The 574,018-nt window shown below is 38.1% G+C and overlaps 17 protein-coding genes and 1 long non-coding RNA gene across 52 annotated transcripts; 10 read left to right on the plus strand and 8 right to left on the minus strand.

Moving 5' to 3' along the window:
* Window positions 1-9,993: 9,993 nt before the first annotated feature.
* On the minus strand, window positions 9,994-20,462 carry tfap2a (transcription factor AP-2 alpha). Of its 2 annotated transcripts, none has more exons than XM_004080970.5 (7): window positions 20,164-20,462; window positions 17,520-17,939; window positions 16,576-16,624; window positions 14,989-15,214; window positions 14,064-14,182; window positions 12,334-12,475; window positions 9,994-11,554 (listed from the first exon to the last, which is right to left on the minus strand). In XM_004080970.5, the coding sequence occupies exons 1-7, from the start codon at window positions 20,212-20,214 to the stop codon at window positions 11,266-11,268; spliced, it is 1,296 nt and encodes a 431-aa protein (XP_004081018.1). In that variant the 5' UTR covers window positions 20,215-20,462; the 3' UTR covers window positions 9,994-11,265. The 2 variants fall into 2 exon arrangements, with proteins under 2 accessions (XP_004081018.1, XP_004081017.1); XM_004080969.4 differs by lacking the exon at window positions 20,164-20,462 and adding an exon at window positions 18,334-19,663.
* A 4,787-nt stretch (window positions 20,463-25,249) lies between these two features.
* tmem14ca (transmembrane protein 14Ca) lies at window positions 25,250-27,727 on the plus strand. 3 transcript variants are annotated; one of them, XM_004080976.4, is made up of 5 exons: window positions 25,250-25,393; window positions 25,842-25,929; window positions 26,931-27,032; window positions 27,299-27,386; window positions 27,571-27,727. In XM_004080976.4, exons 1-5 carry the CDS (start codon window positions 25,277-25,279, stop codon window positions 27,629-27,631), a joined length of 456 nt encoding a protein of 151 aa, XP_004081024.2. In that variant the 5' UTR covers window positions 25,250-25,276; the 3' UTR covers window positions 27,632-27,727. The 3 variants fall into 3 exon arrangements, with proteins under 3 accessions (XP_004081024.2, XP_011487116.1, XP_011487115.1); XM_011488814.2 differs by having other exon boundaries at window positions 25,357-25,626; XM_011488813.4 differs by lacking the exon at window positions 25,250-25,393 and adding an exon at window positions 25,635-25,773.
* Window positions 27,728-27,765: 38 nt separating this feature from the next.
* On the minus strand, window positions 27,766-40,049 carry mak (male germ cell-associated kinase). 14 transcript variants are annotated; one of them, XM_078938939.1, is made up of 17 exons: window positions 38,870-39,058; window positions 37,183-37,420; window positions 36,142-36,196; window positions 33,614-33,735; window positions 33,144-33,223; window positions 32,664-32,746; window positions 32,033-32,165; window positions 31,741-31,912; window positions 31,345-31,512; window positions 30,988-31,236; window positions 30,683-30,891; window positions 30,466-30,605; window positions 30,213-30,359; window positions 29,341-29,427; window positions 28,784-28,903; window positions 28,485-28,583; window positions 27,766-28,303 (listed from the first exon to the last, which is right to left on the minus strand). In XM_078938939.1, exons 6-17 carry the CDS (start codon window positions 32,734-32,736, stop codon window positions 28,143-28,145), a joined length of 1,758 nt encoding a protein of 585 aa, XP_078795065.1. In that variant the 5' UTR covers window positions 32,737-32,746; window positions 33,144-33,223; window positions 33,614-33,735; window positions 36,142-36,196; window positions 37,183-37,420; window positions 38,870-39,058; the 3' UTR covers window positions 27,766-28,142. The 14 variants fall into 14 exon arrangements, with proteins under 14 accessions (XP_078795065.1, XP_078795069.1, XP_020568069.1 ...); XM_078938943.1 differs by lacking the exon at window positions 28,485-28,583 and having other exon boundaries at window positions 38,870-40,049; XM_020712410.2 differs by lacking the exon at window positions 32,664-32,746 and having other exon boundaries at window positions 38,870-40,047.
* A 191-nt stretch (window positions 40,050-40,240) lies between these two features.
* plcxd2 (phosphatidylinositol-specific phospholipase C, X domain containing 2) lies at window positions 40,241-46,520 on the plus strand. The gene is made up of 8 exons (XM_004081218.4): window positions 40,241-40,373; window positions 40,570-40,706; window positions 40,794-40,913; window positions 41,245-41,298; window positions 41,376-41,531; window positions 42,594-42,704; window positions 42,898-43,028; window positions 44,461-46,520. The coding sequence occupies exons 1-8, from the start codon at window positions 40,271-40,273 to the stop codon at window positions 44,618-44,620; spliced, it is 972 nt and encodes a 323-aa protein (XP_004081266.1). The 5' UTR covers window positions 40,241-40,270; the 3' UTR covers window positions 44,621-46,520.
* A 3,313-nt stretch (window positions 46,521-49,833) lies between these two features.
* phldb2b (pleckstrin homology-like domain, family B, member 2b) lies at window positions 49,834-87,423 on the plus strand. 9 transcript variants are annotated; one of them, XM_023949932.2, is made up of 25 exons: window positions 49,834-50,249; window positions 55,457-55,513; window positions 55,952-56,075; window positions 57,977-58,075; window positions 58,510-58,593; window positions 64,966-65,085; window positions 67,042-67,226; window positions 67,392-68,603; window positions 71,422-71,799; window positions 72,417-72,578; window positions 72,726-72,863; window positions 75,648-75,776; window positions 77,462-77,617; window positions 77,818-77,928; window positions 78,043-78,117; window positions 79,281-79,433; window positions 79,600-79,800; window positions 80,155-80,298; window positions 80,393-80,489; window positions 81,552-81,708; window positions 83,458-83,548; window positions 83,704-83,850; window positions 85,027-85,246; window positions 85,413-85,498; window positions 85,611-87,423. In XM_023949932.2, exons 1-25 carry the CDS (start codon window positions 50,217-50,219, stop codon window positions 85,749-85,751), a joined length of 4,500 nt encoding a protein of 1,499 aa, XP_023805700.1. In that variant the 5' UTR covers window positions 49,834-50,216; the 3' UTR covers window positions 85,752-87,423. The 9 variants fall into 9 exon arrangements, with proteins under 9 accessions (XP_023805700.1, XP_023805702.1, XP_023805701.1 ...); XM_023949934.2 differs by lacking the exon at window positions 79,600-79,800; XM_023949933.2 differs by lacking the exon at window positions 75,648-75,776.
* A 4,761-nt stretch (window positions 87,424-92,184) lies between these two features.
* On the plus strand, window positions 92,185-112,005 carry LOC101161349 (TLC domain-containing protein 4-B). The gene is made up of 7 exons (XM_004081220.5): window positions 92,185-92,537; window positions 97,618-97,787; window positions 98,626-98,715; window positions 102,133-102,191; window positions 102,298-102,392; window positions 107,055-107,128; window positions 109,323-112,005. Exons 2-7 carry the CDS (start codon window positions 97,627-97,629, stop codon window positions 109,639-109,641), a joined length of 798 nt encoding a protein of 265 aa, XP_004081268.1. The 5' UTR covers window positions 92,185-92,537; window positions 97,618-97,626; the 3' UTR covers window positions 109,642-112,005.
* Window positions 112,006-116,697: 4,692 nt separating this feature from the next.
* On the plus strand, window positions 116,698-123,525 carry bco1 (beta-carotene oxygenase 1). The gene is made up of 11 exons (XM_004080978.5): window positions 116,698-116,894; window positions 116,981-117,109; window positions 117,189-117,318; window positions 117,525-117,672; window positions 117,745-117,895; window positions 118,849-119,069; window positions 119,180-119,437; window positions 119,540-119,645; window positions 121,395-121,489; window positions 122,909-123,020; window positions 123,106-123,525. Exons 1-11 carry the CDS (start codon window positions 116,831-116,833, stop codon window positions 123,258-123,260), a joined length of 1,569 nt encoding a protein of 522 aa, XP_004081026.1. The 5' UTR covers window positions 116,698-116,830; the 3' UTR covers window positions 123,261-123,525.
* Window positions 123,526-124,213: 688 nt separating this feature from the next.
* On the minus strand, window positions 124,214-129,333 carry LOC101163119 (cAMP-dependent protein kinase inhibitor alpha). The gene is made up of 3 exons (XM_078938957.1): window positions 129,208-129,333; window positions 127,076-127,273; window positions 124,214-126,212 (listed from the first exon to the last, which is right to left on the minus strand). Exons 2-3 carry the CDS (start codon window positions 127,221-127,223, stop codon window positions 126,136-126,138), a joined length of 225 nt encoding a protein of 74 aa, XP_078795083.1. The 5' UTR covers window positions 127,224-127,273; window positions 129,208-129,333; the 3' UTR covers window positions 124,214-126,135.
* A 902-nt stretch (window positions 129,334-130,235) lies between these two features.
* Window positions 130,236-142,602, plus strand: zc2hc1a (zinc finger, C2HC-type containing 1A). 4 transcript variants are annotated; one of them, XM_004080980.5, is made up of 10 exons: window positions 130,236-130,352; window positions 130,961-131,034; window positions 132,157-132,273; window positions 133,040-133,066; window positions 134,240-134,381; window positions 134,501-134,643; window positions 138,787-138,892; window positions 140,537-140,612; window positions 140,960-141,058; window positions 141,227-142,602. In XM_004080980.5, the coding sequence occupies exons 1-10, from the start codon at window positions 130,337-130,339 to the stop codon at window positions 141,363-141,365; spliced, it is 939 nt and encodes a 312-aa protein (XP_004081028.1). In that variant the 5' UTR covers window positions 130,236-130,336; the 3' UTR covers window positions 141,366-142,602. The 4 variants fall into 4 exon arrangements, with proteins under 4 accessions (XP_004081028.1, XP_011487127.1, XP_078795081.1 ...); XM_078938955.1 differs by having other exon boundaries at window positions 130,237-130,352; window positions 134,212-134,381; XM_078938956.1 differs by lacking the exon at window positions 130,236-130,352 and adding an exon at window positions 130,557-130,627 and having other exon boundaries at window positions 134,212-134,381.
* A 35-nt stretch (window positions 142,603-142,637) lies between these two features.
* On the minus strand, window positions 142,638-149,068 carry LOC105356670 (uncharacterized). The gene is made up of 5 exons (XM_011488822.4): window positions 148,878-149,068; window positions 147,636-147,761; window positions 146,108-146,197; window positions 144,420-144,542; window positions 142,638-143,739 (listed from the first exon to the last, which is right to left on the minus strand). Exons 1-5 carry the CDS (start codon window positions 148,878-148,880, stop codon window positions 143,587-143,589), a joined length of 495 nt encoding a protein of 164 aa, XP_011487124.1. The 5' UTR covers window positions 148,881-149,068; the 3' UTR covers window positions 142,638-143,586.
* A 17,654-nt stretch (window positions 149,069-166,722) lies between these two features.
* LOC144988505 (uncharacterized) lies at window positions 166,723-168,058 on the minus strand. Its single transcript, XR_013652431.1, has 2 exons — window positions 167,917-168,058; window positions 166,723-166,947 (listed from the first exon to the last, which is right to left on the minus strand). It is a non-coding gene; the product is annotated as an uncharacterized LOC144988505 (long non-coding RNA).
* Window positions 168,059-168,075: 17 nt separating this feature from the next.
* Window positions 168,076-469,643, plus strand: ctnnd2a (catenin (cadherin-associated protein), delta 2a). Of its 6 annotated transcripts, XM_078938950.1 has the most exons (26): window positions 185,270-185,406; window positions 186,590-186,681; window positions 203,656-203,786; window positions 249,799-249,911; window positions 272,558-272,592; window positions 273,033-273,137; window positions 279,315-279,487; window positions 285,219-285,273; window positions 286,588-286,801; window positions 287,663-287,780; window positions 288,770-288,902; window positions 291,653-291,826; window positions 309,002-309,308; window positions 339,644-339,776; window positions 399,246-399,459; window positions 411,919-412,105; window positions 421,414-421,531; window positions 424,150-424,332; window positions 427,885-428,058; window positions 432,816-432,966; window positions 449,897-450,146; window positions 454,777-454,861; window positions 461,797-461,923; window positions 465,750-465,881; window positions 466,192-466,268; window positions 467,101-469,643. In XM_078938950.1, exons 3-26 carry the CDS (start codon window positions 203,658-203,660, stop codon window positions 467,512-467,514), a joined length of 3,801 nt encoding a protein of 1,266 aa, XP_078795076.1. In that variant the 5' UTR covers window positions 185,270-185,406; window positions 186,590-186,681; window positions 203,656-203,657; the 3' UTR covers window positions 467,515-469,643. The 6 variants fall into 6 exon arrangements, with proteins under 6 accessions (XP_078795075.1, XP_078795077.1, XP_078795080.1 ...); XM_078938949.1 differs by lacking the exons at window positions 185,270-185,406; window positions 186,590-186,681 and adding an exon at window positions 168,076-168,353 and having other exon boundaries at window positions 308,930-309,308; XM_078938951.1 differs by lacking the exons at window positions 185,270-185,406; window positions 186,590-186,681 and adding an exon at window positions 168,076-168,353.
* A 9,600-nt stretch (window positions 469,644-479,243) lies between these two features.
* On the plus strand, window positions 479,244-492,830 carry dap (death-associated protein). The gene is made up of 4 exons (XM_004080981.5): window positions 479,244-479,482; window positions 481,488-481,587; window positions 486,922-486,964; window positions 491,255-492,830. Exons 1-4 carry the CDS (start codon window positions 479,428-479,430, stop codon window positions 491,372-491,374), a joined length of 318 nt encoding a protein of 105 aa, XP_004081029.1. The 5' UTR covers window positions 479,244-479,427; the 3' UTR covers window positions 491,375-492,830.
* Window positions 492,831-497,322: 4,492 nt separating this feature from the next.
* On the minus strand, window positions 497,323-510,665 carry ankrd33ba (ankyrin repeat domain 33ba). The gene is made up of 7 exons (XM_020712618.3): window positions 510,416-510,665; window positions 509,766-510,289; window positions 500,896-501,025; window positions 500,426-500,566; window positions 499,108-499,249; window positions 498,745-498,943; window positions 497,323-498,635 (listed from the first exon to the last, which is right to left on the minus strand). Exons 2-7 carry the CDS (start codon window positions 510,213-510,215, stop codon window positions 498,090-498,092), a joined length of 1,608 nt encoding a protein of 535 aa, XP_020568277.1. The 5' UTR covers window positions 510,216-510,289; window positions 510,416-510,665; the 3' UTR covers window positions 497,323-498,089.
* Window positions 510,666-515,464: 4,799 nt separating this feature from the next.
* On the minus strand, window positions 515,465-523,630 carry ropn1l (rhophilin associated tail protein 1-like). Of its 2 annotated transcripts, XM_020712682.3 has the most exons (7): window positions 523,471-523,612; window positions 523,040-523,210; window positions 519,223-519,346; window positions 518,626-518,787; window positions 518,150-518,177; window positions 518,002-518,059; window positions 515,465-515,685 (listed from the first exon to the last, which is right to left on the minus strand). In XM_020712682.3, the coding sequence occupies exons 2-7, from the start codon at window positions 523,168-523,170 to the stop codon at window positions 515,589-515,591; spliced, it is 600 nt and encodes a 199-aa protein (XP_020568341.1). In that variant the 5' UTR covers window positions 523,171-523,210; window positions 523,471-523,612; the 3' UTR covers window positions 515,465-515,588. The 2 variants fall into 2 exon arrangements, with proteins under 2 accessions (XP_020568341.1, XP_011487129.1); XM_011488827.4 differs by having other exon boundaries at window positions 518,002-518,177; window positions 523,471-523,630.
* A 2,114-nt stretch (window positions 523,631-525,744) lies between these two features.
* nup58 (nucleoporin 58) lies at window positions 525,745-536,908 on the minus strand. Of its 2 annotated transcripts, XM_023950124.2 has the most exons (14): window positions 536,434-536,908; window positions 535,461-535,621; window positions 535,304-535,336; window positions 534,951-535,223; window positions 534,686-534,854; window positions 534,457-534,522; window positions 534,195-534,369; window positions 533,788-533,867; window positions 533,528-533,646; window positions 533,240-533,322; window positions 532,846-533,047; window positions 528,600-528,683; window positions 527,886-527,984; window positions 525,745-527,093 (listed from the first exon to the last, which is right to left on the minus strand). In XM_023950124.2, exons 1-14 carry the CDS (start codon window positions 536,514-536,516, stop codon window positions 526,924-526,926), a joined length of 1,797 nt encoding a protein of 598 aa, XP_023805892.1. In that variant the 5' UTR covers window positions 536,517-536,908; the 3' UTR covers window positions 525,745-526,923. The 2 variants fall into 2 exon arrangements, with proteins under 2 accessions (XP_023805892.1, XP_023805893.1); XM_023950125.2 differs by lacking the exon at window positions 528,600-528,683 and having other exon boundaries at window positions 536,434-536,907.
* A 451-nt stretch (window positions 536,909-537,359) lies between these two features.
* On the plus strand, window positions 537,360-548,293 carry mtmr6 (myotubularin related protein 6). Its single transcript, XM_004080988.5, has 15 exons — window positions 537,360-537,613; window positions 539,266-539,397; window positions 542,543-542,705; window positions 542,934-543,091; window positions 543,571-543,699; window positions 543,936-544,070; window positions 544,988-545,120; window positions 545,215-545,324; window positions 545,418-545,543; window positions 546,059-546,108; window positions 546,252-546,345; window positions 546,449-546,555; window positions 547,094-547,228; window positions 547,309-547,435; window positions 547,648-548,293. Exons 1-15 carry the CDS (start codon window positions 537,590-537,592, stop codon window positions 547,987-547,989), a joined length of 1,965 nt encoding a protein of 654 aa, XP_004081036.1. The 5' UTR covers window positions 537,360-537,589; the 3' UTR covers window positions 547,990-548,293.
* A 6,358-nt stretch (window positions 548,294-554,651) lies between these two features.
* Window positions 554,652-559,514, plus strand: amer2 (APC membrane recruitment protein 2). Its single transcript, XM_004081222.5, has one exon. The coding sequence runs from the start codon at window positions 554,824-554,826 to the stop codon at window positions 556,879-556,881; it is 2,058 nt and encodes a 685-aa protein (XP_004081270.1). The 5' UTR covers window positions 554,652-554,823; the 3' UTR covers window positions 556,882-559,514.
* The last annotated feature ends 14,504 nt before the right edge of the window (window positions 559,515-574,018 follow it).

Genomic DNA, 574,018 nt, shown 5'->3' on the forward strand with positions numbered 1-574,018 from the left:
ATACCAGGAGCCAGCCTGGCCATTGGAACATCGCCACAGTGCCCATCCAGACTGGGACAGCAACGGGGTCCACTTCAGAGCCGTGAGCTGCTGTGTTTAACTCCAGCTGTCCCAGCAAGGGAGACAACTGCAGCAACATCCACTGACCAAGCTGACAAGCCCTGGCAGAAAAGATCCCCACAAGAAAAACACTGGCTCAGGCAGGCTGGTCAAAAAAAAATAGTTTTGCCATTGTCTTGCAGCTCGCAGATCAAGTGGTTTAGTTTTCCAGTAATGTCAGTCAAGAATGCAAGTTCAGATTCACAATGTTCATATTCACCATATTCAACAGACATCTCCTCCAATAGCACCTTAAAAATCCTGTGCTGTTTTGCTTTGCAGCTGAGGTTGTTTACGATTTTCAGAATAAGAGTCATTATATGTCCAGAGCCAATCACTTCTGCACATAAGGCCTGCTGGTGAATGACGCAGCAGTAATGCAGACATTTTGGAAAGTCTGGGTCAGCTTTACAGTGAGTGATGAAACCTGTTTGTCTATTGATCATAGCAGGAGTCCCATCTGCAGTCACTGCTACCAGCTTTTCTAATTGTACCTTTTTCTGCACAAAAACTCCTTCACCGTGTTATACATTTCAACTCCTCTTGTAGTTGTCTGTTAGGGCAGATGTGTCAGGAGTTCTTCTCTTGTGGAAACCAAAAGCTATGCTGTACTGTTGCCGTCCACAGACTCATTACACTGGACGTTAACCACCTGCACTTTGCAAGATCCCGGTCCAGCTAATTGGCCAAGTTATCAGACATAGCTGACACTCATCTAGACATTGTAGTGGAAATTGAATGAGTTCTATTGTTCTCATCCTTAGGGACAGTGATAGCAATTATCATCATTGCTTGAATTTTTTTCATGCTATATGCAAAAGTCTTTGTCCCTTAAGGCAACAGATTACAGCCCCCCCCCCCCCCCCCCCCCCCAGGCTGCTGTCGTATTAACAATAGCTTGGAGCTCCAGAATGGACAAGAAAAAACGACGAGAATGGCTCGAGCAGGGCGTTGCTCACGGGGCGGTCGCTCGTGCCATGCGGTCGCACGTGCTCGGGCCCGCTAAATGCTACTTGTAGCTTTAATTTGTATTTTCTTTTTTTACAGAAGAAGTTCAAAAAGGTTCTGTCATTTTTATTACTTTGAATGGAGGGGTTTCAGGTAAAGAGGTTTCAGTTATATTAAGTTTCTTGGGATTAAAGTCCCACTCTGGTCATCTTTTAATGTATTGTGAAAGTCTTCCCAGTGGTCTTGTAATTATGATGATGCCGTTTTTGGCCAAATCAAAAAGCCTGTGTCATTTCCTAGGACAAAGATTCTGTAGAGCAGCAGGATGTAATCAGAAATTAGCCTCTAAAGTTGTGGGTGGAACTGTCATTGCGAAGTGAGCCTGTCCTATTTTCCCATCATCCCTTCGTCTGCAATCTTTCCCAGTAGCATACAGCCGCTCACAACTCCAAGCTAAGATTAGCGGGGCACCAGAAATGGCAATATTGGAGTTATCCAGCCGTACAGTTTTCCGCCAGATGCGAGCAGATGAGGAAGATGAAGACGTACATGGATCTATTAATCTGCATGACGATGACTCAGAATGGAGAGGAGCAGGGAGCTCGTAGTCTGCTGATTATAGCACCTTTGTCAGACTTACAAGGCACATTTTTGTCTGCTACTGATTCACAATTTGAATAAAGAAATAGTCAGAAATGCAGTTTTCATCAAAATTATCTTTATTTATATCCTCCACCATGAGAAACCTTCAACCAAACATGGTAACAACACCAAAAACACGATTTTCTTTGGAGTCTTTAAAAAAAAGGAAAAATGTTTTTAGTGGGATGGAAAACAAAACCTTGTTTTCATGTGCATTCATACATTTACCTCAACTGTCTGCCTTTGGCTGCACAAAAACCAAGGCTTTGTCAACCAGCTAACCCGGTCTGTGTTGTTCCACAGCAATATACACCTCTGAATATGCCCAATCAAATTATGTGTTTGAAATAATTAACCCCACAGCCCCCATTGGTTCTAATTGGCACCTATTAGAAGGCTCTATGATTTCTTGATAAACAGCGAAGAGAGGGAGAGCTGCACTGGCAGCAGTGGTGGGCGAAGGTTTGATTGGTAAGCAAAGTGCGGGAGCGATGCGTACCGGGGGTAACCAACATTTAATTATCAATGAGGTTTTTGCAACACTTTACAGAGGCCCCGGGCATCGTTTCCTTCAGTGGTAGTAATGGGCTCTTTTTAATAGAACTTGTGTTAAACACGGTGCTGCCACTGCAAAGCTTTGGCGTTCAGCCCCAGCCTTTAGTTGTGGGTGCTTTAATTTAGGTGACAAAAGGAAAGAAAATGTGTAAACGTACAAAAAATGGACTCTACACAAGTGTGTGCCACAGCCACTAAACTTTGTAAATTTGCAATAGGTGTAGTTTGGGTCTTGTATGACAAATAATAATGATAATTTACTTTTTTAATGTTTTAATAGCCACAACATTCAAATTAGCCTGTGACTGAATGTCACTCTTATGTCTAACTCCACCAGCTGTCACCACAGCTATTACAGTGGTTTCCCAGTAAGACCAGTGTGAACTTTATAAGTTCTGTCAAGGTTTTTTTTCTATTTGTACTTTTTTACCCACTCAAACATCGTTAAGCCTATTCATTTACCTTATACTTTTTTCTCCTCTTATTGTATTTACGATCTTTGAAGACTTTGACAGAGCAGGAACTACCTGTACAGGCTCAACGTTTGACTTCATTTTGTTTGCGCGTCAACTGTGTCAAACAGTTGGACCTTCAGGCTGAAACGTCTCAAATTTTTGATGAGAAATTGCTTGCTTTTTTTTTTTTTTTTTGCTTTTTTTTACTCCTATTTTGACAGTTTTAGTGTTTTTATGCCCTTAAAATGTGCTTAAATCTGTGATCTTCTATTTGCAGAAAATACAATGAAATTTTCATTTGTCATGCTCAGTCTTACAGTATTTCTCGCTGATGATAAGGTGCAATTTCAGTGCCTGAAAAGAATTACCAGAAAATTTCACAAAAATACGTTGAAAGTAAATGTAAAAAAGTAAAAACAGACAACCCTGTGTTTTTTATCTTTACTTTTATGCTGATTTGTATTTTAGAATTGAACTACAGGTCATGATGGTGTGTGGATACATTTTTGCAGCAATGTCTTTCAAGCAAGCTTTGGCCTTCCCCTTCCAGCCTGAGGCTTCCCACTCACACTTGCATTGGAACCAGCTTTGGGGCAAAGGGGCTTGAGGCTTGAAGTTTGACCCAATTTTCAGGGGGATTCCTGGAAGCAGGCAGTCTGGAGTCCCATAGTAACACTGTCAACACCAACTCCTGTAATCTGGCCTAGCATGTGCCAATCAAGGCGACCACTATGACAAGTTCGTGATGACACAGACATCGTCTGCTCTCCTTATTTTCCTGCCTGGACATTTCAAATGCTAGAAAATGTCCCAGTGATTATGGCGTTTCAGTGTCAACTGGCATGTTGAGTTTGACCAGAACCTTGAGATTGACGATGCAGAGACAAGATGTGTGTGAGCTTTGGAAAGTTTACTGAAAGATGTTGAGGATTTTGGCACACGGCAACAGTTCAGGATCATACTTGTTCAGGAAAGCAAACTATCATACACATTCCCGATGCTTCCCAGGTCATAAAACATTAGAAAACCCATCATTTTTGTTTTATTTATAGGCTCAAAAATAGCACACAACACAAGAAGGGGCAATCCAAGATTTGAATATTATTAGAGAAATGCATATTTTTTTTATTTCTATTTTTCATAGCTGTCAGGGGGGAATCCTTTTTTTGGACAATCACAAGTGCAATGGGAGCAAGACACAGAGATACTGAGCAAAAAAAGAGAAAGGGGGGAGAGAGCAGCCCATCTGACAATCCACTGGCATGAAAGTGAGCCCCTCAAGCTAACAAATTCAGAGAGAAAATTACGGTTTTGTGCATTTGTGTCAATATGCATGTCAAAAGGTAATTGGGAAATTGTTCTGCAATGTCAAGTCCTGTTGGCAGTGTTTAGCCTGTGGTAAGATCAAAACCATTTCTTCACAGGCTCCGAGAGGCCAGACCAAGCTCCTCTAACTCCCTCAACCATGTAAGACTCTGCTTTAAGCTAATAATGTGGCTGTTTATTGTAAAGTTATTACCAGCTGCACACTGGATCTGCTGTAAGTGATAGCAAAGTTAATTGTATCTCTGTCCTGTCGTGAAAATAATGTTCTGCAGCTATTGTGTGTGCATGTGTGTTTGTAATTAATACTGGCTTCTGACATCATTCATGATGGTCGAGAAAGGGAAAAAAAACTGCAAAACCTGCAACACAAAATTAGACTAATCGCTTATATCATTAAAAATAATAATAATAATACAAAATCGTAGGGATTAACAGTAATGCCATTCAGCAGACTATTTGGGTTTGATTTAAAACTATAATTTGTTCCAAATTTGTGAAAACATTTTCGAAGAATCTCTATGAAAAAGCAAAAGTAATTTTGTTTAATGAGAAATTCAACATTTTTCAAACTTCACAGCTCTTTTAGTTTTTTTTTATTTGATTATTTATTGTCCATATTTTTCACATTGATCCAGACCTTAAAAAGAAAGCTTACTTTGATTAACTTAAAATGAACTTGAAATTTGATTCAATAAACTTTGTCATCTAACAAATGTAGAATAAATAATGGATACTTTATCTACAAACAAGTGGGCTATTTTTTATTATTATTACCTTTTTTTCTTTTAAATTTCGTTGTTTTAAACATACATAAGTATAAACACAAAAAACTCCATAAAATATTTATAAGTTGTTGGGTTTTTTTTTATTCAACACCAAGGTTTAAGAAAGGACTAACTAACTTTTCTCTGGGTTATTTTAACGCAGATAAAAACCACTCATGGGGGGGGGGGGGCATAAATTGGGTTGAAATAAAACCACTATAACCCCATAAAGTTGGCCTGCTCCATCAGTAGAAACCCAAAAATATATCCCAAAATGATTAACCCTAGAATTGGGTTAACTAAATAACCCAAGTGTTTGAAAAGTGTAAAGAAATGGGGAAAGATGTTTCATTTTAGTTTTGTATTTTATTTTTTCACAATAAAAACAGAAAATAAATATATTTAAAAAAAATGTGTATTTAAAATGTATTTTGAAATGATTTGGCCCAAAAGTGCATCATGCTGTTCAGAAATCCATAACATTATAACTGAAGTTCGTTTTAATAAAGAAGACTAAATTTGAAAAAAAAGTCCCAGTTCGTCCATGTTTTCATTCTTTTACTTCTATTTTTTTTCTTTTTCTAAATAAAAAGAAAAAGTAAAAAAATGTCATTGAAAAGTCAGGCAAACTTTTAAATGCTTCAGTTTTCAGTCTACTTTAGTGCTATAGTTATATAAATTATTTACTATAATAGTTATGTTATATTATTCATTATTATTATTATTATTATTATTATTATTATTATTATTATTATTATATCATTTGGCGCAGTATAGTTGCTTCAATATGTTTGAGGTAAATGAACAGTAACAAACGGAGAAAAAGAGAAATGAAAAATAGACAGAAAAAAAGACGGGATGAGGAGAGAAAGAGAGAAAGGAGGGGGATGTATACCAATCGTTAAAGGGCCAAGCCAGTGAGTTGATTAGGTTCTGGAGAGAGGAGCTGCGGCGGCTTTCTTTGCGCACAGACACAGTATAAGTCCTTTATCATGGGGAGGCACCGGCGTGGCCCCGAGCTATTGCTGGCCTGAAGCAAAGTACGAGAAAGGAGGGGGGGGCAGAGAGAGGGGGGAAAGAAAGGAGAGGATGATGGGGGGGGGGGGGGGGGGGGTCTATCATCAAACTTCATAATAACGCTTGGGGTTTGCCACAGCTGCGCAGTGACCCTTTTATTTTGCTGTGATGAAACAGATAGCTCACTATGAAATAGTGTGAAATTATCATGTCTATTAATTCAGTCAGACATCCACGGCTCTCCGCTGCTGCCCCACCACCTCCACCGCCACTACCACCACTCTATCTTCCGCCAGTCCTTATCCGAGGAAATAAGATGAGCATGTGCGCTGTTTGATTTTTGTTATATGTAAATTCTGTCATGACAACGAAGGTCACTGTTGTTTGATTCAGCTTCTCAACTCACATCCTCCTTGTGCTTGTGTCAAATTAGTTTGCAATATAGAACATTGCAAATATAATAAGATGAAAAGAAAAGAAAACTTTAGAAAATAAGTTACTTCGCTTTTTTTTCATCCAACCTTATTATACATTTTAGGGATTGGATTAATTGTTATTAACATAATAATATATTGTTACGTTTAAGAAAAAGTAAATGTTAAAATAAACTTGATTTATTGTCTGTAATGTAGTTTTTACTTTATTTTAAATATTATTCATATTATTGTTATGGTCTTTATTTACTTAATGCTTAACGTGGATAAAGAGAATTCTATTTCTATATTTACCAAATAGTTCTCTTTATTAAAAAAAAATAAAAAGTAGGCTACAACCCAAAAATAGTCTGACGCACCGAGGAAAGTCACCAAGAACTAATGATGATTTGCAGTCATTGCTCATTCGACCATTTTGCCAATAAAGCCTGCCAATGTGGCGCACTGTCAATAATAATGAAGAGGCTGATCCAAATATGATGAGTTGACAGCAACAGAAAAATAAATGTGTTATAGGAACACCGGTTTGATAGAAGGTCTGTGGGTTGATCCAGAGAAAGACACAGAGGGAGAGAGAGAGTTGATTGAAACGGCGTGTGCCTTGCTGACGGGAGCCAGTGAGGGACAAAGCCCCTGCGAAGCCACGGCCACTCGAGCAATTATTCCTCCACGCTGCATTTGGATTAGTGCAATGGAAAGAAGCATATGTTTGGCCCGGGGCGACACTCTCCCCCCGCGGCTGACTGCAGAGGATGCAGGGAGAGACAGACAGAGCACAGAGATGGAGATTTTTTTTTCTTCTTCTAAAAATCAGCTGCCTTAAATGAGTGAGAAAACATTTTATAATCCGCTCGGTTTTCATTTAGACCTCAGTGCTTGACTGGTGCTTTTTGAGAATAACATTAACACTGTCAGTGAAGTCACGAGCAGGTGCAAATGGTCAAAGAGAAAACAAAAAAAGTCGGCTTTAAGTCAGCATGTTTGTCTGGGCATGCGCGTTTAATTCAACTGCTCACGTGATTTCTTTTGCCATTGAACTGCAATCAGGAGAGAATTTGTTTATTCAAAGTCGGTTAATGTTTTCTAATCGATTACCTAATGTCTCAAGTAATCAAGGGCGATTTGGTGAAGTCGTTGACCTCTCCTGGCTTTAGAGCCCTGGCTCAGAGTGGGCAAGGGGCCCACAGGCAGGGAGGGAGGGGGGTCGGGGTATGGGGGGCAAATGACAAGTGATGTCAGAGTGGAGGACAATTAGTCATTTTGCGCGTCATTGCAAACTTTAAAGTCCTATAATTCGATTCCATCAATGACCCTATCAAATGTCATTTAAAGGGAACCCCGTCTGAGCCGTTTCACGTTAAAGGACCTTTAGTAAGCACATATCAAATGTATTTAACGTATTTTTAGCTGATTTTTTTAACTAAGTGTTTTTGGTGCAATAAATCTACCGAAAGCTTTTTTTTGTTCCATTAATAAAGATAAAATTTCCAAAATCCCCTTCAGTGTCCACCCTGTTCAAAAAGCCAGTTGGGTTTGCATTGAATTCCATTCATTCCAGCGAGAAGTCTCTGTCGGAGCAGCGAACAGATCTGGGCCTTGTAGACTGTTGCCCCAAATCTTTGCGTGGAGGCGAGGAGCAGCTCTGCGTTGCCTTCGAGCGCCTCAGCGAAGACTGTTGTAGTGATGCTGCTACAGGCTAATTAGGCCGCGCAGTCAGCCTGTACACCAAGCAATGATCTCAGCAGGATCAGCTGAAGACTTCCTGCCCACAAAAAAAGGAGTCTCCTGGTGCGCGGATGGAGCGAATGGGACACATTTCCAGGACTAATGAATGCGCAATGACGCGCAGCTGCTTCTGGATGAGAAGTTCAGGGCCGTGGACCCCATCCAGGTCAATAAAATTCGGAAGAAAAAAAAAAGGAAATATATATATATATATATATATATATAAATATTATTATATGTCCCTAAAAGTAGTTATTTAAACCTATCAGCTGTGGTGTTTCCGTGCAGCTCTGGTTTAACTCGTTCAGCCAGATTCACCCCAAATTGTCCTGCAAACTGTAAATATCAACACAAGCCCAGCAAATCGGACTTTACAGGCAAAGATTGGAAGGCTTCTTCCTCCATCTTTTCCTGCAACCACACTCTTCAGTTTTATCCTCGCAGCTCCTCCAGAATATTTGATAACAACATGCCTCAGTCTTATTAATTACTAAACGGGAATCAGCTGTAATTGGTTTAGTTGAGACAAGCAGCAGTTATGGATTGAATTATCCATATTCAGCTGAGTATTGCTGACCGGCTCTTCAAATTTCAGACCTCCTTCTCTTGCAAATGACTTGCTGTGAGGCATTTTGGGGAAAGTAGCTCTATACCTGTTTCAAATCTAATGAGGGTAAAATTCCAATTTGTCCTTAAGACGGTATGCAAATTGCAAGCTGGTATCAGTGTAAACAAAACAACAAAAAACAATGGAGTTTTGATATTTCTTTAACGAATTGGAAAACCTTATTATGGGGTCTTGTCGCCGTGCGCCATTAATGCGCAGAATCGTGCGCCATTGTGGCAGATACAACTATTTCTAATGCGTTTGTTTCACCCTCAAAAACCTGCTTTCTTTCAAGAAACCCCATAAATTTATTAAATAACATTAGCATTAATGACACACAAGAGGGGGGCCTCCGTTTCCCCTCTAATACCAATGAATACTGTTTTAATACGATTGTCTTCCTTTAAAGTGACTATTTATACACCACCTACCCTCCCTCCCCCACCCACCATAGCAGGAGCAGCCGGGTATAGTCTCTCCCCCTTTTATGAGTGAGCTATTGTGCCTAAGGAAAGGATCCCACACACAATCTGAGGATTGAGCCAACAAAAACAGGCCCTGACAGACAATGCTGCGCTTCACCTGCTCCGGCACTGAGCATCGCAATTATGCCAAGGACATGTACAGTTAGGCTTCACTCACTTCACCGCAAAACAACTGGCTCCAAATTAAAGCGAGGATCTTTAAAAATAATGGTGTGGATTTCAAAAAGAAAAATGGAAGATGATGATGGAAAAAAGATGGAGGTGGAGGAGGTGGAGGATGCCACATCTCCCTCAGTTACAATATTTGGAGCTGCATGGTTACCAGACAGTGAAATAAGCCAAACGCACAAACTGCAGACTGATTCATGACGAGATTAATGTAGAGGTGCCACACCATAAATACACAATAAATCGTGTTTGCATCACACAAAACAACACAAAACCAAAAAGGAAAAAAAAATGTAGATCTTAAAATCAGCAAACTGCGCGCTGGTTTGTTCGTTGATTACACTCACAGGGAACACAACATAAGAATTATTTGACGCATGTCTTTGAATAAGGCTCCAGCACAGAATAAACAGGGGAGAGCCAAATATAGCCTGCAACAACCAAACACTGCACACCAGGCCTAGATACATCTCAGAGGGTTTTAGCTGGAGGGGTGGCGCTGCACACTTCAAACGCGAATATATCCATCGTTGTGAGCCATTTGGCCTGCATACGATTCTGTGCTCTGAACTGGGGAGTTTAAAGTAAGATTTTTTTTTATTATACTTGAGGGAAACAATGAGTTCAGCTGCTTATTGCAAGGAGCAATCGTCAGGGGAGACTTAAACTCAATTACTGTAGCAGTTCAGAATGGGATAGAGGAAAAAAAACACACCCGGGTGTATCAATAAGAGTATGCAAAATTAAAAGATGGAATAAGAATCCAGATGAAGCGTATCAAATATTTATTTTTTTCTGGGCAACAAAGGACTATAATACATTGACAGGCATAGGAACTATTGCCAGCACATGTCTATACAATACAGCTAAAACCGCCTCCAATTTTTGGACATAATCGGACAAAACGAGATATCAGGTGGTCCCAAAAAATGTTTCTAAATGTTTTCGAACATTGAGAGAGAAAAAAAAGACAATATTCCATTTATTGCTTTTATGGTGCTTCAAGGAGAGGACAAGAGGTTTTCTGATTGGCACAACACATATAAGCTTGTATAAAAAATAGACACAAAACAAAATCTTCTCAGGGTGTCACTTATGCTCTGTCTCATATCAAATAATAAAAATAACAGAATAGGATGTTATATATAGAGAGAGAAACTGGAGTTTATTTCTATTCAATTTTGTTCACTTGCTTCAGTGTTGCGTCAACATGCTACAAGAGGGCTTAATTGGAAATATCCCAGAGAAATAAAAGACCCCAAAAACTCATGTTTTCTAGAACCATAAAACCACGTGAAGAACTAACCGAATATTCAAACCCACTAAAACAGGAGGCACCAGATAAATAAAAAAAAAAGTTTCAACAGACGCACCATATTTACAATTCCCATTAAATTACACATAAATAAATATATACATACATGAACACTGATTCCCTTATATAACCGCGAATCGTGTTGAAATTCAAAAAAAGTTCAAGTTGGTCGCTTGGAGAGAGTCTACAACTGAAGTCATGGCATGGATATCCGGAATTTTTCGTTGTCTTTCTTTCTTTTTTTAAGTTTATTACTCACAATACTGATAAGAATTCATCCACTTTTAGCTTCTTTTTTGCCACAATCGTAAAATTGAGAAATAGAAGGGTCGCTGGATTTCAGTCCATTCGTTGCAGCTCATAAAAAATAAGGGGGAGTTCATAAAAAGTCCTCTGGGTGAGGCAGTACACCTTTACCTAGAGCTGCTCCTCTGCAGCCGTATTTTTTCTTCTTTTTTTTTCTTTTGTATTTTTTAAAACAATGTCTTGTATGATTCAGGTGTTGGAAGAAGAGGATTCTTGCGTCCTTTCCTCTTGTCTCCGAAGTGGGATGTACAAACAAATCACGTAAACCCGGCGTAAGATCAGGAAGTGGCACGTTTGACTTTATCAATAATATTTATAGGGTATTTATAATATTTATACTGGAAGATTGGGGGTTTTGGGGAGGGCGAGGCGGCTGCAGAAAAGGGGGTTTGAGCCTCGTTGAAGGTGAAATGCAAACATCACTTTCTGTGCTTCTCGTCTTTGTCTCCACCTTTAGTGCCGTTATCTGAGTGACTATTGGGGTTGTTGTTGAGGTACATTTTGTCCATGGCTTTGATCGCCTCGGTTAGATAGTTCTGAAGGGCCGTGACGGCCGCGCACAGTGCAGGGGTCCCAAAACCGTGCGAGATTAGACTGAAGTGGGTCAAGCAGCTTTGGATTCCCGGTTCAAGAATGGGCTGTGGCCGTGAGTTTCCCAGCGGCGAGCGATCCTGGGACAGCAGGTCTGTGAACTCTTTGCACACTTGTCTAAAAGCAAAAAGAGCGCAGCATTAGTGAGCGTGCCAAAAAGCCGCCACGCATGCGTTGTGACAACCCAATCAAATAGATAAATACATCACGCTTCGTAGCGCTGCGCAAAGGGAGAAAAAAAACTGCTTCCCTAATCAATTTATTCCAGTATATTTTTCATTTTTCAACACATACACACACGAAAAAATATTTTATATGCTAAAACGAGAATTTATTCGCCTCAAATTTGATCAATAAAACGAAAGAAATAAAATAAGATAATTAAAGTGTAATCCTTTTTTTTTTTTTTAAGGAAGACCTTTAAAAGTTGCTCCAATGCCTCTTTAATCACTTTCCATTCCAATTATTTAGTCTGCCTTAAAAATACTTAAGAGCCTGTCATAAGCAGTTACGGCTTACAGCTGTTTGATTTTAGCAGCACATCATCAATATTAAACGCCGGCCTCCGCCTGTCCTCGTTGCTTTCTGAGGCTTTAGTCAATGCAGAGTAAACAGATGAAAGCCAGCCACGTGTCAGCTGGAGTGTCAGGAATTACACCAGAAACATTGACGCTCACGCGCGACAAAGTGGGTGAGAAAATCAACAACTTGTAGTTTACTTGAATAAAATGTAAACGAAAGTAAATAACAGATTAGATAATGGAATATAAAAAAAAACATCAAGTTTGTAAAGTGTGCGTAAAGTTGTGTGTTTGGTTATGTGTGTGTTGGGGGGGGGGGGGGGGTAAGTATAAAATAGACAAACACACGTGACAATATGAGATGATAACACTTACTTTGTGGCCAATAGCATGTTTTTTCTTTGGACTTGCTCGTTTGGGTCAGAATGCTGACGGTTTACATATTCGGCTACTGCCTTGGCTGGAAACTCGGTCTCGCATACATAACCGAAATCCCTGGCAAGGTGCACCGCTTCTCCTGAAAGAGAGGTGGTGGTGGGGTGGGGTGGGACAAGGGAGAGACGTGAGCGTGAATGTGTTTTCTTATTTAACAGTACCGAGAAGTTCAAACTCTCTGCTTGGAGGAAGATTAATCTGATCCGAACGGCGCGTCCGCTCTGCGTTCTGAGAGGAGTATTGTGGCACCTGCGCACTGCGAATGATGACAACACAGCTACAAGTCATAATGGAGCAGGCACGGCAGCTGTCAGTGCGCGTCTGGCTCCTTTTCCTCACACCGTGAGAACGTCCCAACATGGAGGAGATAGGAGGCACAGACGGAGCGTCATGCCCGACAGCATGTCATTGATTAGCAGAGCTGGGCTTTAGTGAAAGTCCAACACCTCTCAAAGTTAAACGAACTTCTCGGTCAAAATCTCAAAATCTTAGTTCATTTTTCCCCTTTTTTCCCTCCAAGTCGTCTTTGGTTTTAATTTCCTGAGGATCTTTTTTTTTTTTAACTGCAGGGCTTCCTGTCCGCAAGCTCCGGAAGAACGCATGCGCCAATTAACATCAAAGCATGAGTCCAGTAAACGATTTTCCATAAAAAGGAGCAGATTATAAACAACGACAGAGCCCCCTTCACTAAATAACCAGGCCGGCCTCCTTTCACCCCTCCTCTCTCTGCGCTCCCCACGTGTCAGAGCCTCTGATTACCCACAATCAAACATTTCTCCGGGCTCATTACAATACAGGACCAAATTTCTGCGAAACGCGATGAATATTTCATTTAGGCCCGGCCTGCAATAATGATTAACGGCGACCAATGAACCATCGCGGGCTTTCACCTTTGGAAACCAGCAGCACACCAAATACCACTGCACTGAATAATGAGGCTCAACTCAGCGAGTGAAATGGATTTATCCAGTCGCGTAAAATGCATCTTTTCTGCGCACAATAATTGCCTAATTTATTCTTGAATAGGCCCAAAACATATAGCTCCCAATAGGTCAGCCTGATGCCATTTGCATGTAATGCAAATCTTCAGCGAAACTCAAATCATGGGAAGCTATTAACAAAAGGAATTAAAAAATAAATAAATAAATAAAGAACTGCTTCAACCAGAGCTGCGTATTAATGTTTGAAACAATGCAGTGTTAATAAATCAATCGACTTTTCATCCACGAGGTGAAACGGCTCAGCAGTGCCCAATAAACAAGCAGCACTCAATAATTAACTGGACTTCAACACAAATTAATCCAGGGTATAAACTAGGCCAGCCTGTGGACGCAGCCTGCTCCTGAAGCAAAGGCCAAGGTTGCAAAGCCTCAAGAATTACCAACACCGCTCCTTCTATCTCTATGTGTATACATGTGTGTGGGGGTCTCTCTCTGCACATGCAAACACTTACACACACTTACACACACGCACACACACACACACACACACACATCCTTCATGCTTTATTACTTGCGAGGCAAAGTCGGTCTGCATTACACGGATGAGCGCATATGCTGATTTCTAACACAGAGGAAAAGAGATGGTGAAAGAAAAAAAATACACACACACACACACACACACACATAATATATATAATATATATATGACACGTGATTTTGACTGCTTACCCTCGACTAGTGACGTCAGTAAGGTGACGTTGGCCGCCTTGCGTCTGCCTGCAGGTAAATTCAAGCCGATTTTATCCAGCTTCTCTCTTAAGGATCTTCCTCCGTTCTTGGATTTGGCCCTTTGATGGAAAGGCAAGGAAGAATGTCACTGCTGGGGTGCTTATGTGGAGGAATTTAAAGATGGTGGTCGTTGATGGAGATGGTGTGGGGGGCTAATTTTGTGAAAGGGGAATATACTTCTGTTTAGCATTTTAAAAAGTGCTTATCTAAAAATCAGACAGTGTGGTTTTCCATGAGATTGTCACCAACTGTATTTTTATTTTTTTATTTGTTAGTTTGACAATCTGAAACACATACATTTCATCTGAAAAATTATATCTCTTATTTTTTTCTTAGTATAATAGAAATAATGTGCATTTAATAACAATCTCACTGAAGTAAACTATACGCTTGGTCACGTTTTGGACAAGAGCTTAAAGAGGCAAGGCCTTTTCAGGAAAAGCAGAATCAACTGAATAAATAAAGAGCTGCTTAATAAGCAGTGGTATTAACGAACGTATGTCTGCAGCACTTTTGCAGAGAGTTCACTAGAGACCAATGTTTTCATGTGTAATGCCTTCATTGGGCCTACAGAGCTGGGCTTGAAACAGACTAGGCTTCCATTAATTTGAGACACTGGGAGTGGGAGCTCCAATGCGCGAGGGAAGTTAATATGGAATTTAACAGACCCCTCCTGCTTTAAATGCAGGAGCTAGGTGTCATGGTTGGTCGATTTTAATTATTCCTAGTACAGAGGAAGGAGAGAGAGAGAGAGAGTGCATGGGCCTGAGATGGGCGCTCACAAATGACTGGAGTGGCGGGGGAGACGCGCACAGGTGTGGATGAAAGGGGGAGAGTGGGGAGAGGAAGAAAGATCCAAACTCACCTCCTCAGCACCCCGCCCAGCAGTGAGGCGTTGAGGCATTCCGGCGGCGAAAGGCGTCTCTGCACCTCAGCCACCGTGACCTTGTATTTTGATGTGGAGCTGAGGAGAGACAGGCGACCCGGAACCGAACAGAACACCTCGTTTGGGTTAACCACTCCTCCGAAAAGACCATCCTTATTTACGGGGATGGCGGAGACGCTGTTGTTCTTGGATAAAGACACTGGACCTAAAGCAGAGAAAAGAAGGGAGGAGTAGCAGGAGAAAAAAAGAGAGGAGGAGGTTGATTGAGGCAGAAAGAGAGGAAGAAAGAACCGTGCTCAGTAAATTTCATGCAATGCAGAGCTTTAACTAAATGAAATAGGGGGCGGGTCGTTCATTCCATTTTAAGGTATTTTTTTTACTTTAAGCAACAAAATCCTAAAGCAACCACAATATATATGTGTAATTGTGTTTATAGTATTGATAATGTATTATTACTTTTAGTGTGCATTTTTTGTTGCAAATATGTCCAAAAAAGCGCATTGCGCAGAGGAAGAACTGCGCATTTTTCACGCAAAAAACTCTGCAACCTAGGAGATTCATTCGAGATTATTTTGACATATCTACGGCTTCCTGCAAAATCCCGCCGCCGCCTGCGTGTGGATTTCACACCGGCAGAGCGATCGTGAGGGGGAGGAGGGAGGCTCAGCACAGCCGGGCCTTGCGCCGTTTCGGTGTGCAGTAACCGGAGACAAAGGGGGACTGCGCGCCTTTGGATAGATCACTTGTGACATTAATGGCTCAAGGGAGCCTAATAGAGACAATAGGAGCTAAACGAACTCTTGAGATTACTAATATAGGAAGCCAATTATCATGTTGATGTGCAGATAGACGAACTCGGGTTAAAAAAAGATGAAAAATGGATTACAAACAGAAAGAAAAAAAAATCGTCTCACATCTCAGCTGCAGAGGTCTAATTCAACCTGACACAACGCTTTTGAACAACAGGCCTCCTTATGTTGCATCACCAACAGCATAAATCTCAGGGTTAGGGACAAAAAATACATTTTAAAAAGAAATAACCAAACAAGCTTGATCAAAGCAAACTAAATATAAATAAAATTGCATTTCGGGATATGAGCCTGTCACTTTTCCATATCCAGTTTCTGATTCCCTCCCTAAATGACAGTTTATCATCTTGCACACTCGGTCTGCGCTCCATCCAGCAATCCCAGCTTCCATTTTAGATTTGGCCATGCTGCGTGATTGCAGCTATTGCCTCCTAAGTGCCATCATCGTCTATGGGCCTGTACCTTTGACCATCCAAAGCACGAGCCGACAAAGCTCCCCAGCTCCACTCATCTCCCCGCTGCGCCGAAACGCTGACAATAAATTCCATCAGCGAGGGGGAGAAAAGGTGCAGCCAGTTTGATGCACTTGGAAACCATGTAATGAAAAATAGGCTACTGCGTATTAGGATCAGTCAGGCATTACCGCATCGGGTTCTTTCAAGCAGAATAGGGAACGGAGTGTGTGTTGTTGGTGTATCTAAGACGTGTGCAGCTTGGAAAAAAAAACATGCATGATATCTCAGAGGAAATATCTTACCTTTTTTAATTACAGTCTGGTCTGGAATGTGAATTCCTTGATCCTCAGGCTGTGACACAAAAACATCAAATCAATTTTTGGTGCGCAAAGCCACGAAAAGTCAGCCATACTTGTGCGTAAAGGCATCTCAGGACGAACAAAGCCAAACACAATTAGCAGCCAATGTTTCCCGTTTTCTCTGGGCCAATTTCTCTTATTATTGTCCACCGGTGCTTTTCAGCGGGTGGACGTGCAGACTTAAATAACGAAGCAGTGTCGTCCCATAATCCTGACCCAATTTCGCCTTTAGATTGGCTCTTCTCATAAGGAAACCTCTAATCTAGATTGGATAGTAATTACGCCAGCGCAGCCTATTAAAGGCCTATGAACTAATTAGAGAATTATTGGTGTTTGTTTCTGATTAAACACTGGGAGGGGAAAAAAAGAAAGAGGCTTATTGACAATATCAGAGCAGCACAACTCAATACAGTAAACTCGATTTTCTTGTTAGAAAGCATGTAATGTATTACAACGCTGTTGTTCGCGTGGAAGCTGCACTTTGTGAAACGCTGAGCTCTAATACAAAATGACATACTTAGAAAATCCAACGAAAATCGACTTTAACATGACCAATTCCATTTGTTTAGCTATAAAATAATATCAAAATCATCCAAACTGACAAGCATTCCGTTTTAAAATTAAATAAAATTAAAAAAAATATTTTTAGTTTAATAGAAATGGCATTTTTTTGAAAAAAATAGTTAATTAAAATAATTTATTCGTGCTCTGTTAGAAAAAATTTCCATTAAAAAAACTTAAATATGATAATACATATTTTAATTCAGATGCAGGCGTGTTGCAGGATAAATTAATACCACAATGAAAGATATGGTGTTGTGTAATAGACTTTTTAAAAAAATCAACAAAAATAAATGAATAAAAAAGAAGAAGGAGCGCAGCCTCACCTGAACGTCATCTAAAGGGTGAGGTATTCCATGGATTTGGATAGAGTCCGACAGTCCTGTATCGATGCCGTGGCCGGACGGTAGAAGCACTTCCCTGCGGTACTCCCGGCACAACTGGTGTGGCAGGCTGCGGTGCTGGTGCAGCAGGCCGCTCTCCTGGCCCTGCCTCTGCCCCGGCCAGCCCGGGTGCTGCGACTGCGGCTGGGCGTGCAGGGAGTTCAGGGAGTAAGGGTCGTTGACGTGCGAGTACGGGTCCTGAGACTGCGGGTAGATGGGCTGGTAGGGCGGTGGGAAGTACGGGGGCTGGAAGTCTGAGTTCGGCGTGTGGGAGAGTGGAGGGGCGCTCGTGTACGGACTCTGGCCCACGCCGCCCAGCTGAGGTAGCCTGGCTGTCCCATTGCTGGTGCCGTCGTGACGGTCCTGGCAGGTGGGGACAGAACAAAAGGATGTTTTTAGTCGAGATGAATTTTAAATGAATTTGGTTTGATGCTGTTTGGATGCTCTGCGGGCTTTTTTATCAGAGATTATGACCTGGAAGTATGAGCATTAGTAGATTTTTTTACAGACAAATATCAAAATTTAATTTGCAAAGAAAACACATTTCCTAAGAATTAGTGGCCCTAAAAGACTCAAATACAACAATATATTTTTTAGAAATCAATTTACATCTGAGAACAAATCAATGGGTGTAGATAAATCCAAATTTCTATACATTTTTTTAGATTATTCTGAATTTTTTTACTTTAAAGATAAAATTTATAAAATAAAATGTTTTTGAAAACGCAAAAAATACAGTGAAGCTCCAGAAACTTACCATCGCGGAAAAACTGTGCACTAACATCTGTAAGGGTTTTTTTGGTGCGCCTCAACAGAAAGAGAAAAACCCAGCAGCAATCAGGTCAAAAACACGGACTTCGCGGGGCAAAATCAGCCAGCAAAAGAAAGGAGAAAAAAGCCCCCCGAGAAGACTCTTCTCTCCTGCACGATCGCGATGGCCCCGGAGATCAGATATGTGCCTCAACAGCAGGACGATAATCCATCAGAAGTAAAAGGTAAGATCCGAGGCGCCCCTCATTTGCGTCTACAAAATCAGGAGGGGTGTAAAAATAAAAAAATAATAAAAAAAATAATAAAAAGACGCGGCGCTGCTGGTGGATTTGGGCTAAAAAAGTTTCTCTTGGCAGCCCCTCTCTTCTCTGCGTTCCCCCGGCTTCTATCACAGTGCTACCGTCCCCTCGCTTGAGCTCATATTAGCCAAAAGAGCCGCTTCTCCCTCTTGGACTCCTAATGGAACGCATTCGTGACCATTAATATTACAGGAATCCTAAATAATAAGGAAAGAATGGTCGGAAATCTGGCGTGAAGCAGAGGACGCAACTCAAGGCAGGAGTCTACGCTTAAATGACGTCCATTGAAAGGAGGAATCAGTATATCTAATCAGGGATGGGGAGGGAGAGAGAAAGAGGGAGAGGGGAGTGGAGACAAAAAAGAGGGACATTCACTCGCCTGGCGAATCAGAGAGAGGGGGAGGAGGAGGAGGGAGCGCATTTGGAAATAGTTCCAGGGCCAAAGCGCAAAAGTGAAAGAAAGACAGGAATGAAAGGAGGCAGACGGAGCGAGAGGAGGAAATAATGTGCACCTCTGAAGTTGGTGAAAATCCGGCAGGAGAAGCACCGATCGACTCATTCCGACCGTCTGCCCCTTTGTTTTCTGCCTCAGACACGGAGCCGTCCTCCATGGTTCTCTCCTGCTTTCGATTCCACTGATTTTAATCCAACCAGTTCTTCTTCGGCTCTAAGTCACGGAACAGCGCGGGCAAGCTTTAACTTTAACCCGGAAAGACGAGGGAAAACAAAATTACGCTCTAAGATCGGTCCGTTGGATCAGGCGCATTAACGAACTTTTAACGCACGGCTTCCAAAGATTCACTTCCTTCCTTATCTCCAAAATCACCTAACAATGAGCCATTACCAGACTTCAAATGCTAATCTAAACATTATTTTGATCAAAGGAGGAAATAACAAAAAATAAGTAAATAAAAATATGTTCACACAAACGTCAATTTATTTTCTGTTTGATCAGCTCTGTCCGTTCCCATGTAAGACGCGAGTGCGTACAAGAACCCCACAAAAAATAAAAAAAAACTCGTTTGACTGGCTTCTCCACCCTCAAACAAGCCACCGATATGTCTGCTAAACTTTGACTATGTCCAAAACAATGATCAGGCAATGTGCGCTGCGCACAAAGATGCACGCAGACACTTCACACGCACATTTTCACAAGTCCAACTCGCATAGTGAAGGGGACATGTGGATGTCATTTAATCATTAAATAAAACTGACTGCACCAAGCTTTTACGCGCGTAACTCCTTTAAAATGGTAAGTGCATGTTAACATTTGTATGTATGCACGTGTCATTATTTAAATATGAAGTAATTTGTACTAAAAAACGAACATTGTTTTTATTAGTAATACTTTTTATTGTGTTTTTAATATTTTATAATTTATATAAATCAATGAAAAATCTATTTTGTAATTTCTGCATTTAATAAGTTTGATTTAGAAAAGTGAAACACCTTTTTTTAAATTTTACTTTAAAAAAATGCAGACAAAATTCTAAAATAATTGGAAAAGTTGTTCTTACCTCGCAATCTTCATACTTAATGTTATCAGTTAATTTCCAGAGCATTTTCATGGGACGTTGAGGTGGCTTTTGAGTATCACCTTAGTCTTGTTTTCACTCGGTGAATTGTGCTCCCCCGCTCAGAAAAAACTACTTTTATTGAAGCTGCGAGCTGCTGTCTGTCTCGCGCTCTGAGGTCTCCCTCTAATGGTGAAAGTGAAGGGCTGGAGCAGTTCTGGAACAACGCTGGCATAAGGGCCTCATTAGCATATCAACAGCAGTTCTGATTCCCCCTCATCTGCACGCACAAACACCACTGGACAGGTAAAAGTCTCCAGCTCCTTTGTTGTTTCTGCTGCGCGGTGAGGTGTGTTCGCCCGTGGAAGGGAGGGGATGTGGAAACCTGCACCTGGGACTGTCGTTTTGTATCTTAACATATAGCAAATATTTTTTTATTTATTTAAATTATTCAAGAAAAATGTGGATAAATCCTTAAGGCCACATTTAAAGAAATACATTTCAATTGCTGGATTTGCTCTGAAGTTAATCACCCAAATTTCACGTTGATCATTTATTTGTTACTCCCCCTTAAACTGATGTGTTATTTTAATCCCATTGAGTTGAGATCTTCACAGGCTTTCCTGACAATGTTATGTAAAAGAAAAAGTCAGCTTTTCCAACTACAGGTCCATTGACTACCTGTAAGGTAGCGAGGTTTTGGGTAGGAGGGGGGTGTCAATAATTAACACAACAACAAGGCCTTGTTTCATTTGAATGAGCGGCCGGGGGGGAGCCTGGCTCTGCCCTGTCGCCGGTCGAGCCTGCACCTCAGCAGGTCGTGGGTCAGCAGACAGGTCGCCAGCTCTGCAAAGGCGTTGGCTCTTTCTTGCCTGAAACCCAGATTACCATTTTTGGTGGAGTAACTCTTTTTTTTTCTTCTTCTTCCCTTCTCAGTCAGTTGTTATTAATGAGTCTGAGGCGATGAAAGCGATTGACCGAATGAAACCAGAAACGATTCTTGGGTTGTTTCAGCTTCTCACTTGACAGAAATACAAGGACAGTTGTTTGGTAAAATCTGCAGATTCAGACCGGAGAGGTCAGATATCCGTGTGCGCACCGGACCTGGGGCAGCCAGGAATTAAAGGCGAAAAGTTACATTTGCGTCTGGATACAAACTCAAACCTGCAAATTATAATTTAAAAACTAAACAATTTCAGTTCAATTCAATTTTATTTATATAGTCCAATACTAAAACAATAGTCGTCTCAATGGGCTTCATACCGGTAATTGAATAATAAACATGAAATCATAAAGAACATGAAGTAATAGAATTCAATAATGGCTAAACTAAACAGACTGGGCTAAACTGGGAAAAGAAAAAAAATTCAAAAGATAAAAAATATTTTTCAGTCCTTCCTACCAAGCATTATTAATTAATCAGCGAAATTTGTTTTTTAAATGTTTTCTTGGATCAAATTCTTGCTGATTTTCACAGATAAAGCAACTTTAACACTCTCAAATGATAGATCATTTTCTTTTTTCTGAAGAGATCTCTCACATCCAGCTCCGTGTTCAAACAAGCAAACAAGTTGACAGTTCATATAGATTTGTTCAGTTTTTTCTTCTTGTCTTGAAAGTGAAGTCACACATACCTGCCATTCCCCTATTTCCCCCATAATTGACATTCTTTGTCTTCTTCTGCGTTTTCTGTTTTGTATTGAGCTGCTCCTCTCATTAAGCCTCCGGTCCCAAAGTAAACCTTTACTTTTCACCTAGAACCAATCGTCTTACCTGTCCATGAAAGAAAAGAAAAAAATGGTGCGGGGCATACCTGGTGACGCATGCGCAATCCAAACCGGGTGTGGATACATAAAAAATAAAAAATAAATACAACTAAAGTGGCGTACCTGAGGAAAAGTGAAAAAGGCCCTGTGGGTCTGCTTTTCTGACTCACAGCCTATAATCTTTTTATTGCAGCACTTTTTAAATCAGAAAAGCAAATGAATAATGCCATACATTTGCAGATACATTAGAAATGAGTGTTGTTGTTGGTTAATTTAATTTACAATGATAATGTATTGGAAAACATTTAAAATACACTAAAAATAAGGTGAAACAAAATCATAAATATTTCAATTTAATAGGGATAAAACTGAAAATTTACGTATATATTTAATTGTCCATACATTATGAAAGTAAAGCATGAACTCTTACTGCAAATGAATGTGTCGACTTAAAAAAAGAAATAAAAACTTGAAGGTTACCTCTCAGCATCAGCTCCTACAGGAAGATGCTCTGCTTTTGTTGGGGATCATTTTTTATTTATCAACTGTTTATTTCTAATACATACTTACCTCAGGCCAAGAGCGAATGAGCTCTACCCCTCTCATCCGCGCACTTTACACGCACACGTGAAGCTGAGCAACATGTGCGCGTGCACATAGGTGACATCCGTGAAAGCTTCTTTTAGTCCAAAAAACTTTTCTTTTTTTTGTCCATTGAGGTTTTTGAAGAAAAGCACAGAGAAACAGACACAAAGATGGCTACAGCAGCGAGCACGATGATCCCGCTGCTGTCACATGAATGAAATCCTCGCAGCATTGTAGTTTTAAAATTAATACTCCGATTTCAACTTTTTGTTTGTTTTTATCTCCCCTTTTTTTTCCCTACACATGCAGAATTCCGCGAGGAGTCAATAGATTTTCTTCTTTTCGGTGTTAATATTTAAAAACAAGCCTTTAAGTTTGACTTCAAAGGCAAGCTGTGTTTTAACTGCGCGCAGTACCTGCAGCCATAAGGACCTGGACAAAGAAGAGCTTTCACAGGAGGGGAGGTGTGTGTGCGTGTATGTGTGTGCGTGTGGTGGGGGGCAGAATTATTGTTTGGGGCTCTACGCAGGGCAGTTGTAAGTTTTGAAGTAGAACTGTTTCTCAGGGAACTGCGCAGTCCTGCTTGAATATGCTGCCTTTCTATGGGGGTTCAGTTTCAGCCACTTCCACCACAACTCAGCACAGCAATAGGCCTCCGGCATATTCCAGAAACCACATGCTGACCCCTGAAAACTCCCGTATTATTATTATTATTATTATTATTATTATTATTATTATTATTATTATTATTATTATTATTATTATTATTATTATTATTATTATTATCATTATTATTATTATTATTATTATTATTATTATTACTTGTCTTCACTCCTTGCCCCTCAAGGATCTTTGTCATGTCACTTCCTCTCCAGAGTAAAAAAAAAGGAAAAATAAAAAGATAAACTTCAAAATCAGAATTCAATTACAGGAGTTTGAGTCCACGCAGCTTTATGACTGCTATAAATTGTGTTCTTGCGCCACCTTTCTCCCTTCAGAGGAACAGCATGAAGGACGACTTACTGTCTGAAGATTCAATGCGCTACAGGAAAAAATAAAATAAAAGTGCTCAAAGGAAAGCAGAAACTTTAACAAGTGAGGAAAAAAATAAATATGTTTTTACATTCTTGGTAAATTTACCTTATTTATCATTATTTTTTGCTGAGTTTAATCATAATTCAGGCAAAGTCTGTTCATTTTTTTGTTTTATGAAACACAGTGTTGTCAGTCATGTCTTTTTGCTACATTTTGTAAATACTTCTGTTTTTTAATGCAAGCAAAAACACAATATTTTAGGATCAACCTAAACATTGTTGGTAAAGTTGGAAAGACGAATGGTAATCCTGTGGTGCCATCTAGTGGTTTTTAAAAGAAAACGGAATTAATGTAAAAGCATTACTGAAGCTTTTCCATCGTCTCTTCATTTTGGATGATAATATGAACAGCGACAATGTTGTTGTTAATAATACCTATTATATATTCTAATTTTGTTTCAAACTGATAAGATAAAAAATAAACATCTAACAGAAGTATAATTATAAATGACCATATGCAAAGTTCAAAAAGGCTTTTGGATGAAGTTTGACAACTTATCGAGTCCACGTCCCTCTCTTAAATTCAGCCCAAACTTAATTTAAACTGAATTTGTAGAAGAAAATAATCAATTATGGTCAAAAGACAAATATTTTTTTTTAAATAAATAAAAATTAATTAATCTTGCTGAGTCCCTAATATCTACTCATTGCATCAGTTTTTATAATTGCTTAGCATTTTTTAATAAATTGACAGTTTTTATGTCCTCCCTGCAGCTCTTCTTTACATCTGAACCCCTGTGCTGGAGATGCAGTGAAATGTAACATTTGTGCTCACAGCTGGTATTATAAACGGAATTTTAAAGGAATTTAAAAAAAAGCTTTCAAAAATAATACTACATTTTAAAAGATAAAGTTGGGGAATAAAAAAAAAAGGGTAAATTGATAAGAGCCAAGTCCAGGTATTTGATATGAAGTCTCCATCTGGGAGGTTTGTGGCAGGAGTTACAGCAGAAGATGCAGAATATGCAAATTAATCAAAAAATAACCTGCTACTGGATCTTGAAGTTCTAAATATAAATTAGTAAAGTATTGTATCTATTTATAATCTAAAGACTCATGAGCCTCATTCAGATTTCTCAGGTTATGAACATCACCTATTCAATGAAATGTTTTTGCACAAGAGAAATGATCAAACTAATAAGTTTGATTCAGTTGTCAGTTTTGTTTTGTCTTTCTTCTTCAAAACAAAATGCCCTATAGACCACACGAGTAAAACTGCATTCTTCAAGTTTTTCCGACTAAATTGGAACATTTTAGGTTTACAATTTAAAGATAGTAAATCAAAAGGGAACTAAAAGTATCTATACTTTTAGACCAAGTGTACTTGTAGTACACTATAACAGACTACTCATTCCAAAGGTTAAACATGAGAGCATCTGACATCTGATGAAAAGATAATCACCCAATAAGGACCCCATTCAGGAACCTCATTTTGTTAAGTAGGTCTAGTATTCATCCTGAGAAAAGGTAGAGAACCACTGACCCACTCCATGTGGGATATCCAATTCTAACAATTTTACACAGTCCCCGATATTAATTGTAATGCAGTAAACTCAGTTTATTGCAGTATCTCTCCTTTTTATGGTCGCAACAGTCCAGACCAGCATTTGAAATCAATTTCGTTGATGTTACGAGGAGTTCATCCTCTGTTGGTTCGGTCAACGCCTTCATATGGAACAGCCTACATTTCCCATCAACCAACAGAAAGAGTTCACGTGCAGCATTATTTTGTGCTCGGTCAAGAACAAGTCGTGGCTGAGGAGGCAGAGGGCAAACGCAATGAGTAAGGTTGTAACCCCCCTTTCCCCATTTTTCTTCTTTATTTTATATTACTTGAGAAAAGTCTCGTTTCGTTGAAATTGGTATTTCATAACTTTACGCAATGACGCTCGTGCCTCGTGTGCCGTGTTAGCTAACATTGTGTGCTAATAAGTAAATCTGCTACTCAAGCTGGTGCTGGCTCTGGACTCCAACAGTTAGTTAGCCTTATCTCTGAGAGCAGACACACTTCTTACATCCCTGTAAGTTTACACGTCAGTGTCACCGAGACTGACAAACATCCTCGTGTTAGCATGTTTGTGCAGCTGTTTCTTGTTCAGCTTGTTTTGTGTAATAATGACTCTGTTTTGAACGAACCAGACCGCCTTTTTAAGGATATTTGTGCCTTTGTGAGTAATATGAAGTCGTTGTTGATGCTTGTTGTGTGACGTCACTGAACATATTGTGTTCCTGACAGGTGTCCAACAACATGTCTGTGGATTGGGTGGGATATGGATATGCCACTCTTGTGGCATCCGGGGGAGTCATTGGTTATGTGAAAGCAGGTGAGATGAGCCGGTCTTAACCTGGTTACACGTGATCCAGCCTTTCCTGGCTGTTTGTTTCCTTGTTGGATGATATAATCTGGATGTACCGCTAAGTGAAAGCACACATTAAGGATCTTTGAATATGTTTCTTTTGGTAAATGAATGTGCAACTTGAAATTCTTCCTAATCTGTTAAATATACACATAGAAAATATTATTTATATTTATTTGGGATTGCATCAAATTAGACTTTTTTGTGAACCTTATGATCAGCTTAGCAGTCTATGAAACAATAATTTGTTTTCCATTCTAAAAATGAAGATCAGTTTTCTGCTTTTTCTTTTGGGTTTTTTTGACTTTATTTTGTTTTTCTGATGATGGAGGAAATATATCAAGAAAATAAAGCTTAAAGTTGCATTTCTAAGTATTTCTTTATTCAAATTCTTACTAAAAAAGACCCTATTTGTGACAGAAAACTCGCTGGTCAGGCCACGAGCTCTACTTTCTCCATTCTGATGCATCCACTTGTTAACAACTAGATCCATGTACGTTTTGTTTTCGTCATACAAGCTGCCATCTGGCTCAAAACTGTACGGCCGGAAAGCTTCGCTTTTGCTCGCCATTTTTGTTGCCCCAGTAGTGTTAGACGGGGGGTTTGTGCGGGGCTGTGAGCTAGAAGGAGATTATATAAACAAAGCTTTCAGCAATTGGGAGGGAGGGATGCTCCACACTAGCAGCCCTTCCACATCTCAGAATGAAGTCTTGAAAACAATAATCATAAATAAAAGTCCACTGGGGAGACTTTTACAGTAGATCAAAACATGATTTGAGTGGGACTTTAAACAAAAAGTCTTAAACTCTAAAGATGTTTGCTTTGATTTTGCTCATCATATAAATCTTGCCATGTTGACATTTGTCCCTTTCTCTGTCCTCCATCCTGTGTCATCATGTGGAAAACTAAGCAACTAATGCTCCCTCAGCAGTTCTTCCGATTTAGATGATGAATTTGTTGTCTCCTAGGTAGTGTACCTTCACTGGCTGCTGGACTTCTCTTTGGAGGACTCGCAGGCTTTGGCGCTTACCAGATCTCCAATGATCCTAATAATGTTTGGGTGTCCTTAGGTTGGTAAACTAAAATACCAGTATAGATGTGTTTTGGTGATTTGCTTTAAAGACGGTCCCTTTAGTTCTAACATCACTGTTGGTGTAAATGTTTTGCATAGCAGCCTGAACAACATCCAAAGCTGAATAAATCTAGATGATCATAACATGTTTTGGACAGTTTTTGAGCTTTGGTTTAATAGCAGCTTTCCACATTGTTGCAGTGGATAAATATACATTTTTATCGATTTTTCCTTGACTGATGTCATTGTGTCTTACACTCACAGCTACATCAGGAGCTCTGACTGCCGTCATGGGAAAGAGGTTCTATGGATCAAGGAAGTTCATGCCAGCTGGTTTGATGGCTGGAGCCAGGTCAGGTTTTTATTTCATCCAAAAATAAAATAAAAAACTGTGTAGAAGATGTGAAAAATGCATGTTAGAAGTACTAAATGTTACAGTCAATATAGACTTTGTTTGGATTGTTATTTATTAAATTGATATTAATCTTGTAAATGTTTTCTCAGTGACAATAACTTCTTTTTTTCTCTCTTTGTAGTCTTCTGATGGTGGGGAAACTTAGTTTGGCGTTGCTTCAGAAACCTGCAGAGTCCTCATGAGCAAATACATTACAGGAAAAGGAAAAGTCTTTTATCATTTACATTTTCTGTCCAAAAATGTATGTTTTGTCATAAAATACAGTCTTTGTATATTGAGTGGTTGTGGTTTTTTTTTTTACATAATGAATACACAATTCAAGTTTACATATTTATTCATACAAAATTACAAAATACACATTCAATGTATCATACAAATAAATCTTATCATCCGCTCATAACATTTCCATTCCCACTACATCATCAGCAAGCTGAGAATTTAGCTTTTTAAAAAGTTTCTCTATGAAAATTTGCTTTTTTTTAAATCAGCAAGTGAAATCAAAGCAACTGACCTGAAAAAAGTTTGCTACATTTCATTTCCTGTTAGAATGTCCAAGCACATACAAATATATTTTTGTCTGTTATTGGCAATCATTGTTTCCAAAATGGAGCAATTTATTTAACCCATCTTTAGAAAACACACCAACCCTGTCAGAGGTTTTGAACAAGAACTTGTCTTGGTGTTTTCACCGACCTATCGGTTTCCGCCATACTTGGATGTCCAGTCCACCCTGCCGTGCACAGTTTGGACAGCTGGGGCTTTGCTCAGGAGATTTCCTGAAGTTTTTCCCAGAGCTGCATAGCTGTTCCCTTTCACCTGATTCCAGTCGGCACGCCTCCTCCAGCCTTCAAAATCTGGAGAAACATGGATTCCACGCGTTTTTAGTTTCTCCAAACTCACAATCAGAAATGTGACTGTGTTGGCAGACTTAGAAACGTGTTAGAAGAGAAAATCAAAACCGTTTTGTAACTTAAATTTGGATGAAATTAAGACAAAAAAACTGAATCACTAGTTGCCTAAAGGATGTGAAAGTACCTTCAGCAGCTTCATTGAGTGATGAGTTGGATATGGGTTTGAGTTTTGCAGATTTATTCTTTTCTTTTTTATTATCAGGTGAAGAAGAGGAGGGGCTGACTGAAAGAGTGAGGGAAAGTAGTGAAATCAAGTTGGAGTAAGTGTCAGAAAATAAAACAAAGGGAAAGAATGATTCCTAAAGAATGCAGCATATAATCAAGATTTTGAGAAACAGCGTGTTTTTTTTAATAAGATAATTAAGGAAGAGGTTAAAGCATAAATCATTTTGAAGTCTCTTTTTGCTGATAAGAAGCCCTTACTTGTATGCTGGCCGCCCAGGGGAGCAAGCTGGATCCTCTGTCCCACTGAGCCCACCTCTTTCTTCAGCAGGGATGGGATGTAACCGGTGGACAGGTTGTACTTGGTGCTCACAAAATTTCCTTTAATTAAAAGAAAAACTTGTATAAAGGTTGTTTTTTTTTCTTTTTGATTACATGCAGAACTGAGGAAATTTTGATTTAAAAAAAAAAAGCATGAATACAAAAAAAGAACAAAAGTGAGGCTGCTGTTGCAAAGGTTACAGGACCAAAAAAAGACACTTCCTTGTTTAAGCAGCACAACAAAGCAGCTTGACCCAAAGGACAACATTCATAGTGTTTTCCAATGATTTCTTTTGTGTTTCTCCACTGGAGGTCTCACTTCTCGGGTCTTATTTGCACCTTTGTCTTCTGCCGAGCTTTTTTGCATTCATTCTGATGTTAAGTTACTATCTTGAATACCGAGGCTGCCTCCCTGGATGTTTGACATACTTCAAACCATTCACTGCTCTACAGTTGAAATGTTTACACAACAAGCTGCCTTAGTCTCCATGAAATACCTTTGGACAAGTCGATTTTCTCCAGGATTCTTTCTTTGACAATCGTTTTCTCTGGTGTGCTATCCGAGGATTTAGTGGAGTTCTCTTCTAATCACACATCCAAGAGTTTATGGAGATGCAGAGAGAGGAGAGGGAAAAAAAACCCAAAGCAATGAAAGGACAGAAAAAGAGAAGATCAAATTAGGAGACTTAAAGTGATAGTCAAATAAAAGGAAAGCAAACTGTGTGAAGGAGGAACAAATGAGTGGAGGGGTGCAGCAGAGAGCACTTGATCTTCCACAGACAGCCTTAATCTCATGAATGGATAATGAAAGGTGGAAGGGGCAAGAAAGGAACACATATTGAGTGTCTGCCGACATCACAAATGATTTATAGACGCTTCAAGTAGCTGCAGACAGTTTAGCCCAATACTAATGCTTTCAGACGTGTATTTATAAATAATTATTAGCCTCGACCTCTGCTGCTCGTGGGCCATGAAATAGGAAGCATAATATTTTAAAGAACTAGAGGACCCTGACAGCTGCTGGAAAAAATGAAACATGTTGATGCCTTTTGTGAGGCTCATGGTGAGGATTTAAGCTGAAGCCTCCAAAAGAATTATTTCTAAGATCAAGAAAATGATGTAAAGGAATGTAGTAAGGAATATTTAATAAAAGGTTTTAGCACCAAAAAAGTGAACAGCTTTAAAAAGTCTAGACATGTTTGCATGTCATTAAACTGCAGCATCACTATAAGATTATTTAGTCTGATAGTCGGGCTTTTCTAAGAAATTACGCCTTCTACATGTTTGCGCTGCAAACCAGGATTCCCTGCTCTGTGCATTGCACCAAAAAACCTTTAACCCCCCTGCATAAGGTCCAGGCAGCCTTTACCTGCGTTTGCTCTGCTGAAATGTAATCCTTTTCCAATAGGAGCTAATGGTTTATTTAAAGCGTTTGAGGAGTTCTCCCACAGGTCCCGCAGTGTCATACCACCCAAGTCCTTATCTCCAGAAGAAGTCTCATTCTTGCCAATCAAGCCTTAAAGCAGCAAATAAAATAGGAATAAAGCTAGAGCTGAATGAATTACTACGATTTGATCCTCTAAAGAATGTAAAAGATGAAAAGAAAAAGAATTTGTACATACCTGGTAAGTAACGGGACTGGCTGAGATAGTGCTGCCTCGCTGCAGACCCAGGGAGGCTGGAATCCATTTGACCAACCTTAACATTGCTCGGAAGCTTAGTAACGGTGCTGAAGGAGTACAGAGGTTTCGGCTTCTTTGGCCTACAATGAGAATTCCGCTTTATGGCATTGATGGCTTGATAGCTTGTGTTTGACCATAAAGATGCTTCAGCACTCACTGAGGACACTGCTCTTTGACATTCCCATCTTCGTCTGCATTACCCAGGCTGGGCTTCTTAGAGTTGGAGACTGCAGACTCTGATTGGTCAGAATCTTCCCAGCTGTCTGTTGTCTTGGCAGCCGACTGTCCCCAGCGGCGCCGGCCGCTTTTCAGCAGCGCAGTACCACTGCCCCCAATGCTGTTCTCAACGTCAGCCGGTGCTGCTTTCTATAGAGGACAACATCATTGTCTTAACAACTACTCAAAGAAGGGGAAAAAGGTCATTCTGCCACCTGAAACATATCATTGTCTAAAGCGACTCACCGTGTGGCCGAGTCCTCCTGGTTGACTGTCCGTCTGAGGCAGGGCGATCTGCTGAAGAGGCTGATGCTGCTGGTGATTTCTGGAGGAAGTGGTGGAGGCTTTGGACTCTGATGAGGACTGCAGGGGGTCTGTTTTAGACTCAGAATTCTGTTTCTTGACCATCGACCTGTTCTGCATCTTTTTTAGCTCCTGGCTTTGAGGTCGAGGTCCCAAGACCTGACCCACCTGGAAGTACGGGTAACGCAGGGCCTAGTCGGAGAGAATACATGGACACATTTGACAAAAAGCCACTTAAATTGTAGTTTTTAATAACATAAACTTTAGGATTTTTTTTTGTTCAAACTTCTGGTCTTATACCTGTGCAGCAGTTGGCCTTTTCTTTGGATCCCATTGCAGGAAATCCTTCATCAGGGCAATAGCTTCATTGCTGGCGTTAGGGATGAGGGTCTTTAAATGGGTGGGCACACATTGGGGGAAGCGAAAGTTCATAGCAGATGCTAGTTGGTAACCCTCTGGCCATTCAGTCTGAATGAGGAAAAACATTATCTTAAATATCTATATTTAATGTGCAAAACCAGGTTTTCTTTATATGCACCATCTAACTTTAGGCTAAAACGTAAGAATCCATATGAAAATGGATTTGCAACAAATTGCAATATGAATTCAGATTTTTGATATGATAAACGATGTTTTTGATTGACATCTGGGCTTTGATTTAACTCTCCTGCCTTTCCCCAAATATTGTCTTCTCACCTTTTTCACCGTGCCCAGTACTTGACAGATCTTGAAGATCTCATCCATTTCACTGTTTCCTGGGAAAAGAGGCCTGAGTGTGTAAAGTTCAGCCATGATGCAGCCCACAGCCCACAAGTCAATGGGAGAGCCGTAAGTGGAGGATCTGAGAAGAACCTCTGGAGCACGATACCTTAATATGAAAGAAAAGAAATGAGTAATTTGATCATATTAGCTTGAAAATCTAAAGTAAAGAAGTGCTTTTATGGGTCTATCTTGTATTGAACTTGTTTAGTCGTTCTTAAATACTCACCATCTGGTTGACACATAATCTGTGTATGGGGGTTTGGAGCGGATCTCTCTAGCCAGTCCGAAATCTGCTATTTTGACAAGTTCTGGGCCCATACACAAGAGATTCTCTGGCTTCATGTCTCGATGGAAGAAACCTGTGTAAAATTATTCCCAAAAATTACTTTAAAAGACTGTACAGGTATTTTTTAGAACAGTTTTTATAATAGTTTCTAAATAGGTTATAAAAATGATAATTTGATTTGATTTATTTTTATTTCAAGCATTAATTGTAGTCAATATAATAAAAACATCACACAGATTGATCAAACTCATTACAGAAAGGGTATAATGCATAGATAATAAAGTAATTATAACATATATACATTTCTTGTTATATAAATAGCTGTATATATTTTAAGTGTTAACCTATGGATCAATTTGCTAAAGTATGAGTGCAAACAAAACCCAATCAATGTGTAAAAAAAGTCATTATGAACATAAAGAAAAACTAGTGTGAACACATTTGCAACACAAACATATTAGCAATAAGTTGTACAGTGACAAGACCGATTCACACAAAACAAAGCCACTACACAGCGGTCTACATTGTACGTTTCAAAGAAGCAACAGAAAGAAAAAGATGCCATGCTTACCATGCTTATGCACAAAAGCCAACCCAGACAGCACTTGAAACAGGATGTTCCTAATTTCATTTTCCGAGAACATCTTATTTTCTCTAACAGCACAGCAGAGACATAAAGGAGGGAAGGAAAAAAGGAGAAATTTTGAGAGAGAAAAAGTTGCAGGAAAAGGGAAGCCCAGAATACACTGTGAATGTTATTTTAATTTCACATTAAAGTTATTTATTAATTCAACGGTTACATCACACTCATTCATCATGCAGAACAACCTAAATCAGTTGCAGAAAACACACAGCAAAGCAGCCACAGAGGGTTCACATACTACAAGAATTAGATGAAAGGTTCGATTAATATTGTGTTGGGTTCATTTATATAATCTCACCCTATGGTATGAAGAAATTCATGAACTTTGAAATGATAAAAATTCAGAATCTTGCAGGATGGAACCCCTGTGACACGCTTGCAAACAGGAGGAGGGTGCGGCATACCTACCATGTTTGTGAATAAATGACAGGCCTTGTAAAATCTGAAAGCTTATATTTCTTATCACTGACTCTGGAAACTTTTTTATTCTGTAAACATAAAACCAACATGCTTTTTTAAGTAGACAGTATTATTTTCTCTCTATTACACAACCAAAGGCTGTACCACCCTGGGTGCTTGGTGTAACTCTGTTGTTATCTCTAACAGCAAATCTCAGGTGTGTTTTGAATCGTTGCACACTTGTGGGAATCTAATCTAAAGTCAAAGTATTTTTCCACAGATGCAGCTAGGCAACAGCTGTTTACAAAATTTATTGAGAGAAGGAACTGCATGATGAGGTGACACAAATACTGGAATAAATATAAATATACTGGAAATCCCTGGATTCAACTTACAACTTTAGTGTTTAGCTGCTTTTTACTTCTGGTAGACAAATAATTTCCCAACCAAAATGTTTGCCCTGTAGATACTTTTCCTACCTGTCCTTCATCAGCTGATACAGGTTCTCCTTCATGTACTCGAAGACAAAGTAGAGGTGATCGTTCTCTCTGATAACCTCTTTTAGTTTCACCACGTTTGCATGGTTCAGCTTCTTCAGTGACTGTAGTGATGTTGTGGAAGATACAAAAGATTAAAAGAAAAAAAACAGTATTTAGTGCATCTAATTGACATCAGATTTAGTGTAATGTTACGTTCACACAGGCGTTGTCAGCGTGCGTTCAAGCGACTACTACCAATGTAAAGTCTATTTAAACTCGTGGGTTTTGGACTTCCGCGTTCAAAATTCAAACATTCATGCATCGCTACACAAGTCTTTAACCCTTGTGCTATCTTAGATGACCCCACCCTTACTTTGACGTGTTATTCCTACCATGACAAAGGTGGACAAGGTGGAAAGATTTCATGTAATCCATGGACACCAGTGAGGATCACAAATCATTGAAGAAAAAAGGTTCAGCGCACTGTCTAGTGCAGGGGTGTCAAACTCATTTTGGTTCGGAGGCGACATTCAACCCGTCTGATCTCAAGTGGGCCGGACCATTAGCGTAAAGGCAAAATAACAGCTTTATTCTTGTTTTTTTACCCAATTGGAAAACATGCCTCAACCAACATGGTAGCCTAATCATTTCTTATTACACATTCATTCACAGAGGCCAATAGATCTTAAATAAAATTAATTTCACTTTAAAAAATATTGCTTTATTGAATTTTAGACAGAATGAATATTTTAAATCTGACACTGAAGCAATCCTGATAATAAATTCAAGAGGGGCTACAGAAAAAAATGAAACATCTTCCTAAAATGTAAACGTCCAAACGATGACAAAATTACACTAAATTAAACTTGCAAAAATTTGTGAACATAAGAGTTTGGAGTTAACCTCCTTTCTCTCCTGAAACTTCACAAGACCGTCAATATCAGGATTGAAATCCTGTGCAGAAACACATTTACTGTCATTCAAGTGTGCAAAACACAATGAAATGTCCATTATTATTATCATTAATTATTATAAGAATCTTTTCCTGGTTTCTGCCTGAATTTTGTGGCAACACCTGCCTTCTTCCTGACCTTTGATGGGGCGCCATCAGTGACCAAAATTACTTCATGTGACCAGTTCACTTCAACATCGTCCAGCACACTAACTAGAGAGCTGACTACGTCATCAGTTGTTGTTGTGTCCATCAATTCAGGAAACTCCACTGTGACGTCTCTTCATCACCTCTAATAAATATGCACAGCTGTATACATCTGTGATATTGGTACTTTCATCAATAGTGACTGAAAATACAATAAATGACTGGATTCCTTCATATGGCTGCCCATGTTTCCTCAGAGATGTTGGATCTAAAGTGGTAATTCTTGACAGACTCATGTTTAAGGTCGACTGCTTTTTGGGAAGACTTCTGCAGCCTTCAGCTTTTTTCAATAAGTTCACCATCAGAAAATGGATTGGATGTTTGGTCCAACTTGTAAGGTAGCTAGGTGTCACTGCTCCATCACTGACATCACGGCTGCAGTAAATCCAGATGGTTATTTATCGGTCCAGCTAATAGTTGCTAAATCTTTTTTTTTCTTAACCGCAAATGGTGAAACTTTTCTTTGTGGTGAGTCTCATAGTGGTGCTGGATGTTATATTCTTGGAAAACCTGTTGATGACATACCAAGCATGCAGGTTTGCATTCAGCTCCGTGAACAAATAAAACGCTTTCCATTTTCCTGGAAAGCTCAGGACTTCACTTCAACCTTTTTTTTCTTTTTGACAAAATTTTGGTCATTAGGGTGTCACTACTGATCATCCTTCAGTGTTGAGGCTCACAGGGAATTCACAGAGTTATGTTGTTTCACCTGTTAAGCTTTTTCTTTTCTCCCCCTAGTGGTGGATTTGCGCATTTCGGTTATTTCTTTAAAAAATCATAACTCGCCACAGGAATTGACTAGAAACTTGCTTTCTTTTTTAAACATCCTTATGAATTTTACTCTTCATGTGTGGGCCGGGCTAAACCACCTGGCGGGCCGGAAACGGCCCATGGGCCGGATGTTTGACACCCCTGGTCTAGTGGGTCTAGATGACCCAACTCCCAATGGTAAAGTGCCTAGGATAGCACAAGGGTTACGTCCAATTTCAGGCTCTACGTGTTGAAATACGTTGAAAGTTAAACCAGTTTGACCAATCAGAGACTCGGATTTGGAAGTGAGGTGTGGGTAGCATTCTTTTCAATTCATGGAAGTTCCACTGGTTTGAAAATTGATCATGGGGGAGAAATTAATAAATAGGTTTGAACAGCTTCAAAATTTTGCACCAAGCCTCTTCTATGTGTAGGTACATGCACTAGTATCAGGGGTGAACACCAAGAACCCACGTTTAGCGCATCCTTTACTGTACAACACATGCCCGGTGTGAACGTAGCATAAGAAATGTCTATGATTTGGATAAAATCACAATTTCCATTTGACATACTTTACAAAAAATGCTGCTTGTTCAAGAGTAAAGATTTCCCTTCTTACCTTCACTTCTCTTAGGTTCATGCACTCATCCCATGAATAAAATTTCTTCTTCATCCTGGAAAAAGACAAGGAAAAAGAACAACTCTGGAAAAATGCAAGAATGCAACTGAAGAAGATGGTGACACAACCATCACTGTATCCAAGACACATCATAACACGGGAACTCTCTCAACAGCACTCCTTTGTTTGACTTAATTAATAATTGAGTTTTTTGGACCTGTTCAAATTTCTATTTCAACCAATTATGTTAAAAAAAGAAGAAGAAGAAAACCAAAAAGTCAAAGAAACTGTAGCATTTAGTTAAAAAGGCATGTAGATCAGCACATGTGTTGCCATGTTTGTGAACACAATACCAGCTGGCGTTCACTTCTCTTCCCCAGTCCACATTGTGTCTCCATCCCTCTGGAATTACGTAAGCGTTTTAGAATAGCACATATCCATTTCTCCTAGTTCCCTCCTCAATGCCAGCAACCTGAAACACCCTCCCCCCTCCACTTTCTCTGGCTTTTATCAAGACCGCACGTATTTTCTTGCACAGTAACCAAATGGTCAACAAGACACATCTCCCTGCTTTCTCATTTATTATTGACGCTTGAGACTGTGTCGCAGAAGCAAGGCAACGCAAACCGGTTTGGTTGCTTACTTATGCTGACAGGGAAACTGAATTTGTCAGACTATCTTGGTCCTATAGTCTTCTGGTTTTATAGGGCAGTTTAGATTGGAGGGAAAAGTTTTTAAAATACAGGAGCTACACAAAAATAGCAAAAGTGATTTTTTTTTTGCCGTTGTTTTGTTTAAATACTGTAAATGAGAGATGGCTAGTTTTATTCAACAAATCATTCGAAAAGTTTAAAATAAAAAATAAACGTCCTTTTTGTCAAAGTTTCGTTGATCAAAAATTTTCATGGTTTAACCTCATTGTAGAGCAACATCCTCACTGTCAAGTGGAATGATTTCCATTATTCTATCAGGATTTTACGTCTCAGGATTTTAAGAAAACCTTAAAAATGATTTGTTAATAACAGAAATGATCAGACCCACCTCTTAATGGCCACATATTCTCCAGATTCGTTGTTTCTCCCCATCAGCACACTCCCATAGGTGCCATCACCCAGCTGCTTCAGGGTGGTGTAGCGATTCATCATCTCTTTCAACAGCCGCCTAATGTTTTTTCATTGATCAGATCCGTCTTTCTCGTGCTCTTTTGCTCCTGAAACTTGAGTTTAAAACTCAACTTTTTAGCAAATCCATTTGACATGCAGGTCAGGGAGCGATGGAACTAAAAAAAAATTAAAAAAAGGTTAAATGTTACAAGCAGAATTCTGTAAAGTGAAGCCCCTCCTCTATACTGCCTTCAACATCTATGCAACAACTGAAAGGTTGGGCTGTTTGTTTCCTGCTCTTCACCAACTGAGGAGGATTAGGTACGTGCCACGTTAGTGTTTGCAGGAGGCTCCGACATGAGCACCCAAGGGAGATGACATGGCAAGCCTCAGGAAGATTAAGCCCAACAGAGATGCAAATAGGATGTTACATCACCAACATGCACCTTCCCCAGGCACCCTGCTCGTCAAGAGGATTTACCTGACGCCACGGGGCCACACCAATCAGACTGCTGTAATACCTCTCAGTCCAAAACACAATCTCCATCAGCTGCTTTGTTCAGGCATCATGAAAAACAACTGTTATTTGTGGATGGTAACTGTTTGCAATCCAAAGCAGCAATAGCCTTAGCTTTTATAAATATGACTAATCAGACCTCCTCATTAATTAAGTAGCTTCCGAGCACCTTTAAACACAAAGTTAATAATTTTCCATGGATGCATCACATCCGGATAAAAAGGCTGTTTTGGATCTCATGAATAGATTTTTACGTTAAAAAAAAAAAAAAACCAACAGAATAAGCAGTGACAGGGAGATGGCCAAGTAAGTGCACTACTAGATGGTTATTATTACAAAATGATTATACATTTGAATTGTTTAAGTCTCAAACAACAATAAAAAGCAACTGCATCCAGCCAAATAAAAAAGAAATAAGATTTATTTTTATTGACTATACACTGGAATCCCTTTCTGACACAAATATTAGATATGGCTCACATAACAGAGTAAAATTTAAAAAATGTCAAAACGTGTCACCTGTTGTTTCAATTGATTAGAAGAGAAAAGAATTGAATTTAATAAGTGAATGTCACCACAGAGCTCTATTAAAACAGTAAATAACACTAAAAATACACTAGTTACGATAATAATCATACTAATTTTGCACAAACAAATAGAATTTAAAACATCAAAGAAAACCAGGCAAATCCACTGGGCTGCTTCAAGAACGGGTCTGTAATCTGCTGGGGACGGATTTAAAAGGAATTAAGATCCACAACCCACATGACCTTAGGGAACTAATCAAGGTTAAAAATACACATGAAGCACAATGGAAAAATACAAACATGGCATTTTATTTTGTCCGGAGCAAAATAGGATCACTGAATCGTAATTGTTTACATTGCAAAACTTTTATTTACTGTATTAAGGAATTTGAACGGAGTATTCATAAATGATGTTCGTAGAATTAGAATTTAGGTAAGAAAAATAATAGTGATTATAGTAATATAATGATATTAATTACTCATAGATAGATAACGTTCATGTCAGGCTTGTGGCGTTGATCTTTCTACAGTAACGAGGCGGGGGTGTCCCCCCTTTATCTTATAGTCCCTGTCAAACTCACCAGCTAGAGGTGTCGCTCCCTCCCTCAGCCGTTGTCTGCCACAGGTGATAGCTGCTGATAAAGAGAAACTCGGACACAGTAGGGGCTCAGCTCTCACGATAAGACCACGGCGTGTGCGCTCCAATTCTCCATGGAAACGCACACAGCAAAGAGACGCCTGTTTTGGCCGTCGGACTCGAGGCGTAAGTCTCTCCCACGCAGCCGCAAAGCATCATGGGTCTTAAACTTAAACTCCGCGTAAATCGAAATCCGAATCTGTTCATGTTTGTAACGCTGGTTTTAACGTTTTCCCGAAACATGATAATGTGCAGACCAATAATAAAAGAAATACATAAAAATGCATCACGTAAAATCCCAGCTATAGGATCTATTTTTATTTGTTGTTTTGAGTCTGTTTCCATGTGAAACGACATTAAACCAAGTTTATGTGCTAGTACTAGATACATACTATTCTTTTTTTTCTTAAAGCTTTTAAAATATTCTAGAAAATGCAATTATTCAATATGCTCGTTTAAGCAGTAGCAATTAGCAACTTCAACCATTAGATGGCGCCACGTGGTCATACAATCAAACACTGTAAGTCTTGCCCTTAGTTTATATTTGTTCAACACTTTGTCTTAATCTATTACATTCACGTAAAAGAAGAAAAAATATTTAGTCTACCGCATTTGTTTTACCACATTTTATTAAACAGTGGAATAAAAGTCGTTGTTTTTACAAACTGCTAAAACTAAGGCAGTAAAAAGCCATCTAAGTTTATATGCGCCACACTTAACGGGATATATTTGGTGAATCCAAGTTCAAAGCCTCCTGGCATGTTTATTTATTTACTTATCTAACTGAATAAATTCATCGCATCGTGCTTTGACAAATTAACCCGTTTGGGCCTCATCATGGGTGTTGCTGTGCATCCCCTCACTGATAAGATGATCCATTTGAGCTGATTACTGCTTTATGCGCATCCATCCTGCCAAGCTGGAACTATGGAACATGCTGACTAAACAAAAATCGACTAAATCTTCCAGGTTTCTCACCTTGAGGAGGTTAAAAAAAAGTGTCCGCTTTTCCTGGGAAAGGTTGTAGGTTTCCCGCGGAGCAGGTTAAGTCCAGGAGCAGAAGAAGGGGGCGGGAGAGAAGGGTGTAACAAGTGGGAATTGACCATAAGAGGCTTACCGCGGTCGTTAACTCCTCTTTCTCTTTGGCCTTGTCAACGCTGCGCAGTTGCGGCCCAACCTGCGCGCCGGTTGCACACCGGTGATGGCGCTCGTTGCTGCTCTGGTTTGTAGAGAATAAACAAACTGGAACCTTCCATGATGAAAATGGATCGTGATCGCTTGTTTTACGGGATTTGGTTACCGGGCGTGCATCCGGGCCAGGAAGCGGGCTCCTGATGCTGCAGAGATGAGGACCAGACCTGCAGGAATCGGCAACGTCAATGCCGACTGGATGGGTTCTCTGCCATCCAGACTTAGTGCCATGCCCCTCAAATGCCTCGCGGTGCCAGGTGAGCAGCCAAACCGGAAACACTTTAAATAAAGTCAAATTATACATCTATGCCCAACTAATATCGATCAGTGGATTATAAATAAAGGGACTAACAGATTCATTGTGTTTCCAGTTTAATCTTTTGAGTGTCGTGAGAACAACGTGTCCTTTAGGTCAGATCTCTCACTCTCTCCTCCTCCTCCTCTTCCTTTCAGGATCTCATGACTCCTTCACGTTCTGGGTAGATGTGCACGCGCCTGTGGCTCCAGATCAGAAGGCCTATGTGAAGTATCTGGCCACTATGTTCAGCGTCTTGGCAAAGAAGGTTATGGTAAAGTGGTCAATGACACAGGTAGATGCCCCAAATAATCAGACTATAGATTTGGTCACTTGTGTATGGTCTCCATGAATTTAAGGATCGTCTCATTTCTGTTCTTAGAATCTGACATTCAGGGAGCAGCTCGATGCAGGAATCCGTTACTTTGATCTCAGAGTTTCCTCTAAACCAGGAGAACTGGGCAACGAGATCTATTTTATCCACGGCCTCTTTGGACACAAGGTGAATAGAGAACCTGACATCTGTGCTTCCAGAGATGACTCACGCTACAGGGATCAGAGTGAGGTCACCCCTTCTCTGAAATGGGTCCTCTGGAATTCCAACCTGCCTGTTTCTTATTTGACTCTTTTCCAAGGACTTGGCCATGAGAACGACTGCAAGCTGGAAATGCTTTTTAGAAAAATACTGATGTGATAATGACAGGATTTTGCACTAAACTGCTTTCACCTGTAATTTCAAGGTTGTAAAAAAAAAAGACACACTTTGATCTTGACATTTCAGCTCAGTTTTTATGTCAGCTGACCTCCAGCTTTTCTCCTGTCTGCTTCCAAAGGTGAGGGATGGCCTGTTAGAAATTAACACCTTCCTAACCAGACACAGGAAAGAGGTGATTATTGTTTGTAGGCAACATAAAAAGCTTTGCTGCTCAATTGCTTTTGTGCTAACAGTCCACTCCTGACTCAGGTGGTGTTTTTGGATTTTAATCATTACTATGCAATGGAGGCAGAGCATCACGTCCATCTCATTAGCATGCTGCAACAAGTGTTTGGCAGCAAGCTGTGCAAAAACTGTGCTGTGGAAAGCATCACTCTGGACTACATGTGGGAGAAGAAATACCAGGTGAGGTCTGCACTGAACATTTACAGGTGCAAATGTTCAGCCAAGGTTTGCTTCCCCACAATTGTAAACATACGCACACACACACACACACATATGATATATATATATTACACTTAAAAATAAAGTTGTTTTGTCTTTAAGCAGCTACAAACTTTGTTGCTAGTTAAATTTTATTGTGCCTATGAGAGTAATGTAGTTTCATAACCTGCATCTAATGTCTAGATAAGTTTAGGATTTAAATAGATTTAATTCATTTTTTCTCAAATTTCTATTTAAAACCAATTTCTAATAACCAGTGAAATAAACTGAACTAAAATCAATAAAAATATGAATTTTCACAATGAAAACTAACTAAAATAGTTTTTTGGGGGTTTGCAAAAGAAACCAAAAAGATTATGAATTTGGTTGACTGAGATTAAGCTGTCGCAATCCAGCTCTCACATTTGTTCTTAGACCCAACAAAATAGTGAATTAACTAATCTCTGCCACTTAAAGTCTTTCTGGGGAAGAATTTGCAGTGAGCATCATCCAATTAACACTTGTCACCTTTCCCTTTCCGACCTTTTAACCTTTCCTTCTTTACTAAACCCTTCTTTGATGTCACATTTACATTTTTGTCCATGCATTTCTTTTATGTTTGCACCCTGATATTTGAATGTTACATAGTGTGCTAGGTCTCAATAAGAACTGACACTAATTTCCTTTTCCCTTGACCCTAATCTGTGACTGGCTTACTTGGCAAAGGGGACAGAGAAAGTGCAGCAGTCAGGACAGGAAGGACAGGATAAAGACAAAGAGGAGGAGATTATACAAAGTGCCTGCAGAGGGCAGCCTTTCCTCTCACTCTTACACCAAAAAAGTCTATGTAAAGGCACCCTAAGATTTAATGCACACTAATAAAGATCAATTGTTTTTGTTTTTAAACATTGGTAACTGTGAGCAGAATAAAACACAAGTTACTAAACATTATTCAACCCTAAAAATACCCGTTTGGCCATCTGAACAAGCTATTTACAGTAATTCCAGCTTTCAGTGTAATTTGTTTCCTTTTTTCCCTTGCAGGTGATTGTATTCTACCATCATCCGTCAGCACAGAGTATCCCTGTCATGTGGCCTGGAAATAAAATTCCCGCTCCCTGGGCAAATACCACTGAGCCAAACAAGCTTATACAGGTACGAGAACGTCTCGAAGTCTTCTGTGCTTCTTTGCATTTGACAGATCCAACTAAAAGTTAGTGTTGCTTGTTTTCCCCACCCATGTAGATGTCTGCTTTTCCATCGAAATTATCTGTTATCTAGAATGACTTCAAGAAGGCTTAAGTTTCCCGGTGTTTCCTTCAAGAGCTTTTACTTTTCTCCTCTGCAGTTCCTTGAGATGACACTAAAGGAAAGAGCCAAACAGGGGTCCTTCCATGTTACCCAGGCTATCCTCACACCAACAGTCAACACTGTGGCTAAGGGTCTTGTGTGGGGACTGCGCAGTTACCTGGTGGAGAGGTCAGTGTGAATTTTTGGAATTTAAAAAAGCTCTTCCTTTTCATAAAAAATTGCTAAAACACACCGTTGCAAGTACTGTGTAGCCATGTGTCATTTTTTAAGATATTGTTAGCAAAATAAAAAAAAATCAGACAAGTTTGAGCATTTTGTGATCTGTATATTAGTTTGTTGAGTGTTTTGGAAGTTTTAAAAGTTAGTTTCTCTCTGTAGGGGGTAGTAAATGCTGCTGTTAGCACGTATAAGACAAAAAAAATGTATACCAGTAAATATCTGGATCAACGATCTGCAATCTCTAATGCTAAAAGAGCCATTTGGTCCAGTTTCCTACCGACCGAAACCCAGCGAGACGCACAAAGTCCCACTTCACCGTATATAAAAATACAATTCGTTTATATTTTTTTGGCCATGCATTCATAAAATGTAGAATAACATTTTATATTTTATATTAACAAACAAAAGTGCTATAATATTCTTTATACAACAATTTTAACTTCTTTTACCTTTGACGGCATCACATACAAGTTCCTTTCAAAATAAAATACACCTTGTGCCAAATAAGATCCTCCTTCTGCAGGAGATTGACGTCAAATCAAACATGGCTTTTCTATCCACCGTCATTCTTTTACCATCAAATATAAACATGATAAGAGTGGTATAGAATTCCAATTAAAAAAATCAGTATAAGCTTTAAGTAAACTCAAATAACAAACCACTCTAATGGTAGATTAAACCTTGTACGTTCATTTTAATCATTTATCTGACACAATAAAACTCGAAACGTAAAGGACAAAACTTTATTAACTAAAACAATATTTAATAATTGTTTATCAAATAGCTCATTTGGAATATATTTTTACCAAAAAACTTGGACTAGATAAACATCCTAATCCACACATCTTGTGTATTTAACAAAAAAGTAACACGTCGTCGATCTTTTCATAATTCTTTGAAGTCACTTTTATGATAATCCAGTTATGGAACCTAAAATTTAAATAGAAAACCAGCGCATCTCCCAACCCAAAGATTCACTTTCCGCATTTTCGGCTCAGAGAAAAGCAGACGCCAGAGCTGAGTTTGAAAAGGCCCAAACAGACACTCCAGAGAGACAGGAGGTGACCTAGTTCTGCACCTTGGAGGAAATGGGATTGTTTACCTCTCGTGGCTAAACATTTGAACTTCCTGCTTTTGTTCTGGTCTCGGTTGACATAGTGGATTATGGATAATGTTGAAGTGACACAGTGTTGGTGTCTGGGTGTTTGTGAGTGTGCAGACAAAAACTTTACAAGGCAGCTATGGAAAAGTTGTTCTCTCAGTGACAGACACTCCCTTGAACTATTTTTCCTCTCTCGGTTCCTTCGTTTACCCTCACAGCGTAGTGGATTTATAGTTTGGTAACACTTCTAAAACTAACTTTCCTCTTTTGTGGCTCCAGAAATCTGCCAACCATCATGTCCTGGATTGAAAGTCAGAAGCCAGGGGTGGATGGAGTCAACATCATCACCTCTGACTTTGTGGAACTCACTGACTTTGCCAACGTTGTCATCAAACTCAATAACCTGCTGCTGTCTGAAAAGAAGCTCAAACCAAGATGACCCATGTACTCTTTGTTGACACACATTTCATTGTGAAATTATAGTAACTATTATTTTTTTAATTTAATTTAGGATTTTTTAAATTGAATTAATCACATACAAAGCTTCTGTTAACTGATAGATACACTTAGATTTAAGTTCTTCTGAAATTAAAAAGCCTTTAAATCTTCCTGGAACTCGTTAGTTTTGGTTGTAGCTCCAGTGAACAGAGTTCTGAAGACTTAGAAGGAGCCATAGTTGAGATCAGAGAGTGGCAGGCGTGCCCAGCAGCACAGTTATAAATCCTCCTCATAAGGCTGACCAAATCCTGTCATGCTACAGCTCTGGCTGCTTTTTTGCATTCCATCTCCAACTGGAACCAAGTTACTGAAAAACATTATTTCATCTCAAGACAATTCAATTTCCAGCTGATGAAACGTTTGAATGAACACATTCTCAGAAAAGAAAAGCACACACTCACAGTCTCTTCTTGTGTGTTGTGTGTGCATTTATATCAATCAATAGCTACACTCAGCTACACTTCGTTTCCAAAATCAGGATTTATATGAAAAAAAGTGTTCACCATTCCATGATTATGGAGAAAAATCCATTTAGCCGTTTTCCTTGTGATTTTTGATTTAACAGTTTCTCAAAGCGAATTCTGTCTTACTAGTAACACTTATAGAAACTGCAGACTGTGGCATCTTCCCATAGTGGCATGTACTTTAAAAGGGAAACCCAAATATGTGTAAAAAAAATAATTGTGCCACAGGTTCATTTAAATATGCTAACATACAAATGCAGCTACACCTTTTGCTTGGATGCAGAAATAGAAATGTGTAATATGTTGGAAATGTGCAAAATATTGGAAAAAGGTGGTTGTGGGAGGTGGAAGATTCAATTTTTAATCTTGCATTTCAAGTTTGTACTAGGATCCGTGAAAGCAGAATACTTAATACAGATGATATTTTTTGTATTCTTGTGTATTTGTATGTGTGTGTGCCTTGCAGGCTCAGTGATTATGTATGATGGTAGCGCTGTGACAGTCGTCGTGCATTGTTGTGGGCAGATTAGGGAGAGGAACAATGCACAGACCGAAGGGAGAAAAAATGCTTGAGGGAAAAGACAGAAGAAACAAGCAACTTTAGGAACGATAAGGAAAAATTCAGTCAGAATACTTTAAAGGAAACTATTTGTGGAAAATCTCAGGAAGTTTATGAGATAAAATGTTAGACTTATGTAACATTTTTACCTACTCTGGCAACACTAAGCTCTATAATTACATAATCCATTGGGTGGTTAAAGTTTGTAGAGCACTTTTATTAAATCTCTTTATACCTGTATGTATTATTTCACATCACTGTAGTGTAGAAGCAAGTAGAGCAAACGTTAATTTTTTTTTCCGCATACAGCACACCAAACCGTCTGCTTATATCAGCTTGTACATTTTATTTTTTCTAGTGTTTCAATCAAAACTTGTCACATACAGTAATACCTGGCAGCTATTCAAAAAAGGCACTATGCACTCTTAATATCCGCAGGATTCTGGTCTTTTTCTTGACCAAGTCAAAGGGAAATACAATATTTTCTTTTAATAAAGGTTTTTCACAGTGACCCACCCTTTTGTGAATCCACTTCTAGCTTCACGTCTGACCTTTTGACACGTTTGGTCATCAAACACCTCGAGGTCCACAAGAAGACAAACAAAGGCACTTTAATTGTGGAGTAATTACACATACCATGGCGGGCAAGTGGGAGAGCAGCAGGCTGGACAGTGAGCATTCCTGCGATGTTGGGATCGAGCTTCTCCTTCTTTTCTTGTCTCTCACTTCACTGTATCCCGTTTGGCTTCCCTGGTTTAAAAGGAGGAAATGACTTGAACAGGAGTTTTTTAACTCAATAAAGACATAAAGCATTCAAACTTGTTTGTGTCATTTGCTTCAGTCAAGATTGAAATTCTTTCCATCCAAAGGGATGTTACGGCACTTCTCAGCAATCCTATTTTTTTTTTTTTTTTACTTTTTACTGTTGTTGGAAACAGCAGCAAAAGGTTTCTGACTTTCTCATACTGGACAGCATACTGTTTGTCATTCTTTCCAGTCACTCATTTCTTTTTCAACAGGTTTAACACTTCAGCTTTCTCCCCATGTGCAGTTCTTGGTGAAAGCAGTTAAAGGGAATGTTTTGACACATAAATCATCAGTAAACTTTATTCTGGCCAAAAATGGAGCATTTTGTGGGCATTTTGATTAGTGGAAAACACGAAAACTTTGTTTTCATGCCTTGTTAAGGTGAAAAAGTGTTCTATTAAAAATTATGCAGGTATTTAAAGTCATCGGTTTAACAAAGAACATATGAAAACACAATTTCTGTTGATTTTTCATTAGTATTTTCTCCCAGTGATGTCAGAACCAAGGATCAAAAAAGTCCTACACATGGGAATTTAGCGCTATCGTTCAAAAGATGATGACTCTGGTGCTTAAATGGCATTAAAAACTTGTGGCATGGCGTCTAATAACTGTCTTTACTGGGAATGAGTCAGTCTATTTGCCTTAGTTTGCAATAAGACACACTCAGTGTTGTCAGCCTCACTCAATCGTGTGTCATTAGAACAGTATTGAAAGCATGTGAACTCAATAGGTATACCCATTCTTTACAGCATTACAGCAAAGATGACACTGAGATCTGGGAGGGCATCAGGTGATCAAAAGTAATTACATTCATGGAGGTTTCACCCCATATTTTATAATTGGAAAATGTTCCGACACAGACTCCTTTGCGATATAGACCAGAAAATATTTTTCATTCAAACTTTATTAAAAAATCTCTTTTTGTCCCTAATGAGAGTAATCTTTTACAACAGGTTCTTCCAATAGAGAGGCCTCCAGAGCTCCTGCACAGCCTCCTGGGTTCACTTGGGAACTGTGGAATTCTTTTGGGAATGTTGTCGGACATTCTTCAGGCCTCTTAAACCCACATGCTCTCGAATGATGTCATTAGGAAAATTTAGCAGTTCTCATTGCTTGCAAGCACCCATGGAGACATAATAGTGCAACGGCTTCTGGAAACACTTGATATGAAAGTCAAAAGGAGCAGGCGGGCTCCAGCGTCTCTCTTTTTAGTCAGACTTTATTTCATCGCATCTCTAAAGCATAATTAAGCACTTATGAGCTGTTTGAATTCAAAAGCTGTTGGTGTTAGTAGTCTTAAATGTGTACATTGATGAATTGTAATCTGAACTAAAAAAAAGCTCTTTTTTTACCAAGGAACGCACTTACTGCCCTTTTCTCGTCATGTTAGGGAGCAGCTGAAACAGTGAAGCAGGGCTTGGGGCTGTTTACCCGTCAACGGATTTGCTCACTGCCTGAGAGATAAGATAAGATGCTTGAATGAAAAAGTTCATGTCTTTGTATGTTTGTGGTGTCTATTACTGCCAAAGCTTTCCTGACCTTAGTCTGACCAATGAATCAGTTCTAGGACTTTGTTTGCATGTATTAAATTCAAGAACACACATACACAAAAAGGGTTTAGGTTACATAACTTATCGATCTTCTGCTGTACATGTTGTTTGCATTTCAGTATACTGCAAACAATTCCAATTGAAAAATGCCCTTTAGTACAGCTTCGATGGCATTAATTCTTCCCTCATGGCACCTTCAGAATGATGCATGACTGAACATGTAAGAGATTTTTGCGATAGTGCACATATCTCATGGAGAGGGCTGCTGAGAACTCCCTGAGTGGAGGTTAAGAAAGATTTAAAAAAAAAGAAGTTACATGCATAGATCACTTTAAATGATTTATAGATTTTTGTGTAATTTGTGTCATCTTGCAACCCTCAAAACATCTATAGGACGTTTTAAAAAACAAAACTCAACCAGACCTTACTTTTTGTTTCAATAAAAAAATAGACAATGCAGCAAACATTGGAAATTAGAATGACCTTTTCTGCATTTGATAAACAAAATTGAAACAAATTTGTTCAAATCTGACTTTCATCTGGAGTTCTATTTAAAAAAAAACATCTTAAAAGTGCTTTAAAAAGTTATTTCTCTTCATAAGGAGATTTATATTAATGCTTGATGGCACTTCAGGCTGCCCCCATTAAACCCATTGCCTTTTACTCTGGATGCACACTATTATTGATGGGCACCTTTTTTACATCCTGATATAAATAATAATGTTGGAGTTCAAATTTTCCTTTGGGTAAGCTAATCCTTGTATGCTCCTCTCCTTTTCAGTACTTGCTATCTCCTCCTGGTTACACAAACGAAGACATGTGAAGCATCAATGTACTGTATTTAGGATTGTCTTTTCCTGATTGATTTGTCATAAAATTGGGATTATTTTCAACTTAATTTGTTAATGCCTCCATGCAACCTAAACCCAGAAAAGCTCTAGAGTTTTACATTCTCCTTTCAATTATTATGAACAGAACTGTGAAAGCAAAGTGTGACCTCCTCTAATGATGGAGGACATATGCAGAGAAAATTAAGCTTCAAATTGCATTTCTGACTCAAATCAAATAGTTGTGAATTTGGAGCAAAAAAAAAATGCAGTTGGAAAAAGCTTGTAGGTGTGAAGTAGAACCTACAACAGCAGGCCACAAGCTCCCTGCTCTGCTCCATTCTGATGCATCCACTTGCAGACACATAGATACATTAACATCTTTGTTTTCTTTTTCAGAGCTGATATCTTGCTCAAAACTGTATGGCTGGATAGCTCCAGTATTGCTCACCATTTTAGTTGCACTGGTAATGGTAGGTTGGTGTTGTGAGGAGCTGTGAGCTGAGGACAGGCTTACTCTGGACTAATAGCCCCGCCCACAACTCAGAGGCAAATTCCTAATGAGCTCCTGCCTCTTTGCAAAGAAATCTCCTAGAAAACGACACAGGTTTTTTGATTTTGGATAAAATACGCTGATCATAATCAAAAGACCACTGGGAACACTTTTAAAACCGATCAAAAGATAATTGAAGTGGGACTATAAACTGCACATTTTAGGGAGCTTTTAACTTTTCTTTTGTTCTGTAATGTACTAATCAGTCTTCGGCATGAGGGCTGGACTGAGTGGTGGGATGTGGGAGACTGCATCCCTGAAGTAACATCACTAGCAAAACATTCTGCTTATCGTGCCTGCTTATCTTTAGCTGCCTAGTCTAAAGAATGCCATCCTTCTTCTCGGCCTGACTTTCTCACTCTCCTCATCAGACAGTGTTTTTGTGTGTCTCTGAATGGTATATGATGAGGGGTTAGGTGTGTTAGCACCTGCATATTTAGCTGTGTAGAGTGTGTGTGTGTGTCTATATGTTTAAGGGGGTGGGGTGTGTTAGAGAGAGAAAGAGGGAGAGTCTCTCTCCTTCATCTCTCTCCAGCTCTGCTTCCAGCTGTTGCTGCATTCCTGCACTCGTCGCACTTGGCTGAGGACCTCTCTTCTCTTAACCTGACCTGAAACAGGAGATATAGTCTTTTGTCAACATTTACAACTTTTCATGCCCAGCGGGGAATGTGTTTTCTGTTAGTGCACAGACTGCCAAGGGAGAAGAGGCTGAACATTTAAGGGAGTTTAGTCTGGAAACCTTTTCTGTCCTGGCCCGCCTGAGTGTTTTCCTGCAGGATGACAGAAGTGGCCGGCCCGGTTTCAGCAATAGTAAGCATGTTTGTTGATGACTATGTGTTTATTCTGGAAGTATTTGAAAGCTTAAAATCGTTTTTTTATTTCAGCACTGATTTATCCACAGATCAGGGAGTGCCGATCTTATTCCAGTTTTTTCTTCCCAGCATTTTGTTTCTGGATCTCATGCAGAGGAAAATGTGGACAAATCCGGACTAGTTAAAACATAGTATTCAGATGGAACCATCAATAGTGAAATTTAATCTCTTAAAGCTTCTAAACTGCTGTTGTTTCTTTGTTATTGACCATGCTGGGGCCTGACAGCAGCAGTTAGTGGTTCAGCAGCAAACAAATCCTTTACTGTCGTCACTCATGTCCTGGACTTTGGAGTTTTTGTATGTAAAAGGTTTAAATGTGTCTGCGTCTTTAAATATAGGGAAACAACAAAAAACATAAAGATACAAAAACTATAATGAAAAGAGTCAGACTAACTTTACCTTTTTTATTTGATGTTCAAACAAAAAATAAGAAATCATATTGAAGGAGAAACCACTTTAATGTTTTACCGAAACTGTTATCTACATAACTTTTTTTCAGTTTCAAACATTTAAATATATAAATACAGAATACTGATTAACTCAGTCTGGAGAAAGAAAATTGGGAAATCTGTCAAGTTTTGCCTGAAAGCACATGAATGTTCTTTACTTAGCGGTGGGGTTGTTTTCCCTCTTTTTTGATTTTTACTCTTGCACACATTGTCTTGTCACTGTCTTGCTTTTTAACCTTTAATGTCAGGGTTGCTGCTATAAATCTGGTTCAGTACTTTACAGTAAAAAAACAAAAAAACTGTCATCTATCCTCGACTCATATCCGACCTTTTGAAAGTCAAAAACCACTTGATCCCCTGCTTATGGGAACCGAAGTTATCTGAAGTTTTTGGCAAGTAAAAACACACCCTGGACAGAAAACCAAATACGACTCTGTCAGCTGAAATAACAATGGAGGTCCTTTCCTGTTGAGGGTCTTGCACCTTGCAAGCTGATTGAACAGAACCTCTTTAAAAGTGTGAGAAAGTGTGTTTTGTAGAGTGGATCAAGGTCAGACTCTGGTTCTCTGCTTTCAGACTTTTACAGAAGACAAACACGCACTCGTGTGAAGAAAAATGAACCAAAAGATAACCCCCAAAACATTATGGGGAAGTGCTAACAAACGAACAAAACAAAAAAATACAAACAAACATGGAGTTTTTTTGTGTTAGTTATCAAGTAGATTGTCTGGCTTAGTGTTGTAAAAAGAAAGAATTCTTGGGGACTTTATCACACAAGCAAGAATTTACTTGAAAACAAAGGGAGTAGATAACTTATTTAGTTGCTCAATTTGAGGCTCACAGAGAGACTCCATATTAAACAACATCTGTGATACAATGCTGGCTTTGTCAGGTGGGAGGAGAAAGAGGCTAACGCTGGAATGTGAGGGGAGGGGATGTTAGAGACAGAGATGGAGAAAGCGACAAAAATTATATAAACGAGACACTTTTGTAATATATGTAACATTCAAGCCATATTAGAATATACATATTTACCCAAAAGAACTGGAAAATGAATTGGTCAGTCATTCATTTTCATTGAATTTGAGCCTAAAAAGGGTTGTTATCCTCCGATGCTGCTTATCTTTAGCTTCAGACATTTGCATTGATAAAGCAAATGGAGATTAAAAGCAGATGTTGAACCTCGGTTTAAATAAAAAAGATTCTTCAGCTTCAAAGCATGAAACATTGCTTTGCAAAACACATTTCAAAAACGTAATTCTTTTGTTGAATAAAGCCAAGCATACTCAGAAAAAAACAAATTGTTTCAGTGTTTCAAGTATGAACTGTTTATGCAGGGTTATTCCAAGTGCATGTTTATAAGAATCTAGGCTACTGCAGGTATCTTAAAGAAGCAAAAAGACAAAACAGATGTTTAAAAAAATGCACGAGAAGCTTGACAGGAGATGAAATATGAGGAAATTAAACTGGTCTGAAAGTATTGTCCTCTTTCATTCTGCTTTGATGTTTTTTCCCTCTCTATCTTGACTCATACCTTGTCCTTTTCCATCCCTCTGTTTTTCCCTCTCCTAAAAATTCGATCCTGCTTTCAGGTGCTGAGCCAACAGAACATATCAGAGACATTCAGCTGTTCTAAAGATGTCATCAAAGAGCGATTGTCTTTGCAGTTTGCATTTTTGAATTTGCTTTCAAAAGTCCTTAAAGACCCACTCCATTGAAAATTGTGTTTTTGGTGTTTCTAACGTGCATATTTCTCATGATGGAAAATGTATGTAATGAAAATTAAGCTTGAAATTGAGGATTTCTTTATTCAAATTGTTGCGAATGAGGAACAGACAAAGAAATGCTTTTGGAAAGAGCGTGCAGCAATGACATAGGTGTTACAATCAGTGGGTCACAAGCTTGCCGCTCCGCTCCTTTACGTCCCATCCACTTGCTGGCGAATGGATCCATGGACATCATTGTTTTCCTCGTCTCAGCTGGAATCTGGCTTCAAACTGCACAGTGGAATAGTAACAATACTGCTTGCCAATTTTGTTGCACTTGTAATGTTAGGTTGGGGGTTTGAAGGACTGTAAACTAGTGGGACAGAGTATAGATAAAAGTATGTTGGGAAGCAGGGGAAATCTTACTCTGCGCACAGTTACTTTGCAGCAACTATGACCTAGAATACGACACATTTGTTTGCTTTTTGACTAAAAACGGCACAGTTATAATTAAAAGACCACTAGGAACGCTTTTAGAGTAGATAAAAACATGACTGGACTGGGAATTTAAATATGTTAAAACCACGTTTGGTACATTTTAAATTCAAGCTTTAACTTACTTTTTTGAAAATCTATTAGTTTGTATTTAATTTGTCTGTAATTCCAATATTGTATTTTAAACCCAAAGAAAAATCTTTGACAATATATTACCCATAACTTTTTGTCAGTGTGATTTTTTTTTCATTTGCAATGCACAATATAAATATTTTTTTAAATTAAAGTAAGTGTGTTTAGTGGCATCAAATCATAAAATCAAGGAAGTGGGAAACTCTTTCAAATATCTTTAGCACTCACTTTTAAAATATTGTTCTTTTCATAGGTGTTAGACTGAATTTACCCTCATCTCCTTATTTTGACTCATCTTTCTAGGTCAGATTTGCTGTTTTTGTCTGAGACTGTAAGAAAACAAGCAGATGAAAAAGATGATATCTGGATGTTTAGAAGGAGGCGTAACACACCTCGGTGCTCTGCTTTTAATCCGAGCAAACAGGGGCATTGACTTGTCTTGACCTGCCTAAACAGATGCTAACCTTGGAGTTAAAGAGGGCTTTGATGAAGAAAATGACAACAAAGGCCGGATTGGAACTAGGAAGATAGATGAGTGTGCTGAGAACTAGAGAAATAGTTTGGGGAATACGACCGGCAAATAGAGATGAGATTTTGTTTTTTATTCTGCCCATTTAAGCTTCAAATGAGACTTTTGACGGCCCCACGTTTGGAATTCTCCTGGTTATTCATAAAGGTGTTTGCTTTGTCTACACCTGGGATGAACAAGAAAGAAAGAATGTGGATCCTACATATTCTTTTAAAAGAACAAATAAGTGATGCATGACTTGTGGGGGTTACAGAGGTGGCCAGTTTTCAAGCATGTGCGTGCCTGCGCCTGGACGGGTGGGAGGCGGGCGACAAACCGAAAAGGGTGTCATAATAGCAAAGAAAGCGTCCTCAGAAAGGAAGCAGCAGCTGAATGAAAGGATGTTGTGTTGGGCAGAGCTAGATTTGTGTTTCCCCTTTTCTGGAGATTTGAGGAAAAGAAATGGGAGTAAGATTAAAAAAGTTGGACGAACCGGACACGAAAAGCAGGAAGGTGAAACAAAAAACACACTAAAGATGTTTAAAGGGAAAAGAAAAACAAAATAATAACTAACAGAAGTGACTAACCCAAATACCAGTCTGAAATGAGTAATTTTCATTATTGAGGGTTTGGTACAGGATGAGGAAAACTGTATAACAAGTAGAGAAGAGGAAGAGTGGGAGGAAATGGCAGGAGGTGTGAATCACAATGTGGCTGTGGTGATTTCCCAAATACTGTAATCATCTGTGTTTGGTGAGAGATACTTCACTCACACATCATGGTGTGTGTGCCCGCTCTATTTTTGTGTCTTTAATTGTGTTTGAACTCACAAATAGAGCCTGTTGTGGCTCCGCTGAATTGCAGGGTAGTGCAGAAGTTGCCCTTGGAACAGGTTTGCCTACATATTAATATGTATGTAAAATGTATATATGCATGTTCATATGTCATACATGGACACTTGCTTTTCTTTCCTTTGGTCTGTTTTAGTCTCTTTCTTTTACTACGTTTAATCCATCTTTTTAAAATTTTAATGTCTCTATTTCAAACATAACTAAGGAAAATCAGCTCTTTATAGTGCTAGATGGAACTTTCTATGAATAAAGAACTTTCTTTTCTTGGGATGTTGAGCCGAAAAAAAGACTCTTCCTTTTAATGGTTAGTGTTCATTGTGTCACTAGAACAGTCTTGACACAATCAAAATAGATGATTGTGCTACTACACTTCTATTGGGTACATCTAGAAAAAATACATAACCCTTTGGTCCTTTTTAATTCAAAAATGTATGCAGGGATCTGCTCCTTTAAAAACTCTTGCTTCAAAAAAATGCAGTATGTCACCAAAAATATATTTCAACTTGTATAAAATGCCTCACTCCACGCTACAACTAGACTCTTTTAATGTACAACACAAATCGTTACCAGAGAAAAAATTGGGGTTAGTAGTAAAAAAAAAAATCAATACTTTTCAACCAATAGAATAGAATAGAACAAAATAGAATAGAATTGAATGTTCATGGAAGAAGCATGATGAAATTAAAGACAGCCTTCATGTCAAGGTGCATCTGATCATAAGAATGAAGGATAATAATGAAATAATATATAATAAAAAATAAAATATCAATAATGACACAAAAGAAGTTTGAGTCTATACATAACTCACGCATGTCACTGTCTCAAAGTCAATTTCCTGCAGTGGATGAATGTAATTTTCTTCTTTTGCTGTTTTTTTCTCACATTCCCAAATAATGTGTGGTCGCCAGACAAGCTACCAATGGCTATAGCAGTTTGTAATGTGTGTGTTTCACTGTGTCCTTATTCAGTCATAGATTGATGTTGTTGTGTGTGTTTGCATTCAGGAATCTAAGATGAGGTTTCAAACCCAGCCGGACCAGATGTCTGCAGTTGAACCTAAGGTAAATAAAATTATGCACTCAAGCTATACTGTTTCTCAACAGCACAGTTCGTGATACAATGCTGACTAAAGTCAGAGACTTAAAGTCACTTAAAAGTCAGTACTTTAAGAACATAGAGAAATAATGAGAAAAAATGTCATATGGTTAATCTTGATTTTAAAATGGCATTGAATGTAACCCTTGTGCTATCTTAGATGACCCCACCCTTACATTGACGTGTTCTTCCTACCATGACAAAGGTGGATAAAGGTGGAAAGATTTCATGTAATCCATGGACACCAGTGAAGATCACATATCATTGAAGAAAAAAGGTTCAGAGCACTGTCTAGTGGGTCTAGATGACCCAACTCCCAATGTTAAAGTGCCTAGGATAGCACAAGGGTTAAGGAAATAAAGAGCTGTGAAGTTTGAATTTGCTTCTGTGATTGGCATTTGCAGTCTCCACCCTTGGACCTAATCGATACAGGGAAAGGCCTGAAGGTCCAGACTGCTGCTCCTCATCTGGTTAGTCTGGGCAGTGGCAGGCTGAGTGTGGCCATCACCTTGCTCCCGCTAAAAGAAGGTAGCACACACAGAAACACTCGTGACAACGACTGTTTGTTTGTCTTCTCCTGCTTCCTTGATGCACATGTGCACTGCAGACTTGATTTGAGGATGAGAAGGAAAGTGTAGAGAAGTCTCTTCTGTTTGCATGCTGGCTCTTTAATGTTAGGGAGCTTCAAAGTGAACTTTAGGAGCTGCTGAATGCTGCACGTCCAAGTTCCTTGTGCTAAGACACAAGCTGTTCAGTTTCCATTCTTTTTCCTTTTTGACCAAGTATGTATTAATTAACCTGAACGATGTCAATTGAAAAGTCTGAACATAACCTCTATGATGACACATACTTAAGCCCAAATAACACAAAAACAGAAGATACACCCTGCTTTTGTATGACAGTTTAAAATAGAAATTGTGACATTTAAATTCTGTTTGCATCCCCTTTTATCTTAAATATACAATTCAACTTCATATTACATAAGTTTTACTCACGATTCAAGTTGGGAGCCAAAAGTGTTGCAGTGAAACATCTAAAGCACAAATAAGAAGGTTATTAACATGATTTTGATGGAGGAGTGCTTGCTCTGTGAAATTTTATTCAGTAGCCTTAAGGCAGAACAAGGATTACTAATGACAGCTGACTGACACAAGCTTAAAAGCTTTAAAAGTCATGTAAAATGATCCACAGAAGAATAATAGTGGTGCCTCCCACACACATTAAGCTTTAATTTGTGTTACAGAGATCATCAATCTTTTTAGAATGAAAAAACACAAACTTTTATTATAAATGGTTTATTATGACAAATGTGACTAAGTGATACCCTAATAAAAAACAAAAAATATATCAAAAGTTATGTTTTATGTCATACAACTTGATGGATCACAATTTCCTCATAATCCGTAATATGATGAAACGTCTGTAATTCATGTGTTGCCATTTATTTTTATTTAACTACATTGTAAAATTAAGATTACTACTAATAAAACTAAAAAAAAAACTTTTTTTGTGAAAAAATATGTAATCTTTAGATGGATGTAATTTTATTACCACATCCGAATTAGAATGTCCTTTAAACTTTTATCCACTATTTTTTTCTCTTGATTATTTTATTATCATGATCAAATTCATGAAGCTTTTGTAAACCTTTAAATATAAAATTACCTGTTCATTAATTTAGGATGAGACATAATATATGCTAAAATAATCTAAAGTCAGCCATTGGAGAAAAAAAAGCACAAAACACAAACTAAATCCATTCACCACCAGAAAGAGATTCTAAGAAGTTTAAATTTCGTCATAGGAATAAAAAAATGTTTTCAAAACTTTTTCAACCCAATCTGCATATAATAGGTCAATCTAAATCTGTCATTTGAGGACATTTGCTGTTAGTTGACTGTGAGGAACAGACCATCCTAAAAATTAAATTCTTCATTGGGTTAGCTGAGAGGTGAGAGTGATGTAAGATCCCCTATCTATAAATATAAGCCAGAGGTGCACCGTGTAATATGACAATGACCAAAAACATTCCAGTGATTCCACTAAAAGTAAGTTTAAAAAAAAAAGGGAAGACTTTGAGAGGAGTGGAATGGCCAGGTTAAAGCCAAGATCTTAATCCTTTTGAGATCCCACAGGATGATTAAATCTGGCAGTGGACAAAGAAAAAAATCTGCAATTAGAGCACAACCCAAAGAACACTTCATTTAAGGGGCGGGCGGGCGGGCACAGCTTTCAGTCAGATGATCAGAACTGGAAAGAGGATTAAGATGTTCATCAGAGACATACCACTAATGTCGTTTCTGCAAAATTAAGAAACACAAGACAAATATTTCTTTGTTAAGTGCACCAAGATGTTCCCACATTAAAATATTTCATGAATGATTTCTGTTGTCAGAACCGAATTTCCAGATAATCTTTCAATATTTCAGGGGTGACACGTATAGGCAGAGATGATGCTCCGGTTCCTCAAGATATCACAGTGCAGGGGCCTGGTGTTGAAGCAGAGCACTGCCTCATCCTCAATGAAGGTGAGAGTCACCTCACATGATTATTTTCTTTTCATAAAAACAGTCAAATATTTGACACATTTTGTTACAAGGTCAATAAATGTGTGCAAATGCTTGTAGAAAACGCAAAATTGTTTTAGAAGTGTATCAGAAACTATAAACATCTAAACAGGAACTCAACTTAACAACATTTCTTGGAGAAAAAAAAAAACATTTATGTCCCTTTTGATTTTGTAGTAAATCTATGTTTGAGATAATTGTTACTACCGGTACTCAAAATTTTTAAAGTAAACAGTAAACATGCTGTTTTGGTACAATACATTTTAAACATGAGGTTTACTTATTGTAGAATGTTATTAAAAAGTTAAAGGAATTGTTTTACAAAAAAAGTTGTCTGGATATTTGCACATTACTGGGAGAATTTCTTTTAAATGAAAAACTGACTCTCAAAACAGGAGGTGTGGTGACCCTTGACCCCTGCGGTCACCTTTGCAGCCTAGATGGAGTCCAAATCACTGTACCCACACCACTCACACAGGGTAAGCTGTACACTTGAACACAAATAGTAATTCAATCTCAAATTATGTGAAGCAATTTGTGTGTTTCTTTTGAGTGCACAGTTTTAATTAAGAGGTACACACATTGCTACAGTGCCCCCTATTGGTGAAAAGTCACATTATACCAGAATAAAACATTTTTTTCTTTACTTGTATTTCATAACTCCTGTTTGGGAAAGGGGGAGAGTGTGTAATTTGTGGGTTGGTTAACTTGCTTGCTTTTTTATGTGTGAGTCACATGGATCGCATTCTGCTGAGGTTCAGCACTGAAACAGCAGGGTATACAGTGTGTTGTTGTTTTATGTTTTGGTACATGAGAGCTCACAAAAACCTTTATTTGCTTGTCCATGTGCGGTGAATGATGTAAGTCAAAAATAAGGATGTGTTTTTGTGTGTGTGTGTGTGTGTGCATGCTCACACACTTTTGGTTTGGGTTAATTCTTTGTGGTTTGGAACATTTGGTCCTTTTTTAATGAATCACAGCTTCTAACAAATGCAGAGCTGGTAAAACTCTACAACATTCTGACACTGCAGGCTATAAAAAAATTCTCACAACACTGACACAGTCTCCTAGGTTCTGTACTTTTACAATGCTCACGTAGGCCCTGTGTTTTGTTGTTGTTTTGTATATTTATCTGTTGTTTGCTGAGTTTCTCCATTCTCCCAGTTTCTCAGGATTCCCTGGATAAGACCTAACAGTTCTAGTCTTATGTAAGATTTTCCGCCCTCTTTTCCTTCCTTTCCTATTTTCCGCTAAAGTTTCCCTTTGCTTTTTTTTTTGGTTTCCTTTTGCTGTGTCATTTTCAGCCGAACGTTTAACGTGGAGTGTTGACAGACCTATTTATCTTCATGTTGTGCCTGACTGATGCAAATATTGACATGTTGGTGTGTCCACATGCAGGAGGCCGGGGCATTCACTGTTAGGTAGTGTGGGGGGCAGAGACAAAGACTAAAAAAAGAGAAAAGGTTAGAAAGTCAAGAGGGAGGGACTGAGAAAGGGAGAATTATTCAGGAACATCATCTGGCACTTTATGCTGAGGACAGAATCATTTTAACCACAGGTCCCCTCATGAACATTATAGGGGGTTCTGGAGATGATTAACTTTGTTTAGAAAATGATTTGTTGCTTATCTCAGGATTTGGAGCTTGACCTAGAATCCCACCAGCTTGGTAACTCTGTAACTAAGCACTCAACCTAGTACCAGAATTAACCTCAGCAAAAATAATGTGTGAAGAGACCTCTCCCTAAAAGCAATTTTTTTTTACAAACTTTGTCATAATTGTAATTGTTATTGTAATTGTTATTTAATGTGTTATACCTGCTTCCCATTTAGGGTGCTTATTGGGTTGGAAACAACTGTCAGCAAACAAGAGGAAGGGTATATGCTGAACAAAAAAGAAGCCAAAAAAAGACAATAAACATTTGATTTTTAAATAAAGATAAAGCCAGAAACCTCGTGCTAATATCCTCATGTAGAATCCTACCCTACAAAGTGACAGTTCAAATAAAAAAAAGCCTTTTGGTTCAACAAATGAAACACAACTTTGGTCAGTCCTCCAACATACAGATTACCACAAAGTGCATACCAATTTATGCTGCTGTGAAAAACAGATGGGGTAGCAGACATTTTCATTTCTTTTGGCTTTGCTCGTATGCAGAGGTGGATAACAGAATGACATGGCTACGTTAATTACATTTTGCATAGATTTGACTTTTTAAAAATAGTTTTGCTTCACCAAACATTTTTTTATTTAAGTAGGTTTACAACAATAACAGAACTTTTACTTTGTTGCAATGAATTGTAGTCAGCAAAGATTTTGTTTGTAACATTATTATTTTTAGGGATGTACAAAAAGACTTGTACTAAATCAGAATTCGTAGATAACTGCATGAAAAAGGTAAACTTTTACATTGCCCATTATAATTTGTATTATGCTTAGAAATCTAGATTATGTAAATGCTGAAAGAGCATGTTTAAATTTTGGAGAGACCTGGTGTAACATTGTAAATAAAGAAAAAAAAACAGCCTTTAAAAATTAGGCATTGCAAATTACATAACATCAAAAAGTGTGTCTGGCAATATTTGCAAACATGACATAAGAAATAACTTTTTACTCTGCAAATCAGTAAAAGATTTGTCATTGCCCAAAAAGGCTGCAAACCACACTCCGTAATATTTGATAGGTTCAAGTTTTATATAATTTTAGAGATTGCTCATTATTTTCAATTTTTTTTCCGTTTGCAAAAGTTTCAGACAATATTTTAGATATGTTGAAACTGTTTTTTCAGAACTTAATAGTGGAGGATTTTTGGCCACTCCACCCACCTTTGTATGCAAAGTATGTGCAAATAAAAAAAAAAAAAAACTACTATTCAATGTGAAGATGCAAAGCATTTGATCAGATAGACGTTTGGAAAAATTACTTGTAGCACCAAATCCCCCTGTATTATACTTTTCCATTCTTTGTTTGCTTTTTTCTTCTAAAAAATCTCCAAATGACTCGACTTTATGAAGTAGTAACCAGTGAGGTATCATTTGTCCAGATGATTTCAAAGAAAGAAACAAAGAGAAAGAGAGTGAAGAAAAATAGGCAGGGAGATAAAGAAAGCATAGGGGTGTTTCTCTCATACCTCTGTGTCTGACTCTGTTTGAACCTACCATCAAGACTCAGAGGTTAACTATTCTCCAGTTATATACATGATTATAATTAGTTTATTTTAATTTTCATCTTTGATGAAACGATAAATCTCCAAGTTTAGACTTTAGCCGGTTGAAAATCTTTTCACGAAGTTCATTCTTGATTCCCTCCCCCCTTTCTGTATTCCCCGTTGGTACAGTCCAGGCACGACCGTCTGGCAGATGTAAATCACTGAACTTTCTCCGACGCTGACTGAGAGTCGAAGAGGAGCATCATATTTAAGACGGAGGGGACACTCAAATATAGACATTTACAAATGTCACTTTTTGACTTCTAACTTGAAACTTCTAGAAACCCAACAATGAAAGTTTTTTAGACGTCCCGTCCCGTGGACCAAAAAAAAAAAAAAAAAAAAAAAAAGATTTTCACGCCGTGTTAGCGCTCAGTGAATGGGACTCAAGAGGTTGGTAACGACGTATAATTTCAAAAGCAAGCTAACATTTATGCCAGCATTGTTTTGTTTTGATGTTATACTTTGTTGTGGTTACTTTTTATGTAACGTTTTACTTATATAGTGTAGTGTTACGTTTTTTCCCCACATGATCAAGTTAAGTTTTCCAACATGAAAACAAAAGCATATTGTTAATCCATATTTCAAAAGAAGGATTAAATTGCGTTATTTTAGACCGTTTGTTAGCCTTTAGCTAGTTTTAGCCAGCCAGCTAGCTTTCTGTTCTTTTTTTTTTATTTGCATCTATTGACTTTGTGCTGATTCGCCCTTCATCATCAGTCTTGTGCCATCTTGTTTATGTCAGATTAGAATTTTCCTTTACTCTCACCAGTATCCAATAAATGAATGTTAGAAATAAACGTTAATAAGATAACACAAGCGTTATTTAAGCTTTGTCAATTGTCTGTATTAAAAGATCTAAGCTAAAATGTTAAGATAATTATCAAAGGTTAGTTAAGGAGGTCTACTCATGCTCCATTTGTTAGTTTGCCAGTGTTGTTGCTGTGCACCTTAGTAATGTCAACATCTCATAGCAAAGTTTCTTTTTAAAATTCTGATTAAAGATAGCTTAAATCTTACTTTATGTCCCCTGCACTTTTGAATGGGCACAACATCTGTCTGTTGCAAATAAATGATCTTGGAGGTTTACTGGTTAAGAGAACCATCCCATGAAGGCAGACTAAGCAGTCAGGATACCTGACACCTGAAAAACAAAACCTTTCCGATTGTCCCGGAGCTTATTGTTTTCCCCCAAATCTGTCTTCTGTTTGCCCCAAGCATTTTTGGACTTTTTGTGGTCTTAGTATAATTTATTTAATTTTATCCAATATGATGATCAAATGTACTTTTTTTTCTTCTTGTGTCTGCTTATTTCTGGTTATAGGTTGTGGACAGATGCATAGGCTGAAAATGAAGGGGTGGGTTTAAATGCTGTGAGTCCAATTAAAAAAAATGTTACAAAAGGGAGATATTAGCCCCTTAGTTGTTGAAGAACATCAGATGAAGCGAAGTAAGAAAAAATAATCTGTTTTAATATGAAGTAGCTGCTGAACCCCTCAATGAGGGTTAATTTGTGGTTTTAGGGGCAATTTACAATCCCACTGAGACATGGAATTGTGGGCATTGTTTTATGAGTGAATACATTTAAGGTCTGTTTACTTAAAAAAAAACAGCTTTAGTTTTTATTAGATACAATTAAAGTATTTTGTCTGACCAAACATCTCGATGTTTTATTATTAGTTTGTCTGTGACACAGGTATATTCAATTAAATCCGAACATATGTCCGTCATGGGATCTTTGTAATTGGTTTATTTTTCATGCTAGTCTAATGGTCTCAATTTGGCAATTCGTCCTCTCATGTTAACCAAATAGAGAATGCGTTATTCCTCCCATAACATTGTGGTGAGTGCAGATCTACATGGAAACAGAAATTGGGTCCAGACGGGATACAGCTCTGCATCTGTGTCCTCAAAGACTCTGAGGTCTGACTTTGTAGATAGCAAACTGGAAATTATCCCATAACTGTATATACAAGCTAATTTAGTAGGTTTTTCATGTTAGAAAGGTCTCTCCATGCCATTCTCATTTTACGCTGCTCGCACGGGAGGCAAACTTAATTTGGTGGTCAACATGTGAGCGTGTTCCGGTACTTTAGTGGGTTGGATTTGTGTGAAAGGTTTTGAGGTTAAATCTATCAAGTCATGTGGAACCAGTCAGAACTTCACGTTTGTGTATGTAAACATTATTTTCTTGGTTTTAGCTTGTTTTTTGTTTTTAAAGAGTACAATATGGTAACGAATTATTGAGTATTTTTTATTTGTTTGCTAACAAGTTGGGAGGAAATTAAAAGGAGTGAGCTGGGGATTGAGAACAAATGAGAGCTTGACATTTTACTGTCTACTTGAAAGGTCTCACATGGTGAGGTTATTGAAGCTAGGAAATTGGATTTTCACAAGAGCTGACTGCCGCCTCAGTGTGTGTTTGTTGCCTGATTGTGTCCTGTCCTGATAAATACCGAGATGTGCTGTGATTCATTAGATAGACGCCGTCATAGGACATGTTTACACATGCACGCACACAGACAACCACAAATTTGAAAGACTTTTATTACTCATGTCTAGAGATGGGAAACATATTATTAGGTCTTACTCACTGATATGAAGGCCATCCGTCTGTGCTATGTGCATGCATCCATTTTATCCTCCAGACGCATTTTTTTGATCTGCCTTTTATGATTCCACTTCCTTACAGAAGCCAAGTAGTTTCTGTTTATACAAGTATGGATTCGAACAGGTCACAGTCCAGCTGTGTAGACTAAACAGGCCCTCTGTTGGTTTTATGAGTGTGCAGCATTAGCACTATTTCAACACTGCAATCAGGTCTTCCTCTATAGCTTTGAAGATGAGAAAAGGTTCGGTTCAGGCATTCTAAAGTCAATTCTGGACAGATCCAGTACTTTACTCACTGGTGTACCAACATGAAAAGTTTTTACTCCAAACACTAGGGATGAATTGATGACTAAGATAGAGAGGAAAACATAAGAACAAATTTTGTTCCGCTCTTCTCCACCACTAATGTATGACTTGATGTCTAAAGAATCTGATAGGACTCTAACAGCTACTGGGAGAAGACTTTTTACCTCCCTCCCACACACACATGCTAACTTTGCCAATGTTTTACTCAATGGCACACCTAAAGATCCCATCATCAGCACAGTCGGCTACATGAAGCAAGAGGGGCTGAGGTACACACCCTCACATAAAACAAATCTATTATTAGCCTTTTTTGTTACTTTCTGTCTTTTGTTTTCAAATGACTTTGTTTATTTGAAAGCTTAAAAACCTTTTATACTTTATTAGGATCTGAAATGTCAGCAATGATGTTGGACTGCTGTTGCTCTCTGTTGGTTCCTGAACTATTTGGACAGCTGTGGCCCACTGTGTATTCCAGAGGTTGTGACCCTGACATTTTGTTTAATACCTGGCCCTCTAAGCCTAATTGATGGCCAGAGTAAACACTGTGGTCTGGGACGGCAAGCTGTGCACAAGCAGTGTGTGTCTGCTGGTGACGAAATATTTCAGACTCATTCTGATTTAAAGTATTACCTAATGTCTACATCCTTGTATGCTGTTGTCATGTATGGTCCTCAATTGTGCTTAGTTGGATCTCCACCTCATGTCTGTGTTTTTCTGTTCTTCTTCAGGATATTCCCTCTGTTTGGGTAAATCCTGTTTTTTCCGCTTTAACCATCCTGAGGAGGCCAGCAGAATGAAGAGCATGCTTCCACAGAAGAGCCCAGTGTCTGCTTTAGCCTACAATACAGGTACATGTAGAAAAGAAATATCTTTCATCATTATAAAACACATCTTTGATCCAGAACTGGGCTTCAAATGTTAATCCCTTCTGTATTTTTCTTATTTAATAGTTCATTTTTTTTATTTATGTTGTTGATTATGTTGTAGCCACTCTGTCTTTTGAGTCAGACGTGCATCTGTTGCATGTTTTCAGCTAACGTCCCATTGAAGCTTCTTTTTCAAGCTTCTAAACACACCTAATCCAGGTAATCAGTGGCAGATAAGGCAGGACTTCCTAAAGCCCCACCCCCATCATCTTTTGATCTATTGCCCTTTTTTTAAAATTTTGTTCTTTTCCAAAATCAAAAATCTTTGTCGTTTTCTCTGACATAGTTTCTGCAGAGCGGCAGGAGTTCATCAGAAATTATCCTCCGAGTTGTTAGCGAACTTTCTGTAAGAACATGGATAATTTAAAGGTCTGTGTAATATTAGCAGGATTACACAGTTGCTTTTAGTTAAATTTCAAATATTGTGCATATTGAAATCTTTATGTCATCTGGTACCCCTCAGTTGCCATGACGACACTGCCGGGCTTTGCTGCTTTCCTAAACTTTGAATGGACCGTGTTGTGTGTTCAGTGTGTGAGCCATATTAAAACATGTGACTACAGAAATGCCTTTCTCTCTTTGCACATTTCAAACGCACATTAGCACATCTGTTTTTTCTAGCCAACTAATATATTTTTCTTTTGGTTGTTAATACTCACAGTCTGCCATAAAGACCTAAAGGCTCCCACACTGAGTGAGAATAGCTTGGCGCTAAAAAGAATTATGATGATGGAAGAAAGCTGAGGCGCAGCAGACCGCCAGTGTAGATCTGCCCATGTTTGGACACAAACACACTGTGTGCATGTGTGTGTGCGTGTAAATGGTTTGCACATTTCTAGATCTTATGATGTCCTTTTATATTCTGCCTCATTGCCCCTTCCCTTACAGTTTAAGCTTTGACACACACGCACGCATCCTTTTGGAGCTTGTTTTTGTTACAGAATAAGTTAACTGCGCAAAGCCGTAAACATCCAAACAGCTTGATATTTAAAGACGGAACAAAGACATTTGCACCGCTCATAGGCTGAGCTACAGTTCTCAGTTGAAGGAAAGCCTGTCTGTGTGTTTTTTTTTTTTGCGAGTGTGGCAGTTAAACACTGGGTGGTCCAAGCTTGCATGTTGTAAGCGCTTCTCTTCCTCATAAAACCACAGATGGTTAAAAAAATGGATCCGTTTCTCAAATCCGTCTTAACCTGGTGTTATGGTAAGACAATGTAATGGTTTCATTTGCCTGTTCAATGTCAGGAGATGTAGAGTCAAACAGGTTTCTTCTGATCTTTTAGACATTTTTAGCTGATGTTTCTTAAAGTTTAGCCACAGGAACTTAGTTGGGATCTGGGTTAAGTTCTCCAATCAGTTACACATTTCTTTAAATAGATTTTTGGGAGGGTGGACCCTCTTAAGGGTAAATCAAATTGTTTTGAGGTTGGTTTCATTTTCCAAGATCCTAGTCTAAGAAAGCTTCCTCAGGTTAAACTGTTTGTTTTGGATCTAATGGATGGTTTGTGGAAGTGTGCACTTATGTACAGTACCTGTATTTGTGAACTGACTCTTTTTCTTGGCATGTGCTTCCAGTTGTGGATTATTATGACTCAAGTCTGGTCTGCCAAGGGCTTCATTGGTTATTAGTAGCAGCCTCAGTCACGCATTCAAACTTTCTTTATTCAAGATCCCTGCATGTTATTCTTTTTCCTTGTCCAGATCTTTTGTTCCAAAAGCAAAAAAGAAGTTTGCAAACTCTGTTCAATTGAAAATTACCTGTTCTTCCACAGCTATTACAAGTTGGCTTCTTTTTTTTTTCAATACACATTACCAGCCTTTTTTGCCCACCTGTTTTAGTGCATATAGACTTTGCATCTCATTTATCTCTCCTCTCAGACTATCTGAAGTTTAGCAGTGACTACAGTCATGCAGTGGTGAGGGGTACGAATAGTGCCAGAGGCATGAGATCAGCCTCCGAGCTGCGGGACTTGATGGATACCCTGCAGCGCAAGAAAGTTGCCCTGGAAAACAGCCTGAGAGCAAATGGGAACGCTAATCCCTCCTACTTCAGCATGACACAGGTCAGCCATCATTTAATAAGTGGTTATTACCTATCTACTTTAAACTTTGAATCATGTGTAGACTAGAGATAACCTTTCTTTTTTTTAATCAACCATACTAAACATGGCTGTGGTCATTTTAAACACACATCACCTTGACTTTAAACTTACTGGTTTTTCTTTCAGTCACCCCCCACCTCACCTGTGTCCAGTCCATCCACATCTTTTAATTCTTATCAAGAGCAGACGAGGTGTTTTTATGGCTCCGACCGTCCTCCCCTTTCTATGAAATCTGCCTCCTCTCTTCCACCTGGACGACGGTCCGACCCTTCGTTTTCTCATGCCTCCCGCTCTTCGGTTGGCCGTAGTCAGGACAGCGGTGGCGGACTCAGCGACAGTCGACGACATTACAACCAGGGTTCATCACCTCTACAATCTGCGTGGAACGGTGGAGGCTCCACCTCTTCGGTGACCAGCAGTGATAGCTTCAGTGTCACTTATCCTGCTTCTTCCTCTTCACCCTGTGTTCCATCAACTGGGGGTGCAATAAGCATGCCTTCAAGCCCTCGCCTAGGCCGTCGCACCTGTGGAAAACAAGAGCCATCGTCCAGCAACCGAACCAGGAAATACTCAGCAGGTTCACTGAGTGGAATGATGACAGGGGGGCATAGCCGCTCGTTGCCTCGCCTTTGTCCTTCCCCATCTCCCAGAGGTGACAACAATGGAGTGCTGGCTTTGTCGACACTTCCTCCACGGCGATTTGACAGTGCTGGTGGCTATAAATTTAGCAAGGACTTGTACAGCTATGGTCAAAATGCCAACAATGAACTCAATCATAACTCAAGTGGTTCCTGCCAGCAAATGTCCAGCAGGAATCAAATGCAGACCCCAACTCAGGGTGGAGGTGTTGTCTCCATCTCCCTCTCTTCTCCAAAAACCTCTTGTTCCAGCAGTCAAACCATCTGTCCCACTAATGCCCCACCAGATGTGACCATTCCATCCAAAGCAGGAGGCTCTTCTTCTCCGCGCATTGCCAAAAAACTCAGCCTGACCTCCACCAGCTCTATCAGCTCAACAAGCTCCACCCTCCCAGAAGCAGAACGTATGGCTGGAAAGGAGACATACGTGGGAGAGAGGGAAAGACACGGGTCCGAAAACACCTGTGCCCCAGGGATGGGACTTGGAGACAGAAGGTCCTCATTTGGGAAGGCGGGGGAGGAACCAGGGCTTGGTCTCGGTGAGAGGAGGCAGTCATTTGGAAAAGCTGGGGTGACTCCCCCAGGGGGATTCAGGGAAAGAAGAGGGAGTATAAGCTCACTAAGTGGAAAGGAAGAATTGACAGATTACCACCAATGGCAAAAAGAAGAAAGACTTCGTGAGCAGGAGGTAGAGAAACTGGTAAGTTTCATATTTCAACTGTATCAAACTGTTGTGGTTTAGTTTGAATTAAAGCTGATGGATTGTATAAATTGCCCAATCATAGAGACACACTTTTTTGTAACCTTAATTTTACCAGGAACTCCCTTGAGATACAATATCTTTTTCGAGAGAGACCTGGCCAAGGGGCATTGACGCACACACACACACATACACACACACACACACACACACACACACACACACACACACACACACACACACACACAAAAACAAACATGAAATTTAAAACAAATTTAAAATCTGCTTAAGATAACATGTACACTTTAAATTTTTAACAGATGGACATCTTTTACACGTGGTAATGCCAGTGTTTGACATTCTTTGACTTATTGAACTCTTCAACTGTTTACGCAATTAACATAAGTCCAAGGGATTCTGAAGGGAAGAACGCTGATATGAGAATCCACGTTTCATACGTGAATCAGAATTAGCTGATTGACATTGACCGCGTGAACAGTAAAGAGTTACCATACTTCTATAAGGGTTTGTTATTTAGGCGTCACCAGCGACATCTCTGGTGTTAAGGGTTGTGCAAAAATTGCTACTTCACATATCAAAACTACTACTACAACTTCTCAAAACTACTACTTTAAAAGTTGCTCTAAAGGTATGAGAAAACATGTGGCAGAAAAACAGTTCAAGAATGTCTCTCTTTACAATAACATTCCTTTTGGCCTCAAACATACTCTCTAAGGGAGTCTAATACATCCCCACACAGTGAGGTTCACCACTCAACACATGATTATAGTATTCTATACTAACAGGACTATTCTTAGCCTGGTGCTTGGATTGTGCCTGTGTGTGCTTGTGTGCATGGGTTCATGTGTGTGTCAGTCATCTGATGGTCCGCCCAGCGCGGTTTTTACCGCTGAAAAGCCACAAAACACATCAGTAGGTTGTGGGCCAGAGAAATGAAGATTACAGAGCTGTTCTGTAGCAGGTGGATAAACACACAGATGCACTGCGCATAAGAACATCACAGGATAGTTGACCGACAATGCACCGGTAGCCTCTGCTTGTGTCATAGCATCAGCTCGTTTCTTCATTTTTCTTATCATGCAGTTTCAACTGCTGCCGTTTCTTAATATATCTTTTATTTTTCTAGTTTCCCCTCTTCCAATGGGTGCATCCAATCTCCTGCAATAACTCGACTTCAGCAGTTCTGTCTAAAATTACAAGTGTTTGTAGAAACCGATGGGGAAAGATCAGTTGCAGATGTTATAAGATACCACAAACGACTGCCCTCTTATTACACATGACTATTAATTAGTAAAGCATTCCACAGTTTACACAGAAATTAAGTTTTAGACACTTCCAAACAAACAACTGTTTCAGTTGTCCTTAAAATAAACTGTTGTTACGTAACATAAATCAGTTTTATGGTTAAATTTTGATAAAATATTTCACATAAAGCATGTTCACAGTATATTTAACTGTGTTAATCTCATCAAATGGTACAGCTGTGCCACCTGCTGGTTTCACTTGAGAATTACATTTTCATTTTTAGACCCTGGTACTGCTGGTAGTATAAAGGAGCAGTGTTGTCTCCCATGAGCTATGCAGATTATTTTGGTACTTTGAAGACACAAACATTTCTTCTTAATGTGTAATTTTGAAGCACAATAAAAGTCTGATTAGGGAAAAAATTGGAAAAGGGTCAAAAAATGTATCCCTCGCAAAAGGCTCGCAAAAGGAATTTATCCCTCGCAAAAGACAACTGCTATTAAATGCAGCATCTCTCCTGTGATTCTTTATAGGATTTAAGTGAGAAGGGACAGTGGCTGAATGACTCGTCCCTTCTCTTTCACAGTCCATCTGTCAGTCTCTCTTTAGTTGATCCTGTTGAAACTCCACTGAGACTTTTTCTATTAATATAGAACAAGGTGACAAACTGACACAAGCTTGTATCACTTCCAGATTCACATTTCGTAACGACAATGGAAAGTATTTTATGAGCTTTAGTTTATATTTAGGAAAATTCAACTCAGCCTAATGACATTTTGTTTAATGGGATTTGTAATTTCAATATTTGGTTTCAGAAACAAGTAGGCTAATTCTAAATGATTTTCTTTATACTTTCAGAAGTTTGTTTTTGAGACTTCAGAAAGTAGCTGATAAAACGTTGAAACGTCCAAATCTCCTCTGGTTCACGTTCCCTCTAGGAGTCTAAATCCACAGAAAGTGTCCTGCTGTTTCCAAAGGGGCATTTACACATGGTGGCATTACTGTGATTAAAACAGTAGCTTGCTCTAATGCACATGTTTAATCACAGTTGACAGCTGCCCCCTTCATCATTAGCTCACTTTCCTCTCCCTTGTTTCTAATATTACACACATACACTTGCTCGTACGGCTCACATATACTTTACAGTGATGTTACCACGAGGGGTCATTTTGTCTCTCGTCAGCTTCCGTAGAACCGCCACATATAGCTTTGCTTGATGACTGTTGGAAGGATTCCTGCTGTAGATACCTTCACTAAGAGGAAACATTCCTCCTAAAGTGAGTGATTTATTAGTTCTAACTGGAGTAGGGATATTACAGTGATAGATTAAAGTACTTATTTTAGACCGAACAAGGAGATTTTATCAGGAATTATTCACACATGCAATGCTACCACAGGTAATTCTTTTTGTTTGTTTTGTTGAAGAGATTTTGTATGATCTAGTTTGGTAAGCAGCATAATGTCTTTCTAAATAGAATGATCACAAATGCCTTGACAACTTATGCAGCTACTGTCTCTCACAGTTCTGTCTCCATTTGTTTGTTGTCATCAGGAGAGGCAGCGGCTCGAAACCATCCTGTCTCTTTGTTCCGAGTTCGGCCGAGCTGAAAGGAATGGAAGTGGGCCTGCTCCGAATTCCGCTTCAGCTGTTGCAGATTTACAGAAGATCAACCAGGAGCTTGAGAAACTCAAGCTGAACGATGACGATGATGACACACCTTCTGTGTTTTCAGACTTTTCAGCCATTAATGGCTCAGAGGGGAACGATATCTTGACCTCCCCTGGATCAGAAAACGGTTACTATCATGATACTTTCAAGGTACAGCAGAGGAGCAGCGGTGCACACAGAGACTACAGAGCTGAATCCCCTCCTGTCAGTCTGAAAGCCTTTGCTCCTATACCTGCTCCACGAACACAAAAGACCAGTAAGGTATTACGTCCAAACCTGGGACCGGAAATCTCTTTGTAGAGCCTTCTACATAAAATATACTTCTTTATTTTTGACTTTCTGATGCTCTTTTTGTCCAAATTCCTGTTGTACCCTCCATCTACAACCAAATGTAAAAAAAAAAAACATCAAACATTAGTCCAAGAATGAGTAAGCTCTAGAGGACACTTTCCAACATTACTCACTTTTGAGTTGATGGGAGAAAAGTTAACAATTGTTGAAGTAACGACCTTTGATCGACTTTCTAGAAATTAAGGGTATAGGACGGGTTAATGCTGCTCGTTCTCTTTGGAAGGCATGAGCCATAAGGATCTCTTGTCTTAATACTTGGAACGTATTGGTGTCCTTTGCACACAGATGGGAGATATTTTCAGCTCATTTATTAGATTTGAACCAGTGGTACATTTAGAATTGACAGCTGGTGCTTGGATGCGCTGCCATATGAGGGCTTGTATCTATTGTGGTAGAACATAAAGCATTATTTGACTGTGATTGTGATTACTAGCTGTTCCTGTGAAAATAATTTGAAACTGAACTTTTAAACTCTGTTTTAAGAATAGGTAAAAAATGATAACCATGTTTTTCTCTGTTGTTACCAGGTTCTAGAGAATGGTACTCACAGCCAAGAAAAAGACTTTGCATCTTCAGAGGTGGAAGTAAGGCATGTGGAGGAGGAGAGAATTCAAGTGCTAAACAACATTGAGGAGCTGGAGCAAAAAATTAAAGAGCTGGACAACCAAATGGAGGAATCTGCCCGAGAGGTAAACTAGGACATCACATGTGAGGTCACTTCAATGTTCAGAACTCAAAACTATTGAATGTCAGTTTTATGGGATTTTTGTCATCTCGGTTTGGTGTAAAGCTGATCTAGGAATAAACTAGAAAAACATTTTTCTGGCTTCTAAAAGGTGGAGGTTGAACAAGCGCTGGTTGAGGCTGAGCAGGAGTCAGAAGCAGCTGCTCTGCAACAAGAAAAAGAGGCTTTGGAGGCACTTCACAACAAGATGGAAGATTTAGAGACCAGCTCCAAGCAGGAAAAAGAAAAGGTATTCACTTTCTTTATTTAACTAGACAATAAATACAGGGAAGATGCTTTTATTTCATATATGCAGAGTTCTGTGTATATCTGAAAGCACAACATCTGCAGATCATTTTAGTTTCATTTAATTTGTTTAGATGATCAAGATTGTTCTAGTAAGCAATCAAGTAATTAAAACAAAGCGTTATGGATCTTGGACATTTTAAATGTCCTTTAACAAAATATGAACTGATACTATTAGTTTTGCTATTGTGCGCATCCCCAGTTTAATTCCATGTTTTTTGTGTTTCAAAAGATAACAAAATCATTTGCAACGTGCAACTTTATGTAGTCACGTTAAAATCTAGAAAAGAAAAGAAAACATGGACTACACTTAGGATGACATGGTTGGATGGAGGGATGGATGCTGCAAACCAAAAGTTGCATTTTTTTGAGCTACAACACTTGTGGAAATGACAACATAATTTTAAGACTAAAAGACATGAGAAATGGTCCTAACTTCTTTTAAAATACATACAGGTTCATTTTATTATGTTGAGTGCTCAACACAAAACTAGATTTATTTATTTTCCATAATCAATCGGAAGACACTTCCCAGCATCTTTAGGGGTGGAAAACACAGCAGATTGCCTTCAGGTCACGCTGTGCAATGTTCACAGTAAAACAGTCTATGAGCTACATTTCAGACATCAGAGGGCCAGTGTGTTAAATATTTAAGAAGAAAACTCAATAATTTCCTTGGAAAGGTTTTTCCCCAGGTGCAAATAGTTTCTGTTCAAAATAATGAAAAGGCTTGACTGGGATTTTGAACTGTGGGGGTATCGGTGCTGCAGGTAAAGCAACAATAAACCAAAAAACCTTAAGCTAATTCAGATCCACTAACTAGATCTTAAAAAAAGCATGAACATTGGCTAATGCCAGTAACATAAATATTCTGAATAATGTCAAATTGATCCTTAAACTCTTTCTTTTTTTTAATACAGAAATGTTCCTGAATCAAATCAAAATCAAAGTTATATATATATAGTACTTTTCCTATAAAAAAGCATAACACTAAGGGCTTCAATTTAAAAAAACACAATACAAAATATTTTAAAAAAGCACGAAAATTAAAATAAAGCCTCCTCCCCACACCTACCCCCCCACCCCCACCCCCCGCCCCCACCCCATCAAACCTCACACCCCCTAACTGATGGGGATAGATAATAAAAAATAGGCATTTATTAGTTCCTAAATTAACATGTGCTTCTATTTACTGAAGGTTTATTTTTTTCCTAAGAAATAAAAACATTCAATTTTATTAAAACAGTCTAAGAAACATCAGTTTTTACAACCCGGAGTCCTTAAAGACCCACTCCAAAAAGAAATCCTGTTTTCAGTGTTTTATTGTGTTTCTTGTAGCATTTTTCTCATGAGGAAGGACATGTACAAAATAATTTAAAATGTAGGATTTCTTTATTTAACTAAGGATGAATCAGAAGCAGAGGAACAAAAATGCCGTTTGAAAAAGTTCTCTTTTGTGACACAGTACCGGTAACTGAAATGGGCGGGCCAAAGTCTCTCTCCTCTGCTCCATTCTGATTCGTCCACTTGCAGACAAATAGATCCACATATGTCTTTGTTTTCCTCGTCTGAGTTGGTATCGGGCTCAAAATTATTGCTCGCCATTTTGGTTGCTAATGTTAGCTGGGGGCAGTGAGGGGCTCTAAGCTAGCCCCTCACAGTATACACATAGGGATGATGGGATATCAGTGGAAGCTTACTTCCGCGCTAACGGTCCCGCCCAAAACTCAGGCTCATTTTCTGATGAACTCCTTCCACTCTGCTTAAACTATGTCCAAAGAATGACACAAGTTTTTAGAGTTTGCTTAAAAACAGCAAAATCATAATTAAAAGACCACTGGGAACCCTTTACAACAGATCAAATGATGATTGGAGTGGGACTTTAATGTACTTGCGTGTCACATGACTAACCAGGAGGTGTTAATCCTTCTCATACTCTGTCTGGTCCAAATATACATCTACCCAGGGGGCTTCTGTCACCAACCATCCCCCCTCTGACACACTAGTATAAGACAACCACGGATGGAGGCGAGCAGTTCTATGTGTTGATTTCTTTTACGCTGTCATTTGGTAAAACTGACAGTGAGAAGTTGAAGAGAGTAAACAGTTTGTGTGCACGGTTGGTCCTAGTTGTTGGATTCTTCGTTTGAACGTTTCCACACACAGCCTGATTCAGATACAGTGTAGATGATAAAACCTCATCATGGTTGTGAGAGGGAAAGAGAGACGAACAGAAAGGAAACTCAAGAGGCATCTGTGGTTGCCTCAGCTTTAAATATTGCTGTCCAAACGCAGAGAAAGTTGAGGACTTGTGCCGGATTTCGATGCCTGTGTGTGTTGTTGTTTTAAGATAGATCCATCGAGTCATTTCATGTTACTTCTTAATTCCCGCCCATTTCTTAAACCATTTTCATAAACCCTTGATGAGTTTGAGCCATAACTTGCTGCATTGTTTATCCTGTGTCCACCTCACCTCCTCAGTTTCAATAACCAGTTGTCTGTTCCTCCCACCAGATTTTATTTTCCTCCCCTCTCCCGCTTTCCTTCAGGGTAGCCAGACTGACTCGATCACCGTAGCAACTAACTGTGACACCTTAGTCCTCACTAACTCCGCATCCTTTCTGTCCCGTGTGTGTGCGTGCTTGTCTTTGCATTTTTATGTACACAAAACAATTGTGTACATGTGTCGTGGTGTGGACATGTGTGTACATCTATGTGCGCGTGCCAGGCGTGCGAGTTGCTGCAGGCAGAAAGGGGCAGATTAGAGAGGTTGGCTCAGATTGTGTGTGAGCAGCGCTCTCAGCTGGACAGCTGCCCTGAAGCCACCAAGGAGCCCCTGCAGGAGCAGCTAGCCAGGGTCAGTACACACACTCACACACATACACACACACACACACGCCGGAGAATACAAATACCTAAAGGGGGTTTCTCATTTCCTCCTTATGTATGGTTGGGAGCTGCTCTGATTGACGGGGATGCTTTATGCTTATGGAATCAATCCAACAAAAATATGACAGCTGTCCAATAAAAAAATACTTTTTATATTTAACATTTTTTCATTTCTGCAATAACTGGAAAAATAAAAGTCACAGATGCTGGTGAAAGTCTGGAAAATGCTCAAATCAAATTCCGCTTTTTCATGGATAAAAAAATTGTTCGCTTTCAATAAATTCAAAATTTTTTCAAATTAGTTTGATCTTAACGAACAATCATTTGGTTGACTAATGATAATAACTGAATACAAACAGTTTTAATAACTTTTCATTATATTTTACTAATGGTTATTTTACTATTTAATAAATCAAATTTTAATGTGAATAAACTTAGTGGTGACAGTCATTTATAGTGAAATGCCAAAAAAGAACCTTAGAGCTTGAAAAGGGATTTAATCTAATACAAAAATGCTTCTGTACATAATACATATTTTAACCTTTTTTTCTTTTAATATTCGGAACAAAAATTGTTCGTCCACCTTTCTAAGTAGCTTTTAGTTTGTCTCACATCCAAAATGCCACAGGCTGCATAAAGTCGTGGTTCCATCAGAGGTGCGAGCAGAACTCTGAGCCAACAGGGAGAAACCGTTTGTGTTTTGAACTTGCATGCGAAAATGCTCACCTCTGCTGTGGAAACTTTCCCACACTCTTCAGTCTCTCCTGCTGTCTGAACTGCTCTGGTTTTCATGTTTGCACATCACTTTATCAAAAAAGGTTGAGTCTGATGTAGAGAATCACGTATTTAAATGTTGGTGATGAGAACTGTACGTTCTTAATATTTGCTGATGTCTTGACCTGGTGTCTGGAGCTTCTCTCTGTGGGATTGAAACACAACTGTCTCATGACCAGTGAAAAATGCTCTGTTTTGTTTTTTCTGTAGAATGAATGAATGGTGATGGACTAAAACGTTGCATGTTTATTCATATAGTGGTGGTAATAAATTGGGGACTGCATGATGGTGAGCCATAACAAAAGTGGGTTTCCTCCTCTCTTAGTCTGTGTTGGGATGATGCACATGCTTGCATATTTCTGTTTTTGATTTCTGTGTGTGATCAAATCATAACTGGCATGATTATTGCTGTACTGTCATACCAGACAGGAACTACTCTGCAGCACACAACAAAAGAATTTACAGTGGCCCTTTCAGAAAAAAGCTTCTATTGAGCTTCACAGTGTTTGATTTTTGCACGAGTCAAAACCTTTCAGGGCTTAAAATAGGCAAAATGTGAAACTTCTTAAAAATATTTAATGTACATTAAATTCCACGGTATGGATATTGAATTAATTTATCAGGAAATGCTTTAGGAAACTCCATAAACATCTATAAACACAAGTTGCCGTCTTTATTAAATGTAGTTTAGAGCAAAGACGTACCAATAAGGTACGTTTTTGTAGGAAAGCAAATGAAAAACTTTGGAGGTTACAGATTTATTTAGCACTTTCTAAAATCGTTATGCTTTTTTTCACCATTATACAAAAATAAAGGCATTTTTATTCTTTTTTTTATTTTATTTCATTTTTTGCCTTTTTGTTTTTAATTGTTTATAAGGATTGTGAAGTGCTTGACACAGAAACCAAACGCTTCGAGGACCTGGAGTTTCAGCATCTGGAAAAAGAGAGTAGGCAGGACGAGGAGAAGGAAACGCAGATCCAACAGCTTCTCAAGGAGATTGCAGACTACCAGCGCAGTTCTGTCACTCGCAAGGTAACCGACATTTAAGCAAAAGTTCCTACTTCTCAAAGAAAAAGACCCGAGCTTAATTCATTTTTTTTTATGTTTTGTACCATTTATTTTTTCTTTTTTGTATAAAAAAAAGGTAAAAACGTTACTGGATTTCTTTAGGAGGGTCAGATTACTTAAGTGTACTAGAAGTGTGTCATGAGCAAAACTGTCTTCTCTTTTAGGAACGACTGTTAACTTTGAAGATGCAGGCTACCCAGATTACCCAGCAGGCTCAGCGAGAAAAGGACAGCTTTATAAAGGAGAGGAGCAACCTTGAATCAATGCTGCAAAGAGTATGATTATTTTCACTTTCATTACTACTCTTGAATTCAAGTACAGTTCTATTTTTGATCGATTTTAAAAAACAAACAAAAAAAAAACTATTGGCTTTTTTTTTTGTCTGTTAGGAGAAAGAAAATCTGGTGTCACTTGAAAGAAAATATGCTGATCTCACCGGGGGACGAAGCTTCTCTCTGAGAGAGGTGGGTTAGATTGACATGTTGGTGTCAAAATGGGCACTTTTTCCTTTCTTTGAATTCCTTCAGACTCCTAAAGCGGCAGTTTCTGTGAGATTGACCTTGATTTCATTGTCTACTCAGTAGGATACAGCTTATGTGGGTGAAATGTGTCAGTTCTAATTTTTTTCTGTTTTTCACAAGAACACAGAAGTATTTTTATAGTTTGGAGCCGGATTTGCCTCTGTGTTTTCTGTATAATTAAATAAAGTTACCGTATTTTCCGGACTATAAGTCGCACCGGAGTATAAGTCGCACCAGCCCAAAAATGCATTATAAAGTAGAAAAAAACACAGATAAGTCGCACTGGACTATAAGTCGCATTTTAACTTTCACAACCTTATATGACACAATCATAGCAGACTGTTTATCTAATAATTTCACAGTAATTTTTTCTCAAACTTATTTATTTATTCCTTTCATGAAGCATCATTGGCCAACTAATACTCTGTTTTCATCCTGTATTTGTAGAAACAGTTTTCACTTTTATTGCATTTCTGAATCTATGAAATCATTGGAAAATAGAATATTATGTTGTAAGCCTTCAAGATCTTACTGTAAAAAAAAGTTTGCTGATTCTCTGAGTCACTTAATATCCTCTTAACACTTAACACACCTCATACATCAAATTGACCCAGGAACATCATCTCTGTTCCTCACAAATGAACATAACAGGAGGGTTAACAATGTATTTATTTCAATTTATTTCTAATATAAGTCGCTGCGGAGTATAAGTCGCACCCCTTGCCAAACTATGAAAAAAAGTGCGACTTATAGTCCGGAAAATACGGTATTTACAATTTACATTCTTTCATCCTGGTTTTGCCTTCTGCCAGCTAATATTAATAACTTTTTTTATTCCCAATCCTTGTTATGGTAACAAAAAAACTTTGAGAGCACTTCTATCTAATAATTATTAGAAATCAAAAACAAAGCATGAACTCCTACGCTACACAATTGCCTTGACTTTAGATAATGTGTTGTGTGTTGATTATTAATATTGAGCTTAAGTAATGTTTTTCCACCACTATCTAACAACTGATGTGTGTGTTTGACATCTTAACGTGGCTAACTCACTTTATTCTAAGCCTCACCCACTCTCCCTCATTTCTCTTCCTGTTATCCTCCAGGGATATGTCACAGTCAGTGAAATCAATGAGCTTTACTCACAGCTTGGGCAGAAACCTAAACCCGCTCTTGCCCCCTCTCTGGCCAAAACCCCTCCTGAGTCAGAGGTAAACCCTTCCCCTGAAGAGGCCCCCCCTGAGCTAAAGGAGGATGAGGTGTGTTTAGTGGAATGAAGATGTTTTTCTTCTTCTTTTTTGTGTGTTTGGGTTAATATAAAAGGCAGATGATGGAAGTATCTTCTCTCCCAACGTCTTCTGCAGAGCCTTTGTGCATCATTTTAGTTTTCTTACAACCTTTCTTTCTTTCTTTCTTTCTTTAAAGCCTTCTTACTCTTCTTCACCCACCGACTGTCACTCCTGTTCCTCCTCTTCTTCTTCATCCAATCTAAATCCTCGTCCTCTCCCCAAAACCCCCTCTGTGCACTGGCCAGAGAACATGGTGACATATCGAGACCCTTCCCCCCTCCCCGACTCCCCCCCACCCCCTCTTCCTGCCAAAAACCATCATCGGCGACACAGGCAGGTAAAGGGTTTGTGTGGATGCCCCCAGCTTCCTGTTTTATTTTGAAAAACCCCTTTTAAAAAAATCAGTTTAATTTTAAATGTATTTTGTTATTTCACCTTAAGGACATTCTAATAATTAGTTACATCTCTATTTAGCTACTTTTATTAGTTGTGAAATGAGTTTATTTTAAAGAGTCAACAGAATAAATATATATAGCTTCAGTTGTCAATTACCACTAGATGGCACCATGTTAAACACTTTGAAGTCCTACCAGTAGATGAGACAAAGAAGTGAAACAAACAGAAACACTTCTGTCATTTATGTTACATTTAGAGTCCCCTTTGCATTCATTTCTTTCCTATGACCTCACAGCATTTCCGGATGCTGGAAGAAAGGAAGCGGTCCGAGAAAGACGCTGGCTCACATCTCAGTGATACTTTACCCAGAAAGAAACCCCCCCCAGCTTTGAACTCTCAGTTTACATGTGCTACACTTGGTCGGCCGTTCTCAACCAAGGTAAAATGAGTGATGTGAAACTGCAGGATTTTTTATGTTTTTTTTTCCCTTTATCTTTGTGATGTAATACAAATACATTTTTTCTACTTTCTAGTCCCATCAGCCCCTGGTACAGAGTTCAAGTTGTGGCAGCATTCTTCCCAGAATGCTCTCTTTATCCAAGGAAAGTGATTCTAGACATCTGCATAAAGGTATGTGCAGTCAAACAAACTATATGATGTGGCTGCAAGAAAGAAAGAGTTGAAGTGCTGTTTGTTAATTATGTTCACTTTTTGAAACTTTAGAAATACTTCACTTGATATGTTAAATAACAAAAAGGCCAATGCTAGGAAATGAGCCCATATACAAGTTTTTTAAGTCTAAGTCATCTATGTTGTATAAACCTAGAACCACTCTCGCACTCTATGATTGAATTTCACTATAATCCTCGTGTTTACTCTCTTGTGTTTTGGGAATTACTGTGTTGCTCATTTGTTTATCTGTGGGTTCAGATAGTGAAGGAATGCACCACAGTTGACTCTTTTAACTGAAGAGAAACCTTTTTTTTTTTGGACTTTCTTCATCGTTTTTCCTCTTGATCTGTATTTAACATTTTATTTAACACCATGACCACTCTGTTATTGGCTCACTGCAGAGCGCTTGTGTTCATATTTAGTAAAACGTGTCTAAAGCATCAGTCAGTCTGCTGAGTCATAGCTGGCCTTTTTTTAATGACATTACGATAAATACGTTTCTCCGTCTTTTTGTTCCACATGTTTTACATTAGTTTCAGTTTTTTCTGCTGTCTGGGAGGAGACATGAGGATCTTCTCCCTCAGTCCCTTTGATCTCTTGATCTGCCTCATCTGATGGGTGGGTCTTGGATGTGCTGCTGATGGTATCGCTTTTCTTCCTGTGTCCTGCGGCTAAGTAAATGTCTTTAAAATTGTCTCTACGGTCATTCTGTCGTCAGCCTTTGTCCTTTAAAGATCTCGTTATTTCCTTGCAGACTTCTATGAATTTTTTAAACAACCTTTTCTGCTTTTTTGTTGTTATAATTTTTGCTTTTATAGAGCGGTTAAAGCTATATTTTCTTGTAAACTCTGGGGAAAAAAAGTGTCACTGTGGCGGGTCATTGTGTACAGAATATGAAGCCTCCAATGGAAACTGTGTCCGAGGGGATGCCAGAGTCAGGTGCAGCACGTGGCTGCATTCTAACATCCCAGATTTCCATGGAAACGAGAGGTAATTCTTTTAGTTTCTTTCCGCTCTTAGGTTCAGGTCAGCCAAGCTCGCGGGCGGCTTCTCAAACGAACGTCTACCTTGATGCCTTTGGGTACCGTGACAACCAGGCCTTTGACACGATGAGTGTGGACAGCAGTGACTCCATAGAAACCAGCATCTCTGCTTGCTCACCGGACAACGTCTCCAGGTGGGTTTTGGGTTGTGTACATGTTTAGTGGGTACAGATAGAAATCGAAGTCTATTATTGGTGGGTGCATTTTTTTATTTCACCTTTAGGAAAAAAAAGGGAACAATGAGTGTAAAAAATGAGGACACGGAAAGCTGAGAAGCTCCCCTTTTTATATAAAAACACTGGATAGGAGTTTGAGAGATCAGAAAAAAAGAATAGGGGGGGAGTTGATGTAAAACGTTTGTGCAGAGGTCTCCTGCCTTTCATGTTTCCTTTTTGAAGAATGGGAAGCGAGAACTGTGAGTCATTTGATTTAAGGTGGGGGGGGGACTCCTGATTAGGGCTGTTGGGGTCGGGTTACAGTGGACAGAAAACATAAAAGGTGTGTGTGTTAACAGCCAGTCCCTGAAGGTTCAGTTGAACGAACTAACATGAGTCTAGAGGTACATTTGGGGGTTCCAGTCCACCCCCCAACCCCCAGATGTACTGAAACCATGTGTGCCTGCTCTCCTCGCTCCTCTGGATGGGCTGCTGTTGGTTCAGCGGGAAAACAGAATGAGCATTTTTATTTGTTGGCTGGACCGCTGTTGTTGTGATCGGAGGGCATGTTGTGGGATGTGGACCTGTGATGGACAGATATCTGCTTAAACTGGGGGTTTGTTTGTTTCTCTTTGACTTTTCAAAATTGTGTTGGAGCGATGCAAACGGAGCTTTTTCTAACTAATCCAGAAAAAAAATTAATAGTAATGAGTGCTGATGCTTTTCATCGATTCAGGTAAGAGCTGCATTTTTTAAAAAACGTGTAAAATGTTGGTTTTATGTTAAAGATTTTTTTGGTTTTATGGTGGCTTTTATTTGCAATATATATATTATCACTTGTTGATAATTAGCTTGTACATCATTTGTTGTACATTGTAGGGGCAGATAATCGATCAGAGTGGAAGGAAAGAATTTCTGCTATTGACACGAAAAGGCGGCAGTTTTTTTTCTTCATCTTTCATACTCTCCCACTTGGTCCTGTTTTTCTCTGTCCTGTTCCTACTTTTCTCCCCCGTCGTCTTGATTTGTATATTCCACTCTAATGTGTACCATTCCTCTTCTGACATCAGCAAACTCGGGTGTCCAGTTTCTCCTGACTCCATCCAGATTAGAAGGAACTGGGCACATGTGTGTGTGTGTGTGTTTCTACACTGCTATACTTTATTGGAAGAGTCAGATAGAAGTTCCTCCAGGTTAAAACTTTTAGAAGTTATGTAGTATTGAAATAAATGAATGGAAGGCGATGAATGTTCTTAGAAGCTCCAGGAACACAGTTCTTTATGTCGAGAGGGAAAGAGGAGAACTGGTAAAAGAACATTTCAAAAAAGTGAAATAACTGGTATTTAATTGCACAAAGCTATCAAAAATGAACAGACATTCCTTCATTTGGATGCCTGTGAGGAATGCATGTCATGTGCAAACCATCTGCAGTCTAAGCTGTGTGTTAAAAGGGGCACAAACAGCAAAATACACACTCTAAAAATTGCTTTGACATTCTGAATTTCCAATGGGACGCACACAATGAAGACATTTGAATGACTTTTATTCATGCCTCAAAGTGTATTTCGTCGGTTCATTTCAAACATGGGTTTATGTTTTAGGTCTCATGCTTCACTTAGCTAATGTTGTTTTATTACCTTTACAAGGTCTCCATTTGAGTCTTTTTGTCCATAGTTATTTGAAAACTGAAATGGCTAACGAGCTTTTTTGTGTTCTTTTTTTTTGTAGTGCCAGTACCTCCAATGTGGCAAAGCTAGAGGAGATGGAGCGCCTGCTGAGAGAGGCACAGGCAGAGAAAAACCGCCTCCTGGAACACAAGGTCTCTAAGCTCATGCAAACATTCACTGCTTTATCATTAAATACCCATTTAGAATCGTTTTTTCATCTAAATGTGTCTCTTGTTCCATCTCGAGATGATCAACCCAAACAATGCTTTGGAAACGCTCATGTTAATATATATATATTGTTTCTCAGGAGCAAGAAATGGAAATAAGAAAGCAAGCCCTGGAGGAGGAGAGGAGAAGAAGGGAGGATTTAGAGAAAAGGTTACAGGAGGAAACGAACCGGCGACAGAAGCTAATCGACCGTGAGGTGAAACTGCGAGAGAAACAGAGAGCACAGGTGAGAGAGGAAGAAATCTGTGCATAGAAGTTGTGAACTACCAAAAAAACATTTTTAAAAATAGTTGATTAAGTTTTTATCATTAGTATATTTAGTTATTATATGTTCTCTTTTTATTGTTTTTTTCTACTGTTTAAACACCACATTTTAAAACGGTTCAAAATCATTTTAAATATAGTATCAAATCTCACAGAAATAAACAGTTTGCAAAGACGTTTAGCCTGTATGCAATGAAAAGCTGTTGACATTACTGCCCCCTTGTGGCTGTAATCTCATATACTAACAGTAGTCATGCAATAATGGTGATGGTTTTTATCACCAAATTGTGATAAAAGATGCAATGATGGCAAAAATGGATTTTCACGAGTTGAAGTTGATCCCTTCCTAAGTAAATAAAAGTTTGAAATTCCCAGATACATTTTCTAAAAATGTGATTCATAAAAAAAGGAGTCTTAATCCACATGATGTTTTTAAATGCTGCAGCTCTTTAAATCCTGTTTAGTTTAAAAGCAACCCTTCTTAAAAAATGACTGTTAAAAAGAAAAACTTCTGTGAATAGCTCCAATGTATTAAATGAACATTTGAATATTTCGGATCTTTGTGGTTTTAATGATCCTATGTAAACCTTATCCCTTGTGAGCGGGTCATCTGGAGCCAATAGATAGATATAAACTTTATTAATCTCCCAAAGGAGAAATTCAGGTGTCCGGTAGCAAAACACACAACCACACACAACAAACGACAGTTAAAAGACAGTTCACAAAATAATATCAGTTCATATCAGGCAGGTTCATTAAACAGCCTGATAGCTGTAGGGACAAATGAGTTCTTAAAGCGCTCTGTCCTGCAGCGCAGTGAAAGGAGCCTATTACTCCGTGAGCTCCTCTGACCAGACATTGTGTTGTGCAAGGGTTGTCTGGGATTGTCCAGGATGCTCTGAGTCAAAGCCCTCATTCTCTTCTGCAGCACAGATCCCAGAGAGTCCACCCTCCTCCCGATCACAGATGCACATCTCTTAATCAGTTTAATAGGCTACCACAAAGGTTATATAAGGGTCAAGTGTTCTGTTTGCAAACAAATGTTAAATTAAGTAAATTCGATAAAGGCTTACAAACTTCCCAGCATTCTTGTCATTGGTTAAAATGATTCCCCCTTCTTTCACCGCTTTCCTCCCAGTCCCGGCCGCTCACTCGGTACCTTCCGGTGAGAAAGGACGACTTTGACCTGCGGGCTCACATTGAGTCAGCGGGCCACAGCACAGACACGTGCTTCCACCTGTCCATCTCCGAAAAGACCTGCCGAGGATACCTGATCAAGATGGGAGGCAAGATCAAAACTTGGAAGAAGCGCTGGTTTGTGTTTGACCGCAACCGACGCACACTTTCATACTTTGCTGGTAAGAAAGAAAGGAGCACACAACCATCAAACAGCCTCTCTTAAGTATAATACTTTAGAATAGAATAGAATGGCTTTATTGTCATTGTGCATAGTACAATGAGATTTAAGAAAAATGTATTCTTTTTTTTTTAATTATTACACTTCTACTGGCACTTCTTCTGCAGACAAGCATGAAGCCAAGTTGAAAGGGGTGATTTACTTCCAGGCGATTGAGGAAGTATACTATGACCATTTGAAGAACGCACACAAGGTATGAATTCAGATGCCTTTGTTAATTTAGGTTAACACACACGTTTTTTTTCGTCTTTTTCTTTTGGAGTCATTTGCATCATCCCGTCTCCTTCTGTCTTTGCGGTCTGTAGAGCCCAAACCCTACGCTGACCTTCAGTGTGAAGACCCACGATAGAATTTACTACATGGTCGCTCCTTCACCTGAGGCCATGAGGATCTGGATGGATGTGATTGTCACCGGAGCTGAGGGATATACACAGTTCATGTTGTAGTGAAGACGGTGAGGGACATTCATATTTTATCAGATAAAGGGGATTTTTTTTTTTAATCCTTGCTTTTCATCCAGAAAAGATTCCCAAAGACACAGAATGTTTACTTCGAACAAGCCTGTTTGTTCACAGGAGTGGATTTTACTGCCTTTTTGTGGTTTCCCAAACAATTCAAATGACATGCAGACAATGCCAGAAGACGTTTTCTTCTCTGGCTGACTGAACAGCAGTGATGACGCCTTCGTCCATTCGCCACAGCTCCCTTCTCAAGTGTGGAGTCTCTGTGCCACACGCATTTAAAAAAAAAAAACCTTTTTTTTTTATTGGTAAAAATATTTTGTACCTTAACTGCTGTCTTTAAGACAAACTCTTAAAAGATCATTTTGTAAGACTGAATTTAAGGGGATTGGGTTAAAAATGCGAGGAGAGTTCACCTGAAACTAAAGCAGATAAATTTAAAGATGTTTATAGCATTTTATTCCATCCTTAGCTTAGTGGCAAAGAAATAAAGTAAATTCTGCAGATGCTGGAGCTCCATTAGGTTTCATAAAAAATGTCATAAAAAAAAATCTTATGTCAGTCATTAAGGTTGTATAGTTATGCTTGAAATGTTTTTACCACCTTCCCAAGAAAAAAAAATTGTGTTTTTTTAATCATGATTACTGTCGGTAATTTTGATTTCCTCATTTTTTTTAAACAAATTGGAAAAAAACAAAGACTAAATGTACTAATTTTATGCTTTATTATATCTTAAAACTTATTAAGACAGATAAAGAATGGTAAAGTTTTATGATGGTTCTGTTTAAGGTATTATGGCATTCTCAGGTTAAAACAGGTTGTTGTTCGTTCATTCTCAGACACAGAAGTGCCTTTATTGTGTGAACGCTTGCTTCTATTTTAGCTACAAGGTGCTAATATGTATTATTCACAGAAAAAGCCTCAAAGAAGACTGAATTGGAGGTTGGTTACTATTGCTTTGTTTCTTTTTTTGTAACCTAATGTTGAAGCATTATATCATCTTAAAGTGTTAAGTTTCCGTGCTGTGAGAGGCACAACATTTTTTTTAATTATTTTTAAATACTTCTTGCTACGATGATCATTATCTAGTTTTTTTTTTACACAGCAGCTTTCTGAATACATCTATATATTTTTAGAGCAACAAAGTTTTCATTAATGAAGTTAAACTGTCAGGCACACAAATCGATGGTACATTTATTAGCCTGGTAATAAAGCTGATTATTATGCTGCCTTTAGAACACGTCTATTATCACTATATTCTAGCTTAAGTTGCTAATCCGCTATGATCACCAGAGCTCATTTTGATAGGAATCATGCTACATAATATATCACGTCAGAAAAGTTTGCTCTACTGAGAAGCACCTACAGGAATATATTGTGTTGTTTTTTGCTGATCAGAGTGTAGAAATATGAAGTAACTACATGTTTGGCCTCAGTATGCTTGTTTCTTATGACATATCGAATATGTAGTTATTGAGTTTATCCGAGGGGCTGGAACAGTGGATATTTTTCCATTTTAATTCATACTTTTAAGGTTTGTTTTATTTTTTGTACGAGTTTTTTTTATTTTGACCCCACTGTATTTATGTCATTATTAATTTCTGTATGTATGTTTTGTGTATCCAAATAAGAAATAAATTCCATATTCCATCTTTTATATTGATAATTGTCTTAATTAGTTTCTAAACTCTTGTCCTCTTCTCTGATGTTCCTCTGGGGGAAAATATTCAAAGGTTCTAAAAAATTATAGATTTTTTTTTAATCAATTCATCATTGATTGATAGGGCAGAAGTTGTGTACAAAAGTCAAATCTAGGTCATTAAATACAATTCAGCCCTGATTTTCTTCTATTTGGTGTACCTAATGAAATTCATGTTGTCAAAAGCTATGTACTTTCAAAATAAGAGTCCAAATTATCTAATGTACTGCATATAGGGGTGTGACGACAACCACACTTTTTTTTTTTAAGTTTTTTTTTTTTTAAGTTCTGCATATGGTTTGTGATTGGAACTGTAATAAACACATTCAACACATTCATCTTTGCTGATAATTTACTTTTTCTGCTAGTCTTGTGTTCAGACTTCAAGGGCTTCTGGGGGAAACCTTTTATTACTGTTCCCCTTCACTCCCTGCGTACGCGCTCACTCCTTCTAGGGCTGCACGCACTCCCTTCTTACGCACTCCCTTCTTACACACGTGCACGGTTTCAGCAGCACATACACATCCTTATTCTACAACAGAAGTTTCTGTCTTGCGAGGAAATGCGACAAATTTACTGCGTTCAAATTATTCATTTCCATTCTATTCATCTCCATTACAAGCTGCATGCGTTCTTGAGTTCGCGACACTGCCGTCCACCGGAGCATTTTGTGTGTGTGTGTGGGGGGTCGCAAGAGTCCCGACACCACGACTCTTGCTGCTTCATCACAGCGGTGATCAGAATCCCACACCGTCACCGCTCTAACTGCATATGTTGTTCCTGGTCATTATCTTTATTTATTTTTTCTTTTCCTGGTGGCCTTTAATCCAGGATACTTACTACCACTAAAGGTACAGACGCTCATAAAAATTTATCAAACCCCTGGCTAATGATACATGTGCAAATATGAGCAGAACATTCATGCTAATCATCAACTTCTGAGAAGTGCTTTTGCCAAGTAACTAGCTACAAAGATAAAAAAAAAGGTATTGATTTTTGCAATTTGTCTAGATTCATTCCAGCTTAGTTGTTATTGTCTTTTAACCGTTTTGTGTTCTCTTTTTCCTCCCTGCTTAATATATTAGGGTAATTCAACCACAAGGGGGCATAATCTAAGGCTTTACTGTGCAGGTTTGCATTAATGCAGAGGTGCCAGGAAGGGCATCCAGTAAAAATCAAATATGTGAATCCAGAACAGTGAAAGTTGTGGAAGCTACATAGAAAAAAGTCACATATAATGGGAATGAGTGGAAGTTAGACTGCGGTCCTATAGTGTCATGCCAAAGAAGAGAGCCACAGATGTAATACTTTCTTTGAGGATGTTGTTGGAGAAGAACATCAGTTGGCCCGGGATAGCCGGCTCCGGCCGGTGCGGGGAGCCGTTGGTGACGGGGTGCAGCCCAAAGGCGGTCGCCCCTCTCCCATTGCGTACTGCACGTTTGTGGAGAACCTGGTGCTAAATCACTTGCAGACGACCTGATTCTGGATCAGGATTTCGTGCATTGTGTCTTTGTGGATCTAGAGAAAGTCTATGACAGAGAGAGGAGCTGTGGTTTGTATGAGAAAAGAACTATAAGATTATTCAGAACATGTATGAGAACTTCAAAGCACTGCTGTTTGTGTGCAAAGGACAGGGACTGAAGTGGACAAGTGAGAGTACAGGGAACAGATGTAAAGAAAGTGGAGGACCTAAAGTTCTTAGGAGATGAGGTAAAGAGGTGAAAGGCTGTGTGCAAACAGGTTGGCATAGGTGGAAGAAGGTTCAAGGTGTGATATCTGACAAATTACTATCAGCAAGAATGAAGAGGGAGGTGAAAAAGACTGGTGAGAGCAACCATGCTATTGGTTTACAGACAGTAGCTCTTAGAGACAGGAGGCAGAGCTGGAGGTAGCAGAGATAAAGATGTGGAGTTCTCTTTAGGGGTGACGAGGACAGATGGGATCAGGAAAGAATCCATAAGATAGATGAGATAAACGCGGATTGAGATGGTGTAAACACGATGAGAGGATGGAAGGGGAAAGGATGCTGAGGTTGAAGGAGCAGAAAAGAGGCCTAAAGAGGAGGTTCATGGGGGTTGTGAAGGCAGACATGAGGGTGGTTGGTGTGAGCAAGGACGATGTAAATAATAGGATTAGATGGAGGAATAGGATTTGCTGTGGAGCAGCTAAAAGGCATAGATATATTTTAAAGATCAGCTTTTGCTATAGTATGTTAAATATTTGGAAAAATGTGAAACATATTTTTAAAAGTAAGCTCATATTCACAAACGCCTAATAGATCTTGAAAAAAAACTAGTTATATCATGGATCTCTAATTAAATAAAACTACCGCTTGCAAAAATCACACTTTTTTTTTAGTTAAACCTTTTCCCACACCTTCTTAAACCTGTTCTATTAACCTATTGTTAAAATTTATATGATCAATTGAATGTTTTCTCTACTTTTCTAATTAGTTGTATGAAAAAAAGCACTTAAAATTTGTATAAAATAAGTATAGTTTTTTAGAAACTTTTATATGACAAGCAGTAAAGTGTGAAACCTTACATTTCAGTAGCCCTAGGAGTTTCATCCACCATTATATAATGTACAAACAAGCTGCTCTGCCATTGTAGACGTAATCACTCAGATTCAGTCATTTTGGGGACATAAGTGTGCTGTTTTTTACAACTGTAGGTTACAGTTGTAAAACCTGACACACCAGTGTGTTACTACACCTTTGGAGGTGAACTGTTTCTGCATGTTCAGCCATGTTCAGCCAGGCAGTAGCTCGTCTATATCTATCTATCTATCTATCTATCTATCTATCTATCTATCTATCTATCTATCTATCTATCTATCTATCTATCTATCTATCTATCTATCTATCTATCTATCTATCTATCTATCTATCTATCTATCTATCTATCTATCTATCTATCTATCTATCTATCTATCTATCTATCTATCTATCTATCTATCTATCTATCTATCTATCTATCTATCTATCTATCTATCTATCTATCTATCTATCTATCTATCTATCTATCTATCTATCTATCTATCTATCTATCTATCTATCTATCTATCTATCTATCTATCTATCTATCTATCTATCTATCTATCTATCTATCTATCTATCTATCTATCTATCTATCTATCTATCTATCTATCTATCTATCTATCTATCTATCTATCTATCTATCTATCTATCTATCTATCTATCTATCTATCTATCTATCTATCTATCTATCTATCTATCTATCTATCTATCTATCTATCTATCTATCTATCTATCTATCTATCTATCTATCTATCTATCTATCTATCTATCTATCTATCTATCTATCTATATTTTCACACAGAAAACAAAGTCTTTGACAATATAAAGGTTTTTAATGGGAAATAATTATCGATTGATCAATGCTACCATTTATGACTATATAATTATGAGTGGACCCTTCAGTGTTCTGAATGTGTTTTCAATGACATTTTAAAGTCAGAATTCTACTTTCAATATGTGTCTTTACTAATAAAAACATCAAACTGGCAAAAAACAAAATTAAAATGCACATTGAAGCTATATTTTTCTCTTTAAATCAAGATATCCTTACATTTTCTTTGAATTTGGTCATGAATATTTTTGACTTGGCACTTTTTTTAAATTGCAAATGTTTTTTTGTTTTTTTTTTACTCCTCTTTGCTTGTTTTGCATTCAACAGATGGAATGTCCTTTATTTTATTTTTTATTTGCATATTTTTTTAAATTATTTTTATTTTCAAAGTAATCCATTTAGATCGTTTTTATCTTAGTTTATGGCCAAGTCTTTCTTAAATTCTTAAACCAGAGTGCCCTCTAAAAATACCCCTTTGGTAAATTGAATGTATAATTACACAATGGAAACAGATTTAAACTAAGACAATGCTATTGATGAAAAAAGAAAACAACAACAATAAATAAAACCAATGTAGCTAATTCTCTATCTATATTCATGTTTTATTCCTCAGAAAGAAAAAAGAAAGTGAAACCTTTTCCCCGTATGCAGTTACCAATTTAATTTTCAAAAAAAAAAGCCATCAAGCCATTTTTAACATTCCACACTCCTTTTTTCCATCTGGTCCAACCTGCTCCAACATAAACACAAAAAGGGGTCTTTACAAATATACACCTCGTGTGTGGGAAGACCCACAAACCCCTATCGTAACAGTAAAATCTGTCCAACACAAGAAGAGGACTTTAGATCTGATTTGTTTGCTTAGCTGCAGGACAGGAGAAGTTAAACAAAAAAACTATAACAATGAAAAAATACATAATGTTAATATTTCCCCATCTATGTTTATGTTTTATGCCGTACAATGGGACAAAATGTGTTTTAAAAAAGGGGAAAAAAGGAAAACTATTTTGTATTAATGCATTTGACAACCTAATTTTCAAAATAAAAGCTCCAAACTTCCTGTAAATATATGTTTGTGCTTTCAGCTCATTTCCCTCTAACCATCGACAATCCCTTGATAACTGCCAGTTAAACTGGGACAAAATTACACCCCTTATTTATAAGCTCTGAGAGTGTACCTTATTTCAGTTAAACTGGAACAATAAAGAATAAAATAAAACGAAATAAAAAGAATCAAACGACTTGGCTTATGGAATGGATCTGATCATCAGAAAAGGTTAGAACACGATTAAAACGTTGGCTGTGTTTTTGTGTTGTATCTTTAAGAAGCGAGTTGTAATTTGAGCCCGGGGAGAAGGAGTCACCTCACAATTACGAACTAACCACTCTCCCTCTTCGTCACTCCGCCTCCTCTTCCTCATCGTTTCTGTAATCGAGCGCCGAGCAGCCCGATCTGCGCCTCCGCCGCAGTGATGCACGCTCCTGGTCGGTCAGGACTCCCGGTAAACGCAGATCCGTCTGGTCCGAGCAGCGAGCCGCAGCCCCTTCAGCTGTTCAGGGGGGCCGTGTTGTTGTCATTGTTGTTTACCAAAAATGACGGGACATGGCGGCGCGCCTGACTCATCACGCACGGAGCGAGCCTGGACACCATAAGCAGCCGTGAGAGAGCGAGACACAAATCATCTGAATGAAAGTCAGAAGGTGAGCCGCCGGCCGCTTCCACGCTCACATCATCCACTGCGGCTCCACGGACAAAACAAGGCCGCCGGGGTTCCTCTCACGCGCAGAGGCAGCAGCTGGATGCGCGGCGCTGCGGCGCGAGCTGGCCTTGCGGGATTTGTATTACGCGTTGTCCTCTTGACTTCAAAGCAGATCCCAATCCCTATCTGGGCTGAGCTCTTTTCGGGGGGGTAATCGACACGGCTCAGCGTGTCGTACATGGCGTTCATACCATAAGTTATTTTCGTGGGCCTATCGTTTCCTCTGGTGGACAAAAAGTGGTCCACCCGTGTTACGCAAGCGCATTTGTCTGCCGTTATAAGAAGAAAAAACATTATTATCTCCTCATATTTCACAATTATTCACATTTTGGTAGAAATTAAGTGATTGCCTCCTATGCTTTGCAGTTTGCATTTATTTTAATATCATTTTTCTGACCCTTTTAACTATTTTCAAGAATCTCATGCCTCCCATTGATAAACATGTCTTCCTAGACACATATTCACACTGCATTTCTCTTTAAATGTAACATAGGCAGAATTATTGTGTTACTTAATATAAAATACCCACACTGAGTTCATTTATAGTCATTTATCCTCCAGGGTGCTGCAGCTGCCTCCTCTTTTGTCACCTTTGCCTCCATACTGCTCCAATGAGCCCCACGTGTGTGCGTAAAAACAACCCTTCCCTCCTCTCTGTAACCATACATTCACCCAGATATTTGCGGAGCAAGCTGCTCTGCTAGAGAAAGAATGCCTATTTACAGCACACCACATTAAACATTAATGGATAACCAGCAGAGGAGGGAAAGTGGGCCTTTTAGTGACTCTTTGCGGTTCCTCAGTAAAGCTGTGTTTATTTCTTTGCTAAAACAAAATCCAATTCTTTAGTCTAGATGTTCTTTTTTTCCAGGATAATTACCTGTTTTATATAATCTCATTTAAAGTTAACTGTTTGGTCTTTTTAAAAATGCTTTTTGTGAACTATTGCCCAGTTTAAACAAGCAAGTGCGAGACAAAACTGTTTTACTTGACCCTGTCCCTGACATACATTCACTGGCCATGAGCCAAAGTTCATATGGCGGTGATTATATTGGATCGCTTGTGACTGATGGAACCGATTTCACCCAGATTTAGATGTACAGGATGTACAGGCCACAGTACAAATTTTTGGAAAGTAAGAAAATAATAGCAGCAACATTGACAAGACAAAAATGGAAGCAGTTGATAGAACTAAATGGATTGATTCAAACCAAATATTTATATATGTGTATGTATGCATATACAGTACAGACCATATACAGTACAGTACAGTTGTGTCCAAATTTTTGGTCTGTACTGCGTATGTATAAAAATGGTATAAGGCTATAAAAATGGTATTGTGCTACCATTGACAAATCAGGTTTTTTACTCATGAGTGTTGCTGTTTCTAAAGTAGTTGTGTATCTTGATGTCTGTTTTCAAACCGTTCCTGATGAAACTGTGATGCCAGTCATTCATTACAGTTTTAACAGAAAAAGTTGTGCAACAACAGGATTCGAAGGAACTTTGTTTTTTGTTTTTTTTCTGTAAAAAAACAAGTCTAAGCTTCAGGAAACATCAGTTACCTAGAGCAGCACTGGATTCTTCAAACCACTGTAGAGAGCAGGAACAATGTAAGTGCACATGGCTTTATTTTTACATTTATTTGGAAAAATCAGAAGGCTGATTTCAAAAAGTTACCTATTAAAAGACGATAAATTTGTTGTCTAGCTCACATTAGATGTTCTTTGGCTTGAAAATGATAGATTTTCATGTTCGGTGACAACATAAGAGTAAGCACTGATTTTATTCTAGTGGAGGACATGAAAAGGACAGCAACTTTAAAAATTAGCAGCAAAACCTTGTATTAATATGCTCCTCACTAGGAAATCTGATGTTCTGATGAAGTCCTTTAGCTATAAAAGCAGGTCAACACAGGATGTTTGTGATATTTTACAATAAAATGTGTCATACAACCCACATTTTTTGTTGGAAAGCCTTCTTTCGGAGGCTCGGCATTAAAATTTAAATGTATCTTTTGTTTTGTGAGTCTTTTAGAATTGTTGCTGGTGTTGAGGTTAATTATGTGTCTTCTAGCATATATTTAACGTTCAAGAGATCATAGTTGGCAGCATAAAGGTTGTCTTATCTGTGTTATTCCTTAGAGAATATTGCAGATAGTAAAAATCTCTTCTAAAAAGTAAAAAAAAAAACTATTCTTGTTTTATTTTCAACATAGTACCTATCCCTCTGGAGCAACTGTTCCTGTGCTAAACATATCAGAATTATGGGATGTTTGCTTGAAAGTCCTTCAAGAACTATCACTGCTATGATATTGTCAAATTCATTTAGTGCTTTTGTTCTTAAAATCTCTCAATACTCTTATGTGAGCGATTGATCTTTGTGCAAACTGTGTGAGATTAGCCTCCAAATATTAAACTACAGTACCTGCAAGTCATTTTCAATTCTCTACCATTACCTCCTTAAATTAAGCCATCTTTCAAAACAATATAAAGCACAGTCACACTAAATTCCCGTTTCACCGCTGCAGATTTGTCTGCTTCTTTTGGATGTGGCAACTGTTCCAAAGCCTTAACTGACTTCGCTGAAATCGCTTTTGAAACCCACTTCCAGTAGAGCCACTGCCTCTAGACATGTCCTGCTTTCTCTGCCAGTTGAGTCCATGATTCACAGTGTGAGTGTGTGGTTGTGACTCAGTGGCATTCTCAGGCTGACTCCTGCAAGCTTGAAGAGACAAACAGTCACCGGCAGCTCCATCTGTGACTGCCTAGGCATTTTTTATGGAAAGGATTTATATAAGTACACTACAAGCCTTATTGCTTGTGGGGGTTTTTTGTCCACAAACAAACAAATATTTAAATAGAGTTGCTATATTTCCATATAAATGCCTAGGCAGTCACAGATGGATATATATATATATATATATACAACAATGCAAAGATTTCCCTTTGTAGGCTAAAGGGCCCCAGGTCTCCCAGTAACACTTCCTGGGTGAACTTGTCCTGATACGTTCCTTGTTTCGTTTTTTAAGAGCAGCCTTCTGTATCAAACTGTCACCATGATAAAAGTTGTTTGTACGTTCATAGTTCTATTTTTGTTTTCACTTTTTGATGCCAACCTTCACTTAAAGGACACAAAAACATTTTATCTAGTCTATTCTAAAAATGTGAGCAAGTCTGACAAGCTTTTCATGTTTAACCACTAGGTTGAAGCATATTGAAACTAAAAAAAAAAGATCAGGTTTTACATTAGTAAAATGATTAAACTGTGCAATAAAAGCCAGGTTTCAGGAAATAATTTTTGCTATGTGGACAACATTGGATTACATATATGGGGCACAAGACGTGTGAGGACCCTCCGCCGCTTTCCCCCAATGGCCACAGTGTGTTAGCACGCCTACTCTAATCAATAAATGTGGTCTCTCCAAACAACGGGGCAACTGTGGTTTACAGGACATGGATCAATTTACCGGGCTGCTGGAAATAAACACAGTGTATTTTACTGCTCTGCTACAGTTCAGTACTGTTATTCATAGGGAAATTAAACCCCGCCCACTACTTGATGCAGGTGGATCCGAGAAGTCTTTGGGGGGGAAAAAACAGATAAGGAATGTGGTATTAAAATTTCTTTTTTATGTTCTTCCTGAAGTTTAAATTTAGTCCTTTACTCGATAATATTTTGTTTAACTGATGATGTTTATTACATAAAATTAATCTGTGTTTGAGGTTTATACTCATATAATAAAATATTTTTTACAAGTATTTTAAGACACATTGAAGAAGAATGCCTTTTTACTGTCTCCATTGGCATTGGGGCCCAGAAAAGGTTCACTCATGGCCCTGTCTGTTGGTATATTTAATGTGAATAACCTCTACACTGAAAGATCATGTGATAATACTAGGGCTGCATGATATGAGGAAAACTCGCGATATGCGATATTGGTAATTAATATTGCGATAACGATATAATTCGTGGTATATAAACAAATAGCAATAAAAACAAAAACATAATTTCCATTTCACTGCAACAGTTTAAAAATGATACTCCAAATGACCCTCGTCGACGTAGGAGGCAAACATCAAACATAAAAGGGCTCATCTGATTGATCAACAACGTAAACGGGTCCTTCCGATTGGTTAAATGCATAAAGGGATTTATTTCATTTGTTCAATATTTCAAGCTGCCATGAGTTTGTTTTAGCACATGTAAGGTAACCATTTATTGCGATTTTTGCCGTCTTTTGCGATATGCATATTGCACAGCTTGATTTCGCGATAACGATAAATTTGCGGTATATTGTGCAGGCCTAGATAATACCATCATTTTGTATTATATTTGATGTAGAAATGCACAGAAAGTATTTTGACTGACAGATGACTGTCAAATTTGATGCTTTTAGACATTTGACAAGGAAACCTAAAAACAAGGTTTCAGCTTTTTAGAAAGCAATGCCTCCACTTTTAGTGTTTTTAACGTGCCCTACTGGCATCTTAGTTTTCCACATCTGAGTTGGGATCTGGCTCAAAATGTCCTCCAATGTTGCTCTCCATTTTTGTCACACTGATAATGCGAGGTTGGGGTTGTGAGGGGCTGTGAGATAGTGGGAAAGCATGTCAACAGAGGGATAATGGGAAGTGGGGGCAGACTTACTCTGCGCCAACAGTCACGGCCACAACTCAGAGATGAATTTCTCATGAATTCCTGCCTCTCTGCAGAAAAAATGTCCTAGAAAATGACAGTTTTTTTGATTTTGGCTAAAAATAAAAAATAACCCAATGAAAACCTGAATAAAAGATCACTGGAAATGCTTTTACAATAGATCAAAATTGGTGTGAGTCTTTAACAATGATGCTAAAGACCCCATGGACCATAATTAAGTTTTCCTTTTTGTTTCTCTTACAGGATGCTCTGATAGTAGGATAGTTTTTTTATGTTCACATGTTGAGTTCACTGCTTATAAGTTTGAGGCAGAAGTTGATGTAACCTTTCTGCTTGTTTTCTTTTCTTTTTCAACCCTGCAGTTGGGTTGGATGGCCATGGACCCATTCAGCCAGCTCATCCTCACCATCTCGGTGACCAGCTTCCTGACCTTCCAATGGCTCTTCCACAGAGTCAGCCCCTGGATATCCATACGCATCAGCCCAGGCTTCCTTCAGCTCAGTGACAAGCAGAGGGTGGAGTGGAACTCAAGGTGACCTCAATTTGACTCGTGTCGGGTGGCTGTCCTTTTCAAATACATTCAGAATACAGTGGGGTTCGGATTTTGTCGGATACAAGGAGATACTGATGTGCAGCCCACACACTTCCTGTGTATCTGACTAACACCTACACCAGCTGTACAATTACAGTGTTAGCTCTACAAGTCACAGTTGTAGAGCGTTGGAAGGAAACGTGCTTAAAACCCACGTGTGGTTTGTTTTTTTTCAGCAGTTCTTCTTTTGTAGATTTCACTACTTTATCTTTAGTACACTCACACTCAACTTATAACAGTTTGACAGCAAAAATGTTTCTGTTTTTTTCTGAACCTACGATTGACTCAGACTTCCTTTTTTTCCCTTGTACTCCTTTTATTACTCATGAGAGCACTTGTAAAACTGAAACAGACACATAGGTTTCAGTAAAGTGAAACTCTGAGACTGACGGCATGGACTCCAGCTCAGGGGATCTCGGTAGTGCTCTGTGACTTTGCAGATTCTATTTAAACTCTCTTAGTGTCAGCCTTACAGACTCACTGAGTGACTGCTGAGAGCTGCAGGACTGTCTCACTCTGTGAGTGCTTCTTTGGGCCACTCTGTCTGACCCTTCTGCAATATTTAATCGCTTGGTCTAATTGGTCTGAATATATGTGCAACCATGACGGGTAATTAGCTGAAAAGCTATGACTGCTTGCCACTTCCCAAACGGTGGATTAACGCTGATCTCATTTATTGAAAAATGAGAGATATTTGCTAATTTTTTTCCTTTTTTTTATTTCCCACAACTGAGAAGACATCACTATAATAGATTGTATTTTGTTTTGTTTTTTTCAGGACGGTGTCGACGTTCCACGCGCTTCTGGTGGGATTGTTCTGTCTCCACATCTTGGTCTTTGACGATGCGGTCAATGAAAACCCAGTCTGGTGAGAGTTTTGCTGTAAACTCGGTTCTTAAATGTTCAGGAGTTTTTTCATCTTAGATCCACATGTGTATGGAAGCGATTCTGCCGCATAATTTAAAAATAAAAGTCAAAACCAGAAATGCTTTTTCATTTTCAAAATGTAACTGCATTTTTTTTTGACTCAAAATTAAAATGAAAAAGCAATCCGCCAAAATGCTTTTTCAGTTCTACTTAAGAACCGCTTATTCCGAACCGAAGCTCCCGATCGCCAAAGGTGGAAGTGCTGCTACGGTCTGAGAAACCATCATATGAATTTGTGTTTCTAGTGGTGACCAGAACAAAATAAAGGATGATGTAATTCTCACATATTACATCCAAGATGCTCATTACCCGTTCTAAGTTTTAAGTACCTCCACGGCTAATGTTTTAAGCACATATTAGCCTAATGCTAACCTGTTTTTTGGGTCCTCCTTGCAGCGAAGAAAAAAGCACTGATTTAAAAAATTTGAGCGAGCAGGACCCTAACCCTTGTGCTATTTTAGATGACCCCACCCTTACATTGACGTGTTCTATCTACCATGACAAAGGTGGATAAAGGTGGAAAGATTTCATGTAATCCATGGACACCAGTGAAGATCACAAATCATTGAAGAACAAAGGTTCAGCGCACTGTCTAGTGGGTCTAGATGACCCAACTCCCAATGCTAAAGTGCCTAGGATAGCACAAGGGTTACTAATAATCACAACAATAAAAGCACATTTAGAAGATAGATGGTTGGACCAACACGCACTCAGCTTTGTGCTAAGTGCGTGTTGGTCCAACAAGCAAACGTTTAGCATTGTTATAGCTGTTGATAGGGCTCCAGCTGTCATCGAACAGCAAAATCAGCGCAAAGCTGCAGGAGACTATCTTCCAAATGTGCTTTTATTACTGTTATGATTATGCCGCTAACACAAAGCTCCACTGCTCCTGGCATGTGTCTCTTAGCAGGCGGACACACGGAGATAGCACTGACGTCATCAACCCCCTCCCCGCTGGAAATGCTTACGAAAACGAAATGTCAAATACCATTTTCATTCTTATTTTAATTAAGTGACAGAATAAGCCGTGTTGAAGAAGGAAATGAAAAAGCATTTTGAAGGAATGCTTTTTCATTTTCATTTTGAGTCAAAAAATGCAGCCTCATTTGGCAAATGAAAAAGCCTTTCTGGTTTTGACTTTAATTTTTATTATGCTACAGAATCGCTTCCATACATGCGTGTCAGTTTTGGGCACATAGCCCAAGAGTGTAGTCCTAGATAAGCAATCCCACGTCCAACAGGTCTGCTAGACTTTGAACCTAATGAGGCCAATATGAAGAGGTGTGGGGTTGAATAGTTCAAGGTAAAGAGTTTGGAGGTCTGTTTGGGGGTTTAGTTTGGAATTCTTTTATTTTTCTGCCCAAAAATATGTCAGTGTGGCAGAGTTTAAGGTTTTGGTTTATGAGGGATTTTTTTTCTCCCAATGATGCCTTTTAAACACTGTTTTAGTACCTCGAGGGAGACGTCTGAGTCTGTTCCAGACAAAAAGAAACTTGCTGGTCGAATAAATTATCTTAACATCCAAATTTGCTAGGGATATGAATAATTTCAGGCCTGTAAATGAGAAGTGTACCCTCCTTCGGTTGATCAAAGCATGCAAATGTTTTACTCTAAGGCAGCCTTTTTGTGGAGGAGGTTGTACACATACCCCCAAATTATATTAAAAATTAACCAGGGGGGCCAAAATTAGAACACCTAATCTTGAACCAATGCCTTTCTGCTACAACTTCACCCCATCATCTGGGTTATACATTTTTATTTGAGAAGTCTGTTGGGCTTTGCTTTTGTTGGCATCGGACGGATGTTGCTAACGGCCCTATTCCTCACTCTCTGTAGAGCTGATGTCCCACCATGAGGTAACAAGACCAGACCAAAGTCAACCAATAGAAAGACGCCGAACTTTGTACTGAAGGCCGCATGATCCTATGATTGGACAGGGGGAGGGGTTCATATAAAGGATGATCATAACCAAAGCATTCTCTATTTGGAAGAAAAAATGTTTATTTTTTTGTGTTAAACTGCAAAATCTGCAGTCTGACGTAGAATATGTTGGAACGTTTATTTATTTTTTACTCATTTATGCAAGGAGACATAACAAGCAATGACAGGTGATTGTGACCATAATTTGAAGAACAGATTCTCATAAAAAATGCTGGCCAATGTTTTCTAGAAGGAGCTGGGCTGTAAAAATCTGAGCATTGTGGTAATAAAAGCACTGTCGGGTGTTGCTAGGCGCCAGGATGGACTTGTTACGCCAGCAAAATGATTTACACAATTTCTATGAAATGAGGTTCTCTGTGTTCCATAGGAATTTCAGCAAATGTTCTTTTGCCGCTTTACTGAAAACTGCTAAGCCGGGCAACAGCAGCATCAGCAGTAGCAAAAGCAGCAAAAATCACAGTGTGTATTGTGCGAGAAAGGCACATTGCATCTCAATGAAATCAGCTCAGCCATTTTTTTATTATCTACCTGCATAAAAAAGTGATATACAGTTGTTACATAAGTTCCTAGAGGATTGTAAATCTAAAAAAGCCCCCATAGTCCCAGAATTTATTTTTAGATGTTGTGGACAGGAGAAAAATATGTATCCACTTCCTTGCACAGTAAATGCTTCATAGAAAGCATTTAAGGCAGTATTACCTTTCCTAAAACACAATGGTTTTATTATGTTTTTTATATATTTTATTAAACAAGTAAATATTTCAATTGCTTACTTGCAGATCATTACATTTTTTTTCCTAAATGCCCAATTGCCGACTAAAAGGGTTCTAATTGTACATTTGTTATTTCAGTAACTGTGATTACCAAGAAAGATTTGACCCTAACTTAAGATGCCTCTAAATCTTTTTTTTTATTTTTTAAATATTACCCTTTCATGCATATAAACTAGGACAAAATTAGAAATATGTTTAGTATATGTTTGAATATTGAAATCTAGATTGTGAAAAACTTTCACAATCTAGATTTCAATATTCAAACATATGAAATATATGAAAACATATGAAAAACTTTGGGAGCCGGTTTAGCTCGTGCTGGTTTGCGGTGCCTTCCATCCGTGAAACCCAGGTTCAACTCCGGGCTGCTCCCTGTTCCCTTCTCTACTTCTATGCCGGTCCCAAGCCCGGTTGCTTTGAGAGGGTTGCGTCAGGAAGGGGCGACCCCAGATGGGAAAAGTCGAAAGAGAAACAACAGATTGTGAAAAACTTTGATGAACATGCCTTTTAAATGATAAAGTCTGAAATCCATGTCCTGGATTTGTCCTTCTTGGGACCAAATTTGAAAGTTTTAGTGACTCAAGCATCTTAAAACTAAGTCAATTTTTCAATGTTTATTTAATATAAATATATATTTTCAATAGGGGAGATCCTACACTGGTGAAGATTAATGTTGCAATCACAACAGGCTACCTCATATCTGGTAAGAGTGTTTTATTTTTTAAAGACTTGTTTATGGTTGAAGGTCTTGGCCACATCGATGATGCGTTTTTCCCCCCCCCTTCTTTTCTTTTACCTCTGTCTTCCAGATCTGCTGCTTATATTTTACTATTGGAAGGCGATAGGCGACAAGTTTTTTGTAGTTCATCACCTGGCAGCATTGTATGCTTACTACTATGTACTGGTGAGTGCCCTATTGTCCAATAGCAGAACGTGCAGGCAAGATGGGAAGGAGACAACCAAGGGTGAACAGCTGTGTCCTATTTAGTTGGGTCTTGTGTTATCTACTCATTCTACAACTGCTTTCATGCAGCCACTTGTCTCAGAAAATGTAGGTTTGATTAAAAAAAACAAAAAAGGTGAGGTAAAGTTAACTTATGTTAACTCAGCTGAAATAACCTTTATAATCACATCAAACCTTATCTTATTCTATTTGCTTATCTGAGACAGTCTGTTCTGGTTTTATTTGCCTGTTAAAAAGTACAAAGATGTCCACTTGATGTTCTTGTTGTTAATTCACCTGCTAGTAGTAATTTGTAACTTTTATTACTTCAAATTGTAGGATGTTTTTTTAAAGATTGCTATCAAAATGTATCAGGTTTGGTAATGACTGCTTTCCAAACAGGAAAAAAAAAACAATATTTTTCATAGTGTCAGTATGGATCTTTAAAAAAAAAAAGACCCTGAGAATATCTTTGGCATCTATTTGATCACCTCAATGCTTTTTAGCCTTTTGCCTTGACCCCAGCGGAGTACATCCAGCCCACACTGTTCACTCTTGGTTCAATCTGGTACCCTCTAGGTCGCCAGGGTCTGTCGCATAATGACAGGAAATGAATGACTATGGTAATTTTTGCATGGAATGCTCAGTGATGGTACTGGCTGATGACCCTCCCCCTCCTCCCCTTCTCCCCTTACCCCTGGGAATTTCTGTGCTTCTGTTTGTTTTACTGCCCTCTCCCTTTGACATTGTGCCACTCTAATGTCAGCTGAACTTTTCTGAGCTTAGCACAGCCGAATGCTGAACTGTAACCACTGTGTGCATGCTGGCAGCTCTGAAGCCTTCTACTAAGACAGGATTCCTTTTCTTGTTACTGTGCATGCCAGAAAATAGTAATTAACTTTCTTAATTACCATTTCTGTTTACCTGCAGCCTCTTACACCTGTCTATTTGTTCCTCTTAAACTCTTGGAGATAGGTCGGTCTGTTTTCAGGTCTGTTCTCTCAGTTCAAATAATTTAGCTAAATTTGCACTTTTGCCAAAAAAGGCTCCCAATTCATTATTAGGAGCCATAAAAAAGGAAAAAAAACTTCAGTTTTTTTTTTTGCTTTACACTGTGTTGCATTTGACTTTTTCAAATCTAAGATTGGCAAACTACTATAAAATATTTGATAATAGCAACACAGAAACATAAATGTAGTGGTATTTCAGCAATTACCGTAGATACCTCGTTTTCTTTTAAAGACGGTATCTTCAGACTGCATTTTGTAAGGTTATGAATGCTCACTGACAATAAAAGAGGGCTGCAAAACTGGAAGGCATTAGACCAGCCTTTCATTTCTAGAACAATGTACCTGAAGCATTTAGGTAAATTCAATTCAGCTGGCCATACTGTTACTGGACACTCATGCCTGTTTCCTCAGACTAGACTGAATGTCCACACGGAACAGTGGATAGTGGCAGGACAGGCACTTGGAGCCACGTTTAAATATCGTGCAAATATTTTAGTAAATGTACATACAGTTTTAATGTTGTTTTCATTTATTTTCATTTTTTTGTCCTTGGTGACATTTGTTACATGTCTAGATCTTATTAGTAGATGTGTTTAATGTGTTGAATGTGTTTATGTCAAACGTTTTACTCCCAAGTATCTAAAAAAAAGTAAAAAGTTTAAATCAAAGTTTATATTTCAAAGTAGTTTAAAAGTAGAAGTAGTTTTATTACTAAAAAAGATTTTTGGGATTTTTATTGACTGAGGTATTGAACGACAGTCTGTCTATCTTTGTTTTATAGGTCTAACCTTATTAACTAGCTGCATGCTTTCTCATCAGTTCGTGTTGCTTCTTACTGCTTCCAGTTTACCGTGGCTTTTTTTTCCCTTCTAATATTTCTGTCTGTGTTCTTCGGTGACTATTAATGTGAACAGCCCCTGTTCAAACCTTACATGCAAAAACTACCAACATCAAGTTGAGTTGTGTCATTCAAGGTCATACAAAAACTAACAAAAACTGGTTTTTGTGCATTCACAGAGCAGGTCTTGATCTAGTTGGGGACTTCTTTTATTCCTGTCTTGTCTGCTGTTATTGCTGTTGTGTTGTACTGAGCAGATATGATGCCCAGTCACAGTATGGACTTACCAGTTCCTAGATGTACTGGCATTCTGTTGCTAGGTGGAGTTAAATGTGGGGCACAAACTGCAATGCAGATGTTCCCTGTTTGTGTTACATAGTAAGTATGTTTCACTGACCAACATCTGTTTCAGCCCTCGTGGTAAGTATTCAGTCACATGCTGTCAAAGTCAGACTGCTTGCCTTGAGTTGTGTGTTCTCTGTGGATGTTTTGGTGAAACTGACGTTCTGACTTGACTCAGCACTCGAGAGTCGAACTTTTAGAACCCAATCTTCTTAATACACCTTTCCAGTCAGAGTTTATAACTCAAATATGTTTTTATGGCCATCATTTTACTTTGAGTGCTGCGAAACGTTCCACTCATTTTTCAAGTTAGATCAGGTCCAGACTGGACGCCCTGAGAAAAAATGTCTTCATTTATTTTTAATTGAGCAGTCGCTTAAAGCGGCAGGACATGGAGGAGAAAGCGGACCTGATCTAGCAAAGACAGACAAATGACATGTTTGGCAGTTCAACATTTGTACTCTGCATGGCTTTTGACTGCTCCCCCTAAAAGTGGCTGGCTTGATGTCTACTTGTAAAATCTGTGTTAGATCTGTGATGGTTTTCTTTATCAGTGTCCTGTCTCTTTTGTTATAAAGTACAGAACAACTGCATTGTATGTTTAATGTATTTCTGGGTTTGGGATAAAACAGAACAGGTGAGCTGGCATAAATGTGTTAAATGTTCAATTTAAATAAATTAAGAAGTACAATAAGAGGTTGTGGAAGATTGCCAGATTTTACATTTTTCATTTTGGACTCAAGTTCTAATAATTTCGAATGCTATTCTGGTACTCATGCATTTTATTAATAACTTCCCCCACAGTTGAATGGCTTAATAGAACTATTAATAATAGCTGGTGATGATAGTCTCTCATTTCTTATAACTTGAACTAAACTAGATGCTGTTTTGTGCAGTTTTTACTGAATAAAATTACATCCACGTCCTACAACACGTCACCTTCTAAGGTAAATTAAATACACCTTTTTATCCTCACTAATTATTTTTACTTTAATATAACCTTTTCCAAAAGTAATAATATAAGAACTGGACTGAGTGACTCCTCCCCCTTATGTTCCAAACAGGAAGTACCTGCTGTCTCCAAGAAGCCAAAATCCCATAGACTCCTATAGAGAAATAAACCGCTTTTACTCAGTCATTCTATTTGTCAGAATAACTATTCTAATTCTGCTACCTTTTTTCAACATCTTCTTGATAACCCTCAATTTTTTTAATTATATTTTTTTCTGTAGTGCAAGTTATTCAATTTATAAACTGACCAATCAGATGCCTCGATAAAAGTATATGGTACGTTCAAAGTGACAGGTTCTCCCAAGTCTGCTTCCAAATGGTAGGGGTGTGGCCTTCCAACAAGCTCACTCCTAACTGGCTGGACTGGTTGCCATAGAAATGTTGACTTAGACCGTCTGGCTCCAACATGGTGGCGTTCTGAATTGACTTTATTTGGCTGGACTAATCCATTTCCTATGGGTGATGTCACACTCACTCGATTCTTACAGATAGTCAGAAGTCATGCACGTTAATGCAGAGAACTGAAGTTCTTTCCGGATAAGCTTTACCGTGAACAAATGACTCGTTATTTTATAGAATTCTTAATGCTAGCTTTTCTCCTCGTTCTTTTAACTGCTCACCACTATTTGGAGGTTAAAATTATGTATAATAAGCATCATTTTCACTTGGAATCATGCTTATTGATGCTGTACCAATGTAACACACATTGCCACAAATTTCCCGGGGGTTTCTTTTTATGTTTGAGGGTATTTCAAATTTCAAATTGGTGGTGTTGAGTTTAGTGACATAGCTGGGGGCTGGTGGAAATAAGTCTGGAGATTAGCAGGGCATTTCCTGTACAAATAAAGGGTTGTCAGTATGAAGTTAGATTTAAAAAAATGAAAACTTCTGACAAAGTTGTCTGACATTCTCTCCTTTCTGACTAAATTTTTAATAGAAAGCGATTGTGTGACTATTTTAAAAGGAAAAGTTGTGTGCAAATGAAAATAAAAATCTTCCAAATTCGAGCGGCATGAGAGCGAGGCCCATCTGAGGATCTGGAGAACCAAGGTAAAGGTTTTGGGACATTTTGGCCTTTTTTTTTTTCATGAAGGCTGTTCTTCAGTCTAAATTTTTTCATGATTCATAGTGTTTTTTCAAAAGGGGAAGTCTCCTGTTGCGGTTGCCATATTAAATGCCATATTAAATTGTATTTTGATTATGCTACGTGTTGTTTTAGGCCTGATCATCCTGAGCAGGACAAGTTTTGGGTTTGAAACCACTTGAAGAAATAGTGGTAAAAGGTGTCCCGATGTTTGAGTCAGATCTGTATTTGTACATGACATCGTTGCTGGTGCTGCCATGCTAATCCGAATGGCCTAAAGTCTTGTTTTTGCCCTGTTCATGTTTTGTTGTCTCTTTTTGCTTACCTTGTTCTTCCAGGGCCAAGGAATGTTGCCTTATTTTGCTAACTTCCGCCTGCTTGCAGAGTTTTCTACACCATGTGTGAACCAACGGTATGCATTTCCTGTTTTAGTTTGATCTTTTTTCTTTTTCTAAAAGAAAATCCAAAAAGTAACATTTGGTAGATAACAAAGAGCAGACCGGTAGAGATGCTGTGAGCTGATGAGACCAAAAAAAGAGTAAATGCTGCCCTCTACTGTATTGGTGAACCCGCCCAGACTCTGATATTACAATCATAAGCCAAGACCAGTTTGACCATGTTGTGCCGACAGCGCCACAAGGGGTTGATTCCACCATCTCTCTGGCTCCACCTATAAACTCCTTTTACTGTTGTGCCCAGGCACAACTAAGACCTAGGCCAATACAGTTAGGGGGAGGCACAGCTCACAATCACCGCACCACCATCCCGTCAGTCAAGGGATCAATGCCATGGCAGACCTCTGCAAGGCTGGTGCCCAGGGACTGTCCCAAAGCGATCACAGCCTCCAAAAGACCAATACTTTAGTTTCAGATAGACCAGGGGTCGGCAACCGGCGGCTCCGGAGACGCGTGTGGCTCTTTCATCCCTGTGCTGCGGCCCTCTGTGTTTTCGTAAAATAACTGTCATGTTCTAAGATTGTCGTGGTGCCTTTAATACCATCAGGTAGTGCGAGCGGACAGGAGGAAGAGAGCAGCGGGAGTATGCGGAGGGTGTGTGTCTGCAGCTGTGAACGCCGACCAGAGTTTGTAATTTGATGGAAAGTTTTTCTGGAAAGACAGTCAGTGGTGATCTCTTAGGGATACATGAACGCCCCCCAAAAAAGCCTTTTTTCACCCTCCTAGACTAAAACCACCCATTTACGCATAAAATTAATTAAACTTGGGGCGCCCCTACTATCCTGTGACCTTGCTGCTACGATGACCGTATGTTGCGTTGTCTTTGTAAAACACGCTGGAGGGGGGCTTCAGCGTGCACAAGGGGGAAAACTACAAACAGGTAGAGAGGCGGGGGCGGGGCTTAGACTCACCGCTTATGATTCCAGACCCGCAACAAACTAACAGCTCCTTCCTAATAAAAAATAGTTGTCATTCATAAAATTAATATAATGTTTTGGGTTTACTGGATTTAAAGAAAATAAATAAATAGAAAGGAGTCTGCATCAAAGTGAATTTGTTTCCATCATCTCACTCATCTTAACTCTGGGTTTTTGACAGACGGAAAAGTCTGTTGAAGGTTGTGGAAAATGGACAAAAGATCAAAGGAAACATCACACTCATAAAGAATAAGAAATAATTAAAATAAATAATTAAATAAATATCCTGACAGCATTTTGAATCAATACAAGAATTGCCCATGAACTATCGCCAAATATCGGCAAAAACATTTTTTCTAACACTCCTAGTGTTGCGGCTCCCTGTGCTTTCATCTCAGTGGGAAACTGATCCAAATGGCTCTTTGAGAGGTACAGGTTGCCGACTCCTGAGATAGACTATAGTACAGCCTGACTAGTGCGTTGAGATCAAGATCTACATTTCAGACCCTGGGGATGTTTAGTCAAACATATTTGCTGCAGTTTATCCCAACAAAAAGGCTAATAGATGCTTTCTGTGAACACATTTGCAAATGCAGTTGGCATTGGTATTTGGAGGATAGTTTATAACTTTGTTTTTAGATTTTGGTAATGACTAATGTTCTGCAAGGGTTAGATGTTAAATTATGAGGAGAAAATAAATAGTCTGTAAGTAAAATCAGCTTAATATCTCAGACTCCCTGTATTTTATCTAAGATGTTACAATTTTATAGCTTAGAAATTGCTTTGGCTTCTGCAAAACCCCTGCTTTGGTTAATAATGAAATATACAGCTGTCCGTAATATTACTAGTTTTTTAAACTCTTTAACCATTTTAGATTCAAACCTTCAATCAGTCAATGTGTTAAAGCAGACATTTCAAAATACCATCCCAAAGTCAGAATGTTTTATATTTAGAAGGTTTTACATTATATTGATTAAATCCACTGTCAGCTGCATTTTTGCTATGCATAGCTTGTTTTCTGCAAGTACAATTTTTTTTTTTTTACAAAAAATGTAGAATAAAATTGGGTCATCTTTTCAAAAGACAAATTGATATGAAGCTTATCAAGTCAGAAAATCAAATTGTCATTTTTCTGAGCAGCAGACATACAGAAAACATCATATGTTCATTGTAATTATCAAAGTTTTTTGGATAAGCCCCTAAAATGTTTTCTATTGTTCCCTTAATGTTTCAGTTGGTTCTTTGAGGTACTGGGTTATCCCAAGTCCTCCCGACCCAACATGGTGAATGGGGTCGCCATGGCAATGGTTTTTTTCATGGTCCGTGTCGCGGTCATGCCCGTCTACTATGGTCGCATGTACGCCGTCTACGGGACCGAGGCCTTCTACCTGGTACCCTGGGGAGGCCGTGTAGCCTGGATCTGCTCCAGTATCTGCTTGGACATCATGAACATTATGTGGATGCATAAAATCGCGCGTGGCTGCTACAAGGTGTTGCGGGCAGCACAACGAAGCAAATCTGGAGCACCTCAGGAGAACGGGAAGGCGGATTAAGGGAACCAGGGTGTGTAAAATGCCACAAAATAGACAAAGTGAAAATACTGTTCAGTGCAATGTGAGTAGCAGTTTGGACTTCCTCATTGTTTGGACTTATGCTACAATAGTAGCAAACCCAGGATTGCAAGTCCGAATGTATCGAGGGAAACCCGTATTTTTTTTGGTTTATTTTTGGGGAAAAACAAAGACAGTTGAAATGAACTGATGGACCAGTCGAAGTGGTCCTCCCTAAGCCATGATTCGACCTCTAAGCAATACTTTCTGTGCATGGCCAATTTAAGATCTCTTACATGGTTTGAAGATACTAAAGAGGACATTTGGGGACAAATGGACTTAGTCCAACAACAAAAGTTTACTGACCTTTACATACTTTTATTTTGTATTAATACTGGTGACTAAAGGGTAAAGATGGTAAAAAGTAACTTAATGAATTTATTTAAAAAAGGTTTTGAGGGAACTCTGAAGCATAGAGTGATTTCACAACGATGGTAAGTGCCATTAAATGTTTGTCCAATGCTAAAGACTTAACAGATATATAAATACATGACAATATTACCCTATATGGAGAAAGTCTGAATTTTATAGCTCATCCTCGGTTCTTCATTGTCTTTTAGCCAGTCATTTTGTTTCCAAGTTGTGGTTGCCTTTTGCACGATCGCTTTTAAATTAAAGATGTTTAACAGGCGTCTGTGTTTTGTATGAAATTATTTTTTTTTTCTCTTGTACAAGTTGAGGTATTTTTTGGTTTCAAACAAATAAATTGTTACCTGTTTTAATTGAGACATGGATGTATAAAGCCCCTTTTAAAATCATGAAAGGAAGTTTGAGGTTTTTGGTTGAGTTTGAACTCTGATAACAAGACATTCAAGATATAAGTTTTAAATGATAACGGATTGAAGCTGCCGTAGGCTTATTGATCCTTCAAGTCGAGCTTAGAAAACAATTCATTTTACTTATTTTTTCGAATTTCATTCACGCATGCAGATGGGTAAAATGTCGATTCTAGAAAACAAAACAAGATTTGAATCAGCTCCTTTGTCTTGTCTCATTGAGACCTCAAATTTACACATGTATTTATGATAGCTTTTAGATATGATTTGATGTGACGGGAAGGCTGTATGAGTTCCAGATCCCTTCTGATTTAACCGTTTGATTGCTGTGTGAAGGAGTATGTTTGTTTTTTTTATTAGAAAACTGCTACCTTTAAGGTTCTCATCATGTTGGTGACAAAGTATTTTGTTTTTCTTGTAACAATGAACACAAACCGTTGAGTAAACACGCTTTTGTTAAATATGATACACGTCCAATTTAAAAAAAATCAATCCAGCGATAATTTATGATTCATACTTGAACTTTCGTTGTTGTTTTTTCTTTGGGGCTGTTCATTAAAAGCTTCTGTCATATGTATCGACACACAAAATCAGGATACAAGGATTGTTTTTAACGTATGCCTTGTTATGCTCAGAGTTCGATTTTGTTGCCTTTGTAGAACAACATGATTGCACAGTAAAAACATTGAATCCATCTCCTCACATAGTTAAAAACTTTTATTTCCTTTCTGATTTTTTTCTTCTTCTCAAAATCTAATACTTGTAGATTGTGACTGTTGGGTTTTTTGCATTTTTAAAGTAAGTAATGATTTTGTTTCTTTGTTTTGCCAGTGTTTTTTTCCTATTAAGTGCATCATGAAATATGCTGGATTTTCCTATTTTTTTCTTAGTTTAAGTGTTTAATTTAAAGTTTCTTTTCTCATTTTGAAACTTTTCACAGTATGACAAGAGTCTGTTCAGTTAGGCATGTTTCAGCAATGTGAAAAATGTTTGATTATTCCTGCAAAACGCTTTTTATTTTTGTATTTGACAGCTGATTTGACCTCCCAAAAAAAATCTATTTTCTCTGTGAAGAAGAAGAAAAAAACTCATCTGCCAATATTTCGCTGGGGTTAAAGCGGAAATCATGCTACAGTTTCTGGACATCAGGCTCCATCTGATGCATTCAGGGGCAGTCTTTGTTCAAGCTCCAGCATGGTCAACACAACTGTCTTAAGCACCTTCTGTAACTGCATGTGGAACTGCATGGGGATTGCACTGTAAGCAAAATAACATATACACTTATGAGACCAAGTTTACTCTTTCTTTTGCTTTTTTCAAAGTACATGTATATAATGTTTATTTAAACGTTATTCTTGTACTGTGCTACATGACGTAACCCACAGATGATGATGTGATGATAAATCAGATGTAATCTAACATTCAGCACAGAAATTGTTATTGAGGGAATACTTGAAAAATGAATCGGCGCAGTTCATAGCAACATGGGCGGTGCAAATAAACATCAATCTTACAAGCGTCTTGCATAAAATGTGTTATGTTGTCTTTCGTTCATTCCAACAAGATGATGTAAAACAAATGATTTGTTGTTTGATGACGGAAAACTGATGCTGCATTAACTGTTAATGTTTTTAACCTTGTTTCAGAGAAGTGCATGAGAAAATGTCTTTATGAATATAATAGAAAATATATTTGAAATTTCATGATCTCTTGACAAATTAACTTTTGTTGAACAACAACTTTGGAAAACGTATCTAAAGAAAAACAAACACCAATATTTCTTGAATTACCAGTATTTTTCTTTTGCACCTTTTAGAGGATTTTTGTGATATTTTAAGCAAATCTTTGTGATACTTGAGATTTAACAGGTTAAAGTTTACTAGTAACATGTTTATGATGTGTAACAAATATTGCACTTCTGAGTAGATAGTGTAATTCAACATAAGTAATAAAAACCATTTTATATGCTGGAAAACTTTAGCTGAGATAAGCTTGGAAACCACGAAGAGACCAGAGTCACTCAAGGACTGATGTCAGGCACTAGAGGGCAGTACTGTTCTCTTTATGTTTGACCAACTGCTCAGACAGAAAAATGTTTTGTACTAATTTCCTGGTACTGATGCCTTATATGGTGAAGAACTATGTTTTATATTTATTGTGTTTTTCTTATGGGGTTTGGGTCACAGGAGCAGATGTAACAGCTGCTTCCCTCATCAAAAACTTGGAAGTTAATTTTATTAAGTATTTATTAAGTATTTTATTAAGTATACTTGGTATGCATTTTCTCAAGACCAAGTACATGTGGTGTAGAAAGTATATTAACTGAATACTTCTTCAGACTAAACTGGTACATTTTAAGTTTACAAAAGGATATAAAAAGTTAACTTCAAGTATAGACTATGTTTACTTGTAGTATACTTAAATCGACTACTTTTTGGTGAAGATTAGCAAGTTCTTTCTCCCCATCCTCTTCTTCCAGCTCTACTTTGGGGAAACCGAGCTGTTGCAGGCTGAGACATATTCCCTTCCACTATGTCTGGGGTCTGCCATCCAACCCTCATCCCAGTCGTGCTCAAAATTCCCTTACTGGATAACCGTCTGGTGACATTTGTGACTAATGTTTCCCTGGTTCTTGGTATGGAGGAATAGAGGATCTATGTTTTTCTAGATGGCTGAGCAGGTTCTGAGCTTCATGCAGGCTGTTTTACGCTCAAGTGCAATCCTTGCACCCAAAGCTAAAAGTTATGGCTATGGAAGCTAACATTTCTTCCACTGTTTGGTTGTATAGAGAACAGTTTGTGATAGTTGTAAATGGAATTTGTGATGAATGGGCTGTGAGTTGAGTCCAACACTATTCAAACAAACAAACAAAAACATAAAACTAGTCTGTTTTTTTTGTGTTGATAAATCAACTTCAGAGACTTTAGTCCCAACAATTGGTAGTCTAGTCCTTAGGTCCATATCATTGACTGTATATGAGAACTGTACCCTCCCCCCCTTGCATTCCAAACAGCAAGTACCCACCGGTTCCAAGAAGCCAAATATCCATACACTTTTATGGAGAAATAAACATCTATTTTTTTTTTAACATGATCTTGCTAATCCTTATTTTTTTCATAATATTTATTTCTATAGTGCAAGTATCTGGTCTCACATCGAACATTGGAAACGTTTGACAGATTCTCCCGAGCGCGCTTTCAAGTGGTATGGGGTGTGGACTTCCAACAAGTGCACTCCTGATTGGCCAGATTGGTTGCCATAGAAATGTTGACTCAGACCGACTGCTTACTAAAGATTTCCAGTTCCAACATAGTGGCAGACGGAAAGCAAAAAAATGGTGACTGAATTGAGTTTATTAGAACTGCAGGCAAGTCATTTTCTCTGTGTGTTTGATGCGTCACACTCACTCGCTCCAGTTCTCATATAGTGTGAATGGTCCATTTACAGGCCTTGCTTCTTCAATTGAAAGTTTCTTTGGGAAGATCTTTTAAGTGTTCCCACCGCTGACAACATCCCCAATAAAAGTCACCACTTGCACTGTATTTTCATTTTGAAAACGCTTCTACACATGAGGCTTACCCTCAGCAGAGGCTACATTACTCCTACTACTCCTACACCCCTCTTTACCTCTCCTCTACCTACAATTTTACAAAACAAAGCTTCCTTCTTAGCTGTGCTGCCTCTGTCAGCTGCAGTGTCCATGATTAAGTTTAAAGAGTTTAGCCATGACAGGCAGACAGTTCGCTGGCGATCTGGTTAATGCCAGTTGTCTAACGTCTGACTATTGTCACGTGCACATGTGGTCATCACATTGCAAAAGTGCAAAATCAAAGGATAGCTCGGGTATGTTACCCCATTGCATTCTCAAGCTACCCTTGAAATTAGCCAGCAAAATAAAGAAACCCCTAAAGAAGTTACTCTCTAGCACCCCCTGCAGTAATTCAAGTGAGGTTGGGGAAACTGAACGGATGTTGGGGGCAAAGTCAGAAGGCAATCCCTGACCTATATGCTTAGGAAAGCAACCAACAAACACTCTAATATCCTGACTCTAAGGTGGGAGAGAGAGGAGTCCAAGTTGTCCCAAATAGCTCCTCACCTTTCATCCCGGATTACTGGACTTTGTGGACTTGGAAACTTTTATCATTCTGTAAAAACCGGATAAGATACAAATTCTAGGTAACAGATAAAGGTTTTCCTGTAGACCCCTACATTGAACTTAATGAGTTAGTGGGAGATCATCAACAGATAATTCATTTACTGCCTTTAAAGTGACAAAAACACCAATTAGATTGTACATATCTTTAAAAACTTTGTGATAATGTTTCTGTTCTCCTTATCAATGTAACATGTCATACGAAGACTCTTCCTAAAGGAGCTTGTTGGCATTAGAATACACTTAAAAACAAGTTACTGCAATCCATTAAAGTTTATCTTCCCAAATGTCATAACGCAGCGATCAAAGTGCAAGAACAGTAACAAATTAGATCCCTGCAGGCAAACTTGATCACCTGATTTCTAGGTGAGACCATGAACTTCAGAGAATTAGAAAATATTGCTCTCAAAGATTTTAAATCCTTCTTTTTTGAGTCATTGCTGTGACACAATAGAATTTTACTGATACAAACAATATATTTTTATTGATTTCCAACACATTTCAGTTTGAAAAAACTGGATTTTTTTCCCCCCCAGACATGTGTTTTCTGTATGTGTGACACGAAATTTAAAAGAAAATAAATCATAGTAACATTTAGACAATCAAAAAGGATTCAGGAAGAAAAACATTGTCTTCACTTTTAAATTCCCTGTAATACTGTTTGATGACCTTAGCTATTAAGAAGTAGTGCAAACACTCACCCACCCACTAATCATTTAGTGCAGTAGAAAGCAATACATGTTATACATCTTTGGTAATAGAACAGAATCAGTTTGTAAGGATTGTATGTCCTGTACTTTTGTTGTTGTTTTGTTTGTTGTCAGTTGTGTTTTCTAGGTTTTTATCATTCGTTTGTTTTCAGGTTTTGTGTTTTTGTCACTGTTACACCAAGTTGCTGATTATCCACAGCTGTTTTGATTTAAGTGAATCAACCTCAGTGTATTTAAGTGTCTGGTTTTCAGTTTATTATTGTCAAGATTTTTTTATTTTATTTATATTTATATACATTCACTGGTTCTTTTAAGTAAATCTCACTAGGTATGGACTAAATATCTCATGTTTTAATTTTGGCTGATGTGCCGGGCAATATATATAAATATATATATATATATAAGTGCAAATTCCTGTTGGCCAAATGTAGTACCTGTGGTCAAGATGCACATTGCTGCCTTTCCTGCACATACTTTGAGTCCATCCAAGTCTAAATGTTGGTCGCACATATTAACCAAACCCTAACCCTTCCTCCGGGTCTGTGTTCCGAACTGTCTGCCTGTATGTAAAAAAATGTGAACATTCACTTTCTTTTTATATTAACATTAAGCATCTACATATCTGCCTTTTTCTCATGTTTCTTGTTCATTTAAACTTTTTTTTTCTCTCTGTAGAAGACAAATGCATGATGCCTAACCTGATAAAACCTCTTCAATATAAGCTTTTTATTTTTTTTAATTTATAAGATTTTATCTGGCAATTCCCTAAAGTTCATACTTTTCTATTTGGGACTGACACTTTGCAGAAAAAAAAACCTTACAAAAGCATCACTATATTATATGTATGGAAAATGCCTAACGAGTACCCGTTACTTTTAGCCACAAAGTAATTCACACTTCCAGCTACAGTGGAGCAAAGCGCTGTAACTTGCATGAGCTTTGTATGTGCCGTAATATAACATAAATATGATTTTTCACAGCCAAAAACAACTTGAATAACACATTTTCTATTAAACTGGTCATAAAGAAATTATGACACCCTTATGGTGATGAAAATACAGGCAATGGCCCTGAAAGATAGAATGGGCAGTTGTCATAAGGTCAATGAGTCCGTGGGTAGAGAAGGAACACATGCTACCGCAATTAAACATTTTTATGTCGTGGTCATTGATTTTACAATATGTGCTAAAGTAAACAGGAACTGACAGGGGGAAACTGTAAAGCTTACTCTTAGGTTTGTGTTTATCAGGAAAAAAGTTTAGTCACAATGAAATGGAAGGTACTTGGCATTCCCAGCTGATTTCCAGTTTATTCTTCCTTTCCCATTCTGAAAAAACATGCTCAACGTTTTCATAAGTTCTTCCAGGAGATTGGTGATTCCTGCACTTGCAGATAAGATAATGCATTCTTTGTTGAACTCCGTCACATAGAGCTTTAAAAGGAGTGGTTTACTGCCACGTCCCATTCAGTCCGTTGTCTGTCAATAAGCCAGCATGTCTGTAGACTTCTCCAAAAATGCTACGGAAAGACCAGAGCCTTGCAATGCAGAGGTTGTGGGTAAGCATCTAAATATAAGTAATTTTTGAGTGTTTTTCCTTATAAAATCAGCATTTTTTTATTATTATTTTATTTCTCTGGGACAGGAAGCATTCCTGACTGGCTGCAAGGCACGCTGGTGCGGAACGGCCCTGGGCTCTTCTCTGTGGGGGAGACCAGCTATGATCACTGGTGTGACGGGATGTCATTTCTAAACAGCTTTTCCTTCAAAAACGGTGAGCTGCACATTTTTACAAACGCTAAATCACTTCATTAAATTCTTGTCTAAGAGATTGCATTTAATTTATTTTTCAGGTAAAGTGACTCACAGAAGTAGGTTCCTCAGAAGTGACACCTACAACTCAAACATGGCTGCAAACAGAATTGTTGTTTCCGAGATGGGTACTATGGCTTATCCAGATCCGAGCAAGAACTTCATTTTTAAGTAAGCCTTAGAAAATTTATTGAACTATTTTAATTTTCTTTTTGGACATTTTTGATAATAATTACAATTATTTAGATTTTAGAGCTAGTGTGAACCAGAAAAGCATGAATTAAAAATCATGATGTTATTTAGAATTCAAGTAACATGTGGTGAAACAGGACCCTGAATAGAAGAAAACTCAATGCATTTCTTCTTATTTTCTTCAGGGCAATTACTTTTCTCAACCACACTGTGCCCGATTTCACTGATAATGCTGCGAGCAACATCATCAAGTATGGGAATGATTACTATGCCACTTCTGAAACCAACTACATTCGCAAGATTGATCCTTTCACCTTGGAAACTCAAGATAAGGTATTGATTTTGGTCTACATATATAAAAAGGACAGTACAATCTTTAAACTGATCTGAAACGGCTTCTTTTAGGTGGACTACATGAAATTCCTGCCTGTTAATCTGGTTTCATCCCATCCACACTATGACAGGGAGGGCAATGTCTATAATGTTGGTACTTCAATTGCTGAGAAGGGAAAGACGAAGTACATTTTTTTTCAAATCCCCGCTGTTACAGAAAAAGGTAAGCAGTCTTTTTTTCCCATCAATTCCTGGTTTTTTTTTTTTTTTTAGCATGGTACAGAAAAAGTCATATCTGCATTTTAATCCTTTGTTACCAATTGTATCTCTTTTGACTAAAAATGTTTTTCTCTAATTCTAGAACAACAGATATGAACAGTTCAGTGTTTAGATAGAAAAGTCCTTGTGTATTTTAAGGCATATTTTTGGAGTCATTATAACACATGTATGTGTAGTTTGTCAATCCTGTTTCTCACAATCAATTATAGAGATTTAAATGAGATATATCAGAACCTGTAGGAAAGTGAAAAAAAAAGATCTTTTTTTATCACCACCTAAACAACATCCATCGGTGCAACTAGGTTGTGATTTGAGATCTTCATTTTTTTGGATAATGGGTTTGTTTTGGTTCAATATATGGTTTGTGTATCACAAAACAACTGCAATAAACCAAAAATTCTGAAAAATCCTTTTCTCTATTTGCAAATAAGCAAGTAAAAATGAAGAAAAACCTTTCTGTTAGCTTATACTAACCCTGGTGTAATGTAATGAAACAACATTAAATGTTGTATGGCAACCATTCAACATTAATTTTTGGACAACACACTTGCTTGACACTTTCAACATAAACCAACATATGCAGAAGGGATGCAACAATTTGAATACCCAGTAGGTGGCATTTTATTTAATTTAATTTTTCTTGTATTCTTATCTGTCTTTTATTGCTTTTTGTAATTTTATACTGTTTTTTTCCGATTTTTTTTGTTCTTAATCTCCCTTATTTTTAACTTTCTGTTGTCCTTCTTTTATTGTAAAGCACTTTGGTACCCTAAAGGAGTTGCAAATGACGCTTCATTCATTCATTCATTCATTCATTCATTCATTCATTCATTCATTCATTTTAAATGAGAATTGTGCGATCCCCAGTTGTAATAGTTTTCTTTTTTTCCTTTTCAGAGAAGGACAAGAATACCCCTGCACTGAAAAAAGTGAAAGTGATCTGCACAGTTCCCTGCCACTCTCTTCTCAGTCCCAGCTACTATCACAGCTTCGGCATGACTGAAAACTACATCATCTTCATTGAACAGCCTTTCAAGCTCGACATCCTCAAGATGGCCACTGCCTATATGAGAGGGGTGAACTGGGCAAGCTGCATGAAGTTTTTCCCTGAGGAAAATGTAAGATTTCCTTGTTTTGGCTTATTCTGGAAGATGGCAGGGGCTAAAGAGTCATCTATCCCAAAATCTAGAGGATTAAAGTGTTTCCCTAATTAGATTGTTTTCTCTAGACTCTCATCCACCTGATAGAAAAAAAGACTGGCAAAAAGGTTGAGATGAAGTACCACACGGGATCATTGGTGGTCTACCATCACGTGAACGCTTTTGAGGATGATGGCCATGTGGTCCTTGATGTCATTGCCTACAACGATACCAGCCTCTATGAGATGTTCTACATGAGCCGCCTGAAGAAAGATATTAGTTTCCAAAGCAACGGCTACACCAAACCAAACTACAGAAGATTTGTACTTCCTATCAGGTCTGACAAGGTGGGGGATTATGACAAAGTTCATGAGAAATTAAAAAAAAGATGTCTACAAATGATTTAAGGTATTTTTGCTTACATACATGTGTCTTGTTGGGTATTGCAGGGCATTGCAGTGGGGGAGAACATGGTGAAACTCAGATACACAACTGCCACCGCTGTGAAGCAGAAAGAAGGCAAATTGACATGCCAGGCCGAAGTCCTGTGTGAAGGTAGACTAACAACAACTTGTTTACCCTGTTTACTCTCTGTTAACTAACAAGATTGTTGGAAAAAGATACTTAAAAAAAATTAAATATAGATGTAAAAAAACCCTTTCACCCATCCGCGGGTGGTTTCTCACCTAAGCTTGGGTCCTCTACCAGAGGCCTGGGAGCTTGAGGGTCCTGCGCAGTATCTTAGCTGTTCCTAGCACTGCGCTCTTCTGGACTGAGAGGTCTGAGGTCTTTCCAGGGATCTTTCCACTCCTCCAGCTTGGGGGTTACTGCCCCGAGTGCTCCCATTACCACAGGCACCACTGTCACCTTCACTTTCCAGGCTTTCTCCAGTCCTTCTCTGAGTCCCTGGTATTTCTCCAGTTTCTCATGTTCCTTCTTCCTGATGTTTCCGTCACTTGGTACTACCACATCCACCACAACGGCTTTCCTCTGTTCTTTATCCACCACTACAATGTCTGGTTGGTTCACATTACCATCCTATCAGTCTGGATCTGGAAGTCCCACAGGATCTTTGCCCTCTCCTTTTCTACCACTTTCGGAGGTGTTTTCCTTCTTGTCTTTGGGGTTTCTAATTCATGTTCTGCACACGTTTCTGTATATTATTCCAGCCACTTGATTGTGGCGCTCCATGTATGCTTTCTTACATTCTGCAGTTAACTGGTGGATTGTTTTGAGCTCTACTCCAGCACTATTTCCTCTGCTCTCCATTGTCTGTGATATTCACTGAGCCCACTGACAGTTGGGGACTTGAGCATGATGTATTTATACAAATTGGATGTTTCATTCTGGATCCTGGACAGCACCCTGTTATATGCAGTATATCTGTCCTATAGGTATTTACAGGTTTGTAAGTTAATGTAACCTTTTTTTTAATGAGGAAATAATCTAGCAGGTCCTTATCAAGAATGGAGAAACCAAAGCAATTTCACAAATACAAACCATTACCTTAGATTTTTGGAATCCAAGTATTCAAATATGTGCCTCACAAAATAAAATTATTGTCTTAAAAAAAACTGATGCTTGACAAAATTCCGGGAATGTTAAAGAACATTTATCAAAACTATGAAGATTTTTTTTACAAAAATAAGAAAAAAATTGGAAAAGCATAAAATACGCAATGGATGTAATCCTATTAGTAGGTTCATGCTTATAAAAATATAAAAATGGAAAAAAATTCCAAAATCTGGCAGAATATTTAGACCTGATTAGGCATATTGAATTCTTTGGCACATGACAAAGTAAAATGAAGGCTCGTGGAAAAGGCTTGCTCTCCTTCAACATGTCTAGAATGACAGATGAGGTTCATTAAACAACATTTGGACAAAGCACAAGACCGCTCATACTTTTTGTATCTAAAAAGTGTAATAAACTGTAATTCTTTGGGATGAAGCTGAGAAAATTTAGAATGTGAAGGGAACAGCGGTCACTGTATTAGCTTAAAATTCTGTGTACCATGGAATTCTTGAAAGAAAACTATTTGACAACTGCAGCTTGGTAATGTTTGTTTTTAACAAGGTGTTAGCACACAAGCAAATATGGAACAGAGGCTAAGAATGGCTGGTCAAGGATTAGCCTATTTATAATGCTTTCGCAAGATTTTCCGATAGTTGTGCACTGGAGAATGAACACAAGGTGTAAATAAAATTAATGGAAGAAGTGTCTTATAATTACCTACATTACAGGGGAAGTGAATCCTTTAATGCACAGACAAATCTATTTTTTCAAATCGAATATTTTCTTCAGGTTTTGAATTGCCTCGCATCAATTATGACTTCAATGGCAAGAAGCACCAGTTTGTCTATGGAAACATCGTGGAAGAATCAGTACTGTCAACTCAGGTAACTTTTGCTTTTCATCTACTCTGTGACTTCTTCAGTTTGAGGTGGTGAGAACATGTGTTTTAAAATACTTTGGACCAAATAAGTAACAGGAGGCTCCTAAAAGATGTTGACTCTAAAAGACCAAAGCCTTTAAGGTCTGAGAATTCAGGAAATCCTTTTTTTGACGTCAACGTTTCAAAGTCACAGGAAGCAAGCTGCTATACAGTTTGGCTAAAACAATACGCTTTACACCTTGAACTTATAACTATCTATTATTCTAACAATAGTTAAGAGTCCTTATGACTCCATTGGGTCTATTTGTACATTGTGGCACCAAGGTTTATAGCATGGGCAAAGAGGAAGCTGTGAATCTATTGAAGACAAAAACCTATAAAGATAAATGATCTGATCTAAATCCAAGATCCACTTACGACATGAGTTGTTGTTAAGTGTCAATAAGCTAAGAGTGGTTGATTTCTTTCTTTTCGTCAGTAAGGCACAATTAAGTCAATGTTGGTTAGTTGGACTCCACCACATTTGTGACTACAAGAAAATTGCAGTAAGGGTTATGAAATCCTTAGAAACAGATAACCTTTGTAACTGAACCTCTAAAAAGTGTTTGATTGCTGCAAAGTACGGCTTTGTAGAAGATTATTGCAACACTGGAATTATTTGTACATGTTGGAGTCACAAGTCCAACATGGGATTTATTTACCAAGAGGTGTAAACACAAAACCTTTCTGTTAAAAGAGGAAAAGGCAAAGAGAAAACTATTCCAAAAGTGCTGGAAGACAGATAAAACATGGAAAAAAAGAACTAAATTGGAAAAACAAAAAACAAAAAAAAAGCAGTTTCATTTGATTCTTTGGTAAAACCTGACAAATGAAAAAAAAGACAGAAAATAATCATTTGTTCCTACTGGGAAGTGAGGGATGAACAAATTAGTGCTTTTGATAAGCGTAATGTTTTTCCAAGTAAATATAATGTATATAATATAAAATATATTTCTTTGACATTTAAATTTGATTGCAGTTTTTAAATTCTTATCAAAATATTTGGATTCTTGACATTGACGTCATCTAAACGTGTACCAGTACAGAAGTTATTCGATGTTTTACCCTATAGGTAAGGATTTATAAAATAATAATTCATAAAACTGCTGCAGAGGGACAATTATTATTATGCCACTTTAAACCCTGGCTGAGCATGTTTATGACCCTGAAAACAGTTGCAAATGCTTTTATAGTTCAGGTGCAGCTATTGCTGGGGGGGCAAAGTGCTGCCCAGACTCAGATGAGCTCTTTTACTGTAGATAAGCTAAGCATGCTGTGTCTATTTATTTTTTACTGACTGTAACTTGTGATTATTACCTTATCAATGGGATTTTTTTATTTTGTGTATCTTTGGGTTGTTGACATTTTTTGTCATTTACATAAGGTTGCAAAGTTTGACACAGAAACCAAAAAAATGGTTCACTGGAGTGAAGAAAACTGCTGGCCCTCAGAGCCGGTGTTTGTCCCCAGACCAAACGGCGAGTCAGAGGATGATGGTGAGTTCCGCTTTTTTGAACGTTTCAAGGAATCATTTGAGAGACATGCTCTCTTTTAATTGTAATTCATATGTATTATTTGTAGGAGTCGTCCTGGTCTCCGTCATCAACTGTATACCGGGTCAGTCGAGTTTCATCCTGATCCTCGATGGCAGAAATTTTAAAGAAGTAGCTCGAGCAAATGTGAACACTGAGCTTCACCGAGACATGCATGGATTTTTCATTCCACACACCAATTGAGCAAGTGTTTGTAGATTTAAAAGCAAAAAGACGTGTCCATTTATGTGTCAGGACTATCTACTAACCGGTTTCCGGTAAAGAACAGCCTCTCCTGCCTGTATTTATATGGTGCCTGCATTTTCAGGATTCTGTTCATTTTTTAACTAACATACCTGACCTGCTTTTATACGTTCAACTTTAATTTTCATTAATTTTTTTTAAACAAATTACATTTTCTGCTATCATTGTATTCTTAACCAAAAATAAACACATACATGAACATGTATTTTCTTTAATTTTTATACAGTTATGCAGAGTTGTGTTTTGTAGAAATAGTAAAATGCTATTTTTCCTTTTTATTATATCTATGTAGTTGTATGGGAAGTTCCTTTAATTAGTCAAAGTTGCAAAGTATGTTGCAGCCGTGCTCCTTCATGCTGTATGTTGCTTTTACAAGATGCATTTAAGAATAAGGCATTATTTGATGTGAAAGCCTCTAAACCTCTCGACTAAAGTAATGACTCTTTAAAACCTGCAGAATGAATTACATCTCATGCTCACTGATTTGATTTCTTCCTATTTAAATGAAGGGACCCACATTATCATTGTTGTATCATTTTTTCCTGACTTTTAAGGTACCAGTACTAATGATATTCTCAGTGACTTTATTCACTTTCACATCAGAATAACTTTATAGAAATAGTTTTACAAGAAATGAAAACATGGGGTTAGTTAAGAAGGCAGACAGAAGTGCCTAGAAACAGCAGGAATATTTCTAGCTTAACTTTCAAGTTTGGCATTTTTACAGCCCTAGTTCCAACCCCAGCTGGGTCCTTTCTGTGTGGAGCCTCCATGTTCTTCTCTTGCATGAGTGGCTTTTCTCCTGGCACTATAGCTTCCACCCACAGTCCAATAACCTTTTTGTTGCTGTTGTGTTGTCAGTTGACCACCAGACAGACACTAGAAGCCAGAAGTTACAAATGTATTTTTTTTTTATTAAAAAAGGTTCAAAAGACATATGAACAACCACCCAAGTAATTATTGCAGCAGACATTGGTCATAAATTGATTAATAACCACATAAACGTCTTTTATATAGTGCTGTTTTTCTCATCATCCAAAACTACGTATTGTCTTCTGAAACTTACAAATCACAGTTTATTTGATCATACTGACACACCCATCTGGAAAGGATGTAGGGAAGAATAGACTAACTGAATATACTGTAAAAACAGTGTTCAGGAATTTAGAAAAGAATTCCTGCATCCTAAAAAGGTGGGTACTGTTTGGATAAATACATTTTATGAAAATGTACAGATAAAAAAAATAAAAAAAGAATCCAGAAAATAATTCTACAATAAAAATTTGACTTTCTTGTAACACTTTTAATCTTGGAATTATATTTGAACAGTGCAGTCTGAGGTGCAAGAGACAGTCTAGAGCAGGGGTCTGCAACCTTTAACACTTTCGGGGCCAAGTCTCACCAACCACAACCCAGAAGGAGCCACAAATCCTTACTTCATGTTTTAGAAAAATTATTTATTTATGTTATTGGTATTATGATAAATATAAATAAATGTTTGTTTTTTGTCATAAATAAAACATACATAAGAAGAAAATTACCTTTTTTCCCCCCTAAATAAATAGTTTATAATGTTAGACATAGGTTCACATGATTTCCTAGTAGTGTATATATATAAAGTACTATATAGTTTATATACATGTATTACTACTTGTTGTGCATCCAGCCAGAAATTTGTAAATCTAGCTAACAATAATTAAATCACAGCTAATTAAGTGACCTCTACCATATTTTTTTAACCATCAGGCACACCTAAAATCCTTGACTTTGTTAAAAAAATAGATAATCTGCTATAAATAGGAATTCTGGTTGTGTTTCCAGACCTAAGGTTGAATTTTTTGGTGAACACAGAGCTCAAAAATCCATCTAAATGTCTTGTTCTGACTTTTTTGAACGTCAAAGCTGAACCGGGTGATGGATTATTGGAGCATCATGGGTAATGTAGTCAGGAGCCTCGCAGAAAGATCCATAAATTATTATTTTTTTCTTTTATCTGTCACTGCTTACTACCTTACTTTTTACTTTACAGCTACTTTTTAAAATGAAAAACTTTTTATTTTTCTTTAACCAGAGAGCCAAAATGAAGGGGTAAAAGAGCCACATATGGCTCCAGGGCCTCCGGTTGCAGACCCCTGGTCCAGAGGAACTAAAACCAACCAATTTAGAAGACATATTAAAAAGACACTGTTGAAAACGGGACTATATGCATTCAACAATTGTCTTGCACACCACAACACTCTGAGATTCCCAACTGCACTTCAGTATAAAGTAAAGTAAAAGACTGCTAAAAAGAGCAGGGCTGTCATGACCAGTCAATTACTCCAACTGTTCATGTTGAACTGATAAGAAGGAGCTCTTTGGTCAGTCAAAAAAATATTTCAAATACACAGCAATGGGCAACACTGTGTTTGCACTGACCTTTAAAACTCATTCAACAGTTAGAAGAACTCGATTTTAAATGAAACAAATATATGGACAGAATCTGACAGTGTGCCCCAAAAACCACTGAATGCGGTTGTGAAATCATTTGTACCAAAAGGTAAACTTTCTGAGCTAAATAACAGGATAAGTATGCAACTAAAATACTGAGAGACTGTGAATAGACAGTAAACGTACGAAAATAAAAACACTCAAATGCTTTTCTTCATTTTTAGAATCTCTGCCAGTAATGCCTGGTTCTGCTTGTTAGAGTCAATTATGAAAGATGGTAAGAAAATTGAAGGAAACAGCAGCGTAGTTGCCATAGTTATGGTTTTGGTGCATAGAGGACTGAAATCACACTATACTGCTAAAAGATACACAGGATCGCTGCAGGTTAGCTGCCTTCAGCTTGAGCCTCCTCTTCCTTAGCTGAAGAGTCCTGGTTGCTCTCAGAGTCTCCCTGTTCTTCCCCTAACGAACAGAAAAGAGGGTCACGGAGGCCGAGTTACATTCACACAATCTGGCTCGTTGTTTTGACAACCTTTTCTTTCTGGATGCTCCTTGATAGTAATGGAATGGAATTAAATTAAGAAATTATTAAGTAAAATATTGTGAAAGAAAAAGTAAAGATGCAGCGTTGCAAATCAAATATTTGATTCCATGATTAACAGAACAGACTTTTCCCTTGACCCTTAGGTTAATTGTTATTTATTTCTATATTTTTTTTATGAGAAAATGTTTAATTAAAAAAAGTACTAAGAGTAGTTTAATGAGTTAATAACCTTTTTTGAAAACAGTACATTTAAAAATGTAAGTTTTCATTTTTCACAAGTATTAAATTTTCTAAATAAAAGCTTGCAAAATGTCACAATTCAATTCAAAGCTGTTAATGTAATCATGGCTCCACACATGCGTGAGAACTAACAAGTATGAATTAATGAGCCAGAAGAGTTTTGTTTATCTATCATTTTTATTGACTCTTAGTAAACGTTTGTGTAATGAATTATAAATACACAAATTAATAATGAAAAAAAATAGTTTTAGTTTCAATAATTGATTTAAATATTGAAAAAAGGATGCAATGATTTAGTCTTGGTAAGGTGTTTGGCACATGGTAGATGAAAAAAGCAAATAACCATTTTTTTGCTTTTCAATCATCCAAAAATGTGTAAAACTAAAAGCTATTTTTGAGGAAAGCCATGTTGTTGTGTAACATGATGCAGTGCCTTCTGTCATGCATGCTGAGGAAATCATTTACATACATCTTCACCAGTTTTAGGAACAAAAATCTTTACAGGCAACAGACAAGCAGCTGTTTATGTAAAATGTCTCACCGCTCTTGCTGATGGTGAGCTGTGCCAGTCTCTGTGACAGGTCCATGGATCCTTGCAGCTTCTCTGTGGGGATTTCATGGATGGCATTTCTGCGGCCAGACCGCCGGGAAGCGATGAAGTCCTCAAAGCTCACTTCGACATCCGTCATCGCTGACACGCCTCAGCATAGCCCTGCCTTTCAAAGACGCTTACTACAAGCTAAAGAGAACATTAACACACAGAAACAAATTGTAAAAAGTAGCTACTCTGAAGCATGCGAGCAACACAACCTGAACATTAGCGGCTACAGGAGGAAAGTGGGCTCCCCATGCTATTGTCCAATGCACCTCCACATCCTCTTATTTTACAACCTAATCCCTCATTAATCTATATTAATCTTATCCAGTGTTGGAATGACTTCAGAGGCACAGAGAGAGAGAGAGGAATTCTCCCAGCAAGTAATTGGGGAGGAAACATTTCGGAGAACCAAAGGGGAAAGAATAACAACAAAAAAAGTTAAAGGGATAATTGTGACACAAAGAGGAAGAGAGCTGCTGTCTTGCGCGGCATGAGTATGGCCATGATCAGCAGTGCAGCTCTGAGATTTAGGTTAAACCCTTCTGTTGACATTTTAGTGCTCCACATCAATCTGCCTGGATGAGGCTGCCCTTCAGCACTGGGCAAGTGCAGACTGGGTTGCCCCATTTACACTAATTAAAATACGTCAATCTGTTTTTTTTCCCACACACTTAAAACTGAAGGTTACGAAACCAAAAATACCTGTAAACAAGATTTTGTTTAATTTATGGAAACGATGAATTCCGGCAGGGAAAAACTTAAAAATGGCTTCAGCTTCCATCATTTTTAATTAGGGCCATGAAATCCATTATTGAGCATGTCTAATTTTGAATGCCTCATTTCTGTCATCTTCAGCACACGCTCCCACTCTGATGCCATTCGTACAAGTGTTTTTTTTTTTAAGATGGACACAAACTATATCATCCCTATTCTACTGACAGACTAAAAGCTGAGATGGATCATTAAAATCTGTTAACCAATGATGATAAATGTCTACAAAAAACTGCATCAATAGCCTGACCTTACCGAAACTCATTTGACAGATAAATTACTGCATGCCTAAATATACATTGTTACATATTGTTTTTTTACTTGTTTTAGTTTAATAAAATATCTACCCAAATTGTAATAAATAAATAAATACAAGAGTACAGCTCTCTGTAAAAAAAACAAAAACTATTACTGTTTTAATAACATTCTATATGCAAGATATCTGTGCACATTTCTAGGCATAAACCCCTTAAATGGAACACATTTTCATTTGAAATCCCACATATTACATGTTTTTTCCCCCCTTATATATTCAGTTTCATATAGACATAAAACCATGCATGTAGCTAACCCTGACTTCAGATAATCTTGTAAATGTGTGATGAGCTCACTATATAGCTGTTCTGAGTTGCTATTTCATTAGTTGTGCAACCAAATTGGAATTATTGATGAGAGTAGCAGATGACCAAAGACTGGATATATTCTAGAGCACCCAAAACTATTGTAGTCCAACTATTTTATGTTTATATTTTATTTTATATGTTTATGCTATGAAAAGAAAAATGCATCATGATTACGTTATGATTTGTTTATTCATGTTAATAGTAATTCAGTTTCTAATTCAATTTGGTTATGTCTAATTTTTTTCCGTTTGGTTTATTTTTTATTTTATTGTCTTTTTTCTTTTTTTCATCACATTTATTTTTGTCTGATTAAAAGAAAAAGCAAAGCAAATTTAAAATTGACATCGGTCTTTGTTCAGCTTACTAACCTTCACCTCAAGAGAAATTATTGCTTTATGAAGAAAAAACGTTAAATAAAATTAATAAAAAAATAATGAATAAAAAAAGGGGGGGGGGGTTATCATAAACATGTTCATTTTACAAACTGTTTGAATAACTGGCTCCTCGAGGCTGAGCTCACATAAATTAACAGCCATTTGTTTCTCTGATGACAAAGACCCCCACAGTGGTAGGTCAGTGCCTGTGAGCACCATCTGCACGATATTATTGTTTAAGTTACACAGATAAATATGTAAATTCTGCATTTTTTTTGTACATCATAACGTTGATCAGGAAAAGTACCTGTTTGGGCGAAATAATCTCCCTATGCTCGCACTGGTCAGTCAGTCCCATCAGATGGAATTCTGCCACTCTGGTATCCCCGTCTGGTTTAGTGGGATCGCCGTTAAGCGAGAGTTGGAAAATTCCACTTCCGGGTATCGTTTTCAAAATAAAACGCTTTTTTCTTTTCAAGTATGATTTATTTTGTTTTTATTTTTTTACTTAGAGACCCCCACAAAACACAAGTAAGGACTATTATTTTATACTATTAGCGTTGTGCTTGTGCAGAAGAGGGATCACAGAGAGGGCAGTCAGCGAGAGAATAGAACGCCTGTCATGAAACCAGCTGCGGGCTTTTAGGACCGGCCTGTCACAAAGCAGATGTCTGTGGATTCATGTGACACATGCTGTCCTTGTGGCAAACATATCTGTGGAGTGTTTGCACTTTATTTTAAGTGTCTCGACAAAAAAGGCTCTTTGTTTAAATGTGGTTGGTCACACGTTTGAAATGTTACCCCCATATGTTTTGTAAACAATGCTATGGAGTCATTTTGACTAATAGATCGCTTAATGTTTAGTTAAACAATGAATGACTTTTGGGATATAATGATGTTACTTAGGTTTTTCTACTTTTTAGCCTAAAAGGAAGACACATTTTGCGTCTCCTTACACACACAAAACGTCAATATTCCCTTAAAAAATGTGCATGTTGTGCTCCACCTGCTGTTCGCATTAGGATACATTCTGCAATAAAACAAAAAAAGATGCGGAAGTTAAAATATTTGAGAGTTGCCATTGGTTGCCAAAGATAAATCGACTCAAGACAGTTCAATACCGAACTCTGCAAACAAATTAGGTTATCGCCTGGGAGTGGAGGTACCATCAACATGACACAAACAGAGGCCTAAACAAATGTCTAAACAAAAACTTCTATTGTAGTAGTTTTTACTGCTGTATAAATTTTAACATTTCTGGAATGTATATTTATCTATCACATTTGTGTGTCTACAAACTAAATCAAACACAATTTATGGACGACTTTCTTTGTTCCGGCGAAACCGGAAGTAATTTGGAGCGATTCCTCTTGTTCCTCCCGGCTACAATTTGCTCGTGGAAATAACAGTAGCATCAAACAAGGGATAACCTAAGGATGGAAGAATTTGAAGGTAATCTCAGTCCAGTGCTTTATTTTAAATGGATTTTTTGGTGCATTCAAACTTGAATCGTCGCAGTTTTAAACCTCGAAGAGGTTGTGTTTTAATGCAAAGCCGTTTCCCATAGGGAGCTCTTTTTTGTTTGGGATTTAGCCAAAGTAATGCTAGGTAACGTTGGAGCTAAAGATGAGGCTAGCTGTCTGGCTGCATGGGTGTGATTCCTTGAGGGAGCGGCTGTCTAATGTTAGCATAAAAAGACATTAACTGGGTGTTAACTGACGAACCTGGTAGGGAAATAAGCTAAATTAAATGTTGTAGATACTCGCAGGGGTGCAATTATGTACTTGTATACGTTTAGAGACATTTTTATGCCAGTTATTTATATTTACATTATTATTATAGCATTATTTTATTTTTGTGATTTTCTGACATATTGTTGTTAGTCTAATATTGCGAAAATTGATCTTAACAACGCACCCCATGCACAGAAATGTATAGAAAATGTAGCCTTAGAAACTTATTTAACACATCATTTACTATTAGTCAGTCAAAATAAGGATTTGATCTATTTCTATCCACATTTGACTGTTTTCCTAAATAATCTTTATTTTTTTCTGCAGATGCTGAAGCTCCTCCTGTGGGTGAACTGGTCCAATGTAATACTTGCAAAAGATGCTTCTTCCCGAAAGTTCTGGTAAAGAAAAACTAATATCATGTCATCTGTGTTGTGCAGTGTACTATCTTTTGCTGTAATGCATCACATATCACTTGTTATTGTTCAAAAGTATCCCCTTGTAATCGCATTGTTTAAATTCATTCCAATACCTGCTGAAATCAAAACAATATGAGGAAGTAGAAATTATTTTTTTAACAAGTATATTGTTTTTGGTGAAAGCCCAGAAAGCTCAATTGGATTATGCTCAGTTTTTATGAGTTTATCGGATAAAATGCAAATACAGCAGCACAATGAGAAACAGACCAATTAGAGAAGTAGAGGCTTGTTTGACTTAAAAAAAAGAACACACACAAAAAAAGAGAGATAAAACCTTCAAAATAAAATCATTTTGATTTGATCTCACTTTTTTTTTTTTACAAGAACAGGACAAAGTGATACTGGCTCTTTAAAAAAAAAAACAGTACAAGAACATAAAAATGAATAGACTTTGTTTTATTTTGACCAAAACTACTGGACAAGTAAAAAGTAAAATATTACATAAAAAGATAAGTAATTACTTAAACTACTGCATTAGCACACACATCAACATTTTATTGTAATAAAAACTCCCAACACTACATCTCAAACACTCCTAAGACTTGTAGAAGTGAGAAAAATACTCATTTGGATATTAGCGAAGGTAAACCCCGTTATTCTACTTGGGGTAATTAAACACATTTAAAATATTTGTTTCTTCTTTTTATTGCAGTATCACTTAAAATTTATTATTTATGGGCATTATAACTGTTTACGGAAGTTCAGTATTGATCTTAGATCCCAAGCATGTTTGTAAGAACATAGCGCTAATATCTAGTCAACTAAAGATTAATATGCAAAAACTTATAAAAGGGGCTTCAGAGCACTTTTCACATTAATTTCAATTATTAATTTTGAGTTTTACAATTCAATTTACAGTAATAATTTGAATGAATACACATTACCGATGCTATAACAAAAATATGGTTTTATGTAAAAGAAAAGCCACAAAAAAATCCTGAGACTTTGATTGGTTGAACTGTTTTTTATGATAAAAGTCAGTCAAATATATAATGATGGTTGACATATGTTGTTGTTTTTGGACCTGCTTTTCCTTTCCAACAGGAAAAACATGCAAAAATCTGCCAAAAGACAGCAACTAAAAGGAGGAAGGTTTTTGATTCCAGTAGACAGAGGGCAGAGGGTACAGACATCCCCGTACTCAAGCCTATCAAACCAAAGGTAAGCGGTCAGCCCGATCAAGTTACGGAAATCCTACCAATGACAGGATTTAGCTTGAAATATCCAGAATTTGATCCCCTTAAATAAAACTGTATCATGTTTTTTCTTTTGCTTAAAAATATCAACTTCCGCAGTGATTTCTATAATTGTGGATGCAACTTTTGGGAGGCCGGTGACCTTCTTTCCATTTCACATCTTTTAAGGTTGATCCTCTTATTTTATTTTTTTAAATTAATTTCAAAGACTTTTTCCTAGTAGAAAATTTCACTAAATAAATGTTTTTTTTTTAAAATAAATATATATATATGTTCTTTTAAGCAGACATTTCTTTTTATTTTTCACACTTTTGACACATTGCTTCTATAAACTTCAAATAGAGCTTCTTTTTATGTTACAAAAATGTATAAAATGTCCAATTAAGACATCTGCTAATCATAATCATATTTTAATATTCTATGTCTTTTAGACAGCATTAAAACATTTTTTCTATAAAGTATTTTTTCAGATTTTTGCCTTTTATCTTTAACAAAAAAACCCAAAAAAAACTCAATGTTTGTTTTTCCAGCCAGAAGCTACAAGAAAATAAAAGTTTTAGCAAACTTGACTGAACAACAGCAATAAATCATCTGTTGGAAGATTCCGAGTAATGATCCTCCTTTTTGTCATCACCTCCTATATGAATATTTGCTGTTCCTGAGTAGCCATACAGTGTTTTATGGTAACAGCACCTTTTTGTAAAATGTACATTATTTCAATTGTATTTCAGTCACAAAGCTCAGCTGGCTGTCAGAAAGTAAGTAGATTTAGTCTATTTTTTTTTCTTCTGCCTGTCATCCACACACTGTACTTTTTTCTTTTTGCCAATATAACAGCTTTCTACTTTCTTTTCTGAAAAACCCGATTCCTCCTTTCAGTTATTATGACACCGCTGTTTGTGACTTTGACAGCTATAAGAAATAAAATCTGAAAAGCAGTATTTTTAAAGACTTCAACTGTGAAGAAGGGATTTGAAAGTCAGCTAAGCTGACCGCTAAGACGGAATATTATAATATAATATATAGGCCTGCACAATATACCGCAAATTTATCGTTATCGCAATATCCAGCTCTGCAATATGCATATCGCAAAAGACGGCGAATATCGCAATAAATCGCAAACCCAAAATGTGTTAAAACAATCTTCTAGCAGCTTGAAGCATTTAACGAATCAAATAAATCCCTTTATGCTTTGACCAATCAGATGGACGCCTTGCCATTGTTGACCAATCAGATGGAGGCCTATTATGTTAACCCTGGTCCTGAAGAGTCTCAACCCTGCCTGTTTTCCAGCTCTCCTTAACCAGCTTGCTGTTGATTGGCTGACTCAATTGATTTCACATCCTGATTGACTGAACACACCTGATTTTGGTTATCATTATCGAGCAGTCTAGGGAGAATTGGAAAACAGACAGGGTTGAGGCTCTTGAGGACCAGGGTTAGCCACCCTGACGTTTGTCCCCCATGTCGATGAGGGTCATTTGGAGTATAATTTTTAAACTGTTGCAATGAAATGGGAATGATGTTTTTGTTTATTTTTCTATTTGTTTATTTACCGAAAATTTATCGTTATCGCAATATTGATCACTAATATCGCATATCGCAAGTTTTCCTCATATCGTGCAGCCCTAATAATATAATATATCTGCTTTATGTAAAACTCAGCTGTCCCCACTGATGGTGGGAGAGTTTAGATCTGTTATAGCTTTCGCTTGGAGGCAAAACCACCTCATTAAGTGCAACAAGCGTCCCGTTTATGGAAATTCCCTCGCGGATATATGAGAGTCTAGTCTTTAGCTTGAAATGTTAGCATTCAATCTGGCACTGGGCCACTCGGGTTGTGTTTAGTCACTGTCAGGGTCGTTGGAGTTGCCGACTGTATGAAAACAGACTTTGTCAGCAGAATCTGCTGTGGCATGTTGTCCTACCAGGCAGAGCCACCGAAGAAGCCGTCCAACTGGCGCAAGAAGCACGAGGACTTCATCGCCACCATTCGGGCTGCCAAGTCACTCACTCAAGTCATGAAAGAGGGGGGGCCCTTACCCCCACCTCCCCCCCCTTCGTATGACCCAGGTAGGAGATGCTTTTGGGGATAGTTTCTAACAATTTTCAATTTCACTTCTCCATTAGAATTAGATATTTTTTCTGCTTGTGCTGCAAACCTTTTAAATGAAATATTTCTTCCTCTCTAGATTACATCCAGTGCCCATACTGTCAGCGGAGGTTCAATGAGAGTGCTGCCGACAGACACATTAAATTCTGTCAGGAACAAGCTGCCCGGATACCCACCAAAGGCAAGTTAGGCGATCCCAAGAAGACGCCGGGTCGCACACAGGTAAAGAATGTGACTGTCTGCAGAAAAACATTGACTTTGGGCTTTTAAAAAAAAAAAAAAAAAGTCTGCACCTGTACTTTACTGAGATCCATCCATTCATCCATCCATCCATCTATCCAATCCCCAATCCAGCTACGGTTGGATGAAGGTCGCCAGTCTGCTTAAGGGCCACACACTAGCCCTGCACAATAAATCGGAAATGTATCGTCGCGATATCAAGCTGTGCAATACGAATATCGGAAAAGACGGCGAAAACAATAAAATAAATACAATTTACGACAATTAATGGTAAATGTGCTAAAACAATCTTATGGCAGGTTGAAGTCTTTCACGAATCAAATATATCAGTTTATGCATTTGACCATTCGGATAGAGCTCTTTTATGTTAGATCTTCATCTCCTATGTAGACGAAGGTCATTAAGAGTATACTTTTTTAAACTCCATCCATCCATCCATCTTCCTCCGCTTATCCGGGACCGGGTCGCGGGGGCAGCAGACTGAGCAGAGATGCCCAGACTTCCCTCACCCCAGCCACTTCCTCCAGCTCCTCTGGGGGGACCCCGAGACGTTCCCAGGCCAGCCGAGAGACGTAGTCTCTCCAGCGTGTCCTGGGTCTTCCCCGGGGCCTCCGCCCAGTGGGACATGCCCGGAACACCTCTCCAGGGAGGCGTCCAGGAGGCATCCGAACTAGATGCCCGAGCCACCTCAACTGGCTCCTTTCGATGTGGAGGAGAAGCGGTTCTACTCCGAGCTCTCCGCGGGTGACCGAGCTTCTCACCCTATGTCTAAGGGAGCGCCCAGCCACCCTGCGGAGGAAGCTCATTTCAGCCGCTTGTATTCGGGACCTCGTTCTTTCGGTCATGACCCATAGCTCATGACCATAGGTGAGTACTGGAACGTAGATCGACCGGTAAATTGAGAGCTTTGCTTTTCGGCTCAGCTCTCTCTTCACCACGACGGACCGATAGAGCGACCGCATAACTACGGACGCTGCTCCGATCCGCCTGTCAATCTCACGCTCCGATCTTCCCTCACTCGTGAACAAGACCCCAAGGTATTTAAACTCCTCCACCTGGGGCAAGGACACCCCACCGACCGAGAGATGGCAAACTACCTTTCTCCGGTCAAGGACCATGGCCTCAGATTTAGCGGTGCTGACCCTCATCCCAGCCGCTTCACACTCGGCCGCAAACCGCCCCAATGCACGCTGGAGGTCCCGGTTCGATGAAGCCAACAGGACAACATCATCTGCAAAAAGCAGAGAGGAAATCCTGTGGTCCCCTAACCAGATCCCTTCCGGCCCCTGGCTGCGCCTAGAAATTCTGTCCATAAAAACTATGAACAGAACCGGTGATAGAGGGCAGCCCTGCCGGAGTCCAACGTGGACCGGGAACAGGTCTGACTTACTGCCGGCTATGCGGACCAAGCTCCTACTCCGGTCATACAGAGACCGGACAGCCCTCAGTAAGGCTCCCCGGACCCCATACTCCCAGAGCACCCCCCACAGGATGCCACGGGGGACGCGGTCGAACGCCTTCTCCAAATCCACAAAACACATATGGACTGGATGGGCGAACTCCCACAAACCCTCCAGCACCCTAGATAGGGTGTAGAGCTGGTCCACTGTTCCACTGTTCCACACAGCTTTTTTAAACTGTTGCAATGAAATGGGAAGGTTGTTTTTGCTATTTGTAGATCGTATATCGCAACTTTTCCTCATATCGTGCAGCCCTACCATACACTCTCGTGCACATTCACACCTCGGGCAGGGCGGTCGGGCCAGGGCCTTCAATGCCAAACATATTATGGTTCCTCCATGCAAAGCATAAATCCAATGATTAGGAACTCTCCAGAGACCCTGAAATTGGAAAGGTCTGCCTGGAAAGACTCATCTAAAATCACTCTTTGATTTACATTGCTGGAATGAAAGGATTCAGCCATTCATTCATCTTCTTCCATTTATTTCCTTTCGGGGTCACGGGGCTGCTGGAGCCTATCCCGGCCACTTGTGGGCGAAGGCAGGGGGCATCCTGGAATGAAATGATGTGACCTAAAAAGAGGTGACAATACCAGACATGCAGGGGGCCGTCAACAGCAAGCTCCTCCCTTTTCTGGCTGCCTTACAAAATACTTCTAATAGTAAACTGTCAATGATTGCCAATCAAAAGTAAAACAATTAAAGCTCTGACAGACTATCAAGCCACACCTTTTTTTAACCCCTGTACCAGGTGAGTTGGAATTATTCACTTGGCTTCAAAGTAAGTCAATGAAAGGCGGGAGGAACTTGCATCACTCGTGTGTTGTCACATGGTCTGCATCGTGAAAATGAAACAACACATAGGGTTTCTTGAGCTGCTAAAGAGGCTGTCCAGTGCATTTAGATGAACACTTTGGAGAGGAGTAAAAGAGAAGAATCATCTTCAGGGAGAAGCTGTAGTCAGGAAAGACATGTTGAAATGACCCTTGAGCAACAGAAAACGGGTCATGTGACAGGATAAGTTTTCTGTTCCTAGGTAAAGCCTTTATTTAGATAAGAGGAGCAGATTAAATAATGCACCCAATATGCCATGCTCCTGCAGGGCAGTCTGTACTTCCTTTTCACTATTCGTCCCTCTCTTTTCGTGATTTGATGCAGCACTTTCCTGAAGAAAGAACCAAAACTTGAAGAACTTTAAGGTAAAGTAGCTGCCAGTTTAAGAAAAAAATTGCAGTATGTAAAGTTGACCAACTGAGGGCACTATTTCTACAGTTTGCTCATCAAAGCTTTTTTATTGTTGATTTTTGTTCTTCACATTTTGACCAACACTTTATTTTGAGATGTTTTTGCATCAACTGATCATAAAAAGTCAACACATGGGATCATCTGTGGAGCAGGTTTCTACAGAAATACCTAAACATTTTCCATGATGAAAACAAAAACAGTTGCTCGTCAATCATAAGACATTTGGCTACACTATAGTCACTTGAGTCGTTGCATTAGAAACGTGACCTGTAAACTTACATGACTTTAGCAGTTAACGAATTATTGAAAGCTCCACCCAGGGCCACATATGAATAATGACACAGACATGCTGCAATGCAAGATCAAGTGTTTTTCTTTGAACAAGAAAGAAACCGGCGTCTTGTTACAACCAGAGCAGGAGTTTGTGTTGCCGGCAGCAAGTTGAACTTGTTTCCAGTGCATGTTTGTTGTTTTTTTTTTCTTCTACCCTTTGTCACCAATTCTGTTCATATTTTTTAAGGACAGAGTTTGTAAGAGCAGCCAGAGGCTGGAGTCCGGTTTGAGGACTGCAGAGTTTTATCTAGACTTTTTTTTTTTTTTTTTTTTCGGATGATGCTGTTCTGTCGGCTTCTTTGGACCAGTACTTTCAGGTTTTCAGTAAAACGTGAAGATACAGATTTCCTGTCTCAAATGGAGGAGTATACATAACTTGAAGTCTTGTTCATGAGGAAGGAAGGAGCGGTTGCAGTAATGCGACAACTGAACCGATCCAATGTACCGTAGTGAAGAAGGAACTGAGCCTATAGGAAAAGTTCTTGATCGATGCCTCTAACCCCAACTATTATCATGGTAAGGATAACACAAGCGACGGAAATGAGTTTCCTTAGAGACAGGTTGAGGAGCTCAGGCATTTTGGAGAACTTGGAATGGAGCCGCTGCCCCTCCACAATGAGAGAGGCTAGTTGAGGTGGCTTGGGAATTTCTTTTAGATCACTCCTGGAGGCTTTCCTAGGGAGGCTTTCAGGGCATGTCAACCAGACGCGCTTAAGAGACTACATGTCTCAGGTGGCCTTTGAGTGCTTTGGGGTTCCCCTTTGCAGAACTGGAGAAAGCATTTCTTCTCTGTATACATGTTAGTCATCTAGAAACAATTAGAATTTAGTTTTTTACTGTAGAGAAAAAGCAAAATTAAAGGTTAGAGAACCCACTTGAAAGGTGGCATTATCGCTTCACCAATAAAAAACGCTTTCTTTTTAGATAAAAACTTCACTTCTTAAACCCGTACCCCCAGTTTCCTCCTCCTTATGTCTGCAATGCTTGCATTTTACTTCAATATTTTTGGTTATTACATAAATCAAGTTGGTAACCACAATAAATCTGTTCTTTCACACATCTGTGTTTGTTAAATGTCGTTTGTCAGTACAAGCCTCCTGCTTCTGTAAAGAAGACCAACCCGTCTCCGGCGTCCTCCATTCCTTCAGCCACTTCTCGTTTACCCCAGAGGTCAGGCCTTGGACAGTCCACCGGTAAGACGGGACATATGTTATCATAATTTCACACTTAAAGCCCCACTCTGATCATCCTTTGATCTACAGTGTTCCCCTCGTGTTCCATTATTTGCAGGTTCACTTATTCACAGACTTTATTTTAGTCATGTGACCATGGTTCACAAAATCTCAGACACTTCAGTACGCTTGTATAAAACTTTAGCGTCAGAGGAAAGTGCTGCGGGAATTTCTGAGGGGCGGAGATTCAATACTATTACCGGTATGAAGCCCAGCGGGACAACTATTGTTGTAATTTTAGGCAATGTAAATTAAATGGAATTGATGAGGAGTGAGTGAAGAACGGATACACATTGTAAGCACTTTGAGCTTCTGGAAAAGCACAGAAAAATTCAATCTATTATTATTATTCTTATCCATTTGTCCACATTCTCCTTCTAGCTTACAGCCCCTGCAACAAAAATGGCGAGCAACATCGTAGCTATCCAGCCAGACAGTTTTGAGCCAGATACCAACTTGGACGAGGAAAACGACGACGTTTCATTTTTCCAAGTTTGTACTTAACAAGTACAAGATTTTTCCAATTAACATTTTAACAACAATTTGATGAAAGAAATTCTCAGAAGTGCAATTTTAAGATGAATTTTCTTTACATATGTCCTCCTTTGTGCCACAAGAACACATTAAAAAGACCAAAGACTTTCATCTGAGCGGGACATAAAAGATTTTTCTTTTGTTTGGAACAGATTTGCAGATTTTCAGGAAAAATATACTGAAAAATATACTGATACATTTAAAAAAAAAACAAAAAAAACAATAAATTGTCTATCCTGTCCCGTCTTTGAGGGCTGCAGCTTCTCACACGTCTCACAGTTTGCGCAGCTGCGCTGTGTCCTGCGCGTCTGTTTCTCATCCAGTAATTATCAAAAAGCACTTTTCTACGTTTTCTGCTGCAGCTATGCATATATCTGCGTTACCTTGTCACCAGTACAGAGTTCCCTTGTTTATTGCAGGAGTTACGTTCTAAAAATAACCCGTAATCGGTGAAATCCACAGAGTCTGATTACAGACGTTTTATGGCAGTAAAACTCCTCACTGCCTAAATACACTTTTCTCACACAGACATGAACATTTTCACCCTTTTCTCTCTTGTTTAAATTCTTAAACCTTCATAGAAATGAGGTCCGGGATCTTAGAATGCAAACAAAGATCTGACCGATCAAAGATTTCTGATCTGTAGAGTTTCGCGTTTCTGTACAGGAGACACGCCACGGAGGAGATTGATTGACAGGGTCTCCAGCCAATCAGGACACAGAGCAGGGTGCACTGTTCAAAAAAAGGCATCATGATCGCTTTAAAAGAATGAGCTAAACCGGGAAAGATGAACTGCGACGTAGAAAGTGAAGACTGTCTTCTGTTCTGTTTGACAGAGATTTTAAGAGGGTTTCAGATCGGGACAAAGACTGCAGAAGGGGGGAATAAGACGTCACGTCTTGATCGTGTGGCCAGATTAAAAAAACAAACAAAAAAACATGGGTCTCTGATTGATATTGTTCAGTGGGCTGGACAAAACATGCAGCCACATCCAGCCCGCGGGCTTCAGTTTGCCCACCCCGGTCCTTTACATTACTGATATTCTTCTTCTTTCCACGTGTTTCTTTTAAGGAATCCCTTCAAATAAAGCCCCTTCAGCAGGTTCAGTCCAGAGTAATACCTCCGGCATCACAAGTCCTCCATCAGGGTGAGAAAATACCAAATGTGTTTGATCTCAGCAACCTTAACCCATGCATGATATCTAATTTGACCTTTGTTTTTTTTCTGCTGTGATTCCACTGTAAATAATTGCATGTTTAAAAACAGTCAGATTATTTTTGACTCAATGAACTAAAAAAATTTAAATCCCCAGGTTTTTCTTTTATCTCCTTATTACAAAAGGAAAAGCCTTGACTAGCAAATGTCTAAAAAAAGGGTTGAAACGTCCTAAATCTGTTTCTGACCTACATTGTGAACCTACTATCCGTGATTGTGACAGTGACCTACATTTGGCCTGTCCTTGTGTCTGCTTGGTGTTGTTTTGCTCTCTATCAGTGTGGGAAACAAGACCCGTGCACCGAACTACGGATCCGCGAGGAACTTCCAGCCGGGAGCAGGAGTCAACAGGAAGAAGGCTGATTCTTTCATGTCAAGGTAAAACAACATCTCACAAAAGATCCAGTACAATTTGAACTCTATTATACCTACCACTCTTTTTTTTATATATACTTCTACAGTGTTTACATGTTAACATGTTGTAGAAAAATGTATACCAACGTTATCATTTTGGATCTTAGTTCCGCATTTTTGTCAAACTCCCAGGAATGACGTGGATGGCACAAATGAAGTTGGCAATGGCGGAATGAAGAGCAAGTTCTGTCACGCCTGTGGGACCAAATACCCCGTTGAATCTGCAAAGTTCTGCTGCGAGTGTGGGGTGAGGAGGATGTGTATCGGATGAGCGCACGGGGAAGCTGGGATGCGCCGGTTCTACAGTTACAGAGCAGATCACTCCACCAAACTGATGAGGGTTGAAGGAAAAAACAAACTCTATCCTTTCTGTTTTTATTTCTCCACTTATTAAATATATAAATATATTTGCCAGTTGAGCAGTGCTGAGTTTTGACATGAGCAGCAAAGTCTAAAGCTGTCAAAAATTTAAGATAATACTCAATCACTTCCACAAGCTATTCAAGATGAATTGAGCTCATGAAGTTTGTGCACAATGGTTACCAAGGTTTCTTTTGCTAGCAACAGGGCTGGAAATGACTGAAACTCAAAGATGTAGTGTATATATGAACTTAGGAATAAGCAAATAGTAACTAAATATTGTTTAAGTGGGATGATTAGTCCTTTCTGGAGCTTAAGAGGAGAGAGGAGCGGACAGTTAGGTTGTTGAACAGTCAAGAAATGTAAGATGGGTGTAACTTCCTCAATGATTTGACCTTAATCTGAATGCTGTCACTGATCCTGTTGACTTTCTTGAACAATGCATTCTCACTAAAGTGCAATATAATTGACTACTGAACAAGCAATGTTTTTCAAAAGGAAATGGAATGCATTTTCTTTGTTTTTGTCTCACCAACTTGTTCTGACAGTAAATAATTCCTTAGAGAGGTAACGATCGTGCTCTCAGTGCTCCCGTTGTCATCTGTTATCACAGACTAAATTCAAAGGACTCTTGTTGTCAAATGTAGCCTTTGTTTTGTTTTATACAATGAACTATTTATTTTCCTGTTCCATTTCATTTTAACTGACTGAACGACTGCCTATTTTCTTACATTTTGATTTGACATCTTACAGAACCAAATGGGTGAGTGTGATTTTGACACGCTTTTCTTGAAATAATAATCGATGAAGTCTGAGCTTAATGCATTACTGTTTGTAGGAGTCTGAAAGCAGGGCAACACTCCCAATCTGGTTTTGGTTGAAGTCTCTGCTTAATCCATGTAAGGGTTCTTAAAGAGGGTTGACTATGAAAATTCTCTCCTGAGGGAACGTCATAAATCTTGAAGTCGTCCGAACGTTGGCCGAGATTTGAATACGTTTTTTGTTTTTGTTTTTTTTAAATGACAATCTGAAAAAGAAAGTGTATTCGTTTGAACAGACTGGACTGATGTTTTCCCTTTTCAGATCACAACAGCCGTCATGCACTTAATGATATCCATATCCATCACCAATAAACTTCTGTGAAGAAACCTGTGTCGTAGAATTAACTTAACTCTGCACAGCATTAATTTCTCAGGTTTTTATAAATACATGCAGTGTTATAAACATTACTATCCTCTTAATTCTCGTATTTTAATTAGCGGGATAATAACGTGCGACAGAAGTAGAAAATAACCACAGCGCTTGAAGGGGTTTGCAGGAATGAAGTTGCATTTCTAGTGAACAAAAATCTGACCTTCAGAATAAAATACTTCCTTGATGCCTTTTTGTTTTCCCATGCTCCTACAAAGAATCCCATTAATCAGCATCAAAAAAATGTGACAGGATGAGCTCGGATGTCTTGCATATGCACAATAAGGTCTGTTCTGCAGACTCAGCCATCTGTGGCAGAATGAACTTTTAACATATCAATCACACACAAGAGTGACACGGAAGGAAGCACCGTAAGCTTGATACATGGTTTAAAATATCTGATTTTAGATAGCCATGATAACTGAAGTAAGTGAGGGTTAGTCAATCATTTGTATCTAAATTGCATTTGAGCACCTTCATAGTTTTAGGTCTAAGTGCATGCAAACAACAGCATATTCACGACATTTCTTTATAAAAAAAAGTACTGGTATATATATATTTTAGCTTTCAAAAATATGCATTCAAATAAACTACCATCTCAATGTTTTTTTATATCATCCACCCTCTGCAGATGTTGTCCTTGAGGCTTTTTCATGGTAGCACTCAAGAGTGCACGTCCGATCCATAGCAAGGAGTGCAAAAGTCATTTCTCTTCCATTTGGCTTTATTGCTTCTTATTGTCCAGCTTGGAAGCTTGTCAGTAGGGTCACATAACACCTAAAACAGCTGCAGGAAAGATATGCAGGTACTTGACGGGAAAGCTTAAACGAAACCAAAGCTTCTTTCTTGCGTAATCCAAGCAAGGCCTGCACTGTACTGAAGCACGGAGTTGTGTTTTTTTTTCCTTTCCCTTCTCCTTCATGCCATGCTTGAGCTCAGTTTCAGGTATCCATTGACAAACTGTTGAGTATCTCATAGCACTGTGTCATATTCTGTAGGATTGCCATGGCCCTGCAGCGTTTTCTATTCATTTTTCTCCCGCTCATCCGTCTTGTCCTTTTCTTCTTCCCTTGGTTTGTAATATGTTGTCTATCCTTGAAAATGAACAGATATTTGTTATTAGTATTACATTTGCACACGTCAACTCTGTATATAATATAAATTGCATCGTGAAAAAGGCCCTTTAAGGTCAATTATGTGTTGTGTGAAAGGCCTATTCGGCTCTGTTTGTTTGATGTGGCTCATAATGAGGTCTAAGGTTAGCTCTGATGAATGACTCAGCTTTTAGCTATGAGTCTGATTTATTAATTCCCTTTCTGATTTTACTCAAATATAAGAGAACTGTGTTTGCGGAGAAGCTGCAACGGTTTCCAGTGATGTCATCCAGAACATTTTGGGGGGAAAAACATTTAAAATTTGTTTACTGCATGTAAGGAAACCACATTTACTTTCATTTATGGTAACAGTGAGCTTTACCCAGCAAAAGCACATTTTTCGCTCTGTCAAAAGCTCCTGGTAACACACACACAAACCCCAAACAAACAGGTTGACAATTGAAAACACTGGCAGCACCATGGGTGTTGCTGGAGCACTGGCTGTGTCAGTGAGTCACCCACTACTCGACAGAAGGAAGTTACAGTCTGCCAACATTCCTCTCCTAAAGTTGCACATTCAGAGAACCTGAAACAACTACTTTACTCTTTCCACACTGCAAACTTTCAAACATTCCGTGGTCGCTGTGTTGAGTGTGCCTCCACAGGTGCAGAAAACTCACCGGGCTCTTAGTAGGACATGGGCAGTCGATTGACCCTTGGATGGTTTTTGCCAGCAGGTTCGTCTGAGGAAGGTCTAAATTCTGAATTTTGCAGGCAAGTATGAGCAAGGTGTTCACACTGTTCTGCAGAATAAAGGTAAATGAGTCCTTTGGCAACACTTTAGGAATACTCTGTATGCCTTTATTGGCCACGGAAACTAGTATCTATATTGAAATGCAGTGACCTGAACACGGCTCATGCTGGTAATGGAACATCTGACAGTGCAGACAGTCGGTGCACCACACCTATGCACTGAAAGATGTTCAGAAGTTAAAGTCTCACTCCAATCCTCTTTTGATCAATTTTCAACGCGTTCCTAGAGCGTTTTATCTATGATTGTCGTTTTCAGCCATAATAATAATAATAAAAAAACTGTTGCCTGTTAGGACAGTTTTTGCAGAGCGGCAGGAGCAGAAACTTGCCTTTGAGTTTTGGGGTGGTGTAAGCCTGTCCTGTCTTCCCACTATCCGTCTGTTTACACTCTCTCCCACTAGCTTACATCCCCTCACACCCCCAACCTAACATTATCTGTGCAACAAAAATGGCGAGCAATATTAGAGCTATCCAGCTGTACAGTTTTGAGGCAGATGCCAGGTCAGATGAGGAAAACAAAGACGTACAAAAATTTATTTGTCTGCAACTTGATGCATCGGAATGGATCGGAGCAGGGAGCTTGTAGTCTGCCGATTTGTATATTTTACACCACAATTTCTCCAACGGCATTTTTTCGACTGCTACTGATTCACAATGATGTGAATCGAGAAATACTTAGAAAAGCATTTTTAAGCTTAATTTTCTTTTTATATATCCTCCATCGTAAGAAAAACGCAACACGAACATGTTAAAAACACCGAAACCATGATTTTGATTGGAGTGGGTCTTTAAGGCTATGCTGCAAAATACTATAAATACTATTTTTTTATGGTCACTGTATTTAAATAAATTATACATGCAATTGTCTCCATACTCTGTACAGTAAAAAAGAAGAGTTTGGAGATACTAAATGCTATCAGGAAACATTTGTGATTGACTGTACATGAGAACTGAACTGAGTGAGCGTGATGTTACCCATGAAAAACGGCCGACTCCTCAAGTCAACTCAGTCCCAAACCCGCCATGTCGGACCAGAAATTGTCAGTAAGCAGTGATTGGTTCAAGTCGCTCTGAGTCAACATTTCTATGGCAACTCTGGCCAATCAGGAATGAACTTAAAAGTGGGCTCAGGAGATTCTGCCAATCAAATGCTTCAAACGTTCAACGCAAGACTACATACCTTTTTCCACAATTTGCACTACAAAAAAAAAAGTAAAATGTAGGGTCAGCAAGAACATGTTTTTTTTTCAAACTGTAACAAAACAGGTAGACGGCTGCTTCCAACTGCAGCAGGTTTTATTAACTCAGCTAAAAGTCCGCAAAGCTAAATAATGGACAGGCAGGCAGAGGTCAATAACGAGCATCAGAGAAACAACAAGAATAGTCAGGATCCAGAGGAGATTCGGGGCAGGCAGCAGACAAATGGTGTCAAAGATGAAACAGGGTCAGGCAATCAGAAGATCAGGTCTGGATATACAACACTCAGTCCACTTCTCATATACAGTCAGTTGTTTAAGCATTAAATAAGTGCTGAGGCAAGAAAAAACATACTCACTGCTTCATTTGGGTTTGCTGTGCAGCCTGGTAGCTTTTTTTTCAGGGATAGGCAGGAGAAGTCTGACAACGAAGCGTTGATATCTTTTTTCTTAAATGAATCGAAGAATGACAATACTTAAAAATTATGATGTGGTAATTTTGTTCGTAACAAATCATAACTTTTGAATCAATAAACAGGAAAACACATAAAAGGTTATCAATCTGGTGGCACAGTGAAGGCTTTTGGTAACATTGTAGAAAAACACATAGAAAATAAAAGACCTAGAAAAGTTGCTACTGCTTTTATTGTCACACATATCGTAATTTCCACCATTAGGGGCAGCATCAGTGTGTGAATGGGACTGTGACTTCAAAGTGCTTTAGGCCTTAAACCAAGGTTGCAAACAGACTGTATAAAAATATACGCCATAACAAATCTAATTTGTACACTGTCTTTAACAGTTTTCTTTATTCTTTCTTTTATTAAGGGAAACGATTGATTTAGGGTCTTTGGCATACATTTTTTATGGACGTCGTCGTAATAAAATGTCTGCATTATCCTTCAAGGTTAACTTGAGCTTCCTGAGTGGGTTTTTTGGTATTGAGAGTTTTAATGTTTTCCTCCAAATGTGGCTCTGTAATAGACTAATGACCTACTCAGCTGCTGCCTAAAGCCAGCTTGGATTAAACTCCAGAAAGCCCAAATGATCTTGAAATGTTTGTGTCAGATAAATGCATCTAGACATTAAAGAAAAACACAATTATAAACAACAAACCACAACAAGAATCAAGTTTCTCATGCACGAGGGAGAGGAGCAAATGTGTTGGAAAAGGTCCACCACGTTTCTCTTCTCAAAGGTCTGCCCCTCCCTGTGCTGCTTTTATTAAGAACACAAGTGGGAGGTAACAATTCAAGACAAAAACAAAAAGTTCATTAGGGGGTGTCGTCAAATGACCAATTTGGTTGGATTCTAACTTCAAACAGTATCCCTTATCAGCTCAGGACAGTGTGTCGTAAACCCCTCATCCTGGGTGGGAGATGAGAAGCAGATGAACAAACACACAACTGTTTTCAGAAGAGGTAAAAAGGTCAATCTGAGTTAACATTTAAACATACATTTAACCAAATACATTTAAGCAATGATAATAATAAAACAAATTCCTTCACAGTTTGTGAGGAAGTTCCCTGTTCAAATCTGAGCCGTCATTTTCCATGCAGAGTGTGTAAATGTAAATGCTTATTCTGTGAATTTATATATTTCAAAAAAAAAAAAAAAGATGCATGATTACTCTCAAAACTACAACCTAACTTGAATCCACAAAGGAAAACTGACAAATATTACAAAATTGTTTGGTGAAGAGACACAAAAGTACTTATATAAGGGTGCAGTAACTAAAATGAAGGCTTTTAAAGTGTAGTGAACATTCCTGCAAATCATTGCCATGAATCAGCTACACCTCAAAGACATGTTTTTTTTTGGTTCCTGGAGAGAAAAAGTGAAACATGTCAAAAGCAAACACGTAAATACAAAGGGTGTCTTACTTACTGCGTTGTCCAAAAGTGTTTTCCCAACTGCTCTGAAGTTCTCTCTAAGCACGTTTGCTTTGCTGCTGTTGCAGGACAGAGAAGGAGGTAGAAAAAGAAGAGCAAGTAGACTGATGCAAAGAAGAGGCTGGAAGTTTAGTCACAATGTGGGGAAAAGAAGAAAAACAAAAATATCAGCCAAAGGAAAGAAAAGACCATATACATGAAAATTGCAAATTGGCTGCTTAAAATTCAGTGATCATCTGGAAATGGACATTTTCTAACAGGTTCATGTATCAACAATTATTTTCAATCTGGAAATCTGATACAAGCGGAGGCCTTTACTTCCCTACATTACTTGAAGTCTAAGATTTTTCAGCTTGCTGCTTCATTTGCAACCAACGCTGCAATGCAAGAGATGGACTGTTGGATGGATGGGCTGTCATTATCTTAATTAAACCTGATGGACAGTACCAAACTACTGACATCGATAGAGTTAAAGCCACTTAACCTGCAGTCAGACTGAAAATGAATGTATTTCTATTCACAGCAAGCAATAGTTGAAACTCTGAATAAAACAAATGTTCATGCTTTTATTATTTATTATTGATTTATGACTGCTTTTTGAAACATTGGTAATAATAGTAACCATATCCTTTATTAAAAAGGAGCTGAGTGTCCCCACAAGTACCATGATAATTAAACAAACATGCCTTTTTATGTTATCTAAGCTGCACGTTTCACACAGGCCAGCCTCCAGTTAGCTATTATTATTTAATTTTTAATTTCCGTCCACATTGTTGCTTTTAAGGCACTCATCTAAATATCAATTGGTACGGGAAGCCCAACTGCAGGGGACTTTGAAACACTCCGACAAGTAGGCTAATTCCAGTAAAGCCATAGTAATTCCGATTAGCTCTAAACCTTATTTCAGTTTCCTTATAACGACAAGATGGGAAGTTTTCCACACGGAATTCCCCTGTTTGAAGAAAGCATTTAAGTCCCCAGACGTCCACAATTGCGCCAGTCGCTCGACGCAGAGCGCAAGGAGACGGATGCGCGCGTTCCCGGTGAGTTTCAAGTCTGCTTCCGCGTGCTTCTGGGTGTGCATTAGTCTCTTATTTTCTATCTCGTAGTTTAACTTTACGTCCGCGCTCATTTAAATGTGTTTTCTTGTTGGAAATGATCGCTTATGTCCGTGCGTCATGGCTAAAGGGGTTCGCAGGACAGGCATGAACCCGTGCGAGTGACACGCCATACTTACCATTGGTCATTCTTCATTCATAGTCACTGCGTGCTAAAGCTGGAACAGGACACCAGTGGACTTGTCTTCATTGCCGCTCACATTCTGTCCTTTTCCAAAAATTGAAAAGAAGCGACCCACTAATTCCAATGTGCACTTGAATTACAGCCGATTCCCACGATCTGCATCTCGCAGCTCCTCAGTGCGCATGTGACTGACTTCCGTCCTTTCCAATAGAGAACTTTACTGCCATAAGAATAAGGTTCATCCTCCAAACAGAATATTATTTGCTGACATCACGACTTGGAGTGGCTGTTGCAGGCGAAACCTCTGGCTTCTGCAGAGCAAGTTGTCATAGTTCCCGTGCAGCTGCAGCACCTCCTCTCCTGATGCACACATACAATACACACACACACACACACACACACACACACACACACACACACACACACACACCCACACACACACACACAAACACACACAGACAGACAGACAGACAGACAGACAGACAGACAGACAGACAGACAGGGGGTGCAGCTTTTTGTCAAATGTTGGTATATAAACAGGATCAACTCCCAAAATCTAAGGCTTTGCATGCCATATTTGTGAATTGCCATAGCCCCATGAGTCTTCAGCCTTCAACCCAAGAGGAGCCACAAAGTCAAACATCACCATTTAAAAAAGTAAGAAATTGATGTGTATTAATGTTACTATCATGACATGAACTGCTGTTTAAATAAAACATGAACACAGAAAGAAAAACCGTTTTAAAAAAACATGAAGTAGTTTATAGCTTTTAGACAGATGTTTAAAGGATTTCCTTTCAAACTAAAAGACACTGGATTACATGGGGTCGTCTCAGTGAAACAAAAGAGTATGTGGAGTAAAATCAGCAAAAAAAAAAAAATAAAACAAACAAAAAACAGTTTATTTTGTGGTGCATCTCAGCCAGAAATGTACAAATCTGACCAAGCAAACTTAAATCAGAGCTAATTCACTTTTTTTTCTTTTGTATTTTTCATGGGGTGTTCCTAAAATCCTTAAATTGGTTAAATATAGAAGATCCACCTCATAATGGGTGCAGCATAAGTGTGAATTGTGGTTGTGCTTAGTGACCTCATCAATCAGTGAAATTTTTTTTAGTTTAACTTGTAATAAAACTGTCCTTCAGCTGTTTGAGTTAAATAAAGTATTCAGTACTTAACTATATATATATATATATATATATATATATATATATATATATATATATATATATATATATATATATATATATATATATATATATATATATATATATATATATATATAGTTTTATACCATTTTCAATTATTGAAAATGGTTAAATTGATTGACTTTTATTGATATTACTTCACTTCAAAAATTGATAAATTGATTCATAATTTTTTCCTAATGTAACATAATTTTGCACATATTTTTAGCTTTTGATACTTGATCAAATTTTGCTATGAAAATTTCTGAAACTGTGTTTTGTCCATCTTACTGATATAGTATTATTTTTTAAATCATATCAATGACTTTTATAAGTAAAATAATCTGCATATATTTTGGATAACTGATCTGCATTTGCCATGTTGATTTGTAAAAGTTATTTTTTAAATAATAATTAAGTAATTCATCTTTGTCATGTGCTTTATTGATACTTCAGGATTCTTAATTCTGTCTGATAAAAGCTAGGAACCGGATAATGATAAATCATGTAAAAAATGGTTCCGGTAGAACAGGGGTGGGATTATATAAATTTGCTTATTTCCACTCCCTTTCAAGCAATATTTATGAATAAGTCTAATTATCCTAAGTTTGATTAGTTATTGTATGAATGTATAACTGATGATTGTATTGTTTTTGTGTATTATTCTTATTTGATTGCTTGAAATAAACCATTTCAAATCAAATTCAAATCAATGTCAGTTGATGTATGTGAAATTGCTAGACTATTGTATTTCATGTCACCAACTAAGGAGTCAATATACATCAACACATTGTATGCATATTTTGAAATTCCGCATGATAAGGTTGGGTCTTGTTATATTTTCTGGATGTTGTAAAGAGATAAATGGAAGTTTTATAATTGGTCCTATAAGAGGTGGGACTTAATATTTTTCAGTGCACATTTGTTTCGGCCTGATGCATTGAATGTATGTGGGGGTAATCCCTCAAATTTGATCTTCCGTAGGTGAAAAGTATAAGAAAAATTAGTTTTTGCCCCAGTTTAAAGAGATTTAATGGCATTTTTGTTCCTTTTCTGTCTTTAAGTGGAACAAAAGGTTTTTTCTTTGGATTCTGGAATCATCCGTTGTCTAACATCCTTTGTGTCACTCTACTTAAACATATTAATTTTCTTGAATAAGGCGTGTCTACAATACACAATATGTGTATGGATCAATATCATAATGTAGAATATTGTCTTAATATCATGGCTGCACCATTTTATGGAGTTGGCATTGTCCCCCCATGAAATTGAGGGATTTTTCTTCAAAATGCTTAGTCTTTGTTCTTCACCTGTCAACAGGGGATCTTTCTGTTTCCTATTGCTTGGAGAATGGAGATCTTTAATGGGCACCTCCTGGCTTTAGGGCCTGCTATCCAACTGTGCAGGTGCAGCTTCTGATTGACTAATAAAGAAAAAACAAATCACATGATCTGTGTTAGCAGCCATGTAGAGGAAAGAATATCTGGAAAACAAGACGATAAGTGGCCCTCCAGGGCTGGACTTGCTAATCTCCTACATAAATATAAAAGTTGTGCATCACCTTAGTCTCTGCACACCTTTATGATTAACCTGACCAAAGGGGAAAAGTAAAAATTGGCTCCCATAACCCTTGTGCTATCCTAGGCACTTTAACATTGGGAGTTGGGTCATCTAGACCCACTAGACAGTGCTCTGAACCTTTTTTCTTCAATGATTTGTGATCTTCACTGGTGTCCATGGATTACATGAAATCTTTCCACCCTTATCCACCTTTGTCATGGTAGGAATAACACGTCAATGTAAGGGTGGGGTCATAGGATTGGACAAGGGATAAAAGATGAGCTCTACCAGGCATCATTGAGATGACAAAACTGAAAATGAATGAACTGCTTCAGATGTTAATATTCTGTAAAGAAAAAGTGTATGATTCATTGAAAATGTCATGCATTTGACATAAATGTTATTTATAAACTAGCTTATCTTTGCGAGATAAGTTGACATTTATTAGCTCTTGGTTTAAGTTCGACCACACCTGTAATTTGCATTGGAAAAAAAGGCATCAAAAACCTCAGATGTATTCTGGATCATTTTCATGGACTCATTTTTATATTAACATTACAGTATTATTTCTTCTCTTCTTTGATCATAAAATGACTTGAGTTATTATCACAGCCTATAGAAGTTGACATACTACAGTATAAAATAAAAATATGGAACAACGACCTATATAAGTAAGTTTAAAAAAACACAAACTCATACAAATCTAACAAAATTTGACCGTATAAAATATGTTAAAACGTTTATGGAATAAGGTTAACAGAGCCTTACAGAAAAAAAGCTGCATATTAATTTTGGCTTCAAAATACTAATGACACAACTTGCATCATTCAACAAGCTCACGATATTCCTATAAAACAACTTTGTTTATTTCAGAAAAAGGCTGTTTTGTAAAAAGAAAATGTTTTGAAAAAAGTTTTTTGAGTAGGGAGATCTTTTAGTTGGAGAAATCCATTGAAGGTAGTTTGAGTGACAGTGTTGTCATACGCTATGGTGATATACACAAAGAAAACTGCTAAAAATCTAGTTTATTAGCACAAACAATCGAAAACAGAAAAAAGATTCCAACAGGACGCGATATATAAATCTAGATTTAGACAAATATCCCGGACGAGCCCCCAATTCCCTTTTTTATTTGGTTAAGGAAGCATTTTGAGGAAACTATAAAGAAGTCTTATACAGGCTATTAATAATAAAGAATAAAAAAAGAGGAAAAAAAACTCAAATAGAAAATACAACAAAAATGTCCACATCCATAACAACATGTAATGTCAGCTTTAAAATGCTAATAACTTGCATCAACATGGGGCTCATAAAAGTCCTTAAAACAAGTCTCTCTCTCTCTATTGTATGAGTACTTTTTGTCTTTTAAAACCATTAGTCAATTCAGGTTTCCACAGAATTAAACCTTGCAGGGACAGATATCCAGCCATGTTTTTGTACTGTACCCTCATTGCATGTAACAATACCATTAAGTAAGGAGCTTGCCCCTAACTGGTATTAGAAGCAGCCATTCAGATCAGGATCAGTGGGGGTACTGGGGCTGTTACCAAAATGGTGCTAAACTGTAAATGTGAAAAGGGTGTCATGCAACAAATTATGCTTTAGTGTGTTAATCAACATTCATTCAGTTTTGTGCTCAACAGTGAACCAGTAATAACTGCACATTTAAAAAAAATATTTAATAAATAATAATTTACAACTGACTTATTTGCAATTATTAATATTGGTTCATATGCAGGGATGCTTCTAGTGATGTATGTTCCTTAAAAAAAGAACTGAGGGAGCAGACTACTAGTAGAAGACCTAGAAAAATGGATAGAGATGTGTAGGAATTACAGAAGCATTTTTGCACTGCAAAAAATGTAGAGAAATCTTGTTAATATTGTAAATTGAATGATGTCTGCACACTGGGCTCATAAACTTAGCACAAATTATATAAACAGTTTATAAACAATAATTAGTCACATGCTTGCACGCATATATGGACTGAAGACGTGGCTAGCTCTTTGTGCTGACTCACAGCAAACCTCATTTTCTCTAATACATTTTAAGGTCAGCAAAAGTACTAGTGGACTATTTTACCTTCATGGAAAATGTTTATTTTTACTCAAGATTAGAATGAAGCAGGAGGTTACAGTTGAATCCTACGTGTTTATAGTGGATTAATTCCAAAAAATGACTGGAATTCTAAGCTGGCACGAAAACACACTTCTCTATACTTTGTTCATAAATAAACAATAAAGCCTTACGACTTTTATTTTACCTCTATCCTTGTTGCTGTCACACAAAAAAAACCTCATTGGTCATATTGATGTCAGAAAGGAATTCAGTCTGTCTTTGGTGGTGCTGCTTTTAGGAACATTTTGCAAATTTTTCTTCAGCATTGCACAAAGTCTTTGAGGGTCAACGCAACAGATCGTAGATGCCGAAATGCTGTATGTCTGTTCTTTAATAACGCACACCATTTTTTAGAGAAATGATGCTGCTTTTTTCCAGATCAGATATGATCTTTTTGAGATTTTTCATCATATTTATGATATTGCTGAGAAAGTATCAAAATGGGTGTATCGGTTTGCGTGTATAAGAATGTAGCAATCTTTTTGTTGCAGAAAGAAGAGTCGCGAGCATTTGAGGACATCCATCAGATTGTGACATCGTCGGCGAGAAAAATGCAACACTTGAAACTGACGTAACCTAGGCACCCATCAAACAAGCTTAAGATAATTTCCCGGCAACATCTGTCTTTCTTCCTGCTGTGTGATGAGTCATTTAGGAAGTATGTGTGAGCTGTTCCGACATAAAGATCATTAACGGTTTTTTAAATTACTTTATTGTTGCCTGTAGTTATAACCTGTCCCCAAATAGAAGCTCTTCCTCGCCTTTACTTGTAACTTTTTACTGCATATTGCATATTTAAAGGCACGTGTGACAAATGATCCTGCATAACCTCTGTGAGGTGTTTTTTCAGGCATGCGGTTTTTCAGGAATGCTGTCAAGTCACACATGCAGTACTCTATGTACATGTTCTTTTTATGAAAAGTACAAACCATTTAAGAAAACTTCTGAGACAGTTGCCCCCATTATTTTTTTACTGTGATTAAAACCTACTGTTTAGCCAGTTTACTGAATTAGAAATTAAACATGCGTGAAAGCTTGGATTGCTAGACAGTTCTGCATACCAGAGCAGAAGTTTGTTTCCTGTTTGCACAATTTATTCAGATTTTAAATGTGAATAAAGTGTAAAAAAATATCTTTCTTTGATGTTTTGTGTACCGTAACCTTGCATGTTAGATATCACACATAGATATTTTTGTTTAGATAATTGCCAGAATTTGAGTGAAGATAAAGCCTATTTATGGTACATCTTAAAACAAATGCACTGTAAAAAAAAGATATAATAGGTAAATAAAGAAAAAAAAACATGGGACAATAAAATAATACCAAATTAAATTACAAATAGGTCAATAATAAGTAAAATATGTAAGTCAACCTGAAAAAATCATACTTTTATAAGAAAGAAGATTACAGCTTAAAACTACACTTGGGAATAAATGTTATAAGACAAAGAATCTGAACCGTCGATACATTATTAAAAGACATACAGATCTAATAAATTGTTATAGTTTTGTTTTGACGGCACAAACAGAATTACTTTTTTAAATAAAATTGCAGGCATTCTAGTGTATACGTAAAATACATTTTTCATTATATCAATTATTGCTGTTCTTGCTTTTTGTAGATGCAGGAAATGAGACATGTTGCCCTTTTAATAGGTCAATTGATTTGCTAGCAGTTTGAAGACATTAGTGATGCAAGTTAGAAGACATACTGTAGCGTGGTTAATAATCTCCTTACGGTCACACTAGTGTCCATCTTTTTTAGAAGAACCATCATTTTTATCTGGACTTGTTTTTAAGGGAGGTTCTGTTGTCCATTAATTCAAAAGCAATATCTGTTACTTCTTAGTTACATTTTGGTAAATTTCAAATGTGTTACTTTCAAGTTATTTCAGGGATGATTGTGGGCTTTTCATGTCATTAGATAAAGGCTACCAATAAGTCTGTCTACATCTGTTTACTCATCAATGACAGCTTTGAAATAGATCTTATGATCCAGGTCTCTTGTATCAGGTAGCTGGTTTATTAAGATGTTCGAGTTTAAAATATGAACCTATAAAAATGAATTTGGGCCCGAGTGGGTCATATTGAATCATATTTGAAACCCCTGGCTAAGAAAAAATGCAAAAAATCCTGATGTGATCATTGATGTCTGTAGTAATGACAATGTTAATGTTGCTTCTGTGATTTTACAAAGGCAATGCCATGTGCATTGTTCTTGTCTAGTCACTAGCAAACTGCTGTTTGCTAGTGACTAGAATACAATCTAGGCTGTATCAGCCATTGGAAAAGCCCCGGTCTTCTCAGGTTAAATGGCATTTATTGAACAACTTAAATTTCATTAATATGGACCCTCCTTTCAATTCCCAATTGTCTTATAATCACAAAATCATAATTGACACAGAGCAAAAATAAAAGGATCAAAACAAAACAAAAAACAAAAGGGATAATAAAGGGAATAAGAAAGAAATTTCACTTGGTCAAGAAGATCTGTCTTATTAAAACCACTGTCAATCAGAAACCTGGCTGCAGTAGGGAGAATACGCTATTTCAATTTAAACAATCCCCAAAAACTGTCAGAAGAAGAAGATAGCTGTCACAAAACAGGCAGAGGGCTGGTTCCAAATGCAGCAGGTTTATTAGCTCAGTTAAAAGTTCACAAAGCTAAATCAGGGACAGGCAGGCAGGGATCAATAACGAGCATGGGAGCATCAGAAAGGAAACCAGAGTTGTCAGGATCTAGGTGAGATTTGGGGCAGGGGGCAGGCAAATGGTGTCAAAGATGAAACAGGGTCAGGAAATCAGAAGATCAGGTCTGGAAATAACGCTTGGTAATGCAGGCAGATTGACACAAAGAATACTTTGCACTGAGTGAGGCTCAGTGCAGTACTTAAGTATGCTGTGAGTGCTTGCAAATGAGTCAGGTGTGTGGCAGGGAATGCTGGGAGATGAAGTGCACTCAGATGGTGACTTCTGACATTAGCTCTAGCTTGAACAAATGTATATGTCAGACAAATCAAACAGATAGTTATGTTTTTTGTTTGGCATTGTCCTCTTAAAGTTAAAGTTCAATTAGTTGTCACACACCTGTGAAATTTGTTCACAGGTGACTCATCTGTGACTGATCCCCTGGGCGAGCGGTGAGCTGCAGACACAGTGGTGGTTTAACCTCCAAATCTAACGGTGGTGAGTGTCAAGCAGGGGGGGTCCCATTTTTTTCCGTCTTTAGTATGACTCAACCATGTTTTTGAACTCATGACCTCACACTCTCAGGGTGAACACTGTACCACAAGGCCACAGAGCCTTTTGGCCCTTATTCTGTGTTCATTCTCTGATTTCTATTGATCGGAAAATGTGTTAAAATAAGATTAAATAATTACAAATAATTATAATGGGGGACAGTGTGCTGATTAATAAGAAAGTCCTTCAACATGCTAACACTTCTTATTACTTTAAGTACTGTGGGTAGATTGACTGAAAGTCAAAGTTTTGTTGAGACATGTATTCCTTATGATCTCAGAAGTTCCGACTTCACAAAGCTCTCAACAAATTTAAAAAAATGCTATCAGATAAAACATTCAGGGCAACCTATCAACTGTTGCTGATAGTTTATCAGGCTCTATGGCTTCAATGATTGCTGATCCGAATAGCTCTTAAGTTACTTCATCTGTCTTGAGCTTTCAGAGGTGGCGTCCAAAACTACCCCCATAAATCTTAAACTTGTCTCTTGGATCCAATTCAACTCCATTGCCTACAGAAATGTTCACTGTAATTAAGATGTATTTTTTTTAAACCTGATAAGCATGTCGTCATTGACATAAATATTCCTCAGGACTTTAAGTTTGCTGAAATTAAACCTTTAATATTTTGTCTATTCTTGATAAACACATTTTAGCTAATAACATGCCTGTATTAAATTGCATCTTTCTTTTTTAAGTTACTTTAGAAAACCGTTCAAATCAACTAATTAAGCATTTCAATAGAAAATGATGTATTTGAAAAGTTTCAGTCAGGAGTTCTTCGTAGCACTGAAATACCTATGCTGAGGTCAACCAAAAATCTCCTAATGGCTGTGAATAATGAATTTTTGTCTGTAGTTGCTCTTTTAGACCTCAGCACTGCAATTGAAATGATCAGTCATAATATTTTGCTTTTGCTTTAGGCTGGTTGTTTTTATCTGATGTATTCCTGTTTGTCCATATCAACAATGAGTCTTCCTAATTCAGCAGAGTCATGGTGTATCACAGGGTTCTGTGGTTGGTCTCTCTTTTTGCTTCCATTAGGTAACATTATTAGGCAGCACAGCATATATTTTCATGTTATGCTGATGATACTCCGCCATGTTACACTGCTGATGTAATAGATGTCTACTAGTTCAAAGACTTAAGCAGGTCTTAAACGATTGAAAGACTTGGAGGACTTATAATTTTCTTTTATTAAACTTTTGGTAAACCTAGATAAAAAAACAGATTAATTTTCTTGGATTTGAGCACTTCTAAAAAAAATCTGTGTTTTTGTTCAGTTAGGCCAACGATTCTGCATTTCAGCGTCCCATAAACCCTCCAACTCCCCTCCCACCGCCCCCACTTATCTGCACACATACCCTCAGCTCCAAAAACACAAGTCTCTATTATCCCAGCTGCAAACAGTCACAATACCAACAACTAGTTTACCCTAACTATTGTCATGACAAACACCAGTGTACAAGATAGAGATGTTAAGTGAAAAAAGAGAGGACATGATGGAAAAAGTGAAATAGAATGAAGAGGCGGATAGGTTAGAAAAAAGCAAGACAGGCAAAACGTTTCCCTGATGGGTTAAGCTATTCCACAATGGCATGAACAAGATAAGAAAACATAATAAAAACAGAGTTTAAACTATTTTTTTATACAAAAAATAGCCAGAAATCCTTTTGTTCTTTAACCATTTAGTCCAGGAAAGCCACCAGTACCAGAATAACCACAAAAGACAGATTTATAAACTTACCAAATCATTACCACTATCTAGCTTAAACAGTGACAGGCCAGTTTAGTTAAATGTTTTAAAAATACAACAGCCAGTCATCACTTATTTTCCCGACGATTTCATAAAATCAAACCCAGAAAATGTGCAATGTCAAGTCACGTTTCTTAGATCTGTACTCACCCATCGTTTCTATTTAAGAACTCACTACAACCAGCCGGGGCGGCCAGTTTGTTAGTCAGCTATACCATGATCTCTCAGCAGGAAGCAAGCTGACTTTACAAAGGAAACATAAACATCTTCCACTGGGCGGGGCCTAACTCTTCATCAGTGTTCCTCTGTTGTTGCTTCCAAATGTTTGTTTTTTTCCTTCTTCCTTAATTTGCCTTTCTGCAGAGGTCTCCTGGGAAACTATGAGCTCTATGAAATACACAATATGTTCATACCCCAACACCATTTCTGGACTTTTACATTTGTCTAAGAGCCTGGGCTCCAAAGTTTGATCTCAAATGTCAGTCTCCAGTTTCATCCAACTGACCAGTGGCTTTCCCACAGTCTGTCGGTGGGCTGCACTTCTCTCCTTTAAAGATACAAAGCCCCACTTCTTGTTCCGCGTCGTTGCATTTATTTATGTGCTTGCATGCAACAGCTGCTGCTAAGCATTTCCGCACTTGATTGTGCCTCCATGTAAATCTCCCCTGTGACAAGCTTACATCACACTAGTAACCCCTTCATTGCCGTATGTCCCTAATTCACAACATACCATTAAATCTTGGACTCTGCTTAATTTTGCATCACCTTAAATGGAAAAAAAAACGTGATATTTTTTTTAATTTAATTGAATATAAAGTCAGCCATGCAGGGGTTAAAGCAGGGATGTTCAAACGTTTTACAAAGGGGGCAGGCTTGATGAGGTAAAAACGAGTGAGGGGCCAACCATTCAACCTGCATTCTTTGAACCCTTTCAATAACGTTAAATGCAAATGAACTATTTAATGAAATTCTTTTTTTTTCCAGAAATGGGATACTTTCATAGAACAGAAATAAAAGTAATAAGCTTTTAGCAAAATTACAGCAATCTTCTGAATTTTTGAAGAAGTAAATTCTGTCTGGATTAAAACCTTTTTTCAACATCTGGGTTCACATGACATGTAACCTGTTATTAACGATCAAATGCCTGATGTAAACTTCTGAATTTAAATCATGAACAGGAAAACAACACAACTAGTAACATCTGATTCAGATCTACAAAACCCTGTGGTTTCGATTACAGAAACCAAATAACCTGTTTTCCTAGTTTGGCCCTTCAGGCTCTGAAGGTCAAGTAGCCACATGTTTAAAACGGCTTATAATGTAATTTAGCCAATCACAGTGAAGAAATTGTGTGGTTCTTTGGGCAAGACCCTTTGTGCTACTGCTTATCTAAGTAGCTAAAAGGGGTTTCCCTGTGCTGGTCCCCAGCCTGGATAAAATACAGGTTAATTCAAAAAAGAGGGGAGGTCACCTGCAAAAAGCAGTGAAAGCTGAAGCGATCACTGAATGAATATGTTGAAAGGTCAACAACAGTCAAGAAATCACAGTTCTTAGAAAGTTGGGGGGTATATTGTTGATTTTATGACAGGGGGCCTGCGGGTCGATGAAAATTTGAATGTGGGCCTGATTTGGCCCACAAGCCAGACTTTGGAAAAGCCTGGCTTAACCTTTGTGCTATCTTAGATGACCCCACCCTTACTTTGAAGTGTTATTCCTACCATGACAAAGGTGGATAAAGGTGGAAAGATTTCATGTAATCCATGGACACCAGTGAGGTTCACAAATCATTTAAGAAAAAAGGTTCAGAGCACTGTCTAGTGGGTCTAGATGACCCAACTCCCAATGTTAAAGTGCCTAGGATAGCACAAGGGTTACAGCTGATTCAGTTTTACTGAATAAGATGTTGTGTCTTATCATATTTTTAAGTTTCCCTTGTTATGATTCTAGTGTTGTGATTCATTTTATCTGATTAATTTTGTCTTGCGTTTTGTTTTGTTTGCGTTTCAATTTCATTTGATTACTGTACTTGATTAGTTAAATAATCCAAGTTTCTGTCATCACTCCTGTGGTCTCTTGTTCTTTTTCCTTATACCACAGTCCTCCATAAATCACCCTTATCATGACAATCAAACTCAAAAAAGAAAAACAAACTGTACTTTAATATTTTTCTTCTCGCAGCTTTAAGTGACATGAAGACAGATATATCGGTGAATCGTTCCCAGAATTCACGGTTGCATAAGAATCTTGAAATGAACGACAACACCATGACAATTTCCCAAAAGTTTTGTCACAATTAATTTTATGAATGGAATAGATTTATCTGACTTTCGGTAAAAATGTTGCAAAATAGGGATGTCATTGTTCTGTTCCCTATGTGTTCTAAATTCAGAGACTTCAGCTTCTTTTATTTGCAGGATTTTCCTGAAATGTTAAAATGGAATAAAAAACAAAGTATATGAAAGGAAAATTAATCATCAGAAGAAATATTTTACAAATTCTGTAAGGCATTTGAACAGCGAGTCTACTGCAACGATCTATGCATTCTTCTGAATACATTTGTGGCAGAACTAGAGCGTCTTCAAAATAATACACAAATTTGACAGTACACACTACAAAAAATGAATCTGAAAAAATTGTCATATTTTCTGTCTTGCAAGAAAAATAATTGCGTGAGTAAGTTTTTCATTAGCAAAATAATCTTAACTTGAGATCCTAGTGACTAGAATTTTTTTCTTAAAAGTTCTTGGCAAAAACATTTTCTCACCCCATTGGCAGATTTTTTGGGTCGTTTAAAGAAAATATTAATGGAGTAACCCTTTTTGAATTATTTCTAAGTGTCCTGTTTTTGCCGTGCAGGAATGTACAAAACATATTTTGGGTTGGTGCTTCTTGTCATGGATGCTGTCCTCATTTGCATTTATCTGTAAATCCACCCAGACACGTCAGACTTGCACAACAATCTGTCACAACTCTGCACAGATTGTCCTTTAGGTCTTTAAAATTACTTGCTTGAAGACAGTCTGTCTTGTCAAGCTAAAACCAACAAACGCTTTTTTTTGGGTTTCAGAAAAATTTCTGGAAAAATGTAAGATTTCAAGACATTTTTTTCAGATAACAGAACATGTCAATGTCACTTTTTAAGTTGCTCAAATTCCCAAACATGCATTCATTTAAAATGATATTTTATATAAAAATGTGTTTAAATGTGAGTGCAGAATGAGGGCAACTAAAAACAAACCAGAAAATTTAATTAAACAAAATTAAAAATTAAAGTTATGAAATATAGAAAAACAATAAATTGTATTATAGATCTCTAGGGACACATCTTTGATATATATTTTTTATTTTCATTGAACCGTTTCTTTTATTGTAGTTGGTCAACTGGGAAGCAACTTTCTTTGACATCGATGACCTTGCCAATAGGCAGAACATAAAAAAGAATAAAAGAAATTTACCATCAAACCAAACAAACCCCTATTTTACTATTCAGAATATTTCGTGCAATAATATATAAAACATAAATATGTGAAAGCAAATGGAAAAAAGAATAAAGTGATTTTTAATTTTTGTTTTGCAAGTGATTGAAATGATTTACTGCTGTGACTGACATGAGTAGAATCGAGAATAAAAACGAGTGTTTAATGCTTCAGACAGGCAGTACCAGGTGACCTGATGACAGCTATTTTTTCCCAACTGTAACCATATTCAAGTACAAACTTCCTTTTTGTATAATCAATCTGTATATTGGATGTATATTTCCAATGCAATGTTTTTAAAAAGATTTTCCAAATTTTGCTTTTTCACATGAAACTCAACTAAAGCTTTTCTTTAGCCCACTGCCACCATCTAGTGGGAGTAATTTAAAGAACACACACCCTCCCGTACTTCAGAGGAAATACAATGGAAAAAGTAATCTTTTTTTTTGTTTAAAAACAGAGACAAAAGTTGGATTTCACTATGTTAATGTAAAAAAAAAACCTCCTTATTAACCTTCAGTAGTCTCTGAGCTCACCAGCGAGTTTGCCACTAACATCAGCTGTTTACAATTATATAGGACGGACACAACCACCCTATTAGTATAATCTTCATTCAAAATTTAGACACATTATTGTTATTTCCCTTGGAAAAAATCTTTGAGTGAAGCTTTTTTTAGACAGAACAGTTTTGACCTTGTGTTTGCTTAGTTTGTGGATTTTTAAAGTTGTTAACACATGTTTGATTTTGTTAAAAAAGGACAGACATAAAAATGTTTAATCTCAACTTTTGTGATTTTTGTTGTAAAAAGGACAAAATTGACTTCTCAGATTTGACTTTTTGGTTATTTCAGATTGAAAATATTGTGTAATATTTAAAAAAAGAGAAGCTGGGGTCGTACTAAAAAGATTCATATCACGCATCACCATAAAAACAGTTTTAGAGATAAAATATTAGAGAAAATTGTAAGGTAAAAAAATAATAAACCAAAAAGGCCACAGGCTACTAAGGATTAAAAGATATACAACGGGATTGCATTGCAGTTATTTTATTACATCTTCCCTTTATTGCTAGAATGAAGTTTTTGTTTGGAGACTCTGATATCATCATCATTATCAGACCAAAAAAACAAGGGTTTTCCATTTTTACTGTTCTTTTGCCAGAAGCTCAGCATCCTTCAAAGCAACCCCATTAGACCGTCATGAGACAGGTTACTTTTACTCTTCTGATGATGTGTTGTTGCAATGGTAAGAGTTAAGTTTTTGTTTGGATACTCTGATATCTGTGCAGTTAAACTAGATGAAATTAGAATCTAATCATCCTCAGTATTCACTGATTCTTATTCATGTAGGGATTTAGACTTTTGCTGTTTTCCTGAAATGAATTGTGTGAATTGTGAGTCTGAAATAAAAAATAAAAACAACCTTTACAAAATTTGTACTGAATTTATAATCACAAAGTTATTTCATGAAAATCGACCCAAGTAAAGGGTTACATGTATGCTACTGTATATGTTGTATCTGAAACCACAACATGGCTGGCCATCTATTCAGAAATTATAGAAATAACATAGGCATTCAAGTTTTTTAACTTATACTAGAAGAAATAAAAACAGAAATTTAACTGCATGAGTGCAGTTATGATTTAGAAAAGCATTGTTTAGAGTTTAGGCTTAAATCTGAGTTTTTAACCACCACAAGTGTGCCATGGGAAATTATTCAATTTCATCTAATTGGTCTAAAAACATTTACCATTTCTAGGATATCAGCTCTGTGTTCATCCAAACAGGCCCAGGATTCACATTGAGAAACCTGAAGGATCATAAACGACTCTTTTCTTTTTGTTTATTTTTTGAAACACTTGGATAAGAATGATTTCAGGCTGTTCCTTATTTGTGGTGTATGCCTTGTGATTTTTATTAAAATGCATTTTGGCTCAAAAATATGGCTAGAAAATATTGCTTAAATGTGGAAGAATTTGGCGCAAATTTAAGCATTTGACCATTGTTTAGGTTCCCACACCTCTTAATAATTCATAAACTAGAAAAAAAAGCAGTTCTCTGTTTAACTGATGGATAGTGGAGAACTGAAAACAAAATGCTGTGTTCTCTTGATTCTGGTTAAAGCTATGGCAGCAGCTTAAGAATGAGTTCAAAAATTCAACAATAAGAACACAATTTTTGGATTATTTTCATCTGGAAAAACAACAGTGAGCTGAACTTTATAAAATGTGAGTGGATTTGCCATTAATTCATATTTACTTGTTTGTTTGTACATATATTTAATTTACACTTGATGACTGGAATCATTGTTAAATTGAATCGTTACAGCACTAATACAGATAAATCCATTAAAAAAAAATCTTGACTGTAAATAAAAATGTAAATGGGGCTATGTGGAAAAAACTATTTAAATTGAAAATTGTACTAAAGAACTTGATAAATGCAGAAAATGTTCCTCCTTTTTCATTTTCTTCTTCTCCTCTTTTAATTTAAGTTTGTACGTCTTCATCCTCACTTGCAAACTTCCTCTTGGACAATCTTTCCTGCATTCTTCTATTTTCAATGACTTTTTCAAATAGAAATATTTTTTTGCTGCATGTCTCACTTCTACCATCTTGAACTGTCAATCACAAAAGGGTTCAGAAAACGGTTGCAATTATTTATTGTTTTTCTTGTCACGCTGCAAACAAACCAATCTCCGACTTTCATAAAAATATGCCTACTTGACTCTGATTGAATTGAGTGACCCCGGAAAACAAATCAAATGTGTATATGTAAATGTATTTGCTATTATAAAGATAAAACGTTCCAAATAAATAATAAAAACAAAAAAACAGCCATATTACAGCTTTTAACTACTGGTATATAAATTTTAAGCTTTTTCTTTTTAAAGCAAAAATCAATACAACACAAAACACCGCAATCACAACACAAAATTAACATTAAATTTACATTAAAATGTATTAAACAAAATAAACAACATCACATAAGACCTTTATTCACAGCAAAGGTTGACATTTAGAAAACCGTATGTCTCAGATTTGAGGACCTGATCTGGTTTCTTCTATCAATATTGATCCGCCCAGTTCTGCAGAAGATTCTCTCAGGTGTCTGTACAGGTTGCTTGTGGACCCGGTTCTAGATTATTTCATTTTGCTGCTGACTCTTCCTTTGTATCATCAATAAAAGTGAAATACTTCTAGATATTGCTGTATTTCCAGTGGCTAGTGTCATTTTCTCTTGTTTTTGTGTGGATGTAGTGTGTTGTTACCCTTGGCGCCCTCTGTCTCCCTCATACTCAGATCACGGGCTGCCACCACACCCCTAACCCTGCATGCTTAATGCAAACACTTATGTACTGACCAGCCAGGTGCAGCCGGCTCTTTTCTTTCACTCCAAACAGCGGCTCTTTTCATTCGTGACCGACACATAACTACTGTTTAGGGAAGCGACGGAATATGTAGATCACATTTTTTTAGCGATGATAAGACACTGAAAACTACAGGGCTGCTTAAATGATGAGATAAAGTGCTGCCTGGTTCACAGTTTTAGTGGCATCCGCCTGCAGCTGCTTTTGAATAAGTGTTAAAGCAGCAAAGAGCTGCCACACAACTGATCTTCCAGCCAGTGTGGCGTACTTCCACCAGATCTTCTACCGGTACTAATACCGAATCGTACCGGCTTACTATCAGCCCTGACCATAATTGTTCACTTTGAAGAAGCTGGCTGCTATCTAATTAGCAGGTTGATGAGTTCCTAGGTGATTCAGTGATTTAACACTGACTGCAGTGAATATTGATTGATTCAGATTATCATGCTGCTGTCAGCTGTGGTCTGTTTGCATAAATGATCATGGATGATTTTATTACCAATCTGTTTTTTGGACTTCAACAGATTTTTGAATTCATTTTTTGAATGAACGATTGGACGCTAATGTGCTACGTTTGGAGGGAGAAGTCAAGAGCTAACTGCTTTGAAGAGTTAGTTAACCTTTAAATAGCAAACTAAAAGAACAGAACTGTTTGATGTTGCTGGTGATTTTTTTCCAAGGAAAACAGGTTTGTCTAGCCTCGCTCAGTTCAAAGTAGAGTTATACAACTCAAGAGAATATTAGAATGAGAGAATGAGTAGATAATATTAAGGGTAAGAATTAGACAATTTCTACACTGTCGCAAAAAAAAAAAACGTTTTTAAAAATAGCACCAAAACCCACAGCTGTCAGAAAACCACCTAAAACCTGTCAAAACATGAAAAAAACTTAAGCCTTCAAAGGATTACTATAAAGTAGGTCTGTTGCTCCACGTAAATTAAAACCATAAAAAAGACAAAGATTGCAGGTCAGGAACCAGTGGTGAAGGAACAGGAATGCCTTCATTGGACATATATAAAAAAACTTTTTCTTTAAGTATCCACTTTGATAAAAATTGGGTTTGTAACATGCTCTTATGGCATTTTTGTCATGATGAAGGGCATACTGTATGTAAAGAAAATTGAGCTTAAAAAGCATTTCTGAGTAGGTCTTTATTTAAATCTTGGTGAACTAAGAGCAGATGCAAAATATTCCCTTTTAAAAAGATAATTTTTGTTACATAGAAATATGTGTGCTTGTGGACGATCATGTACATATTTGTTTTCCTTGTCCGAGCTGGCATCTGGCTCATAACTGTACGGCTGGATAGCTTCATTATTTCTCGGCATTTTTGTTGCACCGCTGGTTGGGGGTGTGAGGGGCTGTAAGATAGGATGGAGTGAACAAAGGGATAATGGGAAGTTAGGGAAGGCTGACTCTGCATCAACAGTCCACAACTCAAGAGAGTTTTGAAGGAACTCCTGACGTTTTGGAGAAACCATGTCCTAAAAAAGCACAGATCTTTAAAAATTTGCCTGTGAGAATGTCATAATCATTATTAAAAGACAGCTGGGAACAGTTTTAAAATCAAGAGATGATCGGAGAGGGTTTTTAATCTAGAAATAGAAACAGACACAGAGATGACACATTTTGGCTCTTATTTCATTAGTAAATGATATTTTTGGAATTGTTAAACAGTTAAATATGTTTCACATCAATCAACACCGTTTTTTTAAATAACTACCTTAGATAGGAAAGAGACACTAGTTCTTCTTTTTTAGTTCTTTTTTCATTTTTTACTGTAAGCAGCTCAAATTGGCAGAATGGTTGTTCAGAGGAATGCAATCAGACTGACTGGAAATCAAAGCCATTTACAAATATTTAGGAAATCAATGAAGAATAGACAGAACAGGAATTTACAAAAATCAAAAACAAAGATACACTTAAATGATGAGCGAGCTTAATCTTTGGGAACCCAGGTGTGTGTGTGTGTGTCAGACAGAGAACTAAAGTAATCCAGAGGTGGAGGAGGCTGCAGAGATGATGGAGTGCAGGTCAGGTGATATTATCACCATCACAGCCCCCGTGGGGATCCGGTTGCCATGGATTGTTTGGGAGGGGGTTGGGGGGACGTGAGTGGACAGCAGCAGAAGGTGGGGGTGGAGGCAGTGGGTGAAAACATATTGAAATAAATAAAGAATGCACCTTTTGCAATAGCCTAATCTTTATTATGATGGGATTAGGATTCAAATTATACCAGACTTCAATTAAAGAAATGAACTTTGTCTCCATCATTCTTGTCTTCACAATTGAGCACAATTACAGACGAGGTGTTTCCAACAGCTTCTCACCTGAAGATGTCGCTCCACGACTCCATATGAACTCCAAACTCAGACTGAGGTGCGTGTCTGTCTCCTTCCCGGTCGTGCTGTCTCCGTGTCGCTGCAGTGCCGCGCGCCTCTCCTCTCTCCTCTCAGCCTTTCTTTCTTTCTTCGCTTTCGTACCACGACCTTCGCCTCTTCCTCATCCTCAGGCTTCCTTCCCGCACCATTCTCCTCCTACTTCTCTTTCTCCTCCTCCTCCTCCTCCCTGCGGATGCCTCAGCCTCGCGCACTTCCGCCACAGCATCCCGGCAAATGCTCGTTCCATCCACGGGAACTCTGGACGCAGGACGCGGCGAGAAGGTGCAGCGTTCCGCTCTGATCTGATCTCAACACACTGCGGGTTGACCTGAAAGAAAGGCGGACAGTAGGGGGACGGAAAGGAGCCTGCCCAGGAGCTCATTTCGGTAAGTCATGCCGCTCTTCTTCTGTACGCAAAGAAGAAAGAGGGTGACAGATGGATAAACGCATCGTCGGCACGCGCAGGACATGTTTGGGGTCATTCAGAAGAAAGGATTTTTGATGATGGTGTTAAGGTAGTGTTCTGCTCTTAGATGAAACGCTCCTTAAACGGCCTTTTTGGAGACATGTGCTCTCAAAAGATAATTGGCTCCAAATCACTGCTGGCCTAAATCCACCATTTCTTGTGCGTAAAAGTACTTTAACATGCATAAGTCCTTTTGTAAACAAATGGGGGCAGCGATTACTGGATTTGTTGACCACCCCATTCACAACCAGAAAAAAAGTTTTTTGATTTAACAAAGAAATGTCATGATGATCATGTTTTTGCTGCTCCCTTTAAATGTGTTTGGTTGATTAGAGCAGGAGACTCCATACCTTTCCCACAACCAAGTTGATCAATAAACATTTCCAGGAGGGGAATGAAGGGCTGGCAGTTTGTCAAGGGCAAACAATATATTCAGAAGATGACCAGAGGAGAGAAGGAGGCCTTGGCCCCTGTTAGGCATGCTGCGAGTACTTGTTCAACCTGCCTCATGTCAGCACATGGGGCATGTTCATGATGGACAGCAAGGGCACAGAAGTACAAGAAGTAAAGCTGTTTTTCTGTTTTAGTGCCTGATCTTTATCACATCAGATCCTTCTGCAACTTGGAGTGCCAAGACTGCAGACGAGGTGGCTTCCTCTGTAAGCCAGGAACGGGCAGCTGGTAGACAAGCAGAACCGAACCCCATGTGATTCTCCTCAAACTGACCTCTGCTGGATGAATACTGAAACCCTTTTTTTTGCCTTTGCTCAGACAACAGCTGCTCAATTTCTTCAACCAGCGCATTATCCACTTTTTATGTACTTGAAGAGATGACAGTGCAACACTCTTCATACCCCTGAGCCACACATCTTCAAGAACTTCAGCAAGATTATTTTATTCTATTTTCACATGATAAAAAGAGTTACCAGGGACCTATCAATGTAAGAACTGCCTCAGGTTTTTGGGTAGTCTCCTTCTTTCACCCACGCACCATTTTCTCGAAATTTCCTAAAGATTAGCTTCTTTTATGTCCAGCAAACGTCTCCAGTGGGCATGAAAAGCCTCGTCCTTCATCGCAGACACAGATTAAGCTAATTCACACAGCAGCACCGGCCTAATGCCTAATCACTATGCTGTGCTGGCAGAACAGAGCAGTCTTAATGCTGTGGCGGACAAGGGAGGGAAAGAGAGCAAAGGGGGAAAGCTAGCCGCCGGAGCCTATTGATCAGACAGGGAGGATACTGGCAGGCATCCACAGGATGGAGTGCTGACAACAGTCCAACGCGCTGACATGATGAGCTTGCCAGGCAGTTGTTTTATGCGCAGAGTAATGCTGATGTGAGGGCAGGAGTTGGAGCTGGAGTTGTGGGTCAGGAATAAAAAAAAGACTTTTATGAATGGGTGCTTTTAATTGTGGTGAAATAAGGGTTATTGTTCTGGATTGACATCCCAATAGTCTGATGTTGTTGTTTTGTCTGTTAGTGGGTCTGATTTAAGAAGGAAAAAAGACAACACACTAAAAACTCCACAGTTAAAAATAACCCAAGTTGGGTTGTTTTTAACACAACTCCAACATAAAAAAGGGACTAACCTTTTTAAAATCAACAAAAAAAGTGAAAAACCTTGAAAAAAACACATTTTGGGTAACTCAAGTAACCCAAACCAAAGAAAAAAAATCCCAAGAATGAAGGAACATGTTTCAAACATTACCACATTGATTTCAATATAATCAATAAAACTGGATTTTTGTGGTTTAAGTTTATTTAACAAGTCAGAATGGAATACCATAACCATTTATTTTTGCCATTAGTCATAAAATAAAAAGAAAAAACATATTTTCCTATCTGTGAACATTTGAGTCTGACAGCAAATGTGGAACTTCACTGATTGCATATTCATGAAGAGAGGGTAGGGACTAATTAGCTGTCACAGTGTGGCCATCAATCAGAGGGCTTGATGCTCATCTTGATGATAGCATGCTTATGAGATGTGCTAATGGGCAGTTTTACAAAGTTGCCATTACAGTTGAATTGTTACAAGATCACACACACGTTCTACACCATTAAACTTGTTACAGTGTTCTTTTTCTCCTCAAGGCTGCTGCGTAGTGCACTTAACATGGTCGACATAATCATCTTTGTGTTTCAATTTGGCCCTGTGGGGTCAGAGATGAAGTTATGCAATTTTCTTCTTCTCACTCATAATACTTAGGTCAGAGATAATATTCTTTGACTTCAGTAGTTTTGTAAAAGTTTCCCAACTTAACAAATGGTATTGTTTTATTTTGTAAGCTATTAGTGGTAATCTCACTGTCATAGTTTCTAGTCCCCAAGATTTTTAGATTTGGTTCTTGGTGTTTTTTTATTTTGAGAGTAAGAGTTGCAATTCATGTTGTTCTACAATAGTAGAAACAATTGTAGAACAATCTGGGAAAACGTAGGTTGATATATCAAACTGTTTAAAGCAGAGGTCTGGAACCATCAACACTTGAAGAGCCATTTGGGTTTATTTCTCACTGGTCAAACCCCAACAGCAGCCACGATGTCTAACTTCACCCATAGAAAAATAAGAAAACTATTATGTTAGCTATAAATAAATAAAACATTTTGATTTAATAATACAACTTGCAGTAAAAAAAGTCTATTTTTCCATTTGTTGTGCCTCTCACCCAGAAATTAATCAATCTAACTTAAGTAAAATTAAATCAGAGGTAATTAAAGTAAACCCTACCTTATTTTTCCAACTTTAAATCCTTGAATTTGTTCAAAAATAGAAAAGTAGGGACAAAGAAAAGTAGTACCTCATACCTGTTCTTTATTTTATTTGCTTGATTTTCCTTGTGCGGAGTAGATAAACAACTTTTTTGGGGTCAACTTCTTCCTACTGTAAGTGAGCAGCAGGTTAACTGTATGATCTGGGCATCCAAGAAACCATGAACGGAGGCCAGCTGATGGTGGTGCATGGAGGAATATTCTGGATCTCTCCTAAATGTCCAGCTGGCCAAACCACAGTTATGACTGCCTCACAAGTCTGTTTACATTCTCCTCTCCAGCCATGCCAGCTCTTCTTGAAAAGAAAAAAAGTTTGCCAACATTGCAGTTGCTTGATAGGATGCATCTACCGTTCCAGGAGAATTTAACTTGCAAACACAACTTTACTTAGTTTGCTGCTTGGGGGCATTTTTTCAAATCAGTTTAATGCTTCAAATAATTTTTTTTCCTCTTTTATTGTTTGATTTTTTTTTAAATCCAGTTAATTTCCGAATCTTATTTTTGTGCAGAGCAAACAGCGTTGCCAAGCGTATACACTGAATTCACTGTCGGGCATCCAGCACCCTGCTGGGTGACATGCATATCAAACAATGTGCAAACTTACTTGCTTGACTGGCAATGTTGCAGCTCCATTTGTAATAAGCGAACACTGATGTGTAAATCTTTCATGGACTGTACGATCTGCATCTGAACTTTAGCCAAATTATTTTTGAACGCAAAGTCACATCGTTGACAGATTTCCCAGCTCATCTTAATCCTATCTGGAGAGTATAAGTGTATCATTAATCAAGGTTTTATACCGATGCTGATCAATGCAATAAACCCCCAAAGCGTCCCTTTGTGTCTCTGTTCCTTTGGGGTTGCATCTCTAGTCATTGGCTTTCAATACACATTGGCAAAACTGCGCCGCAGAAAGCTTCTTCAGGCTTTTTTATTGATATGACACAACCTCCCTTTTTCATTCTTGCCTGCTTCATCGATGTATGCTTGGAATTTAATAACATTTTCATTAAAACATTTTCATTTGCCTTAACGTTAAAGGTGAATGAAGACATACACCCCAGCAGCTTGAAACCAGTCAGGCATATAAAAAAAAAAATATTGGAAAAAAAGACTCACAGAGATGGGAAATTCCCATGAAACGCCTAGGAAAACCTCATATTCAATGTCATCTGTTGGCCTGAAAAAGCTCAGCCAAGCTGAGGCAGCATGCAGGCCTGCAGCTCATGCAAGGCATGATGAGCTTTCAATCATCCTGTCAGGACCGCATCATACTTTCTTACTGCAAAAAAAGGATAATGGGGATAGTTCAGTTTCGAGAAAACTTTGGATTTACGTGTCACTTTTTATTGATGCCACATGTAGTAAAAATATACGACCTCATAGCACTGGTGCTGTAGGTGGTAAAAGCTAAACCCATTGCTTTGCTGTGTGTTGTGTTTCGTAGTGATAAATGAGAGCGGGACATTGTGGAGGGCTGCAGGAATAAGACAGGGAGAGATGGAGGGGATAGCATAGTGTCAGAACGAGTCCAGCATGGAAGCAATATGTGTTTGAGAGAGACAGAGAGACGTGGAGTGGGGAATGGGCGGATGTCTGCTAAACTGAGCGGGCCCTCCTCACATCCTCTAATGGGCTTACTGATCATGGGACTGCCTTCCTTTTCTCCTCCCAACCCGTCCCTCTACTCGCTGGTATGATGAAAAAGCCAAAGATATAAAATAAAAAACATGAAGAGGGGTAAAGGAGGATAAATGGAAAGGTGATTTGACAGAAAGAGAAGCCCCCTGGGGGGGATGTCAGCTGTAAGGATGTAGGCGATAGGGGACTCATCGGATGTGGTAAACTGTTAAAGAGGGAGGTGGTGGGGTGCAAAGATAGAGGGAAGTGAAAGAGGCTTACATTCACAGTGAAGGGGAAACTAGCACAGAGCTTTGAGTGAGAGATCAGAAATCATTGATTCAACAAGTGACAAAGAAGTGTGAAGGGAAGGACACACACTGAGGGTGTGACAAGGAAAATCATGAAACTCCTATGAAGTGTCAAAAAATAAAGAAGAATGCATTTTAAAGCTCAAATATTGTATTTTCCACACTTTAGGGTGCACTGGATTATCCGGCGAATGGTCTATTTTATGTCATACATTAGCCACACCAAACTATAAAGTCATCGGCAACACGCTTTCGAGCAACCACTTTCAATGAGAAGCTTTTGTAAACCCCCATATATGCAGGTTTCGGGCTTCTCTGTTCACAATTCTCCCGTTCATACTTTTCTACGTAAGTTTTTTAAAAAAGTTTTCAGGCTCTACGAACAAAACCCGCTTCCACTGAAAGGTAAACCAGGTTTAACCAATCAAGGACTTGGATTTGGCAGTGACGTATGGATGGTGTTCCATTTAATTCACGAAAGTGCCAAACGTTTGAAAAATTGATCATGGAGGAGAAATTAATAATTGCTGTTTGTGCCAGGCTGGAATTATTTGACACCAAGTCTTTCATATCTATGAATGGAGATGTGAAAGAAAAAGCCTGGAGCAGGCCAACTGTAGGTGACGGACATGCATCAGGTTGCAGAAGTCCAGTTTGAACACCATGAGCTAAGTCCTCATTCAAGAATGCTTGGTGTGAATGCAGCATAAGGACCGTTAAGTGAGACAAAAGAGTCAGAGATAAGTCAGTGAGTCAGACTTTTGTGACACGCTACACATTAGCCACGTTAGAGTATTTGCAACTCCCATCCCTGTTTGCAACACATAAAAAAAGATACCGCCCGATACAGCGACATGTTAGTGGCGTTACCACATCCACTTTAACACCCAAACTCATAAAAAAAACTGATATTTTGATAAGGTGCTCTGAAGCACTCAAAATAGCTTTAACATCAGTAAACAAGACCAGAATTAATCCAGATGTAAGGCAAACTGTTATTTTGGCTTTTAAATGACCTTAAAGTGTGGAAAATACAGTATATGTTTTTCCTGACCTTATGGCATGGCTGGTCTTGCTATGAAACAGTGTTTGAGTGCCACTCTGTACTCGCAAATCTGAATTAATAATTGGCTCTGCCAGAGTTAATTGAGCATCAAACAGAATTTGTAGCTGAAGCACAGATCGTCCCGATTCTTTGGGCAAACATGAAGCCCAGAGCTGCCATGAATGTGCATGTTGGATTGGTGTTTATGACAATAATTAGCACATGCATGAATGTTTGTATTTACATTCAAATGTTCTCCAAGGTTGAACACAAGAATGTGGAAGCACTGCTACAGAGTTAGCTTTTTTTTTTTTTTTGGTATTGTTTGGCCTGACTTTTCTGCATCACTTCCTGGCTGTTTGTTTCCTTATGTTGCATAAATACTGATTAATATCCACTAGTTTCTCTTCTGTTTTTTAAAATCCTGCATTCTGACCTTTTTCAGGAGAGTTTCTTTGTCTGGCAATAATTAAACGCCTTTGTCAGTATTGCTGTCTGGTCTAATTTCACTAAAACTAAAAATTGGTCTGCAATAAGTGCTTTTCTCTAAGGACCCTACACACAGAAAAGAAATACAGCTGGGGTAGAAGTGTACAACAAGAGAGAAAAAAATGCATAATTACACATTACATGGTTGGAACGAGGAAGGTTTTGTGTTGCTGGATTAATCTCTAGTTACAGCAATAGCAACATAGTATTTTCTCTCTGGCTGGTCAACTGGGTAATCATATGTTTCATGAGATATAAGCACCTGCGTCTGACTGTGTGAATGTTTGCCTTTGTTTCTTCTCCGTTCCTTTCAGCTCACATTAGCTCTCCGTCTCACATCTAAATGCTCAAAAAGCATCAGCTTCTGACAAACAATTTAAAATAACAATAACTCAATTCACCTTGCTGCCACTGTGGAGATGAGCTTGTCAAAAATTGCGTCAATTAGTTTAGGGAAAGCCGAGCATATGCAAACATTTCAGTATTAGATAAGGTGAAGTGAGTTGTCAATGGCATGATAAGAAGTATGCAGACACACAACACACATTATTGTTCCTGACATTTTTGGAAATATCGGTCAAAACACAGTAAAATTACACAGCCACACCCCTTTTTTTTTTTTTTGGGTGTCATTTATGCCTGAATGACCATATTTTTAGCAAAATGGAATGGAGGCAGGTTTTCTATTTTGGAGGAATTAGGTTTGAGGTGTTTGTTTTTACCTTAGGACTGTGGCCTGCAGTCTTCTTCATGTAATTTCTGTGATGCATCAGATAATAAGTTTGTCACACTGAATGCAAAACCACTCCGATAACCTGTGCCAAAGCATTTGACACAACAAATGGGTGTTGCACCAGAGGAATTTTTAATTTAATACCCAGGATGGTTTTATTTACTGTAAAAGCAAAACGTTTACATTTTAGCTTTTAATGAATGCAGATGCAGCACTATGGAAGTTGTGGGTGGTTATACAGCTAAGGAGATGGTATAATTCGACTCCAAGTGGGTACTGCTTCATTTGAATGGCCCACTGAATGACGTATCTTCAGACCTTAGTCACTCTTAACAATGTAAAAGGGTTGCTTTATGTCTAAAAGTAGGAGTAGGCAGTGAATTCCGACATCCCAAATGTATGCAGAGCAGCACTGGGAAAGTTTTTATGTCAGAATCCACCCGCTTTAATGCACTAGGAGAATATTATGACTTATTTCACGGATTATTTTTCTTTCCGAGTCCAGAGGCAGAGGGGGGAATGAATCACGTTGCATTTAAACCAAATATATTCTCAGGAACCTCAGCATTCTGTGGCACACTGACATTTACAAGTCAGACAGATACTCAGCAGTCTCATATCAGCACAGATGAGATCAGAATCACAGACAAACTGTTTGCTTTGCAGACAGTTTGTATGTCAATTTCTGTTACTTGTCATTCGGATCTCATTTTTGCATACGTGTTAGCAATTTGCACGTATCAGTTTTTTCTCCCAGTTGCATTTTTCTGCTCTGTCCACACGCGCATCCACATCTGACAGCTGTGTAAGAACTCCTGTCAAAAGTAATATATCTTTAATAAATGTGTATTTCTTTTCCCTGATAAATATTGCACAATTTTAACCTGAATTAGCCAACATGGATTCAGGAATTTTCTGAATTCAGAAACATCTATCTATCTATCTATCTATCTATCTATCTATCTATCTATCTATCTATCTATCTATCTATCTATCTATCTATCTATCTATCTATCTATCTATCTATCTATCTATCTATCTATCTATCTATCTATCTATCTATCTATCTATCTATCTATCTATCTATCTATCTATCTATCTATCTATCTATCTATCTATCTATCTATCTATCTATCTATCTATCTATCTATCTATCTATCTATCTATCTATCTATCTATCTATCTATCTATCCTCTCTACTGGCTAAATCCCTTTTGGGGGTCACTGGGTTGCTGGAGCCTATCCTAGCCACTCTTGGGTGAAATACTGTGATTGATAAAGTCAATATTTACAGGTTTCTTCTGGGCATTTATCTCATAACGTTTTCATCATTTCTTAATTCCAATGTAATATTTATGGGTTTATATCAGAGACAGTCTCATTTGTATCTCAAAGATTTCATTTCTCTCAGGTGGAATAAATGACTTATCAGATGCCTGTGGCCAAAACAACCGGAAAGCCATCAGCAGCGCTCGCTGATCCTCATCAGCTGTTTACTGGTGTGGCCACTTCCATCAGTCAATCAAATTGTTTTCACATAGCCAGGCGTAGATTTGATGGAAATTATGGGAGTGACAGAAATGGAAAAAGATGGCCCCGTTTATGGATTAGGCCACCTCGGGTTTACTGGCCTGGTGGGATGGGTTTATCTTGGTGTGGATTTGTGTCTGCATGGATCAATGGTTAAAAAAAATAAAGATGAATAGAAAGAAAAGAAGATGTTTTCTGAACACAGAGGCACCAAGAGGAAGTGGTCACTATTAGGGAAAGACAAAATAAAAGGTGAATAATGCGTATTTGACATAAATGTATGTAATTAGTTCTTGCTGGTGTGTGCTGACAGTTCTTCATCCATAGTAAGTCCTCAGCTTTTGCTGTCCACAAAATTTGATTTTATTTTATAGTGCCTGAGCTAACAAAAGTAGGTTTACTGTGTGGTTGGACAACGTGCCTAAAATCTGTTTGGGTATTCAGCATTTTTATTTATTTCCATCTTTTCAAGGGGCATTTATGGCTATTTTCTGCTGCTCGCCTGACAACAAAGTAATGTATTTGAAGTCAGCAGTATGAGAACAGGTTTATTCTTCTGAATGCTTTCAGATTAAGGTGCAAATAAATCTCCCATGAACTGCGGATAACAATGAAAACATGAAGCTATTCAGAAAAAAACAAGTCATGCTATATAAGAGGCATGTTTTCTTAAGTCGCTGGGGTCTATGAATTATATATCATGCTGCTCTCAGAAACAAGAAGAATTTGGAAAGACTTGGATTCGTAAACAGGAGAAGACCAGAGGGAGTCGGTAATTTGGGGAAATGAATAAGGGGAAAACAATTGAACTGTTTATAGTGTCATAACTTTAAAACAGGATCGTATCTCTTATTCTCTAGTTATTTTCTTAAACTCAGATGAAATCTAATGGAATTTAAGAAAACGAAGGAAAAGGTATGTGGGTATTGAGAAAGGATCAGATTTAGTTTAAAGGATTAAAAGAAATTTACAATAATTTGAATAAAGAAATACTCAGAGTTCAGCCTTAATTTTAATTTTCTTCATAAATGTCATCCATCATCAGAAAATGCCACAAGAACATGTTAAAAACACCCATAACACAATTGTCATTGGAGTGGGTCTTTTTATAATAGTTTTTATTTCAACTCTCCTGCCTTCTAATCAGCAGTTATTTAGATTTTTTAAAATGTAATTTAAAAATTCATGCTTCAATGTCTTAATTTGTCATTTTATGTGGCAGAGGCTAATAATTCCAAATGCAGCTTAAAGTTATCGTCCACGTCGAAACCAAAGATCTGAAGATCAAATGTTTTAATTGGTTCCCAAGACTATGCTTGTGACTCCGGTAACTCTAGAATCCCCTTTTCTGTGAGGTCCGCCAGAACTGTCAGTGATTTTAAGACACTTTTAAAAACTCATCTTTTTACTTAGGTTTTTAACTCCAGCGAGCAGATCTAGCTTGTTTATTTTGTTAATTTTTTCACACTGTTTTATTGCTTTTGTTGTTCAATTGATTTTATTGTTATTGTTTCTTTATTTTATTATATTAATTAGTGATTTTATTTATATTTCATTTTATGTTCAGCACTTTGGTTGCCTTTGCTTTTACAAGTGCTCTACAAATAATGAATTCATTTATTGATTGATTAAAGTTCTATATCTTAAAGCTATTTTTGTCATCTGTTTCTCAAATAAATATGAAATAAAGATAACTGCTACCAGCATTCTGAAAGATTGTCATCCATCCAAGATAAATATTATATTGGGCTTAGATTTCTTATCTTTTTTTTGTTTTTGTCTTACCCCTGTGTGCTACAGACACATTATTGACAGCTAAGCTCCACAAATAAAAGTAAACTGTAATCTCACTCATCTGCTTTGCATTGGTTGCATCTGCTATGTATAATTCATCACACTGGTTGATATTATCTGCATATAAATTAACTTCGATTATATGCAGCTCATGAATTTCTATCGTCATGTACAGAGCAGCACAACGATGAGCAATAGTGACTTGGCCACTTGTTAGAGTTGGAGTTTTTTCAGTTGCTTAACAATTAAAAATAAATATTTAACAAGTATAAATAAATAAGCTGAGAGATTTTGGTACATGTTATTAAGAGAAAGCTTCTTTGCAATGCTGAATAAACTTCCCGCTGCTGAAAGCTTGGCAAACTTGGACTTAATTATTATAGTTCTTTTTGTTTTCGACAAATATGACTTTTTTTGAAAATACTCGTAAAGTCTAGATACTCCATGTTGTTTAGGCCTATTAGACTCAAATTTTTGGAGAGGTTTGTGGCAGCAATTTGCAGTAACAGTCTCTTTCTGTCAAAGGGAGCCATTTGAAAAGGATTGAGAGAAAAAGGCCTCGCTGATTCCCAAAAAGTACACAGACATGATAAAACTCAGAGAGGCACAAAGGCTCCATTTCTGTCACTCTTGTTCCCCTTTCCTACCATTTTTTCCCCTCTGTGTACTGCAGATTGAGAAGCTGACTCTCATTTTCAAACCTCAGACTCAGAGATGAGTGATGTTGAGTACACTTGCACACACATGCATGCTGCACTCATGCATGAAAATCGGTTTTAATTGTAGAGTGCATAAAAGTGTGGAGACTGGGGAGGTAAGTGCATGTATGCGATATAAAGTCTGGCTAATTCTACTGCTCTGAAGACATTAGTAGATGGAGGGTGTTCCCACAGGGAAACCTTTGGCTAACATTTTTTTTTCTTTTTAAAATGGGATAGTTTTCCTTCCCTATTAGTTAAAAAATATTGATTCCACAGGAGGGATTGAGCAAAATAGAGGATTATATTTTAGGAGGTCAGGTTACCTCATTTATACTATTATCCCCTGTGAGTAGATAGAATTAGAGTTTCCAGAAAAGGTCACATTTAAAAACTGCAATTTTTTTAATGGGGTGAAGGCTCATTGATGGATCTAAATGATATTACAATCGTGTTTAAAAAAGATAGGCTGGAAGGAAAGTAACGTTTTGTGACCACATAAGGATTTGATTTACTTCCTCTTACTTTTTGGTACCCAGCTTGTTTAAAAGAAGAAAATGTTTAAATAAAAATGCTCAGAAATGGAGCACAATCGGGGGATCACAAGAAAAAAACCCAAAAGCACAGTGAGGTGTCTGACTTTGATGTTTGGAGTTTCGTAGCCCAACAGCACTTAAAATCTTAAATCCTTATGACGCGGAAAAGTAATGCTTGAGCTTTTTTGGAGCTTCATTTCAAAGACTTACATCATCACTATGTCTACTTGGAGAATACTGCAGGGATCTCTGATTTAAGTCAAATCTTTTCCTCTTTCCTCAATAAACAGTGATCCTGATAGATCACGAATGTTGGAACGGAGAAACAAGAACATAAATACAGTATAGTTGCGCACGCATAGTGACCGCACAATGTCGAACGTTTTGTAAGCAGCATGAGATGTTCTGCCGTCATACTGTGCAGGGAATTGAATTTCCATTTGCTCATGGGAAGTCAGGCTGTGCTGCTTTTCTCCCATTAGGGCGCATTCATGAAGGCAGCAGGAAGCCAGAGACTGTACAGAGGTCTTCACCAGCTTCTCCAACAGAGACCTACTGCCCTCTGCCTTATACCCAGCTGTTGGAAGCTCTTTGTTAGGTGGCTGGTGTGGGCTGAGTGGAGATGGTTCCATGCTGCGTGCTGCCTCCCACGCACATAGTTAGTGTTTATTCGATACACTGGCAAAAACACACAAACATACAGAATGTGAATGTCCTCCAGTGCAAACATTTGAGAAAATACACACCCACTGTCTTTGTTACCGAAGGGTAAATAGAGGGTCAGCAGGTTATCAGCAAGAGCCTATGAAGCCGTCAGTCCCCATTTATGGACAAACTTTGGTTGTTTTTAGCTTGGTAGCTTTTGTTGCTATGACAGCTCAGGTTTCCCTGACGAGACAGATGTAATTTATTGCAATAGTCAAACGCAGAGAGTGGATTAGATGTTTTAAAGACCCACTCCAATGAAAATCATGTTTTTGACACGTTCTCGTGGGATCTTTCCTATAATGGAGGACATACAGTTTGTAAAGAATATTAAGCTTAAAACTGCCTTTCTGAGTATTTCATTTTTCAAATCATTGTGAATCAGGAGCAGACAAAAGAAAGCTCTGGAGGAAGCTTGTAGCAGTGAGGTAGGTGCTACGTACTAAGCTCCATTTGATGCATCCGCTATTTTCGTTTTCCTCGCCGAAGCTGACATAGGGCTCAAAACTGTATGGATGGATAGCTCTTTATGTTAAGGTGCGTTCACACCGAACCTGATTTGCGCAGCAGGGGTGTCTAGTTTCAATGTTAAGTCAATAAACAGATGCGATCAGAGGTCCTACGGCAGGATTTGAGCGCCAGAGCTAAAAATCCGAAGTCCAGAGAAGAAGACGTGTCACATCAAGTCAGGGACTCAATTTTGGCTCGAAACTTGTTCAACGACAAGTGGACTCCAAAACCAACGTAGAGGATGATCGTTCTCGCCCTTTTTTTTTTATTTGTATCAAGACAATAATAAAATCTTCCTCTAATTTTAGTCCTATTTTTTTGCTCCTCTGACTAATGCAGGACAGCAAGTCATTAAACTGGATCACAGAGCGACAGAAGAACTGTTAAAAGCAGCAGTCATTTATACACAGCTCCCGCAGCAGGGGATGACAGTCATGCTGGCAGAGTCTCTGGATGAACTGATGAACCCAGATATGGAGACTCTATGGAGCTCTTTAAAATAAATCAATTTGGTCTTTAAACATCATCCATGTCTTCCATGCAGTGCTCCATGTAGCGATCAGGCTAAAAACATTTGGCGGGAGCTCCTCCCACACGCGTCTGGGGTGTGAAGTTCATGAACACACTTTTAGACAAGTGTCAAAATCATAGCGTGTCCAAATAGCTGTGGCAGATGGAATTTGATTTGATTCGCGTTTCGGTCTGACCGGAGCATTAAGTTAAGGGTGTGACAGACTGTAAGCAAGCGAGAGAGAATGCAAGCATAGGGATAATGGGAAATGAAGGAAGGCTTACTCCATGCCAACAGTTCCACCCACAACTCAGTGTTGAATCTCTGATGAACTCCTGCTGCTCTGCAGAAACTATGTCCCAAAAAACGACAGGTTGTTTGATTTTTTTTTTGCTAAAAAAACAGAATCATAATTAAAAGACCACTGGGAACACTTTTACAATAGATCAAAAGGTGATCAGAGTTTGACTTTGGATCTGCATATTTGCTCTTCTACTGATCATAGGCACAATATTTGTTTTGTATTTATTTTCCCGTGTTTCCCCGACGTATCTGCTTTTTTTTCCAGATTATCTATGTTTAGTCATGTAACAAAGGAATTTCATGTGTGTGTGGGCTTCAACACATACAGAAGTGATGAATGGGCTGATTTATTGTAAAAGTGGGATTGCTATGACAACTTAAAGGGCATCTGTGAATATAAAACTAATGTTTGTGGCAGAAGCCTGTCATACAGTCATGTGGGGTAATGAAGGGAATACAGAGTTTTAACCTGTAATTGCTGCAAACCTCTGAAACAACTCTGTGGCTGAGATGAATAATGGCATGAAATGTCAGGTTACCCATGTAAAGACAATTAATCAGATAAAAAATCGTCTTTGAGGCGTATTGATAGTTGTCTGCTGCACATGTACCTAAAAAAAAGACAAAGAAAAAAATCCATCTGCTTATCAATGAGAATCTCTAAAGGGCATCCATTTAAAGGTGTCAGGTTGTATTGGATGTTAAAGCCGTTTAATGAGCATTCTGCAGCCAATCACCCCCAAGCCTGAGTTGCATGGATAATTTGTGGAAATGTTATTCCATGTACTATCGAGGAAATAAATCAACATCAGGTGTATTCAGTGCATGCTGTATTATTAAAATTAGATGAACAAATTTATAAAACTAGCAAGGAGCGAGTTTAAGCAAACAATGTAAATGCGCTAACACATGTCAAATGATGAAACTGTTTGGAAATCCTTGTGCTGTTGTTTCTTGGCAAGCTTTTAAATTATTGAGATAAAAGATTGGTTAATATACAAAAAAAGAAAAAAACTAGAATATTGTGGAATAATAAAACATAAAATACACAACTGGTTAATAGTGTGCTAGTTTCAAGACTAAGGATAGAAAGCAAGCTGAGACTTTTTTGGGTCATTTATCGAACTAATAAATTCCAATATTTACCAAGAAGAAGATGAGGAACAACGTATGTTTCTAACAAATAGAAGTGTAACAATTAATTTTAAGGAGTAGATTCATACTATAATTTATGGTTGACGGTCCGATTTACAGTTGATATTGGTTCATTTTGAATGATATGATTCAATGAACTAAAATGGATCATGGACATCTTTAGTCAAAACTTCAACCAGTGTGACTCAGAGATAAATACCTGCTACTGAACAGTACAGGTAAAGTTTCCCATATTCCTTGTGTTTCTTGCAAGATAATCATGCTTATACAGCGCTTTTCTGCCATCCTGGATGGCCCAAAGCGCTTTACAGTCACAGTCCCATTCACACACACATTCACACACTAATGGCGGCTCCCCTGCCAAACTTTGGTGCCAATTCCCACCACAGGCTAGGTGGGGTTCGGTGTCCAATTCATTTTAATGGATTGGGAGGGGTTGGTGCCCAGAGCGCATGTTTTTAGAGGAATATTTATGCTTGAATGGATCAAAAATCCAACTTTGGGGTTTTTTATTGTGATGAATTAACGTTATAATACACTTTAGAGTTTAAAATGTTAATTTTGCATGACTTAGGCCTATTTAAGTTGGATTTGATTCACTTTGATGTTAATCCATTTTTTCATGTAATCACATTGGTGTTATTTTTGATTAAAAAAACACTAACTGTTAGTTGGAAGGCACATGTTTAAGGGTAGATAAGGCAGCAACAATATAGCAAACACAATGCAGGAGCTTCATCTTTTACATGCATGATGCTTACATAGAACACACATGTTGGCAGTCACAGTGGCTAAAAACCTTGACATCTATCATATTTCATACTTGGCTGCTCTGATTTTGTTTGAATATATAGCAGCACACATTGCCAATTACTTTATAGTTTACATAGTAGAACCAGTTGTATAATCACACAAATAAACAACAAAATACTAGTCAATAACTCAAATGCATTTTATAAAAGGAGAATGTTTAAATATTGATTAAAAGTATTTTGAGGATATTTATATAACAGCTAAATCCATAATGCTGAGAATTTCAAATAAGGGAAAAACTCTCTGGAAAGGGTGTGGCAGAATTACAGAATTAATTATAACTGAGATAACATCACCTTTACATTGCAAAACAACAGAAGGCTGCAGGAATCGACTGTGTGCCGGGGATGTTTTTCCTCAAAGGACAACACAAGCAGTGGTGCGCAAAAGACAGAAACAAAGAAAGGCAAGAGGGAACAGAAAGGAGTGATGCAGGCTGGTGGAAAGAAGGAGGGAAATACTGTGGGAGTAAGCAAGAGGCAGAAAGAACAGGCAGAAGTGAGTTAGTGGAAGAATGACGCCATGCAGATTAGACTAAGGCAGCAGAGTCCCAGTGGGATCTCCCCATCTCTGACAGATGTACGGCATCTCAGTGGGATCAAACAAAAGCAGCAGGCAGACTTTCAGCTCAGAGCAGCTGGGAGATCATGAAAATAACATCCAAGCCACTGCTGTGTGACTGCTTCACACGGGTGTCACCTCTTCATATGGTACCAATATGTTTTGTTTGTCTAACAGTTATTTTATTATATTTCCAAAACAAACATTTATGTGACTTGCTCTGTTCTATATTTGAAGTTGTGTACATTTGAGAGAACTGAACAGAAGTAATCCTGTTGGTGCATGTGCACACTGGTCAAAAGAGCATACATAATCTGGACTTTTAAAAAATAGATTGATTATTTTTTAGTTTAGGGTCAGAGACCAGCATTTAATAACTAAAATGTAGTTTGTCAATACTTGACATTGATGGCCACAGTCCCCAATTATCTCAGGTTTTTCATTTCATGCCACAACACAACCCATGCATGATGGCTTCATACACCCTCCCTCTGAATGAGCTCTAAAGCACAGAGGTGTCTTGTATGGATGTGAAGAGTCAAACCTTAGGTTGTGGTAAGCTGAGGCAACATGGTGAAACAGCAAATAGTTGCCATGGATTCAAGGATTGTGTCCTTTGTTTCAATTTGTTTTCTGATTTCAAGTTATTTTTCTCTTTGTCACAGTCCCACCTAGTTTCATTTGCTGATTATCCACAGCTGTTTTCAATAAGGTTAATGATCTCTCAGTGTTTTTAGGTGTCTGTGTTTTTGTTCAGCCTGGTCATCTGCAGGTCATCTACATTGTCACTTTTCTTACCTTTTTCATCTTTGTTTTATGGTTATTTATTAAAGTTTGAGGTTCTCAGGTCCCTCACCCATGACTCCTGACAGAGGATGGATTCTTCAGGTAAGATAAGATAAGAAAAGATAACTCTTTATTTATCCCACAGTGTGTTACGGTTTCTGTTTCTTTGCCCTTGTGATTTGTTTCCTTTTGTTCTGAGTTAACTTCCTGTTTTATTTTGTAGTATTTCCTGTTTTGTTGTCGTTTTGAGTTTTACCTTGCCCCATCTGTCCTGAGTGTTTCCACCTGTGTCTTGTTGCCTTGTATGTACTTATGTCCCGTCTTTCCCTTCCTCCTGTGCTGGTCCATATTGTATTCTTCCCCGGTTTTCGAGCTTAGTGCATTTTTAGTGTTTCGAGTTTCTAGCCTGCCGTATGCAGTGGTTTTGGTTTTGTCTTTAGTTTTGTTATTAAACCCCGTTCTCCTGCAACCTCCTGCCTCCTCTCCTCTCTGCGCCTGGGTACTTCCCATTCCCCCCGTAACACAGTGAGGATGTTTTCATGTTGCAGCATTACACTTCAGAGAAAATGAGCAGGATGAAGTATTTAAATAAAATATGTATCACATATTTGCACAATCTTGCAGCGGTAATAGGTAATTGTGCCACATGTCTGAATTTTGGATAAGTTAAAAATTGCACAGTGCCATTTTTAAGGTGATTACAGTATAGAGTGTATAGTAACAGATGTAGTGATAATTATTAGTGTGGGTTCCCTGGGAACAAGATTGTAAATACGTTTAATATATATATTTTTTAATGAAATAAAATTATTAAATATTTATTTATTTATTCTAAAGGTATAAGGGAAACACTCAAGCTCAGATTTTCTTTTTGTTTTTCTCTAGATTCAAATCATTGAATAAATTATATATATTTTCATCTTTAAGTTGCTGTGTGGTATAATTAATATAACTGAAAGTATTTGGGGTGAAAAAATTAATCACGTTTTATGAATGCAAAAAACCCTTAGTTGCTTTAGTTTTCTTTTTAAAACGACTCATTTTTTTAATGTTTGCTCTTTTCCCCATTTTATCCCCTATTTGTTTCCTACAACTTTCAATGATTTCTTCCCTAATTCACTTTTAAGAGTGCTATAAAGACAGGAAGAATGAGTAAAGGCTTCAGGTTTATTAAAACCAACTTTTGTGACTATTTACAAAGATTCGCTTCATGTCTACAACAGAAAATACATCTCAACACATCCCAATATCAAATGGTCACCCTTTTTATTTTCTTTTTCTTCAGAGCTGTATCTTGTCCTGTGTCCCAGGCAGAGAGGAATTATCTGTTTCTGTAGATCACAGGCTGAGGCCTGTCGCCTCAAAGATAACACTCAGGTAAATGTTGGTACTGTTGCTCTTTCAATGCCAATCATTATCTCTGCATACACAGAAGCACATGATGACAACCGTGGTCAAGCTTATCAAATGGACCAAGTGTACCTTCTTTGCTCTTCCCATCTGTAATGCCTGTCTCTCATTCGCACACTTTCTCTCTTGTCCTCTTTGTGCCATCATGTGTTTAAGATAGAATGTGGCTGTGCTGCTTTTAGAATCACTTCTCTCAGTTTTGTCCCAGTTTTCATCCACCTTGTCAGAGTTACTTTGACTGCATTTCATCTTTGACATGAGCAGATTACTGTTTTACGAAAGTCAGTAAGTCATATCATAATGTTGCAGATGTTGGTGAGTAATGACTCAAAATGCTATGTCTGCTGACATTGTAAATTCCAAGTGCATGTGGGGAAAAAGCTCAGAAGACGAGTTTTTTCTGAATTTTAGGGAAACAACAGATTTTATTTAGTATACTCAATTTTACTGTGAACTGATAAATCTTTAAATGTACATTTTGCAAGATATTTTCTTTAATGCTAATTTAAAGGTCTAATTATAACTGCAACTTCTAAATATCTTTACTGTTGGAGACCAATAACGAACAATGAGCGAATCTATTTTCAGCACCATGGATAGCTCTACGTCCCTTACACTAAATGTAGAAGGTTAGAGCTTTCAAACCCAGTTCAGTTGCTGCATTGTGGTATGAATTACCTAACCCCCTAAAATTCTCATTTTATAAATCACAAATTTTAATAAGATTTTTAAAAGTAGGTTTTCCAGAGAATTTTAAAGAACACAGTCATTTTCATCTGGCATTGGCATTTTAGATAAACTTATTACCATGTTGAAATTTTTAACATTTGTTAAAAGTGGTGATGTGATAAAATGCTTTAAAAAGATCTTTACTATTACATATTTTCAGACTTTTTTTCCCCCAATGATTCCAGGCTTATTCTGCCGTGTGACATGCTATGTATGCTATGTAGTTATACCACATTGCTCCTTTTTCATGACTGTTTATTAATATATAATTTACAAACCAAAACATAAGAAAGCATGAGTGTTTTAAAGTGTTTGGTCTTATCAATTAATTTTAGTTTAATACAAAAATTGTACTTCATTAGGACTCAACAATATAGCCTGGCAGTTCCTGTATAAACAACAATGGTTTGATGGATTTTAACATTCACAGTGCAGACTAAAAGTTTGGACACGCCTTCCCATTCATTTGAATGAGAAGGTGTGTCCAGACTTTTGGTCTGTAGTGTAAATAAACTTATTTTTACTGGATAGTACATATGAATAAAGTTTTTTAGCATAAGTGTTTCCTCCTTTTTTTGCTAGTCTGGAATCTTCTCGTTGTTATAACTATTATTAATGTTTATTTCACATCCACTTTTTTCCGCTGCCTCGCAGACGGCATATGGGGCAGTTTGCCTGGCAGGAAGCATCATCAAGTCAACAAAATCTGTTTCCCAGAATGCTCCAAGAAAGAACAAAAAGAAAAGAAGGCCAATTAAGCCTGAGGGCCTAATTAGCTGTCACATGATTCACAAAGAAAAACACTGGCGTAGATGTAATGCTCTTCCAAAACAGAATGGAAGAACCTCTGACTTACAGCGGGGAAATTCAATTTGCTCTGAGCTTTCTCTGTTTTTTGACACTGATGTGAGCTTTCTAGAGCGGGATGTCTGATTATGATTTGAAAAGGCCTGAGCTCTCTCATTGGCATGCCTGAGACCTTTCCAGGAGATCACCATTCGCTCTCTTTCCTCCTTTAATCACCTCACTCTTATTCTAATATAATATTTAAAATAATACACTAAAAGAAGCAAACTCTAATTTTATGTATACAACAAAATAAAAATTGAGCAAAGATGTTGATTTTTATTTAAAAAAAAAAGAAACTGTCACTTTGGATGGATGTGTGTATGAAGTTGTGAATCGCTCATAAGAGAATTGCCTGGTGCACAATGTTCTAACATGAGTTAAAGGGGCACTAGGGAGGTGTGAATAAAGAATAGAGACTTGGGAGCTAATATGTCTGAATACCTCCCAAGTACTCCCGATGTTTATTTTTGTCCCAATCTCAGACCTTAACCCCGGGTGTAAATCTAGTTTAACTGCACCCCTGATCCTCTTAAACACTTGGCCTCCACTGTCCGTCCATCCATTAGCCCATTCACTTTATTCAGGTGAACAGATGATGCAGAGGGCTGGGCACTAAATGAACAGGTTGCCAACACATTTGAGTTCTTCCTCCTTTTATTATAATAATTTTATAGAGAACTGTCTTAACTTCCTGTGTGCCCCACATTGTTTTTTTTTTTTCCAGAGGTGACATTAAATTCCCCAGAGAATCCACACCTGACAGCTCTGAAAGGTGAAAACTGTTCCAGTGGTCCACAGAACCTGTGTAATAGATTTTATTTCAAGGTACAATGAACATTTGCATTTATCATGTGCATATGGATGCTTTTATTTTGTTTCAGAATTGTATTCTTTTTTTAGGCTGGTACACTGAGTCCAGTTGTTGGTAAACAGGCAAGCAACATATCCTGCCCATAAAAGTCAGCATGACCTAACAAAGTCCAACAATTGTTGATTGAAATAAATATGTGTTTGCATATATATATATATATATATAATTTGTTTTTTGTGTGTGTCTTTATATATGTCTACATTTATTTCCAGTCCTTTACCCTTCCTCTTTTTTTAACACTTAAAAATTAAGAACATTTTGAATATATAGAATATGCTGAGCAGCAGGAAAAAGTTTGAATTATTTCTACCTATTTTCTTGGTTTTTCTGGCATTGGCCTAAAGATATCAGACTTTGTATGCAGATGGTTTCTACTGCCTTCAAACTCAGCACCCAATCTAGGTCAACCATCGCACTGCTTCCCAGCTGCCTGGCTGAACTGTGTGCATGTGTGTGTGAGCATGTACCACTGGAGGCTAGAACAAAAATTCCAAAGGTTCATGAATGTTTCTCATTAAAGCTCAATCTATCACGTATTTGCTTATTAATTTGGTAAAATCCTATGGAACTTGTGTTGTTTGGTAAAGCTGCTACACATATGATAGACTGAAGTGGAACTAGCTTGGGATATTGACTGAAATAATCAATGCTGCTGCCTCTGTTGACTGCCTGCAGTGGGAATTTTTAAAGTGAGCAGAGCAGAGGAGGCCTCTGGCGTTGAATCACAGGTGTGAGCATTGCTTGTATCATGAAGGCTGCTGGAGCCACACCCAGTTCTGTCTGGAGGCAGACATGGTGTTGTGTGTGTGATCGTCTGGTCTCAGTTTTTTGTTTTCTTTAATACAACTTTGACAGTAAATCAATGCGTTTTGTAGAAATATGCTTCGAGGAGATCACACTATTGTTATTGAGCAGATTTAAAAATGTAACACTGCTTTAACGTAAAAAAAGCTAAATTCATAGAGTTGGTCAACCTTTGAGCAGATGGTAACTAAAAGAAGAACCCATGCATCAATCTAAATTAATATTACAGATTTTCTGCACTATAGGGTGCACCGGATTAATATTTCAATAAATTTTATATTTTTTTAGCTTATGGCATATACAGTATAAGGCTATCGAACTATAAGAAGCTTACTTTTACCTAAAGCAACAGTTATTAAAGTCCCACTCCAATTGTCTATTGAAACCGTTCCCAGTGTTTTTTTAATTATGATTATATTTTTAGCCCAATAAAAAAAAATCGTTGAATTTTTTAGCAGTAGCTCGTTTCCCATCATCCCTTTGTTTACACACTCTCTTGCTAACTTACAACTCCTCACACCTCAACCTAACATTATTAGTGCAACAAAATGTTGAGCAATATCCGAGCTATCTAGCCATACAGTTATGAGCCAGATGCCAAGTCAGGAAAGGAAAACAAAGACTTACATGGATTTAGTCTTCTGCAGGTGAATTCATCAAAATGGAGTGGAGCAGGGAGATTGTGGATTACCAATTGTAGCAGCTGCGTCATAAATACAAGGTTTTCTTTTGTCATCTTCAGTCTGATCCTGATTAAGATAAAGATATTTTGTTGATTCCAGCTTGGGAAATTCAGATGCAAGCTCAATAACAAACAAACAATAAGTGACAATCAGAGAAGCAGTCAGTCAGATAACAGCTTTTAGAACAGCAAACATCGAATAAGTTTTTCTATGGCAAAAGCATGATGAGTTATAAGGTCCAATGGAGTGAGGTAAGAATGATCTTCTGTAGCTGTGACGGCGAAGCTGCCTTAGCCTCTTGGAAAAGCTTCATATACTGATATCTGATTTACCACGATTTGAATAAAGAAACACTTGGAAATGCAGTTTTAATTTGAACTTTCATTATATGTGTCCTCCATCATTAGAAAAAACGTTAAAAGAACATGTTACAAACACCAAAAACACAATTTTTATTGGAGTGGGTGTTTGGACCTTATGACTTATGTAAATAATTTCTTCTCTCCACACACAAGGATATTGTTGGGTAGGGTTATGATATTGACCAATAGGATAGCAAGGACAGCATTTTAAAACAGTGGTTTAAAATGCTTTAAACTGTCAATTTTTTGTCAAGAGCTAAGCTCGTTACACACAGGCACTACACCAAATCTTGTTTTTTGGGGAATTTGCTGGACAGTTATATTTTGTTGCTCTTTTTTCCACTTTAATAAAAACAAAATTGAGTTAATGGCAGTCACTGTTCCCACTTTATATATCAAGCACATCATAGAGGAAATAACGTGATTTTATGCTCTGACTTCCCACTCTTGAGGTACATCAAATTCAACCTAATTTCCCCTGTTCCAACCTATTTCTGCCGGTGACTCGCAAGAATAACTATCTTGATTGTGTCCCCAGCTGATCTGCACTAAGTTCTTAAATGAGGCACTGATCACTTGTGAAAGCCGCAAGGCCCAGTGTTATAAAAGCACCTCAAATAGAAAGTGAACATATTCTCACAATGCACAATCCATTTGACCAAACCACAGTGGAGAAGATCCATTGGTATGATTAAGGCCCTATGCTGAATTTGATTAAGAAGTAGGAAGTGAGAACTCTAGGCATCCATCCCTGTTTGCTTTATGGCTTTTTATTTTTAGTTTCTGTGTTATGTGTATGCCTGTGCATGCACTTTTGTCATATGTGGGTAAAACACACCCTCTTCGTCTCTGAGCTGTGCTAACTGAATTATGCATTATTCAGAGTTTAATATTAGACGTTACATGGAGGTAAATTAGATCTATCAATCATCCAAGAAATTCATATGTGCAAGACTTTGGGAATAATTCTTGAACAGCAAAGCTGCCTATGGAAGTCAAAAGTGATTGGCTGGGGAAATTGAGCACGGAAATTGTAATTATCATCTCCTCATTTTCCAAGCTTTGTTACATTCTGATGACATTAGCATTATTAGCCAAATGTTAGGAATGATTGTTTTGGTGCCATTGAGGATACTGGAAAGGGGCATACAGCTAATGAGTTGCAGCGGAAAGGCTGACATTTTTGTCAAATCTAATTGACATGTTCCTTGCCTTTTCAAAATTTTGAGAAAGGGTGAGCAATAAACACGAGTTACCACTTTACATGGCATCACAAGTCTGACAGCTCTGCTGCAAAAGACATGACACTGAAATGGACAAACGGTCCAAGAAACTAGGGGTGAGCCAATTCACTGTTTAACCAATTACCGGCAAATTGTGACTTGAGCTAAATTGATAACTATTTGTAAATGGCAAATTATAATAATTAAATGTAGAAAAGTGTGGCAAAAACATCAAAAAAGCATGCTGCACGGACACAAAAAATAGCATCAGCTAATTTCTTAAGTTTAGTCAATGAATTTGAGGTATACTCATCAGGATTACAAGAAAGATTCCGGAAACAATTTGGGTTTTACAAAATGAAAATGGGAATGGCCTGTACAAGGATTACTCTATTTGCAGTTTATATAAAACTAAATACAAAGCAGCTTAATGGCCCATTTGGCTGCATATATCACTGGTGTGTGGGAAATCAGGGTTCGTTTCCCAGGGGTTGTGTGAGGAAGGACATCCAGCGTAACAAACTCTGCCACAACCAAGTGTGCAGATCTGTGAAAGCTGATTCGCTGTGACAACCCCTGGCACTATACGCTGAAAGTGGAACTACGTATACAACTATATTATATACAGCAGTTCTGTTACCAATATGTTTCTATGGCAGGTTAGATGAGCAGAAAACAGGAGTTGATCCTCCTGATCAGCTTACAATAGAAGGATTATTAAAACCATCCTGCAAGTTTGAAAAAGTGATGAATTTCCTCCATCCTTGCAATAGTTTTCATTGCAATAGATTTGTCATTATGCTGTTGTAAAAAACAGAAAGCAGAATTGTACAAAGAAGCCAAAACTTAAAGAGTGGAGTTTTTGTGATCATCATTTGATAATGGAACTGTAGGATCCTGAATATAAATTGATACATGAGATAGCTAAGATGGCACATGCCTAAGACATGCTGTAAAGGCAAAGGTTGTTCATGAAATGACAGAATTACAGGTGCACATGTGATTTATTTTTTTTGGTTTTTAATCTTCAAAATTTGAATTAAAATGGTTCCCCTGGTGGTATTTTTTTGGTTAAAATAATAACTGCAATGAAGAGGGAAATGACTCATTCTAAAGTTAACTATAACTTCTAGAAAGGGATATTGTAACATTGAAAATGTCTAATATACACAAATAGGCAGTAAAATGTCATATTATTAAAATTTGTCATGCAAATTTGCTGATTTTGTTTCTTTTAACGTTTAAAACTAATACAGAAAGGACGTACTTCTGATTTATTTTCTTTTGACTTATTTTGTATGGTTTTTTTAATGATGCTTTAGTAGAAGTCAGATTGCTTTGGTTTTCCTTTTGATGGCCGTGGTATAAATTTTGTTTTGTGTTTTTCATTTAGATGTTAAAAGGGACAATGATTCTGTGCCAGATTGTTAGGATGAGTGAGGCTGGACCCAGAAGCAGGACAGAGACTGGAGGATGAATGAGGAAAGAGGGTTTTATTGAGTCCTCAGTGGCGTTGGTGGGTTTTGGCGTGAAGGTTCTTGGCTTGGGTGGAATGAACTGCAAATGTTGACCAAGGGTGAAGGTTGAGCCGATGGAACTTCCTGAAGAGGCAGAGATAAAGACAGTTAGATTTCTGAGAGCACTAGGCACTTAGCACAAAAGCACGAGACGTATACTTGGCTTAAGGAGTCAGTACTCAACCACGTGAAGCAGACGGACTGACGTTGGCTGTAGGGTGGTGCTTCCTTATAAAGGCCGCAGGCTGATGAGATGATGGGTGGCAGGCGTGGAGATGAGCCCAGGATCCTAACACAGATGAGGTCAATAATAATAAAAAAGGTGAGGAATACTAGCAAAAACAAAGGAGAGTGTGGAACTGCCAGGATGCTTTTTTTGTTCTCCAACTGATAGTCATATAATGACTGTTTTTTTTTTTTTTTTTTTTTTTTTTTTTTTAAAATATAAGCATGATTAAAAATAACCACATGCATAAGGTTAACATTAGATTTGGTCGGAATGATCTATTCTGAAAGGATAGCAGTGTGGCAGCTCTGCTGTGATAATGGCTCCAAAACGGTAACAAACTACAAATATCAGTTTTTCGGTCTCATTCTTCAATCAAAACATTGCAGCAAAAAAGTTCTTTCCTCAACAAAAAGCAAGTTACATTAAAACTAAAAGATAACATTGAATTATCCCTCATCAAGGATTGCGTAGTTAGAAAACAACAGTTAAAACTAAAATATGATCTTGCTTCCCTCTGATGGTATGTCTAGTAAGAAAACCATGGTATAACTGTTTAGCCATCTTAGTTAAAGCAGGTGAATGGGACTCTGGCCGTAGCCTTTTTTATTTAAATCAGAAGGTTGAGCTCAGACTCTCTGTGCGCAACCCTCAAATGCAATTTACAAGCCAATCAGGTAGCATTTTTGGTATAAATATTAATGTACAATCTCGAGCCACTCATCAAAAAGGTTATTTGCTTTACAGTCACTCAGGCCCACACACATCACTTAAGCGCCTCACACCCCCAAAAATACAATTTTCCAAAGTCAGAGCAGCAGATTTAGAGATTTGCATATAAATGTGTCAAATTTCACAGAGAACATCAACTTAAACTTGTTATATGGCGGAAAATTGCTGTATGTTTTTACAGAATTTAAAAATAATTGTTTAACACAAAAGAAATAATGTCTAAAGCAAATGGTTTCAGAAATCTTATTTAATTAGAAGATATTTTAGATTAGGCAGCAATGCTGGAACACAAACCAAATCAACATTTAAAAATATCCATGATCCAATTTTTGTTCCTGTACTTTGGTGCTTGCTTAGTGCAGTGAAGTGGAAAGTGGCTCACGACTTCTTTGAATGGAATTAATTTGTGTCATAATTATTTTTTACCCCAAATATCCTACAGTGACGAAACAACGAACTATGACTAAATGTCAAATTTCTATTGTGCTTGAACACACCTTAAGAAAGGGGGTTTCTTTTTAGATAAATATGCTTTTGTGGTTTTTGTTTTGGGTGGATATTATACTACTTTTATTAAAAATACTGTTTTTCTCTAGAAAGTAGCAAACAACAAATTCATACGTCACACAGTTTGACTCAAGTGGGTGGAGGGTTAGATTACACTGGATTAATTTTTTAGTCTGTAAATGTTCATCTGTAAAACCTCAGTAAACTAGCCCATCCGTCCGTCTGTCCATTGATACATCCATTTACTTAACCCACTGTTTACCTTTTGGGGTCAATGGGCTGCCAGAGCCTATTGCAGCTACTGTTGGCCAAAGGCAAGGTGTACCCTGGACAGGTCAGTGAGCTGGTGAGTAAAATGACTGTACATGGACTTTACCCACCACAGAGGTGTAAATGGTCACTTTCTCAGCTTGTCATATTGGTTTCAGTGTGAACGGTGGATCAACACCGTTTCTACCCAAGATGTGTGCGCTGCAGCACATTTGGCTTTGTCCCATATTTCTAATCTTTGACCTCAACCCTCACAGCTTCAACTTTCATACATTTAGTTCTCCAATCAGGATTGTGGTACTCGGTATCTAAAGTTCTTGACACAAGTAGTCGATGATGCCAGGTTCCATCATATGCTTTCTTCTTATGTTTTTCCTCATTTTACTTACTTTATCGGTCTTGCTACTGTTGTATCCCACCTCTACATGTTCTATTTAGATAATTTGTTTCACTTGATTGAAAATCAATAGTATAAACTGCCTCCCATTCATTGACTTTGATCATTATTTAGGTCAATTGTTTTCAGTTTGCCTTTATCATCACTTTCTATTCTCCCTTCTCTTACTTTTTATTTTTGTTCTGCAATTTTGGAGCAATTTTGGTTTTGCCAGGTTTTAGATCCATTTAATTTGTATGTCATAATTTTATTAAAAATAAAAATAAACTATTTAGTTTTAGCCATCTTGCCACTGCTTAGCCTGCATTTAGGTTCCATTCTCTGAAATGGAAAGGGTTGGTATGTTTTGATAATAATAACAAAACAATGTCATAAAGAATTACTCTTTCTCTTTCTCTGTTTGTCAGAAAATAAAGGAACAGGACGGGTATAGGAGACAAATTTTTTCTTCAGTCGTATTTTTTAATTGAGTGTGGTTCAGGCTCCAGAGTGTCCTGGCAGTGCTGTAGATCATAGAGAACTAGCTTTCTTGGGTGGCAATATAAAAGTGTTTGAAGCTATTCAAAGTGTTTTTTCATGTACAATAAAGTTAAGCTGATTTTTTTACTACCCGGCAAAATTAATAACCATCTAAAATGTCATGTTTGTTGAACAAATATTTGCCTGAGGAGCTCTTTGGGTTTGGGCTGTTAGGGCAAATCAGAATTCTTCCCCTACCCCTATGGCTTCTCCCTACCCCTCCAATTGTAGGGGCATTTGGAGGGGTAGGGATGTCCAAAATAGTTTCTTTTAGGGATGATTAGCCCTCCGCTGCGAGGGTCTATGAAGACACAAACCCCATATATCGGATGGAATTCGATAGATTCAGAAAATGGAAGGGTGGCTAGAAATGCCTTGTTAGCAGCTATTCCTGAGAATTTTACTGATTACAACCTTGTGGTTTTTTTCTTGTTTCTTCAGAAATAGAAGTCTGAGTGGTTTATGTTGGTACATTCAGCTCTTGAACTTGAAAATTATTTTGGAGTTGGTGTTGGAAGTGCAGAAAGTATAGGTCTCACTTTAACTATGATTTTCTGTGGGATTCACTAAATGCAAATCTAACAAATAGGTCAGGAATATGCTTCGAGTTTCACAGGAGCTCCATCTCAGTATGTGAAACATCTGAACACTGAAGTGCTAAAACTGCAATAATAACAGAGTCTGCAGGAAATCAAACATTTTTTTACAGCTAATAGGTCAACTTTGACCAACCTTCTGGGCATAAAAAGAGCTTTAGTCAGTTCACTTTCTGCACATTACACAGGTGGATGCACTGACCCAAATTCTTCTTTGTCCTTGAGAGATAGACTGAACAGTAGAAGATCATACACTTTCATACCATTTGGAAGTGATCCAATTATCTTTAATTTCACTTAGATCAAGAACTTTGTGAAAGCTTTTTCAGAGGAAATTAGAAATTTAAGTACCACCCTAATGGACAGCAGTTCCTTCACACAGGTATCCCCTTAGTCAGCCCTAAAAGGCCATGAAATGCTAGACGCTCTATTGTCTCTATGCAATCTCCATGCATCCCTGATGAATCTACAAAAAATATCTTTTGGAAAACAGGTTTTCCATTGGACGTCTGTTCTGGTGATGGTTAGGCTATTTTAAAAGTCTTCTGACAGTTTGAAGATGTATTGTCGATCTGCAGGATAACAGGGATTATTTTGAAAGGACTGGAGGGCTGAGTGTATTCTACTTATTTACAGCTCGGCATCCTGGCTGCAGCCTCAGTGATGTGATGGTGTCCGTCATTCATGCGGATAAAACGTATTTAGTGCCGTGCGGGAAAAGTGACAATATTACTTTAACTTGAGATGTTTGGAAGTCTCTAGCTATTGATATTGCTTTTGATGTTATCGATCAGAAAATGCCTTAGTTTGGTTAAAATGCATACTGTATATCTGTGAAAAGTTTTCCTATTTGCACGATGTACGTGCAGAATCGCGGTTAGTGCCTGGCCGTAATTTTATAATACCAAGTCTTTTAAATATCTAAATAGAGCTGTGAAAGAAAAAGCCTGGAGCAAGATTCGCAAGATTCACAAGATTCACAAGATTTGGACCTCTTTGACATTTCACGCCAAGCGAAATGGTGGACACGCAAACATGCGCTAGTAAACAGAAGAAAAAAAGAAAGAAGCAGCTGCTTGTCCAGTGTGAAAGCCATGGGCTAAACGCCCATTCAAGAATCCACGTTTGGGGCACACATCCCGGTGTGTCTGTAGCTTCAGACAGGGATGATCCTCTGTGTAGCAAACTAAACTTTCCAATCATTGATCATTTGGTCCACAAAGTGAGGATTGATTTGACTGGCATGTCTTTTCCTGGCTTTTGAAAATGGCAAACTGATTTCCAGTAGTACAAGAATTTTAGTGTCGATCCTTGACCTTTTTCCTCATGTAGAGATGTTGTGCTGCGTCTTTATTCAGTTTTGTTTTTAAGTTCTGCAAGTCTGATGACTGCTTTAAAGGTCAGATTAGTCTTGTAATCTTGAGTCTACAGGACAATTGGAAACAAAATCAACTACCTATGAATCAATAATTAAGAACTATTATTGATGGCTGCAAAATCTTCCAACTTTGGTTTTCAAATGACGCCTTCGGATGGAACATTACCATCATTGTAGTGTAATGGTAAGTGTTTGGCTCCAGTTCATTTGTTTGAAATAAAAAGGGTTTACTTAAAGTCCACTGAAACATTGCTTGTATGAAGATGGCCCTCAACGGAGTTAAAAGACCCACTTCAATGAAAATTGGGTTTTTAACAGGTTCTTGTGGCTTACTCTGCCCCAACAGTCCTGCCCACAACTCGGTGGTAAATTTCTGATGAACTCCTGCCGCTCTGCAGAAGCTATGTCCTAAAAAAAATTACACATTTTTTGATTTTGGCTAAAAAATGACATAATTGTATTTATTAGACCACTGGGAACAGTTTTGTAATAGTTTAAAAGACGGTCGGACTAGGATTTTAAATGGAAAACATCTGTTTCAACAGTAGTTTTTGGGCTAATCTTGAAGTGTTTCTACCTTGGAACACTGCATACACTTGCATTACAGTTAAATGGATTATAACTGGAAGACGAACTTTAAACTGTCCCTTTTCTTGTTTGAGTCTTTTGTTTAAATGTTTACATTTTGTGTTTCATAGAAACTCAGCTAAAATCTGGGATTGCTTTGATTCTGCTAAAAAACTAAGGGCTTTGTCTGCATTTCCCATCTCTTATCGGGGGCTTAGCCAATCAAAATGTCAAACCATCAGTCCTCCTAAATTTAAGCTCCACATTGTTCTAATCAGTCCGAATGCACTTCAATGAAATGCACCCCCAGAGCTACAAAAGCCCCATTTAAGCCCAGGTTCTTGTAACACTGAACCCCGTAGGAAGTAACACACCTATGCAGCAGCAGCTTAGCTGTGCCTGCTGACAGAAGCCTGTGAAGAGTATTGGGCTCAGGTAATGTGACATTTGATGGTAAATCTGTTGGCACAGGGATTATCTCTGCAGTAGCCAATAAACAGGGTTCTAACTTTGCTATTCTCTGAACACCAAGACTGATGTCCCCGTCATCCTAGGGATTTGTTGTTTTTCCTGTGGGTTTTTCTGCCAATGTGTTATTTTATTTATTTCATTCTTCATCTGTCCTGAAGGATATCATTTGAATTCAGACAGATCTGCTTTTGCTCGCTAAAAGTAATTATACATGCTATCAGGTTTCTGAATAATTAAAATGCTGAATCTCGTGTGAACAGCCTTAATTTGCCAAAACAGTTGTGACTCAAAAACAGATTTCATTTATCTGTGCCAGAACCAGAGCTCCAGTATTATTCAGGCTGGTTTACCAGCACCGCTAATTTAAATGAAAGGAGCATTAATGTTATTAGTCACACCTGTGATTTTCCTGTCATGAGGTACAAAGGGCCATTGTGCTTATTTTGAACTATAATAGCTTTCAGATAGGACTAGAAAGGGTGGCTAATAACAGGTAAACTGCTACAATACATATTGCCACAAAGCCACATATAAGTGAAATGATGGAGCGACTCTTCAATTTTCTCTGGTACTTGAAGGCTCAGGTTTACTGCCAGAGGTCTGTAATGTGGAGAACAACTGCAGGAGTCTATGAGGAGAGGGATTCAACTTTTACTTATTTATTTTCTCTCCCCCCTTTTGCTCACTCAACTTGGCATTCACATTCAAAAGATTTGCGGCAGTCAGCCAGCACGTCTATTATGGTCTTTGTAGGGGTTTCCAGTTGCTCAGGAGCCAAACTCTGGTGACTCATCTTCACTTAGGAGGGGAGATACTAGACTCAGAAGTGGTGTTTGTCAGTGAGAGTGAAAATTACCATCTGCAGGCCATTTCACTAGCATCTTTTATTTACCAACACCACCCTGTCTAGCCGGCTGTCTGTCTGCTGGCTAAAAAAACTGACTGGATGTTTGTTAAAAACTTTAAAGAGCGGACTTGCTTTACATCAATAGCTCAAACACTTGCTAAGGCTTGTTAACTTTGCTTCTAAAGCAAAGAATAAATGAACGACATTAACATCAGAAAAAAAGGTTTTTCTACATAATGTCCTAAAAGTCTAAGCATGGGATTTCCCATGAAATTTAGACTGATTACCCTAATTTATTTTTTTGGAAAAATTGCCTTTCCATTAGTCAAGTTTTCTCATTTAAGAGCTGCAAACCATTTCTTTCTCTATCTTTATCTTTCTCTATGAGTTGGGGTTATAAATAATTGTATTATTATGTGCATATAAATAATGGAAGTATTTCTGATTACTGTGTAGGATGAAATTTGTTGACATTTTCACCAGCTTCTTTGAACCTAATAGCACTTTAAGGGTTCTGCAGCATCTGTTCTAATTTATTTCAGTTTTGAAATGAAACTATGGCTTGTCCGACTGTTATGTTGTAGTTCAACACCCACGCTGCCATTTTAAGCCAAGGTGACAGTTTGTGTATCTGTTTATCTAATACCAGGCTAAAGACAGTGAGCTTAGACAAATGTTAACATTACTGTAGTTGTAAAACATCATTTTATACAAAGAAACAAAACTTATCCAAACATATCCATAAATGATCATTTAGACCAGGTGTCTGCAACCTGAGACTCCAGAGCCACATACAGTTCTTTTTGCCCTCCACTGTGACTCATTAGCTTTTAAGGAAAATGTTGATAACTTGAATAAATAGTGTTTTTGTAGTTTTGATTTAGCTTTGGTTAATAACATTTTGTCATTTATGTTAAGTTGTTAAAAATATTAGATCAGTGAGCAAAATTTGTAGTGATATACTAAATGTACTGTCAGAGTGGTTTATTATTAGATTAAGCTTTAAGCTCATATTTTTATATTTTGCTGCACAACAGCGTCTTGTTGCTGTTCAGAGGCAAACTTCTTAGAGTTTAAAAAATACATTTACATGTATAAATTTGGATTCTACACCAATATTGTCAGTTTTTGTATTTGACAGCAAAAAAGAAATAGGTTGAAGGCATACTAAAATCATAATGATAGAAAATATCATGCTTGACTGTTTTGCTGATTTAATTCCAGAAAATGTGACGTATTATCAAGATTCAAGATTCTTTTATTTGTCACATACAAAGTTATATTTAGCAAATACAACCAGTAGTGAAATGTAACCCAGGTCCGCTCCATGGACAGTGCAATAATTATTTGACACTAGGTGTATTTTATTTTAAAAGGAGGTCCCATGACTTGTTTTAAAAGTAAAACGGAGTTCAATTTATGTAGAAACATTTAATACTGTTACACTTTATTTTTATGTTTTTAAGCTGCATGTTATAAAGAAATGGTTTAATGGCTACAGAAACATGAGTGCATTTTTCCTAATGGGGAGGTGGGACTTTCCTGCTCTCGTTGTTCTTTTTCTGTCAAAAACATGCCCCAAATGGGCTCTTTTAGCATTATAGGTTGAAGATACCGGATTTAGGTTAAAGTTACATATCAATATTACTGTAAACCTGATACTTTCCATGGACGTGTGTTTTTTAACAAGCACCAAAGTTTGTCATTTAACTTTTATTTTCAAAAAGTATTGCAGAAAGAAAATATGAGTTGATATGCCATAGATGGAGAAGTTATGTATGACAAACACTGGTATAGTTTAAGTCTGTAAATAGACTGTTTTGCAAAAAAATAAAAATAAAACAGACATTTATCATATTTCCAAATTTTAAATGAAATAAAAAAACAGCACTTTTTTGTAACAATTTTTATGGCTATTTTTCTGAATGAAACATGAACATATCTATCTAGATAAAGAGCAAACAAGTATTGACTGGCAACAGTTCTTTTAGTATTTGTTTGCACACCACGTTCAGTCTGCAAGCACAGTAATCGAGCCTCAAGCATAGGAGTAACTCTGACTAACTGCTTTTGAATGACGTGTAAAGGATTAGTTTCAGCAGGTAACACACCTGTCATTCCAATTTACTCCCTTCCAAGACACCTTCAAGTTTGTGTAAGATCCTAGATATTTCTGTTATGTTGAAGAGTACTATGTTCTATTACAGGTAAACATTTTGTTTATTTAACAGTATTAGTGAAATACGTGCAAAGAAAACATGCTGCTTTTTACAGTATGTTAGCAGGACTGCAGGAGTTTTTTTTATTGATTTATTTTGCAGAGAAGAGGAATGACACTAAATTACTGTAAATGCTAGCTAGTTTTGTAAAATAAACCTTCAAAAAACTGATAAATAATCTCAAATATATGAACATTTTAATCCTTAAGAGAAAAAAAAAGGTTGTTTTAATTCCCAGCAGTTTTGATGTGAAAATTGGACTTCAGAGGGGCTTTCTGTAGAACTCATTGAGCTGGTGCGTTTGGTTGAGTGGCAGGAAGCAATTACAGACTAGAAGGGTTCTAAAACACCACCATGTTTATTACAGAAAACACTCAGTAGGTAAGTAATGAAGTTAGAAAATTTCGTTTGTGTGGCACCCTTCACAGATAAGACCACACAGTGCTTCACAAGTTCAATAAAAACCAAATCCACAAAAAAAAAAAAACTAGAATCATAAAATTAAAACAGGAGAAAGTCATTGAAGTCCAGCCAGCGAAAATATTTTTTTCCATAACTTGAGAGGCAAATGAGGGAAAACAAAGATCCTAGAGTTTAAAAAAAATATATTAACAAAACCTAAGAAAATGATCATAGATTGACGTCTCTGACCGAGCTTTGAAAAATGACCTAAAAATGGTGTTCAACACAGACTTGTTGGAATCAAGGTTGCAGTTGGCTAAAGACAAATAGTTATGGAGTGAGATTTTATTTCCCAGACAATAGATAAAGATAAAGAATAACAATGCCTGCACTTGATCAGTGTAAGTTAGTGAATTAGTAAAGATTTCTTTAATTTGTCAATGATGAAAGATTTTCTGAGAGTTAGAGGACCATAGGTGATGATGATCATTAACTTCAAATGCACCATGGTGATCACTGGACACTTTTATCATTCCGTCATAGACTAGGTTTCAACCTGAATGGTGCCCACATTTCAACTTGGTGGTACTCTAAAGAGGCAATCATGAGGGTAGCCGTTCAAGTCCTTCATCTTTTTGTAGTGGTTCTTCTTTGTATCTTGAAATCAAAGTGGAGTTGATTGGACAGTTGTGCAAAGAGCGTTCTCTCTATATAATAAAGCTGAGCACTGATATTTTGTCTTTATATTTCCACCTTTGTGTTTCTCTGTTAGCAATGCCGGTTCCTGACCAGCCAGCCGAGCAGGAGAAGGGGGCCATGGTTCCTCCTGTCATGCCAGGCTCCAATGGTGATAGATCTGAAGCTGAGACAACTTCCTCCATCCTCGCCTCTGTAAAAGAACAGGTACAAGTGTTGCCTTATATTATCACTCTTGTGTGTTTTTATTAAATTATTTTGATTGGATGATCCATTTTTGCTTTGGATTTTTATTCCCATTGCTCTCCATATTGCCTCACAACTATATGGACAGCTTGCCTTAAGACCAGTCAAGAGACTGTCATTATTTTTCTATAAATTAGCAGTTGGCCTCTTTAAAATGGTCAAAAGAAACCATGACTGACACTGAGACTCTGGATACAAGTGACAGAAAATGCTGGGGTGTTTTATGTAGACGTACTTTAAAAGTCTGTTTAGGTCAGCGTGTCATTACTTTGAGTGTTAGTTGGTCAATCCAGTGTAGAGAGCATATGTGGTTTGGCTTCTGTTTTGCAGGAAAAACAGAACAAGTCTTTAAGAAATTGAAAGAGAACAGGCTGATGTAAGTGTGGAGGTTCACAGCAAAGAAGGTGTGAAAATCTTCTGATTTCTGGGACAAACGCAAAGCATTTTATGCATTTTACAGCTCTCATGTAATTCTAATTTACCAAGATTAGAAGCAGAAGTTACAGTTTCAGTGTTATGCTAATGTTACTTTGATTTGCTGGAGTATACTGCAGAGGAAAGCAGATATCCGCCGTGCGTGAACAAAAGGAAATGCACAATTGTTTTGAAACAGACATCAGGGAGCAGTTCAAACTTTATGAACTTACCTCAAAGCTCTAACTATATGAGTTACATAGAGTGAGAAATCTACCACAAATGGATTTCATTCCTATGAAAAATCGTATTAGCTATTTTCACGATGATTTCATATTTGTATCCTCAGAAAACCAGTCCTGCTGAGCAGCCAGAAATGTGTGATTTGTTTGTTATGCCCTGAAGCTCTGTGAGAAAGAGACATGCTTGATAGCATGATATAAGCTCTCACCACAAACTTTACTTTACTAAACTAAAGCTGAAGATCACTAATCTGAATAAGTCATACTTGTACATTTTATTTTTATATTAATTCACATGGAATTGTGCATTTGACGTAAGACAGCATGTCTCCTACTTCTTGGAATAAAATATATGCATAGGGTTTGCTTGCTGAAAAGCTTTCTCAGTCGCTATGAATAAACTTTGTGATTAAACTCTCACCTCCAAACTTTGCGGTACATTGATGCTGCGAAACAGCTGCTCCATAGTGGTACCTTGTCTAATCCATGGATTATTTAAAAGTGAAAGTAAAGACATTAAATCTGCCCTTGTGTAATTTGAAAACAAAAATGTATCAAATTAAAATAAAATAAGTTCCTTCATAAAATTAAGCTTTTTTCCCCACACATTCATGAGTATCATGCCAAAACCCTTCATTGTACAAAGCATGTGATGCACATGCTTATTTAACCCTGTTAAGTCCACTATATCAAATAATTGAAAGAAAATTTAATTTGGGGGGAATTAAGATATTTTTTAAACTCTATGATAAAACCCACAAAAAACTGCTCTGAAATCATTTTTAATGAGATAAAGATATTCTCAATTAAGATACGCTGTGTGATTTGGTACGTTTTAGCTTGCTACAATGTTAGTTTAAGACGCAAAAGTATTGACATGAGTGTTCAGGAGAAATGCACCTGTTACTGTCTCAAATTCAATACATTTTTTGGTGTAACTCTATTTTAAATAATAAATATTAAATAATGTAGCATCTTTTGAACACAGCAAGTATTCTTTTACAAAAATAAGTAACAATGGATTAGTTATTTTCACCATAATTAGAAAATTAGCAAAACTTTTCCCTCCAAAAGTGTTTTTTAGATTTTATGGCAGGAGCCATTTTGAAATGAGCAGCAAAAGCCCTTCTACTGCCCCTACTGGATTGATGATGTACTACAGGGCAGGGAACATGCACCAAGTTATGCACAATGGATGTTTTAAGGAAAATTTTATTATGCTAATGAGATAGGGGTCTTAAAAATGTGTGTATCAAATGTGATAGCAATGCATACAAGGTTAAGTGTCAATCTGCTAAAACTGGAACAAAATAAATATGCACACACCAAGCTAATGATGTGAAACCAACCTCAGAGTGAAGAAAAGAGGTGGCAAAAGTGTTTCAGCAGAGTTTGGTTGTTTCCTCATAAAAATGAATCAGTACATCCTTCATTTTGTTTTTAATTAATAGTTGTTTCAGGCATAAATAAAGAGGCAGAAATAATGCATGCTGGCCTTGCTTTTGCAATTTAAAAAGAATATATTTTAAAATCTAACCAATAATTCAGTCGGCGGCATTCAACTTCCTCTGTAGTGCCAGCCTGCTTCATTTGAGTTAGCTCATCAGCACACACAATAAGCCAGAGATTTATCATTTTATCTATCTACGTTGACTCTGAAGACCTTCTTAATTTAACGCCACAAAATAGTCCACTTACCCTTACAGAGTAAAGGGCAAGTGCTCACAGCAGTTTAAGTTCTTTTTCCATTACCAATGGCATCCGTTTCAGCTTTTTGCATGACCAAAAACGGCACTGAGTGCTTACACATTACTTGAATCACTGAGGCGTGCCATGTTTATCCATGCACTAGATCAGATTTGAACCCACAATTTTTGTCTCTCTTCAGGAGAGTAAATGTAGCAGAGTTTGCTTAAGTAGAAAAGCATCATAGAAATGCAGCTGTGGCTGATGTCTTATTTGCCTTTGATGTTTGAAGTATCTGAAAACTTTTTCCCATGATAGAAAAACGCTTTAGAAAATTTAAAATTAATACAGTCATCAGAAAGCAATCCGGTATGAAGGGCTATCTTACGGAGGCACATGGGATATGAAGCCTGCTGTTACTGCGAGAATATACTGATATATTTTTACCCTGTCAGTGGGTCTGCATCACTCCTGCTTTAAGAGGCAGCATGCTGCTCAGCCAGTTTATTCAACCTTTACAGTGACATTTCACCTTACATATTTATATTATTTTTAATTTGATAATTTTCTAAAGTCAATCCTGAAATAAGAATTGTATAGCTTAATGCTGCTGTCAATCTTGGTCCATGTTCTTTGGTCAAACCAGACTTTTCTTTCCCTGTTCAAATGTCTTCAGGTTATAATGTTCGCCTGGAGTAAAGGATAAATGTATCAATTTAGTTGTAGGTATATGTTTCCTATTTCCTTTTTTTTGGCACTGCTTTGGCACCTGCATTGACCTGTAAAAAACTGTAAAAATGTGTCCTGTGAAGCAGGGGTTCCTGACCATCGGGCCATAAACTGGTACTGCTCTGTTGGTCACTTGGTAACTTATTCATACATAACTTGGATTATTAATATCTGAGTCTGTATACTGCATATTCTTTTGGAAAACTACCAGATTCTCTCCCCCACATTTTTCTAAGACTTACCCTTGATGCATGTCAAGTCGCTCGCCTCAGTCTCATGTCTCAAACACAAATGTTTTCCTCATATGAAAAAAAAATTCACTTGCATATTTGCTTTTATGTAGATAAGTGGCTGGATGGCTCAGTTAGCTGCCTGTTGGACTGGCACATGGGAGACCTGGGTTTGTTTCTCAGGGGGTGCAATGACCTTCATCCAGTGTGGGTTTTTGGGCAAGACCTTTTGCGCTGCTGCCTAATATGTAGACACAAGGGGGCCAAAGTCTGTCCCCCTGTGCCTGTCCCCATCCATCCATCTTCATCCAGACTGGGTCGCGGGGGCAGCAGTCTAAGCAAAGATGCCCAGTCTTCCCTCTCCCCGGACACTTCCTCCAGCTCCACTGGGAGGACCTCGAGATGTTTCCAGGCCAGCTGAGAGACGTAGTCCCTCCAGCTGTTTCCCAGCCAAGATAAAATTTAGGGTTGTGTCAGGAAGGGCATCTGGCCTAAAATTCTTTGCCAGATTACCTGTATGCATCAGTGAAAGCTGATTCGCTTTGGCGATCCCTGAAGGGTTATGCCAAAAGGTGAACACATTTCCTTAATGTAGATGCTAAATCAGGGGTGGGCAATTCCAGGCCTCGAGGGCCGGTGTGTCTGCATGATTTCCAGATAGTCTTGCCCCACTCATGGCTGATTACCTGGTTCAGGTGTGTCCAGCCAATAATCTTGCCCTACTCATGGCTGATTACCTGGTTCAGGTGTGTCCAGCCAATTAAAACATGCCAGAGCAGGGTATGCTGGAAAACATGCAGGACTGCGGCCCTCAGTGCCCACCTCTGTGCTAAATCAAGGTAATTTTGGAGGTGAAGTAGTTTGATGCAAATTTGCATCAACAGGCATCCCGAGGGTAAAAACGGCATCCCTGGCCTGAAACATTACATCTAAATTTAAACCCACAAGCTTGCAAAGTTTTAAAAACTAAAGATATTTGAATGCTTATTTTGTGCAGAAAAGAGCCAATGCGGAAACAGAAGAGCTCTTAACATCAAAGAAAAAGAAAGCTGCATTTAACAGTTTTTATTCAAAACTTGGATTTATTGCAATAGTAGTTTCCATGCACCAAGCCCAAATATGTGGCAACTGACTAATTTTATGAGGATGCTGCTAATAAAGTTGGAAAAATGGTGGATTCATTTTTATTGTTACATTTGTTTTATGGCATATCATTTTACATAGTTGTGTTTATCCACCACACTTTGAAAGTGGGATGAGGCTGAAGCCAGAGAACTTGGACTAAGATGGATTTGTATTAAAAAAAAGAAGTAATTTACCCTTCAATTAATTTTCAGGAATTAAAAACTTTGTTTTATTGAATCTTCATCTTCTTTAAAATATCTACAGAATGTTTCAAACTATTTTTACACTAGATATCATGCAGGATCATTTTAATGTGACAAGTAGACTTCCCCAAACCTTTACATCAAGAAATGCTTAATAAATAGATGCCAACTTTAGCCTCGTAAAGGCTGGTCCATCTAGATTTTGTACAACATAATACTGATTTGTGGTGCAGAAAAGGTTGAGGACCACTGCTGTTAAATATCTTATTTATATGGCAGTCGTTAGTTTTAAAAACTTGATAACGAAAGTATTGGCATTGTCTAAACTTTATTTACATGCCTTCATATCAAACATGTGATTGTGCTTTTCTGAGGCTTCATTTGTAATTTAATCACTATACAATTAAAAATGTGAGAGCTAAACAGCATCAAAAGAAGATAACAGATGGAATTGATGCTCTTTCCCTGCTTTTGCTGACATTTTCTGTTTAGGTGTGTTTGCTTTTTTAAGAGTTTGTTCCCTGGATACATATTGCTCCAGTAACCTTGCAGTTCTGCTCCCAGTGCGCCGCATCATCACACATCACATGCACGTCCCTCGCCGTGCTGCTCCTTTAAGGATGTGCACCTGTGAGCAATGCATGCATGGCTTGGAGTTCACTCGGCACCATCTGTCTACTCCTGTGTACATGCGTAATTGTGTTACTAGCGGTTTAAGTAAAACTGATGTGCACTGGATTCATGTTGGTAAACTCATTGTATTTCAAAGTGCTGTGACCTACAGAGAGGTAATTAAAAGATGGACATTCCATATCAAAAAGGAAGCACAAGTCCGTTACTACAACATCAGTCAAAAGCTTCTTTTTAATTTGTCAATCTGTGAGGTTTGAATTTAGGTGATTTGTGATGAAGCTTTGGTGAAAAGTGTTGGTCTTTTCTCAGAATAATCTATAAAAGCCTTACTTTTTTTTCAAGATTTGTAGTATATCTGTAATTAATAGATTGCATATTCACACCTCAAAGAAGGTAAAACAGCTCCTAAAATATTTAACTAATAACTAGTAAAGTAGGTGATGATTAGTGTGAGAAAGTTTGGAGACTGTAGTGTTAGTATCTTCAGAACTATTGAACAATTTTGATCATATGTGATTTATTTCTCAGTTGAAAATGGCGTTATTACAAAATCCTTGTAGCATGAATATAATGATGAGTTTTCATGAACAGCTCGTATTAATGTAACCATTTATTCTTTCAGTTGTTTTTAAGAGATTAAGGATTTCTCTTTATAAACACTTTTCCCGGAAATGCACCTTGTAGACGGTCCCTTGGCAGCCGTCTCACTGCAGTCTCTCTGTCGGCAGCACGGAGACAGTAATTCTCATTAAAAAAAGAAAAAAAAAAACTTTTTATTTTTTATTTTGATGTCGTTTTAGGTCGTTGTTTGACTTAAGACAAAATGAAAGAAAAACTTACTGCCACTTTAAAACATTTATTAAAAGAGTTATTTAGCCTAGTTTTCTGAATCTTTCTATATTTTGTTAACTTTACTGAACTGGTGCCTTCTGCTCAAACTATTCTGCTGTGATATTCTGCAACACAATGTTGTGATCCATTCATATTATGCAGATTTCTATTAGAGTATTTACCTGTAATAGTAAACTTGAAATATATAGCGCTAATCATAAGAATGAGAGTAAAATATATATCCAATCCCTGTTTGGGATACATAATCTGATTCCGATCAAACCTGAAACTATGCGATCAACCCAATTTCCAATCATATGATTAGATTGAGATGTGAGTAAAAAAAAACCCACAAATGTATGAATCAGAATCCTCATAAAGTTGCCATAGAGTTTCATGTTTCAACATACATTTTTCAAAACCTTAATATTAGGAGGGATTACAAGAGCATATGCTGACAATTTTACAATAGTCAACTCAATAAAATAAAACTACTGTGAAGGAAAAGAAACCAACCCTAAAACAAGTTTCCTATATAGTTCTAGTGCACTAATAGGTTTGTACTTATGTCTAAGGTCTTTTAATTGTGTGCAGTACAGTTGAAGTTATCCATCTTTAGTCCATTTTGGCCCAAATAATTACCATTTAACTAAATATGTTGCCTTTGAATTGATTTAGTTGTCTCATATTAAATAAAGAAAATAAGCAGATTTTTTAAACGCAGCAAAGTGTTTTCAGTGTCTAGAAGGGAAAATAAACCAACAATACATTTCGTTATTATTTATTTTATTTTTTTTTAAATATTTTTATACTAATAAAATGAAAGATACATCTATGGTTTAATGTTCTTAATTTTTATTTAAAAGGGCAATTTTTTGAACAGAATGCCCAATAATGCAACCTCATGGGAAATCTTTAGACAAAGCCCCCACATCCCCTGATGCGGTTCAGCAGGTTATCTGCCTTGTTAATTTTTTCCTTTTTTTTTTTTTAGTTTAAACAACTTTTACGCTGCTACAAGTGGAGCTATTAGAGTTTTTGGGGAATTTTACACTATGTTGCATCACGTCTCAACCTGCCTGAGGAGAGCTCCTCAGAGACCAATTTGCTGTTAGCGCCACAATCCGTCAGTATTCTGCAAATTTTAACTTAGCTGGAGCTCATGTCCTGCTTTGCTTTTGGAACAAGCCCTTACAATTGAGCTCTGTCTTGCTGTACTGCTCTCTGTTTTTTACAATAGTGTCTTTTCCTGATTTGTACTTTATTAAGTCAGTAGTACTTATTGCCTTAAACTCCCAGCAGTTTGTTAATTATTTGAGAAGAAACACTCCTAAATTCAGTCTTTTTTTTTTGTATTCAACAGCACCTCATTTTAAAATCTTGCCATCTGTCTGTGCATAACATTTTATTATTTTTAGACTGTAGTTTTATGAAATGCACTAAAAAAAGACAATAACAGGGGCCAATGGGTGACTTACTGACTCATAAGTCATGAAAAAGGCATGCAGGGGGTTCCATAGTTTATACATCTTCTTAAAGCCCAGCGCTCCTTTCATTAATTTTCTTCCCTTGCTGTTTTCTTTAAGATATGATGTAAAAAAAAATCCATCTATCAGATTTTCATTGTAATTACCAGATTCCATACTTATATTACTGCTTTGGAGAGCTCAGATTGTTTTCATTCTAATCTCATTTTTCAATCAGCAATTAAATTCACAAATTTAATAATACTCGCAGGCACCATTTAATGTGTTATATACAGTATAAATCACTGAAATGCAATCTATTATATATGTCATAATGCATAATTTATACATTTTGGCACAGCTTTTGCATTTTATGGATTACAGTTCTTGTAAAGAATGCAGTAAAAGAAAGCTGGAGTTGTAATGGCAGTTTCATGGCTGAATAAATGCATTATGGATCCAATATATGCTTTTTTCTTTTTTTATTAAAGACATTGAACTGTTGGACTGATTCATTAGCAGATTTGCATGGGGAGACAAACATTTACCGAAAATAAAAAATAGTGTGTGATTATAGTAGATTCATCTTACATCGAATACATTAAATATGAGTTATATTATTATTATTATATTAGTATTCATGAACTTCTTGAGTTGTTAAGTGCTACGTGTCTAAGCTGTTTGTGTATTTGAATAAAACAAGGTCTTTGGCACAGGGGTAATGCATTCTGCCCTTTAAACTGCTGGTCGTCCTCCAGGGTGGCTTGATTTTTACTTTATTTTTAAAACAGTCTTTCAGTAATGCCCCTTTACTAAGTTTTACTGGTCTTTTGCTTTTTAAATGTCCATATTGTATATGCTTCCCTCCGTTTAACATTAGCAGAGATTGTACTAAAATTGCTATCTCTTTGTGTCAGTTTTCTTTGGTCTATAGTCTTAAAAAGTAAAAAAAGAAAAACTTGCAGACACCAAAATTAATAATCACCGATCTGCTAGCATCATTGCCAGCGGTTTTAGCCCAAAACTGAGTTTGGTGCTACTTCCACTTAACGTTTATCCTCAGTGTCCTTCAGCATTTGTCCTGTTCTCTTTGCCAATGTGGAAGCAGATCACTTGGCTGGCAGGCACTCAATGGCTGTATAATGTGTGTGTAATTGCACATATGTATTTTCTGTACTGTGCCTGTGCTTTCCCTGTGGTTCTGTAAAAGGCTGCCATGCTCTGAAAGTGTAAAACTGTGCCAATCATTTGGACAAATGTGCCATACTCCAAGAGAGGGTTGTTTGTTAGGTAGAAAGAAAGAGATTGTCTCCGTTCTGCCAGTAAACAGGCTCATCGGGGAAGAGACACAAATGTGTTGTACACACGCGTGCTCACACAGACACTAACATTTTTATTGCACCCCCAAGCCAAGTCTATCTATGATATGCAGTGAAACAGTTTTCCAGCAGTTTCCTTCTGAGTCATTCATTCATTTAGTCAGTTCTAGAGCAGCACTGGATGTGATATTCAGCCTTCTAATGTTTTTTTTATTTTTTATTTTTTTTTGGTGCAATCTTTAGCACACATGATTGACTCTCAAATGCCAGATGCAGTTTTAATGTTCCAAACCTAGTGTTGCTGAGACTTGTGGCTTTCAGGCGAATGTGAGTAGGAGGTATGTCCCTGTAGCCTTGTTCCCTTACCCTTTAAATGCTCACGAAGAGCATTTGTGGGTGACTTGTGCAAAAATAAAAACATGTATTTCACCTGCTTCACTTTGGTACTGTGGTTTGGGAAGCGTTATTAGTCAGCCCAAAGGCTGTTTTGCACTTTGGCACCATTATTGTACATGTTATGTGTTGCTGTACAGCTTAATTATGCCCCCTTTCAGTGTGTTCCCTTTAGTCAACATTTTCCAGCCTGCAAACTGACTCTGCTGTCTCCATCACCATCATCATAGCTGGCAGCTGCCAGTCTACATGAAACTGCATGTGCCATGCTTCAGGTCAGAGAAAGACTGTGGGGATGAAAAAAAGGAAAGGAGAAAATGAAGAAACGGGCGGGAAAGGCCAGATTCGGTCCAATTAGTCAGATTTCTCTCAAGCACCTCTTCACAAACCATAAAAGGTTAATAAATAACATCCTTATTTTCTAAATATATGCATTGACTATTAATCTCTGTTAATGCCACTGACATTTTAATTTACTCAAAAACTTCCTACAGCAGCCAGGGGTTCAGTGACGTGCGGTCAGGTGAGGCAAGTGAGGCACAGCCTCGCCTGTCATAATTTTGATCAAATAGAAAAAGGTAAATTAAGTCAACTTTATTTTCCACTGATTTGTGTTAAATATACATTTTCAGTCAACAATCAATGGTTAAAACCAGGCTACAGTAGTCTTTTAAGGAACTGCAACATTTGGTACTTCCTGGTTGATTTCAAATTGGCCTTTTTGATGCATCACAAATACAAATTATAGATGGAGACAAAGTGATGCAGGATTTAAAAATAACAAGTAAAGAGCAAAAAATCCTTGTTGCACTCATCCTTAAAAGTCTGGCTGGCTATAGCTTTTTTTTTGGGGGGAAGAAATTGTTGGGGATTTTCAAGTCTGTTCCTGATCTCACTGTGCTTATGCATATTCTTATCAAAAGTGACCTAAAGCTTTGTTAATGATGTTAAAACAGAAATTGTGTTGTTTTTTTGTGCCATCTTCAACGTACATTGGATCTTCTGTAACATTATACTTGAAACAGATAATTATAAAATTTTATTTTGCAAAAAGAACAATAACAGAAAATCCTAAGTCTGCAACTTGGTGTCTACCATCCAACACTTAGACAAAGTCTATTATAATTCACATAATAGGAAAAAAAAACGTACATTTACAATTCCTTTTTCCATTTAAGAGGATTTTATAGTTGAGAAAAAGTACACAAACGCACACAAATCATCAACACAGATGAACAATAAAACACAGTGCTGCTCCACATCTGAGTTATGATCTCAATAAAACTTCTAGTTAAATCTAGGTTATAATTTAGCCACCATCACAGGTGGATCCATCTTCTTTCAATAACCAGCCTTCTAAGCTACTTAACTGAATTACCCAAGTTGGAAAAGTATCTTCTTGCTTTTGTCTTTCTGGCAGGCTTAAACACACAGGTCTTCTACGTGTCAACATTTTTTTTTCCCTACCTGCTTCACTTTGGTACTTTGGTGAGACATTTTCGTGAACAAATAATTTTGATTCTCCCCAGGAATTTATAGCCGTTGTCATGAAGTCACTGTCATAGAGAGTTTTCTCCCCTGGTTGAAACTTTGAAAAAGTAAAAAAAAAAAATCTACAAAAATGGTTAGCAAATATTCTCTAAACAACAGCATGACATAAATTTCGTGCACCTTCTTTTCAATGGCCTGAAAATAGAGTTTTGTGATTTATAAGTTCACCTTATAATTCAGAATGCCTTTTTAGGTGGACTAATTCTGGTTGTGTTCACCAATGTGATTTTGAGAGGTGCTCTATCTAAATGTTGAATCAAGGTTGACAAGGTTGATTGTTATTGTGAATACTCTAAGTTATGTAACGTGTGGACTTCACGCCAATGGTCCTGCCCACAACTCTGAGGCAAATTTCTGATGAACTACTGCCGCTTTGCAGAAACTATGTCCTAGACAATGACTCAGGTTTTTTTTATTTTGCCTAGTAACTCCATAAATGTAAATAAAAGGGCACCAGGAAGGCTTTTTCAGTAGACCAAAAGATGATTGGAGTGGGACTTTAATGCACCCTATAGTTTGGTGCGCCTTTTACATGACATACGTTCAAAAATAAACCATTCATTGACTGTGCGCTTATAATCCTGTGTCCTGCAATGCGAAAAACATGTTCATCTTTTGTGTTATGCATATTCTCACCTTTCTTTGGTACTAATACTATGCTACTATCAGTTTTGAAGTCTAAGTTTAAACAGAGGAGAATACATTTTGTACTGACAGTGTATTATGGAATTATGCTTTTGCTTTACCAGCAGCTGTTTTTCATTTTGAACTTGTACTGAAAACTGGGTGAGAAGTTTACAAAACTTTACTTGTTGATGTTTCCTACAATAATGTGCACATTTGTTACATGTCCAGCTTCTCCTCCCAGACTTAGCCTTGACTTAACCACGCTGAAGCCTGTAGAACCAGGAAAAAAACATAAAATTGTTAGAGAGGGAGTCTAATGAGGTGTGAAATCAATATGTGCAATCCCACCTTACGCAGGGCATGCTGGGTAATAGAGTGTCAGGAATGCTTTAAAGCATTTTTAATCACAGAGACCTTGCTTGAAATCCACTTGTAAACACAGCATTTGCTGCCAAAATATCAGTACTGAGATTTGCGTGTGTGGTTTTCTGTATTTATCTGGAATAATTAAAATAAATCATTTAACCAAGCTGTGTTTATACTTGCTTGTGTTTGCAGAGGAGAAAAGTCCATCTAACATTTTGATTATAAGGCCTACGATCATGTTAGAGGGGTCTAGACTAAGTTTTTGCACTTGTTACACCAGTCTGCCTTACTTTTTTATTTTTAGATGCACCAGCACAAATGTTAGGAGCAGCCACATTTTCAGCCACATTCCATTTAACTTTGCAGTTTTACAGGGTCACTTTTTTGTTCTTAAATTGCTGTCCATTTGCTGCTGGCCGTTGAGAGGGAGAGGGGACACTTGGGTGGTGCATTTATCGCAGCAGGAAATGTGTTTTATAGATGCATTGGGCTTTTTCAGTGTTTCAACTCAAACTGTATTAGAAGCTGTCAGAAATGCACTACAGCCAGCCATCGTCTACACACAGTCTTTACAATAAACGTAGTGCATTATGTTATAAGGCCCTGCGATAGACTGGCAAATAGACTGTCTAGGGTCTACTCCACCTTTGCCTGACGATAGCTGGGTAGGCTCCAGGAACCCCAGAACCCAGAACCTTAAGCAAGTATAGAAAATTGATTATACATTGATAGAATACATTATGAGCTTTACTGTATCTGAGTCCAAGAAAACAGTCGAACCATTTTTTTTGACTTGTAAATACACAAACCTAACATAAAACAGCATTTCCTCCACGTGTGCAAGTTTATTACTTTTTTGTTAAAGTGCTCATTGCAAGCTTTCAAGTTGCTAACCCATTTGTTGACCTGAACCCCAAGCTGGACCTCCATTTTTTCACTTCCTTTTCTTCAAGAACAGGTACCCCTCAGCCCTTCCCACACTGCTATCAGTTGACACCATCTGCTGCTTCACTGCTCTGGAGGGCTTAGTTTCTGCGTGTTAGTCCCGATTCTTCTCTAGAAGAACAAATAGTAAGATCTCATAATGAAACTAAACACCACATTTAAACACACGCTTCTTCTTCCCTGTTTCGGTCCAGATGTCTACCCTGATCCAAGCAAGGATGCTGCAACCTTGGTCCTGATCACATTGTAAAGCAGGTCAAAGTAAGAACTGCTACTTATGGTAAATGGCGTTAACTGATAAAGCACTTTACTACCTTCTTAGAAAGCCCAAAACGCTTTTGGGTGCACACATACTGTACATTTACACTGATAGTGGCTCCATTGCCAAACACTGGCGTCAACCTAGAACTACTAGGAGCAATGTGGGGTTCAGTGTCTTGACCAAGGACACTTCAGCACATGGGTGGATCTGAACCTGCGATCTTCCAATCAGAGGTTGACTGCGCTACTGCAAAGTTTCCAAATAATTTACTAAACAAACCAAAAAGTTGGGTTGTGATTTAATCATGAGCATTCCAATTATTTTTGTTGCTTCTTTTGAATCTGAATCTGTGTTTTTTCTCCCTCTTTTTCTAGTGTCTTCTCTCCTTGCACTAAAATTCGCATAAAAATAAATGTATGAATTATTTATTTACAATTAAATAAAGAAAATACAGCAGTTATTATATCAAACAACTACATTTTCCAGACCCTCAAACTGCATTGACAGCCACTTCATCCTCTGTCTCGTTTTTGTTTGTGCTGTCAAAAACACAAATGTCACCAAATATAATACTATTGCACAGCAAAATATTTATTTTATATTATGAATGTTTTTCTCTCTCACCTAGATCCATTTGTTTTTTTTTATTCAAGAAGAATATTAATTTGAGGGAGGAAAACAGGGTTTCATTGAAAATATTTGAATCTAATGACTGTATGTGGAGTTCTGTTGTCTGTCATCAAGCTTACACCTCAAACTGTTTTGTGGGTAATAGATAGTCCCTCTATTCCTTTTACTAATGCTCTAATGCAATCACATTCACGTAAACTTGTGTCTTGGCTCGCGGAGTGGCATGTTTTCTCTGTAGTTTGTATATCAAAAATGGGATTGTGCTCAGTGCTGTTCGGTCCATGTTTGGGATCTTGCAGTACCTACCAGTTTTGTGGAATAACCTGTATCTTACAACAATCAGCTGGCTGAAAAATGAGAACCACAATAGATTGCTTGCTGCAGCTGGAGTGCGGCTGTCTGTCTCTGGACTGGACCGTGGGGCTTTCAGGGGATCTCCTCTGACTGATTACAATCATATTTAATCAAAGTGCCATTGTTGTGAGTACACACAGATGCACAACAAACATGTTAAGTGGGACAGAGTCTTCTTAAATTGTTGTACAGATTAGAACAATTTTTACAATAAGGTTGTCATTGTTTCTTTTATTCTGCTCTCATTTCCTGAGGCCTCATCCACTCTGTTTACTAGATATGGCTAGCTACCAGTACCCACTGCCACTCTGACTGCAACATTTGCAAATGGAGCCCATATACATACAGGAAACTCTGGAAATGACCAATCAGAGGTGGGGTTATGCCTTTTACTATATCTACTAACTCTAACCCTGACTGGTTTTGACCATGATATGGACTTAATGCATAGCTGTTGTAGTGGTGAAAAAGAACAGAGGACAGCTGCTGTACTGGATGTGGCAACATCAGAAGGAAGGAACATGAGTAAGTGGAGAAATACCAGGGAGTCAGGGAAGAACTGGAGATAGCTTGAAAGGTGAAGTGACAGTAGTGCCTATAGTAATTGGCGCACTCTGGCAGTAACTCCCAAAGTAGAGGAGTGGCTACAGCAGATCTATGTAAAGACTTTAGACATCTCAGTCCAGAAAAGTGCAGTGTTGGGAACAGCAAAGATACTGTACAGGACCCTTAAGCTCCCAGGCCTCTGCAAAACTTGGTGACACACTGCCCTCAAAGGGTAAGAAGGGGATTCATTATATATATTATACCCCTAACAGCTGGGCGCACTGGTATGACCTAAAATTTTTATTAGTCACACCATAGAGAGAAAGTACCCTCGAGCCCTGAAGAGCTTCATCAATCTGTAGCACTCTCTCTTACTCTACTTCCTCCTTTGCTTTATCCACGTCACGTCTTTTTCTTTCATTAGCCTTAATAATACTAGAGAACCCCTTGCTCTTTCTACATGTGAACTAAGCCTCTCTTTGCTAATCACTTTGTTTGCACCCTGCATCCTCACAAAAGACCCACCACCACCTGCATGCAAATGTTACCTGAACCTTAAATATAGCTCCTGCTCGCAACCCTAGTGCATCCTAATCAACCTGTGATCATCATCTTGAATGCTGATTTCACTATAGTCTAAGCAAAGTGAAAACCTTGATCCCTAATGATGATAATAATTGATTCAAATTGATCAGAGGTAGCACTGCTGCATAAATGCTAATGTCAACATTTTAAAGGTACAGCAGGAGTGATAATGATCTCAATTAGTAGCAGACAAAAAGTCTTGTTTATTCAAATAGAAATATGTGATCTCTAATCTTTCACATCTGCTTCATAAAAAAAGAACATGCATTACAATTGCATTAGCAAACAGTTTCATTGAGTCTGGATTGGCAAACTCAAAACGATAGCTTAAGTGACTCAACCGCAGTTTGCCACTTAGAGCTAGATCACAGCGAAGGATGCTCAATGAAACAAATAGGAGAACTGGATAATTTAACTCTGACAAAGTGTTTAATAGTAGGATAGCCAATTATATGATCACATGGCAGAGAACCTGCTTAAAACCTTAAACTCATGTGTCAAACTTGTACTGCACAGCTGGTTGTCACGCCATAGCAGGCTAACATGTGTGCAGAACAGAAAATCTGTGTTTTCCATGCTTAACACACAAGACAGCCGGTGAGAGGCATGCCCAATACTTTCTGATGCTTCTTTGTTCTCTTTGTTCTTTACACACAAACAGCACAAGCACAGTGGATGCTGTTTAACAGCTTTTTAAAGGGGGATGTCATAACAGAATCTCCACACTCCTTTAATTTGCAAGCCCTGTGGTTTTTACCCATCTGATCTGTGAGTCAACCATCTTTACAACTCAGCCTTTTGAGATTATTATTTTTCTTATGTGTACCCCTAAACCAGCCATTGCTACTTTTCTTTTTAGTCCAGAGAAAACCCTTTTGGGGTTTTTTGAGCTTTATAATTTGAAGATGTATTTCTTGGTTCCCCTTCATCTGTTTCTCTGGTTTGGCTGAGATGGTTTGAAAACATAAATTACCCTGTGCCTGAAGTTTCAGACAGAAAGCAGGATTTTTATTTTCACTGAGACTATTGATTTAAACATGAGGAGGTGCAAAGATTAGCCAGTGACGAAAAGACTCATTAAAAAGGGAGGTTTGTGTATTTGTCATTTAACTAGCTTTATATATCTAAGAAATGTAAAGCCTTTTAAACAATCCTCCACTTCATCATCTACTTGTGCTACTGGGTCATGCAGTTTGAAATCCTACAAAACGAACTAATAAGACCTCCTCTTTTACCGGACTGTTTTAATGGAACTTTTGTTTTCATTTTATAATCCATCCCACACTACTAAATTGTTAACCCAGAGAATGGAGGGCTTTGCCATTTAAAATGTGTTTGCATCTAAATGCTGTCAGAAGGTGGTGCATCTACTGCTTGACTTGCTCCAATTAAAGAGCTCCTGTAAAATTTATAGTTAATTGCAACAAAATGTCACTGCATAAGAGGCTTTTTTATGCAGCAAATGCACATAAATGAATGCTGCACTATCATATTTACTATCAGCCTTTAAAGACACCTGGCACCCCTATGATTGCTTTGTTATTCAGATTGTAAACAGTTGTACCATTTGAATTATATCAACGTTTTAAGTCTAATTACATTTTGTTCATGTTTAGAGGACAAGAAACTGAGCACATATTTGAATTTGGTCCATCTCATTAGTAGAGAAGTTGATCTGGCCTTTCTGGTGCTATGCAGGACCAAATTAATGAGTCATTCCTTTTAGCGAATCCATCTTTTTAATCAGTACAAAAGACACATCACAGCTGGAACAAATGGGCTCAAGAACATGACTGCAAGGGTCTCAAGTGCCACCATTAAAGGGAGTTGATAACTTGTTGTTAAGGTACTTAAATATGTATTTCGTCAGCTGTTCTGTTTTAGTTTAGAACTAACTCATTTTACTGAAGAGTAAAACTTGGTGGACTGTCCAATCCCCTGTAGTCATATTTTATTGGCTGACCGTTGTAACAGAATCCTCAAACCCTACTCCATAATTCATCCCACAGTCAAAGCTGCCGAAACTGCACAACAAGTCAATTACTGCTGCATAGCATGCTGGAAAATGTCATCTGTGTAATATTTATGACCTGAGCCCTTAGAATAAAGGCCAAAAAGTCAGATTGTTACCATAGAGGTTAGTATAGTTAACATTTGTATATTATAACAACAGAACATTAATAGAAGCAAATTTGTTTTGGCAAAACATAAATAAATAAAGTAATAATAATTAGAACTGCCATCATTGGCAATTAGTTACCATGGCAACGGTTAAACATTGAATTTAATGGAGCTTTCAAATAAAAAAGTGACTGGTTACTGAACTAGCTGTACATGTACTTAAATTGAGACAAATGCAATGCCGCTGTGTTGTTATCCCATCTAGGTGAAGGATGCCGTCTTGATCCAGGTGGTGTCATGGGAGAAAGGCTACAAGTCTGGAAAATGCATTCTTATGGAAAAAAAATCATAGATAGTAGCTTTGGCTTTAAAACCCAACTGTGAAGATGTCACACTAAAGCTTTGCAACATTTTTCATACAACATATAGCTATGACACACGCCACTGAAATGATCACAAAATATTTGCATTACTCCGCAAGAGTTTCTACAGTTTGGTCATTGAGATGCCTTTCTTAAAGTTAAAAGACAACCTTAAAAAGGCGCATTTACTTTGCAAATAGTGTTGTGTTGTGAAAGCCTATCCCAAGCTGGATGTAATGGTACACCATTTATGCCAATAAGAAATGACAAAAATTACAGTTAAACTCCAAAAATACTTCTCACCACTGTCTTTGCCTCTTTTGCCATTTTAGCCATCATGCTTAATAGAACCTATCTCACATTCCACCTCTTATTGTGCTGCTAAACTGCCGTCATTGGTGAATGGATGGGGAAGAAAGGGGGATTTGGGACATAAAGAAAGTGGAAAAACTCAATTTAAGTAACCTTTTATCATTTACGTTTTTTGGTACTCGTGCTGGAATGGGCATAATGGGGTGCGGTGCGGGACATACTGGAGGTCATGGCCTTTCAATCCTATAGGTGTTGATAGAAAAAAAAGACGTGTTTTTATGTATTTATTTATTTTTAACCTAAGTTAATAAAAGCGACTTGATTAAAAAAGGAAAAATATCCATATCTCTTTTGTAGAATTTCTCGTTGCCACTCATATTCATGCTTGTCTTATTGCTTTGTGTGTTGCTGTTGACAGCAGTTGAATCTGTCTTGCACTCGCAGTTGTTTTTACAAGGCGTTCCTTTGCTGACACTCCTGGCATATAATATAGCATTTTTACCCCAGCACTTGATGAATGGCTTTATGCAAACTGTATGCAACATTACATCTACATATGGTGTTGTGGGAATTTGTGAGTTCAGTTACCTCAACAGTCACATTGGGTATAATATGTCACCACACTACGCTGCACAGCCCAGCAGGAAAGCTCAGCTAACAGCCTTGCAGGCAGCAAAGCCTTCCTTCCCCCCACATTCTAAATAGATAAATTATGATCACACTTCTCTGTGGTTGTCTGACTGATAGGGTTGATACATACACTGTTAAGACACACTGGCTAATGAGGAATGGATCCATCACTGAATTCGTCTCAAAAGTAACACAGATCACTTTATCTTCCTCTTTCTGTCACACTTTACTAGTTCCAATTGTCATCTTCTTCATGTATAATCTTTTTTTGCTCCATTTCTCTTACGCCCATCATTCATTTCTGGGTTGCACAGAGAAAAAAAACAATCAGGTTCTGCTGTGCCAATGTATCGTGTTTTTCTCAAAATCACATGCAGATACATACCCACAGTGCTTTGCAGAAGCTAGGGATGTGCATTTAACCATCTCTAACGAGCTTGCTTGTGTTTTTAGCCGTCATTAGTTACGGTAAAGTAAGTTGTGGTGTTGCTGCAAGACTAGAGTGTATTGAGTAGATTTATCCGTAGAAATGTTATTGCTTCATACACCTATTACTGCTTTGTGCAAAGCTCCTTTTGGCTTAAAAGCAGTGCATAAAATTATACTGTAACTAATAAAATGTTTGGAAAAACTGTGTATTTCTTGTTAAAAAAGCAGCAAAAATACCAGTGCGATGCAATAATCATTTTTCCGTGTTGGGCTTTTTTTTCTCTGCTTCTCTTCTCTGTTAATGGTCAAATTGTTTAAAACAAAAAATGTATCATAGCGAAATTCCATTTAAAACCAGAACTTGGATATTTTAAAAGCAGAGTGGTTTTAAGCATAATTAGCTAGTCTTTCTTCCTCTACCAAGTTGGGGTGAAAATGTCAAATTGTCAGGGGGATGTGCCTGTGGTAGCACATCTACTCAGTTTGGCCTAAATGCAGCTGTCACCAGAGATCTTAAAAAACGACACTTTTCTGTCTCTTTTACTACACTTCACTTTTTTTCTCCTACCATTCTTCCACATGTGTTGGTTGTTTCTTAATCTTTTCTTTATTAATCTTTTTTCACCCACTCTCAAAAAATATGGAGGTTTTCTATTTTCTGGTGCTAATTTTCCTTGTTTTCCTTCTTTCATCTTCTATTGTTGTTGCTCTATTTTCTTACTTCCATCCCGTCAGCATCTTCTTTAACCCTTTTACCTTTTTGCTTATTTCACCTCCCACTCTGTTGTCCCTTCAGCTTGCTGTTTTCCGTCTGTCTGATGTCTCTATAGTACAACTGTGCTTGAGGGGGCAGCCAAAAGCTTGTCAATTGTCACTCTAGTAACTTTTTTTCTTTTCAACTTAACCTCATTTCTTTCATTGTGCTTTATTTGATTCTTTTTTCATAGCCTCCCACTTCCTTTTGCATTTGGCCCACTCAAAGTCTCTAATGCCTCGGTCTCTGTTTCATTTTGGTGCCTTTTTGTGACTTCAATTGTTACCATCCACCGAGTCTTCCTCTTTCTCTCCCATGATGTCTGCCTACCACATAGTTTTTCTGTATTTTTTTTTTTTACCCAATTTCGTTGTTCTTCACTTCCTCCCTCAGGTGGCATGAGTCAGACCAGCTTTGGCCCCTTCACCCCTGTTGCAGTATGGGGGTGTTAAGGCTAACACAACCTTCCTGTCAAGGAAGATTTATTCCCTCACCTTTTGGAGCGCTTTATCACCGTCTGTAAGCATCTGTACTCTGTCTCTCAAAGGTGAAGTTCATCACTGTTTTGGTCCTCCTGGGGGGTTTGTGGGGGTCTGTGTCTGTTAGCATACTATTAAACATTTAAAACTCAGTCTCTAAATTGCTCTACATGTGGAAATGGAGCTAGCTGTCTGGGGCAAGGAAACCACAGAGGGAAGTAGATAAAGAAAAGGGAGAACTGGAGATGAGGAGAGACATGTCAGGGGGTAAGGATAAATGGCAAGGGAGAAAAATAAAATCCTGTTACTGTCATTTTTTCTGAGACTGATGTAATTCTCTGAAGGTACTCTGCACATATGGCGGACGTAGAAGAAGTAAAACCATTTCTGTTACCCTAAGCCAAGCCATCATAATTTAAACAGTTATGATTGCATTTTGTACCTCTAGTTTCACCTCATATCAAAAAAGTCTCAGTAACAAAATTTCAGAGTCCTGGATTTTTGAATTGTTCCAGATGTTACTTGGAGGGCAGTTTAATGGTAAGTTCACAACTGGCATGTGATATGCATTCAAGAACACCCATAACCCACATTCATAAATGTGGGTTTAACCCATGGTGTTCACACTGGAGTGCTGCTATCATATTCTACCGCATGTCTGCCACCTACAGTTTGAAGAAGCTAGCGAAATGTTGAAGTGGTGCAAATTTCACAAATCTTGCTCCTGCCTTCTTTTTTTTCACAGTTCTAATCTGATATGTTAAAGACTTGGTGTCATATAATTCTGTCTGTCACAAACCGCAATTATTATTTTCTCCTTCTTGATCAATTTTCAAACGGTTGGTACTTATGTGAATTAAAAGGGATGCCCTCCATTTGTTGCTACCAAATCCAAGTCCCTGATTGGTCAAAGTTCAACATGGTTTAACGTTCGACATGTGTTCAATGCGCATTGAGGCCAAAAACAGTCTTAAAAATGTGTATAGTGATGTGGGAATGAAAGAGTTTTGATTGCGGAAGCCCTAAATGCACGTATACATGCGTTTACATAAACTTTTCATTGAAAGCGGCAATGCATGTTGCAGAGTATGAATGTAGCTTAAGAGATGAGTAGAGTACTGCTGTTTTAAGGGATTCAATAGTTGTTCCTTTGAAGAAGGCAAAATAATACAACCTACATTTCATTTTAGTCACCAGCATTCATGTGTTTTTTTTCTTTCAGTTTTTTAAAGTCCCATAGTCTAAATTATTTTTCGTGTATTTCTTGTTTTTTCCACACTCCCTTTTAGTCTCTAATCACATCAATAAATCAGTGACTGATGATTCAGATTTAAACATTCAAGGTCATCAGAGTGGACTTTAAGTTAAGCCTTTCTTTATTTTTTTATTTATGTTGCATGCCATATGGAATAATAGGATCTGTTCAAGGTGAATCATTCTTCTTGTCTGACTTGTATTGATGTTGCCAGAAAAGATTCACATCTTCGACATTAAAGTGCACAGATTTCACCTATATGACCATTTTGACATAAAACCCAATGATCCTAAACTAATCTGAAGTCTTTCATGCATTATAAGAGTGGTTCTAACACCTGAGACCATTGTCAACACCATGTGTCTCGTCCTCACCCTTTCTCATACCTTCCTTTGTCATTGCTCTTATGCCTGAGGTTATCTCCTGTCCTGATCATTTCTTTTTGCTTTTGGTTTTGTCTTTTCTGTCTTTTTTTTTAACACACGTGCAACAGGAATGTCAAAATATCTTATGGCATTGTAACAGATGGGGTCTTGTTGCATGCCTGTCTCTAAAGAACCAGATCTATTCCACAATAGAGGCTGCTATGAAACTGTAACAAAAACACAAGGGAGAGATACAAATATTGGTCAATATAGCAACAAAAAAGGATAACAAAGAAAAGGCAGTGCAGAAAAAGCCAAAATTTGTTGTGAGAAATTTTTGATGCCACAAAACGGTAAAAGAAGAAAGAGATGATAGAGAGAGAAAAAAAGTCTGGGAAAGAAGAAGAAAAAACATCCAGAAACTGACAAGAGAAGTGGAAGAGATGACTACCAAAACAAGAAAATAAAGCTAAGACTGAGGGACAGACTCGGTGTTTCACCCCGTGGGCCTGGCTAACCGAAAGTAAACCAGCAGACATCTCATTGTGTCACTCTTCATTTTGTCAACAACAACAACAAGCTATTTCTGGAGAATGAGAGCCCCAGCCAGAGTATGTTGGGCTAACTTGTTTTCTCTGTGATGTACTTGTGTGCAGTACTTGAGAGTGCAACACTGCAGTTACTCACAATTTCCTTTTGAAGTATTTCAACGCAAAATATATATATATATTTTTCTGTTAAATTCAAATGCTAAAGTTGGTATGTAAGGGTGTCTAAATACAACAATGTTCATATTTTTGTGATTCAGGGTCTTTTCATGACTGCCTTATTAGGTTTGATTAAACCTAACCAAAAATCTTAACCAAAAGAATGATTATCTCAAAAACACAAGTTTCTTTGCCTCCCTTAGCGTTTGGTGCATCAATTACCACCAACATGGCTCTTTTCACAAATGTTTGTTCGCTTGCCAGAAAATGACTTTAGAATATGAAAGGAATCAAATTGAAAAAATGATTTTACACTGGTTCTAGACCAAAGAAGTGGACCAACATACTTTCCTAATCTGAACTCGCCTTTTCTTGTTTATGGTGTCCTTTAAGTTTTGGCTTGTTCTCCATAATGGATGCTGACACACACACAAACAGATCTACTTCTTCATTTTCTCAATCTGTTTTTTGTGGCTTATCCCCCTTGCTTACATTTGGATAATCTTCTGAATAAACTTTGTTGAAGAAAATCTTCCAGCTGGACCCGAACATATTCTTTCACTGTGTAAATGTGCTCAGAAAATATTAGCAACTAAGTATTTGAAGAATTAAAAATGAAACTGTGTAAAAGGTGGTTTCCAATGTAGCAGAGGAAATATGGAAGGAGTTATGAGAGGGATTTTAAGTGGTAGGGGTTAACAAATCAGATGTAAAAAAGGAAAAAATCTTAAGTAAAAATGTACCTGATGAGACAATTTTGGATGAAAGCAGAGTTTGTTAGATTGTTAGAAATGTATTTGTTGGTACATTTTCAGAGATATTAACACCTGTGGGAACCTGCTCAGCTATGTTGATTCCATTCCTTTTAGCACCAAAAAGCTTTTACCTGAACATTTGAGGGTGGTTTGATATCTGACACCAAGATGTCAGGAATAGATATTTTAAGCCCTGTGGGTTGAGGGGTCTATGTGAATACAACTTGCCTCCATTAGATCCTCAAGGATTTATAGCTGAAGTGGTCATGGCTGGCTGGAGATCTCAGACTCCTTGGTGTGTCATTTGAACCCTTGCCAAGCATTTTTTAAGCAAAAAACACAGCGAAGGGAGGTGACCATTGTTGGGGAGCTTGCAGTGTGGACGGTGTGGCATGTCTGCATGTGTTCCAAGATTCAGGTTTTCCAAGCACATTTTTAACCCTTGTGCTATCCTAGGCACTTTAACACTGGGAGTTGGGTCATCTAGACCCACTAGACAGTGCGCTGAACCTTTTTTCTTCAATGATTTGTGAACCTCACTGGTGTCCATGGATTACATGAAATCTTTCCACCTTTATCCACCTTTGTCATGGTAGGGATAACACGTCAATGCAAGGGTGGGGTCATCCAAGATAGCACAAGGGTTAAATCTATACTAAGCAGGAGTTCCTGCCTCCCCTTCAGGGGCTTTTGGTTGCTGCTCTGTCTTGGATGCAGTGAGATACATCTCCAGCTGTTATTGCCTCCTTCCATTTTAGAGGAAATTCTAAAAGCTAAACTGCTTGGCTTCCTTTTGTAAATTAGATAAAAGAGCCCATAACGCTTCCCTTCTGCACCTGACACCACTTAACACAATGTTCATATCATAGAAAGAAAAGAAAGGGGGTGTGTTTGTGGATAACCGCATCAGTGACTCCTAAATCAGGTTTTGCTCTTCAACAAGTGTCCTATATCTGTCTGGTAAGTGTGCCATTAATCTTTCTTTCTTAAGCCATTAATTAAAAATTGTGACCAGTGGGTAAAGATAAAGTCTACATTAAACCATTACATGCCATTGTAAAACAGCCTCTACTTGTACTGTAATAATCAATAAAACATAGCATTGTTTCTTTGATTTGTAGCTCTGGACAGATGGCACCATAGTTGCATAAGAGGTGAAGAAAAAAAGACCATATAAAGTTGTCAATTTATTCATCCAGGCATCCATTTTTGGTACCTGCTTTGTTCCTGTTCTGGGTCACGGGGATGCTGGAGCCTGTCCAGCTTTTAAAGGGTAAAGGCTGGGAACATCCTGGACAGCTCGCCAGTTCATGCCAGGGCAACGCAGTGGCAAACAACCACACACTCCCACTTTCACACACATAGGGAGAACATAGAAACTCTACATGGAAAAACCCAGTTGGGACTGGAACCAGAGCCTTTTTTGTTGTGAGGCAAGGGTGTTGTGGAGCCCTCAATTTATCCAGTATTGTTTTAAGTAGTTTCTTTTTCACTGATATTGAATTTGAAGATTTAACTTTTTAAGATTTCTAAATGTATGGTAACTTATATATGTATAGCATCCAATACTTCTGCACTTTTATTCCAAAAGTAATGCTAATAAGTAATGCAAATAGTGTACAGTAAAATTAAAATCAGAAAAATTGTGCAAAGAACAGGTTCCTCTGGTCTGTTTTTCAGCAAACAACCATGACTGTAAATTTTCACCAGATTAAATTTACCACATATTTACAACTCAATGACACCCAGACCACCTACTTTAAACAATCAGAGAACAGAACAACTGGAATAGTTAGAAAAAATGCCAATGCGTAACCAATTGAAAACATTGGAGTTTATAGTGCTACACAGAGTGCTGCCAAGTTTTTTAAGACGGTGGAAATGGTTTCCTTTTTGAATGATGAAACAGTCATGGTGTGTTTAGAAAAAGAAAAATTGATTTCTTGCCAATATTTTTATGACAAATATCGCAATTAATGTACTACAACACTTTTGTTCAAACTATTGAATCAGGATGTCAGGTTTTCTGTATGGTTAATGTAAAGCTATGTTTACACCGCCCTCTGCAACATGCATTTCAATGAATAGTAGATGTAAATGCACTTATACGCGCATTTCGGGCTTTTGCATTCAAAACTCTTGCATTCACATGTAGCTGTGCAAGTTTCTACAACAATTTCTTGCTCTACGTACAAAATGCGCTGCCACTGACAGTTAAACCAGGTCGAACTTTGACCAATCAGTAAATGTCCTGGACGGGATGGGTTCCCTGTTGAGTTCTACCGAAAATTTATGCCTAAATTGGCACCTTTAATACTTAATATGTTTAAACATTCACTGGAAGTGGGTTCCCTCCCATTATCTCTCCGACAAGCAACTGTATCCCTTATCCTGAAAAAGGAAAAGGATCCTTTATCCTGTGGCTCATATCGCCCTATCTCCCTATTAAATGTGGATTATAAAATTCTTGCCAAGCTTCTAGCTATGCGTATTGAGGGAATTTTGCCATCAGTGATCAGTCCGGACCAAACAGGATTTATGAAAGGGAGATATGCCTTTTCCAATCTCAGACGGTTGTTTAATGTTCTCTATAACTCTTCAGACACCATCGAGCCTGAGTTTGTCATAAGTTTAGATGCTGAGAAGGCTTTCGACAGAGTTGAATGGGATTACCTTTTCTATGTCTTGGAGAAATTTGGATTTGGTAAAATGTTCACTTCTTGGGTCAGGCTTTTGTATACCTCCCCACTTGCCTCAATCAAAACAAACAACACTCACTCTGAATTTTTTCCTCTTTTTAGAGGTACGAGGCAGGGATGTCCTTTGTCGCCATTGCTCTTTGCTATTGCTATAGAACCTTTGGCCATCTCACTTAGATCCAACTGCCAGATTGCCGGAGTAACAAGAAATGGAATGGAACAGCGAATTTCATTATATGCTGATGATTTGCTTCTTTATATCTCGAAGCCCACTCTCTCTTTTCCTACTCTGCTCTCAACTCTTCACCAGTTTAGCCTTATTTCAGGCTATAAGCTGAACTTTGGGAAAAGTGAACTTTTTCCTGTGAATGTTGCTGCTCAAGCATATCCAACTGCCGTTCTCCCATTTCAGGTTTCACTAGATAGTTTCACATACTTGGGGGTGAAGGTTACCAGGAAATTTGAGAACCTTTTTAAGTCAAATTTTGACCCACTCTTAATCAAAATTAAGAGTGATTTGGACAGATGGTCGCTACTTCACCTGTCAGTAGCTGGCCGAATTAATACAATCAAAATGAACGTGCTCCCAAAGTTCTCTTTCCTTTTTCAATGCGTCCCTGCCTTTATCCCAATCTCTTTTTTTCTGTAAGCTTGATCAGACTCTGTCTAGATTCATTTGGAACAACAAGCCTCCTAGAATTCGTAAAACATACCTCCAACGACCCAAGTGTGCAGGAGGGATGGCCCTGCCAAACTTTATGTTTTATTACTGGGCATGCAATTTTCGCGTCATTAGGTATTGGCTACAGGCAGATGGCTTAGAGAGTGCCCCAGCATGGTTAAGCCTTGAGGCCTCTTCTTGTGTCTCGTCTTCTTTAAAATCACTAATCTATGCTCCTAAGCAATTACCGAGCCCTGAATATCACGATAACACTGTTATCAAAGCCACATTGAAAATTTGGTATCAATTTAGACGTTACTTTAAAATAAAATCTCTTTCCTTACAATTCCCCATTGCAAAGAACCCTTCATTTCGGCCCTCAACAGTGGATGGAGCATTCTCCGTTTGGGTCTCCTTGGGTATCAGATCGCTCAAGGACCTCTATATTGAGGGCACGTTTGCCTCCTTTGAACAACTTACTTCCAAATTCGGTCTTCCAAAGAACCACTTTTTCCGCTACTTACAAATCCGTAGTTTTGTCAAGGAAAACACTCACCAGTTTCCAGCCAGACCACCCGACCATGATTTTGACAATCTTCTGATTCCACCACCACTATCAAAAGGGATGATATCATGTCTGTATGAGAGGATATGTTTTATGTGCATGTCTTCAACTGCGACGGTCAAAATGGCATGGGAACAGGATTTGGGTTTTGTGATCCAGGACGACCTTTGGGACAAAATCCTGAAGCGTGTCCATAGCTCCTCATTGTGTGCTAAACATGGATTGATTCAATGTAAAGTTTTGCACCGAACACACTGGACTAAATCTCGACTCTCTCGGATATACCCAGATATTAATCCTGAATGCGATCGTTGTCACCACTCCCCCGCCTCTTCTACCCATATGTTTTGGTCATGTCCATCACTTGCACAATACTGGACTAATGTCTTCGGATTCTTATCGCAGACCCTCAAATTGCCCCTCAAACCTGAGCCGTTAACTGCCTTGTTTGGGGTCATCCCCAATATGACAAACTTGCCAACACTACAATCTGATTTTGTGGCATTTCTCACTTTTTTGGCAAGACGCAGGATTTTGTTGTGTTGGAAGTCTCCCTGTCCTCCTACGCTAGAAATCTGGATCAAGGATGTTTTGCACTATAGTAAACTTGAAAAGATTAAGTTTACTCTACGTGGTGCCACGGGCAAGTTCTTTAAAATTTGGCAACCCTTTTTTGGACATGTTAACACCTTACAATCACGTAACATACCCACCTAGCTGGCTCTCATTTTCCTAAAAAATATACTTTTAGGTATTTCGATTATTTCGTTTGCGCTCACTCATTGTTACTTTAAAATATCACTGACCTGAACTATTTGTTCTCTATTTATGAAGACCCTTTTTAGTTTTTTTTTTTTGTAAGTCTTTGGTGTATATTAGGCTTAGTGATGGGATGTGTATTGCCTTTCTGTTTGGGTTTTTTTTTTTTTTTTTTTTTGCTTTTGTTCTAGGTTTCAATGGGGGGGAGGGAAAAAAAAGTGTAATCATTGTTGTTATCATGTGTTTAATATTGCTGCTCTAAAATCCAATAAAAACAATTTTGAAAGAAAGAAAAGAAAAAAAAAAAGAACTTTGACCAATCAGGGACTCTGATTTTGTAGTGACATAAGAATGGAGTTCCTGTTAATTCCCGGAAGTACCAACCATTTGAAAATTGATAAAGGAGAAAAAATGTATAATTGCAATTTGTGCCCAGACAGAATTGTATGACACAAAAATCATTCAAGTGTCTCAATAAAGGGGTGAAAGAAAAAGCCAGGAGCAAGATTTGCCTTGTTTTGACATTTTGCACCAACTGTAGGTGGTGGACGTGCGCTAGAAAACGATAGCAGGAGAAAAAGAAGAAGAATTCCCTCCGTTTGTGTCCAGTGTAAACACAGTGGGCTAAATGCATGTTCATGAACACGCGACACATGCCCAGTGTGTCTGTACCTTAACAATTTAAAGTTGTCTGGTTATCAGCATCATCTTAAATTGTGTGTATTTGGTGAGCTAGCACACGTGTTTTTGCACAGGGTTAATGGTGTGCATGACAGTGTGTACTTGTCTTTCTCTTGTCTGATTGTTTACACAGTAGCTCTTAGCGTACTGTGCATACAGTGGACGGTGTCTTAACTCAGAGACTATTTGTACTTTCCACAGCCCACACCTGTCCCTATCCACAGCAGGATTAACTTGCTTTCATCAATATCCACTCCTTCACATTTTAATTTTGAGAGGATTTATAAAATTCTATCCCCACTCCTTGCAGACCAAACTGTTTGAAGAAACTACATTCTGAAGAGACTACTGAAGGACCACTGCATATAAAATGTCTTTGAGGTTTATCTTCTTGAGGAGGAATGGTAGTTGATGATGTGCTGAAAATATTAGCACATCCTCACATTTGCACAAATGCAAAAACTTCAAACTAATATATAGTTGAAAAATATTTGGTTTATTACATAGTTTAATTTGGGTTTATATACAAAATTGTAAAAATGTGTGTACATTGAAAAAATGGTATGCATAATTTTAATACAGCTTTGACCAATAATCTTGACTTTACCTCAGCATTGTAACAAAACAAATAAGGTGCTTGACAGTTTATGTTTCTTAGTTTTATTTTTATTTCTCCAATAAGTGGGATGTGAAATTAAAATCAGTTTTAGCTACAAAACTAATTTGCTGGATTTGATCACACGGACCAGTTTTTTCTCTCCATGCACACCTTAGCTTAGTTGGCCTTGACCATTTTGCAAGATCACCTTTTTTTTCTTATTTTGACTTTTTTTTAGAAACCCCCACATTTCTAAAATATGCTGCATGTGTTCATTTTTTTAAGCTGGTCTCACTTAGTTCTGTATCTTAATCTGGCATTTAATAAATAATAAAGTTACCTAAATTGCCCACATTTTTGTTCAAATCTAAGGTTATTTGAGAAATGTTAAGAGATGAGAAATGAATACTTTTGTATAGTCTATTCACTCTCTACTTAACATTTTAGCAGTATTAAGGTCATTGGCTTCTTGTGAAAAGACAAAAGAGAGTATTTACACAAACATAACTCTTGTGAGATGCTTTTGCTCAAATTGGAACAATCTCTAGCATGAGAGAGGGCATTTTGGCCGTGAGGTTCCATCAAATCCCTTCAAGTTGAGTAAAATATGAGTTGGTTTGAGGGTCCTGTGCATTGTGTTAGCTGTTCTTCTGGACAGAGATCTCAGATTTCTTCCTGAAATTTGCTGGAGCAGTTTTTCCAGTGTGGGGTCGCAACCACAAATGCTCCAATTACCTTGTTGCACTCAGCTTCCATGGTTTTTCCAGCTGTGCTTCAGCTATTTGTATTTCTTATTTTTCTCATGTTCTGATGTTCTCTTGTCCAGGTTACTGGTCTTTCATTGGTCTGTTCTCCATCATGATTTCTCTGTCTGTATCTGGGTTTTCTTCAGGATCTTAGCTTGATCATTCTCAGCTATCATCGGAGGTGGTTCCAAATTTGACCTTGGGTCTTCCAGCTCGTACTCCTCAAAGATTTTTTTGTACACTAAAGCAGTCTCTGACTAATGGTTGTCCATGCCCTCCCAGTATCTTACGCCCTGCTATTATGAGCTAGATTAAGATAAAATTAGAAATTGGTGATTTCTGAGAAAAGGGTCAGAAGTATTGATTGCTTTTGCTAATGAGCCACGAGAGGCTGATTTAAAGCCCTAAAGCAGGTCTGGATTTAGAAATATCAAAAATCAAAAGTACAAAATTTGCATCTAGGGAGCCAAATATCTTTTCAGTGTTTCTACACCTTCCTCATAGAAAGCTAGAAATGAAAGACTCCGACAGATTGTGCCTTCTTCTTTTGTTTGCGTGTGCATTCCTGTGTTTGCTTGGGTGTATATATGTTCTTTACACTCTGCTCGTGTAGAGGCTCTATGCTGTCCCTTTCTGCTGAAAGTGCTGAGTATAAGGGATGGTGTCACATAACAAATCTAAGGGACATCCGAAAGCAGGCATTCTTTATAGTATAACTTTCACCTTTGGGGCTCTCCCACCACTTTTCTGTCTATCTTTGTCTCATCCTCTCATGTGACTTTAAATTTTTATACGTTATGACGTGAGAAGAATTATTCTAATACATTGTTTTTCACATTTCTTTGTTTATTTATCCTTGCTTTTTCTCAGCATGACAGAAAGACAGATGTAATGTGTTGCTGCGTGTGAAAGAGATGGCAGTGACTCATCAACCCCTCCACAACCACTGACAGAGCCTCATCCTCTCGGCTATTAGCGATAGATGATGACTCTAACATCATGAAGTGTTTCTGTTGTGCATAAGGAATGGCGTTTTTTTTTTTTTTTTTCTAAATTCAGCTTCAATGACAGTTAAGGTGGTTTAGTGTTCCATATTTTCTTCAATACTTTATTGAGATTGCAAAATTGCCTGCCATGTTATATAAATGCTACCCTGCTCTTTTAAACAGAGGAGCATTTAAAATAACAGACATGTCCAAGGAATTGTTTCAAAAAACTAGTTCAATGTAAATTAGTAAACTGTTCTAAGATTTTTGGGGCTTCTTTAAAGCTTCTGTTTTGCAGATTTAAGGCAAACAAGCTAACCAAATTCTCTTTACATTTTAAACATTTGAAACATAAAATAATCAAGCAAGAAAAAGGTAAAAACACAATTTATTTTTCTTCTTTTTTTCTTTACTTGTTTTGAGGTTATTTTTGCCATTCATATCTTTTTTTTTGTTTCCTAGTCTATTTTAAACTTCTTTGCACCTTTCTTTCCTGCACCTTGTCTGCATGACTCCCTGGCTGTCATCCACTGCAGTTTTTCCTCCCCTTTATTCTCCTCTTTTTTTAATCATCCTCTTTCTGTCATCTTCTATCCCTTTTCCTGTCACTCCCTTTTGCCTTCTTTCTTTCCTCAAAGGGGGGCTGCAAGCCATGTTTCAACCTAATGATATGACAGGCACATACACACACCCACCCACCCACCCACACACACACACGGACGTAGATATTTATCCTGCAATTTTTATGGGGGGAGAACAGATTTTGTTGTTCTTTGTAATTAACCCATAAGAAGACATGATGACATCACTGTAACAGAAAATGATCAGAAATGGATTCTTTGGTCCTCTAGGTTTGATTAAAATAGACATAATTTTATTTTTAAGAACCAGTGTGTCTGGGTTTTGATAGGTTAGACAGCTAAATGTAAAAATAAAACATTTAAACCACTTATTTCAAATAAATAAATAATTGCCCGGGGTATAGCTGTCTTCGAGGCAGCTCTTACATAATAATACCAATGATTTGGAGGTTGTGTGTATTGTGTAGGAAACTATATTAAATACATCCCAACAATTGATATTAAACACATTTACGTTTTGTTTTTATCTATGCTCATATTTGACATAGGAGTGCACAAGTCTTTGTATTTCTAACTGTTTAAGAGGTCTCTTTTACATGTGGGATATGGCAGCTTTTTTGTTTGCAAAGCAGAGTCCAGCATCAGAAACAGTTTTGTGCTCTTAGTCATTGCTTTCATTCTGCCCCTACCTACTCTCCAGGCATTTTTTTTCCTCACTTACTCTTTCTAATGAGATGACATGGCTTCGGTCCTCCTCTTCCTCCCAGTGACAGTCTCTCTGTTGCCAATTAGTGGTGGAGTCAGCAGCTCAGATATTACATCTGTTTGTTTGCAAAAGCCACAAATGAGACAGTTTGCTGTAAGGGTCAACGGATGGCACACAATAGAACATACATCAATGTACCATGATATATTGCATGCACACATACTCTCATATTGTTCATCAATGACATGATGACAGTCTACCTAATACTGTGTGCGCCTTTTTGTGTTGCTATCCATTCAGACCATGGTCCATAGCATCTGAACCTTTCCTGTTTTGGCTGTTTAAGAGCACAAGCTACAGATTATCTGGATATTTTCAGTAGTTGAGGGTTTTTGCTTTGGGCTTCGTTGTGGGTAAATGATTGGCATGCAGAAAATAGTTAGGAATCCCACAGAAAAGGTCAAAAGGTCTGGTATGCACATGTGTATGTATAGATCCTTCACATGATAATAAATAGATATCTTTGGGGCTTGTTCTTTTTTAGCTTGTCTTGTCTCCTTATAGCTATGAGAAGGACTTCTTGAAATAACCCACTCATTTATTCTGCCAGTTTAACGTGCTGTGCAGGTGCTCTTCCTCCTCCTCACACCTATTTTCTTTAGGGTTAATGGTCACATTTGTGCCACCTCATGTAGCCAAGGCCAGTACAAAGCAAACTGGTAGAGATCTTTATCTTGGCATTGTTTGCCATAAGGGAATAAAAAGGGTTGCATTTATCTCTGCAATAAAAGAAAGTATAAAGTAAAAAGGTAAACATATCTAGACTGTTATGCCTGTAAAAATAACATTTTTCTGTAATACAGTGTTCTTCCGTGTATTTGCATTTCAATATTTGCGATTTCACGTATTCGCAGATCAAGACGCTTGTATGAAACTTTAGCGTCCATAGGAGGCAGTGACGTGCGGTGAGGTTAATGGCTGGTGAGGCACTGCCGTCATCAGTCAGATTTACAAACATATGAACCATACTGAGAAACTTATTCACCATTTGATTGACAACAGTTAACGTGTTTTGTTTAAAATATCATTTCAACGTGTTTTTTTTTTCTTATACAAACTGCAGCATACAAAAAAGCACAAACGTTATTATCATCCTACCTTTACTTGTAAATAAAGTCCATATGCCGCTCCTTCTGAAGAAAATGACTTGCCGCTTGCTATCACTTCTTCTATTATTTTTTAGCGTCATAATCTCAGGGCTCACCGGCGCCCCCTAACATGAGGCACGAGAATGTCTGGCCTCACCCAGCGGCTTTTTCGCCGGCGTTTAGCGCTCAGCACAAGAAACACGTCCCTCACATACAGTTAATTATAAAAACAAACACTGTACATCATATACATTTGCTAAATTATGTAAACTCAGCTCATATAGTACAAGTGATTGAACCGACATACAGAGAGACAGCAGTACCGTCTGACTGCATAGGTATTGGGCAATCCAAGGTGAGGCTCAGCTGGCTGGTGCCTCATCGCACGTCACTTCTTAGAATCTGAACGGCAAATGCGGAAATTCAGCGATTTTGAAAAAAAAAACCACCCAAAAATGGTACATTTAAATGGAAAATGACTGCAAAGCACAAATTACTGATTAAAAAATAATAATTGAATTTATTTTTTCTCTTTTCTTCCCATAATGACAGGTGAGGCACAGCCTCACCTGCCTCTCCTGACTGCACGTCACTGATAGGAGGTGTTCCAGGGAGGAGGGGAGCGTAGATTACGAGCATGTCGGCTTCCTTGCAGGCTGCTTAGGAATATTTCGCAGCTATTTCCTGAATTGTTATAACCAAAGTTTGTGCCCCTGCATGGAGAAATGGCATCAGCTGACTCATAAGCGGCCGGAAAATATCCTGATATCCTGACGAAGATAATCGCAGAAAATAATTATCATCTGGAGCAGGTGTTTAATATGGATAAAACTGGCCTCTTCTGGAAGAAGATGCCCTCTCACACTAAACTGATGAAGGAGAAGGCACGGGCTCTTGGTGGGGGTGGTTCTCGTGGATTCTGCGTATTCACGGGTGTCTCTGGTCCCTAACCTCTGCAAATACGAGGGGAATACTGTAACTTCAAAATAAACATGATTGCTCAAATTTTAAAATTTAGGAAACACACTTAATCTTAACAATGCCAGATGTCACGTGCATTTTACAGACCCCTAACTCATTGATATGATCCAAACCCACCCTAAAAACACACTTTAACCCTTGTGCTACCCTAGGCACTTTAAAATTGGGAGTTGGGTCATCTAGACCCACTAGACAGTGCGCTAAACCTTTTTTTCTACAATGATTTGTGATATTCACTGGTGTCCATGGATTACATGAAATCCTCTTCACCTTTATCCACCTTGGTCATGGTAGGGAGAACACGTCATTGTCATCTGGACCCCATAGGAAAGCACAAGGGGTATATAACTTGGTCCATGCTTTCTGCCCTGTAGTTCATCATTCTACTGGATTGCATTAAAGGATTAAAATACACCTTAACTCCAAAAATATGGAATTTTCTGTCACTTATTTGATGTAGTGGGGTTCACAGGGTTTAAAAAAACTTGTCATGTTTTAAGGGGTTTAAAAAACATTGAAAAATGTGTTTGAACTGTTGAAACAGATCTGAAAGAAAAAGAATCAAAAGCTATAATGGATGATACCAAGGACACTAAAAAAAATCAAGCAACATATTTCAAAATGTCTCCTTCTTCTCTTTCATTATAGCAAGAATAACTGGACCAATCAAAAAACAGTCTCTCAACAGTCCACCTTGATTCAAGCGACATTTAAGTTTACACGGAAATGTCTGCGTCACTGCTGCCTCTGACTGAAAACACTACACATTTTTACTATGACAACGAGGAGCACTTAGAGCCATCCCATTATCCACACATGGAGTGGGGTGTTCACGAAGAAGCAATAGGAAAAAGCCATATGAAGGGTGATTGTACCAATCACAGAGTTTATCAGAAGCCCCTTACTTCATCTTTTCCACTAGAAAATTGCAGAGAACCTTTTGATGTTGGATGTCACTTATTACATGTCTGGCATTGTGTCTGTCGATTCAGTTCACAATAAATGGGCCACACACTTGTGCTTTGTTGAATCTGTTAATGCTTGATTTTAGCTGTATGAATTATCTCCAAATGAAAGAGTTGGCAGAGAGGCTTGTTAAGCCCTTTATCCATCACAGAATGTGCCGAAGGGTCTGTCTGTGATATTATCCTTCTCATGCTCGATACTCCAGTTTATGCTTCAGCATTTACGTACTGTATCTGTCATACACATTGAATGAATCAGCCACACGAGAAGTAGCTGGTCCTCTATTAACACTGGCTGTCAGTTAGGCACTTGTTGTCACAAAACTAAGTGCGTGTGATATTGCTCGCCATTTTTGTTGCCCTGGTAATGTTAGGTTGAGTTTGTGTGGGAATGTAAACTGCTGGGAGAGTAAACAAAGGGATGATGGGAGATGAGGGAAGGCTTTTTCCGTTCCAATAACCAACTCAGAGGCGAGTTACTGATGAACTACTGCTACTGCCGTTCTGCAGAAACTATGTGCTAGAAAACGACACAGGTATTTTGATTGTTGGCTAAAAACAGCAAAAACATGATTAAAAGGCCACTGGGAACACTTTTACAATAGATCAGAGGATGATTGAAGGGGGAATTTAAAGGTTATGTTTTAAAGCTGTCAGGAGCTTAAATATGTTAATAACTCAGCTTAAAAACACAGTAAAGTCATGGCTGCCGCCTGCAGTTTAGTTCAATAAAGTTTAATTGGCGATCTCTTAAAACGGAGTTTAGAATAAAAAGGATTATGTTTTATACGGAAACTTTCAATTACAATAGTGAAAATGCAAGCGATTTCAATGCAATGTCTAATTTTATAATTCTCAGAGAAAGGGCTCAAAATCCAGAGAAACAACTCATTTTAACTTTAAAATGGAAGGAAAAGAGAAACGTTTCTTCAAGTTTTGCATAGATATTTCCCTTAATAAAAAATGCTTGACTAAAACTAGCTGTTAATATGGAAACTGACCGACAGAGTAAAAAAAAATAAAAAGATTAACAATTAACAAAAAAATGTAACTGAACTAGCAAATACTTTTTTGCAGTAATGATTGTCTTTATGTTTCCAACAGACATATATACAAGCATATTCATACATTGGACAGATGATCTTAAACACAAAAGATTATAAACCCACCTGCCAATCAAAAAACCGGGCCTTTAAAATTCAAAAATTAAAGTTCGTAATTTAGAATAAAAAGCTGAGAGGGGCAAGAGGGTAATACCACATCTACAAATGGTTTCCACGAGAAACTTGAAAAAATGAATATGTGATTTTACATAAAATATTCAAATCAGTATAATCTGCCAACATTTCCTTTTAGCATTTCCACTTCTAGTTTCCTTCCTTAAAAATGTCCTAGTTTTTAAATTAAATAACAAGAAAGTACAGTAAGAATTTAATCAAATTGGCTTCAAATCAGGGAACTTAATCAAAAATGCATTTCTGGATTTCTATTATCTAATATATTTTTAAACTTTAATACTTTTAATATAGCAAGAAGTTGTTAACCCATTATTTTAGTTGATCCAGAGAGTTCATTTCAAACATACTTCACCTGCATATTTCTGCGTAGATGGGTCTTAGTGGCCCTAGAGGGTTTGCTCACAGAGGCTAATCTATCAAAACAAGTGTTTGTGACTTGCAGTGGATGGATAACCTTCAGGGTCATTCCAGTGTCCCCTGTCACATTGGGGAGTGGAGATAGAGGATGTACATAGAGAAATAGCTGACAGAGAAGTCAGGAAGATTCTTAGAATAATTGAGTTTTTTTAATCCATTGTCCATGGAGAACCTTTGCTGAGCTGCTTTTTTTTATATCAGCCTCCTTCAAGGAAAAAGCCTTTGGCACAGTTTCACTAGAGCGTTCCCACTACAGCCAGTCAGCTGCTATTAAATGTATTGATTCCAGCTATCCCAACTAAAGCAAATGTTTTGCTCAAGGGTGCACTTGCAGTCAGTGTTCAGGTAAGTATGTGTAGATACGTTTAATTTTCTCTGACTTTTTCAGCTTATCTAAGAAAATTTGAAATTGGAGCCCTCTAGTCAAAGCCATTTTCAAATCTTTTGGCTATTGAGACCACCTTAAGTTAAATGAATTGTCTTTTGAATATAAAATTGAAGAAATCCAATTTGCATCACAGCAATGGAAATTTAACATGCATGGCGGATTTGCAACTAAAGAAGTTACACACATATATGCATGTAGTTGAACTCAATTTTTTTTTTTTAGCTTTCATCCAGTAGTCTTTGGAGGTTCATTTGAAAATCTGTAGTAACACTTTTAACACAACAACAGCATCCCTTACTTATTCTGCCAATTGATCTGCATCAAATATGCAGAATATCTCCTTTCTGGCTTTTGTGTGAGCATGCACCATTTTTTTCACTTACACAGACCTAGAAAGCTGCATTGGCATTTAGGCAGTGACATTTTCCAAATGACATTTTGTCTGTGGCTCAGCTTAAGCTCACTGAGCACGGACCTAATCAAGCTGTCTTCTACATCTTGAGCAACGATTCAAGGCAATCCTGCTTATGGCTTTACACATATTCTATGCATCCATGAAAGTATTTAATTCCTTTTTTGGTAGTCTAAAGATTTAAACTGACAACATTTAAAGCTATAATCTAATAGGCTTCCTTCTAAACTGGCTCGGTCAAAGTAATATTAAATTATACCACACGACAGGACATAAACAAAATTTTGGGATGTCTGGAATCAACATGATTTATCTTTCCAACAAAGTGGCCAGAGGGCAACAAGGACAGATGAAAATATCAAAGTGACATGCGTAAAATAAAGTATATTCAGCAGTGTTCCAAATGATGCTTTACAATCCACACAGTTTAATTCATATAATTGCAAACAAAAAAGATGCATAAATACATTCAATAAATTCATTAATGTGGGGTGGACATTTTTTGTTCATTACTCTTTAATATCTCCTCAAAACATCTGATTTAAAGATTTATTTACAAGACAAATGCACTAATCAAATGCTGATTAAATGCACCAAAAAGTATGATTATATTCTTACACTATAATATATACACTTCCTAACATAATTTGTCTTTGCAATACAACCCAATGTTTAAATGCAATACAACCATAAGGTCTTATACTAAAAATCAGAAAAGGTTTTATATTTTTCATTTTTGTTTAAAAATGAAAACAGAAAAAAACTCCACTACAATAGCAACTATTTAGTTACGGGGAAAAAAAGGATGAAAAACTTAAAAACTTTCCAAACACCTGGAAGTCTTTCATAATTATCGTTATACTTTGCTAGTTTAACAAGTTTTATGCTTATGTATGTTTTTTGTTTATATAATTGTGTTGAGAATTTTTTCAGGTGTAATACTTAAAATAACAAAAAATTAAAAAACAATAAGCAACATAACCTTAGATGTAGTCTTACATGTAGTTGTCGTTGTACATTGACTTGTTTGCGTAGCTTTGAGTAGCAGTTTTATTTAAGGTTTATATCAACAAAAGAAGGTATGGTTTTTGCATTATGAGGTTGTAAGCCAGAAAGTTCTGTCAGCAGAGAGAAGTCCGAGTCAGTCAATGAGGTTGAGTGCAGTGACCCTTTTTTTCGCCTGCAGAAGATTTCTTCAGCAGGCGATGAGCCGCTTAGACTTTTAAAAAGTCACTCAGACACTCAAACATACACAGAAGGCAGTTGGCAAATGATCCATGCCCACCTGTGCCCGTTTCATCAGGGCGGCACTCAGTGAGAAACAGGGCCAGGTCACATGGAAAGTCAGACGAGCTCAGCGCAACCTGCAAACTGCAAACCCAATGGAAACGATCTACAGTTTGTTTAAAAAAGGCCCTTTATGCTTTAGAGTAAATCTGCTTTGATTGTTTATTTTTACCATCTAGATTCTTAGATGTGACCAAAGCTTTTCTCAAGTAATTCAAGTAACAATAGGGCTCTTAAATGTTTAAGGTTGGTGGTTGAACGTGTTGGCAGAATGTTTTGCTTTGATTAACATGGCATGTCTGTAAAGAAATCAGGAGAAGAATCAAGCAACATTTGAGTTCATTGATTATAATGTATTTAAACTGTCAGAACTGGTAGTCACTTGTCTAAATTGTATTGTTTAAAATGACTGACAACTGTCATTTGGCAAACTGATTCTTTACTGATGAGGGATTTTATTGCTTAATTGCATTAATTTTTTTTTTTCATTTTTTATGAACCAGAAGTGTGTAGTTTATACCTGATCTTTCTTTCTACAACAGAGAGTGTGTTGCATCAATCACCACCATAAGTTGCAATAAAAATTTGTGTAATAAGATATATTGTTTTAATTGCAACCTTGTCTGAAACAACAGGAATGTTTTACTGGTCTGTGATCCTGCTATCTCAACAGTAAGATATGTTGCTTCTGCTGAGGAAGTCAGCTCCGATTGAAAAAAAAAAAAAAAAAAGTCTAAAAATCTAAAGGTGTTGTCATAGGTTTAATAATCACTTTTACACCCCCAAAGTGTTTATACCATGGTTCTCAGATGCTTTTCTGCTATTTTAGGAGCAAGGTTTTTCTTTTTTTTTGGTTCTTTCGGTCTTCTCAGAAATTGTTTTCTTTTTCCGATTTTTATTTTGTAAGTGTTTTTTTTTCCTTTGGAGTGAGTCAAATCAGTCCATACCTCTAACTAAGTTTAGAATTTTAATGGAAGTTCACAGGTGCTGCTTTGTATTGACCATCTTTTTGTAGTTCCTACCCTTTCAATAACTTCCTTATATTGACCATTTTATTTCATCCCTTATGTTTTATCTCTTTTTATATCCTAATACTTAGATTTTTTTTCACCTTATTTTTTTTATTTTATTTGAAACCTCCTTTGTTTTCATCTTCTTTTCTTTTTCCCTATTTACATTTGTATTTCCACTTTGTTTTTTTTTCACTATGTTTTAGTTTATTTGCAATTCGTTTTTTTCTGTTCTTGTTTTTACTGAACTTTCCCATCCTTTAAGTATACTTTAAGTATATTTTTCCAACAGTTATGTTATTTCTTTTCCTTAATCTCATTCCTTTTATAACCTTCCCCCCATATTATTTTACTCCATCTTAATTTCTTTCTACTTGATTTTTGCTCTCCTTCCTGTTTTTTTTGCTACACATGTGACCTTAATAGTCTTGTTCCTCCTTTTTTTCTTGTATTCCTTTTCCTGTCCTTTCTTTTATTAGCAGGTTGTGTATTTCTGTTTATGAGCTTTAATCGCCTCCGGGGAAGCGCTTACTGTTATCATCACTTCTGATGTGCTGTCCATTGTGCAGCTGTTGTTCCTCCTAATCAAATTAAAGAGCACCCTTTAGGTGTTGCTGTTACCGATTAGGCCATTCATCACTGCAGCAGGACTGAGTTCTCCTTCTTTAGTGCAACATAAGAGAGTCATGTATTATTCAAAACAACATATATTAATGAGGAAATATGACAGAGAAACTAAACTGTCCTGCGTGTTTTTTTTTTCATTGTGTTAATGGTTGCTTTTAGTGTAAGATGAATGATCTGTGTTGGATAGTTGTCGCAGTGTGCAATTCTCTACAGTACTCTAAAGTAACACTGAAACACCTATATTATAATATTTATCATATCTAATGATAGGAACACACATTTTCTAGGATTTGTTTCTTTGCATAAGACTAAACAGCTAGCATGAAAGAGGAATTAGTTTTCAAACTCCAGGATAATATATCAATTAAAAAATGTAATTCTTCATTTTATCTGATTTAATGGAGTTGTGTGTTTGAGAGCTTAATATATTGATAGGGTTGAATTTAACATGCTTTGAAAGTTAAAAGGGCTCAAAAGTGAGAGATTCAGGAAAACAATCTTTTTAATTTTTTACCAATAAATACACAGAAACTGTGCTTCAGATGTCAATTACAGTCACATCAACTCAATTTTAAAGATACAAATAAACAGCAGGGTTAAAAAAAAAAGCTACATGCATACATACAATAAGTATGTACAGTCAATAATCGACTGTTTATTTCAAAGTTAATCTCTTCTTACCCAGTTGCTTGCTTATGGTTGATTGGTTCTTTCAGTCTTGTTGAGGTGTACAATCTTGTCCCTGATGTCCTAAGACAGCTCTTTGGTCTTGCCCAAGATAGAGAGGTTGCAGTTTGATCCTTTAGAGTTGTGGACAGGTGTCTTTTATATAGTTCAAACAGGTGCCATTAGTACATATAACGTGTGGAGGATAGAAGTTTCTTAAAGACCCACTCTGATGAAAATCGTGTTTTTAGTAATTTTCACATTTATAACATGTACATTTTTTCTCATAATAGAGGTTAAAATAGAGATTTAAAAAAAGTAGAAAAAGAAAATTAGAACTGCACTTTTTAGAATTTCTTTATTCAAAGTGCTGTGGATCAGAAGCAGAAGAGAAAAGCCATTTGAAAAAGCTTGTAATGATGTAGAAACTACACTTGGCAGGCCACAAGCTGCCTGCTCCGCTCTATTTCTAAGCATCTACTTGTAGACTACTAGATCCATGTGCGACTTAGTCTGAGTTTGTATCTGGCTCCAAACTCTATGACTGGATAGCTTCAATATTGCTTGCAATTTGTGTTGCACAGGTAATGTTACGTTAAGGCAATGATGGTCTGTAAGATAGGAGGAGAATGTGTAAACAGATTGGGGATGGGAAGTGTGGGCGGGCTTACTCTGCACCAACAGTCCAGAGAGAATAATTTTTTATTTATTTTTTGTTTTTACTTGCAGCTTTAAGTTCCCAAACTTGCAGTGTTTATGTCTGCACGAAATATATGCAAAGAACATTGAGTTTCTTAATGGTGTTTAAAAAAAGAAATGAAGAAAGTGAAATAGAACTGCTGCTTCTAAACTAACAGCAGAGATGGCCAATCTTTGAAATAAAACTTTAGTGATAAGTTGCAGATGATTCACTTTTAGTGAAGTTGTGAGCATCACATCTCACAGTCATGGAGGCAAAGAGCAACAGTGCATAAAACCACAGTTTAAAAAAAATCCAAAGCATAAATATTAATTCTTTCCATCTTAAAGTAGGGTTTTAGGATCATTTTCCTTTTCAATTTAATCTTTGTACTTCGTCTGAGTTTAAATTAGGGAAAGACTTGCTCTTGGATAATGACTTTTTTCTCTGTTTCTCTTAGCCTTTCTCTTCTTCACTGGGAGTTTAGACTATGTCTTTGCAGTAAAACTACTTAATTGTGACAATTTTTTACTGGGTTCTGGTATCAGCATATATTAAAGCAAGAATAGATGCATCATATATAGGCAATATATGCACACCATACATTAATGTATGAGGATTGACCATGTTATAAGGATCTTTAGCAGACCCATAAGTGTTTGTTTTATTTTGACGATTACAAGCATTAACAGATATTCCTTTGAGAGCTTCTCAGGTATGTGAATGTCTAAAGGTGGATGGAGGGGGGAGGGGCTGTGTAGTTGCCATAGAAACCTCTGTGGCTGTCTCCTCCGGCTCTTCTTGTACCCATAAGACTAGTCCTGGGCATCCCTTCCAAACCATGGAATTAATTCCATCTCAATTCACAAGTTCAAATTCAATTTGTCGGCTGATTTAACAAAACTTGATTAAATAAAAGTTTATTTTTCTTTTAAAATTAATTTTTATTTTGCTTGGATTCCTATGACTAATGACTCAAACAAAAATGTTTTGCTATTAGATCTATAAGGAAAAAAAACAAACAAGAAAAGACTCAAACACAATCTTAAAATACACATTGAAATACGATTTTATTCATTCTCTGATTTCACTTTATGATGTTACTTTTAGCATTTTCAATAATCACACAACTCTGTCATCTATCCAAATCAAGTCACTTTAACCTAAAAGAAGAAGAAAAATCATTTTCTATGTCAAAGGCACATTACAGGTATATTAAAATACACCATATGGAAATAAAAGCATTTGTCATCCAGTTTAGAGATGCTTTTATGGCTCTAGCCATTGTGCAAAACTCTTATTCAACAAGCTGTTATTTCTGTTTTGATGATCACAATAAAGCACAGCTGTCAGTCAGATTTCATTGAACAGCTCTGTTTCACTTGTGGCTAATCCTTCAGGGTTTTCCTTTAAACAATATGACTGATGTTGTTAGCTCTTTTACAATACGGCCTACAGTCAGGGAGAAACACATATCATTTCCAGACTCTTGTTAGGATTATGTCAGAAGAGGTCCACCCATAGGATCCATATTTGTAAGTCATTTGCAGTATCTGCTCTCTGAAAGACACTTCATTAAAAAAAAGAAATCAATAAAACTGTTCTTCATCTTTTCCTTAACCATTTTAATAGCAATAACATATGAACAGAACACTATTATGAAACCTTTGTCAAAGTGTCATCCATAATTTGAACAAATATCTCCTTTAAAGAGTTTTCCCATTTTTAATCAATTTTTACTTTTCATTTTCTGAGGTAATTATCCAAAACTGCTTTTAAGGCACCTTGACATCGAGGCATTACTGTTAGCGTAAAGCTACTTTAGAAGAATGGATTTGCATTTTTACACCTTTAGGGTTTAACCCATAGGAACCCATGGTGAAATCAGTGTGACAGAAAAATAGCAGATTTGGATTCCGGTGTCCACTTGGTTTGTGGTAAAATACACATAGTTTTGTTTTTAAGGGGAAATGGGTCTGAGTTCTGATGGGTTAAACCATTTAAAGCTGTGGCAAACATAGGGGCAAAATAGTCTGTTTTCAAGCTTTGATGCAGGGCACATCTTTGTAAAATAGAGTGCAGGCAAGTTCATATAAAATCATATAGATGGCTATTACTTAATCACACATTTATGAGAAACTTATCTTGTTTAAATTTAGCGAAATGCAGGGACTAAAACAGTAACTGATGAAATGGAACAAAACTGGCAGAAAGGGTGTTGAGAAGTGCAGAACAGTCTTTGTTCTTAATGAGATCTGCGTAACCTTTCAGCAGATAAGATTTATAATGAGAATATCATAACATGCTATAATTCTTTAAAGATAAAGGAATTTCCCACTGTGAGTGTCTGAATTACTTCTGAAAGCACTGTGTACAATGTACAGTACATGTCTAAGGCTTACTTTTGGCAAAAACATGAGAGTCTGAGAGAGAAGACAGGGAAAGAGGGAGAGTGCATATTTACGGGTAAGCTGTTGTTGGAAGAATGCATGAGAAAAGGGGTGAAGATGAGAGAGAGAGAGGGAGATGGATAGCATTGTGCTGTGTCGTTTTGGGGAGGAGACAGGATTGAGGTTGGAGCCTTGAGATAGCGACTGGGGATGAGCTCATTCAGAGCTTCAAATGGCTTTGAGAAAACCAATCAAAGCACGCTCCCTCTCTCTGCGACTTGCACCCACACCCTTTTTTCTCATCTTTGCACACATGCTCTCAGTCATCATCCAAAATATCTTCTGTGGGGTGGAGTTCACTGCAGTATTGATCTGCTTCTGTGTGTCAGCTACTAAAGGGAATACAAGCACACAGATACACGAGCACGCAAGATACTTGGAATCAGGGATTCCTACGTTCTAATCTCGCTCGTCTCGCTCAAATCTTGAGATAAAGTTTCCTAAATATTTGCTGTTTGTTCATAGGCATTTACGTATAGGAGGAGTTTAGCTGTTTTTAATGTAAACCTAATAACTAAAATATTCTACCAATGGATTTCAGACACACATATATAGCATATTAAACCACCAAATGGTTCCTGAGCGTGACTGTATCTGGAGCTCACCGCGCCCCCAGGGGATGGGTCAAATACAGAGAGAAGATTTCACACACCTAGGTGCATGTCAACTGATAGGACTTCAACTTGAACTTTATATTTTTGGTGTTTGTTTATCAACCTTTAAATTAGGTATGAAAACTATATGTATGAAGCAGAAATACATTATATTCTCAAATATAAATCCCAAAAGCAAGTCCAAAAAATGTAAGTGAAGCCTCAGAGTCACTAAGGAGGATATACTTCAATTCCCAGTATTCTAGATTATTACTTTACTCAATCTACCATCATTATTTAGGCTTTCATTTTAATTTCAAAATTGGCCGCCTTTTCTTCTCAAACAATCACAATCATATTTGTTGTGGTTGTCTCTTTGCTTTCTAGAGTGTTTTGCCGGCCCCCCTTCACCCTGTTAATCACCAAGACTGATGCTGTGGCATGGTCCTTATCTGTGTCTAAGTTCCAGGGTTACTTATACTTGGTCCGAGCTCATCCCAAGCATGCAATATGTTATTGTCACAGAGCCAAACGCCAAAGATTATAGACTTGTTGCATGCAAATCTTTTTGTATCAAAAATAAATCTTTGCTCACGTTTCTAAGATCTCTCCTTATTGAAATATTTGTGCATTGTTAATTTGATCAAGTGCATGACTTCTACCTTTAGAAGTTTTTAGTACACTTTATCCCTCCGTCCCAGCTAATTGAAGTCCAACACAATAAGGTGCTAAATATTTTGAAAAAAAAAAACGAAAAAAGGCGGTTAAAGCAGTTTTAATATTAACATTGGCACTTTTTTTGTCTCCTATCTTTGTCACATCAGGAGCTTCAATTTGAACGCCTCACAAGAGAACTTGAAGCTGAGCGTCAGATTGTTGCCACCCAGCTGGAGAGATGCAAGCTGGGATCAGAAGCAGGAAGCATGAGCAGCATCAGGTAAGCATAACTATGGAGAGAGAGAGAGATTTCCTAATCAATGTTAAAATATACAGATTTGTACTTAAATGCGAAGTATTTGTCTTTTTTTAAAACGCCTGTGTTTATGTATAATCTGCTGAAGTGGTACAAAAGTCACAGGTAGGACTAAAGAGTTGTAGAGTGTGCATCCAAACCTGGATGCTTGAGTTCTCATATGCACGTCATGCTTGTGGGATGTGCACCTGTACACATAAACCACTGTTATGATGGATATGTGATCTTGGTTTTCATGGCAGCAGCGTTGACTGCCCCATTATGTAACTTCGCTTTACGTGCACATGCAACACCTATCAAGGTTGTTTCCCCCTTTTGCTCCGTAGAGTAATGCAACTTCGAAGTATTTTTTTTTCTGTCCTGCTGTGGGACTCATTCATCAAGTGTTTGGATTGGAAAAGGTAAGAGTGGAGTTCAATAACCACTTTTGCTCATGTAAAATACAGGTGAAAGGGAAATCTAGCCCATACACAACACATGTAGCAGATATGGAGACAGTAAACAGTGTTTCTCTTTTTGCACTACAATAATAGTAACTGAAGATACTGTGGCCTTAAAATGCTATATTTAAATATTTATGCAAATATGGGGTCAGAAGTATTGATTGCTTTTGTTAATAAGGCACAAGAGGCTGAAATAAAGCACTGTAGCAGGTCTGGATATAACTACATTTGTTGCATATCTTTTATGTGTGTGTATATCATCTTTGCTTTTTGGATCCTCCCTTTAGGGGTTGCCACAGTGAATCATTTGCCTCAGTTTAATATTATTCTGTGCATTTTCCTTGCTCACACTTACCACCTTCATGTCCTCCTCTACAAAACTGTTTTTAATCTTTCTCTAGGCCTCATTTCTGGTATTTTAAACCTCAGCATCCTTTTACAAAAATATTCGCAGTTTTTTTTTTTCTCAGAGCGTGTCCAAACCATCTCAGTCTGCTTTCTTGCATTTATCTCCAAAACATCTATCAGGAGTTGTCATCTGATCAATTCATTCCAGATCCTATTCCTCTTCATCACTCCTAACACACAAAACTCTCTCCTCTCTCTGCTCACTTTCATAAACATTTTCTATACAAAGACACAATGCAACTCTTTCGACTTTCACTGTACTTCACCAGAGGCATATATAAAGGAAATACAACATCTGTGGTACCCTTCTTTTGCATGGCATAAATGCTTACATCTGACCTCAGCCTAGTTTCCACTACTCTTTCGCCCATAACTCCACTGTGTGACTCATTACGTTTTTTCTGTGTAGTTTCTGTAACCCTGACCTTTCATGATTCACATTTTTATTTGTCTTTGGTTTATTGGATGCCCTCTGCATGTAGCTGGACATACATAGAAGACCTGAACTGTGCCCCCTTTTGGCTGCATTTATGTATGTACCCTGATACATAAATGTAACAAAAATGTTGGATTTATACTATCATGATATATGTAATATCTAATATAGCTAAGTAAATTGTAAAAACATGTATTTTTTATCCAAAGAATTGACACAATAATATTAATAAAAAAATAACACCAAGTGTTTTCAGTCTCGTGGTAACCTGCATAAGAGCACTTTTACTATCAATCCGGTTATTTAGCTTCTGTGCATTATAAGCTCTGGATATTGCTGCAGTTTAGTACATTTAAGAACAGACAATGCATGGTGACAGAGACTAACTGCAGTCAAATAGCTGTTTTAACTGGCTAATTGTTTCAAAGTAGTTAGGTCATGTGTTCACAACAGCAATTACAGTTGAGTTGGGAAGTCCCTTAGTTGGTTTGCAGATAATAAAGCAAGATGAGTTTGTATTGAAAGGAGCTCTTCATGGTTTGGTAATGCTTTGTGTTAAAGGATTCTGCTGTCTGTAGTCCTGAGAGACTGAGACAGAAAGAAATGCAGGACAGAGAAAGAGTAAAGAAATATCTCCCTAATGCATTGAACCCTGAACAGCAATCAATTTGTTTAAATCTTTATGATTTATTATGTTTGATTGTAACTCATCAGTAATTACATTTAAATACGGTTTCAATCAATGTTGCATAATTACACCCTAGGTTTTTGTAAAATTATATGTCAAACACATAAAAGATGATCAGACTTTGGTGTCTCCTGCATTTACACCGAATGTGATTCGCAGGGCTGGGCCGTCCAGTTTCAATGTTAGGTCAATGTACAGGCGCAAACAGATGTCCTGACCGGAGCATCGGGGGGTGTTGGCCTGGCAGCAGCACAATTTGGGCATTGCGGTGGGTGGAGTTAAAAATCTGGACTTTGTCAAAGAAGACGCATCACATCAAACAACCAAGGATCCAGCTTTGGCGAGTGGAGCCTAAAAAACTTAGAGGATAATCTGATCATTCTCCTCCTGAACTTTAAGATACTTTTGTTATTTGTATGGCGACAATAATTAAAACTTCTTCTAATTTTATTTTTTTCCCTCCTCGGACTATAGCGGGAAATGGCGTCCGGCACAAATTCAACACACAAATTTCACAAAGGAACCCATCATCAGTGTGTGCATTAAATGAAAATTTAACAAGTACCTTAAAGTGGTCTAGTTGTTTCTTCTCTTTGCTTGTAAAACTAGCAACTAACTTAAAAATAGCCACATGTGTCTTTTGTATTTAAGACTAAATGATAGGGTTATGGATGTAATGTTTGTAAACTCTACTGCAATTATTGGAAGTTAATGTTTAGCAGTTTAATGCACAGATAATATTAGTGTGAATTTATTGTTGAGCTTCATCTTATGTGGATAGCTTTTTGACTTAATCAGGTTGTTATCATTTTACAGCTTTTTGTGCTCTTTTCTCCTGACCACTGTGCTGTTTTTGCCACAACTAAAATACAATTCAATTACATTCCTTTATCTCACTATATCTCACTCTCCTCTCCTGCACTGGGTGATAATAGAGGGATCCATCACACCATTAGCTGCAAGCAGTTTTATAAGCTCAGCAAAATTCTGCATGGAGAGAGCTCAAATTATAGGATACTGCATTATACCTTAAAATACGCCTTGTGTTTGTGCCCCTGTGTGTGTCTGTGTGAGTGATGATGATACTACATGTCTTGCTCTCTGCTAATGACTGATGATGCATTTCCAAGAGGAGAGGAGAAAAAATGATGGCAGGTGGCAACATCTCTCACATCGTGGCCACCCTCACTGTCAATCTTTTGCTGTGACTCCCTGTGTTGTTTCAGATTTTCCCTCATCTGTCTTCCTTTTTTTAAATTATGTCTTGGTTTCCTCCATTTCACTGGGTGTGGGAAAAGTCCACCTTTGAGTTTTTTCTCTTTTCTTTTTTTTTTTTTTTAAATGATGCTCTAAATAGCAACTGCAAGCCAAGAACCTATTGGTCAAGAAAACTGTGGTACAATTTAATAAATAAACAAAAACGAACTATGATTCATTTAATTCCACTGAAAGTGAAATATAGCCCACGATTCCAACTGTTAGTGCCAATCAAGGACAGTTTAGGGATGGAGATAGCAGATTGGATGAAAGGGCAAGAAGTCAAATGAACAAGGACACCTAATGAAGGTGAAGGTCTTTGGTTTGTCCTTTGGACAGCAGGTACAATTTTAATGCACAGGATGATGATATTTGTAAGGCTGATAACAGAACCTTTGCTATAAGTACCGGTTTTTACTTTGACCTGTATTGCAATGTGATCAGCACCAAGGTCTTAGGTTCTTCGCTTGGATCAGGGGAGAATCTCTAGACCCAAACACAAAGGATGAAGCATGTCTTTAAATGTGATATTTAGTTTCTTTATAAGATTTTGCCATTTGTTCATCTGGAAAAAATTCAGGACTAAGAAGCAGAAACTAAGTCCTCCAGAGCCGCGAAGCATCAGATGGCTACAGCTGATAATAGTGTCGAAATGGCTGAGGGGCATCTTCTCTTGAATAAAATGAGATGGGGAAAAAATGGAGGTCCAGAACCAGAGGAAACACAAATGAATAGAAAGTCCAAGATCAATAGTTGGCCTAAATTGGGGTTCAGGTCCACAAATAGGATGGCAACTTGAAAGCTTGCAATAAGCCCTTTAACATAAAGAAAATGCACAGATAGGGAAAATGAGTGTTATCTCCGGCTCGTATGGCTAAATAAAATGAGCATTATTACAAGAATAGAGATCTATGGAATGCTGTGCATGCCAAAACCTTGAAACATTGATCTGATTAAGACTAGAATCCTGCCACCATTTTTTTTTAAGATCATGGGTTATATGTGAACCTTTTTACTATCCTTACCTCATATTTTTAATGTCTAATTGTAAGACCTGATTTTACCAGTTGGAGCCTGTGATAGCAATCCATTTTAATACTTGTTATAAAAAGTAAGATTCATATTTATTAGCTGTAAGTTCAGCCCTTTGTCTGGCTCAGAGAGTCCCAGCACCTTAAGTGGACCCTTGAGAAAAGTAAAGACTGCAGCTTTCCTCAGTCAGGGAGGGGCCAATACTGCCTGGACAGGTTATCACGCTGCCTTAAAACCTCACAGAAACAGAATACATCCTTCGACTTCTGTCTAAAGACAGTGTGAATTCAAAAATGAGCTTAATCAGTTAAGTGTTCCACCATTAAGCCCTGCTCCTGTTGTGTAGCAAAAAACCTGAAAACCGGTTGACTGGTTTGCGTGATAAAAATTGGCTCTTTTTTCTTACCAAAGTCAACAAACGCATTAGAGGTCAGAGTCAACAGAACAGCTAAAGTTTGAGACTTAGGATTAGATATTGATTGTTCTAAGGAGACATTGAATTACTGCCAAAGTAGACTAGAAGCTTAAATCTTTTTGTCCTGTCAATGAAAGATTGCTTAAAGAGCTACTCAAACCATTTATCTGAACAAAAAGCTGATCTCCAATGGCCTTCTCTCACACAATCTGAAGCATGTTTTCCAGTTAGAAGTATTTCTTTAATCTTTATACTGCATCTGTCAGATCCACTGTTGTAGCTGTGATTCACTGTGATGTCTAATAGGTTTTGTTCTACACTATAATAGCTTCTGCAGAGTTTGGCAGCCTTTACTGTGCACTTCTATACAGGAGAATTGGGCAGAATAAGATATTCAAAATATCATATCTTGAAATGAGACCAAAAAAGTAAGTTTGTAAGCTTCCAAGATCAGTGTGTCACTACAAGTGGTGCTAAGTTGTCTCTTTTGTCAAGATTTCACTTTCTCAAATTGTAGGAAGGAAAAAAAACACATTGTAAAATAGATCAAATTAATTCTATTTCACATTTTATTGGTATTAGAAAAAAAGAAAAATAACATAATGTGTTGTTTTGAAAGCCGAAGAGACAGTACATGTTTTATTTGGGCACATTATGATCTCCCAGCCAGTCAACATAGACCATGGCTGCCAATGTCAGGGTTGTTAGAAGCCAAGGGCCACAAGTCTAGATTTCTAATCAGCGTCCACTGCTCCCACTCCTACATGCATCATATCAAGCAATGCTAAAAAGTACCACATCAAGTCAAATGCATATCATTTTCTAACCACATTGTTCCCATTGCTCCTGAAACACCTGTATTTTTTACAAAAAGGGTGAATTGTCTTCACACTGCACACCCAACCAGATTCGCCATTTCTGTGTGCTTTTTATGACTGATTAAAAAAATATATATTACATTTAACTATAAACCATTACAAAATATTAAAACTATTATTTTAAAAGGAATAGATGTTTTTTTTGGAAGTATGTAAACATTAGTAAAATGTATAATAAATTTCTCAAAATTCAAATGTAAGTACCATTCCTCTTTTCCTCTTGGCAACACAGCAGGTTATTTTCCTTTATTTATTATTTTATTCATCTTTCCAGCATGTTTTGTTCTCTGTGTCAGTTGCAAGGAGACAGAGGCCTTCAGGGCCAAAAGCAATACATGCATGTACACCCTTGTATGTGTGCATGTGTGCATTTGCTCGTGTTGAGGGTATTTGGTTCATTAAACATGCAAATGCAAGCTTATCTTTCACTTACAGCAGATAGTGGGGAGGATAGATATGAAACGGCCAACATATCTGAGACAGTTGGTAAGGTAAAGAAAGATGGTGAGCTGTGACAAAAAAGATTTATATTTAGCACTTAATTATGATGCTAGAATCTAATAATAACACCGTGATGTTAGATTCAAAAAATTAATTTACAGGGTTTTTGTGAGCTTGAAGTCCCACTCCAATAATATATTAAACTATTTGAAAGAGTTCCCAGTCGTCTTTTAATTATGATTATGCCAATTTTAGCTAAAACAAACAAAAAAAAAAAACTGTGTTGTTTTCTAGGACAAAGTTTTTGTAGAGCACCAGGAGTTCATTACAAATTTCCTTCTGAGTTGAAGGTGGGGCTATTGGCACAAAGTAAGCCTTCCCCCATTTCCCAGTTCAACATGACATGACAAGTTTTTTCAAACTGCATTTTTTTTCTGCTCCAGATTCACAGCAATTTAAATGAAAGAAATAATCAGAAATACAATTTTAAGCTTAATTTTCTTTATATATGTCCTCAGTCATGATAAAAATGCCACAATAACATGTTAAAAACACAATTTTAGCAAAGCGGGTCCTAAATAATGATAAACCAGCGCTTTTATAGGTCAAACGTCCACTCTTGATAACATATTCATATATGAAAAAATGAATTCCTTCATCACATTTCTGACCTGATCATTGACAGGTTGGTAAACAGAAGCAGTAATAGCACAACTTAAACTGTGCATCTTAATGTGGTACCAATGAAAGTGTTAAATATGTCAGCTGTTTTACTAAAAGGCGTTTTGTGGATTTCATGGTTTCTACAGAAGCTTTGTAGGAATTCTATTTTATTTTTTTACAAAAAAGGGGTTATTTCAGTTGTTTTTTCTCTTATTTTGTTTTTTACATAGAGCCAGGAGAAACTCACCGTGATTACACCTTCATTCTGTTTTTCCTGTCAGTAATTCGTTAGACAGTTCTAATCACGCTGTGACACACTGTTAAAAAAAAGTGATGCATCTTGCTGCTGCTTGATTGTCCAGGGTTAGGCTGTAATTACAGTTCAGAACAAGGTGATGAATATTCTGTTGATTGGCCTCCAGGGGAATCTGGATGAAATTGTTCATATATTTATTGTTGTCCGGTTAGTCAGATATGATTAGTTTGTTGAAGCCTGAGGGCAAATCTCTTTACATGATATGCGAAAACTGTCATTTTTGTGTCTTTTTTTGTTTACTCAATAGCTCAAGAAGATATTTTATAAAACTAGAAATATATTTTATGGGACCCTCTGAGCCAGACAAAGTGCTGAACTTACAGCTACTAAATACGAATGATACTTTTTTATGGCAAATATTTTATTTTGTACATTTATATATTTATATTTTCTTGATAAATTGCTTACTTTTTAATATCCAACAAACAATGAACCAAACTGCACAGATAAAGGGTATTAGTCTTACAGTGAAAGTGCACTGAAGACAGGCTGTGTTTTGTCAAGTGAAAAGGGGAATTTAGCTTTGAGGCAGGTGTAACTGACATGCAGTGAGCACATTGATTTAAAATGCTAAGAGGCTGTGAAATAGGATGTAGACAGATGTGTAGGCTGATGAGCGATTGAAGACATGAGAAGAGGGAATCCACTCAACGCTCATGCACAAAAAAAGCATGAAGGAAAGAAGCCAGAGAAATGGAGAAAGAATGGTGAAACAAAAGAAAAAAAAACTAAGCAGGAGTTCTGCTTGTCAACACAGTGACAAGAAGTGTTGTTGTTTTCACACTTCGAGAATAAAGAGGATATTTGTTTGACGAATTTAAAGTTAGCAATTTTTCCTCTCATCCAGCTATTCATCCAGGTGGTTTGTGCCACCAATTAATTAATGTTAGCAAATGCAAAGATCTTAGCAAAAATTAGTGCCTGACAAAAAAACAAAAAAAACTTGTACCTTAAAAGTCAAGACATAAAGAACATTTCAAAGAAATACTGGTTTGTTTTTTTATTGTTTGGCATTTGATTTGGTTAAGGTTGCCCACACAGCCGTTTATTCGGTGACACATAAAAATCAAAGGGAACTAAAGGGAAATAACCAACAAGACACCAAAGGTTAAATTAATAATGGTAAAAATTAAATCTTAAGGTTTTATAGCAAGACACCAAATTACTCAAAATGCAAACAAAAGACCACAAGAGTATATGTAACAAAAGTTCAAAACCAGAATTGAACTAAGGGGGGAAACCAGAGGCTTTCACGAGCTAAGGCCAGGCAGACAGCAGGGGCAGGCTGAAGGTACAAATTCCCACTCAGGAATGCAGCCGCCACTGGAGCAGAGGATCCTGGGAGCTTTTAAAGCTTCCCTCCAAGCCACGGGATTGGTAGCAGCCTCAATCAGCACTACACAGTGGGCGGAGTCAGTAGCTGTCCAGGAGCAGGACTTCTGCAGGAGCTAGAACACAAATACATACACCCAAAAAAAGCAGACACTACCAGGGGTCGTAACAACGTAAAATGCATGATTTAGAAACATTATTTTCTTTATTATGACTAACCCAAAATAATATGGGGGATAGTCTGATAAGGGTCGGACGTCCAAACCTTTACCTAGGAATGGGGGTGACTTTTAGGAGAGGTGCAACAGAAACAATCTAAGAGAGGTTGCGCTTTTGTAGCAGCGTATCCTGAGGCCATTGAAATAAGCGCCTGGAGCTGTCTTTGGAGAAGGCTTTAAACTCATGGAAAGGGAACTGTCTGTGTCATTGTCTGTGAGCAAAGGAATGCTAAGAGCGCTCATCTTATACAGGTTGTTTTTTTATATGTAAAACTTTGTATACATTGGTAAAATACTGCTATAAATATGGACATGTTTATCAGCAATAAACCTGACAGGAATACCACAATGATTTGATGTTTATATGAATAATAAACCCTGAGGAGTTTAAAAATAAACATAGAACATGCATTGAGTGTCAACATATATTTATGTTTCCATAGAGCTCTCATAATAGGTTTTGATGAACAGGATATAGGTCATAAACAGACATAAATGAATACCCTAAATATATTTCTATTGAAGCTTTTAACATCTCTTCAAAATGATTCAGTAGTTGTTTTGTTTGCCAAAAAAAGTTTTGTTTGCATAAAGTTTTCTTTTTCAAAAATAAGTTTGTTTAACCATCATCTTACTCGTATCTGGAGCCAGTCTGCAGTGGCAGCAGTCTTAGCAGTTATGTCTAGACTTCCCTTTCCAAGGGAAGTCTAGATATCACTGTCCAGCTGGAGTGACCCCCAAAGTGCTCCCAGGCCAGAGGAGAGACATAGACCCTCCAGAGCATCCTGGAGGATCCCCAGGGACTTCTACTGATGAGACATATCAGGAATTTCTCCTGAAGAAGGCAACCAGGAAGCATCTGAAAGAGATATTCGAGCCCTCTCTGGTATCTCTTGATGTGGAGGAGCAGTTCTACTTCTGCTTTGAGGGGTTGAGTCCTGCTCAATCCTTCCCTGTAAGACAGCTGTAAGACTATTTTCGGGCTCTATTTATAAAACGCGTGTCCATTGAATGCACATTGAAAGTTAAACCAGGTAGAGACGTTTAGATGCCATCTCTTTTAATTCACGGAAGTGCAAACCCTTTAAAAATTGATTACGAATGAGAAATTAGTAATTACGATTTATCCCCAGCCGGAATTATATGACATCAAGTCTTTCATAAATCAGAATAGAGCTTTGAAAGAAAAAGCCTAATTTGTGCGACTTTTTACCATTTTACCATTGCATGTAGCTGGTGGACATGCGCTAGTAAAAAGTTGGAAATGTAAAAAAGCCATTCCCTGCTTGTCCAGTGTGAACACCATGGTCTAAATGCACAGTCAAGAACCCACGTTTAGCGCATTTTTGAACCTGCGCCAAATACCAAGGTTTTACATAGCTTTAGACTTAAATTAGCTTACTAACTTGTTCAAACTCATGTAGCTCTACACTTTTCTAAATATTGGTCAAAAACTCAGGTCTCCCACATGGAGGTGCTAAGTTTCATTCCAGCCGTTTTGTTGCACTTGACCGACCCAGTGTACAATGAAGATCCTGGTTCAATGATTTCAACAAAAAAGACCACCTACGAAAAGTTAAGATGAAACCCTACACTCCTAACAGCTGGAGTTCCTTTGGCCCCAAGTGCACCTACAAATTCTGTCCATAAAAAGTATGAACAGGGGACTAAGCGCACTCCTGCACTGTAAAACGCAACGTTTCAACATAAAAACATGAGTTGAAGGGCTACCTTATAATGTTAAGTCAAGGTAACACACATGATTGTAGATGGTAGTGATGTTTTTCAACTTTATGTACAACAGTAAAGTAAATGTGATGCAAAAGCATTATTTAAAGAATCATGAATGTTTTCTTATCTTTTACTATTAGATTAGTCACCAAATTTTAGTCCATTATTCTGGAAACATTCAGTCTGGCTCAATCAAATATTTAAAATTCTCTTCAGGGACCTGTGAAGGAAATTTCGATTTCTATTATTTTATTTTCTATAATTAGCAGAAAAATGTTGTATAAGGTAGAGATGGTTAGGAAAAGTGACCAATAACAAAAGCATGTTGGATGCACTTTCCTTCATATAAAACTCCACCACCAAAGTGAGATATAAGTTGATTAGACATATAATATCTACAACTAGCAAAAAAAAAAAAAAAAGAGGATAAAGATGCCGTAAAAGATGCTTTTGCTGATGTGCAGTGCTGTAAGCCTTTGAAGCATATACAGTCTGTGTCACAGCTTGGTGTTTGCATGTATAATTTTAAACCTACCTGCATGTAGGAAGGGTAAAACAGTTTGCAACGTTTTGAGGGTTAACAACTTAAACAATAAAATCACTCACAAGCTCGCTGTGCTCTGCAGTAGCCAGATGGTCTTTGTGAATGTGTCTGTGTGTGCATTGTAGATCTCCAAGCCAAAGATTAAGCAACCAGTTTAATACATCTCCAACCCCAGGGAACCCCTCTGTGTCACACTGGAACATTTTTACCAATCAGCCTCAAGCATGCATAAATACCTTTACATGTAATGAATATAAGCATGCGTGTTTGGGATATATGAAGGTACCTCTTTACCATCATGCATAATGCTTTTTGGCTAGTAGTGCATGGATCCATTCGTTTTTACTTTATTATGTATTGATCAAAGTATTTGCCAATGGAATTTTCCTAGTACAGTAATGAAAGTTATGACTCTACGATGAAAAAGACAAAGAGTAATTACTGATATGTTTTTAAATATACTATGTTGCTCATAAAAAAGACAAAAACAAAAAGTTACAATTGTGTAAAGAGCTGGAATGATGTTTAAAAACAAATGTCATTTCCTAAAATTCTATTTTGTACTGGACAAAGTACATTACTAGAGTTGGTTTTCTATTTGAGATCCTTAAACTTGCTTTGACTGTGTGTTTGTGCACGCGCATGCGTGCATTTCCTAGTGCACAGTAGTTTGCAAAATATGTCATTTTATTTTGCTTCCCGGACAGAAGCAAGCAGACTTACTCTGCATATTGTGTTCTAGAAATATTGCTTGAACGTGTGTTGAACAAGTTGTACCCTCTTTCTTTTGATTAAAGGAACACTATGTGCCGATGAGGATAAGAGGTAAAAAAAAAAATCTATAAAGAACTAGAACATTGAACAAGAGTGTGTCATGACTCTGTAAATGTGACATATCAGAAAGAAGATGCTAGATTTATGAACTTCAGTCAACCCTTACTTTAAAAAATAAAAACACTATATGTCGACCAGATTGGTTTGTAAGATGAATGTTTGGTTCAAATTGCTTCGTTCGGCTGTTTGGACTTTTTAGTTGTTTAAAAAAAGTTTAATATTGGGAAAACATTGTTCAGCTTTGTTATGAGCAAGTCCAAGTTTCACATTTGCAAACAATTTAATTCAAGAAAAAGGTCAAACTATTGACATATTATAGCAGGTTTTATTTTTTAAAGTTAATCTTTTTAGAGTTTTGTTTTTAGTCATTGTTATGTTGACATGCCTTTTGGGGAATTGTAGTGCTTTTGCATTCTTTGAATAAAAGTTACTTAAATGTATTTTATGTGAGAATTAGGTATTTCAGCTGTATTTACAGTGAAAAAGCTCTGGTTCAAGTCCCAGCTGGGGCTTTTCTGTGTGGAGTTTTCATGTTTACTAGTGCATGCCTGGGTTTTGTTCAGGTGGCTTTTTCCCATAGTCCAAAAACATTCTTCATAGGTTAATTGGTTACTCTAAAGCATGGGACTTCAACTAAAATTTAAAGTTAGAAAAAAAATCCTTGAAGTTAGGGTCCGGGAAACAAATTATGTCTAACTATTTTAGTGTCATATATTTTTAAGTAACTGAGGATTGGTGGCACATCTGCATGTAATTAATATATAATTCTCACTTCAAATTAATTCCCATACTGTAGTTACATAACATAAAACACATGGAACTGTTTGTGCCCCACACACACACAACAGAAACACGACCAGGACAACTGCCGACATTGCCAAGAAAACTAGATGAAAGGTTGATCCACTAGCCCTCATTAGCTTCTTCCACAAATCAAACACTTCCCCGGAAGAATGTACATTTGAATAAATGTTTGAGGTTTTTCAGTCTATCAGGGTCGCATTTAAAAACTGGAAAATTCCTGGCTTATTCAGCCTTTCTGTAGGAAAAAATTCTAAATGTCCCGTTTACAAGTGTCCTCAGTTCAGAAACATCCTCAGCTGGTTGACAACTTTATTTGAAAGAATCTTCATTCTCTGTAAAATATTTATGGGGAAAGTAGTTGCTAACTTAATATTTGTTTATAAAAAAACACAACATTATCAACTTTTGCAAATTCTGATCAGGGTATGGATAAGAATTTCTTAGTAAATTTAATTTTTTCCTTTCGAACAATCAACAACAAAAACAAACCTTCCATAAATTCATGGACAATGGTTTCTGCTTTAAAAATACATGCCCACACCTGTTCATGTGCTAACTAAACACTGCCCCTGGTAAAAAATCGTATTGCCGTACACGTGTTTCTTAAATTTGCATAGACATGTCTGCACCAGGTAAATAAAGGAATAATTTTAAAAATAATTTCCTAATAAACTTAGCACTCTAAATTAAAATCTAATCTGTCTAATTTAACCTTCTTTACCATTTTTTTTAAATGAAACCAGTAACATTCTTTGCTTTGTCAAAAGAATGCTGATGTGGCTTCTAAAGATGTGCCAGTCCAAAAATGAATTTCTTGTGTGAGGCTGTTAAATTCCATGTTGACAATTTCTCCATCTTGTACAGGCAACAATAACAACAATAATGTTATTAAGAATACAAAATAGTAACTTTTTAAACTTTTGTTTTACACCTTTTAAGTATAAATTTCAAAGCATTTGTCAGAGAACAGGTAAATGCAGATAAAAAGCCATTACTGCAAATGGCTATAAAATGCTGAAATAGATCACTCATTAAATGACCAATTATTACTAAGTTTTAATTAAGTTGACATTCTAATTTGAGCTAGAGATATTTTCAGTTTTTTTTAAACAAATTTCTAATAAAAGTATTAAATCTTGTTTTATCCTGTTTGGTGTATTAGGACCTCTTATTCTAAATAATTATCCATTTAGCTGTGGTGCAAAGCACAAACAACCCACCTCTTCTTTTAGCCGGCAATTTCCATTTTTCTACACATAATTAGGGATAAACTGAGTGTGCCTTTGATACAGTTTTCGGTTATGGCGCATAGACATAAATTGATCAGCTAAAAAATTGTTTTAACCAGTTGACTAAGATCCACTTTTCAATTTTGTCAAAGTATTTTTTTTTCTCTGGAAAAGTCTACATTTGCCAGAAATACTGTATAGCCTTCAAAACACTGAGTTTTCACAAAGTATTAAATTATTTATTTTTCCTTACTCTCAAATTATTATTTTTTATTTGAGTTGACAATATATTGTTGCATTGTTAGTTTTTTCTTTTCTTTTTTTTGCATAGAAATAAGGCTTTGTTAAAGCTGTCAGAACCTGAGCATCAGAAGTTATTTAAGGCCTCCTCTTTGTCTTCCACCAACTGTTGGACTGTCATTCTGCTGTCACCGCCACAAAAGTTTGTCCTCAGCTTTGTTGTCATCACAAAAGACCATTTTCTGAAAAGAATACTCTCTCACAAACACGCATATGCAGATATGCACAGAAGTTATGTTTTCAAGCATCCACTTTGCAAAGAAATGTTTTCTAATCCGCTGAAATATTCTTGTTAGTCTGACTTAGGCCTATCCTTTTTTAAAAATGTCATTTTTCCGTACTTGTAATAATATTTCTTTGTTACGCACACACAAATGCAAACATTATCATAGACACACACTCCTCACCCATCACTACCTGTACAGAACAGAAGCTTTTTCTCTCTGCCTTGACACATTCTTTTTGTAAAGTCACACAATCTGACAGTAACGGAGTGCAACTGCTTTCTTAAAGCATGACAATTACTAGTTGTCTATGCTATAAATTAAATCAATCAAAAATGTATTTGCGGGCGTTTTCTCACTAAGAGGAATCTGTTGAACACCATTGAAAAGTTCTGGTTTCAACTTCTGCCAAAGTGAGCCAAAGGTTTGCCTTCAATCTGTAGGAGATAAAGAATTTCTTCAGTAATGGTCTCAGTGGGTGGAAGGATAGCTTCCCTCTTGGGAACAGAGCGTAACTAGTGTGTCAAGGTTTACTGTGAGTTTTTCTTGTTTTTCTTACTCATGAACAGTTTGCTGAACCCCGAAGGAAAGAGTTCAGTGCTTTTGTTACACAAGTCCAAATGGGATAATGCCATAATCACAAACTGTATTGGATTTTACTGCATATGTCTTCTAGTTCAGCCAGTTAACCATTGTTTTTTAGGGATAAAACTGATTGAATACATCATACGTGCTTTTTGCTTACCATTTTAAAGAATAATTTTGTCAATTTTTGGATAAATATAAAGTTGTTTGTGTCCTTGAGTATTGACAAGGTCATGTTCTTAAAAGATTTAGTGATTTTTTTAATACTCCTGATTGATGCTTGATGGTTTCCCCCTCACTTTGCAGCCAATAATATCTGTAAGCATCCTCTAATGAAACGCTCAACTACTGGTGCCACAACTCGATTCATTCTGTTGACCTTAAATATTTTATTTGACCATAAATTGAATATGATGCTAAGATACTGATGCAAGATAGTGTTATTGATATTGACAGCTAGAGGTGGGAGAGACTCTGTCTTTACTTTATACAGAAAATTATATAATTGCACTTGTACTATTCAAATTGTATGTCTACTGCTTTGCAAACATGCACACTGATAAATTGGTATTTAAAAAGCAAGGCTAGAAAAATAATTGTTAGGGCTAGAGGGGCAGATGTGTAGATGTAAAAATAAAAACAGCAGACCGAGAATTGTCCTGAGAGGATTTGGCCCTGCTGTGGACTGGCGAACCATCCAGGGATAGGCTCCAGCAACCCTTTCACTCCTAATGGTAGATTAAGCGGGTTTACAAAATAGATAAAAGCACATGGATTATTTTCTGGGAGCCAAACAGGATATCCTCTTTAAAAAATTAAAAATAATTACCTTAGAGTTCAAGAATTTGATGATTGACAGTGTCAAATGTCTTCTTCAAGGCTGTAGAAAGACAGCACCAAGGCAAACCTTCTTTGAACTTTCCAACTCTTCTTTCAGAACTATTTAACCTTTGGCATAAACAGACAGTTTGCTGAATCAGTTGAATGGTTTGCATGGAAATCAAACTGCACAGGCTGCAAGGAGGACTGACCTTTATTTTTACTTTTGATGTTTATTTTTAAGCTTGGCCATCCTCCTCCCAGCAACGGAAGATGCTAATTGACAAATAATTGGTAATTACAAAATTGACAGCGGGTTGAAAGATTGGAGTTGCTGCAAGCTTTTTACAATTGCTCATCTAAATAGTTAAAGACTAAAATGCCTCCTCTGTAATGCCCTTTTTTTTATTGTTAATGTTTATTTCATGACACAAACAAAACACTGTTTATGGTACATTTACATGGCTGAATGCATAATTAATTTTATATAATTTTGCTACTCACAAAAAATGTTATGGTTGCAATTAGGTTTAAGTGAAGAAAAGAATATTTCCTTCCTATGAAGTTGGTTGCACTTACAGACATGAAAGCAATAATTAGAAATAAAGACTTGCGGGGAGGGCACTGAGAGGGTTGGGGAGGGGGCTCAGATATAATGGCGGGGGGGGGGGGGGGATGTAGTGTGTAGGGTCGTAGGGTTATGGGGGGTGGCTGTGGGTGCGTGGCGATCCCTGGGTTGCTCGGGTCGCGTGCCTGGGCTGGCTTGCGGAGACGGGGCACCGGTCGGGTGGTGGGCGGCTCATGGGCTCTGGGGGGCCTGGCTTCGTCTTTGGCCCTTGTCTCGGTGTCCGGTGGCCCCCATGGCTGCCGCCTGGTCGCCTGGCCAAGCGCTCCTGTCCTGTGGCCTGGGGGCCGGACACTGGGTTCGCTTATGCCTCTGGGCATTCGGGGGGCCCCTGTAGGGGGGCCTTCTCTGTGCCTGGCTGGTGGGGTGGGCGGTCCCCTCCTCCCCCCCTCCCGGGCTGCCTGGGTCCGGATGCTGGGGGGGCTCCTGGCCTGGGGGCTCTCCTCCCCTCTCCCGGTCTGGCTGGTCTGGCTGGGTAGGATCTGGTTCCCCTTGTGAAAACACGGTTCACGTCGGCAGCATGCATGTATCTCCACCCCCACGTGCACGTGCACACTACCACACTGCTCCCTGTCTGCTTCATCCCTCCTCCTTACCTACAGTGTAGAGATGGACAGATATTTTTCGTTCATCTTAGTGTCAGATTTTCACCTTTGATGTAATATTTATCTTTCCAGCAGATCTGGTATAATTGTTACAGCTTAAAATAATAACTTATTCAAATCAGTGCTTGTATCCCCCACCTTTTCACCTTTCTTCCTTTTACTCTCTTCCACCCCCCCCCCCCCCCTTTCACATTCTTCCCCTCTCCCTCCCCACACACACTAAATGTAACAAATAAATAAAATAAAAAAAATACGACAAAAAGGGGTTTATACAAATCTACACTCTGTTTCCTCGAAGCTATATAACCTCTTTTTGTGATAGTAAAACCTGTCCAACACAAAAAGCCTTCAGCTCTAATCTGTTTGCTCAGCTATTGGACAGAACAAGTTAAAAAAAAAAAAAAGAAATAAAAAAAAAGAAATAAAGACTTGCAACGTAGTATGGTATTCTAATAATACAATATTGTATGCGTCAATGCTATTCAGTCCAGATGAACAGGAGTCATTTATTTTAAGAACCGCTTAAATTTGAAGTTTTATTCCATTGAAACATATTTCATTAAGTTCCTGCAGACATATTAAATGAAAATCAAACTGGTTATATTATTTTTGAAAGTTATGACAATTTTCTCCAAATTCTTAGCAGACTTTGACAGTAAAATTCTGTCCATCATGTTCTGCAAGTCTAATAATGCAATATTTTCAGATTAGCTAATTTTGATGAATAGTGCGAAAATGTGTTCATTTACAAGTAACCAAACTGTGCATATACGTCAAAGCAGCAGCTAAACGGGCTGCCTGTGGAGTTACTGCTTTAATGTCCATTCTTATGTGAAAGCAAGGGGCGGGTGTGCATGTGCTCACTGAGTTTAAACACATGAACATGCTGACAGCTTCATCCCCACATGTAAGCACTCTTTATCGTTACTGTCTTCAGAGGAGAGGCAGCTGCAGGACTGGAGCAAAACCTTTTGTGGTCCCCCTTTAAAGTCAGGAGGTTGATAAATCATAAAAGCTGAGGCCTAATGACTCGTGCAGAATGTGGCTGGAGGAATCAATGCTTAGATGGTTTGATAGTTTAGAAAGCACCAAAAACAAGCATTTGCAGCAGCTTAAAGCAAGGTTGAGCATAGAGCTGAGCAACAGCTTTAAAAAGAAAAACATATACAGTAAATTCTTTTCTAATCATAAAATAATAAAACCTTTCAACACAAGTTATATATATTTTAAAGTGCATCATTCTTGTCATTGACATACACACATTTAATAATACATTTACAGTTGATTAGTTTGTTCATTGGGGGGATTTATGTACATGTATATTCAGTCAGCTACCAATTGTGCAAGTTCTCCCACTTAAAAAAATTGAGAGAGGCCTGTAATCTTCATCATAAATATACCTGAACTATGAGAGAAAAAATGAGAAAAAAGATCTTGAAAATCACATTGTCTGATCTTTAAAGAATTTATTTGTAAATTATGGTGGAAAATAATTATTTGGTCAATAACAAAGGTTCAACTCAATACTTTGTTATATACCCTTTGTTGGCAATGACAGTAGTCAAACGTTTTTGCAAGTCTTCACAAGGTTTTCAAAAACTGTTGCTGGTATTTTGGCCCATTCCTCTATGCAGATCTCTTCTAGAGCAGGGATGTTTTGAGGCTGTCGCTGAGCAACACAAACTTTCAACTCCCTCCCAAAATTTTCTCTGGGGTTAAAGATCTAGAGACCAGCTAGGCCACTTCGGGACCTTCTCATGAAGCCACTCCTTGGTTACCCAGACAGTGTGTTGGGGATTATTGTTATGTTGAAAGATGTACTGTATGTAGAACTTTTGTTATTGATTAAATACTTATTTTCCACCATAGATTACAAATACATTATTTAAAAATGTGATTTTCTGTTCATTTTTCTCATTTTGTCTCTCATAGGTGAGGTATATCTACGATGAAAATTGCCTCTCTAATATTTTTCAGTGGGAGAACTTGCACAACTGGTGGCTGACTAAATAATTTTTAGCCCCATTGTATGTAGATTCCTTTTAGGAACAACAGGGGACTTTACATAGAGCAGTAAACAAAATTGTAAAACCTCTCATAAATATGGTGTCTTAAAATCCAAACACAACCTTAAAGTGTGTACTGTTGCAGCCTTTAGAGCTGGGAGTGTGCAATGTTATTGAAAAATGCTCCTCTTATTAAATCTCCGCCACATGTCTGTCACCTTTATCGTATGCAAAGTTTTCTTCCACTCATGCGTCTTTTGCTCTACCACTGTAACCAGCAATATAACCAAATATTTTAGCATTTGCTGCAACTGTGTTTTTCTGCTTTACCTTCACAAATATGGCGGTTCAGCTCTTTGGCTTCTGGCTCTTGTAGAGTATCACTCTATTGAAATTGTTTTGCACTATGGTCAAGTTTCCAATTTACTTTATGAAATTTAATTTAGTATTTTTAAGTTTGAATTCATATAGTCTTTAGAAAATTACAAATAATTAATTTTGCTTCAAAAGACAAAAAAGTAAATAATAATAATAATTTTATTCATTGTTTTGAAAATACTGTTATTTTGGAAAAGACCCTAAAAGTCAGCCTTATCAGGCCTTTTAAGCCATATATAAATAGCAACCTTAATCTTTTTGATGATAAGAGTAGTTGAGTTTGAGTTGCTTACAGTCATAATTCTTGTCTGTAAAAACTTGAAATTGCATATTTAAAACTTTAGACAGTGACAACACCACAAGCTGGATGGTCTGGAGGCTGAACATCCATTCAAGAGTCAGTTATAGTCTTGCAGTTTAAATGGCACAAATGAACATTGTCTGAAAACTGACTGGCAGTGCAGATTAAGTTAAATGAATGAATTTGTCATTGATTTTCCCATGAATGAATTTGTCATTGATGGTCCTTTGTCGTTTTGCCTGTTCATTCACTAATTTATGAACAGTCATTGAAAGAATGGATGTGTGTTTCTATGCATGTAATCTAGGCAAAATTATAATGGCAAAGATCCAGAAAAAAAATCTGGCATTTACAAAGGGATCAATACCACACAGCATAATCACTTTTTCTGAATGATTGGTATTTGAATATGCCCCTCTTTTGACCTGTTTCATTTATGTAAACTATGGAAACATTTTTTTCAGACACTCTCTTTTCTCTCCAAAAGAAGATTTTCTTGTGGTAGTTAATAAAACCTAATTAGTTAAACAGTCTGACCATGGCCATGTTAATCTAAAATGACTTTTATTGATTTGAAGTAAAATTATCTAAGAAAAGTGTTTTGTTCTTTACCAAAGTCTTTGCAAAACTATGTAAGAGTTTTAAGCTGTTTTCTCATATGCCACACAAATACTGTATGAAGCAAATCACATATAATTAATTACATTAAATGAAGCCTGTGTACATCCACAAATCCAAACATGTTTCATCTGTTTAAAACGCTAATTTTAATTACTACATAATTGGAAACGTCTCCGTTTAGCATTTTAAGCTTAAATGACAGAATGTTGTTTATTTTTTGGAATCGCAAAAAAAAAAAAAAAAAAATCCAACATTTTCCAAAAAACAGTGAAATACGGATGAGTTTATTGATGTTTATATTTACATCATTATCTTTACTTTTCACTATCTTTCTGAGGTATTTAAATTATGGAGCCAGTAAAGGGAAATATAAGTTAAAAAAAAATAGTACTACTTTGTCCTGCGCACAATAGAGTATCTAATGAGCACAAAAAAGTTTCTTATGGGCGCAAGAAAGTATCTGGTGCTCACCAGAAAGCAGTGCACATTAAATAGACTGTTGTCCCTCTATCCAACTTGGTCAATATTTTGTAAAATCGCCACTTTCTAACATAATGTCATTTTTTGGTCAAATGACCACTTAGTTTCTTGTCTGCACTAGATACTTTCTTGTGCACACAAGAAACCGGAACTTTTTTTTTTTTTTTACTTCCGTGTCCCTTTAGGGGGGATTTTGCAGCTGGATGGCTCAATGTCTGGTTCATGAGAAACCAGGGTTATTTTCTCAGGGGGGCACGATGGACTTCATCCATTGTGGGTTCTTGGGCAAGACCCTACACGCCAAGTCTGGGTCCCCCTGTGCTGGTCCCCAGCCCAGATAAAAATACAGGTTTGTGTCAGGAAGGGCATCCGGCGAAAACATCTCTGCCAAAACCACCTGTGCTATTCAATGAAAGGTGATTAATTGTGGCGATCCCTGAAGGGATAAGTTGAAGGGTTACAACAACAACATCATTTCATTTCAATAAAATTAAAAGACTAATACTTTTTTCCCTCCTCCTGTCTTTTTTGCAGTAAAAACTTAAGTCAAATGGAAACTGCTGTATTTGTGAACACATGATTGAGTAGCTTTGATCCACCTTGACCCGCTCTTCTTTACATTTTTATTTTAGTTCATTACTAAAATTCATCATTGCATAGCTATATTAAAATCTGATGATAGCTAATAAATCAAGCATATTTGATCAAGCTAAACTGGATGGCTTTAATAAATGAGAAGCCAAGAAAATTTCGAAAGCTTATACTTTTTCTTAATTTTATCCTAATTTCCTACTTGTCAAAGGAAACTACTAAACTGACGATGTCAGGCACCTAGACTGTACAGATCTTTTTTCTTGTTCTAACTAATAGGTGTGAAATCAATATTTCCAGCAAAATGTAGACACAATGACTGGGACTGTTAAAGACGACACAGCTGCACCCAAAAAGACAGCTTCAGGTTAAACTCCCATGCAGCGCTACGGACTTCTCGAGCTTGACAGCCTTCAGCCGAGTTGACACAATAAAAACATAAACTGCTAACATGCTGTCACAAAGATTACAGCTGACAAGTGGAACTGATTGTTGAGGAAAAAGGTGCCAGTATTGTTTTGGGGTTTATTCTTTCATTGTCCATGTCGGTCAGGTGGCAGCATGGCAGGTGCATCTGTGTTTAAACTTACAGGGGGGTCTGTATGAATGTGTGTATTGTAATCCTTATTTTCATTTGTTATGAAGCTCAAAAGGGGGAAACATTCATTCATACCATACAACATAACCTTTGTGGGATAAATTTGAACCTATCAAAAGTATTCATGCTTAACAGAATCTCTCTGAATTTCACTGATAAGGTCTTGAAAAGATGCTCACAAGTCCTTGTTTGTAGGTCTAAATTAAGTCCAAAGTCTTTGCATTTCACTTCAATTCAAGTCAAGTCTCAAGTCTTAAAACATAAACATTGTCGCATTTTGCCAATGCACCAATTTTAAAAACAGGCAGTTTGCGTTTCTAAATTTTTATTGCAAAATTATTTTGATTTCGTATACCTCTCTATGTCTTATGTGCGAATGCTCTTCCTTCTGCATTTACCAGGCTTGGGACAGGCACAAGCAGGACACTGGTTTGTGCCTTGTTGAGGCTGCACTTTCTCTCTCTCTGTCCATCCAACCTTACATTTTATCGTTTTTTATTTATTTGTTTATGTTTTTTTTTTTTTTTGGCGCGTTGTTTTTCTTAAAAATATTTTGATTTGTAATTTTTAATCTTTTAGTTAATTGTGGATCGTTTTAGTCCATCAAATATGGAAGGGCAGTCATGATGTTTATGGGTGGCGTTGCCCATGCCTTTATCTGCCCTTGAGTGTGACACAGGTCATTTTTAAGGGGCTACATAAAGATTGTATTTTGTTTCATATATTGTTTTATGCAATACTTCCGAATTTTTTTTTAGTGTCATTGTTCCTATTTTTTCAATATTGATATTATTTTTTTGCCTTACAGTTCAACAGATGACCAATTTCGCTGGAACTCTCAAGGTAAAATTCTGCAAGAATATACAGATTACAGATATTTCAATCTACTCATGTGCTGACACTTTATCCCTTCAGCCTTTTTAGAATTTAAAAGTGCATGTAGTGTTTTATGACTCTATTGGAAAAGTGACTGAAAAGACAGTCTTATTTTTGATGGATTTTGTCAATTCTAAACACCACTTTCAGCTTGTGTGCCATTGACTTTTTGGGAATTCGTATCCATGTACTTGTATATTGAATGAATCAAAAGATGATGTGGAGACCCCAAAAACACTTACCCAGGGTGGAGTTTTGTGACTTTGTCAAATTGTTCTGCATGTGTGCACAGAGCAAACACATAGTGGGATTTAAGCATTTTAATTTTCCAGCCTATAGACTGCATATAAACATGCAAAGGCACTAAACTGACTTCTTTCCTTCTTTGTTCCAATTCGTCTTTGCAGCAGATGGACAGAAGGACATTGAAGATGAGCTGACCACAGGTTTGGAGCTGGTGGACTCCTGTATTCGTTCCCTTCAGGAATCAGGGATACTCGACAGTGGAGAACGTAAGTCCCTTTCTTAATTTTAATCTTAGCAGATGGATCATTATTGTTTTTTAGTGTTAAAGGCAAAAAAAAAAAAAACTCAGGCACAAAGCCAAATTAAATCCAACTCAACAGAAAACTCCTGAAGTTTCTTTTTTTTTTTTTTTTTTCTTCCTGGCAACTTCTCTATTCGATATGAACTTTGGCTGTTGATAAACAAATTCCAGAGATGATTGAGAGGTAGACTGTACTGTATGAGGTCTTTGGCATTTTCTGTTCAGGTCATTGGTTTTGGAACACTGCATTCCCATTTCACTTATTGTGTGCTGACCTTTTTGATGGCTGATATTGCTGTAATGGCTGGCATTTTCAAAACTTGGACTCTGTTTGATGGTCTGCAAAGATGAGATTCTACATGTTGCACAATAAGCATTTATTGTATGTATGTATATATATATATATATATATATATATATATATATATATATATATATATATATATATATATGTATGTGTGTATGTGTGTATATGTGTGTATATGTATATATGTGTGTGTGTGTGTGTGTGTGTGTTTATATATTTGCCTAATTAGCTTCTGCTGTTTGCTTTTCTAAGACAAAGATTGTGAGATTTCAAAATAAGAGAAATTTTAATTGTACTTGTAAAAGTTTTAGTTAATTTCTCTTTTCCAATGGAAATATGGTTGCTTTTATAATCCAAATTCCGCTGCTTTTCTTGTGTAGCAAATGATTCACTTTGTGAACCAAGATGAACTCGAATTGACATTTCCTCTATGTACCGTTCATGTGGGTGCATGATTTATGGGTGCACTGTAAATTGCCAAGCAATAATCAAATAAGATGTGAGAATATCAAATATCAGGAAGCATTTGCTTTAAAATGATCTGCTTGTTTGTGAGTTGTCAGTGCAGACTAATAGAACTCATGAATAAATGTTCAAAGATAATGCTATAACCCCACAGTGTTTATTTCATCTGAGCATGCTTACAATTGCAAATGAAACAAGTGCAAGCTCTGTTATCATCTTGCCTTTTGTTGTTCCTCCCTGTAAGACATGGACATGTTGTTGAGACATCTTAAACTGTGTGGTACATTTACAACAGAGGGGCTATTTTAAATATTCATGATCATTTATGACCAAATGTACATTGTCCTTCATAGTCAGGAAAAGCTGTTATTGTATTCTTGTCTTTGTTCCTAACATAAAAATCAGCATCATCAAATACATTCTTAGAAAAGAGTATTCATTTATTCTTGATCCAGTATTGCAATGTGTTTATTTGAATCAAAAGGATTTGGAGCTCAGATAAATTAAAATCAGTGATCTGTGGAATAGGAATCATATGTTGAGCAGCTTAAATTTGAACCTATTAAATTTTCTGACCTGCTAAGATCAACTCATGTGATTTCAAAGCTTTTACACAAACACATACTAAGCTAATACAGTGATCCCTTGCTATAACGCGGTTTACTTTTCACGGTTTCGCTACTTCACGGATTTGCATCGTGCATTGTGTTCTGCATTCTGATTGGCTAAAAAAGTCACTCCGCTTCTTCTCTACCTGTGCGTCAATAATGTTGCAGTTTAATATGTACACGTACGTAAATCAGCTTTCCAAATTACGTACATGCAAATCATCTGCAATTTCAAGTTTCTCTAAAACCCATAGAAAAAGACCAACACCAACTGTCAATCACTATGTTCTTCTCCCGAACAAACACACACAGCTGCACCGCGGGCTTGAGAAGGAGAAAACACTGCAGCTTCTCAGACTGAAGAGCATTGAAATACACCTGAGCCACTATTTGTCCGTTTGTACTTTGTAATTTTTTCATGATCATTTTAAATTTTCTCCCGTTTAATTCAATTACTCTCGGGTCGCAGTGGGCGGGGCTAATCTCCGCGATTTGAAGCCTTCTGTTCAAATTGATGATTAAAATTATTGTTTGACAGTACAGTACAGAAGTTATTTGTTGAAAAAAAAACGTTTTTAAAGTACTTTGATTTGTGAAACAAATGCTTGAGCCTGTAAAATGGTTTGTTCTTTCTTTTCAATGTATAATAGAGTATTTAATTGTATAATAATTTTTTTTTAAAATAGAGGTTTCTACTTCACGGATTTTGCCTATCACGGGGTCTTTCTGGAACGGAACCCCCGCGATAAACAAGGGTTTACTGTAATCGGTTTTTATTTATTTGTTTCGCGTTTTAAAAACTCCAAATAAGCAAGGCTTAAATAAAATTCCTCTCTCACTCTTCCGCGGGTGGTTACTCACACAAGCTCGGGTCCTCTACCAGAGGACTGGGAGCTTGAGGGTCCTGCGCAGTATCTTAGCTGTTCCTAGCACTGCGCTCTTCTGAACTGAGAGATCTGAGGTCTTTCCAGGTATCTGTTGTAGCCACTCTTCCTGCTGGGGGCTTACTGCCCGAGTGCTCCCATTACCACAGGCACCACTATCACCTTCACTTCCCAGGCTTTCTCCAGTTCTTCTCTGAGTCCCTGGTATTTCTCCAGTTTCTCAAGTTTTTTTCTTTCTGATGTTTCCTTCACTTGGCACTGCCACATCTACCAAAACAGCTTTCCTTTGTTCCATTACCTTCCTTTCAGTCTGGATCTGGAAGTCCCACAGGATCTTTGCTCTCTCATTCTCTACAACTTTTGGAGGTGTTTCCCATTTTATACTTTGGGGTTTCCAGTTCATATTCTACGCACATGTTTATGTATATTATTCCAGCCACTTGATTGTGGCGCTCCATGTATGCTTTCCCTGCCAGCATCTTACACCCTGCAGTTATGTGCTGGATTGTTCCGGGTGCCTCTTTGTACAGCCTACACCTTGGGTCTTGTCTGGTGTGGTAGATCTAAACCTCTATAACTCTGGTGCTCAGGGATTGTTCCTGAGCTGCCAGGATGAGTGCTTCAGTCCTGTCCTTTCTAGCCATTGGTAGAACTTCTTGATATCAGCCACTTCAGTTACGGTCCGGTGGTACATCCCATGCAGGGGTTTGTCCTCCCATGAGGATCAGTCCTCAAACACCGCATCCTCTGCTCTCCATTGCCTGAGACATTTGCTGAGTAAATTGTCATTTGGGGCCTTGAGCGTGATGTATTCATGGATCTTGGATGTTTCATCCTGGTTAGTGGCTTCCACACTCACTAGTCCTCGGCCTCCTTCCTTGCGGCTAGCATGCAGTTTCAGTATACTGGATTTGGGATGGAACTCTCCATGTATGTTGAAGAGCTTTTGTGTCTTAACATCTGTGGTCTCTTTGGCCGTCCTTTGGCCATTTTGGAGAGTTCTGAGGTGAGATGCTCATGTGAGAAAACCAACCAAGCTGTAGGTCACTCTTTTTGCAAAGGTGATGTAAAGCTAAGGAAAACAAATATGCAGGGTTAGATAATTTGATTTTAAAAGTACATACGTCACTGTAGATATTACAATTTTCAGTTACCCAAATGTTTGGAACTTTTTTCATTTATTTAAATGGGGTTTCTAATCAATTCTACCTGCAAATAAAACAAAAACAAAAATCTATTTTTTTGGCTTTTTTAACTGTTCTCTCAAGCTTTGTAGCTATAGTCAACCTAATAATTTGACTGAAAGACACATAAACTGCTTCAATCACGAAGCACACGCAAAGTAACAAACAAAGTTTGAGTGATGATGAGTGTGGGAGCTCTGTCACAAAACACAGCACAAAAATGTTGTTTAATAATTCATAAAAAGCAAGAGATGAATCCAGATGAGAAAAGGCAAGTCTTTTGTAAAGACGAGAGGCAGAGGAGTTGATCCTGGTTCACAGCACACGGACTCTTAGGGAAGGAAAGTGTCTGAGGTAAGAGAAGAAGAGCAATGTGGAGGCAATAGAAAAGATAAGAAGCAAGTACAAGATGAATTTTCCCTTATTCTTTATTTTTTTTACAGGTAAGCAAACCTTAAAATATGGTGAGCAGAATAAGGAAAGGAGAAAAGACTGATGACACATCTTTATTAAAAAAAGACAGATGGTGTAGATGGATGGTTTCAGGGGCAGAGCCATGGGGGCAATGGGACCCCCCCCCCCCCTCAGCAAAAAGTTTCCAGACTTGCTCCCCAATTTATGAATCAATATTAGCAGTATTTGTTCCAGAGGGTAAAAAATCATCAGTATAAGCTTTTTTAAGCATTGCAAAAATAAAAGTATTATTTTGAATGAAATCTTATGAGCCCCACAAATTATTCACTTCACCCCTGTTGTTTATTTGCCGTAGGAGTGTGACGATAACCGCATTTTCTTAAGTTCTGCATATGGTTTGTGATTGGAACTATAATAAGCATATTAAACACATTCATCTTTACTGATAATTTACTTTTTCTGCTAGTCCTGTGCTCAGACTTCAAGGGTTTCTGGGGTAAACCTTTTATAAGTGTTCTCCTTCACTCACTGCGCCAGCTCTCTCTCCCTCTTGCCGGCGCGCGGCTCTCACTGCCTCTACGCTGCACGCGGCGCGCGACCTCTTCTCACAAATGCGCGCGGTTTCAGAAACACATTCTCATTCTACAACAGAAGTTTCCGTCTCGCGATGAAATACAACAAATTTCCTGTGTTCTAATTATTCATTTCCATTGTATTCATTTCCATTACAAGCTGCATGCGTTCTTCAGTGCGCAACACGGCCGCCCGCCGGAGGGTTTTGTGTTGGGAGGGGTTTATTACCGTTCTCCTTCACTCTGTAACATGAACGTGCACTGTTAGAGTGCGATGAATATCACTACATGTTTTGTTTGGGAACTATTTTGTGCAGCGCAATGTTACGTGTCTGTATAAACAAAGGCAGAGCCTCCTGCCCATTGTTCTTCATGGGTGTCAGGCTTCATGGCTGCTAGAAAAGGTGACAAAGTGTCTGTAGTCTCGTTTATAATATAATATAATATTCTGAGAAGATGTCTGTACCAGAGAGCACAGGTGAAGCCAGGCGTGCAGCTGGAGACCGGCCCGCTGCAGAAGAATCAACACGCACGCCCAACACACTTGTGCGCCCTCCGTCCTCCTACACACGCAGTACGCTGACACACATACACAGTCATTCTAAAACACTTATATAGCTAGTTCATTAGTAGTTTGTTAGATAGGTAGTAGTTAGTTGTTACTGTTATTTGTTAATAAAGAATACTGCATTGTAATTGTATTCATTTACGACGCAAATTTACAATAGAAAAGCATCTCAGCTAAAAGAACTGTAGTTTTACTATTTTGGCCACCCCTACAAAGTATCCTCCCCCCTTACCACCCCCTTAGCTCTGCCACTGGATGCCTTACAATATCATGCAACCCAAACCTCTAACTAAACACTATACAAGTGTTTCCCTTCAAACTACTGCATCACCCCTTAAATATGCTTTTAAGATGTTTCATATTAAAAGGCACCTCCGAGATTCTCAGTCCAGATCATCAGTTTGAGTTGCACAGCACAGGAATCGGCAAGCTCTGGGATTATTATTTGTTGACACAGCAGCAGCTAAATCAGGTGGTAGGAGCATGCGGTTCTTAAACTCAATTACCAGAGGCGTGTGCATGTAGTTAAATGCATCCTGATCGCCGTTTAAAGCACATTTTCTTCACATCGTGAAGTTTATTAGTGCTTAACCTATTAGGGTATATGAAATAAATTCCATTAACGCGCAGTGCTCATTAAAAGACAAAAAAATGAGAGACTGCTAATTGATTAGCATCTCAATCCATTTCCTTGCCTGACATGTGAAAATAAAAAGTCAAACGTAGATCTGTTGTAAAATCAACACGTTTGAGGAGGTATTGTATAACTTGTTAAAACTTCTATCCATCACGATTTTCTTCTTCTGAGCCCTCCTTCTCCCTCTCTCTACATCTCCCTGCTCCTCCTCCTCTCATTCTCTGTGTTCCTCTGTTTCTCCCTTCCTCTGCTAATAAATTATGTATGCCATCTCAACTCACAGAGTGCTGCACTGCTGCACTATCTGCTCTAAATTGCTGCTCTTTCTCTCTTCCCTATTTCACTCTTCGTTTCTCAATACCCCCCCCCCCCCGTCCCTTCACACCCCCTCTCCTTCTCACTCTTAATCTCTCACTCTCTCTTTCTCACACACAAACTTAACATGCCCCCCCCCCCCCCCCACCTCTAAACCAACCACACACCACTCCTGTCTCAACTGGTAGGACCGGCTCTTCTTTCCCAGAGTTCCTTGCAGCTCAACTCCACCCCGGAGGCTTCGCTTCAGTACTCTGCCAGCTACCATAGCAACCAGACCCTCGCCCTTAGCGACAGCATCTCTGCAGCAACTCATCAGCGCAGCGGGCAGGTTGGAGGAGCCGTGCGCAGCTACAATCAGGTAAGAAAGAAAAAAAAAAGCAGCATGCAAAGAAAATAAGTATGCAGATTTTGCCTAAGTCAGGAAGATTAATCAGAATTACAAACAAACTGGCATTTTGCATGAACTTAAGCATGCAGTCGTACTAAGTTTGAGTCGGTAAAAAACACTGGTAACTGTCATCAGAAGCCTTCACAAAAAAATAAAGTAAAATAAAAAAAACAGAAGTGAGAGTCTAAATTTACTTGATTTTACCTTGTAAGGACTAGGTGGATGTTACATAGTGAAAGCAACTCCCAGCACTGTCACTGCATGTGGAACTGTTTATCATCATAGCTGTTGAGGCTGTTTGAACTGTCAAAGTACACATTTTTAAAGAATTCCTAATCATTAGCTTTGCTTAAGTCCAGTTGCAGCAGCTGGCTTTTTTGCATTTTGCCTCCATTTTAATGAGGTGAAAGACAGAGGAAGACTTGTTCAGAGGAAGAGAACTGCTCAGAAACTGAGGGGAAGGAAGCACAGAGAGAGATCTCACCAAAGCATCTTCCTCATAAGGACTTCACAAGTAAAGCTGGATGCAAAGCGATATATTAATCACAGCAGTGTGTTACTAGAGAGGCAACCCCTGTAATTATTATACAGCCTTCAGCCAATTATTCTTAATTTTCAGGTCCCTAACATATCAGATGCACTATGCATACTGCAAACACACATACACGTGTACACACATGGACTAGCAGACACCCACACATCTGCCTAATCAGTGAGCAGCTGCAGTGCTTCATTAAAAATATTTCCAGTGTCTGGAACAAATGTTCCATTTGTGAAAGAGGATTATGAATTAAAAGTTAGAAGAAGCGCTCTCGATTACACCTCTTGAAAATCTCCTCATCACCTGTGCAAGAAGGCGATGTTCCCCCTAAGGTTGCGTTTTCAAGAGGGGATATTTTGCTTTTCATTTAATGTTTTTTTGTTTGTCTATTTGCATGAAAACCAAGCAGAACCAGTTTTAGATAAAAGCTTGCATTGTTTCCTTCAACAACTTGAACTTAAGAGACGGAAAAACAAAAAGATATAACGATATACCGACAAGTAAAGAACAATGAACTTTCTTGTTTTTTCTGTGTTTCCAGTCCTCTTTCCTTGTCCTTTCCACTCATCATCTCTGACCACTGACTGTGTCTCTGTTTGTGTGTATTCTCCTCTGATGTTTTGGGCTTGTCAGTGTAATGGGGCTACTGCTGTCAGCAAGGCTTGTTGCTCATGAATAGCTTTGGGCATGCCAGCACTGTGAGATGTGCAGGTCTAGCCTGCATACATGTGCTGCATATGCACATATGTGTGGTGTGTTTGCTGCTTTGTAAACCTAGGTGTGCGCGAGGAGTGGTTTCCACATGCATTCTTCAAGTGACCACGTCAATGCGTTTGATTAAAGTTGGAATGAATGACTGGAGAAGAGGCAGAGAGCCATCTAATAGCTGGCTTGTTGGTGCTCTTTTGTAGGATATTTATAACCCTGAGAGGCCATGCTTTAATAATGCATGGATACATGGCACCTCAAACATCCCAGTGTTTGACTGGAGGAGAAAAGAGGCAGAACTACAGGGTGACATACAGCAGAATCAAGAAAGTGTACTCCCTCACAGAGTGTATAAGGCTTTCTCTCTGTTATTCACCTCAGCCTGCAATTCATCCTTTACTCATCACTTATTTACACATCCTTTTACTTATCTGTCTTTAAATCCATTAATCAAGACTACGAGTCTCACGATCCCATTTCGTTATCAGTCCACATTTGTTAGTTTATAAGCAGTTAAAAGAAAATTAGCTTTCAAGATCAATAGAATCATTAGACAAACACTTTAGTGATCTCAGTTCAATCAGCCTTTGGTATCCACATGTGACAGCTTTGAGGGTCAAGCTCAAAAGCACTTTGAAATTTCAAAATACCACATACACATATACATTTAAAGAAACGTTTTCATGAGCAATACAAAGGTTTAATCTGCAAAATGTTGTCTTGTTGGGTTTTTAACGTATTTTATAGTAAGTAACAGTGCAAGTGTAATACATGTCTTTCTGAATCGGGTTTAAAACGTTTTGGAAGTGTATGTGGAGTTGCATCACTACTTGAATACATTCCTTTCTACCTTTCAGTGTCCTAGTGGCGTAGCGCCCACTCTCAAACTACTTTCCTAAGCAGGTATTCAAGTGTCTACTTCCAATGAAAAGTTGATGTAAACACATGTAAACTTGTGTTTTGGGCTTCCGCGTTCAAAGCTCCCCCATTTCACGGGTCACTACACAGGTTTCTATGACTGGTTTGGGGCTCTACGTACAAACTGTGCAGCCATTGAATGCCTGTTGAAAGTTAAAACAGGTTTGAATTTTGACCAGTCTGGGACTCGGATTTAAATGGCATCCCTTTTAACTCTCAGAAATGTTCAAAACTGTTCGAAAATTGATCATGGAGGAGAAATTAATATTTGTGGTTTGTGCCCGGCAAGACCAAGTCTTTCATACATCAAAACAGAGCTGTGAAAAAAATAGCCAAGAGCAAGATTCTCAAGATTTGCTCCGCTTCAACATTTCGCACCAAGCCTCATCCAACTGTAGATGGCCAGCGTGAAGATTATCTGCTAAGGGTGTATTTGGTGTGAACTTAGCATAGGTGTTGGTGGTTTAAATCCACAACTGAGTCATAGCAAAGACTAAAAACGGGATCCAATGCATCCCAGTTTAACATTCAACATTAAGAGGTTGGATTGAGGTTAAACCACCCAAAGGTGGAGCACATCTATGACTGCTTCTCACTGCTTCTAAAGCGACATGTCAAATACAGAAAACAGACTTTACACTCCCAGGTCTGTACATATTGATGGGGATGTTAACGTTTTTTAAAAAAATGCAGTAAATAATAGCTGGCCTTAAAATTATGTTGTCTTTCACGTTTTGAGGTAACCATGTTGTTTTTAAACTTTTACTTTGGGGCTCAATTCTTTAAAGAAGTAATTTGGGTGTAGATGAAAAGTCATTTACCCAGCCACCACTCTCTGTCTATGGCTGCATGTCCTTGCGCAGTGGGAGTTGCCATGAATGTCTGCGCAGAAGCTCAAGTATCCCTGCCAAACAGTGAATCACCAGGAAGTGTGAAGCGATCAAAATCCAGACTTGGCAGTGTGCCTTGACTCTGTATAAACTCAGGGCTATCGGAGGCAAAGAAAGACATTCATAAAGGAGTGCTCCGGGCTAAACATGGGTTAAGTCCCAAAGGTAACTCGCTGTTTGAGTCGTGGTTTGTGGGTTCTGCTCACTTCTGCGAATCCACCGCAGTTAGGGTGAATAATTCTCGTTCCTGCTTCACCATGGCCTCATATAGGATATAATTTGGGTGCTTTTGGAATAAATGTCCCCTTAAATTTTGCAGTACAAATTTAAAGTAGCTGCTCTTTCTTCCACAGGATCACTTTTGGTTGCCAGCAAATACACTAAAATCCTTCTTACTGGCTTTTTGTGCATAGCTGTGCCCTTGACCTGAGGTCTGAATGTCAATGAAGTAATTTTTCCCCTAAAACAAAGACAGAGAGACGTACACATTCGAGCTTTCTGGATTTAGAAAGTCTGTCCTAGAGCTGATGGACGCCCTGCTTTTGGGAAAGGAGGAGCTGAGAGGCTTTATCCTTGCCTTGCTCCATCTTTGCCTTGGTGTCAAAACAATGACAAACATGCCATTGGGAACAATTGGTATGTTAAAAATATCTTTTGTTTGCCTGAGTGTGTTTTAGTCAGTCTAGCACTCTTCTGAAACACCTACATCATCACGGGTGTCGCTGGGACCTGGATGGTGCACTGTTGCACACGGTGGCAAATGCCTGTAATTACAGTAATTCCTGGATTCAGTTTTTAGTTCAGGTTTAGGGTATCTTTGATCTATCCTTTCTCTGGTTTTTATGACAAATATGATGCTACAACAATGCTATCAGTGGGGAAAAAATGCAAATAAAGTTTGGTGGTTTGTTAAAATTTTATATATTTATTCAGTGATGGGGTGAGGAGTGAATAGAAAGGGGTGGGGTGCATCCAATATAAATATATATATATATATAAATATATATATATATATATATATATATAATATTATAAATTAATATTTTAGTTCAGGTAGTAAATGTTTTCACGCAGCAGCATATCTGCTTTTAAGGTACAGACTTTTTTTTTTCTTTTTTTTTTAACTGAATGTCAGTATAGAATCTTTTCATAAATTGTTCGTCATCAGAACTTGCATTTCTTTAATGCACTATAGATATTTCAAAAGTTCTATGTTGTTGTTTTCAAAAGATATCCAGACTGCTGGCCTACTGGAAAGCAGGCAAAAGCTATCAAATACATAATGGGAAACAGTTTGTCTCTGCTTTCCACTACAGTTATCCCAGGTAGATCTGCTGAGCCATCATGCTTTTATCTACTCATGTTTCTGCACAGTTGAACAGCAGCAGATTCACCACCGAAAACGTTTACAAATGTATGTAACACAAACCTGAACAAATTACAGTACAACAGGATTTGATAGTTGTCCCTCCTGTGCCTCTATGTCCAAAACCCTGCTGGTTGTATTCTCACTGGAGCAAGTTTGAGTGGCAAGATTTGTAGTAATCTTTTCACCGCTCCAGTGGCGTCCTGCACATTTAGCTCATTTTTGAGTCCTTAAATTATCTCGACTTGCAGTAACTCTCTGATCTCTTTCCTTATACAAACCCGCTCAGTAATTCATATAACCAAGTCTGCTAAATGATAAACATGCTCTAATTTGTATTGTTTCTCTCATTTCTGTTTTAGTATGTTTGTTTTTCTTCTATCAATAGTTGATGTTATTGAAACCTTTTGTGTTTTGTTGTTTTTATGTATTTTAGTTAATTCAAAATGCTTTACAACAAATGTTGTTCACAAAAAGAGGAAAACTGTTATCGCTGTGCAAAAACAGTAGCCTACAAATGGCAAAACATTAAAAAAAAAACTTTAAAGAATATTTCTGTTTTTGTTTTTCATTTTTCTTTATTTTAGCAAACGGTGCTTTTGTGACTTTACCCTTGAACGACTTGTTATTTTACAACTGAAGCTTAATCTAGCAAAAAACATTTTTTTATTTCATTTGTATTGTAATGTGCTAGGCTTTGTGTTTAAATGAACTCACACTAATCATTTGATTACACCGCGCAAAGTTGCTGCATTCAAAGATGTGGGGGTACACAGCAGAGGTAGAGTCAAAATTTGAAGATCGTTTCACTCCTTCACACTAGAAAAAATAGCTCAAATGTAGACTAATGGCTCTTGTTGAGTTCCTAGTATGGATTATTACCCTATAAAAGACAATTGATAGTAAAATGCACACAGATTTATTTAAATAATTTTGTTTTAAACTCTGAGTTCATATTACAACAGATTATTGACATTTAAAGATGAATATACTGTAACCATCTTAAGTAGCATAGGTGGCAGCCTTTCTCCATAGGTGATGATTTTAGGCACAATCAGTGAAAGACTTAGCTGTTCTGCAGGTCAAGTAGAATCCTGTCGGGAACAGTTTTAGTGGTTTATAGATTCACTGCTTATTGTTTCCACTTTGAAACATTTTATAAACAGTATTGTTTTATTTAGGTACTCCATCAATTACACATTATAAAAATAGATTTCCTTCTGCCATCGTTTTATTTTTCTTACTTATTTTTTTGTATTTGTTTCTGTATTTCTTCAGGTGACGTCCAATCGTGCAGCCCAGCAGCAACCATCACAAACTGGGGCAGGGTCAGGTGAGGATATGATCTGACCATTTTCTTCCTTTACTTACTTTCTTTTCTTTTCAAAGTACATGTTCTTTATAGTAAATCATTTAAAAAATGCAGCATCTCTTCAACATCAAACAACATCCCAAATATGTAGTGCATTAAATATTGTAAATGGTAAAAATCCAAAACTCCTTAGGTTGATGACTCACATAAAAAAAGTGCTATTCGGCAACAGGTTTTTTTTTAAAGTAACCCAATTTTATTTACTAGTGGGAAGTATTTTTAGTCCTGAAGTCTAAAGAACAAGCTGTTGCTGCAAAAAAAAAAAAAAAAAAAAAAAAAAGGTTTGTTATTACCAATAACAATACACATTTCACTGGAATGTTGCTGTTGTATTCTTTAAGAAAATAATTTAAATTTTCTAAAAACATGACACCTATAATATATTTAACTTTATTTCTTGAGCTATGGTAGCAGAGCATTTTACTTGGTTTAGTGAGATAAGGGGTCCGAAGAGGCTCACAAGAACACAAAATATTCAAGTTTTATATTTGGTTAAATTCTATAAAGCATTAACACATTGTTTTCCTGTTTCTCGTTATTTATTATAGTATCTAACGCTTTTTTTTGGCACTTAACTCCTACAATTTTTCAGCTATTTTAACCATTCAACTATTAAAATGTTCAGCTCTTTCAGCTTTTTCCAGTTATGACTTTTGGTCCTTCAAATCCTTGAACTTTTCAAGATATTCCAGGATTTCCAGGATTTTTGCCTTCATTGAAATACATGGGGAATCCTTGAAAACCTTTGCTTCTTTCTGTGGGGCTGAAAGCTCGCTGGTTCGACACCAAGCGCCCGCATTTTTCACAAAAATATATTTTTTGTTACCGCTGTTTTCACTTTCTTCATGGTAAATGGCGTATACTTATATAGCGCTTTACTACCTTCCTCGAAGGCCCAAAGCGCTTTACAGTCACAGACCCATTCACCCAGTCAAACACATTCACACATTCACACACTGGTGCTGGCACCAACCTTCCATCAGAGGCAAGGAGGGGTTCAGTGTCTTGCCCAAAGACACTTCGACACATGGGCGGGCAAGGCGGGAATCAAACCTGCAACATTACCATGTTGCATATTACGCTCCGTGGTCAACTTTGATCATTTCTTTATTTTATTTTTTATTTTTTGACGATTATTACCCTTTAAGTTTCATTTTCATTCAGCAACATTCAACCCTGCATTTTCTTCTGGAAATGCAGCTCCTAGTTTCTTTTGACTTTACCTCACCAAAGAATCCTAATTTTAGGTATTTTTTTTCTAATCTCAAATTCCAGGTATCTATTACTCCAGCTCCACCTTGCCCTCCCAGCGCGTCAGTTCGCCTCTAACTGGAAGAGGAGGCTCCGGATCTAGTTCCCCCAGTAAACACCAACGTCTGGGATCGGCCTCTGACGCTGCTGGTCACTCTACAACTCAGCGTCTGCCTTCCTCCTCTTCATCCTCCCCCAGCAAACAGTCTTCTTTAAATCGACTTGCTAAGTCATACAGGTAAATACAAGTGTTTTGTTCAAACAGGAAGTTTTTTTTTACTTTTTGAGACAACATTTTATTTTTTACAGTAGTTCATAACAAAGGGACCTGACTTATCATTTTTGCACTTACTTTGTAAACATTAACATAACTTAATGGAAAGTATGAACCAGGAGGCAAAGTTGAATATTAAACAGTTAAAGCAAAAGTACTTACAGGTCTACATAAAGTGCTGACTTAGCAATAAAATTATCTCAATAACAGTTTTTTAGTGGCATTACAACTTGAAATAAGATTTAATATTTGTATCAGACAAGAATGTTTATTATTATTAAACACTGATTAATTTAGAACGTTATTGGCACTACAACTTTATAAAAAAGAGAGGCTCAATGAATCTTATTTTCTACATAATCACAAGGTTTGTGATGTAAATTATGAACGGCATGTCATTGTTTTGCAAATCTTTTTTTGTTTTTTTCAGCTTAGCAGCCCTAGTATTTAATCAATAAAATAAGGTATTCCTCTTTTTCACAGCTTGATACTGGGGTTTCTTGGATTCCAGGGGTGAATGTAGAAGTACATTCGTGAAAAAAGAAATAAATGTGGTCTTTCTAATTATTTTACATCTTGTTGAATAAATGTATTCTGTTATGTATGTTGAACATTGTGTTTTGGTAACTGTAAGTGCATTGGAGTTGTTTGTTTTTAATAATTTTATTATAATAAAAAAAATAATCTTTAAATAAATAATTGATCAGCAATATTTATAAAACAGTTAATGACTGGCACTCAGAAGTTTTTGTGTAGTAAAGTGGATTTTTATTAGGCTACTTTTCTTTAACATTTACCATCACATTGTCTGTTTTTATCTCCTAGCACTACAGTTGCTGTGACAACAGCGGGAGGGTGTGGCTCACCCTTAAGGGTAGCATCTCCACCTAACTCATCAGCATCAGGAGTGGGGGGCAGTTCATCTTCATCCCCACTCCATCAGGTATGATATGTTGTACTACACCAAGCAAAAATCCTCTTCATTCAAGAGAAGCATCACAGAAATTCCTTCACTTTAAAGCTCTACAAGCAATAATTGCTTTCAAGATAACAAACTGCACCTGTGCTCAGAGCATGTATAGCTGAACAGCATAAGAAATTATGATTTACACTTGATCAAAACTGTTTATCCCCCCCCCGATATCTAAAACTTAATCATACACATTTTAACGGATGACAAAGACACTCAGAAAAAAACATTTTTAAAGCAAATGGATGTAATAGTTGTTGATATTTTGGATGATTACTATAAAAATAATCTCCTTAACGTATAATTATTAAAATTTCAGAATAGACAGAGAATGTCCTCCACTTCTAAATAACTGCTAGCTCCTCTATAGGATTGCAGTATCAACAGGGTGGTTTGACTTTTGACTCCACTCATAACGTAAAATGAGGGTTCTTGGATTGAAAGGTATTTCTACACGGTTATTATTTCCTGGTTCTTCATCACTGCTTGAAGACGGTATTAATGATTCATTTTGTCCTTGCTTGTTTGCTCTTGGGATTACCGGCGATGAGTTTCATATAGTGACTTTTATTTTTTATTTTTTTATGCAACCATAGATTTTCATTTTCTGTGTTTTTTCTAATTAAAATCGATCTGATGTTTTCCCTGCTGTGTTTGACTTCTTGTCACTTTTGATTTTCCTGTGCAGCTGAACGCAGGTTCCTTCAGAAATCAAAAGTGCACAGATTGAATAGATTTTTTACAGCAGTTACTAGGAAACTAACATGGAAAAGAGGAACTGCTACGTGCTTACATCACCTGATTCCTTGAGCACGATGTCAACTTATATCTGAAAAAAGAAGGCACATTCATTGTTAGCCGATAAACAAAATATTATAAACAATTTAAGCTTTTTATTGCAACTGCCATCGCATTTACAGCACATTCTAAACACCCTGAAGAAAATCTGTTTTTTTTTACAGATGAGTTCGGGAATAGGGAGCTATGCCACTCTGTCTCCCAAACGTCTGGCAGCTCACCACGCCTCTGACCAGTACAAGATTTCCCACGAGCTCTACGCCACTGCTACACTGCAGAGACCCGGAAGTCTGGCAGGTGGGAGTTTACATTTTTTCACCCATCAGTCTGTCTTTGCAGAAATGTGTGAACCCAAACTATGTGTGATTCTCCTAAAATCAATGGCGCTTTGAGTTCTTTCAGAGAGAAAATTAAGCCTCCAAAAATCCTTTTTCTTCCTTTCTTGTGTTGATAAAAAGAGACCAATGAGTTGTGGTGCATTGATTAGTGAATTGATTTTGGTGGATATCTGAATACTTCAAGCTAAATTTCCTCACAAACCTGGAAGGTTCCGCCTTCACCCACTCTGTTTTGATAACAGGTGGATAGGATTGATGTGTCTTCGCACTTTTCTCTTGGAGTTTAATTGACAAGGAAGTCAATTTTCCATTTGTCTCTTCCAAACCGAGTTGCTGAATGTCAGCCTTGAAATGGCAAATGTTAAAGGTGAAGTACAGCTTGATAAACCATTGAACAGTAGAAGTTGATGTGAATTTTGTTGACTTGCTGCTTGTAAAGATTGTTTTTCTTAGAAATGTTGAACTTTAGAAATCATTGTTTTTGACTGGAGATTTAACAAATTAGAAAAGTTAAACGTTTCTGTTTAAATCTTGACGTCAATGGAACAAATTGGTGGCACTGGCAATGTATAATTTTTCACAAAATAATTTAATACCATGTTTTCCATTCTCGTATATTTAAAATTAAGGTCTAAGGGAGGTGTGTTTCTTTAAATTGATCAACAATTTGAATCTAAACTGACTGAATCTGAATGGGATCCATTACCAATCAAAGCTGTTTTTAGTGCAGTGTTTCGACAATGGAGCTTTTTCACACAGTTGTAAAATGCCACTTGGGCATGGCCTCCCTTTGCTGGATGTACAAAAGGAAATGATGATTAAAATCTCCCTAATACCATCAGTAGCATTGAGGTTTTAACAGTTCTAAAACAGTTCATTAGAAACCAATAAAATGATAAATAATAAATATTGCTCAGTTAGTAAAGTACATGAAGTAAGCTACCAATCCCTTTTACCTTGCTGACAGTTTTTATGCTTTATCTTCTGTCTTTTTTTCTTCTTTCCTTTTCTTATTTCTTTTTTTCAAATTGAACTATACACTTCTTGTTCTCCTTTTTGATCTAATATTTACTTGTGAAACATCAGGAGTGAAAATGTCTGCCTTATTTTCCGTTTTTTTGCATCATTATGTTTTCTCTTCTTTAGGTTCTTTCTTTTGAAATGAGGTCAGTATATTTTACAAGCGAGTCGGGTTTGAACAATTGGAGAATGCAAAAAAAACAAAACAACGGAATAAAACCATCTCACCAATACTGATAATATGAAAACACATGAGAGGAAAACCAGAGTGCTGGGATGAGTAATGCTATTATTGGGTGTTTCTGTGTCTCTTCCATGCATATTCAGACCATACTTGTTTTTTTCCTGTTTCCTTTTTCTTCCCACAAAATCACTCTAATTTTAAAAAAAGGTCAGAAACTCCTAGAAAATACAAACGTTTTCACCTTTCTTGCTGTCATGGTGCTGCAGTGTGAGAAAACATCAGGCTTTAAATGTGTGACCTTGTAGCCACAATTCAACAAAGTTAAAGGGGTTGTCATTAATATCAGTACAGTCCATGGAGGCTGTTTGTTTAGTTGTATTTTATAAAAAGAGAATAAAGACAATCATGCTCTATATTTCTACTGGAGTTTTCCTCCTGATTTCCTTTTTTTCTTTGCAACGCTTTCTATAAATCAGTGTTTTGCTGGAAAGTTGGAGCAAAATTGATCAGCTGCAGCTGAAATGATAAAATCTTAGAGCAATGTCCCTTTATGCTTTTGGAAAATCCTTGGGACACGATTTGCAGTTGACTGAGACCTAATATGAAACGATAAGACATTAGTTCCGCTAGACCATCCCTGTTTCGCAAAGCTTTCTAGGTTTGTCCTTGCATGCGAGTTCATTTTATATCCCAACAGCTAAGCCCTTCTGACTGGTCTGTTATTCCCAGAGCTTGGCCTTTTTCTGCCCTATCCTAATTTTCCTGATTGCACGTTCAGAGGGAAGGCCGTTGCCTAACATTTGTTCGTCTGTGCTATGAACAAGTGCCTGCTGTCAGTTTTCCCCTTTTTCCTGTGTCTGCGGGATTCCTGCCAAACACAGAGCAAGCAGAGAGGATTGTGGGGGGAGGACACTGCATCTCATTACTTTCCAGCTGATGAACGGCAATGTGTTTCATTGAGATTGAAAAAAAAAAGGCATTATTCTCTTTATTTGTCTCCCTCAGCCGAGCCGTATTTCATCCTGTCTCATTACTTCTTGTAGTGTGTCTGTATTTTTTGTCACTTCTTTTCTGTGCCCCTGATTTAGTGCTGCTGTAACTCTCCCTTCCCGCTGCCAGTCCTACAAACATGCTTACAAACAAACATGCTTACAAACAAACAGAGCTGTAGTCAGCAGAATAAAGGCGCAAGGTGAAAACAGACAGGTACACCAACAAATTCAATAATGGGAGTTTGTCATTGCTGAATCCAATTTGTAATCATTTTTTTCAACCTTTTTATTATATTTGAAGTTTTTTCTTCTTTTTGTTTGGATTTTATGTCTTTAAAACATGCTTTTATGATTGTAATATTGATGCTTTTTATTCTTTATCTTGCATCCTACTCCCTCAACGCCTGTCCTCCTCTTCTTCCGCTTACACGTTCCCTCTCACACTGTTCTTCTTTCATCCTCTTTTCCTGTCCATTTGAACTTTTTGCTTTTTTTTTTTTTTCATTTCTCTAGGTTCACGTGGTTCCTATAGTAGTCAGCATAGTCAAGAGCCCCTTCGTCCCTTGGGGTCCCCAGAGCACCACATAGATCCCATTTATGAGGAACGGGTGTACCACAACAAGGGCACCATGAGGAGTCTCAGTCAGAGCCAGGGACCAGACTCTGGGCCTTTTAGGAACAACACAGGTATTAAAATCTCAATAAATAACTTACACTATACTGTTTTTAATATTTTCTATAAATTGGTAGTGCATTTCTTCGAAAAAAAAAAAAGCTTTTAGACTCACAGCAAATGTTTCAGTTAGACATTTGAATAGGTACAAGCAAAATTAAAGATATTGACTTGCTTTGGTGCCATACAGCTCTGAAAATAAGGCTTCAAATCTGCAGAGTTATGTAATCTTACAGAGCTGCATTAGAGGCTAAATAGTCCAGCTTCTCTATCTTTTTTCCCATTCAACATCAAACCACGCTGAATCCTCTGTGTCTCTGAAGAGCTGAGGTGAAGTGAGGTGGGGTGAAGTGAGACGCCAGTTTCTGTGAGCAGAGATGCAACAACATCATTGAAAGGGGATGCTTTTTACAGTTTCCCCCTCTGCTATTTTCTGGTTACAAAGTGCCGCCGAAATTTTATTAATACCTAGGGAAATTGTGTCATCTTTTAAAGGAAGCTATCATACAGTTTATCTCCTTTTCAGATCTCCATTTATGATAACATAAAAATGAAGCTGGTTGAAGCCCATCAGAGGAAATGAAAGCCTAAATTCATACCTAGCTTGTTCTCCTCCTTTTTTTGATGAAATTTCCCGAGCTGTGTTTGACAACATTTTTTGGTCTTCAATTTCGTCCTTTTTTTAAGTTGCTAATTTTATGCCGTTTTGCTTTGTTTTGATGAAAAACTGCTTGATTCATTTCAGGAAGGACTTTTACTTTTAATCTTTCTAGTGTGTTGGTAATATTGAAATAAAATGATATGACATCCTGTGCTAACTTGCAAAATTTACTGTAGAAACGGCTGTTTTGAACAACTAAGCACAAAGATACCCTTTAAAGTATGCAATATTTGTCACATTTTTGGTCAAGAACTGAAAACTACACACAAAAACAACAACAACTACAAATGAAAGGGTATAATGGGATTTATGATCATATTGAAAATAATGTTAGCAAAATAAATAATGTTGATGAAGCAAAATTCAAATACTAAGATATATAAAAGTAACACGCCTGTAATGAGGAAATCAAATCAAAGTTTATTTGTATGTATAGCACTTTTACAACTCATGTTACTCAGAGTGCTTTACATAAAAACATTATCAAATTTTGCAAACAAAGGCAAGACATTACACAAATATTTGTATAAAACCCATACAATGCCCACAATAAATAAACCTTTATCGACAGCTATACATCAGTAAATATCAAATTTGTAAAAGAGAGAGGGAAGTCTGAGCATCTGTGCTCAGACTGCTGCCCCTATGACCCGGTCCCGGATGGAAGAAGATAGATGAGTGTAGTAATATAAATACTAATAATAATAATAATAATAATAATAATATATTTTTGCTTTCACTCAGAATTGTGTCAATAAATGTCCAAAGAGTCCAATCTCTACTGTAAATCAAGAGGATTTGAAAGTTTTCTAAAGATATTTTGTGATTTTCATGGACTAACCTCTAAAGAATTTTTACAGAATGAGTCAAGAAATAAAAGAAACATGCATAGAATAGCAATTTTCTTATGCAAACACTTTGGGGACATTAAATGCCAAAGAGGGGACTGGGCAAAGGTTATAGCGACATAAACCGCTCATCGCAGTTAAATACAAACAAGTCAGTCTTTGAGTGTATGGCATATCAAACCCGAGGGAGATGTGTTGCAGTAGCAGATGACTAAATGATCCCCCTATTTTTTCTGACAGGAGTAGACTGATGAAAGTAGGATTCTAAGGCTATAGTTCACAAAGGCCCACCAAAGTGTAGGACAGAAAAATGTTGTCTACTCAGAGTTGCTTTGACTCTTTGATGACAAGGTCAGAATAAAAAAAAAGAAAAGGAAAGCATGCCCTTCAGCATCAGCCATATTAGGTTCAGAGTCATTATAGTGACCTCTTTATTTTTTTCAGTGTTTGCTTGAATGTCAGCAGGTTCTCCTGACCATGTCTACTTGCTTAAATGTGCTCAGCGTCTTCCATGTCATTGAATCATATGCTTACATCTATGCTTATCTAGACAACTATGACTGTGTCCTTTGATGAAATCAATAAACCGAAAATGTCTTTATTTTTATTCTTTTTGGGACATTCTTCCTGTCAAACCAAAACTATTACGGTAGATCCATGTTTTCCCATCAGCTTCTGAACCTCCGTCGTTGCAGGCAGTGTGTTTAAATAAAGCCTCAAAGACCTTATCTCCATGTGTGTTTAGGTACGCCATCTTAATCCCATTATGATATCATGCCCACATAAAAACACGCTAGTTGGTCACACTACATTCACATGTCATTAACAAACCAGACTTAATAGCTATCATTATCATTTGGGTCAGAATGGTGGCAGTAAATATGCTCTTGTAGGCAAATGTTTGACGTTATCATTTACCTTACCTAAACGGAGAAAAGTTTGCCTTGTTTTGTAGGATATTGCTTTTTTAAAATTCTGTCAGTCATTTTCTTGCTGCACAGTCATTTTTTTAAGCAGAAATAAATGATGTTAGTGTTCCAAAGCAGAATACGTGGAGTAGCCTTGATGTTTAAAATTCATTGAGGGTAGATTTTGCAGTTTTAATAGACAGGACAAAAAATAAAAAAATAAAAACCTCGCAAAGACTTTGCCCTGCAGCCAGGAAAATCGATGGGCTGCAGATTAAGCTGTGAGCGTTTAAATGTAGCACTTGAGGTTTTTAAAGTATCCTCTTCTGATAAATAGTTTTAATAAAGTTTCCTTTGTTGTTGCAAGTAAATGTCTTATCAGAGTATCAGTGTGAGCCATATTCACACTATGGTGGTATTTTAGGGGCAGCAAAAGTGGGGAATCAGTGGACTATACATGGAGAACACCATGGTGGTGCTGAGTTAAGGTTTAACCTATTATGTCTAAAAAGCATGTGAAGTGAATGTGAAGTAATCTAATAAGGATTCTTAATTCACTGAGTGATGGTGCATAATGAACTGATAAGGGTTGTGCTGACAACGTAAGCGGTAAGTCATTAATTATGTCATAGTGCCTTTTCTTGGCAATGGCAAGCTAACATTATTGGTTCATTAAGCTGGCATGGATCAATGTAATTAAGCTATAAGTCATTCCTTTTCTGGAAAGGAAAAGGAGATGCTTGTGTGGGGAATAGACATCAAAAAATTGTCAAGCTGAAGAAGTCACTGGGTCTATTTTTGGTGCAAAGTGTTGGTCTAATTTTAGTCCAGCTTGTACTAGACAGTCAAATGAAGCGCACATTGTTCATTTAGAGAACAGGGCATTACTCGACTTAATCCAACACTTAATTTTGATGAGAAGCTGCATGATACAAGACAATCAATTTAAATGACTGTCATTTAAAGAGATTTCCTCTTTCTTTGGCTACTTTAGAACTGCAATAATGGGGAAAAGAAATGAAAACATGCAAAAACACCTAAAAGATTAAGAAAATCTACAAATGATAGGATCATAGCAACAGAGGTCATACACTGTTTATAAGCTGGACAAATACACTACAATACAAAGATGCTTTGGCCCTGGGTGTCTTGTTTTGGGATTTCTCACATCTTAAAGCATTGGATTGGAAACAATTGGGAAAGATTAGTCTGATCGAAGCTGTGTTGGAACGGGGCATGTGGCGTGTGTTCTTGAACTCACATTTAGCCCATGGTGTTCATACTGGCTCTTTGCTACCCCATACTAGTGTAAATCCACCGCCTACATTTGGAAGGGCCTTGATGCAAAATGTTTAAGCGGTGTAAATCTCACAAATCTTCGTCGAAGTTCATCCTGATTTGACTTTTCGCGTTCAATGGACATGTTTTGTCCATGGAGCCCAAAAACGGTCATAACACTTGCATTGCCATGCATGAATGCAAGAGTTTTTTTCCATAGAAGCCTAAAATGCATGTTTACATAGACTATCAGTGGAAATGGCTTTTTGAACGCCACTTAAGAGGGCGGTGTGTATATAGCTGAACATATATGAAAATTGTTATGTTAAACAGATTGTAAACACAAAAGATGCCTTTATTTTTAGGTGCAAATTGGCAGGTTAGTGTAAAACAAAATACTTTTGCTCTGCAAACCAAAGACCAAGCAACTGAGTGGTAACAATCATGCACAAAGCAGTTAGAATTATTTTTGAATGACAAAAAACAAAGAACTATAGTTCAAAATAAGTGATTTTCTTTATGTGGCAATGCTCTTGCCACATAAATTTGTTTTTGATTTTTTTCAAAAAGGTGCATATTTCCCTTTGTTATTTACCATATTTATCAAAATAAAACTAGCTGGAGTTACTTTGCATTCAGTGATACCCCTTATGCACTTTACCCCAAACCTGCATGGCTTCATGCCTTTTAAGGTTAATTAGAAACATTAGATATTTGTATTTTTTCTCCTCTAATAGCAGGCTTTTCCTCATTATAGAGCAGTGATGTCTGCCTGTCGAGATAAATCATATTAGGTCTCTGGAGGAGAAAACATTTGGGTTTTTCTATTTTAGAAATTCAGTTTTGAAAAATCCTTTGTGTCATTTTATCTTGACTGAGGATTTTATTTGTCTCAATAAACTCAATACACCTTGTCTTCAAACTCAAGTTCAAAATAACTTCCTCTCAAATGTCTTCCTCATCAGCGTCTGAGTCTATTCAAATGTATCTCTAAAGCTCACTCTTCATCAGAAATTCCTGTCAGCTGCCTCGGTCTCGTTGTTAAATTCCACAACAAAAAAAACCCAACAATCAATCAATTTACCGAGAATATTTTTTTGTTTTATCTTTTACTGTAACAAAGTGTCTTTGGGTGATTTTTACCATGCATTTGTGTAGGTAGAGGCCCGTTGTGCTTCCTCCTCAGATGAAACCAGGCCAGCGCCCTAGAGAACTGCAGGTTAATGTGGCCTATTTTAAGTGATTATTACTGTTTGGCCACAGTGTCTCTGTAACACAGAGACATTCACAGTACATCCTAAAATGACGGATGTGCTTTACAATAAGACAGCTCATTTTGTTTAGCTCTGCAGAGACATCAGTTTTCCTTATTCTTAATGAGCTACTTATTTTATGAGGATGTCTTTGTAAATGCCCTTTAACCTGTCTTCATGTTATCTTCCAGTTCTTTCTCATTCTCTGACTTTTCATATTTCTTTTCCGATCTTTGTTCGCACAATGCCTTAGCACATCCTCTCGTGAAAAGTATCTCAGCTTTTATTAATGACTCTGTCCACTGGGAATACCAGTGGCTCGGAATAGATTTGGCTCTTTTTCTCTTTTATAGCCTAACATTAGGCCTGCACGCAGCTCAGGCAGTGGCTGTGGAAGCTGGTAATTTTAGTAGCACTGCTTTTTTGTCAAGTCTGACTTGATTTATTGTTGTTGATAAGGGGTTTACTGTATTTTAACACTCTTATGACTCTGAGAAAATAAAGATGCTTTTTTGTTTGTTGTCAGTTTAGCAAACTAAAAGCATTATCTTCCATATTCTAAACATAAATTGGGATAAATGATGGTTATGAAGGTGAGTCTTACTCTGCTATTATGTATTATAATAGTTATTAATAGTTGGATGAACAAGAACACAATTATAATGCTTTGTTGGAGGAAGACAGAGGTGACAAGTTCTTATATTAATAGGACATCAATTGCTGTGCAAGTCAAATATGCCATGCACTGAAGATTCTGTGTACAGAAGTTGATTTTATATTTTATTATTGCTGCATGGTTATTGCAATTTTTCTTTCTTACAGCACATTTGCATGAAAACTTCCCCCCTGCCACGCACTCGAAAACATGCACCCAGTACCCACTGAAAATTAATTTTAGACAAAGTGAATGACTCCTCCCCCCCAGAAAATGATGACATCAGTCAAAAAAATCAACAGGTCCAAAATCTCTTGGGGTTCGGAAAAAATATATCCACTAATGAAACCATTACACACGTGTCAGGGATGTCCAAAGTAAATTTTGAAATTGTTATTTGATGGTCACAGGACCTACAGCTTGGTGACCATTTTGCGTTAAAGTGTGATATTTGGCGATTTTCCCAATTTCCCACAGAATGGGAAAACATTTGTTTATATGATCTTCACAAAAGTTCACACATATGCCGCCTGCTAAAGTCTACAACCAAAATCAAAGTTCTATTGACCTTTGAGGTCTTGAATCCCCCCCCCCACCCCCAAAATAATCTCTTAGTTCACCTAAAACAAAAAAAACCCCTCAGAATTTCAATCCATTGCCTTTTAACTCCTTATTTGGAAGCCTCTTGGAAGAACGTTGGAATAAGATGTTTTAGATATTTAACATCATCAAGGTGGCGAGCTTTCAAAAGTAGCGTTCTTTTACTCCACATTTTTTAGCAAATTAATGTGAAAACTTAATACATGGATTATTGACTGAAGCTGAACAAAACAATTTAACATATTGAGAATAAGGGCGTAGTTGGCAAAAACCTCTGTTGCCAAGAGACTCCAAAAGTTTACTTTTGGAGATTCTTCTAAAAACCACGTGTGTAGACCTGTTTGTCACCCCCAGGCGACAAAAACATAAAATGGTTGCTATGGAGAAAAACCAACAAAAAAGCAGCCGTTTTTGAAAAAAGTGTTTTTTTAAGAATTTGTCGTGCTGCTCAGACCAGTGGGACATTGGAAGACGGGCAGAATAACCAGTGAGGGCGGGTCCAAGGGGGGGTGCAAGGATGGGTAGCACCTGTTGGCCATTCGACTTCCCTCGCGACTTTAATTTTGTATTGTATTTTCTATTAAACGATGACACATGAATAAATGACTGTGGCCCATCACCTCCCTTCTAAAGCATAACTATTTTATTGCAAAAGTTTGAAATATTTGATCACATATGTCCCATAATTGCCCATTATTTTTCTACCCTAAACGTATGCAGTTCCCAGGACAGGGGATAGATTCTCTTACATAAAGACATGATTTATTTGTTATCATTTTTTCTATGAAGCAGGATTATGTTTGCTTGTATTTGCAGCCTTGTGGCGCAAACTCTTCTGGCAACTGTGTACACTCAAGAAAGACACAAAAACACAAGAGGTTTAAATCATCAAACCCTTCTGCCTTACCCTTTAAATCTTTTGTTTTTTCTTTTGTAATGAGATCTGACATCCTAATGAAGGGGGGGCAGAAGTGAGGGGAATGGAAAAGAGAGATGAAAGAGGTAGAGGAAGAGAAAAAAAATGAGCCCAGAAGAGAAATGACACAAGGAGGATTACAGAAAAGGTGCATGTGTGCTGCCATACATATTTCAGCCAAAAGGCAGAAGCTTCTTCTTAAATAGAGAATGTGATAGACTCCTGAAAGGAGTGCAGAGGAGGGATACTCAATCCAAAGTGACACATGTCCTGTCGTGTGCAAAAAAAATAGGAAACATAGAATAATTCTCTTAATATTTCCAAACTAATACTAGTTAAGTTATTGGAAGTTTACTTTAAATTTTTTTCTAGAAAATGTAATGTTTGTCATGTGAGAAATTTATTTACCATCTGTCTGGGTTTAGCTGTGGAACAGAGGTAACCAGAGGATCGCAGGCGCAGTTTCTAGTCTCACTGCTCATGTGTTGAAGTATCCTCGGCCAAGACAATGAAACTCACTTTGTTTCTGAGTATAAATGTGTGTTTTGGGGTAATTGGTGAAGTGCATATGATTATGAGAAAGGTAGAAAAGCCCTTTTTAAGTAGACCTAATGTCCCAATATTGCAGTTCCACCAAAGACTACAGGAGGCTGGTTTCAGGAGAGAGTAATTCTCTATCGACTTGTTGTAAATGTCCAACTTTACTCTTATTACAAATCTATATAGATTCAGTTTTCTGAAGGCTTTTTTAAAATGTATTTTTTTTACTATTTTTATTATGCAAGTGTTGTAATCTTTAATCAGTTATTTAGATTTTCATCATTTTGATATTTGTTATAGTTTATTTAAACCAAAAACAGATTTGGTTTTCAATGTAAGCAAAAAACAAAAGAATTTTACAGTTACAAAACCAGGCAGATTCGCCTCATGGAGACGTGATTGAGAAAAGTGGCTGCAAAAGGAAGCAACACAGAAAGATGCACTTCTGATATCCCTGAACACTGTACACAACTTATCGCTTTTCAAAGGCTCTGAGTTTGAGAACTTTTTTAAAATTATTTGTAAATTGATCATTAAAATGTGAATCAAAACTATAATTAAAACAAGGCCGGTTCTAAAGAATTGCGCATGGCAAAATAATGAATACATTCTCCAATACAGTAAAGGATCAGAGCATTCATTGCACCACACTACATTTAGAACCTCTACCTCTAATCACTAAAGAAGCCTTGAGCCATTCTTAAGGATGGGGCCAATCCAGGCATGACAGATCGGAATAGGCTAAAATAAAGCTGATCCAAATCCAATCCTTTTGTCGCAGTTTTCCACCCTTGGGCTTTTGTGTTGCTGAACTGCTCCCCTAGACAGCCAGGCTCAACTCTTCAAGCATGGATGTGAGAGTGAGAAATACTGACAAAACTGTGTTTGAACCCATTTTCAACATGAAGAGATTGTCGGGTTTGCTGACTAAAGATCATTATTTTAAAAATCTATCATATCTTATTGTTCCATTACATCGGAATGAATAACCACCTTGTCGGCACACACCCACACTCTTTAATACAGGGTGTTTTTTCAGTTGCTTAATGCCCTGTGGGCATGGCTACTCTTTCCTTGCTGTCTTTTGATTGGCTCATAGTGTTCAGGGCTGGCTGAACAGACACAGAATGCTTGTTTTACAGTGTTTGTGGCAGTAAAACCAGCTGTTGAAGTATTTAGCAAGGCTGGATATGGACAAGGGCAGAGGGGGTGGCGGGGCAGAAGTCATTTTATTGCCACCCCCAAATAATAAAATAAAATCCACAGTTAACTCAATAAATAAAATGAAATAAAACACTCAAAACCAAAAAAAAAAAAAAAAAATCAAATAAAAATACTTTAATTTGGTAACAAAATTGAAAAAATATAATAATCATATAAACTTGCTCTGAAAACCAGTTTAGGCTATTAAAAAAACTAACACACTCACACATGAAAAGTCAAAACAAGAATTGGTGAAGGTTATGTGTTATACTGACATTAAAGCCGTATTTAATATTGAGATTTAACATTATAAAATATATTATACTTTAGAAGATGAACTCATATAAAGATAAGTCTCTTGAATATCTGTAGAAAGATGGTCAATATTAGCTGTCAAAGCAAAATCGTTGCTCTGGAAAAGCAGTTTATTAATTTTTGTACTGTTTTATCTTCAAGCTCCCCAGATCTGAAACAGACTTCCAGAAAGCCTTAGATTAGCTAAACCACTGAGGTTATTTAAATTCAGGTTAAATACTCACATGTTATCAGCTGCATTTGATTAGTTTATATTCAAACATGTAAATCTGGGCGGTTACTTTAAGCTTTATTTAAATTCAGTTCCAACATCTTTCTTTAAATTTTTTTTCAATGATCCTACTTTTAATGTCTTTTAATAGTTTCTATTAATGTTTTATCTACATAGATTTTTATGGTTTATGTATACAATTTAGCACATTGAATTGTCCTTGTATATGAAATGTGCTATACTTATAAACTTACTATACTATATAAACTTGTGTTACCTCAAAGAATCAATTAAGATTATTAGTTTTTCTAGAGCCTCTCCTGAATCTCTTTACTGTACCAAAATCAGTTTTAGATGAAGACTTCTGAAAGTTTCATGCATAAACCCTGATTTGGCTGATTTAAATTAGTAAAGGTGTAAGTCTGACCTTTCTTATTCCCTCATGCTTACTCTTTTTTGCAAATAGCTGCACAGGTTAAATACTGCTGCACCCAATTCTTGATTGAAGGTCAATCAACAATCTTCGCTTGATTAAGGCAGGAAACAAAACGATATACCACCAAAGAAAAAGTGTGTTTCTGCAGAAAGTTGTTTTTAAGAAGATCGGCTGTAATCTTAAATGTACTGTCAAGCACGTCATCTTATGCTGTGGCTTAAACTCGTACAGTATTTACAGTGAGCTTTTGCTGAGGCCCAGAAAACCTAGTTACCAGCTTAATGCTAAAAGACTTCTTCAAGTAATCAGCACATTTCTCTTTCCTTAGGGAGGCATCTTCAATTTCCAAAATAAAAAGGGACTTTGAGTGGCCGTACACCATCTTACCACAGACACAATAATATCCCCAAAAGTGTGCTTTACAACATTTTTAGGGAGTACTTGTTAAAGTCCTTTTTCCGTAGAGAACATAGGATGTTTTTTCTCTGTTGAAACTCAGCATTGACTTCTTCCTTGTTAAATCAGAAAATTGTCAATATTTTAGGTTTAAAATGGATTCTTTATGCATTCACTTTTATAGATTCTTGTGTAAAGTGATTGTTTTTCTCCCTGCTCTCATAATTTTCAAAGATTTGAGTATAAACAGTGGCTTCACGGTAGAATCATTAATACAAATCTGTGTTCTATTTGGATTACTGTGTTGTATTCAAGGAACACCTTGATTTCTCACTGAGTGTAAATCACAACAGCATCCCATATTTGTCTTAGGAATAGAATAAAGAATAGAGTAAAGAGAATAAAGAGAAAGAATCTAAAGAGAGAGCCTTTGATCTACTGTCACTGTAGGTTTGCCCTCCACTGAGTTCCAGTCTGCTTTGATTGTTTATTCGATTTTGCACTCTTTGATTTGGACAAGCCAAGCTGAACAGGAGGCTACTATTATGCAGGTGTATTTCATAGTGATGTCCTCAAGCAAGGGAAGAAAAGCACGGCCTTAAAAGCAACATTTATATCAGAGTTTTACCATAAAGAAAGCAAAGCTAACATCCTGCAAAGATGAAAGTTCTGTAGAATAGCTGTACTTTATCTTTTATAAATGTATAATTCTGGTCTAAAAACGTTCAACCTAAATGTAATGTTAATGGAAAATGCATCTGGTTCCTCTTCTCTCTTTTCAGATTTTCACACTTCTTTTTAAAGTACCAGAGCAGTCAATTTTATGGCACTTTATGACCAAGAGTGCATAGAGATGTCCTTGTTGTAGTTATTGCAAGTGTCTTTGGGCAAATCCAGTGGAGTTTGTGTTTACATTCAATAAACCAAAACAAAATTTAGACTCATATTTGTGCAGGTAGCGGTTGTCATGAAGAATTTCTTTTTTTTTGAAAGCTGCAGAGTGTCTAAGGGCACGCTACATGTTAAAGCTTTGCCTCTGTGCATTGCCCTTACTTGAAAATATTCGTTTTAAAAAGTACAAACAAAAGGAACAAAAACACGCAACTGTCCTTTAAATTTTCATTATTATTAAAATAGCAGTTCTTTTAGTTGAGGTCCTACATCAAATGTAAAGCAGTAGCAAAAAAAAAAAATAATAATAATGTAGGCATTCTTAAAAGCCAAGATGGGCCAGTATTCACAATACAGCAGCAAAGCAAAAAGTTTAAGGCCCTAAAAATTAAACTTCTTAATACAATAACTTTTGTTATTTTTATGGATTAATAGATAAGGATTATATATTATGGATTGATATATATGGCTGGATGTTATTGTGAATGTGCTTACACTGCTAATGTGTAGTGATATCGGACTGTGTTTTTATTAAGTTACTAATAAGGTTGGGAGTTTGCATAGCCAGAGTAAGGTTTGTTTTATTGATGGGCTATCAGTCTGTTTTTAATTAATTGCAAACAAGGTTAAGAGTTAAAGATATTGTTAGTTCTCCAACACAGATAAGGTGTAGTGTGTCACAATCAAGTTCTGGAATTATTGTGAATGCAATCTGACTGACTGACAGACTTATCTCTGACTCTTTTGTCTCGCTTAATGTGCCTTATAGTTCGGTACCCCTTATATATAACTTAACTTAGAATACAGACCACTCATTGACGATGCAGCTTATATTGCGGTGCACTTTGTATTTCGGAAAATACTGTAATTTATTATCTGGCTTCTGCAGCAGTCGGACTGAAAACTCCAGAACTCTGACTTTTTTTCCATCTGTAATGTGATCATGGTCTTTTAACGACATCTTTAGTGTATAAGTAAAATACTCTGTGAAAGACAAGGCAACTCCACCTATAAAGAGAGGGTTAAGTAAGCTTCCACAAAACAGAATGGAAGATTTACTGAAAGCTCAAGAAAGGCAATGTGTATGTATGTGTGCACTCATTTGTGTGAGTACATTTTTCAAGACTTGCAGTTTAAGAACATCAAGAGCTGGATGCTGGCTCTCCCAGGAATACACAGAACAGAATCAAGTCTCCTATACACATCTGAACATTGTGCTGGCCTTGGCAAAGTGTTTTATGGACAACTACTTTAGGCAAGGTTGCATGCACACGTTGACTGACATAAAATCATTAGAAAAAGATGTGACACATGCATATTCAGTACATGTGAGCAATGTGCAAACCAAGAAATTTCTGTTTGTGTGTTTTTTTTTCTGGTATTTCTGCGACAGCAGACACTGTATGAGGCAGTGATTTGGACCGCACTGAGGGGTTTGTGTAATCGTGCTGAGCACTGAAGCATGTCAAGAGAAAGGACATGTCCTCAGCCTTGATCGCATAGTCTACTACAACTACAATGGAGGCTGGAGAGGCGGCGAGATAGACAGACAAACAGAGGTGTGTTAGGGCAGAAACAGAGAGAAAGAGATGAAATGAATTGGTGACAGAGAGCGAATGACAGCAAAAAACATGGGACCATGGGAGGGAGTAATTCACTGTCAAAGAGGGAGGGCAGTATTTCAAAGGGGAAGTTTCCAAAGGGGTGCATGGAAAGGAAGATGGATGGAGGTAAAGGCAGAGAGGACATAAAGCAGCAAAGAAAGATAAAAAGGGCAAGCTGAAGGAGTGATGGAAAGAAAGAGTGACACTGACAATGAAGAACTGAAAGAGATGGAGGCAAAGATGAAAATATGTGTTAGGATCGACACAGAAAGCTTGAAGGATTGGCTTTCTTCCCTCTTTTTCCCTGTTTTTGTCTCCTTCTCTCTTGAAAATTCAGCAACGGTCCCCTAGTTGCAGAAGCTCACAGTGAAAGTCAGCCCTGCTTTTAGCGAGGCGTTCCCCCAGCTGACTGGCTAATTGTGGAGGTATCACTGTGTCAGATGACTAATAGAGTTTCCCTTCCCATCGCTAAGCTGCCAGCAGGAGCAAAGCCATGATTTGTTTACTCTATACTGGAGCAAGGGAATACAAAGACACACCTGCTTATTTATCTTTTCTCAAATGCTGTGGGAGCGTTTGGTGTGAGATGCAGTAAAACCCTCGTGTGGACTATTGGTTTATTGTATGATCAGTGAAAGGATGCCTTTGTCTTGTCTGTAGCATTCATAGAAACAAATATGTGCTTTAACACTAGTTTATTTATTTCCCTATAAATTAAAATTCTAGTTTTTGCACTATTTGTAGTTGATTCAATAATGTTGTTAATGCAAGCAAAATCCAGTGGTGAATTTCACCACATGATATATGTTTAATCCACAAAAGGCAGAGGGATTGACCTGTATGGGTGCTGCAGGTTGTTGGGTTGTTTTGGCCCTGATTGTCTCATTTTCTCAGTTCTAACGGCCAGGCTGTGCACAAGGGACAAAAATACATACAACGTGCCTATGTCTAATCTACTTCCCCCTTACTTATCCATGTTCAAGAACCTTTTTGCCCTACAGGCTCATTTGGGTTGTCTTAAAATTTCCTGCGGGTCACCTGCGTTCCCCGTACAGATTTGTCAATTTTTCACAGACATCCACCCATAATGTAGTTGTGACTACGACTTAAGTATTCACTAATGTCAATCTGAACGAATGCTTGGTCTTTTTAAAAACCTTTTTTGTGTGTCTGACGTTGTGTTGGAGCTGTGACATTTGGACACTGATTATGGCAAGCTATACCTTCGTACTGTGTTTATCGCATAATGGATTTGAAACCCATTTCAACCACTTATCCACTGACATTTGCACACTTGTTTTAGGTTGGCTGTAACCATACCCCCATTTTTACATCCACGTGGACCAAAATGTTTGTCTGTTGGCACGGTAAAATGCCGGGGTTTAAGCAGCAGCCATCTTCGGGTGCACGAATACAGATATACACCTCCGCTCACTGGCTGAATTGGCCTTAAAGGTCAAGTCATTAGTCAGAATGCACTATAACCGGAGCAAAAGGTAAATACAGCAGCATATGATTTATTTGACAAAAGGGAAAGCAGTCAAATAAAACAAGGAAATAATGAAAACTAAATATATAAATAGTTAAATAACTATTTTTTTAGAAGATTTTACTACATTTAATACTACATTTTTAGTCTTTAAAATCTGAACTCTTTTGCTCATGTCATTCCATTTCCCCTTTCCTTTGGTGTTTTTTTGGGCTCATGCTCTCCTCTTGCTCAAAGGTTTGTCCAGTTTGGGTGTTGTGTCTCTCTTGGAGCTCACGCTGACATCATAGGGCTAGCCTAAAGTCTTGGCAACTAATGAGACGATAAAAAGGAAAGACTCTCCAAAGACACTATCTAAAGAGTCTTGAGAAGGCAGGTCTCCTCTAATGGAAGTAATTTTGCTTCATTACCTTTTTATGTCCTTCCTTTCTTCCCCTCACTGTTGGATGTTTTTGGTCTATAAACTCCAATCTACTGTTTTTAACTGTTTTCTGCCTAAATCTTCACAGTAGTCAAATTTAAAGAATCTATTTAATACATTGAAATAAGGAGAATGTATGCGTTTTGAACAAAAAAAAGGTTTATGCAAATATTTGAAATGTTTTTTGTTCAGATTTATCACATTAAGAAGATATATATAAATATATTATCATATATTCAAATACACAGATGTTGTTTTGCTCAACTGCTTGACCCAACTTATCACCAGAAGTTAATGTAAAGCCACGTTCACACCGCCCTTGTAAACTGACCAATCAGATACCTCAATAAATGTAGGCGGCCTTATGCTGAACCTTGAAGCGTTTCGTTGAGGTATTCCCCCGAGACTGCTTTCAGTGGAAGGGGTGTGGTCTTCTAACATGCTCACTCCTGACTGGCAAGAGTGGTTGCAATAGAAATGTAGACTCATACCAACTCGGACCAATCACTGCTTGCTGACTATTTCTGGCTACAAAATGGCAACAGCCAGGTTGGGAAAAAATTGCCACTGAATTTACTTTAATTTGTTGGAACCAAAAGCAAGTCCTTTTCTATGGGTGATGTCGCACTCACTCAGTCCAGTTCTACTATACAGTCATTGCCTTTTAAAATTTGATCATGGAGGAGAAACGAATAAGTATGGTTTTTCTCAGCTGTAATCATATGACACATATTCTTTTATTTATTAGAATAGAGCTGTGAAAGAAAAAGCCTGGAGCAAGATTCTCGAGATTGACCCCACTTCGACATTTCGCACCAATCCTATTATGTAGGTGGCAGACATGCGCTAGTAGATAGCATTAGAAAAAGAAGCCCCTCCCTGCTTTTGCAGTGTAAACACCACATACTAAACGTGCGCTCAAGGAAGACCTTTTGGCGTGCTCTTGAGCGTGCTTCACATGCTCAGTGGAGCAAAAGAGCTGAACTGAATGAGAGTTATTGTATAATTTAGTATTTCTCATCTACAATATCGATGGGTTACATCAAATACAATTCACAATGCAAGTGTGGCAGAGGAGGAGAAGGATGACAAAGAGTGTGTTGAGAGGGTTGTGAAGGTCATGTAAATGTCAGCACTAAAGACATCGCTAAAGAGCAAGTTTGTCGGCCACATGATGATGAGACACCCGACCCCGGCACACACTGAGGCTCAAACTACTTATGGTTCTTTAATTTTTTATCCCATTTTATTCACAAGCTTTTCATAATTTATCATGCATGGCTGTAAAATGCATGTGTGAGTTCCGTCTTTGTGTATCCTCACAGATATGTTTTAAGGGTTAACATGACTTATGAGATTAATACATTATTCTGTAGTTTGATATCTTATTGGTGTAAAGACTTTTGCTTTAAATAAAAGAATCTGAGTGTTTTTGCATATATTTGTGTCAGCCTGCACATTACTCAGGCTTCGGGCATAGGTTTAGCCGCTCTATAGACATGTTCTGTTTGTACACCTAAAAAAATGAGGTCCCCAAAGCCATGTTAACACTTTGATGTATCACCAATTCATCACAACTGGGAGGGAAGGTGAAAGCAGCCATGTGTGTGAAGGCAGCTTATACCCCCAAGGAAACGTCCAGATTCCCAACAAATACTGCAGATGCACAGATGTTTTCTATATTGTTTCTCTTTTTTTTTAGTGTCTCTTTTCATGTTTTATTGTGCTTATTGGAAACAAAAAGTTTTTTTCTGAAGCTGCATTTTCCCTACATGCAAGGTTTCTATAAAAAAGTTAACAATTCTTACATTAACATTTAGATGAACAACACACAAAAACATAATTTACTTATGGAGCTTTAAAATACCGGAACGTATTTTGAATAAACCCTAAAATTGTCAAGATTCCTCTCCTCTACATATATTGCTCTAACAAGTATTTTTGTCTATTTTATAGTCTTTATCCTTGATTTAAAGACCATTATGTTCAAAAGCAATAGTAATTTTTAAGAACCCATGACTTGCTTTTACAAAATACATCTTAAAAACAGGTTGTTTTTTATTTGCAGTAACTTAAAAACTCTCAGTTTAAAGAACAAGATGAAACGATATGATAATATCAGAAAAACAAGGGGAGAAAATCTGTATATCTAATATATACCAGATAAAAACAACTTAATATATCTCAGTAAAATATTACATTTTATGTATTTATATCAGGTGTAATATTTTCATCTGAACAGAGATTTGACAAATATGCTTGTTAAGATTCCAAGTCATTACAAACTTTTATCACCTCAAGTATACCTTAAATCTTACATTTTTGTCTGTAGTTTCATTTCTTGTTTTATTCTCTCTATAGAAGCTTATATAGCTTTATTTCTTCAAGGGCCTTGTTTAATTTATTTGCCTTCTATTTTTCCTCACCTTTCCTGCATTGGGTTTTGCACCATTTCCTGTGTTCCTTTTCTTTCTGTCCACTCTCTTGTTCAGACCTGATTGTACGTGTCCACAACCAGGTCCATGACCTAAGTTATGTCCTCTGTCCTTACCTTCCTACCCTAGCACCCTCCTCCCCTGGTGTTGACTCCGCCCCTTTACAGCGCACAGGAAGTCACGGAACGGGGACAGGAAGCTACGGCCGCGGAGGGACCAACAACTATGCCACTGTGGGGCCAGGCTACACTTCCAGCGGAAGTGGCGGAAGTGGAGATGTATATGGCTCGGACCCTTATGTGGCAGACCCCTACCGCACCCTGCAGTATTGCCCGTCAGTGGTGGAGTCTCCATATAGCAAGTCTGGTCCAGCCCTGCCGCCTGAAGGCAGCCTTCAGCGTTCACCCTCCATTGACTCAATTCAAAAAGACCCCAGGTAGGAAGGAAAGTGTGAAGCAGAGTGTATTATGTGCACCTGTATGTATTTGTCTTTTGACAGGTTCATTGTACCATAGCATGCAGGACATAACTGAATGCTTAAAAGCACTTTTAACAGACATATGACATTTGACTGCATTGCTGTTACAGGAGAGAGTCTTCAGGTACAAAGCAATTCAAAAGTTTGGCTCCATCAGCACACCAGTAGTGAATAATCTAAGTCAAGTTTTTTACCCAAACTATACTCTTTTACACAAAGAAGCTAAAACCATTTCTGGGCTCTGTTCCATGCTGCTCACATCACTTTATACTCATGCCTCAGCAGAACTGGGAGATTACACTTCCTTTAAAGCTTGCGGACACTTTGAGTCAAAGACAGGAACAAAAGACAGAAGTTTTCTAATGAGGTAAAGAAATACTCCTAAGCTTCTTCAATAGCCTCAGTGTTATGTTTCTCAATTTGGAAATGACTGTTTCCATAGCAACTTCATGATAGACCACTATAACTGCTGCTGTAAAGTAGGCTGCACAGACTAAAAACTCTAAATCCCATGACTGAATGCTAATTTTTGCCATTATTCAATTATTTTGCCCAACCGCACCCCAGCTGAAGCTCTTTAAACCTTTTTCACGGCAAAAACACAAAATATCACCAAGAGTTTTTTTACACAAGCAATAAGACAAAACTACCTCACAAGTGAATTTTCAATAATCTGAAACAACTTGCTCAGTCATTTACCTTGAAAACAACTTATTCGAACAAATATTGAATAACTTGTTGCGTCATTCACAATCTTGAAAACATCTTATTTTAATAAATATTGAACAACTTGAGTTATTTGATCTTGAAAACCTCTTATTTTAAGTAATATCTATAACAAAAAAAAGCATATCATTCACCATCTTGAAATGTGTTGGTTTATTCATATTTTAATTGGTAAGGATCGTCGTTGAAGCGTTTGAAGTAGGATATTTTTTAGGACAAGCATGTATGTACATCTGCAAAAAGATATACAACTTTTTTTTACATTACATGTTTAATTTAATGATATATTATTAGACCAATATATTTAAAAATGAATCATAATAGGTCATATATCTATCTATCTATCTATCTATCTATCTATCTATCTATCTATCTATCTATCTATCTATCTCTATCTATCTCTATCTATCTCTATCTATCTCTATCTATCTATCTCTATCTATCTCTATCTATCTCTATCTATCTATCTATCTATCTATCTATCTATCTATCTATCTATCTATCTATCTATCTATCTATCTATCTATCTATCTATCTATCTCTCTCTCTCTCTCTCTCTCTCTCTCTCTCTCTCTCTCTCTCTCTCTCTCTCTCTCTCTCTCTCTCTCTCTCTCTCTCTCTCTCTCTCTCTCTCTCTATCTATCTATCTATCTATCTATCTATCTATCTATCTATCTATCTATCTATCTATCTATCTATCTATCTATCTATCTCTATCTATCTCTATCTATATCTATATCTATCTATATCTATCTATATATCTATATATATCTATATATATCTATATATATATATATATATATATATATATATATTTGGGATGGAAATCCCAAATAAAAAAAGTACATCAAGCTCAAGGCCTCAAATGACAGTGTGCTCAGTGAATGTCTCAGGCAATGGAGAGCAGAGGACACAGTGCTGGAGGACAGATCCTCATGGGAGGACAAACCCCTGCATGGGATGTACCACCGGACCATAACTGAAGTGGCTGATATCAAGAAGTCCTACCAATGGCTAGAAAGGGCTGGCCTACAGGACAGTACTGAAGCGCTCATCCTGGCAGCTCAGGAACAAGCCCAGAGCACCAGAGTGATAGAGGCTCAGATCTACCACACCAGACAAGACCCAAGGTGTAGGCTGTGCAAAGAGGCGCCTGAAACAATCCAGCACATAACTGCAGGATGTAAGATGCTGGCAGGTAAAGCATACATGGAGCACCACAATCAAGTGGCTGGAATAATATACAGGAACATGTGTGCAGAATATGAGCTGGAAACCCCAAGGTCAAAATGGGAAACACCTCCGAAGGTGGTAGAGAATGAGAGGGCAAAGATCCTGTGGGACTTCCAGATCCAGACTGATAGGATGGTAATGGCGAACCAACCAGACATTGTAGTGGTGGATAAAGAACAGAGGAAAGCCGTTGTGGTGGATGTGGCAGTGCCAAGCGATGAAAACATCAGGAAGAAGGAACATGAGAAACTGGAGAAATACCAGGGACTCAGAGAAGAACTGGAGAAAGCCTGGAAAGTGAAGGTGACAGTGGTGCCTGTGGTAATGGGAGCACTCGGGGCAGTAACCCCCAAGCTGGAGGAGTGGCTACAACAGATACCTGGAAAGACCTCAGACCTCTCAGTCCAGAAAAGCGCAGTGCTAGGAACAGCTAAGATACTGCGCAGGACCCTCAAGCTCCCAGGCCTCTGGTAGAGGACCCGAGCGTTGAGGAGAAACCACCCGCGGAGGGTGAGAGGGGCGTTTTTTTTTTTTTATATATATATATATACACATTTCCAATTGAGCGTAAAAGTTCCCTGCTGGACTGTGATCACTCCCATCCTCTTGTCTCCAGAATTAAGCAAAGCTTGCTCTCCCCTTTTCTATCGATATACATTTCACAAGTCTCTTGATGTATAATTCTTTTAATTACTGAGGGAGAGAGGCTGAGACATGGGATCAAGTCTTAGAAGCAGCTATCAGTCAGAGAAATTCAGAAAAGAATGGAAACGGAGAGCCTGAAAAGGATGAAAGGACACAAGAATGAGGACTAAAATTGTTCAAATGAACAGCAGAGACAAAGGAAAGAAGATTGAACTGCATGCACACGGTCAAATTAATATTTAATCCTCCTACAAATGTCCGCTGAAGATATATTTCACTCATGATACTATCATGATTGTTATTGATTTTTTGAAGGTAGTGAGGTTTTTTACATTACAAAGATCTTAAATAAATAGTCACATTTCTACTTAAAACGTATTTTGTGTTTTTGCCAAAAAAATATTACATTCTGAGAAAATGTCAAATGTTGCTAAATTTGCTTGGTGACATTGGGTCCTATAAAAGCTTTCCTCGCATGTTTGATTATTTCATATTGTGTGTTAAAAGGAAGCAGCAGAAATATAACAGGTAGCTTTTGAGAGATTGATTGAAAAAGTGGCAACGCTAAATTGAAACACTTTATGTAGCTCTGTTAGAGTACACTCCACTGCTTCAGAGGAAGTGGCCCATCCAAGTGCAAACACTGTAAATAAGCCTGCCTATTTAAATGAACAAGAAAATTAAAATACTGCACTAGAAGGTGAGAAGAATATTGAAAACGGTTTGCAGATTTGTCTTTCACTTAGACAAGAAAAAAAAGTCATGTTGCAGTACATCACCTGTTTTTAGCATTGGTGTAAAATCCACTTTCCTTTATTATTCTGTTTACTCTTTGCTTCATTTACAGACAGAAAATGTGGGAAATGTTTACCATTTTTGTCTTATAACTATTTTATGGGCGGAATTTATTTTCTAATGAAGCATATCACCAAAAAAACCAAGCTAATAGCTGATTTATATTTCAATATCACTGACCCTTTACCTACCAAACATATATAAAATCAATCAATAAAACAAAACCTTGTGCTTATTGCCTTGGCAAAATAATACACACAGTGAGAAGGAACTGGTTCAAATCCCAGCTGGGACCTTTCTGTGTGAAGTTTGCCTGTTCTTGTCGTGCATACATGGGTTGACCCCTGTAACATCAGATTCCTCCCACAGTTCAAAAAACATGCTGCATCGGTTAATTGGTATCTCTAAGTTGTCCCTAGGGGTATGAATGTAGCCTCCTAACAGACTGGTGTCCTGTTCAGGGTGTACCCTCCCTTTGCTCAACAGTAGCTGGGATAGGCTCCAGCATCCTGACCCTGAAAGGGATACAACAGGGATGCAACAGGTACAGAAGATGGATGGATGGATGTGCTCTACCATTTGGTTTAGCAGGAAGTTAAAGGGTTAAACAAATGTATTACGTTTTGGATAAAACATTTAAAATGTTCTGGATTTTATGCTAAATGTTTAACTAGAATCAAACAAGAATCGCATAAGAAATGATCTTAAAGAATAATAAAAAATGTTTACTAGAAAACAACTTCCTGTTGGATAGGAAAGCCTTTTGTAGTTATTAAATAGAAGTTAGAGGAAAATTTACCTTTTTTTACTTGATGCTTTTTGAAAATTTGTGGTGTTGAACTACATTACTGAACTTGGTGGCAGGGACTTAACAAAAACATCTAAACTTAAACATGAATACAGCGGGGGGAAACAAAGGGTGGTGACTCGACAAAGCTGAAGCCAAAGCCAGGAAGTAAAATACACCGGAAATACACAGCAAAACCTTTATCTTCACAAAGTAAAAAGACCCTTGTTTAAAGAAAAAATGTCTTATTTTTGTCTTGCAGGATAGATAATTGTAAGAAGAGTATTTCTATAGCAAAAATAATCTCAGTTTGAGAAAGCATGTCTTCATGAATTGTTTACTTAAAATAATAATCCTTGGTAATACCATTTTCTTACCACATTGGCAGATTTCATTTTGCTTATTTCAAGAAAATCTGCCAATAAGGTATGAATTTTTTGACTCATTTTTCAGGTGCCTGTTTTTGCAGTGTAGAATAGAATTTAAAAATAATTGAAACATAGCAAATGTCCAACGTTATGCAGAGTGTCAGGATGAAACAGCAACAAATGAAATCAGTTTCAGGTTCCTGCAGCCAAACAGGTGGTAGGGGTATATAAGTGGCTCTCAACAGGGACAGAAGATGTAAAGAGGGTGCCAGATGTTCTTAAGAACAGGAGCAACCCCAGCAAAAATGGTTATGGAGAAGCCTGGCATGGTCCAAGGCCGCAGGAAGGCCTTTTTTTGATATGGCTTGGGTTGGCATGGCAAAGACTCCAGTGGTGAGAGAATTGCCACTGCAGCAGAGAATCTCCTGCTGGATCCAAGTTGGTCAGGTTATTCTATCTGGCAGTGGTGGTGTTATACCCACAATACCAGAGACTTGGCATAGTGACTGGCACAAAAACATATGATAAACAAACAAACAAAAAAAAAAACCTGACAAAACCATCTGTAGAGAAAACTATTAAAGTTTGGAAGAAACATAAGTGAGCAAAAATCAGATGTTTCCTGAGGATGACTGAATTAACTGAACACAAAAGTGGGTGATTAATAGAAGAAACCAGGTAAAGCTGAGACAAAACCACAAAAGAAAACATAAAAATTAACCAAAGAAAACCAAACCAAAGGCTTTACATTACCACAAACACATGGTCCTTACAAATGAAGAAATAAACAGGCTTTCCAAAGGTGCAACATTTAATGTCATATGACTTTTTCCCACCAGAATAATCTAACAAACCCATGTTGTATTGCTTTTATGAAATTTCTTCAGAAAAAAAGAAGAAAATCCAAATCGCAATTTGCTATCAAGTTCACAGTTACCATAAAAACCAGCTCATGTTAAAGGACTGTCTTCAAAGTAAATACTCATTTAGGTAGAAACATATAAAGGGTATTGGTTAAAAAACAAAAGTATTTTTTGCTATTTTAGATCAAATCATAATTTCCACTGGTAGTTATTAAAATGTGATTTTGAATACACCACTTTGCCTGAAGATTTCAGTTAAAATGTTTTTTTTTTCAGTTTTCTCTGATAGCTGGTCACTTAGGAAAGCTAAGAATGCTTTCTTGTATCCATAAATAAGCAGTTTAAAAATTACCTTTTACTGGCTGTGTGCAGAAGGGGTGTCTAAACTTTCACTTTTTTCTGCACAATCATCTTAGTGTAGTTAATATTACCGAACATGAGCCATTTGTTACATCTCTCTTTGTTAGAAGGTTAACTGGCCTCCTACTCAAACTTCAGTCTCTCACTTGCTGTAATTGGATCTAGCAGAGCTAACATGAAGTGCGAAATGAGTTAGCAGCTATTAAAGACAAGACACGCTTTAAGTGAGTGCAGAGGTTTTGTGTGTGTATGTGTATTCATGTGTGTTCGGAACAGAGGAAAAAGAACAAAATGTTTATTCAGGATGGTGCCGTACAAATAGATAGTTTAAGAGCAAGTCTAATTTGCGTCTTTCCCAGAAATGCGCATGTGTGAAATAGAGGCCATTGGAGTTGCAGCAGACGGAGCTTGTTAAGCTGAAAGGATGACAATGAAACGAAGAGTGAACCTTACATATAAAGGGTGTGAGAAAGGAGAGAAAACATGGAGGGAAGAAAAACAGGAAGTTAGAGAAAGGAGAAGGTACGAACTAATAATGCTAAACGCAGGGAAGATTTAAAAAAGGGACCAAACCAGACGGGGAAAAAAAGTAACTTGATAAATAGAGAAATGACAGAAAAGTGCTTTTGCTCATGATTGTCTCCAGCGTTGTTTGTCTTCCCCTTTAAGAAGTCACTGTGAAAGGGGAGCCTCAGTCCCACTGGGTTTCCTTGTTAAAATGAATACTAAAAACAATGTAAGGAGTGAATTGATGAGCACTCACTAACTGAACCAATAAACGTGCAGAAGGCTGGAGGATAAAGCCGAAACTAATGAAATAGAAAAAGAACGGGGAACAATGAAAGGAAAATTGAGAATGCTAAGTGAGAAAAGCAGACACAAACTTTAGTTTAGGGAAGATGATAAAGCATGAGAAAGAGTCTGAAAAGGAAAGAAGGAAGAGGGCCCTGCTAGACATTAGGGAGAGAATGATGAGCAATAACTGAGGGGAGATGGGAGTTAGGGAGCATAGAGGAGGCGGCTTTGCTTATTTTTCAAAGCTGGTGAGAATAGCATGTAATTCAGAGGGTCCAAAACATCATAAAGAGAGAATATCTTTGCCCAGGGGGCTTTCAGTTAAGGCTGACAGGAAGGAAAAAACTGATTAAAGACAAGAAGATGCAGCTGTTTCCACTGTGGGAATTCATTTTCTTTTTGTTGTCAGCCCTAAACAAAACTTTTACTCTTAAAAATGACCAACCTTTTTTTTTTTTTTTTTAACTAGAATGCATATTTAAATTTCTTTCAATCAATATATACATCAAAAATGAAGACTTGCTTAGTTTGAATGACCGCTTTTCAGAAGTGCCACTTTTAACAGGTTCCTTTACAAAACACATGAAGTGCAAAGTAATGACAGCAATAGATGAAATAAATAAATAAAAGTACTGCCTCCTGTTGTTCATTATCTGCTGGATATAATTGTGGTGTTGACATGAAATTGCTATTTCCAGAACTTTGATATGATCTGGTCTGACGTGTCATTGTCACTGCTCTGTGTTTGTCAGGATCTGCTGGCTCACAGCCCAAAAATGTCACTCGAGCTGTGGAAAGTCTGAAGTGGCCAGTGGTGACTCTGTGCATGTGTGTGTACTTTTTGTATGTGCTTGATCTTCACATATGTGGTAGAGCGTGACTGATTTTATGCAATGTGTCTCAAACTCCAAAAGACAATGACATGTAGTTGTGTTTGTCTAAAGAAAAAAGTCAAACGGAGAGTAAAATAATTTTTATTCCTTGATTGCTGCTGTTTTTACTCGGGTTTATTTATGTGTACAACTATAAGTGAGATCAATAGTGCCTTTGTTCCTGTCTTGTGAGCATTCTCTGTTTACATCAGTGCACCGCTGTGTGTTAGATATGCTTTGTCCGTTACTTCACATCAAATGCTGTGGAGAGCAAAGAAATAACAGCCTGTATGTGTGTATGTGTGTGTTGATGAGTACATGTGTAAATGTGCAGATGAGTTTTAGGTCTTGACCACACAATACAAGTCAGATAAAAAAAAGGATTTCTTCAAACACTCAAAGTGGAAATGCAGTCACACTCACAGTTTGCAGCTTTTAAGGAGCAGAGGATTTATCTCGAGTGATCTGGAGACAAACTGTATTATTGACGTTTGTTGGAAACAAAAGTCTGTCCTTGATTTTACGGACCACTTTTGTGGATTATTTTGTTTGCCGTTATCTGTGAAGATTGTCGCCATGTTCTGCTGGAAAAATTGTCACGTTGGTTTATTTTATTTTCCTTTGTGTGTTGGGTTACTCTTTCTATTGTTGCATCAGCACTGACACATGAGGTATGGTTATTGAGTAAATTAATACTACAGTGTGTTTAATTGCAGCCTTTAAAACAAATTGATTTTTTTGATATGTTAGTTACAATATAGGTCAGATTAAGCTGAATAAAAAAGTGGGAAAGGTTTATTAGTTATAAAGCAGCTGTATTGGGACTTTCATTTAAAATGTACATGGAAAGGTTCAAAACTACAAAGAAATATCACTGAAAGGAATTTGATTTAAATGTTTGTAGTGCTTGACATAAAAATCTATACTGTAAATCAAAACAACAAAATTATTTACACTTCTTTTTAACAAAGATAGGAAAAAATAAAATTGTGCTTTTATCTTCAAAAGATGAATAAATATAGCTTCCATGTCAAACCTATATAAATTTGGGGATTTTTTTTCTGTAAAGAACAAGCTTACAATTGCAAAATTTAATATTTCTGATAACTGAGTTTTTCAATTCTGCATTTTGATTATGTGAAATTGTGTTACGGTGCGATGTAGTAGAGAAAAACACAACAGCACTGAAGCTTGGAAATGAACATTTCAGCACCATGGAGAGCGACAAACAGTGAGCGTTAATGCTGCTTTACTTGTATGACTATGGGTTCATCTTAAAGTTTACATTTGCTTATACTTTTTTGTTGTAATCATAAATAGAGAGGAAAACTCTAAACTATTTTAACATGGTCAAACAAAAACAATTTTCGACACAGCTCTTTATTAACAGCCATTGTTCATTTGCATCCAAACATAAATAATTTTCATATGCTGCATTCAGCATTGCTAGTAGGCTCATTGCATAAAAGCCTATATGGGGGAAAAATAAGAATCACAAGATCAATGTTTAATTACGGTGGGTCTACTTGTTGGAAATAAGATATATTATACATCAGATGAACTCTAATATAGGAGTTTTTTTTTAGTGTCATTATTTATTAAAGGAGAATGAAGCTACAAAGAAGCAAGAACTTCCATAATGCAATACCTTGTAGGTCCACCTATAGCTGCATTGGCATAAAGATGACATTTCCTGTCTGTCTATCAGTCTCTTGTTTTATTTTCTGAGAACACCTAAGGGATTTTGGTGTACTTTCTTTACAGTTTTGCTTTACAACAATGAAGATTTAGGAAATTTGCTTTTAGAGAGGACTTGTAAAGTTCAGTTGGGTTGAGGTCTGGACTTATCCAGGACCTTGTAAATCAATTCTAATCTTTTGACAGAACATATAGTTTTTCCTGGATAAGATAATACTCTAGATCAACTTTACATCATGTTTCACACGAAGGGATATTTATGAGTACATTTCCATTGTATTACAAATACCTGAGCATGTAGTTTCTTCTTAACAACTCCTATCCTGGTCAGTAAAAATGACTCATTTTAAGGATTTATTTTTACTATAATATTAAAAGCTGAAAATAATAAGCATGTTTTAAGTGATTTTATAAATGGAGCCATAACATTGATTAGCCTGCCATTAATATGAAATAAGAGCTTGATAAGGTTCACAAAGTTTTCATTTGATCCTATAAACTTATCAGACCATAATAAGTCATACAACCTTTAGAAAAAAATTGGAGGAGTTGCATGTTACTTTTGTTGCTCCGAGTTATTTGGAATGAGGTGTTCCCTTAGCTTGATTATTGGTTTTCTAGTATAACCATTCTCAAGATAAGGGAATAAAACAAGTGTGTACATGACAATATCTTATTCAGGATATTCAATTATATTTTATCTATACAGCTCAATGTTACAACAATGGTCGTCTCAATGGGCTTCATACCGGTAATTGTATAATGAACATAAAATCATGAGGAACATGAAGTCATAGAATTAAAAGGCAATGGCTAAATTAAACTAAAGAGACTAAGCTAAACTTGGCATCCCTGCCCTTAGACCCTCCTTCTCAGTAAGGAAAAACTCCATTAAAAAAAACAGATTCTAAAAAAAAAAAAAATGGATCTGAACTTGGTCCGGATGCGATTGGAATATTGGCATGCATGTAAACTAAGTCAATTGTTCTATTGAGCACTGCCTCTGTAGCTGCACATTGTACTCATCAGCCACCCACTACTCTGTTTAAGACTATATAGAGGTTGTTTGTTTTTAACCAAACTAGAATGTAGACAGCCAAACAACATAATGTTTGTCTTCTCATATTTAAAAATAATCTAAATTGTGTTTTCTTATTTTTTTTCTAAGATAGAAGTTGTCTTTTCTATTAAAGCACGCCATATCAGTCTTTTATTTACTTTAATGGTGTCTAGATGTGATTCAAAATTTTCTCTTTTGAAGAGAGAATGCAATTTTATTCAAAAGTGATTTGATGACTGATGTCCCTTATCACTTGATTTTGAGTTGCTTCATAGAACCCGGAACCTGTGCATTTATCAATATCAATGGCTAATGAGATTATTAGAGTCTTAAATTCAGCAGCTCTAGACATACTTTATTGATCCTGTGGAAGCAGCTATTGTGATTAGAAAGCCTCCTTTCTTACACGGGGAGCCTGGAAGAACATCTTCGGATAAGACCTAAAAGTGAACTTGTATGCATGTTTTTTACTCTCTTTCCAAGAAGAGACAACATTTTACAGTCAAAACATCCCAATAAGGTTTTCCAGGACAAACATGTTTTGGTTATGATAATAAGGAAGTAATGGACAGTGAACCAATAAACCTATAATTGAAACTAGAGACAGAATGTGGGGCTCTTCTGTTCCTCCTTTTCTGTCTTGATTTTTTTGTCTGCTTAGCTGTTTCCTAAATTTTATTTTATCTAACTTTAATGCTGTGTTGTTATCTGATGTCTTGTATAATTTTTTCTATAGTTTTGTACTATTGTAAATAATTATATTTGAGGGGACCTTACTTCATTTTGTTTTCTTCTGTAGGATAACAGTTTTCTTCAACACAGTAAGAGGCTCCTTTGTATTGCCATTTTCTTTACCTTTTTTAATTTATCTTAGAAGTATGTGCCTATACTGGCATAGCCACTTTTGATAAATTTATGTTTTTACTGAGAGAAACAAATGAGGAAGTAACTTTTTTTTGCCATAATCACTGTCTTTAATTATGAGTAAGGAGAAGACTATTATCTCTTTTCTTTCAGCTCCCTGTCTGGAGCACAATTCAAAATGTTGAATGATATAATTACCCCTTGATTCCCCAAGTCCAATTCACAGAACTGAAACAAGAATAGGAAATACTAGCTTTTAGTGTTTTCTTATCAATTTTTTTTTCTAGTGAAAAAAATATTAATAAAGAAAACAAAGTTTCACTAAGACTGAGATGTAAGGATATTGTGGACGACTGCATGACAGAGTCAGGGAGAGTAAGGAAGGGAGTGGGTTGTGACAGTCATGGTGAACAAGGGATTTGAAGAAAGGGAAAGGGTGAGACAGTTGGAGGAAAGGAGCCACACACTGTTGGCTCTCAGCGCGGCCCAGGGGTAATTTCCTCTACACATAAGAAATGCATGCTGGGATATGAAATCACCTCCAAGGGAGGGTAATGATGCATTGCCAGAACCTTGGCCCTGAGGCACAGCTGTGTGCTTGCTTGTGTGTGTGTCTGAGTGCTCACATGCATCTGTGTCCTGGTCGTCATCCCTGCCTGTTCTGGGTAAATTGCCCATTGTAGTTATTTTCCTTTTCTGAGGTGGCCTATCTGTTTGTGAGTGTGTGTGTTGGTAGGTGTGTGTGACCTTGAGATGAAAGCAGACCTGTGTCTCTGTGTCTTCAATGCCACAGAGCTTCATTTTAAAAATGAGGATCTAAGGACGGTCACGGACAAAATAAAGCCAACAGTCACAGGGTTGTCATTGTACAATATATGTATACAACAATGTTTAGATCAGTTTTACTTGAACACAGTTTACAAAAGCAAGTAAACCTCAATGTAAAAGTAAAAATTTTGCGAAATTGGCAGCTACTCAACATATCTGTGCGAATAGAGGATTTCCATCTCTCCTTCTCCTCCTCCTCCTCCTCCTCCTCCTCCTCCATCAGTCTGTGTGCTGCTCTGCCTGCTGCCACCAGTAGCGTTTGAGGGGGATTATGGGAAAATGTCAGCCCAGCAGATATACTGTATATATTCTCTTTTCACCACATCTCATTACGTTTCCCCTCTTCTAAAGCTTACCAACTCAGTCACTCTGCAGATCTGCCTGTGTTGGCACACTGGCAGAAACAACTCTATTGATAATATAGAAATCCATCTGCTAGAATTGAAACAGTTGAAAAATTCCTATTTGTATTTGGTGTACTGCTTTGCACATGGACTCTACAGTTTAATGTGCATTGATCACTTTATAATTTAAATCATTTTGCCTAAAATTTGGGTACCGGTTGTACCGACATTTCTTCTATCGAAGGCTTATGGAAAGCCTCGAGTTATTTTTCATAAACAACCACTCCTGTAAATAATGTCAAGTATCCTGTAATGGCCCTTTGCACAAGACGTATTCTTCCATGAGGATGGTGAAGTTAAGGTCAGTGGGTTTTATATCTCTAATGCAGAAGAGGGATCTTGACCTTTCCGTGAAGCGGCTTGCAGGAAATTAGGCTTTAAGCACTTGTTATCGAACCTGCTGTGACTGAATAATGACCATAAGCTTAAATTAAAACGGGATTAAGAAAAGCAAAGGTACTGAAAAGAAAATTTTGACCCCATCAATAGCAGTTAATTGGAACTCAAGTTCACAAAAAATCACTTCAAAGATAAAATGCCAACTTTTTATTTTTAATTCATTTTTACAAAGAATTCCTCTCTAGGGTGTTAATATTCAGCCATGTTGAGATTTTTTGTTTGATTTTTTTTTTTCTTTTTCGAGCTGCAGAGATGCAGAAGCACCAGAATGTTAGTCCTTTCCTCATACGTCCCAGTGGAAGTGGGCTTACTAAAATAAGACCCTTAATGCCCACTCACACTCAAGTGCTGATATGCCCACAGAGACTCGCAGCAATATTCCTTTTGATCTAAAATTCTGTTTGCAATAATGATAAACTAGACTGCCAGGTATGAGCCAAGCATTTTATGAGAACAATGTGGCAAAAAGAAACCATTTTAATTGACTATTTGTTTCCAGTATCATGCAACTTTTGTCAAACTCCGCGTGCTTTCTGTTTCTCCTTTTTGAAAGAAGCCATCAAACAAAATTTTTGAGAAACTCAATTCCTTCCGAGGCCCTTAAAAACTAGAGCTGCTGTCAGCATCACGCATTGAATGGAGAAAAAAAATAAGTTTTCTTGGTGATGAATCTATGAAAATGGAGGATGATGATGGAGGATGTATATAAACAAAATGAAGATTAAAATTTCTGAAATTTTCTCTATTTAAATAGCTGTAAATTGGGAGCAGATGAAAAAATGCAATTGGAAAAAGCTTGTAGCAGTGACTGCTCCAATCGACAAGCTCCCAATGCTTTGCTCCAGTCTTAATGCATCCACTTGTAGACAAATAGAAAAATGTACGTCTCTGTTTTACTTGTCCGAGCTGGCACCTGGTTTAAAACTGTACGGCTGGATAGCTCCAATATTGTTTGCCATTTTTGTTGCATTGATAATGTTATGTTGGGGTTGTGAGGGGCTGTAAGCTAGCAGGAGAGACTGTAGACAGCTGCATGATGGGAAATTGGCTTCCTCCGAGGCAACAATTCTGGTCACAACTTAGAGAAAGGCAATTTTCTAATGAACTCCTGCAGCTCTGCAGAAACTATGTCCTAGGACTACTTACATTTTGACCAAAAATAGCCTAATTATAATTAAAAGTCCACTTGGAATACTGAAAATAGATCAAAAGACAGTCAGAGAGCTAATGGACTAATGTCAAAGACTGGAGTGGTAAAATGCACCGTGTAATCACACTGTAAATGAAAACAAAGCTCTCAGGATTGTTTTTGTTTTATTTGACTCTTTTCACAAGGAGAACAGAAGCAATAATTTGTCACTGACACAGTGAAAAAAAAAGAGTAACTGTCTAGAATTCCCACGACTGCAATTTGGTGTTTGAAATAATCACTTTGTTATTTTCTTGCCAAGTAAATTTCCAGATTTGACCACTTGTGATCTTCCGAGTAAATCTAATTGTTTTTTTTTCTGAGTGAGAACCAAACAGCAGTGATTCCTCCCATGGGTCCTGACTGAAATTAGAAACACTTCTCCATCATGCTCCCAGCACCGCCGCTTCCTCTCTCCATCGCTACATCACACCTCTGCAGGTAGAGAATGTTTGACAGTGATAATGGGGAGAGGAGGCACAGGCATTCAACCAGCGTCTGAAGTGTGTTCTCCCATTGCTTTTGGTCTAAACACAGAGTTCTCCCTCATTCCCTCCTGTCAGCCTTTGTGTCTATTTAGGTAGCAGGTTTCTTCTTCTGTTTCCAAATCCCCTCACCTCCATCCCCTCTCTTTGTCTCTCTGAATCTTTTTTCCTCTCCTTTACTCTGCGCTGCGTGAAATTATTCCACCATGCCAACAATGGAGTTTCTATACATCTGGGTCTTGGTATATGTTTCTGTTTGTGATTCTGACTGTGTAAATTATTTCACCTCATAATACCAACAAAGCCCACTGTGACAGCGAGCTGCTCTGTCTACTGAGCCCTGAGGTAAACACTAATCTAGATAAAACAACTGTATGACGAGGAAGGAAAAGTAAAAAAAAAAAAAGGAATGATGAATTGGGAAATAAGGCCTCTGTCTGAGTCTCATTGCACAAGCCTGTAGGCGTTATCTTGCTGATCTCAAGGAAGGTGAAAGTGCTGAGCATTTGCCTGTGGGTGGGCATTGATGCAAAGTGCAGTAAGTAAAGGACTTCATGCGTGACGGTGTTTGTTTTTCCCCAGCATGCATTTTATTTCTTTTGCATCACATTGGTGATTTTGTAGCCTTGAAATACAGTACCATTTATCATGGCCAAGTTTCCAATTACAGATAATTGTGCTTCTATGCATATCATGAAAAATCAATATAATTAAAAACTAAAAAACACTGTCTTGCATTGAATATACTTCTTAGCATTAATATGCTAAGTTTCTTGTTTAAATAAACCATAAAAGTAGAGTGTTAACCTGAAATATGGGATATTGTTTATACTGTAGTTTTAAATCTCAAATGTTCTGTTAGAGTCCAGGATTAGTTTGTTATCTGGCTGAGACCTAATAAAGTCAGAAATGTTCTGCTAAATTGTACCACACAAGAATATCCAGTTATCTGTGTCACCGAAGCGTTGCATGCTGGATATCAGACAGCAAAGAAACACAAACGCAGATCTTAAAAGAAATCACCAGTGTGGAAATTGAAATAAAATAGAAGTTATTGACATTCCTGCAAGGATAAAAGCCAGTGCTGACTGCAATCTTTGATGGGGTTCCTCTTTTTCTTATGTGGTAGACCCCAGAGTGAATATGTTATCCAGTATGTCATTTTCTGAGACTCATGCCACCCTGGAGCTCTGACAAAAAAAAATTTCCATTGCATTTTACTTATTTACTTAATTGTTTGTGTTTTTGTGTGTATTGCCTCCAGCTCTGTTTGAGTTGGAGAGCTGCTTTCAATCTAATCTACTTTGGCAGGTTGTATATGTGCATGTAGTTTTTTTCCCGTAGTACCTATGTACTGTCATAATCTACATTTTCATATAAAAGCAAAGCACTTAATTGCAGTTTGCATGTATAGGAAATAGGACATCTAATCATGTAGAATTTGCTGCAATTAGCATTTCATGCTTTGTGGTATTACATTGAAATGTATAATTACAACCAAATCTAATTGATTTTATCTTTTCCATCACCTTACTTCTTCAGTCTGGATGTCAATTTAGATTAATGCCCCTAATCAAGAGGAAATAAAGAAAAAATGTAGAATTTAAACATCACAAAGTCACTGTTCATCATTAAAAAAATGGTCATTGCTTTATAGACACTTAAGTACTAAGAATTTTTAATTATGTGTTTTTTTTTTCTTAATAGCTTTTTAGCCAAAACCCTATTTGAGATCAGCTAATCTTTTCTTACCAACAAGAATATGTGTAGATGCACATTTTAAAAACCATCATACACATTAATGAAATAATGCAGTCCTCATATACTCAAACTAAACAGTAAATCAAGCGACCTTGCTGAATGTAAAAAAAAAAGAAGGTTCAAGTAGATGAGCTCATCCTAGTCCAGGGGTCTGCAACCTTATGCTGTGGAGCCAAATGCAGTCGTTTTATTCCTCCATTGTGCCTCTTTGGCTCCAAAGAAAATTGCAAATGCTTTGAAAAAGCAAAAGATTAGTTATTAGACTCCAGATGTATTTTATTTTGAAAGACACTTGTATGTGCTGCTGTCTAACTAAAAGTAAAAAAAAAGGTTATAGATAAATGTAAAGCTGTTATAATTCAATTATTGTGGATATTTCAAAGCTAGATATTTATAAATAAATGGCTTAGTGCCCACACACAAAAAAAGAAGTGTATTTTTTAAACAGTAAAGTGGGGTTCTGCAGCTCTCGTTGGGTTTTGGTCGGTAAGAAACTTCCAAAAAGTTTGCAGACCTTCCTTTTACATACAAACTAAATGAGAAGGCCTTACTGCATCATCCTCTTTATCTAGGACCTCCTGTGGCAAACTCAAATTCAAATATAATATAAAGTTCATATAAATGTGCAGATGTTGATATAGGTGTTCCAGTTGTATCTTGTCTGGTGGTGCTAAAGCTATTTACAGACTCAAAGGATGTCATTTCTTTCTAAAGAAATTAAATCTTTAATTCACATTTAATCTGGCCATTTAATTTGACTATTAAACTATCAGTGGTAAAAATGCAGGTACTTCTATAACAGGTTCTACATTCCATCAGTTTCTGTTAAGGAAAATGGATAACATTTAGCTACCTTTCAGATGTTTTGATTAGATGTTTTTTTTCCTGGTCCACTGCATCAAAGGCTGCACTCAAACTGAAACTGATGCTTTTTCAGGAGTCTGTGTTGACAAGATGTTGTTTAGCACTTAACCAACTGCCATCTCTGTGCTTTGGCGCTAAGAAGCTGCTTGTGTTTCTTTAGGGAAATCAAATCAGCTTTTTAAATGGTATTACAATTATTAAGTAATTTTGGAAAAAATACCTGAACAAGCAAGTAACAATTTTGAAACATTGTTGAAGTTGCTAAAGCGTTTTTGAGGAAATTGGTTCGCAAACTGTTAGCAAAACAAGTTATGGAGCTACTTACCCAAACTATGTCGTCCACTAATTCCAGAAAATCTTGGAGAATGAACTTACAAAACTATCCAGGCTTAGAGCTGCCTTTTTTTTTTTTTAGGGGCCTTTAGTGTTTGTTGCGGTGTATGTTAGGGACAGAGTCTACCAAGCATTATTTTCTAGGACTAAACAGTATGAAGTAGAAAAATGGTACACAACTTCAAAAGTAAAGGTCTCTGTGTAATATGGATTTGGTAGTGATACTTGTTTGTATAAATGTTTGACCTTATTCCTCTGCAGCTCACATAGCAGAGTAATGCTGGATAGTTTATGGGTATTACATGGACACCGCCTCCTCGTTACCACAGTCGCCGTTCTAAAAATAGCTCACCTCAAATCAGTTATTCAGAGGCCAGAGGAGATGCATCGACATGATTGTAAAAGCTTGAAATTAAGACACAATGGGACTGTAATTTTTGAGCAAGCTCTTCTTCATCTACCTCCTTAAGCGTGGACCTGCACTTTGATTGGCTAAGTGTTGACGGAGGAGGTTTGATCGGCCAATTGTGTGGCTGTTGTTAACCGATATGTGATTAAATAAAAAAAAAATAAAAAATCATTACAATACAACAATACAACAAATTTAAGGCCTCGGGGGAATGGTTTTACCGAAAGACTGTTTCAAATTATCTATCTGAGTCACAATTACTTCTACAATCACTTTGGAAGTGATTGTAAACAGTAAAGGGAGGTCAGCAGTAGGGCTGGGCGATATGACCTAAAAATAAAATCTCAGATTTTATTTTTTTAATTCGATTTTTCCCGATTTTTTTTTCCCCCATACTTAAGGAAAGCAATAAGTACAAACAGCAGTAAACTTGAAGCAAATTTTGCTTTGATTTAATCAAACGCAAGACAAATGTAACCCCATTTCTGGGATGAATAATAAATAAATGAACACACTCTTGGAATCAAAGTCCCAGCTGTGTTTTAAGTCACACTTTGTAGTCTAGACTTAAAGGAGACAAACATTCACCTTGAAAGTAGTACCATTTTCTAAAGGATTAACAATACAGCTCATATCTGGGGTCTAAGGTTTTATTTAAACTAATAAACCCCGTCTTCTCCACGGTATATATGGGTAGCATGTCTTTGGCTATGTGCAAATGTGCCCCACAAGATATAAACTAGAGCTGTGACGGTGTGGGATTTTTGATCACCGCGCTGATGAGCAGCAGGAGTCGCGCTCAACCCTCCTCCACATAAAATCCTCTGGCGGCTGTGTCGCAAATGAATACCAGTAAAAATTTCAATGCAGTATTCTTTATTAAAAAATAACAGTAACAACTGACTAACTAAGTTAGATAGTTAGATACACGTGCTGCGTGTGTTTGTAAGAGGAATGAGCACGTGCCACGTGAGAGCGAGTGAGAGCCTTTGACTGTGATGAGCTTTAGGCAAATGTTGCAGTGTGGGGTCTCTTCCACCCCGTCTGTGGCAGCAAACTAGCCATGTTGTCACTTGCTGTTTCGTGTGTGCTATGATGTTGTTGTTTGTCGCTTGCGCTTACGGCTGTGTGAAACTAACGCTATGGAAGCTCTGGGGAGCCAAAAATGCAGCATTACACAAAAACTTGATTTAGTTATTTTTTAAATCGCCCGTAACAAAAAATGCAAAATTAATTCATTCAATCGATTTTTCGGCAAGGCCTAGTCAGCAGCCACCTAACATCAACCAGAATTTATTATACACCAGCTAACATGATGAAAAAAAAGAAATGACTGTCAGTGTGGAGTGTTTTGTGTCTTTGTATCAGACTGACGTCTTGGTTAAGCAGATGAATGTGAATGTGTAATGTTGGGGTTCAGTGTGTGATGAAGGAGAAATTAATTAGTAATCTGAAAGCTAAAAGACAGATGCCACGAGGCTGCTGCTTATTAATTTGACCAGATAATAACTTAAATTAAACGTGTTGCGCAAAGTATTAAGAATTATTGTTCAACAACAGGAACAAAGAGGGGTTAAGGTACAAATGTCTTAGAAATGATTAAGGGACATTTAACATGCGGTTTTTGTTCTTTTATCTTAACATGTAGAATTTTTTTTATGTAAGATTTATTGTTAAAAGAAGCCATAATGTCATTTTCTATATATGTATGATATTGTTGTGGCTACCAGTCTTACATTTTTCGAGTTGATCAAAAAAATAATAATATTAATAGGACTGTCAACTAGTGAGTGTGTGTGTGTTAAATATAAAAAATAATTAAAAAAACGCCCTTCTCCTCCAAGCTCGGGTCCTCTACCAGAGGCCTGGGTGCTTGAGGGTCCTGCAGTATCTTAGCAGTTCCTAGCACTGCACTTTTCTGGACTGACAGGTCTGAGGTCTTTCCAGGGATCTGCTGTAGCCACTCCTCCAGCTCGGGGGTTATTGCCCTGAGTTCTCCAATTACCACAGGCACCACTGTCACCTTCACTTTCCAGGCTTTCTCCAGTTCTTCTCTGAGTCCCTGGTATTTCTCGAGTTTCTTATGTTCCTTCTTCCTGATGTTCCCATCGCTTGGCACTGCCACAGTGTGGACTACCTTGCCTCTCTTTGTCACCATCGGGCTGCATTTCTCGAGCCAGAATGACATCCCAATGTCAGTACTGTAGATCCATGTGGTGTGGATCAGGGAGTCAATGTCACGCTCGCTCTTAGCATATAGCTTGATGTCATCCATGTAGAGGAGGTGACTGATGTTGGCCCCATTTCTGAGTCGGTATCCATAGCCAGTCTTGTTGACTATTGCAATTAAGCGTTCAAAGCGACGTCGTTTTTAGATCCTTTTGATGTCGGCTCTTCCTATCATTGTGAAGCAAAATTCAGCAAGCGCTGGATTGTTCACCCACTAATAGGGAACGTGAGCTGGGATTAAACCGTCGTGAGACAGGTTAGTTTTACCCGACTTTATATACTTTACTTTACTTGACTTTATAACACTTATATATAAGCGTTATATAAAAGATATATAATGATTATTGGCTAGGACTGCATTGTGTTGCACTTTGCAGAGCTTTATTTTAATGAGAGTAGTGTGAGATACAGCACAGGTCCAGGTCAGCCCAGCTTCTTTTGGCCCTTCTAATGAATGTTTGACTTGAGAATATGTTTCACTGGCCTATTGTTTGCTTGTGTAAACATGCAGTAATTGCACTGTGCCATGGGAGGCCACCACAATGAAAATGACTGTTCAGCAAATTCAATGCATTAACTACGTGAAAGCATGTGTGTTTGTAAATATGGGAGCAAATTTGTGTATTTTTAGTCCCTTCGCTAAATGCAACAGAAGCACTTCTGCTGGTATTAGCATGCCTTGCTGTTGGCTTTTGTAAGACTGAATACAGTCTTTGTGTCCCTAAACTGAATGTGCAAGGTTTATGCATGGCTCCATTCAATGTATTTATAAATGAAAACCTGTCACCCAGCTTAATGTCCTATTCGATTAAGCATCTTATCCTGTATATTCATTTAATTGCAAGTACTTCAGCAGGTGTAATGGTTTCCAAATCTTGGCAGATTTGCTCCATGGTCACACTAATTTGTGTCTCTATGTTTAGAGAAGCCTACTAAACCACAGAGACTACTTTAAGTAATACAAAATAACCAGGTTCATGAGTGTCCTTGAATCAAACAATTTGATCTGTATTTGAATAATTTGGACTAACTTGCACAGTGAAACTTTTGAATCATAGTGTTCCTTTAATATATAGCGATTCATCTTTTGCTGTTTTGCAGATTTTTTTTTAGTTCTTTTAAGCATGTTTTTTCTTTTATTACAGCACATTGTGTTCTGCATCCTGATTGGCTGTAGACATTGTGAATCAATCTTCTTTGTACTGCTTCTTCTGTACAGAATGAAATATATATTACTGGACTTATTTTTCTATGAGGGTTTAAACTTTGAGAGTTTAAAGAAGAGAGAAAAATGTCCATGACTTAGAATGTGTAGTGAGGAGTTTTAAAATCATAAAATGTCTACAGTATAATACTATTTTAAAGATTTCACCTATTTCAGGTAATCTGTAGAACACAACTCCTGTAATAAATGAGGGAACACTTCACATACAATTATTAAATCTTACTATAAAAATATGTTTGCTTTGTTTAATATTTGTGAATTGCCTCTTTACAAATCAACTACAATGAAAAAAATCAGTACAAGAATTGAAGCAATTGTATTTTCTATGATGGCATTCGATTTGTCAAGTCATCCATTTCTGTTTCATCCCAACAACAGCCCTGGGGGGAGGCTGGAAGCCAGTCCCAGCTGCCAGAGCGCCAAAGCCTGACACCCTGAGCAGGTCACCTGCCTATCACCAAGGACAAAGGAGAACCCCACGCACTCTGACATTTATGAGAATGTTCAGGGCAGAGCTTATAAAATATTCCTAGACACCCTAAGCCAAAGAAGCAGCAGTCTGTTTGCTGTAAATTCACAATGGTGACAACAGCATGGCCAATTTTAGCCAATAGGAAATATGACTTAATTGCATATTCTAATCAAAATTTACTAGAAATGCTGAAGTACTGACACTGATTTTTTTTCTGCCATTGTCTCTCCCTGTGTGCTGCTCCATGTTCGTCAATTTCATTTGGCGCCTCTCATTCTTCTCATTAAATCCTTTGTTCACTTTTATTCAACCTCCTGAGCTCATATTCCCAGCTGGAACATGTCACTGAGAGTGTGTATTGATTTTTCTCTTCACTGTGTGGTTGCTGCACGGAACAATGAAAACAGCTACAGACAGACATGAGGGAGAGGGGGAGGGAGAAAGTGATAATGAAGCGACATGACAGGAAAGTATATGTAGAAAACGAAAAAGAGAAGGATAAAAAGTCACAAGGCTTTTTGATATGAGGAGATAAGCTGGAGAGGAGTGGTGATCTACCCTTTGTCAAACCCATTCATCTTTTCTCCTGTATTCTCTCTGTAGCTCGTTCTGTCTCTTATTCATTCCCGCACACCATGTTTTCTTCTGTAATTTTTGTTTTACTTTCCGATTTAATTAGGGAAAAAAATTAACTACCGGTACTTATTTGCACAGAAAGAGAATATCTGTAATCACTGGAAGGATTCTCCTTTTCATCGGTTACCATCACCAACAATTTTAGCCATGACATGAAAACAAAAGTGGGGCTTGGTGACTGAAGATGTTTTTTTTAGTAGAACTGACTTACCAGACACACGTTTGACCAGCCCGGACTCCATACTCCCTGTCTCTCAATGATTCCCTTTCACTGTGGCTGTGCTTGACTGGCTTGTGTGCTTGTTGCCTTTAAATGCAGCTAGTCAAGCAGTTTTTCTTTAGCCAAAAATTGATGAACAAAAAAAATAATGTAAACTTTGCAAAACATGAAAAAGTTTAAGGCAGGAAATTCAACAATATGAAAATATTATTTAGAAAAAGTTCTATATTTCCTAAGAGTACATTTTCCTGAACATTTTTACTAGTAATTTTTGTTTCTTGCAGATTATGAATTGAACAGTTAAATCAGTTAAATAAAACAGATCGCCCTATCTCCTATAGGGATGTTTTTTCTCTCTCGTTTTTTTAAAGAAGTAATTTTAATTAAATAAACGTGATAATTCACATACTACCACTGCATCTCAACCTTCATGTGTTTACCTTTTTTTTTTCAATTACCCATAAGTGTTTTGTCATTGACTTCACCGTCACAAATGCAGTCATACTTGATGCACAGAAGAGCATTTGAAAAGCTCGTCAGGCATGAAAGGTTCTGTTCATGTGTTTCTGAATACAAGTCTAGAAGGTTGTTGTGTTGTGTAGTGTTTGTAATTGCCGAAACAAAATTAATTATGCATTTATAGAAGCTTTATTTAAATAGGGTAAAAAAAAGTTTGAACTGTATTTATATTTTGCTTTCTACAGAGTGGTTCATATAAGTCTCCAAGTACTACTTCTGACACTGTGATGAAGATTGATCTTCAAGTCATAATTAGCATCTGCTTTGGCACGCATGCTGCCAGTCAGTCAATTACTTATTATTCAATCACTTAACAGACACGACAGGTCTTGTCCAATCAGATTAAGGCCAGTGGGGCTCTCTTTTTACGTAGACTTGTCATTCAGGTACATCATAAGGGAAGGGATTTATGTTACATAATGTGATTCATATTTAAAGAAAATGACCATTGTGCATCATACAAAATGGTGCAAAACAACAAAACAGCATGATAATTTGGTTTGTTCTGTCATGATGGTGTTAGTTAATCATCTTACAAAAGTAATGAACAGTCTTGATTTGCTGAATTTGTAACAAAACTTTGGTAAAAACTGTTTTTAATTGAAACATGCATGTTCATCATTTTTAATTTTTCAGATATCCTTTAGGATTTTTTGAATTCACTAGTTTTGCTCCAATTTTTATACTTATTCATGCTTGACTGTAAAGTCCTGTGTTTGTAAAACAAATTATGCCCCCTTTATTTGTGTCACTGTAGTTTTAGGCATGTTCAAAAACGGTTTTGTTGCAAAAAACAGTACAAACTTCAAAAAACTGTTGCAGTTTGAACTGATGACATAACATAATTTATCAAGTTTTACTTCTTTTCTGAAGTTGCACAACACATGACATTTGCACATGGCTGAGAGTTTAATCCAAAAGCATTCAACTAAAACGAATGGAGTCCCATTGGAAAATAATATTTAAAGCAAAGGTCTGCAATATCCCAATGTCTGGGAGCAAAGTTGAATTCATGATATACAGAGTCCACGAACTATTTTAAACATACACACATATATATATATATATATATATATATATATATATATATATATATATATATATATATTTGCATATTAATTTTTTTGACATATTTGTTGCTCATGATGTCTTTAATATACCCTCAATTACATAGTGCTGCAATTCAAAACAAACAAGTAAACTTAGTAAAAGATAAAACATTTATATTTTTTGGTTAGCATCTTTGAGCCACAACTAGTTTTAGAGATATGTTCAACACATTTTAACATTTCAATCGTTTTAGAGGCACATTTTCTTCCTACTTTGCATTCAAATCTACTTTTGTTACTTAGAGAGAGTGGAGTCCTTTTTCTTCCAGGTCTTCAAATAGATCAAATATTGGAGCTGTAGCGTCATACATGGTCAAGATGTACAGAGCTTATTTCATCAAAACAAGGAGAGGTGTCCAGAGGACTATTTGGTGCGTGAAGGTGAAAGGGTCATCATTTGCTTTATTTTAATCATATGACTTTTGCTTTCTCTCAATTACTGCTTCAGTTCCCGCATTCTTGCTTTTTTGGCAACCTTTTCATCAGCGAATGCCTTTGTGTGTCGGCCCAAAGTCCAAGCATCTCTAAGAGAACACTCCCGAGGACATTGCTGGGCAATAAACGAGTGACTCATATTGAACTCAGAAGTTTTTTGCATTTCTGTGATCATTTTCTGGATATTGGTGTGTATCATTTTTTAAAACCTTTGTCTCAAAATGCAGTTTCACTATGGCGCTTTTAACAAGAACTACGGTTCTGAACATAGGGGACACACTGGTTTAGTGCTTCCAAAGAGAGATATTAAAGGAACTTGTTCTTTGTTGATGAAATACTATGCAGATGAATTACTATCTTTATTTTTTTATGTGAGTTTATTTATGGCTGCCTTACTTCAACCACCACATGGGAATATGATGCATTTATTTTTTACTTGGGGATTCAAATAAAATATAAAAATAAAATACATTAAAGTAAATATAATGTTGACCACAATACCATAATAGAGAGACTCAGAGGTTAAAAATCACAGATGTATCTTGGTAGTGTTTATCTCTCTACAGTTGTCTTTCATGTAGAACATGATTCCTACATACAGCTGAGGTTAGTGTGTCAGTGGGCAGGTCCAGAGAAAAAGGTTGCAGTTATTATTGCTTAAAGGCAAGAGCTCTCCTGGATTCTCCAAAACCAACCTACTGTCTTTGGACAACAAACTATGTCCTATAGGTCTTTACCTGTGACCGTGAAGGTGCAGTTACTATAGAAATTAGATTGCTTACCTCATAGAGTCATTTTTACAAGATTTCACTGGATCTGCACCATATAAATGTTTGGTATCCTGAATATTGGCATCACTATATTCATTTTGCATACACAGTCAATCACTGCTTTATCGGGTTTATTATGCTTTTTTAATTCTCTTTGTAAGTTAATTACCATTTAGATTTTCTTTATATAAATCAATGTTTTTACAGCTTAATCCAAAGCATTGACTGCATTTTTCTACTAAATAGATTTGTACGTTTTGTACCGTTGCTTATATTTGTTCCAACCTCTATAAAAAGCCTAATGAGATTAGTAGAAATGTTTTGCCATGCTTTTTGTTGACGGTTTACTTAATAAAAATATAATCCTTTAGAGTACATTAAAGACGATTAATTGCAACAAACCATTTACCATACTGGCATATTTAAAAATAAATAAAAAAATAATCTGATTTGCCTTGCTTGCATTCTTTTAACCCTTGTGCTATCCTAGGCACTTTAACGTTGGGAGTTGGGTCATCTAGACCCACTAGACAGTGCGCTGAACCTTTTTTCTTCAATGATTTGTGATCTTCACTGGTGTCCATGGATTACATGAAATCTTTCCACCTTTATCCACCTTTGTCATGGTAGGAATAACACGTCAAAGTAAGGGTGGGGTCATCTAAGATAGCACAAGGGTTAAAAGGTTGCATCTAAATCTAAAAATGAGAAGAACTAGAACAAAATTAAAAACAATGAAAATGGAGGTTAAGGAAAAAAAAATAACAGCGAGAATTTGATTACAAAAAGCACAGGTGTTGCAGTAATCAGAAGGTGTCAGGATATAGATGCAAGGGAAAAAAAATTTAAAATAAGAGAGCTAGTTAAATTAGTACAAGAGAGCTAAAAGTACATCTTACTCTTCTAACCAAAGAGCAAGGCCCCACTCTACAGGATTACTTTTGTTCCTTTACGTACAGTATACAGTATATCAAAGTACGTGCTACCTTAACCATAAATGATGATCAAGACAATCAATAGTGTCTATAGTATTCAATGATTTATTAATTAATTTAATCATTTAAATGCTCAGATAATCTTTTGATCTGTTGTAAAAGTGTTTCCAGTGGTCTTTTATTTATGATTATGCCGTTATTATTCAGACCATTATTTAGGAGACAGTTTCTGCAAAGTGACAGGAGTTAATTAGAAATTTACCTCTGACTTTTTGGCGGGACTGTTGACAGGGAGTACCGCCCCCACAAACATACCTCCCGTTGCTGAGAGTTCTCTGTTTGTGTATTCTCCCTCTAGCTCACAGGCCCTGACACCCCCAACCAAAGCTATCCAGCCGTACAGTTTTGATCCAGATGCCAGCTCTAACAAGGAAAACAAAGACGTACATAAATCTATTTGTCTGCAAGTTGATGCATAAGAAGTGGAGCAGGGTGCTTGAAATCTTCCCAGCATATTTTCTACATCACAAATAAATTTTTTCAAACGGCATTTTTTCGTCTGCTCCTGATTCACAATGATTTGAAAAAGAGATACTCAGAATTGCATTTTTAAATTTAATTTTCTTTATGTATGTCATCACAAAATACCACAAGAACATGTTAAAAACACCCAAGGCAAGAAGTCCGTTGGAGTGGGTCTTTAGCAGTCTACCAGACACTGGTCCTGATTGTGAATGCCAATAGAAGCTTTGAGCAGACAAGTGTAATGACACAATTTTAGCACATGATCTTTATAACTCGAATAAATAAATATAACATACCTAAAGACACCAACAAAGTCAGGGTATTTTCTTCTAATGTTGTACTGTGTCAGTTAGTGGTAACTACTGTAGTTGTTGAAGAAGCACACCTATTTTATTACAAAGTCCTTATAAATAAAACATTTATTACTTGTAGATAACTACTAGTTAAAGTGGATGTGGTTGTTTAGAAAGTCAACTAATGTTAATGCATTTACTCTAAAAGGTAGTGTGTTTTAAATCAAATACAGGATACCTGCATTTGTTTTTTGTCTCTGTCCTAGTTATGTCACTCTCTCCACCACAAACAGTGTCTTCACTAAAAACACTTGCTGCATCATACTTCCACATCCCTCAAGAAGTTACACACACCTATTTAACTAGACAAACCAAAAGTTCTGTTTTGTAGCACTGGTGCAAGATTTAAGATGCTACCTGATCTTCTGTTGTTCAAAAATTCAACGCACATAGTGAAATGAAAAAGTAATTTAATATGTGTGCATGGAAGCTACAGGAAATACTGGGGTACTTCCAAACTTTTGGAAATTTATTCTGCATTCTAAAGTTTTATTGGCACTTCCTCTTTGATCAGTTCTGCGCTCTGCAGGCTTTTTGCACCTTGTTCCGCATCAGTGGTGTGTCACCTGGTGGTGCACCAGGGCTTTTGCTCTCATTAGCACCTTAGCTGACATGACTGCATGCTCATCTGAAGGTTGTTTTCACTTTCTCCTTGCCTTTTTCTGTATTTTCCCTCCCCTGTCAACCTTCTATTGCATGTTGAATACATGAGTTGCTTTCTTGCTTACTTCAGTTCCTTTTCCTCCTCCCACTCTTTCTTTCTCCCACTCCTCTTCTCCTCTCCTCTCCTCTCATGCTGTCTCTATTGCTACCAGGCGTTTTTAATTAATGATAGGCCATGACGCTTATCTTATCAGATGACTCTGCTTCTATTAACTCCACCAGCAGAGCTGGAAAGTTGTAGGGAATGAATGACACAAAACACACTCTCACATATGCATCCACGATGCATACATATGCTGAAACACAGCCACAGATAAACAGCAATGCACAGACTTCCACACACAAAATGACAGACACCAGCAAGCACAGAAGCATTTGTGACCTCATAAACACACACTATGATCCTATCTTAATCTTGCCGCACACCCCTACTGACACATAAACAAACGGACTGCCCTGATGCTATCTAGCTGAGTGATTTAAGGGATGCTGTTTGAGGGCCTCTCCTCCTAAATCCCTTAAATACCCCGGGAATCCCTCCCTCTTTCCCTTTTTTCTCCTCTATCCCTCCTCTAACTCTCTCCTTCGGTCTTGTTTTCTGCTTGAATGAATGCTTATCGTTTTGCAGATAAAGAGCCGTTGCTTTGTCTTTGAGAGCCATGTTTGCTCCCTGAGAATGCGTCACTTGTTTACAGATCTTTCACTGGTTGCTCTCACTTGTTCCAGCAGAGATGGGAGCATATAGGCTTGCTGCAAATGAAAAAAAAGATCCACACACTAAATACATCACCCTCTATTCCATCAATTCCAACTCCCCAGGTGGAGACATTGCCCCTTATTTCCACATTTTTATGTTTGGGTTAAATGAGGAAAGTTAAATGAGCTGGGAAGCCAAATAAATCACAATAGGGGATTAGAGGGAGCCCCACTTTGCCTGGCAGCTTTATTCACGAGGCCAGAAGCAACAAAATCAGACATCCAGAGAGTATTGTCAACTGGAAACTATCTGAGTGTTTATGTCACATCAATTTATAAGGTGACAGTTTTCTGGAAGCCTCCAGAACTAAGAAAGAAGAGACCAAACGTATTGCTGGGGGATTATTGCAGAAAATGTTAAAGCAGTTTGTAGCCAGGCACTTGTTTGCATGTAGCCGTCCATGCTTTTGGGCATACTCATAATTTTTTCATTTGGAGGGGTGTAGCAAAGCAATTATCAGCCCTGTATAACCCAATAAAGGAGACTATTTTCTGGGTTTTACCAAGAGACAAAACATTCATTTCAGTTGTCCACTCTCCTCATAAAATTATAGACTTTGGATGGTTGAAGCTACAGAACTAAACTTAAACTCCTTACTCAGCAGTTGCATTATGCATTATGAATTTTGTGTAGGTTGCAGAACGATCAAGAAGAGATGCAGAAACTCACTGACCTTAGAGAAATCAACTATTGCACTTTTGTTTTTAGGTTTTTTACTTATTCTTTTGCCACTTATTGATACAATTATATCCACTTTTTTTGTCTCTTAACCTACTTGCTACACTGCAATATGCATATATGTATTTTTTTATTTAAATAAAGAAGAATAGATGTCTAGCTGCAAAGCCTTCTTAAATTGTATTTGATTTAGTGTTTAAAACAGAAAGTAGTTCACAGCAGAGACAAGATTTCACTCTGCCCGTGACACAAATGCATGCAAATAATCGTTGTTCAAGATGATGCACTTGATCCCACCAGGCGAGCTGCAGCGAGGTATAAAAGACTATTTCGGCTTGGTGACCCAGCCTGCTGTTGCAAGGGTTGGGGGAAATGCAGAGATTTCTCCAGTGTCTCTGTCTGATTTGTCATTTCATTGTGGTTCGACATGTTCAATACATCTCAGGTGGCACATGCTCCAGGGGTGTATTTGAGACTGACAGATGTCAGAACCACTTCAACTGACTCTTTTCGATTTGCAGGATCAATAGCGTTGCTGAGTCCCCTTCTCAGTAACCAAACTCATCCCTCCTCCCAACTTTAAGGGCAAACAGATATCTTTTTAAGGGAACTTAATTTCCAGAATTTGAGAGAGATTTTTCTCTTTTTATTTTTAAGTGCTAATGGATCCCACCTGCTTAACCTGCTGGCCTGATTTTACCTACACTTGTTTCCTGTGTCTGTGATTATTGAAAATGAGTGTGTTTTGGTAAATTGGGTGCTTAGTGGTACATTTATAAATACCTTTGTGCGCTGCTTGTTTGTAAAGCCCTATTTCTTTAGAAGCGATTTCTCTGGCTATGAACAAAACAAAAGTTGATTATGTTTTGTTTTCTTTACTCCTGAAAAATATGTTGGAAACTATTAATTTAGGAACCTTGAAAATTAGATAGGAATTCTGTAATTACCAGGGATGTCTTTAAGGTCAACTGTACTGCTTTAAACTGATCCTTAGTTAAAATATTGAATAAATATTATCTGTTTCTCCAGAGAGTTTGGGTGGAGAGATCCAGAGCTACCAGAGGTCATCCAGATGTTGCAGCACCAGTTCCCATCAGTGCAGTCCAATGCAGCAGCCTACCTACAGCATCTCTGCTTTGGAGACAACAAGATCAAAGCTGAGGTTTGTGTTTATTGTGTATTTCATCAGTCCCATAGCTGCAAAGAGACAGGTTGCAGCACAAAGGGCAGTGCCACATAAAGGCTTAAATCTGCAACCAGTAACTAAATTTAGTAGCTAGTTGCATGCTAATTTTTTTTAACAAAACCATCTTACCATCTTCTTTTACCATTTAAAAAAGAAGAAATCAAGTCCAATTAGTGCCAAAAACAGCACGCCTGTGAGCTTCTATGAAACACTCAAATAAACAATTTGATAAAATGGTTGGCACTCAGAAACAATGAAAAGGTGCCATAGAGAAGCCCTCTGTGTCTTCTGAACACATTTGGCTGTTTAAGGCTTACATTAGTCTTTTTTAAGTTTTATCTATATTTTTTGGAAAGAGTGGGATGAATAGTTCCCTTAACAACATTATTTTAGTGATGTGCGTAACTAAAATCTAAAATTACCTAAATAAATAAACACAAATGCACACCAGAATGTATGAATATAAATAAATGTACATAAATTATTATCTCTAAAGAGGCGAAAAAACAAATACAAAAATGTTAATAAACTATGAAAGGCATGTCTGGGTGTAAATAGTGGGATGTAATAAGTTTTAAAGTTTTACTCAGAAAACGACTAGATTTTGCATGTAACGACTTTTTATAGCAGGAAAAAAAACATTACTGGGGAAAATGGTGTCATAGAATTTTTTTTATTTTTTGTCTGCAATTACAGCCATTACATTTAAATATTAAACAACATCTAAAAAATACAACTCTTGTTACACAGGAAAAGCCTTAGTTTGAATGTCTTTAATGATCAATGCTTTTTGATCACAATGCACTTAAACCATTTTGCTTTGTCTGCATTTCTTGTCTTTTTGTTTTTGTTTTCATGAAAACAGTACACAGGTAGCAAAAGCAAGTCAGCCCCCAATCTTTCATGTAAAGCAGTGATGTATTTTGGTCATAATATGTGAATTTTCCATCAGTCTGTGGTATCACATTCTCTTCATAAAAGGTGTGAGACTGACTCTTGGTGTCGTGCTACCACAAAGGCTGGACCTGCAGGGTCAGGCATCAGTCTAAATTTACGTTAAAAAAAACTGAGCTCTTGTTTGGGAGGTGACACACACATGATGAGCAACATTAGGAACTGAATGCGAAAAAGCTGCTTTACTGTAAACTTCGAAAGACCTTTTTTGGTTTTTTAGACAACTAAGCTACACAAAACTGGTAATATAAGTTGTATTTCTTTTTAAAATATATATCTGGGTCCCACAGTACCAAAGGATGGACTTAAGTATTTTGTAATTCCCTAGGTAAAACGACAATGGACTTCAGCTTCTAGGTAAGATTCAATGTTAGGCTGTTCACAAAATCTTTCTAAAATGTTTGCAGCAGAAAATGTCATTTTTGTGCAGAGCTCATGCAAAATGTGTAGGAGTACATATATTTGTTTCACTTATTTGACTGAATTAGAACAAATGATTCTTAATGAAGTTTACATTTTAGACAAGTGTTAGCCGTTTAAAGTTTTAAGAACAGTTTTTATTTGTTTTGCTTTTAGTTTTAACTTATATTATTTTCATTGGACATAACATAAGTATTTTTATAGCATGCCATATTATCTTTTTTTCTCTAAATCTTTCCAAGACCTTTGCAGTTTCTTATTTAGAAGTGTTGGTTTGAATTCCAGTTTCAACTCTGCATTTGGGCCAGCCTTTATATCGAATTACATAAATGCCAAAAATTGAAAGGGCGTAAAGACAACTAAGCGGGTGTATTTAGAAACTGAGTGAGTGAAACTTACAACTGTGATGGCGCAATTCTAACTTAGCGACCCCGCATTTTACAACTGAACGGCTGAAATCCTAACAGAGCAGGGATCCTGCTCGGTCAGTTCTCTTTTGCGCCCTCACCTGGATTTACGCTCAGTGTTAAGGGGGCGTTTTTGTCACTTGGGGGCGGTATTCAGGGGTGTGTTTGTCACTTAGGGGCAGGAACATTTCTGGTTGATCTGATTGACTGAAATTTGCATGCCAAGCAGCGGGGCGGGACTTTCATTTTGGGGCTTTAATAGAAAAGGAACGGCGGCTGTAACGTGGATTAAAAGCATTAAAATGGTAACAAATGCAGTGAATTTCACATGAGAAAAACTTCCCACCACACCACAAAAAAACCCGCTGCACTTTCTTACCTTAGTTTTGGGTTGTTGGTTAATGTTTTAATCCACGTTACATCCGCGGTTTTTTTCTATGATTGCCTCTAACAGGGGGGGGGGGGGGGACAAACAAGTTTGACACAAAGAGCCGACATCTCTAACTGTGATAGTCAAAGAGCCACACCACACACTGACCTGCCAGACACACACACAATTAAAGCCATATTATTTCTCATAACCCCCTCCTCTCCTCTCCTTACAACAGCACTGGATTAAACGGCGCCGTTTCAGTTTTGAGTGTTTTTCTGTATTTAACGTTAACACACATACCGGTGAAACGTGCACGCTGGTGTGTGTTTAAAAAAGGCAGCGAGCACAAAACTGAGTTGGTTGTGATTTATTTTTTCAGTCATCAATCAGCATTTCTAATCCATCAAAGTCTTCATCTTCTGGATCTGGAACAGCTGGGCTACATCTCTATCAGACACGCCGGCTTCCCTTTCCTCATCAGAGTCCGTCTCTTTGCTATGCAGCTCCAAAGAACAGTGAAAGCAGACACCTCAGGCCAAGTTTAAGTCCTGCAGTCCCAAAGTGTGGCGTAACTCGCCCGTTGCTGCGTCCCGGTAAGGGGGGAGGATGGACAGCCTTTCACGGTCATCTGCTGGAAGTAGCAGCGCTCAGCCTCGAGTCGATCTTCCAACGCAGGCCTTTCCTTATCCGCGGAAACTCAGCTGCTGCTGCGTCTTCTTGTCTTGTCGGAGTTGGTTTTCCAGCGTTCTCACTTGTGAACCATGGATTCAGTATTTTAAATTCTCTGGCAGCTGAGGTTCGATAAGTTAGAAAGATCTTCACAGATTCAGAGTTCCTGCTTCAATAACTCTTCTGATCAACGTTCAAATATGTCAGCAAGTATCTCAATCCATTTGTATTAACACAGAGAGTGAACCACAAATGCATTTCTGAAGAAAAAAGATCGTTTTTTTGCCTTTTAATCAGAATTGTTGGCTTTAAGCTGTGAATGCAGACATGCAGCAGCCGGCTGCCAAGGGACCGTCAACAAAGTGCAACCTCTGTGAAACACCACTGTGTAAAAATCAATAATCTTACAAAAAAATCATAAAACTATTATAAAGCATATTCTTGTTACAATACATATTTTGTAGGAAAGTCCATCTTTATTTTATCTTGTTGCATATACTTTTTCAAATTTTAATAGATATGAATCATGACTAAAGTTATCAGTAACTTGACATGACATTATTGTCATACTAAAATAAAGAATGTCAATAGTTCACTTTGTTTATTTATAGGAATTTTTCATAATTAAAAATGGATCAGATTTGGTCAAAAATCCTCAATAGCTCTGAATGTGCCAAAAAAATTTTTTTTGCATAATCTTTGTTGCAGTAGGAGAATGAGGTCATGATTAGTCAGTACAGGAGGTTTGGTGACAGAAGCTTTAGTATCTTCAGAGCTATTGAGCATTTATGTTATGATTCATATCTCTATTAAATTTTAAGAACTATAAGAAATAAAATAGAGGTTGACTTTCTAACAAAATTTAGTATAATAAATAATAATGTAGCATGACTATGCTGACGAGTCTTCATTACCAGTTCATATAAATATAGACATTTATTCCCTTTTTAAAAGTTCACTGATTTTTACAGAATGCTGTTTCACAGAGGTTGCACTTTGTTGACGGTCCCTTGGCAGCCGGCTCGCTGCTCTGTTTACATTCACAGCTTAAAACGAACAATTCTGATTAAAAGGCAATAAAAACGAACTTTTTTCTTTAAAAATGCTTTTGTAGTTCACTCTCTGTGTTAATACAAAATGAGTGAGATACTTGCTGACACATTTGAACGTTGATCAGAAGAGTTATTGAAGCAGGAAGTCCGAATCTGTGAAGATCTAATTTAACCGAACCACAGCTGCTCTATTCCCGTGTTCCTCCGCGTAGCTGATAGCTTGCAGTTTAAACTATGCCTCATAATCGTGTCTCTTTGCATTTCCAGGGTTTCCAAACGAAGTTGTTCTGCATTATTCACATATCTGCTCCTTTGTACTATGGGGGGGGGTGTCTTCTTTCACGTCCTCTCCTCTCTCCGTACCGTCATCATGCTGTTCTCTCCTACATCCTCTTTACTGAAGTCACACAATAACACATTAGGGCCGCTCTGTACATTTTGGAGAAAATGTAAGACTTTCACCTTATGGTTGTGAAAGTAGTGAATATAGAAAATATGATAAAAGGCAGAGAGCGACATGCAGCTCAAGAGCCGCCTGTTAACCCCCCCCCCCCCCCCCCCCCGCACTGAAAAATGAAGGTCCCGCCCCTCTGCCTCGCCGATAGGCCATGCAAATTTCAGCCAATCAGATCAACCAGAAAGGTTCCTGCCCCAAAAGTGACAAAAACGCCCCCTTAACACTGAGCGTAAATCCACATGAGCGCGCAAAAAGGAATTGACCGCGCAAGATCACTTCTCAGTTAGAATTGCGCCTGCGCGGTTTTAAGGTTCACTCACTCAGTTCCTAAATACGCCCGCTTAGTTGTCTTTACGCCCTGTCAGTTAATGGCAGAAACGTAATTCCATACCTTTATGTCTATAGCAAATGTCTCCCAAATGTACAATTATGTCCGCCCCCACAGGTCGTGCATGACTCTTTCCATTATTTCAACTCTTTTCAGAACTTTTAAAGGAAAGGAAAAAAGGATGTCGTAGATTGCTTTTTTTCCTTTAAATGCCACACATGGAATATTTCTTTCCATGTATTTGTCTTAAGTCATTTTAAAGAAATGTCACAAACTGTTTTTCTTACCTATAACATACCTATAAGAACAAAACCAGTAAATACAACACATGGTGGAAACTATATTGAGCTCTGCAGGATGTAACATGGCTACATTTTATTCAAACAGACCATAATTCCTTCAGAAAACAAAGATGCAGAGGAAGCTGCCAGCTGTTTCGCCAACTGGTAAAGCTGATTGATCTTATTTCTAATTTTAAGCAAATTGTCACAGTTATTTAGAAGCCTTTATGAGACATTAAAAATAAAATGTTTATAAATATTTTTTTTTTTCTGTGAAAGAAAAACTGCTCATCATTACAGCCTTGAGCTTCCTGTCAATATGAGCAAATGCTAATAAAACATTTTCTTGTTTGTGCTAAAAGGCAAACTATTTGGAGGGATTTTTTAAAGGATATAAAAAACATATTTAGTCAGGTATCTCAGTTTGAGGTTGATTAATAATTAAAGACAACTGTATTTTTTTCACGTCAGTCTTTTCATTACATTTTTTATTTTACCTTGTCAATATTTCCTTATTAATGAGAAACTACTGTGCACTGTTTTCAAAAGGAATTCAAACTTTTACAAATCCAAAAAATACACAGAATAGCTGATATCCATTGCATTGCCAATTGTCAGGCAAAGGTTCAGCGTCATTGGTAATTTATTTTAGTTTGCGGCCTTGTCGTTATCATTTATCCAACGAAAAGTGAGTCTTACCAGCCTTTGCAACTTTTACCCCTTATTTATTGATGTTTTTATTTTTAAGGCTTTTCAAGACCAATGAGCTCATTTGTAGGATCAAAGATACAAAAATATTAACAGTTTCCAACTTTTGCAACTTTCCAGAGTTCGGTGAAGTTATTGTGTTAAAAATAAATGTAGTAAAATCAATTAATGAAGGCATGTCTACCAAATATTTTATTAGAACACTTGGCATGTATTACATATGTCATATGAGTCATACAATACCTCAAAATAAAAGCAATATGACACCATTTCACTTAAAAGTAATACATTTGGCACTTTCTTTTATCCCCAAAGTTGCACTGATATCTTCTGGTGTACACACATTTGAATTGTAGTATTAGGTAGATTTTTTGTTTTTTTTTAAGATGGCCACATCTTAGTAGCAGCTTGTAGTAGTAGATCTGGGGTATTTCTGTCAGTCTGTCAGTTCTTAAATTTTATTGCGCCTTTTTCTTCGTTTTTTCCCCCTATCTTTTTAGGCTGTTCTGTCCATCTTTGCAACCTACAATGAAGAGATACATTTAATTTGACCCTTTTTCTTAATTTAATTGCATTTGGATCTCTCTGGATCACTTTGAGCCATGTTTTGAACACTGCCAGCATTGTTTACACCCATGACCTGCTAATGGCCCTGAGATATCTGACTCTCCTATATGGAGAGAAACCCACAGTACCGAAGGGGCTGGGGAAAAACTGCTGGGGCTCAAACAGAAAATGAAGAGAAAGTTTAAGCTTTTTACCCCTGCAGTCATCATTGGAAGCATGAGGTCACTTGCAAATAAAGTGGGCAGACTGGAAACGCTTGTCAGAACACAGGAGTACAGAAAGTCTAATATTACTGTGGCTGCATGAGCCGATACTGGAGTTTAAGCTCACTTTTCCCGGCTTCCAGACTGTTCAAGACTCCACTGTGGGGATGGAAGGAGGGAGGCGGAGTACAGGGCTGGTTGTAAAGTGGTTTGGAGAGAACTACCTGCAGCTGAAGGCGGCAAAGACATGGAAGATTGTAGTGCACTATAGTAGGAACAAGCTCCTGCTCTCTCCTGTCATCTCCAGTGGGAAGGATGCAGGTTTTGTGGATACGAGTATCTGGGTTTTATACTGGAGAGTAAACCAGACTGGTCCACCAATGGTGAGCCTATGTACACGAGGGCCCAGAGCGCCGGCTTTACTTTTGTGTTGTTCTGGTCATACTGAGGAAAAGGGATGCCTTGGCTTTGATCTATGTACTGTATAAGTGTATGTATTTGTGTGTGTGTGCATCCATCCATCTGTCTATCCGTCAATTCATCCAATAGTGAGCTGCTATTAATAGTTTTCTTGATTTTATCATTTATGCTAAATGATTGAAGATGTGCCCCACATTTAAAAATAAAATAGTTTTTGTTAAAAGTATTTAGACACTAAATAAAACACTAAACCTTAAACATTAACTGAAATATTAATGCTAATCGAGCCATAATAAAAGTAAAAAATACACATTTACCATTTTTATTCTTACAACTATATTCAGAATAAATGTTTCTTACAGATATACAAAGTATAATTTCAGTGGATTTAAATGATTTTTTTTTTAATCAAACCTTGAAGTTTTGCTTTTGTCTAGCAGCTACATTTTCTAACCACAGCTTTTGCTTTTGTACATATGTTTGATGCTTTTCATGCAGCAGGGAAAATGTACAGAATATTTATATTCCTTTATATTATCGTTCATCTCCGAAAACGACATGAACTACAGAAAGAGAGCTATTTTTACTCAAACAGACTCAGAAATGTATATTGTTTTGCTCCATTATTAATAAAGTGCTGTAAATAGAAGTGGGATTTCTCTCTTTAACCAGTATAAAACTGGGAATTTCACTTCTCATAATTCTCAAGCTATGTCCCTTTCTTATAACACCATAAAGTTGACATAGGTTAATATTTCATTCAGCCCAGCTTAGGATGCCCCAGAGGAAATGTTAGCCAAAGGCCAAAAACCCAATTAGGGGATGACTTAGAGGTTCTAAAATGCAGTTAGCCCTAAGTGAAAAATGTCAGGCAGAAAACTAAAGCATGTGCACGTGTATGCAACACTCTGCATTGAGCTGTTCACACAATCCCTCTTATTTTTACACAAATATTTAGGGCCCGAGCACGGAGTGCAAGGACCCTATTGTAATTCGAATGTTTATTAGGGCCCGAGCACGGAGTGCAAGGACCCTATTGTAATTCGAATGTTTATTATTATTATTATTATTAGGGCCCGAGCACGGAGTGCAAGGACCCTATTGTAATTCGAATGTTTATTATTATTATTATTAGGGCCCGAGCACGGAGTGCAAGGACCCTATTGTATCTGTTAGGTTTATTATTAGGGCCCGAGCACGGAGTGCAAGGACCCTATTGTATCTGTTAGGTTTATTATTATTAGGGCCCGAGCACGGAGTGCAAGGACCCTATTGTATCTGTTAGGTTTATTAGGGCCCGAGCACGGAGTGCAAGGACCCTATTGTATCTGTTAGGTTTATTATTATTATTATTATTATTATTATTATTCTTCCGACTTTTCCGTCGCCTTTTTGAGGCCTTTAACATACCCCAAAACTCACCAAATTTTGTATACACATCAGGAGTCGCGAAAAATTTCATATTTTATAGGAGAACGGCATAGGTAAACAAAAATGGCTCGATAGCGCCACCTGCAAAATTTGTTTTCGCGAGCACCTCCATATGCTTTATAGTACAAACCTGATTTTAACAGGGCATGTTCATCGGATAGAAACCTACAAAAAAGTCTCTTGGGACCAAGCTGTCAGTCGCACAGGAAGTCTGATATTTTGATGACAATATGTCATTTTTGCTGTATTTTGGTCATTCGCAGGCCTCGCTCTAGAACGAACTCCTCCTAGAGATTTGAGAGTAATGACTCCAAACTTTGGTTTTGTAAACTATACACATGTCCGATGTTAAATTGCAAAGCTTTTAAGTTTTTATGGATGTTTGTGACCATGGCGGCGCGTCAAAATTGGAGGTCGTTTCGAAAACACGCCATGAAAAGAAAAATGGCCATTACTCAGCCATGCATAATCCAATCTGATCCAAAATTGATGTGCATGATTGTAGTCTGACTCTGAACACATCTGCAGTGAAAGAATCTGGAAAAAGTGTAGCGCCACCTGCTGGCAAGAGGAAATGACATGTTTTACTTGGAGCATCACTACTCCGAGTAGGATGAGCCGACACACCTGAAAATGACGTCCACCTGTTGAAAAGCCATTGAAGTTTACTCTGACAAAAAACCATAACTTTCAATGCGGGGGTGTGGTCGTGACAGAGCGGCAAAGTTGGGCATCTCGCTATGCACACAAAAGTTGCTCTCACGTGCACATTCCTTGTCCAATCTCACTGAAATTCAATGGATATGATGAAGCTTCTATTCTGAACCCATGGATATGACAATCTTGGACGAGCTCTATAGCGCCACCTAGTTATTGCATTGGGCACATTCTGCCCTGTATTTTCTCTTTGCTTTGTCCGATGTGCATGAAATTAAAACTGGAGATACTCAGAAGGGTCCTCTCTCATCATGTAAAGTTTCATGGGTGTACACCTGACGGTGCCTGCGTAACAGGAAGTGGTCGATTATGTGCACCCAAATAATAGAAATTTATTATAAATCAGCCGTTTGTCTCAGGAAGCTGAGATTTCAGAATTAGATGCCTTTAATAACCTCCAGCTTTGATATGTAACACTATAGGGTCTACGAGAAACTTCATCACTTGATTTTTTTAATGAAATTTTGGACTGAACAAAGATTTTTAGCATAAATTCTGTTTAGGTTATCAGCACCAAGAATTCAACTTTCATAGGCATTTATGTGCTACTGCTTCCTAAAAAAATTCAGAATGATTGAAGTTACAGGTGAACTTTTAGAGAACATTTCATCCAAAAAGGTCCGAAAACGTCTTTTTAGGCAAAACTACAAACACCTATTTTTTTTCATAACTTAATCATCATATATCAACACCATTTATTTTTTTAAATGTAGGGATCTGTGTTTGCTGCCTTCCATATTTTTTTCAGAAGTCCAGGTGAAACAGATGATTTAAAAAAAATCCTTTTTCATCCCAAAACCTGTGCTTTTTCCGTCTGGACTCCAAACAAGTGTGTTTTAAAATTACTTATGCTTCAAATATCCACACCAAGTTTAACACGCATATAGCTGAACATGTCTAAATGCTTCTTGAATATTCTTTACAGATATAAAATGAACTGGTCAACTGTAGGATGTCATTTCCTCTTACATGGTTCAGTCTTTTCCTCATGCTGCAGCCTGCTCCTCAATCTTTCCTGTTGCTGGAGTCAAATTTCAACCCCCCCCCCCCCCCCCCCACACACACACACACACCAGCTGCCTGTTTATATGCTAACTAACCCAGAAGTGAGGTGACAATAGTTTAGACACAAGAGGGAGGGCAGACTGCTTTTTCATTTGTTTTGTATGTCTTTCATAGATTTTTATGAATAATCATTGCTTTTCTAGTCATGTAAAATGCAATTAACTTAATATTTTATCTTTTTTTTTTTACAAACAAAACATATGAATGTGCTCCAAAACAAAACCCAACTCTCAGTACAGTTCTACAGATGTAACATAAGACTTAGACAGTAAATGTCTCTTTTATCCTTTTTTAATCAATGCTGCAACTTCTTTTCCTTAATATAAATCCAATGAAATTAAACTACAAAACCAAAAAACACAACCTATAGCAAATTTCTCTAAATAAATTATGTGTATATACAATATGTAGCACTTTTAAACAAAATAATAACAAATCCTTCCAATACAAGCACAGAAAAATGGAACACAAAATTTAAAACCCAAATTTGAAATGGCAATTTTAAAAAGATAATTTTTTCAGCCTGCTAAAAGTGCACAATTGTAAAAGCTCTTTTATATAGACAACTGTTTGGTTGCTTAGAGCTCTAAATATAAAAACAATGCCTTTATGGACGTGGCACGGATGGCACGGATGTTCAGCAGGGTAAACCCCAGGAAAGCGGCGGGACCTGATGGAGTTCCCGGAAAGGTTCTGCGGGCCTGCGCCGATCAACTCTCCCAGGTCTTCACAAAAATCTTCAACCTGTCGCTAGCTCAGGCTTTCATCCCTGCTTGCCTGAAGTCATCCACTATCATCCCGATACTCAAAAAGTCCTCATCCACAGCCTTCCTCACGGACTTCCGCCCAGTTGCACTCACTGCTGTAATCACAAAGTGTCTGGAGCGGCTGCTCCTGGGACACATCAAAGACTCCCTCCCTCCAATCTTCGTCCCCCACCAGTTTGCAGAACAGAACAGATCCACCCCCACTCTACATCGATGGAAACTGTGTGGAGAGGGTCCACAGCTTCACCCTCCTGGGCACCACCATCTCTGCTGACCTCACATGGTCTAACAACACCATGACTGTCATCAGGAAGGCCCAGCAACGCCTGCACTTCCTGAGAAAACTTAGGAGGAACGACGTCAGCCAGGAGCTGCTGGTAACGTTCTACCGCTCAACCATTGAGAGCATTCTGTCCTATGGCATCACAGTGTGGTTTTCCCACTGCACTGAAGCAGAACGGCAGAGTCTCCAGAGAGTGGTAAAGACAGCGCAGAGGATCATCGGCTGCCCCCTCCCCTCACTGAAGGACATTTACCAGTCTCGCTGCATCAGCAGAGTGACTAGCATCACCACTAACTCCACCCATTCTGCTTTCCCTCTGTTTGAACTGCTGCCCTCTGGAAGGAGGTACAGGTCCATCAGAACCAGGACAAACAGACTAAGAAACAGCTTTTTTCCATAGGCAATTATCATACGGAATGCACATACGTCCACCAACCACACCTCACTCTAATTTTACTACAATGCGTGCAATATCCTGACTGTCTAACCAGGTCACTGTGCAATAACTTGATATTTATTAAGCTGTGCTCACAGCAACTCATGTAATTCCTTTCTATTTTATTCACAAATATTTAATATTTAACAGTTTCTGTCCATATTGTTCATTTTTTGTTAAGAGTTGTAAATACAGTATTTCTTTTTCTATTCTATTTTTATTTTTATTTTATGTAACTCCTTCACTCCAAGGCTGCTGCAATTTCATTGTATCCCCATGTACAATGACAATAAACGATTCTGATTCTGATTATATCACTTAGACACAGATGGAGAACCATATCAACTGGATTGGTAACAGCAACAACCACCGACCAAGCCGGCAAGCCCTGGCAGAAAAGATCCCCACAAGAAACACTGCAGGCTGTTCCATAAAAAATATAGTTTTACCATTGCCTTGCAGATCACAGTTGAAGTGGTTTAGTTTTCCTAAAAAAATTCAGAATGATTGAAGTTACAGGTGAACTTTTAGACAACATTTGATCCAAAAAGGTCCGAAAACGTCTTTTTAGGCAAAACTGCAAACACCTATTTTTTTGCATAACTTATCTTTCAAATATCAGCACAAAAAAATTAAAAACGGTAGAGATCTGTGTTTGCTGCCTTCCATATTTTTTTCAGACTTAAAAGTGTAACAGATGATTTATAAAAAATCCTTTTTCATCCAAAAACCTGTGTTAAATCTGTCTAGACTTAGTATTAAAAACTCTCCAAGATGAATGTGCCTGACTCCACCTGCAGGTGGATCACAGACTTCCTGACGGACAGACAGCAGTATGTGAGGCTGGGGAAGCTCGTCTCAGATACTCGGACCACAAGCACCGGATCCCCCCAGGGCTGTGTCCTTTCACCCCTGTTACTCTCCCTGTACACAAACAGCTGCACAGCTGGTCACCTGTCTGTCAAACTCCTGAAGTTTGCTGACGACACCACACTCATCGGCCTCATCTCTGACGGAGATGAGTCGGCCTACAGGAGTGAAATAGCCAGGCTGGTGTCATAGTGCAGCGCTAACAACCTGGAGCTTAATGCTCTGAAGACAGTGGAGATGACAGTGGACTTCAGGAAGGCCCCAGCCCCCCTCCCCCCTGTCATCCTCTGTGACTCCCCGGTGACCTCTGTGGAGTCCTTCTGCTTCCTGGGAACCATCATCAGCCAGGACCTCAAGTGGGAGCAGAACATCAGCTCCATCACTAAGAAGGTCCAGCAGAGGATGTACTTCCTGAGGCAGCTGAAGAAGTTTCACCTCCCTGAAAAGATGCTGGTAGACTTTTACACCGCCATCATCGAATCCACCCTCACGTCCTCCATCACAGTCTGGTTCGCTGCGGCCACGGCCAGAGACAAGGCCAAGCTGCAACGCGTCATCCACTCAGCAGAGAAGGTGATCGGCTGCCACCTCCCGTCTCTCCAGGAGCTGCAAATCTCCAGGACCTGGAGGCGGGCAGCCAGGATTGTAGCCAACCCCTCTCATCCAGGACATAATCTCTTTCGGCCCCTCCCTTCTGGCAAGAGGCTCCGGTCCATCAGGACCAGGACCTCGCGCCACAAGAACAGCTTCTTCCCCACTGCAGTCAGCCTGCTGAACAGTACCCCAACTCCCCCAGGTGACCCCCCTCCCCCCCCCCCCCCCCCGCCCACCAAAGGACTGTCGGTGCCACTTACAGGCCCCACCATCCCAGCCCATCTGTGCTCCCACTTTAATTCACCTTACTCTACTGTATATAGTGTGTTGTTGTTGTTAACTTAATTTTTAACTTATTCTTAATTGCACTATACACCAAGTCAAATTCCTCGTTTTGTAAAGTGCGCTCTACTGAACCTGGCAATAAAACTTTTTCTGATTTCTGATTCTATTAATCATTGTTTTTTATTCATTCAAAATGCAATTAAATCAATATTTTATCTTTTTTCTTTTCCTTTTTCTTTTTTTTTATCTCTTATATCCTTTTTTATAATCAATGTTTGAACTTCTTTTCCTTTCTATTGTCATGGTTTCAGTTTGTTGTCTTTTTTTCCGCTTTAGTTCTTGTTCTGTCTTGTTTGGTTCTGTTTCCTGTTTTATTTTGAAAGGTTTCCTGTCTTGTCATGTTTTTGAGTTTTACTTCCTTTGGTCCCCATCTGCCCTAATCGTGTTCACCTGTGTCTTGTCTGCCCTGTCTGTATATAAGTCTTGTCTCTGCCTTCCTCCTGTGCTGGTCCATTAACTTCTGCTCATGTTGATCACGTCTTCTTGTCTGGCGTCCATGTCCCTTGCCATGCCACAGTAAGTTTTTGTTTTTAGTTTTGTCATCCTGCTCTGCAGCGCTTTTTGTTAGTTAAATAAACCCACTTGCCCTGAACCCGTTTGCCTCCCGTCTCTGCGCCTGGGTCCTACCTGCTGTCGAGCCTCCCCCCCACACGACATCTATACATCCAATGAAATTAAACTACAAATCAACAAACACAACTGATAACAAATGTCTCTAAAAAATGATGTGTATATTTGCAGAACCTTAAAAACACCAAACAAATAACAAATGCTTCCCAAATAAAGCACAAAAAATGGAAAACAAAATGTAAAACCCAAGTTAGAAATTGCAATTTGAAAAGATACTTTTTTCAGCAGCTTTTCAAAATCAATCACCAATTCTACTCTTCTGTGGATGAAACAAAGAACTCCAGAACAATGAAGCCATTTCTCTAAGTCTCTCTCACCTTCAGTTTTAAACAAGGTCTGTGAAAATCCACCATACATTGGTCACATGAACTCAGAGACCTGCTAAAAGTGCACAATTGTAAAAGCTCTTTTATATAGACAACTGTTTGTTTGCTTAGAGCTGTAAATATAAAAAAAAATGCTTTTCTATCACCTAGACACAGATGGAGAACCATATCAACTGGATTAATAACAGGGTGGCATGTTTAGACAACATGAAGCTGTTCATCACATTTTTGACCTAAACATGTAAACACATCCTTGGCTCTGCGGTTAGGAAATGGTATTTGGGAATCTCTTTATACCAGGAGCCAGCCTGGCCATTGGAACATCGCCACAGTGCCCATCCAGACTGGGACAGCAACGGGGTCCACTTCAGAGCCGTGAGCTGCTGTGTTTAACTCCAGCTGTCCCAGCAAGGGAGACAACTGCAGCAACATCCACTGACCAAGCTGACAAGCCCTGGCAGAAAAGATCCCCACAAGAAAAACACTGGCTCAGGCAGGCTGGTCAAAAAAAAATAGTTTTGCCATTGTCTTGCAGCTCGCAGATCAAGTGGTTTAGTTTTCCAGTAATGTCAGTCAAGAATGCAAGTTCAGATTCACAATGTTCATATTCACCATATTCAACAGACATCTCCTCCAATAGCACCTTAAAAATCCTGTGCTGTTTTGCTTTGCAGCTGAGGTTGTTTACGATTTTCAGAATAAGAGTCATTATATGTCCAGAGCCAATCACTTCTGCACATAAGGCCTGCTGGTGAATGACGCAGCAGTAATGCAGACATTTTGGAAAGTCTGGGTCAGCTTTACAGTGAGTGATGAAACCTGTTTGTCTATTGATCATAGCAGGAGTCCCATCTGCAGTCACTGCTACCAGCTTTTCTAATTGTACCTTTTTCTGCACAAAAACTCCTTCACCGTGTTATACATTTCAACTCCTCTTGTAGTTGTCTGTTAGGGCAGATGTGTCAGGAGTTCTTCTCTTGTGGAAACCAAAAGCTATGCTGTACTGTTGCCGTCCACAGACTCATTACACTGGACGTTAACCACCTGCACTTTGCAAGATCCCGGTCCAGCTAATTGGCCAAGTTATCAGACATAGCTGACACTCATCTAGACATTGTAGTGGAAATTGAATGAGTTCTATTGTTCTCATCCTTAGGGACAGTGATAGCAATTATCATCATTGCTTGAATTTTTTTCATGCTATATGCAAAAGTCTTTGTCCCTTAAGGCAACAGATTACAGCCCCCCCCCCCCCCCCCCCCCCCAGGCTGCTGTCGTATTAACAATAGCTTGGAGCTCCAGAATGGACAAGAAAAAACGACGAGAATGGCTCGAGCAGGGCGTTGCTCACGGGGCGGTCGCTCGTGCCAAGCGGTCGCACGTGCTCGGGCCCGCTAAATGCTACTTGTAGCTTTAATTATTATTATTATTATTATTATTATTATTCTTCCGACTTTTCCGTCGCCTTTTTGAGGCCTTTAACATACCCCAAAACTCACCAAATTTTGTATACACATCAGGAGTCGCGAAAAATTTCATATTTTATAGGAGAACGGCATAGGTAAACAAAAATGGCTCGATAGCGCCACCTGCAAAATTTGTTTTCGCGAGCACCTCCATATGCTTTATAGTACAAACCTGATTTTAACAGGGCATGTTCATCGGATAGAAACCTACAAAAAAGTCTCTTGGGACCAAGCTGTCAGTCGCACAGGAAGTCTGATATTTTGATGACAATATGTCATTTTTGCTGTATTTTGGTCATTCGCAGGCCTCGCTCTAGAACGAACTCCTCCTAGAGATTTGAGAGTAATGACTCCAAACTTTGGTTTTGTAAACTATACACATGTCCGATGTTAAATTGCAAAGCTTTTAAGTTTTTATGGATGTTTGTGACCATGGCGGCGCGTCAAAATTGGAGGTCGTTTCGAAAACACGCCATGAAAAGAAAAATGGCCATTACTCAGCCATGCATAATCCAATCTGATCCAAAATTGATGTGCATGATTGTAGTCTGACTCTGAACACATCTGCAGTGAAAGAATCTGGAAAAAGTGTAGCGCCACCTGCTGGCAAGAGGAAATGACATGTTTTACTTGGAGCATCACTACTCCGAGTAGGATGAGCCGACACACCTGAAAATGACGTCCACCTGTTGAAAAGCCATTGAAGTTTACTCTGACAAAAAACCATAACTTTCAATGCGGGGGTGTGGTCGTGACAGAGCGGCAAAGTTGGGCATCTCGCTATGCACACAAAAGTTGCTCTCACGTGCACATTCCTTGTCCAATCTCACTGAAATTCAATGGATATGATGAAGCTTCTATTCTGAACCCATGGATATGACAATCTTGGACGAGCTCTATAGCGCCACCTAGTTATTGCATTGGGCACATTCTGCCCTGTATTTTCTCTTTGCTTTGTCCGATGTGCATGAAATTAAAACTGGAGATACTCAGAAGGGTCCTCTCTCATCATGTAAAGTTTCATGGGTGTACACCTGACGGTGCCTGCGTAACAGGAAGTGGTCGATTATGTGCACCCAAATAATAGAAATTTATTATAAATCAGCCGTTTGTCTCAGGAAGCTGAGATTTCAGAATTAGATGCCTTTAATAACCTCCAGCTTTGATATGTAACACTATAGGGTCTACGAGAAACTTCATCACTTGATTTTTTTAATGAAATTTTGGACTGAACAAAGATTTTTAGCATAAATTCTGTTTAGGTTATCAGCACCAAGAATTCAACTTTCATAGGCATTTATGTGCTACTGCTTCCTAAAAAAATTCAGAATGATTGAAGTTACAGGTGAACTTTTAGAGAACATTTCATCCAAAAAGGTCCGAAAACGTCTTTTTAGGCAAAACTACAAACACCTATTTTTTTTCATAACTTAATCATCATATATCAACACCATTTATTTTTTTAAATGTAGGGATCTGTGTTTGCTGCCTTCCATATTTTTTTCAGAAGTCCAGGTGAAACAGATGATTTAAAAAAAATCCTTTTTCATCCCAAAACCTGTGCTTTTTCCGTCTGGACTCCAAACAAGTGTGTTTTAAAATTACTTATGCTTCAAATATCCACACCAAGTTTAACACGCATATAGCTGAACATGTCTAAATGCTTCTTGAATATTCTTTACAGATATAAAATGAACTGGTCAACTGTAGGATGTCATTTCCTCTTACATGGTTCAGTCTTTTCCTCATGCTGCAGCCTGCTCCTCAATCTTTCCTGTTGCTGGAGTCAAATTTCAACCCCCCCCCCCCCCCCCCCACACACACACACACACACCAGCTGCCTGTTTATATGCTAACTAACCCAGAAGTGAGGTGACAATAGTTTAGACACAAGAGGGAGGGCAGACTGCTTTTTCATTTGTTTTGTATGTCTTTCATAGATTTTTATGAATAATCATTGCTTTTCTAGTCATGTAAAATGCAATTAACTTAATATTTTATCTTTTTTTTTTTACAAACAAAACATATGAATGTGCTCCAAAACAAAACCCAACTCTCAGTACAGTTCTACAGATGTAACATAAGACTTAGACAGTAAATGTCTCTTTTATCCTTTTTTAATCAATGCTGCAACTTCTTTTCCTTAATATAAATCCAATGAAATTAAACTACAAAACCAAAAAACACAACCTATAGCAAATTTCTCTAAATAAATTATGTGTATATACAATATGTAGCACTTTTAAACAAAATAATAACAAATCCTTCCAATACAAGCACAGAAAAATGGAACACAAAATTTAAAACCCAAATTTGAAATGGCAATTTTAAAAAGATAATTTTTTCAGCCTGCTAAAAGTGCACAATTGTAAAAGCTCTTTTATATAGACAACTGTTTGGTTGCTTAGAGCTCTAAATATAAAAACAATGCCTTTATGGACGTGGCACGGATGGCACGGATGTTCAGCAGGGTAAACCCCAGGAAAGCGGCGGGACCTGATGGAGTTCCCGGAAAGGTTCTGCGGGCCTGCGCCGATCAACTCTCCCAGGTCTTCACAAAAATCTTCAACCTGTCGCTAGCTCAGGCTTTCATCCCTGCTTGCCTGAAGTCATCCACTATCATCCCGATACTCAAAAAGTCCTCATCCACAGCCTTCCTCACGGACTTCCGCCCAGTTGCACTCACTGCTGTAATCACAAAGTGTCTGGAGCGGCTGCTCCTGGGACACATCAAAGACTCCCTCCCTCCAATCTTCGTCCCCCACCAGTTTGCAGAACAGAACAGATCCACCCCCACTCTACATCGATGGAAACTGTGTGGAGAGGGTCCACAGCTTCACCCTCCTGGGCACCACCATCTCTGCTGACCTCACATGGTCTAACAACACCATGACTGTCATCAGGAAGGCCCAGCAACGCCTGCACTTCCTGAGAAAACTTAGGAGGAACGACGTCAGCCAGGAGCTGCTGGTAACGTTCTACCGCTCAACCATTGAGAGCATTCTGTCCTATGGCATCACAGTGTGGTTTTCCCACTGCACTGAAGCAGAACGGCAGAGTCTCCAGAGAGTGGTAAAGACAGCGCAGAGGATCATCGGCTGCCCCCTCCCCTCACTGAAGGACATTTACCAGTCTCGCTGCATCAGCAGAGTGACTAGCATCACCACTAACTCCACCCATTCTGCTTTCCCTCTGTTTGAACTGCTGCCCTCTGGAAGGAGGTACAGGTCCATCAGAACCAGGACAAACAGACTAAGAAACAGCTTTTTTCCATAGGCAATTATCATACGGAATGCACATACGTCCACCAACCACACCTCACTCTAATTTTACTACAATGCGTGCAATATCCTGACTGTCTAACCAGGTCACTGTGCAATAACTTGATATTTATTAAGCTGTGCTCACAGCAACTCATGTAATTCCTTTCTATTTTATTCACAAATATTTAATATTTAACAGTTTCTGTCCATATTGTTCATTTTTTGTTAAGAGTTGTAAATACAGTATTTCTTTTTCTATTCTATTTTTATTTTTATTTTATGTAACTCCTTCACTCCAAGGCTGCTGCAATTTCATTGTATCCCCATGTACAATGACAATAAACGATTCTGATTCTGATTATATCACTTAGACACAGATGGAGAACCATATCAACTGGATTGGTAACAGCAACAACCACCGACCAAGCCGGCAAGCCCTGGCAGAAAAGATCCCCACAAGAAACACTGCAGGCTGTTCCATAAAAAATATAGTTTTACCATTGCCTTGCAGATCACAGTTGAAGTGGTTTAGTTTTCCTAAAAAAATTCAGAATGATTGAAGTTACAGGTGAACTTTTAGACAACATTTGATCCAAAAAGGTCCGAAAACGTCTTTTTAGGCAAAACTGAAAACACCTATTTTTTTGCATAACTTATCTTTCAAATATCAGCACAAAAAAATTAAAAACGGTAGGGATCTGTGTTTGCTGCCTTCCATATTTTTTTCAGACTTAAAAGTGTAACAGATGATTTATAAAAAATCCTTTTTCATCCAAAAACCTGTGTTAAATCTGTCTAGACTTAGTATTAAAAACTCTCCAAGATGAATGTGCCTGACTCCACCTGCAGGTGGATCACAGACTTCCTGACGGACAGACAGCAGTATGTGAGGCTGGGGAAGCTCGTCTCAGATACTCGGACCACAAGCACCGGATCCCCCCAGGGCTGTGTCCTTTCACCCCTGTTACTCTCCCTGTACACAAACAGCTGCACAGCTGGTCACCTGTCTGTCAAACTCCTGAAGTTTGCTGACGACACCACACTCATCGGCCTCATCTCTGACGGAGATGAGTCGGCCTACAGGAGTGAAATAGCCAGGCTGGTGTCATAGTGCAGCGCTAACAACCTGGAGCTTAATGCTCTGAAGACAGTGGAGATGACAGTGGACTTCAGGAAGGCCCCAGCCCCCCTCCCCCCTGTCATCCTCTGTGACTCCCCGGTGACCTCTGTGGAGTCCTTCTGCTTCCTGGGAACCATCATCAGCCAGGACCTCAAGTGGGAGCAGAACATCAGCTCCATCACTAAGAAGGTCCAGCAGAGGATGTACTTCCTGAGGCAGCTGAAGAAGTTTCACCTCCCTGAAAAGATGCTGGTAGACTTTTACACCGCCATCATCGAATCCACCCTCACGTCCTCCATCACAGTCTGGTTCGCTGCGGCCACGGCCAGAGACAAGGCCAAGCTGCAACGCGTCATCCACTCAGCAGAGAAGGTGATCGGCTGCCACCTCCCGTCTCTCCAGGAGCTGCAAATCTCCAGGACCTGGAGGCGGGCAGCCAGGATTGTAGCCAACCCCTCTCATCCAGGACATAATCTCTTTCGGCCCCTCCCTTCTGGCAAGAGGCTCCGGTCCATCAGGACCAGGACCTCGCGCCACAAGAACAGCTTCTTCCCCACTGCAGTCAGCCTGCTGAACAGTACCCCAACTCCCCCAGGTGACCCCCCCTCCCCCCCCCCCCGCCCACCAAAGGACTGTCGGTGCCACTTACAGGCCCCACCATCCCAGCCCATCTGTGCTCCCACTTTAATTCACCTTACTCTACTGTATATAGTGTGTTGTTGTTGTTAACTTAATTTTTAACTTATTCTTAATTGCACTATACACCAAGTCAAATTCCTCGTTTTGTAAAGTGCGCTCTACTGAACCTGGCAATAAAACTTTTTCTGATTTCTGATTCTATTAATCATTGTTTTTTATTCATTCAAAATGCAATTAAATCAATATTTTATCTTTTTTCTTTTCCTTTTTCTTTTTTTTTATCTCTTATATCCTTTTTTATAATCAATGTTTGAACTTCTTTTCCTTTCTATTGTCATGGTTTCAGTTTGTTGTCTTTTTTTCCGCTTTAGTTCTTGTTCTGTCTTGTTTGGTTCTGTTTCCTGTTTTATTTTGAAAGGTTTCCTGTCTTGTCATGTTTTTGAGTTTTACTTCCTTTGGTCCCCATCTGCCCTAATCGTGTTCACCTGTGTCTTGTCTGCCCTGTCTGTATATAAGTCTTGTCTCTGCCTTCCTCCTGTGCTGGTCCATTAACTTCTGCTCATGTTGATCACGTCTTCTTGTCTGGCGTCCATGTCCCTTGCCATGCCACAGTAAGTTTTTGTTTTTAGTTTTGTCATCCTGCTCTGCAGCGCTTTTTGTTAGTTAAATAAACCCACTTGCCCTGAACCCGTTTGCCTCCCGTCTCTGCGCCTGGGTCCTACCTGCTGTCGAGCCTCCCCCCCACACGACATCTATACATCCAATGAAATTAAACTACAAATCAACAAACACAACTGATAACAAATGTCTCTAAAAAATGATGTGTATATTTGCAGAACCTTAAAAACACCAAACAAATAACAAATGCTTCCCAATTAAAGCACAAAAAATGGAAAACAAAATGTAAAACCCAAGTTAGAAATTGCAATTTGAAAAGATACTTTTTTCAGCAGCTTTTCAAAATCAATCACCAATTCTACTCTTCTGTGGATGAAACAAAGAACTCCAGAACAATGAAGCCATTTCTCTAAGTCTCTCTCACCTTCAGTTTTAAACAAGGTCTGTGAAAATCCACCATACATTGGTCACATGAACTCAGAGACCTGCTAAAAGTGCACAATTGTAAAAGCTCTTTTATATAGACAACTGTTTGTTTGCTTAGAGCTGTAAATATAAAAAAAAATGCTTTTCTATCACCTAGACACAGATGGAGAACCATATCAACTGGATTAATAACAGGGTGGCATGTTTAGACAACATGAAGCTGTTCATCACATTTTTGACCTAAACATGTAAACACATCCTTGGCTCTGCGGTTAGGAAATGGTATTTGGGAATCTCTTTATACCAGGAGCCAGCCTGGCCATTGGAACATCGCCACAGTGCCCATCCAGACTGGGACAGCAACGGGGTCCACTTCAGAGCCGTGAGCTGCTGTGTTTAACTCCAGCTGTCCCAGCAAGGGAGACAACTGCAGCAACATCCACTGACCAAGCTGACAAGCCCTGGCAGAAAAGATCCCCACAAGAAAAACACTGGCTCAGGCAGGCTGGTCAAAAAAAAATAGTTTTGCCATTGTCTTGCAGCTCGCAGATCAAGTGGTTTAGTTTTCCAGTAATGTCAGTCAAGAATGCAAGTTCAGATTCACAATGTTCATATTCACCATATTCAACAGACATCTCCTCCAATAGCACCTTAAAAATCCTGTGCTGTTTTGCTTTGCAGCTGAGGTTGTTTACGATTTTCAGAATAAGAGTCATTATATGTCCAGAGCCAATCACTTCTGCACATAAGGCCTGCTGGTGAATGACGCAGCAGTAATGCAGACATTTTGGAAAGTCTGGGTCAGCTTTACAGTGAGTGATGAAACCTGTTTGTCTATTGATCATAGCAGGAGTCCCATCTGCAGTCACTGCTACCAGCTTTTCTAATTGTACCTTTTTCTGCACAAAAACTCCTTCACCGTGTTATACATTTCAACTCCTCTTGTAGTTGTCTGTTAGGGCAGATGTGTCAGGAGTTCTTCTCTTGTGGAAACCAAAAGCTATGCTGTACTGTTGCCGTCCACAGACTCATTACACTGGACGTTAACCACCTGCACTTTGCAAGATCCCGGTCCAGCTAATTGGCCAAGTTATCAGACATAGCTGACACTCATCTAGACATTGTAGTGGAAATTGAATGAGTTCTATTGTTCTCATCCTTAGGGACAGTGATAGCAATTATCATCATTGCTTGAATTTTTTTCATGCTATATGCAAAAGTCTTTGTCCCTTAAGGCAACAGATTACAGCCCCCCCCCCCCCCCCCCCCCCCCCCCCCCCCCAGGCTGCTGTCGTATTAACAATAGCTTGGAGCTCCAGAATGGACAAGAAAAAACGACGAGAATGGCTCGAGCAGGGCGTTGCTCACGGGGCGGTCGCTCGTGCCAAGCGGTCGCACGTGCTCGGGCCCGCTAAATGCTACTTGTAGCTTTAATTATTATTATTATTATTATTATTCTTCCGACTTTTCCGTCGCCTTTTTGAGGCCTTTAACATACCCCAAAACTCACCAAATTTTGTATACACATCAGGAGTCGCGAAAAATTTCATATTTTATAGGAGAACGGCATAGGTAAACAAAAATGGCTCGATAGCGCCACCTGCAAAATTTGTTTTCGCGAGCACCTCCATATGCTTTATAGTACAAACCTGATTTTAACAGGGCATGTTCATCGGATAGAAACCTACAAAAAAGTCTCTTGGGACCAAGCTGTCAGTCGCACAGGAAGTCTGATATTTTGATGACAATATGTCATTTTTGCTGTATTTTGGTCATTTGCAGGCCTCGCTCTAGAACGAACTCCTCCTAGAGATTTGAGAGTAATGACTCCAAACTTTGGTTTTGTAAACTAGACACATGTCCGATGTTAAATTGCAAAGCTTTTAAGTTTTTATGGATGTTTGTGACCATGGCGGCGCGTCAAAATTGGAGGTCGTTTCGAAAACACGCCATGAAAAGAAAAATGGCCATTACTCAGCCATGCATAATCCAATCTGATCCAAAATTGATGTGCATGATTGTAGTCTGACTCTGAACACATCTGCAGTGAAAAAATCTGGAAAAAGTGTAGCGCCACCTGCTGGCAAGAGGAAATGACATGTTTTACTTGGAGCATCACTACTCCGAGTAGGATGAGCCGACACACCTGAAAATGACGTCCACCTGTTGAAAAGCCATTGAAGTTTACTCTGACAAAAAACCATAACTTTCAATGCGGGGGTGTGGTCGTGACAGAGCGGCAAAGTTGGGCATCTCGCTATGCACACAAAAGTTGCTCTCACGTGCACATTCCTTGTCCAATCTCACTGAAATTCAATGGATATGATGAAGCTTCTATTCTGAACCCATGGATATGACAATCTTGGACGAGCTCTATAGCGCCACCTAGTTATTGCATTGGGCACATTCTGCCCTGTATTTTCTCTTTGCTTTGTCCGATGTGCATGAAATTAAAACTGGAGATACTCAGAAGGGTCCTCTCTCATCATGTAAAGTTTCATGGGTGTACACCTGACGGTGCCTGCGTAACAGGAAGTGGTCGATTATGTGCACCCAAATAATAGAAATTTATTATAAATCAGCCGTTTGTCTCAGGAAGCTGAGATTTCAGAATTAGATGCCTTTAATAACCTCCAGCTTTGATATGTAACACTATAGGGTCTACGAGAAACTTCATCACTTGATTTTTTTAATGAAATTTTGGACTGAACAAAGATTTTTAGCATAAATTCTGTTTAGGTTATCAGCACCAAGAATTCAACTTTCATAGGCATTTATGTGCTACTGCTTCCTAAAAAAATTCAGAATGATTGAAGTTACAGGTGACATCTTAGAGAGCATTACATCCAAAAAGGTCCGAAAACGTCTTTTTAGGCAAAACTACAAACACCTATTTTTTTTCATAACTTAATCATCATATATCAACACCATTTATTTTTTTAAATGTAGGGATCTGTGTTTGCTGCCTTCCATATTTTTTTCAGAAGTCCAGGTGAAACAGATGATTTTAAAAAAATCCTGATTCATCCCAAAACCTGTGCTTTTTCCGTCTGGACTCCAAACAAGTGTGTTTTAAAATTACTTATGCTTCAAATATCCACACCAAGTTTCACACGCATATAGCTGAACATGTCTAAATGCTTCTTGAATATTCTTTACAGATATAAAATGAACTGGTCAACTGTAGGATGTCATTTCCTCTTACATGCTTAAGTCTTTTCCTCATGCTGCAGCCTGCTCCTCAATCATCCCTGTTGCTGGAGTCAAATTTCACCCCCCCCCCCCCCCCCCCACACACACACACCAGCTGCCAGTTCATATGCTAACTAACCCAGAAGTGAGGTGACAAGAGTTTAGACACAAGAGGGAGGGCAGACTGCTTTTTCATTTGTTTTGTATGTCTTTCATAGATTTTTATGAATAATCATTGCTTTTCTAGTCATGTAAAATGCAATTAACCTAATATTTTATCTTTTTTTTTTACAAACAAAACATATGAATGTGCTCCAAAACAAAACCCAACTCTCAGTACAGTTCTACAGATGTAACATAAGACTTAGACAGTAAATGTCTCTTTTATCCTTTTTTAATCAATGCTGCAACTTCTTTTCCTTAATATAAATCCAATGAAATTAAACTACAAAACCAAAAAACACAACGTATAGCAAATTTCTCTAAATAAATTATGTGTATATACAATATGTAGCACTTTTAAACAAAATAATAACAAATCCTTCCAATACAAGCACAGAAAAATGGAACACAAAATTTAAAACCCAAATTTGAAATGGCAATTTTAAAAAGATAATTTTTTCAGCCTGCTAAAAGTGCACAATTGTAAAAGCTCTTTTATATAGACAACTGTTTGGTTGCTTAGAGCTCTAAATATAAAAACAATGCCTTTATGGACGTGGCACGGATGGCACGGATGTTCAGCAGGGTAAACCCCAGGAAAGCGGCGGGACCTGATGGAGTTCCCGGAAAGGTTCTGCGGGCCTGCGCCGATCAACTCTCCCAGGTCTTCACAAAAATCTTCAACCTGTCGCTAGCTCAGGCTTTCATCCCTGCTTGCCTGAAGTCATCCACTATCATCCCGATACCCAAAAAGTCCTCATCCACAGCCTTCCTCACGGACTTCCGCCCAGTTGCACTCACTGCTGTCATCACAAAGTGTCTGGAGCGGCTGCTCCTGGGACACATCAAAGACTCCCTCCCTCCAATCTTCGTCCCCCACCAGTTTGCTTACAAAGCAAACAGATCAACGGATGATGCCATTTCCATCACCCTCCACACTGCGCTGAGCCACCTGGAACACAGAGACACCTACGCCAGGATGCTCTTTGTGGACTATAGCTCAGCCTTTAACACAATCATTCCTGACATTCTGGTCAACAAACTGTCTGAACTAGGACTCCACCCACTCACCTGCTCGTGGATCAAGGACTTCCTGACAAACAGACCACAGACAGTCAAACTTGACCCCCACCTCTCCTCCACCCGGACGCTGAGCACAGGCTCCACACAGGGATGTGTGCTGAGTCCTCTGCTGTATACACTGTACACAGCAGACTGCAGACCAGCCCACACCAGCAACACCGTGGTGAAGTTTGCAGACGACACTACTGTGGTGGGGCTGATCTCTGGGGACGACGAGACGGCCTACAGAGACGAAGTCCTGAAACTCTCAAGGTGGTGTCAGGCTAATAACCTCATCCTGAACACCACCAAGACCAAGGAGATCATCCTGGACTTCAGAAAAAACAGAACAGATCCACCCCCACTCTACATCGATGGAAACTGTGTGGAGAGGGTCCACAGCTTCACCCTCCTGGGCACCACCATCTCTGCTGACCTCACATGGTCTAACAACACCATGACTGTCATCAGGAAGGCCCAGCAACGCCTGCACTTCCTGAGAAAACTTAGGAGGAACGACGTCAGCCAGGAGCTGCTGGTAACGTTCTACCGCTCAACCATTGAGAGCATTCTGTCCTATGGCATCACAGTGTGGTTTTCCCACTGCACTGAAGCAGAACGGCAGAGTCTCCAGAGAGTGGTAAAGACAGCGCAGAGGATCATCGGCTGCCCCCTCCCCTCACTGAAGGACATTTACCAGTCTCGCTGCCTCAGCAGAGTGACTAGCATCACCACTAACTCCACCCATTCTGCTTTCCCTCTGTTTGAACTGCTGCCCTCTGGAAGGAGGTACAGGTCCATCAGAACCAGGACAAACAGACTAAGAAACAGCTTTTTTCCACAGGCAATTATCATACGGAATGCACATACGTCCACCAACCACACCTCACTCTAATTTTACTACAATGCGTGCAATATCCTGACTGTCTAACCGGGTCACTGTGCAATAACTTGATATTTATTAAGCTGTGCTCACAGCAACTCATGTAATTCCATTCTATTTTATTCACAAATATTTAATATTTAACAGTTCCTGTCCATATTGTTCATTTTTTGTTAAGAGTTGTAAATACAGTATTTCTTTTTCTATTCTATTTTTATTTTTATTTTATGTAACTCCTTCACTCCAAGGCTGCTGCAATTTCATTGTATCCCCATGTACAATGACAATAAACGATTCTGATTCTGATTATATCACTTAGACACAGATGGAGAACCATATCAACTGGATTGGTAACAGCAACAACCACCGACCAAGCCGGCAAGCCCTGGCAGAAAAGATCCCCACAAGAAACACTGCAGGCTGTTCCATAAAAAATATAGTTTTACCATTGCCTTGCAGATCACAGTTGAAGTGGTTTAGTTTTCCTAAAAAAATTCAGAATGATTGAAGTTACAGGTGAACTTTTAGACAACATTTGATCCAAAAAGGTCCGAAAACGTCTTTTTAGGCAAAACTGAAAACACCTATTTTTTTGCATAACTTATCTTTCAAATATCAGCACAAAAAAATTAAAAACGGTAGGGATCTGTGTTTGCTGCCTTCCATATTTTTTTCAGACTTAAAAGTGTAACAGATGATTTATAAAAAATCCTTTTTCATCCAAAAACCTGTGTTAAATCTGTCTAGACTTAGTATTAAAAACTCTCCAAGATGAATGTGCCTGACTCCACCTGCAGGTGGATCACAGACTTCCTGACGGACAGACAGCAGTATGTGAGGCTGGGGAAGCTCGTCTCAGATACTCGGACCACAAGCACCGGATCCCCCCAGGGCTGTGTCCTTTCACCCCTGTTACTCTCCCTGTACACAAACAGCTGCACAGCTGGTCACCTGTCTGTCAAACTCCTGAAGTTTGCTGACGACACCACACTCATCGGCCTCATCTCTGACGGAGATGAGTCGGCCTACAGGAGTGAAATAGCCAGGCTGGTGTCATAGTGCAGCGCTAACAACCTGGAGCTTAATGCTCTGAAGACAGTGGAGATGACAGTGGACTTCAGGAAGGCCCCAGCCCCCCTCCCCCCTGTCATCCTCTGTGACTCCCCGGTGACCTCTGTGGAGTCCTTCTGCTTCCTGGGAACCATCATCAGCCAGGACCTCAAGTGGGAGCAGAACATCAGCTCCATCACTAAGAAGGTCCAGCAGAGGATGTACTTCCTGAGGCAGCTGAAGAAGTTTCACCTCCCTGAAAAGATGCTGGTAGACTTTTACACCGCCATCATTGAATCCACCCTCACGTCCTCCATCACAGTCTGGTTCGCTGCGGCCACGGCCAGAGACAAGGCCAAGCTGCAACGCGTCATCCACTCAGCAGAGAAGGTGATCGGCTGCCACCTCCCGTCTCTCCAGGAGCTGCACATCTCCAGGACCTGGAGGCGGGCAGCCAGGATTGTAGCCAACCCCTCTCATCCAGGACATAATCTCTTTCGGCCCCTCCCTTCTGGCAAGAGGCTCCGGTCCATCAGGACCAGGACCTCGCGCCACAAGAACAGCTTCTTCCCCACTGCAGTCAGCCTGCTGAACAGTACCCCAACTCCCCCAGGTGACCCCCCCTCCCCCCCCCGCCCACCAAAGGACTGTCGGTGCCACTTACAGGCCCCACCATCCCAGCCCATCTGTGCTCCCACTTTAATTCACCTTACTCTACTGTATATAGTGTGTTGTTGTTGTTAACTTAATTTTTAACTTATTCTTAATTGCACTATACACCAAGTCAAATTCCTCGTTTTGTAAAGTGCGCTCTACTGAACCTGGCAATAAAACTTTTTCTGATTTCTGATTCTATTAATCATTGTTTTTTATTCATTCAAAATGCAATTAAATCAATATTTTTTCTTTTTTCTTTTCCTTTTTCTTTTTTTTTATCTCTTATATCCTTTTTTATAATCAATGTTTGAACTTCTTTTCCTTTCTATTGTCATGGTTTCAGTTTGTTGTCTTTTTTTTCGCTTTAGTTCTTGTTCTGTCTTGTTTGGTTCTGTTTCCTGTTTTATTTTGAAAGGTTTCCTGTCTTGTCATGTTTCTTGAGTTTTACTTCCTTTGGTCCCCATCTGCCCTAATCGTGTTCACCTGTGTCTTGTCTGCCCTGTCTGTATATAAGTCTTGTCTCTGCCTTCCTCCTGTGCTGGTCCATTAACTTCTGCTCATGTTGATCACGTCTTCTTGTCTGGCGTCCATGTCCCTTGCCATGCCACAGTAAGTTTTTGTTTTTAGTTTTGTCATCCTGCTCTGCAGCGCTTTTTGTTAGTTAAATAAACCCACTTGCCCTGAACCCGTTTGCCTCCCGTCTCTGCGCCTGGGTCCTACCTGCTGTCGAGCCCCCCCCCCACACGACATCTATACATCCAATGAAATTAAACTACAAATCAACAAACACAACTGATAACAAATGTCTCTAAAAAATGATGTGTATATTTGCAGAACCTTAAAAACACCAAACAAATAACAAATGCTTCCCAAATAAAGCACAAAAAATGGAACACAAAATGTAAAACCCAAGTTAGAAATTGCAATTTGAAAAGATACTTTTTTCATCAGCTTTTCAAAATCAATCACCAATTCTACTCTTCTGTGGATGAAACAAAGAACTCCAGAACAATGAAGCCATTTCTCTAAGTCTCTCTCACCTTCAGTTTTAAACAAGGTCTGTGAAAATCCACCATACATTGGTCACATGAACTCAGAGACCTGCTAAAAGTGCACAATTGTAAAAGCTCTTTTATATAGACAACTGTTTGTTTGCTTAGAGCTGTAAATATAAAAAAAAATGCTTTTCTATCACCTAGACACAGATGGAGAACCATATCAACTGGATTAATAACAGGGTGGCATGTTTAGACAAAATGAAGCTGTCCATCACATTTTTGACCTAAACATGTAAACACATCCTTGGCTCTGCGGTTAGGAAATGGTATTTGGGAATCTCTTTATACCAGGAGCCAGCCTGGCCATTGGAACATCGCCACAGTGCCCATCCAGACTGGGACAGCAACGGGGTCCACTTCAGAGCCGTGAGCTGCTGTGTTTAACTCCAGCTGTCCCAGCAAGGGAGACAACTGCAGCAACATCCACTGACCAAGCTGACAAGCCCTGGCAGAAAAGATCCCCACAAGAAAAACACTGGCTCAGGCAGGCTGGTCAAAAAAAAATAGTTTTGCCATTGTCTTGCAGCTCGCAGATCAAGTGGTTTAGTTTTCCAGTAATGTCAGTCAAGAATGCAAGTTCAGATTCACAATGTTCATATTCACCATATTCAACAGACATCTCCTCCAATAGCACCTTAAAAATCCTGTGCTGTTTTGCTTTGCAGCTGAGGTTGTTTACGATTTTCAGAATAAGAGTCATTATATGTCCAGAGCCAATCACTTCTGCACATAAGGCCTGCTGGTGAATGACGCAGCAGTAATGCAGACATTTTGGAAAGTCTGGGTCAGCTTTACAGTGAGTGATGAAACCTGTTTGTCTATTGATCATAGCAGGAGTCCCATCTGCAGTCACTGCTACCAGCTTTTCTAATTGTACCTTTTTCTGCACAAAAACTCCTTCACCGTGTTATACATTTCAACTCCTCTTGTAGTTGTCTGTTAGGGCAGATGTGTCAGGAGTTCTTCTCTTGTGGAAACCAAAAGCTATGCTGTACTGTTGCCGTCCACAGACTCATTACACTGGACGTTAACCACCTGCACTTTGCAAGATCCCGGTCCAGCTAATTGGCCAAGTTATCAGACATAGCTGACACTCATCTAGACATTGTAGTGGAAATTGAATGAGTTCTATTGTTCTCATCCTTAGGGACAGTGATAGCAATTATCATCATTGCTTGAATTTTTTTCATGCTATATGCAAAAGTCTTTGTCCCTTAAGGCAACAGATTACAGCCCCCCCCCCCCCCCCCCCCCAGGCAGCTGTCGTATTAACAATAGCTTGGAGCTCCAGAATGGACAAGAAAAAACGACGAGAATGGCTCGAGCAGGGCGTTGCTCACGGGGCGGTCGCTCGTGCCATGCGGTCGCACGTGCTCGGGCCCGCTAAATGCTACTTGTAGCTTTAATTATTATTATTATTTTTCTTCTGCCGGAAGAATCGCATTTTTGAGGCCTTTAACATACCCCAAAACTCACCAAATTTGGCACACACATCAGGGGTCGCGAAAAATTTCGTTTTTTATGAGAAATTGGCATGGGTGCGCAAAAATGGCTCGACAGCGCCACCTACACTGACTTTTGTCCCGACGCCCCGCATACGCTTTAACGTACAAGCTTGATTTTTTCAGGGCATGTTCATCAGATGGAAACCTACAAAAAAGTCTGTAGGTACCAAGCTGTCAGTCGCACAGGAAGTCTGCTATATTGATGTCAATATGTCATTTTTGCTCTATTTTGGACATTTGCAGGCCTCCTTCTAGAACGAACTCCTCCTAGAGATTTGTGAATAATGACTCCAAACTTTGGTTTTGTAAACTAGACACATGTCCGATGTTAAATTGCAAAGCTTTTAAGTTTTTACAGAAGTTTGTGACCGTGGCGGCGCGTAGAAATTCGACGTTGTTTCGAAAACACGCCATGAAAAGAAAAATGGCCATAACTCAGCCATGCATAATCCAATCTGATCAAAAATTGATATGCATGATTGTAGTCTGACTCTGAACACATCTGCAGTGAAAGAATCTGGAAAAAGTGTAGCGCCACCTGCTGGCAAGAGGAAATGACATGTTTGACTTGGAGCATCACTGCTCCGAGTAGGATGAGCCGACACACCTGAAAATGACGTCCACCTGTTGAAAAGCCATTGAAGTTTACTCTGACAAAAAACCATAACTTTCAATGCGGGGGTGTGGTCGTGACAGAGCGGCAAAGTTGGGCATCTCGCTATGCACACAAAAGTTGCTCTCACGTGCACATTCCTTGTCCAATCTCACTGAAATTCAATGGATATGATGAAGCTTCTATTCTGAACCCATGGATATGACAATCTTGGACGAGCTCTATAGCGCCACCTAGTTATTGCATTGGGCACATTCTGCCCTGTATTTTCTCTTTGCTTTGTCCGATGTGCATGAAATTAAAACTGGAGATACTCAGAAGGGTCCTCTCTCATCATGTAAAGTTTCATGGGTGTACACCTGACGGTGCCTGCGTAACAGGAAGTGGTCGATTATGTGCACCCAAATAATAGAAATTTATTATAAATCAGACGTTTGTCTCAGGAAGCTGAGATTTCAGAATTAGATGCCTTTAATAACCTCCAGCTTTGATATGTAACACTATAGGGTCTACGAGAAACTTCATCACTTGATTTTTTTAATGAAATTTTGGACTGAACAAAGATTTTTAGCATAAATTCTGTTTAGGTTATCAGCACCAAGAATTCAACTTTCATAGGCATTTATGTGCTACTGCTTCCTAAAAAAATTCAGAATGATTGAAGTTACAGGTGACATCTTAGAGAGCATTACATCCAAAAAGGTCCGAAAACGTCTTTTTAGGCAAAACTACAAACACCTATTTTTTTTCATAACTTAATCATCATATATCAACACCATTTATTTTTTCAAATGTAGGGATCTGTGTTTGCTGCCTTCCATATTTTTTTCAGAAGTCCAGGTGAAACAGATGATTTTTAAAAAATCCTGATTCATCCCAAAACCTGTGCTTTTTCCGTCTGGACTCCAAACAAGTGTGTTTTAAAATTACTTATGCTTCAAATATCCACACCAAGTTTCACACGCATATAGCTGAACATGTCTAAATGCTTCTTGAATATTCTTTACAGATATAAAATGAACTGGTCAACTGTAGGATGTCATTTCCTCTTACATGCTTAAGTCTTTTCCTCATGCTGCAGCCTGCTCCTCAATCATCCCTGTTGCTGGAGTCAAATTTCACCCCCCCCCCCCACACACACACACACACACACACCAGCTGCCAGTTCATATGCTAACTAACCCAGAAGTGAGGTGACAAGAGTTTAGACACAAGAGGGAGGGCAGACTGCTTTTTCATTTGTTTTGTATGTCTTTCATAGATTTTTATGAATAATCATTGCTTTTCTAGTCATGTAAAATGCAATTAACCTAATATTTTATCTTTTTTTTTTACAAACAAAACATATGAATGTGCTCCAAAACAAAACCCAACTCTCAGTACAGTTCTACAGATGTAACATAAGACTTAGACAGTAAATGTCTCTTTTATCCTTTTTTAATCAATGCTGCAACTTCTTTTCCTTAATATAAATCCAATGAAATTAAACTACAAAACCAAAAAACACAACGTATAGCAAATTTCTCTAAATAAATTATGTGTATATACAATATGTAGCACTTTTAAACAAAATAATAACAAATCCTTCCAATACAAGCACAGAAAAATGGAACACAAAATTTAAAACCCAAATTTGAAATGGCAATTTTAAAAAGATAATTTTTTCAGCCTGCTAAAAGTGCACAATTGTAAAAGCTCTTTTATATAGACAACTGTTTGGTTGCTTAGAGCTCTAAATATAAAAACAATGCCTTTATGGACGTGGCACGGATGGCACGGATGTTCAGCAGGGTAAACCCCAGGAAAGCGGCGGGACCTGATGGAGTTCCCGGAAAGGTTCTGCGGGCCTGCGCCGATCAACTCTCCCAGGTCTTCACAAAAATCTTCAACCTGTCGCTAGCTCAGGCTTTCATCCCTGCTTGCCTGAAGTCATCCACTATCATCCCGATACCCAAAAAGTCCTCATCCACAGCCTTCCTCACGGACTTCCGCCCAGTTGCACTCACTGCTGTCATCACAAAGTGTCTGGAGCGGCTGCTCCTGGGACACATCAAAGACTCCCTCCCTCCAATCTTCGTCCCCCACCAGTTTGCTTACAAAGCAAACAGATCAACGGATGATGCCATTTCCATCACCCTCCACACTGCGCTGAGCCACCTGGAACACAGAGACACCTACGCCAGGATGCTCTTTGTGGACTATAGCTCAGCCTTTAACACAATCATTCCTGACATTCTGGTCAACAAACTGTCTGAACTAGGACTCCACCCACTCACCTGCTCGTGGATCAAGGACTTCCTGACAAACAGACCACAGACAGTCAAACTTGACCCCCACCTCTCCTCCACCCGGACGCTGAGCACAGGCTCCACACAGGGATGTGTGCTGAGTCCTCTGCTGTATACACTGTACACAGCAGACTGCAGACCAGCCCACACCAGCAACACCGTGGTGAAGTTTGCAGACGACACTACTGTGGTGGGGCTGATCTCTGGGGACGACGAGACGGCCTACAGAGACGAAGTCCTGAAACTCTCAAGGTGGTGTCAGGCTAATAACCTCATCCTGAACACCACCAAGACCAAGGAGATCATCCTGGACTTCAGAAAAAACAGAACAGATCCACCCCCACTCTACATCGATGGAAACTGTGTGGAGAGGGTCCACAGCTTCACCCTCCTGGGCACCACCATCTCTGCTGACCTCACATGGTCTAACAACACCATGACTGTCATCAGGAAGGCCCAGCAACGCCTGCACTTCCTGAGAAAACTTAGGAGGAACGACGTCAGCCAGGAGCTGCTGGTAACGTTCTACCGCTCAACCATTGAGAGCATTCTGTCCTATGGCATCACAGTGTGGTTTTCCCACTGCACTGAAGCAGAACGGCAGAGCCTCCAGAGAGTGGTAAAGACAGCGCAGAGGATCATCGGCTGCCCCCTCCCCTCACTGAAGGACATTTACCAGTCTCGCTGCCTCAGCAGAGTGACTAGCATCACCACTAACTCCACCCATTCTGCTTTCCCTCTGTTTGAACTGCTGCCCTCTGGAAGGAGGTACAGGTCCATCAGAACCAGGACAAACAGACTAAGAAACAGCTTTTTTCCACAGGCAATTATCATACGGAATGCACATACGTCCACCAACCACACCTCACTCTAATTTATTTAACAGTTTCTGTCCATATTGTTCATTTTTTGTTAAGAGTTGTAAATACAGTATTTCTTTTTATATTCTATTTTTATTTTTATTTTATGTAACTCCTTCACTCCAAGGCTGCTGCAATTTCATTGTATCCCCATGTACAATGACAATAAACGATTCTGATTCTGATTATATCACTTAGACACAGATGGAGAACCATATCAACTGGATTGGTAACAGCAACAACCACCGACCAAGCCGGCAAGCCCTGGCAGAAAAGATCCCCACAAGAAACACTGCAGGCTGTTCTATAAAAAATATAGTTTTACCATTGCCTTGCAGATCACAGTTGAAGTGGTTTAGTTTTCCTAAAAAAATTCAGAATGATTGAAGTTACAGGTGAACTTTTAGACAACATTTGATCCAAAAAGGTCCGAAAACGTCTTTTTAGGCAAAACTGCAAACACCTATTTTTTTGCATAACTTATCTTTCAAATATCAGCACAAAAAAATTAAAAACGGTAGGGATCTGTGTTTGCTGCCTTCCTTATTTTTTTAGACTTAAAAGTGTAACAGATGATTTATAAAAAATCCTTTTTCATCCAAAAACCTGTGTTAAATCTGTCTAGACTTAGTATTAAAAACTCTCCAAGATGAATGTGCCTGACTCCACCTGCAGGTGGATCACAGACTTCCTGACGGACAGACAGCAGTATGTGAGGCTGGGGAAGCTCGTCTCAGATACTCGGACCACAAGCACCGGATCCCCCCAGGGCTGTGTCCTTTCACCCCTGTTACTCTCCCTGTACACAAACAGCTGCACAGCTGGTCACCTGTCTGTCAAACTCCTGAAGTTTGCTGACGACACCACACTCATCGGCCTTATCTCTGACGGAGATGAGTCGGCCTACAGGAGTGAAATAGCCAGGCTGGTGTCATAGTGCAGCGCTAACAACCTGGAGCTTAATGCTCTGAAGACAGTGGAGATGACAGTGGACTTCAGGAAGGCCCCAGCCCCCCTCCCCCCTGTCATCCTCTGTGACTCCCCGGTGACCTCTGTGGAGTCCTTCTGCTTCCTGGGAACCATCATCAGCCAGGACCTCAAGTGGGAGCAGAACATCAGCTCCATCACTAAGAAGGTCCAGCAGAGGATGTACTTCCTGAGGCAGCTGAAGAAGTTTCACCTCCCTGAAAAGATGCTGGTAGACTTTTACACCGCCATCATCGAATCCACCCTCACGTCCTCCATCACAGTCTGGTTCGCTGCGGCCACGGCCAGAGACAAGGCCAAGCTGCAACGCGTCATCCACTCAGCAGAGAAGGTGATCGGCTGCCACCTCCCGTCTCTCCAGGAGCTGCACATCTCCAGGACCTGGAGGCGGGCAGCCAGGATTGTAGCCAACCCCTCTCATCCAGGACATAATCTCTTTCGGCCCCTCCCTTCTGGCAAGAGGCTCCGGTCCATCAGGACCAGGACCTCGCGCCACAAGAACAGCTTCTTCCCCACTGCAGTCAGCCTGCTGAACAGTACCCCAACTCCCCCAGGTGACCCCCCCTCCCGCCCACCAAAGGACTGTCGGTGCCACTTACAGGCCCCACCATCCCAGCCCATCTGTGCTCCCACTTTAATTCACCTTACTCTACTGTATATAGTGTGTTGTTGTTGTTAACTTAATTTTTAACTTATTCTTAATTGCACTATACACCAAGTCAAATTCCTCGTTTTGTAAAGTGCGCTCTACTGAACCTGGCAATAAAACTTTTTCTGATTTCTGATTCTGATTCTGATTCTATTAATCATTGTTTTTTATTCATTCAAAATACAATTAAATCAATATTTTATCTTTTTTCTTTTCCTTTTTCTTTTTTTTAATCTCTTATATCCTTTTTTATAATCAATGTTTGAACTTCTTTTCCTTTCTATTGTCATGGTTTCAGTTTGTTGTCTTGTTTTTCGCTTTAGTTCTTGTTCTGCCTTGTTTGGTTCTGTTTCCTGTTTTATTTTGAAAGGTTTCCTGTCTTGTCATGTTTCTTGAGTTTTACTTCCTTTGGTCCCCATCTGCCCTAATCGTGTTCACCTGTGTCTTGTCTGCCCTGTCTGTATATAAGTCTTGTCTCTGCCTTCCTCCTGTGCTGGTCCATTAACTTCTGCTCATGTTGATCACGTCTTCTTGTCTGGCGTCCATGTCCCTTGCCATGCCACAGTAAGTTTTTGTTTTTAGTTTTGTCATCCTGCTCTGCAGCGCTTTTTGTTAGTTAAATAAACCCACTTGCCCTGAACCCGTTTGCCTCCCGTCTCTGCGCCTTGGTCCTACCTGCTCTCGAGCCTCCCCCCCACACGACATCTATACATCCAATGAAATTAAACTACAAATCAACAAACACAACTGATAACAAATGTCTCTAAAAATGATGTGTATATTTGCAGAACCTTAAAAACACCAAACAAATAACAAATACTTCCCAATTAAAGCACAAAAAATGGAACACAAAATGTAAAACCCAAGTTAGAAATTGCAATTTGAAAAAGATACTTTTTTCAGCAGCTTTTCAAAATCAATCACCAATTCTACTCTTCTGTGGATGAAACAAAGAACTCCAGAACAATGAAGCCATTTCTCTAAGTCTCTCTCGCCTTCAGTTTTAAACAAGGTCTGTGAAAATCCACCATACATTGGTCACATGAACTCAGAGACCTGCTAAAAGTGCACAATTGTAAAAGCTCTTTTATATAGACAACTGTTTGTTTGCTTAGAGCTCTAAATATAAAAAAAAATGCTTTTCTATCACCTAGACACAGATGGAGAACCATATCAACTGGATTAATAACAGGGTGGCATGTTTAGACAACATGAAGCTGTCCATCACATTTTTGACCTAAACATGTAAACACATCCTTGGCTCTGCGGTTAGGAAATGGTATTTGGGAATCTCTTTATACCAGGAGCCAGCCTGGCCATTGGAACATCGCCACAGTGCCCATCCAGACTGGGACAGCAACGGGGTCCACTTCAGAGCCGTGAGCTGCTGTTTAACTCCAGCTGTCCCAGCAAAGGAGACAACTGCAGCAACATCCACTGACCAAGCTGACAAGCCCTGGCAGAAAAGATCCCCACAAGAAAAACACTGGCTCAGGCAGGCTGGTCAAAAAAAAATAGTTTTGCCATTGTCTTGCAGCTCGCAGATCAAGTGGTTTAGTTTTCCAGTAATGTCAGTCAAGAATGCAAGTTCAGATTCACAATGTTCATATTCACCATATTCAACAGACATCTCCTCCAATAGCACCTTAAAAATCCTGTGCTGTTTTGCTTTGCAGCTGAGGTTGTTTACGATTTTCAGAATAAGAGTCATTATATGTCAAGAGCCAATCACTTCTGCACATAAGGCCTGCTGGTGAAAGACGCAGCAGTAATGCAGACATTTTGGAAAGTCTGGGTCAGCTTTACAGTGAGTGATGAAACCTGTTTGTCTATTGATCATAGCAGGAGTCACATCTGCAGTCACTGCTACCAGCTTTTCTAATTGTACCTTTTTCTGCATAAAAACTCCTTCACTGTGTTATACATTTCAACTCCTCTTGTAGTTGTCTGTTAGGGCAGATGTGTCAGGAGTTCTTCTCTTGTGGAAACCAAAAGCTATGCTGTACTGTTGCCGTCCACAGACTCATCACACTGGACGTTAACCACCTGCACTTTGCAAGATCCCGGTCCAGCTAATTGGCCAAGTTATCAGACATAGCTGACACTCATCTAGACATTGTAGTGGAAATTGAATGAGTTCTATTGTTCTCATCCTTAGGGACAGTGATAGCAATTATCATCATTGCTTGAATTTTTTTCATGCTATATGCAAAAGTCTTTGTCCCTTAAGGCAACAGATTACAGCCCCCCCCCCCCCCCCCCCCCCAGGCTGCTGTCGTATTAACAATAGCTTGGAGCTCCAGAATGGACAAGAAAAAACGACGAGAATGGCTCGAGCAGGGCGTTGCTCACGGGGCGGTCGCTCGTGCCATGCGGTCGCACGTGCTCGGGCCCGCTAAATGCTACTTGTAGCTTTAATTATTATTATTATTATTATTATTCTACCGGAAGAGTCGCCTTTTTGAGGCCTTTAACATACCCCAAAACTCACCAAATTTGGCACACACATCAGGAGTCGCGAAAAATTTCGTATTTTATAGGAGATTGGCATGGGCGCACAAAAACGGCTCGATAGCGCCACCTACAGTGACTTTTGTCCCGACGCCCCGCATACGCTTTAACGTACAAGCTTGAATTTTACAGGGCATGTTCTTCAGATGGAGACCTACAAAAAAGTCTGAAAGGACCCACCTGTCACTCGCACAGGAATTCTGATATATTGAGGTCAATATGTCATTTTTGCTTCATTTTGGACATTTGCAGGCCTCGCTCTAGAACGAACTCCTCCTAGAGATTTTGGAGTAATGACTCCAAACTTTGGTTTTGTAAACTAGACACATGTCCGATGTTAAATTGCGAAGCTTTTAAGTTTTTACGGATGTTTGTGACCGTGGCGGTGCGTCGAAAATGGAGGTCATATTGAAAACACGCCATGAAAAGAAAAATGGCCATTACTCAGCCATGCAAAATCCAATCTGATCCAAAATTGATATGCATGATTGTAGTCTGACCCTGACCACATCAGAAGTGGAAAAATCCAGAACAGGTGTAGCGCCACCTGCTGGCAAAAGGAAATGACATGTTTTACTTGGAGCATCACTGCTCAAAGTAGGATGAGCCGACACACCTCAAAATGATGTCCACCTGTTGAAAAGCCATTGAAGTTTACTCTGATAAAAAGCCATAACTTTCAATGCGGGGGTGTGGTCGTGACAGAGCTGTGAAGTTGGGCGTCTCGCCATGCACACAAAAGTTGCTCTCACGTGCACATTCCTTGTCCAATCTCACTGAAATTCAATAGAGGTGATGAGGCTTTCATTCTGAACCAATGGATATGACAATCTTGGACGAACTCCATAGCGCCACCTAGATATTGACAAATACATTTTATGTCACATTCTGACCTGTATTTTCTCTTTGCTTTGTCCGACATTCATAAAATTACAACAGGAGATACTCATAAGGGTCTTCTCTCATCGTCTAAAGTTTCATGGGTGTACACCTGACGGTGCCTGCGCAAGCCACCACCAAACAGGAAGTGGTTGATTGCGTTGCAGTCAGATAATTAAAAATTCATAAAAAATCAGCCGTTTGTATCACGAGGCTGAGATTTCAGAATGAGATGCCTCATAAATATCTCCAACTTAGATATACAGCACTTGCATGGGTGAACAAAAACGGCTCAATAGCGCCACCTACCATGTTTGTTTTTGAGAGCCCCGCCATGTTCTTTAACATACAAGCTTGATTTTTACAGGACATGTTCATCAGATGAAAACCTACAAAAAAGTCTCTTGGTACCAAGCTGTCAGTTGCACAGGAAGTCTGCTATATTGGTGTCAATATGTCATTTTTGGTGTATTTTGGTCATTTGCAAGCCTCGTTCTAGAACGAACTCCTCCTAGAGATTTTTGAACAATGACTCCAAACTTTGGTTTTGTAAACTAAACACATGTCCAATATTAAATTGCGAAGCTTTTAAGTTTTTACGGTTGTTTGTGACCGTGGCGGCGCGTCAAAATTTGAGGTCGTTTCGAAATCACGCCATGAAAAGAAAAATGGCCATTACTCAGCCATAAATAATCTAATCTGATCCAAATTTGTTGTGCATGATTGTAGTCTGACTTTGAACACATCTGCAGTCGAAAAATCCGAAACAGGTGTAGCGCCACCTGTTGGCAACAGGAAATGACATGTTTTACTTGGAGCATCACTGCTCCAAGTAGGATGAGCCGACACACCTCAAAATGACGTCCACCTGTTGAAAAACCATTGAAGTTTACTCTGATAAAAAGCCATAACTTTCAATGCGGGGTGTGGTCTTGACAGAGCGGCAAAGTTGGGCGTCTCGCCATGCAGACAAATGTTGCTCTCATGTGCACATTCCTTGTCCAATCTCACTGAATTTCAATGGATATGATGAAGCTTCCATTCTGAACCCATGGATATGACAACTTTGGACGAGCTCTATAGCGCCACCTAGTTATTGCATGGGGCACATTGTGCCCTGTATTTTCTCTGTGCTTTGTCCGATGTGCATGAAATTAAAACTGGAGATACTCAGAAGGGTCCTCTCTCATCATCTCAAGTTTCATGGCTGCACATCTGACGGTGCCTGCGTAAGGCACTGCCAAACAGGAAGTGGTCGATTCCGTTGCAGTCATATAATCAAGCTTTATAGGAAATCAGCCGTTTGTCTCAGGAAGCTGAGATTTCAGAATTAGATGCGTCCTACAAAGCTCCACGTTTGAAAAGCAGCACTATACGTACGAGAAACATTTAACCACCTTAATCACCCTATTGTGCTAAAAGCAAATTTTTGGACATTTTGACTCAAGCAAATATTTTTATCATAACTTCTGTTTAGTTTATCAGCACCAAAATAAAAAATATTTACATTTATAAAATGAACTGGTCAACTCTAGGATTTTATTTATTCAATCTTACATCCTCAAGCTTTTCATCAGTCTCCCCTGCTGCAGGAGTGGAGTTAGCCCCCCCCCAACCCCCGGCTGTGTGCTCACATGTAAATTAGCCAGGAGTGGCAGACAGAAAGTAGAACAGTTAGAAAGCCTAGTTCAACCCTAAAATACAGCATTTTCCTTTGTTTTGTTTGTCTTTTATACATCCTTAGCACTAATCATTGCTTTTTTATTCATCCAAAATACAATTAACTTTATATTTTATCTTTTTTTTTTTTTTTTTACAAACAAAACATATGAATGTGCTCCAAAACAAAACCCAGCCTCAGTACACTCCTACAGATGTAATATCAGACAGTAAATGTCTCTTTTATGCTTTTTTAATCAATGCTGCAACTTCTTTTCATTTCCTTTCAATACATCCAATAAAATTAAACTACAATGACAACAAACACAACATATAGCAAATGTCTCTAAGAAGATTGTGTATATACAATATGTACCACCTTTAAACACCAAATAAATAACAAATCTTTCTAATAAAATCACAAAAAATGGAACACAAAATGTAAAACCCAAATTAGAAATTGCAATTTTAAAAAGATACATTTTTCAGCAGCTTTTCAAAATCAATCACATATTTTACTCTTCTGTGGAAGAGTAAAATGAAACAAAGAAGTCCAGAATAATGTAGCCACTTCTCCAAAGTCTCTGTCACCTTCAGTTTTAAACAAAGTCTGTGAAAATCCATTATACATTGGTCACATGTATTCAGAGACCTGCTAAAAGTGCACAATTGTAAAAGCTCTTTTATATAGACAACTGTTTGTTTGCTTAGAGCTCTAAATATAAAAAAATGCTTTTCTATCACCTAGACACAGGTGGAGAACCACATCAACTGGATTAGTAACAGGGAAACATGTTTAGGTTTAAACTTACATCAATAGACAACATGAAGCTGTTCATCACATTTTTGACCTAAACATGTAAACACATCCTTGGCTCTGCGGTTAGGAAATTGTAATTGGGAATCTCTTCATACCAGGAGCCAGCCTGAACATTGGAACATCACCACAGTGCCCACCCAGACTGGGACAGCAACGGGGTCCACTTCACAGCCGTGAGGCTGCTATGTTTAACTCCAGCTGTCCCAGCAAGGGAGACAACTGCAGCAACATCCACTGACCAAGCTGGAAAGCCCTGGCAGAAAAGATCCCCACAAGAAAAACACTGGCTCAGGCAGGCTGGTCAATAAAAAAATATAGTTTTGCCAATGTCTTGCAGCTCGCAGATCAAGTGGTTTAGTTTTCCAGTAATGTCAGTCAAGAATACAAGTTCAGATTCACCATATTCATATTCACCATATTCAGCAGATATCTCCACCAATAGCACCTTAAAAATCCTGTTCTGTTTTGCTTTGCAGCTGAGGTTTTTTTTATGATTTTCACAATAGGAGTCATTATGTGTCCAGAGCCAATCACTTCTGCACATAAGGCCTACTGGTGAATGACGCAGCAGTAATGCAGACATTTTGGAAAGTCTGCGTCAGCTTTACAGCTTACAGTGAGTGATGAAACCTGTCTGCAGTCACTGCTACTGGCTTTTCTAATGGTACCTTTTTCTGCACAAAAACTCCTTCACCGTGTTATACATTTCAACTCCTCTTGTAGATGTCTGTTAGGGCAGATGTGTCAGGAGTTCTTCTCTTGTGGAAACCAAAGGCTATGCTGTACTGTTGCCGTCCACAGACTCATCACACTGGACGTAAACCCTCTGCACTTTGCAAGATCCCGGTCCAGCTAATTGGCCAAGTTATCAGACATAGCTGACACTCATCTAGACATTGTAGTGGAAATTGAATGAGTTCTATTGTTCTCATTCTTAGGAACAGTGATAGCAATTATCATCATTGCTTGTTTCTTAATCTGATAAAAACCTTCTTCTACTTGATGAGAAATTGAGCAGGTCTAAACGAGGCTTAGATTTAAGAATTTTTTTCATGCTATATGCATAAGTCTTTGTCCTTTAAGGAAACAGATTACAGTCCCCCCCCCCCCCCCCCCCCCCCACAGGCTGCTGTCATATTAACATTATCTTGGAGCTCCAGAATGGACAAGAAAAAACAACGAGAATGGCTCAAGCAGGGCGTTGCTCACGGGGCGGTCGCTCGTGCCAGGCGGTGGCACGTGCTCGGGCCCGCTAAATGCTACTTGTAGCTTTAATTATTATTATTATTATTATTCTACCGGAAGAGTCGCCTTTTTGAGGCCTTTAACATACCCCAAAACTCACCAAATTTGGCACACACATCAGGAGTCGCGAAAAATTTCGTATTTTATAGGAGATTGGCATGGGCGCAGAAAAACGGCTCGATAGCGCCACCTACAGTGACTTTTGTCCCGACGCCCCGCATACGCTTTAACGTACAAGCTTGATTTTTGCAGGGCATGTTCTTCAGATGGAGACCTACAAAAAAGTCTGAAAGGACCCACCTGTCACTCGCACAGGAAGTCTGATATATTGAGGTCAATATGTCATTTTTGCTTCATTTTGGACATTTGCAGGCCTCACTCTAGAGCGAACTCCTCCTAGAGATTTGTGAATAATGACTCCAAACTTTGGTTTTGTAAACTAAACACATGTCCGATGTTAAATTGCGAAGCTTTTAAGTTTTTACGGATGTTTGTGACCGTGGCGGCGCGTCGAAAATGGAGGTCATTTTGAAAACACGCCATGAAAAGAAAAATGGCCATTACTCAGCCATGCAAAATCCAATATGATCCAAAGTTGATATGCATGATTGTAGTCTGACTTTGAACACATCTGCAGTGGAAGAATCTGGAATAGGTGTAGCGCCACCTGCTGGTAAAAGGAAATGACATGTTTTACTTGGAGCATCACTGCTCCAAGTAGGATGAGCCGACACACCTAAAAATGATGTCCACCTGTTGAAAAGCCATTGATGTTTACTCTGATAAAAAGCCATAACTTTCAATGCGGGGGTGTGGTCGTGACAGAGCGGCGAAGTTGGGCGTCTCGCCATGCACACAAAAGTTGCTCTCACGTGCACATTCCTTGTCCAATCTCACTGAAATTCAATAGAGGTGATGAGGCTTCCATTCTGAACCCATGGATATGACAATCTTGGACGAGCTCCATAGCGCCACCTAGATATTGACAAATACATTTTATGTCACATTCTGACCTATCTTTTCTCTGTGCTTTGTCCGACATTCATAAAATTACAACAGGAGATACTCATAAGGGTCTTCTCTCATCGTCTAAAGTTTCATGGGTGTACACCTGACGGTGCCTGCGCAAGCCACCACCAAACAGGAAGTGGTTGATTGCGTTGCAGTCAGATAATTAAAAATTCATAAAAAATCAGCCGTTTGTATCACCAGGCTGAGATTTCAGAATGAGAGGCCTCTTACATATCTCCAACTTAGATACACAGCACTTGCATGGGTGAACAAAAAACGGCTCAATAGCGCCACCTACCATGTTTGTTTTTGAGAGCCCCGCCATGTTCTTTAACATACAAGCTTGATATTTACAGGACATGTTCATCAGATGGAAACCTACAAAAAAGTCTCTTGGGACCAAGCTGTCAGTCGCACAGGAAGTCTGCTATATTGATGTCAATATGTCAGTTTTGCTCTATTTTGGTCATTTCCAGGCCTCGTTCTAGAACGAACTCCTCCTAGAGATTTTTGAACAATGACTCCAAACTTTGGTTTTGTAAACTAAACACATGTCCGATCTTAAATTGCGAAGCTTTTAAGTTTTTACGGTTGTTTGTGACCGTGGCGGCGCGTCAAAATTTGAGGTCGTTTCGAAATCACGCCATGAAAAGAAAAATGGCCATTACTCAGCCATAAATAATCTAATCTGATCCAAATTTGTTGTGCATGATTGTAGTCTGACTTTGAACACATCTGCAGTGGAAAAATCCGAAACAGGTGTAGCGCCACCTGTTGGCAACAGGAAATGACATGTTTTACTTGGAGCATCACTGCTCCAAGTAGGATGAGCAAACACACCTCAAAATGACGTCCACCTGTTGAAAAACCATTGAAGTTTACTCTGATGAAAAACAAATCTTTCAACGCGGGGGTGTGGTCGTGACAGAGCGGCGAAGTTGGGTATCTCGCCATGCACAAATGTTGCTCTCACGTTCACATTCCTTGTCTGATCTCACTGAAATTAAATAGATTTGATGAAACTTCTATTCTGAACCCATGGATATGACAATTTTGGACGAGCTATATATGTTCATAAATGATCATGAAGCATGATCATATAATCAAGCTTCATAGGAAATCAGCCGTTTGTCTCAGGAAGCTGAGATTTCAGAATTAAATGCGTCTTACAAAGCTCCACGTTTGAAAAGCAGCACTATACATACGAGAAACATTTAACCACCTTAATCACCCTATTGTGCTGAAAGCAAATTTTTGGACATTTTGACTCAAGCAAATATTTTTATCATAACTTCTGTTTAGTTTATCAGTACCAAAATAAAAAATATTTACATTTATAAAATGAACTGGTCAACTCTAGGATTTTATTTATTCAATCTTACATCCTCAAGCTTTTCATCAATCTCCCCTGCTGCAGGAGTGGAGTTAGCCCCCCACCCCACCCCCCGGCTGTGTGCTCACATGTAAATTAGCCAGGAGTGGCAGACAGAAAGTAGAACAGTTAGAAAGCCTAGTTCAACACTAAAATACAGCAATTTCCTTTGTTTTGTTTGTCTTTTATACATCCTTAGCACTAATCATTGCTTTTTTATTCATCCAAAATACAATTAACTTTATATTTTATCTTTTTTTTTTTACAAACAAAATATATGAATGTGCTCCAAAACAAAACCCAGCCTCAGTACACTCCTACAGATGTAACATCAGACAGTAAATGTCTCTTTTATGCTTTTTTAATCAATGCTGCAACTTCTTTTCATTTCCTTTCAATACATCCAAAGAAATTAAACTACAACGACAACAAACACAACATATAGCAAATGTCTCTAAGACGATTGTGTATATACATTATGTACCACCTTTAAACACCAAATAAATAACAAATCTTTCTAATACAATCACAAAAAATGGAACACAAAATGTAAAACCCAAATTAGAAATTGCAATTTTAAAAAGATACATTTTTCAGCAGCTTTTCAAAATCAATCACATATTTTACTCTTCTGTGGATGAAACAAAGAAGTCCAGAGCAATGTAGCCACTTCTCCAAAGTCTCTGTCACCTTCAGTTTTACACAAAGTCTGTGAAAATCCACCATACATTGGTCATATGTATTCAGAGACCTGCTAAAAGTCCACAATTGTAAAAGCTCTTATATAGACAACTGTTTGTTTGCTTGGAGCTCTAAATATAAAAAAATGCTTTTCTATCACCTAGACACAGATGGAGAACCATATCAACTGGATTAGTAACAGGGAAACATGTTTAGGTTTAAACTTACATCAATAGACAACATGAAGCTGTTCATCACATTTTTGACCTAAACATGTAAACACATCCTTGGCTCTGCGGTTAGGAAAAGGTACTTGGGAATCTCTTCATACCAGGAGCCAGCCTGAACATTGGAACATCACCACAGTGCCCATCCAGACTGGGACAGCAACGGGGTCCACTTCACAGCCGTGAGGCTGCTGTGTTTAACTCCAGCTGTCCCAGCAAGGGAGACAACTGCAGCAACATCCACTGACCAAGCTGGCAAGCCCTGGCAGAAAAGATCCCCACAAGAAAAACACTGGCTCAGGCAGGCTGGTCAATAAAAAAATATAGTTTTGCCAATGTCTTGCAGCTCGCAGATCAAGTGGTTTAGTTTTCCAGTAATGTCAGTCAAGAATACAAGTTCAGATTCACCATATTCATATTCACCATATTCAGCAGATATCTCCACCAATAGCACCTTAAAAATCCTGTTCTGTTTTGCTTTGCAGCTGAGGTTTTTTATGATTTTCACAATAGGAGTCATTATGTGTCCAGAGCCAATCACTTCTGCACATAAGGCCTACTGGTGAAAGAAGCAGCAGTAATGCAGACATTTTGGAAAGTCTTGGTCAGCTTTACAGTGAGTGATGAAACCTGTTTGTCGGTCAATCATAGCAGGAGCCCCGTCTGCAGGTATGGCTACCAGCTTTTCTAATGGTACCTTTTTCTGCACAAAAACTCCTTCACCGTGTTATACATTTCAACTCCTCTTGTAGTTGTCTGTTAGGGCAGATGTGTCAGGAATTCTTCTCTTGTGGAAACCAAAAGCTATGCTGTACTGTTGCCGTCCACAGACTCATCACACTGGACGTTAAACCACCTGCACGTTGTAAGATCCCGGTCCAGCTAATTGGCCAAGTTATCAGACATAGCTGACACTCATCTAGACATTGTAGTGAAAATTGAATGAGTTCTATTGTTCTCATCCTTAGGGACAGTGATAGCAATTATCATCATTGCTTGTTTCTTAATCTGATAAAAACCTTCTTCTACTTGATGAGAAAATGAGCAGGTCTAAACGAGGCTTAGATTTAAGAATTTTTTTCATGCTATATGCAAAAGTCTTTGTCCTTTAAGGCAACAGATTATAGTCTCTTTCCCCCCCCCCCCCCCCCCCCCACAGGCTGCTGTCATATTAACATTAGCTTGGAGCTCCAGAATGGACAAGAAAAAACGACGAGAATGGCTCGAACAGGGCGTTGCTCACGGGGCGGTCGCTCGTGCCAGGCGGTGGCACGTGCTCGGGCCCGCTAAATGCTACTTGTAGCTTTAATTATTATTATTATTATTATTATTATTCTACCGGAAGAGTCGCCTTTTTGAGGCCTTTAACATACCCCAAAACTCACCAAATTTGGCACACACATCAGGAGTCGCGAAAAATTTCGTATTTTATAGGAGATTGGCATGGGCGCACAAAAACGGCTCGATAGCGCCACCTACAGTGACTTTTGTCCCGACGCCCCGCATACGCTTTAACGTACAAGCTTGAATTTTACAGGGCATGTTCTTCAGATGGAGACCTACAAAAAAGTCTGAAAGGACCCACCTGTCACTCGCACAGGAAGTCTGATATATTGAGGTCAATATGTCATTTTTGCTTCATTTTGGACATTTGCAGGCCTCGCTCTAGAACGAACTCCTCCTAGAGATTTTGGAGTAATGACTCCAAACTTTGGTTTTGTAAACTAGACACATGTCCGATGTTAAATTGCGAAGCTTTTAAGTTTTTACGGATGTTTGTGACCGTGGCGGCGCGTCGAAAATGGAGGTCATATTGAAAACACGCCATGAAAAGAAAAATGGCCATTACTCAGCCATGCAAAATCCAATCTGATCCAAAATTGATATGCATGATTGTAGTCTGACCCTGACCACATCAGAAGTGGAAAAATCCAGAACAGGTGTAGCGCCACCTGCTGGCAAAAGGAAATGACATGTTTTACTTGGAGCATCACTGCTCCGAGTAGGATGAGCCGACACACCTCAAAATGATGTCCACCTGTTGAAAAGCCATTGAAGTTTACTCTGATAAAAAGCCATAACTTTCAATGCGGGGGTGTGGTCGTGACAGAGCGGTGAAGTTGGGCGTCTCGCCATGCACACAAAAGTTGCTCTCACGTGCACATTCCTTGTCCAATCTCACTGAAATTCAATAGAGGTGATGAGGCTTTCATTCTGAACCAATGGATATGACAATCTTGGACGAACTCCATAGCGCCACCTAGATATTGACAAATACATTTTATGTCACATTCTGACCTATCTTTTCTCTTTGCTTTGTCCGACATTCATAAAATTACAACAGGAGATACTCATAAGGGTCTTCTCTCATCGTCTAAAGTTTCATGGGTGTACACCTGACGGTGCCTGCGCAAGCCACCACCAAACAGGAAGTGGTTGATTGCGTTGCAGTCAGATAATTAAAAATTCATAAAAAATCAGCCGTTTGTATCACGAGGCTGAGATTTCAGAATGAGATGCCTCATAAATATCTCCAACTTAGATATACAGCACTTGCATGGGTGAACAAAAACGGCTCAATAGCGCCACCTACCATGTTTGTTTTTGAGAGCCCCGCCATGTTCTTTAACATACAAGCTTGATTTTTACAGGACATGTTCATCAGATGAAAACCTACAAAAAAGTCTCTTGGTACCAAGCTGTCAGTTGCACAGGAAGTCTGCTATATTGGTGTCAATATGTCATTTTTGGTGTATTTTGGTCATTTGCAAGCCTCGTTCTAGAACGAACTCCTCCTAGAGATTTTTGAACAATGACTCCAAACTTTGGTTTTGTAAACTAAACACATGTCCAATATTAAATTGCGAAGCTTTTAAGTTTTTACGGTTGTTTGTGACCGTGGCGGCGCGTCAAAATTTGAGGTCGTTTCGAAATCACGCCATGAAAAGAAAAATGGCCATTACTCAGCCATAAATAATCTAATCTGATCCAAATTTGTTGTGCATGATTGTAGTCTGACTTTGAACACATCTGCAGTCGAAAAATCCGAAACAGGTGTAGCGCCACCTGTTGGCAACAGAAAATGACATGTTTTACTTGGAGCATCACTGCTCCAAGTAGGATGAGCAAACACACCTCAAAATGACGTCCACCTGTTGAAAAACCATTGAAGTTTACTCTGATGAAAAACAAATCTTTCAACGCGGGGGTGTGGTCGTGACAGAGCGGCGAAGTTGGGTATCTCGCCATGCACAAATGTTGCTCTCATGTGCACATTCCTTGTCCAATCTCACTGAATTTCAATGGATATGATGAAGCTTCCATTCTGAACCCATGGATATGACAACTTTGGACGAGCTCTATAGCGCCACCTAGTTATTGCATGGGGCACATTCTGCCCTGTATTTTCTATGTGCTTTTTCCGATGTGCATGAAATTAAAACTGGAGATACTCAGAAGGCTCTTCTCTCATCATATCAAGTTTCATGGCTGCACATCTGACGGTGCCTGCGTAAGGCACTGCCAAACAGGAAGTGGTCGATTCCGTTGCAGTCATATAATCAAGCTTTATAGGAAATCAGCCGTTTGTCTCAGGAAGCTGAGATTTCAGAATTAGATGCGTCCTACAAAGCTCCACGTTTGAAAAGCAGCACTATACGTACGAGAAACATTTAACCACCTTAATCACCCTATTGTGCTAAAAGCAAATTTTGGGACATTTTGACTCAAGCAAATATTTTTATCATAACTTCTGTTTAGTTTATCAGCACCAAAATAAAAAATATTTACATTTATAAAATGAACTGGTCAACTCTAGGATTTTATTTATTCAATCTTACATCCTCAAGCTTTTCATCAGTCTCCCCTGCTGCAGGAGTGGAGTTAGCCCCCCCCCAACCCCCGGCTGTGTGCTCACATGTAAATTAGCCAGGAGTGGCAGACAGAAAGTAGAACAGTTAGAAAGCCTAGTTCAACCCTAAAATACAGCATTTTCCTTTGTTTTGTTTGTCTTTTATACATCCTTAGCACTAATCATTGCTTTTTTATTCATCCAAAATACAATTAACTTTATATTTTATCTTTTTTTTTTTTTTTTACAAACAAAACATATGAATGTGCTCCAAAACAAAACCCAGCCTCAGTACACTCCTACAGATGTAACATCAGACAGTAAATGTCTCTTTTATGCTTTTTTTAATCAATGCTGCAACTTCTTTTCATTTCCTTTCAATACATCCAATAAAATTAAACTACAATGACAACAAACACAACATATAGCAAATGTCTCTAAGAAGATTGTGTATATACAATATGTACCACCTTTAAACACCAAATAAATAACAAATCTTTCTAATAAAATCACAAAAAATGGAACACAAAATGTAAAACCCAAATTAGAAATTGCAATTTTAAAAAGATACATTTTTCAGCAGCTTTTCAAAATCAATCACATATTTTACTCTTCTGTGGATGAAACAAAGAAGTCCAGAATAATGTAGCCACTTCTCCAAAGTCTCTGTCACCTTCAGTTTTAAACAAAGTCTGTGAAAATCCATTATACATTGGTCACATGTATTCAGAGACCTGCTAAAAGTGCACAATTGTAAAAGCTCTTTTATATAGACAACTGTTTGTTTGCTTAGAGCTCTAAATATAAAAAAATGCTTTTCTATCACCTAGACACAGGTGGAGAACTACATCAACTGGATTAGTAACAGGGAAACATGTTTAGGTTTAAACTTACATCAATAGACAACATGAAGCTGTTCATCACATTTTTGACCTAAACATGTAAACACATCCTTGGCTCTGCGGTTAGGAAATGGTAATTGGGAATCTCTTCATACCAGGAGCCAGCCTGAACATTGGAACATCACCACAGTGCCCACCCAGACTGGGACAGCAACGGGGTCCACTTCACAGCCGTGAGGCTGCTATGTTTAACTCCAGCTGTCCCAGCAAGGGAGACAACTGCAGCAACATCCACTGACCAAGCTGGAAAGCCCTGGCAGAAAAGATCCCCACAAGAAAAACACTGGCTCAGGCAGGCTGGTCAATAAAAAAATATAGTTTTGCCAATGTCTTGCAGCTCGCAGATCAAGTGGTTTAGTTTTCCAGTAATGTCAGTCAAGAATACAAGTTCAGATTCACCATATTCATATTCACCATATTCAGCAGATATCTCCACCAATAGCACCTTAAAAATCCTGTTCTGTTTTGCTTTGCAGCTGAGGTTTTTTTTATGATTTTCACAATAGGAGTCATTATGTGTCCAGAGCCAATCACTTCTGCACATAAGGCCTACTGGTGAATGACGCAGCAGTAATGCAGACATTTTGGAAAGTCTGCGTCAGCTTTACAGCTTACAGTGAGTGATGAAACCTGTCTGCAGTCACTGCTACTGGCTTTTCTAATGGTACCTTTTTCTGCACAAAAACTCCTTCACCGTGTTATACATTTCAACTCCTCTTGTAGTTGTCTGTTAGGGCAGATGTGTCAGGAGTTCTTCTCTTGTGGACACCAAAGGCTATGCTGTACTGTTGCCGTCCACAGACTCATCACACTGGACGTAAACCCTCTGCACTTTGCAAGATCCCGGTCCAGCTAATTGGCCAAGTTATCAGACATAGCTGACACTCATCTAGACATTGTAGTGGAAATTGAATGAGTTCTATTGTTCTCATTCTTAGGAACAGTGATAGCAATTATCATCATTGCTTGTTTCTTAATCTGATAAAAACCTTCTTCTACTTGATGAGAAATTGAGCAGGTCTAAACGAGGCTTAGATTTAAGAATTTTTTTCATGCTATATGCATTAGTCTTTGTCCTTTAAGGAAACAGATTACAGCCCCCCCCCCCCCCCCCCCCCCACAGGCTGCTGTCATATTAACATTATCTTGGAGCTCCAGAATGGACAAGAAAAAACAACGAGAATGGCTCGAGCAGGGCGTTGCTCACGGGGCGGTCGCTCGTGCCAGGCGGTGGCACGTGCTCGGGCCCGCTAAATGCTACTTGTAGCTTTAATATTGCTTGAAATGCAACAGACAATTGACTAGAAAAAAACTTAAATACATGTTTCAAATAAAAAAAGAGAAATAACAATTATTTAGTCTAAAAGCAGCAACAAAAATAATCTCCCACTCTTTTTTGTTCAATGTTGTTCCATAGCATTGGCCACATAGAATATAAACTGGTAACATAAATTGATCCATCCACAATTTTTTTTTAATAGTTTATATGTGAAACTAGTTTTACCCTTTAACACCAGGGTTGTTGCAAGCTACATCTAAATAGCTCAACCTTCCTTACATACTGTAAATCTTCGACCATCATATAATTCATGTCATATAATTCCATCCAGGCAGAAACTGCCATTATTAATTTCTTCTCTAAGATCAATTTTCAAACAGTTAGCACTTTCCTGAATTAAAAGGGACGCTATCCATACATCACTACCAAAACTGAGTCCCTGATTGGCCAAAATTTTACCTGGTTAACTCAGCAGTGTGCGTCTAATAGCTATGCTTTTTTTTTGTAGAGCCCAAAAACGGTTGTAGAAACTTGCGTAGCTATGCATGAACACAAAACTTTGAACACGGAAGTCCAAAGCGCACGTTTTTATAGACTTTTTACTGGAAGAATGCACATGCTGAAAGCCTTGTGAATGTAGCTTTGGGGTCTTTATCACACCACAATTTCACATTATCTTGTGTTTGCTAGTAGGCATACAATATCAGAATGAATATCTTTCTGGGTCTTTATCACCCAATTTCTATCAAGTGTCTTCAAAGCATGGCAACAAATCTTGTATATGGATTTTAGAAAGACGTCAAGGACTACTCAACAGCTCACCACAGTTCTTCACAGCTGATGCTGTATGATGTGTTTTTCTACAGCATCCCATGTTAATTTACTTCCAAGTGTGGCACTGGCATCTCATCAATTGTCTGGTCAGTTGAAAATCCATATTTCTTTTCAAGAAGTTTAGAGATTAATTTAGGTGAGTCTCTACATGCTTAAGCCATTCTGCTGTTTGTGTTTTTCAGAAATAAAGTTAAAAAATACTTCACTGACAACTTCACTAAACCAATGTATTTTTAAATGTATTTGTTTTTTTGCAAATCCCAGATCAAATTAAAAAAAATCATTTTATTATTTTTATTATTCATTTTGGGAGAATTAAGGAAATACTGTCAGATAGAATTGCAGGCATTTTATCAACACCAGATTGTGTTTTTGCCTTTTTACACACACACGCAAAACACTAAATAGAACAGTAAGTAGTTTAAAATTACCTAATATTACCTAATATTTGTTCTAAAATTAAGGATGCCAGATGTTCTCAGAGGCACTGTAGAGTGCATAAAATGCTGTAATCTATCCTGTGTTTGTTACCACATTCACATGCAGGCTGTAAACTGCCCCACCATGTCACTGATTAATGTTGATGCTCCATATGTGGTGGTTCCAATGTGCTTATTAAACTTCATGTGCCTCAGTCCCTGGTCGAGGTGTGTGTATGTGGGTCTGAATCCCACTGGCACGCATGCCAGCAGCACCTCTGATTCCCACAATCCCACCTGTCACCACTGCTAACTGTTACCAGAGAATACTGTCGCTATGGGTTACCAGTGCTGGTGGCCGCTGTTAAACAGCAGGAGATGAATATAAATCATTCTACATTTATCACCTTTTTTAGACAGAATAGAGAAATTAAAAAAAAAAGTATTGATAGGCTTTCAGGTTAAACTGTGATATAGGTGAAATAAAGAGAAAATAGCATGACATCTCTACAAGACAGTTTAAAGGGCCTATACCATGCACAATCTTTTTTTTTTTTTTTTAGGTTTTAATTAAATTATTATGTTCAGTCCTCACAAAAAGAACCCCCAAAGTGGTATTTTGATCCATTCATTCATTATTCCTCCAAAAAGCTGCACTCTGATCACCAGTCCCTCCCAAACCCATGAAATTGAGCGGGTCCTCATACTGTGATGTAGACCAGTGAGAACTGCCCTTTCCAGGAAGAGTCTGCACTGCCAGCACCACCCCCAGGCTAACACACACCTACTTTCTCCACCGAGCCAGCTGTGTTTGGAAAAAACTCTTTCCTTTTATATGTACAGTGTGCATATCCATCTTTGGATGTTCTTTGTTTTCGTGGTCGAAAAGCAGACACACTGTTGGGGTCAGCCATAGGTTGATGTATTCTTTTGTGTGCTAAAGGTATTATACTATCATAAACATGGATATTGTTTACTATAAAAGGCTTAACAAAGCAAGGTATAGGTTCTTTAATATAAAGAGAATGGGAATAGTAAGAAGTGCAGGTCAAAAGACAGGCAGCACCTCTGGTAAATAAAGCTGTTTCAAATCTTATAAAAGTTAACATTTCATACCTCAATCCAGTTTAATTTTAGTATAGATGAAAATAAATATTGGTTTATAAAGTCTGCGTGACAGACATTCCATTTGAACTCTTCTGTTTTTGTTAATTGCCATATTTTATATATATTCCCCTTGTAGGGGTGTAGCGATTAATTAGCTTAATTGATGAACTGTCTTATATTCCTACCATTCAACCAGATTGATCTAAGTAAAGTCATTAATCAAATCAAATCGACCTATACCATTATACAGTCATTTTAAAATGAAATACATTGACTATAATCAATGATGGAAAATACCATTTGGATTGAAGCACATTGGTTTGTTTTATGATAACATAAAAACGCATCACAAGTGCATCACAGCGCACAAATTACCGTGCGTGATGATAGCAACAATGATCAGTCCATCGTTACAGTCCAATGTGTGGAAAGACTATGTGATATATATATATATATATATATATATATATATATATATATATATATATATATATATATATATATATATATATATATATATATATATATATAGTCTTTCCACACATATATATAGATATATCTATATATAGATATATCTATATCTGTATATATATAGATATAGATATCTATATCTATATATATTTATACATATATATATATATATATATATATATATATATTCCAATAAATATTGGCATGGTAAATGGCGTATACTTATATAGCGCTTTTCTACCTTGCTCGAAGGCCCAAAGCGCTTTACAGTCACAGACCCATTCACCCAGTCATACACACATTCACACACTGGTGGCGGCTCCGCTGCTGAACACTGGCGCCAACCTCCCACCAGAGGCAAGGTGGGGATCAGTGTCTTTATTGTATTTACAATGTTGCTCTTCTCTACTCTTTACATTTAATAATAGTAGAATTCAGACAGTGTTTGCAGTGACTGAGACTAGGTTATTATTCATGTTTGACTTTGGAGGAGGGAGTAAAAAGCAATAAAACACAAGAGGTCTGACAATGCAGTTAAGTGTAAAAAACACAGGTTTTTCTGGCAGGGTAAGTCTACCTGTTGCAGCACTCCAGAGATTAAATAACTGTGGAGGCGAGAAAGACAGGCTCTCTCTAGCTCTATGTGCCACACAGTTGTTGCTCTAACTATGTTCCTGCTGGTCTCCTGGTGATCACAGCAGCCTATTTCTAGTCATTAGTACTACATCCCCGTAGACTGGACTAAACACTGTGTGATTTAAGCTCTTTGGTTTCCCAAGGTTGATAGAGATCCCCGCAGTGGGGAAGTGAGTAGGAGGATTTATTAAGCATCAGCATAGGGAGAAGGCAGTATGTGATGCACCGTGGGGAGAAGACATTATGTGTAACACCAGATTGCCATCATTCGGATTCCTACCAGGGTAATAGTTTTGACTGTTTCAACCTGTACATGAGTCAGAGTATCGTAGTATATTCACACTGATTGGCTTGTTTTTTCATGTAAAATGCTGTAGTTTAGGAGATAGAGCTGATGTCTACTTCTGAACTTAAAAGTTGGTTTAATTCTTACATTATGAACATTATTGCGTGATTAAGGCTTCTATTGATGATGTGAAATGTTTTGCAAAAACACTTTGAAAGGTTAACTACCGGGCGGCTGACAGAAAAACAACTGACTTACTTCAATTATTTCCATTGTGTTTATTTTCTGATAAGAACATTTTGTTTTGGATAACTAACGGGTTCTTTTCACCACATCCGTCTGTCGTGACTCATCACGTGACTTTAAGCATCTGCTCTGATTGCTAAGTTAAAAGCCCAAAGCTAATAAAAAACAAACACAAAAACATATTTGGAAAGTTTCTTTGGGGAGAAACGAGTCATTGAGGAAACCAAAACTAGGTCTTCAAAGCTGTAAATTCTAAACAAAGTCTAAGTTTATACCAGCCGCAGACATTTTACAGAGAATGAAGATTCAATCAATTAAAGTTGCCAACCTGCTGAAGTAGTTTCTGATCTGAGGAAACTTGTAAAAGGGAGATTAAGGGTGAATTAGGCATGCACAAGAAACTAGCACAGAAAATGTATGTAAAAACAAAATATGAAAAATCAATTTGCTCTGAAAGATTATCTGAACCTGGTTTGAGGTTGCAATGTCATAATGGCATTCTATGGAAAAATACATATATTTTTTTTACAAATCAGAAGCAACTTCTACAAATCAACAATTTTACTTTACCAAATCCTTGGTAATCTGCCAAAAATAAGTTTTATTTTTAAACAAAAAATTTTGTAGTAGCATTTTAATGTGAAAAAATTGTTTTTCACCTGAAGCTAAAAGATATTACATTTCAGCTTTGGTCCCATTCGGACCGGTCTGACATTAAACCGGTTAGTGGCCTGAAAAAGATTGAGGACCACTGAACTAAACCATGTTAACACAAGTTTACTAATTTATTACTAAATTTGAAAAGTTTAGTATACGCTAAACATATGTTGTTGTGTTTACCGTACAAACTTTTAGCCTGATTAGGTTGTAATTAGGTTTTTGTGGCACTAGGTGTACTTGGTATGGATTTTCAGGCTTTTTATTTGACTCAAACTCCACTTACTCTGTCTATCGCAAGCCATTAACTTTGGCTTGGAGTAAGTAGGAGGATACCAAACAGTTTTGCAACTCCAGTGAATCCACCTCGTTCCCAGTAGATGTGTCAGAGTGAAACCCAGTCTTCTATTATTGTAGCTGTAGTCCAGGGTAGTAGAGCTGAAGTGTGTAGTGATGGACACACTGGAGAAAGGAATGAAAAGCAATGGGAGCTGTTAGACAGCAACCTAACTGGAAGGCAGGAAGGAGGCCATCCAATGGGAATGGCTGAAACTCTGGTTTGCTGCAGCTCAACCTTCAAATTCAAGAACTTTACTGAATATAGCACTAATTATAACTTGACAAAGTGAAGGTCACACCATTTAGAATGTGCGTCAACTGCACCCAAAGTAACTGAGTCTTCCATCTAAAGTCTGAACAGATCTGATTAATAATGTTTGACAGTTTGTTAACTTGTATTTAAAATTTCATTGCAACACAAAAGTTTAAATAAATCTCAGTAAACACGTTTTTTTAGTTTTATGTTTTGCGACTTTTTTTGAATTTAATTTGATTGACCCACCAATCAATGTAGTTCATTGGTGAGTCATAAGCTGTCAAAAAGCTAACTTTGAAAAAGTGATACATTTGTAAATTGACTGTTTTCTATCTGTCCATTTTTCTATCCAAGTTACTGTTGGGAAAAGATGAAGTACACCCTAGACTTGTTACCAGTTTGTTGCAGAGCCATGAATTACTTTTATTAAATGCATTAATGTATTAAGTTTCTATTCAGTTTCGTGTCTTATAAGTTTTCCTAAATTTAAGTTGTATAAAAAAGATGTCATGATGTCATTTTTGGTCAATATATGAGATAATGTCAACAAAAAACATTTATGTTTTCCAATATCATCCAAAAAATGTTTATATTCATCCAAAAAAAAAAGGATAAAGGTAGAAAAAAGCTTTTATCATTGAGGCAGCTTCTCATCTATTTTCTTTACTTGGCCATAGAATTAAGTGTTATGTTTGTAAAAATGCCACCATTAGCTTGGTCACGGTGTATTAATATGATCCGCATGGGGTTGGTGGCACAAAATTATGCTGAAGGGTATGCATACAAAAACACACACATCAAATGTTTTTTTTATGACTGCCTGACATTTAAACATACCATTTATCAACAGCATCACCTCTGAATGCACAAATAATAAATTGCATTGATTTGATGTGGTCCTTGCTTGGAGATCTGAAGGAAAGGAGATGAACCGTGTTTCCTCTGTTTCTTTGATAGATTCGTAGACAGGGAGGCATCCAGCTGCTGGTGGATCTTCTGGACCACAGGATGACTGAGGTTCATCGCAGTGCCTGTGGGGCTTTGAGGAATTTGGTGTATGGCAAGGCCAATGATGAGAACAAAGTGACCCTGAAGAACTGCGGGGGGATTCCTGCTTTGGTTCGTCTGCTACGAAAGACTGGAGATCTTGAGATAAAAGAGCTGGTCACAGGTAATCTGCATACTGTTACTCTTGCACTTTGTTTTCTACATAAAATATGTATTGACAATTTCTTATCCATTTAATTAGTGAATGCACTCACTGGTCAGTTTTGTCCTCATAAAACTGTATAATCACTACCAGAAGCCATTTTTAGGCTGCTTACATTGCATACAAACCTGCATAAATGTCCTCAAAGGTTCTACTGATGCACTGCTATGTTTTTGGTAACTTCCATCCATACATTCATTCATCCCTTTTCCCAACCTGTTAAATGTCTTTCGGGGTTACGCGGTTGCTGGAGCCTATCCCAGCTACTGTTGGACAAAGGCAGGAAACACTCTGGGCAGATCGCCAGTCCATTCACACCCACATTAATACCTAGAAACAATTTAGACTCCTCGGTTAACGTATGGAGCATTTTTTAGACTGGGAGGAATCTAGAAAAAAACAAGCATTTACGGCTAGAAAATGTAAACTCCACACAGAAAGGTACCAACTCAGATTTGATCCAGGCCCTTCTTGCAGTGAAGTGAGAGTGCTGACCACTACACCTTCATGCAGCCCTCTTTAGGTAACTTGTTTGACTAATTTGGTTGATTTCTGATATCAGATCTAGAATCAGAATGCTCTATATTGTCATTGTTTTAACAACAGGGACAGTAACAGTTGTGCTTAGGGGAAAGAAGGGAACATAATGACTTAAAAATAAGATACAAATGAAAAATGGGAGATTGAATATTAGACAAGTATGAATAAAATGTTCAAATAATATTTCCAAATGAGGAAGTGAGTGACAGAGTGTAAACTGTGTGTGAACATGTACACTCGTGGAAAAGGTGGCATTTATGTTAACAGTACCGACTGGTTTGATTGCAAAATTAGTTAAATTCTGTTTATTTTGATTTGGAGTTGTTCAAAATTTTTGTTGTTTTGGGGAAAGAAACTGCTTCTTTATCTGCTTGTTAGTGCTCTGTATGACCTGCAGCCCCTTCCTGAGGGTAACAGCTTAAACTGGTGGTTCCTGGGGTAAGAGAAGTCTTTGACTATTTGCTTAGCCCTGCTGAGGTAGGGTTAAAGGTTTTCATAGTTTGCCATGAGTTGCAGAAACACAAAACTACACAAAACTTGTGCAACCACACCCTTTATGCAAACATCCGCATTGTGTTGTTGTTGTTTTTTTTTACATTGCCAAGCATGAGTTTCAGGTGAACAACCTAACATTTTGAGGTAATTTTACTGCAGATACTTTTCTGCATATCCATTCAACAGGTATATAAGCTGTTTTTGTAGAGTTCCACCAGATACAAAATAAAAGAACATTCCACCTTATCTGATATTCAATAAGGTTTCAGACTCTTAAGGCATTTTCTGGGAAAAATGTAGAAAGAAAGCAGAGGAGGCAGCAACTGGAACAATGTTTGCAAGCATCACTTCTCCTCAAGGATGTTCTCAGCTTTTTTTCTTCTTTTCAATCGTCTTGCACTTTTTTATATTTTTGCAGGGGAGTTTAGGTTTCTTCAGTTTTAGTGTGGGCATATTTTTTTTTCTTGGTCACATTAGTTGAGTAGCCTCGAAGGCATAAGAGTAAATACAAGTTTGCTGATGTTTTCAAAAGCACACTATAGCACACTCTCACACACCACGTCAAGCAGATACAAAAATACTCATAACCACATAACTTGATTTATGTTTTCCTCAAAGCCTTTTCCACCATTTGCTCAATATTTCATAGAAATAACAGACATTGGCAAATGTTGTTGTTTAGATGCACACAATATGCTATGGTGCACCTTGCAGATGTCCCCAGCTCTATAAGATAAACAAAAGAACACATCTTTTTTCTTTACTTTTTGTTTCTGTATGCTAGAGAGGATAAGTATTGAGAAAAACAAAAAATCGTGTTCCCCGAAAAAAAACCCCAGTGATGGAGGAATTTAAGGATATGAAGAAGTTGCTTGATTTTGTGCTGGAGGAAGTTAGAGCCATGAAGATCCTTTTCGGACATATCCTAATCGTGCTAGAGGAGGTGAGACAGGTGCAGCCTCTGAACAATCCGACTGTCAAAAGGATTGAGATCATCGAAAAACTAATGGATGACCAGGAGGAGAACTCCAGGATTGATTATCACCTGGAGTGGCTGAAATCATGAATGCATGTTTTCTGAAGATAATCAATCATTAATGAATAAGCACTAGAATTTGTAACTTGAAAATAATCTGATCTGATCAGAACAGGATTACAAAAACTATGCAAAGCGATAAAATAAAATAACTCATTAGGGGTGGGATTATATAAAATCACTTCTTCCCACTTCTTTTCAAGCAATCAATCAAGCTCTACATTCCTTTAGTTAATGATCACTATATTTAACTATGCAAATGTGACTTAAGCATGTCTTTGTTTGTATGTGCTTGTTTTCATATGTATGCATTTCATAATTTCTGTAATGAGTTAGATAAATGTGAGTGATTTTTTCTTTTGTATTGACTATAATTGATACTTGAAATAAATCAATCATATCAAAATCTTTGTACATCTCTTGTATTAGCTTGATTCCACATTTACTCCGTGTTTTTGTTTTGTTTGTTTTTTTGGCATGCATTTGTGTTCCTAATCCCACTGAGCTGCAATTGTTTTCCCTCTTGTATCATCTTTGTTTCTCCCTTTGGCTTCTGCACCTCTTGCCCTTCTTAATCTACACCCGATTAACCCTATTATAACAGAGGGGCATCCAAAGCGCACACAAAGGACTTGACATTTGCAAAGAGAGCACACAATACACACTATTCTAGTTGAAGTCAAACACATAGACGCAAAACACCTGCACACATATAACACTGAGGTGAAGTCAACAGGGACCCAACATGTTCTGTTTGACCTCAAACCCCATTGTTCAACAGCAGGATGATGTTTTAAGGAACATTAGTGTCCACTCAAACATCCCTGGATGTGTACCTGCAGGTTACTCACTCTCAGGAGGAAATGGGAACTTTGTGGACCATAGACATGTCTGCTAAAGATAGAAGTCAATGTTTTTTCTCTGCCTTTTATGAGATCTCCCAATAAATAGCTCGCTATGAAGTTATCCGAGAGAAAGAAAAAAACGAATGGAAAAAAAATTAAATTAAAGGAAAATAATTTCTGTCATCCCCATTTAAGTGAAAATGTTTATAGATGCAAGAATAATAAAACAAGTAAACGGTAAGCAAAAGGAAGTGTGGCTTGGTATCAAACAGTGTTTCAAACCACTTACTGTTTTGAATAAGAAAAAAAGAAAAGGATCAGAAAATAACTTGAAACATCGCTAAAGGAACACACCTGAAAGTTGAAAGCAACAACCAGTTCCTGGCCGCTTCATCCTTTCATGTCCTTACATTGAGGATTCTCAACATACTTGCCTTGAAGGAACATTCAGGGAGAAAACCTTGTTATTGGTTATCCAAGAAGTTGATTTGCTGTTAAAATAGCACGTCAACGGCCCGAATAGCACATGTGCAGCAAAATGGTCCTGTAAAAAAAACAACAAGAAGATATTTTGTTTGGCAGCCTGAGCCTCTCCGACAAACACAAAATTCTGCCGTTCGGATACAAGTATTGCAAACAACATAAATATCCTGTTTTGGTTACCAAATAAATATTTTTTTTCTCCCATAGTGCCCCGTAAAGCAGATGAGGTTGCATAGGAAATGTGTGTTTGATTTGTGAAGACACAAAGTAAAAGTGTCAGTGATGATAACCCAAAGGCTTTGCCTGTCAGTGAATGGCCGGAGAGACTACCAGATCAAAAGCATAACTGAAACTGTAATCCGTGTGTTGTTGCTGTGTGGTTTCTAAGCACATTACCAAAGTAATTAAAGACAACTCTTCCAGTACAACACGGTATTTCAGGCTTTGACCTCATGCTGTCTGAAACAAAGAGACACAACGTGAAAACTGATCTTCTGATGACTCCTTTCCTGGCTCTTCCTGTCTTGTCCTTATCAGCCCGTCTCTGTTGTGGAGCAGGCAGTGTGAGGCATGGGTCTCATGTGCGACTCTACCCACTCCTCTGTGTATTCTGATTTAATAATGAAGCACATGTTCCAAAGGCTTTCATGTCATCACAGCCATATTTTTAAATTGATCTACATTTACATATTTAAACATTTTGCTGCAATTCATTTTTAATGAAATACTCAAAAAAAATCCATAAGGCTTTAAAGACCTAATCCGATGAGAATTGTGTTTTTAACATGTTCTTGTAGCATTTTTCTTATGATGGAGGACATATATAAAGAAAATTAAGCTAAAAATTGCATTTCTGAGTATTTCTTTATCTAAATTTTTGTTATTTAGGAGCAGATAAAATAGTTCCATTTAAAAAAGCTTGCAGTTGTTACGTAAAATCTACAATCGGCGGGCCTCAAGCTCCCTCTTCCACTCCATTCGGATGCATCCACTTACAGACGACGTTTTCCTTGTCCTGGCCGGCATCTGGCTCGAAACTGTACAGCTGGATAACTCCAGTATTGTTCACCATTTATGTTGCACCGGAAATGTTATTTTGAGGGTGTGAGGGGCAAGTGGGAGGGAGTGTAAGCAAAGGGATAATCATAAGTAAAAGATCACTGTGAATGCTTTTACAATAACCCAAAAGATGATTGGCATGGAACTTGAAGGACTCGCCAATAACTTCAGAGGGACTCAGGAAATTCATTTAATGCAATAATGTTTCCTTTTTGCTGCATTGATTAATAACTGATTCTACCATTTGATTTTTGTTTAGTTGTTTAAACATTAAACAGTTATGCAGCAAAATGTGGATGTGCAACAGATTCCAGATCCTAGCAGGATCTTCAGTGCCACAGAAGAAAACATACAATTAGTCTGCATATTCTTACTTTGAGGGAAGATGAGAGTTATAGATGTGACTTGAATTGGATAAATGTATTGGCCGAGACTGCTGTGATGTCTGAACTGAACTCTGTCATGCTCACATGTGCTGTTGGACCGACACTGATTACAGCTTTGACTGATGGCTAACGGATCCAGTTTATGTGTGAAAAGGGAGAAATTCCTCATCTGAATGCTACAAGTGTCATCACAAATTGCAGGAAAATGGCTAATCGGTGATAAAACAACTTCAATGTGGCTATCTACAGTGTTTTAGCTGGGAGCAAAACCATCCGATGTATGCTACTGGTTTCTTCTTATCTTCTCTGAGAATAACTTTTGTTTGCTCTGTGGTGTTAAAGCAACCATTTCAATAACTCACCTGTTGATTGGATATCCTGACGATATTTAAAATCCCACTCCAACCATCTTTTGATCTGTTTTCTAAGCATTCCAGGACCAAAATCTAAAACCCTGTTGTTTTCTAGGACATAGTTTCTGCAGAGAAGCAATAGCCCATTAGAAATTTGCCTCTGAATTGTGGGTGGGACTGTTGGCGCAGAGTAAGCCAGCCCCCTTCCCATCATCTGTCTGTTTATGTGCTCTCCCTCTAGCTTACGGATCCTCACAACTTCAACCTAACATTACCGGTGCAACCAAAATGGCGAGCAATATTGGAGCCATCCAGCCGTACAGTTTTGAGCCAGCTCGGATGAAGAAAACAAAGCCGTACATGAATCTAGTCTTCCACACCAAAGCACAATTTTTATCTGGGTAGGTCTTTAAATGGCACTAATGGACTTTGTCCTTAACTGCTGTAGCCAATAAAACATGTTCTTGAGTGAAACAAATCAGTCTCCTCATTATGGCATCAATGCTGTCAGTTACACTATAGCATTCCTCTTTCGTGGGGTTTGAAGAATCTGCTTTGAGCCTGAGGAAATGAAGCGGGACCCATATTTTTTTGTGACCGGAAAAACCTTCCCTCAACGGTTTATCTCCCCGTCGGTTCTGAAGTTTAAATTTAGACAAGGTTTATTGGCTTCCTGTGTCTCAGCGTGAGATAGATAGCATAAGGGCAAGGCTCCCAGGCCTGTCAGTCAAAGCTTGGTCGATGCAGAGGCTTTTAGAGTCAATAGAAGATGCTATCCTGACTGTTGGGCTCACCTTGATGCAGTGAACCATTTCTGCAGTTTTTGCTGCTGAATGCTCCTGAACGGCTCCTGTTGAAGAGACTGGCAACCCCAAAAGCATTTTGTCTAAATCCTTAAAGTTTTGAATAAACAGTGATTGTGGTTCCAGCCTACTTTAAGGTTTTCTCCAAGTAGTAATACATGATGTTTTATTAGCTTTGTGAAAACATTTCTCTAGTCCAACATGCGTGATCCCTCTTGCACACAGCAAGGTAGTTGATTACTTTATGGTTAATGTAGAAGATTTTGACTGGCCTGGTTAGACCACCTAAACCAGGGGTCGGGAACCTTTTTGGCCAAGAAAGCCATAAATGCCACATATTTTGAAATGTAATTTCGAAAGAGCCATACAATAATGTAGTGTCCCTTCCCCACACTGAGGCACGGAGACTTAACCTCTTTTAAAGTTCTTTATTCCGTTTACTGCAGACCGCAACAAACGCCGTTCAATTAATTCAGCAACTCCTGAATCTCTCCCGCCGAGACGAGAGCGCTTCTCCCAACTTTATATTCCCCTGCTACCGCTGCAGCCATCCCCTTTCCCTTATTCGGCCCATAGCTGAACCCTATTGGTCCAAACTACCTAACAACAGGCTGAGCGACAGAACTGAGAGCCAATCAGATCTCTGCTTGACGCGTTCAATGAACTCCAGAACTTTTAACGCGGCCCAACAGCCATCCAACTCAGTCCGCGACAATTTGTTTAAAACTAAATATACAAATGAATGTGTGCATTTGATTTAATTTCAACATTTTTAAAGTACAATAAGTCTGTGGATTCTTTTTAATAACATTGTTATTCTGTTGCTAATAAATGATGAGTATTTCTCGTGGTAGTTACGTGGTGAGTTTCTGCTTCGTTCAGGCGTTGAGACTTTAAACGTGATCGTAGGTCTGAATGTTCTGTAAATGTGACAAAGACTGATCACATGCAGACGGGGAGCCAAACACACACTCACACGCCGCAGTGGGTGACAGGCAGCGGGTGACAGGCAGCGGGTTTTACGTTTTTATAATCCCTGCGCGATTCACCTGCTGTCCCCACAACCCCTCACCCCCACCCTCTGCTTTCTCCCTCACACATCCCGTCCCCGCATCTGCGCGCTCTTTCTCAGAGACGGGAGCGCGTAGTTTTAGGCACGTCAATTCACAGGTTTCCAGCTGGTACAAACTCTGTGAAATAATAGATAATAGTAACTGATAGCGCTGGCGCAGATTTCTCTCTCTAAGCACTGTTACTACTGCGCGCCTCTGGCATCGCATCGCGCCCGAGAAGGACTGGTCTAATGAAAAAAAAAAACTATAATTAAAGATTTGTCTGCGAGCCACATGTGACCATCAAAAGAGCCATATATGGCTCGCGAGCCATAGGTTCCCGACCCCTGACCTAAACCAATCCCACTTTAAAATGAACTCATAGGTTGAATGCAAATAAAGCATTTTAGCTTTGCATTAATCTCTGGATCTATTATAAATTTGAAGGAAGAATAAGCACACATTCCCACAGAAATATTTTGGGACAGGGTACATTTATTAAGATATTGCGTTTGTTTGTTTCTTCCTTTGACAGTTAGTTCACCAAAAAGTCTCAGCAAACACTACTTTTACCAAACACTTTGCTGTAAGCCTGCCCTGACCTCCCGTCATCTTTTTGTTTACACGCTCTCCTTCTGCTAACCCGGTCAACCCCAACCCTACATTACCGGTTCAAAAAAAAAGGACAGGCAATATTGAGCTATTCAGCTGTACCGTTTTGAACCAGTAGCCAGCTCAGTCAAGGAAAAACAAAGACGTACATGGATCTAGTCGTCTACAAACGGTTGCATCAGAATGGAGCGGAGCAGGGAGCTTGTGGATTGCCAATTGTAGCTTTTATGTCACATCTACGACCATTTTCCAAAGGCATTCTTAATTTTATTTATTTATTTCCTCCATCATGGAAAAAATGCCACAAGAACATGTTAGAAACATTAAAAACACAATTTTCATCTGGGTGTGTCTCTTAATCCCTTCATGCCATTTTCAAATCTCTGCATCCCTCACCTTAGAAACAAAAACACTTCATAAATAGCAAAAAGGGATTTGTTACGAATTTATCTTGATTTGAGAGATACCAAGATATAAAGGTCAACTTTTTGTTGTTTGATGCAGATGCTCAAGCTTATATGTTAATTTTAAAACAAGAAATAGTTTCTCTAAAGTTTCCAGGCTTCTGTTTTCAGAGAGACTTCCAACAACAGATGTCTCTCTGTCCTTTTAACAAACCTGCTGCTTAAGCTAAACCTGTCCGATCCTGATGTTAAATATCCATTCATTAACCCCAAAATGCTTTCTGTTGTTTTTCTTCTCTGCATATTTTTGTTGACATTTTGGTTGTGTCATTTGTCATTTCTGGGCTGTATTCATTACCAGTTTGTGACCCGGCGGCTACCTAATTCCCATACAACTGCACAGATGAAGGCTGTTTAATAAAACATCACCACTTGAGGCCCAACAGGTCTCACTCTCACTTTACAAGTTCCATGCTCATTTATTCATGAATTCATGCAATCATCCTCCCTTTTCCTCAAGCCACCAAGCTCCTAGGAAACTGTCCATCAAACCTCTGAAGAGAACTAGTCTGGGGAGGATGAAGAGGTGGACAAAGGGAGACAAAAAAGGGAATAAACAGTCACAAACACACATGATATTCACACAGACGTATACCCTTCATCATGATGTCATTGCCCCTGGTTAAACAGGATCTTCACCTTTATGGTCACTGGGTGTAGTAAAGCATTGCAGCTCTATTCTTTATGAAATAGGTGAATAGAGAAAAATAACCATCCATTACCATGTTTTTGTACACAATTGTTTCCCTTTTTTGCAAATTTGAAATCAACCCATTACCGTACATTACAGATGCTGGATTGATTGTTTTTAAGATTCTTTTATTAGTTTATATATTTCTTAATGGAATTGTTTTTTTTTAGTTTACAATCCTCCAAGAGCCTCCAGGTGCAGGTCTGTTGGTGGTCCCCAGGGGTCAAAACCCAAGCTGAGGCCACATTTCAGTGCTGTGGGCCTCACCTCCTGCCTGAGGACATGGGGCTGTGTTCATTATAGAGGTTTTTAAGAAAGAAAAAAGTTAAAATGGCTCTTTAGCTTAGTTTATAGTTTGTTGTTTTTTTTACATTTCCTCACACGTCAACGGGATTTCATGGACTTTCTTCCCCCTGTTTATTTGATGTGATAGGGCTTTTATTATGAAGATTATTGTGGGACAAACTGGACCATCAAATGAGACAGGCATGTTAACTAAGAGCAGAGAAGTCAGCTTCCTTAAGCAATAAATAAATAGCGTATACTTAGATAGCGCTTTTCTACCTTCCTCAAAGACACAAAGTGCTTTACAGTCACAGTCCCATTCAGACATTCACACACTGATGACAGCTCAGCCCCCAAACACATGTGCCAACCTATGACCATCAGAGGCAATCCGGACTTCAGTATCTTCCCCAACGGTAAGACACATGGGCAGGCAAGGCAAGAGTGAACCAGCAATCTTCCGATCAGGTGTCGAATATTCATTTGATCTAGTCTGATCTCTTTTGTGATGTTGTATTTATCCTGTCTGCTTCCCTGAATGTATTAAGCTGCAATCATATGATTGACAACATAATTTGACTATACCACACATTTAAACAGTTGTAATCTATGTTAACATGACACATCAATTTACATTTTTTTACATGTTTAGCCATTAGAGTTTACTTGACCTTAAGCTATCCATGCGTAATATGTTAACAAGAAGAAACTGAAAGACAGTCCGACAGTAGGAGGAATACAAAATAGAGGCTGCTGTTAAAAAGGATTATATGGTAGCAGAGTGTCTGAGAAATGAGGGAGAATAGAGAGAGTAAAAGCAGATATATATGTATAAAGAATATATATATTGTTTTTTTCCATTCTTCACTTGGTTAAAACACTTTAAACCTCTGTAAGTATCATGATCTGCAAGTATTTTTAATTCTTTGCAATGTCCCTATAAGTTTATCTTCTGTAATAGTTTTAATTACAGTTTCAAATGCCACAGTGTCTTTCAAATCTTCAGTGATATTGCCATCTGACTGAATGGGTTTTGCAGAAATCTTGTGAAATCTTGTTTATTTTTGTTTTACTAAATATTGATTTTGTAGTGAACTACATGCACTGTGACACGTTAAATATTGTTTGATGTTTTTAAAAGCTAAAATTCAAAATAATGCCACTTGTTGATCTTACAGGCAAATGTCACCATAGATTAAAGTTTTTGAAGACGTTTTTCCGTCTTACATATTGACAAAAAGCTTAAATGCAAATCCAAGCCTGGATGCCTGTTTGGGCTTTAAACCTTGGTTTAGGAGTGGGATTAAGCCTCATTAAAATAAAATTAAAAAATAAAATTTGATGGGGAACCGTTTAAATCAAAATCAAAAAGGTAATTCTACTTTTGTTCAAATTTAATTTGAAAAGTGTTAAATTTGAATCCCTTGTCTTAGATTGAATTCTTTTGTTTTACATATTTTATGACTGGCTAAAGCATAAATTTAAATGTAATAACATTTAATTTAATTTTTCAATTTCACTTTTTGTGAAAACAAAACCAAAACTTAGAAACGTCATATTAGTGTAGAAATATCTAGAGTTCATTATTTAGATGCACTGAGTTGATGCTGCTACATATAAAGTTTATGTGGTAAAAAGATACATAAACATTTTAAAGATATTCCGAGGAACGAGGCATGTTTTTAAAGTCTTTTATCCTGCTTTAGTTATATACAGAAAAGTAAATTGCAAAAAAAATAGTCTGAACTTTCGTGGGCATAAATAAAACTCCCGGAAGTTGTAATTAAAAAATTAATCAGAGACAGATGAAGAAAGTACCAGAATTCTGTAACAAATGACCTAATAAAGGGATCTGTTATAGCTTTCATTTTTCAAAAGTTACTTATATAAGGAAATAAAAATGAAACCATGTTTTAAATTAAAACATGAAGAATGTTAAAAAAAAGGCTTTTTCAAAATAAAAAATGTTTTAAACATTTTTTTAAATTTTGATTTTAAAGCCAGGATCTTTAATGTTTGCTTAATATGAATTCAGACTGCTAAAATGGAACAAAAACTAGAGATTCATTGTGAATGTTTAAATAAGATCCTTTAAACCACAACTTCTTCTTAAAATATGTAAAAATAATAGTGCTGGTGTCTAGTACAGCATGTTATAATTTGTGTAGATGCGTTCATTTTTTGAGCCTAATGGTGCCATAGAAAAATGACAGCTCCCTTCTAGTGCTGAAGCATCTAAAATCAATAACTTTGCATAATGAATGATGACCTTCATATCAGAGTTTGTTTTTTTGCATTTGTCAAAATAACAATTTGAGTTATCATTCTTTTATTATTCCATTTTCTCCTATTAACTTACTTCTTCTATTGTTCTTCCCCTTTTGATTTTCATGTAATGTTGCTAATTTTTTTAAATACATTTTGCTATTAAATTTGATTTAGCATCTCTCACTGCTTGCTCCACGGACACAGACAATCACTGCAAGCAGAAGGGACTAATAAACATATTTAAAATTCCAAAATGCTGATGAAGCCTGAATGTGTTTGTGGTTTGCATGTGTTTGAGAGCGTCACAGCTGACCAACAGGGCCAGTGCTGTCAGCCATCCGAGAAGGGGCATCTGGTATTCCATCTGACAAGTTAGATGGAAAAATGTGTGAGTGGGAATGTAGTAGCGTGTGTCCATACCAGAGACGTGCATAGGATTTTAGAGGGGCAGGGGCTCAAAGTCAGAAAAGGGCAGCAAAACCACCTTTTTTTTTTCTTTAAACAATACGGAAATTTTGTAAAATTTTAAAATAAACTGCTAATATATTAATACTATTAGTAGTTTATGATATATGTGTGGGTGAAAGTGATACAATTGACATTTCTTTTATGTAAACAAATTATTGTCAACATGAGTTAATTCACTTTATCACAGACATCAAAGCAGTGAAATACTGGAGGTTATGTTGGCACAATGTGCTGCAGGCATAATCAACATTAATCAAGTTTAATACAGATGGTAATATTTTAAACACAGACATCCTACAATTTATAGAATACTAAAATAATTCACAATATTTAACTATATAATACTGTTGCTGTGAGGATTGTGTGTTTTAGGTGTCACATAACAAAGCAAATGACGTGAATGAATATGTGTTCAATTGCAGTTTGTGTTGTATGCTGAAAATTCAATACACAGTTTTTCATTTGGCAAATATTTCTGATTTTCAAAAGCTATTATGGTGTGGAGTTCAGTTTATAGAATTATTTATATAATAATTATAAGGTTAATTAAAGAACCTTATCCTGTTTGCCTCTCTTGCAGGTGTGCTTTGGAATCTCTCGTCCTGTGATGCATTGAAGATGCCAATCATTCAGGACGCACTGGCTGTTTTAACTAATAGCGTCATTATACCCCACTCCAACTGGGACTCCTCCCCCAATCACCATGATGACCGCAAGCTCCACCTTCATACTTCCCAGGTGCTGCGCAACGCTACCGGCTGTCTCAGGTAGAAACAGTGAATATTTTTCTGTCCTACCGTTCCTTCCCTTGTATTTATTACTAGATAAATGATTTTTATTTGTGTAGTTTCATCTCCTCTTTTTTTCTCTTCAAGATTAATTATATACAGATGATGTGTCAATAATTCATTTGTGCACAGTCAACCCACTCGTTCAAAGTTAACAACAGCAAAAGATGAGTGATGAGACAAACCTTGATTTTCACAAAGTAAACTCTGTTTAGAGATTGACCCTTTATTTATCAACTAATTTCCAAGAGTGTTATTTTATTGACCTGGAAGGGTTTGTTAATCATTAAAAGCTCAAACACTTTTTTTTTTTTTAACTTATTTTTACACCACTGCCTAACTATGTAACCACGAGGGGGCCCCAAGTCTGGAGCCAAATCCGAATTCTTCTCCTACCCCTGCGTCTTCTCCCCATCCCTCCAATTGTAGGGGCATTTGGATGGGCCTGGGTCTCCCTGTGCCGGTCCCCAGCTCGGGTAAAATACAGGGTTGTGTAAGAAAGGGCATCCGGTGTAAAATTCTGTGCCATACCACTTGTGTAAATCAGTAAAAAGCTGCTTCCTCTGGAGGGATATGCTGAAAGCTAAACAACAACCACAGGGAGTTAGAACATATTTTATGTTTATTGTTACTCTTTAGAAATTCCTTGTACTTGACCAAATAATAAAACAACAAAAAGACTGACCTAGAAATTGCTAGACATTACTTCCTACTACATTTGAAAATACCAATATTAGAGTGTATACCAGTGTTTTTCAACCTTTTCTAAGCCACGGCACACTTTAACCTTAAAAAAAATCCCGCGGCACACCAGCATCCAAAAATTAAAAAAAAGGAGAAACTCATAGTCTGTATTGATCTACAGCCCCTGCACAATCTCACATGCATTTTTGAGATAATTGTTGCAGAAAAAGCTGGAAACTGCAGCTGTTTTTTTCTAAAAGATGCAATAAAAGTTAAGTTAAAAGATTTAAAAACAGTTTGTGTGTTCGTTAGTTTCAAGACGTTTAACAACAGATCTCCTTTTGCGCTGTCACTCTCACAACCCAATGCATCATGGGAAATGTAGTGCATAAAACGGCCGAAGATCGGTTTTCGGAGCTTCATTGTTTTGTTCACTTGTTCCACGGTCTGATACCGGATTTTGTGGAAAGCTACACCGATAAAGACGAGCTTTAGCTGGTATTTCTGTTAGAAATGAGCGACTTTACGAGCTAAATCGGGACAAGGAAGTGAAGACTTTAAGCACTTCTGATTGGTCAGACCGATGACATGTGATTAACCCCCCCAACACGGGACTTTTCCAACATACAGCCGAAGGTGCAGCTGAATCGCGGTACGTCATTCTTATCAAAATGTCTTTTATAAAATAAAATAAACGCAAAGAAAAGGTATTTTACGATCTTTTATATTCCTAACTCCTCAGTGTTTTATCAGGGTCTGTTTGGATGAACAGAGAGCTGAAATCCTGGAGATGGGAAATGTTTTTAGATCAGTTAATGAGGGCAATCTCCCACGGCACACTTGCCATCTCCCACGGCACACTGGTTGAAAAACACTGGTGTATGCGATACTTTGATTAATTTAACATTGATACAAAGAAAATAAAACATTTTGAAATACAATATTTTTTCGTTTTATAACTAAAACTCTAAGATGTTTCAGGATATAGAAAACCGTTTTTTAAAGTATTTTACAAATTAAGGTTTTAACCATACAGATTACACCCGGAAATCAAAAATGTCTATATCATTTGCAAACTTGCAGGATATTTTGAACACCCATACTAGGGGTGTAACAATTAATTTTAACTACTATTCAATTCTATATTTGAGGTTGCTGTTCAATTCTGTTTTAACTTTTGTTAATAAACAATCCTATTCAATCCAATTCACTGACCTAAGATTGATTTAGTACATCTTTGGCTAAAACTTCAACCAGTGTGACTCAGAGATAAATACCTGGATACTGAACAGTGCAGTAAGGTTTTCCAGATTCCTTGTATTTCTTGCAAGATAATCAAGTGTAAATTAAATATGTGTACAAACAAAGAAGTAAACAAGAATTAATGTCATATCCAATGACGGGAAGTTTAGCCCATTGTTGTTTTTCCACATCAAAAAAATCCAAACTGAACATTTTTAAAAGGTTGTTTACGGAGCAGTTTTCACTTAGTTTTGTTTTGTTAACAGGTATAAAAGAATCTGAGCTCTTTGATAAAGACTAGCAAGAATGCAAAAAATGCGAAGAATAGATGACATGTATGTAAACCAGTCACATTTACATGGAACAAGGTCGGTGCAGCGTGCAGCATGGAGGATGGCTGTGAAGATCTTATTTTGTGAAAGACTGTCTTAATAGAAAGCTAAAAGGAAATGATATTTTTTTTCTCAGAGTTGTAAATAAAAAAAGGAAGAACAAGAGACAGCTGTCGCATTTCTAGAATAAAAATTTATCAAAACTTAGATGTTACTTTTTTGTCGGGATTGTAGCTTTCCATCTGATAATGGAATTGATTTGTAAGATACAGAAAATGAATTGGGAAGAGAGAGATGCTTTAAATTGCAAGTTGACAGGCTTATACAGGGAGTTAAAACCCAATAACTTGTGCCTGGATGACGACATTTTTTTTTCAGTGTCAGAAATAGAACAGTGTGTCATTTTTTTTGTCTGTTTTTGTCTTTTACTTCTTCAATTATATTTTTTGTTCCCATAAATACCTAAAAAGAAATCTGGGCAGCTGAGACATCTGTAGTTTTTCAAGTTTGTTCAAGTTTATCTTGGAAAATGGCTCACAGGGCTGCAGTGCATGTGTGTAGGTACCTAAAGATGCGGGGGAAGATGGATGAAGCTGTCACTGCACTGCTCAACTCTATGAAGTCACAGATCAGATTGGAAAATCAGGGAAAAAGGAGGACAAATAAGAGCAGAGGAGAAGAAGCTGGGAAGATTAGAAGAGACAGGCTTGTAGAAGCAGCAAATACAGAGAAATAGACTCTAATAATGAGTAACAAAGGTGTTTCTGCTGCTCCTTGAATGACTTCTCTTCTCACTGTGTCTTCTTGGGGTTAAAGTAACACAAGACTACAATGTTTGTTTTCCTGTGCACACTGCCTCAATTATGTCTTTTCTTTATGTAGCTGCATGTTGCATGTCCCCTTCACTTTGTGTCTTTGTGTTTCATGTGCATACTGTACATGCACACACGTCAGGACACACATTTCCATCAACACAGTAAAAGATTCTCACCCGGTCCAGTCTCAAAGTCACAGATAGCCAGGAGAAGTGTTTAAAACAAAATGAAATGGGAGCAGTGCATTAGCTGTTTTCTATTAGTAGTGGGAAACTATGTGTACTTTAATTATTTGCTCTTGTCTTTATTCGTGCATTTTATTAATTCAATCCAAGCAGTTACTAGTGTCTTCCCATATAGCCTACTGTCTTATTTAAATAAAGTTAAAAGAATAAAACCTTCGTTTTCAACAGGTATATCGAAGCTTACTTGTGTAGTAAAAAAAAATTATAAATTAAGTCAGATTTATTTCTACAAACGTATTTTTTATAATATTCTTTGAACATGTCCCTTCAATTTCTTTGTGGCTAAAACTGTTGATCACATTGAATCTTTCTTCGGAGACTTTTGCAAATGAGTATCAACTTTAAAATAGAAAAAGAAAAAGCCCTTTTTCCTTTGTTCTTTTGCAGTCTTTTCTCTATTTTATTGCTACTTTTTATAGTAAAAAAAAAGGGGTTTTGGATCAGTTACACAATAAATATAAAATAGGTAATCTCCCAGCTTGTCCGCAGTCTTAAAATCCCTTCTCAGTCCATTACCCTATCAGAGTTTAGTACATTACTATCAGTGCAAACTCAAGTTTTACTCAAAGCTTTTCAAATCCTCCAGTGAGAAGGTGTTTTAACTCCCTGCAGCTTGTGTGTTTGCAGCTATGGCAGCAGAAAGTCTGTGCCTGCTTCGTTCACGCCATGCATGTGAGGCGCATTCTAGCGACACATAAATGCGAGTAATAACGTGGAAGCCCAAATACACATATACGTGCATTTAAATGGACTTTTAGTTGAAAGTAGTTGCTTGAACACATGTTTCCGAGCCTGGTGTGAACGTAGAATTAGACTTATACACAAAAAACTTTGGATTACTGTAATCATACTTTAATATGTCAGTGTAGATTCTCAGTCATCCAGGTCTTGATAAAATGAAAAGTTCGGTAACACTTTATATTAAGATTCATTAACAAGCTCTGTTAACACATTAATAAGCATTATAAATGAATTTATAGGGTGTTAGTAAGACATTTATTAGTACAATAAGTCTAATAAGGTTTATTAAATTACTTAGTTAACACATTTACAAGCATTATTATTAGGATGTTTTCTTGTAAATGTGTTAACTAAGTAATTTAATAAACCTTATTAGACTTATTGTACTAATAAATGTCTTACTAACACCCTATAAATTCATTTATAATGCTTGTTAATGTGTTAACAGAGCTTGTTAAGGAATCTTAATATAAAGTGTTACCAAAAGTTCTAAAAAAAGTCAACTGGACATAATTTCTGGTTTGAAGACGTTTCGTCTCTCATCCGAGCAGCCTCTTCAGTTCTGTCTGACTGTTGATGAGCTAGAGAAATATATTCTTCTTATTCTTTTCATGGCCAACATGGCCAGATTCCTTCGAAGACAGTGAGGTCCAGCCCTTTCCTGTCTGGGCATCTGCCTGTAGGGCGGATGTGCGCTTGCAACCCGGACAGACCCTTTTATCGCTATGACTTGTGTTGGGGGGAACTACCTGCTCTCACTGGAGCATTCAATGTGATCAAGTACACATCAGAAAGCACTCAGTCAATCAATTTACCTGCTCATTCCTTCAGGTTGAACAGTTGTGTGGTTGCCGCATGATTAAGCTCTTTAACAAATAAGATCTGTAAGTAGGATAAAGTTAACACGTTTCAAAAGTTTGCACAAAAAAAAAACACATTTGCCTCATTGATATAAATAGGTTTTATGAATGTCTGTGCCATCTGGTGATGGACCTCTGTCACTGACCACCAATCCCCCCCCCACACACAGACACAAAACATGGTCAGATAGTTGTGCAGAGACCACACAACAGCTGTTTCAGCCGAAGTCACTCAATAGTCATTTGTTCCCTAAGCAGCATTGTCTGAGATCCATCTGTCTGCACTGCAGCCGCGGCCAGACCTTACTTGTGATTGTTGCACATTTGACAAACAAAACTACTAAAAAAATGTATTTGCTCTGTAACTCACATACTCATCACATACTTTTATGCTCTGCAAGAAAAAAAAAAAGAATTTTCAATGAAAATATGAAGACAAATATTAAGATTTTGTCTTTTAAACACTGTGCCAGCTAAGAAACAGGTTTAACGCCTGCCAACACAAAGACAACTGACTTGTTAGAAAGCATCTTCTTTTTTTTAAGAACGAGGAAAACTTTTTACTTTTTTAAAATACAAAAAAGTGTGTAAAGAAGCAAATTATGACAAGACAAAATATAAGCATTTTTAGTGGGCAATATTAAAAATATTTTCTGGAGTGGTTTAAAAGAATAATTCTAATACATTTGTTTGATATTATATACATATTTCTAATATGTATACAGGATGTGCACTCAAACTACGCAGGAAAAAAGGGGCCTCCTGTTATTAGGAGTTATATGTTAAAGTGCTGACATGTATTTATAGTCATTTATTTTAGTCATTTCTTCCTCTATGTAATCTTATTTTGAATCTTTCTAAAAGTTATAATACGAGTACAATAGTCTAACATCCTCCTCCATGCTGTTTCAACTGATTAGTTACTGTATGAATGTATAACTGATGATTATATTGTTTTTGTGTATTATTTCTATTTTGATTGCTTGAAATAAACCATTTCAAATAAAAAAAAATCAAACTCTTCAGATGCGGATTGCAGCAAAAAATAAAGTTTAAATAAAAGTACCGGTAAATAGATATTGGCTCATCTATAGTAAGAAGCTATTTTAACCTGCAAATGGCCCATGTGTATTGAGCAGAATTTTTAGACTGTGTGCAGCTGACTTAGACCATTCTGATGTCGTTGTCTTATACTCAATAGAAACTCAATACTACTTCACAATTTTCTCTTATTTATTTTTCAAACTGTTTTTGTCGCAATGCTTGAATCTTTTTGATACAACCCCAGCTTATTGATTTTACAGAAACATTTTGGATTCATTTACACAATAATTCCACAATGAAGCTAAAACTGTCCAAAAAAACACAATTTTGAGTGGTAAATTTTAGCATTTTAAATGCAAAAATCTCAACAAAATGAGATCGAACGGTTTTTTATGTTTTATATTAAAAGATCAAACATGTAGGGACAAAATAAAACTGGTGAGGTGAAGCTCCACCCAAATATTTGCCTCAAGAAGGTGTTAAAAACACCAAAAGCAGGATTTTCCTCAGAGTAAGTCTTCAGGACAAAAGCAGAGGAGACTTTCCAGAATACACAGACTGAATGGCTGTTGGAGGATTCAGTTACTGTGAGATCTGTTGAAAAACTCTTAGCAGGCGGAGGGTTGTTTTAAAACTATAAAAACAAATGAAAGTAATTTAACTCATTTCTTCTAATAATTTATGGTGTTTGAGGTGTTCTCTGACAATTACAGCTGGGATGGCCTTCTCTATAAACTTTGCTTGGATGAAACATACTGGAAAGAAAAACAAATATGGTTAATATAGGTTTTTGAAATGACTCAAATTCATAAGTTTGAGTTGTTTTTGCTGAGTTAAGAAACAGGAAGGGTCGACTGCTTTTGTAATCCTGATACGTGGCGCAGAGCCACGGTAAAGCATCAGACACACAGCTGAGTGACAATTCACAGTAACTGTCAGCATATTCCAGGCTGCACGTTTAAGCAGTGAATAATTTCGTTTCTCCCCTTCTCACCACCCACCTCCTGTCTGGTGCTTAAGCATTAGTCAAGGTGAAGTGTTTGCACTGTTCTGTTCTTTCATATTGACTCAATAGGGACTTGCGTTTATGCTAAGCAGCATTTCCTGCATATGCTTGTTTGGCCATTAGCATTCAAAGTGGGGAAAATGAGTTGACCTTCTCTTGGAAGCAGGGAGCTGTGAACGTGAAATTTGAAAATGAGTTCCCTCTCCCTGCTCTGTCTTTCTCATCAGCGCTATTTATGAGGAACCTCATCTCACAGACTGAGCAAAGCAGCTGTGATGTCTTCATTGTAGTGATGGAATAGTCTTCTTGTTCACACCACAACAGACTGTCTCATCTGTTTGCTGACACTTCACCTTTGACCTATCAGAACGTTTTTGTTTTTTTAGCCAGCAGCAACACTTCTCAGTCTTGGACGTTTTCAGAAGAAAAGAGTCTTTTGTTTTAAACTCTTGAGTATTTACATAAATGTCTTTAATTTGCAGTAAAAGACGGAGTTTGAGTCTCTCATTTGATATTCCTTCGTTTCTTCAGATGCTGAGGAAAAGGTATAATGCCTTTGGTGAAGGATTTTAACTTTTAACACACATTTATTTACTGTGCAGCTTTGTAAATAATAGAAAAGAGTGGAAGTACATAAAGTAGAGTAACGGATTTTTTTTATTGTTATTTTTTTCGTAAAACCAGAGAGGGGGTTAGGAGTACAGACATTGCACCATTTTTTTTTTTACAATGCATTTTTTTCTCCACATGTTATACCAAAACAAATACATTTTGTGTATATTTACACTGTTTTCTGGTTGGTCGAAGCTTCCTAGGATTGTGTACTATTACTATTAGGGGTCATGGTTGAGTTTGTCCTGAGCCATAAGCTGTGGTCCCTCCTGCCCTGAAAACACTCCCTATTTTGACTCTTTAGCCTATTTATTTTGATTTAGACAACAGTCTTATCCTCATTCATTAGACCTTTTGAACTCAACAAAGAAGAATTGATTTAGCTAAACACAGGGAACCTGGGGAGGTGTATTGAGCTGCTGTGGGTAGTGCGTGTAAACATTTACCTCTGGGTACTTCTCCCCAGGCCACAACCCTCATGGGTATAATGTGCTTAAAAAATGTACTATATTGACTGTCAGTTCAATCATTTTCCTGAACATTCACAAGATTGTTATTTATATTTGTGTCAATGTTTAGATTTTGGACTGTTTCAAGTAGAAGTTCCAATTATTCTAGATTCCAGTTTTAGAGTCAAAGTGTTAAAGAAATTCAAAGAGACATACTTTTTTCCATTGGTGGAGGCAGTTTCATGGTCTGGGATGACAACTCACTTTCTGTATAAATGAGGCTTGTCATCATCCTTGACGGTCTGATTCCTAAAAGAGAAGAGTAGATTTTTTTTACATTCCACATTTGTTCCCAGGCTGGTTTCCATAGCAATGGCGAGGTACCCACCCGTGGTAGTTTTTCAACTCAGTACTGAGGATTCTGCTTGTTAAATTCAAACGTTTTGAAATACCAATTACCTGGTTCCTTTGGGCTTTCATTATCCAGCCTACAAAGCAACACCAAACATGAGTCAATGACAAATTAAGATATTTGACATTGGCACAAAAAAGTTTGGCATACTTACGGTAATTCTGCTGCTCATACAAATAGGAAAACAGTTGGAAAGGCAAATAAAAAGGCTTCCATTGGTCAGGAACACAAGATGTACACATATAACAAGACAGTTACTGTCTGTTGGAGTGTTGGAAAAGCCACTTTGTGCTGAAACTCAAACAGTTCCAACACCAACTCCACCCACCTGTATCTCCTCTTCTGTCCTAGCCCATTCATTTTTCATCATAATGGCCAAGCTGCTTATAAAAAAGAAGCAATATAGTTGAATGATCAAAGCATTTAGTCTTTGTGCCTTTCATTTCAATTTTTGGTTTCTTTGTTTTTCCACTCCCCCCCTATCCCAACTCTCTATGCTCTTCTTGGACTTAAGTCAAGTGTGTTAAATTGAAGTGAGCCTTCAGGGCTGAGCTTGGGATGAATCCAGCATTTTAATGCCACTTATCAATTGTTTAGCTTAAGCTGCCAGCTTTCTTTGTGTTGCCTTCCCTCCCTTTTTTTCCCACAGCATGCTATCACTATATCTTATCTTCAGTCTTTCTTTCATTTGTTCATTTTGGAGTGCATTTGCTTCTTACTTTTTTCCCATTCTTTTTCTGCTGCTTGACCGGTTTTGGCAAACACACGAACAAACACACGAACACGCACACTCCAAATTTCTCAGGCTAGCATTTTTTTTTTGTTTTATGCTGCGTGTCCTGCAGGAATGTAAGCTCAGCAGGTGAGGAGGCAAGGCGAAGGATGAGGGAGTGTGACGGCCTGACGGATGCTCTGCTCTTCGTTATCCAGACCTCTCTAGGCAGCAGTGAGATCGACAGCAAGGTTTGCACTATTTTCCGACATATATTTTCTCTTTTTTGCATTAGATATGTATTTTCAAACCGATGCATAAACGTTAAGGGTGATTCTTTATTCTCTTATTTCCTAATAGTTCTGAACATTTTAATTTTTATGGTTAATTTCTAAAAAATAAAACCCCTCAAGTTGCAATATCTTCAATTGAACACCTTGCAGCATTGTTTGCTGCAATTCTGCTCGTATAGTTATCAGTGCAACTAGAATTTAGGAGTATTTTCTAAAGTAGGTATATATGCTACCCACTGTATAGTGAACCTAAACAAGATAATGTAAGATGTATTTGATATTAACTGGGGTACTGCTAGCTCTAAATGTCTTCCTGTCTCTCTACCAGTTTTTAATGCCCACCCCTAATCTCTGTTCAACTCTATTTCCCTAACCTATTTTTGAATTTATAGCTGGAGAACTATTGTTCTTTCAGTTACACTTACTGATTAGCAGGTGAGCCAGCAAAAGGTTACTGCTGCATGGACAATATACATTGGAATGATATACACTAGCAACATTCCCCTTGCAATTTGTGAGTGTTTTACAGTTATTTTTCCTATTTCTTTGCATATTATGTGCACATGTTGCTATTTGACATATTTGCAATAAAAGAATCAAACATGCCCCTTTTCCAAAATGTACTTAGTCTGAATAAACCCACAAAATCTAAATGAATGTATTCATAAATCAGTTAAATGCTCTGTTTTACTGAAAACTGTTAAGGAGATTGGTATTGCTATAAATTTGACAATTGATTTTTGTATAAATATGTATATATGTATAACTGCATCTGTTTTGTGGACATTAATGATTTCACATCTGTCTTTCTAACACGAAAATGAACCATTTTGCTTTTTTTAAATGAACAACCACCAAATGCCAACATCCATGATGGCATATGGCTGCATTAGAGCGCATGGCATTTAAATAGCTGGTCAGTCTGTTAGGGTGTCATTGACGCTCGTGAAATATTTTTTAGCATGCGCATGGATGGCATCATTCAGATGTCTATTTCTGGAACAAATTTTGAATTTGTCATAAGTGATTCAAAAAATGCTGTTAAGTTCCAATTGCAGATCCTTTTGAATAAGGTAAATCTAGTTATAAATGTTTCAAAGATAACTATATTTTATTGAATAAAATATTGCAGATATGATCAAAAATATAACCCAAGTTTTTCTTTTGTGAATGATATATGAAGTGGAAATCTGCCAGCATTTCCTACCAGACTATGTGGCCTTACACTGACCTAACAGGATCAGTTCTCTCTTCTTGCATCAGACAGTAACCTCCTCAAGATATGCTGTTGAATATTTAATCATCAGCATATTCTCAGTCCTTCTCTTTTTGCTTTCATGTCCACAAATCCAGATCTTACCAAAATCTGAAGATGAGTTAGACTAGCGTGATGTCTTTCATGTCCAAAATTTGAATAAAATGTTTCAGTGACTTTTTTAACCATGACATATAGCCTATAAAGCATATCTGTTCATGTGCATGCTATGGAGATAGCTTGGATAAGAGGAGACATTTTTCTGTGTTCATGTGGTGTTTCGTCCCAGAGGAGAGCAAGCCACACAAGGTCATAAAGAATAAATAACAGTGGAACTGCTTTCAGCCTCGTGTTTGCTCCCTCGTCCATGAATGGCACTTGTGTTGGGCTGCTGATCTACTGCACCTCACCCTGACCTTTGACCTTGCTGAGCTGACCAGAACTAGCAACGTTAAAGAAAAAAGCGAGTGTCTTTTCATTTTCTCCCCTAGAGAAAAAGGAAGTGCGTGCTCAATAACTGATCCAGATATGAAACGTCATAGTAAATTGTAATTTAAAGGTATATTTCTCCAACACTGTTTTCTAATGGAATTCAAATAAAATTTGCAACACGACTGCAGCTCACTGGAGTGAGACATTGTTTTGTTTTCTGCATCTCCGGAGGCTGTTCAATTACACTCCCAAGTTGTTGTTGTTGTGTAAACCCACGGTCACACCGAGAAGACTGATGATTTGTCTTTCTTAATTTCTACTCCATTGATTCAATGCCTCCTCTTTCCGTGCAAAAACACTCTAACGCAAATACACACTATCGGTTCAAGCACACACATTATAGGCAACACCATACATTGTAGGATATTCTTTGCTCATGTACAGAGATGCACTCGCATGCTCTGTGGCAGCCGGGTTTGCCTCCAAACCAGCTGCTTAATGAGGTGTGAGATAATGTATTGGGTTTGTCATTTTTCCTCATTTACTTCTGTTTCTTCTAATCTTATTTCAAAGTCAGAGCTAACAAAATGCAAAAGCACATTACCTGTGAGATTATTTTTTTTATTTCTTTACTCTCAGTCGTCCTGTCTCTCCTCTCTATTTTTCTCATGGGCGCTGCCAGAAGGCCGTTAATTTGAAAGTGCAAATGGGTGGGCTTTTTTGTGTGCAATGCTTTGACTTTGAACTTACTTTGTGTTTTTAAGCAAGTTGTTTCACTGAAAGACATCAAAAACAGATCTGGCTTTGCAACGTTCCCATTTTTTCTATCTCTTCATCCCTCTCTTTACCTTTCTCCTCCTCATCCATTTCTGGTCTCAATTACCTCCAGACTGTGGAGAACTGCGTATGCATTCTAAGAAATCTGTCTTATCGCCTGGCTGCTGAGACTTCCCACGGCCAGCAAGGAGGTTTGGAGGAGCTGGATGGCCTGCTTTGTGACGCCAATGGCCACGAGGGAGAGAGCTCTGGCTGCTGGGGCAAGAAGAAGAAGAAAAAGAAGGGAGTCGACCAGGTAATGACAAAAATAATGAAAGATCAGGAGTGCAAATAGGGATAAAGCCGTATAGTCCTACTAAATTTAGCTTGATGTGAATCAGTTAAGTGCTTTTCTTTTTTGTAGTATAGGCAAATCCCAACAGATTTCACATAAAGCTACTTTTTAAAGAAAGCAATTAAGTCAAGGTTATATCCAGGCCCAGATTGGCTGATCATGTTTCTTTTTAGTAGGCTTCAGTAGCTCTGACTTTATTTTCTGGATTGTATTAGTGGTACTATTTCAACATAATTTTAGGGTCTCAACAGATATAAAGATACCTAAACATAAACACTTTTGAAGGAAAAATGAATTTCTGCTATATAGTTTTTGCAGAGCGGCAGAGATTTATTAGAAATTCACCTCTGGGTTGAAGGTGAGAAGTCTTTTTTTTCACTATTACCTGTATAATCAGTTTTTTACTTTACATGATCTTACAGCCCCTCACATCCCCAACCCAACATTAGCGTTGCAACAAAAATGGTGAGCAATATCGGAGCTATCCAGCCGTACAGCCCAAAAGGCAGCTCAGATGAGAGAAACACAGATCCAGTCGTCTACAAGTGGATGTATCAGAATAGAGCAGAGCAGGATGCTCATAGCCTGGCATTCTTACTCTCTTCATAACAATTAAGTTCTTTTCCAAAAAGCATTTTTGCATCTGCTCCTGATTCACAGCGATTTGAATAAATAAATACACAGAAATTTAATTTTAAGCTGAGTTTTCTTTAAATAAATGTCCTCCATCATAAAGTAAAAATTACACTGATAAAAGATCTTATTTGGCTAACATTTTTATTTTCTTTGATTAAGTTAAAAAATATAAATAGTTTTTTTTTTAATTACCATATCTTGATGACTTGAATGAACCAAATCTATTTATCTTTAAAAAAAAAACCAAAAGTGGTCAGTATACCAGACAGCAAAGTTTTACTTAGACTGAGAACTATGACAAAAGTAATTGTTTGAGTTTCAAAGTAAAAATTGATTATTACTATTTACCTCCTGGTTTTATGTTGATCTCTGTAAATCTTTGAAGACAAGAAAAAATATTTTAGAAACAGTCATTTTTGCCTTTCAGGGAAAAATGTATTACTCGCCACCAACAAACTAACACTGTGAATCAGTTAAGTGGTTGCACTTTATTTAGCTTTGTTAAATCTTTTTTTTTTTTTTTTTTTTTTTTTTATGCAAAGCATTAATGAACTGTCAATTTCTTAGCACGGGAAACACCTTACCCCATAAGAACCCATGGAGACATCAGTGTAAATCGGAAATGGAATTCTGATGTCCACTTGGTTTGAATAGAAAAACAAGAGCAAGAAAAGCTAAACATATCTAAAAAAAAATATGGAAATGATGTCAGAAGGAATTGAGAGACAAAAAAGGTCTTCAGGGACACAGACCGCCATGTCTCCTCAATAATTTATTAGATATGAAGGGAGGAAATGTGAATGGAGTTTTGTGGGAGCCTGAACTGAACCTAAACATTTCTAATAGATTACAGGAATACTTCCATCACCACAGGTTTTCTAGCTGTCTATTGTATTCTGAGTTCCCATGTGAAGTATACTCCTAAAACATCAGTTTATTCATACTAAGGCTTTGTGGAAAAAAGAAAAAAAACCTGTTTAACCTTTGGGCAATTTAATTAAAAGAAACATGTCAAGTAGTTTATACCTTCTAACTTCTACCAAACATAAACCAACCATTTTAATATTTATCAAGCAGTGAAGTTCTAGAATGCCCTAAATGGATTTGATGCATTTCCTGTTAGAATATCTGCGCTCCTCTGACTAAAAGAAAGCTTTGATTTTTTATGATCACAGAATCTTTGAATGGAAATAGAAACATGAATGCGGTGTCTCACACTCTTCACAGCACCTCTCTGAAGGCACTTGCTTAGTTTACCTTGAGAAGAAAAGAGAGGGGGAGGAGGAGGAGAATCAGTCAAGCGAAGCTGAGAAGGTCGACTGGGAGATGATAAAAAAGTGAGAATCAGAGAGAGAAGATGGAATTGGAACAAAAAAAAAGCCAAATGCATATATATTTTTTTTTTTAACAAGGATACTAGAAACAAAACTCATATAAACAGGGACAACACAGAAACAATAGACGTGTTGGTGAGGTAAATCAACAAGTGTGGTTGTGTTACTTATTAACAATCAGTTGCACATTTTTTATTTTAACAACAGGGGTTATGAATCTTCTGACAAACCAGAGGTATGTCTGAATAGACCCCTTTTGTAATAGAGGCCAAACTTTATTCATTTCAATCAAATGTGAAAATCTTTTTTGTTGGTCCAGACGCAAAAGGAAAGGATGGAAGAAGAGAGAAGGATGTTAGAGAGGGGGGGGGGGGTAGGAGGGTGATTATAGAGGTGGGGGGGGGGGGCATGAAGTCGCATAAAGCAACAACTTTCTGGTTGGTTACACTCATTACGGTGAGGTTCAGATGTACTACAAGTCTATAAAGGCAGGGCCTGTCCATACACACACCCAAATGTTATAAACATACCTGTTGGCTCCAAAAACATTAACCTGTCAACATGTACACAATACAGATAATGTTCCCACACGCATACCTATACATTCAAAGCAGCTAGTGTGAAATATTTTATTCAATCATGCAAACTATTAGTGTAAAGGTGAGCTAACACCTGTGCTCGAGTGAGTGTTTATGTTTTTGCTAAAATGGATGATGGAATGTAAAAAGAAGGAAGGAGAGTGCCCAGCCATCCCCACACCAAGACCCCCGCCGCCGCAGCAGCAGCAGCAGTAGCAGATAGATTAACGAACAACCGCCACCCGGGCCAGGGGCAGTAAGACCGCTACGGGGGCCCTCAAAGCCAGAGAGCAGGGAGGCATGGGGGGGACAGAGAGTGCAAGCTCCAGCCCAACCAGGAGAACAGCCCCCCCCCCCCCCCCCCCCCCGCCCCAGAAGAACGCCCCCAGACGAGCACCTTTTTTTCCCTTCTAATATAAGAAACCATGTTGGAATCTGGTAACTGAACTTGATTGCGTATGCCTAACGATGCAAGAACTACTGTGTAAAAAAAAAAGTGAAAAGTATGAAGGACAAAACTCAATTTAAAAAGGATAGCATATATGTACAGTATGTGTGTAGTCCAAAAAAGTCCACTCCATTATAAAGAAGAACATAAAATATATATTTTTTAAGGAAAAGAAAGTTGGAAACTCTATAAGAGGTGCTGCTCACAAAGTTTTTTAAAGACTAAGCTTCTCTTTAGCTGACAATTGGCATATTTTCAATAAAATTCAAGGTTTTAAATAAGAGTCATAGTTAACAAAATGGTGGTCACTGTGTCACAGCTTTTAGTACAAAAGTGAAATATGATCTTGTTCTTATCCATTATGCACTACTCCTGAGCTTTGCAACAAATGTGAGAAATACTATGGTAAATCTCTCCAGAGCTGCTTGAGAGCACCTAAATGGATCTAAAGTAGAATATCCTTTTCAGGAACATTGTAAAGCATGTCGTTTCGTTTTTTTTTTTCTTTTATTCACAGTGGGATGGTGTGGGCCCATTTCCAGATACGCCTGAACCCCCCAAGGGGGTTCAAATGTTGTGGCACCCAACTATTGTCAAGCCCTACCTCACCCTGCTTTCTGAGTGCTCAAATCCTGACACCCTAGAGGGCGCGGCCGGGGCTCTGCAGAACCTGGCTGCAGGCAGCTGGAAGGTAAACATTTCTATCAATTTATTTATGGAAGTTTCACTAAATTGTTTGTTTTTGTGACAGACATAAGCTGTAAAAAAATTGATCCGCACATGAGGCCCTCTTAATTGTTTTGGGAACATCAATTACTGCCATAAGGGGCTGTGTAATTGTGTGTGCAAGTTATGAAAATCAAAGGCACACCTGGACAAATAAACAAAGCATTGTTTGCGAATTTGTCTGCCTCCATTGTCGCTGTAGACAAAATCCCCCCCCCAAAATGCACTTAGTCCAAAATTTAACGCTGATTTAACCCATTTAGGAAAATGTAATGTGTCAAAGCTAGAATATGAGTGAAGCTCTGTTATTGTAATGTAAATCAGATGCAGAATGGTCTTGCAGAGTAATACATTTATTTTCACGGCGGGTGAACATCTATTGAATGGTTACAAAGGGGTCGAGGAAAGCAGGGCAGCTTCCCCGCTCAGACCGCCGTCAGCAGTGTTATATTTGCTGACAACAGCATCTCTCCGACTTATATTTGATCCCAATCTGATGTTTCTATGCTATACAGCAAGCGGCATTGTTCAGAATCAACACATTGCTCATATTTAAAATGCTCCAAAACTCTCCACCAGAGAGCAGAGACATGGCTTAGCAGCAGCCGACTGATGGAGGCAGTTAGATGGTAATAATGTATGACTCATGTGGTCTAATTGGGGACTATTGTGATGGCAGCTTTTGCCTCCAGGGAGGTTTATATAAGGGTAAAAGACGGAGTGAACGGGAATAACCATAGGATGACCTGAAAAAGTAACAAAACTCCATCGGTCACGGTTGGCTGTAAGCACACCCGAGAATAATCCAAACGGTTACGGCATTCTTGGTTTCCACCTTGTGACGTTTTGAAAAATGTAACTTAGCTTCAATATGATCTGAAAACAATTGTTTTTCTTCTTATGTATTGTGCACATACAAAAAGAGTTTTCTCCATTGTAAAAAAAAATAATAGACTTCCACATGAATCAGGACCTAGTAGCTGGTGGTCCACATGTTGCCAGGAAACAATGAGGTAGAGAATGGCTATGCCTGGTTGCTGTGACCTTCATGCTACATTCACACTGGGCATGTGTCACACATTCAAGAATGCGCCGAATGTGGGTTCTTAAACATGCTTTTAGCATGTGGTTTTCACATACTGGACTGTCTCCATCTGATGCTAGAGCATATACCCACAGTTGGAAGAGGCTTGATGCGAAATGTTGCAGTGCAAATCTTGGGTATTTTGCTCCAGGCTTTTTCTTTCACAGCTCTGCTCTGAAATACAAAAGCCTTGGGGTCACAGAATTCTGGCATGGCACAAACCGTGATTATTCATTTTTCCTCCATGATAAATTTTCAAATGGTTGGCACTTTTGTGAATTCAAAAAAGACACTACCCATATGTCTGTACCAAATTCAAGTCTTTGATCAAAGTTCAATTGGTTTCACTTTTAATGAGCATTCAGTGGCCACCCATTTTGTATGAAGAGTCTGAAAATGGACTTATAAACAACGTAGCCATAGTGAACTCAAGAATTTTGAACTCAAAATTTCAAAACTCATATATACAAAAGTTTAGACTTTTTGTTAGAAGTGGTGAAGTGGTCGCGTAAATGCACATTGCTGAGGGCGGTGTCCCAAAAGTCAAGACTTAATTTTAATGTCACCTTGGCCCTGCTTCTGTCTTAGTTAACCCTTGTGCCATTTTAGATGACCCCACCCTTACTTTGTTCTCTCTACCATGACAAAGGTGGATAAAGGTGGAAAGATTTCATGTAATCCATGGAGACCAGTGAGGTTCACAAATCATTGAAGAAAAAAGGTTCAGCGCACTGTCTAGTGGGTCTAGATGACCCAACTCCCAATGTTAAAGTGCCTAGGATAGCACAAGGGTTAAAAGAGGAAATTGTGCACAGTGTGGCATTGAATGTAAGTGTAAACCTTCTTAAAATAAGCCGTGTTTATTAAAAATACCAAGAACTTGGATTTGGTAGTGATGTATGGATGTTGTACCTTTAAATTCACAGAAACCATTTGGAAATTGATCATGGAGGATTAATAACTGTGGTTTGTGCCCAGCCAGAACTATATGATACCAAGTCTTTCATATAAAGGGATAGAGCTTTGAAAGAACAAGTCTGAAACAAGATTCATGAGATTTGCACAGCTTTGTTATTTCACTCTCAGGCTCTTTCAACTGTAGATGGTTGGACATACGCTAGTAGAAAAGAAACAAACGAAATGCCCCTACCCGCTTTTCCAGTGTGAAGCTGTAAGCGCCACATGTCCTGTGTGTACATAGCATGAGACTGGAAGGTTGTGAGTTCAAATCCACAGTTGAGTCATACCAAAGTCTCTAAAACTGGGACTCAATTGCTCCCTGAATTAAGGGGTGGAAAAGGGGGTTAAACCATCAAATGGTTCCAGAGTGCAGCTGTCTGCAGCTCTCCGCTCCTCCAGACGATGGTTTGAATGTGAAGACCAAAAATTCAGGTGTGTGACAATTATATTGGACTTTATTTTAATACATTTGTGATAAAATGTATCCAAATTTACAATTCAAAAAGGATTGATTTCATGTAAAACAACATTCTTTTTCCACTGATGTTGGCTTTCAGAACAATCCAAACTCAAAACATAAAAAGTTTTTGGAGAGCAGGACTGTCAGTCTCTAGTTTTAAGATCTAGTATTCCCCTAGATAAAGTTAATCAGCAGCAAGCAGCTCTACTGTAGAACGGCTGGAAAACAGAAGGGATGAGGATCATGATCAGAGTCAGGCAGCCCTGTAAGAAATTCTTTACAAGTTCTACTGACTTGTCTAGCCAGAACTTCATTTTATAAGTATTTTTACTCATAATGAGTCAAAATATGAGAAAAAAGTTTAACTGACAGAAAAGAAAGCGATCAAATCATGTCTTATTGTCCTGCCTGTGTGTTACATTGCATACTCGTATAATGTTTTATATCAGTGGAATTTGTGGCAGTAAGTAAAAATAAGAATGAGCCATTTCTCAACACCACTTGTAAACTCTTCTTTTTTGTATCCATAGCGACTGCATTTATAAAGATGTTGAAGAGAGGTTTCACAAGAAGTGTCTAATTTTTTTTTTCATTGCAAAAAATGACAGGGTGAAGGACAGCATACAAATTAAGTTTTTAAAGAAGGTTTCAAGTTCACCAATTCTTTACCCTTTCTTTTGAAATGAAACAACTATTATTTTTTATAAACACTGATTACTAATGAGGCTGAGATGAAAGAAAAACTTGAGACCCTGTTTATAAAATCTGTCTTAAACTGTGACTGAACCGGTGGAATCTGCAGCTCTGATGCAACCTGTGATGCATATTCTGAAAGTGTGTGTGTGTGTGTGTTTTGTGAAGAATCTCCATTTCCGCTTTGAAACAATGTTGGCACACGCCGCACTTTCTGCACTTGGCTGTGACATGTAAGGACTTATCTCCAGGGATGAATAATTTCCTTAACTGATTATGTACCCTGAACCCAAATAAACATCATTTAAGAAAAACAGTGATGAATTGACTGAAAATTTTGACATCACATTTTTATCTATAAGTTACCTTAATTGTAAGGTTTGTGCTGCTAATCCCCTTCTCAGTCCTGTCTTGCTCTCTTATTAATTGAAACCATGTGAGATTTTTTTTTTGTCTAACACATTGGGTTTGAGTGTTGCATGCAGCATAATGAATCAGAATAATTGAGGCCACGTCAAACTTAAGATGACAATTGAAAAAGTCCAGAAGCACCAACCTATGCTGTTCTAAATTTGGACATCAAGTTTATTTTTTAAACACAGCTGTGGAGAAAATACAATCATTTGCACAACAGGAGCAAATACACCCAAAGTGTTTCAAGAGAAAGCAGAATGAATTCACTAGGTTTTCAAAATAAAACATCTTGCCTCAAATTCAAAAGTGACCTTTAGATAAAGATTTCCCAATCGGAATCTTTTGGCCCAATCCCGGCTCTCGACACACTCTCAACACACCTACGTTCAGATAAACTCCAGATCTCACAAGTCCTGTTAAACAAGCACGACTGCTTAATTTTGCTTCTAAAGAGCCCCTATTTGGACTTCATGTGTTGCAGCATGAGTACAAATGTCCTGCAACATCACTTTGGTTATCCAGGAAGTAATAGTAATAATGGATTGTTCTACGCCTTTTCAGGTGCTCAGAGCACTTGCAATGTGTATCCTCACACTTCATACCTGGTGATTGTAAGCTATTGATGTAGCCACAGCTGCCCTGGGGCAGACTGACAGAGGCGTGGCTGCCAATATGTGCGTGGCGTATGAATATTACCGGGAGCGGAGATTGAACTGGCCACCCTTCAATCATTGGCTGACCTGCTTAACCACCTGAGCCACTGCCTACTTTACACCTTCCTACAACTACACAATAGTGTACTGTAGGTATAATAACAACGCCAAATATTTTGACTATGACTGCTTCAGAAAAATTTCAGAGGTGGAAATGTCCTTTCACATCATCTCTGTAGATGTCTACAAGGCAGATCAGTAATTAGTATAATTAAGCTAATTACTGGCATTCAGTGTTTGTCATTTTTTAAAAACCCTAAAATCTGTTCCATACAGCCTGACTTATCTTGTTATATAAAAAAATGTTACTATAAAAATGTTACTATAATTATTAATTTTTATTTTTTATTTTATTAGTACAGCTGCTTAACCGCCTTTCTTCCTGTCTTCCGTGTCAGTGGTCAGTATACATCCGAGCTGCCGTCCGCAAAGAGAAAGGCCTTCCCATCCTGGTTGAGTTGCTGAGGATAGACAATGACAAAGTGGTGTGTGCTGTCGCCACTGCTCTCAGAAACATGGCTCTAGACATCAGGAACAAGGAGCTTATTGGTGAGTAGTGATAGCATCTTTATGCAGTATCAGTGCATTTTCTCCCACCGCCGCTGCACGGATTGTGGATGTTTTCCAATTGTTTTAAAAACACGCTGGTTTTAGAGTGCTTGTTGTAATGTTCCAGCGTAATCTCCGTCATTCATTTTCACCCTGTCCTTTCATCATTCAAAATTAATTTAACCTTTAAGCCAACAAGTATTCACCTCTGACTCATCTTGTTCAGGAAATGACAGAACTTTCTTTCTGATGTTAGATTTTGACCTAGCAACAGTTAATTAGAAATAACAGCCTAGTCTACACAATGAACAGCTCCTCACCCATCAGATTCCCATGACGCCATGATGTGTAAGCGTCCTTGCACTGCAGTGTGACCGCTAGCTTTTTCTATTTGGTTTTCAGCTCAAGCTGTAAAATTTATAACACGTAATTTTCTAAATTAAGCCTGTACATGTTTGGTCTATAAAGAATGAGACTAATAAAGATGGGGCAGTGTAAGTAGTGAGTTCGAGAAATAACTAAGTTTATAATGAGTAATTAGAGAAGGGATGGAAAGCAGGAGAGTGGGAAAGAGACTGAGAGATCAAAGGCTTGTGTTTGTCTTTGAAAAATACTGTGTCGTAATGAGAGAGCTTCTGTACACGGTGACTTCAACTCATCTGCAGACCAGATCATTAGCTATCTTTACGCGTTAGGACATGTAAACATATTGATGTAAAAGCAATGTACTTGTTATTTTTGAAAGTACCTCTCAATGTGCTTATGTGAAAACTGATTTTTCAATCACAGCTGTGGATTAAGTTTAGCATCAACAGGTAAACTGTTTTGGCTAGATTCGGTGGAGTTCATCTGTGAAACGGAGAGAACACATGCCCGTGTGACTGCATGTTTGCACTTGTGGGAGACACAACTTTTCCAGTTTGCAGTATCTGATAATCGCAGCTTCTTATCAGCCTCACCGGTTTCTATGGCAACCCTGGCACAGTCGGATGCAGGCTGGAGGTTTCTGAAATGTGACTGGGCTTTGCAGCACATTGTTGTTGCTGTTTGCAGAGCATGAGACAGAATTTTACTACCAATGCTCGATGCACTCCCACCCTTTCTTACTACAGACTGGTACATGGGAGATGCTTACAGGGCTGTTGAAAGTAGTTAAACATAAAACTTTATTGACTTCAAATGATTAATGGCTTTTTTTGGTAGTTTACTTGTTCATGTATCATTCATCAATTTTCCAAACTCGCTGAACCCCTCTTGGGGTCACAGATTGCTGTAGCCAACCCAGCTACTGTTGGGCAAAGGTGGGGTACACCCTGAACAGGTCACCAGTCTGTTGCAGGACCTGTTCATATATCAGCCAACAGCTATTCTTAACAACTGATCCAACACCATTCTTTAAAAAAAAAAAAACAGATTTACCTTTCTAACATTTAAAAATTCTTGAATTGTGATACAGACAAGGTTTAGCTCCATTTGGTTGTTTTACAAATTGATGTTGAGTACAGAGACGGCACAGAAAGCTACCCACCTGGCTGAGTTTTCAACAATTAAGCCCGGCTGAAAAAATGTCACCATTGCTTTAAAATATTTAAACATACCATGAGCTCCCAGCTCCTGTCTGGCAAAGACCACTGTTTTACATAATTAAAAAAAAGCTTTAATCTAAATAGATCGACGAGCGAAAAGTCAAAATGCTCTGCAGATGCTCGCTCAATTAATTTACTCATTCTAATGACCTTTTTAATACTGAAAGCAAATGTGTTCTGTTTTCATAAGTAGTCTGCATTTTACATGCATTTTCATTTCTAAAGCCATTTCGCTAAGAGAATAATGAAGTTAGATATTCTAATGAATTGGCACTTCATAAAGAGATAGAGACAAACAAGACCTGACTGTATAACCTAACGACTGGCTGATTCGTTTGACTCAGCACACCTTCACAATGCGATTTCCTGGGTCTGCAAAGACTTTTAACCCTTTGGACTATATGACAGAATAACAGGTGTTGTGCAAGTCCCTTCCAAACTCTAATACATTTAACATTACTACTTAAAGTTGTATAAAGGAAATCATTTACCGAACAGTAATACTGTCTCAGAATTTCACTGTATTGCATGACTCGTTGTATTTATTTATTTTTTGTTACTTTCATTGGGAAACTTGCAAAGGCTTAACATAATTTACTGGGACAGGTGGACTTCTGGGGTGGTGATGTGGCATCAACGTGAGCATTAATAATATTGTAGTCTTTGGAACAGTTAAAACATTGGACAAGCAATTGGAGGACCAACCCTCAGCTTTAGTACGTTTATTCCATACAAATGAAAATACAGAAGACAATTAGGGGGAAAAAGAGGTGTGACTATTTTAAAAGGACAATTCGGAGATTAAAGTTAGAATTATGAGAACAAAAAGTCAAAATTCTGAGAAAAAAAGTCAGAAATCTGAAATTAAAGATAGAAATCTGAGATTGAAGTCAGAATTCTGAGAAAAAAATTAAGAATTCTGCAATAAAAGTATGAATTCTGAGATTGAAGTCAGAATTCTTTTTGGGTTTTATTTTTTTCTACCTGGCCCTAATTCCCATCTGTGTAAAAATACCAGCCATCCAGTTAGAAGAAAATAGGGAAAACACAGGGATGAAACAGAGAACTCAAAATGTGCAAACACAGTGTTTACATAAAAATAGGTAAAAATTGCACTAAGCCTAAAACAACAGGTCAGACAACTAATAGCTGGATGACAAGACTAAACACTCTTACTTTGACCACAAAAATCTAAATTAAAGTATGTGGGTCTGTAAGAACTGATGGAAAAGGTTTCATTTTAACTTAAATTGAATATTTTTTTTCAAACCTAAGTCACTGACAATTGGCAGGAAAAAAGAAATTCTTTATCTTTATTTTTATTAGCTGCTAATGCCTTAAGTTCTCGCTGCTTTGAGGAATTATTTATAATAAGAAAATAGTTTCACTCTGGATTTGTGTGTTGGTAATATTGGATTTTTAACTTGTGTCTGCATGTTTGTGTTTAAGTTTTAGATTTGTGTGTGCATAATGCAGTTTCTTCTTTTGTTTTTTTTATTTTTGACTTTTTTTTCTAGGTTTCTGGAAATTAAAAATGTCCATTCTTTTTCTTCATTTGAGACCTTGCTGATTAGATGATGATGTTTGTCCAGTATTTCAACAATCACGTTATTTGGTATGAACTAACACTGAATTTGCTCTGTACTAATCCTAAAACCAAGTAATAATCCAAAAGTAATCAGAACACATACATTAAAGATGTTTTTGAAAAAACTCAACCAATCAGCAATATTCTATAGTACCTACCTTTTCCAGTTTCTTATTGTTTTTGCTTTTTAACTTTTTATTTTGATTTTGTTTCATTTTCTGGAATTGTGTTTTCGTTTTCTAGGATTTTGTTTTGATTTCTAATATGTAATGTTGTTTTTTTTTATCATACGTTTTAATTTTCATTGTGATCCTTAATTTCTTTTTTTGCATTGAGTGATTTATTGGTGTAATTTGCACTTCTGGGCCCCCGTAGCCACCTACTGCAGTGAAAGTTTCACAGCTTCTCAATTCTAAACAGTAAAGTAAACGACACAAACATACTAGAACAGAGCTCAAGCTGGTCAGTGACACCCTTTACATTTTTGTCAACGATAAAAATAATAATCTTTCAAAGTCTTAGGGTTACTGGTTAACTGCTTTGTGATGAGAAACTGCAATAATCCTGAATGTTTGTGAAAAGCCTTTTAAAACACAATCCCTCAACTGAATGTCACAGTTTGGAATTTGAAACCACAACAAATGGATTCACATGAGTTTCATGCTGCCTTTTTTCATTTTAGATACAAAGTGTATATTTTATTTTTGCTGTGCATCCCACTGCTGACCTTTCTGTTGTGCTCCAGTTTTTTCCCCGAAAGAAAACCCTTTAAAGAGTGATGTCTCTGCTAATGACCTTAAATCCACAGAGTCGCATGCAAATGTCAGAATTAATAGAAAGTTTCTATCATGCCTGCCAGTAACAGTGTATGAATGTGTTGGTCTTGCATGCATGAAAGGTGAAATTTTAAAGTAAGGTCAAAATGATGACAAGCAAATGTTTTGGTGGCAGACTAAGTGTTTACTTGCATAGTAGTTTAAAGCAAAGCAGTCCACGCTTAAAGCATGGGATTCTTTGGACACAACAGATTTTTGATTTTCAGACACCTGAAAAAAAAAATACCTGAAAAATACATTTATCATTAAATCTTTATTTAACAATTTTCTAATTTAGCTGTTTTTACCCACAATTGTAAGATTTTAGGGTTTTTTATAACAATTTTTCTTCAATTTATTTATTTATATTTATAAACCATTTGTGCTGCAAATTTACGTAACTGTCAACTAATAATCTTTATTTAGAATGATAATGAAAACAGGCAAACACTTCGTTAATTATCTTTAGGATTGTTATCATAATTAACCATTTTATCCAGAATCCTTTGCAGGTAGTGACTTTTAACCAAATCAAAGCCAAAACAAAATAAAGAAGAAATATCTCTTTTTTGCTGGTTCCTAATATTGTTTATTGGTTGCACTTTTTTTGAGGACTTTGATTGTCTTTGCAGATATGTAGCCCAATATTCACATTATTGTAAGCACTGAAAGACTTTTGACTTATTTACAGTGAAAATCTCTTGCTGGGTTGTTTTGTCATTGCTTTAGTTTGTTATGAAAGGCTGTCATATCAATGTTCCTCAATTTCACTGAATCTGTGCGGACGATACAGTGCTAAATATATCTAAAGTCAGCTGACTGTCCTGTCATATTTGAGTACGGTATTAGCGATGGCTTTTGGAAACTGTGTAAACCCCATTTCTTTACTATCACAGGATTTACAGTTTTGATAGAATTCTTTATATTAAAAGTTTCAAAGTCTGCTTTTTGGTTAATCTGTCATTTTAGTTCTGATTGATTTTGTGGTATTTGTCCAAATAATTCAGTTTGCCAGACTTTTTTTGAATAGTTTTGGGGCTCATCTTGCTTTCCATTGACTAAAAATTTCTATATTTGGATTACCTTTTTTACAGTTAAAGGATATATGTGTCTTTTGTCCAGCTGGATTTAGGAATGGGGGTTTTGTAATATTTAAAAAGGGGAGGCTTATTTCATTCCATCTCATCTTTGTGTTTTCTCATTGATTTCTTCCGTTTTGTGCCTGTAGCCAGTTTTACTTGTACCAGGATACTTATAGAATGCACACTGTGATTTCCCAGCAGCAGTTTCAAAATGTAAATGTCACCTTTTAACTCGACTTTAGACCTTTTACCTGCTCAACTGATGAATAGATAATGACGTCCACATCTGTCCATGATCCACCTTCCACAACTGTACATTTGCTTCCCACCTTTCAAAATTAAAGGACAAATATTTGAGAATATATTATTTATTTGTTTTGAAATTGTGTAATCGTGTGTGTTTGTTTTTATTTTTTAAAGAATCTGAAAATGTGACATTTTCACATCATATTGTTAATTAGTACACTATCCTGAACCTACCTAAACTCCAGTGATCCACACTCTATCCTCCCTATACTGACTTATCTATTAACCTTTGAGGAGAAAAGGAGATAAAGTGCTTTTGTTGTGTACTCCAAAACTCTAACCAAGTTTGGCAAAAAATGAAGAAAAGATGCCGGAAAAAAAAAAGAAAGAAGACATGTCAGTATGATTAGAAGCTCTTTTGGTTTGCTGTGACCTCAGAGGCAACAATGTGATTATTATTGTCATTAACTTCAGCGATGCCTATCCTGCTAAGAGATGTCAAAAATATCTGTGACTTGTTTGTGTTCACTTCCATTTTGTACCCTGTCACTTTGCAAATAGATTCTTTAGAAATGAAGGTTTTTAGAAAATCATTTGTTGTGGCACTTTAGCTGAAAAAATATATGAAAAAAGAGGCCACTTAAAGGGTTTTACACATAACTATATTACAGATAATGACTTTTGTTCTTGTTGTTTTTGATGGGACAAAACCCTTCATTATTTATGTAGTCTAAACAAAGACTTAATAAAAAGATCACAAATGGAAAAGAACTTCAGATTGCAAACAACTGTTTTCGACTGCTGCCATGTACAGTAAAGATTTAAAAAAGTCCTCTTTTTGCTTCACACACAAATCTTGTTATTAATTTTATTTATTTCTTTTCAAAAGCCTGTCCAAAGTAAAATGAGAAATTATGAAATAATGAATTAACACACACATAGCACAGGCTTATGCATATACTGCATGTACATAATGGAGCTGTCACCTTTATTGCTTTTTATTTGTTATTTTTATCTAACACCAAACACGTTTTTTACTACAAATTTCTAAAAGGAAACAGAACCGTAAATAAACTTTATTTGCCATTTATGGTTATATAAAAAAAGATAAAAATATAATGAATTTGCATTTAACTACTACCAAAAAAACAAAACTTTGGACACACCTTCCCATTCATTTGAATGAGAAGGTGTGTCCAAACCTTTGGTCTGTACTGTGTGTGTGTGTGTTTGTGTACACACACACTGTATATATATTCCTCTAAATAAGAGCAACAACTGCTGTCAGGGGCACTTAACGCTGCACAGATAAAAAGTATCTCAACTTTGGAGAGCAGCAGGGAAAGAAAAGGGGATCAGTCAGGGTTGAGCCTTTGCTCCCGGCAAAGTGTGAGTTGATATGTGTCGACAGAAAAGAGTTAGAGGCCAGGCGCTCCATAGAGACAAGCCCTTCTTGGTCCATCTTTGCAACCTTTATTCAGTGCTATGATTTAAGAGTCAAATTTCCCAACCATGTAGCTTAACAAAATCTTACAAATCAAATACACTTTTGCCAAACTAATGTACACAAAAACCTCCTTTTCCCGTCATCACCAAATGCTTAAGCGGGTTGAGTTATTTTTTGCATAAGTTAGCACCGTCGCTGAGGAGAATTATAGCTTCTATGAGACCTCAGCAAAGTGAGATGAAACTCATTTTTAATACAAAGATACTTTTGTGTAATTGCTCTAAAAATGACTGCATGACTGGAAAGTAGCAACAGAGCAGAATAAGTAAAACACTAAACTGGGTAAAAACCTGGATTCTTGGTGGGTCAAAGCCCCTAAAAGGCTTGGAAAACCATCATATCAGTTTGTCCATGAATCCATCTTATCCTTTGATATATTGGATATGTCTTATGAGTTTTATTTTGAATGCTCTTCCTGACGCTACCCTTTGTGTTTACCAGGCTTTTAGGCCAGTACTGGCAGGACATTGGTGTCTGCCCTGTTGAGGCTGCATCTTTTACAGATTTTTTTGTTTATTTGTGTGGTTTTTTATTTATTTATTTATCTAATATTGCATTTTAGCCACAGCATTGCCCCCCTTATCCTATGTCTATATTTGGCTTTGCGAGAGATAAAGAGAACCGGTAAAATGAGAGGCCAAGAAAAGCAAAGGAGGCTCAGTCAAGCCTGCAAGGTAAAAGGGATGAGTGACAGCTAAGATGTAACAGCATATTAAGTTTTAATTCCTATTCCTTTTGAATCTGTTTCAGCGCCACACTGCTGTCCCTTATAATCTTCATCAGCTGTCACTGGTATCTATCTCTGTCCTGATTTCACCTTCTTCATAGTTATCGATTTTAATACATCCTCTGACAGCCTAATAATAAATGAGTCCCATTGACTACAGTCTGTCAGTACAAGTCCTCCTCGTTTGCTTACTGATAGTAATTTGACACACATGAATTGGGAACAGCACCAAAAAGATGCTTTTGTTTTTCAATTTGAACAGCCATTTACTCAGATGACTCTGCTTGCAGCCAAATCCACAAGCAAGGTTTGTGTTTAATGAAAAACCTGTTAATTCCAAAAATTGTATTAAGACATTTAATGAGGTGTGCCTTCTTTTTTCTAGCTAAAATTGCTAAACTAATTGAATTCCCAAATTCTACGAATGCAAGGTTTAATTTAATTTTCTTTCCAACATGAGTTCCTAACATGATGGGCCATTATTATAATTGCAACACAGTTTGTGATCTTTAAAAGCAGAAAAGTTGGACAGAAAATCATGTATTTCGTCTATATTTTAAGGGCATGAGGTACAATTAATAGAAGTGCTTTGGTTTGATTTGCAGAAGCTTTTTCTAACTGTGAAGCATTAGAAACAAGAATGACATCCTTGAACTTGAAAAGAAGAAAACATTTAGTCTCTTAAAACTCTCCTCTTTACACAAAACAGTGGTTATTAATTTTTTTCAGTAGTAGCAAAAAAAGTAAGTGCTTAATTGACCGTAATAAAATTATACAATGTGAAAAAAAATTCAACCTAATATTGAAAAATATTAAATAGCCTTTAATAAATATTAAAAAGTGAATAGCTAATTTTGATCATTGTTTTATCATTTTGCCTTGTACAGGCTTATGCTTCTTTTTTTCAATCCTATTTCTGTGTAATTACAATGCACATTCCTGCCGTTACCTCAAATATTAATCCTGGTTTTACTCAAACCCTAATCTGCTCCTTTCTTTTTCTTCCTTCGTTCTTTGTTAGCCTCAACTCGTCTCATTCCAATTTTTTTTGCAACGCTGTTTCATACATGAGCTCATAATGCTGGTCCTCTCACACATCGCAGTCTCTCTTTCTTTGTGTTTGATGACATAAGGGCTGGGGAGTGTTACCATGGAAACCAAATTAGTGCGCCACAGGGATGTCACTAATTGTGTGATTAAGTGTGTGTGCGTCAGAACATGTGTTTGGCAGAGGTCAACTGCTGTGATGCATAAATACAGAAAGGTCAAGAATTCTTGTCCATTTCAATTTATTTTCTTTTCGTTGTGTTTATTTTATTTTAGTATTAAATTCAAGTCATTTCACACCTACACACTTCATTGTTGCACACTTTACATATGCTGTGAATGTGGGAGATTGTTATATTGTGTGCAGGTCAGGATGTGTGATTTGTGCTGTTATGGCATTCAATTTCTGCATATTCTGTCACTGTTGGTATCGACAAACTACACAACGGCAGACATGAACAAATTTGCGAGGCCAGTAGGCTGAATGGTGGCGTGGACACATCCTTTGACTTACTTAAAGTTGACACACACGGTGTCCCTGTTGTGTGGGTTCCTGTCCCTGCCCCTGTGCGCTGGGCATCGCCAAATTTCCAACTGTGGGCGAGCCTGGTTGGGTCATGTTTACAATACTTCTTGTGGACCCCCTCTTCCCCTGGGTTTCCTCCTCCTGGGCAGGGATGGCTGGAACCTGTCTTGCTCTCTCCTGGACCAACCTGGAGCGCGGGGCGGGTCTCCCTTGGGGGCTTCTGATTTGTACCTGGGATTGGGGTGGGGGGATGCCAGAACTCAAAGGTGGTGATGAGGTGCTCGTCTGGGGCTGTGGGCGCTCTTCTGGGGTGGGTTCCCGCGTTGGGCGCTCTCGGCGCAGCGGGGGGGCTGCTCTCCTGGTTGGGCTGGAGCTTGCACTCTCTGGTCTCTGGCTTTGGGGGCCCTTCTTTTTACATTCCATCATCCGTTTAAGAAGAACATAAACACTCACTCGAGCACAGGTGTTAGCTCACCTTTGCAAAAATAGTTTGTGTGATTGAATGAAATATTTCACACTAGCTGCTTTGAATGTATAGGTATGCGTGTGGGAACATTATTTGTATTGTGTACATGTTGACATGTGAATGTTTTTGGAGCCAAAAGGTATGTTTATAACATTTGGGTGTGTGTATGGACAGGCCCTGCTTTATAGACTTGTAGTACATCTGAACCTCACTGTAATGAATATAACCATCCAGCAACTTGTTGCTTTATGCTGCTTCATGGTGTTACTCCCTCCCCCCTTCTATCATCACCCTCCTATCCCCCCCTCTCTAACATCCTTCTCTCTTCTTCCCTCCTTTCCTTTTCCGTCCGGTCCAACACAAAAGATTTTCAAATATGATTAAAATGAATAAAGTTTGGCCTCGATTACAAAAGGGATTTATTCAGACATACCTCTGGTTTGTCAGAAGATTTATAACCCCTGTTGTTAAAATAAAATATGTCCAACACAAGGTGACCTTCAGCTCTCATCTGTTTGCCCAGCTGTTGGATAGGACAAGTTTAAAAAAAAAAAAAGTTGACACACATTTGTGTCACTTTTTCCGCAATTCTTAATACAACTTTGATGTCACCCATTGGGATGAATTTATTGTCTGCGAGAGTCCAGCATCTCTTTTATCTGTACGCTTTATTCTTTAGTCATTCTCTGTCTGTCACCCTTTCTGTCAATAAATAGAAAAGAAAAACAATAAATAGAAAAATTAAAAGTGGGCACTGTTAAGCTTTTAATTTTTTATTTTTTACACTACCTTTTTAATTTCTTTTTGATGCATCACACAAAGATGTTCTTTAGAAGAAAAAAAATCCTACCCTAGAAGTTTAAGTTTGTTTTTTCGTTCACATTCTTGTTTGTTTGTAGTCCTGACTTCTGAAGCAGGATTCTTCTTCAAGAATGATTTTAACGAAGCCATAGGCTCCTTCCGAGTGAAAAAACATCCCCGCCTCTTCTACCTCCATCCCCGCCTTTTCCTCCCTCGGTTCTTTCCTTCTCCTCCAGTTTATGCTCTAAACCTGTCACCTACAGACATCAAAGACAGACACAGCATGAGGGGTATAACTGGTGTGAAAAGCACTAAGCACACCGGAGCAGATTTCTCTTTTCTCAGAAACGACAACATGTCACTCTCCAATTTACTTCTATTTCTGACCTTTTGAAACCCGCTGTGTTTCATGTCTGCTCTCTTTTCACTGTAAAGAACCTGTTTTATTTGTAAGTTAGACAGTTACACACTGTACATAACCTGCTTTCTGATTTGCACTATGTGTTTCTGAAAAACTGCCAAATTCAGTCTGAGAACATAGCAATGGACATCATCACTTTGATCCTTTTAAGGTTTCTGTTTTGATTTGAATCTGGCGCCACCTTTAAGCGATCTAATGTACTACAGGTTGATCTCTAAACGAAAACAGTCACTTTTTTATTCTGTGTTTTTACTATTTTAAATTTGGGTGAAAACATAAACAGGTCAATTTTTTTCTGGTGCATATGATATTGAGTGACTGCTTGTATGTAAGACTGAGGAAATGAATGCAATATTTAATAACAAAGATAAATGTCTGCATTTTTATATTTTGTGATACGATTGATCATAAGGAAACATTCTATTCTTATGTTATGGATTGTAATGCATCATAAAATTCTAATGAAATATTGTAAAAGTGTTCATATTTAAGTTCATATTGACTAAACAGTGTTTTATACTTGATATTTCATCTTTCATTGATCTGTATTTGTATTTATTATTTAGTAAAGGGACAATGCACAAAAAACAGTGTGGGGTGCTCTAAAAATAAAGCAGCTAAAGGAATAGTTTGAACCCTAAAATCTCTTTATAAATCTGAAAAACTCAGTCTTGTTTATATGCTTTCATGTATTGTAGTTTTGTGCAGAAAGAAAAAAAATGCATTTGTTCAAAAAAAAAAAGTGTTTTTAGCTTTAAAAGAAAGTGTTCGATTTTTGTAATTAGCAGTCACTGATGTTGGTCTAAATATTATTTCTGTTTAGTTACTAAATGTCCTTTTCATCATGAGCTTCAAAGTCGACACAAAAGACACAAGAATTTCTTTTACTTTTTTTTTTTTTTAATTCTTTAAAAATGCTTTTCATGCAACAGCATTTCTTTCTCCTAAGGCAGCAAAATGCCACGACCAAGCAGCTTCATGTGTTCACCACATCTTTCTTGGAAAATTACCAACAATTTTACTCCAATAACACTTCTTTTACTCTGTCAGTAAACAATCAAATCGCTCCATTGTTGAAAGTAATTGGATCTCTTTAAATCAAATCATCCATTACAGCATAGATGAAGCACAGCCTGCTTGGTGAGAATTTGTTCCACCATAAGGGAAAGCAACGCAGGAATACATTACTGGCTGTGCCCCTTAGCTGAGCATTGCTATATTGGAGAAGTTCTGTAATATGGGTTCATTAGGCTGCGCAGTGATCACCGCAGGGCTTGTTTTGCTCCTCGAGGGCTTGTTCAAGGTGTAGCACATATTACAGAAACAGGAAAAGTTTACATAAGGGAAGATTTTTCCTCAAGCATGCAGAGGTCTGCCTGCTCTACATCAGGCTTTTAAAGTAGAGTGAGTTGTCATCCATCCTCATGAAATGCATCTTCATTTGCTCCCCAGCTCCTTTTATTTGTCCTGCTGTGCTACTTTCTGTTAGATATGCAGTGAAGTCCCAAAACCTTTGAAGTTAAATGAAGTTTGAAGTCCCACTACGATCTTTTGATCTATTCTTAAAGTGTTTCCGGTGGTCATTTAACTATGATTATGTTGTTTTTTTAGCCAAAAAAAAAAAAAAACCTGTGTCACTTTCTAGGACATAGATGGATTAGGACCTTCTAGGATCTTTCTGTGTGGAGTTTGCATGTTCTCCCCGTGCATGTGTGAGTTTTTTCTGGGGACTCCTGCTTCTTCCCTCCAAAAACATGCTTCATAGGTTTAGTTACTCTAAATTGTCCCTAGGTGTGAATCTGAGTGTGCCTGGGTGTGTAATTTGTGGCCCTGCGACAGACTGGCGACCTGACCAGGGTGTAACCTGTTTTCAGCCCCGTGACCCCGAAAGGCACAAAACAGGTTTAGAAGAGGAATAAATGAAATACTCAAAAATGCGTGAGTGGAACAAAATACTGCTTTGGGGTTTCTTTTTGTGCGAAGGGACCATTATAATACAATTAAAAGCTTTGAAAAAAAAAAAGATTTTGCATAATATAGGCCCCTTAGGGCTTTAATGGCCAGTTTGGGTTTGGAGTCTGAGTCTAGCTACATAAAATGTTGAAAACATAATCATGAAAGAAGTGCAATCTCATGTGTTATTGGACATGCATTTGGATGAATCATTAAAGTATTTCGGAAGACAACTGAATGTTTATTTAAGATTCTGAATAAAAGATCAATTCCCTCTCTTTTAGTGAAGAAGAAACTTTACGCTTTATCAATCTTGTTAATCGGCTAAACACAATTTCCTACAGATTTTCTCAGTCATTCACATTGATGCACTACTCGATTTCTTTTTTTCCAAGCTTTTCTTTTATTTCAATAGTGTTTTAGCAAATAATAAAAATAGTTATACAGCAGCATTTACCTAAAAGCTTAAGCAAGCGTTGCTTTTAATATGCTTACAACAATTAACTTGCTCTTGTAGTTATTGAAACCTTTTCACTTTATTTCCTCTTGTGATATTAGCTTTCGGTTGGGCGACCGATATATCAGAGACTTAAGCAGAAAGTTCTCGGAGAAAACGATCTATTGGTCGTCCGCCTGCAATCCTTCCTACTGCATCAATAAGTAAACTTTGGTCTATCACTTAGAAATTACTCAGATCTTTATTTGCAGCAAGTAAATTGCTCAGTCCTCAGCTAGGAAATCAGTCAGGAAATTAGTTTCTTGATTCAAGTCAGTCAAACAATAAGTGCTCCTCCTAGGATTCAGCTTAATTTTGTCTTTGCAGCCGGAAGACAATGACTGCTTCACCTCTGTTAAGTCTGCCAGCCAGTGATAACACTTAGCAATTAGTACAACTACATTGACATGGATGGGCTTTGCATATTTGTCTGTCTTTCTGGGTAGATTTCTGCATGTGCAGACTTGGCTAGACACTTAAAAGCTTCTATGGTCACTATCAGCGTGTTTTTATTTTTTTTATTTTTCAATGAGGTTAGAATTATCCATAATGCAAGGGGTCTAGTATCTAGTAATATAATAAAGCCCTAAACAGAAGGATGTTTGCATATGTGCAGTTTGTTGTTAAAGTACCAAACCTAGGAATTAGCCTACATATGTATTGGTACATAAAAGTTTCTTTTTGTGCTGAAATAAAATGTGTCATATAATCAAATAACCTTGTAAAATCTGCTTCTTGAGATCCATCTTTGAGAAATTACTTAACCCTTAAACTGATGAATGGCAGTGTTATCACACTAAGGGGTTATTTTACTGGTTTTGGTGAGGAAAAACTAGAAATGTGCCTCTACAAAGCAATTCTAGGAGCTCAAACAGGCAAAGAGGATACTTATGCAGGTAACAGTTATTTTGACAGCAGAAAACATTTTTATAAAACAGAACAAATTGCACTCTTGCAACACTGTTATGCCTTTAAGGTCAGAAATCCTGGAGAAGTGCAGTAAACTGAGCATGAAAGCAAAAAATCATGCTCTGCATTTGAAAAACACTTTTGATTAAAGATACTAACACACTTTCACGAGAAGAAAAAAAATGAGCATATATAAAGCTCTTGAAGTTGTTGGGGGATTTACTGGCAAAATGAAAAAGCTGCTTTCATCTGACAGTGATGGAATGGTTTGGGAGAAACATACAGTATACTATAGAAGTGGGAATTTTGGCAGAAATTATAAATAAAAGAATAGAAGGAGGAAAGTCTTTTTTTTAAGTAATCATAGTATGAAGGAGCAAACCTCTAAAGTACAAGTATGTTTCACTTATTTTTCTATTTTCCCTGAGATGTAATGTATTCAGAGTAGCACCATGCAGAAAATTGTTCATTTAATGCAGAGTGGCAGTTAAAAAAGCAAGAAGCACGGTTCTGCAAGAGCGAGCTGTTTAGAGGTGTTATTTCACAACAAGCGAAAAGTACTCAATGAACTCCTAATGTGATTTAAAAGTCATTTTACCTATTTATTTATTTTTTAATCTCAAACATGCAATGCAGTGGTTTGCCTTCAATGGTACAGCAGTAAATTTTGCGACCTTCATGCTTTTCAACTTTAGAAGATGATACAACTAAATAACTCTTGAGGTACGCTCACATCGACTTGCATTCAGATGACCACTTTCAATGATAAATCGATGTAAACGCACGCTCATTTCGGGCTTCCTCTATCTAAGTTTTAAGTCCGGTCGCGGGCTCTATGTACAAATCAGGCATTCATTGATGACACACTGGAAGTTCAACCAGTTGAACTTTTAACTGCTAAATCCCCAAAACGCTAAAGTTAGACCAATCAAGGACTCTGATTTAGTTATGTGTAGAGAGTGACCTTTTCAAAACATGGAAGTGCCAGCCATTGTAAACATGAAGACGAAGGAGAAGTTAATAATTGTGATTTGTGCCCGACTGGAATTATATGACACCAAATTTTTCATGTATTGGAATAAAAAAAGAAAAAGAAAAAGCCAAATAGGACTTTAGTGATTTCACAAAGTAAAACCTAATGAATAGCAACATTTTATGAAGACTATTTATGAATCTCCTGTGTTCTAATGATGAAACTGTGGATAGTTTAAAAAAAAAAATTTTTTTTTTTTTTTTTTACTAAAATTGTTCAAACGTAATACATTATGGTCTATATTCGCCAATCTAGTGAGCGTTGATGTACACTGGTTTTTTGCAGACTTCTGGGAAATTTCCAGGCCATTGGATTTTGGACTAGTTTATTCAGGCAGTACTACAAAATGGTGAACACACTATATAGTATATTATTTTGTGAGTAGTGAAGGAATTTGGACCCAACCTTTAGGTGAAATGTCGAACCAGTGCAAATCTTGCTCCAGGCTTTTTCTTTCACAGATCTATTCTGATATATAGAAGAGTCGGTGTCATATAATTCAGGTCAGGCACAAACCGCAATTATTCATTTCTCCTCCATGATCAATTTTCAAACGGTCAGTACTTCCATGTTCTGAAAAGGGTGCTTAAGGGTTTTTACACAGACTTTTCATTGGAAGTTGTCCCTTGAACGTGCGTTTCCAAGCCTGATGTGATCGTTGCATTAAACTTTGCATAAAAAACTGCATAGAGAAACTTCATCCACTGTCTGAACAGGTGGTCACAAACGGGGAGCCTCAGCCCTGCATATATGCTTTCAGAAGATATTCTGACATTTACCTTTGGGACCAAATTGATTCCTGTTTACCTCAAAAGATCAACTGTGGATTTTGTCCCTCAGGAGGTCAAGATAACTCCAGTTTAATTGGCATATTTTACAACACAGAAAATACTTCTTGCCCTCCAGCTAACGCTGGTATTTGATACGTCCCCCCCACACTACCTTAGTCGGCACAATCACATCTTTCATCCCATCCTTCTTTAACTGTCGTCTGTTCCTGATACCTCTTGGCTCTGATCTGTCGGGGCCCCGCCCTCTTTCAGCTCCACATCTCACTCTCATGGGAAGTTCCTTGGTAAGTTCATCTGAAGATGACTCAGACACTTTGGAAAATGGAGCTACTTCTCGCCAATATCTATGTGTTCTTGGTAATTTGATGATGAGTGACTCTGTAATTTAAAGGAAACATTGCAACAATTTTACAGTTAGTTTAAGGTGTACATATTAGGCAGAAATAAATTTACCTTTTAAAAATAATCACACACTTCAGTTTAAAATATTACTTTTTTTCAACCGCAGCACTCATGCTTTCCTATCAAACCTCATTTTGTGCTTTTTAATAATTAATATTATTAGGTCTTTTGATTTTTTTTACACTTTTTCAGTCGTCTTTTTCGTTTTCATTTTTCTTTTAGTAATGACAACTTTTTCACTAAAATACACCCCTTTTTTATTAGATTCTCATCATGTCTGTGTGCGTCTGTGTGTGTGTCAGCGGATTTGCTGTGTGCTCTCCAAACCAAATCTTTGAAATTCGCAAGCTGTTATTACCAAGATGTTTCTTTTTATAGTGGGCCTGTCATCCACAGCCTCAGCCAGAATAATTACAATCGTCTCTTTGCATGGTTGTATGAACTTCAATAGTGACTCCCACAAGGTATTGCTAACAAGTCTAAAGAGAATAAAGCTTTGCACCTTTTCTTTTCTTTTCCTCTGCAAAAAAACAGGTAAATATGCCATGAGGGATTTAATCCATCGACTACCAGGTGGTAGTAGCAGCACCAATAATAATGCCACCAGCATAGGAACCTCTGGGACCACTGGCTCTGTCTGCAAGACCATGTCAGACGACACAGTAACTGCCATCTGCTGCGCACTGCATGAAGTCATCACAAAGAATATGGAAAATGCAAAAGGCCTACGAGATGCCGGTGGTATTGAAAAGCTCATCGGGATCGCCCGTAGCAAAGGAGACAAGTGAGTGGGTCAATGTTAACAAGTGAGATCAAGGATTGTTTAGTGTTATTCATAACATATTTCAGCCATTTCGTTCCATAACATGAGATCTAACAGTTAGACTTTTTTTTTTTTTTTTTTGAATTTTTTTACAAACACCATGTAGTTTTAGAAATTCTTTCTGTGAAAAAGCATTACATTTTGTGTACTATTTTAATGTTCTTATCTCATAGAATAAAAAATGCTTTATTTATTTGCACACAAAAAAAAAACCTCAACCACCATGAGCTGGGGTTCATTGTCTTGCCCAAGGGCACTTTAACACATGGCAAGGTGGGAACTGAGCCTGCAATCCTCCCATCAGGTGTTGACCGCTCTACTTCTGCATCATGGCCTCACTATATATTTTTTGAAAGTGAATAGTGGTTTATTTTTAAAACATTTTATGGTTGGTTTATGGCAACAAAAGGTAAATCGTTAGTTTTCAATTTATCAAGTTGAATTGAACTTTACTGATCTCGCAGAAGAGAAATTCACCCATCATGGCAGCTCAAAACCAAGTAAAAATACCAACTACAGATCACCAAATAAGTCAAACAAACAGGTCAATAAATACAAAGAAAAATTGAGTAAAGATTAATTTTTAATGACCTAGTAATAGGTAGAGTAATGAGAGGAGTTTCCCAGTCTGATGGAGATGGGAATAAATGACCTGCAGTAACACTTGTTCCAACACTGGGGGTGCCTGAGTCTGCTGCTGGAGGAACTGCTCAGTCACTTCACAGTCAACTGCACTGGGTGAGAACTGTTGCCCAAGATGGATCTGAGCTTGGTTAACATCCTTCTCTCACCCACCTCCTCCACAGAGTCCAGCGTGTAGCCCAGGACAGAGCTGGTTCTCCTGACCGGCTTTTTCCTTTTCTTCTTGTCCATGTTGGTACTGCTCGCTCCCCAACAGACAAAAGCTTAGAAAAGCAGACGCCATCACAGAGTCGTAAAAAGTCCTAAGCAAAGGTCTGCACGCTCCAAAGGACTTCTGTCTTCTCAGAAGATGGAGGTTACTTTGGCCCTTTGTATGTAGGGCATCAGTGCTACCTGTCCAGTTTATTGTTGAGTTGAGTTTATTGTTTTTGACAATGTCAATTCCTTGGATGTTCACTGGGGTGTGGGCCATCGTTCTTTGTCTTTGGAGGTCAATGACCATCTCTTTGCTGAAATTTAAGCACAGGTGATCGATGTCATACCAGCTCACAAAGACCCTGATGGTACTCCACATCATCTCCTTCAGACCCACCATAGCTGAGTCGCCTTAGTACTTCTGGAGAGGAAAGTGGTACATGTGAAATTATTTAAATCATTTGAGAAAGAAAATGTAAATTTTACAACTTAACATGTTGACACAGCTCCCCCAAAAAAGCAATAAATCCTATAGGGATTTGTATAGTTATCTTTTCATATTTTTGCTAGAAAATGTGCAAAAAACTGTGAAAAATGCTGTAATGTTTCTAAATGTTTCCAAAAAGTGAAACAAGACTAAGCAAAATAATATATATATATGTATATATATATATATATATATATATATGTGTGTGTGTAAAAAATCAAAATAATTTGCCTAATCCTAGAGCAGGATTCCTAAATCTACTGGAAAAAATCATTTAACATCTATAAAGAACCTTTGATGTCCAGAAAGATGATTATTGCTGAATTGGCTTAGAGTTTTTCAATGCGGTGACTTTGTAGCCCAAGAGAAACTTTGTAACTCACACAAGAACACATCAAAGCCAGATTTAAGTTGAGCCATGTCGGCACACGAATGCTGAAAACATAGTTTCTCACCGTAAAACACCACAGTGGATGCTTTAAGGATATTTTCCTGCTTCAGGCACAGAAAATCTTGTTTGGTTGCATGGAATGATGAAAAAAGGGGATTATGTTGACATCTTGAGGAATGCTTTAAAGATTTTGCTGTCAGTCTAGCTTTACGCAGCTGCTCGGTTACTAGAAATACAAGTAACAAAGCAATTCTATAAAATTTATGTGGGGGAAAAAAAATCCTCTTTGCAATCACTGATATTAAAGTCCTGCCGAGGAAACCTTAGCAACAAGATCTCAGTCCTGATTTCTGTGCTCAGACACCATATAATCTGGATGAGCTGCAACAATTTGATTTCTCCTAAAGAATAGGATAAGATCCTTCAAGAGACAAGTAATAAGAGGTTGTGAGTCACTAAAGCTGATTTCTCATTGACAGAGACAAAGCATTTTGTACTAAATCAAGGAGATTCTAGATTGTAGACACTCTTACAAAGATATTGCGTCCTTGTTCCGCTAGAAATCCATTCCTCACTTAACAACTGTATGTTCAACTGTGCTCATGTAAAAATCTAAATTTGTTTGATTTCATGGACGAGCTTAATCATTTTGGCCCAAAACTCTGAGCATATTTTAGTTATTCCATTATGGCTCTAGTTCCTGTGTTTTAATTGACAACATTTCACGTGGTGAGCAGTGAGCCTTGACTTAAAGTAGCCTCGTGTCATCCTTTTTTTTTCTTTTCTTTTTTTTTTACAGTCTGCTTTTCTTGTGCTCATTCATCCACATAAAGCAGACAGAGAACAAAAAGAAATGCACAGTTGAAATCTAACTTTTGTCACCATGGGGGGACCGAGCAGGGTGTTCTGCCAAGCTGCTATGGCAACCAACAGGTCAGGGGTTGTCATGACACCAGAGCGTTATCAGGCAGAGGTCAAACTTTGATTTATTGTTAAGCAGAGAGACCCTGTCTATTTAGGGAACTGTTCTCCAGGGCACTATTACCAAGAGAGATGAGGTGCTGACAGAAACATCCATAAATTCAAATTTCACACTCTCTGTAGTTATCTGCTAATAGCTCACACATCTTCATTTTCATAGGATAGACACACTGTGTTATCAGTCTCTGCCTGGTAAATTTTCATAATTACACTTTTAGATTGGGGGGAAAAAAATGCCAGTTGCATTACAGACATATGGCAGATACTGGCTGCTTATCAACTCAGATGAAAAATGTACGAAAATAAAAAATGAGTGATTGATTCCGGTTGAAACGTGTTCTCTGCTTTAATATATTGAGCTCTATAAAAGGTGAGTCAAATCATTGTCAGTCTAAAGAAGTATGATTGTCTGAGTCCATTTACAACTGCTTCATTTTTACAAAGAAGCAGTGTTTTATTTTTAATAGAATAGAATAGAATAGAATCCCAGAAACAGGGTCCAAAATGTCAACAGCATTAAAAAATGTTGGTGGAATTAATCAAATAATTAATTCACAAGAACAATAGAATAGAATAGAACAGAACAGAATAGAATAGAATAGAATAGAATAGAATAGAATAGAATAGAATAGAATAGAATTTAAATACAGACTTGGGTTCCAATGTCAACACCATTGAAAAAAACACAGACACAGATTTTTTTAATTTATTTAGCACAAATACAAGAAACATACATGGCAGTAATGACATATTATACAAAGAAAACACATCATAAATGTATACACGTGTTCACATAAAAAACATGCTAATGAGCCTGGAAGTGGAAGAAGCCTAAAGGCATTTATAAAGACCACTCCCAGATAAATAAAATGAATAAAAATCGAGATATATAATACTATCAAAACAAAACGATAGACCAGCAAAGCAAAACAAAATTTTTTGATTTTATTCTGCCCATTTATGTAAAAATATAGTTAAAAAACGATTTTGTGTGAGTTCTGTAGGTCGACCACCAAACAATGTTACAATAAAATAAGTAGGGATAAACCCGGTTAAAGGTTAAAATACATTTTTGTTGTATTTTAGGAATAATTCCTATAGACTTAGTTATCATCTTACATACATATTCAGTGTGTTTTTTCCAGCCCAGTTTTTCATCAATCACCCAGAAGGTACGTTTTTAAAACTTTTGTTAAGATACAAGTGGAAAATAATTTACAAACTTAAAAACTTAAGGGCTCAAAAGGGCGTCACACCAGTATTTCCAAATTGGGGACTGGAAATGTAGAGTGCTGTGCCTGATGTTGGTGAGGGTGGGACTGAGTTCATTCTCCAAAGGATTAAGACATTGAAGGAAACCACCTTAGATATTTAATCGTGAATAATCTGTATGGTTTACTGCCATTGTCACATTTTTTCTGCTGCATCGTGTCAACATGTCTGCGGGGAAAATATGGTTTGTCTGCATAAGACGGCAAATGGAAATATTTCTTGAAACTCCTCCAGGGTGAAATGACAAATGTTTTTGTTTTAGGTTTCTGGACAACCACCGAAGAGAGCATGTCTCCCTCCCGTTTCTCCTGTAGCTGTGAGAAGGGCAGGACACATGAAGTAGCTCTTACCAGAGTCATTTTTCAGTTGAGGAGCAGAAGGGGACCATTAGCATGGCAGAGTGGGTCGTTTTAAACTCATCTAAAAACTCTGCTTTTGCTCAAAGAAAATAATGCTGTTTTGAAAAGAGCGATGGGCATCTTACTATGAAAGTCATTATGAGTCCCACTGGCCTGCACACTTCTTGTGGAGCAGGAGGGGGTAGGAGGCGCAGTAGCATGGTCACATTAAAATAAATAGGGTCCTAGAGAAATAGCTCTTCATCTTTCTCCATCTTTCTGCAGACACTCGGCGAAGGTGGTAAAAGCAGCCTCTCAAGTCCTCAGCAGCATGTGGCAGTACAGAGACCTGCGCTCACTCTACAAAAAGGTAGGAGGGGCCAGCAAACGCTTTTCAGCAATATTTCCAGGTTTAAATGCATTCTGGGGCATTTTTCTTTATAGATTGTGGTTTATGTTACTCTGTACTTCCTGCTGTACTGTTTGATAACCAGGAAATAATTCTTGATGGTCAAACATCAGTCACCCAAGGTCTTTTGTCGTTCCGCCCACACACACCTGCAACATTAGGAGGCAAAGAAAAAGCAACTTACTAAAGCAGAAATGTGCCAGAAATATAATTAGACAGAGGTAGCAATTCTAATAATTATATTAGGTGTTGTGAAACTGCATAATCAGAAATGCCAGGGCTATATTTAGCAAGCTGGCCTTGAACTGTGTTAAAAGGAGGGTGTTTGAAACAGATGGTAAGGATTATTCTCTATGGAAACCCTTTAATGAAGCAATTAAAATACAGTAAACACAGTTGTATTTTGCCTCTTTATAGTTGGACCTCTGAAACTTGTAATTCATATTTATAGAGAACGTAATGTAATTTAAATGCCACTATAGCTATAGTTTATACGCTTTTATTGTTTCTTTTAATGGTTTTACTAATAAAGAATAAGTCATTTTAAGTTTATCACATTTAGAAGCTGCTTTTCATGGTAGGTGTGTTTTGTGTTGTGTATGTTGTTCAGGAAACTGAAATGGTTGTGTTTTTTATTAATGTGAACCAAGCAGCCCCAGGATTGCAATGGTTAAGAACATTTTTGATTATTTTGTTGCTCTGGAACTTGTCAGGGGATCAGGTTACGGATCATTTTTAAATTATAATTTACAAATCAACTAGACTAATACACTGAAAACAGGCTCAGTATGCTCTCTAAAATGCTATCTGTTATTGTCTTTATAACATTATAGTATATTAGTATATTAGTCTTTTTTTTTTACTTTACTATAAAACACAATACGGAAAAAGCATGTTTACATCTGCACTTTATGGATGGAATTGTATTTTCAAGTTTAAGGAGGTTTACTGTATTTCAGCCGAAGACCGTATTCCTCTTCATATGAAAAGCCAAGTCAGCTCTGCTGCTTAGCTGGTCAAAATAGCAGACTTCAAGACAGCTTTTTAAATATAATAGTATGGGTAAAGTATAGTCTCAGCCTATAGATAAAAGCCTATTGAGTTACTCTCTTCGGGATGGAATTCAGATTAAACATCCAAAATACTTTTAAAATGGGCTTTTAGTTTACCAATTCCTGGAGGTCTACTGTATAAAGATGTTTGTCACATGTATTTGCAGTTAAAAACAGATATTTGCTCTCAGCTTCATTGGTTTTAGTGTAAAATCTTTGTTAAAACAAAACTTCAAATGAGATTATTTGAACAGCACAACCTTTTCAACTTCAGTGAGTAATTTGATCTGTTATTTTCCTTTGATGGTAAACTGTGGTGACTCTTGAATTTCAAGTACCCGCATGCAATCTTCAAAGATGTTGTGGAGCTTTTAAAGCTCCTCTAATAAGTCAAAGGTATTGTTTTGAAAGCAGCTCTGCACAGAAAAGTTCAAGGAATTATTTTTAAGATGTAGCTTCAACGCTCATTTGTTCCATCAATTGTAAGGGTAAAGCAGAAGAGATTTAACTTATAAAAAACACACACAAACACCAAGAACACCACTGTATCTGTCTTTTGCTTCCGTTTTTTAAAGATGGATCAACCCATGGGACCTGCACGATCCTGATTTTGTGTACTCCTCATGCGTTACACTCTCATTTACCATTAACATAGACCAGTTTTCCCACCTGAGCCACATCTGCTTCATGTTTCTCTAATATTACAACTGAATGGCTTCACAAATGACTGGATAAGTTTTACACTACACAACATCAGATGAAGATTTCCAAATTGTCCTTCTTGTATTTATTTTTATATTGTGGTATGCCTTAATAGTTATCCTTAACTATTCATATTTCAATGCAATAAAAATAGCGATCCTTTTATGGCTGTCATTTAAAATCTGTCTAAACTTCATAACATGCACTCTTTAAATACGGCTGCATTAGTCTGCATCCAGTCATTTTTTAAAGAGTGATAGACACGTTTCCTTAATAATTCCCTCCTAAATTGCTCTGTTAGTGTCAAAGCAGTCTAATTTTCCAACTGTGTAAAATGTTGTGTTAGACGATTCACGCTTTGACTTTATCACCAGAGTCCAGAGCTCAACTTAAGTGACTTCACTGCAAGATTTCTTCCATGGCACATTAGGTCATGCATGTTAGCCGTTGCAAAAAAAAAAAAATCCTGTTAGCCTCCAGTCCAAACATGGATTAGCATACAGTTTAGATGAGAGAGAGAGAAGTGGGTTGTCTCTGCAAAGTATTTGTGGAGGAAAAGGAGAGGAAAATGCAATGAAGAGGGATGAGAAAGAAGTGAGAAGTTGAGCCGGCAGACTGGGGATTGCATACGTACCATTTTGAATATAGAGAAGGTCAATAATGCAGCAAGTGTTGAAGTCTTTCAGTGAGCAATAAAAGCATTTGGAGAGAAATTTCTCAGAAAAATATAAGATTATGTTTGTTTTTTCAATCGTGCATAACAGATTTATCTCTCTTTTTTTATCAAACTTCAGTCGGAAAACTTAATGAAATCCCATCCTTCAGCTGCACATCAGTCAGGCCTGAAGAACAATGCTCGAATGAGCCCATCAATGAACACAAAATGGACAAAAATAGCATCTGAAATGAGTTAAAAGATTAGTGAAATCAGAGGCATGAATAAACCAAAATAAGAATCTGTACCAACAACAGCATTTAATTTTGGAGGAAACATACATTCCATTCGTTTGAATAAAGTAAAGTTTTCCCTATAGATAACATGGCCAGTTTCTGTGCTCAGTAAATGTGTTTTTGTGTTACTTTCTGTGCACTGTTTTGATCTGCAGCTGCCTGCAGTTTTGCCAGGGGTCATCTTTCAAGTCATAGAAAGTGCAATGCAACAGGGGACTTCTACTCAAAACATGGAACTGAGGCACACTCCCATTGTTAATAAAACTATTTTTAATGGGACCAGAAGGACCCAATTGTGTGACTCAAATCAATCCTCCCACTGCCTCTGTTCTTTACGTCCATAAACAGAGCTCTAAAGTTCCTGTTCACACTGTTACACTTTGTCATGTCCCTGCTCTCTGCAGAACTTCTGTTGGGCTGCCGTGCCTCATTTCTTGATAAATGATCTGTCTTGGGCACTTAATCAGACACATTTTCCTTCTCACACACACATATAGTCTATATAGGGCCGCTCACACATCACAGTCATACATCAAAAACACACACAAATCAGATCCAAGCATATGACAGATGGAGTTCAGGGTCAGAGGGATGTTGTGTTTCTCACACATGTGACAGATTTACAATATGTTCCAGGGATTCATAATTTGCCGTGTGGGTGTGTTTGTGTGATCTGATGCATGTGAGAAATTTGTGACTGATGTCTGCGTGTGAGGTCATTGATTGCACTGCCTTGTGTTTGGCAGGCGCATATCTCCCTGATCACAGAATGGTCTTGCAAATTAGAGGAATATCTTTATAAAAGATGAGCAGGGTAGGATGAAGTGTTAGTTTGAGGTGGTTACTAAGGATATCAGCCTGTGCTTGGTATTCCAGGGATATTGGAAATCAAACTAAACTCAGGTCCAAGGTATTCCATCCTTGTTTCACCTTGTTCCTCTTGAGGTGTTTACCTGCATTAAAAGAGAACAGTTAGATGTTGAGATGGAAATTTGCTGAGATGTCAGGACAGAGGCCAAAAAGGTTAGTTTAAAGCTACGTTCATACCGGGCATGTAACGTGTGTTCTCACTGAACTATCGCTACTCAATACTAGTGCATGTCCACCACCTACAGTTAGAAGAGGCTTGCTGCAAAATGTTGAAGCGGCGCAAATCTCGTAAAGGTTGCTCCAGGCTTTTCCTGTCACAGCAATTACAGTATTAGTTTCTCCTTCATGGGCAGTTGTCAAAAGGTTGGGACTTCCGTGAAATACAAAGGACGCTCACCCATACGTCACTACCAGTCCTGATTGGCTTACCTTTCAATGCGCGTTCAATGACTGTTTCAATTAAATTCAATTTTCTTTATTTCAAACACAAATGAAAATAAACACAAGAGTTAAAAAAAGACAGATATAACAAGACAGTGTGTTTGAAAAGGAGTGGGTTGAAGAGAAATCTTGTTTGATTCCACCCCTTTTTTACAACACCTGATGATCTACTTATTTCTATTTACAGTTTTCTACATGTTATACATTCATAATTACATTCTGCATAGCACCTTTGCAGAAGTGATTTTTTGTTTTTATTGATCATTTCTTGCCTTGTACAGTTAGAGCCTGAAAATGGTTGTGAAAACTTGCATAGGGATGTGTAACCGCAAGAGTTTTAAATGCAAAAGCCAGAAATGTGCACATAAACACATTCACACAGACTTTTTATTGAAAATGGTTGCCTGCGTTGCCATGAGCACTTGAACCTAGCTTAAGAGCTGAGCTGATCTTCTGTACAGGCCACTCTCTGACGACAAATATGGAGAACATCAAATTTAAACTCATAGTGGATTATATGCGAGTGAATCCTCAACTATAAATCCTTGAATCTGATTGTGGTGAGTCCCACCAGAGATGCTTTTCCATGTCAGGTTCACTGGGTCCGTGCAGAACTCCTTAGTTCAAGTGCTCATTGCTTTTTTACTTTGACGTCCTGCAACCTTAACCCTACGATCCAGTAATGACAACAGGCCGATTGGTTGCCTAGAAACCCACAATTCTTTGTGTCCTTTCATTCCCACAGTTAGAGCTAAAAGAATGTGAGAAGAAGTGGGTGGAAAGGAAAGAAAAGAAAGAGTGAGATGAGTGAGAATCAGAGAGACCTGCATACTCCGCAGTGATGCTGCCATGGTGACATTAAGCATAGAGCGTGATGGTTTTGTGTATCCCACTGTGTATCCTAATGTTTTTGTGATGACTACATTTATGTTGTATAGTGTTAATAATGTTTTGTTCTCATTGCTGTGAGGACTGCTGCAGTTAAAAAGTTGCGTATTTGCCCAGCGTGGCTCATTCCTGGGGCACCATTAGTTAGCTTCTGCTGCTGGCACACTACACACATCACTCTGCAGAATACGTTTATCCTGCAATATTCAGTGCCCATGTCCACTTGAGCAGCATGACAGTATAGGTAGTGTCTACCACCACAGACACCACCAGAAGGTTACTTTATTTTTAATGAGGTTTGTCCATGGAGAAAAGGAGAGGTTGAATGTGAAATGGGGGGGGGGGGGGGGGTGATACGACTTGAGGACTCCTGAATAACTAGATGAAGTGAGAATGGCAGAGGCTACCTTTGAACTGCTGCATGTCAGAGGATCCAGTTTTCCATTAGTTTACAGTGCTACACCATGATATGGGACTCTGCTCCCTCCTCCATTCTCATTGTCCCACTTTCTCCTCTTACTCCTCCATCCTGATATATCTGACCCTCTGTCATTCCTTTCTCCTTCTTCCTCCTTGTAGTCTTACATTCAATCTTGTTTTGTCCTTCTCATCTTTACTCTTCACCCCACACCTTTTCCCTTTCATCCCCTTCCTGTTTTGGTCATTTTATTCTCCTTGCCCTCCATTTTCCTCACTGCACTGAAATAATTCACCTCTTTCACCTTCTCATGGTCACCACCTTCCCACAGCTCAGCTGAGGCTTCCAGCGTGTGGAGCTGTGACAGAATATGCCCGGATTATCTTTAATCATCTGCTTGCGCTATGCTTTTTGAGGTACCTAATTATCTTAATGCTAAATTGAATTTGGTTCCAGCTCTGTGATTGCTGTTGACTCTCCTAATTCACTTTTTATGAAAAGGGCTTTGCTCCAATCACTACTAAACTAATGCAAAGTCATCGGCTTGGCAATAATTATGCTTGTGCGGTTGTTGTTTATATTAATTTTTCCGACAAGGACAGCGGGATGTTTACTACTCTGAGTGGATGCAAGTTTTTTGAAGTTGTGACATTGTGTGAAAAGTAATGACCAACACATGCACCAACAATTGTCATCCATTCATCTTCTTCCGTTTATTACCTAACGGGGTCACTGGGCTGCCAGAGCCTATCAGGGGACACCCTGGACAGGTCGCCAGTCTGTCGCAGGGCCACATATCACACATCCATTCACTCTCACACCTATGGACAATTTAGATTTGCCAATTGAGCTTTGAAGCACGTTTCACGGTGGGAGGAAGCCGGAGACCCAGGAGAGAATCCACGCATGCAGCATGCAACAGGGAGAGCATGCAAACTCCACACAGAAATTGATGTTCTGGTTCAAATCCCCCAGCCAGGACTTGAACCGGGGGCCTTCTTGCAGTGAGGCAAGAGCGCTGTGCCACCGTGCAGCCCCCAAGAACCAACAACTATTTTGATGAAAATTATTTTGGGTTAATGTTGACCAACAACAAAAAGGTCATAGTTTCCAGCAGAGAGGAAAGCACTTATTTTTACATATCTAAGTTTAATTTGATCTGATTAAAAATTGGATTATATTCAAGAATGTCAAACAAAGTTTATTTATTAAATATTCTTTTTGTTTTTTAGATTAAGTTTTGTCCAACTATTATGAGTTTTCTGTAGTGCAACAACATTAATGAGGAAGAGAATCATATCCGAATTGTGAAGTTTGTATTTGCTTACCTTTTTTTTTTTAAATACTATTGAAACTTTGTTATTGAACTTTCTTTGTAAATCTTTAAATCCAAAGAAAGTTTTTAAGCGGTACATTTTGATAAAAAATAAAGATTTTGTTCAGTATTGTTACACTGTTGTTTCTGTGAGTTCTTCTTCTTATTAAGTGTGTATGTTTGAAATGTGCTTCTTTTATATATATTATTTTTTTTATTGGAGTTACTGAATGTTTTTTCCTGGCTTTATGTCTTGCAGGACGGTTACTCCCAGCATCACTTTGTGGGCTCTGCTTCAACAATAGAAAGAGACAGACAGAGGCCATACTCCTCTTCAAGAACTCCCTCCGTTTCTCCTGTCAGGACCTCCCCAAATAATCGCTCTGGTGAGCAGTTAATGACATTTAAACAGTCTCATTAGTCAGATCCATTGAAAGTGTTTATTTATTGATTTATTTAACCTTTATTTATCCATGCAAGACAGAATTAAAACAATATTCTTATTTGCAACTAGGGGCCAGGCAAAAGGCAAGACCTGCTGAGAAAGGCAAAGAAAATTAGTTACAAGAAACAGGCATAACACATACAAATCATTCAACTGATAACAGCAGTTGTTTTTATTTAAAAGTCAATAGTAAGTAGGTTTCAGTTTTAATCAAATACTTATTTAAAAGTTGATTAAAGCTAGGCAAAAGTGTCATTTCAGAACTTTCTATATTCTTTGCTTCAGTATTTTTGCTCAGACCTGCTGGGTCCACGTTTATATTGCATTTAAATCAACATTTTTTGCAAATTTTTCAAACTTGTCAGTATTTGTCACAAATGCGACAAACAGTAGACTACCATGTGTTGGAAAAAAGTCAAATGGGATAGAAAGCATCGACAAAGTGGGTTTAGCCAGCAGTAGCAACGCCTAACGGCTGTATTTCTTTAGTCAGGCTAAATAGCTTTTAGAATGAGAGCCTGCCACCTATTGGCTCGCACGGTGTACGGTATGATAATCATTAGCCTAGTCTGAGCCCAGTGGCCTTCATGGTTGTGCAAAGGGCACATTAGCATTAGCTGTTAGCCTCCATAGTTGAAGAGCCTTTAGCTGTTCTTTTTCCACACCGGGCTTAGCAAGCTGATGAGGCAGAAAAGTACTTTTCCTTCCTTCCGGCTGAGAGAGGTCTTCAAGGACCGACTAAGAGAGAGGCTGACATGAAGTAGAGGGAATGTGTGTGTTTGTGTGCGAGTGAGCAGAGACAGAGGGAGGGATGGGAGTAAGGCATATAAAAAGAAAAGGCAAGGGGAGACGAAGAATCAGGGGGATGGCTACCAGCAAAAAAAAATGCTAAGAAAATTTGTTAAATTCGCACCCCAATCATCTTTTAATCTTTTGTAAAAAAGCGTTCCCAGTAGTCTTTTAACTAGTATTGTGCCATTTTTTGGCCAAAATCAAAAACCTATGTTTCCTTGGACGTAGTCCCTGCAGAGCGGCAGTAGTTCATCCGAAATTTGACTCTGAGTTGTGGGCGGGACTTTTGGCTCTGAGTTTTTCCATTGATTTCCCATCATCCCTTTGTTTAGACTCTTTAGCTAGCTTACTCCCCCTACAGGTGGTGAGCGATATTGGAGCTATCCAGTCATACAATTTTGACCCAGATGCCAGCATGGACGAGGAAAGGGTACACTTACATGAATCTAGTTGTCTGCAAGTGGATGCATAGAAATGCATAGAAGCAGAGCAGGTAGTTTGAGGGCCTGCCCAATGTAGATTTTACAAAACAACTACAAGCTTTTTCAAATGTACTTTTTTTTGTCTGGTCCTAATTCACAATGATTTCAATAAAAAATACTCAGAAATGCAGTTTTAATCCTAATTTTCTTTATATGGTATATGATCTCCACCAGGAAAAAAAATGTTCAAAGTACATGTTGAAAAAAAACAAAAAAATCTACAATTTTCATTGGAGTGGTCTTTAAGGATGGAAAGCAATGGCAATGAAAAAGGAACTTATAGATCACACATTGCTGATAAGTCAGCATAAATGTGACACCTGAAGCCTTGTTCCCTCCACCCTTGGCGACGCGCGTTCAAGCAGTCACTTTAAATATAAAGTATATGTAAACACAAGTATATATGCATTTTGGGTTTCCCCGTTCAAAAATCTTGCATTCACGTGTTGCCATGCAAGTTACAACAACTATTTTTAGGCTCTACGCATTAAACATCGAACATCCGTTGCAAGTTAAACCAGAAGAACCTTTGACCAATGAAGGACTCATAATTGGTAGGGATGGATGGATGGGGTCCAATGTAATTCACAGAAGTGCCAATTGTCTGATAATTGACCATAAAAGAGAAGTTCATAATTGCAGTTTGTGCTCGGCCAGAATTATGACACCAAGTCTTTAGATCAGAATAGAGCTGTGACAGAAAAAGCCTAGTGCAAGATTTACGAGCTTTGCACTGCTTCGACATTTTGCACCATTTTGCCTCTTCCAACTATAGATGGTGGACATGCGCTAGTAAACAGTTGAAAAAGGAAAAGAAGAAAAATCCCATGAAAAACATGTGAAAAAAACATGCATTTTTTATTTTAAACTTGCGTTCAAGAACCGCGTTCTTGAAGACATGTGACATGCTCAGTGTCGTTGCAGCTTGAGAGACACACCCTGTCTCTGTTTTAGCCTTGCTATTGCCTGCCACTTCTCACTTATTGTCTCATTATTGCTTATTGTCTTACCTCTCCTTCTTATTTCTCACCTTTTTTATGGATCAGCTCAGTGCTCACTCACTCAAACACAAATACACACTGACAAGCGCCCGTGTCTCCTGACGGCTTACGCTCCAGAATGCAATTAAACTCCTCAGAGATGCATCAAAGCAGAGGGAGTACAGGTGGCAACACATCGGGGCATGAGGAGTGAAAGAGCAGGTGTGAGGAGGGAATGAGAACTCACTGGAAAAGAGAAACTGACTTAGATGCTTACAGATAAAGGGTGGAAAGAAATACAAAGGAACAGGGAAGCCTCTGTAGCCATCATGGCTTCCTTTGGGTCTTGCAGTCTCTCAAATTGTTAGAGAGGTCCCCAAGGTAACTGTGACCAGTGGTGATAGCTTTGTAGGATGTCAGTTTGCTTTATTTAACTGTATGGGCATATGTACTGTTTTTGAAGTTCTGCAGAATGGTTAAAGAAAAAAGCTCTGTTTTCCTTAAACAGCAAATATGAAATAGGATTTCTATTTTAAGCAGTTCAGCTGAAAATGCAGTACCACATTGAAACATTTTATTTATGTTATTGCTTGTGGAGATATGTAATAATTTTTAAAAAATCAACATTTTCATTATTTAAACAAGTAAGTCTTTAATTTTTCTTTGAACTTTATCATTATCTTTATAGCTGTATTAAGGTTTTACTTAGTTTTTCAATTGCATTTTTATTTCTAGGGACATCTATAATTTGTACTTTATGGAAGATGCATTCATATTTAAGGTGGACAGACTAAACCAACTTGACCAGTTGTTCACCAAGTCTTTAAAGTAAACCATCTGGACAGGAAGTATTGAGTAAGCATTGAAAATAGGCTACATAGAGGATTACAGAACTGTTTGTCTGTCTATGGGTAAAAGGGACAATTTTATGTATTTTGCACATATAATATATTAGTATTGCTGCAAATACAACTTTGAAGGACATATTTTAATTGAATAATTATCTGTATTTTAGCTTTTGTATGATGTCTGATTGATCAAATCTAGAAAATCACAAGATCAAACCTCCTAAACAAATCACAAAAGAAAATATATTCTCATGTTTCTGATATGTACAAGCTGTGGAAACAAGATGTTTTTGTAAGCATTTTTAAAGATTCTGTTAACTCTGTTGCCTTTTAAATGAATGTCAAGGTGGTTTTCATAAGCTTTAAAAGTATTCAAAAATAAATAAATAAAATATGTAGACTATGGTGAGAAACACACACCAGTAAAAAGCTTTATATTCAAGGAATGTGTCCAGAAATGCAATTTTGCAAGTTTGCAGGGACTGTTTCACAGGCTGGAGGTGACCCTTTCTGCTGACAAGCTAAATGATGAGTAATGACTGTGCACCTTGAAAGACCAAGAGACTCGCAGACATAAGCAGACAGACTGTGAAGACTCATGCTGTTCTGCATTTCCTGCTCATTACTGTGTGCGTGCGTGTGTGTGTGTGCGTGCATGTGTGCAGCAAGCGCTCCAGCCTCCCCCAGAGAGATGATGAGTCTGAAGGAACGCAAGATGGACTATGATTCCACGGCAACCAACGCTGGTTTCCATGGCAACAAAGGAGAGCATGCATCCCGGAAAGACGGCATGGCAGGTGTGTGTGTAGGCGTGTCAGTGTGTGTGAATGTGTTTGGAGACACAGTTAATTAAATTATTTTATAATTTTATCCGTTTTTTTTTTTTGTTTTTTTTCTACTAGTTCTAACACCATTTTTCTTTTCAGTAATTTTATCTTCTGTTTTCAAGCATTTATTTTGTTTTATCTGCCTCTTCCTCTTTTTATTTTCTCTTCTTTCTTTTTTCTATATTTTTTTAAAATGTTTTTCAAGATATTGTTACTATTACTGGTTCTCATCCTTTGTTAAAGAAAAAAACTTTCATCTTCTCTTTTTTCATTTGTTTAGTTCAAGTATCATGCGGAACATCTACGTTGTTCCGAAACTCTTACTTGACCAACAGCGATGATATCAAGCAAAACCAGGTGAGTCCACAATGCATGTTTTAATCACATGTTTAGTCTTAAGATTTTTTTAGCATAGCACGTGTGTCACTCACTGCGTCATCATAAAAAGGCATTTATTAGGACAGATGGCAGCTTGTTGAAAGAGGCGCAGCATAGAAACAAAAGGTGTCTCACTGTGATAAGAGATGCCCTGGCAGAGCATGCAACACCGCCACTCTCTCAGCTCAGACATCAAACCACTGCATCCTGAAACTACCCCTCGACTGCCAATTAAAGCCGTTACCCCTGTTGATTGTGATAATTATTTGTTTCTGCTTAATGCCTCTGCTGGTGAAAAGGGAGGGATAACAGAAAGCATCACAGCCTCTGACTTGGCAGATTAGAGCAGAAAATGTGGTTGGGATTTCTAAAACTGCTTGAAGATTCTAATTAAAGTTGGGTTCATTCAACTTTTATGGCTGGTGGTTTATACTGAAGGTGGATAAAATATAAAAAAAAGACAGGCAACGTGTTTTTTTTACATGAATGCAATTCACATACTGTTACACAGAGCTGTCTGTGTGAGTGATAACGTCCGAATCGAATAGCCCTTTCAGTGCCTGCATGTAGTAAAGAACTCGCAGCATGAGTTCCTGCCCAACTGAGTTCTTTGACCCAGTGCTTTGCTTTTAAAGTCCCTTTTCCCCCGTGTTTCCGCCCTCTACCTGCCACTGTTCTTTCTATTTCTCCATTTTTACCTCCCTGCATTTTATTTCTTCTTTGCTCCCACTACCCACATTTCGTTGAACTTTTTATCTTTCCTTGCTGCACCTCACCCCCATCCCGCCACATCGATCATTCTTCCCACCAGATTCCGGCCCAGCCCTGCATCGTGCCCCCTCAGCCCCAGCAGGACAGCCCATCAGCAGCTGTGCTAAAAGACTACGACTCCTACCCTCCCCCTCCGTCCTTCCCCCAGCCTCAACCGCCACAGCCTCCACCTCACAGCCAGAGCCGGAGCTTTGATGAGGCCTACTACGAGGACCAGGGGCCATCGCCTCCACCATCCCAGCCACCAGTCCCACCTCAAGCTCCGCCTCAGGCCCAACCCCAACAGCCTCCCAGCTCCACTGGGCCACCCCGGGACCCGCGGGAAGATCTGCGAATGCATCTGGGCCTCAAGTCCACCGGCAACTATGTAGACTTCTACTCGGCCTCTCGGCCGTACAGCGAACTGAACTACGAGACCAGCCACTACCCAGCCTCACCTGATTCCTGGGTCTAGTGCGTGATGGAGCCAGGTGGATGACTGCAATTTTTTGTCTGAAAGGGATTATTTTTGCAGGAGCTTAAGTGGCTACATATGGCAACTTGGGAAGAAAAAAAAAGACCTTGATGCCAAATCTTTTGGCGGGAAAATTGTGTTTGTTTGTTTTTTGCCAACAATCAAGACAGAGCCAGATGGGGTTAAAAATGATGTCAGATGGTACGATAAAGAGAGACTGTGCATGTGCATGCAGACATTTTTCTTTATTTCAGAACATTTTTCTTTCCTTTCAAGTTGGCTCCATTTCATCCCTTAGTGGAGCTCGTAGAAGCTGATATGAAGGAGTGTCCAAGACAGGGTGCTCTATGAATAAGAATGAAAATATAAAAAGAATGAGAGTGTATGCAAATGCACCAGGGGAAAGAAAAGATAAGATGAAGAAATAAAGGGGAGCTGAAGAGGAGAGGCTCTCACCCTGTAGGAGCTGGAATTGGCCTGACCTTCTCTTGTAAACAGAGAAAAGGAGATGCTACTGAACAAGATGATATGAGGTTTTTGAGGAGTTCAGAAAGAATAAAAGCACAATGAAAGATGAAAGCACACCAGGCAGAAAGGTGAGAAGTGGATGTTTACCATTTCACCAAAGCGACAAACGTAGCACTGGTTTCTATCCGACATTTTTTGTTGCCATGGTCTTGGCCTTAAAGTGTGTTGTCAGCGAATGTTTAACTTTAAGAGACTCTATTTGGTCGTCAGTCATTAGCATTTTTATTTGTATTTTTCTACATTTTCCCTTACATTTCTTTTTTATTTTTTGTGTAGATAAAAAGGTAAAACAATGTCCATGTTATAATCTTTTTTTAATGATGGGACATTTGACTGAATCTACAAAATAATCAAAATTAAAGGAAAATCTGAACATGAGCCTCAGATAAAACAAACATTGTATATCTGGACAGGAAGCCCTGCAGTATTTGTGTTTGTTTTTTTCTTCTCCATCAGGTGAATTTCAAAGTGGACATTACTAGATGAAAAGATATTGGCAGGACAGCATTGTATCTGAATCCCGGTGCTTTTTCACTGCCTGAGGAGTACATTTGTTTTCTTATAGCGCACTGTCTTTGGAAACGGTCACCCATTTGACTTTGGAGGTTTGTAATGTTTGATAGTGTCCACTATCAGTGGTTTATCATCTTTTTTTTTTTTTTTTCGGTCAAAAGGCTGGTCTGTCATGCCATGAATATTGTACATGTCATTGTACAGTAGAGATAAAGAAAAGAGTGAGGTGACATTGTGCCAAACTTTGAAGCACCAGTCCTACAGGACACTTTTAGAAAGTTCTGTTGAAGTTTACAGACTATGACTCCATGACTCCTTCTACTGTAACTTTTATTTTCTTGTGTGTTAATCAGGTGAGGCTGTATAAATTATTTCTGGGGGGGGTCATGGGTAACTTCTGGCCCCTATACATGTACAGACTTGCCTCCATGTGTTGGCCGAGCATGTGTGAACGTGTGCGTGTGGACACTTGTGTGTTTGTGTTTGTGAGTAGGTGCATGTATGTGAGAGAGTCTGTAAGTGTGCACATATAAACCTGAGCGAGTGTATCTATGCATGCATGTGTGTAATCGTGTGCGTGTGCTTCTGTGCGTGTGCGTGCGTGAGCATTCCTGTGTAAACCAATGTCCAAACAAGGCATTCCTACTGACAGCTTGTCTGATTTTACAACATAGAAAGGTAAAAATCACTAGAATAAAATGTTGATATAGAATGGCAAAGCTATAAATACATGAATATAGGTATAAATATAATTATACATATGTATATATATATAATTTTTATGTGCTGATGTCAATGTCACTAAATGCAACAAAATGTTCACAGAGAAAAAATATGTGCTGTACAACAGGACTCAGTTAATTCAAGCATTGATGCTGTTGATCAGAACCCCCTGCTGCCCCCCCAACCACAGTCTAAATGAAACAGAAATCCCCCCCCCCCCCCCCCCCCCCCCCAAAGTGCTCAGGCTCTGGTGCGAGTTGTGCGTTATTGTGTGTCCATGCTTCTTAGATGAGCCCGCTGAGAGAGGAGCATACTTGAACACGAGAAAAAATAAAGACAAAAATAAAAGACTCTTTGCAATCAAATGACCGTCTCCACTACTGTTGTTTGTTACATTATACTCTTCACAAAGAGGTCCCGTCATTTGCAGAGTTTGCCACAGTTAAACCTTTAGTTGACACCTATGTTTTTCCACCAATTAAAACTGTTCATGCAGTGCAGTGAGTGCTCATTATTGGTTAAGCTGACATATTTGAATGTGTTGTAGATAAATCTCACCTCTTTCCATCAGAATTGTCCTTTGAAAAATTCAGGAAAAAAGAGGTGGGATTTAGATAATAATGTACAGTATTGTTTATTCATGATAGCCATAGAAGTGCATTCAAAAAAGAGAGGAGTTCATATTTTACTTTGAGAGTTAGATAGATAGATAGATAGATAGATAGATAGATAGATAGATAGATAGATAGATAGATAGATAGATAGATAGATAGATAGATAGATAGATAGATAGATAGATAGATAGATAGATAGATAGATAGATAGATAGATAGATAGATAGAGACAGGTTTTATGATTATATAGTTACGTTTTCTCAGGAAATTCAGGTGAAAGTTTAGTCAGAACTAAATATCTGAATGTAAATAAAAAAGATTCACTTTAAAACTATTTTGTGATGATGCAGCTGTAATAAAAAGGATTATATTTTTTAGATGTCAAGTAGGGTATGGTAACTTTAGTGGTTTGATGCATACTGTACTTGCATGAAAAGGGGGCGTCAAGGGGTTAATATGTATTTAATGTTTTGTTTTCACATTTTAAAAAATACAAACAAAAACCTGTGATTTGACAATTAAAATCAGATTTGATCCAATACTTCTGGGGAGGTGACATTTGCAGCCTTTTTCCTCATGACAAGGATCCTCCAGATAAGCAAAGCTGACAATTTTAGTAATTGTAAAACAAATTACCGTAATCACTTGTATGCCACAGAAAAATCAGTGGACAGAGTGATGGTTCACATTAGGAACTTAATGCAGTTTAAATGGTGAAAACTAAGTTTCAACTGCTAACTGAATCAGTGTGCTTCTGCAAAGCTGCAGATTTATTGCATTTGCAATGAATGTGATCTAGTGGAATAAAAACAATCACAAGTAAGTTTGGTGCAGAATGTTTCTGCAGAATAATAATAGTAAACTTGTGCCCTCTGTACCACAATAACTAAGAAAAGAAATGGCAAAAAAAAAACACTAACATTCAATAAAATGGACTAACTTTTACAGAGCCAGACCTTTTATTATCTTGTCGAGCATCACTGTTAAAACATCAATATTACTATCTTTTTACAAAATACAAAGTTTAGAGGCTTGACTGAAAGCATTGTGGGAAATGGTTTGATGAAGCTTTGGCTATTTCCTTCTGCTGATAATGACCCCTTTCAGATGTCAAATGGTTAATGGATATGTACAGAGTTGAAGTGAAAGGATGCTTGGTATTTTACTTTGTGAAGTATCAAGCATCCAAATGACAAAAGAATAGCCAAATAAAATGGCTGTTAAAACATTTGATTTCTTTCCACTTCCACACTGTGGTGTATGGTGTTATATTCACTTTTTTGCTGTTGTAAAACTGTGTCCACACATCTAAATAATCTTAGGGTCAGAAAACAAAAACTGTGCTTCGAAAAAAATTGAAAATCCAGAATAATTTTCTGCTTCTGCGATACCAATTCAGTCTTTCAAAGATTTGTGGCTGTAAATGATATTTTTATCCCAGCACAATTATCTTTTGATATATGTTGTAAAAGCGTTCCCTGTGGTTTTGTTATTATGACGTTTTTAGCCAAAAGGAAAAACCTCTGTCGCTTTTTTTGGACATAGTCTCTGCAGAGGGGCAGTAGATTTTTAGAAAATAGCCTCTAAGTTGTGGTTGAAACTGTTTGTGTGGAGCAACCCTAGACCCCTTTCCCCTCCTCGTTGCTGAGAGCTTGACTAGGCAACATTTGTGCATGCATGTGTGTATATGCTGTTTTAAAGGCCTGAAAAAAATGTTTTTAATTATTTTCATACATGTGGAAATGTTTGTAATAGCTAATATTTTTCATCATCTAGCCCTTGTGCTATCTCAGATGACCCCACCCTTGCATTGACGTGTTCTCCTTACCATGACAAAGGTGGATAAAGGTGGAAAGATTTCATGTAATCCATGGACACCAATGAGGTTCACAAATCATTGAAGAAAAAGGTTCAGCGCACTGTCTAGTGGGTCTAGATGACCCAACTCCCTATGTTAAAGTGCCTAGGATAGCACAAGGGTTAAGGACAAATTGCTTTTGCAAATGCACAAATGTATTCCAAACTTGCAAACATTTTTAGAGATGCACACATTTTGCTTGCAGATTGAAAACTTATTTACATGTGTGGACATAATTTTGCAAATGCAAAATACTTCAAAAATGGGATGTGTCTCCACACTTTACTGTGGTAAAAGTAGTAGAAATCATTAGTTTTGTTCTGTGAGTTTGCTTCTTTGTTGCTTTTCAACTTTCAGTCTAATTGTCCATGCATCCATTTGGATTGAATCAAACTTGAAGCATATCAAATAAATGAGCTTGAACTGGAGGTAGAGTAATTTGTCGCAAGCCATTGGTATTCAGACCTTCCTTCGCCTCCCTCTTTCTCCGTCTTCGCCGTCTTTGATGCTTGTAAAATGTTGGATAGGGTAATAAGTCCATTGCGTTGATTATTGGCTTTTACAAAAGAGGCAAGGCTTCTCTGTCAGAGCGTAGTCTCACAGTGAAAGGCTTGTGTAACTTAATGTGCCGTGGAAATAGCTCTTCAATTTTCCTACGCACAGCCTTTCTGAAACAGCCCCTGTTCCACCCTGCAGATGCCTCCGGCCTTCACTGTTTCACTCCATCTCTGCTAGTGTTTGCTTTCAGAGCGCCCATGTCTACTCATTCGTGGCAAGTTTGAGGTGCACAAACCTGAGTCTACACATTCATGCGCACGCAAATGCATGTCAGCGGGGCAGGAAGGACGTTAGGTGGGTAGGGGGGTTAAACGCAAAGTGAAGTGAGACTTAAGGGGGGAAAAATGAGACACAACCTATGGGTAGCAGGTGTAGTGGCTTTGATTTATACTTTGAGGATTTACTCCAAAAAATCAATTTGTGTTTAAGGAGAGGTAAGGGTACACTGAGTCACTGGGAGCCACCATGGGACCCTGACAAATGAATGTTTTCATCTTAAGGATAAAGAGAAGAACCTCAAGGACATGGATGGATGTTAAACAGGAAGATGGACATCAAATACTTTCAAGTTATTCTGTATCAACATTCTGAGCCCTGGGCTGAAGTCTTTAAAACAATGTCTTACAAAATTTGGGAAGATCACATTTGCCTCTCAAAATTAGCCTATTAAATTATGTTTTTGACCAGAACAGAAGATGGAAATCATGTATGTGCACTGCAATCTGCATGTAATTATGTGGTGATTAAAATGCTCTTTGAATACATTATTAAGTCAATTATAACCAACAAGAGTGGGAAAAAAGGCTTGATACATGAAATACCTTTAAGATGTGTTGATGACATTTCTTTTTTCATAAAAATGTCACCAATACAGGAAAGCTCTAATACAGGGAGCTCTCTTCACGCTCCAGTGCCTCAGCATTTTATGGCATGATCATGACCATTGGTGTTAGTTGATATTCTCTTGTTGATGAAATATCAAAAACATGCATTGACGTCTCGATTTTGGGGGTTCAAAACTACTAAGAAACCCGATGTGTACAAACTCAGAAAAAGTAAGTCTGTCTCTTCCTTCAAATCCATCTTAGTTGAATAATCATGCATACCTTTCCCTTTTTATTTCTCCTGCTGCAATAAATTTTGATTCATCTACTGGCTTACCCGGCGAAAAAAAAAATGGCTGGAAACCTCTCCACGGCAAGATGATCAACACAATTTGACATGAGTTTTTATCATGGTTCATTTAAACCTGTGGGAAATGGATGGATGCTTCATTTTGATTCATGCCAAGAGTTTTTCTCAAGGCACTTTGGATGGACTGGGATGATTAATTCAGCTGAAGATGATCCTGATGGAAAGCTGGTGGGGTAAGTAATCCAAAATAAAGTGCAGAGCTAAAATAATTACTCTGCATGAAGGTGCAAATTTTCATGCATACTTGTATTAAAAAAATGCCCGTATCTGTATTTAATTGTGTATGAATTTGCTTCATGCAAGATTTTTTACTTTGCTTGTATATTTGGGGTAAATCAAATCTTGGTTGTTTTAAATTACAGCTTCAGGTGGCAAAAAGTAAACATTTCCGAGCTTCTGGTGTGTTTTAGAAAACCTTCACACCGGGCATGTGTCGCTTTCAAGAATGCGCTGAACGTGCTTTTACCATGAGGTATTCACACTGGACTGTCACTACCTGTTGAAGAGGATTGGTGTAAAATGTCGAAAAGGTGCAAATCTCCTGAATCTTGGTCCAAGTTTTTTTTTTTTTTTTTTCACAGCTCAATTCCAGTATATGAAAGACTTGATGTTGTATAATTCCGGCCGGCCAAAAACCACAGTTGTTAATAACTCCTTCATGATCCATTTTCAAATAGATTGCAAGCCAAAGGGGCTCCATCCAAATGTCATTGGTCAAAGTTCAACCAGTGGGTAACCTTTAATACACGTTCAATGGCTATGCTTTTTTGTATAAAAAAACAGCAGATGTGCATAGAAACAAGCGTAGCTACGCATGCAGACTTGCGTAGCTAAGGTGAATGTGAGGGTTTTGAACGCAGGAGCTTGAGAAATGCATTAACGTGCGTTTACATGGACTTTTCATTGGGAGTGGTTGCTAAGGCCGGTGTGAATGTAGCATTAAAATTATGTTTCAAATGCCAATAAAAGATCTTTGTAAAGTTCACCTGAAGTGATTAACCCAAGTATATGTAAACCAAAAAGTAAAAGCAGAAACAGTAATGACAGCAGCATCACAACAAAAGGGGGTTGCCATTGTTACCTTTCCATTTACTGACCGTTCAGCCGGGTTTCATATCTGCAATCGAAACTTGCGATTGGTCAGTAAATAAAATGTGTCCATAGATACTAAACAGCCAAAAAATACTGTTAGGTTCTGAAAAAAAAGGCATTCAATGGTTGCAACCCAGATTTTGGCCAAATTATAAGCATGTATTTTAATAAGCTTCTTATTCATTTGCTAGGTTTTTCCCATTATATTATTGTGGAATATGTGCAGTTAGGTGTTTTCTCCAAAGAGCTGCAGTTTCATCTCTGGCAGTATTGTGACAGCAGCTTTTAAGCAGCAGTTTTATATTTTGAGTGTGAGTTACTTTTATTTCTGAAACATGAGACATCCTTGAAAATAGAGATTAAAGATTCTGTTTTTTTTTTTGTTTTAAGCGCATGTTTTATTTAAGTGAAGTAGTGCTCTGTCTCAACTGCTTTTATAAATCACTGTGACCCTGGGTTTCTATTCTGATCAGAGCACATCACATGAATCTAATCTCATACTTTAACTTACTTCTGAGTTCATTCTAAAAAGTGATTTTTGCTTGCCACTCATCCACCGACTCCCAAACAGACACAGTGCACAACATAAGGTTTCCTGTCAGGTACAGAACTTGGTTCATGTATGGCAGTGCTTCTGCAGAGGACCCAGCTGGCTCCAACAGAGATACATCAGCGTGTGTGTGTGTGTATGCCTATGTGTGTGAGAGAAAAAAAACACAGAGAACACCAGTATGCATGTTTGAGGCTTGACTGTATGTGTGGAGAGAAAATATATGTGTAGACCTGTCAGTCTGAACAAATTCACTCACCTGTGACGTCCTCATTCTGTCTCTCTGTAAGCCGTCACTGAGAGTGCTCCTCTCAGAGGCCCAGGCAGCACCTACACAGTCATATCAGCCATGGGCAGGTGCTGAGATCACTGACTTCCAAAGAGGATTTCTCCTCTGGCTGTTTGAACGTGTGCCATCTATTTTCACGGCATGGTAATGAACGCTCTCCCTCACACTTGTCTTGTGTTGACTTGAGGGTGTGCATCAGAGGGGGGAGGGAGGGGGTCTCATGGAAGGACAGCTTCACAGTTGTGTGAGAAGAAAAAAATAGCTGGAATCTGAGTTCTGTAATTTATTGTGCGCTTTTCGTCAATGACTCTTGAGTTTTTCTTGGACATCATATAGGCAGGCCTTCATTGGATGATTGATCCTGCAGGACATAAACTCTCTTTTATAACGATGATTCAACAAAAATGCATTTTTCCATCTAGTGGCCACATAAGTAAACACACTCACAGTTATATTTACCTCATTTAGGGTAGGAAGTAGAAAAACAGATGCTCAAACAAGAAAAGACTGACTCCACTTTGATCTGAAGATAACTATTAACTTAGGGTAAAACAACTTTAACATAAATGGGCAGCCCAGCAAAAACAGTTCTATAAAATACTAAATTGTTGTCTAAAGTGGTTTTGTATCTGATAAACTCAATTTACTGCAAATAAGTGATAATCTTCAGTTAACTACCTCCATATCCCAATTTACCATGTATTTTTTATCATCAGATGTTTACTTCCTCAGTATCTAAGGTATTCTCCAAGATGGTAATGCCAGCATGAATCAGTCTGCAGTAAGAGAGTAGATTACAGAGAATGAAACATCGTTTTTTCCACATAAATATGTCATCAAAGAGTTCAGACCTTCACCCCGCTGAGCATCCTGATCCGCTAGACTTTAAGCAGCAGACCAACTGGTCCATCGTTAATATATGATCAGAGGGAAAAATAAATACTAAAAAGCTTATTGAAATGATTCAGCAGAGATTATCTGCTAGAATGAAAAAAGCAGAGCTGAAGGAATGATGTCTTATTTATATATATTTTTTGTGTTTACCAAACTTTAGTTTAGGTGTATATTTGTGACGTATGGAATGCCTTTATGTCCCAGTATTTAATAATAAAATTAGCCTTTTTAAGCACAATTCTAACATAATTAAGATATTTGCAAGAAGAAAAAAATACTAAACGATTTTTTTATGTTAACTATGTTTCAAATGTTTGTTTGATATTGAGTTTTTAGGTTAAGTGAATTCATAGTTTGTCAAATTTACCACTATGTTAAAAAGCCAAACTGGAGTTTTAAATAAAACACAGAGCAAAATCTACATCCACAGTATCAGTTTTAGAATTATTATCCAAAAAAAGAAGAAAATAAAGTAGAAGTTTATTTTGTGTAGTATACTTGAGTATAAGTATAGCTATATTTTAGACCTTACGTGTGTTAACTGAATACTTCTTCCGACTAAATTGGAAAATTTTAGGTTCACAATAGTAGAAAGTAGATAAAAGGTAAACTGCAAGTATACTCCCTCACTTTTACTTTAGTCTACTTGTTCTACACTTAAATAGAGTACTTTTTTGCTAAGAGAAGCAGCACTATGCTCCAACAATCCCACCAAAAAGAAGAAGGCAGAGAAAGAATGTCACAGTAGAATAGAAATATGTATTGGGTGTAAAATTAGTGCCCAATTCTTACACTCGCAAAGTCAATAAGGGAAAACATGGTTCTACTCACTTACTCACCAAAGCCTTGTACCTGTTGGAATGTTTGAAGCCCCTTTAGGTTGAAAAACAAAATGTTCTTCTATGTTTAATTTACCAGCTTACACATGTGCTTAAGCAGTCTGAATTATGCCACTTTAGACAATCTGTATTTCAAAAGAAAAAGGAATACAGTCAACTATTTTAATGATCAAAATGTCCTTTTACCAGCAAAAAAAAAACAAGCTGACCCAAGAGTGAGCCCTTGTCTGATTAACTGTCAGCACCTACCTCAAAGACCCACAATCGGTTAACAGATTCCTTCACTCTTGGGATAAATGTGGCACTGGGCAACACTGCCATGTCAAGGTCTGCAGCTAATTAGCAGTACACATGGCTACAAAAAAAAGGAGGGTGTAATGTGACAGCATTTGCAGCAACAGATTGTGTAATATCTTACTTTAGCCTTGTGTGTTTGTGTGTTTTCATAAATAACCTAAAATCCTTTTGCATGTGTGAAGGGTTTAAAAATCCCTTTTATGAGAAACTAATTTATTCTGTACATGTGGCAAAAAATAACAAGTAAATGAACATATCTCAGTTACAGTTTTTGTTTTGGTTGCAGTGTGGGCAGATTGCTACAACAGGGACGGTTTGTTTTGTCAGAGCTTTTAGCGGGACGATTTTATGAAGCAGCTCTGGTGCCATAATTAAGATTTTAACAATTATCAAGTCAGACGTTACCTAATGAGCCCAATTATGCTTTTTTTCCCTCCATTTTTGTCAAGAGTGTATTAAAAGTCCTGATACAGATCAGCTTTGCTGAAGGCTCCTCTGTGAGCACAGTCACATTAAAAAGATTTCTCTAAAAGCTCTGGCGCCTGCAATCTTTTTTTTCTTTTCTTTTACTGGTATATTAAAAACCCACTCTGATCATCTTTTAGTCTATTTTAAGAGCGTTCCCAGTGGTCTTTTTATTATCATTATGCCGTTTTTAGCCAAAAAAAAAAGAAGTAATTTCCTACAAGACATAGGACAGGGGTGTTCATATAATCTTTAAATTGAGGTTAAGGGTGTATTAAGACTGGAAAAGTCAGTTGGTCCGGACTCAGTCTGCTTTATTTTGTTCACTTAGTCAAACTTTATATTTTACTGATCAATTTTGAACGTCTGTATCTGTGCAACACTTTTTATTTGCTACTTTAGTACAGCGGAGGCATGGTGCAAGGCGGTTACTGAGGAGACTGTGAAGGTACATGGATAACTGTTTATGACATATAGATTTTGGGGAAAACACTGTGAGAAGCAATGTGTATCACGTTCAAAGTTGTTTTAATGAGCCTGAATTCATTCAACCACATTTCAATGAGTTGCTGTGCGTTGCTCCATGTTTGTCCGTGGCTCTTGGTTGTTTCCTTCATTGGCAGTTGTTAAGTCCAGTTGTTCTGCTCTGAGAACGGAGTCTGTTCAGACCGAGACAAACTCAGAACGAACCGGAGCTCAGTACGATTGGAATCGAACTGTGACCAGCTGGGTTCAAGAGTGGTTCCTGGTCCCAGACCAGGGTCCACTTTGGTTCACTTTAAGTGATATTCTTGTAAGGTTGGGACCATTGGCACAGAGCAACCCCAGCCCCTCTTCCCCTCCCTGTTTTTGAGTGCTCAGGGCAGGGATGTTGTTGTCAGTCCAGCATATATTCTGTCACAAATACATTCTTTTTCAAATGGCATATTTTTTCTGCTTCTGATTTACAATGATTTGACTAAAGAAATACTCAGAAATGCAATTTTGAACGTAATCTTCTTTATGTTCTCCATAATGAGCCATGTTTTTAACAGGAACATGTAAAAAACACCAAAAGGTGTATATGCAATTTTAATCAGAGTGGGTATTTAACTACTGTAGTTATTTTAGTTACAAGCATTACATTATTATTGTATCAAGGAAAACAATCACTAGATATACAATGATAACACATATTAGGGGTGGTATTTTAACAGTATTCGTTTTTTTACATCAAATAAATGTTTTAAATACACATTTTGAACTGAAAAGAAAAATAAATACGTACTTTTCTTTAAATTTCCCGTTAAAAAATACATTTCTGACATTTTCTGAAAGATACGTACGGCCAACGTCATCGCGCCCCTTACGGCTTCCCGTGACGTCACGACGCAACATTTCCAAACAATGCTCAGGAAAAAGCCACGTTGACTATCTAGTCTAGAGTGAAGAGTGGTCCTCGGTTTGAGGCAGATAGAATCAGAGATTTCTTGGTTTGAAGCCGCTTCAGGGCAGAGATCATGTCGTCCCCGCCGAAGGAGAAAGTGGAAACTAAAGGAGGACATCTCCCCGCAGGTAAGCCTCCTCAGCTGCTGCGGCTTTCAATCTTTGCACTGAACTGCAGGGCCTTTTGTGTTTCTCTGCTCCCTCACACACATTGAACACTCACATGAACGTGAATAATACGCATGCAATCATCTGACGAGCATGCGTCAGCGGTTCTAACAAATATCCGCCATCCAGGTAGCCTTTTTCCTGAGCTTGTCACGTTTTTTCTCTCAGTAGTTTCACGTCTCCCCGTCGTACTTCCTGATTCTCTTTCTCCGCGTTTTTGCAGACCGGTTCCATGGAGAGATTGGAGATAGGTGCGTTTCGATGTTTACTTTTTCTTTATTCGCATTGTTGTAACGAATAGCAGCAACAGCAGGGTGGCGATGACGTGGGCGATCCGTAAAAAAACAGTAAAAACGCAGACGTGGACAAGAAGAGGGAAGCATGGCAGCAGTGGGCCGCAGCTGAGAGATAAACGTGTCCCTCCCGCATAACCTGTGATCACGAGAGGCCAATTCACTCTGCTGTCCTGCAGAGAGCTTATAGTTGCTTCAACCTTTAATCTAATAGTCAGATATCGTTGCTGATACATAGTATAAATACAGATCTGATCTATTCTCACACAGATTTTTTTACTTCAACACTCACTTCAATGAAAATTGTGCTTTAACATGTTCTTTGTGGTATTTTTCTTATGATGTAGGACACATATAAAGGAAAATTAACTTTAAAATGCATGTCTGACTATTTCCTCATTCAGATCATTGTGAATCAGGATCAGACAGAAAAAAAGCCTTTGGAAGAAGTGACATAGGTGCTACAATCTGTGCGCCACAAGCTCCATTCTGATGCATCTGCTAGTCGACTGCTAGATCTGTGCACGTCTTTGTTTTCCTCATTCAAACTGCCACCTGGCTCAAAACTGCAAGGCTGGAGAGCTCCAATATTGCTCGCCATTTTTGTTGCACTAGTAATGTCAGCTTGGAGTTGTAACGGGTTGTAAGCTAGCAGGACAGAGTGTAAACAAAGGGATGATGGGAAGTGAGGCGTTCTCTGTCCCAACAGTTCCGCCCACAACTCGGAGACAAATATCTAATGAACTCGTGCTGCTCTGCAGAAACTATCCCCTACAAGACAACACTGTTTTTATTTATTTAGTTAGTGGCTAAAAGCAGCATAATCAGAACTAAAGGACAACTGGGAACGCTTTATCAAAACAGGATTAGAGTGGGACTTTAAAATAATAATCAGATGTACTTTGGTGATACAGTAAACAGTGGTTTTTATAATTGGCTGAATAAATCCCTTTTTTAGTTCTTGTAGGTTTTGGTCAATTTGATCTATGATTTCTGCTTCAGAACTTTTTTTTTTTTTTACTGATGACGTTTGTGTTTCCATGGTGACGTATTCATGCCACCATAAACATTAAAAACATAAATATATGAGAATTCAAAAAGGTATGACAATTGTTGTAAATACGACAATAGTCGTTGGAAAAAGTCAAAATTTGACAAGAATAAACTCGGAATTATAAAAAAAAAATAGTCAGTATGGACTTTTTACTAGTATAAAGACATTGAAAAGAAATTGATGGAAACAGGGCCTCTTCAGGAGAAAATTCTTGACCCACAAGGAGTGGATGTCCGGCGATCGTTCTGTTTACGACTTCGTCGGCAGTATAGTTGGAGATGGATATCTACGATAAACTAAGGTCTTATGGCATCCCCATAAATGCCTGCATTAATGAAGTCTGCACAAAATGTGGCTGCAGTTTTACACAACCAGCTTTATTTTCAAAAAGTATAGTTTCTTTCTTTGTAAAATTACGATTTGTTTTCCCTCATTTCACAACATAAGTCTTGTAAATGTTTGCCGTTTTTCTTGTATGACTTGATTCTCCTACATTGCTTTTATTTAGCTAAGTTGGCGCTAATATTTTATTTGAGGGTTTGTCTCACAGAATTAATAAAGTTCATCCTTATCCTGTACCCCACTGTTGAAATGAATGTGCATCCCTTTGTTGTTGCAGTTAAGGCAGGAGGTATGAGGATAGTGCAGAAACACCAGGCGCCTCCTCCCGTCGAACCTCCGCAGAAAGATGAGGATGAGGAGGAGTACGTCAGCACCAGGTAACCCTCCAACAATGTAATCCTGTCTGTGAATTTACGCCCAAATAAAAATGACCTTATTCCGCTTGCTTACAGAGGGGAGGTTGCCTAGATGTCTTTTATTTATTTATTTATTTTTTACTAATTGAAAGTTAGAGCTGGACGATATGAGGAAAACTGGCGATATTAGTGATCAATATTGCGATATAACTTGCGATACATGAACAGATAGCAAAAACAACTAAAAAAAAAATAATTTCCCTTTCACTGCAGGTTAATTTAAATAATAGTTAACATAACTTAAATTATGCTCCAAATGAAACTAGTCTACATGGGAGGCGAGCATCTTAACGTAAAAGGGCTTTTCCGATTGGTCAAATGCATAAATGGATTTATTTAATTCTTTAATACTTCAAGCTGCCATAAGATTGTTTTAAAGTTACCATTTATTGCGATTTTTGCCGTCTTTTGAGATATGCATATTACACAGGTTGATATCGCAATAACAATTAATTTGCTATTTATTATGCAGGCCTATTAGAAGTATAATATCTAAGTAAAATCTAATCTAAGCTCATGTGGAGGAGTATGTTTTCATTGCTGTGTCACGGATATTGTCTGGATGAGAACTTGACTGAGTCAAGTGTGATGTCACCCAGAGAGAAGGGCTTACTTCCTGGCTGCTCCCACATAATGAAGTCAATTCAGTCGCCATTTTTCTAAGACATAGATGCTGCCATGTTGGAGCCAGATGAGTAGTGAGTGGTATGGGTTTGTCTGAGTCAACATTTCTATGGCAACCACTCTCACCAATCATCTTGTTGGAAGTCCACACCCTACCGCTCGAAAGTAGGCTGGGGAGATTCGTCTTAAATCTTCATCGTATGCCAGAATGGTCATTCTGACAAATTACTGACTAAGTAATAGCTGTTTATTTCTCAGTAGAACAAGTCTATGGCATTTTGGCTTCCTGGAACCAGCAGGTACTTCCTGTTTGGAACCTTGTTTGGGGTCACTCAATCCAGTTCTCTCATACAGTCAAGGGTGATGGGCTCATTGTTCTTGTGATCAGTCATGGGTTCACTATGTGAGAGTTGCAGACATTTTTGTGCCTTGGCTTTTTTCTAAAAACAACAGAATCTGATTGAAAAAGTTAGTCTTAAACTTGGACTCTGCATAAAAAGTCAAAGGACTGCATGAAAACATTTAAAATATGTTATGAACGAAGAAAAGATGGGAAGACGGGGTTCAAGTTGCACAGATTTAAAAATTGGGTGGCAAAAAGAAAAAACTAAGACAAAAAAATTATTTTTTACATCATGTTTATTTATTTTGATGATTAAATTAGCCGCAGCTCTATGTTTTTATGATTATCTCTAGAAACCTCAATCTGACGGTTTACATTCTCTTCATTCTATCATTGTTCTGACACTAATATGTTCCACCTTATTGCTGGAATCCATGGTTGGTCACTCTTTTCTTTCAAAGGTGCCTTGTTGCGAGTTGCTTCTATTTTCAGTGTGTGTTTGTGTGTGTAGATGTGTGCCTCTGCTCCCTCCTGCCCACTCCATATTAATGACAACCTGTCAGCTATATGCATATTTGTAGAGGTGCTACATTTGTGTCACATATCAGTGTTTGCATGCAAATTAATGAGATATGAGAAATGGAGAGTGACATGTTCCACACCGCAGTGAACATGGCACAGAAAAATTACAGCCTGACAGGAAATCTTCTGCAACTGCACTGCAGTGAGCCAGCATTCCTGATCGGACATCAAATTAGTTTTTTCCCCATTCATCCTTATTGCTTTTATAGATGTCTTGCAGTCTAAAGTGGGGATAGAGCCAATACATGACATGGCAGCTTTTCTTTTTTCTTTTTGTTAAACTGTCCTTTGTGTGTGGATGATAGAGACATCTATATCAAGCATGATGTTGATTGGGTGAGAGCGCGAAGGTAGTTTGCTGAGCTAGCTTCCAACATTTGAATGTCCTGTGAGATAAAGTAGTGGATAGAAGAAGCTGCACATCTGGAAAACTAGTTCAAGACTGGACTCTACACAAGTTTATTTTTGCATTTAGTCTTTATTGTTTAATTATTTCCATCCAAGTATTAATTCAATCGTATTCATTTCCTATTACTTTATGCATATTGTTTTAATATTTCATTTTTTAATATTTACTTTGAAGTTTTTTGCCTTTCTGATCTGCCTTTGAATAACTGCTATATTTTAAAGTTAATTAAGGGTTAATATAAGTACTTACCTACAAAAAAACATCACAGAAGATTCATTGTTTTAAAGGGTTGAGAACCAGATATAAGTGATATTTGTGTCACTAAACACATGTATGGACTGGATACTATCTGAGAGTGATATTTTTAATACTTAAAAGAAATATGCTAGAACTTACAACTTGTTTAAAATACTGCGCCTTTACATTTAATCAATGTTGTCATAGATCATTGTTATTTGTTACATTTTCTCAGCTGTAAATGTAAATGTGCATCATTTTTCACCTATTTACGAAAACATAACTATAATTTATACCTCACCCAGTGTTAAAATTTCCGTTTTGCATTTTTTATTGCAAAATAATTTCTTTTAAAGCTAACAGTCCAAGAATAAACATCACTGCATGAGGGGGGGAAAAATATCACGCTTCATTTGGCTCTCTGTGCTTCTCCTGGCTTTTCTGCGAAACAACATATTTAGCTTCTCTGTTTTATTTTTATCAGAAACTAACTACATGGGAGTCAGCAGTCGGGGAGACTTGCTCACACACTCTGTCTGCTCCACTTCTGTCTCGCTGATGGACGTCTTGCAGGGGTTATTGAGTGGATGCTGCATTAAGCACAGGTGGCAAAGTGTTGCCGTCAGAAAGGGAATCTCCTGGCGTGGCCAATCTCGCTGAAATCAACAAATGCATTGAAGAGGGAGCGATAGGTGGGCAGGGGATTATGCTGAGTGGGAGACGGTAAGGATAGTGGAGGAAACTGCTGGTCTCGTGGGAATATGGTGATATGAAAACGCACTGAGCAAATAGAAATGCACCAGAGGCAGCTTTCAGCTGAATTTGTAGCTAAAATACCTCCAAATCTTTAGATGTTCCTTCTAACAGGTAAGAGAACAAGTTTGAGATGTGTAAAAGCCTGTTTATGTGGTTTGGAAGGGGAGCAGGTGGTGCTGTGTGAGCGCTGGACTAAATGGACGGAGCACGGGGCTGAAATGTGCAATGCCCCGACAGCTCATAGTGGAAAAAGTTGCAAAGGACGGAGAGGAATAGAGAGAGACGAAAGAGGGAAAGAAGACAGACAACGGGCATCTGTTTCCACGGCAACCACCACCTCGCCCACGGCAACAAACTTCCTGTGCTGCTGAAGCAGGGAGGGGTGGGTGGGGTTGCCAAATCGGCGGTGTCAAAGCTTGCGACGGGAACAAAAGCAAATGGACTCGTGCTCATTTCACAGCTTTATTAGTTTTGATTTGCTCCTCATGTCTTTTCTCGTCTCTATTCCTTTTTCTTCCCCCCCCCCTCCCTTCTTTCTTGTTACCCTGTCCCCTCCTGATGGCACAAAAGCGACTGTTGAAGGCTGTGCAGATCGCTGCTGCCCCCTACAGACTTCCTCCATCTTTGAAGGCTCCTCCCGGTTTCACAAAACCTCCTCTTCCTCAGTGTTCTTCCACTTGATGAGAGCTTTTGAAGGCTGAGTATTTCTGCTCGTACAGACTTTTCCGTTTTTTAATCAAGGAAGGCTCTCGTGTGTGGCTTTCCTGTGATGTATTCCTTCACTATTTACATTGTTTTTCAGTCTATCATGGGTCTTGAAGGACTCAACACCTCATAGCCCTTGCTGTCTCAGTTTCTGGCACTTGCATCCCTCCACGCAGCTTGACATGGCACAGAAAGGGAGCTGTTGGTTTTGCATGTCTGTACATCAGTATTCAGGAACATCACATCTCTTTGATGATGTTTTGCCCCCATTTTTAATTATTTCCCCCAAACATCTTAGTGCGTTATAAGTCATTCACTTTCCTTGCTGGGTATTTATTTGAATAAGAAAACTATTGAGGTGCAAACAAAAGCCTTTTTCCCATTAACAAAATTGGCAAAAAGAAGTGCTTTCAACTCCAGTGAGTCCAGACATGATCTGTGAAAACTCAAAAAGAAGTTTAGAGAATTGAAATATGTGCGCTGGCGGGTTTCCATGGATGTTTAATTCCTAAAGTAAGTGGCAAATGCTTAAAATGTATTCCAAGAAGGATTTGGTAAAATGCTGAACATTGTAGTTGTTGTTTTTGTGTGTGTGTTGAGTTTTTAACATGCTCTTGTGGTATTTTTCTCATGATGGAGGATATAGATAAAGAAAATTAAGCTTAAAATGGGATTTTTGAGTGTTTCTTTATGCAAATCCTTGTGAATCAGGAGCAGGTGCCGTAGAAAAAAATTCCGTAGAAGCTGTACGGCATGCCACAAGCTCCCTGCTCTGCTCCATTCTGATGCATCCACGTGTGGACAAATACGGCATAATCATAATTAAAGGACCTCTAGGAACACTTTCACAATAGTTTAAAAGGTGATGGGGGTGGGACTTTAAGGATTATGTCAGTATTTGAAACTCTTCTCTTCATATTTGTGCTGCTAAGGCGCTCAGGCCTTGACTTGAATGTGCTCTGCTGCTAAAATGTCTTTGAGTAGAGTCTTGAAGGTGGATAACGGTACTCATTTGCGGGGGTGATGCTGCTGTACAGTAAGACGGCCCTCGTTTTTCATGCCAAGGTCGATATTTACTTCAGGCTCGGCATTATTCCTCCTCATCCTTTCCTCCACCTCCTTCACTTTGTCCTGAATGTGAGTAAGTGCTCGCTTCCCTCTCTCCTTCACCCTCTTTCCTCTTTTCTAACGAGACTCTTATTATATATTTGGCTTTCTCGTTTCCCTGCCGTCCCCTCCTCCCTTGACAATCCTTTACTTGTAGTATCCCCCTCTCTTCTCTCTGAGCTCTTCTCGACCTCCACCTAAAACAGTCTCGTTCTTCATCATCATCCGTCTTCATAATACTCATTTTCTCTGATAGCTTTGGTTTAGTCCAGGCCGCCCTACAGTCCCCACCCAGACACAATGAGTGCCGAGGGTTTTTGCCAGAATGAATGGGAGCTATTTAAGCTGCTGGCAGCTCCATCCAGTGTGTGGGAGTTGGGGTGCTGCTTCGGCTACATAGGATGTCCATATTTTTACATAGTGTCACAAACTACTGTTTCTGCTGTTTCTACGTCGATAACCGTGTCCTTTTCTGCGGATTCTGATCGCATATGCCAACTCAACCAACCGAGATTTTCTGTTTCATTTTCAGCCCGCCGAAGGCCCCTGTGATTGTTTCTGGAGTGGTCACAAAGGTAAGAAAGCCACTCTCACGCAGACCACGAGGAGGGTTGAAATAGGCGTCATTAGGTAGTTTGGATTTGCGACTCCAGCTCTGCAGGGAACAGCGGCGACTCTGAGCTCATGAAGATGGAAGGAGAGTTGGTGGGATAATAAGGGCCATGGGGGGAAGTTGGTATATTACTAAACCATTTAACTGTTCGGTTGTATGAAATAAATAATTAAAAAGGAACTAGAGCCAGGTCAGTTCACTAAGTAACCACTAGAAGCTCATTATCCACTCCAATGTAAAATTGTCCAACTTAACAGACATAATTTCATTCAGTCTGGTTTCAAAAACCTTTCTGCTAAGATATTTTTATAATTGTTTCGTGGTAAATGCTTTTTTTTTTGCTTTATTGTTTTAACCTAATATATGTCTTCAATGTCAAGCACCTTGACAGCCTGTTATTGAAAGGTACTCTACAAACAAATTGATTAAGTTTGAACAAATAATTGTTAAAGCAGCCTTACTGAGCATGCTCCTAGATATGTCAAGTTTCTTTTTCCCTCTTATTTACTTTAATTTTTTGATCTAAAATACCTAGGCATGAATGCAAGTGTGTATGGTTGTGGCCCTGCGTCAGACTGGTGACCTGTCCAGTGTGTACCCTGCCTTCACCAACAAGTGGTCAGGATAGGCTCCGGCAGCCCCATGACCCCGAAAGGGACAAAAACGGGATTAGAGGATGAATGAATGGATCTCAAAGAAAAAAAAATCTTCAGTAAAATACAAGATCACAAAACGATTAGAACTTTTTGTTTTAATGGTTGAACCATTGATTGTGTATGAGAACTGGACTGAGTGAGTGTGATCACCCATAGAAAATGACTTGCTTACAGTTTCAGGGAAAAGTAGTCAATTCAGTCGCCATTTTCTTTGCTTTTCAAACGCCCACTCATTGGAGCCAGATGTCGGTAAGCAGTGATTGGTCCAAATCATGGCTGAGTCAACATTTCTATGGCAACCACACTCGCCAGTCAGGAGTGAGCTTGTTGGAAGCCCACACTTGGAGAATCTGTCAAACATTACAAACTTTCAACTTTTGAGGGTTTTTTTTCTCAATACAAATCTATGGGATTTTGACTTTTTGGAACCAGACGGTACTTCTTATTGAGAACGCGAGACCAGTCAGTCATGTGACCACACATGTCTTTTTTTCATTAGATATTATCAGTCTCCTAAGGTCAAATATGCTAAGTTAATGTAATATTTAGATCCAAAATTCATAAATGAATAATTTTGCAGCATTAGAACTGAGCAGATGTACAACTGAGCACAGCTGTACATCTATATACTTAAAAAAAAAGTAATACAAAAACATAATATATATACCTATAAAATCATCAGTTTATTTATCTCATGTGTGCATTTATCCTGCTGTTTCAAATAATAACCCAAAAACTGATTAATCTCCTTTTTGGTTATAACCTGGACTGCTTGATGCCTTTCTTCTTTATTTATTTTTTTTTGTGTATGTGTCAGACCTGGCAGATTTTTGGGGGAAGATTGTGGAGATGTGAGAAGGTGGCAGGGATCCCATCTTTTCCTGTGTCCCTCCTCTAGGCTTTCTCATTCGCCTTCTATCGCTGCCATCAAACCCACAGGCTAGCAACACAAAGCTTCAGAGAAGCCTTTTGATGCCAAGTGAAACACTTCAGAGTGTATTTGTGTGTGTATTTATGGTGGTTGGTGTAGATATTTTTGGGTCTTTTTTCTTTTTTTAATGACTTTAAAGCATCTCCTGATAGTGTGCGTTCTATTTTTCCTTCAGCACTCGAGTGTGATTTCGACATGTCTGTCTCGCGTCTTAAAAAAAAAAAGTGTGAAAATATTTTGGTGTGTTAATTTGTTGCGTTTCCTCTCACAACTCTGCCTGAGTTGGACAGAAATATTGTAGAGGGGAACTTTTAAATGGGACCAGGGCAGCTGTGGGTCACATCCATCCACATTCTTGGCCGTTCGTTATGGAAATGGCGTGCACACGCTGTAAACATAACACGCCCACCTCCACACAAATGCTGGAAAACTACAAGCAGCACAAACAGAGCAGGGATGGGTTAGGAGTAAAGTTCAGCAGGAGGCTTGTAGAGGATTCTGTGGGCTTTCAGAGGGGGGGTTAGGAGTGCTTTTATAACTTAATTTGGTCAAACGCCCCAACAAAATGTGAACTAAGTTAGCTTATTGCCTGTGTAAACCTTCATAGACACCAGGCTATTGATGCATGTTCAAGAATGCACGTTTAACCCATGGTGTTCACATTGTACAATGCCGTACAAGCAGGGAGGGGCTGCTGTTTACTAGCACATGTCCACCCCCTACAGTTAAAAGAAGCTTGGTGCCATAGTCAAATCGGTGCAAATCTCTGGATTTGGGCACAAAACGGAAACATTTCGGTTTATTTGTAACATCCTTGCAATAGTGGATATGGATAACAATCATGTCAGGAGAGTGGCCTTTTTTTATCTTTATTTGAAAAACAAACGCAGACGTCGTCAGGCTAATCGCCAAAGGTTCACAAGGTTGACCAAATCCATACAGCACTATCAAATCTGAATACCGAATTTATCTGGTTTCTCTGGCAATGCATGTTAAATGGCCAAACATTTTCTACGCAGAGTGTGAAAACGGTCGTAAAAAGGTGCGTCACGCATGAACTGGACAGTTTTGAACACAGAAGCCGAAAACGCGTGTTTACATAGACGTTTCATTTGAAGTGGCCGTTAAAAGCGTGTTGCCAAGGGCTTTGTGAACATAGCTCTAGTCGGATTGAAGGATAAATCAAATATAAATAGATCAGTGTTTTCCATACATCATTTCCCGTAAACTATATTGAAGCACAGTTTCTGAGGTTTAATCTGACACCCACCCACGACCCCCTGCAATGTTTCATATGGAATACTTTTGTTTTTCATAGAAAAAAGTATGTCAGGCATAAGTAGAATAAAAAGCTTTTCGAAAAATTGGGGAATAAAAAATGAATATTACATTTTCGAATCAAAAGCTCCTCATTCGCGCCATAAAAGATGACATTTTCAGATTTGATCTTTTCAGGAATGAGTTTGTTGTAAACTCACTACACTTTAAGGATTTTATAATTCTGTGTTATAACTATTGAAAGGAATTGGTTATAAAAGCTTCCATGACAACTACAAAAAGTGACAAATAGACGAATTATTCATAAAAATTAGAAAAACACTAAAGGGTCGCAAGAGTCTTCATCCAGTCTTTGTGAAAATATTTTAGGTCCTGCATTATTTTTCTAAGTAATATGGTTGTTGACCTTTTCCTTCAGATCTGTGAAACGCAGTACTTTCTGACGAATTTTAATATTAAATATCTCTGTACTCAAGTGTTTTATTTTATTATTTAATAATGTCTTAATTTGGGGAAAACTTAAACAGTCGTTTAATTTTTCTACTTTTTTCCACTGTGCTCTAATGGCGTCTAAATTTAAGTTCAAAAGGAATATGTAAAATTGGCAAAAGTGAGCAGATAAAGCAGAAGTAGGTGGTAACCTGCCGTGATTTATTTTTATTTATTGATTCATTTATTTCAAGCATTGTAGTAAAAGCAATTAAGAATTTACACATATTTATCAAACTCATTATAGAAATGTTGAAATGCATAGATTAAAAAGACAGAAAATAAAACAAAACAAAAAAGTCACTTAAATCGCTTTTTACTTAATTAAATACAGTGATCGTTAACTAAAGTTAAGTAGAGCTTGATGTATTGCTTGAAAAGGAGTGGGAAGAAGCAAACTCGTATAATCCCACCCCCCACTGAGTTAATTCATTTCATGGTTTTACAGTTTTTGTAATCCGGTTCTGATCCGATAGGTTCTTTTCAAGTAATAAAAAGATTGATTATCTTGATGGGATGTGATTGGAGGACTGATTGCAGTGCAGATACAGTAATCAGATTACATCATCTCTTTCTTTCTTTCTTTGTAGTCTTTTTTTACATTTTATTTTCGGTACCCAAGTTTGTTTTGTTTTTTTGTCCTTTTTAAACTTTTGAGTTGATGTTTCAATTAAATTTCTTTCCTTTTTAAATGTTTTATTTGGTTTTATTTTTGCCTTTAGCTGTATTTTTGAAGCTTTGTTTTCTTCTGAGAACTATAAATTAAAAGGCTGCTAATCAACGTATAATTTCATATTCATGAGGAAAATTTGATAATCTCGTAATATCTATAATTTTACAATTTGTCATCAGTGTGACGGGGTTGAGTGCATAATTATCGATTCTGTGGTCTGTTCAGGGCGATAAGGACTTCACACCGGCAGCTGCTCAGGTAGCGCACCAGAAGCCCCAGCCTAGTGTTCCTAAGCTGCCCCCTACTCAGCACATCAACCAACACATCCACCAACCGCGCAAGTGAGCCAGCCCGCCAGCAGGCAGGCTCCTCTGCTATCTCCTTCAACCAGCCTTTCCCAATGGAACACACAGGATGAAGATGCTTTCTCATCGGGCACAGATCTCTGCTAAATAATAACAGTAATTTTTGCTTGCTTGTTATGTTGAAAACTTTTTTTTTTGTTGTTGCCAGGAACCAATGAAAAATGTCAGTACGACTGTTGTAGAATATCTGCTGTTGCTGTTCTGCTGCTGTGATGCTGGAGTGCTAGTTCTACACCTTCATGGCCTCTTCTCTACAGGGATGGTTTGGCAGTTTGGTGGTCTTAAGTGGAGACGAACCTTATTAAACAGTTCTCCTTTTAGCACGTATCTGACGCTGCTGGGCGAGTGCTCACCATAGCCAACCGATCGCAATCACTCTTACAAACAGTTTAATCACTTTACAGAATTGAACTCCTTTCTTTGAAGGATTTCAGAGACCAAAAGAATGTGATTGAGAGCTAGCAGTCTTTAAAAGAAGAGTATGGATTTTGCTTCAGTTATATTACCAAGATAGAGGCATGTTAGGAATTGGAGGGACACGCCAAATACAGTAACTGACCTTAAAGCCATTATGACAAAGAAAAGCATTCCATTTTACTGTTTTTTTTACACAAAGCATTACCAGAAAATTCTTTTTTTTGTGGTAAATATTTTCATTACAGCCAAAAAAAACATCTATATCTAAGAATATAATTTTCTCAATAGAAATTCAGGTGATTCATGTAATGCCATACTTTTATTTTACCTTGACTGAACCAATAGATACACTTTCCTAGAAAAGTCCATCTGTTGTGGTGTTCAATGAGCTCAGCAGCGATGCTTCTTTGCAGTTTGTCTCATTTACCTCTCATAGATTTGAACCTGCTGAAGAGGCAACCACTGATGTGATGAAACTGGAGGCAACAACTTCCTAAACCTGTGTCTACATCAGCATTAGCCAGTACATCGGCAGGTTTTGCAGGGATGATATTATACTTTTTTGACTGAACATCACAGGAGTGCACTAGGAAATGAGCTAATCAGCTGGAATATGGAGGTAAAAATGTGAGCCTATTAAAAAAAAAAGAAGCATTTTTCATAATGAAGTGCTTGAAGAAGGTTAAACAATTTGTCTATGAAGAATATTCAGCTCAACTGATATAGGAGGACACTAAAATCCTGCTAAAGAAAACAACATATAAACATAAAAACACACTTTCTGTAGCCATCCTTCCCAAACAATCAGCTGTTGGCAACACTAATAGTTTTTTTGGAGCGTATTTTACCATGAAGGAATCATTTCTTATGTTCTTATGATTTTGTTGATTAGGGTTCGTTTTCTGTTGGTTTTCTTGAATCAATCTTTCAAAATGTAAAGAAAACATTCTGTTTATAAGTGGACTTGGGTGTGAGGTGTGGTTGTCAGTAAATAAAGATATAAATTATCTTGAAATTAACCAAGTGTTGTCTTTTGTTTAAATATTTTATCCCAATTTGGGGAAAATTACAAAAAAAAAACATCTTGGGGGAAGAAGTTTTTTTATTTCTTTTTTTAATTGAATGATGGATTGTGTCCAGTTGTTCACCTCAAGCATTTGGGCGTCCCATGCACCCCGACACTAATGGATTAGGGCTCAGCTGGCTGTCTGAAATAAAATGAGCCTCTCCCCGAGACCTGTCTGCCATTTTTTTCCCCTCAGACACACACACATTCTGTGTGCACCAGGTGTTTGGTGCATGTAATTCATTTTTTCACATGCATCTGCAACCAGGTGTTCTGTCAGCTTATGTTAGAGCAATAAAGCAGTCGCTGTGGATTTAGTGAATGCCGGCCTCGGACTGCAAGTTCAAACTTCCCATTGCAGCAAACATGACCTCATCAAGTCTGTCATCCTCTGCCGTGCTTTAGTATTCTGATTAGAAGAACACAGTTCAGTAACTTGGGAACCTAACAGGTGTTGGATTACATAACAGAATTATTATCACAATTCAAATATAGCAACAGAAAAAGCAGAATATCTGATCAAACTAATTGAAACGCTGCAGACCTCAGCTTTAGGCTTCAGAGTCTCAATTTGAAATACTAGTACTTAAAAAAGATATATAAATATGTTTAGTTAAAATTAACAAAATTTCACATTAAAAGAGAAATTCTGTGTGGAAAAAAAACCTTAAGCAAAAATAATTTGTGCTGTTAGAACAAACATACAAACAAATTCATTCATGTATAAATCTTCATTTTATATTAAATATGGAGTTTATTATTATGAATACTATTTTTAACTTGAAATTTTTGTAAGCCCATACATTTTTAACATGCAATTAATAAAGATTATTGTAATTTATTTTATATCACTTTTCCTGCTACATAAATGCTTTGCAAAATAAAATAAATAATAGGAAAAGAAATTGTAATTAAAAATAGCAATCATAATAGCACACATCCCAGCAAATCAATAAAATCAAACAAAAATAAAAATATGTGGACATGTAAGAACTACTTAAAAGCTATACTAAAAAGTACTCTTGATTTTTGTCCTATGCTACGCTCAAGAAACGCGTATTTTAACATGGCCAAAGGAATGCTTAGATTTCCTGATAAAAATCCTAAAATATAAAACACTTTTTACACCGACATGCAGATGTGTGTGTCAGTGATGTTGGAATGACATGCTGTCAAGTTTAAGTCACCCTGGACTAAAGAATGCCAGTTTGAACATTCTTGTCCTTGTCAAGCTGGAAGGTTAAATTGTATTTTAGTAGAGCAAATCACCTTGATACTAAAATTCTTAATTCTCCCTGAGTATACACCAGCAGCTGTTGACCATGTGCTCATTAGCAATGTTCAAACTTGCCCTGGCTGGTTTAGGCCGCATCTTTCTATGATGCAGTGACCTTTAAACAGCCTGCTGATTAGTTTAGTTTGTACAGCCAGCTGCCAACAGCCCTGAGAATCTTTCACAATTTTCTTATGTTGTGTAGTGATGGGGAGTGTGTAATGAGTGGGCTCACTGATAAGACATATCGGCTGTGTTAACATGACCAAGTCATGGTGACATTTGAACTCCATTTCTTTGTTTTCTGTTATTTTACTTTGGTTAAATCTTCTTTTATAAAGTTAAAGACTCATCCTGGGTGAAATAAATTTGCTCTCTGCATTTGACCCATCCCCTGAGTGGGGATGGGTCCATTTGGAACCATTTGGAACCATTTGTTGGTCAATCTCTAGTTGGAACTTGACAGGTTTCTTTTTTTTTTTTTTTTTTTTTTATAAAAACGTTTGGTGCACAACACTTTAACTGGAGCATGCAGTTTTTACAAACTCCAGAGAAATCCTATTCTGTGATATCTTTGCCAGGTTTTTCAAACTTGAAATCTCTGTGGATGTCAGGACTCAAAAAACAGATTACTTTACACTAGAAGTTTTAATGTGCCGTGTTCTATCTCAATATCTATTTTTGAAACAGTGTATATTATTTTGAAAAGAACTTGTATAACTGTAAATAACTGTTTTCTGCTATCAAAAGTAAAATAATTTTAAATTGTTACATGTGGAAACCTTTAATACTGTTATAATTCAAGTATTGTACATATTTAAAAGAGGAATTTTACAACAAAAAGGCTTGATGGCCACAAAAACATCATTAAATTACATTTTGAAGTGGGACGTTGAGTTTGTGTCAGTAAGAAATTGGACCAAATATGTATAGCATTAACCCTTGTGCTCTCTTAGATGACCCCACCCTTACATTGACGTGTTATTCCTACCATGACAAAGGTGGATAAAGGTGGAAAGATTTCATGTAATCCATGGACATCAGTGAAGATCACAAATCATTGAAGAAAAAAGCTTCAGAGCACTGTTTAGTGGGTCTAGATGACACAACTCCCAATGGTAAAGTGCATAGGATAGCACAAGGGTTAAAGGTCACAGACCCCTGCACTGGAGTAATGTTTGTCAGCATTAAAGTAAGTAAATCAACTAACCCAAGTATGACAAAAATTAATTATGATTTGCAAAATTTATACATTCAAATTTGGCACGTTTTCTGTTATTTCTTAAATGACATTTTCCGAAGTTATAAGCCTACCTTTCCCCTTGCATTTTATTTCTAAGAATAAAAATTAAAGTCCTCTTGTTTAAAGTATTTACAGTGACAAAATCCTTATTTTTGAACTGCAGAATATCTATTACAATTAATAATAAAATAAAGCATCCTTGCAGCCTCTTGAATAGAAGTACTGCGCTGCAAAAACAGGCCACTTAGGTTTTCTCAAAATAAGCAAAAAAAAAAAAAAAAAAACGTCAGTGGGTTAAGAAATCTGGTCTAACAGATAATTCTTATTTTAAGAAAAATATTCTAGTTCCTAAGACTTATTTTGTAAAACTAAAATGATTTTTGCCAATGAAAAATGTTCTTGTTTTTCTTGCTAGACAAAATAAGATATTTTATCTTGAAACAAGGGTCTTCAGTTTTTGCAATGTGGTATTTCATTAAAGACCTACTAAACTGAAGGTCATAGATATGGTACATTCCATTGAGAAGACTATAGTTGTGTGTGTCCCTCGTGCTATCTTAGATGACCCCACCCTTACATTGACGTGTTCTCCCTACCATGACAAAGGTGGATAAAGGTGGAAAGATTTCATGTAAACCATGGACACCAGTGAGGTTCACAAGTCATTGAAGAAAAAAGGTTCAGCGCACTGTCTAGTGGGTCTAGATGACCCAACGCCCAATGTTAAAATGCCTAGGATAGCACAAGGGTTACGTAATTTTTTTTAAAAAAATCCTTCTGCCTACCTCTGTTTTTTCTTTTCTTTAAAAAACTACTATTTTATAAGTGTTTTGTATTTACAATTGTATGCCAACACTGGCACAACCCCACAAAAAATAAAATAATATACTAAAAAAAGACCTTTGCAAACTAATAACCATGTCAATAATCAGAGTTTTTCATCAATGAGCAATTGAAAATGACATTTAAAAAATACTAAAAGTGGCCAGCAGATGGCGGTAGATCAAGATTTCCCTTGTTTGCGCTTGCTCATAATCACCTTATAAATGCTGAACACTGGAATGCGGTCAGTCTTGTTTGTTTGTTTGTGTGGTCAACAGTAATAGATGTCATACTATTGCTATTTTTTCTTTTCTTCCTTTTCACTGCTTCCCTTTAAGTCTTCTTTTGTGGAGCAGGCAGAGGAGGGCTGATCATAAAACGCTGACCAAGCCTCGTGGCATCTCATAATACAATCTAAGCCAACAGCTGCTGGAGCCGCGATGACCTAAATATTGTCTGATGCGTTCAGTGGACTAAAAGGTTCTGTGTCCCTCCCTAACGTTGTCCGATTTCTTTCATTTGTGTTGTTTCCAGATAATAAAATATTATTTTTTTAAATTTCAAACGCATGATTAACTGTCAAATTCGTATTTGCATAAGTATTTCCTTGCATTAAATATTGAATTCCTGCAGGCACTCCAGAATTCCCCTTTGGGAATGTGCGCGTTGCTCATCTTTGGACATGTTCAGAAGATTTCCTCTGGGCAGTGTCTGAGCACATTGCCACTATGAAGTCAATGAAGTTTATTTGAAGAAACCATTTGGCCTTGCAGAGCCCTTGTAACCCCTTAGCAACTCATCACCATGTATATTAGACACACTCTCTTGAATAGCACTTAAACAGCAATCACCATGAGGAGTAAGGAGCGTGAAATTGTGCTCTCAAAATTCCAGACAATGTTGCGTTGCTGCTCTCCCTGTGGCTCGGTGTGTTTAAATCAAGGTTATTTTTTTTGCCCTTATTGTTTTCACAGTTCTAATGTTCAAACCAGAGACTGACTTCATGCTCTATAATGGTCCGGCTGCTTTTAATTAGCTCTATACTTCATTGTTAATTGGATGTCACATTGAGTCAAGCTGAAGTCCATTTTCAAAAATGAACATGTCTTTTTTTGTTAATTTGAAGATTTTATTGCTTGAAACACAAACGTGTTATTTCATTCATTCGTGAATTAAACTCATACATCATTGCATAACTGTTAGTTTCTATCATTTGGAGCATTATATTATTTTTTTGGAATGTAAACATTTGTTGGAAGCATATTTGTCATATTTAGACATAAAACTACATTTAGTTTAAAAAAAAAAGTAAAAAGCATTTAAATTTCTATAAATAAAATACATTCAGGCATTTCCAATTCAATTTCTAGACAAAAAGCATAATAAAATCAATTAATGGTAAATGTCAGTACGCATATATTTGGTATTTTTAGCCAATGAGATTTTAAATTTGATTACCTAAAATGTTCACAGTAAAGGAAAATATGAAAAAACGTTTTCTGTGAGAGTAAGCTTTCCGGTCTGGTGCTCCCCAATAAAATGCATTTCCCGCCACGTGTTAAAAAGCAATAAATATTAAAAAATAATATAGCTAGAACATTTCAAGTATCAAATCATTTTTGTATTCACTGTTTGACATTACAAAGGGTGCTGAGCAGCGAGCACTAATGCTGTAGAAGTAATGGGAGTCACTCAGAAATGGTTCTCACCGCCTACCACACATTGTGTCCTCGCATAGGAACACTGTGGGTAATTCAAGATGTATCCTGAGCACAGAATCCATAGCGAACAGTCAATCCACTCTGGCTTTATGGCTTGTCAATGTTTTGTCATTTTGTGGATTAAAAGACAAAAAGTTCCCTGAGACAATTGGACTATTTCCTATTTCCGGCTGCAATGTGTCTTCTGGTCACAGACTCCAGCCTCCTCCTCTCAGCTTCCTCTGCTTTCCGTCTTTCCTCTTTCAGCTCCTTGTACCGCCACTTGGGGATTTGTAGTAGATCCACCCCTCCTTCTCTGGCGCTGCTCTTTCTTCGTATGTTTACAGGTTCAGTCATGAGTGTGGGAGCCTTGCTCACCCTTACTTTGGGGATGCTGAAGCCCGGTCTGACGCTACTCCTCCTCAGCACCATGTGCATGGGTAACAGGCTGGTTCTCCTGAGCTCTAGGGCTTGGTTATACACTACTCTTCCAACACTGGAACTCCTATGTCGAGGCACCAATCTCTGAACTTGAAGGCTGGCTCGGCGGTCTTCTGCACTTTTGGCGACCAGAGTGACCCGCGAGTTTTGGAAGTGTTTGAGGTGGCTGTCCACTCTTTCTGGGTTGGTGGAGCGCAGCTCTTTGGCCCGCTGCTGCCGAAGAATCTCTGGAACTGCATAGCGACGTTTGCCCACACTGGGAGGACTGTCAGGACACACCTGAAACAAAACCAGCAGCTTCCATTAAACATCATAGTTCCTAGTTGTCATTCCAAAAAAGGCAAAACCTTTAAATCTTATTACAGCATCTTTTAATTTTATCACTCACAGTGTGACATGCTACTGCAATAAAAGGGCTCCTGATGGCAGTTGTAACAGACACCATGTGGTCAATCACACCCTCATCCTCTGGATTGGTGACATTTGCGATGTTAAAGATGTTCCGCACCGTATCTGACAGGCGTTTTAGGCAGCCACGGGGCTCCTGAGCTTTGACGGCAAGAGAAGCCAGTGGAGGCCACTCTAAACTGGATGGAAAACAAAATAATTTTAACTTTAAATCTTTAAATAAAGAGAAAAAAATCACCAGAAAATAAATATATTTTTGTAAATTAAAATCTGTGTTCAAACCCCTCAGCAACTACAACACTGTAGAAATAGAATTTGGAAAACAGCCAGGTGTGAGCTTTACCTGTACGTGTCGCAGAACTGGTATGGGCAAGGGCGCTCCATCAGGCGTATCATCATCCAAGCCGTTTCATAACGTCCCGTGAACAGAGCCCATTCTCTAGCAGTCAAATTGCGACCATGATCCCTTGCATCCAAAGAAGCCCCTGGTGGAATCAAAGGAAAAATGCAGAAACTGGGACACAGACGTGCAAAATCAGCTGAAAATGATGAAGTTAAGTTGTAGGAAAGAAACTGTTCAAAGACGATAAATGGAATCCATCAACCTTAAACATTTGCTCGGAAAATTTTCAATCAGCTTCAAAGATGTTACTTATGATTAAGTTATGATGGAAAATATGTGAGTTCTTAGCTTTTAATCTGTTACGGAAGGAGATGGAGTTTAGGCACCAGAAGCTCGTAAGGAAGATGGTAGAATGCATGGGTTAGTGTAAATTATTTTTGAATTATTTTGATAAGACAGAAAGCAAATATATTAACAAATATATTTAAATATATAATATGTCCATACAATTGCAAATTAACCACACATACATTTAAAAAAAAGTTTTCTTAACAAATTGTTCTATTGTATTTTAATAATCAGTTTTAATAATAAATAAAAGGGGAGTTTTAACATTTTTTACATCTTAAGCTACGTTTGCTCTGCCGTCAGCAACAAGCTCAAGCGAGCACTAACAATGAAAAGCCTATTTACATATATGCTCTAAATACAAAATGCATGGCCATTTAACGTGCGTTAAAGTTAACCAGGTCGAGCTTTGATCAGTCGGGCATCTCAAATTTGGTTGTAATGATGGATGGCGTCCCTCTTAATTCACGGAAGTGCCAAACTTTTGAAAACTGATCATGAAGGAGAAATTGATTCCGGCTGGAATTATATGACACCAAGTTTTTTATATATCGGAATAGAGCAGTAAAAAAAAGCCTGGAGAAAGATTTGTCCCCGCTTCAACATTTTGCACCAAGCCTCTTCCAGCTGTAGGTGACAGACATGCACTAGCAAATAGTTTGATCATCCAGTGTGTGTTTAAAAATCCACATTCAGCACGTTCATCGAAGCGCATCACGTCCCCAGTGTGAACAATTCTCATCTTTAATGTTTTGCAATAAAAACTAGAATAGTTAAACACAATTAAATCATTTTTACACAATACAATCATAATAAAAGGTTTAAAAAAATCTTACTAACAGATGTTCCACCTTTTTTTCTTTCTTTATTGTTTTGTATGTATTCTGATGAAGTGTTTGCCATTTTCATGCATGCACTGTCTCGTTTCTGTTGAGGCAGAACAGTCAGTGTAGTTACATGTTTTGCTTACCTGCCAGCATCAGCGCACGCACACATTCCATCCTGCCCTGCATGGCAGCTTTCATCAGAGGGGTGAAGCCATGGCAGTTTCTTCTTTCAATGTCCAACCCAGAGTAGTAGTTGAGCAGATAGTTGGTGATCGTTATGTGGCCTTTAACAGCAGAGAGATAAACAATAATTACAGTGAGTCAGAACGAAGCAGCCAAAACAACAGCAGCAAGAGGGATCCAACAAGTTCCCATTCACCATCATTTTGGAAGGAAAAAGTCCACATTCGTTTGACAAACTATGCACTTTTGTTCAACCATAGATGGCAGGAGTGGAAAGTTTTCTGTGTTTCGGTCTGTGTAAGCACTTGTGCCAAACTGTGTGTGTAATTTCTGCACACATCAAGCATCACCTTGCTGCAGCCTGTCAGCATTTGTGAGCACACAACTAAGCCTAATGTAACACTAAATTGCCAGGTTGTGTCTGTGTTACCTGCTTGTGCGGCGGTGATCAGGGCGGTGTTTCCCTCACTGTCCTGCCAGTTGACATCCAGATATGGACACTGAGATAGAGCTATGACAACGTCCACAAAACCATGGTAGCACGCTATCAAAAGCCCTGTCTGAAGAATGGATCAGAGAAGAAAAAAAAGCAAAACATTAAAGTTAGAATCTGAAACATTTTCTAAAAAGTATGCAATTTATGGATTCTCTGTGGGACTGACATCTACTTTCACTGACAAACCTGGAAAAAATAAACAATCTACCTATCAAAAGTTCATGTATACTTTTAGGTGATGGGGTTTTACACATGTGCTCTAGCCAGAATAAAGATCTTTTTATACGTGAGTGAACAAATGTGCGAAATTTAGTCTCTGGGTGTGAATTCATGAGCATGGGAATTTGGAAAGCTTCTGCGAAAAGTTGCAAACGTTCCAAAAGGTGCAAGCTCGTCTCAAAAAAGGCAAAGATTTGAATCAGCAAAATTATTTGCAACATTAGTTACACACAAAATGTTCAAAAATTATATATTTTTAACCAAATAAAAGAATATCAGATACAATATTTTAAAGGGAAAGCTCAATATCTCATCTATTCCTATACATGGTCAAATCAATGTAAAAGAAAATTACAGTTTTTGCATGGACTTTTTAACTATTTTCAGTTATCTAGCTTCTAATTTATCCTAAATGTGCCAGGATTAGCTGCAAAGCTACTTTTCATCTGCAGTCCCAGGTTTCCAGGTTGATATATGGCAAAAACACATAAAATCAACAATAAAAATGTAAACAAAAAGAAAAAAAACTTTTCTGTTTTATCAAAAAAACTTACATTTTGATTGATTCATTGTGTACAATAATAAAACCATTTAACCCTTGTGCTATCTTAGATGACCCCACCCTTACATTGACGTGTTCTCACTACCATGACAAAGGTGGATAAAGGTGGAAAGATTTCATGTAATCCATGGACACCAGTGAAGATCACAAATCATTGAAGATAAAAAGGTTCAGAGCACTGTCTAGTGGGTCTAGATGACCCAACTCCCAACGTTAAAGTGCCTAGGATAGCACAAGGGTTAAAGCAGGGTTGAGAGAACCCAGGCCTCGAGGGCCGGTGTCGAACAGGTTTTCCAACCAACCTGCCATTGAAGCTCCTTATTGGCTAAACAAAACCTGATCCAGGTAATCAACAACATATAAGGCATGATTTCTGGGAAACCAACAGGAGGCCGGCCCTCGAAGCCTACAATTTGACATCCTTGATTTAAATGTTCAAAATGTGATATGGATCCAACACTGACAAGCAATATTTACGTGTGCAGGTTCATGCAACTTAGGAAACAAGACATGGCCTCTTCAAGAGTGTATGCATTGTTGTTGGGATTTGAATATGAGTTCAGATTTGGATTTTACATTTTGTATAACCCTTGTGCTATCTTAGATGACCCCACCCTTACATTGACGTGTTCTCCCTACATGACAAAGGTGGATAAAGGTGGAAAGATTTCATGTGATCCATGGACACCAGTGAGGTTCACAAATCATTGAAGAAAAAAGGTTCAGAGCACTGTCTAGTGGGTCTAGATGACCCAACTCCCAATGTTAAAGTGCCTAGGATAGCACAAGGGATAAATGAACACATGGCATTAATGTCCTCTTTTCTTGAGTTATGTTGCTTTTGAGCCCAAAATAAATAGTCAGAGGAAAAGAATCTAACTAAAAACACTTTAAAAAATTTGTTAAAAGTGAATTTATCCTTCCTCTGAAGTCCTACTTTTTATGTGTAATGTAATTCATAATATTTTCATAGAAAATATAGTTAAGAGGTTCTACAAGAGATGACTAGTCAGCCACGAATAATGTTTAAAAGTTAACACTGATGGTTTTAATTTCCTTTTTGGCAGCTCCAGCATGACACATAATTGTCTTTTTCTGCAACAAGTTCCTTTTCTTGTTCTTTTATGTGTTTACAATAACTGAAAGCTTTTTCTTGCACCCAGGACTCCTATTAATATATATTTCTGTCAAATAAATCCAGTAAGCACATTGAAATGTATCTAAAAAGTACAATGTACAGTGATGATTTTAGCTTCAGGTCAAAGCAAGTTTTGGGTGTAACGCCTGGTAACTGGAACAGATTTCACCTCTGAGATATCCCAAATCCCCGACTGAACAGAGGAGATTTATGGAGTCATATCAGTATATTAAAATGTCTTTGTGCAAATTTAATTAAAACCATAAGAAAGAACTATTCCAGCAAGAATAATGGATAAATATTATGATATTAAAGTGAGTCGTCACAAAATGTTCCAGGTTTTAATATTCCCTGAGCAGATTAGATCCCTGTGTCATGGTGTCAGTAACACAATGTTCTGTTAAAATCAGTCCTAAAATCTGCCTAATACTTCCCACCTCGTGCTAATTTTTTAGATTTCATTTTATTAATACACCGAACCTCCAGTAATAAGTTTTCAGTGATTCAAACTACAGTCTTAATTGAAATTCCGTAAACTCTGTTATGTGAAAAGTTGCTGTGTCATAAGATTTATAATCTTTTCTTATATTAATCACGCCATAAATCATTTTTGCTAAATGTTGTGATCTGCAACACTGCACTGTTTCTTAATTGCTTACAGTATAGTAGCTCATAGGATGTGAACAGTAGAACAGCTATTGTCTACCTGTAATCCAAACTGACCTGTAAACAAGACTGGCTGTCGGCCATCCAGTGATGTAATCACACTAATGTTGTCAGACTGAGGCTAAAGGTCTCACTAGAGTTCTGTGGAGTAGCTGCTGGACTGCCAGCAAGACTTTCCCATCAACTGGCACGGCTTCTGATAATTCCATCTGTTTAGACACTCTCCTGTAAACCTTGTCTCCGCCGCCTTTGCGCTTTCCCTCACACACACAAACACACACAAGCACACATATTCCTGGCAACCCTCCAGCCTCGCTGTGATTTACAGAAACCCCCATGCCCTGCAGCTTGTCTGGAGCAATTTAAGTTGTCTGACTTGCAGTTTGCACTGAGAATTTGCCTCACAAGCACACACCAAATTTTTTATTTTTTCTTTGCTCTTTTTTTCTCCACATTTTTTTATGGTAAACCCTACAATAGCCGAAGGTATGACAGGGATATTGAAAGAAAATGCACACCAAGCATAGAAACTGATGGGAGTTCCTTAAAAAATGCTTGGTGTGCAAAATAAAACACATAGTATAGAAAGTAACACCACCTAACTGATTGACAAATCAATTATATCCAGTCGTTTAGGAAAGGTGAAGGTAAAAAAAAAAGATTGATTTGCAGCATAGCAGTTTGAAAACCTCTCTGTCACTTATTTGGAAATTGTACTTTGTAAGTCATCACCCCTCCATATTGATGGAGATGATGGAGTTTTGGGATATTTTATACAACGTGCAAGAAATTACTGGCCGCTTATTGTTAAATCGAAACTAAACAACTCATTTTATTTAAGATTGAGGGAAATGAAAGCTTTCCAGCTGTCACAGAGCTGGAAACCAGAGGAAATCCTGTACAGATCAGTAGGGTACATCCTGTACAGAGTTAACTCACAAACACACATCTGTGCACTCATGCCTACAGGTCAATTTGGAATCACCCGTTAACCTAACATGCATGCATTTAGACTAGCCCTAGCAGAGATAGCAACTATCTCACCTTGTTAACTGCAGAGGGAACTTTTTTACTACCTTTCCAAATTGAAGACAGACTTTTTAATTTTTTTTATGCAGAAATTGCATGACTTAATCTTGGAATACCTTTGTAGCCATCGTCTACTTTAGAGAAGAATTTTGTTGTATAAGTATGTAAAATGCAACTCTTGTTTTAATATTGGGTTAAATGAATGAAATGCAATCAAATTGAATTGAATGAGTTATTCTCACAATAAAGGTTTAAAAAATCATCTAAAGTTTTCCCGGCAAAAGTGTTTTTCAGATTTCACTGAAGCAGACATTTTAAAATAAGCAAGAAAAGTCCTTGTACTGCCCCCAGTGGAATGATAATGAACTGCAGGGCTAGAAAACACGGACCAAGTTATATACAGTGGGCTTTTAAGGAACCTTTGGATAATGCTAATGTGATAGGGAACTCAGAAAGGGTGTCAGGAGCTCTGTATTATTGCACAGTCTTCTCCAGCTATGATGACAAAATCTAATTTGTACACTATGGTTGTCTTGTAAACAAATGTTTGAATACAGTACAGGCCTATTCAAACCGAATGTCACACAAACTCCCATGCTCATGCACACCAGTAATCTGGAGAAAATCCAGAGCTAGGAATAGAAAGGCTTAACCCCATGAGTTCAAATGAAACAGAGAGCGGGAGAGGGGGGGGGGCAACAAGGGAGGTTAACTGCTTTCATGTGGAAATGCTGAACTTTTCCTAAAAAGGAGGAAAAAGGTGTTATACACGATGTGACACTTACATTTACTTCTTTGTTGAGATTTCCTCTGATTTTTTGAAGATAAAAAGATCCGTATTTGCACTTCTTGCTTTTTTTTGTTTTTATACACATTAATTTTCGTAGAGGTTCAAATCATTCAAATCCATCAATCTAAGGCCTACCAGTTAAGGGAAAATATTTTCTCCTATAGGTTGCTGTTAAACTTAATGAAAATGGATTTGAATAGCTAACCTTGTACAAAACAAATAAAAAAATCCAAAAAATCCAAAAGAATCCAAGCAAACAGTGAATGTTCGTAAATGAAGTCCTAATCTAAATACAAACTCACTTTTTGAGACACTCTGCTTCCCTGCAGCGTGCGTAAACAGTTGCATTTACTTAATGGATTACATTTGTGTTTAAGGACATACGCACACTCACACAGGCTCTAAATCAGCTTCGGTTGCACGCATTAGAAGCCCCACTGACACACATTTCAGCAGGCCACGTGTCTGTCAATGAACTCCCTGTTAAATGTATTTCTGTCTGCTGTTGAGCTTTCACTTGGCTGTATCAAATCAGATGTGTATGACTGTTGCTTTGATTTTTCCACTTGTCATCGTTCGCTAACTGAATTGTTCTTGTTGTCATCTGCAGGGCTGGATGCCATTATCAACCTCTCTTTTGGTTAGCTGGCTGTTATTAGTGTTGATCAACTGACTTTAAATCAAGATTTGTCAGACGCTTTATTGTTCACTAATCAGGGGATGTTTCAATTGTGACGACTGAGTTTTCTGGAGGTTTTTTTGTGGCTCAATACTGTTATTTCTCCCATTGGCTCTGAAGTACTGAAGGGAACACACAATCCTAAACATGATCAGGTGTGCTTGTGGATGTCACGGTAATTGCAAACCATGAACATGTCATAATAGTCAAAGGAGATAACTCTGATCCCGTGTGCAAACATAAATATGCTAATACTGTCATATAATTATGCCATCGCATCAGAAGCAATTTAAGTCACAGACATGCATTAATCTATATGTGTCCAGAATTAAATACAGACACTTGATTGTCACTTGCATAATAACCTGTCATTACCTTTGTCATTGAAGTCATTGTTTCTGCTGTTGACTTGCCTTCTCTCTATGCTTGTCAACAACAGAACAGTTTAGGAAAATTAGATTATGGTTGTAATTAATCAGGTTTGACAGCACGCACTTTACTTTGGAATGTGCTGCCTTTATGCTGTTCATAAGCATGGTTGAAATGCAAAGTGTCCATTAAAATGTATTGTTTACTGACCATTAAAACTACATCTGTGAGGATTTGAATAGGCTTGGAAATCAAATGAACACAAATAAGTGAAAAGAAAAATAACATGATCGAATTGATAAATGGAGTTTATCAAGCTATAATGGCATGGAGCTTTTAAGACTACTTAGTCCTCTGTGATTCAAAAAGTCACTTTAAAACGGTTGCCACTGCTATTAATTAAAATTCCATTGACAAGTGGAATATTGAAAATGCATGTTTTGACAGCACACTCACATACAGGAACATGGGTGAGCTTGGAATTGTCTTTTCTTTTTTGTTGGTAATTGTGTTTTGCTTGTAGGATTTATCAATAAACAAAAGGAATTTAAGAGTGCTTTCTCAAGAAAAGGTCATTGTAAATGAGCATGTTGACTTAGTACTCAGAGATGGGCTTTAATGAGTGCCACAAAAAAATAAATGACAGTACGATGAGACGTTTACACAACTTGAACAATGATGCATATAGATTTGTGTTGGCTCTGAAAAATATTTTCCTTCACTGATAACTTCTCGGTAACTAAAACTAAATCTTCTGATGATGGTATTTCTAAAATTAACTATGCAGCAACAGCAAACTTAAAATCCTTATCAGGCACAGCAGGTGCAACAATTTTTGCACTGCTTTTTGCCCTTTTTCAAAAATGTATATTATGGAAGTGAGAGTTCCTATTGAAATTATTAAATACAAATGAAAATCTAAGAATGCAATCAGCAGTGAACTGTCAATTATCATAAGTTGGTATATTGGATGCATTTGTTGGGCATTGGTTCACTATAATGTAAAATCAACTTTCAGTTCTTTAGATTTGGTTGGATAACATTAACCACCCACTAAACCAATTATTTTTAATAACAAACAGCCATATTATATTTTTTTACTAAAAAATGGGCAGATCAAAAAGGAGAAAAAACAGCCCAAATCAGTTACTTCTAAGTAAACATAACAGGATGTCATGATAACCTGAGAAAGTATTATCACAAGAACTGGAAATATATTTAAAAAAAAAGAATCATAACTGCTAACTTTTCAATTTACCTCTTTGTTTATTAAAGTACATGTGCCTCCTTTGCAGTGGCTTGTAATCAGCAGGTTAAATGTTTATAGCAGAAAATGAGATCAATTAAATTGAGAACTACATGCATATTTGCACAGCCGAACCTGACTTCTGACCTTGACCTTCAGTGTAACAAAATAAAGCCCACACACACATTGGGGATGTTTTTGAATATGTATTCCAAAATGTGGTTTCTTGACTCTGCCAAGTGAAGCAGGATCATGATGCTGATGACAATTTGATGACTTAGCAGAAGGCTAACGTGAAACAACAGATGGTTTTTAACACATAATCATCTGGGATGTGTTCTAAAAAAACCAAATGGGTAAAATAAAATCTGACATTACTACCCAGAGAATGCTAATGGGTATCATAAATTAGTAAAACAGTCGAACTTTAAAACTGTCCATTGGCTGTCTGTCAGAATGAAATTTATCCCCTTGCTCTGGCCTTAAATAACTGGCTGTGATGCAAAAGCTCAATGGATTCTGCTGCAAAAATGCTATTTCTAGAGCTATGTTTTAATAATAACATTTGATTAAAACAAAAGAAACTATACTGTGATTTTGTCATTTTGAAGTAGTTCTGTAAATTATTTACTAAGGTACCAATCCTGTGTCTGTAAAGGTCTTTTTTTTGTGGACTTATTTAATTCTTCTTTAAAGATCCACTCTGATGAAAATTGTGTTTTTGGTCTTTTTTCCATGTTCTTGCGGCATTTTTCTTGTGATAGACAACATATATAAAGAAAATTAAGCTTGCAATTGCATTTTTTAGTATTTATTAATTCAAATTGTGGTGAATTGGGAACAGATGAAAAAGTGTCAGTGGAAAAGTAGTGTTTTAGTGACATTGGGTGGCAGTTTAGCTCAGGCGGTAGAAAAGGTCGTCCAACAACCGATGGGTTGGCAGATCGATCTCCGCTCTCCCCAGCCAGCTGTCGCCCCCGAGCGTGGCTAGTCTGCAGCTCACCACTCCCCCCAGGGGATGGGACAAAATGCGGAGAAGAATTTCCCCATTGTGGGATATATGAAGTATCAATTATTTTATTTTTCATTATTATTAAAATCTACAAATGATAGGTCACTCCACATCCAAGTAGATGCATTCTAATGTGTCCACTTACAGACAAGTAGATCCTTGCACCTGGCATCTGGCTCAAAATTGAATGACTGTGTAGCTCCAATATTGCCCGCCATTTTTGTTGCACCACTAAATCACTAACTGTGAAGGGCTGTAAGATACTAGAGGTAGCTACTAGAGGAGGGGGGGGGGGGGGTGGCCTTACTCTGCACCAACAGTTCCCCCCACAACTCAGAGGCAAAGTTCTTATGAATTACTGCCGCGCTGCAGAAACTACGTCCTGGAAAACGACACAGATTTTGGATTTTGCCTAATAATTGCATCCTAAAGACCACTGGGAACGCTTTTACAATAGATAAGAAGACGGTCAGAGAGGGATTTTCACACTGTCTTATGACTTTTTGCCCATATGTTTGTGTGCTGTTATGGGAACTGAGTTAGACAGATTATTTTCTTTAAACCGTTTTCCTATGTTTTAATTTTTAATAAATTATGCTATATGTTAGAATCAGCTCTGCAGCTGCCTCATTGTGATGGACTGTCTGTTTGCAGCTTTTGGACACCTATGCATAAAACATTCATGTTCAACATCTGCTAAGTTATGGTGTTCTGAAACTACACAACACAGCACAACAGGGAAGTGAAAGAAGAAGAACTAGTGCATTTTGATACATATTTTGTGAGTTGTGAAACATGCTATTTCTGTCAATTAACTCCCAGTAGGTTCATTTTCATTAGCCTGAAAACACCTGAGAAAGCCCAAGTAAGTCAGCAGCGCAAAAATAAGCTTATTATATCAACACCCCCTGACTGACAGCAGCTCCACCCTTTGTGAAAAAAATAAATAAACAAACAAACAAAAAACACAATTTGACTAAAATGTTGCACAAAAGTTTAACTTTTTTTGACTATAAACTGACTTTTTCCAACTCTTAACTTTTCTAAAGAAAACTTTCTGTGGGTGACTGAGTTACTGTAGGTGTGTTATATACCCTGTTATTCCCGTCTGTTTCCTTAACCTCCTCCTTGGTCACACCGTGCCGTATCATTATCCGGACGATCGCCGCATTGTTTGTGCAGCACGCCCTGAACAGGGACAGCAGCTCTGGGCTCTCCGGAGACGGACTGCGCTCGGAGTCCGCGAACGCATCATCCGGAGGGTAGAAGGAGTCATCCGAAGCGATGGTCCGACAGTCATCCAAGTCCTCGAAGTCAACTTCTTCGAATTCATCGCTGTCCTCCTCGCTGTCTTCATCCTCCTCCTCGTACGCGCTCAGGTAGTTCTCCTCGGAAGTGGAGGTTACAGGCTCCTCGATTATGGTTGGATGGATTTGTCCGGTGTTTTGTCCGGTGTTTCCTCCGGCTTTTCTCTGCTGCTGGAGCTGTTTGACGCGGACCGATGAGGCGCCTCCTCCATCCCTTTCGTCCGTGATCAGCACCATCTAACCCCCAAACCTAGGGCACTGTCCTCGGCCCGGGGGAGAGTGTTTGGCGCAAGCATGTGATTAACTATCACCTAAAAAAAATCAAAACAAACAAAATTCCCTCACATTGCTTAGAGAAGACAGCAAAACACTGAAACACAGTCTTGGTGGCCGTCAGAAGGTTTCAGAAGTTGAACTGTTGCGCGCAAAAGTCTTACCGTCCGTGACCGTCATCTCTGGAGTTGAGTTTGTGTCCATGCAGCCATGAAGCTCCTCTGAAGTTGCAGTGGCGCGTTCTGAAAACGAAATCTCCTTCCTTAAGTTGTTCAATGTCTGCGAACCAAACAGGAAACTTTAACGAGTTCTGAAGCAGAAAGTAAAAGCAGCTCTGCGCGCACATTCCCATGAAGGGCGGAGAGAGAAACTAGTCTGTTAACCCAGAGCCACCTAATCCGATTAGACGCAACTAGGATCTCTGTGTGCGTGTGCGCGCGACTGTGGCGTGTGCATGCAGGTCTTCTAGTAAGAGATTAATCCCGCTGGATCCAGATCTATATTTATTATTTTTAGATAACACATGGTCATGCGTCTTTCTTCATGCCTGCTATCTTTTTTGAGTGAAAAAAAAAACTCTTCAATTGCAGGCCTATTTCTACTTTTTTTTTTTTTACTATTTTCAATTCCTTCCTTCTCATTCCTTTGTATTTTGAGGTCAAAGGTATAAAGAGGTCTTTTGTCTTTGTCTTTTTCTGATTCACATAAGACATACTTAAAGACCCACTCCGATGAAAATTGTGTTTTTGGTGTTTTTTACATGTTCTTGTAGCATTTTTCTCATGATAGAGGTCATATATAGAGAAAATCAATATTAAATTAGCATTTTTGTGTATTTCTTTATTCAAATCTTTGTGAATCAGGAACAGATGAAAAATGCAGTGTAAACAAATGGATGATTTGGAAATGGAGTGCAGGCTTACTCCCCAGCAACGGTCCTGCCCATCACTCAGAGGTGAATTTTTAATGAACTCCTGCTGCTCTGCAGAAACTATGTCTGAGAAAATGACACAAGTTTTTGGATTTTGGCTAAAAACTGCATAATGACAATTAAAAGAGTAGCAGAGAATGCTTTCCCGATAGATCAAAAGGTGATTGGAGTGGGACTTCAAATGAAGGGGAAAACCAGGCTTTAGGAGCCAGGGTCATGTTCACTGAACGTCCTAAATATTTTGCCTTGAATCTGCAAATAAGATGGTTACATTATTGCGACCCAAGGGCTGCATTTTCTGTGATCATATTTACTGTAAACATGAGATTAAGTATTTTCCAAACAGCTGCAGAAGTCTACTTCCTTCTTAGACTTTTACTTTGGTGGCCACTTGCCATAATCTATGACAGCCAATGCCCTTTATAATTTGGCTCTAAACCACACATACAAGATTAATGAAATTCAGTTTTCATATAAACTAATTTGCGGCAATGGAGGACAAAATTGATAATTTTCAGTTAAACGGAAGGAAACTAAATTCAAAAGTGGACCATGTAACCCATGTGCCATCCTAGGCACAACATTGTGAGTTGGGTCATCTAGACCCCACTATACAGTGCACTGAACCTTTTTTCATCAATGATTTTTGATCTTCACTGGTGTCCATGTATTACATGAAATCCTCTTCACCTTTATCCACCTTTGTCATGGTAGAGAGAACACGTCAATGTAAGGGTGGGCTCATAGGATAGCCCAGAGGGCTAAAAGACTTACAGATCTCTGCACAATTTGTGTGCAAAACATGCAACCTTTTAGGACAACTTTATTCATAGAGATGGAGGTGGAGCAAATCTTAAGAAATTTGTATTTCCATTTAAATTGTCAGTGTTCAGTGAACGTCCACAATAAAATAAATTGACAGATTTATTTTTAAGGTTATTACACATTTTAAAACAAATGGGTCTTGAAAAAAAATCATTCAAAGCTAGCTGGAATTTATTATTTATGTTATACTGAAGGTTTAGTATTCAATAAGAATGTTTAAAGTTAAAAATTTTAATGTAAGAAACAAAAAAAGTCCAGATGGGGTTTTAAAAATGTGACTTTGAGCAACACTGTCACAAAACAGGCAGACGGCTGGTTCCAACTGCAGCAAGTTTATTAGCTCAGCTAAAAGTCCACAAAGCTAGATCAGGGTCAGGCAGGCAGGGGTCAATCACGAGCATGAGAGCGTCAGAGAGAATGAGGTAGTCAGGATCCAGGCGTGAGTCGGGGCAGGCAGCAGACAAACAGAGTCAGAGACAAAACAGGGTCAGAAGATCAGGACTGGATTTAACGCTCCGTAATGCAGTCAGAGTGGCACAAACAATGCTTTGCACTGAGTGAGGCTCAGTGGAGTACTTAAGTGTACATATTGTAAATGGAAGTGTGTATTGCTGAAATTGTGCACTGGGCTTGCTGGGAGATGCAGTGTGTTTAGAACTCTGGAGATGGTTACTTACGATGACCAGAGGGGGAGACAGAGCACTGACCTCTGACAGAGACTTTAATTTAATCCCAAACAAATATTAATATGATTCTAATCAAGGTTTAATCAAAGCTGCTTTGTTTTTCAGTTTTTATTTTAATCGTATTTATCAAATAGATAATTGTCTGTAAAAAATAATCTAAATTCTCGCAAATGCTTCCGTTAGAAGAAAATGGATTCATATTTCAAACCTGTGAAGAGGTTTGTGATTAATTTTAGGTGAAAAACTAAAGTTCATTAAAAAAAAAAGCAGGAATTGACAAGTAAAATGATTCATCATTCTGCCACATTTCAACAAACCTACAAGAATTTCTCTGAAACCACTGTGAATAATTTTGTATCTGTTAAGGAATTTAAATTTAATCAGATTACTGTATGAGCGATAAAGTCCTTTTTCACAAGTTAAATAGTGTCATAGCTAAAAGGGTCTTTCTTTTGACTGTGTACGTACAAATATGGCACCTCAAAGATCAACAAAATATTCTTTATCAAAGCGTTATTTTTGAATTCAACATACGGTAATTTCCTAGAGGTAAATACAAAGATGAATGGATGAAAACTGTTTCTAAATCTCAATGATAAACTTTAAAGTCCCCTTCTCTCTAGACCACATGTGTCAAACTCAAGGCCCGGGGGCCAAATGTGGCCCGCAAGAGCATAACAGTTTTTAATTTCTTAGAATAAAAATAAAAATTGGTGTGTATTTATTCATATCTAGGGGGAATTGGACTTGAAATATCGGATTGGGCAACTATACATTAGGACTTAAACACTGTCCATATAACCTAACCTGACAGAATCAAATGTAAAAGGATTTATGCTAAAGTAACAAGCAAACACATGTTTTCTATGCAACTGTAATTGTCACAAAGTTACAATGAATACATAATGAGTTATTTAACATTAAGGAATAGTTACATTTATTTTTCATTACATTTAGTTACATGTATAAGTTATATCTGGCCCTTTGAGGACAACCACTACGCTGATGTGGCCCTCGGTGAAATGAGTTTGATCTAGACCATAATTAATATTGATTAAAAAGTCATAAAAACCCTTGAGTTCTTTATTTTTCTGCAGCCAGCAAAGTATGGGAACTCTGTGGTCATGATCAAGGACATTCAAAAATGAAATAAGGCGTTTGCTGGTAGAAGTAGCAAAGTTTCTATTAACCAAGAGAGCAGCTGTATCAGAAACCTTTGACCACTTGAACTGGGTAAAAAATGCACTTCTTCCAACCGGTCATTATGGAATTCAAGGCCCTGAATGTATTCCATGAACATATACCGGTGGACTGAGCGTGCTCCTGTGTGCCTTCCTGCTTTCAGTCGTTCATTTATTTGCCCTAAAACCACAAACCACCAAAACACCCACACACCGCGCTCTCTTCTGTGGCATGTTGCAGCAGTACAAAGGTTTCCTGTGTCCCCCCCCTGAAAACAAGCGCTGAACTGTTAGGTTTGTGTAATAAAAACTCTGACTAGAAATCAGGTGTTTATGTTAGGTTAAAATAGGGATGTCTTTGTGTAGGATTTGCTTTGGAAATGTTTTTTTCTCCTTTTGTTGCAAAAACTGAATGCTTTAAGTCTTAACAACCTAATTAGGTGGTTTCGTTGTTTAATTAGTTAATGAGTCCAGCACACATATATTTGCATTTTTAGAAGCTAAGTGCAACACTTAAATTATCACTAAAAGAAACCTTTTGTTGCCAGTAAATGAGGAGAAATTCAGAAGTACTCAATAGGCAACAATGGCTTTTAATTACATTGTTTTTGCACTGAGAGGTCATGTGTGCAAAAACAACTTTAACACATGACCTGGTTGAAAGTGCCACATTTATCAAAATCCCATTCATGCTCCTCAAATGCTCTTGCATGGGTACACACAAGGGTTTTGAAATGCAAACAAAGTGATAAAGCATCACTAATGGAATTGAGGCTTTTTCGAGGAACCATTGTTGGTGCCAAAACACAAAGTTCAGTACAGAGCATGACTGAAAACCACAGTAGACCATGTGTGCTAAATGTTGAACGGTTGAAAAAAGCTCCTCTGTGGTTTCCTCACCCAAGCTCAGGTCCTCTACCAGAGGCCTGGAAGCTTCAGGGTCCTGCGTAGCCACTCCTCCAGCTTGGGGGTTACTGCCCCGAGTGCTCCAATTACCACGGGTACCCCTGTCACCTTCACTTTCCAGGCTTTCTCCAGTTCTTCTCTGAGTCCCTGGTATCTCTCCGGTTTCTCATGTTCCTTTTTCCTGATGTTCCCTCTCCTTCTCTACCACTTTCATAGGTGTTTCCTAATTTGACTTTGGGGTTTCCAGTCCATATTCTGCACACATGTTCCTGTATATTATTCCAGCCACTTGGTTGTGGTGCTGTATAAGAAAATTAATTGATTAAACTGAAATACTAGAATGATGAAAGAGTTTTAACCTGATGTAAAAATTCATATCATATTTGACACACACATTTCTTAGATCCCTATATCTCATTAGCATGATCCAAATATTCCTTGTATTGTATATAACTTGAAAAACATTTGTTGATAATTGTACTTCATAATAAAGATATACCATGTTAAAAATGTGTGGATCAAATTTGAAACAGTGGCTAAATTAAGCAAGTTTTTCTCGAATACCCATGTCAACATTTTTACATCTTAAACTAAATGAAAAAAATCTTTCAATTCTTTGATGTAGTGGGCTATTAAGGGTTAAGAGTTTTAATTTTATTTTTACGATGTACGATATTCTATGTATTATGTTTCAATAACCTTTATTCATCACGCTGAAAGTATTATTACTTTCTTCAAAATAAAATCATTTATGAACAAATAAAAGCAAAGAAAAGTCAAGCTGACTTTTTCAGTCACCAGCGTTCTTTCACTTTTGTTCAGGATTTGGTGATTCTCTAGAATTAAAGTCCACATCCTCCCAATGGCTGAAATTCGCCGGTTTTATCATCCCATGTTGCAACTCCCTGAAGAAAAACACAATGGATGTTAGTACAATTAATTCGATCCATATGTCACTGTCACTTATATTCTCATAAAAAAAACAAGTAATATTTTTACAGTTTCCATTTAGTGATGCCATACTGTATCCTGTGAATACTCTTATTATTGAGGAAATCAAATTATTTGGGAGGATGATAAAGTTTCAGGGTCAGTAAATAGAATGAATCACACTTTCCCTTTCCCCTCACATCACTGTCTGTTACACAACAGCTACACAAATGCTTGCAAGAAGGGGGCCTTTGTGTCCACCTTTTTATTTTTCCTGCGTTTTTCACACTGCTCTGCAACTTTCCTTGACTCCTTGGAGATGTGATGTTATGAGCAAAAGCTCTAAAAAAAAAAACATTAACTTTGTGCAACAACCTCCACCCTGGAGTTTAGAATTCTAAAGCACTGACATCTTTGAAATTGCATCATAAATGTCCCAGCCCCTTAAAACAATGGGCCTTATAGTCTTTTTGTCTTAAAAATGGGGGAGGGGGTGGGTTCTGTTAAAAACCAAGAGTGGGAGCTTCAGTATCATGGATTATTTGAGTCTATAGTGGGTGAAGAGAGTTTATTTTTCTTCAAGAAGCAAGATTTATCTCTTAAACAGTCTCCAAACATAAAGCTAGCTGTCAGCTGTGACTCTGATTTACCCCCCCCCCCCCCTACACTGATGTCATTTCCTGTCCTGCCTGCTAAAATACTCATAAAATGACACAACTTTAGCTTTGTGAAAATGTGCGCTCCTATTAAGAGTGTAATAAACATTCATTGTAACATTGTTTGTTGCAAATCGTTTTGTGTTGACGTACATAGAGGATGGATGTGATGTTCAAAAGCATCGTTCTATACTTGCTAGTTCTGACCAAGTATGATAACAAACCTGCTCATCAGAGGGAGAAACAAAACCTAATCCTCCACCAAAATCTGGAAATCCTGCTGCTGTGGACTAGGGGGCTGATTTCTGTACCCCTCCTCCTTTTCATGTGCACCGCCACAGAGGCCAAATTTGGCGCGGCTGCAAGCTGATAACTTGTGTGCATGATAAATGAACTCGGGCTAACCCAGACATGAGGGAGGGGGAAATTAAACGCAGACACATACTTCATCTGACAGTCTGTGGAAAGGCAGCTTTGTGCTTCTCTTTTTGTTCATTAAAAAGATTTCACCCTGAACCAAACTATCAGCTGGTTCAGTCGGACAGTGATGAATAAGAAGACCAACAATTAATGGGACCAATTGCTGGAAATGAAACAACATGGTTTGAAGGAGCGATGGTGGGCACATTTATTAATCGAACACTGTCATTTGCTTCCTTATTGTTTCCTTCTGTGCTCTATCACTTTCTGTGTTCTGTCCCAACCTACTCCTGGTATAGAAGTTGAAAACCTGAATGCTGCGCTTGGGCTGAGATACCAATGCATGGAAGCAAATGCTCCACCTATCTGTAAAAGGATTGCAACAGTGAAAATCACAACAACATTTACGACTAAGGGAATCTATGTAAACCTGTGAACTGTCTGATAACTGGCTAGATGAATTTTAGCATCATTTGTCTTTGCAAAGAAAGAAAAAGAAACCTGAGCAAAAGCTAGAACTCAATTTAAAAATTAATGTGAACATCACTGTCTTGACTATTCCTGTAATCTGAGTTGGATTATTTCTGCCTATTTTCCTCCTTAACGACCCAATCCGAAGAAAAACCTTGCATTTTTCTTTCACAAATTGGATTTCGGAATATTAGTTTATTCAATTGTTGTGACATCAGGAGCAGACGGAAAAATATCCTTTGAAAAAGGTTGTATTTTTAAAAATACCCAGGCTGGGCCTCAAGACCCCCCGCCCCGCTCCGTTCCCATGGATCCACTTGTAAACGACTAGATTCATGTACGTCTTTGTTTTCCTCATCCGAGCTGACATCTGGCCCAAAACTGTACGGCTGGACAGCGCCGAGTTATCTGGGAACGAGACAGGTTTATCTCAGAGTCAAATTTCTACTGAACTCCTGCCACTCTGCAGAAACTATGTCCTAGAATGTTTGGTTCAAAGTCATTATTCTTTTGTTGTGGTGATTTTGGAGTGAACTAATGCACATTCCTATAACAGATTATTAAGTATTCCTCAAAATGCGTTTTATAGGGACAGTGTAAGTTCAGATGGAAGCTAAATTTAATGAAAAAAGCATGTTTATGTTTTAGAAATATGTGCTGTTGGTTTTATACAATGCTAAATCCAATCTGCCTATTGCAGTCCCGACTGGGGAAACAGCTTTTACACACGAACAAAATACCTACACCTGTGGCTTCAAACTGTTGAGGAAGATGTCAATGTGTTCCTGTAGTACATCTCCATCTAGGTGAGCCAAGAAAGTATAGATTTGGACAAAGGTATCAAATGGGATCCTTGCAGCACCACCCTCCTCATCATTTGTCAGAATCTCACAGGCAAACTTCATGGAGCTTAAGAGGGTCTGGAAAAGTGCAGAACGACAAATAATGTCAAGAACTTTAGATTCTTAATAGTAATAGTTACATGGGATGAGCATTCATGTAAAATCATGCCAAAGATTCATTCAAAAAAACACACATACATATATGTGCAAAGCTTCCCCTAATGGATGCAGAGCAACACTGCCCCCCTGTGGTTACAGCACCACCCTGCAATTGTTAACGTTTGGCAGCATTCACTTAAACATTAAGAATCTATTTTTTTTAAATCACCAGGTTTTTTTTCTATAGTGATCAATATAATTGTCGAACTTCAATCAGTCCAAATTTAAGGATTTACAAGATGACATGTCTGAAATGAATCTACTCTAGATAAAATAAAATAAAATAAAGTTTTAAGGTTTTTCACTGTGGGTTTGAAATCATAGTCAAATAAAGTGCAACTGAGTGTATATTTTTGTAGCACCTTACCCCTCCTAGAGCACTGCAGCCCAGAGCGAAAAACTCAATCCAGTCGATTTCTGAATCAAAGCCGCCCAAGGACAACAGAGTATCCAACTGATTGGGTGAAAGACACAAGCCCTTCCATTTGGCCTGCAGTTCCTCCTTGCTACATGTTTTCCTGGAGGACAGCTAAAAAAGAAAGGAAAGAGTTAACTGGGATCAGCAGATTATGTTACTTGTCACATTTGCAATCAAAAGGATTTGAGATCTTTTTGCGATTTTAGAAATTTTCTTTTTTGAATGTAGTTTGCACTTTTTTTCCAGTGTGTACCATTAAAAACTTCCGACATAAATGGAGGCATTTCTCAAAAAACGTTTAAATCAGTACACATCTTTTGGTGTTGACAATATCTAGCAAATCAAGGTATAGAATAAATAAGGAAAATAAAATGAAAGTTAAACGGTTTAAATGGCCAAATTTGAAAAATCTGAGTAATTAGAATAAATCTACAAAAAACACACAAAAACAAATACAAACAAATGATTCCCTTTCTTAAACAATGACAAAAATATGTGCAATGATAAACCCTTGATCACTACTGCCTGCCTGCTGTTGAAAAATACCTGCTTGTGTAGGGTTTTTAGTAGACCTGGAGTCAAGCTGGGGTCCATTTTCTGGGTGGTGGCATCAATCTCTAGTCTGTCCTTGACAGGAAGACACTCTCCTTTAGACAAATCATTGAAGTACCTGGATTTAAAAAAAAAATCACATTAATATAAAAGATGCTGCAATAAAAAATAAAAAAAAACATTCAATGACACGTTAAACCAGCCTTGAAAATGATGATTATTCATCTGTTTCACTTGTCGTAAAAACTGCTAAGTCAACTCCAGAACCTATGGATGACTAACGATGTGACTTTCATCAACTGATGATGTGTAGAAATATTAGTGCATTACAATATTGTAAGATTTATGTATGCATAGATCTATTAAGGATCTGCCATTTAGTTTAAGATGTGGACTTGGGCCATTTTCATCGTCTAACTTTTACTTTCTCTAATACTCTGTCATAGATTTGATGTAATGCCTGGAAATTATGATGATCAATGATCCAGTTCGAGCCGAGCTCTAATTGTTTTACAGGAAACTTTGCATTGAATCTAACGTACATAACTGATGTATTAGCTCTGTGGTAGTGGTAACATGCTGTGTGATTTCAAAAAAGAAAATATTTACTAAACAAGAATATTGCTTTTGCAGTTTATCTGGTGTTTTGCAACCATAGAAACTCACGCTGCACTAGCCGCAGGGGTTGCAAGCCAGTTGCCTCTGTGCCGGTCCCAAGCCCGGATAAATAGAGAGGGTTGCGTCAGGAAGGGCATCCGGCGTAAAAATTGCCAAAATAACCATGCGAATCATCCACAACACTTTAGACATACCGGATCGGTCGAGGCCCGGGTTAACAACGACCGCCACCGATGCTGTTAACCTACAGGGTGTCGGTGGAAATTTGACTACTGTTGGTCGAAGAAAGAGGGGAGGCAGAAGGGTCCGGGGCCAGAGAGAGAAGGGAAAAGGCAGGAACATAGGTTTGAGAATAGGGACTCTTAACGTTGGCACAATGACAGGGAAAGGCAGAGAGCTGGCAGACATGATGGAGAGAAGGAAGGTAGATGTACTGTGTGTGCAGGAGACAAGGTGGAAGGGCAGCAAGGCACGTAGTATTGGAGGAGGATACAAACTGTTCTATCATGGTGTTGATAGGAAGAGAAACGGGGTAGGAGTGATTCTGAAGGGGGAGTTTGTAAACAGTGTTCTAGAGGTGAAAAGAGTCTCAGACAGGATGATGAGCCTAAAGTTAGAAATTGAAGGGGTGATGGTGAATGTAGTCAGTGGGTATGCGCCACAGGTTGGCTGTGAGTTAGAAGTGAAGGAGAGATTCTGGAGTGAGTTGGATGAGGTCATAGAGAGTATCCCCAGAGGAGAGAGAGTTGTTATTGGAGCAGACTTTAATGGACATGTTGGTGAGGGCAACAGAGGTGATGAGGAGGTGATGGGCAGGTTTGGTGTGAAGGAAAGGAATCTGGAGGGACAGATGGTGGTGGACTTTGCGAAGAGGATGGAAATGGCTGTAGTCAACACTTACTTCCAGAAGAGAGAGGAACATAGAGTGACATACAGAAGTGGAGGTAGGAGTACTCAGGTGGACTACATCCTATGTAGACGAGGTCATTTGAGAGAGGTTAACGACTGCAAAGTGGTGGTAGGAGAGAGTGTAGCCAGACAGCACCGCATGGTGGTGTGTAAAATGACTCTGGAGGTCAGGAAGAAGAAGAGAGGGAAAACAGAAAAGAAGACCAAGTGGTGGAAGCTACAGAATGAAGAAACTTGTGAGGAATTTAGGCAGAAGTTGAGACAGGTCCTGGGTGGTCAGGATGAGCTTCCAGATGACTGGGAAACTACAGCAGAAATTATCAGGGAAACAGGTAGGAAGGTGCTAGGTGTGTCATCTGGAAAGAGGAAAGACGGTAAAGAGACTTGGTGGTGGAATGAGGAAGTACAGGAATGCGTCCAGAGGAAGAGGTTGGCTAAAAGGAAGTGGGATGTAGAAAGGACTGAGGAAGGTAGACAGGAGTACAAGGAAGCGCAGCGTAGAGTGAAGAGAGAGGTGGCAAAGGCCAAACAGAAGGCTTACGATGAGCTATATGACAGGTTAGACACAAAGGAAGGAGAGAAGGACTTGTACAGGCTAGCCAGACAGAGAGACAGAGATGGGAAGGACGTGCAACAGATAAGGGTGATTAAGGACAGAGATGGAAAGGTGCTAACAACTCAGGAGAGTGTACAAAAAAGATGGAAGGAGTATTTTGAGGAGCTGATGAACGTGGAAAATGACAGGGAAAGAAGGGAGGAAGATGTGGTTGTTGTGGAGCAGGAAGTAGCAGAGATTGAAAAGGATGAGGTTAGGAAGGCTCTGAAAAGGATGAAGAGCGGAAAGGCCGTTGGTCCTGATGACGTACCTGTGGAGGTATGGAAGTGCCTAGGAGAGACAGCAGTGGGATTTCTAACAAGGTTGTTCAATAGGATTTTAGAGAGTGAGAAGATGCCTGAGGAATGGAGGAGAAGCGTTCTGGTTCCGATCTTTAAGAACAAGGGTGACACGCAGAACTGCAGCAACTATAGAGGAATAAAGTTGATGAGCCACACAATGAAGCTGTGGGAAAGAGTAGTGGAAGCCAGGCTTAGGAAGAAGGTGGAGATTTGTGAGCAGCAGTATGGTTTCATGCCCCGTAAGAGCACCACTGATGCCATTTTTGCTTTGAGAATGTTGATGGAAAAGTACAGAGAAGGTCAGAAGGAGCTGCATTGTGTGTTCGTAGATTTAGAGAAGGCGTATGACAGGGTGCCGAGGGAGGAGCTGTGGTACTGTATGAGGTCGTCTGGAGTGGCAGAGAAGTATGTCAGAGTAGTTCAGGACATGTATGAGAGAAGTATGACGGTGGTGAGATGTGCTGTAGGTCAGACAGAGGAGTTCAAGGTGGAGGTGGGACTACACCAAGGATCAGCTTTGAGTCCTTTTTTGTTTGCTATGCTGATGGACAGGCTGACAGACGAGGTAAGACAGGAATCTCCCTGGACAATGATGTTTGCGGATGACATTGTAATTTGCAGTTAGAGTAGAGAGCAGGTGGAGGAACAGCTAGAGAGGTGGAGGTTTGCTCTGGAAAGAAGAGGCATGAAGGTCAGTCGTAGTAAGACAGAATACATGTGTCTGAACGAGAGGGATCAAGGTAGAAGCGTTAGGTTACAGGGGGATGAGGTGAAGAAGGTGCAGGAGTTTAAGTATTTGGGGTCAACAGTTCAGTGTGATGGGGAGTGTGGAAAAGAGGTGAAGAGGCGAGTGCAGGCAGGTTGGAGCGGGTGGAGGAAAGTGTCAGGAGTGTTGTGTGACAGAAGAGTGTCAGCAAGACTCAAAGGAAAGGTGTACAAGACAGTGGTGAGACCAGCTCTGCTCTATGGGTTAGAGACGGTAGCAGTGAGACAGAGACAAGAGGCTGAGATGGAGGTAGCGGAGATGAAGATGTTGAGGTTCTCCTTAGGAGTGACCAGGTTAGACAGGATAAGGAACGAGTACATCAGAGGGACGGCTCATGTTGTCTGTGTTAGGGACAAAGTCAGAGAAGCCAGACTGAGATGGTTTGGACATGTTCAGAGGAGGGATAGTGGATATATTGGTAGAAGGATGTTGGAGATGGAGCTGCCTGGCAGGAGGGCGAGAGGACGGCCAAAGAGGAGATACATGGATGTCTTAACAGAGGACATGAAGTTGGCTAATGTTAGGGTAGAAGATGTCCATGATAGAGTGAGGTGGAAAAGGATGATTCGCTGTGGCGACCCCTGATGGGAAAAGCCGAAAGAGAAAGAAGAAGAAACTCACGCTGCACTCCAGGCAAGCAAGTCCATGGGCTGCGTTCGGATGGCTGCTTTGGCGAAATTTTTGAGGATATCTGGTAGTTCTGGTGGAATGTTGATCTGCTCGGCACAGTACAGTGTGTCTGGAAGGGGCATGGCTGAAATACGTGCACTGTAGTTTGTCGGCCAGCAAGTACTAAACAAAAATAAGAAATTAATTGTATTAGTAATTTTTAGTTAGTTTAGTAGTTTGGTATGAATAACCCATTTATTTCCCTTCCAAATAAAAACATTGCATTAAACAAACAATAATTGAAGTGTTAACAAAATGCAGAAATCCCTTACTGACTACGTCACGACATCTTTGCAACATTTAGCATGTGCGTGCATCACACATACGTTTAAATTAAGTGATAATTATTTATAGTGCTGAGAAAAACAATCATATTACGTTACCTGGAAAAATATGTAGACTGTAAATAGTAATAAGCAAAAAATGCCTTAAAATGTTCACCAAAAAATCGTAATTGCTGTCCTTCTGATTTACGCCACAATTCGTGTCCGTAAACTGACAGTTGTATATTACCGTCGCATGGCAACAGAATTCTTCTTCTGTCGCTGAGGTCAATGGAGCCGCATGTGCATATCGCCCCCTGCTGTTTTAGAAATGTTACTACAGAATGTCATTGACCCTTGTGCTATCCTAGGCACTTTACCATTGGGAGTTGGGTCATCTAGACCCACTAGACCAGGGGTCGGGAACCTTTTTGGCCAAGAGAGCCATAAACGCCACATATTTTGAAATGTAATTTCGAAAGAGCCATACAATAATGTAGTGTCCCTTTCCCACACTGAGGCACGGAGACTTAACCTCTTTTAAGGTTCTTTATTCGGGTTACTGCAGACCGCGACAAACGCCGAACAATTAATTCAGCAACTCCTGAATCTCTCCCGCCGAGACGAGACGAGAGCGCGTCTCCCAACTTTATATTCCCCTGCTCCCGCTGCAGCCCTCCCCTTTCCCTTATTCGGCCCATAGCTGAACCCCATTGGTCCAAACTACCTAACAACAGGCTGAGCGACAGAACTGAGAGCCAATCAGCTCTCTGCTTGATGCGGTCAATGAACTCCAGAACTTTTAACGCGGCCCAACAGCCATCCAACTCAGTCCGCGACAATATGTTTAAAACTAAAATACAAGTGAATGTGTGCATTTGATGTAATTTCAACCTTTTTAAAGTACAATAAGTCTGTGGATTCTTTTTAATAACATTGTTATGCTGTTTCTAATAAATGATGAGTATTTCTCGTGGTAGTTTTGCTGATGGTCTAGTCTGGTTTACGTGGTGAGTTTCTGCTTCATGCAGGCGTTGAGACTTTAAACGTGATCTTAGGTTGGTATGAATGTTTTGTAGATGTGAGACAGACTGCTCACATGCGGACCTGGAGCCAAACACACACTCACACGCTGCAGTGAGTGACAGGCAGTGGGTTTTACCTATTTACAATCCCTGCGCGATTCACCTGCTGCCTGTCCCCACAACACCTCAGCCCCACCCTCTGCTTTCTCCCTCACACATCCCGTCCCCGCAACTGCGCGCTCTTTCTCAGAGACGGGAGCGCGCAGTTTTAGGCACGGCAATTCACAGGTTTCCGGGTGGTACAAACTCTGTGAATTAATAGACAATTTTAAACTTATACTAGTGCTGGCGCAGGAGCCAGTTTAGCTCATGCTGGTTTGCGGCGCCTTCCATCCGTGAAACCCGAGTTCGACTCCGGGCTGCTCCCTGTTCCCTTCTCTACCTCTGCTGGTTCCAAGCCCAGTTTGAGAAGGTTGCGTCAGGAAGGGCATCCGGCGTAAAACATTGCCAAATTTACCATGACCCCTGATGGGAGAAGCCGAAAGTGGAAGAAGACTAGTGCTGGCGCAGATTTGTCTCTCTAAGCACCGCTACTACTGCGCGCCTCTGCCATCGCATCGCGCACGAGAAGGACTGGTCTAATGAAGAAAAAAAATTTGAATTAAAGATTTGTCTGCGAGCCACATGTGACCATCAAAAGAGCCATATATGGCTCGCGAGCCTTAGGTTCCCGACCCCTGCACTAGACAGTGCTCTGAACCTTTTTATCTTCAATGATTTGTGATCTTCACTGGTGGATTACATGAAATCTTTCCACCTTTATCATGGTAGGGAGAACACATCAATGCAAGGGTGGGGTCATCTAAGATAGTACAAGGGTTAAACTGAACATGCATTATTCTTTGGCACAGTTCACTACTGATCTGAAGGTTTTTCTTTAGTGTAACTATAAGTACGTAGATAAAAAGTGTGTGTCTATATTCTAAAGGCCACAATTGTGTGATCTGATGCATCAATTTAAAGAACTGGAATTCAACTCAGTTTTATTTATATAGCCCAATATTACAAAACAGTTGTCTCAGTGGGCTGCACTAATTATACAAAACATAAAATCTGTTATAAAATAGAAAACTAAACAGACTAAGCTAAACTGCCTCTACACCCTGTGTCTCGGTAAGGAAGGTCCAAGTGTTTGTGTGTGGAAGTGTTTTTGAACACAGTTGAACAATATTTACCAAATTTGGTCTTCTTTCTACATAGAGTTCCGATCTTCAATTTCAGGCTACTAAAAGGTTGCATGTGCATATATATATGTCCATATAAGCCATGCAATATGCATGAGACAGACTCATAGTGAAGCAAGACCATCCATAAGCAAAAAAAAGTTTATTAAACAGCATCTTGAAGATACAAGTTTCCACAGACTGATTAGAAAAGAGACAATACGACTACCAACATTTGGTAACCAAAGCGGCAGGGGGGGGAATAATCCCACAGAAAAAGAAGAATAGACATCAATCCTTAACTGCACGACAAGGACAAAAATGAGTCACATACACTGGGTGCAAAATGGTTCTACAAGTTAAATCTGACTAAGCAGAAAAGACTTGTAAACATTTTCAATTCAACTAACTTAAACATCATATGGGGCTGGGGTGAAGACACAGATTCCATTTCCAAGGTCAATACGGAAGGACACAGGAACAAAAAAAAAAGAAAAATTCAACATAAAGGATGGATTTCAACAAAAAATACAGGTTATGTGGACTTGACTTTTCTATAGCTCAACACATTAGTCCCCTTTTATCCTCGCCAAGTATTGCTTCTTTTTCTGCTCCGTACAAAAATAAAACTGACTTGCCCCATAGTCACCCAGGCATTACAACTATCAATGTAATACTCCACAATTTTCTTTTAATAAAGAGACATGGGTCGTCATCTTCTGAAAAGTATTTGAGTGCAGTTCTATTAAACCATCTACACTTTTTTTTTTTTTTTTTACTGAGGCACAAGAAAAATCTGTTTGCTCTACAAAATATTTGGACAAAAACATACAAAAAAAAAAGACAACCAAAAACAGCTTTGTTCTTCGCTGGCAGTCACCCACAACACGATGAAGCAAAGACTGAAGGGTCCAAACACAACCAAACGCCACCCACTTCTGTAAGAATTTTGTGTCGACATCCAAACTTAACGTATCTTGCTAACGAAGTTCGCCCAATCTCAGTTTCCGGCAGTTTGTGAAAAGAATAAAAGAAAAATAATAAACGAACTTTGTTAGCAGAATGGAGCCAAACTGGTGGGTAACTCTGATTTCTTAGAAAAAAAAACAGATTGCATTAAGTTTTCCTCTTGTTCAATGAGAGAAAACATAAAAAAATATAAATAATCAATCCTTTTATTGAAAAGTGGCATGTCTAATCACTTTTGTCTTTTTTTTTCTATTTCCCCCTTACTTGCGCTTTTAAAATCCAGGCCTTACTTACTTCAAGCACTGGAGCCTTCTTTTTTTTTTTTTTTGTCCCAAAGTTCAGTCTTTCTGCTATGCCTATCTCTTGCCCCTTTTGTTACCGGCGGGAGGCTTTTTTAGCTGGAGAAGTGGCCCTCCTGCTCCGAAACCCACAGCAGGCTGGTTAGACACGCCAAAGGTCAGGCCAGCCGACGGGTTTATGCCCGGGTTGCTGAAGTTGAAGCCCGAGCTGCTGGTGCTGCCAAAACCTAGTGGACATAGAAAAGACATCCAGGTCATGGGGAGATGCTGCAGGATCAAGGAGAAGACCATGTTAGCATTTGCTGCTATGAAAACAACAGTTTGTTCGTTGTAGAATAGAAAGGTATTGTATTAAATAAAAAGAAATAAATACATAAATGGGTGTTTTTCATTTGAATGTTTTTTTAGGAACTACAAAAGTAAAAAACTACAACTACTGTGCTCCATTTTTTTTATGTGCTCGTCTTGATATCACCGGTCTGTTTTCTTCTTCTTCCTACTTTATCCACAAACATTACAGAGCAAAACGATGGGGGACATTTTTAAATTTAGAGCGGTTTATTTTGATGCAGAAAATGAGTTACAGCTGCAGTTTTTTTTTTAATAAGTAGGATCCGCCTGTTCTGATGGATGTGAAGCTCCAAATGTTTGACCAACAAAACAGACTGGCGGTATAGTGACAAAACGGACACAGATCACGTATGATACGGACATGTTAGCTGCGTTTTCACTTCAATGAACAAATGGATTCGCGACAATTTCACCTAATGGAAACAACAATTTAGAAAAAAAAAAAAACTCACATTTATGGAGTATTTATGGAGTATTGGGGCATATCATGAGCGATGCTCTTGGATGGAGCGTAGTAACAAAAATTCCTACAAAACTTATAAACGTATGCAAGTTACCTTCCTCACCATCAGATGAAGGCATCTAGAAGAATCATCAAAAAGTGTTTTCTGTGTTCTGCTACTGTTGAAGGCGAGTCGGAGGACAGTATTTACGCAGACTGAACATACCTGCACTCAGACTGCCCCCTGCGGGCTTGGCAGCGGTGGAGAAGCCAAAAGACGACCCCGCACAGCCCACGCCGCCGAATCCTGGTCCACCAGCAAATCCTGGGGGACAAGAGGGACATGGGAGTCAGACGGAAAACCGAAAACGAGGGCGTCGGCACACAAAAAGAAGAAGAGAGTTTGGCAGTGAGGGGAGGGAAACTTAGGCAAAAGATCTGAAAAACAGGCTGATGCAATACAGTTTCAAAGCTACACACAACCACAAACCCAAGATTGTGGAAGGTAAAAGAACAAAACCATCAGTGTAAGTTGCTCAGACTACCTATTCCTGTAATTGTGGATGTTTTAATTAGAAGTGCAAACGTTTTCTGGAGAAAAATAACTATTAATATTAGAACCAGGTAACTTTTGCCAATTTTTTTCTTTCAAGGACCGGAAGTCACATTTCTAGTGATTTCAATGTCAAAATAAAGATAGGAGTCACTTTTCTTGAATGTACTTTAAACTACGAATGAAGGAAGAGGGGGGGGGGGGTGTTATACAGTGACTGTACCCACAAACACACACTAGCAACCTGTTCCTTTGAAACAAGAAGATCTCCACAATCTCCTGCTTAAAGGGTTTGTTGTCATTAAGGAGAAAAGTGAAACGCTAGGAGAAAGAATAAAATAAAATAGCACAAAGCGAGCAACATTTTCCAAAATTCAGAGGTAGTACCTCCAAGGGTAGAGGAGCCCAGGCTAGTGCCCACTGCTGAGGCAAAAGGATTTCCAAATCCTGCCCCCAAGGGTGCCTGTGTCCCTATGGCACAGAGGGAAAAAGCACTTGCTTTACTGTTCTGGGAACATCTTTGTTTTTTTTTGGACATAATAATGCCATGTATAAATAAATCTATATGTTTGTCTTGTGCTATCTTAGATGACCCCACCCTTACATTGATGTGTTCTTCCTACTATGACAAAGGTGGAAAGATTTCATGTAATCCATGGACACCAGTGAAGATCACAAATCATTGAAGAAAAAAGGTTCAGAGCACTGTCTAGTGGGTCTAGATGACCCAACTCCCAATGGTAAAGTGCCTAGGATAGCACAAGGGTTAAATGCTAGCGTAATAGCAAACAACTATTATTCATGATTTTATGTAAATGTCCCTGAAAATTGTAAATAAATGTGGCCGTGCACAATGCTTTGTACTCCACGTGTTATGAACAATGCAGTAAAAAGTTTAGGAAATTGTTTTAAAAAGAAACCATTTCAGGCAATAACAGGGATGCTTAGAGGTTTTTAAGAACTTGGAAAAAAGGCTGCTAGTTCTTTCACTCAGAATCTTGTCTTTTTGCATTTCTTTGATGACTTTAATTTAAAAAAAAAAAAATAGAAAAATGTCCAATTAGTCTGCACTACCAAAAAATAAATAATAATAATAAATACTCCAGTCAAAACAAAACAAGGACAAATGTTTCTTTGTTAAAAACTGATTTATTGTCAATTTATATGCAATTCCACTTACATAAAACACAAACAAACAGGAACAGAATCGGTTAATTGCTATCTGCTACCGCAATCAATAAATTTTCAAGATTTCTGAGAGTGAATGAACTAGCATACATCCCCAAAAAAACACACACACAATTAGCACAATTACGCTATATAGTTATATAAAAGGCACAACATTTTGTATTAAATATATTGGATCAACAGGCATTTAAATTAAAGCACTCAAGAGTTAAGAGTTTATAGTATCGTTTCAGTGTAAGCTGATGTCAAAAAGTGGAGTTTTCAAGTTCCAAACCATGTGGTTGATGTGAGAATGACTCATGAAGGTGGGTGTGGTTTTGGTTGAAGAGCATTACAAGACTAAATCTACCCAAGATGCAATCTTCGTTGTACAAGACTAACTTCACTGAGGTAATTGGTTATTCACTCAGTTCCTACACACCCTGAAACCATCGTCAGAGCCAAACACACAAACACACACACACACACTACTGAAAAATAGCTAAATATTAGAAATATTTCAAGGAATTGTGTCATGAGAGACAGAAACATTCAATAAAGTCTTCAACAGCTGACCACTCAAATACTACAAGAGTTCTCAAATGAGCATTTTGGTGTGATGTTGAACTGAGGGTTAACTAAAGGAAAAACAGCTTTTACTACATACATGTTTCTAGTTGAGGACTTCAAGCAATTTGCCTGGAAAGTAACATTCCTAAAAAAAAAATGTAAAAGCTGGATTCACATTTTGGTGTAATTTAATTCAGAAAAAAATATCTAATCTGGGTAATAAGATCACTTCAAACTCCAAAAACCTTAAATACAGCAATTCACTTTTTATACTGCCAGTATACTACAAATGTAGAATCATGGAAGACAATGTTAAGAAACCACACAAATAATTTAAATTCCTCAAGAAGTTGATTGGAATTCCATCTCTATATTACAAAAATATTAGTGTTTTTATGGAAAAAGCCAGAAAGGTTTTTCCTTTTTTAAATAAATAAACTCCACCAATAAACAATTAAATTAGGTTTGCCAATGATCCCTGTACGCACTGACAATGTATTAACACCGTTTTCTTTGCCTCTAGTTTGGATGTTAACACTTTCTACATCACGTAATACTGTAAATTCGAACTTGACACTTGGCCGTTTGATTTGGCACCAACATCTACCTCTCTGGTACCTGTGGAGCAGCGCGAGCGGCAATCCTCTATTCCCAATGACCTGAATCTCAACCAACCTATACGAAGATTTGACTGAAAGATTTTCTACACAAAACGAAAAGCACCTTACAACTAGAATCCAGGTCAAGTACCCAAATGTTAAGAAAGAAATACCTGAAACTCAGAATCAGCATTTGAACTCCACATTTTTCTTTGAATGATAGAAATGAACTAGCCCTGTTATGCCGACTGTAGCCCTTGGGTAAAAGTAATGTATCAAGAAACAGTGATATTGGCCTGATACCAAAATGACTCCATTCAATATCAAGCAGTGAGATGAAAAGTACATTTTTTTCTCCTGAAACCAAACAACTTAAGGCCAACAAAACCTGACTGGGTCTATTTCAACAAGGTCATCAAGCAGTCACTGAAGGACAAAGCCTCAGTAGAAATCAACACGTCTGGAAATTTGACATTTTCAATCCTGAGTCTTTGAATGTTTTGCGCCAACAAACAGTGTCAGGAAAACACACAACCGCACTGTCAATGTATGTGATAAAGTCTACCAAAGGAAAAGTGCTTCTGTTCACCCTCCACATGCGTCAAGTAACCCAGAAATAAATAGCTAAATAAATACAAGTTGCAATTCAGCATGGAAAAATTGATCCACTTATTTAAGACGTTGGCTATTCAGCACAACAAATCAGTGTTCAAAAAAAAATACTATTCTGTGGCACACGGTCAGAAAATGATTGGCAGTGAGTTTAAATGTAAAGAATGGATTCTCATTGAACAGTGATCATAGCACAAGTATGCAGATTTACAACTAGAAACTTTATAACTTTATAAACACAAAGCAAAACAAACAAACGCAATCTTCAGCAGGCACAGAGGTGGTGTTCACTCGTAACACAACAGTGGGTTATACTGGTTGTGGTAATGAGATAGTTAGAGAGGTGCCTTCAGTGTTTACATTGTAGTACACAAATACTCCCATCCCTCCACGGCACATATTTTTTTTATGAAGTATGTGATTACTCAAAGAAGTGAAGTAATCAAAAGTAGAGGAAAACTACCAATGAAAAGCGAGCAGCACTTCAGTTAACACATTGCAAGTAGATATAACAGTCTATGCAAGTTTGGAAAGCTTTGTTTAAAAATAAGCAGCAAATATTGTTTGACATGAGACTGGAAATCCTATTTTTAAGGACACTGCCAACGAAGAGTGTTTAGACTTTGCTGAAACCCAGTCAAATATTGCTCTCGAAATCATCTGAAGTGTTTACTTCTTTTTGTTAAAAGTTTATGGGAACAAAAGGCCAGCAGAAACTTGCTACTAACAGCTTTGTCTGTTCATCACAACATTGGTGCCCTGATATGCCAGTAAGATGGCCTACAAACCAAAGCCTACAAAAATGGCTGACAATATCAAACACCACAGACGCGTGATGGAAAACACAGACTAGTCATTTCAGTTGAGAAATTGTTCAATAAAGCCAAAATGATGTATCCACAAGTGATGAAGATTTTAGGAATACATGTCCAACGGAAACGCTGAAAAATGTTTTTTGGACAAAGAGATGAAGTGATCGGAAACATTCTTAAATGGAAGTTAAATCTGCTCATTTTGGATCATGTGAACAGTTGAATTCCTAAATGTTTTAACATGTTTCAAATAATGAACTGTCTGATTTAAAAATTCTGATAAAGATCTGGAGAACTGCAAAAACCCTACAAGAATAGGTTATGTTATCTATAGCGGTCTACAGAATACTGTTAGAGTTTGGATTGGGATCTGTACATATTTTTCATAGGAATGGTGAGTTTTCTTCCATTAACAGTGTTTCTTTTTCCCCCCCAGTGATTCCACTGGCATAACAACATTTCAGAGGATTTTCTTTAAAAAAAAAAAGTGCAAACTGACAGAGTTAGGTGTTAATTGTGCACTGGAGCCGACTGTAACCTTACACTTAGACTGTGAGGTTTAATTGGATGGTAAGGCAGTGCAAAAACTCATGTCAGATGTCTCAAGCAGATTTCTAGATCCCTGTCACACACTTTTCTTTCAAAGTAGTTTACACACAGTCAGAATAACACCATCAAGTGTTATTTCTGATAATTCTGTCGTCTTTAAAATTACTTGCAACCAAAACACTTTGATACTTAAAAAGAACAAACAAAAATAAAACAATCACCCTGCCCTTCCAACACTTCTTATTTAGTTTCTCCTCCCTACTTTTATTCTCTTAACCAAGGTGATGAGGAGGAGTACTTTCTAGAACTTGTAGGCAGTCAGACCTGGAGTTGGCTGCTGTTGCTGGGTCAACGTGGCTGCCATGGCAACAGCTGCAGCGTTGGGTACGGTGGAGAAGGGAGCAGGCCCAGTTGTGACTCGTGATGCACTCTGCCATTTCCTGTTGGACGCGCGCTTGGTCTCAAAAATGTCTGTGGTATCTTCCAGAAAGGCTCGACGATAGGAAAGATACTGCTGCTTCAAAATCTGCAGCACCAGATATTAAAATATTTACATGACATTACCATACAAACAAATGGCAAAAACAAACAAATATTTAACTTTTTGTTAACAATTCTGTATCTGTGATTAAAAAAAAACTATTTGTTGATATATATAGTAATATTTAGGAGATTTGAAATTATCCGACACATTTTACTGTTAAAAAAAAAACCTGACCTTGACGTTCTCATGGACAGACTGAAGCTGAGCAGCCTGTGCGACAAATGTTTGGTACAACTTTTGCATGGCCATCGTCAAATCTGAAAGGAAAGAAAAACATCCTTAGGCTGTGTGCTAATTTAGCATACGCTAAAAGAAATGATAAGATATACAAGGCAGATGCAAAGCAAGAGTAGATAAACGTTTACAGGTGGCTATATTATCTATTTGTTTATCCTAAATCTTCATAAACAGACATGTTGGTTTAAAATACAGGATAACACATCATGAATAAGGACAAATTACCCTGAGGAGTGATGTGGGAGCCGCTGCTCTGTGTTGTCAGGTGATTTTCCAGCTCTTCGATCTGCTGCCGGTACTGTTGCAGCTGCACTTCAAACTGCTCCACAAGGCTTCGGAAATAACTAGTTAAAAAAAAGAAAAAGAAGTACTCAAGTTCCTGTCTATTAAAGAATTCACATATTTTTAGAGCAAAGAGGGAGCGATTTTCTTTGAATCCTTTGAGCTTTGAGGCCTCCTGGACATGTGGTCGTTGACTGACTTACTCTGATGGAGCTGTGTTTTCATGCTGGAGTCCAGGGGGGGTCTTCTGTGTCCGCAGTGCTATGTCAGCATTTTTCAGCTCCTTACAAACAAAAATAACATTTGAAAAACAGGTTTTAATTGACCTACTTCACATTGAGAAACAAAACACTTTCTCTACTCATTTTATTTCTAAAAAAAACAAGAAATTAAAAAAAGGGCTAATTTTTATTATTCATTAATTCATTTTTATATAACTTTTCCCAGAAACATTTTTGTACAATAAAGAAATATTCTACCAAATGTAATTTTTCTTTTATGTTTTCCACCTTGAATCATTAGACGTGGACTTATTTTACAAAGAACCCACACTTTTGCGTTTCTACAGAAACTTGAACTACATGTGTTCAGACATTTGTGCTGGTTTTACCTGAGCCGTTTCCTGTTTTAACTTGTCAATGGCCAGAGCTTGGCGTTGCAGACCGCTTGCATTCACAGAGAGAAGCTGTTTGAGGTTCTTGATGTCATCTTGGACTTTAGATATTGCTTTTGAGGACATCCTGCTGATCTCTTCCTGCACCTGTTTCTGTTCTTTGACAAATTTTCTGTAAAAGAAAGTATCGAGGTGATCCAAGGCCCAGAGTCACATCCAGAAGTTAATGCATGATGCCGCAAAGTGTGAAAACACTTACTGAAAGTTTTCAACATCTTGACAAATAACTGGGGGCAGATTCTCATCTTTTAAAACTTTACTGTCCCTGAGGGGAAAAAAAAGAGAATACTTTGTGTTTTAGAAGTTCAAAGCAAGATAAACTTTTTCTTATATTTTAAAAAAATATTTTACAATAAAGTAGAATTGGGTCAGTATAGACATTTCAGTTTCACAAATAAAAATGTACATTAAAGTACAAAACAACATACTGCTCACTGGATCCAGATAACGTGTCACTCTTATTCTCTGAGGAAGTGCTGAAATCAACTCCACCAAGGCCAATACTTGGAGCTGGGGCAGTTGATGCTGCAGTTGAGGTACCAAGCAAAGAACCTAATGTTAGCCCACCACCTGCTCCAAGAGTGGTTTGCCCCAAACCTGGAACACAAAGATACAAGTTAGATAAAAGTAAACAGATAAAATTAAATGGTTATGTGGACATAACCACAAGTCTAGTCAAGATTTTTGTCTCACCTGTAGACACAGAACTGCTGAACAAACTCCCTCCAAGTGATGGCACTGTTGAGGCTGCTGTGGAAGCTGTTGAGCCACCAAGACCAAGGGAGAAGGTTGTGGCTGCCGGCTGCTGCGGAGCGGTGGAGGTTAGGATAGAGCCGAACGATAAACCTGTTCCAACAGTTGAGGAGGCGGTACTGGTGGTGAGTGAGAATGGTGATGCTGAGGCAGTAGGCTTGCTAAAGGCTAAACTGAAACCAGTAGTGGCAGCTGTAGAAGCTGGTGCTCCACCTGCGACAAGGCACACATAACATCAATCAAAAATTTAAATCTGTGATTTAAAAAAGAATGAGATGGAAAAACTAGCACACCTAATGTAAGGCCTGTCGCGGGTGCAGCAGCACCTGCAGGAAAAAAAAAAAGACAACAGATTGGTCAATACATGAGTGGTAATCAATTCTTTCAAAAGACATTTCTATGTTAATCTCAACTTTGTTCAAACATATACATATATATATATATATTTACTTGAGGTAGGTGTATTAAAAGAAAATCCTCCGGTTGGTTTTTGGCCAAAAGGATTTCCTCCTAAACCAAGGGATGCTGTAGTGGTGGTGGAAGCAGGGGTTGCAGCTGCCGTTCCAAGAACAGTCCCAAAAGAAAAGCCGCTAGTACTAGCGGCAGGTGCACTACAGACAGAAGTAATCACAGAGTCTGATGTCAAACACACTGAAAGAAACCAGCAAGAAAAACAAATATCGAATATAATAACGTACATAAACAGATTTACCTAAAACACATCGAAATGAAAGAAGATGAATAGTTCAAGAAAGAAAAGAAAAAAAAGGGGGGGGGGGTGTCAAACATCTACCCACTTCAAAAATCTACACAAAAGCCTAAACCATAATACGTGCAGCCAAGAGGCACACAGCTGCATTTCCCGCACGTTTTGAATGTGCGTCCAAGGCTGAATTTTGTTGTTGGCCGCACTTATTTAAAGTTAAAGTCCCATTAGTTGTCACCCTTCTGTGTGAAATGTGCTCTCCTCATTTGATCCATCCCCATGGAGTGCAGTGAGTGAGCAACAGAAAACGGCCGCAATCAGGAAGCATTTGGCGGTTTACTAACTGTAACCGTTATCCTAAACCATTACCTTCTTCTGGGGGTCCGTGGGGTCAAGAATATAAAGTTCAGCACTGGCTGTTTTAAAAATGATGTGTGAATAGACACTTTGTTGTTATTACTTTTCGGATGATCTCTTAGCTACAAACATAGCTAAAGATTGTAAGTAATGTTGGACAGGTAACATCAAAATCATCCTACATTTTCGCTAACATCTTAGTTTAGACGCTACAAATTCCCCTATAATAGTTCCTCCTGTACCCGGCAAAATCGCCGCACAGAGGCAGTAACTACGAGGGAAGCACGTTTTCGTTAGCTGACAGGACAAGGCTATGCTAGCGTTAGCTACCTCGAGTCGAGTATATTTAATTGTTGTTACCTGGTTGCCGCTCCGAATGAAAATCCTCCACCTGTGTTGTTGGTCGCGCCAAGAGCCCCCGAACCGAAGTTAAAACCAGACATTTTAACCTAAGTCGTCCACATTTAACACCAAAAGGCTACGTGGGCTTCATACACTTAGGTAAACCTTAGCCGAACAGCATCACACGATTGTTAGCTTGTAACGACGTCCGAAACTCAAACCCACACAAGCTTGCTTGTTTTTGAAACGTACAAGGGAAAAGCGACTAAATGTCTGACTTCTAACACTGAAAAGTTTGACGTTCACGTTTTTTGACTAACTGTATAAAATAAAGGCAATTATTAAAAACAAGTTTGACAAGAAGCTATATAGCACGGCATCACTTTTCCTATTACCCGCCTGGTGTTTCTCTTGCCCTACACTGATGAATTATGGGTAATATTCTCAGAACTACATTTCCTATCTTTCCCTTGAATTTTTTTCAACGTCTGTGACTTACGTTTAACGAGAAAAGAAATGTAAGTTCCGGTAATTCTTTCAACGTAAAATATAATTTAATCTGCTGGGGTTTTTTTTAATCGAGATTTTGTGTGACTAGCTGTGAAATGGCTCTTTGTTTCCTCACATTTCTTAATACGCTTAAGTATTTTAAGTTGAAAACAACCTTTTTGTTTTATATATATTATAAAAACGCTTTAAAAAATTTGCTCATTTGCGTCAGTTTTGTTTGCTCCATGTGCATGTGATGTCACCTTTAAACTTCTCTAAAATATGATACTTTGGCATGACCATCCATTGTTTGACTTGAATTCTTAACATTTAAAGTTAATGATCAGCTTGATGCATACCACTGAAAATATATGGAACATATATTCAATTATTCAGGGTGCATTTCCTTTTTAAATCGAGTTTGAAAATAAGGCAACGATGCGTTACCTATCGACTTTTATTTTGAAAAGTGAAGAAACCTGTTCTGGTATTCATGCGTGACTTTACGCGGATGGAGGGATGAAGGAATGAAAAAAAAAACACTTATCGTATACCGCAAAGAACAAGAACAGTGAGATAGTACAGCAGTTTAATGTATTAAGCTATAAATGACACCGTTGTTTCTGTTAGGCCGCTTTTGAACCTTTTTAATAAAAGGCTGACACCCGACTGGCGACTCGGAGAAATGGAACATATCCGAACGCCGAAGGTAGCTGACATTTTCTTAACAGTTGCATATGTCGGGGGGATGCAGTCAGCAACTTGGCCTTGTTGAACTGTGAACATTTAGTTGTGTATTGTTATTGCATTTCGCCGTTTCACTAAAGTGAACGAAATGCACGCTTTGCAATCTGCTAGCATAAAGGCTAGCAGGTGTCATGATAGCCCCAAGGAGGTGACGTGACGATCGAGCATCAGTATGTTTGTGTTTATTTTTCTTTTTGCCCGTTCAGTTTATATTCCTATGTGTTCTCTAATGATTTTGAATGAAAGATTTTGATCGCTTTACTCGATCACTAACGTTGGAGAAGCAGCATAAGTGAAATTGTGGATTCATAAAAGTCATCAAATCATTTATGATTTAATTATAGGCGTTGAGAACAATGACCCTTAGAGCTAAACTTATTCATTTAAATGCTGCCAGCAAGTCATAATCTGCTGATTTGGTGATAGTAGTAAAGGAAAAACCAGCCCTAGCAGCCTTTAGTCTTCAACTCAGTTTTTAAAATATATAAACAGATATTTTTGGATATATACATATTCATTTGCCAAAAAAAAGTGGGTTTGCTTTGAGAATAAAAATTCATACTTTCAGCTGGTTTGTAGTTCGCTTTACTACTTAGCGTGTAGATGTAGTGTTTCAACACGTTATAGACTGCAGGGTTACACAAGCACTGAGACTTAACAAAGGCGCCATATAAATGTTGCATGTTTGGCTTTACAGATAACACTTGGCATTTTGTTGTGTGGGTGTTTTCACCTGCAGGACTGGGTGTGTCCCAACTGTGAAAGCTCCTGACACCTGTTTGCATTTTTTGTTTAAAATTGAAATGAGATTTTCATTGAATTATTTGTGAAAGAGAATGGTAAGTTAATCATTATAATTCTATTATGGAAGTGTCAGCTTTTTAAAGAGTTTGTGTGGAGGTTTCTGTCTGTTTGCCATAAGTGATCATTCACACACACACACACACACTCCGCTTCCTGTATCTTCTAAGAAGCCTATTGATGACACAGCGGTGACCACCAGGTTGCTGGGAGACCGGAACAGCCGTTGCATCATATCTCCAACAGGAAAACAGCAGAAGAAAGAGGAAGTCTGACTCAACAAGAGAGCAGCGATTGTGTCAAAATCATTGATTTGTTGCATTTTTTTTAAATACCTTTTATTCATCCATGCCTGGCTTTCTGAGTGTGCATAGGGCATAGGGAAATGGGGTTGTGACACATTATGCAATTAAGTTGCAATGTGCATGCAAACTTCAGCTACCTTTTATTTATTTTTTTATTTTTTTGCAGAAGCATCCTAGCTTGAAGGTTTTGATTAGGGCTGCACCACATGAATAAAACCCGCAATGGGTGATATTAGTAATAATTATTGTGATGATGCAATACATCAGCAAAAAGCAAAACAAAAATGAGGAATACATTATTAATGTGTTATTACTAATCGAACATAAAAAATTGTAAACATGAAATGGCTTCATTGTTGCTCATGATTCAAAGGATCTGTCTGCAACCAGTGATGGTCAGGGCATCATTACTGTTGTTAGTCATGATGGCTAGGCACCTTTTTTTACATGTTTATTTCAAACTATTCATTCTTTTTGTCTCTGTCTTGCTCGTTGTGTGTCTTTGAAGGTGGAGCAAGTGAGGCTGTTGGACCGTTTCAGCAACAAATCCACAAATGGTACGCTGTACCTCACAGCTACACATCTCATCTTTGTGGAGAGTAGCTCAAACAACTCCACATCTGCCGGGCAGGAGATCTGGGTGAGTTTCCTCTGGATGCAACTATTTTGCCACTGTTTACCAGTCCTGCCACATGGGGTAATAATATTGCTTCAGACAAGAAGAAGGTTTAACACATCAAGCTAAAAAAGTATGTTATTTTTCTATAGTTGGAGGTCCGTCATGTAAATGTCACAGTTGGGGTAATAAGAATGTCTGATTGACCTAATGAACTTTTATAGCTTCTTATTTGAACACATTTTTCTTGTTGTAAAGGTTCTCATTCTGTCGGATGGTGATAGCAGAATATCTGGCATAATTCTTAAAAAATGAATCTTTTTTGTTTGTTTTGATGTCTGTAATGAGTATAATAAGATCGAATGGCTATCGCAGTTTAATGTGGCCTTGCATGTCTCAGAAAGCCGAAAATTATCCTGAAATAAACATTTTTTACGGTCCCTTTTAGAGGGAGGCTCGTCGATGAGTTAGGAATTTTAAGCAACAGATTTTTAGGTCTACAAAGAGCCAAAAGTAGTCGACTGAGACGAGAAATGTTTGGAAATTTCCATTGAAAATAAGATGCAACACATATTTTTGCAATCTCTTTTTTTTGGGATGTTTTCTTTCCAAATGACATTAATTAAACCGTTTTTATGTGCACTTGCGGTTCTCTTTCCCTCCTTTTATATGATGTTATGAAACCAGTGTTCTAGTCTGCATAAAGAAAAAGTTTATGTGGTTTGAAATGCTCCAGTCAGCAAATTCTGGGCTGTGACCTATTTTCAGTGTCCTTCCTACTTTCAATGCTGTCATAAGGAAACACGATTGTTCTTCCTCTCTGTGTTTTTATCTTTTTTATTTCTGTAGACTATGTGTTAACCCCTTAATGCCTGGATTTAGTTTCTGCAATTAAAAAACAACAAGTTCATTTATGGTTTTGCTTTCAAGTTGAAGCTAAATAAAGGCACGTTTGGAGGAGAAGTGGGTTGATGTGTAGTCAATAGGCATCAAGTGGTTAAAAAAAATCATTTTCCGGTTCCTTTTATCAGACAGAATTAAGAATCCTGATGTGAATCCATATGGTTTAAATTTGTTTAGATTTTAGACAGTTTAGATTTGATTCATAACAATTTGGCCATAATTTTTTTTGCTATATTTGACTAAATAGAATAATAAAGTTGATCACAGTTAGGAAGTTCTAGCCATGTGATCAGACACTGTGCTGTCATGAAGTTTAACATGAACTTCATGTTAAACTCCAGTACAGGGAAACATGAGGCTTTTCTGTCCAGCAGCTAGAACTTAGCTAAAGCTGTGTCATGTAGGCAGACAAAGATCACAAACAGGTCAATAAACCAACATCATCGCAGCTTCAAACTGGTGCTGACATTGAACAAAGTGCATACATTTCAGCCTAAATGAAATGCTGTGACTCCACCTTGAAAATCCCAGAAAATTTCCTAAAAATCGCTGCGAAAAACCAGCATGTAACAATGCTTTCTTATTAGATGTGTGAATATAGGCCACAATGCCTTCCATTTAAACTATTTGTCGTATAAAAAAAGGCTAAAACAAGTTGAGTGAGGGAGATAACCTAAATTGTCGCATAATTGTTGAACATAAACATATTACAATCCTCAGAAAAATCCTTTTTTTAGAAAATTCTCCAAGATTTCCTCATCAAAATATAGGGAATTCATGGTAACTGACGAGCGCGTTCATGTTTGGTGTTACGGAGTGAAGGAGAACAGTAATAAAAGGTTTCCCCCAGAAGAACGGTGATTGATTCTTTATTAAACTGCTCTGGGGTAGAACTGTGACGGTGTGGGATTTTTGATCGCCGCGGTGATGAAGCAGCAAGAATCGCGGTGTCGACTCTTGCGACTCTTGCAACACCCCACCCCCCGAACACAAAATCCTCCGGCGGGCGGCCGCGTCCCGCGTCCCGCACTCAAGAACGCGCGCAGCTCATAATGGAAATGAATACCACAGAAATTTCCCCAGAAGCCCTTGAAGTTTGAACACAGGACTTGCAGAAAAAGTGAATTATTAGCAAAGAGGAATGTGTTTATTATAGTTCAAATCACGCACCATATGCAGAACTTAAAAAAACAACAACAAAAAAAGGTGAAAATGGAGGGGGGATCCTCTCCGTCGAAGGTTGATCTTCCCTCTGGGTTCACTTCTCCGTTCGGACCCTCAGAGCCTCCAGTGTGGGTTAATAAAGAATCATTCACCGTTTTTCTGGGGGAAACCTTCTTTATTACAGTTCCCCTTCACTTCAACGCGGACCCCCAACACACTTCTGCTGCGCTCTCTCACTCCCTCTTGCGCTGCACGCGCTCCCTCCTCTTTCTTACACACGCGGCGCGCGGTTTCAGCACATACACATCCTCATTCTACAACACATGTTTCAATGTGGGTACATGCAGCTTATAGACAGGTGCGGATGTACAAAATGATTTATTTAGGTGCGCTCTATAGTCTGGAAATTACGGTAGTCTTTATAGGTGAGGAGGTGAATTCAGACACAGCTTGTCAATGTTATCAAAATAATAAGCTGAGAAATTGTATGTAAAGATGATTCCATTATCCAAAAATTACATGTTATGCTTCAGATTTCTACTTCCTGTTTTTCCCTTTTTTGTAAATAATCCAACATTACATTTTTTAAAGATGTTTTTTTTTCTTTAAATTTTCCTGTTTTAAGAAAGACTAGAGAATCATTTGTACACATATATATAAGCAAATCCCTAAAATCCCAATCTCCCCCTCTCTTGTTTTTTTCTGTCCAGTCCAACGAGGAATGCATATAAACATAAATATATTAAAAAAAAGCTTCGCCTCAAATTCATACATAAACCCCTGTTGTAACAGTAAAATCTGTCCAACTCAAGAGGCCTTCAGCTCTCATCTGCTTGCTCAGCTGTTGGACAGCATAAGTTGAAAAAAATAACCAATAATGGTGCTTTTTGAAATCTGAAACAGAAGTTAAACTATTGTCTTCTTTAGAATAGCATTACGCCTGTGTTTATTATTAAATGCTGATGAGCGATGGTTTTGATTGTTTTCAGTATTTGCGTGATTCATTTCACTGAGGATTATGAAGATGCCACGCCCTTGATCCCTCTAACCGCCATGCTTTGTGGTTTCTCATCTACATCCTCTTTATGACCATTTATTCTAGATTCTGCACCACCATATAGCCACTGTGGAGAAACTCAGCCTGACCACCACAGGCTGTCCTCTGGTCATTCAGTGCCGGAACTTCAGGGTGGTTCATTTTGTGGTGCAGAGAGAACGAGACTGCCATGATGTTTACAGCTCCTTGCTGCGTCTTCTAAGACCAGGTGAGTTTTTTATGTGCTTTAGGAATCATTCATTCCAAGCTACATGTTTTGGCCTTCATCTCCTGTCATTTATTAACCATAAACATTCATATTCAACTTCCTGTTTCATGTGTAACGTTTTAAAGACACTTGAGCCCGCCTCTCTTCTTTTTATGACTCTTCTTTTAAAGTTTGCTAACCAAAGCAGTTATCCATATGGACTGAGGTGCTTTTTTTTCTCCTTGTCAGTTTGCTTCGAGGAACTCTATGCGTTTTCCTACAACCCCAAACAAAACGATCAGGAGAGGGAGGAAGGATGGCAGCTCATTGACCTGGGGGCAGAGTTTGAGCGAATGGGCGTCCCCTGTGACCAATGGCAGCTCACTGATGTTAACAGAGACTACAAGGTATGTTACCCACATTCTCACATTTCGTTAACATCAAGAGTTCATGATTGCTTTATTTGTTTTGATGTTTTGCCATATTTTCATATCTACTGTTAGAACTACATCTGATCATTTTTACTCTATGAAGAAAAAAATAATGATGTTATTTATCATTTTGCGTTGCATTGTCACGATGGATATGGTGTGTGATACAAATGTAGATTTTGTTTGACAGAAAATAAATAGATACACGTTTCATTTAGTTTTTCTTGCTTTTACATCTCTTAAAATGACTGTTAGAGTTCATATAAACCTACCCAGTCTTAGTACACTTTATGGTCCAGAAGAGGGCGCTGCACTGAGTCATGGTGCTGAACTGTACTGTGAAAAACAAGCTGGTTTTCCTTTCAACAAAAGTGTAGGTGATAAAAATGTGATCCGTCTTGGGTTTAGTTTTCCCACATATTTTTATTTTTAATCTGTTTGTTTTTTTCCTTTAGGTTTGTGAGACATATCCACAAAACCTATATGTTCCCATCACAGCCAGTAAGCCCATCATCGTGGGCAGCTCCAAGTTCAGAAGCAAAGGACGCTTTCCTGTGCTCACATATTTCTACCAAGAGAAGAAGGTAAACTAAAAAAAAAGAACTTTCAGTTGTTAAAAAAAGGAAACTTTTCAAATTTAACTTTTTAAAATGTACCGCAGTCATTGTAGAACTGCAAACCTATCATTGGTAAGGATTGAAAAGATGAAAGATAATTGTGATTTGCTCAGTTATCCAAAGAAAAAGCTAAATTGAAAAACGTTTTCATACATTTACTGTTTTTAGTTTTATAAACTACTCGTCTCTGCATCTTGTGACAGGCAGCAGTGTGTCGCTGCAGTCAGCCTCTTTCTGGGTTCAGCGCACGATGCCTGGAAGATGAAAGTATGCTGCAGGCCATCAGCCGAGCCAATCACAACAGCCGATTTATTTACGTCATGGACACAAGGCCAAAGGTGAGCGGGTTCTAGCTGATGTTGCAGACTTTCTTCAATAGCGTACAGACTGAACCACAGTTTCACTGAAACATTCAGGCATGACCGCTCATTGCAATACTCACAAAATCAAAGTGTCAAGTGGCACAAAATCAGAAGACTTTAACAATTAGTAACCTAATAGTTTTTAAACTACTGGTAGCATTTTCATGTTGCTATCAACTCTTTAAGAGTGTTTTGAAGGGTTAAAATAGAACTTCACCCTTTTACTAATATATTTTGTGCTTAAACATAAAACTCTATTAATATCATGTAAAGAAAAACAAAAGATTGAAGCTTTTGGTGCACATAGACCTGAATGTTGCTTTGAAGTTGGTTTCCAATTTGCCAGATATTTTATTCAACCAATTTAGGTTGGAACAGTGTTACAGTTGTTTTTAATCTACACGTAAATGTACTGAAGGACAAAATAGGTGTCTCACTGCCGCCTGTTCATGTGGTTAATAAAAGGATAACTGACAGGTAAATGAGTAAATTAGCCTGCAGACTTGATTGACAAGCTGCTTTATTTTGCTCATTTATGTTTTTAAAGAGGAAATCAGACAAGTATATACACATTTAACAAGACTGAATGTTATCTTATCATATTTTATATATTACATATATTTTTATTTTATATATATATTCTATAAATAAATATTTTATATATATATATTATGTTTTACATCATATTATCTTATCATATCATATACCTCTTATCATATTTGTAACTGGGCCGTTACATAAGCATCCAAGTTCTTTTTTCATACAAAATCAGCTTGTGATAAATCAGCACGAATAAGGTTTTTGAAGTCTGATAAACGCACTTGGCAACACTGTTATTGGTCGGAACTGGACATCAATTACTACTGACTGTCCCTGTCTCTTGTTTCATGTAGTTGAACGCTCTGGCTAACAGAGCAGCAGGGAAAGGTTACGAGAATGAGGACAACTACTCCAACATCCGCTTTCAGTTTGTTGGGATTGAAAACATCCACGTGATGAGGACAAGCTTGCAGAAGTTACTAGAAGGTGCTCTACACACACTTTAAGATACTGGAATTGTATATTTAGTTCATGTTTAACGTTTGAATTATTTGCTCATTGTCACTTCTACACCCATCAGTGATTGGCACTCGATCTCTTTCCATGAGTGACTACCTGGTGGGACTAGAAAATTGTGGCTGGCTGCGGCATATCAAGGCAGTGACGGATGCTGCCATCTTTCTTGCCAAGGTATGTCTTTGTTTTTTTAATCACTGATCCACATTGGTCCATCTATCTGCCCGTCTTAGATAGTTTTTTCACTCCTTTGTGTTTGTGCCACAGGCGGTGACAGTGGAGGGAGCAAGTGTGCTGGTTCACTGCTCAGATGGATGGGACAGAACTGCCCAAGTCTGTTCGCTGGGAGCACTGCTCATGGACCCCTATTATCGCACTATTAAGGGCTTCATGGTACAAACTACAAATGGTGTCAAGTTAGGACTGTACAAAAAATTGCTAATTTATTGTTATTATGATATCAAGCTGTGCAAAGATGCATATCGCAAAAGACGGCGTAAATTGCGATAAATGGTAACCTTAAATGTGCTGAAACAATCTTATGGCAGCTTGAATTATTTAGCAAATCAAAGAAATCCTTTTATGCATTTGACCAATCGGATGGAGCCCTTCACGTTGTTGACTAAGCCGATGGAGCTCTTTTATGTTAGATGCTCGTCTGCTTTGTAGACTAGGGTCATTGAAGTTATGTTGACTCTTATTTAAATTAAACTGTTGCAGTGAAATGGAAATGATGTTTTTGGTTGTTTTGCTTTTGGTTTGTGCTATAGTTATATCGTCATCGCAATATTGATCATTAATATCGTAAATCCAGAGTTTTCCTCATATTGTGCCGCCCAATGTCAAATTGATTGTCAAGTTTGGAGTTTATTGGTTTAAACTCACATTTAACCTTTGTGTGGTTCTAGGTACTGATAGAGAAAGACTGGATCTCATTTGGTCATAAGTTTGCAGACAGGTGAGGGGGTTACCTGCTTTATTTAAGCCTCGATCAAAATGTGTTTTTTTAAAGTAGATGTTATGACTTTTTCCCGTAAGAAATTGGTCATCTTGTTTATTTCTTAACTTTATTGCTCCTTTCTATAAATGATCTCCATTAAGGTGTGACCAGTTGGATGGCGATCCAAAGGAGGTGTCTCCTATCTTCACTCAGTTCCTGGAGTGTGTCTGGCAGCTCACTGAGCAGTTCCCACAGGTGTGTGTCATCATCGGCACCCTACTGCATTTTTCTTTCTAGTCTATTGTTTCTGCTTCTGTGACCATTGATACTCACAGAGGGAATGTCTGTCTGTCGCCAGGCATTTGAGTTCAGTGAGTGGTTCCTGCTGCAGATCCACGAGCATGTCCACTCGTGTCAGTATGGAAACTTCCTCGGCAACAATCAGAGACAGAGAGAGGAGTTACAGTAAGACCATTTCATACAGTGCTTTAATGCGTTGCTCCCCGCCAAAGATCCTTTTTAAAACTTTCTAATGAACTACTGCTGCTTTGCAGAAACTATGTCCTAGAAAACAACACAGGTTCTTGATTTTGGCTAAAAACGGCATAATCATACTTAAAAGACCAGTGGGGACAATAGATCAAAAGAATATCGGAGTGGGTCTTCACGTCAATCTATAAGGATTTTTTTCCACAACAAACACATATAACGAGACCCAGCTTCTCTTTGAATGTCATGTAAAAAAATTTGATTGTGGGAAAAACCTGTTTCAACTTACAACCATTCATATACTTTAAACTGGGAGCACATGTCGCACAAATCAGGTCATTTTTGCTAAACATTGAAAACATTTTTTGGCTTTACTGTGAGCCCTCCTTACGTAAATGTAGGACTATTTCTGTGTTTAGGCAGCAAACTAATTATATGTGTTAGTTTTGGGTTGTTTTGTTTTGCTAGATTCAGTTACTGCTGTGTCTGTAATCATCTTCTGTGTTCTTTCTAGGCTAAGAGAGAGAACTCACTCATTGTGGGCGTTTCTAATGAGCGAAAGGCAAAATTACCTAAATCCATTCTACAGTCCTGCCTACTCTGAAGCACATCCTGTGCTGCAACCCTCCACCCTGCCTTATCATTTCAAGTCAGTACAAGTGATGTAAGCGGATTTTTACTGTGTTGAACTCCAGCCCTCCAATGCTGATCTTTTTTTGTCATTCGAAGGTTTTGGAGAAACATGTACCACCAGTTTGATCGGTCCATGCACCCGCGGCAGTCCATCCTCAAAGCCATTCTGACTCTGAAAGAGAAGACCTGCAAAGCAGAGAGCACGCTGCATGCACTGGAGAATGTGAGCTGCACTCCCTTTGTGAACAATATACGCCCTTAGACTTGAACCTGCGCCTCCTCCTCAAATGTTTAAAAAGTTGTCAGAAGCATATAAGGAAAAAAATAAAGAAAAAAACGTCACATTAGTGTGGAGCTACATTTCTTGTTTTTATCAAATATTTATCCAGATTTCTTTGTTAAATCCATCTCTGTCATCCTGCTTTCTGCCTGCAGAGGCTCCAACAGCACGGCGTAGCTCCCATGGCAACCTCTGACACCCCTGCACCTCCTCCAAGTAGAGATCAACGCTCCAACCCCCTGCCGCCACGCCCTGACTCTCTCATCCTGGGTGCTCCTGTCAACCACAAAGAAGTGGAGCGTCACCAGGAGGAGGATGAGCAGGGAGAGGAGGCACTAGAGAGCACCAACTCTGAGCGGACTGTAGAGGGCAGTAGCGGCACCGAGAGCCGAAAGCAGAGCTATGGAGAGCTGGAAGGCAAACACAATGAGGAGCTGGCCAAGGAAGAGCCAGCTGTTGTAAGTCTGGAGTTTGGTGTGGCACGTATGACCTGCTGAAACCAAACCCAATAATAGTGGGACGCAGAGAGGCTAAGAGTCAGGAATTGTACCGAAAATCTTCATGTGTTTGCTTGTGTCAAAGGCAAGCTTGTTATGTGTGATAGTGCTGCGATTGTATGATGGTCCTCAATGGACAGAGTGACTGAAATTGTATGCCTGTATAGTCTAATATCTGTGGAAAGCCTCATAATACTATCATATACTGCATCTATAATAAAAAAAGCCTGTTTTTTTTTATGAATGTTGTAAAGTACTATAGAAACTCATGAACAGAAGAAGAGAATAAATGCATCAAAAACGAGTATCGCCTTTTTGAACGACATGACCTACATAATAACTGGAATTTCTGCCCAAAAAAACAGGAAAATCACATTTTTTGGCACTAAGGATATTGGATTTCATCTGAAGCCTGCAAGCCAGCCTAATCTATTCTTGCTAAGCTGATTTTGTTCTGATATCAGTCACTAAAAACTGGATCATCAGGGTTTATGGAAAATGAGATGTGACAATGTTTTTTTTTTTTAAACAAATAAGTTTTCTTCATGAATTTTGAAAAGAGAAACTGTGTAGGAGAATCATTTTATTTAAAAAAGGAATCTTTTTCCATTTGATATGCCTCACACAAATGGTTGCTGCTTAAATTTTAGAATTAAATAAATAAATAAATTAAAATAATAAAAAATAAATTAAATCCATTTTTTGTCTTAAATGAGCTCACACAGAACCTAAACAGCGTGTAGTTCCTGTCTCAATACCTAATGAATACCTTTTAATAAGGCTGAGCTGTAATTTATTGCAATCATTGATTTAAGCGGGTCTATTGTTGCACTTGGATCAGATTATTTGATCTAGTGGTGTGCACTGATCCAAAAATCCCATTGATTGCATCTGCCTTTTTTATGACCCATTATTTATGACAGATGATCTATACCTGTGGTCACTGGAATATCTGCCATAAGAGAACATGCTGTGTGTAAAAGTATAATTGACCTCAATGTCAAGTGCAAAATTAACCTTAAAATTTAAATATTTCATATTAAATGTTATTTATGATTCATCAAATTAAGCAATTTTGCTGTCATGTCACTTCACATTAAACAGCACAGCAGCTATTGGAGCTGTTGCGTGACTCTTTTAAAAATAAATCTGGGTTAGGTTAACTGATGGGCTTGTAAATTGTGACTTTTGGCTACGCATTCAAATTAATGTTTGAGCCAGACTGTGTTTTTTGGCTCAAACTTGTCATGTCCTCATTTAAAATCCCAAACTGAATAAATTCCAATCTCATGTTGCAACTTCTGCAGATATCAGGAAGGATTAGGTGCGCACTGGATTAGATCTATTGTACAAATGCATCAATTTGTGGTTAAGTAAAGAAGCCAAAGAAAACTTGAAGGATGTGAAGACATGGAGTTGCACATTTTTGTGCTTTGCAGTCATCAGTCTGCTTCAGCATTCACTGGGCTTCTAAATACTTAATGAAATTAGTTCTTGCAACACTGGCAGTAAACTGGTTTCTTCTAGAACAGAACTTGCTTAGCTGCCCTACATGTTGCAAGAATAAATGGAGATCTGTGCCTCTACAGGGGTATTGAGACAGCAGTCGGTCGAGGGGGTGTTCAGCCTAAACCAGTTCTGTGTCCGTGAGGAAATAAAAGTCCTTGTTCATCTGTGAAGAATTGGAACAAAGACAGACTGGTAGCTCTTGGTGATGCAAAATGCGTAAATTTAATTTGAAGAAAGGACACAAACGTTTTTGTTTCAAGAAAAAACAAAATCGTCTTTCACCCAAATCCTTTTTCCTTGTTCTTTGTACACATTTTTCCTATTTTGGAATCAACAATCAGACGGACCATAATGTCTGATCATGAGTTTAGTGGCTAAGATGTATTTGTTACTAAAACAAATGTCCTGCGTTTAGTGATTTGAAAGCATTTAGATTTTTTCCACCACCAGTATTTTGTCCCGTCTCTGTCAGAGAACCTTCTTGTATTTCCCCCATGCGTGTTATTTTACATTAAACATTGAAGGGCAAAGAAAAGCAGCAAAGGGCTCTCCCAGCAGTCTGAATCATTCAGATGAGTGCTGCACACTACACTGGTATACACTCCATTTGACAAGATAGGAGGGCTGTATCCGAACATGTATCCAGTTTGCCCACACATGTACACTGATTATTACTTTTTTAAAGGTTAAAAATAACTATGTTGACCGTCATTTAACCAGGATAATTGTGATGAGGCTAAAAGCTGTCTTGACGAAGCGCGTACCTCTATTTGTTTTAGTATTTGGCCACCATCCCCTCTGTTTGTGCAGTGTTTTGAGCTGGCAGTGAAACTGTAGGTCAACAGTTTTTGTAAAGGACTAAATCAGGCAGCCAAACTCTATTTTCTAATTTATACAGGAAATCACAGCCCTTCCTTATCCCATGAGGCATTTAATTAAGAGCTTGTTTCAGTTTTAAAACTATGCCACTGTGGTAGTTTAGATTCACTTATCACACAAAATAGAACTAAAGAGAAAGCACATGACTAAAGTAAATAAACACCATGTGACCAATGGAAATTCATGAAATAATAATTTTCTAGGTTCCATGTAATAAATGCTTGTAATACATGTTTTTTTGCATAGCAAAGAAAAAAAAATGGAAGAAAATAAACTTTTTTAGATCTAGCTACCAGAAGAATGTGTTAAGAAGCCTTTATAAATGTTTGTGCCACTCCTTGTTCTTTAATTAATGAACAAAGGAGATCAGGCAGTAATCCTAAAGGTTTTAGCACTCTACGCACACATGTTGAGTGGTTAACACCCACACACATCCACACAAACAGTCTAGATTAGTTTAATCTGGAGTTGGAAGGCCCCTTCTGTCTAAAACAACTTGAAGGAAAAGACCCCTGGTGATGCAGACAGGGAACGTGTGATGGGATTGACGAATTGGGGTGTGTGTCCAATCTGTTGCAGCACACAACACCACATTGATTTGTTTGTTCATGCAATGGAGCAGTCGAGGATAGTTAGCCACACCCATGCTTTGTTTGCAAATGGGTTCTTAAGAAGTCTGTTGCAATTGTTCTGAATCTTAACCCTCCAACGATTAACTATTCTGAATTATTTATAGGATTATTCAAAACTTCTGAAGATTGTTCAGTTGGTTAAACATATAGAACAATCACGCTGTGCTCTAAAAGTATTTTTTAAATAAATTTTCGTACAGAGCTCTAGACTGGACATAAAAAACAAAGCATGTGTTCCCTGAAATAAATAATTTGTGTCCATAAATTAGCATTTTTAAGCACAAATTATTATTTTAGCATGGAATTCTAATTTGTGTGCACAGATTAGCATACAAGTTATGATGAATAACAATGAGTACTTTATGTTTGAAACTCAGAACCTCTTTCAAAATAACCAGGTTGTATGCAGCCAATGCACAAAAAAAATCTAAATTGATTCTACAAAATACACATTTTTGCAAACGTAATGCTAACCTGTGTGCACATTATGCTAATTTGTGTCCACAAAATGTTTTGTGCCCACATAATATTTATCTGTTGTCACAAAGAGCAACAAATTATTTATCAGAGGAAAATAATTATTTTATTTTATAAATTTTTTATTGGTATCATCTCCATATTTTAGCAAACTGAACCAACAAAAAGAAAAGGACTGTGGGATATGTCTTTGCCACAGGTGGATTTATAATAAAAAGGTAAAGATGATGACAATAACACATCATTTGATGAATAACAGTGAGTACTTTATGTTTGAAAATCTAGGAACTTTTTATTCGGAATGATCGGATTGTATGCAGCCACTGCCAATTTCTAGCAGAGAAAAAAACACATTTTATCTTAGTGAACATCTGGAAATAGTTTTCACCCAGAATGGGTTTTCATTGTATATCCTCGGCAAATGAAAGTAAAATAAACAAGGAACTTAGAGTTTTTATTACAACATGAATTTTAATATTGTTAAATTAAATTCAATTCATTTATTATTTTTCATATTAACTATACCTTTAGAAACACATTGAGTTCTGTGGATAGATCTGACAATTAGAAATGCAGAGGGAAAAAAAAACGTCCTCTAACTGTCCCACTTTCTCCCATGAGGCTGAAACGGGAACCTAATTAAAACCGAGTGGGGTGATGTTTGGGTGTGTGCTCCTTCTGTTACAAATGTCTATCCCCTTCTTTTTTTTTATTTGCTTTCTCCTAAAAGAAAGCGATCTGAACAAAAAGTACGAGTATAAATTGTATTTTTGCTAAAAGCCTCTATACACTTATTTTAACATTTTAGTGTTGTAATTACTGATAACACCCAAAGACTTTCTTTTGCTGCTCTGCAAAAAACAAAATAACTCATAATAATGGTTTGGACGGTGTTCCTGTATTGCCATAAACTTCTTTTAATAATTTACTGATGCTTTAATGCATTAGATGCATGCACTCCCAATCAAAGAGCTGAGCAAAATCCTACGCCTCATCATGCAGTAACTGAAGCCACTCATCAGTCTCCCTATCAAACCATCAGCCATCTGCCGACCAGAGTCAGTTCCAAGTCTACACACCAGCCAGCTGACTTACAGCCATGGCTCTGGGGTATTCTGTCCAAGTATCTGATGTACCTGAAACCTGTAGACTACCGGTACTGGCTTTTGGGTTAAGCGAAACAAATTATCTGTCTTATCGAAAGGAGGGCAGCACAAGAGAGGCATCCTTCAGTGCTTCACTCTCTAAAATGTGCTTGTGTGGGTGTGAGCGTGTCTGCCTATCTGTGTGTGTGTGTGTGTGTGTGTGTGTGTGTGGGCTTTGGCTCATAAATGCGAGCATTGTTTGATAGCAGTGGGGTGGAAGAAGAGAGCCTGTGCAAACACTAACTGAGGTGGAGGATGAGGAGGAGAAACAGAGAAATAGTGTGGAGGGGGGGGTAAGAATGATGGAAGAGAAGAAGTGGGTTGGGGTCTTTTGGGGGGTTGGGAGGATGAAAAAGGGAATAGGAGAACCCTTCACACTGAAACCCAATAAAATCAGGGAGAAACGGATTAAAAAAATGTACTGCTTCAGGAGGAAACTGCAAACATTTTGAGGGAAGATTTTGGCTTAAATCTCCATATACCTACACAATCTACTATTTTATGCCATTAGTAAATTAAACAAACAAATAATAAAGGGTGATCAAAACTGTAACCTAGAACAAAAGTCTGCAATGCTGTGTGCCTGACTGGTAACACTGACACCCAATTTTACATAAAGGAAGACACTTAGCTTGTTACCAGCACCTGGCCCTATGTGAGCATGTGGAGGCCCAGGGGCCATATGCCCCAAATCCCCAACCCAAACAGGACTTTGTGTGTGTGTGGATGTGTGTGTGCTTGTAAAACCTATAGTGTGAAGTCATATATTTTTACCAACTTTTATTGGGAGGACATTTGAATAATGAACAAATCATCCGTATGGTTTGGATAGAGTTGGAGAAAAAGACTCTGGGAAACAATTTATGACAAATAAAAATTATTTTGAAATTCATTTCAGAATGTCTGCAACAGCGATGAACTCTAAATCCATATTGCAGCTTATGCTCAGTAATACTGGAGATCAGCAGGTCTGTAGTTTAAACTTCTTATGCAGACGTCTGGCAAGCCCCCCTTCAAGTTACATTAAAGACCCACTCCGATGAAAATTGTGTTTTTGGTGTTAACATGTTCTTATAGCATTTTTCTCAAGATGGAGGACATATATAAAGAAAATTAAGCTAAAAATTACATTTTTGAGTATTTTTCTATTCAAATCGCTGTGAGCAACAAAAAAATCTATGCACGTCTTTGTTTTCCTTGTCTGAGATGGCATCTGGCTGGATAGCTCCAATACTGCTCGCCAATTTTGATGCACCGCTAATGTTATGTTTGAGGATTTGAGGCGCTGTAAGCTAGCGGGAAATAGTGCAAACACAGGGATGATGGGATGTGTGGGAAGACTGCTCGTCAACAGTCCTAGCCACAACTCAGACGGAATTTTCGAATGACCTACTGCCGCTCTGCAGAATTGATGTCCTAGAAAACGATCCTTTAGTTTAAAATCAATCAAAATTAAGACCACTGGGAAGGTTGTTAGAGTTTTTAAGAGATCAAAAGATGGTCAGTGGGGATTTAAGAGTTTTTACAGAGTAAAAATCAAGTAGGGGGTTTCATCTGTTTTATTTGAAACATTTGGATTTAGTATGGATTTACAAATATAACCTAATGCCAAAGTTCTGCTCTTCTGTTGACTATTTCAGACACTTTCATTGGCTACATCCTCAATGTAAACATGCTGGCATGTCCATTTCTCATGTCTAATGCATCTTGGTTCATCAGCCAATGTTGGTTTAAAGCTCCCTGGGGATCTGGATGATGCGATGTCAAATGTAGGGATGGAAGCATTGAATGATGATATTGATGACTAATGTTCAGGTAAGTGAAGGCAGGAGGCCAGGTGGAGGAAGATGAGAGGAAATGGATGGGGGAGGGAGAGGAGAGACCCTGGCACTTTGCCAGCGTTGACGAAAGCTGCTTAGCCCACCCAGTTGCCATGGATACAGCAAGGAGCAGCACCCAGCATGTGCGTGTGTGTGTGTGTGAAAGAGAGAAAGAAAGGGAGGGATGGAAGGGAGGGAGGCAGGGAAAACCAGCAGGCTGGCGTTCAAGCAAGTCAGAGGGGGAGAAAAGGAGCGCCAGACAGCAGGGTGGAGGGAGACGGAGAGAAAGAGGCTGAGTGAATGTATACGCAAAGAGGAAGAGGATAGAAAGGCACAGAAAACAGCGTTGTGGAAGTGACAGTGAGCTGGAAAATGGAAGTGCAGACGGAGTGTGTAGAGCCTCCTGCGGTTCCTCAGTGTGACCCCCAGCCAACAGGGAAGATCAACAAAGCTGCCTTCAAACTCTTTGGAAAACGCAGCACTGGCTCTGGAATGGCCAGCTTCTTCTCTTTCAGGAATAAAGGAGCTACCAGCAGCGTAAACAACGGGAATTCTGAAAATGGGAATTCTTTAAGCTTGGCAGCATCAGCGGAGCTTGTGAGGAGCAAAACACATGATGGACTAACAGGTTCGAACAACGACACAGATGGACAGAAAGGGGACGCGCTTGCTGCTCTGGAGGCAGGGCCAGTGAGGTCTCTCAGCAAATCGTTAAGTTTTTTTTCTTTTCTTCGACGTGGTAGTTTTCGGTCAGGTGAAAATGGAGGGGTGGGGATTGTGAGAAGGGGGAGGGGTCTGAAGGGCTTTTTTAGCAGTATGCGATGGAGACGTAAAGAAAAAACTAGTGAAGGAGAAACAGAGGACGTGGACAGTAAGAATGAAAAAGTTGGGGGTATTGCTGAATCGGAAAAGGTCAAGAGTATTACTCTCACCCTTGAGCCTCCTCCGCATCCCCACCAAAATGACTGTGAAGATGCAGAGGAAAAACCCAACCTCCAAGCAGCAGACACACCCACCACTAGTGTTGTGACACCCTTGCACTGTGAAGCCATGCCAGGACCATCTGGTGCGCCAGACTCCCCTTTTACTTACACACCCACAGATTCACCACTGCGGCCCCCCGTCCAAAAAGCCAAAGCGTCAATTTCTAGCCTGACTCCTTCGCTCGCCACTCCCCCCTTGGACCGCTGCAGTGCTGGGGACCCACCTTCAGAGCCTTCAGTGGACCGGCTGTGCTCTCTCCTCTTTACAGATGTCACATCTCTTAAGAGCTTTGATTCCCTCACAGGCTGTGGTGACATTATTGCTGATGCTGAAGAGGAAGGGCCAGTGGGAAATGGAGGTAGTGGCACCAGCAGCAGTAGTAGTGGGGGTGGAGGGGGGAGCGTGGCAGCAAGCATAGGAAGAGCCGTTGATGTATCTGGTGCCACATGTCGTGTCACTCCATCTAAACCTCCTTTCCCATTGCAGATGACTCAACCTATGTTTTCTATTTCCACAAGCTCAGCACCTCTTTCCCTCCCTGCTCGGAACAAGGCGCCTCCTCCACCCCAGCAGCACCCCGCTGGAAGTGGTGTGGTGGCCTACATGGGTGGAGGGGAGGAAATGGCAAGTCCAGAAGGAGTCGATGATGCAGACATGCAGGGGCTTTGGCACATGCTGCCCTCCGTGGGGGACGACTCACCCGCATTGCCACGAGTGCATCAACTTTCGTCCACAAACCCCACCTCCACTTGCTCATCTCGCGCCAACCCTACCTTCCTTTCTTCTGGTCCTGGATGTTCAGACAGAAAGGCACCCCAGGTGAAGACACTTGGGCTCAGTAAGATTCCAGTAGTTGGTGCAGTTGGAAGCCGATCAGCTAAACCTCCTCTGCCTTACACACATGGCCGTCACCCCACATCACCTGGAGAAAAAGAGCCACTTAGCGATGAGGGCTACTGGGACACCCCCTCAGCAACACCTACAGCTACACCGGATGAGAGTGGACTACAGCGCAACCAGAAATTAACTCTATCACGTGACAGTTGCTCTGGGGACCACTTGTATGACCTGTACAATGATCCTGAAGAAGGAAAAGATGAGGTGGCAGATGAAGACCTAATCAGTACTCCTTCTCCATCAACTGAACACAAAGTAAGTCCAACATCCCAAACAAGCCCTCCTTCCTCTTCCTCATCTTCCTCCTTTCGATCAATGAAGGGCAGCACCAGCCTTCCTAGAGAATCCAAGATCCCAGTTAGCACCAGACAAACCTCACCCCCTCACTCTGTAAGCCAGTCAGCCCTGTCTTCTGTTCTCGGGGCGGATTCAACACCAAGACCTCAAGCAAATCCACCAACTCGCACTAGGATCCCTGTATCCAAGGTGCCCGTTCGTCGTTCTGGAAATAAAACTGACACAACTGGAGGAAATGCACGGAAGAAGTAGCTCATTCCTACACTACCATCAGTTTTCCCAGACCAAGAAAAACTTGGATCTGTAGAGGTAATGGCCTTTAACTAAAAGCACTCATTCCTGGGATTTTCTGTATTGGCTTAAAAAGGCTGGACTAGGTGTTGGTGTTTCACTTGAAGTTATTAAGAAAATCCTGAAAGCTGGGTTAACATTTTACTGACCTCATTGCACTTTGGAGGTTAAGTATTGACAATCCATGGACAAAAGGACATTCATCACCTTGCAAGTTCCTGGAAAAAAGAAAAAAAAAAAACCCAGACCTGCTGAATTTGACAGCCACTGTAAGACAATGAAGCAGAGCACCTTTTATTTTGACAATTTTTCTACAAAATTTGCTCACAAGGACCTAATCTAATCAAGGTTTCATTGTTTTTGTTTTGTTTTCTTTTCTAACATTTATTGACCATTTTGTCTAATCTGTAACAAATTACCTCTTAATCCTGTGATTTTAGAGCCAAAGTTAGAGAAACTATTTTGATTTTCCTATACTTAAGAGAAGACTCAACATTTTCTTCAAAATTATTCAATTATTTTTTTTATCATGTTTTTATTTGACAATTGTTTTCAATTATTAATTTAGCTATATGTGTTAAAATAAACAAATCCAGGTATTCTTACTTGCTTATTTTGGAGCTAAATATCTTTTGGGGGTAATTCACTGTAATATTTGATTAGTTTTGTTGTTGATAAACAAAATTTGGTTTCTTATATTGTATCAAAGAAGTCATCAGCCATTACAGGATAAACAGTAATGCAGTTACGTTTCTAAACCTTCAAAGCTCTCGCATTACTCCATTAGGATCAACACTTAAGTATCAGAGTACAACAACACAAACTTAGCTTCTGTACAGCCAAACTCATTCAGAATCACATTTGTTTTACAGCTCTGCATGCAGTGCCAAAGAAGGCACAAAAGGTCAGGGAAAAACAACACAAACTAAAGTACCTTTGCACTCAATTCAGTGTTTGTCACACTGAATTGTTGTTACACAGAATATCTTTCCGCTCTGAGGACACAGACACGTCTTTTAAGCTAGCATGTCACACTAAGTGGGGTTTTCTATTTTTCAGGGGCTTCTATATTAAAAATCATATAGCAAAAAACCTCTATACTGTGATTGCACTGATTTCTTCTTATACTACTTTCATTTTTTTGTTGGTTTTGTTTCTTTCCCAGTTATATGAGACTATTTTTTTCATTCAAAGCCCACTTTGAAAGAAACTACAACACAATAGAAAACCCCACAATTTTAACAATTATGTTAAATCTGATTTTTTATTGTTCTTTTTTGTTAGCATGTCGGTCCTAAAGGGGTTTTCCATTTTTCTAGGGGCGTCTATTTGGAAATAAAACAGCAACAATTTTAAACTGTGATTGCGCTGACTTCTTAGTTTGCCTATTTTCATTATGTTTATATGGGAGTATTTTCCTAAAATTGCCTCTTTAAAAAAGCAGGAAAACAATAAAAACAATCATGTTAAATCTGTTCCTTTAACTTATTTCTGAATTTGCTGGTTTTTCAAACTGTGTTTTTGTACATTCCATGATGCAAAGCAGCTTATGAATTTCTTCCATCTCACTATTATCTGTCTTTCTTTTGTTCTTTGCATTCTGAAAATGAAAACAAACTCCAGATCAGTGTGTGTAGTGCTGCGAAGCACCACTTGTGTTAAAATTGAGTGGGTGTGCTGGATTCCTTGGAGCCTTTGTCAGTGATTCACTTAGAAACTTTTGCAAGGATCTGATTGTTTTCTGATTTGGGATTTTCATTGTGAAGGTATTGAAGATGATGCATTTTTTTTTATCTCAACCACATGAATGTTATGATACTTAAGGGTCACTCTTGTTCATTTCTGCATTTTAGCTTTCTGTGCCATGCGAAATGTTGGGATCGATTCTTTCAGCCCCCTTGTATGCAGATCATGGAGTAGCAGTAGTTCCATGTCTGCAAAAAGACTATTACCCCCCCATACAGGAAAGTCAAACTAACATCAAAAGAAAAGCATAAAAAGTGATTACATTGGCCTGTTCTGAGCACTTCACTATTTTAGTCCACAAAAGCTTTAAACCTTCAATTTTATGAGTACTTCCAATGTAAGTATGGTGGGTTGGAAAAATATCTGCATTTAAATCTGACATTTGAATAGAATTCACTATTAAAAAAATAAAAATAAAACAAAAAGATTGCTCGGGGTCATTGTCAAGCACAATTGTAGGTACCTTTTTGGTTGGTTGAGCAGATTGTTAACCAAGTTAGCAGACTAGTACCCTAATGTGGAACGTTTATCTTGTGAATGTAAAACCACACTCCCAACAAATGATGTGCTCTCACGTGACACAAGGGTGGAAACCTGAGCTGGAAAAAAACGTTTTCATGCATTATTTGTTGGAGCATTATTCTCAGCAGATGTTTTTTTTCTTTTCCACAGGTTTATGTGTTTGACTGTACTTTTATTTCTTGCTTTGATGTAAAAACTTGAAGCTTCCCTCTGCTATTCGTTTTTATGTTTTTATGACATTGATTTTTCTCTTTTTTACTGTCTGATTAAAGTTGGGCCTTTATGAGGACATTTGGACCAATTAAAAGCACTCAATGTTTCCCTCATTTTTGGTACTTTTTGTTTGTTTAAAATGATTGATACTTCCAGTTTTTGCTTTTCTTAAAAATTATTTGTGTTGACAGCTCAACCCGTACTGTTTATGATTATAATTCCATCAAAAATGCATGTTGTGCTTATTTGAAACTTGGTGACCTCCCCGCAGTTTTTTTCTCATGCAATTATTTTAATGATTTAAAAATCCATGGTGTGTGAAGGGTGAACCAAAACACAAACTGCTATTGTGACATTTTGTCTGTTCTATCACTTAGGGAGAAGCTAATTTGGGGATGATGGGTAATCAATGCCTTCCAATGACTGCTGTGCTATAAAAAAGATCTCTTGGTCAGTTGCTTTAGGAAACACATTCATTCATTCCATTCAAGACTCAAAGGATGTATGCAGATTTTAAACATGTGTGCAATTTTTTCTTAGTTCCACTGTTATTAAAATAACAAATGCCTTCAGCAGAACTAGTGCATGTGCAATAAGGGAATTTGGTGCAGTGCGAATTCCTTTTGTGATAGTGCAGCCCCCCCCTCTCCCCCCTTGCAGCTTTTCTCTTTTTTCAGTCCTGCACACTGAGGTTTACGTAAAAGCCTTATGTAAGGCAGTCACTTGTACCAGCCCACCACATCAAAGCATCAAATGCTGACAGCGAGAACGGTGTGTGCCGGTGCTTGCTTCCATTTGTCAGCTGATCTGGTTATTAAAGTGCCGGGTGAGAGCGTTATAGCTCTCAGCGTGTGGCTCCTTGTTGCAGTGTAAATGTAAAGTGCACAATAAGGGGAGTGCTGTTTGTGCTGACGGGAAAGCTTCTCATTAAAACGAATGAAGAGGAGAGGAAATGTTTGTGGAATGCAAAGCAAGAGCTTTAGTGCTCCTATTTGAGGCTTCCATTTAGTAACTTTAGCATCAACAAGTGCTAAGGGGAGGATGAGTGAGCGCTCCAGAAGCACAGACAGAGAAAAGGCACAAGCTAGGCACAGTGTTGGGTAAATTACTTGTAAAGAGTAATTGATTACTTTACTTTAGTTACTGGATGAAATTGTAAATAAAATAAATACACTAATTCCATAATTCAAAAAGTAATTCACAACTCGTTACTTTAGTTTTTTTCTTAGGGAATTAAGGTGTGTAGACAGGTTGCTCATTGACACTAGGGCAGTGGAAAGCAGTTCATCTCCTGGACAAAAGTTGCACTCAACTGAAATGTTTTTGCCTCTGTTTTTAACAAATTGGAAATAACTGTATATAATAACCATGTACAGGCTCAACAGTAAACAAACAAACATACAATAAGTGACAATCAGGGAAGCAAGAAGTCAGATAACAGCTTATAGAAAAACAAAGATCAAATGAGTTTTAATGGCAAAAAGATAAGTTATAAAGTTCAATGGAGTGAGGTAAAAATGATCTCCTGTAGCGGTTGGTGTAACAGCAAAGCTGCCTTAGCCTCTTGGAAAAGGTGCTCCGCTGACCGTCAAGTACAGGATGGAAAGGATGCTCAGGATTATCTATGATGGATACAAACTTGTTCAAAGTTCTTCTCTCCATCACAGCTTTGAAGGTTTCCATTTTGCACTTGATAACAGAGCCTGCCTTTCTAATCAGTTTGGTCAGTTTCTTTGTGTCACTGGCAGCTATGCTGCCCCCCAGCAGACCCCCGAAAAGAACAGAGTGCTGGCCACAACAAACTGGTAGAAAATTTCAAGCATCCTGCTGCACACATTGAAGGAACTTTGTTTCCTCAGGAATTGGAGCCTGCTGCAGGCCTTCTTGTACACAGCTGGGCTGTTGTCTTCCAGCTCAGCCTGTTGTCGATAGTTACTCCCGGGTACTTGTGCTCCTCTACCTCTGCCACATCCCTGCCCAAGAGGCTTAGAGGCTGGGAAGCTGGTCGTTTCTTTCTGAAGTAATCATCATCTCTTTGGTCTTTTCTACATTGAGCAGCAGGTGATATTCTCCAGACCACCTCACAAAGGCATCCACAAGTTCCCTGTATTATTCCTCCAGCCCAGCATTTGTGCAGGCGACAACCACAGAGTCGTCAGAGAACCTCTGGGGATAATATGACTCTCAATTGTTCTGGAAGTCACTGGTGTACAATGTGAACAGGAAAGGAGAGAACACAATGCCCACATCCCTCATCACCACACCAGACAGGACACTGCTCAACCGGATAAACTGTGGCCAATCCAACAAGTAATCAGTGATCCAGGAGACCAATGACCCGTCGACACCCCTCAGCCACACCTTCTCACCCAGTAACCAGGGTTGGATGGTGTTGAATGCACTGGATAAATCCAAAAATGTGACTCTCACAGTGTCTCCCCTGCCATCCAGGTGTGAGTGAGCACTCTGCAGCAGGTAAATGATAGCATCATCCACCCCCAGGCCTGGCCCGTAGGCAAACTGAAGTGGGTCGAGAGGTGGTTTCAGCAGAGGTCTTAAGTGGGCTAACAAAATCCTCTCCAGCACCACCCGTTACGAAATGTTGCTACAAATTGATCCACGTCCTTATTTCCACTCTATTCATCTTACCTTGACTAATCTTTGACTCGGCATGCGTCAGTAACTCTTGAGTTTTGTTTTATTTAACCAATGTCAGAGCCAATTTAATTTGTATAATTATTCACCCATGGTGTCACTGCGCCAAAATGTGAGTTATAAAGTAATGACGGTTTCTAGTAATTGTAATTTAATTACTGAAATTTGAACTGTAATTACTTATGTTACTCCGTTACTGAAAAAAAGTAATGAAATTTGCAGTAATTCATAACTTTGTAATTTATTACCCCCAACAGTGGCTAGAAACTAACAGGTTAAGCAGTATTTGCTTTGGAAGTGAGAGATGGTAAGAGTAATGTCAGATTAGTTTGGCAACTTTTTTGTAATTTTTATCTTAGCTGCACAAAAATGAGAAAAAATAAATAAATAAGGAGATGTATTTGATTATCTCCAAAAATGGGTATCTCTGTGGTAGGTAAGGTTTCCTGACCTCAATAAATGTGTGGATGATGGAGTGCCATTCAAAAGCCGTATCCCCCTCTCTCCGTGGCAGCCTCTCCACTGTCGTTCCCATAGTAACTCCAGTAGGTCAACCAATGAGAAAAGGGGGCTGGGCAGGAAGGAAAGTGGGGGAGTAAAGGTGCCTGGGAGGTTCCACATGCAAAGTGTGAAAGATGAGGATGAAGTCAAACTGGTTAAGTATAGATGCTTTCAAAAAAAACAAAACAAAACAAAAAAAAAGAATATCATGGAAAAGTGTATTTGTAACCATAATGCCATTCAAAAAAACTGAAATAAACTTTTACAGAATGTAGATTCTGAGACCACTGTTTAATTGATTTCAAGTATTTGTTTGTTTTTACATAAATTGGAGTTCCAGCTCATAAAACCCACAAAAAAATAAGATTGAAAAAAAATAGACTACGGTGGAGATATCACCACTTCTGTTTTTAGATAAAGGCAGATGTTATGATCACTTCAAATAAATCAAAATAAAGTATTTTTTTTAAATGATATGTCCATCTTCAATACTTCAATAGTAGTAGGTCAGAGGCCAAGTCCTGCTGGAAGATGAAATCTGCATTTCCATTCAGATCCTCAGCAGAAGGAATCATGAAGTCCTTTAAAACAGTCTGCTAGACTGTTGCAGTGATTTTGGATTGAAGGAAGCTGAATTTACCAACACCACCTATGGACATTGCAGCCCAAATCCTGACTGACTGTGGAGATTTCACACTGGACCTCAAGCAGCTTGGGTTCTGCGCCTCACCAGTCTTCCTCCAGATCCTTGGACCTTGATTCCTAAATGAAAGACACAATTTACAGGACCTTGAACCACATGACCATCAGTCCAGTCCTTCTTCTCCTTGTCCCAGAGACGTTTACTATGTTGGTCCAGGCTCAGAAGTGGCTTAACCCGAGGAACCCGACAGTTGTAGCCCATCCCCTGAATGTATCTGAATGTGGTGGTTTTTGAAGCTGTTCTTCCACCTCATTCCACTCTTTCTGGATGTCTGTAGGTTCTTGAATCTTCTCCTTTTGATAATCTACTAAATCCCACGGTCGTCTTTTTTGCTGGAGCATTTTCTCCTGCCACATGTTACCTTCCATTAGACTTTGTGTTGATCTGCTTGGTTAACTAAGAAAAGTTCACTAAGATACATTTTAGCCAATTGCTTGTTGACAGTTCTAAATCATAGGATCTTTGGAGAAGACACTTTATCCTAAATTGTCATTTATATGTTTGTTTATCTGGATAAAAAGTACTACGAAAAGACTTGTGGTAAATATAAATAATTCATAGTGTCAGAGCAACCCACAAGTCTTTACCGGTTTTGTCAACTAGACAAGGAAAAGTTAGATTTTCAACAAGTAGAGTCAGATAGCAGGTCAAATGAACAAGGATGTTGTTCTGGACAAACAACAGAGGCTGGTGGGCCTACATTGATGAAAAAGACAGGGAGCACAGGAAGCAACTAAATGTTCTCAAATGTAATGATAATTAGCTTTTCTCTGGTACACATCTGCTGAAACACTTATGACAATTTGGGCTGGAATGAGTATCCTCTTTTGAAACAAACATAATGAAAAACTTTGAAACTTACAACAGAAACCGTACTCACTTACCAGAGCAACAATGCTGTATCTGACACGTTTAATTGTTCTTCTGGGCCTTCTGTTGTAGTTTAAGATGGTTATAGCAATTATTTTTTATCCCCCTGACCTCCCACCTTCCATTTCCTACTTGCAAATGCACAGAGTAAAAGAATTACATAAAAAAAGCAATGATTATTTGTGGCTTCACGGGATCAATGTTCAAAACAATCTTGGGTCGACTCTTTTGATACTCAGGGTTACAAGATTTCCCCTGATATATTAATGAAATTGAGAAACATAATTCTAAGTGTTTCAAGAAAACCCACAGCCAGTCTTTCTTAAAAAAATGTTTAATTAGAACATTAGATGTCGTGATATGTTGGTTCTATGCCAGATGTTTTTCATTATTGGAGCAGACCACATTTTAAGTGCAACAGCTACTAAATAAGTTCCCAAAGAGTAGAAATAATGATCTGCAAGAAAAGAAAAATGCTTTCAGAAAAAGGTCTTTTGCAAAGGATTCAGCCTTTTCAGTGTTCATTTTAACAGCCAAACAAAGTGAAACTATAGCTGGATGATGACATGATTGTTGAAATCAATGACTACCATAAGTGTTGGGGATGTTCTCCTGTGATCATGTTGCATACTTACATGCAAAAACGACTGAAGAAAAAAAATCAAAACCATAAAAAAATCAAAAACAAAAATTCATCAACTTGAAACCAAAAGTAAAACTTTGCAACATTTAAATGGAACTATTAAAACTTCTTTTCTTGAAAAGAAGACTCAGAAAATGAAAGGAATAACGCACACTCCATGCTAAACAGGTTTACCACAGTTACAAAGTAAGTTTTATATTCTAATAATAATTTAGTTTTCAGCACACAGAAGTGTCATTTTTAGAAATGTGTGTTAAAGCTACAAACTCTAAATCTTTAGTGATTGGCAAAGGATTCCATTGGACAACTGGGTTTTATATTAAAGTCCAATTATGATCATCTTTTGATCTACTGTAAAAGTGTGCCCAGTGTTCTTTTTTTATTATGATTATGCTGTTTTTAGCCGTTTAGCTGTTTTTCTAGGACACTCCAGTATTTATTGCAGTAAAAATAACAATAAAAATCTTTAATGTAAGGTTTTTTCAATGTCATTGCACTGTTCCCAGTATTGATAGTTATATCAGGTGCTTCTTTGCATGGATAATTTTATTGCAAATGCCTGATCTGGAGGCATGCCGTTGCTTTAAAAAAACAAATGATTGGGATTTTAAGTGACTGCTCATCATTTTATTTTTTCATGTTTTAAAGTTTGATTTTTGCTAAAGACATTTCATCTGCAAAACCCCCAGATCTCTGCGTTTTGCCAACTTTGGACTCATGTAACACAAAACCTGGTGACCTGTCCAGGGTGTGCCCTGCCTTCACTCAACAGTAGCTGGGACAGGTTTTGGCATCCCTGTGACGGCGAAAGGGATATAGTGGATTAAGAAGACAGATGGATGGATGGATGGATGGATGGATGGATGGATGGATGGATGGATGGATGGATGGCTGGATGGGTAGGAAGCTTTGTTTTTTGCCTGGTCCTACTTTACTTTTGTAATCTGTGGCACACGACATCCTGTCTAGTTCTGTTAGATTTAAACACCAGCCTTTCCCTATTTTCCTTAAAATGGTATCCAAACAAGCAAGTAATCATGTTTTTCTGTATAAACTCCTACCTAAACTGTCGCTGCAACAGTATGGAATTTTAAAAAAGTTGACAAAGTGCGACCTCTACTGGTTGGAGATAGGCAGTGCTACCAGTCTTGCATTTATTTCTCCACCAGACTGAGTAAGCCCTGGCTGCAGCCTGCAGAATTACAGACTGATCAAGGAAAGTAAGAGATCATTCCTGCCTTGTAACATCTCACTCTTCAACATACTTTTTTGGTGTTAGCTACTTTTTTAATTAATTATTTATGCGATTTACATTTATACTTTTCACAGGATTGACCATGAATTCATCCATCCTGGTGTCGTGATAGCAACACAAAAATGTCGAGTCAACTCGATCTGTTGTTGTGCAAACTCTGTAAGAGGAAGGAAAAACCTGATAAACTCCACAAGCGGAAAAGGAGAGAGTAAATCCCCCAATGGGTTTTTTTTCTTTCTTTTTTTGCGGCGTGACACTCATAACAGATTATTAGTACAGACGTTGTTATTATACATTACTGGGGAAAAATTTGAATGGTAAATTTAGTCAAATTTACTTTGTTGTTAGAAAAAAAAAACACTGCTGCATTATTGTTGAACATTTTTGCCAAAGGTACAAACAGCGTGTTCTAGACTTGTATGCACTTTAAGGCCTGGCATCACATTGCCGTGATGCTTAGAGGGAATCAAAAAAAGTGAAAATTCCCCTCGTTGTTGCTTACTTACTCAGTAAAGAAGAAAAAACCCCACAAATGGAGATGTCTAGGACAGACTGTCTGTTCCCAGGAATTAGAATGTTCAGTTTGTCCTTAAAAGTTCAGGATTTTTTAAAACTGTGAAGGTGTCTGAGGAACCTGTGACCTATTTTCAGGTCATGAAAGGAGATCCAGCTAAGCCTGGCCCAGCCTGAAGTACCAAAGCTGTCAAGCACATTTCAAAGACATAAATTAGAGCTGGCCTCTGCCTACACAAATACCAAAAGTAAACTCAGCAAACATGGTTTTTTAAACATTTTGAGGGGAAAAAAACTTTAACTTAAACTGACCTGACCCGCAGACCACTGTCTCCTATAATCTCACTGCACAGAAATAAACACCTGAGAAACATAAACGGTGAGGCTGAAAAAAGCTGCCAGACATACCACTTTCAGGGTTACAATACGACAGTAAATCACAAAAATCTACGGTGGATGGGTCAGCAAATAAGGAAAACCTGTAAAAACAAGTGAGGAAATGCTCAACAGCAAACCAACACAAACCCCAAAGAACGTATTGATTTCAGAGAGCATCAGACGGACCTTTCACTGTTTTTTTATAGATGCTGAATGTGGGACTTGAAAAGTTAATAGTTCTTGGCAATTTCCCTGCTGATGATCTCATCTGGCAGTCTGCAAAGAAAAGAAAAAAGATTAAGAAAGGCAAACACCTCCTGAAATAACTATAAATAAACGGTCAAAATGTACAGCTGCAAGTGATATTGTGTGCCTCTCCTTTGCAGACACTTACTGTCCAATATAGCAGCTGTTCAGCAGCAGACAAAAGAAGGAAAAGATTTGCTACAGAGCCTACAAAAACCCTGGGAGAGTCCAAAAAATCTGGTTGCATTCATTTTTTCAGATATTTTGAAGACAAGAAAAGAAAACAGATGGTTGTATGAAAGGCTGGTGTTATATCATTTAGCATGTTTTCATTTGTAGTCCAAAAATATCTTTGCAGGGAGAATATTCCCAAACTAGAATAGAACTATCTCTCTTTTTGTAAAATGTGAATTAAAATGTATTTTACTTTGATTCTCTTTAATGCATACATATTTGCTTCAAAACGTTGATGATCTGTTTCTAACAAGCAAACAAACAAGACAGACTGATGACTGAGGTATTTTCAATAATTTATTGATATGAAACTTTGTTTTGTTTGACTACTTCTTTATATCACTGTTTTAGAAAGACCCGTATTGTGTTTTCTGTGACCATGTTGTGAGAACATTTTACTAATATGCGTTCAGTTTATTCCATTTTTTTAAAGACTAGAAACAATAAATGACCATTACGTTCTGCAAAATCTCACCCAGTGATTTTTGAAAAATACTTACTCTTGTATGTTTTGTATGTTTTGTGTGTTGCCACTAGGAGGCGATGACGTATCACATTTTAGAGGGGATGAATTCTTCTTACATGAGGCCAGTCACACACTAATCTACACATTCACATGTTTCTTTCTGCAATATATAAGTGATTAATGAAATATTTGTAATTATTTTATTGCATTAGATTCTACTTATCTTTATATTTCGTAAAGTAAAGGCAAGGCACTTTTTATGAATGCTGCAAAACACACGTTCGAGTGTGAACGTCTTTAACATTTGCATGTCTGTCTTGCAGCACATATGTGTTTTCTATCTTTGTCCTCTGTTTTGACCACACTTGAAGATAAATGGACTGTTGTTCATGCAGTAACCAGATCCCAAGCCTATATAAATGAAATCCAGCTTTGGGTTGAACATCTTGAGAAGGCTTTTACTGCTTGTCCCTTTTACTTTAAATTCTAGTAACTTCCACCAATGGAGCTTGAGAACACGCGTGGAGCTCACGGAGATACATTTGGATTTTTGCATGGAGGGAGGCTAAATTGTTGAATCGACAGCCGACAAAAATTGAGCAAGCAAGGCTGCCAAAACCTTGTTGGGTTAGTGAAGTATATCTTTGCTGACACAGTGGCACCCTTCAAAATAAGAGTGGTCTAACATTTTTATTTATTTTTTTTATCCAATTTTCTACATTTTTCTAGGTAAACATACTTGTGGTGGCATCTATTAAGACCAACTAATAGAGCATTTTTCAATTTTTACATTTTAATGAAAGGCATGCATAGCTCTTTTTTCCAAAAACCCAGCTGTTTTTTCATCATACAGCTCTGATTCTATGAAGTAAAATAAATTACTGGAAGCTGTGACAAAAATATGAAGTGGAGTTGTGATAATAAACCACCCACATATCAATGTAACAGCTTACAAAATTATATATCTGTGCCTTTTATGACCACTTCCAAGCAAGGCTGTGAGTGTACACATCTGTTCAAAGAAATCCATTTTCCTCCACACTCCTGATGATGTCCTTATGTAAATTAATCTGCTATTTTTTTTGTTTTATTTTAGACATATTAGAAACATAATTTATATATATATATATATATATATATATATATATATATATATATATATATATATATATATATATATATATATATATATATATATATATATATATATATATATATATATATATATATATATGTCTTCCCTCTTCACTACTACATTTATTTATAAGGTCAATTATGTGCATACAGTGTCTATAGAAATGAGTGTGTGGTAAATTTATAAAAAACGAAAAGCGTTTTATCTTAAAATCACACATTTGTTCATCAATAAATTTGGAAGAACTTTGTGTCTTTGTGTCTACTCACATCCAGTCTATTTTAGTTTACTTTTTCCTGAACCACGATGGAGGGTCCAGTTGCACAATATTTTTTTTAGTATGTCACCATAGTAATAAAAAAATAATTACTTTGCATTTAAAGTAAAATGCAATACCATGAAAATATAACTTGTTGCATCTTCAAAATTGTATCGTTGTAGGCCCCTAATGAAAAATATTTGGTTCACAACAGACTTAACATGTCCATATGAACCCTTACCATTCAAGAGCCTGAATAAATTACATACACAAATTCTTCACAGTGAAACACAAACATGCACAGATGTACACACAGACTGACACGTGCACATTCATACTCAACCACAGCTCTTAAAACAGCCCTAGTTACAGTCTAGAGAGCTCAGCAGTTTAGTGAAACATGATGCCCAGACCATAAATGTGTGAGCGTGTGTGTTTGGGTGTGTGTGTGTGGTTTTGAATGGTCTCAGCTGTGTGGGACACACGGCAATGACAGCCAATCAGAGCTAATTCAAAATCAGAGTGGTTCTGACGGCTACCCGGGGGAACAAAGTGCTTTGTGTGTGTGTGCGTGTGTGTCAGTGTGTAAGTGCGCACACCTCTTCAAACCTTACTCTGCACTCCACCTGCTTTTCATTGCCCAAATGGCCCGGCAAAATCCGTTTTTTGATATATATATATATATGCATATACAGAGTTTGCATTCCACATCTTTCACCCAACAGATGCAAAATGATGAAAATGCTTGAAAGTAAAAATGAAACTTTCCCATTCATGTGCCCTCACTGACTCTTTTTAGAGAAGCTTATTGAATATTTGTGGTTACAAGCTACAGTACATGTTAAACCTAACTGACTAAACTGGAATATGTCAAAGAGGTCTTTTTTTCTTTCTTGCAATCCCCTCTTCCAATTATTACTTTAGTTGATGTCATTGTAGCGCAACTGAATAAAGACGGTGCAAAAAGTGTTATCTTCACTTTGTCCTGCCTTCATGCCTTTGAGGCTACTCCGAAAAATCTGACAATATAGGTTTAAGTACAAACTAAAAAAAAAAAAAGAAAATCAATACCAGCCCACACTCAACAACTTTGCCAAATAGTGCTGCAGAATTTCTTGAAATCTTCTCCAAGCAAATGTTGTTTAAGATAAGAGGTTACTCATCTTTTGACATTCATGGAGCTGCACTCTCAGTGCTTCTCTGGCCTATTATGTAAAATCCAAATCAGGCAATAACCCTAATAAATGTCACCATGCCTTACTTAAATAACTCTCCTTTAGGCAGCTTCTAGTGGCACCATGTGGGAAAAGTAAGGTACATTGCATTCGGGTCACCAGCCCATCAGACACCGAAGCACACACGCCGGCACACACAATTTTTTTCTTTTGCAAAATTAGCAATATTTATTCAAGTGTCAAATTATCTTCTCAAATATACATTTCTGTGCAATGTGGCACATGAAACAGTCTAATTTTGTAATCCCTGGATTTAAACTATTTTGAACCAGACAATCAATTATGATGATTTAAAGAAAAAGATGGCATAAAATATCACATTCCTATGATTTATAAATCTATTTTTAAACTTACTTTGACCTTGATTTGGACTTTGCTCTGACTCAGAGTAAATCTAGTCTCTTCAGCCCACATGACCCATCTTCTCTAAATCTGATCCTTCTATTGGCAGCTTTTAAAAGGAATGAAAAACTAAACAAGATACAAACCTCATTCTCCGACTTTTTATTATTTTTTTTGCATGCTAATTTATCCAACATTGCAAATTATTTGCACATTTCTTACTGCGTATTCCTCGGCTAAGAAGCAGAAAAACAGCAGGTGTAAGTAATTAATGAAATAAAATAGTTTATATGTTCATTGTGTATTGATTTGCAATATAAAATGCTCTCCATTGGTGAATTTCTTTAAGACAGCAACAACTTTGTCATTGAAGAAGTACAACTATGTGGCCCTAGTTCACTGAACTGAAAAGGACCTTAAAAAAACTTCTTAATTCAAACAAAAGGAGCTCCTTCTATTTTTTTAATGGGTGCTCTAATGTGTTGGATTATTGTTGCAAGAAATGCAAAAGTTTGGATAAAGAGGGCTCCACCTATTATTTTTCTCTGTAATATATCCTTCATAAACCGCATCCCTTGCAGACATGGTTGACCTCCTGACCCAATATGTACCAGGCAGACCTGAGACGCAAGACATGGAGAAGCTGCATTCAGCTTCTATGCTCCACATATCTGGAATAGACGCCCACAGAGAGTCTTAAATAAGTTAAAATGCTGAGATGATTTAAATCCAGATTAAATCCAGATTAAAGACCCACCAGTTCTCAGCTGCATTAGGTTAGTTTTTATTCAAAAATTTACTTTGAATCTGCTTTAAATTAATTTCTTTTTAACTTTCTTTTCATTTTTATTTTAATGATCACTCCTTTAATATTTTTTTTAATGTTTCACTTAATATTTTATGCAAAGCACTTTGAATTGTCTTCATACACTAAATGTGCTATACAAATAAACCTGCCCTGTTCAGGCTACTACAAATTAGTTCAAGATTAATTTCAGGATTGAACATTTTCCCATTGAAGTGATCTATTGTTAGAACGAGGAATGCAAGGTTTAATCCACCAACTATAGGATCTTTCTAGTTCACCTTCTTCTTTCTTTTAGAAATGTGTGGGGTCTTCATCTTTGAGGCAGAGGCATTCTGCTGGCGAGCTAAACATAACGATTTTTTCCCCCAACCAGCAACCACGCTTATGTTTGTCTGTATGTTGTAGATTGAGAATGGAAAATTAAGGAAAAAAAAAAAAAATGTAGCGTGAGGTTTTGTGGAGGGGCAACAAACCTGATTGTAAGCTTGAACTCATTTTTTGGTCTTCAATTACCATTTGAATCCACCAGAGCGGTTGTGATGGGGGAGGGCAAGATTGAGATAATTTTATCATATTTGTAAGTGGAACAGTAAATTTGCCAGCAAAAGGATGCTGATGTAAGAGCTGTTAAGTGAAAAAACAAAGATAAGATAGACATGCTGGAGGACATCATGAAGATGGTAGATGCCAGGAAACAAGATTCAAAGGATAAGAGTTTGGTGGCAGCAGATGATTTGCTGTGGGGATCCTTCAACCGAGCATCCAAAAGTAAAATAAAAAGGCTGCTAAAACCCTAAAAAACCTGTCTCAGATTTATCATACTTACTAGTTTTTGGAACCAGTTCAGAAAAATATATTTTGAAATTGCTTAAAATTATACTTAGTGTGTCGGTGAAGGTTATCATTTATTCCAGTGGCGTTGTCTTGAAGTTAAGTCACAGTAACTGGGGCTAAAATTTTCTTCCTTGGAGCATTTCGTTGTCCTTCAAAATGGCTTTATCAGTCTGGCTGGTGCAGGACTCAGACACCCACATTCCTGCAATTGGATAGATCATTAAAAGGAAACAAAGAAGAAAAAACCAGAGTATACATCCCCTAGCTATACTTGTGATACTTCCCCTAATACACGGTTGTTGGATGTGGTCGCGCTTGGGTTTTGGTATTCTTTGGAACTAATGAAAGGCCAGCAAAATAAACTGTGTCTTAGTCCCCCCCTCTGTTGAGGGAAGGGTTATTAACATGTACATGTATTGCTTCTCTGACTCCTCTTTAAAGCCGTATGTCTTCTCTGTCAAGAATCTGTACTGTTTCGTCTTCAAAAGTTGTTTCTTTTAAAGAAGATTTAGATTAAACAGTAGAAACTGGTCCTGAGGTGTTGTTTCTCCTGTGTTGGTACATCCACTTCTGTAATAGCTGTTTTGTTTCTCCTGTCTACACATTCTCTATATTCAGTAAGTCTAAAAAACGTTTTTTTTTCTTAGTTATTGAACTGTTCTAAGTGAAGATTTGTTGACACGGGATGATGTGTGGCAAAATTGAGAAACATGCTTCTTTTGAAATTCTGTTTGCGGTTTGTCACAGGGTGTCAAAGTTCATTAAGTTAAACAGATTCTTCTTTCTTAACTATGAAAAATGGAAGAATGGTTAATCTTGATGCTCATCGTTGCCTGATCTGTACTCAATAACTTTGAACCTACTCATCGATCTTGTTGCTTTTTAACATTGACCAGTGCTAAAATTAAATCAGAGCTGCCAGTGTGTGGTATGACACAGTGTTTTGGTTTTAGGGGTCTTTTGTATTTTCTGTTTTGGTGGGAAGATCTGAAAAAGATTTTTTTCCGAATCATTTTGAACCAAAGGTAAAACTGTAACCTCATAAAACCCAAGATCTTGTTTGATATACCTTTATTATTTCTCTTAAAAGGACAACAGCCCAACAGTAACCAGTACAGGCTCCAGCAACCCCGGGACCCCCAAAGGGATATATAGAAAATGGATGGTTGGGCTGGAAAATTGCATGCATTTTATAACTGACTGTGTGGCCCCTCTGCAAACATAATTTTGACTGAGAAAGACATGATGTTTTTTTTGTTTGTTTGTTTTGCATGGATTCTTCAGTTCTGTTTTGTGTGTTGCTGTAACTTAAACTCTGAAAATGTGTTTGAAACATATCTCTGTGGAACATTGTATCTGTCTTCCCTTTGTCTTTTTCTGTGCTGAATTATTTTCTAAAAATTAAAGGGAATTGCTTTACACATACTAAATCACTGACAACCTCTGCATAATCTCAGAGCAGTAGAAGAAGCTCAACCTCTTAGTCTCATACCTCCATTGTAGCTCCTCTTCTCCCCCTTCTTGTACTTGCTCTTCTTCT

The sequence above is a fragment of the Oryzias latipes genome, chromosome 20 (assembly GCF_053564925.1).
Source record: "Oryzias latipes strain Hd-rR chromosome 20, Olatipes_Hd-rR_3.1".
Taxonomy (NCBI): domain Eukaryota; kingdom Metazoa; phylum Chordata; class Actinopteri; order Beloniformes; family Adrianichthyidae; genus Oryzias; species Oryzias latipes.

Coding starts and splice junctions, on each gene's coding strand:
- tfap2a (XM_004080970.5), bottom strand. CDS start 20,214: ATGAAAATGCTCTGGAAATTAACTGATAACATTAAGTATGAAGATTGC. Junction 15,215..16,575: donor CCAGACTGTAATTAAAAAAG/GTAAGATATTTC, acceptor TCTCTGCTTTAG/GTCCAGTGTCTTTATCCAAG. Junction 11,555..12,333: donor AACATGCTATTGGCCACAAA/GTAAGTGTTATC, acceptor TTTTGCTTTTAG/ACAAGTGTGCAAAGAGTTCA.
- mak (XM_011488815.4), bottom strand. CDS start 37,286: ATGATGAATCGCTACACCACCCTGAAGCAGCTGGGTGATGGCACCTAT. Junction 33,736..36,141: donor TGAACCTAAGAGAAGTGAAG/GTAAGAAGGGAA, acceptor ACATCACTACAG/TCACTGAAGAAGCTGAACCA. Junction 31,513..31,740: donor TACTGGGCACGGTGAAAAAG/GTGAGAAGACAA, acceptor TTCCTCATTCAG/ACTGAATGGCCAGAGGGTTA.
- mtmr6 (XM_004080988.5), top strand. CDS start 537,590: ATGGAACATATCCGAACGCCGAAG. Junction 543,700..543,935: donor ATTTCTACCAAGAGAAGAAG/GTAAACTAAAAA, acceptor ATCTTGTGACAG/GCAGCAGTGTGTCGCTGCAG. Junction 547,436..547,647: donor CGCTGCATGCACTGGAGAAT/GTGAGCTGCACT, acceptor TTCTGCCTGCAG/AGGCTCCAACAGCACGGCGT.
- dap (XM_004080981.5), top strand. CDS start 479,428: ATGTCGTCCCCGCCGAAGGAGAAAGTGGAAACTAAAGGAGGACATCTC. Junction 479,483..481,487: donor AGGAGGACATCTCCCCGCAG/GTAAGCCTCCTC, acceptor TTGTTGTTGCAG/TTAAGGCAGGAGGTATGAGG. Junction 486,965..491,254: donor TTTCTGGAGTGGTCACAAAG/GTAAGAAAGCCA, acceptor TGGTCTGTTCAG/GGCGATAAGGACTTCACACC.
- ropn1l (XM_011488827.4), bottom strand. CDS start 523,170: ATGCCCCTTCCAGACACACTGTACTGTGCCGAGCAGATCAACATTCCA. Junction 518,788..519,222: donor TAAAAACCCTACACAAGCAG/GTATTTTTCAAC, acceptor TTTCTTTTTTAG/CTGTCCTCCAGGAAAACATG. Junction 515,686..518,001: donor AACAGTTTGAAGCCACAGGT/GTAGGTATTTTG, acceptor GTTTTTCTTCAG/GGAGTTGCAACATGGGATGA.
- LOC105356670 (XM_011488822.4), bottom strand. Junction 146,198..147,635: donor AAACACTTTTGGACAACGCA/GTAAGTAAGACA, acceptor GATTCATTTAAG/AAAAAAGATATCAACGCTTC. Junction 144,543..146,107: donor CAGCAAACCCAAATGAAGCA/GTGAGTATGTTT, acceptor TTTATTCTGCAG/AACAGTGTGAACACCTTGCT.
- ankrd33ba (XM_020712618.3), bottom strand. CDS start 510,215: ATGGTGCTGATCACGGACGAAAGGGATGGAGGAGGCGCCTCATCGGTC. Junction 498,944..499,107: donor CAGTTCTGCGACACGTACAG/GTAAAGCTCACA, acceptor TTTTCCATCCAG/TTTAGAGTGGCCTCCACTGG. Junction 498,636..498,744: donor TTGCAGTAGCATGTCACACT/GTGAGTGATAAA, acceptor GTTTTGTTTCAG/GTGTGTCCTGACAGTCCTCC.
- bco1 (XM_004080978.5), top strand. CDS start 116,831: ATGTCTGTAGACTTCTCCAAAAATGCTACGGAAAGACCAGAGCCTTGC. Junction 117,110..117,188: donor CAGCTTTTCCTTCAAAAACG/GTGAGCTGCACA, acceptor TTTATTTTTCAG/GTAAAGTGACTCACAGAAGT. Junction 117,319..117,524: donor AGCAAGAACTTCATTTTTAA/GTAAGCCTTAGA, acceptor TATTTTCTTCAG/GGCAATTACTTTTCTCAACC.
- LOC101161349 (XM_004081220.5), top strand. CDS start 97,627: ATGGCCATGGACCCATTCAGCCAGCTCATCCTCACCATCTCGGTGACC. Junction 97,788..98,625: donor AGGGTGGAGTGGAACTCAAG/GTGACCTCAATT, acceptor TGTTTTTTTCAG/GACGGTGTCGACGTTCCACG. Junction 98,716..102,132: donor GTCAATGAAAACCCAGTCTG/GTGAGAGTTTTG, acceptor TATTTTCAATAG/GGGAGATCCTACACTGGTGA.
- tmem14ca (XM_004080976.4), top strand. CDS start 25,277: ATGGAACAGCCTACATTTCCCATCAACCAACAGAAAGAGTTCACGTGC. Junction 25,394..25,841: donor GGGCAAACGCAATGAGTAAG/GTTGTAACCCCC, acceptor TGTTCCTGACAG/GTGTCCAACAACATGTCTGT. Junction 27,387..27,570: donor GGTTTGATGGCTGGAGCCAG/GTCAGGTTTTTA, acceptor CTCTCTTTGTAG/TCTTCTGATGGTGGGGAAAC.
- ctnnd2a (XM_078938949.1), top strand. CDS start 203,658: ATGCCGGTTCCTGACCAGCCAGCCGAGCAGGAGAAGGGGGCCATGGTT. Junction 279,488..285,218: donor CCGTGCGCAGCTACAATCAG/GTAAGAAAGAAA, acceptor GTATTTCTTCAG/GTGACGTCCAATCGTGCAGC. Junction 466,269..467,100: donor ATGATATCAAGCAAAACCAG/GTGAGTCCACAA, acceptor TCTTCCCACCAG/ATTCCGGCCCAGCCCTGCAT.
- nup58 (XM_023950124.2), bottom strand. CDS start 536,516: ATGTCTGGTTTTAACTTCGGTTCGGGGGCTCTTGGCGCGACCAACAAC. Junction 535,224..535,303: donor CGCGACAGGCCTTACATTAG/GTGTGCTAGTTT, acceptor GCCTTGTCGCAG/GTGGAGCACCAGCTTCTACA. Junction 533,868..534,194: donor TAAAACAGGAAACGGCTCAG/GTAAAACCAGCA, acceptor TTTGTTTGTAAG/GAGCTGAAAAATGCTGACAT.
- LOC101163119 (XM_078938957.1), bottom strand. CDS start 127,223: ATGACGGATGTCGAAGTGAGCTTTGAGGACTTCATCGCTTCCCGGCGG. Junction 126,213..127,075: donor GCTCACCATCAGCAAGAGCG/GTGAGACATTTT, acceptor TCTGTTCGTTAG/GGGAAGAACAGGGAGACTCT.
- amer2 (XM_004081222.5), top strand. CDS start 554,824: ATGGAAGTGCAGACGGAGTGTGTAGAGCCTCCTGCGGTTCCTCAGTGT.
- plcxd2 (XM_004081218.4), top strand. CDS start 40,271: ATGAGGACCAGACCTGCAGGAATCGGCAACGTCAATGCCGACTGGATG. Junction 40,374..40,569: donor CAAATGCCTCGCGGTGCCAG/GTGAGCAGCCAA, acceptor TCTTCCTTTCAG/GATCTCATGACTCCTTCACG. Junction 43,029..44,460: donor CGCAGTTACCTGGTGGAGAG/GTCAGTGTGAAT, acceptor TTGTGGCTCCAG/AAATCTGCCAACCATCATGT.
- phldb2b (XM_023949932.2), top strand. CDS start 50,217: ATGACAGAAGTGGCCGGCCCGGTTTCAGCAATA. Junction 58,594..64,965: donor ACCCACACCACTCACACAGG/GTAAGCTGTACA, acceptor GTTCTTCTTCAG/GATATTCCCTCTGTTTGGGT. Junction 77,929..78,042: donor TTGAATCAATGCTGCAAAGA/GTATGATTATTT, acceptor TTTGTCTGTTAG/GAGAAAGAAAATCTGGTGTC.
- zc2hc1a (XM_078938955.1), top strand. CDS start 130,961: ATGCTGAAGCTCCTCCTGTGGGTGAACTGGTCCAATGTAATACTTGCA. Junction 131,035..132,156: donor GCTTCTTCCCGAAAGTTCTG/GTAAAGAAAAAC, acceptor CCTTTCCAACAG/GAAAAACATGCAAAAATCTG. Junction 140,613..140,959: donor ATCACAAGTCCTCCATCAGG/GTGAGAAAATAC, acceptor GCTCTCTATCAG/TGTGGGAAACAAGACCCGTG.